Genomic DNA, 576,716 nt, shown 5'->3' with positions numbered 1-576,716 from the left:
GGCAGGAGTCTGGCGCCTGTTAGCTACTAACTGCCCAAACAGAGCACCCCCTGCCCGTCACCCAGGGCATGATACTCAGGACTGTTCTCTTGAGCCTTGTCTGGAGCTAAGAGTTCATTCTGGAGCATCCCTTTAAGGGGAATATTGGCAAACTAGTGTCCGTAGGAGGAGGAGGGCAAAAGAACAGATGGAAAAAAAAAAAAGGAAAACTTAGTAATAGCAAACTTCTATTGTGTGTTTACTCTGTGCTAGGCACTGTGCAGAGTCTCTCTATGCATTATCTCTTTCAACCTTCACAAATTATTATCCCATTTTGCAGATGAGGAAACTGAAGCTTAAAGATGTACTACATGGGGAAGCTAGAATTTGAACCGTGGCCTGCTGATTGCAGAGCTTGATTTCAGCACTGCTTTCCTCTTCTGAGGTTATAGGAGGAAAACCGGAAGGACAGGGTGAGAGGGAGGTTTGACGAAGGAGAGGGGCAGAGTCTGCACCTTCAAAGCCTTGTTTCATGAGAGCAGCGCTTAACCTGGCATGTACAAAGCCCTTCAAAAAGTCCATGACAGTCCTGAAGTTGTAGGCAATTGGTTCCATGTATGTGCAGTTTTCTGGCAAATTCTTCAAAGGAGTCTGTGTGGTTAGAAAAAAAAAAAAAAAGGCTGAGAAAGCAGAGCAGACCATGAAATGGAGAAGAGTTGTAGAGACCAGAATCAGACCCAACACTTGGAAGCATTTGACCTTCAAGGGTTATCCAGTGGAGAGAGATGTAGCTTTTTCATAGTGAGGACTTGGAGAAATCATCCTAGAGGAGCTGTGTGTGTTTCCTGGGTATTGAGAATTCACTCATTACCAAATCAATGTACAAATATTTATTCAAGCAGAGACCTGATAACTTTAGTCGGGGTTGTTTAAAAAAGGATTTCTGCCTTGAGTGGGAGTTTGGGCTAATGAGATAATAATAATTACCCTTTATTGAATGCCGGCTATGTGCCAGGCAGCTCTGCTGGGCACTTTATATACACTATTCTGCTTAATCCTCACAACAACCTCAACAAGGAAGGTTTTATAAGCCAGTATTTACAGAGGAGGAAACTCAGAGTTTGAATGTCTTGCCCAAGGCCATAATAGCTCAATCTATGTAAGTAAAAAAAAAAAAGCCAAATTTGACTCTAAGTTTGTTTCTAAAAATTTACAATTTTTCCTTATGTTTCCCTTTCATTCTTGATCTCAGCATATGTGTGCAGTGTGTGTGTTTCCACCAGATGTAAGACCCATCAAATTATCAAACTGATAAACAAAAGTTATTTGAGCAAAGACTTGATGCCTGCTGGTTGACCAGGTTGTTTTATAAAGGAGTCTTGCCTTGGGTAGAGTGTTGGACCAGACGACATCCATGGTCCCTTCTAGCTTTAGGTTTTTCTTTCTCATTTCAAAGGATCAAAGTCTTTAAATGTTCTGACAAAGCAGAAAATATTGCTTGTCCCCACTGGTCCCTATAGGTCCCCTCCCCAGGTCCTTCTTCCTTGGTTATGGTGGCAGGGATCACAGTTTTTCTCTGCCTTCGTAATTCTTGTCCGTAAGTCATTTTGAGTGAGAAGGAAGTAACCACGTAAATACGGGAAACAACTATTCATTTCCGCCTAGTCTTCCTCCCCAGAGGAGATTATAGATGGAATAGGTTTCTGCTCACTAAAACAGTTGGAACTCATATTGTGTGCCTGGTGGATTGGTTTGACTTCAGGAAATTGCTAGCAAATCAGAGTGAGAAATGGCAAAAGGAATGCTGGAAACTGTTTAGGTTGGTGAGATTTGCATCTGACTGTGAAGAGTCATGCGGGGCAGTTACAGTCAAGTCCACTGATGAATAAATCCTGTTCCTTCCTGATGAATGAAGGCAGCCAGGCTTGCTGGTGTGGCTCGCTCCTCCTTACCGAACAACCACACTTCCCTGTATGCACCATCCTGCTCAGACCTGTGTGCTTTTGCCATGCTTTTCCCTCAGCTTGCAATGCCTTCTGTCCCTGTCCTCTGGGCCAAATCCTACTTATTCTTCAAGACTTAATTCCAGTGTCCCCTTATCGGCCGTTTTCTATTTATTCTAGGTCGACTTTACCAGCTCCTACTGTGGGCAGTCAGCATGTCTTTACTTACCTTTCTTCTCAATCCTAGAACCTAACACACTGTGTGTGGCCCATGTTGTTTTCAGTGTCTGTCTTCCTGTCTTCCATCACAGAGCCAGGTACTCAAAATATCTTTATTGAATACCAAACCAAAAAAAACCAAACCCATTGCTGTCGAGTCAATTCTGACTCATAGTGACCCTATAGGACAGAGCAGAACGCGCCGTAGAGTTTCCAAGGAGCACCTGATGGATTCGAACTACCAGGCTTTTGGTTAGCAGATGTAGCTCTTAACCACTGTGCCATCACTGAATACAGTTGGATAAATTCAGCCCTGAGCATGTTCTACTTAAGGTTGGGTTGTATTGGGTCCATATTTAATGAGTACCAAAACCTAGGTAGAAATGAAAATAAGCCCTTATGTTTGTATAAGGAACCCTGGTGGCACATTAATTAAGCACTCACCTGCTAACCGAAAGGTCGGCGGTTCGAACCCACTAGCTACTTCGCTCCACACGAGGAAGCTGTGGCAGTTGCTTCTGTAAAGATTTAGAGCCTTGGAAACTGTATGGGGGCAGTTCTATGCTGTCCTATAAGGTCGCTATGAGTTGGAATGGACTCGATGGCAGTGGGTTTGGGCTTGTATAGGAGTTTACGGTTTACAGAGTGCACTTCTGTCCTCTCCCCATTCACTCCTCTTAATCCTGTCAGTGAGGAGGAGCAAGTACTGTTAATATTCCCACGATACAGATGGAAAAACAGAAGCACAGGAGGTTAAATGATTTGCTCAAGTCGTGCACTTCGTGAGCAGCAGCGCAGCCTCAAGTCCAGATCACTTTGGAGGCTCCGAGAGGTTGGGCTGGATGAAAACTGCTGACTTACAAAAGCCCCTGACCTAACTCTGAACCCAGGTGAGACCCTGCTCCTCCCCTTCTCTGCTACTCCTGAAAATTCACCTGGAAATCAAACATTGCTCATTGGGTCCTATTTTCAACCCAAGAGGGAGGAGGATTACCTAGGTTAAAGAGCATATAGGGGCTGCTGCATGAGAAAGAGTAAAGAACAGAACTTGGAGCAACCTCAGGCCACATTCCAGCTTTTCTACTTTCTGTTTACACTGGACTTCTTATAATTTTTCTTGTACAGGTTGGGGTAATTGGAAATAAACAGACAAATGTAAATTTATTGAGGAGCCCTGGTGACACAATGGTTAAACGTCCAGCTACTAATGGGAAGGTCGGCAGTTTAAACCCACCAGTGGCTCTGTGGGAGAAAGGACCTGCTGATCTGTTTCTGTAAAGATTACAGCGTAGGAAACCCTACAGGGCAGTTCTCCTCTGTCATATGGGGTCACTGTGAGGCAGAATTCACTTGAGAGCACACAGTGACAACATTTTAACTCAATTTAAAAAATAACCTTTCTGAGCCCTAGTTTCTGTTCAGCGGAAATGATAATATAGTATTTTCTGTGCAAGACTGACACGGTGGATTTAATGAAAAACTCATATGAATGGACCTTGCCTTGTGGTAGAGAGCTGGCATTTTAAGATGCTAGACTACGTTCCTTCTAACTCACCACCGTGAGCACATCCCTTTGACTGGGAGGGGCTGCCTATCAAATCTAATTTCCAGGATGTTCATCCTTGCTGACCATGAGAGGCAGGCTACTTCTGGCCTGCAAAGGAATTACCGAGATGCATAAAACTTGAAAATAGTGGTTGGCATCAGATACAGTATCTAGAGAAGAAGCAAGATGGGAATATCTATGCTTTTACCCTGTAGCCATGTAGAACATGGTTGAGAGAACACGCTTTGGGATCCCTCAGACCTGGCTTAGAATCCTGGTTCTACCACTAACTGGGTTTTTTTTTTTTTTTAAAAACCTTGTTCAGGTTACTCAGCTGCCCTGGGCTTTGGTTTCTTCATTTCCAAAATAGAAATATTAATAATAATAATACCTATATCATAGGGTTATTTTGAAAATTAAATAAAATCAAGTATACAGATCAGTGAGCACACTGCCTGGTACATGGTAGGCTACCGTGAACTTTAAGTCCCCAGCCGTTACTACCCAGAATGGGCTTCCACTTCCTAGCTCCTGATTCTTTCTTGAATCTCAGCTCATTGAGAATACTTCCCTGAACACCTCAAGCCAAAGTCAGTGACTTCCTCCTCTGTACCCCAGAGGTCCTGCCACCTGAAATACAAAGTCCTTGCTGAAGTTTCTGTGTTGCTAACTAGGCTCTGAAGCCCCTTGGCAACAGGACCTCATTCTCCCCAAAGCCTGGTACACATAGTAGTACTCAGGAGAGCTCATTCACAGAAGGCATGAGGGGCCAAGAAGAGTCGCATTTATCAAAGACAATGACCCAGGCTCCCTCAACCACTGCCCTGGCAGACCCAAAGAACAGTTTTCCTTCGAGTTTGTCTTTCTTGGCTTTGGAGACTCATGGTTATTTTAAGCCACTCTCCCTTCTTTGCTCATGAGAGATTAAGTAGCCTGGTGTGGTATGAACCAGAGAGGAGAGAGGGTTTGTGAAACTTGCAGCCGCCATGCCTGAAGGTCAGATGGAGGGAACTGTGCATGTGTAATGGGCTGGGAAGCAGACAAAAGGAAGGGAGGCAGACGCTTCAGCCTGGCTACCAATAGACTTTTGTGTCCCCAGCCATTCTCTTGTCTGCCTTCCAATTAGGGCTGCAATTTGGCAGCCATTTCCTCGCCCAGGGGTGGAAGGGGCCCCTGCAAGAAGTGTGAACAGCTGGGCTGCTTTGGGATCCAGGAAGGCAGAAGTGACGAGGCCATTCAGGTCTAGGGATGCCAGGGCTTCTTTTGAGGACTGCTCTCTTTTCTCAGAACTTGTAGGGCGGGCCAGCTTGAGTGGTCCAATATTGGGGAGTTTTGTATGACTTTTTTTTTTTTTTTAACGTTTCCCTTCTCCTGGGACTTGCAATTAATCAAGCAATCAGCAATCTAATCTACAAATACTCCTTAAACACAAACTAAACATAAAGCATGCTACAAAGAGCTGTGAGAGCCAAGGAGCTTGTTCGAGATTAAGGAACAAACACTGGAATAGATGTCTAATTGGACCATATAATTAGGGAAAGTTTTGAGACTCATATAATTAGAGAGGTCAGAATTCTAAGGAGTGCTAAGGCTGGTCAGGAAAAGCTTCTAGAGGACCAGGATTTTGTCTGGGTCTTCAAGATGGGTTGGCCATGGAAAAGTAAAGATGAAAGGGAAGGACATAGCAGGTGGAGGGAAGAGATCTGAGCAAATATATAGAATCAGGAAAATCCGTGCATGATCTGATGTTTATGCATCATTACCTGTTAAGTGCTAGACACTTGTTACTCATGTAATTCTCACTAAGTCTAGGCAGGATTTATATTATTGCTTCCATTTTACAAATGGGCAAACTGAGGCTCAAAAAGCTTTAGCTAAAGGCCTTTAATCCCTTGAGAGCAGGGAGAAACATGTCTTAATCGTGTTCGTATACCCAGGACAGGCTTCTGATGAATATTCATGTAATGATATCGAAGGGCACGCAGTTTACTCAGGGACATACAGCAGAGCTGAGATTCTAACCCAAGTTTCCCATAGTTCGTGTTGCCTGTGTGCTTGTTAGGGTGGGTGTAATATGTTTGTGAAAAAAGGAATAGGTGATAAATGTTTAGAGAGGGAAAGGAGAGAATTCTGAAAAACAAACAAAAAACTAAGAGGTTGAGACTTGAAACTATAGCCACTGGGAGTCTTAGAAAGTTCCTGAGCTGAGGAGTGATCTCATAACTGGCCTTTTATAACTCGTGTGAGTTTGTCAACATGGAGCTCCTAACACATTTAGTGGGCCATGGTTTATCCTCTTGCTCTGTATCCTCAGAGCACTGTGCATGCCATTTCCCCTTCAGTAACATGGTTCCCGCAGACGGTAAACTCTGTGTAGCCAGGAAAGGCATCTCTGTGGTTCTCCACTGTATCTTCACTGTCTGGCCCTGGAATATAGTAGGTGCTTAGCTATTATTTGATGTATCAATTTTAGCAAATGATGGTCGGTACTAATTAGGTGTATTTCCAGAGATATCTTGCTGACAAGTCAAAATTGATTGAGCATGGGATTGGAAGACAAATGGCTGGTGTGAAAGAGATGGCAACAGATGCAAGCATATAAAAAAAATAGGGAAGAATTAATCACCTACTTTATGCTGTGGTGTTTTGTTTTTCTGTTAGAGCACATTCTACATGGTGGCATGGTTGATAAATGGAATAATGCATTTATATGATATTTTATAGATCATGAAATGATGATTATCACATTGAATTCTCACAATAATCCTAAGGGTTGGTGGCATAGTCCGACAGATGCTAAAATAGGTTCAAAAATTCATTTGATCAAAACATACATGTAGGAAGTGACTGAGGAGGGGGACCTGAGGCTGGGACTTCTGACTCAAACTTGCCTCTTTTCCATTGCACATCTGGCCTTTAGGAGCTCCTAGCATGCAGGAGCCAGTCTGCCATCCCTCCTTGCGCTCCCAGGAGGCTCGTGAGACACGCAATGAACTCCAGGTCCTCTGTAAGTGCATGTTGGCTGGAATTGCATCAGGAGCTCGTTATTGCTAGGAGAGAACCCTCAAGGGTAAGAAATCTTGACTGTTACTGAACATGTAGGAAAGTGTAACCCAAATTTTAGGGGAATGAGGGCTCGGTGAGTCTGGGGCATTTCCTAGGTGAGGTGCTCGATTGACTCTACCTCATTCCAGAGTGAGGGGGTAGCGTTGGAGTTGCCATTCTCATTTTCTTCTGACAAAGTTCAGGCTCAGAAGCTTCTTCCCCTCTTACCTGGGCTTCCTCCCTCAGTCTCACCACCCACTTCGGGCCACTGTAGCTGCTGAGTGGGACATCTGTTCTTCACTCCCCAGCTGGCCCCAACCCACACGTGGCTCTCTGATACTCCAGGGCAAAGTCCAGACTCTTCCTACTGGCCATCATGTCTCCATCCTCTGGCTCCAACCACCTTCTGGAACACTTCCTTTACACCTTCTGTCCCGCAGCTCTTCTCTCATTCAAAATGCATCTTTTAGTTCCCACTTCCACTCCTTTGGACAAGCTCTCCCCAAGTCCCAATTTCTTCACGCTGCCTTTCTTTCTGTTTTCATCCATGTATTAATCTCTGAGCCTCAATCTCCTCTTATCTAAAAAGGGTTGACCTCTCAATTCCACAAGGCTGTTTTCAGGACCACACACAATCATCTCTGTCAGTGTACTTACCTGGCACACAGTAGGCACTCAATTGGTCATAGCTGGATTTCAGAGTGGAAGGAGGCGGAGAACCGTGAGGAAAAAAATGGCCCTGAAGAAAAGAGGTACTGAAAGGACTGGAAAAGGAAGGAAAGACACTGTCAGGGAATGAAGCTAGGGTCTGACTCTGCATGGCATTTGGTGTCCAAGGTAGGGAATGACAGAGCCAAATGGATTTCTCACTGAATTCTTAGTTTTCTCTTCACTCTCTAACCTAATAAGTATTACTCTGCTGCTTCTCAATATTAAAACCTGGACAGTTCATATTTTATTTTGGGTAAGGGGAGAGAAAAGTGAAAAAGAGAGGGCAAGATAGGAGATTCAAGCAGCCCAAGAATCAATACATGTTTGATTTGGAAAAGCTAAAAGCTCTGCTGCTCTGCCTCATACTTTGAGTCTGGAAGGTGACATGCAAGGGATTCTGTGGCTTGCCCCAAGTTGCACACAAGTAGTTAGCAGAGATCAGGACCCATGTTTTCCAGTTGCTGGCTTAGTGCCCTTTATCCTTGGCATAAAATTCCTGGGTGGTACAAATGGTTAAGTGCTTGACTGGTAACTGAAAGATTCTAGTTCACCCAGAGGCACCTCAGAAGAAAGGTGTGGCGATCTACTTCCGCAAAACCAGCCTTTGAGAACCGGAAGGAGCACAGTTCTACTCTGACACACATGGGGTCATTGTGAGTTGGAGTAGAGTCAGTGTTAACTGGTTTGTTTTTTGTTTTTACCTTTGCAATGCCACAGGGAAGGGGGAAGGGAGGCATGATGCCCAGACAGACTGCTTTGGGAAACAGAGACTCATGGATGATTTCCTGCTTCCCTGTTTTCTTACTCCCAACCTGTGTGATCCTGGAACACTTATAGAAACATCACATTGGTGCCTTTCCTCCCTGAGACTTGCCTTCACCAAGGGGGTATTCACTAGCAAGCAACCCAGCCATTCCCACTGCTAATTTAGCCCATCACGTCAATGCCCCCAGGCTATAATCAATTTACAAAGTGGGTATCTCCTAATTAGCCTATGAAGTAGTTGTTCCATTTAGCTTGCCCCTTCTGCGGCCAAGTTCACAATATGCCTCTCTCCTGCCCAGCTTCAGCACATGCCTTCCTTGGCCACCCTGAATTTCCCAGGAAGCAAACATCACAAGGCAATTGTTCTCTTGGGTTGTGAGGCAGGGGACCCTGCCTCCATCCCATACCCATCCTGCAGGCTTCCCAGGCTAAGCCGCTGGAGACATTTGCAGCGCTTGACCCCAGAGCTGAATTTTTATGTCTGAGAGCAGTCTGATGGAGTGTGTGCTGGTTATAAGGTAAATGTTTTCTGAAATATCAACTGCATAACAAGAAGAAAGCCGATTTTATTGCCTGGATCTCTCTTGAAAACACCCCCAATAATATATTGGTTTTCTTGTTTGTTTGTTTTCAAAGAGAAATAAAAAGTCATCTGGTTATGCGCAAACACCAATTTTCTGTGTCTTCTGGTTGAAGGGAATGATAGGAGTGATTATAGCTGTCCCATGGGAATGATAAATGTCTGTGCACAGCCTGTCATCCAAAGCCCTTGGGGTCAGATGTGTTTTAGAATTTGGTGTGTTTTTAGACTTTAGAAAGGAAATAGGGTATATGTATTGAATGTTATATAATACCCCCGGTGGAGTCTGGGGCAGTACTCCATAATCAAACCCATTCCTTTTTCTGCAGTGAAATGTATCACTGTTCATGCTAAGTGAGAAAAATAAAGACAATAAATAGCTTCTCATCACTTCAGGTCAGGATTTGCCACCAAACGAGTTATTAAAAAAAAAAAAAAAACCCAAACCTTTGGTTTAGAAGTTTTTGAATGTCAGAATTGATAAGGACCCGTGGCTGTACATGATAAATATTTTCTACTTCACTATATAAACCCATCCAGAGATGACAATTGCCTGTGTGAGGCTGTATGAGTCAATTTTCAGTGATTTACAAAGATGTGAAGTACACTGGGGGAGCCTCATTCACCTTGCCATTCTGAAGACCTAGTACAGGCCAGGTACCAAGTACCATATCCAGAAACCAAACCCGTTGCCATCGATTCTGACTCACAGCGACCCTATAGGACACAGTAGAACTGCCATATAGGTTTTCCAAGGAGCGCCTTGTGGATTCAAACTGCCACCCTTTTGGTTAGCAGCTGTAGCTCTTAACCACTACACCACCAGGGTTCAAGCACTGAGTAAGAGCCTGGAAATTGTCGGTGAATAAATGCAGCAGCAGACCCACTGTTGGTGTAGGGTCTTTGGGATTGAGTAACTGCCCCAGTATTGAAATTGCCATGGAAAATAATAATAACTATAAAATAACACTAGCTCACACTTACATTGTTGTTGTTAGTTGCCCATCAGGTTGGCTCCAACTCATGGCGACCTTTTGTATATCAGAACAAAACGTTGCCCAGTCCTGTGCCATCTTCATGATTGTTAGTATGTTTGAGCCCACCCACTTAGCTGTACATCCGAAAAAACCAAACCTGTCGCTGTTGCATTGATTATGACTCATAGTGACCCTATAGGACAGAGTAGAACTGCCCCGTAGAGTTTCCAAGGAGTGACTGGTGGATTTGAACTGCTGACCTTTTGGTTTAGCAGCTAAGCTCTTAACCACTATGCCACCAGGGCTCCACTTATGTACATAAAAAAAAAAAAAAATAGCACTTACTATTTCCAGGCAGTGTTATGAATGCTCTACATATTTTAACTCAATTCTTGTGACTATGCTGTCAAGTAGCAATTTTTTTTTAATTGTGCTTTAGATAAAGGCGTACAGAGCAAATTAGTTTCTCATTAAACACTTAATACACATATTGTTTTGTAACATTGGTTGCCAACCCCATGATGTGTCAACACTCTCCCGTTCTCCACCTTGGGTTCCCCATTACCAGCTTTCCTGTCCCCTCCTGCTTTTTCATCCTTGCCCCTGAGTTGGTGTGCCCCTTTAGTCTCATTTTGTTTTATGGGCCCGTCTAATCTTTGGCTGAAGGGTAAAGTTCAGGAGTGACTTCAGTACTGAGTTAAAAGGGTGTCCAGGTAGCAACTATTTTTATATGTTAGACTACTCATCCAAGGCTACAAAGCTAGTAAGTGGCACAGCCAGGCTTGGGGTCCCAGCATTTTGGCTCCTGAGTTCACCCTTTTAACTATACTGCCTCTCTGTATGTATGTCCTCTCAAGCTAGGCTTAAACAAATAGGAGTTAAGACTGCCACAAGGGAACCACTCTGATAAAATAAAGTCTATTATTGAACACTTACTGCGTACCAGTGCCTGTATTATTTAAGGCTCTCAATAACTCTATAAGGTAGAGTTTCAACCCCAATTTCCCAAGTGAAGGAACTGGGGTCCAGAGAGGTGAAGGACATGGCAGGGCCAGGATTCAAATCCAGGACTGCTGCCCTCCTTTGTCAGGGACCATGGAACACAGAGACAAAGAGAATATTTTGAGAACAGTTAGAGGCCAGCTGTGTGGTCTTGGTTACGTGGCAGTGTGTTTTGGGGGAGTGGAAAGACTCCTAGTCAGCCTTTCCTTTTTCCTACCTTATGTCCTTGGTCAAGGTGCAGCTCCTCTTTGGGCCCCAGCATCGTGTCTGTAAGATGGCGACAGTAATACCTGCCTGCCTGTTATACTGGGTGGTATTTGGGATTCAGGAAGCCAAAGATACGAAAGCACATTTGGTTCTTTGTACATTTGTTTCTATGCAGAGAACTACCAGAAAGAGAACTATCTTTAAGGGTTATAAAGAGCAAATGAGATTTTTTGGAAGAAAGATGGAAGGGAAGAGGGACTCTGTCTCCCATTAAATGTGCTGAGACAGGCCTCTGGACATTCATTCCTTCCCCAAATGGGGAAGTGTTGGTGCTAGAGCTCTATGGTTTTGGTGGTGCCAAGGAGGTCTCCCTGACCCCTTCTTGTCCTCGCCTTGCATGTCCACCAAAGAGGACAAACCCTGCATATATTAGCTCCTGCTCTATACCTCTGAGATCTGTGTTTGCCCACCCCATCTCCATCCCTGTTTCCTAGGTTATGACCCATTTTCCTTGGCTGAGATTAAACAATTGCCACTTCCCCGGCCTCCCTCCCTCCAGTATCTCTTCAAATCTGTCCCCATACAGCTGCGAACACCTTATGTTATTCTCCTGCTCAAAACCATTCTATGGTTTCCCATCAGCCTTCGCAGGGATTAGCAAACTTTTTTTTCTGTAAAAAGCCAGATAATAAATATTTTAGGCTTTGCAGGCCAAGAAGCAAAATCGAGGCTATTACAAGGGTACTTATATAAAAAGAAGGAGCCCTGGTGGCACAGTCGTTAAAGCCATCGACTGTTAACGAAAAGTTTGGCAGTTTGAAACCACCAGTGGCTCTGCAGGAGAAAGATGTAGCAGTCTTCTCCCGCAGAGATGTACAGCCTTGGACACCCTATGGGATGGCTATGAGTAGAGATGTAGAGATGTACAGCCTTGGACACCCTATGGGATGGCTATGAGTAGAGATGTAGAGATGTACAGCCTTGGACACCCTATGGGATGGCTATGAGTCATAATTGACTAGAAGATAGTGGGTTTGGGTTTTTGGTATATACAAAGAGAGAAAACAAAATTTTTATTGATGAAATTCAAAATATAATAATTACTTTTTTGCAATGCAGGTCTACTAATGAGAAGAATAGAATTCTTTTTGGAGGGGGTTACCGTTTTGCTTAATTGGAATTCAACACTAATATTCCCTATAAAAAAAAAACTTTTTTTTTTTTATAATTAAATCAATTGTAAGTTTTTATCTGTAGAAACCATTCTTGTCTCACAGCTGTCCAAAAAGAGACTTGGCCCCATGAGTCATAGTTTGCAGACCCCTAGCCTATAGCAGTGATTCTAAACACTGGCTGCATGTTAAAGTCACCTGGCGCTTCTCAGAAACGCTGATGTTGGGGCCCAAGCCTAGACCTTAAATAAGCCTCTCTGGGCTGAGGCTTTGATGTCAATGTGGTTTGAAAGTTGCTCAGTGCTTCTGATGTGCGGCTAGGACCCTGAACCCCTGGCCTACAGGACAGAGTCAGTGCTTCTGATGTGCGGCTAGGACCCCGAACCCCTGGCCTACAGGACAGAGTCTGCTTAATCTGGTGCTGCCAACACCTCTGGCCTCCTTGTCTCTATTTTTTTTTTCCCCCAGTGACACGAAGACTCTTTCTAACTTCTGGGATTTGCTCATACTGTCTCCTCTGTTTGGGAATGCCCACCTCTGACTCTTCATCCTCTAAGCTTTAGCTTAGGTGTCCCTTTGTCTAGGAAGGTGCCCTCTCCTCTCTGCACCCAATCGCTTTGTATTTCGCTGTAGTTTAGCATGCCACACCCTGCATTGTAATCGCTCATGAACTTCTGGGTATCCTCCGCAGACTGTAAACTCCGTGACAGCAGGTTCCACGTCTCCTTCTCTGGATGCCCTGTGTCCAGGCAGTGCAAGAAGCTCAGTAAATGTTGCTGGAAGAATGAATGAATGAATGAACAACTTAAGCTGCCTGGGGAGGGGCCCATGTGCATGCCAGAAACCCCTCCCCCAAAGGAGCAGGGTCTAAGTGAGGGTGGGGATGAGGGTGCAGCAGAGGTTGGCTTCCAATTCCTGGTAATCTCAAGTTTATTTTCTGGGAAACTCATGTTTTCTGTAACTTGCACTTTCTCACATTGTGACTTGGCTCTTGTTTTAAGAAAACAGTGGTTTTTCCTTGGTTTTTTGGTCTGTAAGAATTTTGCTGGTGGAAAACTCCAGCCATGTGCGGTTGAAAGAAAAGAAAGTGCGGCTACCATATTGACATGGAGTGACCTGGTGCATTCTTTCTGTAGTGCAGTCCTCATTGTCACTAGGTTAGCCTTGATCCTGGGCCCTTCCTTAGGTTTAACACACATCCTTGTTGCTGTGGCCCTTGCCTGTTCTCGCCTTGGCAGAGGTAGGGATTGCCTTCTTCCACATACGGACTCTTGAAGCATTTCAAAATCATCTGTGAAAGGCCCTGCTTTTATACTCAAACATATTCTGTTTCAGTTTAGTTTTGTTTGTTTTGGTTTATTTATTTATTTATTTTAACTTTTATTGAGCTTCAAGTGAACGTTTACAAATCAAGTCAGTCTGTCACATATAAGTTTATATACACCTTACTCCATACTCCCACTTGCTCTCCCGCTAATGATTCAGCCCTTCCAGTCTCTCCTTTTGTGACAATTTTGCCAGCTTCCAACTCTCTCTATCCTCCCATCCCCCCTCCAGACAGGAGATGCCAACACAATCTCAAGTGTCCACCTGATATAATTAGCTCACTCTTCATCAGCATCTCTCTCCCACCCACTGTCCAGTCCCTTCCATGTCTGATGAGTTGTCTTCGGGGATGGTTCCTGTCCTGTGCCATCAGAAGGTTTGGGGACCATGACCGCCAGGATTCCTCTAGTCTCAGTCAGACCATTAAGTATGGTCTTTTTGTGAGAATTTGGGGTCTGCATCCCACTGATCTCCTGCTCCCTCAGGGGTTCTCTGTTGTGCTCCCTGTCAGGGCAGTCATTGGTTGTGGCCGGGCACCAACTAGTTCTTCTGGTCTCAGGGTGATGTAAGTCTCTGGTTCATGTGGCCCTTTCTGTCTCTTGGGCTCATAGTTATCGTGTGACCTTGGTGTTCTTCATTCTCCTTTGATCCAGGTGGGTTGAGACCAATTGATGCATCTTAGATGGCCGCCTGTTAGCATTTAAGACCCCAGACGCTACATTTCAAGGTTTATTTTTAAATGTACAAAAGGGAAAGTGACTGGTCCCTTAAAGTACCCAGGTTGTAAGAGGATATTACAGTTTCGATAGAAGGAAGGGAGGGAAAGCTATCATTTATGGAGAGCATGTTATGTGTGCCAGGTGCTGTGTATATGTGTGTGTGTTTGTTGTTTTATCCTTACAACCCTGCAAGGTAGGTGGCATTATAATTCCAATTTTTATATAAGAGGAAACTTGATATAACCACTTTGCCCAAGGTCATACACAGTTAAAAGATGGAACAGCCAATTTTGTGTGCATGTAAACTTTTTATCAACATACAGTGTATATAAAAAAGTGTACAACTCATAAATGTATAAAGTCCAGTAAATTTTTCATAAAGTGAACATACTCATGTGACGAGAACTTTGATCATTAAACAAAATATTACTACCTCCCCAGAAATACCCTTGGGCCTCTCCCAGTCTTTCTCCTCCCCTCTACTTCCTGCAAGGATAACTGCAACGATTAGGTTTGCTTGTTTTATTATTTAATATAAGTGGACTCATAGAACGTATACTCTTGCATCTGTTTTTTTTTTTCAGCATTATGTATGTGGAATTTATCCACATTGTTCCATGTGGTTATAATTTATCAATTTTCATTACTATGTAGCATTCCATAATTTTTACATTCAACCACCCCATTGGTGGCTGTTTGGTTACTTTCCATCTGGGGATGATTGCAAATGGTGCTTCAGTGAATATTCTTAAGCATGTCTTTTGGTACTAACTCGGTCCCAGGATTGGAGTTTCTGGGTCATAGACTATACGTTATGTTCTGATTCAGTAGATACTGTTAGTTTTCCAAAGTGATTGTTCCAATTTATATTTCCACCAGCAGTGGGATTGTTCTACACAGTCTGTAACAACTGCTATTGTCTTTTTCATTTTAGCCATTCTGGTGGTGTAGCACAATGGTTAAGAGCTTGGCTGCTAACCAAAATGTTGGTTGTTCAAATTCACCAGCCACTCCTCGGAAACCCTGTGGGGCAGTTCTACTCTGTCCTGTGGGGTCACTATGAGTCAGAATCAACTCGACAGCAATAAGTTTGTTTTTTTTTTTTTTGGTTGGGGGCGTTGGTGGGTGTATGCTATCTCATGGTGGTTTAAATTGCATTTATCTACTGTCTAATGAAGTAAAGCACTTTTTCAAGTGTTTTTTTTTTTTTTGGTTCTTTGAATATCCTCTCCCCTGCCCCCTGTGCCGTCGAGTCGATTCCGACTCGTAGTGACCCTATAGGACAGACTAGAACTGCCCCATAGAGTTTCCAAGGAGCACCTGGCGGATTCGAATGCCGGCCTTTTGTGAAATGGTTATTCAAGTCTTCTTTTTTTTTAATCAGATTGTCTGCGTTTTTCTTATTTATAGGAATTCTTTGTATATTCTGCCACAAGTTCTTTTTTGTCAGTTGTATGTATTGTCAATATCTTCCATTCTTTGCCTTATATTTTCACTCTCTTAATAGTATCTTTTGATGTATACAAGTTTTAAATTGTAGTATAGTTTGGCTTATCATATTTTTTTCTTTATGTTTAGCACATTTTGTTTTCTGTTTAAGAAAACTTTGCCTATGCCAAGGTCATGAAGATGTTCTGTGGTTCTTGTAAGAGATTTATTGTTTTACCTTTTACATTTACATCTACAGTCCATCTGGAATTGATTCTTGTATGTAGTGTGCAATAGGGGTCAAGGTTCAGTGTTTTTCTAATGGATGTCTTGACCTAGCAGCATCTGTTGAAAAGACCACCATTTCTGCACTGCACTGCAGTGTCATCTTTGTCATATGTCAGGTGATCGCACATTTGTGGGTCTGCTTCTGGACTCCTCCAGTCAAGTGTTTAGGCCAGTCAAAACCTTGGTGGTGTAGTGGTTAAGTGCTACAGCGGCTAACCAAAAGGTCGGCAGTTCGAATCCACCAGGTGCTCCTTGGAAACTCTATGGGGCAGTTCTACTCTGTCTTATAGGGTGGCTATGAGTCGCAATCAACTCAACGGCAGCCAGTTTAGTTTTCCGTTTTTTTTCTTCTGATTCCAAAGTGTATCTTCTTTTCATTACCTTATAGTGGAAAGAATTTGATCCATTTGGGAACAAACTAAGGATGAAAGGACATAATATGTTATCTTCTGAGTGAGGTTATTCCCACCCCTGAGTGGGGTGGTGGGAGAGGAGGTTAACCTGGAGGTAAGAGGGACAGGAAGCGCCTGTGTTCATAGGCTAAGAGGGAGGTATTAGGAAAAATGCCACCAACAGGCTGAAACTCAGGAACTAGGGGGGTAATCCCAAAGGCCAGGGGAGCAATATGTCTTTCTATAGCTATAAAGTAAAGCTAATGGTTAGACAAGGGTTATTTGTTGAAGAAGTGGAGTTTTAACAGATTTTAATGAGAGTACATAATTTGTACTTAGGGATTATTAGCTCTTCAAATTCTTGTTCTAACTGGGTTATTAATTACATTTTTGATTATAGAAGTTAATCCATATATACTCTCTTCTTAATAGGAAATTATATTTTTATAGATGAGGCACAAGTGAATAGTGTTTAATAACCCAGCTTCTTTTCTTTACCTGTGATTGGAAAACTTTTACATAAGTGTTCTAAATGGGCGTTATGGACTATCTGGTGGAGGCTACCCAAAATGTGGACAGAGAACCTAGTTCAGGGGTTCTAATCTTGGCCGCACATTAAAATCATGAAAAGAGCTTGAAGAAAAACGACTGATGCCTAGATCCCAAGCCCAGAGATTTTGATTTGATTGGTCGTAGAAGGAGTCTGGGTGTCAAGATTTCTAAAAGCTTCCAGGTGGTTACAGCATGCAGTGGAAGTGGGTAGAGTTAATTCACTCACATGGGGCTAGCCTTCCATTCACTCCAGTACCACTTTGGGCTGCAACCGCTCCTGGGTCTTTATGCAGCTTTCAGTTACTATCCCTTATCACTCAGTAACAATAGACTTTGGATTGTACAGTGACTTTTCACTAAGGGGTCCTTCCTGACCGGCCATTCAAATTCTCCATTGTGCAGATGGGAAATCCAAGGATCATAAAGAGTGGTGACAATCTAGGCCCCTTGAGTCATAGACCAGGAGCTCAAGCTTCTGGCACAGGATTTGGCAGGGCCAGCAGGGCAGTGAGGATGAAGAGCAGGGCAGGGCAGGGCAATGGATGCCCCTATTAGGAGGGAAGGGTACTGAATGGGGAAGCCCTGCAGCCCAGGGACCAAGTACAAGGCCAGGTGTTCCAAGACTGTCGTCGAATGAATGCAGGAAATGTGCCTGCAAAGCACTATGTGATTATTATTATTATGTCATTATTCATTTTACAAGAGAAACATCAGTCATGTCCTACTAAGGAAAGAGAAGGAATTGTGTGACTTGGGTCCTCTGCTTTGTGCAGATTCTATTTGTCACCCTGCAGCCTGAGTCTAGAATATTTCAGATTACTATTTCTGTTGGCATTAGGTGGGAATTCCTGCTCATCAGACTGAAGTGTGCATGAGTCTGTCTTTCTCCTACTAGTTGAACCAATGGAGAGAGAAGGACAAGGGACTGCTTATCTTTATTCTAGTGCAGGAATTTTTCTTGGTGGCTCAATAGAATTATGAAACTCAGTATTCTAGCAGTGCTCAAGGGTAGGGACCGTGCTTTACGTAGCCATTCATTTCTGTACCATGGTTTCTCATACAATTTGACACTCAGAAGGTTCTCAGGGCAGGTTTGGTGAATGAAGGACTGAAAAACCTCTATTATTCTTTCTAAAATTTTGTTGATCGAGAGTGCGAGTGGTGTGGTGTTTTGTTTTAGAGTAGGATAAAAGAGATAGAGTTAGAAAGAGAGACAGACAGAAGCAGGTGCTTGTCACTTGCTGTGGGACATCTGCCCTTGCCCAGTATCCCTGCATCTCCAGTGCCTGCACATGGCACAGGATGCCAGGATACCCCAGTTGACGTGGTGACTGATGGAGTTCATTCCTTACCAAATCTGTTACCATGGGCCTCAAAATACTGTAATTCACTTCCTGGCCTGCTTGTCAGATTTCCGTTAGAAAACAGAATCATCCCAGATGGTTCAAATAAAGAGACTTTAATGAAGGAACTATTTAGCAGAATTGGGAGCGGATTTAATGGGACAAAGGACATATTGAGGTCACCTGGAGCCCTGGTGGCACTAATCAAAATGTTGGCGGTTCGAAACCACCAGCAGCTCCTTGGAAACCCTGTGGGGCAGTTCTGCTGTGTCCTAAAAGGTCAATATGGGTCTGACTCCATGACATTGGGTTTGTTTTTTGGATTTGGGAACTGGAGCCAAAACCACCCCTAGGTCTGAAAGGTAAAGGAGAGGAAGTGGTAATTTTGGAGACGGAGGAGACCTGGAACCAGTCAAAGAGGCTGTGGGCAGAGTAGAGGGTGTTGCACCAGACCAGGGAAGTAGTGGTGAGGGAATACCTTGTCCCCTTCTCTTCCTGCCCTCCTTTCTCCTTCTAATGTCTTTTATTGGCCATACCCAACTAGAAACTGTCCACCAAGGACACCAGGTGGTACATCCACAAGGTCTGCCTCCTTGGCACAGAGCAGGAAAGAAAAAAGGGGAGAATGGATAGCAGGGGTAGAGGGCTAGCAGTTGGAGAATAAGCAAGACATCTGTGAAAGGAAGCATCTGTAGGGGGTGGGGGGAGACCAAGGAGATGAGGAAACGTATCTGCAGGCTCTACTGAAGGCACGTTCCTGCTCTCAGTCCCTGAGGAATGTGAGCTTCAGGGAAGTAATTAATACCATATCCAGGAATCTCATCTCTGGACCTATAATTACGGGTACAGGAATTTTTTAAAGGGTGATAGCAGTGGTTTTAATATCTCATAAATATTTCTCCAAGGACTCTCCCCACAAGCGAGGGGTTGTTTTGTTTCTTAGGCCTGGAACCAGCCTGAGTCTTTGGAGAAGAGGCTCCCAGAGTCCCAGAGGACTGGAGGAGAAAATCTTGTGGTAGCACCCCTCATACACCCCTGTCCTTGCTCTCCTGAGAGCTCAGGCCCTTGGGCTCCATCTCTACACGATGATCTGGGCCCTGGACCTCCTAATCCCTGGGATTCTGCCTTGTCAGAAGTTTCTGAAGGAAGTCTTCTGAGGGAACTGGGAGATACTGAGGCTGATCTCCGCAGGGCGTGGGGAAATGTGGGTGCTGCTAAAGCTTTTTTGGGAACTTGATTTGCTCATTTTGACTGAATTCTGGGCAGAGAGTGGCATGTGCATAAACAGGAGACTTTTGTCTAACCGTAAAGCCTACACAAGGCAGAGGAAAGAAATATAAGGCAGGAGAATCAAAAGAGCATATATTTGAAGCCCTCAGGTTAAGGAAGCATGTTCATAGACCATCTCTAATTCTCAGAGAACCCCCAGCATGCACATTGCCTGCTGAGCTGTGTTCCCCCAAAATATGTGTTGCAAATCTAACCCTGATACCTGTGGTTGAAGGAGCCCTGGTGGTGCAATGGTTAAGCGCTCAGCTGCTAACCAAAAGGTCAGAGGTTCGAGCCCACCAGCCGCTCCTCAGGAGAAAGATGTGGTAGTCTGCTTCCTTAAAGATCACAGCCTTGGAAACCCTATGGGGCAGTTCTGTTCTGTCTTATAAACCAAAAAACCAAAACCCATTGCCATCGAGTCTATTCAGACTCATAGCAACCCTATAGGACAGAGTAGAACTGCCCCATAGGGTTTCCAAGGAGCACCTGGTGGATTCAAACTGCCCATCTTTTGGTTAGCAGCCGTAGCACTTAGCCACTAAGCCACCAGGGTTTCTGCTCTGTCCTATAGGGTCACTATAAATTGGAATCCACTGATGGCAGCTGGTGGTGGTGAGTATACCTGTAGTCATAATCCCATTTAGGAATGGGTTTCTTTGTTATGTTAATGAGGCTGTATTAGTGTAGGGTAGGTTTTTTATGTTTAAGCCAATCTCTTTTGAGATCTAAAAAGAGCAGACTGAGCAAGCAGCCAGGGAAGCAAGCAGAGGTGGGGGAAGGTAGATGCCATACCACATGGGGATCACCAAGGAACTGAGAAACAGAAGCTAAGAAGAGCCAAGGACCATCTCCCAGAGCCAAGGGAGAGAGAAAGCCTTTCGTAGAGTCTGGACCCTGAATTCGGGCTTCTAGCCTCCTAAACCATGAGAAAATAAATTTCAGTTTGTTAAAGCCACCTACGTGTGTTATTTCTGTTATAGCAGCACTTGATAACTAAGACATGCACCAAGGCAGAGGACTTAGATTAGAATCTCAGCTCTCCCCTAATGAGCTGTATGGCCTTGGGCAACTCCCTTTACCTCTCTGATTCCCTATTTTCTCCTTTGTAAAACGGCATCATAATAGTGCCTGCATATTGAGATAATTTATGCAAGAATCTTCTACCAAAGTATCTGGCACATAGCAAATGCTCTATAAATGTGAGTTGAATTTGAAGCCACTGGTTGGGATGAACTAAAGCTCTGTCCTTCCTGTTCTCATAGAACTTTGTTTGTAGCTGGATAACAATGCTTACTGTCTCACTTGTCTCCCTCTGCCACTAGACTGGTAGCTCCTTTGTGTGCCTGGCTCCACAGTCAGCCCAGAGAAGGGGTTTGGTAAAGTGTTGAATTAATGATCAAAGCATGAATAAGTGTTGGGGACTCTTAAAAAATAGATCCAGGTCTCACATATTTGAGTCACTGCAGATGCTACAGTAGACAGGGAGCCCTGGAGCATTCCAGAAACCTAATGCGTTTGGAAAACTGTGCACACTGGCTTTTTCCTCCTGGAGTACTTTTTTTTTTTTTTTTCTAAAGACCATTTAAGCTATGGGGCATGATTGCATTGTTGGCTACAATGACTATGTGCCCAAAAAAAAAGGGGGGGCTTATTTTGAAGTTCTAGGTTGGACTGGGTTGCCCTGTAACTGAGGACTTGAGAAGCCTGATAATGGCGGGGAATTGGGCCACCTGGAGAGGGCTGTTGCCAAGAAAAGGTGGAGCTGGTATAGTAGGGAAGTCAGGAGGGCTATCCAGCACACGCAGGTTATGTACCAAACGGTCAGGGCTGCAAGGAGCCTGTCAGAGGCCTCAGAGCATCTGTGGAGACCTACTGTGTGCTGGCCTCCTGCAGTTAGGCCTTGGCTTAAGATATCTCTGCTAGTCCTTATTTTTCCCCTGTTGTTTCTCTTATCCTCAACAGAGGATTCAGGGTGGTTCACTATCCCACTCATGGTCACACAGTTTGTGTTGGACAACAAAGCCTTTACTGAATAGCCTCTAATATTTGGCCCTCTCTGCAAGACTGAGTCAGAATCAACTAGGTGGCAACGGATTTGGTTTTTTGGTTTTGCAAGGCTTCTGGCTTGACTTCCTAGCCTGCACAATCAGGAACCATCAACATTCAATTCTGAGCAATGGGTCTATTGCCTTTCCCTTAAACTTAAGAATCAAAATTTGTTCCCTGGAACATTTGCTTTCTGACATACTTGGTCACAAAAGTGTTCTGTAATCAAATATGTTTGGGAGGTGTTACTTCTTCTTGGAGTGTCGCAGTGCACATCCCCACATTCAAGAGTCTGGAAAGTCCTGCCGTAAAGAAGCCTTATTGAGTCAGCTTTTCCTAAGCCTATTGACCAAGAACCTTTGTTTTGTTCACACTTATTAACATCCTGCAGGGCCAAGTGCCTCTTCAGTAAACAATCAAACAGGTGAGTCAGCCTTGTTCCCAGGACATGACTCAGAGAGTGGGCCTCAGAGAGTAGGGACCCCCCCTCCCCAACCCATAATGCTGCCTTGGTCCCTGAAACAGCTTTGGGCTCCTACTGCCAGATTCAGAAAGAATCCCTGCCTCCAAAGATTCAAAAACCCTATGTTGTCACTCATTCTCATTTTGTTTTCACGCTGCTTTGATGTGGAGAATGCCCCTGGATGCCACTCCCAAGAGCTACTGAACTGCTGGCAGTTTATGAGAGAACAGAAGGAAAAACAAAAGATTGGATAATCCTGCTTTGCTTTTCTCATTAAGTGTTCGCTGCATTTCTCCACATGTCTGCCATCCCACCTCCTTTTACAAAAGAACATGGGGAGGCTCACACCTGCATATGTTGGGGGAGAGAGGTTGGCAAAGACGGGGAATAAATGTCCCGGTTCCTCCTTCCCCACCAGCTGTGCCCCCTCACTGCCCCCACCACTAAATGCTTTGTAGGAGCAAGAAAAGAGGCAAAGAGCAGATGAAGGCAGCTGAATCTCAACGTGTCCAAATAGAGCTCCTGATCCCACCACCTGAGAAGGGAAGCAAGTCTCTCCCTGGACTCATCCCCATCTGTAAGCAGCACTACCATTGGCCTGGTTACTCAAACCTAAACAATTGAAACCACCTTAATTTTCCTTTGGCTCACCACCACCACCTGGAGACCATCTACAGTGGAGACCCATTGGAGGCAGCACAGAAAAGGGCTTTGGTGTGTGGGCTCTAGAACCAGATGACTTCAGTTCAAATCCTGCCTCTACCACTTAACTAACTGTGGTCTTGGAGAAGTCATCTAACCTCTCTGATCCTTAGTTTTCTTATCTGGAAATAAGTGTACTGTACTGGTCTCATCAGCTTGTTAGGATTATAAGAGAGAGTATACGTTCAGTGCTTTGTACAGTGCCGGACAGAGCTCAAATAAACATCAGATATTATTGCTCCTCTTGGTTCTGTCCATTTCTTTCCATCTAGACTGGTGCCACCTTAGTCTAATCCACTGTCATCTTTTCCCTGAACCACTGCATCAGTGTCTGTTATGGATTGAATTGTCCTCCCAAAATGTGTGACAACTTGGCTAGTTCATGATTCCAGTATTGTGTGATTGTCCACCATTTTGTTTTCTGATGTGATTTTCCTACTTGTTGTAAATCCTACCCCTATGATGTTAATGAGGTGGGATTAGCAGCAGTTATGTTAATGAGGCAGGACTCAAACTACAAGATATCTTTTTGAGATATAAAAGAGAGAAGCCAGCAGAGAGACATAGGGACCTCATACCATGAAGAAAGTAATGCCAGGAGCAGAGTATGTCCTTTGGACCCAGGGTCCCTGCACTGAGAAGCCCCTAGACCAAGGGAAGATTAATGGCAAGGACCTTCCTCCAGAGCTGACTGAGAGAGAAAGCCTTCCCCTGGAGCTGGTGCCCTGAATTCGAACTTCTAGCCTCCTAGACTGTGAGAGAATATATTTCTCTTTGTTAAAGCCATCCCCTTGTGGTATTTCTGTTATAGCAGCACTAGATAACTAGGACAGTGTCCAAATGAGGTCCCTCATTTTCACTGTTTTCTAATATGGTCACCACATAGCAATCAGACTGACCTTTTGACAGCACAGATATGATAACCCCACTCCCTTGTGTAAAAACCTTGAAAAGTATGTTTATCATCACTATTAAAATGAAACTTAAACAACTCACAGCGTAACCTGACTGGTTGGTAGCTCTTTGACCTTCCCTTGTGCCATCCTCATCCTCACTGTGCTGCTCCTGGCAATCCGGCCTCTGCTCCTTGAAGCTGCCCAGCCCTTTCCCACATGGTGGTCTTTGCATTTGCTGCCTTTTCCTTCTAGAATGGCTGGCTGTTTCTTATCTAATACCACCTGTTCAACACCTTCTCTTATAAAGGCCATCCCCACTGATTTCCCTTTCTCATCAAAGTGTGTATTTTCTCACAGCTGGAATTATCTTATTTATTTTTTCCCTTAATGCCTGGTACCTCTATGAACAACCGAACCTCCATGAGGGCAGGGACATTGGTTTACCACTATGTTCCTAGAGTGAATGAAGCAAGAGGAATCAAGAAGAAATAAGTTATAGCCTCACTGAGCTATACTTCCCTCATCTTCCTTTTACTACTCCAGTTTTATAGATGAAAGTGCTGAGCCAGGAATAGGTTAAGATACTTTCCCAAGGTCATCCAGTCAATAAGTGGTGGGACTTGAATTCAAGCCCAGCCCTGCATCTACCCTTTAAACCACCAAGCTCTTCTGCCTCCTTTGTTAGTAGAAGTGGAATCTGAACAAAAGGTGAGGTTAGTGATATGTGGTTAAGAGTAAGGCATGCCCCAATGAGAGACTCTAGACTATTCTTTTTCTTCTATACTACTCACTTGGTTGGGAAGTTGTGGAATATCCCTTCTCTGTCAGTTTTACTCATTCTTAATCATCTATTTGTCCCCTGTTCTTTTCCAGTTGCCCTGTGCAGGAGCTTGACCCCTACATCTATACTACAAGGCCTCAGCACAGGAACCAGGTAGGGGGGTCTCCTGGCCGCCCTCTGTCTCCAGCCTACAGCTGGCCCCAGAGGCCCAGGATCAATTTGGGGCTTTGCAGATTTTCTCCATGGCTGTAGGGACCACAGAGAGTGAAGCATCAGTACTTGGTAGGGAGAAACGTCATCTTTTTTTTTTTTTCTGACAATCACATGTTTTTTATTGTGCTTTAAGTGAAAGTTTACAAATCAAGTCAGTATCTCATACAACAACTTACTCATTGTGCTATGTACCCCTAGCTGCTCCCCCCTAATGTGACAGCACACTCCTCCTTTCCACCCTGTATTTCCCATGTCCATTCAACTTCTCCTGTTCCCCTCTGCCTTCTCATCTCGCCTCCAGACAGGAGCTGCCCACATAGTCTCATGTGTCTACTTGAGCCAAGCAGCTCATTCCTTACCAGTAGCATTTTCTGTCTTATAGTCCAGTCCAATCCCTGTCTGAAGAGTTGGCTTCGGGAATGGTTCCAGCCTTGAGCTAACAGAGAGTTCAGGGGCCATGACCTCCGGGGTCCCTCCAATCTCAGTCAGACCCTTAAGTCTGGTCTTTTATTAGGATTTGAGGTCTGCATCCCACTGTTCTGCTCCATCAGGGATTCCCTGTTGTGTTCCCTGTCAGGGCAGTCATCAGTGGTAGCTGAACACCATCTAGTTCTTCCAGTCTCAGGCTGATGAAGTCTCTGGTTTATGTGGCCCTTTCTGTCTCTTGGGCTCATATTTACCTCGTGACTTTGGTGTTTTTCATTCTCCTTTACTCCATGTGGGTTGAGACCAATTGATGCATCTTAGATGGCTGCTTGCTAGAGAAACATCATCCTTTTAACCCCCACATTTTCAGGAGATACCAGGAGCTTTCTATTTTTGTTTACTTTTTTCTTTTCTTTTTGTAGACTGGTGTGTCTAGAAAAGTCAGTAAGAAAGGCATGGAGCTAGAGATGACAAAATGATGTGCAGCTGTGTTTAGTATTTGAATCTGACCTCTGTGTTCTAGAAAATACACAGGCACTGGAAAGTATCCTGGGCAGGTTACAAAAAGATGGGGAGAGGTACCCCTGGCAGAGTAGAGATTTCTCCATTTTGTAATGTGCTGTATTTTTTGCCTTGTGTTTGTTTCTGGGACATTGTAGCTTTTCACACACTGCAATGTCCTGGAAACATTGTAGCTTTTCAGGGAAACCCTGGTGGTGTAGTGGTTAAGAGCTGCAGCTGTTAACCAGAAGGTTGGCAGTTTGAATCCACCAGGCGCTCCTTGGAAAGTCTATGGGGCAGTTCTACTCTGTCCTATAGGGTCGCTATGAGTCAGAATCAACTCGACAGCAGTGGGTTTGGTTTTCTTTTGTTTGGTAGCTTTTCAGTAAGTCACATTTGGTCACCCCAGTTTCTAGGGATCTCAAAACACCCTCCTTTTAAGGGGGATATTTAATCCTTCTGACTCCCCTTTTGAAAATGCTAGCCAGCATCCCCTTTAAAAGAGGGGGCTTAGCCTGGTACCTGCTGTACAGTAAGTACCCAGTCAGTGCTGACTAATATTTTCATAGTAATAAGGGAGAAAAATATCTCATATGGAATGACTGCCTGGCATTGTGATAGGGCTTGTGTGGACTTGGCCAATGTAATCCTCCCAGCAACTCTGCCAGGCAGGTGACTGGGACTCTGCTCCATTTTACTGACTAGGAAACTGAATGGCAGCGAGGGAGACTTGCCCAGTGTTAGCTGAGAATAAAGGTGAAGCCAGGATGAGCACCCCAGCTCCAAAAGAGAGTTGCTGAGTGAATTTCAGACCTGGGATGACACCGCAGGTGTCCTGATACCCAAAATCACCCACTTCCCTGCTGTATTAGTTTTCTGTACTGCTGTAACAAAATACCACACATTTGATGGCTAAAAACAACAGAAATTTCTTCTCTCACAGTTCTGGAGGCCAGAAGTCTGACATCAAAGTGTTGGCAGGGTTGTGCTCCCTTTGGAAACCCTGGTGGTCTAGTGGCTAAGAGCTACGGCTGCTAACCAAAAGGTTGGCAGTTTGAAGCCACCAAGTGTTCCTTGGAAACTCTAGGGGACAGTTCTACTCTGTCCTTTAGGGTCACTATAAGTCAGAATTGACTCGATGGCAACAGGTTTGGTTTTGGGTTTTTTTTGATGCTCCCTTTGGAGAGTCTATCAGAGAGAATCCACTCCTTGCTTCCTCTCCTGCCAGCATTCTTTGGCTTGTGGCTGCATTACTCCAATCTCGGTCTCCATGGTCACATTGCCTTCATTTGTGTGTATCAAATCTCCCTGTCCCTCTTAAAAGGAAACTCGTGATGGCATATAAGGCCCACGGGAATAATTCAAGATAATTGCCCCATCTCAAGATCCTTAACTTAATCACTTCTGCAAAGACCTTTTTTCCAAATAAGGTAATATTTGCATGTTCTTGGGATTAAGACTTGAAATGCTTGGGGACCAGCATTCAGTCTACTACACCAACACTAGGGGCTGCACAGAGGATAAGCATAGATCCTGTTCTAAGAGCAGAAATTCATGGGCAGGAGGCAGGGCTGGATGTGCGGGACCCAGAGGGGACCTACCCACCCTAGAAAAGGCAGGAGAAGGAGTTGGGGGGGGAGGGTCATTGTCGTCCTTGTGGTGGGAGGTACACTTGGGTCTGCATCTTAAACCTGAGATGTTGGGACCATAGTTCATTCATTGTACATGTAGAAACTGTTGAATTGGTGTGTATTTTGCTGTGTATATTCCCAAAAAGAACAAAACAAATAAGATTAAAAATATATATACATATAATATTACAAAAACTTAATATGAAAAAAAAATAAAATATCTCATTAATAACTTTTTATATTGGTCACATATTGAAATGTTAGTATTTCAGGTATATTGGGCTGAATAAAATATATTACTAAAATTAAAAAAAAAAAGTTTTTGTGCAGATATTCTACGTCCATCCCTCTGGAGCTCGCACTCCAGGCAAGAGAAGTAAAGAGATGACTGTATGCACCTTAGCAAGTGCTGGGGTAGAGAGAGATGTGCCACCCACAAGGGGATTTTCAACCCTGCTTGGGAAGGCTTCCAGGAGGAGGTGATGCTTGAACTGAGGCTACTGGATAAGTAGGAGTTAGCCAGGTAGACCCAAGGCAGTGAAAACACATTTGAACAGAACAGCATTTACAAAGCTATGGTGATTAAGACCTGCCTGTTCCCTGCAGAGGTTGCCCAGTGGTCATCATGGGGCTGAGCAAATCTTGGATGAGGACACCTAGAGCCAGATGTGTGATCTTGTTGTTTTAAGTGCATATGGTACCCCTCCCCCGCCCATATCCCTTCTTATAGGTGAAACCCACCAGAGGAGAAAGGACAGGTTCTACAAGTCTTTGCAGAGCGGCAGGGCTGACAGTTTCCTGTTGAATGCATGCCCTGCTGTTGTGTACATGTGGCTAGAGTATGCGGATGGCCAGACTGGCAAGCCATGAAGTCTGAACGAAAATTGGCTGCTAATTAGAGGGTTGTCAGGCCTAAGAAATGCAGCCTCTTGGTGTTGTCAGTGTTAATACACCTTTTCCTTTCAAATTTAAAAGTACATCCTGTGTTTGTTCCGGCGTGAATGGCTTTTCAGTGCACTTAGTTTTTTTTTTTTTTTTTAGTGTAAGTGACCTGTGGTGTGGCTTCCTTCCCAAGATACTCAGTGTCCTTCTGGTTCATCCGTCAACTGCCCCAGGTTATTCTTCTCTGAGTCTTTGCATGTGGAGTTTCCTCTGCTGGGATACACTTAACCTCCATTCTGACCCCTTCAACTCCTTCATGTCTCAGCTTAAATATCACTCCACTTATTGCCTGTACACCCAAAACACCAAACCCGTTGCTGTTGAGTTGATTCCAACTCATAGCGACCTTATAGGACAGGGTAGAACTGCCCCACAGGGTTTCCAAGGAGTGGCTGGTAGATTCAAACTGCCAACCTTTTGAACAGCAGCTGTAACTCTGTGCCACTAGGACTCCATAACTTCAATTATATGTGCCTGTGCTAATTGTTCAATATTTTTCTTCCTGAGGGCAGGTGAACAAGACTGTTTTTTTCACCCAGTCCATACCACGTAGCAGGCACACAATAAATACATGTTGAGTGAATGAAAGAATAGTAACAAAAATTTTCTTTCAGAAAGAAAATTTCAGAAATCTTCAACAGGAGGAGAATGATTTAACAATTGTGGTACATCCATGCTTAGGTTATAGTCTTTAGCTGTTAAACGAGTTTTGGAATTTTTTTTTTTTCTGTGCTTTAAGTAAAAGTTTACAAATCAAGTCAGCCACTCATACAAAGACATATACATCTTGCTACATACTCCTAGTTGCTCTCCCCCTAATGAGACAGCACACTCCTCTCCGCCCTGTATTTCCGTGTCCGTGCAGCCAGCTTCTGTCCAACTTAGCCTTTACATCTCCTCTCCAGACAGGAGTTGCCCACATAATCTCATGTGTCTACTTGATCTAAGAGGCTTACTCCTCACCAGTATCATTTTCTGTCTCATAGTCCAGTCCAATCCCTTTCTGAAGAGTTGGTTTTGAGAATGGTTCCTGTCCTGTGCCAACAGAAGGTCTGGGGGCTGTGACCACCAGGGTCCTTCTAGTCTCAGACCATTAAGTCTGATCTTTTTACGAGAATTTGAAGTCTGCATCCCACTGTTCTCCTGCTCCTTCAGTGATTCTCTGTTGTGTTCCCTGTCATGGCAATCATCGGTTGTAGACAGGTACCATCTAGTTCTTCTGGACTTAGGTTGATGTAGTCTCTGATTTATGTGGCCCTTCCTGTCTCTTGGGCTCGTAATTACCTTGTGTCTTTGGTGTTCTTCATTTTCCTTTGCTCCAGGAGGGCCGAGACCAACTGATGCATCTTAGATGGGCGCTTGCTAGCGTTTAAGACCTCAGACACCACTCTCCAAAATGGGATGCAGAATGTTTTCTTAATAGATTTTATTATGCCAATTGTAGTAGACGTCCCCTGAAACCACAGTCCCCAAACCCCTGCCTGTGCTACCCTGGCCTTCGAAGCATTCGGTTTATTCAGGAAACTTCTTTGCTTTTGGTTTAGTACAGTTGTGCTGACCTCTCCTGTACTGTGTGTTGTCTTTCCCTTCACCTATATTAGTTCTTGTCTACTATCTAATTAGTGAATCCCTTTCTCCCACCCCCCTTCTCTCCCCCCTTTCGTAATCATCAAAGAATATTTTCTTCTCTGTTTAAACTATTTCTTCAGTTCTTATAATAATGGTCTCATACAACATTTGACCTTTTACAACTAACTAATTTCACTCAGCATAATGCCTTCCAGATTCCTCCCTGTTATGAAACATTTCACAGATTCATCGTTGTTCTTTATTGATGCGTAGTATTCCATTGTGTGAATATACCATAATTTATTTATCCATTCATCCATCGATGGGCACCTTGGTTGCTTCTACCTTTTTGCTATTGTAAACAGTGCTGCAGGGAACATGGGTGTGCATGTATCTGTTTGTGTAAAGGCTCTTATTTCTCTAGGATGTATTCCAAAGAGTGGGATTGCTGGATCATTTGGTAGTTCTATTTCTAGCTTTTTAAGGAAGCGCCAAATGGATTCCAAAGTGATTATACCGTTTTACATTCCCACCAGCAGTGTATAAGTGTTCCAGTCTCTCCACAACCTCTCCTACATTTATTATTTTGTGTTTTTTGGATTAACGCCAGCCTTGTTGGAGTTAGATGAAATCTCATTGTAATTTCGATTTGCATTTCTCTAATGGCTAATGATTGTGAGCATTTCCTCATGTATCTCTTAGCTACCTGAATGTCTTCTTTAGTAAAGTGTCTGTTCATATCCTTTGCGCATTTTTTAATTGGGTTATTTGTCTTTTTGTAGTTTAGTTTTTGCAGTAACGTGTAGATTTTAGAGATCAGGCGCTGATCAGAAATGTCATACCTAAAAGCTTTTTCCCAATCTGTAGGTAATCTTTTTACTCTTTTGGTGAAATCTTTGGATGAGCATAGGTGTTTGACTTTTAGGAGCTCCCAGTTATCTAATTTCTCTTCTGGTGTTTGTACATTTCTGGTAATGTTTTGTATACTGTTTATGCCATGTATTAGGGCTCCTAACATTGTCCCTATTTTTTCTTCCATGATCTTTATCATTTTAGATTTTATATAGGTCTTTGATCCATTTTGAGTTAATTTTTCTGCATGGAGGGAGGTATGGGTCTTGTTTCATTTTTTTGCAGATGGATATCCAGTTATGCCAGCACCATTTGTTAAAGAGGCTGTCTTTTCCCTATTTAATGGACTTTGGGCCTTTGTCAAATATCAGCTGCTCATATGTACATGGATTTACATCTGGATTCTGTTCCATTGGTCTATGTATCTGTTGTTGTACCAGTACCAGGCTGTTTTGACTACTGTGGTGGTATAATAGGTTATAAAATCAGGTAGTGTGAGGCCTCCCACTTTGTTCTTCTTTTTCAGTAATGCTTTACTTATCCAGAAACCCTGGTGGTGTAGTGGTTAAGCACTATGGCTGCTAACCAAAACGCTGGCAGTTTGAATCTACCAGGTATTCCTTGGAAACTCTATGGGGCAGTTCTACTCTGTCTCATAGGGTCACTATGAGTCAGAATCAACTCAATGGCAATGGGTTTGGTTTTTGGTTTTTTGGTTTACTTATCGGGGGCCTCTTTCCCTTCCATATGAAGCTGGTGATTTGTTTCTCCATCCCATTAAAAAATGTCAGTGGTATTTGGATCAGGATTGCATTGTATCTGTAGATCATTTGGGGCAGAACAGACATTTTTACAATGTTGAGTGGAAGAATTTTTTTATTGGAAAATGTTGAATGGAAAAAACAGCATAAAAATCTGTGGTCTCATCTAAATTTTATCAAACCCTTTTGTGTATTTGCTTGGAAAATCTATCAAAATATTGGCTATGAGTTGTGAAACTGTAGGGTAATCATTTTCATTTTACTTTAATTTTTTTTATTGTCCTTTTTTTAATGAGAGTGTATCACTTTTAATAATAATAATAAAAACTAAAATATCAGTAGAGTTCCTTTGAGCCATCTGGTATCTTGGTCCTTTCTCGTATGCACTCCTAATCTTTCACATACCCATTATGGGCTCACTGGGAATGAATTGGAGGCCCCCACTAGAATGATTTAACCAATTAACTTATTCATTAACTGCCATGGTATCTTAGATGTGCTGGACAAAAGATTTAGAATAATCCTTATTATGGGCTGGACAAAGGAAATATTTGAAATCCCTCTCTCATTTCCTTCCAGCCTTTCTCATGGAATTCCCACAGGGACTAATGCCCAGAAAAAGGGCAAAGTGGCCTTAGAGCCTTTGAAAGGAGAATGAGTTCAAGATGTGCCCATTGTAGTGGCAAGAGCAGGATTCCCATGAAGTGTGCGTGTGTTTACTAATTATCCCAGGCTTTCAACTGCATATGCCTTCATTGTAATGCATTCTTGGAATTTGTTAAAACTTTATTGTAGTGGTAAGCCTGTCTATGTACTACAGATATTTTAGAAACTAACCCATCATCATTTTTATTGTGAAACTTCCAAAAGACAATTTAAATTATGCTTTATATTAGTGAGGGTATATTGAAATGCACATTGTCCTGTATAATAAGTGATCCCAACCCTTTTGGAATACTTTTTGACAAATCTTATACACTTGACTCAGTGATACCATTTTTGAACTCTTAAGGATATGATCCGAAATAAGGGAAAAAAAAAAAATTATACCTAAAGGTAAATATTACACTGTGAGCCACAGTAAAATTGGAAACAAGGTAAAATAAATATCTGACACTAAGGGAAGAGGTTTCTCAGTAATTGTGTTCATTCAATGGGCTATAATACAACCATTTGAAATGATTATGTAAAAAAAAAAAAAAGGAGGCAAGATGTAAAATGTTTGCCTTAGGTTCAGTTTGTATATTAGTGTGTGGCAGTGTGCTGTGTTTAGATTTATTTATAAAGATTTATGTGGCAAATGACTTTGCTGCATAAGGACACAGATGCCTGCTCCACACCCATTCTAATCCCTGCAGAAGTGCCCAGAGGGGGCCTTTCTGCTGGTATCACTATTAATTATGTATTAATAATCATGTGTGTTGGAGGTGATTTGGAATGGGGTCAGTGTGGTCACAGAGTGGAAAGATTCCTGAAGATTTCAGTCCTCAAGGATGCCCATCATTTCCCTGTGTTTCACCTTGGTAAATCGTCAGATGACTCTTGGCTCTGGCTTGCATTCATGAAAATTGCAATCTCTCATCTATTACATTTGGTGGACAGGCAGTGGGTGTTCCTGGTCTACCTTTCCTGGCTTGCCTGTGTTTCCCCTCTCTCCCACTTGCACCTTGCTCCAGCCTTAGGTAAACTTTTACCCTGCCTGTCCTTGAACCTTTGTTTTCCTCTGCTTGGGAATGCATGGAATGGAAAGTAATCACTAGTAATCAGGCCCTTGAGCTTTGAAATAAATATCAGTGTTTTAACTTAATGGTTTCTTGGAGATTACTTTTAACTTCCTAGTGAGTCAGGCCTTTATATAAAACAATTATTTTAGGAATCAGCCACCTCACCATTTTTTATCTATTAGATTTAAAAAAAAAAAGATTGTAGTTTTCAAAAACAGAATTGTTATTGCTAGAAGGGGTACAGGAATCTAATACTCTCTTTATCTCCTTCTTTTCTTCACTGTGTCCACCTGCTGATTTCCTCTTCCCTAGAACACTCCCTGACCATCTGTCCGCCCACCCTCCCACCCATCCAGCTGCCCATCTGTCCATCGGTCCATTCATCCATCCATCCTACAGATGTTCATTGAGCATCTGCTAGGCATCAGGCACTGTTCTAAGCACTGTGGATACAGCAGTGAATAAAACAGACAAAAACCCCATCATTCATATATGTGTGTGTGTGTATATATATATATTTGTCTTTTTTGATATATCTATATTGTTCGTAATTAAAAAAAAAAAAAATTCTCCCCTAAAGAACAAAATAGGCAAACATCTTCCTGACCTATGCATTTAATCAACTCTCCTCTGTTACTTAGAGCTGGTGGTTGTAGACCAGAACTCATATCCAGGCCCTCCTGATTCTGTTACACTCCCCTTTGCTTGCCTTATTGGCTCTGATTAAAGGACTGATTTCTAGTTTCATGCATCAGTGACTAGCAGCTGAGGGATAGGCCCTATTCCCCCTTCTCCCCACTCGTGCCCATCTACCACAGAGACCCTGGAGAGAAAGAGCCCTGGTTCTACCAAAGGAGCAGGACAATGCGGCTGAGACATAGCAAAGCCATCACTATCCCCAGCATGGAGTTTTAACCTCCCCTTCTTACAGATTCTCTTTTATATTTTACTGTAAAAGAAAATGATCCTTCCATCTCAATCCCATCGTGTGGGTCCTGGATGTATTACAAACCCTGGATGTCAGTCTGGTAAGTATTGGATTGACCTTTTGAGACTGAGATTGGAAAAAAAGAAAAATAAAATCACAACTCTAAACATATTTCACGAGCTGAGTAATGAAACAAAAGCCCATCTTGACTCGCCAAACATTGTGTGACCCTTGTGAGTGTCCACAAAGTCCATCTTTTCATGAAGGGGGTTGAAGCAGAGCATAACTGCTGTTCATCGGGCTGTCAAAGGACTCATTGCCATTTCCTAATCCAAATTCTAGCCCTGACATCTTGAGGATTTTCCTCAGTTAACAGCAGCTGCCATTCACAGCCCACCTTTCATCCCTGTACACTTTCTAAATGCTGTCTGGGGACTGTTTGCCCCAGTCATCAGGACAGACGTGTAGCTGTGATCTCAGGAGGTAAAAGGAAGTATCTTTTCTTCAGAATTACGGGTGGCTGGGAATGTGGGTGGTACAGTGGTTAAGAGCTTAGCTCCTAACCAAAAGGTCAGCTTCTTGGTTTAGAGGCGCTCACTCTGGAGAATTTCCTGACTTCATGAGCTGTAGACGTGTGAAGGTGGCTGGAGCATGTGGTCCTGGGAAAGCAGCCTTATTACTGGGTGCATTTGACTAAAATGATCCATTGATTCTAAAGTCTGTATAAATCTGTGAGTTCCTTCACCACTCCAAGTCCCCATTTCCTCATCTAGAGAGTAGAGATGAGACTACCTACTTTAAGATGCCTTTCTACCCCTTAGTCCAATGACTGGCCTAAAAAGAGAGTGGTAATAATGGTGGTTACTGTGGGTTCTAGATCTTTCTGGAAAGGAGAGTTTGTTAGGGATGGGGGAAGGGGTGGAGGTCCTGAGGACAGTGGTCAGCTTAGAGCTTCTTTTAGATAAAAGAGAAACTACTATGTACCAGGCTCTGTGTCAGGTGCTTTGTTTGTATTCCAATTAAAATATGACAGTTACTTCATGGAGGGATCAGTACTCCCGTCTCCCAAGGAGGAAGCTGAGGCTTAGAGAAGTTCAGTACCTTGGCCAAGTCACACAGCTGCCATATGACAGAAGGGGAATTTGACACCAGGTCAGTTTGACTTCCAAGCTTGTCACATTTCCCTGGGTCCCAGAAACTTCCTTGGAACATCCCTTTGGGGATGCTGGCTTCCGGGATCCAGGCCATGCTGCTGTCTTAGTGTAAGTGTGTGCTCTGGTGATTGAAAAGAACAAAGTCACAGCCACCATCAATGAGGCATGTCATTGCTGTTGCTGTGTTTAGACTTCAGGTGCTAAAGGTTGAGTTACTCATACTTCTCATATTACAGAATATCGTCATTGAGCCTTGCAAAGCCTAGCTTTGGATTAGCTATTGCTTGTCTTTTATCCCCACTGCCCACTCCCATCCCTGTGACTATCCTGCTACAGTCAAAGTGAAGCCTCTTCCTCGTGTGCATTCTTGTGAATTAAAACAGGCATCGTTTCAAGTTCAAATATTTTTTTTCTTATTGTGCTTTAAGTGAAAGTATAAATCAAGTCAGTCTGTCACATAAAACCTTATATACACGTTGCTAAAAAAAAAAAAAATTTTTTTTTTTTTTTTTTTACATACTCCCAATTACTCTCCCCCTTATGAGACAGCCCGCTCTCTCCCTCCACTCTCTCTTTTCATGCATGTTTTGCCAGCTTCAACCCCTTCTACCTCCTCATATCCCCTCCAGGCAGGAAATGCCAACACAGTCTCAAGTGTCCACCTGATCCAAGTAGCTCACTCCTCACCAGCATCCCTTTCCAAGCCATTGTCCAGTCCAATCCATGTCTGAAGAGTTGGCTTAGGGAATGGTTCCTGTCCTGGGCCAACAGAAGGTCTGGGGGCCATGACCACTGGGGTCCTTCTAGTCTCAGTCAGACCATTAAGTCTGGTCTTTTTATGAGAATTTGAGATCTGCATCCCACCATTCTCTTCCTCTCTCAGGGGTTCTCTGTTGTGCTCCCTGTCAGGGCAGTCATCGGTTGTGGCCGGGCACCATCTAGTTCTTCTGGTCTCAGGATGATGTAGTCTCTGGTTCATGTGGCCCTTCCTGTCTCTTGTGCTCGTAACTGCCTTGTGTCCTTGGTATTCTTCATTCTCCTTTGATCCAGGTGGGTTGAGACTCATTGATACATCTTAGATGGCCGCTTGCTAGTGTTTAAGACCCCAGACGCCATGCTTTGAAGTGGGATGCAGAATGTTTTCTTAATATTTTTTATTATGCCAATTGACTTAGATGTCCCCTGAAACCATGGTCCCCAAAGCTGTGCCCCTGCTACGCTGGTCTTTGAAGCATTCAGTTTATTCAGGAAACTTCTTTGCTTTTGGTTTAGTCCAGTTGTGCTGACTTCCCCTGTATTGAGTGTTGTCTTTCTCTTCACCTAAAGTAGTTTTTTGACCTATTTAGTAAATACTCCTTTCCAACCCTCCCTCCCTCCCTCCCTCCCCCTTCTCATAACCACAAAAGAGTGTGTTCTTCTCAGTTTAAACTATTTCTCAAGATCTTATAATAGTGGTCTTACACAATATTTGTCCTTTTGCAACTGACTAATTTCACTCAGCATAATGCCTTCCAGGATTCTCCATGTTATGAAATGTTTCACAGATTCATCACTGTTCTTTATCAGTGCGTAGTATTCCATTGTGTGAATATACCATAATTATCCATTCATCCATTGATGGGCACCTTGGTTGGTTCCATCTTTTTTCTATTGTAAACAGTGCTGCAGTAAACAGGGATGTGCATATATCTGTTTGTGTAAAGGCTTTTATTTCTCTAGGATATATTCCAAGGAGTGGGATTGCCAGATCCTATGGTAGTTCTATTTCTAGCTTTTTAAGGAAGCGCCAAATCGATTTCCAAAGTGGTTGTACCATTTGACATTCCCACCAGCAGTGTATAAATGTCCCAATCTCTCCACAGCCTCTCCAACATTTATTATTTTGTGTTTTTTGGATTAATGCCAGCCTTGCTGGAGTGAGATGGAATCTCATTGTAGTTTTGATTTGCATTTCTCTAGTGGCTAATGATTGAGAGCATTTCCTCATGTATCTGTTAAGCTACCTGAATGTCTTCTTTAGTGAAGTGCCTGTTCATATCCTTTGCCCGTTTTTTAATTGGGTTGTGTGTCTTTCTGTGGTTTAGTTTTAGCAAAGTCATGTAGATTTTAGAGATCAGGTGCTGGTTGGAGATGTCGTAGCTGAAAATTTTTTCCCAGTCTGTAGGTGGTCTTTTTACTCTTTTGGTGAAGTCTTTGGATGAGCATAGGTGTTTCATTTTTAGGAGCTCCCAGTTATCTAGTTTCTCTTCGGCATTGTTGGTAATGTTTTGTATACTGTTTATGCCACGTATTAGGGCTCCTAACCTTGTCCCTATTTTTTCTTCCATGATCTTTATCGTTTTAGACTTTAGGTCTTTGATCCATTTTGAGTTGGTTTTTGTTCATGGTGTGAGGTATGGGTCTTGTTTCATTTTTTTTGCAGATGGATATCCAGTTATGCCAGCACCATTTGTTAAAAGGACTTATCTTTTCCCCAATTTACTGACACTGGGTCTTTGTCAAATATCAGCTGCTCATATGTGGATGGATTTATATCTGGATTCTCAATTCTGTTCCATTGGTCTATGTGTCTGTTGTTGTACCAGTACCAGGCTGTTTTGACTACTGTGGCAGTATAATAGGTTCTAAAATCAGGTAGAGTGAGGCCTCCCACTTTGTTCTTCTTTTTCAGTAATGCTTTACTTATCCAGGGCTTCTTGCCCTTCCATATGAAGTTGGTGATTTTTTCTCCATCTCATTAAAAAATGTCATTGGAATTTGGATAGGAATTGCATTGTCTATATAGATGGCTTTTGGTAGAATAGTCATTTTTACTATGTTAAGTCTTCCTGTCCATGAGCAAGGTATGTTTTTCCACTTATGTAGGTCTCTTTTGGTTTCTTGCAGTAATACCTTGTAGTTTTCTTTGTATAGGTCTTTTATATCTCTGGTTAGATTTATTCCTAAGTACTTTATCTTCTTGGGAGTTACTGTGAATGGTATTGATTTGGTGATTTCCTCTTCGATGTTCTTTTTGTTGATATAGAGGAATCTAACTGATTTTTGTACGTTTGTCTTGTAACCTGATACTCTGCTGAGCTCTTCTGTTAGTTTCAGTAGTTTTTTTTTTAGGATTCTTTAGGGTTTTCTGTGTATAAGATCATGTCATCTGCAAACAGAGATACTTTTTCTTCTTCCTTACCAATCTGGATGCCCTTTATTTCTTTATGTAGCTTAATTGCCCTGGCTAGGATTTCCAGCACAATGTTGAATAAGAGTAGTGATAAGGGGCATCCTTGTCTGGTTCCCGTTCTCAAGGGGAACGCTCTCAGAATCTCTCTGTTTAGGGTGATGTTGACTGTTGGCTTTGTATAAATGCCCTTTATCATGTTGAGGAATTTTCCTTCTATTCCTATTTTGCTGAGAGTTTTTATCATGAATGGGTGTTGGACTTTGTCAAATGCCTTTTCTGCATCAATTGATAAAATCAAATGGTTCTTGTCTTTTATTTATACGGTGGATTACTTTAATTGTTTTCCTAATACTGACCCATCCTTGCATACCTGCTATAAATCCCACTTGGTCAAGGTCGATTATTTTTTTAATATGTTGTTGAATTCTTTTGGCTAGAATTTTGTAAGGATTTTTGCGTCTATGTTCATGAGGGATATAGGTCTGTAACTTTCCTTTTTTGTGCTGTCTTTAGCTGGTTTTGGTATCAGGGATATGCTGGCTTCATAGAATGAGTTTGGGAGTATTCCATCCTTTTCTATGTTTTGAAATACCTTTAGTAGTAGTGGTGTTAACTCTTCTCAGAATGTTTGGTAGAACTCTGCAGTAAAGCCATCAGGGCCAGGGCTTTTTTTTTTTTTTTTGGGGGGGGGGGTTTCTGATTACCTTTGCAATCTCTTTTTCTGTTATGAGTCTATTTGGTTGTTCTACTTCTATTTGTGTTGGTTTAGGTAGGCAGTGTTTTTCTAAGAATTCATCAATTTCTTCTATTTTTTCATATTTGTTAGTGTACAATTTTTCATTGTTATCTGATATTATTCTTTTAATTTCAGTTGGGTCTGTTGTGATATGGCCCATCTCATTTCTTATTTGGGTTATTTGTTTCCTTTCCTGTATTTCTTTAGTCATTCTGGCCAGTGATTTATCAATTTTGTTAATTTTTTCAAAGAACCAGCTTTTGGCCTTGTTAACTCTTTCAATTGTTTTTCTGAAATATTTTTAATTTGCTTTGTTGATACTGTGTTGTAGACCCCATTCTGTTTCCTGCTTTTTCCTTTTAGCTCTTTGTGGTTCAGATTCATTTGTAATGCCATGTATACTGCTTAGCCCATTGTTTCTTGCTGCTGCAAAATAGTCCCTGTGTGCATTGACTGCATTTGATATATGCATTTCCCCAGAGAGGACACTGGGATGTTTTCTAACTCTCTGCCATTATAAACAATGCTGCAGCAGACATCCTCCTACATGTCCTAATAGACTGTATACCCAGAATGACGGTGCTTCGGTGGAGAGCACGTGTGCACTTATTTTGACCAATGAGTGGCAGATTGTTCTCTTCAATGGCCTAATCTGTACTTACACTGGTATGAAGCTTCTGTCTTATATCCCTTCATAACCTCTGACACTTGATGGCCGCAGGAGTACCTTATTGGCATTTCTGTATTTCTTTGACTATGAATAAGCTTGAGCATCTCTCTACATAAACGTGTTGGCCTTTTGGGTTTCTCTTCATTGAATTATTTCTCCATATCCTTTGTCCATTTGTCAGAGTGCTAGACATTTTCTTGTTCCCTGGAAGGAGTTCCTAGTATATTCTAGATATCAATCCTTTGTCACTTTAAGTATCCTCTCCCACTCTGTATCTATTAATTTTGCTAAGCAAAAATCTTTAAATCTGGGGTAATCAAATTTGTCACTTTTCGCCTTATGTTTGTGCATCTAGCTTCGTGAAGTACTCCCCTGCCTTCAGGTGATAATGATATTCTTCTATATTTCCTTCTAATAACTCGCTGAGGCAGAGGGAACGTTAGGCTCATGTTCTTCTTAGCAGAAGGCCCAAGCTTTATGGGTCCCGGGCTGACACAGAGGATAAAGAGTTTTGTTTTTCTTTCCTTCAGAACATCCCATAAGCCAACAGGAAGGCAATTAGGCAGAGAGGGCTTTAATTAAATTTTCCATTTTTTAATTTTTCTGAACTTCAGGGGTGCTCAAGCCTCAAATCATGGAGGCGATAGCTAATAAGTAGAGATGTGCCCCAGGAGCTCTGCTGCTGAAAGATCTTGAGTTGAGGAGGCCTATGGCCCCCCCATCTCCACTCTAGTCTGATATCCTGTGGTGTCAGGCACAGAGGTGCCTGTGAAATTCCAAGTCTGTGGAAAAGAGGTAGGAAACAGGCCTGTGCTGTCTTTGTAACCTCCTGGTGGGCTCAAGCCTCCATCTCAGTGAGCTGATCTCTGGATGGGATGTGAGCAGGAGCCTGACTCAGGAAATTGAGGGGCCACTGGCCTTTGCTCCTAGGGACCATTCCTCACATCAGTTTTACATGATGACAAATCCTAGAAAATGAAAGCAGAACATGGGAATTCTGAATGTCACCCACCCTGGTCTCCCTCCTTACTGATGGGGAAACAGGCCAAAAGTGAGGAAGTGAGCTGGAGACCCGGGACTAGAATCCTGGCCTCCTGACTGCAGACAAGAGCTCTGCTTGTATCACCTGGAAAGAGCCTGGGCTTTGCAGACAGCCCTGGATTGGACTCTAGCTCTAACAGTTGTTAACTAAGCAATTACACCGATAAGTATAAAATTTACCACTTTAGATAGTGTTTTCAAATGAAAAACCAAACCATTTGCCATTGAGTTGACTCTAACTCAGGACAAACCATGTATGTCAGAGTAGAATTGTACTCCATAGTGTTTTCAATAGCTGACTTTGTCAGCACTGGATCACCAGGCCTTTCTTCCAAGGCACCTCTGGGTAGACTTGAACCTCCAACCATTCAGTTAGCAACCAAATGGGTTAGCCATTTGTACCACCCAGAGACTCTGGTCAGTGTTTAAGAGGGGATATATTGAGAGCTGTGAGATACTGGGGAAATTTGACCCAGTTGCAAATCAGAGAAGGTTCTGGAAGAAAATGGGCTTAGGTCTGATGATAAGTCCAAGTTAATCTGGTAGAAAGGGGAGAGCTTGTTGAATGGATGTATGGATGAACGGATGAGTGAATGATTGCAAGCTTGAGTCTAAGAGGTTGGCTCTTTCCACCACCCTGTTCTTTCTTTCCTCAGCCTGCTGGTAAGTTGCTAAATCTGGCAGGGTGTGAGGAAAGAAAGCTCTTTTTCCCTGGGTATCAATCCTTTGAGTGTTTCACTTAAAGCCGAGTGCTTTTTCCATTGAAGTGCTCACCTCGCTCCCTCTCCACTTCTTTGAACCCTGTCCCTGGTCCTCAGGAAGGGAAAATGCAAAAGAACAAAAAAAAAAAAAAAAAGAGAGAGACTGAAAGCAGTGTTAATCCTGCTGAAATGTAATGCTCCTCTCTGAACCTCGGAAGATGAGAAATTATACATGCTGGTTTCATCCACTACTTAACTCAGGGAGTGACTGGCTGCAATTGAAGAGGCTTCCGCGGGTTAAGTGCTGCAAACCCTTGCCCAGGTTCTTAAGCCTCTCTTGGAAACCTCTGAGACCTGTTGGTAATTTGGTGGTGTCCTTTCGAGTGACTTTCTGGCCCTGCCAGCTTCGGGGACAGTTCCCAGTCAAAAAAAGATTCCATTCCCAGCCAGGATGTGGCCTGTTCTTTTATTGTCTCAGGACCTGAGATTGTTAAGAGAGAAGAGGGTGAGGAAAAGGTTCTGCAGTGAAATACAAGCAGGCAAAAATGCCCTGGTGTGCGTTAGAAATGCTGTAGCCCTGCTGACAAAGCTTGCTTGTTACTAGAATTTTCGGAAAGGGGAGGAGGGAGAAAACTAATTCATTTGGCACTTACTGTATACCAGGTGGAAACCCTGGTGGCGTAGTGGTTAAGAGCTACGGCTGTTAACCAAAAGGTCAGCAGTCTGAATCTACCAGGTGCTCCTTGGAAACTCTATGAGGCAGTTCTACTCTGCCCTATAGGGTCGCTATGAGTCAGAATCAACTTGTTGGCAATGGGTTTGGTTTGTTTTACGGATGTACCAGGTACTTATTATTCATGGCTTTATTGACTCATAACTCTATGAGATAGATGTTCTTCCCATCAGGGGAAATAAGATTACTTGCTGGTGATATTTAAAGTTACTTGCCCAATGCAACAGTGACTGCAACGATGATGATGATGATTGTAGTTGATATTTATGTGACAGGCGTTATTCTAAGCTCTTTACATTTCTTATTTAATCCTCACAATAAACCTGTAGGATAGGTGCTGTTATTAGCCATAGCTATTAAATGGCAGAACTGGGATTCAAATGCAAGCAGACTGGCTCCAAGATCCACACTTAACCACTGAGATGGAGATTTGAAAATAGGTCTGTCACACTCCCTTTCAATCACACTCTGCTGCCCTGCGCCTTGATAAGGATATTACTGTTATGAAGAATCTTATAGGCCAGGAATGTTGGCCATGAGCCTGGCACTGTATGTGTTGCTTCACTCCATTGTATGTTTAATTCCCACTGTTGCCCATCAAGGTAGGTGGAAACTGAAGCTCAGAGAGGTCAAGTGATTTGCCCAAGATCACACTGCTAATGGTGGCTCTGGGTCACTTCCTAAGCTAGATGGTTTCACTTACCTGCTCATTTCATTAAGGTTATGCAGTCATCCCTGGAGCCTTGACCTGTCCAGTGAACAGTGGTTCAACAAACAGTGAGTGGCTGCACTTAGCTGCTCTGTGTGAGGCCCGGTGCTGGGGGACCAGCGATGAGACTCTGGAGGAGCACCTAGTCTTGGGTGGGGCACTTGCCTTGCTGCCTTTCTCCCAGCCTCCCACATGGGCTACAGCAAGCTAGAAACGGCAGGTTTTGCCTTTGCTGGCTCGCTTTTGACTAAAGAAACAGCAGTCTCCACCTGCCTTAGTCAGATCTAGTTACAGCAAGGGACTCTCTATTATTATTGCTATTAATCTGACACAAGGGAGTTTTGAAACTCTTGATCATGAGAAATAAAGCCCCCTCAAAAAGAAAGATCAGTAACCATCTAAACTGTTGGTTTTTGAAGGCTTCAAGGAAGAAGCTTTTTTTTTTGGTCATAGCAGACCATTTAAATTGTCACATTTGTTCTGTCTCTCTCTTTTTTCTTTTCTCCCAATAATTTGGATCCAAATGATGATAAAATTGCTCCATTTTTAGGTGATTTCAGCAGGCCGTTGACACATTGGATTAGCATAAGTAAGTTATTTCCAAAACCCCAATTCATATAGCCAAGAAAATTATGAGCAAATAATTACATATATGTATATTTCATAAGTAGCTATTGACAAAAATGATGGCAATTCTTCTGTTGTACCTAATCAATAACAGGTGTGCATCAGGGAAGGTGTGATATATATTAACTCTTGGCAAGAGGAATAGGTATTTAAAGAAACCATTTTCTTAGACTTGCCTCATGTTGAGAGAGAGAGAACAAAAATAATTTTTTACCACACTGTTCAAATGACCTCTTTCAGGCTGACTCATGGGAAGTCTTTCTTTGTAAAGGAACCCTCCATGAGAGTATCAGGGCTCCTCTTGGACATGCATATATTAAGGATAGAAGAAAAGAAATAGAAACCAACATTTATTGAGCAGGGATCCCTTTGCAGGTGTTCACATATAGATTTGCTCATTTAACCTTCAGGATTCTGGCATATGAGTTAGTTCTTAATTCTCCCATCTTACGATAAGGAAATAGAGGCCCAGGAAAGGTTCGTTGAAGACGATCCAGCCAATTTTTAGCAGAATTATCATTTCAATTCAGGTTTCAATAATTTCAAAGTCTAGGTTCTACCTTTTATATCACTTTCTTTGTCCAAGCTATGTCAGTGACACCTATCATATTATTATTTTGTGATTTAAGGAGGAAGAAAATATTGATGAGTCTTAATGAGAGCTGTGAGTAGGAGAGACTAGGCGTTGATTGTTTATATGGCCCTGTGCCTTCTGGCAGGGCTGTGAAATGATACGGGATTTTCTGCAGTGACTTAATGTCGTTCAGCCATTCATCAACCATTTATGTGATGTAATTTCTCCCATGTTTAGATATATTTCAGGTGCTGGGCCTAGGGAGATGGGGGGGTGGTGGTGGTGGTGGAGAATACCACCCTGCCCTCAAGGAGCTTACAGTGAACGTGAAGAAGACAGAGAAGTTGATCTTCAGACACAACACACCGTAGTACGAGTAGCAGGAGCAGAGGAGGGATTAAAATCTGTTGTCACAACCACAGGTGACAATTGAGTCTCGGTAACATTGGCCCCTTAAATTGTCCTTGAGAGCTGAGAAACATCACACCATGAGAGGCTTGTAAAACTGAGGTGGACAGGAGAATAGTGGGTTTACCTTTCCCATAATACCACTCTAAGGCATCACCTCAGTCTGGGGCAGGTGCACTGGCTTCAGGGTCTGGTGAGTTCCTTACACTATTTGAACCTCTCTGTCCATCCCTACAAGCACAACAGTTGAATTTGCGTAAAAAGCACTACCTGTGATGCATCTCCCCCATTGGGTGGAGCAAATGTCATGGTACAGTTTTTTCAAAGGGACTTTTAGAGTTCCAGCCACACTCAGCCTTCATCAGAAAGGTGTCCTGGAGAGTCTTGAAGAATGACTGGAAAGCTCTGTGCTTCTGCTAATGGGACCCTGAATCAGCTGTGGAGACTTTCACAGTGTGGGAGCTGGGATTATAGCAGTTGTGAGGTGGCGTGGTGGAAAGAGTGGTCTGTAAAATGGGCACACAGGTGCCTGTTGTGCAGATTGTTTTAAGAATTAAACAAGTTAGTAATTTAGAGTTGCCTCTAAATTACTAACGTGTTTAATTATTAAACGGAAACCCTGGTGGCGTAGTGGTTATGAGATACGTCTGCTAACCAAAAGGCTGGCAGTTTGAATCCACCAAGTGCTCCTTGGAAAAGCTATGGGGCAGTCCTACTCCATCCTATAGGGTTGCTATGAGTCAGAATTGACTTGACGGCAATGAGTTGGGTTTGGTTTGGTTTCATGAGTTGGAATCGACTCAACAGCAATGGGTTTGGTTTTCTTTTTTCAGATCTGTGCTATCCAATATGGTAGCCACTAGTCCAATACTGAACACTTGAAATGTGGCCAGTTTGAATTAATATGTTCTGTAAGCATAAAATACCCAACGGATTTCAAAGACTTAGTATCAATTAAAAAAAAAAAGTAATATTTCTCATTAAAAAAAGTTATATTGGTTACATACTTAAATAGTATTTTGGATAAAAAAAAACTGGGTTAAATAAAATCTATTACTAAAATTAATTTTACCTTTTTCTTTTTACTTTTTAAAATGTGGATACTAAAACAATTAAAATTACATACGTAGCTCTCATTATGTTTTTATTGGAAAGTGCCAGGCTAAACCAGGGATTGTGATAAATCAGAGCCCAAGGGCCAAATTCAGCCTGCTACCTGATTTTATATGGCCAGTGTGCTAAGAATGATTTTTACATTTTAAATGGTTGGAAAAATATCAAAAGAAGAATGATACTCTGTGACATATGAAAATTATATGAAATTCAAATTTTAGTGTCCATAAATAAAGTTCCATTGGAACACAGCCATGCTTATTTGTTTATATATTGTCTGTGACTGTTTCTGGGCTACAGTGATAGACTTGAGTAGTTGTGACAGAGACTGTATGTTCAGCTACAGAGAACCCACTCTTGCTCCTTGGGAGTCCTCCTTACCATTACTCACGGTGTTCCCTCTGCCTGCAGTGCCTTCCCTTCCGGCTCCCATCTCCCCATGTCCCAGTTCTCCCCATCCTTCAAGGCTGAGTTCAATGTCACCTTCCTCAGGAAATAGTATCTTCCTCCATTGTCCTGTCAACATCAATAGGTGCTAAGACCAAGTTCTGCAACCTTTTAAGCCTCGATTTTTTCATCTGTAAAACAGGAATGAAAATATCTACACCACTGCATAATAATGATTAAGTAATGTATAGTGTCTATCACAGAGTAAGCATTCAAGAGGTGTTATTGCTGCTGTTATTGCTATTATTAAGGACCCCTGGTGGCTAAGAAGTTAAGTACTCAGCTGCTGACAGAAAGGTTGGTGGTTTGAACTCACCCATTGGCTCTATAGGAGAAAGACCTGGTGATTTGCTCCCATAAAGGCTACAGCCTAGAAAACCCTATGGGGCAGTTCTACTCTGTCACATGGGGTCCCTATGAGTCGAAAATTGACTCAATGGCACCTAACAACAACATTGTTATTATTATTGCCTATATATGTAACTTAGCGCCCTGGTGGCGCAATACTTAAGAGCTCGGCTGCTAACCAAAATGTCAGCAGTTTGAATCCACCAGCAGTTCCTTGGAAACTCTATGGGGAAGTTCTACTCTGTCCTATAGGGTCGCTATGAGTCAGAATCAACTCGACAGCAATGGGTGTATATATCTTACAGATTTTAGCACATCCTGAAACTTCGTGTATCTTACCATGAACTAGAATAATTTTACCATGGGTTTTTTCTCTTTGAGGGTATGCAGAATATCTTCTCCCTTCTGAATCCTCAGCCTGGACCCAAGAGGGGCTTAGGAATTATTTGTGAAACATGTGATTCAGTCTCTTTCATCATTTACAAACAGATATTGGCCCCCTTTTCTTCAGCCCCACTACCTCCACCCTAGTCTCAGCCTTCATCCTCGCCAGCCTGGATTTCTGTTTTTAACTGGCCTTCCACCACCATCCTTGTACCCTCAAACCAGTGACTTACTGGTAAATGTTTAACAACTAGTTCTCTGAGGAAAGAAAAAAGCTATGATTTGTAGTGTTTGCCAATTTCCCTGGTGTAAATACTTCCTACCATGGCTGACTTCAGGTTACCAACATGCCACTATTGGATGCAGATTTGGGAAGAGACATGCACAATTGGCTCTGTCAATCTGTGCAAGCCAGCTCCAGCACACCACTGCTCCAACTCCCTGTCCACCCCACCGTTAGGGTGACCTTTCACAATGGGACTCTCCCTGCTTGGAGCTCATCAGTGACTTCCCAGTGATCTCAAAATAAATTTCTGAGAACTTAACACATTTTCAAACCTTGTGTGATCTGGCCTCTGCTGCCTCACCAACTTCATCCCCACCACAGGCTTCCCCTCCACTCCTGCCTCCACTCACACTGGCCACCCTTACGCTCCTCAGACACACCGTGCTTCCTCCACATCCCTTCCTCTGTAGACCTTCCCAGACAACCTGAGATCTGGCTGGGCTGCTCTCGGGCTTACGCTCTCTTAGCACCTCCTCCTTCTCTCCATACTTGTCACTGCTGTGGTGAATCCCTAAACCAGTAATTGGTTGTCTCCTCACTGGAGTGTAAGCTCTAAAGGGCTGCAGCCGTGGCTGTCATGCTCATCATTGTGTTCCCAGCCCCCGGCACAGAGAGTGGCAAAATGTTTCCAGAATGGTTGATGGAATTTAGAGAGGCCTGGTAGAAGGCAGCATAGTCAGCCTCGCAGGAACATTTGACTTCTTTCTCTGGAGGGATTTAAACCCTCAGGGTTTCATGATTTAAACATCTTCCCAATAAAAAGAACCTGTGAACCACTCATAATATAATTGCTTCTGGGAACACTGAGGCTGCTAATTAGTTAGGGGTTGTGATGGGCCTCACCAACGCTCTGAAGAAGGAGGAAGGACCAGTGGGTTGGGTTTTTACAACATCGAAGACCACACAAGCACATTATCCTAACTCTTTGGGAAGGAAGCCATCACAACAGAGAGGCATGGACCTAACATCTGATGGGTATTTTGGGCAGATATTGTGCTTGTTTTCCCAGCCCAAAGTCTCTTGAGGCTGCAGTTTTCAGTGCCAGGAGTTGAACAACAATTTTGCTATTAATACTTTGATAAATCCTTGCAATTACATATATTTTCCTGAAAGTCTGAATGGCAGTCCCATATTTATCCTGCAATCAAAGCCATCGTGGATTATCAGGTAAATATCTCATTAGGAAGATTTTGAAACATGTCTCCCAATGATTCTCATTTTCCTCTTAAAAACAACTGAATTTTAAAGAAAAAACAGTATCCACTGTATTATAAATGTCTCTAGCTGAATAATTTTGAGTATTTCTGTTAAATCCACTTGAGGAAAGAGATATTCAAAGTGTAAATTACAGAAAATGAATTTTAAAGCAAATACAGGAAAACTAGTATCTTGGGACCACTGACATGGGCATCAGATTGAACTGGGATTCAACCCTCATCCTAAAATTTACAGCTGTGTGATTTGGATGTCAGTGTAATTTGAGGCTCCATTTTCACATCTGTAAAATTAGGATAATAATACTTGCCTCAAGGAGTTGCTGGATTAAGTGAGAAGACCAATGCCTGCCAGGTATCAAATATTCAGTAAGTTAACAATAAGTTAACAATTATTTTTGGTGTTATTGTTATTATCATATAGTCGTTCATCATGTACCAGTAAATTTGCCTCATTCGGATTTTTGCATAGCTTTTCCACACCTGTGAGAATTTTAGTTCGGTATTATGGCTGTTGAAGTCACTAATGATGGAGATAACTAGAAAAAGATAATCAGAACCTGGTCAGGGAAAAAAAGTGATAATGTTGATGAAGACATAAAAGGAGAGAGGTGGAGAGGGAACTCCCCACTCTTAACCTTTTCATCTGTGGAAGGCCACGTTGGGCAGATAGAGGGTGCAAAGATATAAGGGAGGATGATGGAGTTTTGATGTGCTTGGGCAAGCATGTGTCATTACTTGTTTTGTGGGAATTTGTGGGCACAAGGACCACATCTGTCCCATTCACTGCTCTATCCCCAGCAAGTGCAGGACATGGCAAATATAGGTACAGAACATACGCTTGTTTAACAAGTAAGAGTTTCCATAGCAAGAGCTAAGATTACACACCCTTCCGTTTCATGGGTGGGGTTTGAAAAATATCTCCCCAGCTATGTCACTTAGGTAAAATAAGGGTCACCCAAAGCGTTTTCCATTTCAATCAGCAAAGCAACCTTTCGTCTTTGGGAACACAATGGAAATTGAAAGGTGAGAACTAAAAATCCAGTGAAAAACACCAAAAAGACATTGAATATTAGAATGAAAGACCAGACCCAGAAAAAAATTCCTTTTGACTTAGGTGTTACCCGAAACTAAACAAAGGTCAAAAATATCACATTGTGACAATGAAGGAAAGAGACCCTGAAGTTTTCTAGTTAGCAAAGATTGACATAAAGACAAAAATGAAATGTATAGGACACATTTTATAACAATTCTTTGTTGTTAGGTGTCAAGTTGGTTCTGACTCATAATGATCCTATGCACAACAGAAAGAAACATTGCCTGGTCCTGTGCCACCCGCACAATAGTTGTTATGTTTGAACCCATTGTTCCAGCCACTGTGTCAATCCCTCTCATTGGGAGTCTTCCTCTTTTTTGATAACCTTCTACCAAGCATGATGTCCCTCTCCAGGGATGGGTCCCTCCTGATAATATGTGCAAAGTACATGAGATGGAATCTCACTGTCTTTGCCTCTAAAGAACATTCTAGCTCTACTTCTTCCAAGACGGATTTGTTCATTTTTATGGCAGTCCGTGGTATATTTAATATTCTTTGGCAACACCATGATTCAGAGGCATCAATTCTTCTTTGGTTGTCATTGTCCAGCTTTTGCATGCATATGAGGTGACTGAAAACACTATGGCTTGGGTCTGTTGTACCTCAGTCCTCAAAGAGACATTTTTGCTTTGTAACATTTTAAAGAGGACTTTTGTAGCAGATTTGCTGAGTGCAATACTTTGTTTGATTTCTTGACTGCTGTTTCCATGAGCATTGATTGTGGATCTAAGTAAAATGAAACTCTTGACAACTTCAATATTTTCTTTTTTTTACCATGATGTTGTTTACTGGTCCGGTTTATAAGATATATAAAATAGCCTTTTTTTAATAAGTGTGTGGAATCTATCCTTTTTAGTTTAGGTCAGTGACATAACATGAGGGATTTCATAATTTTATTGGTCCCCCAGTTCTATTTTTTTCTAAAATATTTTTTATAATAATTATGTTACTGAAACTCTATTTGCCAGACATTATGCTAGACACTTTATACTCATTGTTTCATTTAAGCTTGTATTAATACTGAAGGATAAGTGTTTCATTTTCATTTCGTAGATGAAGAAAGGTGACTTTCAGAGAATACTGAGTTTCAGAGACAAATTGTTCCGAGGCCACACAGCTGGTGTGTGGCAGAGCCACGTGTCAAACTCAGGTTCATCAAATTTCAAACCCATACTTGTTACATCACAAGTTGTCTTCTGATAAAGTATTGTTTCCTAAACACATGTTTTTCTACCTACAGATTGGGAAAAGAAAGCCTCACACTGGAATGAGTACCAAATTCAAATGTCTATAGAGACTTTTTTTTTTTTTTTTAATAGAGATCAGGCAGGTAGAAGAGTGGACTGGGTGGGGACTGTGACAGTGGAGATCAATGGTGGTCCCTTGAAAGGGGACAGCTACTGCTTAACTTCAGCTCACTGTCGCCAAAAGGGAATGCAGGTCCTTTGTCACTACACCCTTTATCATTCCTAGAGAGTCTGGAAATCCAGATTTTATGTAAAATTTTATGGTTTTAATTATTGTCATTCAATTTGATTAAAGGAAAATAAAAACTGTGCAAACCAACTAAAGATGCTGGGCACTGCTTTTTTCCTGTGTGCAGCCAGTGTCCAACCTCAGATGTTCTGCTCATCATTCTCATCAGAGTCATCACTAAAGAGGCAGTGCACTTACTCCAGCAGTGTCACCATTGCTGACATTTTTGGAGCTCTCCCTTGGGAGTGTTCTTTGGAACAAGCTGATGGGCCACACTGGGAAATCAGTCTGATAAAGATGGTTAAAACTTGTTGACTGATAAGTATGCGTAGGGACTTTACCTACATTATTTCATTTAATCCTCCAGTATTCCTTGAGATACTATAATTCTTCTCTTACTGGTGAGAAAACAAGTTCAGAGAAGTAAAGAGACTTACCCAGGGTCATAGAGTAAGGCAATAGCAGAGCAGGACCTGAACCAACGTCTGCCCAGTTTCTAAATCTGTGCTCTTCTGCACTGTACTGTCTTCCACAGACTATAAATATTCAAGACCCACCCTGGGCATTTCTTTATTTGGTGCCCATTGTTCCCCAGGTTTGGATATCAGAGAGCATGGGAACTTGTTCTGGAAATGAACACCTTGCCTGGAAAAGCATCCGTCTTCCAAGTAAAGTGCTTTGTGTGTCATAAAACCCTAAATTTAGCTCCATTATATTTTGGGTCCGTGAGGGATAGATTGTAGTTCATGCCTTCCCACTGATTACAGCATGCTATTTACGTGTGTACAATACCTATTAGATGGTGTACTTTGCAGAATTAGCTCCCCGATGTACAGGTATTATTTCCCCCTCTGCTGACATACAGCAGCTGTCTGCACTCAAGCCTATGCACCTGGAACTGGGATACTCTGCTGACATACAGCAGCTGTCTGTGTTCAAGCCTATGCACCTGGAACTGGGATGCCAGGGGAAACGTGCAAAACTCAGCAGTTACATGTCATGCTTCTCAAGCTCAAAGATGTAGGAAACCAGGTTCTTCCGATTATGCCTTCTTTAGTACTTATTAGGTAACCTTGGACAAGCCATTTAATCAGTCTGGGCCTCAGTTCCTTCATCTGTTAAATGGGAATGATCCTCTTCCCTAACAGAATTCAGAGATCAGGTCCAGAAGATCTCTTGAGGTACATGTGTTTTTGCTCCAATGGCTGTGATTCTTTGAGTCTCTGAATATATGATAAATGTGGAAGGATCCAGGGCCTAATTTTTAAGTTTGCCTTGTAAGTATGCATATGTCCAGTATGTATGGTAAAAGGCTGTATTTTTCTATAGGGTTGGTCAGTTCTCCTTCTTTCCCTCCATTGATTTCTACTACCACTTCCAGCATATATCAAATTCCATATGTGCAAGGTCTCTGTATCCTCTTCTGTTGATATATTTATCCCCCATCTATGTTGTTGTTAATTGATGTTCAGTCAGTTTCCATTCGTGGTGACCCCATGTGTGCAGACTAGATCTGCACTTCATAGGGTTTTCAAAGCTGTGACCTTTTGGAATCAGATAACCAGGACTTACTTCTGAGGTGCCTCTTGGTGGATTTGAACTGCCACCCTTTTGGTTAGTAGCCCAGCCCTTAACCATCTGTGCTACCCAGGGAGGGACCCCATCTCCCTATGCCGCCCAGCATATATCACACCCCATGTATGCAAGCTCTCTGTATCTTCTTCTGTTGATATATTTGGTTCTCTCCCCATGTGTAGCACAGTGTTTATGTAATATCGCTTGATATCTGGAAGAGAAACAGTTGTTGAGTGCCATCGAGTTGATGTTGACTCACAGCGACCCCATTATGACATAAGATCTAACATGCATAATAATATCAGTGCCCCCCACTGTGAGGAAATGTGACAGAGTAGACCTGCCCTCTAGGGCTTTATAGGCTATAATCTTTCCGGGGGCAATCACCAGGCTTTTCTCCCGTGGACCTACTGGGTGGGTTCTAACCACCAACCTTTCAGTTAGTAGCTGAATGCTTAACCTTTGCACTGCCAGGGCTCCTGAAAGAACAACTGCCCCTTCTTTATTATTTTTCAAAATTGTCTATTTGTGTCAGCCAGGGTCTCAGATGGCACACTTCAAAGGAGTAAAGGAAGGAAATTTAATGAACAGACTATTCACAGAGGTGTGAGCAAGGACAGGGGAACTGATATACGATGGTCACACACCCAGGAATTAGCAACATTGGGGAGCTGCTACCACCTCGGCCTAAAGGATGAATGGAGAACACAAGGACTATAACCCGAAAGTAGCTTAATGGATGAAGATCTATAGGAGGATTTGAAGCTGTTGATGGCATGGTTTGGTTCATACTTAGGAAATTACCACTCTGACATTAGTGACGGAGATGTGAATTAGTCCAGAAGAGCGATGGGTTTGAGACTTAATGAAAATGAACATTCTAAACTCATAAATCTGATATGTTACATTTTACTGCTGTAAACATAAAGGATCCCTTTTTAGTTAAAACACAAGAGGCTGAGGGACGTGCATTAAGTTCAGCATCTCAGGCTTCCCCAATTTCCTCACAGTGGTACACTGATATTACTCACATTAAATCTTATACCCTACCCATATCACTATGAAAGTCCAGCATAATTGTCTTAAACATCATCTGGATCTGCTATCTGGGTTCTGGAATCAATGCCATCAGCATCACCTTGCTGCATTTTCCCAATTTGCATGATAATTGCCAGGCATCATACACCCAGAGTCCCTGTAATGTGACCAAGCTGTGGTATGCACAGTAGTTTGGTCTGCTATATCATAGACCTCAGGGATACTGAGCAGGGCAGGTTTGGCAAGGGCACACCACCAATGTGGTGGTTGCCACTCTTCATCAAGGTAGGGCTTGCAAGAAGAAGAGATAATTTGGAAACAACTTTGAGACACACTGAATTTCAGATCCCTGTAACATTCTACATGGAGGACCTAGACGGTTAAATTATTTTCCCTCTCAAGTTAAGATAATATCTCAGTATGTTGTAAAAAAAGGTCTCATTTATAGCCTGCTTATTCATAAAAGTTAACCTCAAATAAAATCTCCAGAGAATTGGGCCTAAATCTGACAGTCCATCTAGTCACTCAGTTTCCAAACAGAGGCATTCAGCTTGGCTGTTGTAATTGTTATTTGTTTCTATAACTTAGATGGTTTCTCCTGACACAAATGTTAACTATTCAGCCTTATTTTATCTCCTTGATTTCGAGGAAGGTATGTGGCTGTTGTGCCACCCTCTCGGATGTTCCTTGGTAGTGTCATTGACTACAAACTTGGCCAAAGACAAATCCCTCCTCCAGCGAAGAAGGCAGAGGTTTTCGGTGTGTGCAGGCCAATCTGCCTTCAACTTCATTTCCATAGTCTTTCTTTTGGATCTATGACGTTAATTATTAGGATTTTCAGGAAAATATTTTAAAACTTACACACTGCACAAAAAACCAGTTGCCATCAAATTGATTCCAACTCATGGTGACTCCATGTGTGTCAGAGAACTGTGTGCCCCATAGGATTTTCAATAGCTGTGATCTTTTGGAAGTAAATTTTTAGGCCTTTCTTTCTAGGCACCTCTGGATGAATTTGAAACTTTTGGTTAGTAGCAGAGTACTTAACTATTTGCACCACCCAGGGACTCCATAAACCACACAAAGATTTTTTAAAAATCAGTTCCACAAAGCATTCACTGTATGCCCAGCCTAGTGTCAGGAAATGGGATTCAGAAATGGGAAGATGAAGCTCTGACATCATGGAATTAACAGAGAAGTCAAATGCAGGGACAGATTACCCAATAAGCAAGGTAAGCATGTGCTTAGGACATCAACAAAACAGGGGCACTAGTTGTCCAAAGCAAAGACCCATAGATGCCAAGCAGATAGAACACAAGGAAAAGCGAGCACCACAGCAGAAGGAAACTGGCAGGACACTAAATTAAATAGATACTAGCTCCAGTGCAAAAAAAAAAAAAAAATTTTTTTTTTTTCACCAGTGCGTGAGAATGTGCCAGCAGGAAATAAAGTTCACGCAGGGTCATGAGGGTGCCCACACACAAGGTTGTTAAAGCTATAAGGCCCCTACCACTTCAATGCCTTCATTAACATCTGCTTCCTACAGCCCCCTCCCACATAATTGAAACTCCTTATCTTGGCGGGTCTTGGGAATATACTATTTCTTTCTAATAAACAAGAAGTAGGGTGGGTTGTCAAGTCTGACTCTTGCTACATTTGCCCATTATTGAAACTGGATTCAACATGAGCGGTTACTGGGCAAGGACGGATTACATTCATAGGTAATAGGTCTCTGATCCATTTTGAGAGAAACCGTCTTGTACAACCATATCTGCTGATCCAGCAACTCCAGCCATAAGGGCCAGCAATGCTCCTTGCCGTGATACAAACACAAGGGTATGCTCTTGCACACGTCCTGGTAAACAACCAATGGGAACTCCAGTCCCAGTGACACACAAAAGCGAGGGAACTTAAGTCGCACATTGCAATGAATTCAACCTAGTATCTTTTTAACTGTACAGTATTTACATACAGATTTATGTCATAGGTGGAATATTCTTTTCATAGAATATGTAGTATATAGTAAAAATCTTAGTACCCCTAATCCACTAAAAATTTTATAATCCAGTTTATCTCATTCTGCTGAAATGGCATATGCCACTTTTGCATTCAATTGCTAATATTATAGTTGCATTTAAAAAGAAATTATATCATGGATAGCTAGGACACACACACACACACACACACACACACAGATGTATATATAACTCGCATATCCCATCTGAATGCATGAGTAAGCAGAAGAAGGAGCACCACAGATTAAGTGTTTAGGGCCTTCTCATGCCTTAATCTGGCCCTGGTCAGATGCATACCTGAGCTGTATAATAGATAGAATGAGTACTATTATCAAACTGTACAGACTACTGTGGGGACCCACCAAGGAAGAGGCTGTGGCTGTATAATGAAGAACTTGGATGGAGGAGAGATGTTCTTTGAGTTTGAAGAGAATTTGATGATGTTTTTATTTTTGCTTTTATTATGGAAAATGTCAAACATATACAAAAAAAAAAAAAAAAGACTAAGATAACCCCACCCTCCATGTACTTATCCCCCAACTTCAACAATTATCAACACAGGGTCATTGTATTACTTTGAATCAAACCCCAGACATCAGCTTATATGTCTAAGAGATTAAGGATTCCCCACCTAAAAAAACTCCAGATACAAAATTTTGATCACATGTAACTAAGTAGAAATAAACCCTTTTAATGGCATTAGCTGTCCAGTCAGTATTCATATTTCCCTGATTGTCTCATAGAGTTTTACAACCAGTTATTTTTTAATAATATGTGTATTTTTTATGCCATGAAGGAAAATAGGACTTTTATTAAAGGAAAAAGAAAAGCTTTCAAAAATACACAAAAGTCCAATGAAAAATAAAGGTTTTGTCTTTTTTACTACAGTATTCTCAGTACTGAGCACAGTACCTGGCCCTAGTTGATGTTCAGTCAGTGTTTATTGAATGAAAGTGGGGAGAAAGGAAGTTAGAAAGGAAGGAAGAAAAGATGAACAGAAGGAAGGAAGGAAGGAGAGAAGAGCACTCTTAGCATCACCCACATTAATTTTTTTGAGTGCAGCTTTTTACCGATGCTAATTTCATGCTTTTGTGATCACACCATATGTACAGTAATATACCCCGCTTTCCCCACATGGTGACGTAAGGATTTTTCATCATCAGGTCCCTGGATGATAGGCATAGAGCCTGCCTCTGCTTTTGGTCCTGAGAGTCCCTAGCCCTGATCACAGTGTCTTTCCCATCAGGCCCAGCACTAGGGTGGGGGTGGGGGGAGGGACCTTCACCTCCCAGACTGCCTGATAATCCTGACTTTCCAGGCCTCTGAGCAACTGGATGTAATACTGGCATTTACACGGCTGGCACTGTGCTAAAGGTCATTTAAAAAATATTTATCATTTAATTTTCTGAAATTGTCAAACCCACATGGCAGGGAGGGGTATGAATTTGCTAAGTGAATGAAGAGCTAATAATTCCAAGGCACTTTGGGGGATTCTTCATATAGCAGGGCTGTCGAGACTACAGCCTAGAAGCATTTAGATGGAAGTCCTGCAAAGGAGCAATATTTCTGGGGGTAGCCCCAGATCGTGGTAAATAAGGCTCTCAGCATGGTAATTACTGTGTTAACATTTCAAAGTGGAAATATTTCCATTCCATTTAGTCTATTTCCATCTTTCAGTTAACCTGATGCATAGTGATACACTTGAGCTATTCTGATGTTCCAGGAATTGAGTGTTCTTGTGGTCTGTCTTCCAGTGCTTATTTACTTCTAAACACATGCCACACAACACATTAGCTCTGGCAGTTGTTGGTACAAGTGGGTAAGACAGGTTAGGGGTTATCAACCCAAGGCATAAATTTGACACCCCCCAAATTGTCATCAGTTACACTTATTTCCCTCCTCTTTCTTTTGGAAGGATGGGAGAACTTGGTGCAAGGAATGATTGAGTCCCGTTGTATATCATGGACAGCACTTTAGGACTGTGCTGTACCAACAGTGACTTGGTTGGTTAACACTTCACTTTCATACAGATCCCTGGGTGGCGTGAAATGTTTGCGCTCAACTACACATCTAAAGGTTGGAGGTTCAAACCCACTCTACAGCATTGCAGAAGAAAGGCTTGGCAACCTGCTTCCATAAAGATGACAGCCAAGAAAACCCTATGGAGCCAGTTCTACTGTGTAACCTATGGAGCTGTCACGAGTCAGAGTCACTCAAGAGTACCTGTTTTTCGGTTTTAAAAATGGGGCTATCACCTGCCCCCCAGCAGCATGTTAATACCACAGTGCTACCAGGTGGAAACCCCAGGTTCTTACTTGACAAGACTTGTATTGGCCGATAAACAAGAGACCGAGGTGGGAGAACAAAAAAGGCACCTTTATTTCATTGTACAAGGAAATGGAGTCATTCGGTGCTTACTGCTGCCAAGGCTGGTTGCCAAGGGTGAGCAAGCAGGGTTTTTTTTAAAGCCTTTACAAGTAGAGAGTTCATACAAGTTACGTCAGCAACATTCTTAATCATACTAACCAGGCACAATGGGGTTTACATATAACCTCCAAGCAAAAGCAGGATTTAGATGCAAAGCGTGAGTGGGGGGAGCCTAGCAAAGGAAAGGCTTTTGCAATACAGCACTGTAGGGGAGGAAGCCAGGTAAAGAATATAGCACTGTGGGGGTTCTATCTCAATAGAAGGAGAGTTACTTCTTGGAACAGTGTAGGCATCAAAAAAGATAGCTCTCATATTATCATATCCATTACATGGATTTATAGTATGGAAGTGGTTGATGAGAGCAAGTACCAGATCATGAAACAGAAGGAGGGTAGGGGGCAGATATTATTCTATTAGATAAAAAAATGAATAGGAATGGTTCCACAGATTATTTCCTTACCCAATACAGTAACACTTCCATCATTCAGGACTAACAATAGTGATGATGATAATAACCTTGACTCATTTATGAACACCACTTTACTGTTTACAAAGCCCTTGCATATCTATTATCTTACTTGGGCCTCATAATACAGGGCTTATTATTCTGGTTTGACAGGGGAGAAGACTAAAGCCCAGAGGGTTTACATGGGTTGCATAGGGTCAAATAGTGACTAAGGTCAGATTAGGAGCCTGAGCAATCCAGAAAGTAGTCTTTCTCTTATACTGCACTATAATCTAGCCCATTATTGTAGTAGGGGTGATAGTGGTAACTATTATACTTTGTACCAGTCAGTGGGACAAATATTTCACATACATTCTCTTGTTTGATCCTTAAAGCAACCCAATGAGTGATGTACAATTATTATCCCTCTTGAATAGATGAGGGAGCTGGAGGATGGAAAAGGTCACTTGCTGAAGTTTACCCAGGCTAGTTAGAGGAACCAGGACTTAAATCTAGAACTCCAAAGCCCCCTTTGAACCACTACCTCACACTCTTGAAGAAGAGGGTTAAATACAGAAGAGAAATGTTCTTTCTTCTTATTGAACCCATGTCCAGATGCAAGGCAGTGACCTGCTGACAGGCACCCAACACCTTGAACTGGCCTCATCCAGATGGACCTGATCCCTGATGAGACTCAACACCCAGATGGTTCCCAGCACTTCTGCCTGGGAGTGCTATCATCACACTTCCAAAGATGTAGGTCCAAGGACTATGAGAGAGGTCTGCTTTAGACTCCTTGGCCCTCTGGGTAAGAAATGCTGCTGCCTTTTTTTTTTTGCCTTGCATGTTTTTTTTTTTTTTTTTTTTTTGGCTACTAAAAAGGACCGGAGTAATTTTTGTTTCTTACTTTGACAAATACTTGTATAAATTTGTTCCGCCAAGACACTGTGATTGTCACCCTTCTCCCAGTTGACTCAACTTTGACTTGCAGCTCTAGTTATAGCCATTTAGCTCTCTGTCTTTGGCTAAGCCCACTTACTTCTCCAGGTCTCAGGGTTTGTTTTCTGTTTTTGTTTTTTGCTGTATAATAGGAGGCTTCGACACGTGTCTTGCCTTCCTCATGTGGCTTTTGTGAAGATCACGTGAAATGCTACATGTGGAAATTCTCCCATAACCTGCCAAGACTCTGCATGTATAGATTATTTTCTTCATGCCTGTTTATTTTGAGGACAGAGTTAGAAGTTTCAGACTTCTAATGAAGTGATTAGTATTGACTTCTCATTCTTTATTGTTTTCTAAATAGTTGTGTGTGTGTATTTCACATGAAGATTTATCGTATATCCTTGAAATTTTGTGTAGTTTTTCAGTGGCATATAATCAGAAAAGGGGAGGATGGATGGTCTTGGTTTTGTTCTCTGAAGCTACTGTAAATCAGATCCCTCTTGTACATGGAAACACTTAAGTATTTGGGGGAAGGCTACTCTGTCACCACTAATTCTTCTTTTTCTAAGTGAAGTATCACTAGCTTCTTCAGCCACTTTATTTATTTTAAGGTAGAAAAAATATATATGGACCTAAGCTTTGAAGCAGACAGACCTGAGCTCACATTCTTTGGCCTTGGATAGTTTTGTGTGGTCTCTCTGAGCTTCAGCATCCCCCACTGTTCAGTGGCATCAAGTTCACGTGAGAATCCAAAGGGTGAGATAATGTGAATTTGCCAAAGAGCACCTCTTCCTAAATGTTCATTTCCCTCACCTTCCTTTGCGATGCCCTGGAATTCATTTATCAGGACACTAGTTACAGTCCTTCAACCAGCTCTGTCTTCCTTGAGCTTCCCCGCCTCCTGGAAATAGCATCTACTAAAATACTGTTGCTAACACAAAGACACCATTCAGTGTGTGCTTACTATGTGCCAGGCAGGGTGTAAAGGGCTTCTATACCACTTTCATTTTTTTACTTAACTCTCACAGCAGCCTGGGAGATAGTTATTATAAGCCCATTTTGTAAGTGGAAAACCACTTACAAAGGCCCTGGACTCAACCTCTGCAGACAAAAAGCTATGTTCCAGAAAGCAGTGTTCCGGAGATCCATGACCATCTTCTATAAAGCACCAGATAGTAAATATTTTAGGCTTTGAAGATCACAGAATTTCTGTCACTGCTACTCAGTTCTGCCTTGTAGCATAAAGCAGCCGTCAACAAATGGACATGGCTGTGTACCAATAAAACTTTATTCACAAAAATAGGCTAGCTGGATTTGGCCCATGGGCCCAGAGTTTGCTAACCTCTGCTGTAACCACTGCACAACACCATCCTCTCCCCTTTTCTCTTGTTCTTTTAATTGTGCATCTCTGGCCAGTTGATTGTGAATATTTTATTTGTAGCTTTTTTGGCACTAGGTACCCAAGCTATAAGCTATTTTTACAGCTGTTCTGACCTACCTGATTGATTGTATTTTTCCTGTACCAGGCGGCACGTCAGACTCATTTATGAACCCTGATGCATTAGAGATCATCACAGCTCCAGGATGGCACATTCATGGAGAGACATATGAGGCTCAGGAAGTCTAAGCAATTCACCGAGTCTGGTTTGTCAGGTTCAAGGCAAAGGCTATTTTTTTTCCCCTGATAACCATATTTAAAGTCAGTCCAGAAATGAGATTTCTTAGGTCAGAAAACCTTCCCAGACTTGACCATCAGAATAAAGACTCTCCCTCTCTACAAATCATCAACCCAAAACGGGGCCTCCCTTGTGAGATCTGCTTTATCAGATAGATTTGAAGGGAAGAGGAAATCCCCAAAGAAAACAAATTTGAACAAAACCAACCTGAACCATCAGTTCATGGAATGTCAGAGATTTTCTGGTCCAGGGATTTCTTCCTCCCTGCTCTCAGTTGGCACTACTCCTCCACACCTTCCTGCTTAACCATATAGGACTTTAGAGTCCTTCTTAACCCGGAACTCAAGGCAGCACTATTGAGCTGTTAGAGTTGGCACATGTGTTGAAAATTGTCAAGCAAGCGATACCTGTTCCTACCTCCAGGGAAGAAGTGCCATCACATGGAGAATAGTACCTCACTCCAAGATCTGCAGGTGTCAGAGTTGCCAACAAAAACCCAACTTACATGCAGGCACTGGCTGGAACAATGCTTTTCTCAAATGGAGAGAGCAAGGTCAGACTCAATAGCGGGCATCAGACTCCCATGGCCAGAAGGTCCTTCTCCTGCAGCATAAGAGGTGATGCTGGGAATGTTTTACTTAGAAAAGGAAGAATTCGTGGTGAGAGAATGGCCTGCCTCCCTGCATCAGAGCTGTAAGGAGCGATCTGCTGGCCATGGGGAACTGACGCCCACTATTGAGGCTGACTTTGTTCTGTCTCTTCTCTGTGTGAGAAAAGTGTTGTTCCATCCAGTTCCTTTGTATGAGTCATGCTTTTGTTGGCAACTCCGACACCTGCAAACCATGGAGTGGGTTATTATCTACTATGTGCTGGGACTTCTCCCCTGAAGGTAATAACAGGTGTTACTTACTCAACAAAAACCATTTGCCATGCCATTATTTAAAGATGGGGAAACTGAGGTCCAAAGAGGACAGGTGGCTTGCCCAAGGTCACGAAGCGGAGACAGGGTTAAGCGCAGGCCCAGCTCCAGATGTCCTGTTTCCCAGCCCAGTGCTTACACCTTGCCATTCCAGCAGCTGCTCAGGGGCCCATTGAGCACCTTTGTGCCACTCCTTCCAGCCTTACAATGCTTAAAAATCACGGGAGGCGAGGTACTCAGCTCACAGGAGTACACAGTATAAAACTTGCAGAGGAAAGGACAAGGTCATGGTCACACAGGGCCAGCTCAGGTACTTACAGGTGGAGGCGGGTGAGGAAAGGGTGTATTGTTAGTTGCCACTGAGTCGATTCCAACTCACAGCGACCCCATGTGTGCAGAGCAGAACTGCCTCGTAAGGCTTTCAAGGCTGTGACCTTTCAGAAGCAGATTGCCAGGGTTCTCTTCCGAGGCACCTCTGGGTGGGTTTGAACTGCCAACATCTCAGCTGGTAGTTGAGCACTTAAACATTTGCACCACCCAGGGATCCTGAGGAAGGAGTGTACAATATGTCATTTTACCTTGAGAGTCATCTCTGATATGATCGCAGTGACATGGCTCAGCTTTCCCGTCACCCCTTTCTCTCTGCCTTCTCATCTCCCTAGCACTCCTCACATCCTATAGTATCTATTATACCCCCCAGCAGCTGTGAGCTTTGTGGAGCTATGCACTGTGCTCCATCTCTATTCCAGAACCCAACACAGGCCCTGACATAGTCGGTGTTTAGTAAACCTTGTTTTCCTCTCCCATAAGATAAAAAGTTTTCAGTGCCCAAAGACCTCCATGTCTTTTCTCCTTCACTAACCCTCTAACTTAGAGATAGGCTTGTTCCAGTGTTGAGGAGCCAACTTTGTACATGAATTGCCAGCCTGGCTGGAGGAGGAACCCATCTGCCTGGGTTCTTCTGTCCATTTTCTGTCCTCATTCTTTTTCCCTAACTCTGACTTTTTCTCTTCTGTTTCTTTAAAGAGAACTTGGGTGTGGTGTATAGTAATTGCTCAATGAAATTTAATTTGTTGTCTCTCTCTGTTTCTCTCTTGCCCCCTTCCTCTTTATTTCTCCCTCCTTCATTCTTCTACCTCTCCTTTTCTTCCCATTGGAATAAACTTGAAGACACCAGCCTGGGAGGCTGCAGTGGGATTCCCCTGCTGGGATAGCAAAGACAGCAGGGGGCAGATCTTCCCCAGCCCTGTCTGACTCACTGGCCCTCTCTACCCGGAAAGCCCCACTCCTAATCTTCCATGGGCACCGTACACATCCTCTGTCAGCAATTTCCACAAATCAATTAGATGCAGGCAGTCACGCTTGGTGGCTCTCTCTGTTCCCACAGATGTCACTTGGGCAGTAGTTTGAGGAGCCCATTTGGAGAGAGGAGCCCTTTTGGGTGGGGGCTGGGCATGATTGGAGCAGAGAAGACAGAAGGGAGGAGGTCTTATCCCTCAATTCTGTAGGAGCCTGAGGACACTGTGGTCCTAGAGAGCTGTGGTCTGACCTTTTGTGCATTTGATTTCGTGATTTATGTGGGTCAGAGCATTTAGTTAAAACCAAGCATCTGCTACCTACTAGTCAGGGTCACCCCTGCCCAGGAAGGCTGGCTGTTTGCCTCTCCTCCTATCCTTTAATGCTCTCTGCTCCTCAAAGCACTGCCCCCATAGTATCGGAATTCATCCAGGAATGGGAAAGAAGGTAAGAAATTGGCATATTTTGGAGAAATTTAGGAGCAAGGCTCTCCAGAATTCAGTACCAGCTAAATTATTTACCAGACATCTAGTGTGTAGCATATACTTTTCCTGGATCCTTTATACATGTTATCCTATGAAATAGGTATGATTATCTTCATTTTATGAATTAGTACAAAATTAAGGTTTAGTTTTTAGATTTGACGGGTAGGGAAGAAGAAGAACTAAAAGTGATTTCGAGATTTCATTTTGTTCCCATGGCACCCAGCACAGGGCTTGGCACCGCTTCACCTCCAATCAAGGCTTATTGAACTATCGCACTGAGCAATGGGGTGATTAGGTAGAGACTAATGCCATTAATGGTTCAAGTCTGCCCAGAGGAGTTTTGGAAGAAAGGCCTGGCAATTTACTTCCAAAAAACCTATGGAGCACACATGAAGTCACCATGATTTAGAGTTTACTTGACTACAACTGGTTAATACCATTAACATTAACAAAAGTGATGTCAGGGACCTTGGTGAAGGGTAAGACAGTACACAATACTGGGGAAGCCAGCACAACTTATACAGGGCAAGGCCATGGACACATCCAAAAGGACCATGGTCTTGGGGAACATCCTGCTCAATTGGCATAACATAGTTTATAAAGAAAATGTTCCACATTCTACTTGGGTGAGTAGTGTCTGGGGTCTTAAAAGCCTGAGAGCGGCCATCAAAGATACACCACTGGTCTCACCCCTTCGGGAGCAAGGAAGAGTGAAGGAAAGTAAAGACACAAGGTAAAGATTAGTCCAGAGGACTAATGGACCACATCTACCACGGCCTCCACCAGACTGAGTCCAGTACAACTAGATAGTTCCCAGCTACCACCACTGACTACTCTGACAGGGATCACAATAGAGGGTTCTCAGACACAGCTGGAGAAAAATATAGAGTAAAATTCTAACTCACAAAAAAAGACCAGACTTACTGGCCTGACAGAGACTGGAGAAACTCCAAGAGTATGGCCCCCAGACACCCTTTTAGTTCAGTAATTAAGTCACGTCTGAGATTCACCCTTCAACCAAAGATTAGACAGGCCCGTAAAACAAAATGAGACTAAAGGGCCACACCAGCCCAGGCACAAGGACTAGAAGGCAGGAGGGGACAGGAAAGCTGGTAATAGGGAACCCAAGGTCGAGAACAGAGAGTGTTGACTTGTCGTGGGGTTGTTAACCAGTGTCATAAAACAATATGTGTACTAACTTCAATGAGAAGCTAGTTCTGTAAACCTTCATCAAAAGTACAATTAAAAACAAAATTTCACTTCAAAAAAAAAAGCCATGTCAGGGGAGAAACAGGCTTTGGGTCGGGAAGATGATTTGTCTGGGTGTTTATTTATTCAACAAATATTTATCGAGCACCTTCTACTTCTATATGCCTGGCACTGTCCGAAGCCCTCTGTACGTATACTAATCAAATCAGAGAAAAATCTCTCTCACGGAGCTTGTATTCTAGTGCGGCATGACAGACAGTAAAAAACAAAAGTACAAAAATCATACTGTACATTGGAAGGTGATAAGTGATATGGAGAAAAGGCAGAGAATAAGGAATGTTGAGATGGGGATGAGGTAGAGGCTTTGAATTAAACTAGGGTGATAATTGAACACAGACTTGGCGGAGGTAAGAGAACAAGCCTTATAAATACTTGCAGGAAGAGCCCTATAGGCAGCATGAGTAGTAAGTGCAAAGGCCCTGAGGTAGGAGCATACCTGCTGTGTGGCAAGATGAGCAAGGAGGTGAGTTTGGTTGAACGAACTAGCAGGAAAAAAATAAGATGCAAGAACTAAGGATGGAGGGGGCGGGGGAATGACAAATCACGTAGGGTCTTGTAGACCAATGCAAGGATTTAGCTTACACTCTGAATTAGTGTGTGGGCTGTTGGGGGGTTCTGAGCAGAGGAGTGACGTGATTGATAAATGTTTTAATAGGATCACTCTCACAGCTGGATTGAGAACATACTGAAGGGGTGTGGTGTGGGTGGGCAAGGGCAAAAGTAAGAGTTAGGAGGCTATTGCAGTTTCCTAGGCAAGAGGTGTCGGTGGCATAGACTGGGGTGTTAACAGAAGAGGTGGCTAGAAATTGGGCTTGAGATGCCTGGGTGGGCAAGACATGCAGAGGTGATCCCTAGCAATGATTAGCCAGGAGTCGGAATCTAATTCATGTCTGTTGATTAAAGAAAGGAGAATACAAGTGGAGGAGCTTTTTCTTAGGGTGTACTAGAAAGGCAACCCCATTCTAAAGGGCATGGGGTAGATGTGCATAAAGTTGTATGGAAACTTATATTCCTCACTAGACTGGAAGCTCCCTGAGGACAGAGGCCACATCTACTTCATCTCTTTGGTCCCTGTGCCCAGTCCAGGGCCCAGCACAGAGTGAGTGATAGAGGAACCAATTTGCCTTGTCCCTGGGTCTGGCTTTCTGGATCCAGACATGAGATTGCTATCATGACAGGCTGGCAGGGAGGAAATACGAGTTCTACTGGGCCCACCATTTACCTGCCATGTGATCCTGGGCCTTATTTCCAGATCTGTAAAATGAGGGTTCAGTCATTCCTTCAGAAATAGCAATAATCCCTGCCCTGGCTGCATCTCAGAGAAAGCTTTCCTGACCACTCGAAACAATTCCCCTAACTCTCTCTCCCCTTCCTCTGCTTAGTTGCCACCTCTTTCTGAAAACATTTATTTAGTTAGCTATGTATTATGGGTCTCCCCTGCTACAGTATAAACTCCATAGAGGCAGAGGTTTTGGTCTATGCTTTTGTTGTTGTTAGGTGCTGTCACATTGGTTCCGACTCATAGTGACCCTGTGTACAACAGAACGAAATGCTGCCCAGACCTGGGCCATCCTCACAGTCACTGGTATGTTTAAGCTCATTGTTGCAGCCACTGTGTCAGTCTATCTCGCTGAGGGTCTTCCTCTTTTTTGCTGACCCTCTGCTTTACTAACCACAATGTCCTTCTCCAGGGGCTGGTTCCTCCTGATAACATGTCCAAAGTATGTGAGATGAAGTCTCACCGCCTTCACTTCTAAAGAGCATTTGTTCGTTCTTCTGGCAGTCCATGGTATGTTCAATATTCTTTGCCAACACCAAAACTCAAAGGGATCAGCTCTTAGGTCTTCCTTATTCATTGTCCAGCTTTCATGAATGTATGAGGTGACTGAAGATACTATGGCTTGGGTCTGGTGTACCTTAGTCCTCAAAGTGACATCTTTGCTTTTTAATACTTTAAAGAGGTCTTTTGCAGCAGATTTGCCCAATGCAATATGTCATTTGATTTCTTGACTGCTGCTTCCATAGGCATTGATTGTGGTTCACAAGTTAAAATGAAATCCTTGACATTCTTTGGTCTATGTTACTCATTGCTAAATCCCTGGAATCTAGAATTGTGCCTGGTCCATTAAAGGTGCTAACTATGTATTCCTTTATGAATGGACGAAAGATTGGGGAACTTAACAATCTCTGTGAACATGCACTGGGCCATAAAGGCAATGCAAATGAAAAGTGTTTGGCTGTTATTATAATTCTGCTTTACACTATTACACAGCTCAGACTCCTCCCACAGCATTTTCCAAGGCAGATGTGGGTGAGAATTTTTTTTATCTTTCCTATATGGATTTTCTTCAAAGAGAATTCAGACGACCTACTTTAAGAAAATTTCTAGTGCAGAATTCAGTGGTGGATCCTCGTCTCCTAGCAACTTCACACAGGAGCCACACTCACCATGAGAGAGATGACAATTTTAAGTGGGTGTACTAAGTGTCAGGGAAGAGTGCAAAACTGAAACAGGTGGAAGGAGGGAGGATATGATTTCCCCCCAGGTGGTGGAGTGGGAGTAGACCTGGAGCAGAAGTCAGGAGACCCTGGTTCAGATTTTCACTCAGTGCATGATCCTGGCCAAGCCACTCCTCTTCGAGTTTCATTTCATCTATACAGTGAGGAGGGTATTAGTTTCCTATGGCTGCTGTAACAAATTACCAGAAACTAAGTGGCTTTAAACAAAACAAGTTTTTTATAGTTCTGGTGGTTTTGGGTTGGAAGCCAGAAGTTTGAGATGGGATTTACTGAGCTGAAATCATTGTGTTGGCAGAGCTATGTTTCTCAGCTCCAGGAAAGAATCCTTTATATTATGTTTCTCAGCTTCTAGAGGCCACCTGCATTTCTTGGCTCAGGACCCCTTACCTCATCTTCAAAGCTATCACTTCAACCTCTGCTTCTGTTGTCAGGTCTCCTTTTCCTCACTCTTATCTTCCTGCCTCCCTCTTACAAGGACTCTTGTGATTATATTGGACCCACCTGGATACCCCTGACTATGCTCATCTCAAGGTACTTAATCCCATCTGCAAAGTCCTTTTACCACTTAAAATAATATATTCACAGGTTCTGGGGATTATGGCATGGACGTCTTTGGAGGCCTTTACTCAGCCTATCACAAGAGGTGTTGACAAGATTCCTTCCAGCTCTATCCTACAATTTACATTGGGCATTTGAAGACAGTAAGCACCATATATCAAGCAGTTATTATATGTAAGGCCCTGTGCTAAATATTTTACATGAATGATTTTATCTAGTCCTCACTTCAACTCTGTGAAGTTGGGATGATAATTATCCCCATTTTGCAGGTGAGGAAACTGAAGCCTATAGAAGATAAGTTACTAAGGTCACATAACTAGCAAGTGATGGAACCATAATTCAATATCTGGTTGACTTGCTATCAAATCCCACTGCATAAGCTGCCCCCTATTCCAACTCTAAGATATCTTGCATGGTCCCTCTGCTTGGATATCAGATACCAGTTAAAGAGATCCTGCCTGAGTTGGGAGGGCACTCCTGGAGACAAATAGTGTTGGCTGTTAGATTAGAGCTTCTATGAGATTGACTAGAACGTTGCTCATCACTCTGTCCTTGGCATGTAGCCTGATACTGGTACATGGTCAATATCTAACAAATATTGACTGTATAAATGAATGAATGACTGGACTCTGTTAAAGGCTAGTGATGGTGACAATGGTTGATCATAGAAGCTCATAGAATGGCTTTATCCAGGTGCCATGGGAAGAGGGGGCCCTTCATGGTCTCCTTTAGGGAAGTGAAGGAAATAGCAATAATCGTTGTTATTGTTGTTGGGTGCCATTGAGTCGGTTCCAAGCCTATGAACAACAGAACGAAACACTGCCCAGTCCAGCACCATCCTCACAATCGTTGCTATGTTTGAGCCCATTGTTGCAGCCACTGTGTCAGTCTATCTCGTTGACGGTCTTCCTCTTTTTCACTGACCCTCTACTTTACCAGGCATGATATCCTTCTCCAGGGACTGGATCCTCGTGATAACATGTCTAAAGTATGTGAGACAAATCTTACCATTCTCACTTCTATGGAGCATTCTGGCTGTACTTCTTCCAAGACAGATTTGTTCATTCTTCTGGCAGTCCATAGCATATTCAGTATTCTTTGCCAACACCATAATTTAAAGCATCAGTTCTTCCATATTCATTGTCCAGCTTTTGCATGCATGTGAGGCACTTGAAAACACCATGGCTTGAGTCAGACACACGTGAGTCCTTAAAGAGACATCTTTGCTTTTAATACTTTGAAGAAGTCTTTTGCTGCAGATTTGCCCAGTGCAGTGTGTCTTTTGATTTCTTGACTGCTGCTTCCATGGGCATTGATTGTGGCTCCAAGTAAAATGAAATCCTTGACAACTTCAGTCTTCTGTCCATTTATCATAATGTTGCTTATTGGTCCAGTTGTGAGGATTTTTGTTTTCTTTACGTTGAGATGTAATCCATACTGACGGATGTGGTCTTTGATCTTCATCAGTAAGTGCTTCAAGTCCTCTTCACTTTCAGCAAGCAAGGTTGTGTCATCTGCATGTCACACGTTGTTCATGAGTCTACTTCCAATCCTGATGCCCCATTCTTCTTCATATAATCTGACTTGTTGGATTATTTGCTTATCATACACATTGAATATGTATGGTGAAAGGATACAACCCTGATGCACACATTCCTGACTTTAAACCATGCAGTGTCCCCTTGTTCTGTTCAAACGACTGCCTCTTGGTCTATGTTCAGGTTTCTCATGAGCACAAGTAAGTGTTCTGGAATTCCCATTCTTCATAATGTTATCCATAATTTCAGTCAGGATCCATCTTCCATAAGCAATGATATCCCTTGTTCCATGCCCTTTTCTGAATCTGGCTTGAATTTCTGGCACTTCTCTTTTGATGTACTGATGCAACTGCTTTTGTATGATCTTCAGCAAAATTTTACTTGTGTGTGATATTCATGATATTGTTTGATAATTTCTGCATTCTATTGGATCACCTGTCTTTGGAATGGGCATAAATATGGATCTTTTTCTGTCAGTTGATCAGGTGGCCGTCTTCTAAATTTCTTGGCATAGACGAGTGAGCACTTCTAGCACAGTATCCATTTGTTGAAACATCTCAGTTGGTATTCTGTCAATTCCTGGAGCCTTGTTTTTCACCAGGGCCTTCAGTTCAGTTTGGACTTATTCCTTCAGTACCGTCAGTTCTTGATCATATGCTGCCTCCTGAGATGCTTGAACGTTGACCAATTATTTTTGGTACAGTGACTATGTATTCCTTCCATCTTCTTTTCATGCTTCCTGTGTAATTTAATATTTTCAATATTAAAAAATATTAAACAGTAATTAACACCTAATATATGCTACATGAAACCCTGGTGGTGTAGTGGTTAAGAGCTACAGCTGCTAGCCAAAAGATTGGCAGTTCGAATCCACCAGGCGCTCCTTGGAAACCCTATGGGGCAGTTCTACTCCATCCTATAGGGCTGCTATGAGTTGAAATTGACTTGACAGCAACGGGTTTTTGGTTTATGTGCCACATACGAAGACTTGGTGGCACAGTGGTTAAGCACTCAGCTGCTAAATGAAAGGTTGGTGGTTTGAACTCACCAGGTGCTACACAGGAGAAAGATGTGGCAGTCTGCTTCCATAAAGATTTACAGCCTTGGAAACCCTGTGGGGGCAGTTTTCCTTTCTATAGGGTTACTATGTGTCGAAGTAAACTAGACAGCAGTGAGTTTGGTTTTTTGTTATATGGCACATTCTGCCAGCTGTTTTTTGCCTATATTATCTCATTTAAAGTTTGCAACAACCATGACACTTCAGTGATTTTTTTTTTTTTTTTTTTTACAGACAGGGAGATGAAAGCTGACAGAGCATAGGGTCCCAGGAGCTCAGGACTAGAAGTGCTTGCCAGAGTCCCACAAATATCTGGGAAGTATGGCTGTCTCCCAGCTTTGCTGCAAGCGGCGTGATACTGAAGTGCTGTAGAGTGCTGTTCTCTTTTGAGTAGGCACTGAGGCCAGTCACCTTCACACTCCCTTTAATGAGGACAAGAACCCTGGCCCTAAAGCCAGTCAGTCAAGTTGGTCTACTTCATTATCTTTGAGTTCATCATGAGGAAGAGATGAGTCAAAGCTAGTTTTTGTTCTTGTCATCAGACCTGAGAATATAACGGGTTCCTTAAATGGTTGTTCAGAAAATGAATAGAAAGCCATGAGGGTTTGGTACGGAGTGGTTCTAGACTATGTAGGATATCATTCTGATGGCGTGTGAGGTAGGCTAAGCAGGCTCCAGGACCTGCCTAGAAGCTTCATATGCATTACAGGCACACTTTTGATTTAGATTTCATGTTTAATCAGAGGTGGCCGAGAGGTTTGGGGGGGAGGATGGAACAGTGGGGTTTATGTGGAAACTGAAACACCCTCTTTATCACTTGATAATGCTACCACTGATTTTGAAGGAGAAAGGGCAGTTTTCAAGTAAGATTCATCCCTAGCGAGGACCATATTGGACTGGAGGAGGAGAGAGTGAAGCCAAGATGGAGCTTGCAGGAAACAGGAGCTGTAATGGAGGCATTTTTGAAGGCATGTGGCTTGGTGGAAAAGGGAGAGAAAGAATAGAATTTGAGAGACAATGGAAGAGAATGCCCATCAGATTAGGGTTTGGGGCCTAGGAGGGAGTAGGGATCACAGGAATCTTTTACATTTGTTCCAACAAATGTAAAAGGTATGTGGTTTGGAAATGACTTTCAGATGCTTATAAGATCTTTACTGCAGACCTGGGGCGGTCAGAGGAAATGGTAATAAGCCCATTTTACTGATGAGAAAAGTGCTATTGTCAGTGGTTAAGTGGTTTTCCCCGTGAGAGTTAGCAGGAGACAAGAAGAAAAGCCGAATCTTTTGATTTGAGCCCCAGTTGTCTTTCTCCTTGCCCTAATGACAGGAGATGGCCGCCTTCAAGGGTGTGGCTGCCTCCAAGGGTGTGGCTTTGGGAACTAGGACATGGTAGCTCCTTTTGTGGAGCAAGTAATAGCTGCAGCAGCTCCGCATGCTCCCCCTCTGCCTTGCCTCAAACACACTGTTCCCACGATGGCTCTTGCTGCTACAGCTACAATTGAGTGCCTGCAGTGTGCCAGGCACCATGCTAAGCACTTGGCATGCTTTACTTATCAAACAACCCTAAAGGTAGGTATTGTTATTCTCATGAGGCAGAAAGAAAAAGACTTACCCAGAGTTTGACGCCACTGCCTAACTTACGGCAAACCTGTCTCAGATCTTTATCCACCTGAATCAACAAATGCCAGTTGTTTTCATCATGCTTAATAATTGTCGCTATTAGGAGTAGGGCAAAGTGTTCACTTGAGAATTACAGTTGCTTGCGTAATGGAAAAGCCAAAATGAACTTAGGGATTTTATTTGTGAATGTGTCTTCTTGCTTCTCTTTTGTCCTTCAAATCAGGTAATGGGGATACTTTGAAGGGACAATCTGTTACTATCAATTCCATGGAGTTATGTTATAATTAAACTTTGTTGAAATCAGACTCCACCTAAATCTTGCTATGGTGGAAGGTGCCCCAGATAGCATTTCCAGAAAAGGGACTCCCCATCCCTCCCAGGTGACTTAGTAACCGTGCGCTGTGGTCAAGTCACTTCAGCTTTTGTCTACCAAATGGGAGGGGGGAACAGGGTGTTCTTCTCAGACCTGAAAGTCCACACGTATCACCTGGGGATATTGTTATAATGCAGACTCTTATTAGGTAGGTCTGGGGTAGGTCTCATTTGGTAAGCCTGAGAATCTGCATTTCCAGAAGCTTCCAGAAGATTCTGATACTGCTGGTCTGTGGGCCACGCTTTGAGTAGTAAGGGTCTCATATCTAAGCTCTATTCCAGCTCAGTAAGTCCATTTGGAAGACCTAGATGGTCCCCATTAAAATACAGTCTTACCTGTGCTATGGTCTAAGACCTGGCTGCATGATTGGAACTATTGATAATAACGAATAATTTATTAAGCACCTAATGTTTGTAAGGAACTTCCCAACAAGATGCGAACTAGGGTATTAGTTTTGTCCTTTTACAGATGAGAAAACTGAAGTTCAGAGAGATAAATACCCCAAAACTCATATAACTAATAAGTGGTGAAACTAGAATTTAAACTCTAGACTTCCCTACTCTGATGTATGTGGTTTTTCCATAGATTAGGATTATGAATATAAAAATACCTGATGATTGAGAGACAAAAACCACTTGATACACTGGGCCATTAATATTTCTTACGATAGAGATAATGTAAGAGAAATGTGCCTTGCAAAATGTCTGTACTTTGTTGATGCTAATTTTTCTTATTAATACTCAGATAACAATAATGAGATTTAATGACACTAATAACATGAAAAAACCTAAGAGAAGGTAAGCACATAAATCAGTATTTAAGCAAAGCATAACACTGTAATAATGCCATGTAAATTCAGCAGTAGGAAAACCCAAGAACAATGAATATCCATTGAGAAAAAAGCCCATGGCACTTGAGAAGAATGAAACAGAGAAAAACGCCCGTGCTGCTTGGCTTTGCATCCTCCCCTTTGGGTTCAGAAAATAGAATTGAGACAACACCAAAGCGGGTGGGTAAAGGGTTTGAACAATAGATACACATTACCAACATCAGCTGGGTATCTTGTTAACATTAACCTGATGCATTGCAAGTGAGCTGCAGTTAGAACAGTAATTACAGTAAATAGAATCCATTTGGAATCCTCCAGCAACTATGAGCAGAGAAGAAAGACGGCCTGAAAAAAATCCAATACCCTTTGGAAGTTACAGAAGCCTCGGTTGACAGCAATTTCCACTGTGAATTGCATCCGACTAAGAAACGGCAACTTGAATGAATCTATCGCAGCTCTCAAATGTGTTTAGAAGGTGAATAAAATGAGTTACCAACTCTCTTAGTCATCTAGTGCTGCTATAACAGAAATACCACAGATGGGTGACTTTAACAAACAGAAAGAACCCTGGTGGTGCAGTTGGTTAAGCGCTGAGCTGCTAACCAAAAGGTCGGCGGTTCAAACCCACCAGCCACTTCGCGGGAAAAAGATGTGGCAGTCTGCTTCTGTAAAGATTTACAGCCTTGGAAACCCTTTGGGGCAGCTCTGCTCTGTCCTGTAGGATCACTGTGAGTTAGAATCGATGACAGTGGGGTTCCCCCCCCACCAACAATATGCAATTTATTTTCTCACAGTTCAGAAGGCTAGATGTCCAAATTCAGGCTGCTGGTTCTAGGGGAACGCTTTCTTTCTCTGTAGGCTATGGAAGAAGGTCCTTGTCTCTTTTGAGCTTCTGCTCCTGGGTGATCTTCATATGGCTTCCTATCTCTCTTCCCCCATCTCTGCTCCTCTGCTTGTTTGTCTAATCTCTTACATCTGCAGAAGAGATTGACTCAAAACACACCCTGTAGTAATCCTGCCTTATTAGCATAACAAAGACAAACCATTCCGAAATGGGATTATAACCACAGGCATACCAAAAAACAAAAACAAAAAAACCGTTGCCGTCCAGTCAATTCTGAGTCATAGCAACCCTAAAGGACTGAGTAAAACTGCCCCATAGGGTTTCCAAGGAGTGCCTGGGTGGATTCAAACGGCCAGACTTTTGGTTAACAGTTGTATCACTTAACCACTAGGCCACCAGGGTTTCCAGCGACCCTATAGAGGTTACGAATTACAATACATATTTTGAGGGGACACAATTCAATCCATAACCTCAACCTTTCCAACCAAGTTCATTTTGCTGAAATATTTATATTGGTAATTTAGATAGACTTGGGAGGGTTGCCTGGCTACTCCCTGCCTTGGGCTGTTTGTTTATCTTAGAAAATGAAACATAGGACAGAGTAGAACTGCCCCATGCGGTTTCCAAGGCTGTGTATCTTTACGGAAGCAGAGTCCCACATCTTTCTCCTGCAAAGTGACTCGTGGGTTCAAACAGGGCTTCCAACTGGTTCTTCCCGGTTCAATCATAGTGAAAGAAGCCACACCGAAACAGACCCAAATTTTTAAATTTCGGGTGAACCAGAACCATAACCAGAATGGGAAAAATTACAGATGAAAGCCCTGCTAGAAATATAATTTCCTTCTTAGAAAACAAGGGCGGAGTGCGTGTTGCATAGCAACCAAATTTCTTGCCCGTAGGATTTTGCTAAGGGTCTGCAACAGCGATGCCTTGCTCAAGGATGGCAGCCTACCGCACCACTTTGAATGTGTGTGGCTCTCCTCAGTCTTAGCAATAATCAATCATGCATAAGGCTCCTGAAAGGGCTCCCTATGCCTTTCCTGAGTCTCCCATTCCAGGGCTCCACTCGTAATTTTTCCCATTCCAGTTATGTTTCTGAATCACCCCGATTTAAAAAACTCGCATCTGTTCTGGTTTCTTTTCATCAATCATGACTGAACTGGTTTGAATCGATTCGAAGCCCTGGTTCAAATCACCAACCTTCCGGTTAGCAGCTCAGTGCTTTCACCACTGTACCACCAGGGCTCCTTCATAAGGTATAATAAGGTTAAATTAAATAGCATGTGTATAAAGCATTTAGTCCAATGCTGGGCACAGCAAGTGCTAGGTAAATGCTATTTCCTTCCTGTTTCTCTGGGGCAAGTAGGAAGATGTTTCCCCGTTCTATCTCCTTGACCCAAGCCATTCATGGTAAGCCATTCATGGTACGGTAGTCCACAAGGAAGCCTCAGTGATGCTTGGGGTGAGAGGCCTCAGGAGCTCATCCCTCCCTAGCCTCCATCAAGTTCCAGGCGCCTGAGGGCAGAGCTACCAAACTGTTGAGACTCAGTCTGGCCGGCATAGGGAAATGAGGTGGTTGGAATCCTATCCTCAAACAACTGTACAAATACCCCCAAAGGCCCAGTTCAGGCCCAGGACAGGAAGTGAAGTATCATGTTCAGGCAAAAGCTGCTAGGCTTGAGGGACGTGGGGCGGGGGGTGGGGGGAGGTGGGAAGGGGGGGAGGTATTGAAACACATTGGGAATGGCTTAAGGTAATTAACCAAATTGGAATCCAGGGGACTTAAAGCTGGCATCCTGGCCCTGTATTGAGGCTGAGAGCTGTGGTCCTTCACATTAAAATCACCTGGGGAGCTCTGGTAACAACTATTGCGTGGATTTCACCCCTGGAGGCTTTAATTTAATTGGGCTGGATTGCAGGATTTTTAAAACGCCCTACGTGTTTTTTGGTGATTCTACTCTGAAGCCAGGGTTGAAAACCACTGTGCTAGAGGATGGCTGGGAACCCCTTGGGCTTTCAACTCCTAGTCATACAAGAGGCTGATAGAGGCCCACGAAGCTCCCTACTTCCATGGGGCCCCATTGTTCATTCAAGCACACACCCAGATACCCTCACTGTCCACCTTCTCCTGCCCTCCAGCTCCCAGGCCTTGAGTGCCTGTGGCTTTGACCACAAGCCCCTGCATCTCAGAGCCTGCCTGGCCATATCGGGCTTTCTCTCTTCTGCCTTGGCTTAGCCCATGTGCACTGCCTCAGTGTCCTCCTGTCACCAAAGCCTATCAAAATCACACCCATCTTTGACAGAGGCTGATTTCTCTGAGAAGCCCTCCCTCCATCCCAGTCTAAGAGTGACCTCTGTCACCTCTGCATTCTGGTGGCACCAGCTTGGACAACTCCCGGAGTACTTAGACAGCAGTTTACAATAGGGGGTTGATATCAGCCTGTGGAGTCTCAGTTGTGGCATCTGAGATGGGAGTGAAACCACCTTCCCAGTGTGCTGTGCAGCTTTGTTGCAATGCTCAGAGGTGGGGGACAAGGGTAGCAACTCACCTGCACCCAGTGCTCTTGTCTGCACATTCTCATTTATCCTTACCAATGGCTCTTCTTGTAGTGGTACTATTGCATCCATTTTGCAGATGAAAAAATAGAGGCTTAGGGGAGTCATATCTAGGAACTCACCCACAAGTTTCTTGACTCTAAATCCTGTACTCCTTTTGCTCTACACCACTACCCAAAAGGAAAGCTCCTTGAAGACTATACGGTGAAGGGCTTTACACAGGCTAGCAGTGACTACTGCTACAAATAATCTAATTTGGTTAGAAGTTTTAGGTTCCTCAGGGGCAGACACTCTGCTTTCTACATCCTTCACAAAACAGGATTCACTGAACAAAAATAACTCCTTGGGTAGGATCAGGAAGGTCCCAATTCAGATATTTACTCATTCTGCAATTGTTGGAAGCTCAGTTAATCCAAGTCTGGACCAGGGACCCAGAGAGTTTAACATCTACCCTGTGATCCCACTTTCTGATGGAAGAGACCAAACTGAAACCTATGATTACCAAACAGTGTGTCCTAGGTTCAAGTTCCAGTCATGTACTAGCTGTGCAACTTTCTTCCAGCAAGTCGCTTAATCTCTTTATGCTTTAACTTTCCTTGTCGTAAATGGGAATGATAATAGTAGCTGCCTGGCAGCATTGTTATAAGATTAAATGAGAGGTATGTATGGCAGTCAGAATGGGCCTGGCACATGGGAAGCACTCACCAAACGTTAGCTCTGAGGAGCTGCATTGTGAAGAGAGAGTTCTGTGGGAGCCCAGAGAGGAAAGACAAACTTTGACCAGGAGTATTAGTTTCCTGTTGCTGCTGTGATAAATGACAACAAACTGAGTGGCTTAAAATAACACACATCAGCTATCTGACAGTTCTGGGAGTCAAGAGTTCAAAATTAGCCTCACTGGGCTGAAGTCAAGGTGACAGCAGGACTGATCCCTTCTGGAGGAGCTGAGGAGAGAATTTGTTTCCTTCCCTTTTTCAGCTTCTAGAAAACCAAAGAGGCCACCTGCATTCCTTGGCTGGTAACCCCTCCCTCACATTACTCCAACCTCTTGCTTCACATCTCATATTACTAACTCTGATCCTCTTGGCTCCCTCTTAATGAGGACCCTTGTGATTTCATTGGACCCACCTGGAGAGTCCAGGCTAACCACCACCCTCCCCTGCCCCCATCTCAAAATCCTTAACTTAATCACACCTGCAGAATCCCTTTTTCTATGTAAGGTAATACATTCATAGGTTCCAGGGATCAGGACATGTGTATCTATGAGGTGGGGGGTGGTCATTATTTAGTCTGCCATACCACGGGAAGGAGAAGGAAGCCAGCCCAGGGGAATGAGGTCCAGGATGACATCTTAAAGAGGCTCATTCCAGCTAGTTCTTGAGAATGAGTAGGACTTTGCCAGACTGACATGTAGGAAAGGGAAATCCAAAGAGAGGAAGGTGCTCCAGAAAGGGCCCCGAGTCAGGGAAGGAAAGCTTGTGATGTTAGTGCAGAGGTGAGAAGCTCATGGCGACAAGAGTGTGGGTGCAAGGCACAGATCCACAGGCAGGAAGGCCTTTTCTGCTGTGACCTCAGAAGCAAACGTGTAGTATAGCAGCAGCTGCTGACTGCACTGTGACGTCCCATCTAGGGAATCTTGACATTCCACTGTGGGCCAGTCTAGCCAGCCTCAAGGATATCATATTCCAGCTGGGTGGTATGTGTGTCTGGCCATCAGAAGCTGGTGGTCTCTGGGAATGTCACATTTGTCTCCATTTTATTGCCTGCCCTTCCAGCTTAGGCCCTAACAGAAGAGCCCCCAAACTCTCCCTGACCCCCCTCCTTCCAAGCCACAGAGCAGAAGATCAACTCCCGTGATGGAGAGTAAGACCCGTTGCTCCTTTTTTGGAAGCCATTTTGCTCCTCAGTGTCTTCGGGAGAGGTGGACCGGCAAAACGACATTCCCACAGAAATAATTTTTCAATTTCTTATAATAGGACATAAAAGTCAGCCCAGGGAAATTGATTCCATTCGGAGCTCCCTTTGTAGGACACTTTATCTTCCATTGCGGCCTCTATATTTCAGCATTTCTAAAGCCCGAGGAAGTCTCGTTTAATTTTTTTTTTTTTGCCACCCTGGCAGAAGGCTTTTGTAGCTCAGCCGAATGGCTCTGCTGACCTGTCACTTCCTCATGCTGCTGCCAGCTGCCCCTCCTCATGCCCGGGGAGCCCCCACCCCACATCCCACGCCCAACCATGGGGAGCAGTTTGTTGGCTTCCCTGTGGCTGTCTGCACTGCACCCCCAACACCGCAGGATTTATTCTCATTCTCCATCCCTCTCCCCCTTCTTCATTTTGTCCTCTGTCTTTACCTTTCATTTGATATTGGCTTCCTCTCATTTTTTGCCCCTCTTGTTCTTTCACTTCTCTTCCTTCTTGCCCATAACTCTTCCCCCAGGGTTATAGCTGTCATTTAACCACATGACCAGCAGGCTACTCAATATCTCTCTGGATCTCAGCTTCCTCATCTGTCAAATGGAGATAATATGGGTCTCACATGGTCATGAGATGGATTCTACAGTTAGGTGTTCAGTAGATCCCAGGGAGAGAAGGCCACGCAGAGGGGAAGTGAGCTGTGTGCTAGGCCCATAGCTCTGCCCAGGAGCCCCTAAATGTGGCCAGGCTCACTTAGGGGAGGAGGTGGCAGTTCTGCTTCCAAACTGTGCAGTATAATGATACTTTCCAAGGGCATGTTGCTTTTGCTGTTGTTAGATGCTGTCGAGTCAGTTCTGACTCATAGTGACTCTATAGAACAGAGTGGAACTGCCCCATAGGGTTTCCAAGGAGCAGGTGGTAGATTTGCACTGCCAACCTTTTGGTTAGCAGCTGAGCTCTGAATCACTATGCCACTAGGGCTCTTTTCAAAGGCATAGCACTTGTCAACTTACCAAGGCTTTTCTGACCTGTTATGTTTGAGGTTGTGACAATGCTTTGATGGAGATAGAGCAGGTATCCTCCGGACTGGAGAACTTGAGTGATTTGTTCAATGTTACCCAACTGGTATGCAGGCACTGGTGTCTGTGCCCACTGAGTCCAGGATTCTTTTCTCCTCTGGGTCATAGAGTTGGATGTCAATGCACAGTCCTATCCAACTCTGTCCATACTTGGCGTCCTGCCCCTCTCCTGGCTGGAGATGTCTGGGGGAACACAGGTGATCCTGGATCTTCCCAACTTTGGGAGTCCCAGCTCTATTTCTGTATTGTGTGGAGATTTGAAAAGGGGCTGCAAGCTGGGCTCCATCATCTCCCTGACTTGAGGCTGAGACAGACCTCAATGTGTACTAAATGTACCAACTGACTTACTAAATGTTAACCTGACTTCCACACCGCCTTGAAGCAGGCAGCCCATTTGAACAATCTGTGCATGCAGATGTTATTCTCAGCTGGATAGTGTTATTCTCCTCCTGAAGACGAGGTAACTGGGCTCAGCTGAAGTTGCTTGCCCAGGGTTCAGCTGGGACTCAAGCCCAGGTCTGACCAAGGAGTTTAGGCCTTTTGGTCTAAGGAATGTCAGCAACTGGCTCAAGGTCACCTAGCAGATTTGTGGCCACAGTACAACTGTAATACGTGTATCCCTAGGCTCCATTTCAGTTTTTTTAATCCAGACTCTACTTAAGATAGTTTAAGCTGCTTCTGTGGGGCTCTGAGGCCGAGAACCAAGGTCAAGGAGAAGACGTTATAGTTGAAGTAGACTTCCTACCTTTAGGGTTGCCCTGGAAGTGACAGCCTCTGAAGGCATTTTTTTTTCTTGACGCTGGCCATTTGGGTGGAGGAGAGAAGTCACTTCTTGGAGATGCTGTGGAGGGAATCCCTGAATCTGCTGTCTGGGAGGTAGTTAAAGACCATTCCGTTCCAAGGATTAGATGGTTTTTTGCTGCTTTGTATTTCCCGGTGCTCACCAGAAGCTGAACCAGAGCCGACTGCAGCTGCTCTTCCCAAAAAATTCCCAAGGGAGAAGGAAGTGGACGTTTGCCCCAGAAGAATCTGGAATCCCGTATGAAGCAACATTTATTGCTCTCTGTGTGTGAGGTTCTGCAAATCTGCCTACAAATCTTATCGTGGGTGGAAAGTCCTGGGCTGACTGATTCATTTAACAAATATTTTTAAGCATCTACTCTGCAGCAAACCCTCGTCTAGCCTCCAGGGGTACAGCAGTAAACAGGATAATACTGTTCTTTCCCTTGCAACACTCATATTCTAGTGGAAGAGACAGATGCTAAACAGATAATCATGAATATCTACCTGTCTAGTACTGTTTCTCCCTTTGTATGAGACTTACTGGATAGTTACACAATTTCTTGCAGCCTGAAAAGGAGCGAGATACAGTGGAGAGAAAACAAAGCTTGTGTTCCCAAGACCTAGACTTGGGCCCAGACAGGCCCTGACCTAGCAGGTCTCCATACCTGCCTGTATCTCAGGTTCTTTGTATCTTAGTTTCGTAGTGCTGCCATAACAAAATAACACAAATGAGTGGCTTTAAAGAACAGACATTTTTTGTTCCACAGTATCGGAGGCTAGAAGTCCAAATTCAGGGCAGGGGAAGATCCTTCCTCCTCTCTTTCAACTACTGGTAGCCCCAGGTGTTTCTTGGCTTGTAGATGTATCCTCACATGGCACCCTTTGTGTCCATGTCTACTCTGCCTTCTTGTAAGATACAACTCAGAAGGGATTATGACCCACCCTACTCTAGTATGACTTCATTAACTTACTTGATAACAAAAGAAAAACCCTATTTCCAACCAAGGTCACATTCACTAGTATAAGATTTAGGACTTCAACATATCTTTTTAGGGGACATTATTCAATCCATACAGTCTACAAAATGAGGATAGCAGCACCTTTTTTCTACTCTCCTGGTCAGGGTTATGGATTACAAGGAACAGAGAGTCACTCAAGCTAACTCAGGGAAAGGTGGCAGGGAATCCAAAGATAACCTCAATGCAGTAGGACCTCATAGAAGCCAAAAGTGAGAATCTGGCAGGAGCTAAGACATCTGTGTGATCTCTTAGTGGCTTATTTCTCTATGCGTTTCTACTTTGCTTTCCTCTCTGTTCACCCACTTCCTTTGTTTTTCATAGGTTATATTACCACAAAGATTTGATTTGCATAGGGTGCCTCATGGCTACCTTGGCCTTGTTAATAACCTGGCGAACTCTTAGTACCTGCTTTTGTCTTCTCTCCCTCTGTTAACTGCCCCAGCATCTGTTGCCCAACTCCAAATCCCCAAGAGAGGAACCTAATTGAGACAAAGGACAGGTTACTGGCCAGCTAATGTTTCAACAACCCTCTGCCCCCAGGGGACAGATGCCCACCCACCCCGGTGCAATCAGCTGTGATCATAGTTAGCATGGTCACATGACACAAAACATGGCTGCTGCAGGTCACATGGTACAAAACATGGCTGAGCTGTGCATGAGGTAATTTTTCTTAGAAAGTGGCGGTGGTGGTAGTGTGCAGTCACCATAAAACATCTGGCACACACCCGTTCCTCCTAGGCTGCCCTGACCAATTAAATGAGGTTAAAAAAAAAGTAGCTAGCAAGATGATTCCCTGCACTCTGCAAGGATTTATTGAATGAATGCTGTTTGAAGAAAGCCTTGGCAAATTGTAAAGTGCTATACAGATGTGAGGTGTGAGAATGACTGGAGAGTACTGACAAAACTTAAACTTTGCAAAGACTGGCTTGGCTGGCTTTAGGCCAGTTGCTTTAATCAGGGAATGATTAGCTTGGTAACCTTCTTATTCTCTCAGCTATTGTGTTTCCCTGGGGCCTGGGAAGACTGTACCTTGAATGTGGATTTCTCAAAGTGGCTCCATGCTGTGTCCCTGAGTGGGGTGAGGGCTCAGCCTTGGAAATTACAGTTTGTCTCATCCTGCTGGGCACGATTCAGTAAGTGCTGCCGTGCGCACTGACCAATTCCAGCAACTTGGGGCCTCCTGGGCAGCTGGCCAGCAGGAGTGACAGGCAGCTAACAGGCTGCCTCTACCTTCTAGGGGTTCTAGATGGAGGACAGAAGGATGGAGAGAAACTCAAATATGTTGTAATCCTATTGGGCCTGGATCTTTACATATTATCAAGGGGGCATTATAATCCCCATTTTACAGATGGAAGGCTTAGAAAAATTAAGTACTTTTCCCAAGGTGGTAAAAATCAAATGGGAACCCAATCCTTGCTCGCTGAGTTCCTCAGTGTCTTGCAGTAATAGCTTACAAGCACTAGACTAGTCAATTCTTTCTGAGCACATACTGTGTGCCAAGCATTGCATAGTGTGTTGTGCTTTTTAAAGCTCTGTTTCCTACTCATCATCAAATTCCAAGGAAGTAGGTATGTTAAGTGGCTCTTGCTATTCCCATTTAACACAGTAGAAGCTACAGCCTAGAGGAAGATAGGGATTTACTCAAGGCAACACAGCTAGTTAGAGTTAGTGGCACAGCAGGGTCTGAAACCAGATCCCCTGATGATAAATATTGGGTTCTGTGGATCAAACCATGCTTCTCTCCCACCCCTTAGGACATTCTTCCATATGTTATTAGGTGCCATTGAGTTAATTTGTACTCAGCAACTCAATGCGACAGAGTAGAACTTCCCTATAGGATTTTCTAGTCTGTAATCTTTACTGGGACAGATCAGTAGGTCTTTTCTCCCGTGGGACCACTGGGTGGGTTTGAACCACCAACCTTTTGAGTAGCAGCAGAACACTTAACTGTTGTGCCACCAGGGTTCCTGTCTTCCATATAGGAGGGGAAAAAACCAAAGATAAAAAAAAAAAAATGTGTTTGTTTTCCTATTTAGTTCAGGTTTAGCTGCCATCATAGCTGATATGTTAGAGTTAGTCAGATTTGGGTTCAAATCCTGTCCTAGCAATTACTCAGAGTATGGTCTCTCTAAGCCTCAGGTTCCTTTTCTGTAAATTGGTAATAACCCTGATGAAAGCACTCTGGGAATTTAGACAGGGAATCAGCAAAGAATGTATCTTGGAGGAAATGATTCCCAAGATGGCTCACTTGAAAGGGAGCCAGCTGTATGCTGCCTGAAAGACTTTCTCCTGTACTAGCCTAGCAATTCCTACTTACTTCTCAAAACTCCTAGGAAGCCTCTCTAACTCTTCCAGGCAGATTGAGTCACTCCAACCCCTGAGTTTCTATAGCTCAGAGATAGGCAAAGGGGCAGCAAACACCTAGAGCTCCCTCCTTCTCTTTGGACAGAAGTCATTCATGGACTGTGCCTCCTCCAGACTCCTTCTAGGCCAAGATATACAAAGACCCTAAGTGAAAGATTGGGGTGGAACGCATCTCACAGACTAAGTACGTACGTCCCTTTGTGGCCTCAGTACTTACAGAGCCACTCCACGCTTCAGAAGTACTCTGGTGTCTTCTGAGAAGCATCAGCAGGTCATCAATCCTGACTTCAAAGTTTGCCTTTCGACCTAAACTGAGTAAGAAATCGATGCAAGTGTTCTGATGGCTGCTTTGGGCAGGAGAGAAGATGCAGCCCTTTCTTGGTTTGTGTCTTCTCCGAAATGCTAATAAACTGCCTTGTCACAAACTAGCTGTTTCCTAGCAACACCAGTGATGTAGCAGGATGGCATCTATTTTGAATCTTCCCGAAGTGACCCATTGACTCTCTTTGAGCGTGAAAGCTATTACCTTTTGATCACGTTTCCTTCCCATGGGAAGAGGGTTTTCCCCAGTCACAACAGCAGGATGCCTGGCAGGTTTCTGCATTGGGCCAGGCTGAACCACATCCCCATTATGAATATGGGTTTGTTCACTCTGTCATTCACTCATGTACTCATATATCCCATCAAACAATGTCTGTGGACCACTGTTCCAGGGACTATCAGACATTGGTGGTTTCTACAGAAGAAGCAGGCTGATGCCTCAGGGAGCTCATATTCTAGCAGGAACCAGGCTTATAACAAGTCCTATGATAAGTGCTATCATTAAGGCAAGAACAAAACCAATCCTGGACAGGAATATTTTTCAGAGGAGTTTTGAGTTGAACCAGACTCTGAGTTATACTTAAGAGTTTTTGCAGGTAGAGAAAGACAAATAAAGCTTTTGTTGGAGAGTACAGCATGGTGCATTACTCTAAAGGAGTAGATACAAAGGTAGGCAGTTGGTGACATCAGCAACTAATCCCAGAATCTATCTCTTGCGATGTTAGTGGGTATTATTCTGTCACCAAATAAGAAATTCAAGGTTAAAGTTAAACATCTCTTTATGACAAGACTTCTCAGCCGTATACAATATGAAACATGGCTGATGTTCATTGTGATTCTTCAATATCATAAAATGGATTGCAGTATTTCCTAGATTTAACTGACTTCTCGGGATGCTATTTTCTTATACAATCTTTTAAGAGTAAGGTTCCTTAGAAGCTACTTTGGGAAACACTAAGCTACAAGGTTGGGTTGGTTATTGGATATGGTCAGAGATGAGAATGGAGATGTAAGCAAGGGCCAGTTCATGAGGAGCCTCTGATAGCATGGAGTGAGGCTGGATTTTATCCTGAAGTTGATGGGCAGCCATGGAAGGAATTTAAGCAAGGCCTCTGTATCAGAAAACACGGAAGGAAGGTGTGCCAGGGAGTTGACACTGGAGGCTGGGATTCTAGGTTGGAGGCCATTGTGATAGTTATTCTTTGGTGTCCCTTGCTGTGAATGTGTAGGCATCATCTGGCACCTGGGATAGGTCAGGGGGTGCAGCCCCAAACCAGGATAATCATGATCAAAGACATTGTTGAGGACCTCCACAGGAGCCCACCTTGGGGTTTAGCTGAGTCCTGCTGGACAGTCTGTGACTCTGTAAGGTATCTCCCTGCTCAGCAGCAGCTTCTTACTTAGAAGGAGGCTGGGACCTGCTCTTTGGTTTTGGTGCTTGTTGTTATTAGAACTGTCATTCTGTTTATTTTCGGTCACAAGCCCACTTAGGTAGTCAATGGTTTTTGCCGTGCTTAGTGTTGATGTGCTTGAGGAGGTTCATATGACTTAGACGGATCATTCTTTGTGCTAAGAAAGGTGGAAAGAGTTGCCAGGATATGGATCAAAGACAATAATCCAAAGCAACTGTCCTATTCGAAGGAGAGGAAATTTAACAGGTATGAGAGTGAAACCCATTGTCAGTAGAAAAATATAAACTCTGGAGTCAGCCATGAGCTCACATCCCATCTCTATGCCTTATGGCTATATGATTGTACACAAGTCATTTAATCTCTCTGAGCTTCATTTTTCTTGCTGGAAAATGGAAATGATAATACAAATTTTAAAATGTGTATATAAAATCCTTAACCCATAGAATCTGCTCAATAGATGTTAGGTGTAATTCCATTTTTCTTGGGTCTCCAAACCCAGTATACCAAGACCAGACATGGTTTAGTAGCAGCAGCTGCAAAAACAATGATCACAGTTTTGGTTGAAAAGTTGCTTGTGGGAAGGCTGCCAGAAGAGCTGATCTGAGCATAGGCTCCGTTCATAAAAGCAGAGAGCCCCACATCAGGGAGGGGCACTCTTAGACACATGCTATCCAGTCTCTGTTCAAAGATCTCCTTCCATTCTGGACAATAACTGCAATAGGAATGTTGACACATGTTCATACCAACAAGTCAGGAAAGGAGAAAAGTCTGGAAACTGACCACATAAATATAGGATGATGGAGCCCAGGTATTTTAGCCTGAAAAAAAAGATGATGGGAAGTGGTGTGGTAGAAGGGAACGATGTCCAGAACAGTGCCTGACATATAGTAGGTCTTCAGTAAATATCTGTTACATGGATGGATGGGTGGGTGGATGGATGGACAGATGGACGGATGGACGGATGGATGGATAGGAGAGCTGGCCATGGAATCAGGCAGACCTTGTTTTGAATCCTTTCCCAATCATATACTAACTTCTGACCTTGGGAATGGTACTCAGCCTCTCTGCCCTTCTGTTGCAAATGGACAAAGAGAAGCTTCTTATGCTGTGCAGTTCTAAACGTTCAGTGAAAACATGCATGTCAATCGCTGAATACCGAGCTTACTGCTCTGGAGGTGTTCAGTGAAAGTTCTGTCTCCTTCCTCTGCCACACTCTCTGTTGGTAGTTAGCAAAGTTTGTCATGTGGAAAAGGAATTGGGCATGACTCTAGAGCTCTAGAGGAATGGACAGGTAGAAGTTAATGGGATTTTCTCAAGACTAGGGCTGTTTAAAAATGATTCAGGCTGCTGCCGTAGGAGCGAGTTCTCCGGTCCTGGAGGGGTGCTAGTAGAGGTTGTAGAATGCTTAGAAGGGGCAACATAGAGGGGCAGACCATATCTTCAAGGTCCCTAATATTCAACAATTTCTAATGATTACTCATGGAAAGTTACGCTACCGACTTAAGCTCTTAGTCTCAATTTACCCATCAGTGATGTGGGGGAATAGTAATGTTGGAGATAAAAGTAAAATGAGGTAGAGGATATGAAGAGTGCTTGTGAACTGTAAAGCAACAATAAGAGAGGTTGCAGACTGCTATCCTATGGCCACAGTTGGTTCCCCAGTGGAGTTTGGTTGGCCAGCATAATGTTGGCCTTTATTATTATTTTTAATTAGTTGGCAGCATTTAAAAATGGAGATCTCATATGAAAGTTCAGGTTGTTGAACTTATTTTGAAAAAAGGATGGAAGGTATGGTACCTGTGCCCTCAATTTCACCTTGCAACATGGAGCTCTACTCTGTACCACTTCCTCTTGCCTCCTTGAAACTGAGGCCAGGCCTGCTTTCTGGTTTCTAAAGCCGTTTGATATGTGATCTTCATCCTCTGTGTTAAAATCTGAGAATCTAGCATTGCATTCTGCCCTTCAATCTGTGATTAATAAGCACATGCACCAAAGGAGCTTGAAAGACAGCCTGGTACGCTGGTTGAGAGCACGGGCTTCTCGTGTTGGGCTACCATGGGTCATGTCCCAGCTCTGCTTCCTACTAGCTGTGTTGATCCTAGTGAGTTACTTAACCTCTCTGGACTCAGTTTCCTCAGCTATAAGATGGAGATAATATTCAAACCTATTTCCAGGGTTGTGTGAAGATCAAATTAGTGCCCGACAGTAAGCACGTAGTAAATGGAGCCTTGCGTTTTGCTATGATGCTGGGCAGGTTTCAGTAGAGCTTCCAGACTCAGGTGGACTAGGGAGAAAGGCCTGATGATCTACTTCCAAAAATCAGCCAATGAAAACCCTGTGGATCACAATGGTCTGATCTGCACTGAGCATGGGGATGATGTAGGGCTGGGCGACACTTTGTTCCATTGTGCATAGGGCCATCATGAGTCGAGGGCCGACTCGATGGCAACCAACAACAGCAATTATAAAGCATCCTCTTGTAATACGAATCACCATCCGCCAGGCTGGTTTGATTCTTGCTGTGGTGCACCTGAACACTAAATCCTGACAGGCTTCGACAACCATGATTTCAGAGCAAGCGTCCTTTCCATATGAGTAGCAGAGGTTGCTGGGACTGGACCCATTATGTGTCTGGAGCCCCCACCAATGGTGGGCTGGACAGGAGTGGGCTGGCTGGGCCCTCCCCATGTGGACGTGTGGAGGGTGGGCAGACTGAGTTCCTCAGCCCCCAGGAGACTTGCCAGCCTAGTGGTTGCAGGAAGTGCTGTGATTTACCAGGGCCATTAGGCTCCACTCTGCATCCAACAATTTATAGCCTTCCCAGGGTAAGAGGCAACTAATGTGTCACATTTATATAACATTTAGAAGTGAGTTGATACGATTTTTTCCTCCATTCTTTTTTTTTTCTTCTGTTTTTTTTTTTTTTTCCTGCTCAGTCTACCATGTGCAGTAGACATTTGGGAGCAAGAGAATGTCTCTCGGTAGAGTGAAAAGGCACAGCCAGTGTGGTAGGCAGACCTGGGTTTACATTCCAGCTCTCCTTGGAATCCACTCTCCCAGCGCCCCTTGGCCGTCACCACAGCCCTCTGCGTCAGTAGGCAGTTTTGCCTCCACTTTACAGATGAGAAAGTGGAGGTGCAGGAGAACTTGTGTCAGCCCCTTGCTGAAGATCACACAGCTCATAAGCAGTAAGAGCAGGGCCCGTACTCAGGACTTTCTGGCTCCAAGACCTGGGCTTGTAAATCTCTGTAAGCGTGAGGTGGGAGAGATGTTGGCCGTGCAAAGGAGTTAGAAAAACATCTGCTTATCAGCCAGGCACAGGTCAGCCTTCTCCACCAAGGGGACACACCTGCCTTTGTGGTGAGTACAGTTAGGGCTTTTTCCAACAGGGCAGCCAAGCCTTAACCTCTAAACTTTCTTTAACGCAAAATCATTTCTCCTAAACAGCACAAGTAATTCCTCTTCTGCTCCTGGTGCGCCTTGCTCTCCCTCCTTCCTGTCCAGGATTGAGAAAGATCTGCTTCCCAACTCTTGCCTAAGTCTCATTTTATTCATGTTGTTTTGCCTGCAGAGCTTGGCAAGGCAGGACTGCTGACATGTCCTTGCGACCCCATGTGGCATCTGTTGCTCCCGTGAGAAAGTAGGAACTGACCAGCCCTTGGCTGGGGCAGCCCCAACAGCTGAGAATGTCAGTCTGACTGCCTGGGGCTGTTGGAATCAGCCACAGGCTCTACCACGCATTAGCTGAATCAGTTTGGACATGTCACTTAATCACTCTGAGCTTCATTTCCGCATCTGTCAAATGGGGTAGTAAAACCGCACAGGGCTGATGTTGAGGACCATGATGTAATGCCCGTTGGACCCTTGGCACTTGACACTAGTAGCTGTTATATTAGTTTCCATTTGATTCTCACAGTTACCCTTGGAGGGTGTTAATATTACCATTCTACTTTGTGTAAGAAGGAATTAAGTTTAGTTGTTTGTTCTTGCGTTCGCCTTTATTATGTTCCTTCTGTGCACCACGCTGTGTGCTGAGTGCAGAGGAAATAAGGAGCACTAAAGCCTGGGGTCAGCTCTCGGGGAGCCTACAGCCTGGTGGAGTGTTCTTTCCCCATAGCCCCCTGTCTTTCAGGAACTTCAGGGAGGCCAGCAATTCAGGAAGTGGCCTGTCATTCTCCCTGCCACTCAAGCCCAAATCCTGGAAGTCAATCTTTTTTTTTTTTTTTTACCAATTCAACATTTTTCACATATGCAATGCAATGAGATCAGCTACCATCAGTTGTGTTGTGCAACGATCACCAGTATCCTTGCTGAATTTTCCATCCTCATAACATAAACTAAATGCTTCCTAAACAATAATCATTCCCCATTCCCCCTTCCTCCCATCCCTGGTAACTCTGATCTCTATATATTTGCTTATAGAAGTCACTCTTGATTTTTGCATTTTTCTCACCCCACGGCCAGACAAGTTACCAGTAAGTTCTGTCGAGTCTACCCCTGAGTCCAGTGGTGTACTAGAGCCAAACTGCATTGACTCAGGAGAGCCCATTGTGTCAGCTTTTCCCACGTCTGCCTTCAGTGATGCCAAGCTGATTGCTGGAACCTGTCATGGTGGGAGTACTCACACCACCAAATTCGGCAGCCGGGGCATTTTTCCCCAGCGAGCCAGTCATTAAACATTTACCAGCACATTGTTGCCCCAGTCTCTCTACTTCCCTTTATTTCCATTTCTAACAGTTTAGTCCAAGCCACTTTCATCTCCCACTCAGCAGGTCCTGCCCAGCCTCCCTGCTTGCCTCTCTACTCTCCAGTCCTTACAATGCAGCTGGAGAGATCTTTATGCAATGTAAATCAGCTCCCGTTACTCCCTTGTTTAAAGCCTTCTCATGGCTTCCCGAAACACTCAGAATAAAAACCAAACTCCTCACTGAGGTCTACACAGCCATCCTCTACCTACCCTGCCAACTTCTGATCTCATCCCACCCTCTTCCCTAATAGCCTGGCCTTCTTACTGTTACTGGAAAAAGCCAACCACTTCCTGCCTCAAAGCTTCATACTCTTGCTTCTACTGGAAGTGCTCCACCCCCAGGTCTTTGTATGGTGGAATTCTTCTAGTCATTCAAGTCTTTGCTCAAGTGCCACCTCCTCTGGGAAGACCTCTTTGACCACCCCCTGCCCCACCCTGTCCCTCCTAAAGTCACTTTCTATCACAGTTCCCCAGGTTTTTTGCTTACTAGTTAATTGGCCATCTCCTTCACAGAAAGAAAAACTCTACATTATTTGTGACTGAAACTAGGCCACCAGATGTGCTTCCCAAACATTTGTTCGATAAAGAAAAGTTTCACTTTTCCATGAGAAGGTGATCCCTGATAAGGTCTGTACTATCACTGCCTCAGTGTCTTCGAACCCTTCAGGTACCCAGCTGTGTGTGAAAAAATTCTCCTATTTCTACCTTTGTGCTAACTGTGACAAGGGTACCAGATCTGGAGAAGACGGAAAAGAAATCTGCATGCTGAGAGGGAAAAGGAGAGATCGGTTGAGGAAAAAAATAAAAATGCTCAGCTGCTTCTAAATGGTGTCCAAAAGGCCAGCGCCTGGTCAGGTTTTGGTTGGGCCAGGTGTTGGGATGATTCCCTGCCATGGCTGGAAGGGCAATTTTGTAGGGACAATGGCTTTTCCCATAGGAAACTTTTCTGTTGTTTCAGAAAGAGTCTCTGGAGTCAGGCCAGCCTTGGGCTTTATGTTTCTGGAATACGAGGCACACCCTTGAGCCCGTAGGAACCTCAGTTTCTTTTTCTGTGAAATGGGGCTCATATTGCCTACCTCTCAGTCCAATAACATTAAAAAAATAAAGAAAAAGAAAACCAGACCAGTTGCCTCCAAGTCCATTCCGACTCATAGTGACCCTATAGGACAGAGTAGAATTGACCAATAGGGTTTCCAAGGAGAAGCTAGTGGATTCAAACTGCTGACCTTTTGTTTAACAGCCAAGCTCTTAACCACTGCACCACCAGGGCTCCACAATAACATATAGATGTGCTTAAAATAGGGCCTATCACATAGTAGGTACTCAGTAAAATCCATTGCCATTGAGTTGATTTGACCCTATAGGACAAAGTAGGACTGCCCCATAGGGTTTCCAAGGCTTTTAATCTTTGCGAAAGTAGACTGCCACATCTTTATCCCACGGAGCCACCGGTGAGTTAGAACCACTGACCATTCAGTTAGCAGCCAAGCACTTTAACCACTGCATCACCAGGGCTCCTTAGGTGCTAAGTAAAAGTTATTTTTCTCTCTTACTGGATTCTCTAGTTGTAGACCAGTATAAGAATGAGCACACTCATATGTATACCCTCTAGAAGATGATCCTCTTTATTTCATTGTTACTTGAATGGGCTCTTTCCCTCACTCTCTCTCTGCCCCTTACCTCTGGGCAGGCATTCTGAACTGGGTCCTGTAGTTGCCATAGGGACAGAGTTGGGTCCTGGAGGGTTTACTGCCCCAGGAATAAGAAGCCGCTTGGCACCATGATAGAGGGGCTTTCCTGGAGTCAGCTGGGTAATCTGTGGTACTTGGAAGACAAACTCTGTCTATACCTCTGTTGTGAGTTTCTGTGACCTCTGTGCGGGTTACAAAGACAAAGCACTTTCTCCCCAGCCTGGGGAAGGAAGAGCAAGAGTTTTAGAGACCAAAAGGCTGAAATTCTGGACCTGCTACTTTCTACTTGGTTGCTAGGTAAGTCACTTGACCTTTCTGAGCCTTCATTTCCTCACAGGTTAGATGGGTGTGATCATATCCACCTTGTGGTGGTGGTGGTATTAGGTGCCATCCACTTGATTTTCAGTTTTCGACTCATAGAGACCCCATGTGACAGAGCAGAATTGCCCTATTGGGTTTTCTAGGCTGTAATCTTTACGGGAGCAGATTGACTTGGAGCCACCGAGTAGGTTCGAACCACCAACTTTTCAGTTAGCAGCTGAGTGCTTAACTGTTGCGCCACCAAGTCTCCTTGTGAAAAGAGAAGGAGATTACATATTTAAAATGCTTAGCATAAGTGTCCATTCTCTTCCTTCTTGGTATTCCTGATTGAAATGGAAGTTCTGTTTGTATGTTGGAATGGGTCTCAAAGACAAATGTTTTAGTTTTCAGATAACAAGGGAAAGAGATATTTTGCTAAGCAACCTTTTAAAATAACCTCCCCATGCTTATATCCCCATGAGCTCTTTGGCACTGGCACAGGGGGCTTGGTCAGGTCCTCCGGCTGTCATTAAGCGCACTGAAGCATTCACTCCCGGAATTGTGCCCTGGTAGCATTTGCCTTCACAGTTCATGGGCAGGGCCTGAAAACCTTTAGCTCCCGGACACGTTCCTATTTTAGTGGTGTTTAAAAGACAGAGGTGGAATTGCTTATTTGGAGATGGAAACACACAGAAGCCTCTGAGGTACTTGAATTCAGATCGCTGGGCTTAGATTCCTTTCCTCACACTGTCTTTTGCCACTATCCCTTCTACTCCTTAAGTAGGTCTGGTTTCGTGCAAAGGTTGCAGGACTTGGGGGTCAAAAAATCTCATTTCAAACTCTGTCCCTGCCCCTTCTGGATGTATGAGTGACGTGGGGCAAGATGAGCAAATTTGCTGAGCCTCAGTTTTCTCGGCTGTAAAATGGGAATGATAATGAACCTTAACACATTGGGTTGTTGGTGAACTTTAAATTGAGACTGACTTAAATGAGCTGATAAATATGAAAGTGTTTTATACAGAATGTTTGCTGAAGGTGGTGAGGTATCAATTGATACATTGTAAAACAGCCCTTTCCAATGCATTTTTGCTATTGGCCCTAAACTTTCATTTGTTGTGAAAGAATGAAATCAAAAGTAATTGACTTGTAGACCTTCCTCACTGATTCATATTAAACTTCACTATCATCTAGTGGTGAAATTCTTGGCCTCTAACTCAATTCAAGTATTTTATTTCTGTAGAAATATTGTATCCATTAAAATTATCTATTTCTGTGGCACTTAAAATTGTCAACATAGTCTTTTTGCTTCACCTTCTGGCTGACTTATATAACCTCACTTGGCTAAGGCTGGGAAAATATGTCTGAGTGTTTGCAAAGATTAACGGTCTGTTTTAAATATCAAGACCTGTGTATAATTCAGTTCAGGTCAACCCAAATGTTTAATTACATATCTGTTGCAGCCAGGACATTAGAGGGGGTGAGAAAAAGAAGTAATATGAGGCCCCTGCACTTAAGGAACTTATGATCTAGTTTTTTTTTTTTTTTCTGTGTTACTAATTTATTTGTTTCCTAATTTATTTAATACTTGATAGGTCTACTATATACCTGGTACAGGGGTAGGGGGGACACAGGGAAATAAAACTTGGTCCCCTCCCCCAACGCGGGTTTCTGCCTGGCTAAGGAATCAGCCATGAGCATTAAAAAGCACCAGGGAATGGGGGAAAGAAACGCAGTTGAATGGGAACAGAGTATAGAATGGCAAGCATCACGGCTCCAAGTTGGAAGGTTACTGTTCTGTTGGAAGAGGGCTTGCCTGTAAAGACCACCTCTGGTGTATGGCTGCCATTGGAGAATCCTACCTGAATCTAGTAGTACACAAGACAGAAATAAGGGGTGAGAAATATATGAGAAACTGACAGTTTGTTGTATCATACAATAAACGAGTTGTCTTCAAGTCAACTCCGACTGATGGCAACCCCATATATGTCAGAGAAAAACTGTGCTTCATAGAATTTCCAATGGCTGATTTTTTTAAAGTAGGTTGCCAGATCTTTCTTCCGAGTCTCCTTCCTCTAGATGGACTCAAACCACCAACCTTTTGGTTAGCAACCAACCGTTATTAACTGTTGATACCACCCAAGGACTCTGTATTGTACAATAAGCGCTGAGAAAGACAAATGTGCCAAGAGCTATAGGACTTAAGGAAAGGAGACGTTACTTTGGTCTGAGGACTCCAGACTGGCTTAGAGGAGAAGGAGGCCCTTGAGGTGGGCCTCGAGGACTGGATAGAAACTTAATGGGCAAAGATATGGAAAAGAAGGCATTGGTGGCTGTAGACAAAGGCACGGATGTGGGAAATTTTGATTGTGGGTGTCACTTCTGATGGTCCGGTTGGGCTGGGTTATATGTAACAGGAGAAGTAGAAGACAAGCTAGAAAGGAGATTCAGGGCCTTAGTGATAAAGGCCTTCTGAATCCATCTTCCACTTCATTCTGCAGGCCCTGGGGAGCCAAAGATGGTTTTTTAACAAGGTTCTACTACAGAGAAAAAAAAAAAAAAACTTGTTGATTGCACTATATTAGGAAGTCTCTTCCTCCGTAACATGTTCCTGGGATAAAGCTCACGTTTCCTCTCCAAAAATGGTGGTTAATAATAGGCACATGACCCAAAGTGGGAAAGGAGAGGCACATGGAGAGGCACGCAGAGATGCGAGCAGGCACGAGTTTAATGAGCTCACTATGTGATTTCATGTGTTAATTTTCACATCATCCCCCTCACCCCACCCCTCCCACCCTGGTGCACAAATTCCCTCATGGAGCTGGTGTCTCACGCTCCCTTGAGGATGGCAGGAGCTGCAGGGCGTGATGGCGTGACTCCTAGTACCAGGCGTGATGGAGACATTGGGTATGTTATCATAGAGACGTGACGGGGATTCAGTGAGTCATCCGTAGCCTTGACCTGGTGAATTGTAAAATAATCTCAATAACCTCTAGTCACTGAGTGCCTGCTGGGCATCACGATCTTAAATTCAAACAGTCTTTAAAGGTATGTCTTTGATGGAGGAGGGTGCTGTTGCTCACAGGGGCTGTGTTACTTGTGCATGCGCACCCAGGTGGTAACTGGTAGGGCCAAGATTACACCAACAAGACATTCTTTTTATTGTGTTTTAAGTGAAAGTTTACAATTCAAGGCAGATTCTCATGCAAAATCTTATAAACACATTGTTATGTGATCCTAGTTGCTCTCCCTAAAATGTGACAACACACTCCTTCTCTCCACCCTGTATTTCCCGTGTCCATTCAACCAGCTCCTGTCCCTCTCTGCCTTCTCATCTTGCCTCCGGTCAGAAACTGTCCACAGAGTCTCATGTGTCTACTTGAGCTAAGAAGCACACTCCTCAGTAGTATCATTTTATGTCTTATAGTCCAGTCTAATCTTGATCTGAAGAGTTTGCTTTGGGAATGGTTTTAGTTTTGGGCTAACAGGGTGTCTGGGGACCATGATCTCTGGAGTCCCTCCAGTCTCAGTCAGACCATTAAGTCTGGTCTTTTTACTAGAATTTGAGGTCTCTATCCCACTTTTCTCCTGCTCCATCAAGGACTCTCCGTAGTGTTCCCTGTCAGGGCAGTCATTGGTGGCAGCTGGGTACCACCTAGTTCTTCCGGTCTCAGGCTGATGTAGTCTCTGGCTGATGTGGCCCTTCCTCTCTCTTGAGCTAATATTTTCCTTGTGTCTTTGGTGTTCTTCATTCTCCTTTGCTCTAGATGGGTTGAGACCAATTGATATATCTTAGATGGCCGTTTGGTAGCTTTTAAGACCCCAGAAACCACTCACCAAAGTGGGATGCAGCACATTTTCTTAATGCACTGTTATGCCAGTTGCCCTAGATGTCCCCTGAAACCATGGTTGCCAGACCCCCACACCTGCTACTCTGCCCCTCGAAGTATTTGGTTATATTCAGAAAACTTCTTAGCTTTTGCAATAGGACATTATTTTCAGAGCACAACATGGGCAAGCAGAGGACAAAGCAGAAGGAGAATTGTGTGGTCTGGGAACAGCTCTGAGTTCCATTTCTGTCTTGTTCATTTCAGTTCTCTGAGTTTTTCATCTGTAAAATGGGCATGAACATTCCTCCTTCTTAGTACCCTTGAGAAGATTAAAGTAGCCTACATGTGGCCTGTGTCAGGCATCCCAATGGGCCACACTGAGAGTTGATTGCTCATGGAGAGTCATTAAAGGTTTGGGGACTAGGGGACACCCCGCCCCTCAGCATAGGGTAGCACTCACTTTTCAGGAACTGAACAGACCTAGCTGAAAGCCGTTGTGGCCAACTTTCTCCTGTAACATCCTTCCTCTCTCCCTCCCTCACCTGCTAACCTTGGAGCATCTAGACACTGGCAGGTAGAGGCGGGACACCAGAGCATGTAGTAAGCATTCACCTCCTCTGAAAAGCCCATCACTGGCCGTATGGCAGTTTGCATTTGCCAGGCCCATCCCTCTAAGGGGATGAAGGCACAGACCTGTTAGATCTGCTTCCTGGGAGCGGTCCCTCTGATGTCCGTTTCACCTGACCCCTAAAGCAGGGCAGCTAGTTCATCACACTCATTTTGGTTCTGGAAACTCTTTTCCTCACACTCTTCGTGTCCCCTTCAGGAATCCCTGATGGAGATTGTCCCTGGAGGAGAGCAGTAATGTCCCCTGTTCAGAATAATCCAGAGTCCTTAGTCCCTGGGAAGCCTGTTTCAGAGGACAAGGGAGCTTCCTTAGGAAGCCCACGGGCCTTCGCTACAGAATGCCCAGGCCCAGGGAATGCCCACCAGGTTATGTGGCCAGAGAGTGGGCCTATGCTTCTGACCAAGAGTTCCGTCCTCTAACGGAAAAAGCACTGGATGGAATCTTTGAAGTTTGTTTCACTTATTCTTTTATTCATTCATCTATCCATTCTGCTGTCCATCCAGTGGTCGGCCACTTGTAGCTGTACACTAATTATATGCTGTAGGGTCACTATGCGTCAGAATTAAGTCTATGGCAATGGGTTTGATTTGGTTTTTTAATTACATGCTTAAGGAGTCCTGGTGACATACTAATTAAGCACTCAGCTGCTAAACAGAAAGGTCAGCAGTTTGAACCCACCCAGTGGCTCCCCTGGGGCCCTGGTGGTAGAGTAGTTAAGTGATACTGCTGCTAACCAAAAGATCGGCAATTTTAATCCACCAGCCGCTCCTTCAAAACCCTATGGAGCAGTTCTACTCTGTCCTCTAGGGTCGTTATGGGTCGGGATTGACTCGATGGCAATAGGTTTGGTCTTTCGGTTTAGTGGCTCCACTGCAGAAAAGACCAGATGATCTGCTCCCATAAAGATTAAAGGCTAGGAAACCCTATGCGGCGGTTTTACTCTGTTCTATAGAGTTGCTATGAGTCAGAATTGAGTCAGCACACAACAACAATTATATGCAGAACCCTGAGTTAGACCCCCTGGGACCAGAGATGAGAAAGAAAAGCCTGCTACCTTAAGGAGATAAGCCCATGCACAGATAATTCCATTATAGTAAGTTCTCAGTACCAGATTGATGAGGCTTGTGCAGAATTGTGCTTCGTGGTGGCACCATTAGCCGGGATAGAGGGTCGTGATGAGAACGCATCTATTGTGAAGATACTGGTCTTTACAGCCCGGAGAATTTTCATCCTTTGTGAGAATCTCACGCGTGCCATGGCGCCTCCCCCAAAACAGTGCTCATCCCAAGACACATTGAATGTTGTAGACTGTTCAAGGAGGAGTAGACGCCAGGTCAAAACCCCTCTGGTTTACAAGGCTCCCTTTATGAAGATTTTCAGGAGAAATTTCATGTCTTCTCAATGTTAATAATAAACGTGCTTCTCCAGCAAAGTTGGTTTGTTTTTATCTTGCAAACATGAACTGTGGGACTAATGACGTCTTGTTTTCCCTATAGACTGCTAGGGAGTATAGGGTCAAATCTGAGGCCTGCTTGTTAAGAAAATTCTATGATAGACATTTTTTCATTAGACTCATTCCTGGCTCAATTTTGGTTTCCTACCTTTCTTTTTCTTTTTTCTTTCTCATCTGTTACCAGTTTATCAGTTTACTCCAGGTTGTTGGTTCTTATTGTTGTTTGCATGAGCCTTGGTGGCACAGTAGTTAAGAGCTATGCTTGCTAACTAAAAGATCAGCAGTTGCAATCCACCAGCCGCTCCTTGGAAACCCTATGGGGCAGTTCTGCACTGTCCTGTAGGTCACTGTGAGTCAGACTTGACTAGAGGACAATGGGCTTTTTAAAAAAAATTTAATGTTTACATCCCTTTGTCTTAGCTTGCTAGTGCTATGTAACAAAAATACCACAAGTGGGTGGCTTTAAAGAACAGAACTTTATCTTCTCGTGTTCCAAAAACCAAAAACCAAACCTACTGCTGTCAAGTCAGTTCTGACTCGTAGCCAGCCCATAGGACAGAGTAGAACTTCCACATTAAGTTTGCAAGGAGTGCCTGGTAGATTTGAACTGCCAACCTTTTGGTTAGCAGTCATAACTCTTAACCACTATGCCATCAGGGTTTCCTCTCATAGTTCAGGTAGCTGAAAGTCCAAGTTAAGGACCCCGGCTCTAGGGGAAGGCTCTCTCTCCGTTGACTCTGCAGGAAGATCCTAGTCTCTTTAAGCATGTGTCCCCTCAGCGTTCCTCAGTTCCTTGGCAGTCCTCACATGGCTTCTATCTGTTCTCCCCAGCCTCCATCCCCTGTTTGTGCTTACTTCTCACTCCTATATCTAATCTGCTCTTTTTGTAAGGCAGCGCGGGATTAGCTTTAGGACACACCCTACACTGGTGTAGCCTCATTGGCAAAACAAAGGAAACTTTATTTCCAGACAGAATTATATCCAATGGTATAGGTGTTAGGATCCCAACACATATTTTAGGGGGACACAATTCAATCCATAATACCTTTTAATGTTTAAATACTTTTTAGGAGGCAAAAAGGCAGAATGGAAAGATAGCAATAAACGAGAGCTTTGATGGGTCCTGCAGTAGAGGAATGCACAAGGTGCTGTGAGATCACAGAGAGAAGGCAGCTGACTCAGCCGCAAGGGGTAGGGGCAGGACCAGCCACACAATGTGTTGGATCCTTCGCAAAATAAAAATGTGAGGCCCCCTGTTCAAAAATTATAAATAATTTAAAGACAGCAGCAGCAGAACATTAAGCCAAGGTAGGGCCCTTTTAAGCATGGAGTCCTGTGCACCTGCACAGGTTGCCCACCCATGAATCCAGCCCTGGTTAGGGCAAGGAGGTGTCCCAGGCCACGTGACATTTGAAACAGCTCCTGAGAGGAGGGTGGCACTTTGCCAGCAGGGCACAGGAAGGTGGGCCATCTGGACAGAGGGAACAGCTGGTGCTAAGAGACGGAGAAGTAGGAGTTAAGTCGTGAGAGGGGTTGTGCAGGAGGTGATGCTGGGAAGGCAAGAACAGGTGAGGTCAGCAGGGCTCTATGAGTCACCACGAGCCTTGCCTGTTTCCTTGTAACTTACGCGAACCCCAATCCCAGAGGGCCTGCATGAAACTAGTGTCACGTTGAATTCCAGTCCCCATGGAGACACATTTTAGCCATAAGTCAATACATCCTCATCTGTCCTGTTGCATCTGCCCTTTGCTCTTCCTAATACTCCCATGATGCACCAGGACACATCAAATAGCCATTGCTGTTGTGAAATCTGTACACAGGCCCCTTAATGCCTCCAGCTCCCAGCTGCCCCAGACGAGCTACGAAGATGGGGGAGGCTCTGAGACACGTATGATCTGTGTGTAATTTTGAAACATCAACAGACCCAGTGAATTTCTGTCAGTCCCCTCAGCATGTCCTAAATTGTCCATTTTTCATCACTACCTGCTTGTACAGAAAGTCATCAAAAGTGGCCGGCCCTGTGATAAGTAGTTTGAGCGCAGGCGGGTTGCTTGCTTCCTCCCGGTTGTATCTGCATCTCTCCTTCCAGCAAGACCTGGGAAGTTAGTCCCCTTCCTCCCCCTGTGTTTTCTTGCTGCTGTTTTACATCACCTTCTCTGATAAATCATTTGGGACGCCACGCTATCAACAGCGTTTCCATAAACCCTTTCTGCGGCTCCATAAACGAGATCACGCTCTGAGCAGAAGCATTAAGCAGCGATTCAGGAAGCGTTTGAGGCTGTTTATTTGCCTGAAAATGGAAAAGCTGAGGCGGGGGGAGAGAGGGTGGGTATGCTTGTGGTGAGTCTGAAAGTAGCACATTGCCGCTCTCCTCTCTGCCGAGAGGAAAACGTCTCACATAGGTTCGTACTGGCACCTGAGAGGTCCTGGTGCATCCAAGCTGGAAGGGACCATAGTGTAGAGAGCCTCTGGGTGAAAGCTCTCACTTTATTCATGAGTAAATAGGCCCAGCGAGGCCAAGAGTCTTGTCTAAGACTGTACAGCTTGTAAGTGGCCAAGCTAAACCCAGGTCCACTCTTGAAATGTAATAATGGCTAGGGTAAATTCTTCAGACTTTTTAGCTGTGTGCTCTGAGCAAGTCTCTTACCTTCTCCAAAAGTCATCTGTAAAATGGGGATACTACCTTTTTCTCAAGATTGATAGAGGGAGCTAGAAGAAGCATTTCTGCATAGACATCTAACACCATCCTTGGCCATATGACCTCCAATAGGTTGTATATCTGCCCTGAGCCACCATTTCCTCATGTTTAAAACGAAAGCTATTGGGAGGAGCAAAGGACCTGAATTTAAACAGTGTCTGGAGCATTGTAAGGACTATATAAGTATTAATTACTTGCATTATTGTTACTATCCTCCTCATCATCATCGGCACAGAGTAAGCCCTAAGTAGTTATTCTTTTCCCTTTTACGTGGGCAGAGTTGCAGAGTGGCTACAACAAGGGCACTGGATATAAACAAACATGAGTTTCAAGCCCGGTTCAGTCATTTACTGGCTGTGTGATGCCGAACAAGCTTCTTGACTTGTCTGAGCCTTAGTTTCCTCATCCGAGAAGTGGGATAGCAATACCTACCTTGAAGAGCTCCTAGTAAGAACTGAAAATCACTCGCCTGCCACATTGCTTACGCTCAAAAAATTATAGCAATTATTATTTTTCTTTCTCAGCTGCAATTTTGATTAATTTCAAAGTAGAATTCCTCTAAGCCAGGAGTCAGGCTGCCCTCCCCACAGCCTGTGTTTGTTGCTGGCAGAGTCATTGCCCATGATTTAGAGAGTTTGCATCCTGCAGCTGTACCTCGGCAATTCCATGCTATAGAGGCATGATGAAAAGGCGATTAACACACATAGCCCAGGGATCGTGGCTAAATGGGTGACCAGAACCTCTGTAGGTAAACACTGAGTGCCAACTCTTGCATTCAGTTGCAGTCCTGTGGACCTTATCAAGGGTAGGAGACTGCAGAACAGGGGAGGAAGGAGAACCAGCAGGCTGTATCTTCTCCCAGTGGGCTCTGGGCCGTGTCTGCCCCACGAAGAGCTGCACTCTTCCCACTCTGCCAGGACCACCCCCCCCAATCACAATAGAAGGTAGGTGGGCAACAAGAGAGGGAGTGAGCTCACCTGCAAGCCTATTTATCACTAGAGGGGCCTCTACCCAGTAAGAGCATCTTATCAGCCAACTGCAAGCCCAGTCGGGGCAGTCACCTAATGTGGGCTAGGGGACTAGAGGTGGTGCTTTCAGGTGGGAAGGCTGGCTGGTTTCACACGGAGTTGTTCACTGTTTTACTGCACAGTAGAGAATATGGTGGTTGGCACCACTGTGATACAGAGATATGTTGTCCTGCCCAGATTAGGTATCCAGTTTGATCACATTGTTTGCTCCTTCGCTAGCCCTCAGATAAAAGAAAAAGAGTTTGTTATCCGTTAGCATAGATACCCAAGGCTTCAGATCAGGCTGCATGTTGCTGGCATTCCCTGTGGCATGTCCAGAGTTGCCTGTTGGGTAGAATAAAGTATAGTTGCTGATATTTGATGTTTTATTACTTACAAAGGCAGTGACTTTATATGAATCTACTTAATTTGGGTGACCTTTATGTGACAGAATAGAACTGCCACATAGAGTTTCCTAGTGTGTAATCTTTACAGGAGCAGATGACCAAAGTCTTCCTCCTGTGGGCCTGCTGGGTAGGTTCGAACCTGTCCTTAAAAAAAGAAAAAAAAACAAAACTGTTTGCTGTTGAGTCATAGCGACCCTATAGGACTGAGTAGAACTGCTTCCACAGGGTTTCCAAGAAGCGCCTGGTGGATTGGAACTGCCGACCTTTTGGTTAGCAGATGAACTATTAAGCACTACGCCACCAGGGTTTCCAAACCACTCCTTAGTTGTTTGTTTATTGTTAAATGAAAGAAATGGATGTGCCGTTCATTTATGCACTATCTTTATGCGCTCCGTGTTCAGATTAGGGTTTTGGATTCAGAAGGGTGAAACAACCCTTCTGAAATGTGGAACTGGAAACAGCCATCTCTCCTTTTTCTCATACTTTACAAATAATTTTTCCCTGAACCATAACGAGGGATAATGAACACGTAGGCATTGTGCATTTCTTACGATATCAGTGCAATGTCCTGGTTTAAGGAAAAGGAATTTGAAGTCCAATGTTTTATCACTGCTACTTACTATTCTGTGACTCTAGGCAAGTTGCTTAATCTTTCGAAGCCTCAGTTTTCTCATCTGTAAAAGGGGATGATGTTATTACCACTCATTTTATTGAAGATAAATGACCCAGCACATAGACACCTCCTAGCAATGTTATTGGCACACAGTAGGTACTGAAATACCAACAGCAATGTTGCTGCTGCTTGAGTAGGATGGGCTTAAAGACTTAGGTAAGGGGCGCTGGTGGCACAGTGGTTAATCGCTTGGCTGCTAACCTCAAGGTCGGCAGTTCAAACCCAGCAGCTACTCCACAGGTGAAAGATGTGACTGTCTGTTTCCGTAAAATTACAGCCTTGGAAACCTTATGGGGCGGTTCTACTCTGTCCTTAGGCTTGCTGTGATTTGGAGTCTACTGGATAGCAGTGGGTTTGGTTTTTTGGTTTATAGACTTGGGTAATCTTATGCATGACATTGGTGGCTCAGTGGCAGAACTGTTGCCTTCCATACAGGAGTCTCAAGTACTATTCCCAGCCAGTGCACCCAAGGCGTAACCGCCACCTGTCTGTTAGTGGCGGCTTATGTGCTGCTGTGATGTTGAACTAAGACTATGACAGACTAGGAAGAAAGGCCTGGTAGTGTTTTGAATCATGGGCTGTCTCAACAGCCACTAACAACAACAAACTGTGACAAAGGCCATCCAATGTCCTCTAGTTGCCCACCTCGCCCACTAACACGGTGAAGTCCTGGTCGAGTTCTAGAGCCATCTTGTACGGAGTCATGACCACAGATTTTTAAATTTTCAGGATTTTGTGAGCTGGTTATTAAACATGGGCGTTATTAAAAATTAAATTATATAAACTTACACTTAAATTATGTTAAAAACAAAGGGAATAAATACTCAAAACTGAGTACTTCCTGATTATTTCACCCCATTTTACTCTGTTCTTCAGGTTACTTAGCATCTGTTTTATCCGTGTGGTGGAAATGCTATCTGCTGGCTGCTACTGCACATCTCTTCCCAACTCCACTTTCAGTGGCTTCATTTTGATAGCTTGAAATTGGCCATGATAGGAGAATTTACACCATGGAAATCAGCGAACGCTAGGTATCAGGACTTTTTTTCTCTGGAGAAGCTTGTTGTTACATACTTACCAGCACGCCTTTGGGTAAAGCTCACTAAGGAAGAAGATCAGTGTTTCAGCGTTAGACAAATGCTGATGCCAGAAAATTCCTTAGCACTCTGTGTAGCTCTGGAGCCCTGGCTTAGTGGTTAAATGCTATGGCTGCTAACCGAAAGGTCAGCAGTTGGAATCTACCAGGTGCTACTTGGAAACTCTGTGGGGCAGTTCTACTCTGTCCTAGAGGGTCACTATGAGTTTGAATTGACTCGATAACAACAGATTTGGTTTTTCTTTTTTTGGTTTGGTATATAGATCTGAAATGTATGTCTTTGTAGCTTCTACCCGTTGAAACTTTCAGCTTTTTGTTTGTTTTTTTTTTTAACTGGTTTATAAATACCCTGGTCTTAGATGATGTCTTGGTACCTATTCCAGCATAGTGCATGGAGCATGATGAACTCTTGAAAACTTACTGTTGTGTTAAATTGATTCTCTTTATATTCACATCAGGGTTCTTAAAATGTCATTTCTCAGATGGGACATTTGCCCTCTAAGCATTAAAACAGTTTCAAAAACACTTGAACTGTGATATAGAGGAAATCTAGCCTCAAAGTTGAGTTTTACTTAAATTTTATCACTTTGAACATATGCTGCTTGACTCTTTTCTTAAATCGATAACTGAATAGAGGGTGAAACAGATCTTGTTTGTGGAAAAATCTGTCCCCTTTTAGAAGATACTTTTCAGTGAGTGACGACTGCCCACAAAAGTTGTTCCTTCAGTGTCAGACAAAACCAGGGAGAAAAGTCAGCCTGCTCACATGTAAGATGCAGAGAGATGACATTGGCAAGTGGGGAAAATAACTAGAAGTATATGAAAAAAAAAATACTGTGAGTCATTGGAGCTTTTGAGACTAAGGCAGATAGGCAGCCAAATCAGTTGACTCCTGATCACCCGGTTAGAGATTTGAGATCAGAAATGCTAGAGATCAAATTCTGGTATTATCACTTCCTGAGCTGTGTGACCTCAGGCAGGTCGCTTAACCTCCCTGAGCTTTCCTTTTACCCTCTGTGAAAATGGGAATCATAGTTCTCATTTCATTGACAAATGGACTAAATGAAAGCCCAGGAATATAGTAGGTACCAGTAAGTATTAGCTACTTCACTTATCATATCAAAAGTTATACCAACTAACTTAAGATTTTGATTTGAAAATACTCCAAAAAAGTTAGGTATCCTGTCTGTATCAAACACAACTTTTATAGGTCACATGTATATATTATTTTGTCATTTCCTTACTTAAAAAAAAGAGAGTAAAACTGCCCATGCTCACTTTACTATGCTCATTACGAAGGAGAGAGTGCTTTTGTTCCACTGTTTTATAGGACAAGCACAAGTTTGTGTACATGGGGTTGTGTCCTTGAAACTGAAATAGCTGAAATAAGTCATTTTGTCCCATACTGCTCCCTCTAGGCACAGTACCCCAATTGGGAATATTAAGCTCAATATTTTATAAACTTCACCAGCCTAGGAGAAAATTATATTAAAAGCCATTTTTGGCATCTTCCATTAGACAGCAATTTCCTAGGCAAAATAGAATGTAGGACACTGTTGTGTAAATGAAGTAACAGGCGTGTGGCAAGAGGTTAATAACTCCCATTGCCAGTTCTGAAAGGAAGAAAAATCATGGTGTCACTTGCACTCTTGACATTTTGTGCTGTGTCACCCCTTGAAGCAAACAAAGCGTCTTTGTGCATTTTAAAGAGGCCTCATTTCTTTCTTTCCAGAGTTCTTGAGCATTGTACCTCTAAAGTTTTTAGTTGATGCTGAGCAGTGGGAACGGGAAGCCTAGCTTTGGTGGGGAGCAAAATTCCATGGCCATTGACTACCAGGTTCTTAGTTGCCTATAACAGAAATATCACAAGTGGATGGCTTTAAGAAACAGAAATTTATTTTCTCACAGTTTAGGAGGCTGAAAGTCCGAGCTCAGCACGCTGGCTCTAGGAGAAGATTTTCTCTCTCTTTTGGCTGTGGGGGAAGGTCCTTGTTTTCTTTCAACATCTGTGGGCCTGGTGTTCCTTGGAGATCTCCATGTGTCTTGGCATCAGTCTTCCCCTGGGTTTAGGGGGTTCCTGGGTCGAAAGGATGTGCTCCACTCTCAGCTCTTCTTTCTTGGTGATAGAGAGGTCTCTCTTTTTCTGCTCACTTCTCCTTTTATCTTTTCTAAAATAAAAGGTGTGCCTTATGCAAGAGTGTGACTTGAGTACGGCAGTGACACCCTACTCTAGTGCTGCTTTACAGAGGTTTTAGGATTAACAACACATAAAATGGAGGATAATTACATCAGATCACAAAAATGGAGGATGACTCCATCGCTATGTAACTGCCAAATTATATTGATACCTAACTGCCAAACTACATCATTACGTAACTGTCAAACCACTGAGAATCATGGCCTAGCCAAGCTGACACATGTTTTGGGGGACACAATTCAATCCATGACACAGGCTTAGGCACTCCCCATCCTTTTCCCACTACCAACTTCCCTGGTGCTGGTGACAGCAAGCCGTCAGAAATGAGAGGGAATTCTCAAGTAAATAAAATCAGCTGCACACGTTGAGAAACATAAAATTGCTACAATATTTGTTCTAAGGCTGGTGTAAAAATTTACAAAACTTTGTTGAAATAAAAAGGAAAACCAAGAATACTTTAAAGTTAACTCTACCGATGATAACACTAACATCCGGCCACCTGTGCTCTACTAGGTTCTGCTTGATCTGTTTGCACAGACACTTGCCCAGCTTCACGACTTAGTCCTTCAGTCGTTTGACACTTCAGCCATGGTTGGTTGTTGTTTCTTTTCTGGTGATTTGTAAATGATACCAAAACCAGCCTTGCTTTTTCTCTCTCCAGTATTCTCTCAGCATATGCCTCTCAAACAGGCTCAGTCTTACTCTTTTATTTTCTCTATCTAGCTAGCTCCCTCTTTGTTCCCACTGCCACTTTCCTCACCTGGCTTGTAATCCTGGGAAATATTGGATAAGAATCACCAGTGTCCCCAAATTAGGAAAAATAAGCAGTGGCTTTCAGACATTTTTTTAAAAATGCAATTCATTGTAATAAATAGTTTTTAGATCCTACCCAGAACACCCATATATGTATATAACAGTACTTGCTCTTACAGAATGATACACTCTGGTATTTTTTATTCTCTTCCGTTCCATTCCATGTTATTCTTTTCTTTTAAAAATAATGCTGTTTATGATGCATTAAATTAGTTCCATGACTCATGAATGAATGCAACCTACAGTTTGAAAGCACTGGCCTAGAGCCACGTGTCTCAGACTTTACTGTGTATACGTATCACCTGGGGACATTGTTAAACTACAGTTTCTGATTCTTGGCTGGAGTCCACAATTCTGCCTTTTTCACAAGCTCCCAGGTGGTACTTGGTACTGATACTGCTTATCTATGGACCACTCTTAGAGCAGCCTTGTTCTCCACCCTGGTGCATAGTGGTTAAGAGCTAAGGCTGCTAACCAAAAGGTCAGCAGTTCGAATCCACCAGGTGCTCCTTAGAAGCCCATTGGGGCAGTTCTACTCTGTCCTATAGGGTCGCTATGAGTCCAAATTGACTTGACAGCAATGGATTTTTGGTTTTTCCGTTCTCCATCACTGGGACTGTTAAGCACCATGAACAGGTAAAGGCCTGCTTGACCCCTCACCCGATGACCTTTGCCACCTGTAATGCATGCAGCACCTGAGGAACTTCCCAGTGGTTACCTCTTTGGAGTTCTTTCTTTTCCACTAGAGGAGGTTTCCTGGTTCCCAGTAGTGAAGCACTTGTAGCAAGGTTCTGACCAAGGACTGGACACAGAGTATAATCCTGGTGTCTTCAAGAGGTTCTGCTCATGGGCACCAGCTCAGCTCTTTTTGCTTCCATCCTGATTTCCCTGGTTTGCTCCAGGTTCTGTCTGTTGACTCAATGTGGCTTAGTCTTTGTTTGGAATCTTGCAGAAAAGGCTCAGAATGCCCTTCTCTCAGGTTCTCTTTCTGGTGAATTCCTATTCCCATGCTATTAACAAAAACCAGTTGCCATCAAGTTGACTCCAGCTCATGGTGACCCCATGTGTGTCAGAGTAGAACTGTGCTCCATAGGGTTTTCAATGGCTGATTTTTCAGAAGTACATCACTGGGCCTTTCTTCCAAGGCACCTCTTGGTGGACTAGAACCTCCAACCTTTCAGTTAGCAGCCAAGCATGTTAACCATTTGTACCATCCAGTGACAAGGCATTATCTTCGCCTTTGCATTCCTATTAGACCTTTGCTGTTAGCTGCTGTCAAGTCATGGCAGCCCCATGCACACAGGAATGAAATGGTGTCTAGTTTTGTACCATCTCTATGACTGGTTATGGATCAGACCAATGTGATCTATAGGATTTTTGGAAGTGGATTGCAGGCCCTTCTTCCTAGTTCATCTCAGTTTGGCTCCACTGAAACCTGTTTAGCATCATAGCAACACACAAGCCACCACTGACAGAAGGGTGAATTGATTGAGCGCTGCATCCAGGTCTCCCACACGGAAGGGGAGAATTCTACTTCTAAGTCACCAATGTCTCATATTGGAGCCCTAAGCATGTTTTATAAAAAGCGTCTACGTGTTCATGTCTTCCCCCACATAGGCCAGTTGTTCTCAGCCCTGACCTCGTTAGAATCGCCTGGAGAGGTTCAGCAAAATACTGAGGCTTAGGCCTCACCCCAGACTGATGAAATCTGAATCTCTGAGTGTGGGCTCTGGGCATCAGTATTTTTTTAAATCTCTGAAGTGCTGCCAGGGCTGAGAATCACTGTATTAGACTATGAGCTCCATAAGGACAGAATCATCGGTTATTCACTTCTTTTTTTTTGTTTTTTGGTAATTTTTCCAACACCTAGCACAATGTCTGAGACTCCCATTAAGTATCTGATGAATGAACAACTAATGTAAACATTAGCTGAAATGTCTTTGTTGTTGTTGTTAGTTGTTTTGGAGTCAGCTCCAATTTGTGGGGACCCCCATGTATGTCAGAATGAAACACTGCCCAGTCCAGCACCATCCTCATAATTATGGATATGCTGGAGCCCATTGTTGCAGCTATTGTGTCAATTTTTTTTAGCACCTGCTATATGCTGGCAGCTAAAGGCTAACATTTATCTTTATCTCATTCAGTACTCCCAACAGCCCAATGAGGTAAAAAAATATATATATATATATTATTATTATTATTTATCTCGGTTTGCAAAGGAAGAAACTGAGGCTTAGCAAAGTTAAATCCCTTAGCCAAGGTAACACAGCACATGGCAGAACCAGGATCTGAGGTAGAGCCAGTGGGGTACGGGAGCCAGTTGATACTGACTCCAACTCCTCTGTGTCCAAAGACATCAGGTTGATAGCTTGAAATTGGTTGTGGTGGAAGTATTTATACCACGAAAATCAGAAAATGCTGAAAATCAGGATTTTTTTTTTCCACCCAGATCTGTCTGACTCAAGACCCCCTTTCATATGTTGAAGCTTTTCCATGAAGGACTGGAAACACCTGAGTGGCTTTGCTGGGAACTGGGGTGCTTCCTACAGCCGGACCAGGCAAATCTTGCAGCCTTGCACATTTCAACAAGGTTAAGATCTTCCTGAGATTGTTGAGGGAAGGCAGCTTAAGGGTAAACAGGAAAATCCTCTGGCTCAACCCAGAATGGACAGAAGGCTGATCACTCAAAATCCAACCAGGAAAAGCCATGTCCTTAGTCCCAGGATGCACAGCATTTGCTCGTTACTGACAAGTTTTGTTAAAGTGAAAAAGTGATGGGGTTTATAGCCACAGTGTGCAAAGACTTATCTCCTTTCCAAACTTGGCAGAGCTTTCCCAGCTGAGTCTTCTAATTTTAGCAAACCCTCTTTCCCATATGGATCCCACTCCCTTTGTTTCCTAAAAACCGTGTAGCTACAGAATTGAACACTTTCAGATTCAACCACAATTTATTGAATACCTATTGTGTGCCAGGCATTGTGGCCTAGGAACTCAACTTCTGTAACTTTATTTAATCCTCACAAAAATATAGTCAATTTGATGTGACTTTCTTCATTTTACAAATGGGAAAGCAGGCTGGGCTGGGGTTAAAGGAGTTATACTAACCCAGAGTCACATGGAACCAGGGTGGGAATTTGTTCTGCCTGGCTCCCAGGCCAAGGTCTTGCTACCTCCAGCATGTAATGTGTGTACACCACACACACACACACACACACACACCCCACTCCCCCCCCCGCCCCGTTGGAATTTTCAAGCCCAGTTTAAGTTTCCTTTGGATTAAACTAGCATGGCGACTAGAATGAGTACTGTGGGGAAATGATTTAATGGGGACAGACTGGGTGGCAGGGACCTTACTGAGCACATACACCCTTGTGTGTTCTTGTGTCATTGAATCCAGGTGAGTTGCCTTGGAGGTACTCACAGGCTCTCATTTAGAGCAGATTAAAGCTGCTGGTCATTACCATTTAGTCAGCAATTGCCAGTTTCTGTCTCCTGGCCTTCAGAGCTGGGCTCACTCCCTGCCTGAGTCTTGTTGGGCCTAAAGGTCAGCTGCCCTCCCTCCTTTTGGCAGGAAAGGGACCTGGACATGGCTTCTGTCTGTTCTTACTCCCTATCCTTGGGTAGACCAGGTTTAACACTGCTTTCACTGGAAGAGAAGAAAATCAAGTGGCTTCTAGCTCTTCTTAGAAGTAAAATTCATCTTAGAAAATGTAAGGACTAGAAACACCAAAGGTCAATCTTGCTAATGTGGCCTCAGCAGGATGATCTTAACTATCAAATTTTCTTTTCTTTGGGGTGGAAGAAGCAGTTGCCATTCTTCTCTATTGACTGTGTAATGTTGACTGCCATAGAACTCTTCGTTAATCCAGCTTAAGTGTTAGCTCTTCTAGAAAATCTTCTCAGATGCATCCATCATTTGAGGCCTGAAGACAGGGCTATCTAGCATCTAGCACAGGGCCTGGCCTGGTATGGGCCTTGGGTACCACCAGCCTTCTCAAACTCAAGCACCTTTTGTCAGGGGATACCCAAAGCCATAGGTAAATTTGATTTATTTCTCTCTACATTTTTTTTTTTTTTTACCATCAAATTATGGAAAACATAGTATTCCTATTAATACTGTTGCACTGTTAATTTTTTTTTAATGGTTGTACCCATTATTGTCTTCTGTTTGCCGGGTACTGTGCATAGTAATTCATATCTGTTACCTTCACTATGCGCGTGAAGTTAATGGTAACACTCTGAAGCAGGGATTATTATTCCGACTTTGCAGATAGAAAATTGAGCCCTTTGCTAAGTGACTTTTGTAAGGTCACACAGTCTGAAAGCTAGAAACTACTTGAGACCACACCATCTTAAAGTGCTTGAGTCAGATTTGAACCCGGGTCTTTTTTACTCCAAAGCCTGTTTTCCTAACCACTCTGCCTGCTCTGCATTTGCAAAACCCTCATGGCATAATTATCTCATTAGATTTTCAGAGCCCAACAGTGAGATGGATGACATGATTGGAAGGCTCAGGCTGCAGAGTGGAGGGCAGATTGCAGCAGGAATTAGTCACCTGGGAGAAAAGGACATAAATGGGGTCTCCCACACCAGAAGGACTTCATGTTGAAAGTGGAAGTGGCTGAGTCTTTACTGCCTCCCCAGAACTCCCAGCGTTCTTGGTATGCCTCCCAGGACAGGGCGGGGGAGGGGGGCACGTCCACGGCAGGGCCACCACTCCTCCTGCTTAAGGAGGGGAACAGAAGAGCTTCTGTTGTTGCTTCTGGAGCAGCACGATGATAGATGGGGGGCCATTTGTCGAGCCTGAAGCCATCATTCAAGGAGGACAATGGCCCACTGGGACCCAACACATTTGGAGAAGAGCATGAAGCAGACAGAAGCGGGATTATGTGAAACAAAGTCAAAGGAAATTTGTTAGGAGTCTGATTTCCAAAGGCTTGAAATCAGCAGGAATGAAGCTCTTTCTGTGAAAGAGTTATTAGCAAACGTATTTAGAGCCGAAACAAGTTCGCCAGCTTCCTGGTGTCCATTACCAGCAAACATTGGAAACGATTGTGTAGGATTTAGCAAAGGATTATCCTTTTGGAAAGCATTAGGTGGGCTATATTTTGATGGTGGGTGCCTGGTGCATGTAATTTACTGTGCTTTGTAGTGAAAAACTGGGGTGGGACCACCAGGATCAGCATCTCCAGAACCATCAGCCAGGGTTTTCTTTGTCTGCCTGGAGCTGTGGTGCCTTTGCACAAGGTCTGGGAGTGAATAAGTCAAAGAATTCATTTCACTTGGCTTTGGAGGCACATTCTAAAGTACTCGAACCCCCCCCCCATTTTGTAATCTGAGGAAAAGGTAGTGTTGCATTTATGAATGTGGGGCTTAGGGCTATAAAAACAACTGAAGTCAGAAAAGTATGATGTAGTATCTACTTCTGTCCCTTCCAGTTTTGGGTCAAGGAGCATCGCCAGCCATATAAACTGATTATTTCTGACAGTGGCTAACAATGAGGTCTTCCTGAAGATAAATTGAGTATATGGAAACCTTAATGAATACAGAAATGGGTGAGCAGCCAGTCTGGATGGTAAGAATGTACACAGTCCATAAGCCTTGGCTCACTACTAAGGAGGCATTTGCTTGCCCAGGCAGAGGAGGCTCTGTGGGGTGGGGGTTGGTGCGTCTCATTAAGAGAAGGGAGACAGCCCATTTCAAAATGTGCTTGTGTTAGGCTTGGCAGGGGTTGCATCCACTCTGCCAGGTGCTCATCCCATCTTCTGTTTCACCAGCCTGGTGGCAGTTGTCCAGAAAAGGGGTGTTGGGAACCCATGGGAACTGAGCCCTTGCAGACTCCCTCGTTCTTGACTACCGAAAAAACCAAACCCAGTGCTGTCGAGTCAGTTCCAACTCATAGCGACCCTATGGGACAGAGTAGAACTGCCCCACAGAGTTTCCAAGGAGCACCTGGCAGATTTGAACTGCCAATGCTTTGGTTAGCAGCTGTAGCACTTAGCCACTGCGCCACCACGGTTTCCAATTCTTGACTAGACACTGGGAATACAAAGCTGAATGGATTCAGATGTTGTGTTCACAGTAGTTAAAAACATGGTTGCTGGAGCCACATTTTCAGGGTTTAAGCAGAAGCTCTGCCCCTTGCTTTGTTTGTGATGTTGGGCATATTTTGAAGGGTCTGTGACAGTTTGTTCATCTGAAAAATGGGAGTGACTCTAGGATGTACCTCATAGGGAGGCTGTGAAGCTTAAATAAGCCAGTATGTGTAGAACATTTACAGTAATGCTTGGCCCATGGTAAGTGCTAAATATATGTGTCTATTGTTGCTTCTCCTCCTCCTGGTCCTCCTCCTTTTCCTTCTTCTTATATAGATATTTGCTATATAATATACCATATGTAAGGCACCCTGGTGGTGCAATGGTTAAGCGCTTGAGTGCTAACCAAAAGGTCAGTGGTTCGAACCCACCCAGTGGCTCTGTGGGATAAAAGACCTGGTGATCTACTCCTGTAAAGATTACAGCCTAGGAAACCCTATGGGGCAGTTCTATTCTGTTCTATAGGGTTGCTAGAAGTTGGAATTGTTTCAACAGAACACAACAGCAACAATATACTATACTATATTTTGTGTATCTATTTTTTTTTTATATATGTATCTATCTTTCTGTCAATCTATCTATATTATATAGATATTTACTGAAATTCTACTCTATGGTAAGCCCTGTGCTAGGTTCTGGGGAAATGGCAATGAAGAGATTGTATCCCCTGCCCTCATAGCCTCACAGTGTTAAGGATGCACCACATAAATGTCATACTCTGCATGGTAAGAAGGGATGTGTCCTCTGAGAAAGGTTCTGGCGGACTACTATAGAGAGGGGTATATGGGAGAGATCATGACTAGCTTGATGGATCAAGGGAAGCTTCCTGGAGGAAGGAACACATATTGTGGGCTTTGAAAGATGGGCAAGAATTGTCTCAGGTGATGATAGCGGGATAAGAGTCTGCATGCCTGTGGCTTGGAGGAGGCCTCCTTCATGGGAGAGTATGGGGAGACCTTGAAAGGTTCATTCCCTCAGGGCCCTGCCACTGATAAACCAGATCCAGGGAAGAAGAGACAATGGCTATTTCTCTGAGCACCATGGGATTCAAAGGAGGGAGAGGCAGCCGGGGCTTAAGTTACAAGGAAAAGCTTCTCACAGGTGGGTGGGGGGCTGGAAGTGGAAGACTTTGGATTGTGAGGAGATTTTCTTGAAAAGGAACAGCATAAGCAAAGACGTAGAGGCAGAAATGGGCAGAACACGTTGAGAGAAGGGCGAATAGACTATCATGGAGGCTACAGAGTGCATGTTGGGCAAGAAGGTTGACTGGTTTGATGTGGGAGAACCCTGAGGGAAAGCTCAGGTGCCGGTCTTCAGTCCTCAAGCCAGTGAGTAGCAGGTAAATTTGATTTTACTCTGAAGATTTTTACGGACTATATGTTGTGGACTTATAATTGGGTATAAAATATTAGCCCAATCTGCAAAGTACGATTAACAAGGTATGATGGAGGTAAAGTCCAAGAAAATAATAGCACATCCATTGTACTTGTTCCCCTCCGGCCTCAGCTCCCTCCTACACTCCAGCCCTGATATCTCTGAGATGAGAGTGGTAGGGAATGGGGAGAACCAGCATTTAATGCACCGAACACTGTGCTGGCCACTTGAACTGCATCACTTCACCCAGTCACCATTGCAAAAGCCCTGTGAGGTATAGGCATGGAAACTGAGAATCAGAGAGGTTAGGGGGGTTCAACCTTTCTCACTTCAAGCCTCTGCCTCACAGGTTTATGACCCTCATTGTCAGATACAGGATTTTGTCCTGTTAGAAGCTGGATTTCCATTGTTTTAGCCATAGCATCCTCAACCCCCTTTCATGCCTTGTCTTTCTGCTGCTTGAGTTATTACTATCAGGCTGGTGAAGGAGTATATTAACCTAAGGACATATGCCTGCAAGCAAGTTCTCTCTTAAACCAAAGCTTTTTTTTTTTTTTTTTTGCTTGTTTTTTGGGTAGTACATTAAATATAAATAATATTTCAAAAATAAAATGTAAAAAAAGCTAAAGAAGACCTTTTTGCTTCCCCTTCCATTCTTGTAGTGAGGTGGGGGGACGGGAGGGCTTTGGGCTTCTCTTCTGAGCTCCATATTTTATTCTTTTACATAGACAGCACCAGAGAAACCCCACGATGGCCCCCTGCTCCCCATCCCCCAGACCTGTTGCCATGGCAGGTCTGGAATATCGGGGCAGGGGTTGGGGGTGTTAGAGATCATTTAACCAAAGCCAAAGCTCCTCCACCCCCACCCTCATGCCCACTCCCCACTGCCTTTTTCATGCCTGTGTAAGGAGTGGTCTAGGATGGGCAGGGGAAAGAAAGTCCACTGGTAATTAAAATCCATTGTGATGAATTTGATAAACTGGGAAGAACCCTGGTGTTGTATGGATTGCATTCTCGTGCTTTTTTTCCTTCCTGCCTCTCCATCCTCAAAACGAGGGTCCCTTCTAGCCAAAATGATTGACAATTCTCCAAGTCTGTGGCTCATAGCCTTTGGAGCTCACTTTTCTCATTCCATACCTGTAAAATATGTATATCTTGCCTACTTCAAAAGCTTGTGGTGGGAATGAAATGAGGCAGTGTGTGAAAGTAGCTAGTGTGGTGCCTGGCACATGCTGGACCCTCAGTAGCTACTCCCTCTCGTTCACAAGAGGAGATTATCAAAAGAGTGTCAATAGCTACTCCCTCTCGTTTATAAGAGGAGATTATCAAAAAAGTGTACTTCCTTACCTCAGTGTTGGCTGGTCTTGATGTTATTGACCAAATCCTCAAATTACTTTATCTTGGACTTGGGACCATTTGGCATGTTTCTTGAAATGGAGTTGGTGTGGGTGTGGGTGAGCTCTCTTGTAATAGTCTTTATTTGCAACCTCCTTATGCCACTGCCAAAGGGAATTTATACTATGCTTGTACATTGTTTCAATCAACCTAAGTTTGTTGAGCACCTGCCATGTGCCAGGCCCTGTGCTGGGCTCTGAGTAAACAGATATGGGTAAGGCAGGGACCTGCCCTCCAGGAACTCCCAGCCTGGTTGGTGGGGAGACAACAGTGACAGTCCTGTATGGCAAGTATTGTAGTTGATAGAGGTAAAATGGGGTGTGGTCCTGAGCAGGATCACATCTCCTTCTGCCTGAAGGAGTCAGAGAAGCTTCCCCAAGGTAGACTTGATATGAATCATGAAGGTCAAGTCAGAAATGGCTGGATAAAGGAGGGAACAGCATAGGCAGCTGCCTTGGGCTAGAGGTGATGACACATTCGGGGAGCTGTGAGTGACTCTATTAGAGTCCTTGAGTGGGACAAATGGTTGGCACACTCAGTGATAACTGAAGGGTTGGAGATTTGAGTCCACCCACAGACACCTCAGGAGAAAGGCCTAGTGACTTACTTCCAAAAAAATCAGCCGTTGAAAACCCTATAGAGCACAATTCTACTCTGACACACATGGGGTGACCATGAGTCAGAACCCACTTGGCAGCAACCAGTTTTCCCTAGAGTGGCCCTATTAGAGTTTTCAGAAGAAGACACTAATACTAGCGTAAATCAGAAGTATTCAAATGATGGATGTGACCCTGGGCAAGTCTATTCCCTTCTGACCCTGGGCAAGTCTATTACCTTCCTTGGACCTGTTTCTCCATCCTCCAAATGAGGATCCCTTCCAGTCCAAATGACCCATGATTCTCCAAGTCTGTGTCTCACAGGCTGCAAATTGTGTGAAGCAGGCTTAGTCTCTATTTATCTTATCTTCCTATTTATATTTAGAAGCCTGTTTCTTCATCTGTTAGAATTGCCTGTATTACATGCCCTGGAAATGTCTCTGTTTACCTTGATGTGCTGTAAGCACGATCCAGGGTTATTAATAAAACAAGACAGCCTTCCAGCAACATAGGGCTCGGAGTACGACTTTAGAACCAGCTGTCTCTGTTCAAGGGGCTTTGGTTGCTTACTGAGAATGCCCACCCTGCATGAGCATCATCTGAACTCTGGTGAGAACCTTCTTTGCCACCATGGGGAACACTGACCTGTTTAATCTTCTTTCCAAAACCATGGCACTCCCCTGTGTGTAGCCCCAAAGGCTGCAAACTGGCAGCTTGCAGACACGTTTTTGGTCCCACACACTGTTTTAAATATCAAGAAATTTAATCTAAAAACCAGGACATTTTGCCAAAAATATAGATTTCCATCATCTCTTGGAAAGTCAGATTCAGCAACAGTCAGTCCACCTTCCTGGGTGGCATCCTCCACAGGAGTGGGGGCTGCCTGTTTTAGAAGGATATGTGTTCTTCAATTCACCACAGTCCCCAGCCTCCCCCCACCCACCTTATTCTTACTCCCCGTAGAAATTTGGGTTTGCCACCCTGGGTCTACCCCCTGGCTGGAACCCAAAGTTCATATTCATTGTCCCATGAGCTAGTATATAATAATTACTCATATGTTACTGATATATATATATGTGCAGAGCGCTGTAATGTTCAGCTGCTAACCACTGTAATGTTAGCACTGTTCAGCTGCTAACCAAAAGGTCGGCAGTTCAGATCCACCAGCCTATGGGGCAGTTCTTCACTATAGGGTCACTATGAGACCGAATCAACTTGATGGCAATGGGTTATCTAGGTAGTAAGGCCTTCTATATTCATTTTCTCATCCTATCCACACAGCAGCCTGCAGAAGTGGTGCAGCTGTTCCCATTTTATAGATGAGGAAGCCAAGGCTTAGGGGAGTGAAGTGATTTGTCTTGTGTCAAATGGGATTTGAGGGTCTTGCACTTGGGAGGTAGCTCTGCACAGTGGGCAAAGCATGACCTGGGAAGCAGCAGGTGGCCTGTATCTTAGCCAGGTTTTAACTCTTAACTTGCTGGGCAGCCCTGTGCAAATACTTTCTCCTTTTTGGGTTCTAGTTTCCTCCTCTATAAATACAATTATTGTCCTAGATCAGAGGTTCTTAATGTGAGCATGTGTATGAGAAATAATAACCAAAAGTTAGCATTTTCTTCCGTTGTGAATATAGACAATAAATTATAACAGCATGAACAATGCCTGGGACTTTGTCACCAGGAGGAATCATGGATTTTTTTTTTTTTTTTATGCTTTAGGTGAAATTTTACAGCTCAGGTTAATTTCTCATACAAAAATTTATACGCAATTTGTTATGTGACCGTAGTTACTATCCCTATAACGTGACGGCACATTCCTCCTTTCCACCTTGGATTTCCCATGTCCGCTCAGCCAGCACCTATCTCTTTCTGCCTTCTCATCTTGCCCCTGGACAGGAGCTGCCCATTTAGTCTCGTGTATCCACTGGAATTATGAAGCACCCTCTTCATGAGTATCATTTTATATCCTATAATCCAGTCTATTCTTTGTCTGAAGACTTAGCTTCGGAAATGGTTTCAGTTCTGGGTTAACAGAGAGTCCAGGAGTCATGTCTTCTGGGGTTCCTCCAGTCTCAGTCAGACCATTATGTCTGATCTTTTTTACTATAATTTGAGTTCTGCACCCCACTTTTATCCTGTTCTGTCAGGGGCTCTCTGTTTTGTTCCCTGTCGGGGCAGTCATTGGTGGTAGCCGGGTACCATCTAGTTGTTCTGGTTTCAGGCTGATAGAATCTCTGGTTTATGTGGTCCCTTTTGTCTCTTGGGCTAATATTTTCCTTGTGTCTTTGGTGTTCTTCATTCTCCTTTACTCCATGGGTTGGGATCAATTGATGCATTGTAAATAGCCACTTGCTAGCTTTGAAGACCCCAGATGCCACTCACCAAAGGAATCACAGATATTTTATACCATTATAATTGTTGGAGATACCTTGAAACATCATTTACACCCATCACTACTTCAAGGTTGCAATACATAGTTAATAGACCTGCCACTACATCTTGTTATGACTTAAAAAAGAAATTTAAGTATTCCTATATTACAGATTTTTATTTCAACATTTTGATAACTATTTCAATATAATCCATTTCCTTTTGTAATCCTATATATTTTTATGCATTTAGAAACATTATTCTGAGAAAAGATCTGTATGTTTCAGGAGCTGCCAAAGGAGTGCCCAAAAAACCCACTGCCATCGAGTCAATTCTGACTCATAGCGACTCTATAGGACAGGGTAGAACTGCCCCATAGAGTTTCCAAAGAGCACCTGGTGGATTTGAACTGCCGACCTTTTGGTTAGCATCCGTAGCACTTAACCACTACGCCACTAGGGTTTCCCCAGAGGAGTGCAGGGCACAAAAAAAGCTAAGACCCTTGCCCCAGACAATCTCTAGGCTAGCATGGACACCTGGGACTCCAGGTGCCCTGAGTATCAGTCCTGAAATCACTAGCCCCTGCCTGTTCACCCAGCCCTGGGCATCCACCCTTGTAGCAGCTTCAGAGGCAATTCCCTGGGCCCTGTTTTGCCTGGTTGACATTCAGTTACATCAGAAAAACATCTACTAGTTTGCTGGTGGCTGAAGATGTCAGAGAAGCCTAGAGTGGGAGGGTGGAGAGAAGATGGCAGCTCCTGCCCTTCCCACAAGTCTTGGCTCCATCTTGAGGCTTCCTGTATGGAAAATGCTGTGGTGCTGGGATCTTTTAGGTTTCATAGCCTCAAGTTTTCCACTTTTCCTCACCCTGGTTGGTTCTTCCCTGTAGATCCTTGTGGGGGAACCCCAGATCTGGAGGGCCTGGGTGTTTTCTTGCTGCTTGCGCAGAGAGGGCACATCCCTGTAGGGTCACAGAGCTTGTCAGGGTCACAAGAGGGACCAGAACCGGCCAGCCTAGTGCTCGTTTCTTGGAACAGTGTGACCCAGTCCTTGATGTACCAGGATGCTGCCTTTTCTTTTAAAGGTGGATCTTTGATTAATCTTCCACATGCTCCCATTTAGGGTTTTTCTTTTGAGAGCTTATCTCCTATTCTCCTTCCCAAATTTTTCCTTTCTATTCTTTTTTTTTTTTTTTCCAAGTTGTCTCCTAAGAGCTCCATCTAGTCCTTTAGGGATCTGTACTACTGGGGTTTTTAGACCCTGTCCATATATCAGAAGAAGGGAGGTAAATTAATTGGTTGATTTCTGAAATCTCCATAGTAACTCATTGGAATTTACATTTCAGCTTTGACCGTGGAGACAAAGGAAAAGGTCCAAGATTACAGCCTCCTCATATTATTCTTTCAACAAATATTGTTTGATCTCTTACTCTGTGCCAGGTATAGGGCTGAGCAGCAGGAAAGATAGAGCAATGTACAAGATGACACCATCCCTGCCCACATGGGACTTCTCTTCAAGACAGACATTGAACGATGAATTCAGGCCTGCTGTGTGTAAAAGAAAAGCAGTGGGTGGTAAGAGCTGACCTCCTGGGGCTAGTCAAGGAACCCCTCTCAAAGTATATGCCTTTTAAGATAAAACTCAGAAAGTAATGGGAAAAGAGCTAGAAAAAACTGTTCCAGAAAGCAGGACAGCACATGCAAGGGCTCTGAGGCAGAGAGACATGTGTTGATGGAGGAAATAGAAGAGAGGAAGGAGGAAAGAGCACACAGGACAGAAGATGCACATTGTGCAGGGGCCAGGAATGAAGGGCCTTATAAACATGGTGAGGGTTTTGACTGTACCTTGAGGACAGTGGAAAGCCACAGAAGAGCTTTTAACAGAAGAAAGACATGTTCAGATGCTTCTTTTAAGACCATGCTTGTTACAAGAAAGTGCATCAGAGTGGTGAAGCAGAGATACCTATTAAGAGATTGCAAGAATAGCAACCATAAGAGGTTGTCTTTTGGATTAAGGGGTTACTTGAGGGGTGAAGACCTTAGAATGGGTTAAGGGCTCTTAATGAGGTAGATAAAATGTCCTGAGAGCCGGAAAAAGACAAGACCAGAAAGCCCTCCTACCATCTCTGGGTGTCTGTAGGTTGTGGAGCCCATGACCTCACCTTGGAAGAACTGGCAGCCCCTTCTCATCTGCCTTCTTCTCCTTGGTGCTTTTCTTCATTGGCTGGAAAAGTTGAGCAGATACAGCCAAAAAAATAGAGGAAGCAGATTTTCCCCACCACAGGAATCAATTTATTAATTCACTTAGGTCATATTTATTGAGATTCATCTTGGTAAGCCAAAATTTTGTCCTCTCTACTCTCTTGGAGTTCATGAATCAAATAGCCACCAAAATAAATATGTAACCATAAGCTGTGATAAGTAAAGAGCCAGGAGCAGGGGTGACATTAAAAAAAACTGAATACCCTACTATGTGCTCACTGGCCCGTCGAATGACCTCTGCCAGAACAACTGGTACAGGAGCCTGTTAACCCTTGGATTGTGATTGTAGGGAAGTCTAGAGAGTCTAGGGGAGGAGCTGAGGTGGATGGGAGCTATCCATAGACTGGGGACAGTGGCTATTTAACAAGTAGTATGGAAATGTTTCCATATTTTAAACACAGGCACAACCATCTTGGTGTGCCACCACTGATCTAGCCTGTCAGCCTGGGAAATCTGCCCTGAAGAAGTGACATTTGAGCTGAGATGTGAAGACAGTGACTTCAGAAGGGTTCCGGGCTGGGAAACTGTGGGTGTACAGGTTCTGAAACAGGAGGGAGAATGGGGTGTTGGAGGAAGCAACAGAATGGCTGAGTGGCCAGAGCTCCAAGAGTGAGGAGGGATGTGGAAAGAGAAAGCAGAGCTTCCAGCAGGAGTCAGGCCATACTGTAGTCACGGTTGGGGCCACATCTTTTTGAAGAGCAACAGGGAGCCCTGGAACATCAGCAGTGCATTTTCACAAGTTTAAGCTGGCCGAAGCAGGGATAAGAAGAGATGCAGAGGGACCTGTGGGGAGGTCCTCACAGAAGCTCAAGTGAAAGATGATTGAGGCTTGGACTAGGATAGTGGAGTCAGGGTTTGTGAGAAGTGGGCGGGACTGAGAGAAACTGAGGAGTTAGAACCAGCAGGACTTGATGATGAGTTAGATATGGGCCAAGTGAAGGGCTGAGGGATGTCAAGGAGACAAGGACTGGTAGAAGAAGACCTTTCGGAAAGAGATCTTAAGAATTGCATACCCAGTGCATTGAGTTTGATATATGGGCTCCAGCATCAGGACACATGCTTCTAGGTCCATCTCTACCGTTCTGAATAATTAAGGCAAATGACTTTGCCTCTCTGAGCCTCAGTGTCCTCAACTATAAAATGGGGGAGTCAAACCTACTTCATGGAGTTGTTGTGGAGGTTGTTACAAACGTGAACTGGAACCACCAAGCACATAGTAAGCAGTCAGTGAATGACCTTCGGGGAAGTCAATGGTAGCAATTAATTTTAATACAATATATACCCTCAGAAGTCTTATAAGATCCTGTCATAAAGAGGCACACGTGGTTCATTTTCTCCCTTAGGAAATAAAATTTGGATTCATGATGATGGTGGTGGTGATGATGATGATGAAGAAGAATGGCGGGGATGATGATTCTATAAGTTATCTCAGCTATTTGAAACATATTAAGCATCTGCCTCATTATTTCGGGAGATGGTATTATATAGAGGGAGGGTCACTGGGCTCAGAGGCATGGGGAGGGGGACAGAGGGGAGTACTTGCCCCTGGTACAAGTCCAAGGAGGCACCATACGAGGCACGGAATGACAGTCTGAGGCACCACAAATATGAAAGGTGCCTGACTGAGGCAGCCAGACAAGGGGCAGGGGGGGCTTTTCCGCTGAAGTGTTGCAGCTAGGAACACCTATTTGTCTTGAAATTGCTCGGGGTGGGTGGGGTGCCTCTGGGCACTTGTTACCCTTGCTTCACCCCTGACTAGATGCAGGTTCAGAAATTTGGGTTTGGTCTCTGCCTCTGTGGCCTTGGCAGGTCATGCAGAGCCTTAGTTTCTTCAGTTGTAAAATGGGGATGGTGATAATATTTACCTCCCAGGGTGGCTATTATAGTTAAACTAAATGAGTTAATGTAGAGTTAACATAATGCCCCTTGCCAGGTGCATACCTGTTGCCCGTTGAGTCAATTCCGGCTCATAGTAGAACTGCCCACATAGGGTTTCCAAGGCTGTAATCTGTTTAGAGAAGCAGACTGCCACATCTTTCTCCTGCTGAGCAGCTGGTGGGTTCAAACAACCAACCTTTTGGTTAACAGCCAAGTGCTTAACCACTGTACTACCAGGGCTCTAGCAAGTACATCCAAAAAACCAAACTCGTTGCTGTTGAGTTGATTCCAACTCACGGAGATGCTATAGTACAGAGTAGGGTTTCTGAGGAGCAGCTAGGGGATTCAAACTGCTGACCTTTCAGTTAGCAGCCAAATTCTTAACTACTTCGCCGTCAGAGTTCTACCAGGTGCACAGTGGGTACTTAATAAAAGTTACTTCTTTGCTCTTCCTTACGTGAGCTTGCTCCTGTGCATTGGGAAAGGAATTAGAAAATGGCACCAGGCACCTCCCAGTATGACCTCAGCCCAGGGCTCCTGCCTTTGCCTCTTGTCACCTCCTCTTAATTTCCTGCCGTCCAGCTACAGCAAACAACACCAGTTTTTCCACACACCTTTTCCCCAGCCTGGAATACCCTTTTTCACACATCTTTCCCTCAGCCTGGAATACCCTTCCCCTCACCCTCTGCCTATCAAATGCCTTCTTAGTCTCCAAGGCCCAGACAAGTGCCACCTCTTCTGTGAAGCTTTTCTGCTGCTGCCAGAGAGAATTCACAGCTCCATCTCTTTTGCCCCACAACACTGTCTCTTGGCCCTCTCTTGAACACATCCCTGTGTTCAGCTTTGCCTTACAACACAGCTGTGTCTCCTTGACTGCAAGCTGACTGCCAGCCTATTGGGCCCACAACCTTGTCCGTTACAATCTTGCACCACTCTCAAAACTGAACACAGGGTCCACACACACAAACGTATTGTTTAAAGGAGTGGAATTGAATTAATGTGGCCAGTGAAGGTTGGGGCAGCAGCCTCAGTCACCGTTTCTGATTCCAGGCAAGAGCCGTGAGATAGCGTGGGTATGGACAGGCCTGCAGCAAAGGAAGGATGCCCTGCACCAGCCAAGTCATAAAGAGCCTGGATGGTGGATGGCTTTGTCGTTGACTCCTGCAAGGAGTTTCTTCAGGGCAGCTTGGATGTAGCCAGACTCTCAGCTTCTAGTGACAGGTCTGCTGTAGTCAGGCTGCTGGAAGGAACTGGGCAAGGGCGACTAGAAGCCTCATGAACAAATTTAGGGGCCCTTCCCCCTGGCCAGGATCAGCCTCAGCTCCATGGCTCTCGCTACCTCCAGCCTCACCCTTCCAGTCCATCTTCACTGTGGCCAGAGATTGATCTCTAGGACCTGTGGCTCTGTTATTGCCCTGCTTAAAACCCTTAAATGAATGATCCCACTTCTAGAAGCTGGTCCATGAGGGCTTCCATGCTCCAGCCTTGCCGTCCTGTGTGGACGCTGTTCCACCTAACCTTCTGTTGTTTACACTTCTCAGAATGGCTTGCGTTTCATTCCTACTTGGACCTTTCCTTTTGCTAAAACTGTGCTTCTGAGTCTTGCCTGAACCTTGTCTTCCCTATTCCCATCCTGGTAGAATTGACCCCTAACTCATTGGATCACACTGTAGAGCACAGACTCATCCTACCTGTAACGTTTCATACCCTGGTAGTGCAAGGAACATATCTTATTGACAGCTATCAGTAACAGAGGTAATAAAAGCAGTGACCACTATGAAGGACTGACTTACAGACCTTGGGTTAGGTGCCTGAGAAATATTATCCCATATAATTCTTACAACAGCCCTGGAAGGTTGCGATACAGATCTCCATTTTGTAGATGAGGAAGCTGAGGCTCAGAGAGGTTGAATAACGTTCTCAGTGTCACATAGCTCATAAGAATCAGGGCTGGGATGTGACCATGGGTCAAGCCCATGCTCTTTCCACTTTTCTCAGCCACTTCTTTCAGTCCAGATCTGATTCAGAGTAAGCAGCCAGTAAATGCTTGCTGAGTAAAGGGATGAGTACATGAAGCCACTACATGGGGAAAGTTGATCTTTTGAGAAGAACCGACTTGCTTGGTTTTTAAAGATTAAAAAAAAGAAACTGTCTCACATGGTGTCCGTGGGCCTGGTGGAAAAGAAGTAAGAATATCATGCAACATTTTAGATTATTGTTGAGTGTCTTCATGTTTTTAGGTAAATAATGAAACCATCATTGTCTCGGCCAGACAACACAGAAAACTATGTTATTCTGACAGCAACTTGATGTAGGACACCTCCCCCAGGGAGCAACTGCAGATAAGGCAGCTCGCTCAAGAGCACCCAGAGGAGGCCAGGCTGGTCCTTGGAAGGCCAGGTGATTCATCAGAATCTCACTCCTGACTCTGCCCAGCCATAGTTGGTTATTGGGTTGTTAGCACTGAGGCCCTGTGGTTAGAGTACAATTTTCACATCCTAAATTGTGTCAGACCATCCCTAGCACACACAAAAAAAATGAAATCAAACCAAGAGGGAGTGAGAAGGGACAAAATCTTTGAAATACCCAGAAGAAAGCAAAAGTGAACATGTTTGGGGGACCTAATCTGTAGCAGAAGTCCAAGGGAAAAAAAAATGCAAGCACCAATAATGATGAAGCTGGAAACTATAGACCGTGGTCCTCTGGGGGAAATGCTTCGTTACTCAGACATCTGGCAGCAATATGATCGGCTTAGCTTGGATCAACAGAATTTCCTGAAATCAGCTTCCACATCTGAAGAGGAGATTCTTAGAGCTCAAGAAGCAGCTCTGAGCCCCAGGGTCCCTGGGACCTTGTGAGCAGGGGCTGTTGGAACTTCCATAAAGAAGGCAGTAGCCTATGCCTTCTCCAGACTCGCTTTGTTGAGTCACTGGGGCCCTTACCTCACAGGCCCTGACTCACACAGGCCTAGAGCCCATCCTGATACAGTGGGACACCCAATGGAGGCCTCAGCACTCCTAGTAGATGGGACCTGTAAATTCTGGTGCCTTTTTTCCAGCCCACAGGGTTTCTAAGACTGACTATGGACATCCCATTGTCCATTCCCACCCCCACCGTATTGGCCCAGCATACAGCATTAGACTTCTGCCTTAGTTTCCTGTTCAGTTTCTTGGTTCTCATCGGGAACTGGAAGGCTGTCTTGAACCTCAGTGAGTTTGGTTGGCTCCCTGCCATCCCATACCCCATCCCAACCACCCCAGCTCTTAGAGTCCTATCTGAGTGGGTCACCCACCCATCATTAATAATAATGAATAGTAATTATTAACTAAAAATTATGGTAATTCATTAAATAATAATAATTATGATTAATAATAGAGGGGCTTAGAGCATGACCTCCTGAGCCAGACTGCCTGAGTTCAAAATCCTGGCTCCACTATTTATTGTATGACCTTGGACAATCATATTACCCTCTCAGGGCCTCAATTTCCATCTACAAAATGAGGAAAACAGTAGTACCTACCTCACAGAATTGTTTATGAGGATTAAATGAATTAAAATTGGTAAAGCATTTAGGACATTGTTAACTAAAATAATAATAACAACAACCACCACACTCACTGACATTTACTGATCCTTCACAAGGTGATAGGCACAAAAGCATTGCAGCAATCCAAGGAATGGGGGTTTTTACTAACCCCACATTTCAGATAAAACCACAGGGCTTTGATTCCAGAGCCCTTGCTTTCTAACAACATTAAACAAAGACTTGTTGAGTCCCACTAGGTATCCTAACCACTCTCCTTGATTCTTTAGATGGGAAAGGACACTCCAGGTAGAAGGTGTGGCATGTTCAAACAAAAAGAATCTTGAAGCGGCAACTCAGAGGAGTAGCCAGGGATGAGGCTGAAGACAAAGACAGGACCCAGACTATTTAGACCATCATGATCTTGTCTTCCCAACTGAAACCCAATCTTCTACAGGGTTGGAAACAAGCTCTTATTCTTCTCCTGTGCCTCCCTTAGCATGGGCCAGAGCCTGAGCCCTCCATCAAAAAAAAAAAAAAACTAGTTGCTGTCAAGTTGATTCCAACTCCTAGTGACACCGTAGGACAGAGTAGAACTGCCCCATAGGGTTTCCAAGCCTGTACTCTTTATGGAAGCAGACTGCCACATCTTTTTCCTGCGGAGCAGCTGGTGGGTTCAAACTACCAACCTTTTGGTTAGCAGCCAAGCACTTAACCCTTGCACCATCAAGCCTCTTTTCCCTCTATAATTCCAAAATCAAACCAAACCCATTGTCACTGAGTTTATTCTGACTCATAGCAACCCAATAGGATAGAGTAGAACTGCCCAGTAGGGTTTCCCAGGAGGGGCTGGTGGATTTGAACTCCCTACCTTTTAGTTAGCAACTGAGCTCTTAACCACTGTGCCACCAGTGCTTAAAAAATCTCTGATCCTCTATTCATCTTCCACTTTATGCCCAAGTACTTCAGAGTGGCTAGAGTTGACCAAAGTGAGTCCATTGACACCCTCAGTGGAACTGACCATTATGCCCAAAGTAGCCCTCCATGATTGGCTTGAGAAGAATCCAAATTAAACCAAGGAGGTAGTGGCTGCACACCCCAGCCTGATCTCCAACTTCTATCCCACGGCCCTAGAGGACAGGGGCAGGAGTAAACAATTTCACTAAATTCAGTGTGCTGAATGCTGAGTTTTGAGGACAAGCTAGACTTAGAGAGCAGGACAGAGATGTAGCTATAGGCGATCTGAGCCTTTCTGACCTACAGTTCACTTTTTCTTTTTTTTCCTTTATTCAGGAAAATAACCTAAGAGGAAATATTCATAAATGTAGGTATTGATCTATAGAAAGAAAACCATCAAGTCAGTAATGCTATATAATGCAAATTTATTTTAAAATATTAAGACAGAAGGCACAGGGGACCCATAATTAATTCATCAATAAAACCTAGAAGTGATTGCTTGGTCCTTGGAATGCATAGTTTTTGTTGTTGCTTGTTTGTTTTGTTTTTTAATAAATTTTATTTTCTAGAACAGTTTTATGTTTACTAAAAAACTGTACAGAAAGTACAGTTGCAATATACTCCCTGCCCCAGTTTTCTTTGTTATTAACATCTTACGTTCATGTGATACATTTGTTACAATAGATGAAGCATTGTTGATATATTATTATTATTAGGGTTCACTCTTTGTGTTGTACAGACCTATAAGTTTTGACAAAGGCATAGTGCCATGTGTCCACCATCACAGTATCAACAGAATGGTTTCATTGCCTGAGAAATGCCCATGTGTACCACCTGTTTTCTGTAGCTCCCCTGGATCTCGGGCAATCATTGATCATCTTACTGTCTCCCTATAGTTTTGCCTTTTCTAGAATGTCACAATGTATCATACAGAATGTAGCTTTTCCAGACTGGCTTTTTTCATTTAGTAATAAAGTATTTAAGATTCCTCTATGTCTTGTTGTGGCTTGATAGCTCATTTCTTTTTATTGTTGAATAATATTCTATTCCACAGATAGGTTTTCTAAATTGTTTTAAAAAATTAAGAAAGGAATGAATTTATCAGAATACAAGATAAACATACAAAAATCAGTTGGATTCCTCTACACCAACAAAAAGAACATTGAAGAGGAAATCAATCAATACCATTTACAGTAGCCCTCAAGAAGATAAAATACATAGGAATAAATCTAACCAGAGACGTAAAAGAACCTATACAAAGAAAACTACAAGACATTACTGAAAGCAACCAGAAGAGACCTACATAAGTGGAAAAACATACCTTGCTCGTTGATAGGAAGACTCACCATTGTGAAAATGTCTATTCTACCAAAAGTGCTCTATAGATACCATGCAATTCCGATCCAAATTCCAATGACATTTTTTAATAAGATGGAGAAACAAATCACCAACTTCCTATGGAAGGGAAAGAGGCCCTGGATAAGTAAAGCATTACGGAAAAAGAAGAACAAATGGGAGGCCTCACACTACCTGATTTTAGAACCTATTATGCCACCACAGTAGTCAAAACAGCCTGGTACTGGTACAACAACAGATACGTAGGCCAATGGAACAGAATTGAGAACCCAGACATAAGTCCATCCACATATGAGCAGCTGATATTTGATAAAGGCCAAAGTCAGTTACATGGGGAAAAGAGAGCCTCTTTAACAAAAGGTGCTGGGATAACTGGATATCCATCTGCAAAAAAAAAGAAATAAGACCCATACCTCACACAATGCACAAAAAATAACTCAAAATGGATCGAAGACCTAAATATAAAATCTAAAATGAAGAAAGATTATGGAAGAAAGAATAGGGACAGTGCTGGGAGCCCTAATACATGGCATAAACAGTATGAAAAACATTGCTAACAAAGCACAAACACCAGAAAAGAAACTAGATAACTGAGAACTCCTAAAAATCAAACACCTATGCTCACCCAAAGACTTCACTAAAAGAGTAAAAGATTACCTAGAGGTTGGGAAAAGTTTTTAGCTATGACATTTCCGATCAGCGGCTGATCTCTAAAATCTACATGTTACTGCAAAAACCCAACAACAAAAAGACAAATAACCCAATTAAAATTTGGGCAAAGGATATGAACAGGCACTTCACTAAAGAAGGCATTCACATAGCTAACAGATATATGAGGAAATGCTCACAATCATTAGCCACTAGAGAAATGCAAATCAAAACTACAATGAGATTCCATCTCACTCCAACAAGGCTGGCATTAATCCAAAGAACACAAAATAATAAGTGTTGGTGAGACTGTGGAGAGACTGCAACACTTATACCCTGCTGGTGGGAATGTAAAATGGTACACCACTTTAGAAATCGATTTGGCGCTTCCTTAAAACACTAGAAATAGAATTACCACATGATCCAGCAAGCCCACTCCTTGGAATATATCCTAGAGAAGTAAGAGCCATCACATGAACAGATATATGCCCACCCATGTTCACTGCAGCACTGTTTACAATAGGAAAAAGGTGGAAACAACCAAGGTGCCCGTCAACAGATGAATGGATAAATAAAGTATGGTATATTCACACAATGGAATACTATGCATCGATAAAGAACAGTGATGAATCTGTGAAACATTTCATAACATGGAGGAATCTGGAAGGCATTATGCTGAGTGAAACTAGTCAATTGCAAAAGGACAAATATTGTATGAGACTGCTATTATAAGAACTCAAGAAATAGTTTAAACAGAAAAGAAAATATTCTTTGATGATTACAAGAAGGGGGAGGGAGGGAGGAAAGGAGGGGGGATTCACTAATTAGGTAGTAGACAAGAACTAATTTAGGTGATAGGAAGGACAACACACAATACAGGAGAGGTCAGCACAACTGGACTAAACCAAAAGCAAAAAGTTTCCTGAATAAACGGAATACTTCGAAGGCCAGCGTGGCAGGGGTGGGGGTTTGGGGACCATGGTTTCAGGAGACATCTAAGTCAATTGGCATAATAAAATCTATTAAGAAAACATTCTGCATCCCACTTTGGTGAGTAACATCAGGGGTCTTAAATGCTAGCAAGTGGCCATCTAAGATGCATCAATTGGTCTCAACCCACCTGGAGCAAAGGAGAATGAAGAACACCAAAGACACAAGGTAATTATGAGCCCAAGAGACAGAAAGGGCCACATAAATCAGAGACTGCCTCAGCCTGAGATCAGAAGAACTAGATGGTGCCCGGCTACAACTGATGGCCACTCAGACAGGGAATACAACAGAGGACCCCTGAGGGAGCAGTGGGATGCAGACCTCAAATTCCCATAAAAAGACCAGACTTAATGGTCTGACCGAGACTAGAAGGACCCTGGAGGTCATGGTCCCCAGACCTTCTGTTAGCCCAAGACAGGAACCATTCCCAAAGCCAACTCTTCAGGCGGATTGGACTGGACTATAAGGTAGAAAACAATACTGGTGAGGAGTGAGCTTCTTGGCTCAAGTAGGCACATGAGACTATGTGGGCAGCTCCTGTCTGGAGGGGAAATGAGAAGGCAGAGGGGGACAGAAGCTGGCTGAATGGATACGGGAATACAGGATGGAGAGAGAGAGTGTGCTATCTCATTGGGGGAAGAGCAGCTAGGAGTATATAGCAAGGTGTATGTCAATTTTTGTATGAGAGACTGACTTGATTTGTAAACTTTCACTTAAAGCACAATAAAATTTTTTAAAAAATTTAGAAAGAAATGAATGTAATATGTATTTGCTGAGTGCCTAGTGATGTGCTAGGAACCATGCTGAGTTCTGAATAGGTAGTCCTGGTTAGATAGACTTGGCCCCTGCCCTCATGCAGCTTGAAGTCTAGTATTCATTAAACAAACTATGCCAGACAGTACTGAATCACAGTTGTGAGATGTACCACAAGAGAAAATCCCAATAAAGAGCCAGAGGAGCTAACTTAGTCTAGGGCTTCAGGGAGGGCGTCTCTGAGAAGCCTGAAAGATGAGTCTGGGTTAGCCAGGCAAAGAGGGGAGAAAACAGCATGTTCAGAACCCTAAGTAGGGAAGAAGTATGCCATATTTGAGGACCCAAAAGAAAACCATTGTGGCTCAAGTGTAAGGACTGAAGGGGAGATGGCTATTTTGTAATAGCCAAGCAGTACAGAAACCAGGTCCTAGAAGCAGCCTTGTAGGGCACAAGGACACATTAACGACCTGGGTCTTATCTTCAATGGACTAGGAAGTTGTCAAAGGGTTTTAGGCAGGGGAGTTAAGTGATGTGATTTGCATTAAAAAAAGAAGTCCCCCTGAGTTCTGTGTGGCGAGAGAATTGGATTAGAGGATATGTGAAGACCAGTTGGTAGGCTACTGCAAAAGTCAGGTGAGAGGTGATGGTGGCTTGAACAAGGGCTGTGACACTGGAGAGGGGAAAAAAAACAATGAACCAATTTAAGATATGCTTAGGAGGTTTTTGTTTTTTTTTTAGGAGGTAGGACCAAGAGTCTGGTGATTGACTGCGGTTAGTGATGTGTAGGGAGGTGTAAGGGAGGCCTCCAGGTTTCTGGTAAGAGCAACTCGTAGATGGTGGTGACATTTACTGTGATTGAGCAATGTTGGGAGACAGCTAAAAAGATAATGGAGTTAACAGAGAAATGGCAAACTCTCATGTACCAAACAAGAAAGAGACTAGCACCCTACAGAGAAATGAGTAAAGAACAGTGAATATGCAGTTCCCCAAAGAAGAAGTATGAATGGCAAGAAGCATAAAAAAAGATGTTGAATTGATTCTAAAAGATGTAGATTAAAATAACGAGGCAGCATGTACCTATCATATTAGCAAAGATTAAAAAAGCGTGCTAATGCCTAATATTGATGAGAGTAGGAGGAGTTGGCATGCTCATGTACTGCTGGTGGAAATGAAAAGTGATACAGCCTTTTGTAGGGGGAAATACAAATTAAAAACAAATTATGCAATAGTGTAAGTACGTAATCAAACAACCACACAAAGAAATATATATAAAAGTATTAGAGTACTTACCAAACCCGGAAACCAAACCCATTGTCGTCGATTTGATTACGACTCATAGCGACAGTGTAGGACAGAGTGGAATTGCCCCACAGAGTTTCCTAGGCTGGTGGTACAGCAGTTAAGAGCTCAGGCTGCTAGCCAAAAGCCTGGCGGTTTGAATCCACTAGCTGCTCCTGGAAAACCCTATGGGACAGTTCTATTCTGTCCTGTAGGGTGGCTATGAGTTGAAATTGACTTGATGGCAATGGGTAGAGTACTTACAGTAGTAAAAAATTGGAAGCAGCCTGTATATCTATCAGTAGAGGATTAATTACTTATCTATATAACCATTTAACATCTGTCTGTCAGTTTGTCCTACTGTGGTGCTTTGTATGTTGCTATGATACTGCTATGCCACCAGTATTTCAAATACCAGCAGGGTCACCCATGGTGAATAGGTTTCAGTGGAGCATCCAGACTAAGGCAGACTAGGAAGAAAGGACTGGCAATCTACTTTAAAAAATTAGCCAATGAAAACCTTATGGATCACAACAGACTGTTGTCTGATACAGTGTTAAAAGATGAGCCCCTTGGGTTGAAAGGCACTACATAAAAGCCACAACAGTGGACTCACACCTTGTTGTTATTAGTTGCTGTTGAGTCAGGTCCTACTCATGGTGTCCCCATGTGCAGAGTAGAGCGGCTTCATAGGGTTTTCAAGGCTGTGACCTTTCAGAAGCAGATCATCAGGCCTGTCTGTAGAGGTGTCCCTGGATGGGTTCGAACCATCCAACCTTTCAGCTATTAGTCAAGTGCTTATTCATTTGTTCCACCCAGGGACTTGAACATACCAACAGTCATATAGGTGGTACTGGACTGGGCAACCTTTAGATTAAAATCAGTTTGTGCATAGTATGATGCTATTCGGTAAAATATCAGAATGTATGTGTATATCAATGTCTCTGTGTGTGGGTATTTGTACAGAAAGGTTTAGAAGAAAATATATCTACAATGTTAGCAGTGCATACTTGCTCCTTATTGTATTTTATATATATGGGTATGTAGTCAGAAAAAAAATGATACTTTCAAAGAAGGGGAAACAATAACTACAACATAATAGCTACTGTGATAAGTGTTACAGTAAGGGAGCCCAGGAGACAGAGCATCTAATCTGACATGGGTTGATTGGGGAAGGCATCATGGAAGAAGTGTCATTGGACCAGAAATGAATAATCAGGGCTCAGTGTGTTTTTCTTGTTTCTGCACGGCTTCAAATCTCATATTCAGTGCAGAAATGAGAAAATTTACAGAAAGAAAGCTTGAAGCCAAAGCCTGCTTGCTCTCTGGTCATACAAAAATTCGTGCTAATTAATTTTAGACCAGATGACAGGAAATGAAAGCTTAGAACACCTAGAAAGACACTCTACAACAGCTTCAATCAAGGAACAATACAGTCACTCTGCCACTTTCTCCCACTTCCCCAACTTGGTTGGGATTTTATCCTTTTTTGCTGTGGCAGTAGCGTTCCTGGGAATTATGTTATCAGCCCTTCCTATTTCCTTGTCTACTCTCTTGGATCTTTGAATTAAGAATTACTTTCAGTTCTCATTTACTAAACTTGGTTTTAGAAATTATGCAGCTTCTTTTGGGAACTCAAATATGCATCGATATGATCTAGCTATTTTATGGAAAAGCTGGCATGGTAACAGAGAGGGTGACCCTTGATTTGGAAACGGAATATCACTGCCAGCCCGATGCCAGGGATTGGAGATTTGGTACCTGAGGAGAGGCCATATGTGTTGCTGTTGAGTCCATTCCAACTCATAGTGACCCTACAGGACTTCTGAATATTAGCCGATGAAAATCTTATGGATCACAACAGACTGTCGTCTGATATAGTGTTAAACGATGAGCCCCTTGGGTTGAAAGACAGTAAATAATAACCACAACAGTGGACTCAAACATTATTGTTATTAGTTGCTGCTCTTTAGTCAATTCCTACTCATGGTGTCCCCATGTGCAGAGTAGAACTGCCCCTATAGGGTTTCCAAGGTTGTAATATTTACAGAAGCAGACAGCCACGTCTTTCTCCCTCAGAGCGGCTGGTAGGTTTGAACCACCAACCTTTGGGTTAGCAGCCAAGTGCTTAACCACTGTACCACCAGAGCTTGAGGAGGGGCAAAACCAAAAAACCAAACCCGTTGCCATCGAGTAGGCTCCAACTCATGGTGACTGTATAGGACAGAGAAGAACTGACCTGTAGGGTTTCCAAAGAGCACCTGGTGGATTCCGACTGCTGACCTTTTGGTTAGCAGCCGTAACTCTTAACCACTACACCACCAGGGTTTCCTGATTCTGGTTTCTTCAGTTCCTAGCTGTGTGACCTTGGGCAACTTTCTTGACTTAAACTAAGTGTTAGGTGTTTTTCTGTTTCAACTTTGAACTCTCACAAACTTAGGTGCGGTACCCAACTCAGTCTGACTGTGGCGCAGTGAGGGGGCCAAAACCACCCTTCCCAGAGTCTGGTACAGGAATGGCTGAAAACACGAGACAATTTTAGGTAGCACATGGATGAGCATTTTAAATTTCAAAAACCAAACCCAGTGCCGTTGAGTCAATTCTGACTCATAGCGACCCTATAGGACAGAGTAGAACTGCCCCATAGAGTTTCCAAGGAGCACCTGGCGGATTTGAAGGGCCGACCCTTTGGTTCGCAGTGGTAGCACTTAACCACTACGCCACCAGGGTTTCCAAATTTCAAATTTTTTTTTTTTAATGAATACAGATCGCACCTCAAACCTATGACTTCATAGATATTTTTGCAGAGGAAGGTAGCAATGAAAACATTCCTTTAAAGATAAATATATGTAAAAAAATGTGAGTAGAGTTGGAAAAACTATCAAATGATAGCTGAGGTGAGACATGGCTGTGGCGGGACCAAAATTACTGCAGTGTGCCTTGGATGAATTGCTGAGTCTCGCTGCATTGTGGTTTTCTCACGTATAGTCTCCCAGGGTAGTTATAAGGATCATGAGATAATATTATTGGCTCAAAAGCTGTCACATAGTAGGGACTCAAATATATGAGTTTCCTTCCCTTTTCCTTAGCCTAGCCTTTTCAAGCTAAAAGAGTCTCTGAGATCAGCCAGTCTAATTTCCTCATTTTCCAGATGGGGCAAATGAACTCTTTGAACAGGGAAATAGGAGCCCAAGGGCTCCTGAAGCCCTGTCTTCCTCACTCCACTGGGCTGCCCTTGCCAAAGACCTGACCAGAGGCCTCAAAGATGCTTGGTGGAGCTCACAAAAGGGATAAGAATGAAAACAAGTTAATGACAAGGGCCAGGGTCATGGTGTAGCACTGGGTTTAACTGTGCTCTATATGGTACTTTCAATACAGTACATATTTATAACCCCTGCCCTAAAAAACCTAAAGTCTGTGTATAAAACCAAACCCATTGCCATCAAGTCGACTCTGACTCATTGAGACCTATAGTACAGAGTAGAACTGCCTCATGGGGTTTCCAAGGAGCAGCTGGTGGATTTGAACTGCTAACCTTGTGGTTAGCAGCAGAGCTCTTAACCGTTGAGCCACATACCCCAAAATGCTAGAAGCAAATGTGTTGAGGTAAGGGCACTTTTCTTTGTTGTATTTCTCCTGGTATTCTTAGTGATTTTTTTTTTTCTTTTTGACATCAGTGAAAAAGATAAGTGCCCGAATAGTTACAAGGATGAAATTTCTGTACCAAGAGTTGGGCACCATCAGAGTTATGTGCTTGACACATAACTTTAGATTATCGCACTTACTTTTTGGTTATCATTCTTAATCTTTGAAATAATTCCCTTCCATCCATTGGCCATTTTCCCCAGTTGGGTGGGCTCACAGTGTTGGCACCTGGATTAGGTATAACACCTATGATTTGTTTTAGTCCAGAGATCTCAGGGAATTGATTGTGCTTATGTTCTTGTTTTACAGATGGAGAAACAGAGAATCAGAGAGGGCTAGTGATCTCTCGGACACTCTGTTGGTAGGTAAGTGATGTGCTAAAAGTGGACCTGAAAAGAGATATGCTTCCGCTTTCCGTGGCCAAATCTCTCTGGGCCCCTTGTCCCAGTCTTATGACTTTTCTAATTTGTGCAGTTCAAGGCAGGAAATAAGATACGTTGGTTTGAGATGTTTGGTATTATTTGTACTTGTCGTTGATGTTTGTTCCCAGTGTCGAGTTGGGATGTTTAACAGGTGAGTTTGTAAACGCCTCTTCGGCTCTACCTGGCCCTTGTTGAGTCTTCCCTGGGAACAGTAAAACCTGGCCCACACTGTGGCTGTTGGAGACTCACTGACCCTTCAATAGACCCACTGTTTGGTGCATTTAGAAGAGAGCCCTGGACAAGGGAGCAAAAGGATCTGGGTTTAAGTCCCACACTGACCTGCTTGGTGACCTTGGACATCCATGACCTTAACTCATGGATTTGCTTATTTTTCATTCATCCTTCAAACTGTTTTTCCCCAGAATACTTGGTGCCTGCCTCTGTTCCAGGCATTGGGAAGGAAAAGATAAATACAACATAGAGTTGCCCTCGAGGAGCTCACACCCCAATTTCTGAACTCTGTTTCCTCATGAGAATTTCTAGCAACTTCTTTGAGTTTAGCGTTTGAAGAGTATTTTTGATCTCCCTCAAACTCTGTAAGATGAAAAAAGTTTTTATTGCCATTTTGCAGAGGAGAAAACTGTGGCTCAGAGAAGTGACCAAGACCATACACTGAGTAAGGGTCAGAGCTGGCCTTGGGACCAAGATTTACTGACTCTAACACCTTTATATCTAATAATAGCAGACTTCTCTACCCATTGGTTTTGGCATTGAACTAGTATTTTTGTACCCTACCCCTTAGCAGCAAGTGTCATGGAAGGATCCAGCACAAGGATAGCTGGTGGAGGGATACTTTTAGCAAGGGATTCTTTCCTCAGGTCTCCCTGATTGTTCAGAAAGCAAAACCATCTCTGCTGTGAGTGAAGGCAGCCTTGGGCTCAGAGTAAGCAGATAAGCATAGAGAAATACATCCCTGGCCCAGGCTGGCCTCTCCATGTAGCTGAGATTTAGCCTATCAGAGAGGCTCCACCACGGGCCAGGGGACACAGCTCCCTTTGTCTTTGGTGACTGTGCTAAGGACTGCTGCTTTCCGTTAAACTAGTGCACCTGGACTCTAAAGACAAGCATGGTAGCTTCTGCTTTTACAAGTTGCCTTGCCTTAGGCAAGACGTGGAGCCTGCTACGGATTAGGGGTTGTGCTGTTTGTTTGGTCTGGATGAAAACTCCTTGAGGATGAAACTCTTGGGCTCGTTCAAATTCTGCAGTTTCAAAGGGTGCATCAATAATATCAGGACTGAACCTGGATTTTTAATTCCACGGCGTGTGTGTGTGTTTTGAATGGTGGCACCCTTGACGTAGATGTACCTATGTGTGTATGACGTATGGGGCATACAGGATTTGTGGGGAGCGTTTGTGTGCATGCATGGCGTGTGGGGTTTGTGGGGAGCATGTATGTGCGTATGTGGGGCACGAGGTTTGTGGGGGGTGTCTGTGTGCATGTGTGGAGTATAGGGTTTGTGGGGAGTATCTATGTGCATGTGAGGAGTGTGGGGTTTGTGCGGGGTATCTGTGTGCATGTGTGAGGTGCAGGGTTTGTAGGGAGTGTGTGCATGTGTGGGTGTGGAGTTTGTGGGAAGTGTGTGTGTGCATGTGTGAGGTGCAGGGTTTGTGGGGAGTGTGAGTGTGCATGTGTAGTGTGTGGGGTTTGTGGGTATCTTTGTGCATGTGTGGGGTACAGGATTTGTGGGAAGTGTGTGTGCATGTGTGAAGTGCAGGGTTTGTGGGAAGTGTGAGTGTGCATATGTGGGGTGCGGGGTTTGTGGGGAGTGTCTGTGTGCATTTGTGGGGTGTGGGGTTTGTGGGAAGTGTGAGTGTGCATGTGTGAGGTGCTGGGTTTGTGGGAAGTATATGAGTACATGTGTGGGGTGCGGGGCTTGTGGGGAGTGTCTTGTGCATTTGTGGGGTGTGGGGTTTGTGAGAAGTGTAAGCATGCATGTGTGAGGTGTGGGGTTTGTGGGAAGTGTGTGAGTACATGTGTGAGGTGCGAGGTTTGTGGGAACTGTGTATATGCACATGTGAGGTACGGGGTTTATAGAGAGTGCATGTATGTGTGTGTTAAATACTTAGGAGGCAATTCTCATTAAAAAAAAAAAAAACACTCAAGGGTGTAATTTTTCAATAGGACCCAGAAATGGGCTTTTAATAAGCATCATTAAACTCTTTGATTAAAAGAGAAGGCCAGCCATCCTTTCATCCTGGTTTGGATCACAAAGCGCTCCCTTGCCCTCTTCTTTGGGGTCAGATAAAAACCCCAGCTATTTGTATTGATCTCACCAAAGCCCTTTCTCCCCCTTCTTCCCTCCCCAGCCCCACTTCCACCCCCACCCCAGTGCTTGTCTGATCTCCCCACTTGGATCTGGACACAGACAGGGCTGGTGTCAGGACTGACAGACGATAGCTTCGAGTGCACCTGGAATCTGAGCATCCTGTGTCCTGTGTTGTCCCAGCAGGAAACTTTAGGGTCTTTGTTTAGGAGGGACTCTGAGCTGAGAGACCTTCCTTTTCCCGGGGGCCAGTTACAGCCACAGACACCCAGCAGGACAGTGTGTGTGCAAACCCTTTCCTTTATGGATTGGGTTTCCCCTTGTTTGACATGGGAGGAGGTGAGGCTCTGTTGAAAGGTAGGTTTCACTCTAGATGGAAAGCATTCTGCCAGGTCTCCTAAGGAGAGCCCGTTCCCAGAGTGATTATCTTTCCTGAGGCAAAAGCGAGGTGCTCTGTGATGGGAAGCCAGGCAGGCTTAGCAACAGACTTATCAGGCAGTGCTACAAGAGTGCTCATTCCTGTAAACAGGTCTGGGTTTCTACAATTTTGTTCTCTGTGCACAGGCTCTGTTCTGGGGCTCGTGTGTTCTGATTTGCACCGCTCCTTCTCAGGGGCAGTGCACCCCCGAGGTTTGGAGTTCTGCCTGCATCATCTGTGTTCACCCTCACAGTACCCTGCAAGAGGCTGCATGTGCAGGAGGGGGCCAGCCAACATTTGTGGTCCAATTGAAGCCACTGGCTCCAGGGAGAGGATTGCTCTGGTGGGGCACTCATACCTTGTATAATATAACAGGCCTGCATTGAGTCCTGGCTTCACCTCTTACTGCACCAACCTACTCACCTTCTCTGGGAAGGTTGTTGCAAGCTGTTGTTGAGGAAGGGTCCTGAGTAAGGCTGCCTAGTCAAAGGGCAAATGGGAGCTAAAAACCAGCCCAAATTCCACATACCAAGCCACGCGCCCCAGGGTCCTGCATCTGCCCAGAGAAAGGGGTGCCTTTATCAAATTCACACTAAGTCAGTAAGGGGGCCAGCAGTACCCTGTCTCTTTCAGCTTCAATTTCTTCATCTTTTAGGTAGTAAGTTATAGGGAGGATTAGTGATAATTCTCAAACTGTACCTGACTTATAGTGAGAGATTGGTAAGTAACAGTTGTCAGGAGTTGTAATAGTAGTAGTAATGATGTTAGTAATAATAATGCCTGATTTTTGTAGTACTTTATATTTCTCAAGGCTCTTTCATATTTGATGCTCTCAGAAACCCTGCTTTAAAGGCAGGGCTAGGATTATTCCCCTGATTGGACAGATAAGGAAAATGGGACACAGAGAAAGATGATGTGACTTGCCTACTGTCGGCCTCCTGAAGGCCTTGCCTGACCTGGAGCCAGTATAAGTCATCCTGGCTGCAAGGTGGGGCCAGGGGATGGTGATGCAAGATTGTGGCCACCTGGGAAAGCACATATCACCCAACAGCTCTTGGAGCATGACCCTTCTTCTGTCTACCCCCCTTCAGCATCATCCACCACGGTCCCGGAGGACCTGCCTCCTATTTAGAACATTCTGCCTGGTTCTTGCCAGCAGCCCCATTGGAGTAGCCAGCCTCTGATCCCTGTGGCTCCAGTCACTGGCTCAGATCTGGCTCCAAAGTAGATAAGCCACCAAGCGTCCCAATCCTGCCACGTAACAGGATGGAATTGCTGCCTTGCACTTGAGACTTACCCAGACTCACCCTCCAGGGGTAGGGAATGATAGCCATCTACACAGCTTTAAATGCTTACTCAAGCCCTCTAGCCAATAGACATTTATTAAGCACCTACTATGTGCAAGGCATGGTAGTAATATCTTATGTATACTTTTTTCCCTAATGTTCATATCTACTTTCCAGATGAGTTGCTAAGTTTTAAAGAAGTTAATTAACATGCCCAAGATGATGTAATTACCCAGTGATAATGCTGGGATTTGAACCCAGGTGTTTTGGACACTTAGATAAAGCCTGTAACACACAATAACTACCAAAAAATTGTTGTCACCTATTAGCGATAGTTCTTTTAAAAGTAATCATCAATAAAGCGCTCACCACGTTGCATCCTAGTTGTTGGTTCTCCTGTGGCCTTTGCCCACTGGACTGTAAGTTTCTTGAAGGCAGAAACTAGAATCTCCAGTCTTTAGCAGGGTACAGGGTTTAGAGCAACTAACTAATAAATGTTTAAATGAATAACAGGCTTAATCTACTGATCTTTGACTATGTATTAGGCAAAGGGCTAAGTGTTTTATATATATTGTTTTCCTTAATCCTTAATACAACCTTATGAGATAAAAAAAAAAAAAGTATGAGATAGATACTATTATTTCACCCACTTCACACTAAGAAAACAGAAGCTTGAAGAGTTTTGAGTAACGTTCTTAGGATTATACAGCTGGTACATGGCAGAACTGAGAATTGGGCCCAGGCTGACTGACCCGAGAGCTTGATGCTTGACTATATTCACCTCCTTTGTCCAGAGGTACCAGCCTCCCTCAGATGTTTCAGTGTACTTCACAGCCACACCTGATGCCTGTGGCTCCTTCCATGAATTCCTAAGAAGTTGTCACTTAAACCCAATGCCTGCTAATCCAGGGCTGTGTGAGGTTTCCATCCAGAAAGAACAAAGCTGTTGAAGGCTGGGAAGCCATAGTCATGTATGAAAAACAGTATGAACAGCTAGTAATAAAATTAACAAGAAAAGGGTGTCCTTCCTGGAGAGTAGACCCCATTTGTAGGAAACAGTGGGAGCAAAGTAATAAAACATCAAGAGACATGATCTTTGGAGTTTTGCAGAGAACAGTGATGAAGTGTTTCAGTGGCATTTTCTTGGGCTTGGCAAGTACACTACAGAGGACAAATTCGTGGATGAGGCCAGACCCGGGGGTAAAGTCTTGGTGCATTGCTGTCCTCCCTTCTGGTACCTTCTTGCAAGACCTTGCAGATCAATGACTCGTCATGTGGAACTTCATCTTATGCAAGCCAGTGAAACGGCACTCAACTTCATAGCCGGAAGATACTTGACGCCTTGTGACTTTATCCAAAGGGTAGCAAGAGCATACACTTTTAGGAAAAGTTAAGCAACAGGGAGGCAGATTTGAACTTGAAAAGACAGAGGCTTGTACTAACTCTGGGGGCTGGCTGGGCAGGACTAGGAGCCAGGCTGCTGACTCGTGACAGTGCTAGGACTCCCTTTGCATGAGCCCAGGCTCTGTTTGGAGTTCAGAGAATGTAGTGAGGTGACAGGCTATTGTTTCTTGAGGCCTCTCTGTCTCTCTGCTTGCTTCTCTCATTTGTATCTCAAATAACAAAATGGTGGATAATCACACAATACTGGGAATCATGGCCTAGCCAAATTGACACACATTTTGGGGGGACACAATTTAATCCATAACACTTGCACTTCCCTTGAGAATAGGTGGACAATTCTGTATTGGCTCCTGGGCCCCTACCCTGCTGTTCTTCGTCTCCCTGTTTATACAACGGTCTTCTTTGTTGCCAAGACAGACTTTGGCTGGGACATACCATCATGGCCGTGCTGTTTATTTATAGCTGACATCCATTCTCATTGGCCAGCATGTCTGTTCTGATTGGTCACTGTCTGTGCATATCAATTGGTAAATATATTGAATTTCACTCCAGCTTGCATTCATCCCTTCCTTTGTGCAGAGCCAGAAGGCACTGCCCCCTACATTTTAATTGTATGCATACCGCACCAGCAGCAGACCAGGCTCTGAACCACATAAAGCAGTTCTTTTGTCTTTGGGAACTGCTTGCCATGTGTCTCCATCCCTCCAAGGGCTGTAGAGTCACCTGAATATCACTAACCCACATAGCCCAATGGGTGTTGGCAATTTGTCTGCTGTCTTCACTTCCAAAGGCAAAAGCCTCAACCTTGTTGAGGTAGCAGAACTAAGGACAGGAATTTGCCTTTTCTGTCCCAGCCATTGGCATGTATCCTTAGGAGGCACATAGTAAGCTTTATTGCCTGCCCATGGACATGACTCCCAGATCCAGTTAGCCATACCTTTATGAACAAACAACTCTCTCACTTGAGTAGGACTTGCCAGTTTTTCTGGCAGAAATTTTTTACGAGTATTTGTTCTTTCCTTCCCCCTTTTCTTTAAAAAAAAAAAGCCAAAAGGCAGAAGCAATGTTATGTAAAGGAAAGATCATGTACTTCGGACTCAGCAAATTAAATCCAAGTTGTATTCTGCATTAGCTGTTTAACCTGGGGAAATGGCTTAATCTCTTGGCTTCAGTTTCCTTGTCTGTAAAATGGGAATGATGATAAAAATAACAACATACACCATGTCCCTGGCAGATTTCTAAGCACTATATATGACAAGGAGCCCTGATGGTGCTGTGGTTAAGTGTTCGGTTGCTAACCAAAAGGTCATCAGTTTAAATCCACCAGCTGCTCCTTGAAAACCCTGTGGGGCAGTTTTTCTCTGTCCTTTGCGGTCACTATGAGTTGGAATCAACTCCATGGCAATGGGTTTTTATATATGACAATCCCATGAGGTAAGTAGCATTATTCTTCTCACCTTACAGATGAGGAAATTGAGGCACAGAGCCATTGAGTGGCTTTTCCAAAGCCACACAGCTAAATGGCAGAGCTCCAATCCAGGTGATCTGGCTACAGAGCCCACACACCAAACCTCTGTCTTACCTCGATCCTGTCTCAGGGCTGTGTAAGGATTGACTAATCCCTGAATGGGGATTAGTGGTTCTGGTTCAGTGTCTGAGCTGAGGGCGCTCCCCCTACCACTTAAGTCCCTTCTCTTCTTGTTCTCTGTCACAGTAAGAGAAAAACCTTTTGTTCTCTGAGAACATACTATATGCTGGGTACTACACTATGTGCTTTGTGTTCATTATTTCATTTAAGTGTCACAGCTTTCCCTTTTTGTTATAATTCCCATTGTACAAATGAAGGGACAACAGGATGAGCAACCTTGTGAAGTAGTGAGCACCTTGTCAGTGGAATGGTCCAAACAGGAACAAGGTGGCCGTTTGTGAGGGTTGTAGCAGGGATACTGATGCCAGCTTCTTAAGTCATTGCCTAGATTCCATGATGCTCTTCAATGCCTGGTCCAGACAGTGGGTCTGATCAGTACCAAGGCACCAGGGTCCTGGAAGTCTTGGGATTAGTAGAAAGGCATGGGATAGACTCAGTGTTCTCTATAAATTATACACTGACCCCTGAGAAGACAGCAGATACCAGCTAAGCTGTTTCTGCCTATGGCTGGAATAATATGTCTGAAAGTCGAGAAACCCAGATTCTAGTCCAGGCTCTGCAATGAACCTGCTATGAGATTTAGGAAGTCATTTAACGTCTCTTGTATCTTTTGTTCAAAAGAAATAATAGTAATCTTAAAGGGTTCCTGTGTCTATGAAATACATATACTGAAAGCATCATGCCAGTGAGAGTTGTTAGCATATATTGGACCTCCTCCAGGGAACACCTTTGACCTATAACGATTCTAAAAAGTGAGTCAGGGACAAACGTTGTCTCTTTTAGGGTTAGAGCCTGGCTGGAAGAATGACCGAGAGTGAGAGAAAGAGAGTCACTGCACCATCTTAGACTAGAGAGCCTCCAAGCCTAAAGCAAAAACGTACCCCTAATATAGGCAAAGGAGGAGGCCCTCGGTGGTGCAGATGGTTAAGTTTTGAGTACTAGCCAAAAGGTTCGCCATTCGAACCCACCCAGAGGTGCCTCTGAAGACAGGCTTGGTGATCTGCGTCTGAAAGGTCACAGCCTTGAAAACCGTATGGAGCACAGTTCTACTCTGTACACGTGGGGTCCCTATGAGTAGGAATTAACTTGACAGCAACTAACAACGATAGGCAAAGAATGGAGAACTTGGAGTTTCCTTGCAAGCAAGGGAAAAAGAGAAAGCTGTTGGTTTGCATGTTGATCCTATTTGCTAAAGCTGAGTCTTTGCTGAGGTGTAAATAAAAGATTGCAAGTTATTTCTAGACTTAGAGCGGTATAGCTTGTGCAGGAATGACAAATACATGTTGTATTAGGCTGGGTTCCCAAGGATCAGTCTCTAGGATAAGGATTTGCATGCAAAAAGTTTATTGGGGCTTGCCTACAGGATCAACAAGTGTAGGGGAGTAAGGGAAACAGGATTGGATCAGGGAGGGAGGAGTTGAACTGCAAGGTAGTCACAACAAAGGCATCAGCTGATCCTAGGGGGAGCTTTGGAGAGGGACTTACTGGCCTGCCGCCACGTGAGGCAGCTTTTCTTCAGCTGAGGGACATTCTTGGAGAAGGATTCAACTGAGAGCTGTCAGCAGCCAGCAACAGTCCCAGCAGCTGGAGAAATGAGTGCCCGGGTCACAAAGAGGGTATCTGGGTGGCACACATGGCATGCAGGTTGCCATTTTTTTCATTACATCCCACTGTTGTTGTTACATGCTGTTAAGTTGATTTTGACTCATAGCGACCCCATTTGACAGAGTAGAACTGCCCATAGGGTTTTCCAGGCTGTGATCTTTATGGGAGCAGATTGCCAGGTCTTTCTCCTGCATAGCTGCTGTGAGTTTGAACCACAAACCTTCTGGTTAGTAGCTGAGCGTTTAACTGTTACACTGCCAGGCCTCCTTCATCCTACTGCTTATTGTTGTCGTTAGGTGCTATCAAGTCGGCTCCAGCTCACAGCGACCTTATATACAATGGAATGAAACACTGTCCAGTCCTGTGCCATCCTCACAATCGTTGTTATGCCCAAGCCCATTGTTGCGGCCACTGTGTCAATCCATCTTGTTGAGGGTCTTCCTTTTTTTCGCTGCCCCTCTACTTTACCAAACATGATGTTCTTCTCCAGGGACTGATTCCTCCTGATAACATGTCCAAAGTATGTCAGACAGAGTCTCACCATGCTTGCTTCTAGTTGTACTTCTTCCAAGAAAGATTTATTCACTCTTTTGGCAGTCCATAGCATATTTAATATTCTTCACCAACACCACAATTCAAAGGCATCAATTCGTCTTCGGTGTCCCTTATTCATTGTCCAGCTTTCACATGAATAAGAAGCAATTGAAAACACCATGGCTTGGGTCAGGCACACCTTAGTCTTCAAAGTGACATTTTTGCTTTTGAATACTTTAAAGAGGTGTTTTGCAGTGGGTTTGCCCAGTGCGATGCATCTTTTGCTTTCTTGATAGCTGCTTCCATGGGAGTTGATGGTGGATCCAAGTAAAATGAAATCCTTGACAACTTCAATCTTTTCTCCCTTTGCCATGATGTTGCTTATTGGTCCAGTTGTGAGAATTTTTGTTTTCTTTATGTTGAATTGTAATCCATACGGAAGACTGTAGTCTTTGATCTTCATCAGGAAGTGCTTCAAGTCTTCTTCACTTTCAGCAAACAAGGTTGTGTTATCTGCATAACACGGGTGGTTAATGAGTCTTCTTCCAGCCCTGATGCCCTGTTCTTCATATAGTCCAGCTCCTCAGATTATGTGCTCAGCATACGGATTGAATAGGTATGGTGAAGGGATACAACCCTGACGCACACCTTTCCTGACTTTAAACCACGAAGTCTCCCCTTGTTCTGTTCGAATGACTGCCTCTTGATCTATGTACAGGTTCCTCATGAACACAATTAAGTGTTCTGGAATTCCCATTCTCTGTGGTGTTATCCATAATTTATTGTGATCCACACAGTTGAATGCCTTTGCATAGTCAATAAAACACAGGTAAACATCTTTCTGGTTTTCTCTGCTTTCAGCCAGGATCCCTCTGACATGAGCAATGATATCCCTGGTTCCACTTCCTCTTCTGAATCCGGTTTGAATTTCTGGCAGTTTGCTGTCAATATACAGCTGCAGCCACTTTTAAATGATCTTCAACAAAATTTTACTTGCATCTAATGTTAACAATATTGTTCAATAATTTCTGTATTCAATTAGATCACCTTTCTTGGGAATAGGCATAAATATGGATTTCTTCCAGTTGGTTGACCAGGTGGCTCTCTTCCAAATTTCTTGGCATAGATGAGTGAGCATTTGCAATGCTGCAGCCGTTTCTTGAAACATCTCAATTGGTATTACGTCAATTCTTGGAGCCTTCAGTGCAACTTGGACTTATTTCTTCAGTACCATTATTTCCTGATCATATGCTACCTTGTGAAATGATTGAATATGGACCAATTCTTTTTGGTATAATGACTATGTATTCCTTCCATTTTCTTTTGATGCTTTCTGCATCATTTAGTATTTTCCCCATAGAATTCTTCAGTATTGCAACTTGAGGCTTGAATTTTTCTTCAGTTCTTAGAGCTTGAGAAATGCCAAGTGTGTTCTTCCTGTTTGGTTTTCTACCTCCAAGTCTTTGCATGTGTCATTCTAATACTTTACTTTGTCTTCCTGAGCTGCCCTTTGAAATCTTCTGTTCAGCTTTTACTCCATTTCTTCCTTTCATTTTAGCTACTTGATGTTCAAGAGCAAGTTTCAGAGTCTCTTTGGACATCCATTTTCATCTTTTCTCTTTCCTGTCTTTTTAATGACCTCTTGCTTTCTTCGTGTATGATGTCCTTGATATCATTCCACAACTCGTCTGATCATCAGTCATTAGTGCTCACTGCATCAAATCTGTTCTTGAGATGGTCTCTAAATTCAGGCGGGATATGCTCAACGTTGTACTTTGGCTCTCATAGACTTACTCTAATATTTTTCAGTTTCGTCTTGAATTTGCATATGAGCAATTGATGGTCTGTTCCACAGTTAGCCCCTGGCCTTGTTCTGACTGATAATATTGAACTTTTCCATGTTCTCTTTCCATAAAAAAAAAAAAAAAAAAATTAGATGTAGTCAATTTGATTCCTGTGTATTCTACCTGGGAAGGTCCATTGTATAGTTTCCATTTATGCTGGTGAAAAAAGGTATTTACAATGAAGAAATTGTTGGTCTTGCAAAATTCTCTCATGAGATCGCCAGTGTAGTTTCTATCACCATGGCCATATTTTCCAACTACCAATCTTCTTCTTTGTCTCCAGCTTTCGCATTCCGATCACCAGTAATTATCAATGCATTCTGAGTGCATGTTTGATCAATTTCAGACTGAAGAAGTTAGTAAAAATCTTCAGTTTTTCGTCTTTGGCCTTAGTGGTTGGTGCATAAATTTGAATAATAGTTGTATTAACTGGTTTTCCTTGTAGGCATGTGGATATTATCCTATCACTGACAGAATTGTATTTCAGGATGGATTGCGAAATGTTCTTTTTTGATGATGAATGCAATGCCATTCCTCTTCAGTTTGTCATTCCTGGCATAGTAGACCATATGATTGCCTAATTCAAAACGGCCAATACCAGTCCATTTCAGCTCATTAACACTAGGATATCAATATTTATGTGTTCCATTTCATTTTTGATGATTTCCAATTTTCCTAGATTCAACAAAAAAGAAAAAAAAAATTCTTTTTTCTTTTTCATACTTTGTACATTCCATATTCTGATTATTAATGGATGTTTGCAGCTGTTTCTTCTCATTTGGAGTCTTGCCACATTAGCACATGAATGTCCCAAAGCTGGACTCTATCCACAACATTAAGGTAGGCTCTACTTTGAGGAGGCAGCTCTTCCCCACTCATATTTTTAGTGCTTTCCAACCTGAGGGGCTCATCTTCCAATACTATATCAGACAGTGTTCTGCTGTTATTCATAAGATTTTCACTAGCTAATTCCTTTCAGAAGTAGACTGCCAGGTCCTTCCTCCTAGTCTGTCTTAGCCCCACACATCTGTCAGTTTGCTATACTTTCGGGGCTTGCGTGCTGGTGTGATGCTGGAAGCTATGCCACTGGTATTCGAAATACCAGCAGGGTCACCCGTGATGGACAGGTTTCAGCTGAGCTTCCAGGCTAAGCCATCCCACTGCAGACATCAGTATTTGAAACAACTCTCTTCACCCCTGTGTTCAGATGAGGTCTCAGAATTTTTCAAATGCACTGCCCTAGATAAACATTATCAATCATTTGGAACTGGCTCGTGAGAAGGAACCCATTTGCTTCCTTTGGCCTTTACATCTGTAGGAGACATTTATTGATGGTGTAATAATAAGTCTCCAGTGTTATGATTGCTCTTTTAAGATTGAGCAGTTGGCAAACCTTAGATAATTTCCCTGACGTGTCTACCGGAAAATGTGACTTTCTTATACTTTTCCTGCTATCCCCTCTGACCATATTCTATTTGAGCTCTGAATCCTTTTAGTCTACTAAATGCAGTTTTCCCCATGGTTCATTTCTTTCCCTTCTTTTTCTTTTTCGCCACACACTGTTTCTGGTCATCTCATCCATCCCTACCATTTTAACCATCAGCCCACCTGAGACAGCTCTCCTTCACCCCTGTTTCAAATTAGTAATCACCTGCAGAATCTGTTATCTGATTGGCCTCTTTGGTGAACCAATAAATTACATTCTTGTTTAACTAATGGAGAAACTATAGCTTAGAGAAGTGAAGATGCTTTCTGAAGATGAGTTATCTTGCCAGAGGCAGGGCCAAGCATTTATCTTAGCTCTGTTGAACCCAAAAGACTATGTTTTTTTTTTATACCTTTTAGATATTAGGGTGATTCCTGATGACTCCAGGTTCTTCTTATTAAGTGTTGCCTAGCTGAAAATCCTACAAACTTCAGTTGTTATTCCCACAGGTCATTGAAAATCACTGCAAAGAAGTGCTGGAAGTCACCCCCACCCAATGGGTAGGTTGGAGAGCTTTCTGCTTCTCTGAACAGGGTACTTGTAGATTGCTGGGCACAGCCCATCCATTGGGCCTTCCAGCTATCTGTTTCATTTAATTCCAGGGATGCGTCAATGCAAAGGAGCATTTGGGATCACAAACTTGCTGTCAGAGCTTATGGGATGAGCCTGACACTAAAGCCAAATAATGGACTTGTTATGGCTCTTGATAAATGAGACTGTGGTCAGTCCAGCTGACTAGCTGCCGGAAGCCTGGCAGCATCACTGGGGGGACCCGCCTGGGTCTCTGTGCTGAAGGTCTTCACTCTCATCTGTCATCCTCTTCCTTCAAGGAAGATGAATTTGGTAAACAGAGGTCCTCTGCTTTTAGCTGAGGGCCGGATTCATAAAAACAAAGGATCAGTGGTGAGGCTGTTGCTTGCAAGGATGTATGCAGCCCCTACTCGGTACTAGATATAGGGATAGGCCCTTGGGGACACCAGTATCCACTCCCTCAGTTTAGATTTGGGCTTGTGTTTTAGTTTTGTTTAAATAGCGGACTCCTGATGGTGTGAGATTTCTGAGCTTTTCCGGTCAGCTTGTTGATTCTACCTTCTGCCCTCAAGATCATGACTTCTTTGGACAGGGAGGAATTAAGAATCCTCGCGGTGAGTAGAAAGAGAGGCCTGATTTGGGTTTTCATTCCTGTCTCTGCTACAGATATTCTGTGTGACTTTAATCACTTGACCTCTCTAGCCCTCAGTGTTAACTCAATGTCAGTGTATACATTGGCTGTTATAATAATGTCTCAAGTGGCTGTACAGTTGCGGAAGTGCCTTTATATGATGCCGTGTACACAGTGGGTACTCTGTGTATAATACTATATTTTTCTTCCCCATCTTCACCTCATTCATTACTTGGTGAGATTATTGGTGAAGAATTTATTAAGACATTTGATGACCTACAGAACATGACTGTTTCCTCAAGGAGCTCAAATCTTTGTTGGATGATCCAGGGCTGGATGGGTTCTGGGATCTCCATTGGGCATGGTTTCTCACTGGACACCAAGGGGTACAGAGTATAGCCTCAGTTTCTCTTAGCAGCAATGACTTGGAGAAAACTCCTGAATTCTGTTCATTTTCTGCTGCTTTGCACCTCCCCCCACCATCTTCCTATCTTCCTTCCCGGTGAATTTAGCCAAGGTTCCTTAGAAGAAGAGGTGGCTATGGTGAAGTGGAAGGGGTCCCCATGTACTGGCTTTATGAAGACAGAATACTTTCTTGATCTCTCCAAGACTTAGTCTTTTCATTTGTAAAACTGGATAATAATACTTCCCTTGCTGCCATTCTCTGAATATCGTATGTTAACATACGTAAGAGTATGCTACAGAAAGAAACTGTGCTAATACAAGGATTTATGGTTATTGATTCTTCTTTCTTCTGTCAGTTTTCATTTCTTGGTCTGGCTGCTTCACCAAAGCTCCCAAACCAAGTTCCCAAATATATTTGGTTTATGCAGACAGCTTGTCCAACAAGCTATTTGTGGATATCTCATTATGACCCTTCCCAACAAACTTATTTTAGTTCTTTTTGTGTTTTCTTCCTCACAAAACTCTAGGGTATTTAATAACGACATCCATTCTTAATTCATCCAGTATTCCCAGAATGCAACACATGGCTCAGTAATTGTTTCAATAAATAAATGAATATGAAAGAAAATGGGCGCTATGAGTACTTACTTCATACCTTGCTCTGGGTATGTAATGGTTCGTGTAATCATCACCGCAGTCCTGTGAAGTAGGTATATTCTCACTTCTGAGAAAAGGAAAGAGGCCAAGAGAGGTGAAGCCATCTACCCAAGAACACACAGTATGTAACTAACAGAGTGAAGGATGACAGCCTCAGACCCGTGGTCTCTGAAGCCAGTGCTCATCTTCTAGACTGAGCTCGCTTACACTTTCTCATGTGCTCTCTCTCACACACTCTCTCTCTTCACATTTTTATTGTACAAACAACATGAAAACAATAGGAAAAAGAAATAATACCACCTTGTATCCCACCACTTCTAGCAAGTCAGCTGTTTCCATTTTCACACGTTCCCCACAGTCTTTCTTGCATATTTTTTTATGACAGCATTATTGAGATATAATTCATATACCATGAAATTCACCCTTTTAATGTATAAAATTCAGTGGTTCTTAGTATATTTACAGAATCATGCAACCACTACCCCTATCTAATTTTAGAATATTTCATCACCCCTGAAAGCAGCCCTGTATCCATTAGCAGTCATTCTGCATTCCCCCTAGTCTCTGGCAACCACTAATTTATTTTCTGTCCCTATGAAATTGCCTACTCCAGACATTTTATATAAATAGAGTCATAAATATGTGTTTGGCTTCTTTCACTTACCGTAATGTTTTCAAGGTTCATTCGTGTTGTGGCATGTATTAGTACTTCATTCCTTTTTATGACACAATAATATTCTATTCTATGGGTATACCCCATTTTGTTTATCCATTCCTCAGTTGATGGATATGTGCATTGTTTTTACTGTTTGGCTATTAGGAATAATTCTGCTATGAACATTCATGTACAAGTTTTTGTGCGGATGTATGTTTCCAATTCTCTAGGAGTGGAATTGCTCGGTCATATGGTGACTCTATGTTTAACTGTTTGAGAAACTACCAGACTTTGGATTGTGTTCACCTTTTGGCTATTGTGAGTAATGTTTAAATGAGTATTGGTGTACACATCCTTGCCAACACTTTTTATTATCTTTTTATGAAGTGAGACATTGGTGGTTCAGTGGTAGAATTCTTCCCTGCCATGCTGGACGCCCAGGTTTGATTCCCAGCTAAAGCGCCTGATGTGCAGCCGCCACCCATCTGTCAGTATTTTATTCTTTTTGATGCTATTGTAAATGGAATTGTTTTCTTAATTTCATTTTTGTATTGTTTATATTATATTGTTTATAGCAAGTTTATACAGACAAAATTGAGTTTTGAATATTGATCTTTTTCCTGCAACCTTGCTGAACTTTTTTGTTAGTTCTAATACTCTTTTGTGCATTCCTTAGGATTTTCTATATTTTTTTATATCTTATCATCTATTTTTTATATCTTGTCATCTATGATTAGAGATAGTTTACTTCTTCTATTCCAATCTAAACATCTTTTATTTCTTTTTCTTGTCTAATTACCCTAGCTAGAACCCCCACTACTATGGAGAATACAGGGGGTGAAGATGACATCTTTGTCTTGTTCTTAATACTAGAGGAAAAGGTTTTTAGTCTTTTACCACTAAGTGTGGTTTGGGCTGTGGGTTTTTCATAGATGGTCTCTTTATCAGGTTGAGGATTCCTTCTATTCCCAGTTTGTTGAGTGATTTTTATCACGAAAGGGTTTTGGATTTTGTCAAATAGTTTTTCTGTGTCTGTTGAGATGATCATGTAATTTTTTCCCTTTATTCTAGTATGTTAAATCAAGCTTGCATTCCTGGGATAAATCCCACTTGATCATGCTGTATAATCCTTTTGATATATTGGTAGATTTGATCTGATAAGAGTTTTATTCAGGATTTTTTATGTTTTTGTTCATAGAGGATGTTGGTCTGTCTTTTCTTGTGATGTTTTTGTCTGGTTTTGGTGTCAGGATAATACTGGACTCATAGAATGAGTTGCAGAGCATTTTCTTCTTTTTTTTTTTTGCAAGAATTTGTGAAGAGTTGGTATTAATTCTTGTCTTTGTTTTTGAGATGTATAAAACATCACAATGAACACAAAGCTGATGACAGCGCACAGTTGTGCTTATCACCTTTTTCTAAACAGGAGCCCCAGGGTAACAGAGTGCTTGTGTCAGAAGACTCTATGAACACCAGAAACTTGACAGTGAGTTGAAGTCTGAAAATTTCCCTATAGACAGGGCAGTGAGTCTCCTGCCATTATACCAGGCAAGGTGCTTGATCAACTAGGGGCGCAAAGTAGAAAGAATAGACATGGTTCCTGCCTTTTTACAGCTTTCAGCACTTTATTTAGCACAACACCTGGATGGATACTCCACTGCAGCAACACTTTCTCCTCCACAACAGATAACATGCTGAAAAAAACCAATGCTTACACCACCTGCTCCCCTGGAATCCATCCTTGTCCTCGAAGAAAATAAAAATACCCACAAGTATTAATAGCTTGGCATCCAGGTTAACAAAAGAGTTGAATGTTTGTTGTTGCTTTTTTACATTTAAAAATGAGAAAAGAACATTCCTCGTCGAAATTGCTTAGAACAAGGAAATGAGAGTCATCTTAGACACCGTGAAATGCAGGAATTTCGCTACATTACAGGGCAAACAATGATAATCTTCAATTCCCGCGCATTTCTAAAGGAGAGAGGCTTGGAATTGTGGTCACTCATTCATTCAGTGACTTCATTCATTCATTCAGCAATTGTGTACTAAGCTTCTCCCTTGTGCCAGGCCCCAAGCAGGAGGGTCAGGACACAGACAGAAATCTGTCTGGGTCCCTTCCCTAGAGGAGCACCCAGTGTGGTGGAGGATGTTGGACTCTAACTTAATAGTTACAACCAAGTGTGATCATGGCTGTAGCATGGGCAGCAAGGGGTGGGGGGTGACAGATTTGCAGAGGAAGCAGAAGTCAGGGACAGGTGGTTTCAGAGGATGTAGTCCAAACTGAATTTGAAGGATGTGTAGGGATTTCCCTGGAGAACCTGTGGGACTGGGCCATCCAGATCCAAGTAGAACTAGGAGGTGAGGGAGAGCACCATCTATTTGCACATCAAGAGGCATTCACAATGGCTCAAAGGAAGAGGACTTAAAGATGATGTTGGAGAGACACCAGGAGCCAGATCATAAAGTCCTTGCATGCTCTGTGAAACAGTCTGATCTTTATCCTAGGACATTAAAGATTTTAATGACTCGGGACCTTTTTCCAAACAGGAGTCCAAGGGTACCAGAGATGTAGCACTGAGATAAGATTGGAGAGTTGTCCTTGGGAGTCAGTGGCCTACTTAGGTAGAATGCAGGCCTGGTCCATGTCTTCTCTTCCATGGCCCTAGAAGGGCCACTCCCACCCATTAAGAGGCCAGACTTAGTACTGAATTCAGTTACTGACTCTTATTTCCCAACTGAGGACTCTTGGGGCCGGTTAACTCTGAATCTCACTTTTCCCATTGGTAAAAGAGGGACATTGACGCTTATTTCCTAGGGTTGCTATGAGGACTACATGAGCTTAAATGAGATAAGAGATCTCCAAAAATCTCCACTGCAAGCGGGACTAAAGATGCGCCAGTCTGTTATGAAAGAAAGACCATTGATATTGGGAGCCACTGAGATCTAGGTTCAAATTTCAGCTGTTGGACCCTGAACAAATTATTTAATTCTCTGTGCTTCAGTTTTCTCATCTGTAAAACAGACATAATCAAAATACCTCCCTTTCAGAGTTGTGAACTGAGTGTGATGATACCTGTGACATCTTCAGATATACCAAAGGTGCCTAAGAATTACCTTTTGAATCTGAAAGTGAAGGAGGAAGCTGTTTTTCCACTAACATGGGCGCTCCTGGCAGGCTGGGCATGTGTCTCCCTCACTTCTCTATGCACAGAGCCTAACGCCCTGCTTGAAACACAGAGGACACGCAAATGTTTTCTCAGTTGCATTTTCTTTCCAGGTCTCAACCCTTTACTCATTCCAGGTTTCTGTCCAACCGAAAAAGAATTGACTGTGACCTTTTCGGAAAAAAAATTTTTTTTAGAAAATATAAATAAATCAATAAAGAAAAAAATAATAAATCACCTAATTTTGCATGTTTATTTTGCTGAGTGGGTCAACCAGGTATTAGTCAATGTGGGGGTTCCCTCAGGGAGCGTGCAAGGCTGACCAGTTCTTGCTTCCACTAACCCAGCATGGCTGCCCCAGTTTCTCCAGCCCAGACTCAGAGCAATGTCTCTTGTGCGTCAGGGAGTTAGGAAGTTTAACCTGGGAGAGATGCATTCTTAATGATGTTTTATACCCAGGGGCCTCCTGAGAAGAGAGCTCCGGGAAGGTTAAGTGGGACAGGAGGCTGCAGGGGGCACATGCCAAGGGGCAAGGATGTGGAGAGACAGGGAATTATACCCCAGACATGTCCTGGAGGAGGGCCCTGGTGATTGCTGCCGCCTTAGACGCGGGTTTAGTACAGTCTGTGACCGAGGCCGGCTTCCTTCACCAGTCTGGTTCCTGCACTTGGCGTCCGCTGCTTCTGTTGTTCTTACCCAAATGGGAGGGGGGACGAGCTAAGGAGTTTCCAAAGCCCAAAGCAGCTTCTGGAGCAATGGTGTCAGCATTGTTTAGTCTCCCACCAGTATCACTTACTGGCTCTGGGATGAGCGAGACACAGCTCCGCCCTGGAGCTATTCAAGGTTTAGTGGGGCGACAGCCACACAAGGATGAAGGAAGGTCTTGCAGAGCCCTTTGGAGGCTGCTATGAGCTCTGCCTGGGCCTCAGAATAAAGGGAGGAGGAAGGGCTGAGAAAGCCACAGAAGAGGAAGGGATATTTGATGCGCATATTGAAGGATGAGGAGTTTAGTAGCAGGAGGAAGCAAGGTATTCCTGGCAGAAGTAAAGTTTGCACAAAGGCTCTGAGACCTGGGAGGCTCTAGAGTCCTAGGGAAATGGAGAGAAGTTCAATGTAAGAGGAACAATGAGTGAGGGGGAGGCATGGGGCAGGTGGGTGGGATGTGAGGTGGGAAGACAGGTCCTGGCCTGGTTAGGAAGGCCCTTGTGGGTCAGCCTATAAAGAGTTTGGACTTGCTACTCTGGGTGGTGGGGAGACAAAATAGAGAGTCAGGGTAAACTGTGCCTAAAATAGTCCTTAATTCCTTCACTGAACGATCTTTATGAAACACTACTAAGTGCTGGCACCTTGCTGGGCTCCGTGGATCCAACAGTAAGAAAGACGTAGTCTTGACTCAACTCAAGAAGCTTATATACTTCATCACCCTGCCTGCCTGCCTTTCTTGCCTTACTGCTGCCCCTCTCATCAGATGTTAAGCTCCCCAAGAGCTGTGTTACTTATCTTCTGCCTAGAGCATGCAGTCCATAGCCTTTTGTGCAGAACATGATTAAGAAATGCTGTTCAAAGGAACCCAGTGACATTTTGGGGAGTACTCTGAGACCATCAGATTAGAAACTCTCCAGAGCTGAGTCCCCAAAGTTTTGGACTTTCAGCTTGGTGGGACCACCCTCCCTGGCCCTAATACCAAACCTAAGGACATTTATCACCAGCCATCTGTCAGCTTGTCCTACTGTGGTTGCTCACATGTTGCTGTGATGCTGGAGTCTATGCCTCTAGTATTTCAGATACCAGTAGCGTCACCTGTGGTAGACAGGTTTCAGTAGTGCCTCCAGACTAAGACCAGGAAGAAATGCCTGGAGATATACATCCAAAAATTAGCCAATGAAAACTCTATGGATTGCAAAATTATTGTCTGATGTTGTGCTGGAAGATGAGCCCCCTAGATTGGAAGGCACTCAAAATATACAGTGACCTCAACAATGGACTTAAGCATACCAATGACTGTGAAGATGGCGCAAGACTGTGCAAAGTTTCTTTCTGTTATATGTGAAGTCACTGTGAGTCAGAGCTGACTCAATAGCAGCTAACGGCAAAAAAAAAAAAAAAAAAAAAAATCCCCAAACCCGTTGCCATCGAGTCGATTCCAACTCATAGCAACCCTATAGGACAGAGTAGAACTGCCCCATAGAGTTTCCAAGGAGCGCCTGGTGGATTCGAACTGCCAACCTCTTGGTTAGCTGCCATAGTTCTTAACCGCTGTGGCACCAGGGTTTCCCAACTAACAACAAGGACCTTTAAAGGACTGAGCAATAGTTTTATGTCACTGTGTCTGTGGACTTAGTGGCTGTGCAAGTATCTGTGGGTGTGGACACCTGTGGGTGTGTCTGCTCTATGGGCATGTGTGTCCAGTCTTGCGCATGTGTGTGGGAACGTACATGTCCCTGGCCTGTGTGCATGCTGGTCTGTGTCTGCAGGTGTTGGCTTGCTTGTGAGATTTCCTTTCAGGCTCTGCTTGTTTCTGTGCAGATGGGGACCCCTGTCTCGCCTTGAAAACAATCCTGCTATTTGTGATTTCCTGATGGTGACAGTGTCACCACACTTGCCTGTCACTCGTGCACATGTGCACATATACCCAGTACCACCCGGGATCTGCTAGCGCTGAGAATCCCCGAGAGACTGCCATGGGCCACTTGAGTGGCTCACTAATGGGCCTGCTTCCTTCCTCTGAGAAACAGTCCAGGAAACATTTCTGGAAATGAAATTTCCACATCAGTTTAACGTCAATAAAGTACAACAAAGATGAAGTGGTAAGAATTTGGGTGTTTCCTGTGGCCCTGCTTGGATGGGAAAGCTCTTCCAATGTCTAGAATCTGAGAAGAGGCTCCTTCTGGGAAATGCACACAGGCTTCCCCATTTTAAGCAGGCCCTGGTTTTTGGTCCTGAGCTTTTAATCGAAACATTCTAACAGCGAGGCTGCCTGCCCTGAAGGGTGCATTTCTGCAGGGATGAGAGAATCATCCAGTGGGACTGCAATCAGTCAATTTGCCCAGCTAGCCTCATTTTCCCGGGTGAAAACAGCACGTATAACCTTGTGTTCCTAGACTCAACCTGCCACCTTCATTGGCTCTGTTCTCTGTCTCCGTGAGTGAGGTTGCCATCCTCTTGGTCATCATCACTAACTCCTAAATTCTCCTCCTTACATCCACTTTGGAACAAGGTAGGAAAAAAAACAATCAAATGCAGTATCCCCTGTTCCATTCCTGTATTACCAGTCACTCTTTCAGTTAGATGTCCATTCTCTCTCTCGAATCTGCTTTCTCCTTCTCTCTCTCCGAGTGAATTTGAGAAACCAGGAGGATTTCATTTGTGCTTCACTGCCTCAGGCAGAATTAGCTTTACTTGTTCTCTTTTACTTTGTAAAGACAAGTTTTAAGACCATGAGATGAAATCAAGGCAGGAAGGCAGCTTTCGTGGGCTTCCTGGTTAGTAGCACTTTGAGTTTGTTCTCTGCTCACACCTCATGTCCCTAGGCTCCTTTCAGGCTGCGTTTCTGGGCTGGGTGGTGAAAACTGGTCATCAAAATAAAGAAGACACGGAACACAAGGCAGACTCTGGAGTCAGGGCTGGAGGCACCTGGAGAGTGCCTTTCCCTGCACTCCCATTATCTAACTGGGAAACCAAGGCTGAGAGGCTTATTAGTTTACTCCAAGATGGCCTGACAGGGGCAGGCCTGGAACTCAAGTCCCTGGACTCCAGAGTCAGTGCTTCGATTCCCTAACTACGGATCATACCAGAGTAGCACACCCACCCAGACCCAGTGCCGTCGAGTCGATTCTGACTCATAGCGACCCTATAGGACAGAGTAGAACTGCCCCATAGAGTTTCCAAGGAGCGCCTGGTGGATTCAAACTGCCAACCCTTTGGTTAGCAGCTATAGCACTTAACCACTACGCCACCAGGGTTTCCAGCACACCCACAGCATTTTCAAAAGATTTTCTTCCCAATGCATAGAGACTAAAAATAGACAAGTGGCTACCAGTGGGGAGTGGGGAGTTAGTGATTAATGGGTACAGAGTTTCTATTAGGGGTGATGGAAAAGTTTTGGAAATAGTGGTGTGATGATTGCTATACCTAAATATGTCCATAAACATAAGATTTTCTGCTGATGTTGAAGCAAATAGAATCGCAAGTCTTTGGGGCCACAAAGACCCAGGTTCAAACTCCACCTTTGCACTACTAACAAGCCATTTGTCTGAGGGCAAGTGCTTTCGCTTCTCTGTGCCTCAGTGCCCTCATTTGTAAAATAGGGATAACAAGCTTCCCTATTTTTATAGAGCTGTTGTAGAGATTTAGTGAAATTGTGTATTTAAAATTCTTAGCACAGTCCCTGGCTCACAGGAAACGATCAACAAATGTTAGCGCCGCCTCCATCTGGAAGCTGACAAATCCAATTAGCCAGAACCACGCCCCCTCCCCCATTTCCCAAGCCTCCCCATCCACAGAATCATCAATCTTGTGTCTGAAAAGGAGCTCCATAAATCATCCGGCCCAAGCCCCGTTAGTGGAGTTTTCCCCGTATCTGGCTCAGTGTGTTCCCCCGTCTTTTGCTGGCTCAGCCTGTCTTACTGTAAGCAGAAGAATTCCCACCAGCACAGCCAAAAAAAGGGACTAATGCTGTCAGTGGATTCCACAAAAGGGCTAATATTAGCCTGGCTGGAGGAGAGGGGGTGCACCTATATTTAGAATCTGTGTCTTCAGCCCTTTCCTGAAGCTGCAGAAGTTGGGAGAATGGAGGGTGACTGCAGCCTGACTCTGAGGGGCAGCCAGAGCCTGGGCTGGCTCTCCCTTCCTCACGACTGGTTACCTGTCTCCTTAGGAAGTGGGGAAGGAGGGAAGGAAGGCTCGCAGGGAGGGAGAGAGGCTGCGTGCAGCGGGTGCCCAAGAGCAGCTAGGACTGTGACAGTGACAGAGGCCTCCAAGGACTTAAGTCAGGACACTAGTGCCTAGAACAGAGCAGAGGGGCCTCCCAGAGGGGTGGGATCTGTAACTTATACCTCTAAGATGGTATCACACATGTGGGGTCAAGAGAGGGATTTTCCTGGCATTGTCCTCCTAGTGATGCCTCAGAGACCCCAGTGTCAGGGACACTTGCCCTAGGCCAGGGGAGAGAGGCAGACGCTGCGTCCTAACCAGTGGCTCTTTACCCTAATTCCTCTCTTGCGGCTTATCTGCCTTCCCCTTGTCTGCCTGATAAACTCATTTTGGGGCCTTGCTTTAATGTTCCCTGTCAACTCTTCCTGGTCCTCAGAGCCCCTGCTAGCACTTGAAGCACCTCTGTGCAAATTAGAAAAAGATGGGAGACCCTGGGTAGTGCAAAGAGTTCATGTGCTCTTCTGCTGACCAAAAGGTTGGAAGGTTCAAGTCTACCCAGAGGTACCTTGAAAGAGAGGCCTGCTGATCTATTTCTAAAAACTCAGCCATTGAAAACTCTGTGGAGCTCCATTCTCCTCTGACACGTACGGGGTTGGCATGAGTAGAATAGGCTCAACAGTAACCGGTTTACTGGTCCTCCAAGCAAACTCAGCCCTGTACCAGGGCATGAGACTGGGGGAGCAGAGAGTGAGCTGGACTTGGGCCTACTTAGTCCCTAAGTGAGCCCTTCTGTGCAGTGCCCAACCTGAACAACCCCACATGGAGACCTTGATACTCGTCCTGCACACAGTACCGTGTCCCCACATATGCTCCACAGCCCTCCTGTCCTCATACCACAGTGAACTGTGACTGAGTGAAGGGCACAGCATGAGACCTGAGCCTGGGGGCTGGATGAAATGACCAGCAGCCTGAGTTCCAGTTCCTTTAGCTGGTGAATCCCAGCAAGGACATTTCCCACACTGGGTCTTAGTTTTCCCATCCTTACAATCAGGGAGATGATCTTCAAGACCTAGTTCAGCATTGAAGTCTGTTTACCTGCTCATGTTTAGGTGGCATAATAAAGATAAAATCAGAAAAGCATGTGTACACTACTAAGCCACCAAAGAGAAATAGAAATTACTTTTGATTTATTCATGGTCTGTCTTTCATTTGCTCCCCTCTAATTGAGTCTTAGGCTGGACCCGAAGGCCTGCCTGTGTATGAGGCTAAGGATTACTGGTTGCTCAAGGAGAACCAGCCTCAAATCTCATTTGCTCTCAGGCTGGGTCTGAAGCTTTGGCATTAGGAGGGGCCTAGATTTGGAAATTTTACCCACTGAGACTTTTAACAAGTGTTGTTGTTGTTTTTAGCTGACTTCGAATCAAACCCTAGCTCGTGGTGAGCCCGTGCATAACAGAACGAAACGTTGCCTGGTCCTGTACCATGCACCATCCCCATGATGGGCTGGGGATCGAACTGTTGTGATCCACATCGTTTCCACTGGCTGATTTTCAGAAGTAGATAGCCAGGCCTTTCTTCCTAGTCCATCTTGGACTGGAAGCTCCACCGAAACCTGTTCACCATCATAGCGAGACACAAGCCTCCACTGACAGACAAGTGGAGGCTGCACATGACGTGCACTGGCCAGGGATTGAACCCAGGTCTCCCATATAGAAAAAACTCTGCTACCGAATCACCATTGCTACAGATTTTCTAGCAGCTCATCACTATCTTAAAATGGTTAAAACCAAAAGCCAAACCCTCTGCCCTTGAGTCAATTCCATCTTATAGCAACCCTACAGTACAGAGTAGAAGTACCCCACAGGGTTTCCAAGACTTTATGGAAGCAGACTGCCACATCGTTCTTCCACAGGGTGACTGGTGGGTTTGAACCACCAACCTTCTAGTTATCCACTGAGCACTTAACCACTGCACCACCAGGGCTCCTTCTTGAAATGATTATTGCACTGCATTTTCTGTCTTCCTTTCTCCGTTTTGGAGAGATGGGCAAGAATCAAGGAAGATTTGTGGGAGGGAGGTGAAAAGCGGCGGGAGAACTGGAGGGACCAAGGAAGTGAGTCTCTGCCTGAAGGAGCTGTGCTTCTCTCAATCAGTTTGCTTGTTTGCAAGCTGCAGGGTGGCAGTGTCTTTCCCACCTGCAGAGTGCAGGCTCAGTGCTAGCGCCAGCCACAGAAGCATGCTTTCCCCACTTTGCTTGCAGGTACTTTTTGCACATAAATAACTTGAGAACAGCCAAACTTTCCAGGTGAAATGTGTGCATGTGGTTTGTATCTAAGAAGCACGGGCATCAAAAAAAAAAAAGTGGAAGGATTTAAAAAAAAAAAAAAAACTTACAAACATTATGACTCACACATACCCAGCACCTTGAGGTGTTTTTTGGGTATTGTTTGTCCCCGTGAATAGCTTATAACTTGGCGATTTTTGGAATCAGAGAATGTCAACACAGGAAGGGATGTACGAGATTATTCAGTCTGGTGGATTTCAAGCTTTTTTGGGACACAAAAGCCAGTCTTCAAAGGAAATTTTATAGGGACCCACAATGTATAAAACTGAGAAAAGCAGCACTGTTCTGGATAAAGTGGGGTCAAGGGAAAGGAAGGCCCTAAGATTCCCCTGAACGAAACGTAAGAGGCACAGAGCTATTCCAAGCCCTCAAGGAAACCAAGATCCAGAGAGGGGAAGTTTCCTGAGCAAGGTCACATAGCAAGTGAGTGGTGAGGCCTGGTCTGGAACCCAAAGCCACAGCAATGGCAAAAGTCATTTCATAGCTGGTTGTGGTTGTTGTTGTTAGGTGCCGTCGAGTCAGTTCCGACTCATAGTGACCCTATGAACAACAGAACAAAACACTGCCCGGTCCTGCGCCATCCTTACAATCATTGTTATACTTGAGCTCATTGTTGCAGCCACTGTGTCAATCCACCTTGTTGAGGGTCTTCCTCTTTTCTGCTGACCCTGTACTCTGCCAAGCATGTCCTTCTCCAGGGACTGATCCCTCCTGACATGTCCAAAGTATGTAAGACGCAGTCTCGCCATCCTTGCCTCTAAGGAACATTCTGGCCACGCTTCTTCCAAGACAGATTTGTTCGTTCTTTTGCAGTCCATGGTATATTCAATATTCTTCGCCAGTACCACAACACACGCCGAGCGTGTTCTTCCCTTTAGGTTTTCCATCTCCAGCTCTTTGCACATGTCATTATAATACTTTACTTTGTCTTCTCAAGAGTCCCTTTGAAATCTTCTGTTCAGTTCTTTTCCTTCATCAATTCTTCCTTTTGCTTTAGCTGCTCAATGCTCAAGAGCAAGTTTCAGAGTCTCCTCTGGCATCCATCTTGGCCTTTTCTTTCTTTCCTGTCTTTTCAATGACCTCTTGCTTTCTTCATGGATGATGTCCTTGATGTCATTCCACAACTCGTTTGGTCTTTGGTCACTAATGTTCAATGCGTCAAATCTATTCTTGAGGTGGTCTCTAAATTCAGGTGGGATATACACAAGGTCATATTTTGGCTCTCGTGGACTTGCTCTGATTTTCTTCAGTTTCAGCTTGAACTTGCAGACCAATTGACGGTCTGTTCCACAGTCGGCCCCTGACCTTGTTCTGACTGATGATATTGATCTCCATCGTGTCTTTCCACAGATGTAGTCAATTTGATTTCTGTGTGTTCCATCTGGTGAGGTCCATGTGTATAGTCACTGTTTATGTTGGTGAAAGAAGGTATCTGCAATGAAGAAGTCATTGGTCTTGCAAAATTCTATCATTTGATCTCTGGCATTGTTTCTATCACCAAGGCCATATTTTCCAACTACTGATCCTTCTTCTTTGTTTCCAACTTTCGTGTTCCAATCGCCAGTAATTATCAATGCATCTTGATTGTATGTTCGATCAATTTCAGACTGTAGCAGCTGATAAAAATCTTCTATTTCTTCATCTTTGGCCCTACTGGTTGGTGCATAAATCTGAATAATAGTTGTATTAACTGGTCTTCCTTGTAGGCGTATGGATATTATCCTATCATTGACAGCGTTGTACTTCAGGATAGATCTTGAAGCCTTCTTTTTGACGATGAATGCAACACCGTTCCTCTTTGAGTTGTCATTCCCAGCATAGTAGACTGTATGATTGTCCGATTCAAAATGGCCAATACCAGTCCATTTCAGCTCACTAATGCCTAGATATCGATGTTTATGCGTTCCATTTCATTTTTGATGATTTCCAATTTTCCTAGATTCATACTTTGTACATTCCAGGTTCCAATTATTAATGGATGTTTGCAGCTGTTTCTTCTCATTTTAAGTCATGCCACATCAGCAGATGAAGGTCCCGAAAGCTTTATTCCATCCATGTCATTAAGGTCGACTCTACTTTGAGGAGGCAGCTCTTCCGCAGTCATCTTTTGAGTACCTTCCAACTTGGAGGGCTCATCTTCCAGCACTATATCAGACAGTGTTCCACTGCTATTCATAAGGCTGTCACTGGCTAATGCTTTTCAGAAACAGACTGCTGGGTCCTTCTTCCTAGTCTGTCTTAGTCTGGAAGCTCAGCTGAAACCTGTCCTCCATGGGTGACCCTGCTGGTATCTGAATACTGGTGGCATAGCTTCCAGCATCACAGCAACACACAAGGCCCCACAGTACGACAAACTGATAGACATGTGGGGATTTCATAGCTGAGCTAAGGTGAAAATACTGCTTTTCTCAGTGATCCAAAACCAGCCATCTTTCTACTACAAGAGGTTGCCACTGTTAGATGTTTGGGCTTCTTCTCTTCCTCCTCCTTCTTCTTTGTAAATTTATAGCAGAATCATAGAAAGCCACAGCTAGAAGCGCCAACCCAATGGTTTTTAATCTCTTTTCCGACCACTGCTGGGTTTCATTGAGAGATGGGGAGGCCTGATGAGTCCTACCCTCTGCTTCACCAGACTAGTTCCTATCTTGTCTGTTTTACAAAGATTTCATGTGGAAAAATATAAAGAGGATGGAGGGTAAAAAAGTGCTTTAAATAAACAAAAAAGCTTCAGAGACTCCCAGTAGGTACAAACTTTATTTCAAATAAGGAAATCGGGTCCCTTGTGAGCAAACCTGGTCCCTCATGACTAAGCAGGGACCTTCTGCCTTTTGTCCTCAACCACGGCTACTAGGGCTACCCAGCTAGGTGTTTATATTTGTCTTGTTTCAGGCACTTATCACCTAAGCTGGCTTCCCTCACACTAGGACCACCCCCCTAATACTGCCCCTGGCCGTTTCAGCTTCACAGACCCTTCCACACTGCCACTTTCCACAGCTGCGTGCTCTTGAGGAATATTGAAGCTTCTCTTCAACTGGATTTTGGAGCGAGCAGAGCTGTGCAAATCCCTCGCTCTGCCAGCCTGCTGCCCTTGGGGAGCCAGGCTCCTCTCTTCCATCAGATCTTTGCAGGGGTCTCCTTAACCTGTTGTTTTCAAAGTTTTGTTCCTGGCATTAAATCTAATAAGCTCATATCTGACAGTTTGATCTCAAGCTTGTTTGAAGAGTTTAGGGCCTTTATGTGCATTAACAGAAGGCTGCTGACAAGCTCTCGGAGCTTCAGCCAGCCCCAGGAGCAGAGGCCTAAGAATCTATGTGGCTTCATGGAGGCGGCCAGGGCTTGGCATTACACAGGCCTAGGTTCTAGTCCTGGCTCTGCCACATGCTAGTTGGGCAACTCAGCCTCTCTGAGCTGCCATTCCTTCATCTTAAAAATGATGTCTATATCAAAGAAGAGTGTGCTGAGGAGTAATTATAATAATGTAAAGACCGTGGGTGGCACATAGTGGGGGACTTAGTAAGTTAAATATTCTTCCTTCCCTTCTGGCTTCCAGAGCATGTAGTGAAGCCCACGTCTCATGACTATGTAATTTGACACAGATCAGAGCTCAGCATCCTTTATCTAAGAGTTCTGGCCAATGACTCTACAAGGGGAAGGAAGGGGACCACTTACCGTATGTCATCAATTATAAGACACAGATAATTTGATATTTTACCAGCTCTGAAATTGGAACTCATCTTACATTTGAAGGCAAGTAATAATTTAACTGGAATTGCTGTTGTTTTATTCTTTTTTCAGTGGCACATAAAATAATAATGTGTTTATAATTGATGTAGTAGTGATTGACAGCATCTTAGATTTGATGGAATTGGGTATTAAGCATTTATTATGGGCCGGGTACTATTCTAGGCCACTTTAGATTGGTGTTTACAAGAATGCAATTTAGAGATTGATAACCCCATTTTATAGATGGAGAAACTGAAGATCAGAGATGTGAAGGGACTTGGCTAGGGCACTAAATAGTATAGTAAAACCTGCAAAAGCCAGAGCCTGTGTAAGGCAGAAACCTGTTAGAGAAGAAAAACTCAAACATTTTCTACTAATAGAGAGTAATAGAAAAGTGGTGAAGACTGTGCCCTGTCACAAGCAGAAAATTTTCGAGACCTGGAAAAACAGTGCAGTCCCTTGGAATTCTGGCTCTCGCAAGTTTCATTGTATATACTTAAACTGCTCCAAAGTGATGTATCAACTTAAATTAAAAAAAAAAAAAAAACCAATTGCCGTTGAGTTGATTCTGACTCATAGGGACCCTTAGATGATATCTGTAAACTTCCTGGTGGGTTAAGCAAAAGCTGAGCTCCCTGACACCCACCTCCCTCACCTTGTACTTGCAATTCCTTATTGTATCTGCTGACCTGCTGATGACTTGGCCCCCTGACTCATGGCAACCTCATGCATAGTGGAACAAAATGCTGCCTGGTCCTGCGCCATCTCCATGATTGCATGATCTGTTGTGAATCAGATCGTTATCCTCCGTAGAATTTTCAATGGCTGATTTTTTGGAATGGATTGCCAGGCTTTTCTTCCAAGGCACCTCTGGATGGACTCGAACCTGTAACCTTCCAGTTAGCCACCAAGCACATTAACTGTTTGCACCACCCAGGGACTCCATCAGTTAAGTCCCCCTTTTTTTCCCCAACCCCCAGGCCTGAGATATGCTGGAGGAATTTAGAGGCAGGAGGGGTCGCTTGTTCAGTGTGGGAAAGGGTCAGAAAAGACTGCAGGGAGGAGGCATGACTGAGCTGGACCTTGCAAGGTAGGAAAGCAAAGGGAAGAATTCCAGGGGAAGGGAAGGGGCTGGGCACAAACGTGGGGTGAGAATGCCTATGGCACGCTGAGGAGAAATTGCTTTTCATGGGCCTGGGATCGGGTTAGAGCTTTAAAAAATCTCCAGTTAAGTGCCTTCTGTTTTTGTATGGGGTTCTGGGAGACAGGAAACCAGAAAAAAGAGAGAAAAAAAACTAAACCCATTGCTGTTGAGTTGATTTCAACTCATAGGGACCCTATGGGACAGAGTAGAACTGTCTCATCGGGTTTCCAAGGAGTGCTTGGTGAATTTGAGCTACCAAACTTTTGGTTAGCAGTGGAACTCTTAACCACTGCACCACCAGGGAGAAAGAAACTGGGGTACTATTTGGGGCCAGGAAGCCATCTGCTCCTGTGAAGCCTTTCTGAACCTGTGGTATCTGTAATGGTGAAGTCTAGCAAGGGCTTTGCTTTCAGGCAGACCTGATCACAGCTTTGCCTTCCTAGCAGTGAGATTGTGGTCAAATGGCCAAATCGCTTTGAGTCTCCAATTTCTCCATTCGTAAAATGGGGAATAATAGTAATAAAATTTACCCATGTTGTTGTGAGTATTAAATATGAAGCATTCCGAAAGTGCCTAGCCTACCATAAGCACTCAAAATAACTACTAGTTTCTTTTTCAAAATATTTGCCTTGCTTCCGCCTTAACATGTAACGCTTAATATTGAAATTAAGGCTTTCACATCTATTTCCTGCGTTAGCTTGTGACCTTCTGGAGAGCAGGACTATGCTGTATTTTGTCTCTGTCACCAGTGTCCCCCCATGAGGCCTGACACATACAGTTGGCTCTCAGAAATGACTCTTGAACAGTATTGAATTTACATTGGCTGGATCCTTGCTATAAGACTGTGAAGTGTAATATAGGATGAGGCAAGGCAGTCTGGGAGCCAGGAGGATATACCAAACCCATAGCTGTCGAGTCAATTCTGACCCATAGCAACACTCTAAGACAGAGTAGAACTGCCCCATATGGTTTCCAAAGAGTGGATGGTGGGTTTGAACTGCTGACCTTTTGGTTAGCAGTGGAGCTCTTAACCGCTGCACCACCAGGGCTCCTAGGAGGATATAGATGGTGGAAAAAATGCTGAGACTTTGGAGTCACTCAGACCTGAGTTTGAACCCTTATTTTGGCATTTACTCTTAGCCTTGGTTTTGTCACCTCAAAAATGAGGACAGAAATTGCTATTGACTCTACGGCAGCGGGTTTGGTTTGGTTTTTTTAAGGATGTTATGGAAACCTGGTGGCGTAATGATTAAGTACTATGGCTGCTAACCAAAAGGTCAGCAGTCTGAACCTATCAAGTGCTCCTTGGAAACTGTACAAGGCGGTTCTACTCTGTCCTATAGGGTCGCTATTAGTCGGAATGGACTCGATGGCAACTTTTTTTTTTTTTTTTTAAGGTTGTTGTAAGGAGCCTTGGTGGTGCAGTGGTTAAAAGCTTGGCTGCTAACAAAAAGGTTGGTGGTTCGAACCCACCAAAACGTTGGTGGTTGGAACCCATCGGCCATTCCACGGGAGAAAGATGTGTCAGCCTGCTTCTGTAAAGATTACAGCCTCGGAAACCCTATGGGGCAGTTCTACTCTGTCCTATAGGGTTACTGTGAGTTGGAGTCCACTCGACAGCAAGGGGTTTGGGTTTTTTTTTTTTTCTTTTTGGACGAGCTCTTTGAATGTGCCTGGCAAAACCCCTAGTGCACAGTTGGTGCTCAGTATACACTAAATATGTGTTTGTTTCCCGTTCTCGTTTTTCCTGGAGCTGGAGAATTTAATAACTTAAAGAACAAAAAGACCTCACTATAAGGTGGTCTGCCCCATAAGGCAATCAATTCCAGGTCACACATTACTGCCCACCCAGGACGCAGTGGGAAGGAGCACAGTGAACACGCATGATGAGGGGCCAGTGTTCCTGCTCTGTGCGTGCTTAGTGCTTACGGTTGGAGTAGTGGAAGGCTGGACACTCGGGCTCCCAGGCTCGGGCTCTACCCACCTCTAACAGGTGTGTGACATGGCCAGGGCCCTCAGCCTTGCTGGACCTGCATTTCCACTTCAGAATCTGAGGAAGTGTGCTCGGCAAACATAGGCTGCTTCTGGGGGGTATAAATGTGAACAAGATTCAGGCCCTGCCTTGAAGGAGCCATAGTCCCTAAGAGATAACAGATCTGTAAAAGGAACATTCCATGATGGTATGACAAGTGCCAATGTACACACACAGGAACCCAAAGGAGCAAGTGGCTTTACCATTTCGGTCATCATTTAAAAAGACTAGAGAACTGGCTTTGTAAACATAAACCAGTATCCCATTTAACATGTTGTGGCCTCTTCAAAGGTGTGACCCCTCTTAGAAGCTTTTTCAGATGGATCAGGATAGCTGGCTGTTTAGTTCAGTTTGAGAATCCCCCTTCCAGCTTTCACTCAGATCATGAGGTCTTCTTTGGACAGAGAAGTGCACGATTCCCTGCTGGCGTCCCACTAACTCCATCCTTAGCCTTCAGAAGTCATCAGGAGCCTCGGCCTCAGTTTCCCCATGAGACAAACCCAATGACCTACAGCAGCATTTTTGTGACAGTAGAAATTTTCTTCAAACAACAGCTCTCATGAAATCCCAGGAGTCCCATACTCAGCCCTTCTAGAACCAAGCTCCTCGTTTTCTTTCCACACCTGCTTTGTTTCCAATCTCAGTGAATGACTCCACCATCTTTCAGGCACCCCAGCCAGAAACTGGGCGTCATCTTTATCACCCTTATCTCCCCTTTCCACCATCCACATTTAATCCATCATTGCGTCTTGTCAGTTCTACTTCCAAATATCTCCAAAACCTATGCATATCTCTCCACCCACAATGCCAGCCTCAGAGTCCCGTCCACCATTGTCTCACACTTGGGCCATTGCAAAGCCTTCTTGCTGACCTTGAACCTAACCCCCACCCCAGTGCAGTGTTCTGCAGAGGCCACCTACCCTTTTCAAATCCAAAGCAGAGAGTCCTAACGTGAGAAGGTCAGAAACATCTCGCTGCTCAGCCCAGAGTTCTGATTCTGAGAGTTGTGAGGATGCAGGCCGATGCTGGTAAGTTGTTCGGAATGATGTGGTGTAAGGTAGGGATTAGGTTCTAGAATCAGGCACATCTGGGTTCAAATCTCAAATCTTTCATTTCTTTGCTTTGTGACCTAGGACAAGTTACTTAACATCTTTGATCCTTGATGTCCTCATCTGTAAAAGGGAATAATGGTACCTAGCCCTATAGTATAGATTCTCTTGACCTATATATATACTGTATTCCATAGAAAATAAATGATATAAAGTATGTTTAGCCCTGAGCACAGTATGTGGCATGTAATACAGTCTCAATAAATGGTAGTTAGCTAAACACATTATTTGCGGAAAGTCTTTATCTCCTTGGGGAAAACCATGATTCCTGCAGAACCCAGATCTCACCCCAGAGGTAACAACACTTTATTGATGGAAAATTCCCAGGTGCCTACATAACTTTCTATAAATTGATCATGTCTTTGTGCTGAGCTAACCCCCTCCTGTCTAACCAAGATAGAAGGTCCTTTCTGCTCCTATTATGTGAGTACCAGGAATTGCTAGCTTTTTAAGGCTTTGAGCTTTTTAGCATCAATGTAAAAAAGAAGGTGTAATCAATTATAAAACAATCTTGAAGAGAGAAAAACAGATTGTTGAGTAGATGCACAGACAGCTCTGGTGTTGGAACCAGGGACAACTTTCTGCCCTCTGAACTTTAAGAGAGAATTTGGGGTAATACAGGGATCAGCAAACTTTTTCTTAAAGATCCAGACCATCAATGTATTAGGCTTTGTGGGGCTTATGGTCTCTGTTGCAACTACTCAACCCAAAAGCAACCATATGTAAATGGATGAGTATGGTTGTGTTTCAATAAAACTTTATTTACAAAACTAGGCTACCAACCTATGTGCCGTAGTTTGCTGACACCTGCTGTAATACAGCGCACTACATTCCAGATGTCTGACTTTGGATAAGTCACTTTTGCTCTCTGATCCTTAGTTTCTTGTAGCAAAATATGGGAGTTACTGGCTTATAGTGAGTACTAATGCTGCAATAATGCTATTACTAATTAACCATGTTAAACAACAACGAAAAAATTAACCGTGTTAGTTTAATTATATTTGTATCACTTAACAAGAGAGCTGTATTACTTTTATTAAATGATTCTGTCCAAACTCAGCCAAAGAATGTATTCATGTCTTCTTTTTCCTGCTATTTCCCGAAGGGAAAAACAAAAACGACAATGAAGTCTTCCTACTGACCATCTCCCAGGGGTTTCTGCAGACAGAAAGGAGATATAAAGCACTCTCTGGAGCAGCAATTTTGAGTGAAGTTCTGAGCAGCACTTCTAGGACCAAAGCAGGGAGCATGGTGGGGCCTTGAGACTGGGCCCCACCTGGGAAAGCGCAGGCTCCTCAGGGCCTTCCCTTGCCCTGATGGCCAAGCAGCCTCAGGAAAGGAGAGCACCCAGCTCTTTGCTGCCCTAGTTAAAATGCCAGCCTGGTATTTATTTGTTTCCTCGCAGACAGATGCCAATTATGGGGGGTTGGGGAAGGAGACAATGGCCCAGATCTGATTGACAACGGCTGCTGAACAAGGGGCCTCTGTGGCATGTTTAATGAAAAGCCACTGTGTTTTTATTGCATCTATTTGATTTTAGAGTGTCGTTTATAAAAACAATTCAACCAGTAGGATTAACTGCTTCTGGGCTTTCTCTTTTCCTGGTGGCTCATGGGTATTCTGCTCTCTCTGACTTTCCTTCCTCCCTCTCCTGCAGCAGATTCCTTTCCATACCTTCATTTGCCTCCCAGGGAAGCAAAAGACAGGGCCTTTCTCAAGTGAGGCCCAACAGGCCTGCACATAGGCCCAGCCAGGCAGTGACTCCTCAGTGCCTCCTGGTTTGTCCCCACGACCCCACCTCCCTAGAACCACCTGCCTTCAGGCCAGAATCAACTCTTGCTTGGTTGCCTGCAAAAGCCTCTAACACTTGCTTTCCTCAGTGGTTCCCAACTCTCCCCAGGAGACTTTTGGAAGTATGTAGGTCAAGTTCGTGTTGTTAACAATGAGTGAGCAAGCATAACTGGCATTTAGCATCCGCAGTATGAGCAACAAGGAATAAATGTGCTGTCCAGAATGCCCATGGCCCCAAATGAGTTGATTCCCTTTTCTATTTTGTAGCCAAAGTGACTTAGTTTCTAGTCCTAACATTTTAATTACCAAATTGTATGCGAATTATATCTCAATAAATCTGTTATATATATTCAAAAAATCTAATGACCGTATTTCCCTACTCAAAACTCTTAAATGACTTGGCATCACCCACACCGGATCAAGTTCAAACTCCTTGCAATTTCATCACATTCTAGGCCCGTCCATATCCCCAATTTATCTCCTCTCACTGCCACCCAGAGCCCTGATGGCACAGTGGTTCAGAGCTACATCTACTAACCAGAAGGTCAGCAGTTTGAATACACCTCGGAAACCCTATGGAGCAGTTTCTACTCTGTCCTATAGGGTCGCTATGAGTTGGAATCGACTTGACAGCAATGGGTTTGTTTGTTTTTTTAACACTGCTTCCCACTGACCACAGCTCCTACACTTTACCCAAACACACTCTTCTCTTAGATTCCAGCTCTTCCTGCTGTTTGTATTTTCTCTGTCTAGGGTACCTTCCATCTCACCTCCTTCCCTGACAAATGCCTACTCATCACTCAAAGCTCAGTCTAGGAATCACCTCCTCCAGGAAGTTCACCATGACCCCTCCCAGCCACCATGCTTGTCTGTGCTCTCCATGTATAATATGTGGGGCTGTGTTTCCCCACTGGAGCCTTGGTGGTGCAGTGGTTAAGAGCTGCTGCAGCTAACCAAAAAGTCAGCGGTACGAATCTATCAGCTGCTCTTTGGAAACCTTGTGGGGCAGTTCTACTCTGTACTGTAGGATCACTGTGAGTCAGAATCAACTCGATGGCAACAGGTTTTTTTTTTTTTGGCTTCCGTACTAGACAGCTCTGGCCAGGCATCAAGCAGGCTGGACTCAGTGCCCAGCAGAGAGCTGGGCCCCCAGAAGCAGCAGGTCAGGAAGGGGAACAGCTCCCCTCCTCCCAACCAGAAGAGCTCTGCCTCTTCTTGTTTTATGTATTAGGAACCCAAGGAAGAATGCCCATTTGGGAGTGATGGGAGCCTTTACCCAACCTGGTTTGAATCTAAGAATTAGTTAAGTACCTGTCTCTCCTGCAAAACTCTAGTAAGGAAAGGCAGAGATCCTTATGTTTCTCCCACTTTGTTGAAGGGATACAGTGTCTTAAATTTTTTTTTATGGTTGCTCTTTCTAGATGATTCTGAAAGTCTTACCAGTCTCCTTGGTCACTCCTGCTGTGCCTGTGAGAGAAGGAAAGCTGTGTTTTGGTCAGTTGAGGGCCTCCTTCGTCTCCATTGGAACCAATAAATACCTGCTGTCACACTGTTATTGTGCCTCCTAAACTGTTCAGTACACAGTGTGAGGGGTTGTAAAGACTCTGTTAAGGCAGTCTCTTTAGTGAGACCAGTAGCAAATATAACAGCCTGTGCCTTTCCAAAGGATGGGCTTTGGGGCAAAAGAACTCATTTTTCCCCTTTTCCTCTGCCATCATTTGTCTTCAGCAGCAGCAGCATTTGTGAATACTCATTAAATATCTAGGCGTCAGAATGATGCAATGTACTTTTCTCTCTAGTATGTAAGCTCCAGGAGATTAGCAGTTTTTGTGTTTTGTTCATTGTTCTCTCCTTTGTCCCCAGACTGTGCTTGGTATGTTTGATACATAGTGGGTGCTCTGTAAATATTTGTAGAGGGAATGAAGGAATGAATTTAGGCACTTTTTCTTTGGTGAGGAAGACCCAAAATTTCCTGAGCACGTGTCAGATCATGGGCCAGGCCTCAGAAACACAGAGGAAACCAGCCCTGCACTTGAGCAGCCTTATGAAGGAGACCTACTGGGTCAACAGATCAGAAGCATCGCTAGAAGAAGGACCACATTAGTGATATAAACCGAGTGCTGCGAGAGGCAACAGGGGTGCTACCGACTCCACTTGGGAACTCAGGGAGGGCTTCACAGAGGAGGTAGCATTTGACCCGGGTTTTGAAGGATGAATTAGAGTTCTCCGAGTAAGAAATGTAGAGAAGGGCATCTAGGCAGAAGAAACAGCTTGTGGACAAGCCTGGAGGTGAGAAGGCCAGTATATTTTGGAGGAGCGCCTAACTGATGTGCCCGGGACAGATCCTCCTAGGGCATGGTAGAAAGTGTAGGCTGAGCAGCTAGTGTGGGCCTCAGCCTGCCCCGTTTCTAGACCATTTTCTGCCCTCTCTACATGCCCCGTTTCTAGACCATTTTCTGCCCTCTCTGCTATAAATCTAGGCTTCAACTCCCAAACCATCCATATGGGATTTTCTCTATATATTCAAACTTCACTATCTCAAAGGACTTCCCAAGTCACCTCATCTACTCTGGTTATTCTATAAATGAAGATATGAGGGTTTGGGGGAAGGATCTAAGATAGTTGTCACCATCTTTTACAAACACACACACCCTGGGCAGATGAGGATAAACAGTGCATCCTGCCAGCACTAGAGAAAAACTAGCTTTTTATCTGAATCCCAACTCACTCCCTGCCCATCTCTCACAGTTTTAACATCCTACTGTAAAATGAGGAGGAGAGGAGAAGAAAGTGGAGTCTGCTGGTGGGGAAACTGTTGGAAAAAAAATCACATTCAAGGAACATCTGGAAACGTGTTGAAAACGAAACAAAACAAAATGTCTCAGAGCTGTGCTCTTCAATAGAAATAGAATATTTAAAATTTTTTAGTAGTCACATTAAAAAAGTAAAAAGAGGTGAAATTAATCTTAATAAATGCATTTTGTTTAACATAATGTATTCAAATATCAAGGTAATCAACATAAAAATGTATTAATGAAAACTTAAAATTGTGTTTTCATGCTCAGTCTTTAAAATCCAGTGTGAATTTTACACGTAAAGCACATCCCAGTTCAGACCAGCCATATTTCTGGGCTCAAGAGCCATGTGTGGCCAGTGGCTACTATAAAGGATAGTGCAGGGCTTTCACCTACAATGTTAAACTGAAAAATCAAGGTTAATTGCTTAAATTGAAGAATCAAGAGATGTCAAGGATCTGTACACTCATCCATCCATTCATCTATTCAGCGTTTATTTCATCTCCACCACGTGCCTGGGGCTTCTGTCCTGGAATCAAAGAAGGAATTGTATATGCCATCAGGAAGCAAGAAGTTTCACGCATGACAGGCAGTGATCTAGCCATTTAAAGGGAATTGGAATCTGTCAGTTTATCAGGGGTCTCAAATTGGGGCCTGTAGACTGTATGTGGCTGGCAGACACATTTATCCATTTGATTTTTCCTGTACCGTGTCTTAAAAAAGGAATTCTTGGGTGGTGCAAACAGATGCTTGACTACTAGCAGAAAAAGTAGGAGAACCCCTCCAGAGGCGCCTCAGAAAACAGGCCTGGTGATCTGCTTCCAAAAGGTCATGGCCTTGAAAATCCTATGGAGCATAGTTCTACTCTAACACACATTGAATTCCCATGAGTTGGAATCGACTCGATGGCAGCTAACAGCAACAACATGTCTTAAAAAGCAATGTAACCAGGCAGGTGTTTTGCTTAGCCTCAAGACAAGCAGTTTAGCATGTTTTGCATCATACTTGGCCCCCTTCATTAAGTTATCTCTAGGCTGGGCCCTCTGCAGACATTTGAGTTCAAGAACCCTGGATCAGAAAGCCCTGAGAAATCCCTGTTGTTGATAAGGCCAAACTTGGAATGAGCCTGAAGAGCACCCTGGTCAGCGATTTGCAACACAGCTGCATAATAGAATCACTCAAAACACTTTTAGAGTCCCTGGGTAATGCCAACTATTAACAGGTTTGGCTGTTAAAGTGAAAGGTTAGAGATTCAAGTCCATAGAGAGGTACCTTGGAAAAAAGACCTGGCCATCTACTTCCAAAAAATCAGCCACTGAAAACTCAGTGATGTGGTTCTACTCTGATATACATGGAGTCATCATGAGTTGAAGATAACTCCATAGCAACCAGTTTAGAGCACTTTTTAAACATTCCACTTATTGGTCTCCATTCTAGAGCTCCTGATTTGTCTGGTCCAGGGCTGGGACCAGGTGTTTTTTAAAAGCTGTCCAGGAGATTCTATTGAATTTCTAACATTTTACTGCTGAGAAACCACAGCTCAGAGAGACGATATGTTTTGGCCAGGGTCACACAGATACCAGCCACCGAACTACCGACCACTACTAGTCTCACCAAACCTCACTCAGAGCAGCGGGTGTCGTCAGAACCTTTACGGAATATTCAGGAGGCATTGCAGCCATCAGGAGCTTGGAGCAGAGGACAGGAATCTGTAACCACTGTGTTGCCTCTTCAGGAACAAAGCCCTTGTCGGTTTACCACTCTGGGAAGATTGCCAGCCTCAAGTATTAATAATAACCCCTTTGTTTTTTAAATGGCTTATAATTGCATAAATAAAGCTTACTTTCTCTTCTTTAATGGTAATGAGCCTTATTTGACTGATTGGTTGATTAATAACACTCTAATTCCTTCACTGACGAAACACGAAGGCCAAAAGATAGATGTGGGGCTCCAGTGGCTTGAGATATAAAGCAGCCATTTATTTGTTGCTTCCTAGGTATCTCAGGACCCTAGTGACGCAGTGGTTAATGAGCTTAGCTGCTAACTAAAAGGTTGGCAGTTTGAATCCACCAGCCACTCCTTGGAAACTCTATGGGGCAGTACTACTCTGTCCCATACGGTAGCTATGAGTCAGAATGGTTTGGTTTTCTGGTATCTCAGTGAGCAGGACGGTCTGGTTTCTCCACAACCAGATACTGATCAGGAAGGGTTACTGCCAACTTTAGGAAACTGGTCCCTGCATCTTCTGTTGGGATACTGTTGAGCACCTTTTTCTTCACAATCGGCACTGTCTGTTTTATGAGGACCTATGGGAGATATTTCTAGTTTCAGTACCAGCAACGGTTGTACTCGTCCTGAGTTACCAGCGTGTGTACACTTTCGGACACTGGGAATTGTGAAACTGATCTAACTTGGTTACGTTTGCCCCTTCCTGTTGGCTGCTTGGAAACTCAGAGCTAAATCTTCGTTCCATCGGCAATAAGTATAAAGGAGTCGTCAGCATACGTTTCGTGTAATCACGAGTTTAAAAAAAGACCAGCTGCCATTGAGTCCACTCTGACTCATGGCAACGCCATGTGTGTCAGAGTAGAAAACTGTGCTCCATAGGATTTTCAGTGACTGATTTTTTGGGAGAGATCGCCAGGCCTTTGTTCCAAGGCTCCCCTGGGGAGACTTGAATCACCAACCTTTCATTTAGCAGCTGAGTGTGTTAACCAGCGGTTCCACCCAGGGACTCCATAACATCAACAGCTCCCGTTTGAGCATTTTACCATTTACATGGACTCTTTCTATCTTACTTTCTGCAAGCGGCATGTTCCTGAAAAACTAGAGCGCAGCTCTCACTTTTGTAAATGGAGCAATGTTTTAAATGCCTGTGGGGAATAAGGAAAATCATTTACGTCAGAGATTCCTGTCCTGTGAATAATGACCTCCTAACTCCACGTGTTTGCAGTGTCATTTGCGGGTTTTCAGACTTTCTCCTGACCCACAGAGGAGGCCAGCTGGGCCCGGCTGCCTCTGAGTTGGCTGTGAACTCAGCTTCCTTTTCCTGAGCCCGGCAAAGGGCCTGCTCTTGTAGGAATCACAAGACCAGAGTGGAGCCATGTCAGGAGCCTAGAGTTGTGGACAGCTTTGCACTGTCACACGCTGGCCCAGAGACAAAGGGAAATGGGAGGGCTTTTATTGGTCACCTGCCTCCTTGCAGTGGGTTCCTGATAGATAGCAGATGGAGAGACATGGGAGTTAATGAGGTCTGTGTTCTGGCCAAATGCTTTCCATCTTCCCCTAGCCACTGAGCCCACTGGAAAGGAATGTTTTGCTGAATAGGCGGGTCAGGAAGAGCTGTAAAAGCTGAGCTTTCACCAAAGGTCTTTGAGGCGGGATGGGAGGGGGTAGACACTAACACACACTGATTGAATTCACCTCAATTCAGTGAATATTTATTAAGCACCTTCTAAGCTATGCCACCAGTATTTCAAATACCAGCAGCGTCACTCATGGCGAACAGGTCTCAGCAGAACGTCCAGATTAGGACACGCTACGAAGAAAGGTCTGGTGACGTACTTCCAAAAATTAGCCAATGAAAACCTTATGGATCACAACAGAACATTGTCTGACTCTCTTGCTTTGGACATGTCATCAAAAAGAAGCCAAACAAACCTGTTGCCGTCGAGTTGATTCTGACCGATGGCGACCCTATAAGATAGAGCAGAACTGTCCCATAGAGCTTCCAAGGAGCACCTGGTGGATTCAAACTGCCGGCCTTTTGGTTAGCAGCCATAGCTCTTAACCACTGTGCCACCAGGGATCAGTTGCTGGAGGAAGACCTCATGTTTGGTGAAGGAGAAGGCTAGCAAGCGTGAGGAGGAGCTGCAGTACAATGGATTGGCACAGGACGTACAACGATGGGGTCAAACATGCCCGTGATTGCGAAGATGATGCAGAACTGGGCAACAGTTGGTTCTGTTTTACGTAAGGTCACTGTCATGGTTTGAATTACGTCCCCCTAAAATATCTGTCAAGTTGGCTAGGTCATGATTCCCAGTATTGTATGATTGTCCACCATTTTGTCACCTGATGTAATTTCCCTGTGTGTTATAAATCCTATCACTGTGATGTTAATGAGATGGATTAGCAGCAGTTATACTGATGAGATCTACAAGATTAGGTAGTGTCTTAAGCCAATCTGTTTTGAGATATAAAAGAGAGAAATGAGGAGAGAGACATGGAGACTTCATACCACCAAGAAAGCAGCACAAGGAGCAGAGCTCGTCCTTTGGACCCGAGGTTCCTGCACTGAGAAGCTCCTAGTCCAGGGCAAGATTGATGTCAGGGACCTTTGTCCAGAGCTGGCAAACAGAGAAAGCCTTCCCCTGAAGCTGAAGCCCGGAACTTGGACTTCTAGCTTACTAGACTGTGAGTAAATGAAATTTTCTTTGTTAAAGCCATCCACCTGTGGTATTTCTCTTATAGCAGCACTTGATAACTAAGATAGTCACCATGAGTCAGAGTCGACTTGATGGCATCTATCTATCTATCTGTAATCTATCTGTATTAATCACCTGTATGTATCTCTCGTTTGTTCCTCAGAAATACCTACCTATGTAGGTATCATCAGGAGCCCTGATGGCTCAGTAGTTAAAGCGCTTGGCAGCTAACCAGAAGGTTGGCAATTCAAACCCACTAGCTGCTCCAGGGGAGAAGGATGTGGCAGTCTGCTTCCATAAAGATTTGCAACCTTGGAAACCCTATGGGGCAATTCTACTCTGTCCCACAGGGCACTATGAGTCGAAATCAACTCGACAACAGTGGGTTTAGTTTTTTGGTTTTTGGTAGGTATTATCAGCCCATTTTAAAGCTGAGATAGTTAAAAGACTCAGAGATGTTAAGTAACTCGTGTAATATCACGCAGCCAGCCTAGGACTGAGCTGGCATTTGAATCTAAGTCTCTCTTTAAACCTGATATACTGAGCTGCTTCTCCAAGCGGTTCTACCACTCCCTGTGTCACACATTCCTCTGTAAATTGTTTACAGAGTTATGTCTTGAGGTCTCATTTCCGAAGCATCTCTTCTTGCTGTAACGAGGAAATGCGGGTGGGAAAGAGACCCGTCTTCAAAGCGTTGGGGGAAATGGATGGAATGAGCAGTTTACACGTACAAAATTTGTTTCCAGTTCTAGCCAGGGGTAGTAGTAATTTAACAGAGCTGGCGTTCCTCTTCCCTGGGGACTCCCTGCCCCAAGCCAGATGTTTTTTGTTGTTGAATCTGGTAATTTTCAAAGAAAGATCCAGATTGGAGTATGAGTGAACTGCTGGTCACTGTGAATGGAGACTGTGGAATAATACAGGGAAACCACTAATAAGGTGTGTGCTACACAGCACTTGACAACTCCACAGCCTTCTCATGCTCTCACAGCAGCCCAGTGAGACAGGCAGCATCATTGGCCCCATTTTATAGATGAGAAAACTGAACCTCCAAGACTTTCCCGGCTCAAGTGCAGAGCTGAGACCCATGGTATCTAGGAGGCTGCACGCCTGATGCCTGGCACATAATCAGCACTCATGAACTCAGGTTCTAAGCTCTGGAGCTTTTTCCTTCCATCACACCATCTCTGCCTAGAGAAAAAGTAATTTATCCTGAAGGCTATTTTTCTTGAAATGTAAGGAAATCCTTGCTAGGCTGTGATCTCATGTTCCTCCACAGGCCCCTTTGGAGTCCCCAAGGACCACGCACATTACTCGTTTTCATCTATCCAGAGGTTATAAGAAACCAATTGTTGGCAGCATAACGTCTTTCTTTGGAGGAACTCAGAGACCTGCCCTAGTATTTGTCTCTGGGGTCTGGGAAGAAATTAGAGAGGCTGTGGAGGAAGAAGGCGCTGCCTTTGTTTTGTCAAGATTTGTGCTTTTTAAATATTTTCATCTGCAGACCCAGAGTACCCCTCCTCCTAAAGAAAAACAATAGAAGTTTTTTTTGTTTTGTTTTTTAAATACCATGTCCTGCAACATCCATAGGTCTCTCTCTGTGTATTCCCAGCCCAACCCTTAAGCCCAATGGAGGGTTCAAGAGCTGATCCCAGGGGTCACTGGTATGGGGCTCCAAGCAGACCTGAGGATAGGGTGGGTGCTCAGAACCCAAGTCAAACCAAGAGGGGAAAGGCAAATCACAGTCTGGAAAACCACCGGAGAGTTGAGGTAGAGCTAATTGGACCTATCAGAGTAAAAGGCAGGGTACAGGGAGCTGAGGGGCAAGAGGGAACATACCAGGACACCAAAGCTTGTTGCATGCCTGTTATGTGCCAGGATGTTTACATATATTTTCTTCTTTATTTTTACAAACCTTGTAAAGTTACAAGTTGAGGATGGTGAGGCCCAGAGAATCTCAGCCACTTGTTCCAGGTCCATTGCTTCTCTAGGGTAGAGCTGACACCTGAGCCCAGGTTTCTGATGCCCAAGCTGGAGACAGGATTGAGAAGGAAGCAGACTTGCTAATATAGCAGCCAGCAGTCCTTGTATACCCAGCCTGGCAGATGGTGTGGGTCAGAGGTGTGTGTTCTTGAAGACACTGGGTAATATAGACATGATGAATGTGCTCTAGGTCTAGACCTGTGCCATCCAATATGGGAGCCATTAGCCACATATGGCTATTTAAATTTAAAATTAAATAAATAAAAAAAAAATCAAGTTCCCTGGTTGCACAAGCCACATTTCAGGTGCTTAATTCCATATATGCTAGTGGCTCCCACATTGGACAGCACAAGTTTATTGAACATTCCATCACTGGAGAAAGCTCTATTGGACAGTGCTGGTCTAGAGAGTTTCAGAACCAGCCAGACACAAACCTGAAGGGTTTGAATCACCCCTGTGTCTGAAGCCCCAGGCAGAGCCTGTCCCAGAAGAGGCGGGAGTAATCCTGGCCTCTCCTCTAAGTGTGACTGGTCACCGTGGAGCACAAACTCCTGTGACCATTGTCATGTGCAATGCTTTCAGTCTCTCTTGGCCAGGGTTGTCGATATCAGCTGTGTGGTATACTCCACCTCCCGCTGACGGGAATCCCAGATTTCCTGAGCCAGCCCTGAAGTCGTATATTCTTTCCCACTGTACCCTTTAGAACATTTAATGCCAATAATTTTATTCTGAAATATATCCAGGACAAGGCCTACCACAGAGACCCTAGATGTTGGTGAAATCACAGCCCTGTAAAGAAGACAGACAAGTAAATAGTCATGACAACCTGTGATAAGGGTTTATTATAGGTGTTTATTTATGAACATTAATTGAGCACCTACCATGTGCCAGGAACTGTGGAAACAAAACTAATGATATAAAGGAGTGGCCATTTTCTGGATGGGAAGGGCAGGGGTGGAGATGGAGTCAGACATGGGCGACATTCTGGGGAGCATATCCCCAACTCTGTTGTGGTCAGGGATCTCCTTTGGTGCTGAGGTCACAGGGTAGGGACATTGTATATCCAAGAGACGAGGCCAGAGCGAAGACCTGAGATGGCAGATTGAGTGGGAGGACCTGGGCCAACCTTCCTGTCTAAATAGAATAATAATAGTACCTACCTCATAGGAATGTGGTAAGGATTAAATAAGTCATATCTGTAGTCTTTAGCAGACTATCTGGCATATAGTAAGTGCTATATCCTTATCAGAGGAGCCCTGGTGGTGCAGTGGGTAAGTGCTTGGCTGCTAACCAAAAGGTTGGTGGTTCAAATCCACCAGCCGCTCCATAGGAGAAAGATGTCGCAGTCTGCTTCCGTAAAGATTACAGCCTTGGGAACCCTATGGGGCAGTTCTACGCTGTCCTTGTAGGGTCACTATGAGTTGGAATTGACTCCACAGCAGTGGGTTTATATCCATGGAAGGGCTTTATTATTATAAAGTCTGGATTTTCTGTCTAAGCAGATTTGACCCCTGTCTCATAGCCATTCTTGTGATCTGGCATGTGTACTAGGGCACAGTGAAGGAGAAGTTTTGCATTTCAAAGAAAACTTAGAAAATTAGGAATCCATGATCAATGTGATCTAGTTCTGATAAACTCGTATGTTCCTGCTTAAATCTCCCAGGCTAAAGAATTTGCCCTGTTTCATGTTATATTTTGAAAAAATTGAGTATTTGGCTTATCTTCCCTATTGGAAAATAAGCTTCTGAGATCAGAACTGGGTCTTATTTAGTAACACAGAGAGAAGCAGACTATGAGTGAGAAAATATGGATTCAAATAATTCCCTCTTAGTGATACATCTTTTTTTTGTAACTGCTTTATTGAAATATAATTGACAAAGCATACAATTCACCCATTTAAAACATATAATTCAATGGCTTTTAGTAGATTTACAGAGTTGTACATCCATCATCACAATCCATTTTAGAACATTTTCATCACCCCAGAAAGAAACCCTGTACTCATCCCCGCAGCCCTACGCAACCACTCTCAAGATGCATCTTTTTCTTGTGTAAAAGGGGGAAATAACATGCCACTTTGTGGGATCTCAGTGGCTTTAAAGGAGTCCCAGTGGTACAGTGGTTCAAGAGCTCAGCTGCTAACCAAAATGTCAATGGTTCGAACCCACCAGCTGCTCCATGGGAGAAAGATGTGGCAGTCTGCTTCTTTAAAGATTTACAGCCTTGGAAGCACTATGGGGCAGTTCTACTCTGTCCTACAGGGTTACTATGAGTCGGAATCAACTTGATGGCAATGGGTTTGTGTTTTTTGTTAGATTGGCTTTAAAGGAAAGGCAGGCCTAGCACAGGGCCAGGAACAAAGCTGTTGCCTAATTGATGTCTGTTCTATAGCCCCTGGCACTAGGCCCAGTGCAGGTTCATGGGGTCGAATTCTGCCATCTTCCCCTATCCAAGAAACATGAAGGCAGCTGCTAGGTGATTCTGCAGAAACCCAAAGAAACCCAGCTCCCATGCAGAGCCCCATCACCAGGTAGTGCATTATGCTCAGACTTGGGGCACAGGTCAGTGAGGGGAGTTCATCAGTGGGGAGGTATTGCCCTGGGAGCTTCTGGTACGCAGGGTCCAGTCTGCTGGGCTTATGTAAGAAATCACCCACTAGTCGCCTCCATGTCCACGCCTGTCAGGTAAGGGGCAAACAGGAACACTGGCCCCTGGTTATGAAAACATCATTTTCATGGCCCAATTGTCCCTTTGACCAAGGAGCTGTCAGGAGAGAGGGATGCAACGGCCCAGAGGAGTCCTGGACATTATCTGTGTTTGAGTCAGAGAAGAGCCTCAGGCCATTCTATCTCAGGAGCAGGGGGGTGCGAGGAGGGAGTGAGGGACCCTGGTGACAATGGGGGACTGCCTTGGAGAGCCTTGAGCCAGCAGCAGGAGGTGTGCTGTCTGGGGAGGAAGGGAGCTGAATTAAAACAAATAGTGAGTCACTGATTCCACAACCTTGTGTCTGTACACGAGGCTCTAAGCTGCACTTTGGACCATAGGGAAGAATAAGACAAGTCTCCTGTCTTTGAAGGGTTTTCTGGTCAGAAAACAGGCAGATCTGGATTCCAATCCCTAATTCTTGAATAAATCATATACCTTCTTTAGCTTCAGTGTACTCTCCTGTACAACGGGGCTAATATTATGTGCTTTGTAGGGTGATTGCGAGAACAAAATAGGATGATGTATACAAAGCATGTAAAGTACATTGCAGGCACAGAGAATATGTTCATTAAAGGGCTGCTTTTTTATCACTGATGATGTTGTTGAGATGTACAGGACTAGGGTGAGGCAAGTGAGGTGCCTAGGGAATAAAATTTAAGGAGCCACTTGCTATCAGGGTTGTACAAGCACAGCATTGGTGCTAGAGAGGAAGTGCCTCAAAGTGCTTCACCCTTGGTCACCTCACCTAGTCCTCATTCTGATGTTTATGTAATGTTTATGTAATGATCGAAAGTTACTACCAGTTTAGTGATGCCCTTAAATGAAATTATAATATTTGTCACAACAATACCAAACCTCGCTTGAGAAACAGTTAACCGGTTCTGTGTCAGGCACAAGAGTTGTTCAGTCTACAGAAAATGAGCAGCCTCCTCAATAAAACTACTGCCCTCGAGGCACCCACAGCCCTCTGATTGGTAGTGACCAGCCTGCATCACTAATTTGACTCTTAACTGTCTCCTTTATCACAGAGTTGTTTAATTTGTGGGTCTAAGAAGCAGCCGTAAAGGGGTGACACAGAGCCCAGGAATCATGGCTGCAGGCAATGTGGCATCGACTCATCTTGGCAACCACAGTACTTGGCCAACAGGGGCAGTTCTTGTTTTCTTTTTAAATTCCTTCCTAGTGCCAAGTGCAGCAGTGAGTGCATAGTAGGTATTTGATGAATACCTGGTGATGGACTTCTGGGTATAGGCATAGATGCTTGGACAGGCGAATGGATGGACAGGTAGACTGCTAGGTGGATGGTTAGGTGGGTAGGTGGATTTCATTAGAATGTAAGTTCTTGGAAAGCAGGGATCTTCATCTATTATGTTCCCTGATATATGTCCAGTGCCTAATGCTTAGTACGTAGTAGACACTCACTAAATATTTTTCAAAGTGGGTAAGTAGATAGATGAAAGGGTATATGAATGAGTAGATGGGTGCTAGATGAACAAATAGCAGTTTACTTTTGAACAGCACTTTCTAGTTTATAATCTTTATTTGATCCTCAGCCCAGCCATGCAAAGTAGTTTGGTGTCAGGTACATAACCAAACAAACTCTCTTTGGGCCAAGCAATAGCCTCAGTACTGCATACCTAATTGTGTCCTGACACAGCCCCAGCCCCTTTCAGAACTATAAGCTCATCAAAGCCCAGGAATAAATCTTACTCATCTTCATATCCCCAGCACTAAGCACATGGCCTAGCACAGTGTGGATGGTCTGTATTTGTGAACTAAATAAATTTAATTATCGCCATTTTGGAATGGACCAGAGAAGTAAAGAAACCGGCTCTGGTCACCAGGCTATTGTGTGGTGGAGCCAGGATGGAAACCATGCTTTAGACTGCTCATCCTGGACTCAGCTCACTTCAGACGAGCATGGAGATGATTTGCCTGTACAGAGAAGTTGGTAGCTTGTATGAAAAAAATGGCAGACATGTGATTCTGGGGAGCTAGGAGCCAGGAGGGGACTGCTCGCATAGAAAGTGACAAGCAGCTTTCTCTGGGTTTCCCTGGTCGGAAGAACCACATCTGCCTGAGCCCCTGGCTCCATTAGCAGACACGGATTATGTGCTGTGCTCAGAAGCCTGGCCATCTACTGGTATTTAATGGATTCACTGCCAGTAAAGATTCCCTGGTACAGCACGCTGATAGGATTTAGAGATGCAGGCAGGAGACTTCGCACACTTGGAAACCTGTATTTTTCAAGTCAAGGCCACTTTTGCTTGCTACAGACCTGACCCTGGTGAAAAGAAGCCCCATCCGGTTACTTGGCAGGTGAAGCATAAGGGTGTATAGAGTTGTGAAAAAGGGTTAGTCTTTGGAGCCCAAAGACTCGGGTTGGAATGTAGTCCCCACTAACTACTGGCCTGGGGAGGCAGGGAAAGGGAAGGAGGCAAATATTTGTTGAGCATCCAGAACTTACCAGGACCTCAGCTAAATGCATCACTTGGATTAACTGATCTTTCCAATAGCCCTGAGAGGAAACCAAGACTCAGAAGAGTTATGTGTCTTGTCCAAGGTCTCACCATCAGTACCTGATATATATGCCTGTTTGTCTAACTCCAAAACCCTTCCCATTTCAGCACATGACAAGTCACCAAACCTCTCTCCTCATTAATGAAAGTAGGTAAGAACAAATTTTCCATCCATGCCGTCTTTGCCACAGATCCGGTGGTTATCTGTCTGTCACCTCCTAGACGTTTGCAGGAAGAAGGCCTGAACTCCTTTTCCACCTGAACAGGCTCACATTATGCAGGTCATTTGCACCCATGATGCCGGCGGGTTCTCAGGTGACCAGCCTTTTGAACGTTTGGCACCATCTCAACCCTTGTAATTAAAACTACATTATCTGTGTTGATCCTTAATGATGGTGTTTGTGGAGTCAGCAGACTCTGGGGTCTCAAGTTCTTTCTGAAATTTTCTCTTCTAAACAGCACACGCAGCAGTCTCAGTCCTGGGTCAGGTGGAGATTATGTGTGACCTGCTCCTGTGGTCTACATCTTCTCTTACTCTTCTGCTGGAGGAGGCTGAGCCTACCTGGCAGATGGTTTGGTAGACCAGGTACGAGAGACATCTGTTGACTCTTTCTAATTTATTACTTTTATTGCTTAAGCTGTGTGCCCCTCACCCTCCAGTCTTTCCAGATTCAAGTGAAGAGAAGCAAGGAATCATTGCTGGCTTCTTGGCTTCCAGGGCTATTTGCCTTTGGGAAATCGTGGGGCCATTATTTCTATCAGACTTCAGGGAGAGCCTCTGGCTGGTGTCTAGGCCTGCGGGCCCCCTTCCGCTACCCGTTCCCTCTAGCTGATGATACTTCCACCTACAGACGTAGTGAGCTCCAGGTCTTAGGACCAATCCTGACCTAAAGCAGGAGGAGAATAAGGTACAGTGTCCCGAGTAGTGACTCATAGGGGTTCATTGAACTATTCTGTTTACTTCCGAATAGGTTTGAAATTTTTTTAAATGAGTTCTTTAGAAAGTGGCACAAAAGTTCTTTGGGGTATATCATCCAGTTCTTGAGGCTGCTAAGCTGGCCCGAACCTAAGCCCCAGTCTTAGAACCAAAACTTCGTTCCTTGGTACGCTGGACAAGGTCCACCATGATTGTCCTTGTGTGCCTCTCCAGCCACATTAACTACCTACCACCTGGACACACTCCTGAGTAGAAATGCCGAACTGCCAGTGTTCTCTGCACATCACTGTGCCTTTGCTCAGATCTTTTCCTCTGCCTGGGCTCCTCTGCCCTCCCTTACCACTCTCCCATGCTCCCATTGGGTTTAACTCTTACTCATCCTTTAAATTGCACCTCAGCAGTTGCGTTCTCCAAGAAGCTTTGGTGAGACACCCTCTGCTGTGTTCACACTGCACCTTGCACAGATCTTATATGGCAGTCGCCTGCTTGTGTATTTGCATTTCCTGCCATGTCTTGCTCATCTTGGCAACCCCACAGGGCCTGGAACAAAGTAGGCCCTTAGTAATTATGGAGTGACCAGAGGAATGAATGAATGAGTATATAGAGGATTGATTAGTTCCTACCTGAGCTTCTACCTCACTCCCAAGCACCATCCTCAGAAATCCCTGTAACCCAATGGAGTTTGATGGTGGCCAGAATGAACTGAGGCAAGACCTTTAGGAGTTGGAATCCATGAGATAAAGAAATTGATAAAAGACTCCTATCAGTTTCAGACAAACGTGGCACAGACAATCCTAATGGCCCTGACTTCTGAATCGTTTTAACACTGAGATGAAACTTTCAAATGTTCTTTTGCAGTTGGCACTATTTTGCAAAGTCTTCACTGATAGCTCATTTCTCGGTTGAAGATTTACCTTTTGGTTTCTCAGCAGTGTAATCAAGTGGTCAGATCTCTATACTTTCAAGTTGGACAGTCTTGGCTCGAAATTCTGATTTTGGCCAATTCCTAGTGGTGTGACCTTAGACAAGTCAGTTCCCTTCTCTGAGGGTCTCTACTCCTCTGGAAATGAGGACATTAAATGAGACGGTAAATGGTATGGGCAGGAAACTGAAGGCATGTTCAAATGGGTAATTGAGGAGAGCTCAATGAAGGGCAGGTTTTAGGGAAACTCATAGGGATGACAGTACAGCACCCTGGGATTAGTAACAGCAGGGAGCCATTACTACCCCTAAGCCTAAAGAAGAAAGCGGGGAAGTAGTTACTGAGAAAGCTGAAGGTACAGGAGAGGGTGCTGAACAGGAGCTGTGGCTTTTCGTAGAGGAGAGAAGCCACTGCCAACCCATAGTCTAGTGGAGAGGAGTTGGGGGAGGACATAAATACCCCACCTCTTTCCCTTTTTCTGCCTTCTGATCACTTGTTTAAAAAAAAAAAAAAAAAAAAACCCATTGCTGTCCAGTTGATTTTGACTCATGGCAACCCCAGGTGTTTCAGAGTAGAACTGTGCTCCGTAGGGTATCAATGGCTGTAAACAAATAGACCACCGGGTTTTCTTCTGTGGTGCTGCAGGGTGGATTTGAATCACCAACGTTTCAATAGTAAGCATACCCATTTGTGCCACCCAGGGCCCTTTTAGTGCCTCTCATTGGCTTAAGCTGACCAGAAGTCAGAGGGTCAGGGATACCATTGATACCACCCCAAAACATCAGTCTCCTGGGGCCAAACAGAGAAGTCCCAGCCGGCCCTGTCCTGACATACACCGACACGCGGTACAGGCCAGTGTTTTCCTTATCTTTCTATTATCTTACTAACACCTCCATCTCTGTAGGAAAAGGGACAGAAGAGAAGATTAAACAAACATGAACATTCCTTATAGGTTCTCACAAGGATATGTTAGGGACGAAGTTAAAATGGAGAGAAAGAATAAAGGATTTTTAATTTTGATTATCTGTGAATTTCTTTTATCCACATTATCTCTTTCCGCCAGTAGCTGGGATAATTGAAACTTCATTGCTTTCTCTAACAGTGGCTGTTCAGTGTGCTGAATGTACATCAAAGGTGTTTTTGTGGGGAGCTGTACACCGTAGTTTTTAATTAATTTTAATTTTATTTTTACATGTGATCTAATACTTAGAGTCAAATGAAATCTTTATTGCTCAGATATTGCCAAACTGGTGAAATAGGTCAGCCTTTCCAAAAGGAGTTGTTTGAACTTCTTTTCATGTATAAGTAACTTCTCCCATCAGACTCTGGGCTCTGAAGGATACCTGGCTGTGATCTTGCATGGATCTGTGTGAGATGCAAATATGGTTCAGGGAAATGAGAGGCCAGACAGACCAGCAGCTCAATAGCTTCTCTGGATGGTGTCAGCGTCCCATTTGTTCCACAAACAGGGTCTACTGTGCACTGGGCACTGTGCTAGGGGGCTGAGAGGCAAAGGAGTCAGAGGTGCCACAGAGTTCCTTGGTGGCGCAAATAGTTGCTAACCGAAAGGTTGGAGGTTCGAGTCCATCCACAGGTACCTCAGAAAAAAGGCCCAGTGATTTATTTCTAAAAATCAGCCACTGAAAACCACACAGAGCACAGTTCTCTGACACACGTGGGGTTGCTATTGGTCGGAATGAACTCAATGGCAACTGTTTCCTCCCCCCTCCACCCCACACATACACACCCCCTCCCCCACAGTGTCCTGCCTTCCAGAGCTTTCCCGTCATCCATGGTAGCTGCTGCCCGTGCTTCTCAAACCAAACAGAACTCACTCACTGGCTAAAAAATGGCATATGATTTATTCAGGGCCATAGAGTTAGGGATTGAATCCAGATCTGCCCATTTTTGGTCCAAAGAATCCCTCAAGGACAGGAGATGTGTCACCAGGGTCCCCGTTGTACTCTGTCCCCTGTCCTTCCAGTGCTGGGAGTGCTCCACCTCTGTCCCCCTCATGACTTTTGAGGCTTCATGTAAAAAAGCACCTCTTATACTCTGGTATTCACTGTCTCCCTGCTACCTTCCCAAGCCCCAGTTTTTTCTTTTTTTCTAATAATTCCCAGGAGAGAAGAACTCCAGCTTGCCAAAGAAGCCCGCTCAGATGATTCAAACAATCTTCTCCCGCTGGGTCCTTCCCGTGCACAGGGCTGCTTCCACCTTGTATACTGTGACTCCCCTCACTCTCCCAGGCTCACTGCTTCACCATCGTCTCACTTACATGGCACTGGAATACATTAGAAACTCACACTTGAGATTTTAATGTCATAACATTTATTAGATTTTTAATACGGGAAAAGGTTAAGGAAAATAAAACTTGCCTTTAATCCCATTGCCCAGATAACTCCTGTTAACATAAAAATAAAGAAATAAAAATAGATATGCATGTTCAGAAAATTCAAAAAGTACAGAAAGATAAAATAAAACGCTTAACTCATTCCTCATCCCATGTTCCATCTTAGGGCCCTAGTCCTCTCGTCTCTAAAAGTGGCCGCCCATAAGGGTTTCTTGCTATTCATCCAGAAGAAAACAAGTTGAGAGCCCCGTGTTTTATTTACACCAAAGGGGTCATTTTATCCATTGTCCTGTACCTTGTGTTGTTCATTTGACAACATACCTAGGAGATGTTTCGGTATCCATCCCTACAGAGCTCACTTATTCTTGCTAACCACTGCATATCATTAACCGCTTCCATTGTTCGAATGGACTAGAGATTGTTAACCTTGTCCTCTGTTCATAGACATTAGGTTTTTCCAGTTTTTTGCTATTATAGGTAAGGCTTTAGTCAACTCCATGTTGTTGTTGTTGGGTGCTGTAAAGTCCACTTGTGACTCATAGTGACCCCATGTCACAGAGTAGAACTGCCCCCTAGAGTTTTCTTAGCTGTATTCTTTACAGAAGCAGATTGCTAGATCTTTCTCCTATGGAGCTGTCAGGTGGGTTTTAACCACGAACCTCATGGTTAGCAGCCGAGTTCTTAACCATAGTGCCACCAGGGCTCCTTTTTAGTGAATTTCATATATGCTTTATATTTTGAGGGGTGGGCATAACTGGAGAGTAAATTTCCAATAACAGAACTGATGGGCTGTGTTAGTTAAGATTGTGTGTCAACTTGGCTTGGCCATGATTCTCAGTGGTTTGGCAGATACTATGTAATTATCTTCCATTTTGTGATTTGATGTGAGCAGCCAGTCAGTTGAAAGCCAATCAGTTTCCTTGGGGGATTTGGCCTGCATCCAATATATACGGATGTTCTGGCAAAGTTCACTCTGGATCCTGCATCTGACTCGTCATCCTCCGACCTCTGGCTCTTGGGACATGAGCCAGCGGTGTGCCACCTGACCTGCAGATCTTGGAATTTGCCAGCTCTTGCAACCACTTGAGTCAGGAGAAGCCTCCAGCCTGACACCTGACGTACAGATTTGGGACTTGCCAGCCCCCACAACTGCGTGAGCCATTTCCTTGAGAAAAAAATCACTCTATATAGTATATGTGTATGGTTTTGTTCCTCTAGAGAACCCAGGCTAAGACATGAGCTGAAAAATATTCATAGTTTAAATTTTGTTGGGTATTGCCAGATTGTCCTGCAAAAATCTGCACCAGTGTGTGCTCCCATCAACAGGGTATGAGAGTGAGTGCCTCTTACAGGAAAACGTTGGCAATTATTAAGCTTTTCCTTTTTTGCCAGCCTGATAAGAAAAGAAAAAAAAATTCATTGTTGATTTGATTTGCATTTCTTTAATTATCAGAGCAACCATTTTTTCATATGTGTATTAGTTGTTTGTATTTGTTCTTCTCTGAATAGACTGTCATACCCTTTGTCTATTTTTTTCTACTAGATTGGAAATAAAAGTCAAAGTATTTTGTGAAATAAAAAGCAGGATTCAAATTTCAAGTATTTCAATTTTATCATAGATTTTATTTTAGTCTGTTTGGAGATGCCAAATCGAAGGGAGAAATGAGGGTTGAAACAGCTTTATCCTCTGCTGCTTGAACAGGGAACCCTCTGCAGCCTCTGGGAATGGTCTGCCCACTCCCGCTCCAGGTAGAACAGGCAATTAATTATTTAGGAACCCAGTTGTTCAGAGGGGGAGCTATACCGATCAAACTGTTCTCTGGCAGCTGCTAAGTAGCATGCACTAAGACACTCATCAGCTGTGGGACTCCATATCATCCATTTAGATGAGGCTTTGTGGATTGTGAATTGTGAACCTCCCGAGGCCACCTCCTTGACACCATCTGCTGGACCATGAAGATCATCAGCATGCCTGGGAGTGTGACAGGCTGGGATTATTTTCCACTCTAGTGCAGTTTTTTCCTGGCTTGAAGGGGATTCACTTTCTGGGCAAGCTTTTTGTGCAGCAGATACCTCATAAAGGAAAATGAGCCTCTTTAGGTACATTTATGTGCTTGTCCTGGCCCTGAGGTGGTCAATTCCTGAGTGTGAGGTTGAGTGAGTACAGTTTTTGGACCCAGCAAATGGGTTGTGATTCATCTGTTCATTCATTCACCAAATATTCACTGAGAAGCAGTATGGAAGTTAAAAGTGTGGGCCTTACAGACAAAATAAGCCTCTGTTCTTGAGCCTGCTCTTGTGTGACACTGGGCAAGTTGCCTTACTTTGAGCCTTTGAGTTTCCTGAACTGTAAAATGGGGGCAATCATGCCTACTTCAGAGTTGTGAATTCTATTGAGATAATATATGTACCAGGCAACTGTTGGAACCCTGGTGGCCACAGTGGTTAAGTGCTCAGCCGCTAACCAAAAAGGTCTGGTTCAAATACACCAGCTCAGAAAGATGTGCCAGACTGCTTCTGTAAGGATTACAGCCTTGGAAACCCTACAGGGCAGTTCTACTCTGTCCTGTAGGATTGCTATGAGTTAGAATTGACTTGATGGCAATGGGTTTGCTTTGGTATTGATTTAGGCAACTGTTGCCACAACAATGCTGCATTAAAAATCCACTCAAAAAAAAATCAGTGGCTTAAAACAATTTATTCCCACTCATGTTTGGGAGTCAGCTGGGCTCAGGAATCTAATTTGGGTTCAGCTGGCTTTAGCACCATCTGTGGGTTGATTCCAGTCTTCTCCATGAGGCTTTCATCTTCCTTGGCCCATTGACTTGGCTGGAGCATATTCTTCTCATGACAATGGGAGAGAGACAGAAGCCAAGCTGTATCACAGAAGCGTATTTCAAGCCTTTCACATCTGTAAATATCCCATTGGCCAAAGCAAGTCACATGACTAAGCCAGTTGGGTTGGGAAATACACTCCACACCTAGTGGGAGGAACTGTAAAGTTCAGAACAAAGGGTATGAATACAGAGATAGTGAAGAATTAGGGAACAATATTGCAGTCTTTCATGAGATGCATAGTTCATGGTACATACTAGTTGCCCTGGTTTTCTGGATGGCACGCTGGAGAGCAGATGCTTAACGGAGCATCTCCCCAAGGATGACTGCTAAAACATGTGCTTCTTTTAGCCCATGGATTATTCCTAATTTCTTAATTCTTCATCTTCCCAAAGATTGATCCCATTGAGAAAACTAAAGGAAACCAATATGTAAAGGCTTTCCAATTTTTTTCTTGGCCTTTGCTATCTCATAATTTCATGTCATTCATCACTTCTGGAACATTCTCAGCTATTATCTCTTCAAATATTTTCTCTCTCTCTTATCAGAAGAAAGGTCTGGCAATCTACTTCTGAAAAAAAAAAATCAGCCATTGAAAACCCTGTGGAACACAGTTCTATTCTGATACACATGGGGTCACCATGAGTCAGAATCATTGCAATGGCAAGTGGTTACTGGTCTCCTTCTCTCCTTCTGAAACTTCCATTAGATGCATGTTGTATTTTCTAGTTCTGTCCTCCTCTTTTTTGAACTGGTCTGTCATACCTTTAACCTTCCTATGCTGCATTAAGGGAAATTTTCTCCAACTGTCTTTTGTTCACTAAATAGTTCTTCAGCTGTGCTTAATGATGTTTAGTTAAGCAATTTTAATTTTAATGTCTGTACTTTTCATATTTCAAGTCCTGTTTGGTTCTTTTCTAAATGTTCCTTTTATTTTTTCATATTATTTTATGTTTATTTTGTTATGATTTTTATTCCTTCCTTTACCTTTTCAGTCATTTAAATGCACACATAACCTTCGTCAGATTTTATTAGTATCGTACCTGCTGGTGAAGTGTTTTCTTGGGTGATTTGTAATTTTTTGTGAGCTCATCTTCAGATGATGAAGTTTTTATTGTTTTCTTTTATTTTTCCAGTAGGATTTCCCTGCATTCAGTGTTATGACAGTATCCCTATAGAGCTATTTTGTGCTTGATTCAACCAAGCACCACAGGAATTTCACTGGTCCATGACCAGTTTTTACATTAATTTCTTGATTTAGGATTCCAGAAACCCATAGTCAGTATAAATTTGAACTTCATATGTATATGGCATAGGCTTGAGTTTTTCTGTATCATGGGATACTTTTTCCCGATACAGAGCCCTGAGCAGAAGCAAGCTTCTTGACCTCCTGTAGGTCAATGGGCAAAGAACCCATGCATGAGTGAGGTGGGTGTTCCAAAGTCCTGATCTTATGCAAGACTTTGAGGGTCTCAGTTCTTAGACTTCCTGCCTTATATGGACCGGGTCCATGTCTTCTTTTTCCTCCATCAATATTAAAACCCCAGCCACTAGCTTCTAAAGTCTATGGCTGCGTCCCATATACTTCTGGGCCACTACAGCTTCGGTTCTTTCACTTAATGCTCTTGTTAAATGTCCTCTCTTCAAAGCTGGCCCCTGGTATTTACCTTTTTTTTTTTACTCAACGACATATTTGATCTTTCCCTCATCATTTTATTTTGTCTAGCATTTCCATGTGATTTTAGCAGGAAGGGAGATCCTGTAAATGCCATCTGCCATATTGCCAGACCCAGAAGTCCAACTCTTACAACCTCTCAAAAAACCACTGCTCGACCCTTATATTTTAAACTTCTTTGCAGGATGTAGCCTGAAGAAATGCTTGTTTCTTAAGTAATTGAATAGCTGGCACCTATTGGATTTAAAAAGCAATTGAGAATTTAAGCTTTTGCCTAGCAAGTTGCTGCCTAGAGTTGACTTCTATTGACTCCTCTAATAATTAGAATTTCAATTATTCATTTTCAATTAGAAGCATGGCATAGTGATCACAACTGTTCTTAACCAACTGAATTGTGCCTAATGTTGGATTGATAGAGGGCAGTACTTCCTAGAACTATTCCTCTCTTTAATGCCTGGAAACCAAACATCCTCAAATGGAAGAGGAAAAGTGATGGTAGAACTTCCGAAAGATGCAAAATGGAGGGCAGGACAGTGGGGTCAGCTTCAGTGTCTTGAAACTGTGTGGCTGTCATGGATTAAATTCTGTCCCCCCAAAAATATGAGTCAACTTGGTTAGGCCATGATTCCCAGTATTGTTGGTTCCCCTCCATTTGGTGATTGTAATTTTATATTAAAAAGGATTAGGGTGGGACTGAAATACCACCCTTGCTCAGGTCACCTCCCTGATCCAATGTAAAGAGAGTTTCCCTGGGGTATGGCCCATACCACCTTTCATCTTACAAGAGATGAAAGGGAAGCAAGCAGAGAGTTGGGGACCTCATACCACCAACAAAGCAGCACCAGGAGCAGAGAACATCCTTTGGACATGGGGTCCCCACACCTGAGAAGCCCCTTGACCAGGGAAATATTGAGGACAAGGACCTTCCTCCAGAGCCAACACAGAGAGAAAGCCTTCCCCTGGAGCTGACGCCCTGAATTTGGACTTGTAACCTACTAGACTGAGAGAAAATGAATTTCTCTTTGTTAAAGCCATCCACTTGTGGTATTTCTGTTATGGCAGCATTAGATGACTAAGACAAGCTCTGTTCCCCCACTTGGGACAAATATCTCCATTCTGATTACTCCCACTGCAGGATTGCAAGTTAGCAGATGTGTATTCAAATTCTAGATTTGCCACTTCTAGCTTGTATCCTTGGCAAGTTACCTCAGTGCAAAGAAAAATGATGGAGGTATAGAGAAGAAAGAGTCTTCTTCAACAGGCAGACCCAACACAGTTCATTTGCCTGTCCTGTGCCTGGCATCTGCTTAACCCTTGACGTGAATTGTCTCCTTTAGTCCTCACTGCAAGTTACTTTCCTAGGCATTTTCTTAGATAAAAAATTAGGGCAAAACAGGAGCAGAGCACTGGGAATCATCGATACGCAGTACACAGTTATGTACTGAATGAATAATGCCACAACTACTGTTAATAATAATTGGTTGTTCAGATGTCAGTTCCTGGAATGGGCACCTTCAGACATTTTCTGAGTTAACCTTCACAACTACATCCTGAGATTACTCCTACTTAAAATACAGAGAAGCCAGCTTGGAAAAGTTAGGCCAGTCACCCCAGGGCACATAACTAGGGAATGACAGACCTGGAATGCAAATCCAGATTTCTGACTTTAAATGACCAGCTTATTAATGTTGTGTGTAGACAGAATATTTTTCAAATAAAGTATATGAACACAGTGACATGTTTTGGTGGCTCAGGGCTTTTTTTATACCATTCTTGCTTCTCAGGAGAATTTCAGAAGGCTGAGTTTCCTGGGTGTGTGAATTTGAAATAGTACTCAGCACTGTGCCAGGCATGTATTAGGGGCTTAATAAATATTTAATGATTGTGATCAATTCGTTAATGATTCAGTTACTGGCTGAGGGGTTATACTGTCACTTCTTTTTTGAAAAAGGTAGAGTAGAAGCATGGTAGAGCATGCATAAGCTAGGTTTGTAGTTAGGGCGGATTACGGTCAAATATGGAAATGCTGGTGGTGTAGCGGGTAAGTGCTACAGCTGCTAACCAAATGGTTGGCAGTTCGAATCCACCAGGTGCTCCTTGGAAACTCTATGGGGCAGTTCTACTCTGTCCTATAGGGTCGTTATGAGTCAAAAGCAACTTGATGACAATGTTTTTTTTTTTTTTAAGTTTATGGTCAAATATTGGCTATCATGCATACGGGCTCTGTGTCTATGATCAAGAGAACTAATTGCTTTGTCCTCAGTTTCCTCATCTGTAAAATGGGGACCATCTTAATACCTATCTCATCAGGTTTCTGTGAGGATTAAATAAGTTAATACACATAGAATAGTCCCTGGCAGATAAGTTAGCACTAGATAAAAGCTATTGTTATTGTTGTAAGCACTCAAAACAAATGGAAGTTGTCATTAATAATGTTATGAATGGCTTCAATGTTGTTAATTCATGTTAATGATGTTGAATGCGAATTGGTGAAGACCAATTCATTGCTGAAGAACAGGCGAGAATACCTAGATTGAACAGGTAGCATCATCAGAAAGTTTGAATTTGGAGGACGTTCTTTTTCCTCTTTCCTGGCTTTCTGAAACCTGGTACCCAGCTTTTGCTATCACAGAGACGTGGCCAGGGGAGATGACATATCAAAAGTAATAGGGTGGGGGAAGGGAATCTTGTCTTTCTACTCAAGGAACAAACCACACGGAAGCAGCCCATTATTCAAAGTCTCTGCTGAAAAGGGAAAAAAATTTTCTCTGCAGAAAAGTTGACCGTATTCAGCGGAAGATGCTGTAGTTTCCATGGCAATTAATGGTGTTAAGTGCACTTCATAACTCAGAGGTCTCCAATGAAGATGGCGAAGGAGAAGGGAGAAAGGAGTGTGTGGTTTTTTAAAAATAGTACTTGAAGATTTCTTTTTTTCCTGAAAATCCTTTTACTGCCTCTATCAGGCACGAGTTTTATTTTTGAATCCTTGGAAAGATTTGCAAAATGACTTTGGGGATAGAATTACAGATACAGTTGGGGTGCCCAAAATAGGCTCTCCCCGAGGCATGGAGGACACTTTGGAAAGAATCTCCATACACTTGCTCCATTGGGCCAGCAAACTGCCATTCTCTGGTCCTGGTGGCAATTCTCTGAGACTGTGGTCCCTGGGAACCCTGGTGGTGCAATGGTTAAGAGATCAGCTGCTAACCAAAAGGTCGGCAGTTCAAATCCACCAGCCACTCCTTAAAAGCCCTGTGGGGCAGTTTTGCCCTGTCCTATAGGGTTGCTGTGAGTTGGAATTGACCCGACAACTATAGGTTTGGTTTAGGTTTTTGGTGGTCTTTGCCCATGCAAGGAAGCGTCTTAATGCCCTGAATAATATGAACCCTCAGGAAGGAGAGGTTTGCAGAATCCTTGTGTTAACTCTCTGTATCATCTAGGGCATTCAGTAAAGACCTAGTCAACAAGTATTTATCAAATACCTGCTATGTTCCAAAAGGTTCCTGGGTGGCTCAAGTGGTTTGCGATCAGCCCCTAGCCTAAAGACTGGCAGTTTGAACTCACCTGGCAGTGCTGCAGAAGAAAGACCTGGCAACCTGCTTTTGTAAAGATTACAGCCAAAAAAATCCTATGGAGCAGTTCTGCTCTGTAACACATGGGGTCGCCATGAGTTGGAATTGACTTGATGGCAACAGGTTTGGTATTTTCTGGTTTACTGTGTGCCAGGAAATTTGTTAGAAGTTTAGCACATGTACCTTACTTAATTCTGAAGGTGACTGATTGTATCTCCATTTTAGAGGGGCCTGCACCTAAGAGAGGAAGCCCTGGTGGCATAGTGATTAAGAACTATGGCTGCTAACCAAAAAGTTGGCAGTTTGAATCTACCAGGTGCTCCTTGGAAACCATATGGGGCAGTTCTCCTCTGTCCTATAGGGTCGCTGTGAGTTGGAATCGACTCGACAGCAACAGGTTTGGTTTTTTTGCATCCAGAAGAAGCTAACTGAAATTCCGCATAGCCCTGCAGGGGACTCTCAACACTTTAGGGTAAAAAAAAAAAAACCTCCATTCAGAGCCATGCTATCTCAAGCTCCTCTATTTTCAACGAGATAGAAGTTTCAGCCCTCTGCCTTTGAAGGGGCCACCGGTATGTGAGCCACACAGTGAGCAGAGCATCCGTGCCATGCTGTAAATACCCAGTCAAAGGCATGGGCCACCCTGTGAGTCATTGCCCTTTACCTTGGTTTTGTAACCGGTAAAATGGGGAGGAAAGAACACATAACCACAAGGCCCTTTCTTTTCCAGATGCTCTGTGAGTCCAGAAAATTCCCTCATCTTTTGTCCCATCATGGATTGGACTGTGTTCCCCAAAAATATGTGTCAACTTGGTTAGGCCATGATTCCCAGTATTGTGTGATTATCCTCCATTTTGTGATTTTCCTGTGTGTTATAAATCATAATCTCTGCCTGAGGTTAAAGAGGATTAGGGTTGGACACCCTTGCTCGGATCATATCCCTGATCCAATGTAAAGGGAGTTTCCCTGGGGTGTAGTCTGCACCACCTATTATCTTACAAGAGATAAAAGGAAAGGGAAGTGAGCAGAGGGAGGGGGGACCTCATACTACCAAGAAAGCAGTACCAGGAGCAGAACACATCCTTTGGACCCGGGCTTCCTGCGCCGAGAAGCTCCTAGTCTAGGGGAAGATTGATGACAAGGGCATTCCCCCAGAGCCAACAGAGAGGGAAAGCCTTCCCCTGGAGCTGACATCCTGAATTTAGACTTCTAGCCTATTAATTACAGTGAGAAAATGAATTTCTCTTTATTAAAGTCATCCACTTGTGGTATTTCTGTTATAGCAGCACTAGATGACTAGGACAGGTCCCAAAGATAGTTCAGTCTTTTGGTTTTAAAAAAGTGTTCCTGAAAGCTGCGAATCTGGGATAGAAGGAGGCCATGTAGTACAATGGATACGGCACCAGAGGCATTGGCTTGGGACGGACTTGGGTTAAATCCTGGTTCTACTATTTCCTGCCTGGTAATTGTAGAATATAGTACTAATGGCTGCATCGAGTGCTGTTCTAAGCATTAGCGATCATGAACATAAACATTTGGCCTGGGATCTAGACCCAGCAGTCCTCAGTAAGCGGGAGCTCTGGTGACCATACTTTCTGCTGTCAAAAAAGGAAGACCAAGCCTCCAGGTCAGTGTTCAAGCCTTGGGATCAGCATGTTCTCTTATGCTGAATTCCATCCTGTTCTGTCCTTGGATGTCACAGCTTTTGATTTTGAGTATAATGTTCTAGGGTCCCACCAGAAGATATACCTGTCTTCTTGTTTTGTTTTGGGAGTTTTGAATATTTTATTGTGTGCTGTAGTATTCATGGAAACGTTGGTGGTGTAGCAGTTAAGTGCTATGGCTGCTAACCAAAAGGTCAGCTGTTGAAATCCACCAGGTTCTCACTGGAAACTCTATGGGCAGTTCTACTCTGTCCTATATAATCGCTGTAAGTTGGAATCGACTCAATGCCAATAGGTTTGGTTTTGGGGGGGTTTATAGTGTTGATACAGCAAAGAGCACCACATACGTATGTACCATCCAACCAATAATCATGAAATGAACACCCATGTCAATACCACCCAGAGCAAAAATAGCGTACCTGATAATATTCCCAATGCCTCCGCGTGCCTCTTCCAGGTCCCAAGAATTCTCACTCCCCGCTGCTCCGGCCCTGGAAGTAACCTCTACCTTGACTGGTGAGACGTCGTCTTTCCTTTTCCTTATTGTTTTGACATCTAACTATGTGTACCCAAATGATATAATTTAGTTCTGCCTATTTTTGTACTTCATATAAATAGAATCATGCAATAAGTGTTCTTTTGTGTCTGGATCTGCTTGTTCATCCATGTTTTTAAGATTAATTCAAATTGTGTATAGCTCATGTTTGTTCACTTTTGTTGCTGTGTGAGATCCATTGTGTGAACATCCACAAATTGTCTGTTCTACTGTCGAGGGGCATTTGGATTATTTCAGTGTTTGACTGTTACAAACAGTGCTGCCGTGTACATGTACAGGTATTTTGGGGATGCCTCTCTGTTGAGTATATCCCTAGGAGCGGAATTGCTGGATCATATATGAACCTAGTGTTGTCATCTTCACTCACCCAAGCCAGTGCCATCGAGTCGATTCCGACTCATTGCGACCCTATAGGACAGAGTAGAACTGCATCTTCACTGGATAAGGTCAAACTCTTTTCCAAAGTTTGCTGACTTATCTTTTCCTTGACTATGTTGTAGGGGAGTCAGCTCTGCCAGCCCAGTCTAGAAAGGCCCCAGTTTCCTAATCAATAAAATTGAGAAACATTTATTTCACAAGATTGTTATAAAGATGGAGTGAAATAACATTGGTGTGCTTAGCAGTGTCTATCACAGAGTTGCTCTTGTTGTTAGTTGGAGTCGAGTAGATCCTGACTCATGGCGACCCCATGTGTGCGGAGTAGAGCTGCTCCACAGGTTGTCAAGGCTGTGACCTTTTAGAAGCAGATTACCAGGCCTGTCTTCTGAGGCACCACTGGGTGAGTTTGAACTGCTAACCTTTTGGCTAGTAGTCAATCACTTAACTGTTTGCGCCGCCAGATTAGGGTCTTAATCATAGCTAGCATTTGCTGAGCACTCAGTAAATGTAGCCCTTTTATCTGGTCTCCTTAATTACACTTTCCACACAGGCACGTATCTGTGGATTCTGGCCTGAAATAATTTAAGAACATAACCTCTTGCGTTTCTGTCTCTCACTCTCTCTCTCTCAGATTTAGGGTCTCCTATTTTTTTTTTTATTGGCATTTTTTTATTGGCATAGTCGTTAAGAGCTGTGGCGACGTATGGCTGCTAACCAAAAGGTTAGCAGTTCAAATCCACCAGCCACTCCTTGGAAACCCTATGGGGCAGTTTTACTGTGTCCCGTAGGGTTGCTATGAGTCGGAACCGACTCAACGACCATGGGTTTTTTTTATTCTACTAAGTTGATCTTTTTCTTTCCTTTTTTTTTTTTAAGGGCCGTTTGCTCTGTGCTTTTCATGTGTCCTGTGATTTAACCTTCACAACAATGCCATGATGTTGGCACTATTATTATCCATGATTTTCAGATGAGTACCCTGAGGCACAGAGAAGTGAAGTAACTTGCCTAAGGCTCCTCACTTACTCAGTGATGGAGCCAGGGCTCATACACTGCCTTCTGATTCCAGGGAGGGCACCCAGCCGGGACACTGCACAAAGGAGTTTAGTTTGGTGCCACTTAATGCCCAGCTGACACTTGACCACTGGCCTGCCTCCTACTTTGGGCTTTGTTACTGCAATTTGGTGCTTACAAGGCATGGGGTTCTGTCCTTCACTGTGCGACAATAGACATGGAGACTAAGACTCCTCATAAAGTCAGTCAGTCAGTCAAGCACGCAGTGGGGAAGCAACACACAGGTTGCAGGCTCCAGATTTGAGGCAGGCCTGTGTTCTGCCAGTCAGGAGCATTCAGTCTACTAGGAGAGAAGTAATGGCAATAAACAGCAGGCATATAAAGAGATGGTTTTCTGTGCTGCTCAAAGGCAACGATAAAGGGCCATGGGAGTTGAGAGCACTACTGCTTGGAGAGATCAAGGTGACCTTCAAGGTCTTACTTCCTTGAGTAACCTTCTGCTATTAGAGGATTGGCCCAACCCACAGGGGCCCTGTATGACAGAGCAGAATTGCCCCATACGGTTTCCTAGGCTGTAATCTTTACAGGAACAGATCACCAGGCCTTTTCTTCTGTGGAGAGGCTGATAGGTTTGAACCACCGACCTTTCAGTTAGCAGCTGAGCACTTAACCATTGTGCCACCAAGGCTCTTTGCCCACTGGTAAAGAACCCATTTCTCTAGACAGCCTCTCTGGGATCTCCTTCTTTCAGCCTAGGGGTCTCCAGTTGTTTAAGAAAGGCCCTGGACAAAGATTTCACCCCTTGCTCTGTGCCTACTTCCCTGTCTCCCCCACCTCCCCCCACTTCTACCGCTGGTCTGCTGCGAATACAGGCTTATGAAAGAGATGACTGTTTGTTTTATAACAGGAACTTAACATGATTCATTTCAGATTCCCCAAAGACTTTTGTAAAGTTTGGACTGAGTCATAACATATTTTTTTATTAAACTCCAAGACCCAACAAGCAGGAAGCTCTGTTCAACAACATAATATAACTGATGTACTGCGAGACGGGCCTTTTTATGGGTGAGTCCTCAAGCTGCTCCAGAGACTCTCTGGTCTATCCTATCATTCTGCCTCGTCCTGGAGGGAGATTAAAACGGCTTTGGAGAATCATCACACCACCCCCAACACACACACCACACAGGAGGAGGCTCTGCCCCTCTGAATGCACAGCTAAATGAGGGTCTCAGGACAAGAACAGTGCCTCTCTGTAGTCCCACCTCCAGACTCTCCCAAGACCCAGGGCTTTGTATGTTCTCCAGAGCAGAGAAAGCCTCCATCCAGCAGCATGTGAGCAGGCTGAGAACGCTCCCATGCCCAGTGGAACTGCAATGTAGGACAGTGATTTTCTGATTGTGGTCCCTGGAACAGCAGCATTGGCATCATCGGAGACTTTGGTAAAATGCAAACTCTCCGGCCCCACCCTAGACCTACTGATTCACAAACTCTGGGGGTGAGGCTCAGCAATTCTTGTACTAAGGTGCACAGCAGGTGATTCTGGTGCTTGCTAAAGTTTGAGAACCACCAGCATAAGGCCTTGCTACTCAAAGTGGGGTCCCTGGACCAAGAAGCATCAATATCACCTGGGAGCTTGTTAGAAATGCAGACTCCCAGGCCCTTCCCCAAGCCTACTGATTCAGAATCTGTTTTTTTTTTTTTTTTTAACAAGATCCCCAGTTGAATCTCACCCCCGTTAAAGTTTGAGAAACACGTTTGCAGGACGCCACCAGACATCGGCCCCAGCTGGTCCTGAGTTGAGTTCTCACTCTGTCTCTCACGAGCTGTGTAACCTTGGCTGGGCATGTGACTTCTCTAAGCCTCAGTGTCCTGATCTGTAAACATGCTGTCTTTGCTCTCTTGCTTGTCCAGGCGTTTATGAGAGTGCCTCCCACCACCCCAGCTTGGCTGGTGAGCGTGTGACCTCCTGGCCCCTCTGATACCCGCCCTCCCTGGAAGACAGTGGTTCTGTTCTCCTTGCAATGCCCCCTCCTCTTGTCTTTCTGTTTTGTCTCATGATTAAATACAGCACCACCACCCCCTCTCCGCCACAACATTTTGTTGTAGTTCTTGGATTCTGCTTGTGGGAAGGCTCAGATGGTTTCCCCTTTGAAGTGCTTCATTGTTTTCTTTAAGTCCAGCATTGCCCTCTGACCAGGGCATGTCCAGTGACCTATACTCACAAATCGGGAAGAGGGTTTCTCCAGTGTCGTCCAAAACAGGCTCCACAAACCGCTGTGTGGGCATGCATTTGAGGCAGCAATTAGACATTTGCACCCAAGCCCTCCCATGCACATGTTGCTGTTGTTAGGTGTCATTGAGTTGACTCATAGCGACCGGGCCTTGCCCCAGCCTCACAATTGTTGCTGTGTTCGAGCCCATTGTTGAGGGACTCTCCTTCCAGCACCATTTCAGACAACGTTCCACTGCTATCCATAGGTTTTCACTGGCTAATTTTTTTTTTCCCCCTGAAGTAAATCACCAGGTCCTTCTTCTTAGTCTGGAAGCTCTGCTGAAACCTGTCCATCATGGGTAACCCTGCTGTTCTTTGAGATAGCTTCCAGCATCACAGCAACACACAAGCTACTACAGTATGACAAACTGGCAGGTGGTGGCCCACGCTCATAGAGGTCCTTTAAAAAAAATTTCTGAAAAAGGAGAAAATAAGATACCTTGGGTCTAACAAGTTGCTGAAAAGTGCTAATATCTCCTCACCCATTCCCTGGCCCCTAAGTGGGTCACGGGTTTCTGATGGGAGCAAGGAGCTCACAGAGCTTCCTCAGTGACCCACCTGAAAGGTGACGAAATGAGAAACAAGGGGAGTTCCAGACAATGGGGGGAGGGGAAAAGGGGGTTGAAATTCACTGACCTGCCCTGCAGCTACCAAAGGAAAGATAAAAACCCAGTTGCCGTTGAGTCGACTCTGACTCATGGAAACCCAGTGTGTGTCAGAGTAGAACTGTGCTCCACAGGGTTTTCAATGGCTGATTTTTTGGAAGTAGATTGCCAGGCCTTTCTTCCAAGGCACCTCTGCATAGGCTTGAACCTCCAACCTTTAGGTTAGCAGTGGAGCCCCTTAACTGTTGGCACAAACAGGACTGCAAGAGGAAGATGGAGGGATCAAAACCCATGCCAGGCCCCAGGCCCTAGACAAGTGGTGATTTCCTTTCCTACGGTGTAGAGTTTAAAAAGCTACACTGGCTTAGGTGCACCGCGGGGCCCCTTACACACTGCTAAGGGGTGGATATTGGAACTGCTTGTCAGAAACACATCTTGGTAACAAGATTTAAGAGCCTCAAAAAGTCTTCACCCTTTGACCCAGTAATTCTACTTCTGGGAACCTGTCCTAAGAAAATATGCTGAAATGCAGACGAAAATTTATACACATGAGTGTTCATTTGCAGCTTTATTTATAAGAGTGAAAAATTGAAAACCACTAAATGCTGCACTTTAGGGAATTGGTTAGGTAAATTATGACTTGTTCATAGAAAGGAATATTTTGTAGCCGTTAAAAATGATGTTTACAGAGCTTTTAATGACATGGGGGAAATACTTTTGGTGTACCGTTAAGTGCAAAAGGCAGGATATAAAATTGCACACACAGTATGATCTCAGCCATGTAGACCAATTATAGAAAAATTACAGGAAGGAAAGACGCACAAAAAGGTTAACAGTGGTCGCCCCTGAGTAGTGGGACTGTGGAGAATTGTTCCCCTTTTCTTTCCACTTTTTTTTTCCCCCTGCATTTAGAAACTGTTGCTCATCAGCATTGGAAAATGTATTCGTTTAAGCTTCACAGCCAAAGAAAAGGAAAATCACCATGAGTCTGATGTCTGGTGAGGGATATGACAGCTGTTTTTCCCTCCTGAACATAAATGCCTTTTGAAATCAGAGAAAAAATTAAATAAACATTATTTACCAAATGAAAATCAAATCCAAATAAAGAAATAAAGCATCTGAGCCCCTGTTGAGGAAGGCCTGTGCTCCCAAAATGAGCGAGTGCCTCTTTCCAGCTTATTGTTTTCTGGGGATCTTAAAAAACCAACCACTTGTGAAATTGACTTCTAACTGATCGTAATTGAGATGGGGCCTGGATGCAAGGATCAGAAATGAGATTCAGGATGTCAGCTCCTTGGACCGGGCTGTCGATAGGGCCTTGCACAATCCCAGGTTGCAGAGCAGCTGGCAGGGGCCCCTGAAGTCCCCTGGGTGTCACCTCAGGGTTCCTGGTTCCAACTCTGCCTTTCAGGAATGGCTTCAGCATCCTGCCACCCATTGGCTGTTTTTTACTACGTCAGGGCTGAGTGAGAATGGATTTTAGAATCTCTGGGCCTGCAATGATTCTTAGAACGCATGTGGTTGACCATTCCCTCCTCAACCCTACCAACAGCCCCCTACACACAAACGCATACACTGACAGACACACACACACAGGCACATAGACACACAAATGCGTACACACAGAGACACACACATTCAGACAAACACACAGACACACACGTCAATCATCTGATGCTTATATCCCTCTACATAAATACATATGGCATTTAGTGATGGATGGTCTACAGAGAGTAGGAGGGCAGTGGTAGTTCAGTGATAGAGTTCTCACCTTCCAGACAGAAGACCTGGGTTCAATTCCTGGCTAGTGCACCTCACACGCAGACACCACTGTCCTTCCGTGGAGGTTTGCGTGTTGCAAAGATCCAGTCCTCAACCAATCATGGGCAGCATTTAGTTCCATTGTGCATGGGTCCCCATGAGTCGAGGGCTGACCTGATGGGAGCTAACAAGGCAGAGAGCTGACATCATGCTCGGCCTCCAACACTCATCACCTTGTTTAATTCCTACAATTACCTTGTGAAATAAGTCTTACCAAGCCTCACTTTATGGTGTAAGAAACCCAGTTAAACACTCTTACTTCTGCTTGCTTGTGTACTTTGCATTATTTTGGATATGACTCTAGTTTTGTCACTGGGGTCTTCTCCAACTTGGGAGTGATCATTTCTCCCTATGTTAAAAGTAAGCAGTGTCAGCCCCAACCCACAGTCAGCAGGAATCCCAGGGCCCTCCCTAATCTCCCCATGTTTTTTTTCTTTTTAGGCAGCTTTTCACTGCTTGCCACCTTAGTGCCTAGCCTTGTCTCTCTGTCTTCTTCCCTCTGGGTCCCCCCAAAATCTCTCTTCTAACAGACTACTGCCAGCTTCATTCATTGTTTTCTTAGATAAGAGAATAATATAACTCTTCTTTGTCTAAACCCAGGAAGCCTCCCGCTTCGTTTCCAAACAGGCCCATTATGGCATTTTCCCTTGCCAAGACCCTTTTTCAAAGATACATTCTGACTTTTTTTCAAACCAGTCAGCTTCCATTGTGGCCACCATTCTAAAATAACTTTCTCTGCATGTGTCTCTTATTGTACTGTATGCTGAGAAATACGTATAGCCTTAGAAAGCATCTAATTTTAAAATGAAGACCCATAAAATGAGAAAGGAAATAAAGCAACTGATGTTAAAGATATTTAAAATGATAACGATAAAATACACACTTGTCAGCTAACAAATTTGAAAATCTTACTAAGATGGGCGATATTCTAGGAAAATGTGAATTACTCAAACTAACTCCAAAAAAGTAGAAAAACTAAAAAAAGAGAGACATCTTTATGTGAAGTTTTAATGGAATTATTTTAAGAAGCCCCCAGGTTAAGATGATTAATACTGAAATATTTCAAGTATCAAGGCACAAAAATCCCATGCTGACATAGGAGACATGATTTGGGATCATATATTCTAAGTTCGAAAATCCTAGTTCTACCACTTACTACCTGTATTTTGGAATGAATTACTTAAACCTCTCTGAATTTCAGTTTTCACAGAGATTTAGCAAAGAAAGTGGTCACAGTAAGTCAATGGTACAAGTTTTCTGAAGAAGCTGGCCTGTGATGGATTTGATTTACCAACAGCGGTTGCCAGCAGCCATTCACATTCTTGCCTAGACCCCTTATAGATAAGGAATGGATTTGTAGGTTGCCTGGCCAAAGTTAATGTGGAGTCCATGTCACAGAAATGTTGAGGATTTGCAAGTCCTGTTATTACTTCTTGGCTCTCTACAGCGTATTTCCAGCACTGCTAATGCCGCTAATGATAACTAAGATTAAGAACTTCCTGTGGACCAGGCAGAATGCAAAGTGCGCTGCATGTTATAATCCATTTAATCCCTAAAACAGCCCCATGAACTCAGTGCTATTATTGCCCCTATTTTAAAAATGAGGAAACTAAGGTACAGAGAGGTCACACAGCTATTAAGTGACAGACCCAGAATTGGAACTCAAGCAATCTGGCTCAGGAGCACTTAACCATCATAGTTTTATGTTTCTTCCAGTGCCCTATAGAGCCTTTTACAGTTGATGGCATGATGTCACACATCTCTGCTCATTTTTATTTGATCACTGCAACAGTCAGGTGTCCTTACCTTTACAAAGGGGGAAATGGGCCTGGAGCGTTCTGAAGTGACTTAACCAAAGTCATTCTGCTAAAAAGTAATAAATCCAGGGTCTAAATCTAAGGCTTCCCTATGGTCTTTGGGTTCTCCATCATTACAGGGGATACAAATGCTAGTAAGACATCTCTCTCTGTCCCTACATAGCTCACAACGTACTTATGGAGCACAACCTGTGAGCATAGCTAACATGGCAGTGATCCCACCATTATTTCCCCACAAAGACTCTCCATGACTCCCCTCTGCACCCATCAGATCCACAACCCAGAAGCCTGTCTGACCATGCAATGCCGTGGAACTTCTCTCTTCTCTGATGTCCTGTGGACCTGATGCTCCTTAGCATCCCTGTGGAATTGCTGTGAGCATTTCATATGCTCGTGTCTTAGCCTTCCTTGGATTTACTCAGGTCCTGGTTGGGAGTCTCCATTTGCCACTTACGGTGATGGAACCAAGTGTCATCTGTGAAATGGGGGTAACAGCACCTTCCTTAAAAAGTTGTTGTGGTGCCTAAATAGGTGGAACGGCACCTGTCATGGATTGAATTGTGTCCCCCCAAAATATCTGTCAACTTAGCTGGGCCATGAGTTCCAGTATTGTGTGATTGTTCACCATTTTATGTGATTTCCGTATGTGTTGTAAATCCTATCACTATGACGTAATAAGATGGATTAGCAGCAATTGTATTGATGAGATCTACAAAATTAGATAGTGTCTTAAACCAATCTCTTTTGAGATATAAAAGAGAGAAGCAAGCAGAGAGACGGGGCACCTCATACCACCAAAAAAGCAGTTTTGGGAGCAGAGTGTGTCGTTTGGACCTGAGGTTCCTGCTCTGAGATGCTACCAGACCAAGGAAAGAGTGAAAACAAGGACCTTCCTCCAGAGCCAATAGAGAAAGCCTTCCCCTGGAGCTGGCGCCCTGAATTTGGACTTGTAGCCTGTTAGACTGTGAAAGAATAAATTTCTCTTTGTTAAAGTCATCCACTTGTGGTATTTCTGTTACAGCAGCACTAGATGACCAAGACAGCACCTTAGCTCTGGACTTGGCCCTTCCTATCTGTATACTTGAGCACCTGTGCAACCTGAGCCTCAGTTTCCTCATTCCTGTTGTTGTTTCTGTTGGGTGCTGTCGAGTTGGTTTTCAACTCATAACAATTCTATGTGATAGAGGAGAACTACCCCATAGGGCTTTCTAGGCTGTAATCTTTACTGGGGAGCCCTGATGGTGCAGTGGTTAAGAGCCTGGATGCTAACTAAAATGTCAGCAGTTCAATCCTTGGAAACCCAAGGGATAGTTCTACTGTGTCCTATAGGGTCGCTATGAGTTGGAATCAACCTGACAGGTTTGAGTTTTTTTTTTTTTTTTTTAATCTTTATGGGTCTTTCTCCTGTGGGGCCTCTGGGTGGGTTCGACCCGCCAAACTTTAGGTTAGCAGCCAAGTGGTTAATCATTGTGTCATTAGGGGATAATTATGTCTAGCCCACAGGGTTTGGCTAAGGGTGAATACACTTAGCATATTGCCCCACACATAGTGCCGATCAAATGTCAATGATTAGTTTTATTGTTGTTGTTGTTTTTAAAGGACCATTGGTCTCCCTTTGCCCTTCTTGAGCACAGGTGCACATGTCTTATATTGCTTCGGATGCACAGTCCTTACTAATGAACCATCATATCAAAGTTAATGAATGCCGGAGTGTCCTGGACAGAGCATGGGCCCTCAATTCAGTGCATCCAGGTCTCTGCCACCTCCAAACTTGGTCCTACACTCTTTGATCAACCTCCCTGAATCTCAGTGTTCTCATCTGCACAAGGAGAATGGTAACATCTGCTTCACACGGCTCTTGGGAGGATTAGACGAGCCAATGTATTTCAAAGTGTCTGACTCAGAGTAAGAAAAAAGTAGGCAGCAAAAAATATGACTTCCTTTTGCTTCGTTGGTTGCATTTTGCGTGGAACGGAGCCATATTTTCTACAAAGAGCAGGCACACGTCAGGGTTTTGGTTATGTTTGTGAGCAGAACATTCTAAGGCTGCTGTGAAGAGAAAGTGTAAACTGAGTGCCTACTATGAGCACAGGGCTATGTGGGGATAGGGAAGAAACAAAATGTGCCCCTGCCCAGAAGGTCGTGTGACATTTTGCTCACCTGTGGCTCCATGAGACTGGGCTCTGGTGCCAACAGAGTTGTCTCTGTAGAGAGAGCTTGCCTGAGAGTACCTAATTCTTGGGGTCCCATCCCCCTGAGTCACCAAAGCAATGACAGCTTTCAAGGAAATGTTCATTTTCAGTAGATAGAGGAATACAGTCCAGACAGCACTCCTGAACTGTTAGCTGCATATTAATCTGCAGGGACTAATATCATAACATAATTAGTATAGCAGTGCTTCCAGCTTAATTGAAAATGCTGCATATGAGGGGCAGTTAATGAGAAATGCAAGGTTTGATGATTCAGGACTGCTGAGATTTAGCGGCTTAGTGGGTTTTAGCGAGGAGGTGTTGGATTTATTTCCCTTTGCCATTCTCTTTGTACATCTGGACGGGAAGGAGTCTGAGAGGAATTGCCAGCAGTATGTATGGTTAGAGAACTTTGATTATCTGGAAGTCCCTCAGCTATTTGGAACATGGCAGAGAGCCATCCAAGCAGGAAACTAAAAAAAAAAAAAATGCCTCCGAGCCAACAAAACACAAATCAATTTGGCCATGCCCCACAGTCTTTTCACTTTTCTGGTAAGAAATCCTCTTAACCTACACTCACGACTTATTTGCTTATTCCTACTTTATACAAAATGTTAATAAGCCAGGTGGTCTGATTTGCTATGCAGGAGCAGAATAGCAGCAGTGCATTATTGCAGTGGACCAGCCACCAGAGATATATGTCTCCATCCTGATGTAAATTCAGTTATCCAGTCAGCAGAGGTCTTCAAGGCAAAGAGTATGTTCTGGGCACAGGGGATCTCAAGGCGCACGGGAATCTCCACTCTTAAGGAGATTATGGTTTTGGGGTAGACAGATGTGGTCTCAGTCAAGATTCTTAGTTTCAGACAACAGAATCTTCTCTAGCTAGTTTAAACAGAAATGGATTTATTACAAGATATTAGTTGGCTTGCAAAATTGCCAGAGGTCCAAGCTTGGATACCACAGACCCAGAGAAGTGCCCAAACACAGCACAGGACAATTAATGGAACCCCTCTGTCACCACCACTCAGCACCCAAAACTCTAGGAGTTAGAGAGTAGAACCTACACCACAGCTGTCCAGAGAAATCAGCACCTCCACTAGCATGCTTATGGGAAAATAGGACTCACCTGAACATGGCCACCGCCACCTGTTGGAATGTCCACCCTCTACAGTCCTGTGAGTGTATCTGCTCTGGGGAGCCCAGGTCACTCTGAAGCCTAGCTACAAGGGAGTCAGAAGGGTTGTTTCCAGCTGTCTAGCCTCTGTGGAACACAAAGACATGCTGGAGGGGAATTGAAGTGGGCACTGAGAGAGCCAGTCTGTGGTGTCTGCCACAGATGTTGCCAGATAATTGGAGTCCAGTGAGACAGGTGCTGTTGCAGAGTTGTGTACCCAGGGCTGCCTCAATGTCAGACGTGAACATGTCAAGGTGAACACAAAACGACACCTGAGTGCTGACAGTCACGTAGGAAACTGCAGCACAAGAAAAGGTAAACATAAAAACGTCAAAGGCACAAAACTCTGGGCCATTGAATTTAGGAGCAAATAACCCTATAGACAGTAGTAGTCATGAAGTGCATCAGAGCAATAGAGCCTAGTTGTCAGAATAGCTGCGCATCAGTCTTAGCCATCAAGGAACATTTAGATTGTATTCAGAAGACTTTGATTAGAGGGCAAGGGTATCTCTAAAAAGTTTCTGAAAGATTCCCACATGTGCATTTTCCCCTTACTGTTTGTGCTACGAGGAGTCCTTGGGTGGTGCAAACAGTTAACATGCTTAGGGGCTAACTATAAGGTTGGAGGTTTGAGTCCACCCTGTGTCACCTTGGATGAAAGGCCTGGCAATCCACTTCCAAAAAATCAGCCATTGAAAACTCTTGGAGCACTGTTCTACTCTGACACACATGGGGTTGCCTGATTCAGAATCGACTCAGTGGCAACTGCTTTGGTTTGGTTTTGGTTTGTTTGTGCTACAGGACTGAGATTGAGAAATCCGTGGACTCGAGGTGCTATGTGTTATTGTTTATTGCATAGCTTTTGTCCCATAACGACATCAGGTCACAATGGTAGTGTGTTAACATCAGAGCTCTGACTCATACTCTCAGGAATCCCAAGTGTCCTTCTTACAGAAGACAGGATACCCTGAAGCAGAATTGTAGACACTTGGAAGACCAGGATGGGGAGGTGGGGAGCAGCGTGTCCTCCTTCATATTGAATGAATGCAGAGAGGGAAGTTCAAACCCCAGGCATGAGTGGTCAAAGGAATTGACAACGAAGGCAAGGAAGTTCAGCTAAGGAAAAAACAAAAAGGTGTATGTCCTCATTATTATCCAGAGATTACAGATAAATCACTGAAAACTAAAAGAAAGAAGGGGATTGGGGGCCAGGGTTGGGGAGGATTAGAAAGAGAAAAAAAAAAAAGTTTTCACAGTGCCACAAAGCCAGTTACCAGTTTGGAACATGACAAACCTGATATATATTTGTACATTTATATATTTTGTGTGTATATTTATATATATGCATGTATATGTATGTGAAGGAGTACTGGTGGCTCAGTGGTTAAAACACTCAGCTGCTAAATGCAACGTCGGCAGTTCAAACCCACCAGCCAGAGGCAGGTGTGGCAATCTGCTTCTGTAAAGATTACAGCTTTGGAAACCCTATGGGCAGTTCTACTCCGTACTATAGTGTTGCTATGAGTCGGAACTGACTCAATGGCAACGGGGACATAGAGGCTGGCACTAAAGTCTATTTTCCTGTTCCCTGCTCTAAGTTTCTATTCCCTTTTCTCTGTCTTCCCAAACTTACCTGTCTTGAGTCCCATTTGGTCAACCATTAAAAAGATTATTACCAGTAATGCTCAATATTGCCGTCACTGTTATCGTTCAGGCCCCAGCTTCCGTAGGTTGAGTATTTAGCATGTGTCAGGCGATATATCTAAGGAGGCAATTAGCAGGAACTCCCTCCCAGGTCTCCAACCCCAAATCCCTCACTTTGGACTTTATAGCTGGAGCCATCCTCCCTTTTGGAATTTAGTTAGGATGCTTGTCAGGGGGGCTTCTGAAGGAGTTTTTAGTCTTCTCCTCTAAGAATTATGACAAGGCCCTGTGGCTTCATGGAGCCCAACTCCAGATATTTGGTTCTGGAATCTTAATGCTTCACTAGGTATTTCCTTTCCAGTCCTCCTGGGGCAGGTGCCCACCATCCAAGGATAAAGCACACCACAGTGCTTCAATGGCAAGGATGCAGGAAAAGACTTCATGGATGCACTGTATCTTTTCCTAAGGGAAGCACAAGCACTGGGAAGTAAACCTGCCTCCAGTCTCATATAGCAATTATGTGCACAGTTACATTTCCAGTAGGTGTCACTTAAGAGGGTGAAACCCATTACGCATTCAAATGAGAAAGTAGAACAGAGCCTCTGAGAATGCATGGGGGCAGCCGCTCCCTGCAGAGGTAGAGGAAGTGGACATGTGGACATGTCCTGAGTATTTGCCACGCCCCACATGCTTTCTCATATGTCATCGTATCCCACCCTGAGGACAGCCCTAGGTGCAGGAATTAACGGGTCCTGTTTGAACCAATGAAGAAACTGAGCTTAGATATCTGTAGTGAATGGCCCGAGGTCATCAGCCAGGAAGGAAGGACGATGGAAGAACTGGAACATGCCTACTACTGGCATGGCATGTCTATAACCAAAACCAAACCCACTGCCATCGAGTCAATTCCCACTCATAGTGATCCTGTAGGACAGAGTAGAACTGCCCCCTAGAGTTCCCAAGGAGTGCCTGGTGGATTCGAACTGCCAACCTTTCGGTTAGCAGCCGTAGCTTTTAACCACTACACCACCAGGGTTTGTCTATAGCAGTTGGTAAGCAGAGGGCCAAAATCCTCTCTCTGATTTTCTTCTCACTTTCACAGTGCTCTGCACAAAGTACTTGACAGCTTCTTCAGAGCAGTTTTCTCCCTATTGCCTAAAATGATGAATGGGGTGTTCAGAAAGAAAGAAGATCAAAGGGAAGGAAGTGCCAGGAAGGTTCAAGCTTATTTGAATGAACATTTAAAAGCAAAGGCAGGTATTCTTGCCTTAGTTTTACAAGATGAGGAAATACAGGCTCAGAGAAGTAAAGAGGCTGCTTGGCTAATAAATAGCAGTCCTAGGATTTGAACTAGGGTCAGCCTGACTCCAAAGTTTGTGCTCTTTCTACTACATTGAGCAGCCTCTCTTGGGATCTGTCCCATTGCAGCAGTAACTGCATGCTCCCTCTGGTGAAGCAAGGGAGTGACATGACCAGAGAGCCCTTAACCACTCTGCTTTCCTGTCCTTTCTGGGGCTTCCTGGTGAGTTGTTATCCAGGTTTGACCTCTAACCATGTTATGGATTGAATTGTGACCCCTTAAAATACATGTTAGAATCCTAACCCCTCTAGCTGTGGATATAATCCTGTTTGGAAATAGGGTTTTCTTTGTGATGTTAGTGAGGCCATATCAGTGTAGGGTGTGTCCTAAACCTAATCACTTCTGAGTTATAAGGAGCAGCACAGACATGGAGACCAGGAAGCACAAACAGCGAGGGGGAGCACATAGATGCCACCTGAGGACCACCAAGGAACTGAGGAAACCTGGGGCTACCAAAGCTGACAGAGACAAGAACCTTCCCCCAGAGCCAACAGAGAGTTTTCTCCTAGAGCAGGTGCCCTGAATTCAAACTTCTAGCTTTCTGAACTGTGAGAAAATATTTTTCTGTTCTTTAAAGCCAGCCACTTGTAGCATTTCTGTAACAGTAGCACTAAGGATCTAAGACAAACCAGATTGCTGATTACACCTCTTACCTGGCTGATTGGGGTTCCACCTGAGCACCAATTTCATTTTCCCAGACACTGCTCACCCGTGAGTTCCAAATCACACTCAGAGAAATTCCTTTTCATTCTCTCCCTGTTCCCAACACAATGGGTCTTGAATGTTAGTCCAATTCCCTGGGCCGTGGCTCCTGAGTGTGTGGGGTTGTTTGGGATGTATGTACTGGACAACTCCTGCCTCACTACATCTCTACATCATTCTGCATCGCCTGGTAGGAGCAGGTTATAGACAGGCCTGCTGCCACCTCCTGGTTCTCTAATCATCCATGAGAGAAATAGAAAGCCCAATGGCTGTCAATGCCAACTACAGATAGGGCCAGCACATCTTGGGTTCAGGAGCAGGAAAGGGGATGATGGGTTGAGGGTGTGGACCACCACAAACTGGGCTCTGAGCCTGAAGAGTCGGCCCCAGCTTGTGGTCTTGGCCCCACCTGGCCCTCTCCCCTTACTTCCCACCAGCCTCTCTGCCACCTAAAATAGTCTCCTCACCAGCCCGTCTTTAAGGCCCCTTAAGCATTCCTGCCTCTGCAGACCCTGAAGAATTAATTAGGTTGGAGCCCTTAGCTGTATGCCCTTGGGTAAGTAACGTCACCTCTCTGGGTTTTAGTTTCCACATAGGAAATTTGGGGCTAATACTTCTTGCCTCGATTATGTCTCAGAGCTGAGTGAATCAAACATATCAGTATTCCTATTTTATAGATAAGGAAATAGGAAGCTCAGAGATGTTAGATAACTTGTGCAAAGGTCACACAGCTAGAAAGTGGCTGAGCAGGAATGAAATCCTGGATGGAAGCCCTCTGTGAATAGGAACCATGTCTGCTTGGTTTACCCAGTATACCTGACATCGTGGCTAGCATATAGTAGATGCTCAATACTCTTAAATGATGGTTCTAAAGCATTTTGACCTTTCCCCCTGAATCTCCATCCCTTTAAATTATTACTATTTTTTTTTTTTAAGGTTGCTAAGTTAGGTATAAGAAGCCCTGGTGACACAAATGTTAAACATTTGGCCAGTAACTGAAAGGTTGGTGGTTTGAACCTGTTCAGTGAGGTAATCTCCTCCCATAAAGAGTACGACAAAGAAAACCCTATGGGTCAGTTCTGCTCTGTCACAGGGGATCACTACGAGTTGAAATCTACTCAATGGCACCTAACAACATCAATGAAGTTAAATATAATGGTGTTTCTTTTTTTGTTCTAATTTGTATTTTTTTGATGACTAGAGAAGTTGAACATTTTTTTCCCATGTTTATTTACTTGATATACCTCTTGTATAGTTTATCTGTCTGATCCTTTGTGTGTGTGTGTGTGCTTTAAGTGAAAGTTGATAGTTCATGTCAGTTTCTCATACAAAAACTTATACACACGTGGTTACGTAACCCTAGTTGCTATCTCTGTAATGGGGCAGCACTTTCCTCCTCTCCACCCTGGGTTTTTCTTGTGTCTTTAGTGTTCTTCATTCTCCTTTGCTCCAGGTGGGTTGGGACAAATTGATGCATCTTAGATGGCCACTTGCTAGCTTTTAAGATGCTACATATCTGGTCTTAATTTATTTATTGCCATCCTAAATTTTCCTATTATCAATTTGCAATAGCTCTTTACTGAATGGGTATTAGCCCTCTTTTAACATCCATGCTACAAATATTTTTCCAGCTCGATTTTCTTTTTTTTTTTACTTCATTTTCTTTCCTTTTTGTGGTATAGAATTGTAAAGTAAAATATATTTTCATTCATGTTAAATTGCATAATCAACATGCTAAAACCCCAGCCAAGTTTTAGAAGTGGGTTTCCCCAGGCAACACATACCTCTTCCCCACCCCGGCAAGTTGGGTAGGTTGAAACAAGCATCAGAGGTAGATTCGAAGGCAAAAGTAGTTGCAAAGTGCAGCCATCAATCCAGGGGCCCTTCCTAGGTAACCTGAGGACAAATCTTTGTACTGTAAGCATATCATTGGCTTACATGTGTGTTTTACTCTGCATATTTGATTTTGATCTTAGTTGAAAGGCTCAGCAACTTGTTTTTAAAGTTCTACTTGGTAGCACCCATCTCCCCACCTAAGCCTGAGTCATTGTCAGTGAGATGGCTCCTAGAGGGTCACAGAGCTAAGAACACACAAGGCCTGGGTTATTTGCTGGTGATGACAACAAAAATGCTTTAGACAGGGCTTTACAATTTATAATGTACTTTCGCATCCATTTTTTCAATGTCCTCACCACAACCCTCTAGGACAAGTATTATAGGTAATACAGTGAAACCTCTGAGAGCCAGAGCTTGACCAAACTGCCTAATTTTTCCAGGTCTCACAAGTTTTCTGCCTTTGACAAGGTGCAGTCTTACCACTTGTCTATTTCTCATTTTAGTAGAAAATATTTGAGTTTTTTTTCTGACAGGTGTCTGCCTTACACAGGTTCCAGCTTTCACAGGTTTTACTGTAATATTGTGTCCATTTGTCTGGTGAGGAAACTAAGGCTTGGAGAGATTGTTCATGGCCCCTAAACTGGTCACTGGTTAGAACCCATCTCTTTGGTGGTCAGAAGTGCTATTGTTTCTATCTTGCCAGGTGAGCACCTAGACATAGTCCTTACCATTGACTAGAGCAGAGGCTGTGCTTGGGATCATAAATCCAGCCACAGGAAGTGAAGACCTCAACCCGGCTTAGAAGCTCTTGGGTTCTAAGCTTTTGGAGAAGATCTTGATAATCTACTGTATATCCTTTACAGCCACACAAAAATGTACTCCAGCAAGTGAGGAATGGTATCCTGAAGGAAGGAACAATGACTAATGATGATCAGCATGTCCTGAAATGGTTTCTGTTTTTCTAGGCATGGCTTAAATGCCAGCTTCTCTGTAAAGCTTTCCCTTGTTAAATGGGGTCTGGTTCCTCCCCTGGATGTCCACAGAGACATACCCAAGCAACTATATTAAAAAAAACCAAACCAAACCCAGTGCCATCGAGTCAATTCCAACTTATAGCGACCCTATAGGACAGAGTAGAACTGCCCCCTAGAGTTTCCAAGGAGCACCTGAAGGATTTGAACTGCTGACCCTTTGGTTATCAGCCATAGCACTTAACCACTACCCCACCAGGGTTTCCAACTATATAAAAAGAGTATTTAAAATGCTAAGGAATCTTGGTGTTGCAGTGGTTAAGCACTTGGCTTCTAACCAAAAGATTGGTGGTAAGAACCCACCACCCCCTCCACAGGAGAAAGATGTAGCAGTCTGCTCCCGTAAAAATTACAGCCTTGAAAACCCTATGGGGCAGTTCTACTCTATCCTATAGGGTTGCCATGAGTTGGAATCAGCTCAACAGCAATGGGTCAGTGTAAAATGGCCTAGCAGTTGTTCATTCATCCAGCACATTTTAACTGAGCACCTACTCTGTGCCATCCACTGTTCTAATATAACAGTAAACAGAACAGACCCAAACCATAAAGCTTATATTCTATCAGGAGGATGCAGACAGTAAACAAGTTAATAGACATAAAGCATGTCAGATGCTGAAGAGTACTGTGGAGAAAATTCAGGTAGGGGGTTAGGGAGTATTGGAGGGAGGTGTCACAACTTTAAGTAGGGTGATCAGGAATGTATGAGGTATTGAAGTGGCACAGAGAAGAGGGCGACTAATTCTGTTGGAATGGTGGATCAGAGAAGGCTCCGAAGAAGAGCCTATTTTGCCCTAGGCCCTGATAATCTATGTAGGAGTTTTTTAGTAGTCAAGGGAGGAAGGGCACTACTGGTAGAACAAACAATAACTGTATAGGCATGAAAGGGTATGGGTATGTTTGGGAAAATTGTAAGCAAATCTGGTGTGCCAAGAGAATATGGAGGGACACTTCATGACTTGATGCTGGAGAGGTTGGTTGTGGCTGGAATGGGAGGTCTTTGTGGTCTTCTGAGGAGGTCTGAGGATACCAGTGACTGCGTGGACGTAGCCGTGACAGCGAAATGCATCAACCAGGGCTGCCTTCCTGAGCTATGGTGGGGGTTCCCCAGCCAGGCTATGCGTGTGGATTTTATAACTGAGAAGGGGTTAAAAACATAAGGGGCTTTTCCTCCCAGTAGCCCATAATCCCATTGTTATCATTACAAAAATATTAGACACCTTCAAATAGAGGGGCATCCTACAAAATACCTGACCAGTCCTCAAAACTGTCAAGGTTATCAAAAACAAGAGAAACCTGACAAACTGTCATAGCCAAGAGGAGCCTAAGGAGACATAACAACTAAATGTAATGTAGGATCTGGATGGGATCCTGAAACAGAAAAAGACATGAGGTAAAAAACTAAGGAAATCTGAATAAACATGAACTTTAGTTAACTAAAAAAAAAAAAAAAAAGGATTTTCTTTTTTTTTAGTTAATAATAAAACCAAAAAAAAAAAAAAAACACAAAACCCTGCTGCGGTTGAGTTGATTTTGACTATTAGTAACCCCATAGAACTGAGCAGAACTGCCCCATAGGGTTTCCAAGGAAGGCTGGTAGATTCGAACTGCCATCCATTTGGTTAGCAACTGAGCTCTTAACCACTGAACTACCAAGGCTCCTAGTTAATAATGATGTATCAATATTGGTTGATTAATTATAACAAATGTCCCATACTAAGGTAAGATGTTAATAACAGTGGAAAGTGGGTATGGGTATGTGGGAATTCTCTGCACTACCTTCTCAATTTTTCTTTAAATATAAAACTGTTTTTAAAAAATGAAGTCTAATGTTATATTATCTCACTTATATGAAATAGGCAAATATATAGAAACTAAAGCTTATTAGCAGTGACCAAGGGTAGAAGAGAGGGGGGAAAAGGAGTTGTTGCTTAGGGAGCATTGAGTTTCTGTCAAGAGTGGTGGCATCATTTGGAAAAGGATAGGTAATGATTCCGAAACATGAAAAATGTCATCAGTGTCATTGTATTATATGCGTAAACATTGTTGAATTGGCAAATGTTTTGTTAGGTATATTTTTAGTACAATTAAAAAAATTAAATTCATACTTACATAAAAAAAAATGAAACCTAACTTAAAAAAAAAAAAGGAACGTAAGGGATATGTTATAACAAAAATTGGAGAAAAAGAAATTACTTCAAGTGGGAAAACTTGTAACCCTCCAATTTTTTTTTTTTTTTTCCCATCTATAAAAAGAACCTTTTCTTTTCCAGCTTGGTTACTACCCGACAAATGTTTTCAGCTTCAGCAAGGTAGAAATGAGCACGTGCATTTATGTGGGTGGGCACATGAGCTCTGAGGACGTGGGTGGGGATGAAGAGGTTGAGACCAAGCTTAAGCCTCAACATCGGTTTCCTCTCTGGGACCAATAGAGGCTTCCAGTGAGGTGAGACATGTGGCAGTTCATTAGCAACCCTGTTGTTCCCCCACCTGGTGGTCCTTTCAGTTCCTGTGGGGGACATTGGTCTGGAACGCTTGGGTCACTCCATAAAAGGCCACCTGTGATAAGTGCCTGAGCAGAAGCAGAGAATGTGTCATGGATCCCGCAGAGTCCTCTGCTCTGACTGCGGGAAACTGACCTCTGCTCTGAAATCCGCCCACCACACAAGTGGCTTGCTCACATGAAAAGCTTGTAAGACATTGTCCCTCATTTTCTGTTTTTTTTTTTTTTCCCCTCCTTCGTCTCCTTTTCTTTCCCAGCTATGTCTGTGTATAGACACTTTTTTTTTTCACATCCAAATTCTTCCATAACTGAACCGAACTACGGAGCTCTGTCTCTCAGCAGTCACTAATATCTTCTCCCGTGTTATTACTATTAGAGAGGTGAGTCAAAGAAGGCTCCAAAGAAGAGACTATCCTCTCTCAATAAAAAAGGTAGCTTTTTCCAACACGTCCGAGTTTGGAAGGGCCAATGTGAACCATCTGCAGTTGTAGGTGTCCACACAGACAAGACTCAAACAAGCCACATCATATTAAACTTAAATGTTTCGCTAAATCTGTTGAGAGGTGTCTTTTTTGGTCTATTTCTGTTCTGTTAAACTTCTGGCTTCCTTGCAGTGACACCAAAAAACCATTGCCGTTCAGTTGATTCTGGCTCATAGTGACCCTATGGGACAGAGTAGAACTGCCCCATAGGGTTTACTGGGTTTTAGTCTTTACAGAAGCAGACTGCTACATCTTTCCCTGGTGGAGCAGCTGGTGGATTAGAACCACCAACCTTTTGGTTAACAGCTGAGTGCTTAACCACCATACCACCAAGTCTTCTTGCAGTGACACCAAATACCAACCAAACCTCTTGCCATCCAGTAGATTCCAACTCATAGCAACCTTATAGGACAGAGAAGAACTGCCCCATAGGGTTTCCAAGAAGCAGCTGGTGGATTTGAACTGCTGACCTTTTGGTTAGCAGTCAAGCTCTTAACCACTGTGCTACCAGGGCTCCTGTAGTGACACAGAACACCCTAAACTGCGAAATGATTCTGAAGTTTCACAGCTGAGTTCCCTGGCTTTCACTGCATTAATTATTGCTTTTCCCACATTAGTTTACCAGCTGATAGCAAGAAAGTAACATTCAACCTAACTAGGCTCGTGGGGGGAAGCAAAGCAGACTTAAAAAAAAAAAAAATCTAGGTGTCCCGCTTTCCAGGCCTTCTTCCCTAACCCTCACAGGTGCCCCCACTTGAAACTTATTCCCTCTTGGACTTGAATGCAGTGGTAGTTCTGTAATATACCCCAGATCTCAGCCCAAGCACTGACAGTCTTTGTGTATTCATTGCAAAGCGTCTTTTTCCTCCTGAAGATTCTTTCTCAGAATCTCTATCAGCCAGAGTCCATCCAGGAAAACAGAAACCACTCTAGATCTTTCAACGAGAGAATTTGATATAGGGAGTTGGCCACACAATTGATGATAGAGCTAAATAGCAGAAGTTGAGACAGCCCAGAAATTAGCAACAACCGCTATTACTCCTAGGCTGGAGGAATAGCTAAGAGGCTAAATAGTAGATGTTGAGGCAGCCCAGAGATTAGGCTGGAGGGACCATGAGAGAGGGTAATATTTCCAGAGCCCTGAAGATGAGAACATCTAGTAGGAGTAAAGGCTGCTGGCAGGAGCTGAAGCTGCAGAGGTTATGTAGCCATTTCCAGGGATACTGTCTAAAACAAAGCAAGAATAGAAGATATACTCTGACTTATCTCTTCTTTTCACCTCCTGTCTTCTGTAGCCGAACCTACCGAGAAGACAATAAAGGCAGCCTGTGAAGTGTTATTCCCTGAAAAACCAAAGAGCAGGGAACTGTGGGGAGTGGACCTGAGCAAGTAAGCAAAAGTGACTGGCACAGCATCCATTTTGTCCTCTCATCTCAACCATCCTTCTTTGTTCAAAGCCAAGCTGGCCCCCATCCATTCCAGAAAACCCCTTTTCTTTTCTAATTTCTCTGATCAAGATAGTCGGTAGCTTGATGTAAGCATCATATTCTTGTATGATTTCCTGGATAGAATAAATGAGGGGAAGTCAGGATCCTCATTTGCTTTGGGGAGGGGCTGGTGACTCTTTAACATCCTGTAGCCATCAAACCTTGTTCATTTGTATAATTACTTTCACCAGTTCTTTGGAGAAGAGCAGTCTTTCTTTGTAGAATCTTCAAAGCATAATGGTTCTTCTCATTCTTATAGCAGTGGCAGCCCCAGAGGCCCAGCTGTATCTTGAACAATTATCTTCTGCTATATGAGACATAACCCGTACCCCACGTCCAGCCACATTCTGCCCGTGAGGGCCTGTGTTCAGTGGTTATTCCAGAGGGCTATTAAGTTGCTTTGGGGGACTCTCAGCTCTCTCTCTAAGTTGGTTAGTCATTTCCAGTCTGCCTTCTCTCAGACTGCCTTTCTCCCCCTCTTCTAGCTGGGAGCCCTTGCTGCTGGCGTGGGAGCTCTGGACAGAGGGGAATGCAGAGGAAGGGTTCAAGGGCAGAACAGAGAAACAAAGGCCCCTAAGTTTGTGCAGCCAAGAAAAAAACATAAAACAAGATGAGGGATTTGGGCTGGGCTTTTTTGTTTTGTTTTGGAGCATTTCAAGGAGCCAGGCATGCAGTTGTGTTTGGAATAAGAAGAAAGGCATAACTATGCAGAAGAAAATCCTTTTCAGATTTTATTCTGGCTGTTATTGGATTAAAGAAAACACAAAGAGGATTAAACCTTGTGAATGTATGAAGACTGTTACACCCAGACAGGAGGGGACCTGGTCTTTTTCTAATACAAGTTTGGACAGCATTTTGAAGCAGTGGGCTTACTTGTTCGTCAGCCACTACTTTGGTAAATTCAGCATCACTTGGAGCCACTCACGTTGCTTTCTTCTATTAACATAAATGACAATAGTGAATAAACAGCTGTGTTAATTAGGACTGTTGGTTGCAAGTAACAGAAACTGACCCAAAACAGAGGGACTTAGGCCTCACAGAGTTCAAGAAGCAGTTGAACCCTCCAACCAGAGAAAAGGCAGAGATGCAGTAAAAGTGGGATCAGGGTTTTAATTGTTAGGAATTTTTTTTTTTTTTTTGTCACTTTGTGTTGATATTATTTTCTTATACTTGTGAGCTTCATTCCCTGTTATTGCAGACCAGCTTTCCCCAGTGGCTGCCAAGAGTTCTCAAGTTTTTACATTTTTTCCATTTCCACTACTACAAAGAGACTACATTCTTTTCCACTTCCTGCTTCAAAAACTTTCAGGAAAGGATTCTAATCTTCAGTTAGGTTCTGGTCTATCTAAACCAGTCATCTGGAGCAAAGGGGCCCAGAACCACAGTTGACCCAGCTTTATTAAGGTGCATCCCTGAACCAATCAATAGTGGCCACAAGGAGTCAGAATCCTCTAAGAATGTGGCAGTTCTCAGTGGACTCAAGTATCTGTCTGATTGACTAATGACAACTTAAATCATTGTGACTTATAACAGCAAAAATTTTGTTCTTTCTCAAACTCCTTGTCCATTGTAGTCATTAGGGGTGGAGGAATAAAGGGAGTGTTTCTACTCATTATAGTCCCTTAGGGGCCCAGGCTTACAAACCATCTCAATTGTGTTGATCATCACAGCAGAATGTAAGAGAGCCCTGGAGGGTCTTGCATTGGCAATTAAATCTTCCAGCTACAAGTGATACAATTCTGCTCCCAACTCATTGGCCCGAATTAGTCACATGGCCCTATCACAGGGTAGAATCCCACCATGTGCTTGGAAGGTAGAGATCCACAAATATTTGGCAAACAGCAACTGATGACTCCCATAGCCCACATGATGGTAGCAGTTGAAAAGTGGTTTCCAGGAGAAGGGGGATGCTTTGCTCAGAGCAAGAAGGGTGCTGCCCAGAAAAATGAGTGGATAAGCATTACAGAGGTATCCCAGGCCAAGGAAAGGGCAGCGGGGAATGCAGGGAGGTGTTAAAAACAATTTGGTTTGAGTGGAGTTAGAGGATACAAAGGAAGAGTGGCTGGCCATAAGGCTGGAGAGGTACTAGACTGGACATTGAAGAGAACTGCTTGCACTATGGAGGAGTTTGGGTTTCACCCCAAAGACAATAGAGGGTTAATAAGGGTTTCAAGCTGAACAACAGCAGGGCCAGATTGCATTTTAGTAATAGTACTGGCAGGTGAAATGTGGAGGAGGGAATCGAAGTACACTAGGCCAGGGCAGGGCTAGGTGACCCACAAGGATTTTGTGGTTGAATCCACTGAATATGATGATTGTTTGGTGTAGGAACACAGTCACTTTGATTGCAACAGCAGACAGCAGAGATGGCTTCACAGAAATGTTGGCATCTGCACTGACTCCTAAAGAAAAAAGATGGCTTAGTGGACGCGGGAGGAGGGGAGGGCCTTGTGGGCTGAGAATATAGCAGACCCAAGGTCCTGAGAGTTAGAGCTTGTGTCTCTCCTGCACTTTCAAATCCCAGGATTTTTGACAGTGTTCTTGAAAGGCTTAAAAGGTGGATTAAATAAGATTAAGTTTTAGAAAATTGATAAAATTCACCACAGATATCACAAACTTCATTAGGTTGGTTTTAAAATATATGTATGTATTTATTTTTATTGTGGTAAGTATACATATAGGAAAAAAATTGCCATTTCAACTTTTTTACATGTACAATTCAGTGATATTAATTACTTTCATCATGCTATACAGCCATCAAAATTATTTGTTTCCGAAAAGCTAAGTACCTCCCAAGTAATGACTCCCTCTTTCCCCCTCCCTCTCACCCCTCATAGCTACTAGTAGATTTTGGTCTCTAAACATTGCCTATTCTATATATATCATCTGGACTGTATGAAGAAGAACATGGCCTCAGCATCAGGATTGGAGGAAGACTCATTAACAACTTGCAATATGCAGGTGACACAAACTTGCTTGCTGAAAGTGAAGAGGACTTGAAGCACTTACAGATGAAGATCAAAGACCCCAGCCTTCGGTGTGGATTACATCTTAACATAAAGAAAACAAAAATCGTCATGTCTGGACCAATAAGCAACATCAGGATAAATGGAGAAAGGACCGAAGTTGTCAAGGATTTCCTTTTACTTAAATCATTATCACCATCCATGGAAGGAACAGTCAAGAAATCAAACGACCTATTGCATTGGGCAAATCTGCCGCAAGAGACCTCTTTCAAGTGTTAAAAAGCAAAGATGTCACTATGAGGACTAAGGTGTGCCTGACCCAAGCCATGGTATGTTCAATCACCTCATTGCATGCAAAAGCTGGACAATGAATAAGGAAGACTGAAGAAGAACTGATGCCTTTGGACTGTGCTGTTGGTGAAGAGTATTAAATATACCACGGACTGCCAGAAAAACTAACAAATCTGTCTTGGAAGTGGTACAGCCAGCATGCTCCTTAGAAGCAAGGATGTCTCACCTACTTTGGACATGTTATCAGGAGGGGACCAGCTCCCAAAGAAGGGCATCATCCTTGGTAAACGAAAAAGTGGAACGTCCTCAACGAGATAGATTGACACAGTGGCTGTAACAATGGGCTGAAACATAGCGATGGTCGTGAGGATGGCACGGGACTGGGCAGTGTTTCACTCTGTGGTACATAGGGTCCCTATGAGATGGAACCAACTGGACGGCACCTAACAACAGCATGTATTTCATATACATGGGATCTATAATATTTGTCCTTTTGTGACTGACTTATTTCATTCAGCATAATATTTTGAGGGTTCATCCATATTGTAGCACTTGTGGCTTTTTGAGAAAAACTGTTTACTTCTCTGCTTATGCTTCCTTATCTGTCATGGCTTTTAGGCAGGGTTCTTGCATGTCCCAGGAAATGTGTGATCTTTCTCTGGTGAACATGGAGTATCTTTCCTCTTACCCCCAGTGAGTTGTACGTTGATGTGCTCCATGTATTCCACTCAACATTCCTTCTGACTGACGCTCCTGCAACAGCATAGAGCCTCAGGCATTTCAAAGGTAAATCTATACATGGGTCAGATGTGGGCAACACACCTGTGAGGATTCGTGAACCATAGTTTTGCCATGGCATGACATTAGCCACTACTGATGGCTGCACAGAGGAAGAATCACACGAGAGAATATCGAGTGGAAACCTAGACACAGCCTGTTGTTGTTGTGTGCCGTCAAGTTGATTCCGACTCACAGCTGCCTTATAGGACAGAGTAGAACTGTTCCACAGGGTTTCCTGGACTGTAATCTTTATGGGAGCAATTCTTCAGATCTTCTTCTCCCACAGAGCAGCCGGTGGGTTTGAACCACCAACCTTTTGGTTAGCAGCTGAGCACTTAACCATTGTGCCACCAGGGCTCCTTAGACACAGCCTGTAGGCCTGAAAATGGCAAACGAGCTCTGCCCAGCTTCCCACACCCAGAGACACTCTACCACAACACGTCCGGAGCTGGCTGGCCCAACCCACGGAGGCCCTCTAAAAAAGCTCTTTCGGGCCTTCATGAATGAAGACGCCCAGTAAAAAATTCACAGGAAAATTACATAAAACCATCTGCTGCCTTTATTTCCCCCTGTGTGCATTAAAAATGCACAGCTGCTCTACATGAAGCATTCCATTACACTGGGTGGTTCATGAGTTGGTCTTGACATTAAGGGCAGAGAGGAGGTAAGGTGGGAGGGGAAGTGGGGGTGAGCACACCCAGGGACTTCCACCTGGACCTGAGTCTTAGGGGCAGGACATTCCAGTTTTTTTCCACCCCTGTTGATGTGTTCTCTGAAGGAAGTACTGCTCTGTGTACATAGTCAAGTCTCACGGTGAGTGTGTGTATGTGTGGTTTTTTTTTCTTTTTAATCTGAAAATTGGTCTTTGAGTCCACAAGCAGCAGCTGCAGCTGCCATAATTAAAATGAAATAACCTGCTTCCTTCAGTCCTTAGGGAGAAAAGCTTTAAAAAAATAAAAAAAAAAAAACTTATATTCTAAATAGACTCGGGAATGTGATGAATCTCTCTTCTCTCCCTGTTTATTTGCAACAGGTTTTATGGTTTTGGCTTCCTCTGGGGTCAGGAGAAGGCAAGCAAGTTAACCTTTACTGGACATTTATCCTAACCTTATGCACTGGCCTCAGTTGTTCCAACTGCAGGATTTGAATCTAGTTTTGATGCTTCATTTCTTTCGCCTCTGCAATGCCCATTTCCAGCATCACATCAGACCCCAAATCTCTCAACCTGGTCTGATTCTGTCCAGGGACCTGGGAGGTTTGGCATTATTAAGATGTTATGAAGCTGTTGGCACGTATAATTGGCTTGGATTAGAAACCAAAGCTCTTAGCAATGTAACAAGGTGAAATATTCCGTGCTAATGATTTAAATTTTTTTTTTTTTTAATGATTTACATGATACTGTTTTGAAATGATTTTCAGAGGACTGGGTGTGTTCTTGAAGGTGTTGGTTAAAGTCATTCGCCAAACCAGGCTGGGAAAAGAAAATCCCAGGAGAACTGCAGGCTCTGGATCTCCAAATAAGGTAGCTAAGGCGGAACATAAAAGCCACTATGTGCGAGGCCCTGTTCTGGGGATTGAAGATCCAGCAGTCACTGTCTTCAAGGAGCCCCCAGTCTGGTGGAAGAGAAGGACATGCAAACAAATAATTATAAGACACTGGCAATAGTGGTAGGTCAAGAGTGTGACCAACTTGCTGTTGTTTGGGCATTTTTTTCCTCCCAGAACCCATTTCTTCAATTAAAAATTTGCGAGGGGAAGAAGAGAGAAAGCAATGCCCAGAATGTTGAACATAAAAAGACTAGAAGAAATAATAATGTATGTATTAAGGGTCAGCCATTTCAGAACCTATGGTACTGAAGGAGGAAGTACAAACTGTGCTAAAGGGAATGGTGAAGACAAGGCTCCAGGAGCTGATGGAGTACCAATTGAGATGTTTCAACAGACTGATACAGCACTGGAGATGCTCACTCATCTATGTCAGGAAATTTGGAGGACAGCCTGCTGGCCAGCTGACTGGAGGAGATCCATGTTTGTGTCCATTCTGGGGAGGGGTGATCCAACAAAATGAGGTAGTCATTGAACAGTGTCATTGAAAACACATGGAAGTAAAATTTTGCTGAAGATCATTCAAGGGCAGTTGCAGCAGTTCATTGATGTGGGGCTGCCAGAGGTTCAGGCTGGATTTGGAGGAGACCATGGAGATGGAATATATGAAGAGGAGCATGGCATCAGGATTGAAGGAGGACTCATTGGCAGCCTGCGATATGCAGAGGACACAACCTTACTTGCTGAAAGTGAAGAGGACTTGAGGTACTGATGAGGGTCAGGGACTACGCCTTCGGTATGAACTACACCTGAACATAAAGAAAACAAAAATTCTCAAAACTAGACTAATGGGCAACATCATGATGACTGGAAAGGATATTGAAGTTGTCAGGTATTTCATTTTACTTGGATGCTCAAGGAAGCAGCAGTCAAGAGGTCAGACGACGTGTTGCCTTGAGCAGGTCTGCTGCAGAAGATCATTTTGAAGTGTTGAAGAGCAAGGATGTCACTTTGAGGACTAAGGTGCACCTGACCCAAGCCATGGTATTTTCAGTTGCCTTATATGCGTGCAAAAGCTGGACAGTGAATAGAGGAGAAGACTGAAGAAGAATTGACACATTTGAGTTACGGCGTTGGCCAAGAATGTTGAATATGCCATGGACTGCCAGAGCAATGGACAGGTCTGTCTTGAGGAGGTACAGCCAGAATGCTCCTTAGAGGCAAAGACAACGAGACTTCATCTCACGTACTTTGGACATGTTGTCAGGAGGGACCAGTCCCTGGAGAAAGACATCATGCTTGGTAAAGTAGAGGATCAGCGAAAAAGAAGACCTTAAGTGAGATTAATTGACACAGTGGCTGCAATGATGGGCTTAGACATAGTAACCATTGTGAGGATGGTGTAGGACACCAGTGTTTCGTTCTGTTTTACATAGGGTTGCTATGAGTCTGAGCTGATTGGACAGCACCAAACAACAACACTTTTATCTCTGATCCATTATTATCATTCCCATTTAATAGTTAAGGAAATTTAGAGAGTCTTAGTGTTTTGCTCCAGGGTGCACAGCCTTACTGGGTGAGCTACAGTTCAGACCTACTCCATTTGCTTCCAACACCCCTGTTCTTGCCCCTGCACTGTGCTTCCTCCCAGAAAACCTATACCCTTGATTGTCAGGTGTATAGCTCAGCTGTCATCATGTCCCGTGTTTAGAATGAGGAAACCCTTTTTTGTTCCCTTAAAAGGTTGAAGTGATTCGTGACCATCAGCCGCAGGCTGCAGGTGTAATTATCCAGCTCCTGAGTGTATTAACAGTCCTCTGGGCAGTCTTCCCTACAGAATGAAGTCAGAGGCGCAAGACAGCCCACAGCATAGGAACACTGGGTTTCTCACTGACAGTCTACGTGACCTGAGTAGACTCCTATATATCCAGAAGGTGTTCTGCTGGATTTCTGGGTCCACTACTCCTTTTACTGCAGCTTAGCTGAGAAAGAAAAGACAAAAACAAGTAATCCCTGGAAGGGAGAAGAGAACTTTCCTGCCACCTTTGAAATTTTCTGCCAGAGACTGCTGTCAGTGTTTGTGGAACCTAATTCAATATGACCTCTTATCTTTCTGATGACTGGTAGCTGTGGGGGAAGTGGAAACCCTGGTGGCATAGTGGTAAAGTGTCATGGCTGCTAACCAAAGGGTTGGCAGTTCGAATCCGCCAGACGCTCCTTGGAAACTCTATGGGGTTGCTATGAGTCAGAATCGACGCGATGGCACTGGGTTTTTTTTTTTTTTTTTGGTGGGGAAGTTAACAAAAATAAGGGGACTCGAGTGGATATAGGAACTCTGCACTTCCTTCCACCTGGGCTCTGCTGAGAGGCAGCTGAAGAAATGATCATGTTTCATACACCGTAGATTATACGAAGAGTGTGTGTTGGGAGCAGAAGGACAAGTATCAGGCATACAGATGTCATTCATGTGCCATGTCACAGAACACTTTATGACTCACCTGGAAAGAGAAAGAACAGGGTGCATACTTTGTCTCTGCTGCTTTCTCTTTGGGAGATTAGTGGAAAAGAGCTGAAATTTCCCAAATTTCCCAAAGCCCCCTTTCCTCATCTGCAAATCTTTCTAGATTCAGGTAATGCTTGCCTGAAGTACCTGGGTGGTGCAAACAGCTAAGCGCTCAGCTACTAACTGAAACTTTGGTGGTTCAAGTCCACTCAGGGGTGCTTTGGAAGAAAGGCCTGGCAACCTATTTCCAAAAAATCAGACGTTGAAAACCCTATGGAGCACAGTTCTGCTCTGACACAGATAGGGTCACCATGAGTTGAAATTGACTAGATGGCAACATGTTGGTAATGCTTGTCTCCTGAAGTTGTTTTGAAGGTTAAATGAGATTGAATATGTCTAAGCAACTAACATCCCACCTTATGTGTGGCACGTGATTGGAAACTCTGGTGGCATAATGGTTAAGAGTTCGGCTGCTAACCAAAAGGTCAACAGTTCGAATTCACCTGGCATTGCTTGGAAAACTTATGGGGCAGTTCTGCTCTGTCCAGTAGGGTTGCTATGAGTTGGAATCGACTTAATGGTAGTGAGTTTGTTTGTTTTTCTTTTTGGTGCTTGCTCCAGCCACCTGCCTGTCCAATTCAGGTTTGACCTGATGTTATCGTTGTTGTGTGCCATTGAGTCGATTCTGACTCATAGTGACCTATATGACACAGTGTGCAAATCTTGCCATTTTTATCTTCCTAAAGCAAACCTCCAGTTAGATCACATCTCTGCTCAAAAGACTTCAGTGGCTCCCTCTCACTCACTGAATAAAAGCCACATCCTTTAGCCTAGCATTCAGGGGTCTTGCCTGATATACTCACACCACCTATTGTCTTAGTCATCTAGTGCTGCTATAACAGAAATGCCACAAGTGGATGGCTTTATCAAAGAGAAGTTTATTCTCTCACAGTCCAGTAGTAGGCTAGAAGTCTGAATTCAGGGTGCTGGCTCCAGGAGAAGGCTTTCTCTTGCTGTCAGCTCTGGAGGAGGGTCCTTGTCATCAGTCTTCCCTTGGTCTGGGAGCATCTCAGCACAGGAACCTCAGGTCCAAAGTGCATGCTCTGCTCCCGGCACTGCTGTCCTGGTAGTATGAGATCCCCAGCTATCTGCTTGTTTCCTTTCCCTTTTATCTCTTGTAAGATACAAGGTGGTGCAGGCCACATCCCAGGGAAACTCCCTTTACACTGGATCAGGGATGTGACCTTAGTCAGGGCGTTAAAATCCCATCCTAATCCTCTTTAACATAAAATTACAGTCACAAAATGGAGGGTGACCACACAATACTGGAAATCATGGCCCAGCCAAATTGTTACACACATTTTGGGGGGAACATAATTCAATCTATGACACCTATCCAACGTGATTTCCTCTCCTTCCTACTACTACACAGCCCACGCTCTGGAAAGCTGAGCTGTGTGCACACTCATTCTTTTCATGCTTTCTCCTTTCATGTCTTTACTCCTGATACTGAAGTACCTTCCCCTTTCCCCTCCTCCCCATCCTTCTGCCCCAGCCACTGGCTCTGGTGCGAGGCTGAGCTTAAATGATATGTCGTCCGCTAAGTCCTCCCTGATCTGTCAGCCAAGGTGATGTCTCCATCCCTGTCCTCTCATTAGGCTTTATCTGTCTTTCTCTTACAAAACTGCCAAGCATTATTGTTACTTGTCCTCAAGTCTTATTTTCCTAGCCAGCCCATGAGCTTCTGAGGGCAAAATTTGCTTTTAGTTCCTGAGTATATCTTGTATGGCTATCCAAGAGTGAGTATATGAATGAATGTGTGAGTGAATAAATGAATGGATGTATACCTTTCTAACTGGATTCCCCCACAACGAAGTGCTAGTATATAAATACCCCTAAAACCCTTTTGGGAATTCATAGGTATTTTAGTTTCATTAAAAGTAATTGTGACACTTATTGGAGGTTCTTTGAAAAAGAGAGGATTCAAGAATGGGAATAGAAAAGGGAATAAACAGAAGAAATGTGGCTGAGGTTTTCCCTCCAGCCTTGGCAAAAATGAAGGCAGAAGAAGGAAGAAACAGCCAGGAGTAAGAACTGTAGTGACGTGACTTGGCTTCTTCAACAAGGCAGGAAGGTTAAGGCACAGAAGGAGCGAAGTTATCGTCGTTGTGTGCCACTGAGGCGATTCTGACTCACAGTGACCTATATGACAGAGTGGGACTGCCCCATAGGGTTTCCCAGGCTGCAATCTTTACAAGAGCAGACTGCCATGTCTTTTCTCCCATGAAGTCACTGGTGGGTTCAAAGCACTGATTTTTTGGGTAGCAGCCGAGCACTTAATCATTGTGCTGCAAGGGCTCCTTGAAGTTGTCCTAGACAGATGGAAATTTCACTACCTGGACAATGGAAAGAAATTTGGGAAAGACCCCAAATCTCTGCCACATCAAACATCCAAGTCACTGGATATGACTGTCACCCCAGTGGGACACTCAGGGACAAAATCAACAACTCTGAATCCTAAAATACACAAGGCACTGGGCACCTGGGTTGAGGTCTAGACACCCAGAGAAAATGCCTCTTACTATGCCCACTGTTACAGCAAAGCAAAACAAGTTTCTTATCCTCTTTTAAACTTTGTGGGGTAAGCATCCAAGAGCAAGTCATGCTAAATAGAAATTAAAGGCACAATACCCATTATTACTAATTTGAGATATACAAAATGAAAATTGTATTCCGTTTAGCATACCAGTTGCCATGGAGTCGATTCTGACTCAAGGTAACCCCATGGTTTCAAAGTAGAATTTCTCCATAGGGTCTTCATGGCTGTGACCTTGTGGAAACAGATGATTGGGCCTTTCTTCCGAGGCACCTCTGGATGTGTTCGAACCACCAGCCTTTCCGTTAGTAGCACAGCACTTAACCATTTGCGCCACTTTTTTTTTTTTTTTTTTAGTGACTATAACAGTATTTGTAAGAATTTTTTTATGTTTACCTCCAAATTTTGTTTCGTTAATTTTATATCATCCCCTCCGGTCTTCTACACTGGAGTGTTCAAGAATCCAGCCCCCAAGGAAGGGACATTTTGTCCTTGGGAAGATCTTGGTGAACGTTTCTCCCTAATAGACTCACTCTGTTTAAAATAAAGAAAATTCATACTAAATACATATAATGTAGATGAAGGTAGCTAAATTTCACATGCAGGAGAATTTTGTTTTTAATGGGAATTACCAGTAATTCTTCACCTTGTGATAGGCAATAATGGCTTTCTTAGCTAGATTCCTAGGTGTATTTGGCAAATATGTATTTGGGAAACTTCTCATATAATGACTGTTTACATCAGATGGCTAAATATATCCTTCATGCCTTGTTATTTAGCCCCATGTGTCTTTTACTTGAAAAGGCATTTTGTAGTGACTGGAGTGAGTGTGGCAGTATGGTGAAGTGGAAATATACAGACCCCAAGTCCTGGAGGACTTGTTTTCAAATCCCAGTTCTTCCTCTTGCGATGATCTAAGGCAAATGACTTAAAATCTTTGAGTCTCTCTCACTCTTCTTTTGAATGGGATAGGATTTCTTTTATTCATTTAACAAACCTTTTCTGTGTACAGATATCTCCTTAAGCGCTGGAGATGCCAAGATGAATCAAATTCAGTCATATAATTCTAGGGACAGAAAGCACCCTGGTTCAGAGTTTTCCTCTTCCAAATGAGGAAAGTAAGGCTCAGAGAGGGCGGACGACTTGCCAGAGGCTGCAGTGAGATCAGCAATAGGGCCAGAACCACAACTCTTTTGTGTAATGAACTCTACCCAGGTGTATTCCCAGCCTAACACAGCCATGCAGTGTGTTACAGGGACGACTGGCCCATTTTACAGAGCTTACCAAGTTTCAAAAGGAGCCCTGGTGGTACAGTGGTTAAGTGCTTGTCTGCTAACCAAAAGGTTCGCAGTTCAAATCCACCAGCTGCTCCTTGGAAACCCTATGGGACAGTTCTACTCTATCCTATAGGGTCACTATGAGTTGACTCAACCCAATGGCAATGGTTTTTTTTTTTTTTGTAAGTTTAAAGGAGAGTTAAGTGATTTATTTGCCTGGAGAATCAAAGATAGAACTGCTGCAGCCTCAGCCACATGCTTCATCTCCACCCTGCCAATCACAGCACACAGTTAATCCTTCATTCAAAAAATACTCAGTTTCTGCTTTGTGCCAAGCCCCGTACTGGGTACCTGGGTTATAAAGAAGACTGACATTTTATCCCTGCCCTTGAGTGCTTTGAACCATTAGAGGAAACAGGCATGTAAACAATGACTGTAAGCCAAGAGCATTACTCCCACAGCACAAGATGAGATGGGAGAACAGAAGAAGGTGTACCCAAATCTCCTGGGAAGGCTACATGAAGGCATTATGCTTGTGTGGATTTGTAGGATGTTTATGACCCCACTTGCATCTCTTCATCACTATAGGACCAGGGACAAATCCCCTTTTTCCACTGGCATGAGTTTGTGATGACTGTTAGGGAGAGACCTGTGAAAAAAGGTTTGAGGTTACCCTGCCACCTTGCTCACTTGGGTACATATTCTCTTCTTCAACAGAAAGGGTCTCGTCCCACCCACCACCCTCCAGGATCCGATGGCCCAGGAGAGAGGCTGCAAGGACCACAGACACTGCTGACTCTTTAGAACGTGCTGACATGGAGCCAGGTCAGTCCCTTTGTCTGCTCTGATTTTCTGTGTCATCAACTGCAAATCTGTGTTATTGATTAGCAATTCCATCTTGAAAGCTGAAAGCATATATATTTCTGGTTCAAGGCTTTTTTTTGAAAAGCATCATGGGAAGGAGAGGATGTCAGGCCAGAGTGAAGGTGGTCTTCTCAGGGAACAGATGCAGTAGGGGGGAAGATGAGTGGCAGCCTGGATGGTAGGAGGTCTTAGCAGGCAAGGGTCAGACATCTAGCGGGGATTAAGTTGAGGGTCTTAGTATCACGCAGGTTCAGGACCACAGAGGTAGCAGTGGAGATTAGGGTCTTTCTAGGGTCCAGTAGACCATCTTACAGGGCCTAGAGTTTGGTGGTTACACCTCAAGCTGAGCTGAAGTGAAACCAGAGACATAGTTGAGAATGAAGTTGGGGGCAGCTGGGTGGGAGGTTGTCCATAGGGTAGGTGGCCTGGAGGCTACGTCCAGCTTCCAGATGACCCTAGAAGCTATTCTTCATATTGCTGTGCAGAAGACAATGATGTAAGCCGTACAAAAAGAAGTAGGAAGTGGGTTGTTTGGGAAAAGTGGAGAGATGTTTCCAGCCTAGCAGGTGGCCTGGAGGCTACATCAGCTTCCAGATGACCCTAGAAGCTATTCTTCATATTGCTGTGCAGAAGGCAATGATGTAAGCTGTACAAAAAGCAGTAGGGAGTGGGTTGTTTGGGAAAAGTGTAGAGATGTTTCCAGCTTAGAGGAGTAACATAGCACAGAGGAAGTGGAATCATAAATGGAGGCTGGGTCATCAATGAAGGCTGAAGAAGCAGAGCAAGGAGCCAGGAGCAGAGGTAGTAAGCCCTTTATTGATAACAACCTGCTATGAACCTGATTGGATTGACACAATGCCTGCAACAATGGGCTCAAGTATAACAATGATTGTGAGGATGGCACAGGACCAGCCAGTGTTTCATTCCTGTTGTACATAGAGTTGCTATGAGTGGGAACTGACTCCATGGCACCTAACAACAACAGCAACTTGAATCTACTGAATACCAAGCACTTTTTCTAATCTTTGGACAATCTTCCAAGGCTGAAATGTAAGTCTTGTCAGGCTCAGTTATCCTGCAGTAATAAATTAACTCCAGAATTTCAGTGGCTTAACACAGCAAAGATTTATTTCTTGTTCATGCTATATGTCTATCCCAGGTAGTTGAGGTGCTCTGCTCTCTCTAGTGACTCAGGGACCAGGCCAATGACAGCTCTGCCATATTTTAGGTGTTCTACTTGCCCCATATGGCCTCCTTGGTCTCTACAGTAGGGAAAGAGATAGCTGGGAGGTCGATCACTGGCTCTTAAATGCATCAGCCCAGAAGTGACACACAGCTTATTGGCCAGAAATAATCACATGATCCTGCCTGATTTCTTGGGTGCTGGGAAATGTGGGGAAGATACAGACATTTGTTGAGCAGCAACTGCCTCTGCCACAGTAGATATTATTACTTCCATTTCACAGATAAGGAAACTGAGGCTCAGGGAAATTAGCTATCTCATCCAAGGTCTCCCAACTAAAAAGTACTAGAGCCTGAACCTTGCATAATCTCTGATTTAATCACTTATTTAATTATGATACAAAGACATATTGAATACTTAGCATAGGCCCAGCAACATGCTACAGCTCTAGGGATACAATGAAAAACAAAAACAAAGGTAGCTCCCACTTTTACCCTGAAACATGTTTAGCTCCAGAACGAGGTACATGCACTGCATGAAGACAAATATTTCTCTAAGGAGATTTGTACTGGACTGAATAGTGTCCCCCAATAATTCATGTTCGAAGGCAAGAATCACTCCTTATCTTTGAGCCTCTAATAACTAATGTTTGTTGACCTGAGCCCTAAGTGGACCAGAAAACCATCTGGAATTGCAGCCTGGGGGCCCTTTTCTTCCCCCTCTGTGTGTCCCCCTCACCCACAGTCAGGAGGCAGGAGTCCTTGTTGCCAACTCAGCCTCCTCCTGCTTAACACCTGCCTCAGAGATCAGGAAGACGAGGTAAATGGGACACTAATGAAATTCAGAGAGAAAACTAAATTGGGAGGTGTTGCAAACACCATGGAGGAGGGAGACAAGATTTAAAGGGATCTCTCCAGTGTGTGGGGAGCACGATGAATATAAAGGGCGCCAAAGTTAGTGTCACACAAACGTCCTCTAACACTTACATATTGGGTGACCTTTGCAAATCACTTTAATTCTAGGGACTTCACTTTTCTGTCTTTAAGTTGGGAGCTTTTTTACTGATTGACACACTTATTCACTCATGACTTTCCACCCCCTTGCCAAAAAGGATTTGAGTGAGTTAACAACTAAAACTGACTAAATAAATGAAATAAGACTAAAAACATTTAATGCAAAACTCAAGGTAGAAAGTGAGAACAAAAAAGGGAGGAAGAAGAAGGAGATGGTCAGGGCCACTCAGAAAAGGGATTCCTAGGAAAGAGACTCGAAACCACTGCCCTAAGGACGGTGTAGGGCTCTTGTGACAGGCAGAAGGGACCATGGAGGCTAAGGACCTTTAAGGATCACAAAGCTCTGGTCAGACATTATCAGTAATGACCAGTGTTTCAGACCACTTTCAAATCCATTATCCATTCTTTCAGTTATAGCCATCAACTATCTGCTATGTGCCAGGGATCCCATGGGGTACTTTTCTGTCCCTTATCTTACTGAATGCTCACTATACCTTGCAAGGTTGTCTTTTCAAGTTCATTTTAGAGATGAGGCTACTGAGGCTCAGAGACCATGAATTATCTTTTCAGTAAATGGTGCTGGGGTAACTGGATATCTACATGCAAAAGCATGAAATTGGACCCCTTCCTCACACCACACTCAAATATCAACTCAAAATGGACCATCAACCTTAATGTAAGTGCTGAAACTATAAAATCCTTTGAAGAAAACATAGCCATAAATCTTCATGACCTTGGATTAGGCAATGGTTTGGTACAAACAAAATGAAAAAAAAAAAAAAAAAAACAGACAAATTGAGCTTTGTCAAAATTATAAATGCTTGTGTTTCAAAGAATACCATTAAGAAAGTGAAAAGACAACCCCTATAAGGGACTGTTATCCAGATTATGTGAAGAACAATTACAGCTCAGCAATAAAAAGATGAACAGCCTAATTAAAAAATGGGCAATGGATTTGAACAGGCTTTTCTTCAAAGAAGATAGACAAATGGCTAATAAGCACATGAAAAATGCTCAGCATCATTTGCCATCAGTGAAATGTGAATGAGGGGCATTAGCTCACTTGTTTGGGCCCTGCCTCTCTGAAACCAAAGCCTCCTGACAACACACCTCTCTGATCCTGGGGTAAAGGTTAGAGCTAAGAGAGAAAGAGGACAGGGCCTGGTGTCAAAGGTTTTCATATGAAGAGGAAAGAAGAGGGAGGACCAGGGAGGGACAGGGGAAGACCAGAAGGTACAGCTAAGCAGTAGGCTACCTGTGAGCTCTTCTCCCAGTATTGGACCGAAATTGCCACCTGAGAAGTTTGCACAAGGATGACGGGCAGTGGTTCTCAAACTTTTTGGTTTTAGGATCCCCTTTTACTCTTCAAAATTATTGAAGGTCCCCAAAAATGTCTGTTTATGTGGGTTATAGCTATTGAAATTTGGCATACTAGTAATTATTAGCACTGAAAAAATGTTAATTTTTTTGATTCATTCATTTATTTTAAAGAACAATAATAAACCCTTGCCTTAACATAAATAACGCATGCTTGTGAAAAATAGCTTTTCCCATACAAACAAAAACTCATGGAGAAGAGTGGTATTGTTTTACAGTTCATAAATCTATTAATAGACATTCTGCTGTGCATTTGATCTGGAAAACTCTACTATATATACTCACAGGAGAGTGAGAATGAAAAGGGCAAATAATGTCATAGCATTCTTACAAATAGTTTGGACTTCAAAGACCCTCTGAAAGGGTCTTGGGGATGCCCAGAGCTTCCTAGACCACACTCTGAGAACAGTGGGTGCAGGAAGCGAAAGATCTTTACTACACAGTTCAGAAGATTGTGGGGAAGAAGTCAACTGCAAACCTAATAAAGAGAGGAAGGGGAGTGTCATAAGGGAAGTAAGAACTATTTTAATGTTTAACCCACTGCCATTGAGTCGATTCCAACTCATAACAATCCTGTAGGACAAAGTAGACCTGCCCCATAGGGTTTCCGAGGAGTAGCTGGTCGGCTCAAACTGATGACCTTTTGGTTAGCAGCCAGGTTTTTAACCACTGTGCCACCAGGGCTACTTTTAATGGACAGGGAACAGGAATTTTCCAGGAATGAAGCCTGGCTGCCTTGAGAAGGCTCCAGGCCTTTGCACATACTCTCTTGGCCCAGAATGCTTTCTCCCATCTTGGTCTACTTGGCAAAATCTTGTTCTTTAAAGTTAAGCTTAGGTGTAATTGTCTTTGGAAAGCTTTCCTTATCGTCCTTAACATTCTGGAGGCTGAATTAAGCTATTCTCCACACCGCACCCTGGTATGTGCTGCTAGGGTGAGTATTTTGGTAAAAGAATGGTTGGAGGATTCCAAAAGAAGGTTGAGGCATATTGGTGGAAAGCTTAGGTTGCCAGGCAAAAAAGTTGGGAATTTTTTGTTATTGTTGCTTAAGAAGTGAGAAGTCATTGAAAGTTTGTGCCCACTCTACTTAATGGTATACAATTTTATACATGCAGAGGACAGTCATCAAGGGGCAGATAAAGGTCATCCACTACTAATTCTAATTCATTAGTAAATGAAGTAATGTCAGTTATCTAGAAAAGAAGAAGTGTGGGAAAGAAGGAGGAAGGAAATAGTTGAGCACCCTCTATGTACCAGACATTTGTCATATTATCCAGTTATCACAATCAAAACCAAAAACCAAACCCATTGTTGTTGAGTGAATTCTAACTCATAGTGACCCTATAGGACAGACTAGAACCACCCCATAGGGTTTCCAAGGAGCAGTTGGTGGATTTGAACTGCTGACCTTTTGGTTAGCAGCCTGAACTCTTAACCATTGTACCACCAAGGCTCCATTATCATAATAGTAATGTGTGTTTTCTCCATTTTATAACTGAATAACCAAGGGTTTCTCCCTTCAAAGGCTACGTTGGGAATAATGGCAGAGCTGAGATTCAAACCCAGGTCAGTCAGCCTCTAATGCCCATGATTATTTTTTCCACTATTCTAAGGGCTTGGTGCCATTTGTTTGGCTTAGAGTGTTTACTGCGACATACTGCTGTTTTAAAAATGTCTTTCTATCCTATCTTTCCAAATATACATTTTAGCTCTTTGAAGGTTGAACATGAACACCAATTATGCTCCTTGGTTCCACCCTTTAGGAGGCTACCATGAGTCCTCAATGACTCTTCATTTCTGTATTTCTTATTTTTCGCAGAAGACATTACCAGATTGAGATGTTAATCCCAATTACTATTAAGTGGTCAGGATTTACTAGAACTTTCCATCCTAGTTGATGATAGAAACCAGGGAGGTCAAAGGACTTGGGACAGATTATAATTTTTCTCAGGAATAGGTGGAGAAATATTTCTAGGTGAAACACCCTAGTTCGTGTATAAATATTGAGTAAGGCAAAGAAGGCTTATGAGGCTAAGAATGTATTGTCATAAAAAAAAAATTGTCATAGAAGGTGCCAATTATGTCACTCAAGCTTACTGCAGGATCTTCAAGACCATTTGTCCATCCTCCTGGTTTCCTTCACCTCCCCAGGTTTGCACCTTTAATCTTGGATCTGGACTCAGGGCACCTGGAATGCCTACCACCCTACCATGTCATCATCCTTTCGGTACCCAGTATTAGTCAGTGTTCCTTGACCTAGTAAACTGATAGATGGTCCTAGAGAGGAGGAAGGAACAGGTAACCTGGGGTCAAGATGAATTCCAAAAGGTGCCACCAATTGTGCTTAAAACCCAAGAGTTCCTTGTCTCCTCAAAGAAAGAACCCCTGTGAGTAAAACCACTTCTGGTCCCAGCCTCTTATTTATTTTTTAGGAAGCGATATCCAGGTAGCCCTAGAAGGCAAGTATGGAATTCTGCCCTTCCACAAGGTTTGCTGGAGTTGGGGTTGGCAGAGTGAGCACTGCCACTGCTGTGAGTGTTGCCATCCTCCTGAAATCTCTTTTACATGATCCTCATTTACGTATCCCCCCGTCGTCTGAAAGATGCTGCTGAGCAGTCCTGGGTGTGCATTTACAAGCCAAATGTCTGTTTATTTCCAAATGGGAAGGTCAGTGTCATATCCTTGGTGGATTCAATTACCAAATCCTGCAAAATCATAGGGCTTGCTTCCTATTGTTAATTGCGTTTTCAGCTGCACACCCTCACCCGGGGTGGCCAGTTTAGCCAAAGCAACCGAGAGAGTGGTCTGGAGGCCTGTTCCAAGAGTGTGAACCTTTATGACTGTACTGCCTTGATCTACCTGCTATGAAATGGATGTATTTACACATCTTCCACCCACCACCCCTTTTGTGAAAGTTCTCCCTGGTGGAAAAGAACAATGAGTCAATATCTGTAAGCCCAGAATCTTTTGACTCTTTGGATTCTAATCACGGTGGAAAAGTCAAGTGTGCAGAAAACCTTCCAGAAGAGAGAACAGACATTTGTTGAGTACCTATTATGTGTCAGCCACTGCACTAGACATTTCACAGTCCATTTAACTCCCACAACTACCCAGTGAGGTAAGCGTTGTTGTTTCTGATTCACAGATGGGCCAGTGAAGCCTCAGAGAGGGCCAGTGCCTTTAAGTCACACAGCTGGGAAGTAGGGGAGCCTGGAATTGAATCAAGGTCACCTACTTCAAAGCTCAACTTCATTCCACTGGATTGAAAATAATAGCGGTAACACCACCACCAAGAGCTACCATTTTTGGAGTACTTACTGTATGCTTGACATATATAACGGTTCTAAGTGCATTGCTTATATTAGCTCATTTAATCCTTACAAAAGCCATGTGATATCAGGTACTGTTATTATCCTCCTTTTACACATGAGGAAAACAAGGCATAGAGAATTACTTTCAGAATGAATAATTTTCCAAAAATGGATAATGTTTTTAGATACATCAGAAGGTAAGCCCACAGTAATCTGTCACTGTTTGCTGCTCCATCATGAATAGCTATTGTGTAAAGTAAGCACAGGCCTTCTTCATAGGCTATGCTTATTAAATATTTGGCAGTTGATAATTCATGGTATTATTGCCACCCCACTAGAATGGGTATTTTGGCTGCTATTAAGAGCCTGTGCTAGTCATTCAGCTGCCCCATGCTATGGGAGACTTCTGGTAGGTCAAATAATCCTGGAATATAAGACTCTAGCATGCTAGAAGGTCATATAGTGTAGTGTTAGAAAACAGGATCTGAATTCGGACCACTGGGACCCGATCCTGGCTGACTAGCTCTGGGCAAGTTACTTCATCTCTCTGTGCTTCAGTTTCCTAATATATAAAATGGGGACAGAAGAGCCCATGTGTCAGTGGGCTATTATGAGGATTAAAAATCATATAAAATGCTTATAATCATGAGTGGCACAAAAAACAGGTGCTCAATAGATGTTATCTGTTGTATTATAGGATATGAGTTTATGGAATTAGACTTAGGCGATGATCTTGTTCTACCCTTTCATTTACAGGTGAAGCAACTGAGGCCCAGAGACAGGCAGTTATTTGCCCAAGTCACATAGCATTTTAGTTTTCTGATTCCAATACCAAAGCGCATTCTGATTCTAGAGACCGTATCTAGGACAGCAGTTTTGAGAAGCCCATGTAGCAGCCCATTTCTGGCAGTTTTAACTGGTTATCTTTCAATCTGCTTGATTTTTTTGACAGTCTGTTGTTCTTTATTTATACTTTCAATACCCTTACATATTTCTTTAAAAATAGTAAAAAAGGACCCAGACCCAGTGCCGTTGCGTAAACATGTATTTTATTTTGACTCTTATAATTTCAGTATCTGTAGTCTTCATGGGTCTGATTCTTTTGTTCATTGTTTCTGGTGTCTCTTGCTCATGGTGACTTGTTTCCTCGTGTGTTCTGCATCTTTTTTTTAAATTGTGGGCTCATGATTGTTAAACCTTATGAGACTTCTTTCAGGTCTGAGTTCAGGTCTTATTGCTCCAGAGAGGATTTACATTTGTTTCTGCCAGGCACCTGGAGGAAACACCAACTTGGCATCACTTTATATCAGAGCTTCGAACTGGTTGAAATCAGTTCAGTCGTGGCCAACCAGGCAAAACCAGAATAGACCCGAATTTTTAAAATGTGGCTGATCTGGAACCATAACCGAAATAGGAGAAATTATGGGTCAAAGCCCTGGGATGGGAGACTCGGAAGAGGCATAGTGAGCCCTTTCAGGCAGGGCTTTGAACCACCTGGGAATCTTGTTAAAATGGAGATTCTGATTCAGTTTATCTGGGGTGGAAATGCAAATTCTCAGCAGGGGTTTAAAATGGAATGATCCAGTTCGAAGCCCTGCTTTCAGGAGCCTGGTGTGTGAGATTGGATTATTGCCAGGATTGTGGAGAGCAGCACACATTCAAAACCGTGCAGTTCGCTACCGTCTTTGAGAGGGGCACTGCAGTTTGCAACTCTGTGCAAAATCCTATGGGTGAGAGATTTGGCTGCTATGTCATATGTTCTCTGCTCTTGTTTTCTAAGAAGGAGATTAAATTTCTAGCAGTGCTTTGACCCATAATTTTTCCCATTCTAATTATGGTTCTGGTTCACCCAAATTTTAAAAAACCAGGTCTGTTTTGGTGTCACTTCCTTGGCCATGACTGAACCGGGAAAACCAATTCGAAGCCCTGCTTTTCGTATTAATTCTCAGTTTTGAATGTGTTTTTTTTTCTTGGCCACAGGTAATACATACTTAAGCCCCAGACCCATATGAGGGACATTTTGGAATTGGGAACTCTCCAGGGAGACTGTTATTTTTCCCTATCCTCTTTCAAGTGCCAGGGCTGTTTCCTTACTGTCTCCTTCTGGGGTGGGTGGGGTGGGGGGGAGTCAGCATGAAATTTTGTTTTTTTTTATTTTTCTAAATTACCTTTTTACTGAGGTTGTAAATATAGCCTCTGGGAGTCCCAGCCTTCAGTGGGGGTGTCAATTTGACTTCCCTTTTTTGAGGAACCCTGGTTTTGTTTTCTTTGTTGAGCCTTTAAAATCAGAAGCCCAGCCCACCAAATACTGGCAGATATCCCAGGAGAGCCATCAGCTTCTGTACTTGGTAACCTGTGTGGATTCATGTTATTTTGTCATTACTTTGGCCTCCGAGGATTTTCTTCTTTTTCTTGTCAGTTCATCCATGTATTTAAAAATAAATCAGATTTGTTTGTTTGTTTTTTAATCTGGTATTTTTCCATGTTCTGCATTAGGGAAATTCTTTAGGGCGAGTAGATGGCCATTGGTATGAAAGTAGGACTTTATTAGTTAGAGCTTTCCGGGTTATTACTGGCTGGCAATTTACTGTATTTTTATTCCAAGGTCCATCTGTATGCTGAGAGCAGAGGGGAAGATTGCACGCAGCAGACCCAAGTCTCTGTCTTTCAGTGACATCTCCATCATTCTTCTAACCTCTTAGCCTATGCTTCTCTCAGCACAACAGGGGTCTTGACTAAGCATAGCACCTCTAAAAACCCGTTGCCGTAGAGTCGAGTCGATAGTACCTCTAGCTGTTGCAAAAACCAAACAGAAAACCTTTTGTTTTGAAAGAACGTGCCTAGAAGGAACAATGTCCTAAAGGCATACCTGTATGCTATTGCTGTGATCCAGTGACCCAGGCACTTGGTCCCGGCTAAAGCATGAAGCCAGTGAAGCAGAGACAGCATGAGCCATCTTAAGTTCAGTTGCCCATCTGTTTATTCGTACCACAAGCATTTGTTGAGCACCAAGCTATACCTGTTAACCCAAAGGTCAGCAGTTTGAATCTACCAGGCACTCCCTGGAAACCTTACGGGGCAGTTCTGCTCTGACTATAGGGCCACTATGAGTCAGAAGAGACTCGACGACAATAGGTTTTTGGGTTTTTTTTAATTTTTTATTATATGCCAGGCACTGTGTTAGGTTCTGGGATGCAGAGATGAGTAAGCCATAGTTCTTCCTGTCATGGACAATGACATTTACATGGAAAGCCACTACAGAGAATGATCATTGCTTTGGCAGAAGGAAGCTGGAGCAGCGAAGAACTAACTCAACCTAGGGTGGGGGGTATCCAGGGAGACGTCCCAAGGAAGTGGCATGTGAATATAAAGCATGAGGAATAGACAGCAATTCCTGAAACAGAAGGACCACAGATCACTCAGGCCCTCAAAAGAAAATATGAATGCCCTACTTGAGAAGAAATTTTCCAGCTGATTTTCCTGCCCTGGAATTGGTCCATGAATAAGCATCACCCTCTTCCCCTCCCAGGATCATACTTTGAAAGCCACTGGTGCAATGTATGCAATAAGAGGGGCAATAATGTCCCCAGGGAGAGGGGTGAAATTGGTTCTTGTTTGGGGGGAATGAAAATTTTAGCTATTATTATGGTTTGTGTCCCTTTGGAAGGCCACAGTACATTAAAAAAAAAAAAAAAACTATATAACCAAACCCATTGCCATTGGGTTGACTGTGACTCATAAAGACCCTTTAGGACCAAGTAGAACTGTCCCATAGGGTTTCCAAGGAGCAGCTGGTGGTTTCGAACTGCTGACCTTTTGGTTAGCAGTCGAGCTCTTAACCCCTGTGCCACTAGGGCTCCATACAGTATATATGTGGTATTAAAACTGTAGGAAGCAGAAGATGAGGGAAAAAAAAGTCTATAAAGGCTCCTTGGCCGGATATGGGAGTGAGGGTCAATATTGGAAAAAAGGTTGAGAACCACTGGTATAGCTGAATGAACAGTAGCACCGGAGCCAGATCCACCTAGGTTCAAATGCTGCATCCTTCACTTAGCCACCAGTTGTAACCTTGGACAAATCAATCTCTGTGTGCCTCAGTTTTCTCATCTGTAAGATGGAATACTAATACCACACCTCACAAGGTTGTTCTGAGGAATAAATGAATAATATATATGAAGTTCCTGGCACTCCATAGGTGATCAATAAATGTTATTATGTGTTAGTTCCCTATCCCCATCCAGCCCAACACATACCTATTCAGGAGAGGTCCCAGGGCCAATGAGATTTGTTGAGGTTGGGAGCATTGTAGATGATTTATGCCACAGGCTGGGAGTAACATCCTTGGGAGAATTCCCCTCTCTGGAACCACATAAATGTACAATGTCCCAGGAGCTCTTGGGATTATCTGAGAGGGCTCAGGTGATCCATTTGAATCACCAAAGACAGCATTTTCTGATTCTTCCTTGAGAGACAATTAATATTCAACCTGTTTGGGGTAATTAGTGTCAGGAAAGCTGAGAAATCTAGGTAGACTTGAAGTTTGATAGTGACTATCTTTTAAGGAGAGTTGGGGTTTTCTCGCCAACGTGGGTTGCAAGATAATTTGAGGGCTTCAACTTTAGCACTTGACTTCTAAAGCCTCTGTTACACCATTTTAGGAAGAAACTGTTGACCTAGGACCAGGCAGGCTTGGTATGATTACAGGAGAGAGCAACCTGTGGAAGGAGGGGGTAGAGGATAGCAGGGGGAGTCAGGAGAGGCTTTCAGAAGGAGGCACCGATGCTAAGATGGATCGTGAAGGAAGGTTGAATTGCCTTTCTCTGTTACCACTAATCATCTGTGCTTCCCTCTGTCAAGATCCTCACTAGCACTTCCCAGTGAGAGCCTACATAGTTTAGAATTACCTGAATAATGCCTGGCATGTAGTAGGTCCTCATTAAATATTTGTTGAATTAATAACCAATTGGAATTGTAACTAACATTACTGTTAAATAAAGTGTTAGGTATTTTACTGTATTCTCTCTCTTAACCCTCATACCAACTCAACTATCATCTTCATCATCATCACCACCATTTGCATTTTATGGATGAGGAAATTGAGCCTGAGAGAAGTGAGACTATTGCTCCCAATGACTAAATTGCAGAGCCAGGGTAAACAGCAGCTGCTTGACTTCGAACCCTGCACCCATATTCATTGACTTTGCTGGATATTTCTGAGGGCCAGGCTGATTCAATTCTGAATCTCGGTGCCCAGCACAAGGCAGGGAGGGAAGGAGGGAGTGAGGCAGAGAGAAGAAAGCCTGGCTGTTCCCCTCATCCCAACCCTGTCAGAGCAGGAGCAGTCCTCACAGAGAGGCTGTCACTCCTGACTCTGCCTGGACCTGCCCAACTCAGGCGCGACTGGCAGGTATCCCCCTCCATATCCCTGACACACAGAAGATAGTACCCAAGCCTGCAAACCAGGGAGCGAGCGAGGGGCCCGGCTTTCTGACACCAGCGCTGTTTCCCCACAAGGCTTGTCTTCTGCAGCAATGTACAGTGGCTGAACAGGTTCATTATCTCTGCTCAGAACATGTCAGGGTATAGGCCGAGCAAATCTGAACGCAGTTTGGAGAAATGCTACCTCACCCTCCTCTCAGCCTCAGCCTCCCACTTTCTCACTCTTCTCCCCACCAGCAAATGGAAAAATACACACAACACACAAGAAAGGGAGCCAAGAGGCACTATAGGCAAGCTAGGTAATAAAGTAACCCCCTAGCTTTTTAAAGAATCTTGCATGAGGGTGACCCGTATTTTCCAGAATGTTCTCTGTTGATCTTCGCAACAGTCCATTATGAGGGTGGGGCGGGAGATGTGTTGTTGCTGTTCCAGGCAGGGAGGTGAGAGTTTTTCTTGGTCCTGGGCACCGCAGATTCTCCAGGAAAAGTCACAGAGCTAGAGGGACCTTTGATATCTTCTCATCGAACCTCCTTCTTTTCTACAAGAAGACACCTGTAGGCCCAAGGAGGGAGGGAGCTTTCTGCAGCTCACACAGGTGGAAAGTGGCAGAGCTGCCGCTTGAACCCAGGAACCCGTTGACTCTAAAGGCCACATTCTTCCCCTTCATTGTGCTGTGACATCTCAGAGATGGGAGAGGGACTGTGGCAAGGTGTAACCTGGACAGCCACCCGGGCCTAAAGTAGTGGGTAGGCTCTTGGGAGCTTAAAACACAGCATCCAGGTTTGGAGAAATACTTGCCATTAGGCTCCATTGCACTTTGCCTTGTCCTGGAGGCAAAAGGACAGTTCTGATCTAGCCATGCTGAGTGAGGGTCAGAGTGGGGAGACGGAACAGAAAGTGGAGGATGGCACATGGAGTTTAGTGGGTCTGGAACACTCTGGAGAAAGGGTACTTCCTGTGATGGTTTAGCAACATCAGCAGGTACCTCCAGTTATGGAAAGGGGTGTCGCCTAATTCTCCAAAGCAAGCTGAATATTAGTCTGCCGATACGTTTACATGTAAAATAAGGAGGAGGCCCAGGAGGAAGCAATAAAACCAGGGTGTTGGGCCTTCAGAGATGTCGAGGACAGAGCTTGGGCCAGCCTCCAGGGCAGCCTTCCTAAAACAGGTCTGCTTGGTGGCCGTGGTGATTTTCAGTGGCTTCCCATTGTCCTTCGGAGGGAGGCTGAATTTCCCATTGTATTGTATAGGCCATGGGCGATCCCTTTTCCCAGAAGAGTTTATTGTAAATGGCAAAGAGCTAAGATTCGAATCCTGGCTCTACTACTTCCTAGCTGTGTGACTTGGAGAAAGTTACTTAACTACCCTATGCCTTGATGTATTTGTGTTTAAAATTGACCAGATAATAATTAGTTGTTGCTGTTGTTAGGCTCAAATGACAGAAGATGCTTAAATTTCTTGGCACAGTGCCTGGCCCATAGTTAACAATCTCTGTTAGCTGTGATATTATTCTTATTATCAGCAGCAGCAGTGGTAGCTGTAGTAGCAGTACTTCCTGGTCTCTGAGACTTTACAAATGCTCTTTCCTTAGAGTGGGAAGCGTTTTGGATACTTTGAACCATCAAAATCCTCCTCATCCTTTCAAGCCCACCTGGAAGGTGAGCTTGGTGGGAAGCCTGCCCCTGCCCTTCAGGCTGATTGCCTTGCTCCTGAGTCTGTCTCCCAATGGGCGGTCACAGTGCACAGTGGACGCCTTAGCACTTATTGCAGTGTTCTGGCCACATGGGGACACTTCTGCAGGTCCCAACTGGGAGCTCTTGAGGGCAGGGGCGTCTGAGCACAAGGTCGGTCCCCAGTGGATGTTTGTAGCATGAATCTGTCACTATCCCATGTTCTGTCCAACCCATAAAACCTACCGCCGTCAAGTTGATTCCAACTGATGGCGACCCTATAGGACGGAATAGAACTGTTCTATAGGATTTCCAAGGAGTGGCTGGTGGATTCGAACTGCTGACCTTTTGGTTAATAGCCATAGCATGCTGTAGCTCTCAACCACTGTGCCATCGGGGCCCCAGGACTAAAAAATTCATAATTGGCATTTGCAGGGATTTAGGCAGAGAAAGGTGAAAGGTACATGGGTAAGGGTGTATGAGGTGCACAGGAAGCCAGGTCTATCCCTGCCTCGCTGTATCTGGCAGTAACAGATAACATCAAGGCCTCTGCATCTACCACTGGAAACAAAACCCCCAGTTTTAATCTCAAGTTAGAAGGAAGTTTCCAGTCCTTTCTGTTTCCTTTCAACTGACATTCTCTATTCCAGCATTGTTCAGGCAGCCACTTTGCTGTTAATTCTGAATCTCAAGGGCCTTTAGGAGATGCTAGATTCATTCTGTCAGCCTTGAGCACTACCCCCTTTTCTTCCGCCTTATTTATGGCTTTCCCATTTCAGGGCAGCCCACCCACATGTCCAGGCAGGGGAGACGGCCCTACAACCTAAGTGTGGATTTCCCCTAAACACTTGCCCCAGAGGCTGAAGGACTAGGGCAGCCTTCTTTGGTCCCATCTGAGGCCAAGGACCTCGGTGGAAGTGAGTACCTGGGCCCTACTTGTAGGCCTGCCAGTTACCCAGAGCCTTGGCCTCAGTTGTCACCCTGAGCCCTGCACTCTGGCTTCCCTGGGGGAATCACGCCTTCTCCTCTGGGCTCCCCTGGGGGAACCATGTCTTCTCTTCAGCACCTCTCTGGTTGCACTAGGGTGGACCAGTATTAGTGATATTTTCTTCTTTTCAGTTATGAAATATTTTTTTCTATCAAAAGGTAGAATAAATAGTAACAGTGAAGATCCACATACCCATCACATGAACAAGCACGAGTAAAACCAGGGAAATCTGAATAAGATTGGGGCTCCCTTATATACGAGCTCGAGATTCGCTGAATGTATTTTAAAAAAATATTGAATAATTTCACTTGGGAGTATCATGGTTGTTTGTGTTTTGTTTTTTCCCCTCCATCCTTCCTTTTTGTTTTTGATATTCAATCGTGGGATTTTTGTTAATAAGAGCTTTATTGAGACATAATTCTCATACCATACAATTCACCCATGTAAAGTATACAATTGAATGGTTTTTAGTGTATTCAGAGTTGTGCCACCATGACCACAATCAACTTTAGAATATTTTCATCACCCTAAGAAGAAGAAACCTCATACTTAATAACAGTCACTCCATATTTTCTCCCAGCCCTCATAGCCCTAGGCAACCACTAATCTACTTCTGTCTCAATGGGTTGCCTATTTTGGAAATTTCATATAAACGGACTCATATGTGTTATATTGTGATTGCTTCTTTCATTTAGCATAATGTTTTCAAGGTTCGTCAGTGTTGCAATATGTGTCGGTACTTCTTTTTATTGCTGAGTAATATAAAGTATGGATATAAAGTATGGATATACAAGATTTTGTTTATCCATTTATCAGTTGATGGATGTTTGTGTTGTTTCCACTTTTTGGCTATTATGAGTAATGCTGCTATGAACATTCACGCGCAAGTTTTTGTGTGGGCATATGTTTTTATTTCTCTTGCGTATATACCTAGGAGTGGAATTGTTGAGTTGTGTGGTTACTCTCAGGCCCCTCAGTTTGCACTTGACTATTGACAATGGACTCAAGCATAACAGTTGTGAAGATGGCACAGGACTGGGCAGTGTTTCGTTCTACTGTACGTATGGTCGCTATGAGTCGGAACTGATTTGACAGCACATAAGAACAACAATAATTACCCTAAAGGCAGGTGGTTGGAACAGAACATAGAGTTATCATAACAACCAAAAACCCGTAAAGACGACAGCTGAGAAAATCCTGTGGAATGTCTCTACCCTGTAACATTGAGTCAGAATCAACTCAACACAATGTGTCTGGTTTTTGGTTGTTATGATAACTCTATGTTTAACCATTTGAAGAACTGGCAGACTGTTTTCCACAGTGACTATGCCATTGTACATTCCCACCAGCAATGTATGAGTGTTCCAGTTTCTCTGCATTCTTGTGAACATTTGTTGTTACCTATCTTTTTTTTATTATAGCTCAATCATGGGCCTTTGAATCAACCAACGTGGGTGAGAATCCCAGTTTTGCTGTTTATTAGCAGTGAGATCATAATGAACTTCTCTGAGCCTCCCTCCATTTTCTTCCTCTATAAAATGGGATTCATAATATGCTCTTTACAGGACAGTTGTGAGGATTAAATAAAACAGTAGGCTTGTCACTAAATTGTACATGTGAAAAGTGTCAAATTAGCAAATATTGTGTCATATTTTTACAGCAATAAAAAGACACTGATCTATAGTCTTAAATTATAAAATAAATTGCAAAGGTAAAAACAAAAAAATGAAACCTCAGCACAGTGTGGGTCACAGTCAGCTCTCCTTGGAACAGGCGTAATAGTGATGGTTTATAATTAGTGCACACCCTTTTTGCCTGGAAATGCTCTTAAAGTTACCTAGAACCTCCACGAGCACCTCCTCTCAGTTGTTTGGGAGCTGAGCTGCGAGGGAAAAGCCTGGAGATTTGCCAGTCAATGTCCAACAATCACAATGGGTACCAGAACAGTTCTTCCACCACCACTATTCTCCAAGTCTCCAGGGGTCACTGCTGTGTGTCGTCCTGCCCTGGAAGGTTCTTTCAAGGTGAATCCTACTCCGCTAAAGGCAGAGGGGCAGAGAACCTTAGCAAGCCCTAGTTTAGGAAGCTTCAAATTGGGTCTGATCCCCTCGAGTGTATTCAAATGGGCTTTTCCCTCCCTTTTTCTTTGGCAGGAGAATCATTTTTCATGCCATCTTTTTTGCAACAATCTCAAATATTATCTGCACACCCAGGCGTTGTATAGAGGGAAAAAAAGATGATTGCTTGCTGATTGCTACTGTTTATTTTGGGGATGACTCCACATATGGGAAGGGCACAGCTGCAGGTCGGAGAAGCCAAGAACTACAGAGCCCAGTAATGCCAGGACATGGTGGGGAAGGGCAGGGGCAAAGTCCCTCAGGTGTTTCCACAGCGTTGGGAGACCTGGCAGGTTAGAGTGGCAGTGGCTTGGGGGATAAGGTGTTTTTTCATGGCAGTGCCATGGCCAGTGCATATAGAAGCATCTAAGACATGTACTTTATGGACACCTCAAGCTCATCATGACCCAAACCAGGCTTGTCCCCTCCACCCCTAGCCCACTTCCCCAGTCTTCTCCATCTAGTCAATGATCCAAAAACCTGGTGCCATCTTGAATCTGCCTTCTTTATCCCACACATCTAATCAACCACCAAAAAACCAAACCAAACCCGTTGCCGTCAAGTCAATTCCAACTCATAGTGACCCTATAGGACAGAGTAGAGCTGCCCTATAGAGTTTCCAAGGAGCAGCTGGTGGATTCAAACTGCCGGCCTTTTGGTTAGCAGCTGTAGCTCTTACCCACTATGCCACCAGGGTTTCCATCTATCACCAAGCCCTGCGAATTCTTAGAAATCTCTCAAATGCACCTACTTCTCTCCATCATGTCATTCTGGGATCACTGCAGGCAGTAGCCTTCTCACCTCTGCCTGTACCCATAGCCTTACCCCTCTTGATACATTCTCCACCCCATTGTGATCTTCCCATGAAACAAATTAGATCAGATCACTTTCCACCTTAACACCTTACGACGGCTTCCCATTACCTTTAGGATAAAGTCCAAATACCTTCTAGCCACTTGCCCTACCCCTTCTCCATGCTCCCACAGCCTACTGAGTTACTGTACTTACTGTATCAGTGGTTCTTTTATGTGTCTTTCTCATTCACCTGTAGGCTTTCTTAGGGCATTATCCATGTTGCTATCCCTGAGTATCTAACAGAGCTCCTGGCTCATGGAAGGTGCCCAATAAATGTTTGCTTCTTTCACATTTGAATAGCCTTTACAATTTTCAGAACTCTTTTGCATTAATTTTCTCTTTTGACCCTTACCACGCTGAGGTACAAACAGTAGGAATTGTTATTTCCATTTACAGATAGGAAACTAGGGATTCAGAGATGATAAGTGATTGTCTAAGGCCTCCTACATAGCAGGAAAATGGCAGATAAGTCTTTCAAGAGGTCATCACTAGAATTCCATGGAAAAGGCAAGGCAGGTGTAATATTTTCTGTGGTTCTCAAAGTGTGGTCCCTGGACCATCAGTATCAATATTATTATTAGAAATGCAAATTCTTAGGACCCACACCCAAGATAATAGAATAACAAGTGGCCAAACCCAAACTTCCTAGCTGGTGTTTTCTGGCTGAGATCACATTCTCTGTGCTATACAATGTCCTTCTGGAGTTACTCATGACCTTGAGTTCCAGTGATGAGCTCTGCTGCACCAATTGGAACAAAACCTCCTTCCTCTGCTGACTCTTTTCAACATGGTCTTTTCCAATAAGATCAGAAAGCTGTGTGGAGCATAACAGTGCCTGTCCTTCGAGAATCCTCCCTGACAGAACTGATTAAACCAGGTCTGACAAGTGTCTCTTCTGCATGAGTCTGGGTGCCAAGGGAACCAGAGCATGAGTCACATGGAATGCCCCAGGTGGAAGTATTTCTAAGACAAAACAATCCCCCAATGTGGACAGAAACTATAATGGACAGGCAGAAAGTTCAGAGGCTGTGCTTACGCCTGGAGCAACAGCTTTGTCCTTTCCTGCCCCCCAACTTGACTTTGAAACATTCTGTCAAGAATGATCAGCCTGGAATAGAAAGACATCCATGTGCCAGCTGAGCCAAAGAGAAGTGCAATGCAAATAGAAGTTGCCCCCAGTGGTTTTGCCAGATGCCCACATTCCTCAAGGGCACCAAACATGGCCTCATTGTGATGTGCCTGGCCTGCATCAGTGTGATGTGGGACCTTAGATGCCCCTTGCCTTCCCCGCGCCAGATTTGCTCTAGTGGTAATTCTCCAAGGCCCCTCCCAGCCCAGATGTGGGATCCTATGGCATGTTCTGGGGGGACACTAGCTACAATGGAATCCTGAGGCACCCACAACTGGCTTTCTTCCAACTTAATGGATGGGAAGTTAGCTGTTACCACAGGACATCATGCTTGGTAGAGGGTCACCAAAAAAGAGGAATACCCTCAATGAGATGGATTGACACAGTGGCTGTGAACAATGGGCTTAAGCATGACAATGATTGTGAGGATGGCACAGAACTGGGTAGTGTTTCGTTCTGTTATACATAGGGCCACTATGAGTCGAAACCAACTCTATGGTACCTAACCAACCTCAGCAGTTTCAGCTGATAAATGTACATGTGTGACCTCTGAAGAACAGAGAGAGAGATGGGAGGGTCAATGTCAGAAGAGACCTGAGCAAATCTTGTAACCTTTCTCCTGAATTTCAGTGTCTCTGGCTTTAAAGGGCCGTTAAAGTCACCTAGTTCTTTCTGTTCTACCTGTACAGTTCTTAAGTATCCCCTAGCCCAGTGGTTCCCAGACTTCACTGTGCACCAGAATCACCTGGAGGACTTATGTAAGCACAGATTGCTGAGCCTCATCCCTGAAGTTTCTGATCTAGTAAGTCTGTGGTAAAGCATTCCTAACAAGTTCTCAGGCAATGCTGAAGCTGGTGGTCTTAAGATCACATCGAGAAACACTGATCTACAGCATCCTACCCAATGGCCACCCCATCTCTGCTTTCCTATGTCCTATAATGGCAGCTCACTCTCTCCTGAGGTGGCCCCTTCCACCCTTGGGAAGCTCTTCCTTAGATGGAGTTTGAAAACCTATCTCCATTGTGGCTGCCACCATTCATCCTCCCATTGGAAATCATGGCAGGTACACATACTTGAAGGCGAGAATAACAACAATTACATTTTCTTGACACTCAGCTAAGCAGTTTATATTTAATATCTTGTTTTTAAGCTTCTAACTGGAGCCCAATAATGACTAGCTGCTGACCATGGAGAAGTCACCTAACCTTTCTTAGCCTTAGTTTCTTCATTAAGGCCGAGCTGGTAATTGGGAGCCCTGGTGGCACAGTGATGAAGAGCTCAAGCTGCTAACCAAAAGGTCGGCAGTTCAAAGTCACCAGCCACTCCTTGGAAACACTATGGGGCAGTTCTACTCTGTCCTGTAGGGTCTCTATGAGTTGGAATCAGTGTGATGGCAGTGGGTTTGGTTTGGGTTTGGAAATATTTCCAAGCACAGTGAAAGGATCTGAGTGAGGGAAAAGACATTTCAACTTCCTAGGAAGTTGGATTTGGAGAGAAAATTTGATTAGGATGGAATCTGGCTGAGAATCAGAGGCGGCTCACTGTCCAAGCATCCCTTTTCGCTGGAGGTAATGGGCCCAGACTCACAGCAGAGACAGGATTTTATAGAGGGAGCTACACAGTATTTCATGGGTACAGAGCTTTGTGAGGCTTTGGAAGACAGGTGAGGCAGGTCTCCTCAGGAGATCCCATGTGTGAGGCCTTGCCAGCCTGTACCCCCACCTCTTCACCAACTACTAATCTGTAAGGTCTCCAACCATGGAGCTGCCATCATAGCCCTCTCTGTGAATTCTAGAACTTCCCAGAAAGGAGAGGAGTATGTGGTGGGAAAACATGGGCTTTAGGAACAAGATAAATATCTACCACTAGAACAATCATTAGCTCAATTATAGTTCAATAGAGGTTTTGTTATTATTATCATTTGCATTTACTGAGCAGCTATTAGGAAAGAACTGCACTTTATCTTCATAACAACCCGAAGATGGGTATTATTATTGATCCCATTTCATAATTGTAGAAACTGAGGTTTAAGCCATGGCACAAAACTAGTAAGTGACAGAGCCACGACTTGAACCCAGATCTTTCTGAAACAAGGCTTCTATGCTTAACCTCAGTACTACACTCACATTAAAAACTGTGTTGTAGAAGAATAGTAATGATGGGGGATAATGCCTTTAACGTGATGTTCAGTGAAAAAAGCAAAATATAAAATATGCTGTTTACCCCAATCTATAATTAAACATGCACGTGTGTGTGTGTGTTTTATATATAGAGAGAGAAGAACCAACTAAAATCAGTGGTTATTTCTAGTTGGTGATATTTTCCATAATCCCTAGAATAAATATATAATTACCTTTCAAATTAAAGGAAAATGGGTTTTATCAAATAGAGAAAGACAGAGCAAGGGATTTTGAACCTGACAAACACCTATAAGAATCCAGGCTCTAGTTCTCCCCAGCTACGTGATGCTCCAGCTGCTGGAGCTTCTGCCCAGTCTCTGGGTCTTCTGAAGGATTCTGGGATGGGTGGGGAGAGACAAGGACTTAGGAAGCACACCTGATTGTGGCTCTATTTTTGAAAGAGACCTGCGCTGGCATCCCCAGAGATGGAGCACTATTTCCCTGAATAACCACTGCTATTTTTAGAGGGCTCCAATGAACTGCAGCCAAGGGAAGAGGGGGAGAGCAGTGACTGGATGCTTCTGGAGACCCTGTGGGCCCTGAGCTTGAGAGCTCAGTCTTTTCCTTCAAAGTTGCCTTCCTGGGAAGTTGCTCATCAGCCGCCCTGTGCCCTTGGATGCTGTAGTCAGGCTGCTGGTGTCCCCTGTGCTGTGAGAGCAGAGAGGCTGGGACACTACCCCAGAGGACCACTTTAAGCCCTTGCACGATATGCTCATTACAGGAGTTGTCAGCTCCTGGGGAGGAGGAGATGTCTGGATTTGACGTCCCTTTGCCACAGCAGGAAAACAGGTTAGGAGAGGATTCCTGTCCAGGGGCAAAGCCACCAGGACACGTTTGTGAAAATGCTTAGAGATGGGCAAAAATCTTAGAGATCAGTAGAATCATAGATTCTTAGACTGCAAGGGTGCCTCATCCAACCGCCTGCTTAAGTGCACTGTTCAGCCCTTTGCTTACACGCCCCCAGTGAAAGGGTGCATCCACCTGAAGGAGCCCCGTCCATTTCTAGATACTTGGTTGGTTACAAGTTTGCTCCCAACAGTACCAAATCCCCTGACCAGCATGCATAATGATTCAAGAGAAATAATGACAGTGGTGAACTTTCCTTACCTGCTTACCATGTACCAGGTAGTGTTACAAAGTTTTCACCTCTATTTTCTCATTTAATCTTCACGATAACATTCTGAGTTAGGTGCGTTATTATTCCCATTGCAGATTAGGAAACTGAAACAATGCCTAACACGTAGTAATAATAGTAATATATTAAATTATAGTATATTTTAATATCTATATAAAATATATAAATATATGAGTTTAATAAATTAAAATTATAATAAAATTATGATAGCTATAATAATTATAATAATGATGATGATGATAGCAAATTTTCTGTAGTGCTTACTGTGTTCCAGGCACTCTTCTAAGTGCTCTACATTAATTTAGTCTTCACAAAAACCTTTTGAGATGGGTAGTGTTATTATCTTCATCTTAGAGATGGGGACACTGAGGCATGGAGAGATTAAATCAGAAGCTCAAGGTCACAGAGCTTGCAAATGGCAGAGGCAGGATTTGAACCCAGACCTTCTGGCTCCAATGGCCTTGCCTCTCACTGCCATGCCACGTTTTTCTGCCTCTTGAAGAGTATTTACATAATGAATATCTGACCCCTGCCTGCCTCTCTAGTCCCATCTGGACCCTTTCCTCCCCCTTCTCTCATTGCTGCACATACACTTGACTTTGAGCTCTTCTAACTTGCCAAGCTCCATTTAACGTCAGGGATCCCTCCAAACATGCTGCCTGGAACCAACTCGAGTCCCTCTTCTCCTGGTACCTCCTAGTCATCATCCTTCAGGTTTCCATTTAGATGTCATTCCTCAAAAGGGCTGCTTTGATTTCCCCAGACCAGGTCAGCCCCTGTTTATCTCTTCTCACAGTCCCTGTGATCTTTCCTCCAGTACCCTTCTCTCACCCCTCCACTCAGAATGGAGGCTCCCTGGGGGCAGACAGTACCTTTTCTGCCCCAGGACTCCCCCAGCATCATGCTTAGCACCTGACGAGTAGTGTGCTCAGAAGGCTTGGAAGCAAGGCTAGAAACTGGGCTGGCACCGCTTACCTCTCAGAGGCAAAAGCATGATAAAAATGGGCTGAGTCCAATTCCGCCCACTCACCACGGCTACAGAAGGCACAGTGGTGTCACCTTGAGCAGCTCCAACAGCCTGGGGATTGTTTACTCGTGTAACGTCATGCCCGTTTGAGGGGAGGAAACCAAGACCCTGAGAAGGGAAAGAGTGAAGCAGGGAAGGAACTAAGCAGAGGCCGCTGGCTGCTCATTAGAATCACCTGGAGAGGTTTGTAAACACTCCTGCCTGGCCCCCACCCCCAGGCCAGTTAAATCGGAACAGCCCAGGCCTCAGCCTGGGCATCAGCATTTTTTACATTTTCAATTTCTTTAGCCTGGCCCTCATCGATTGTGTTTTGGAGGTCAAGCCATCCAGAGCAAAGAAACAGCCTTGCTTAGGAACCTCAGTCCAGTCCTCATTGCTCAATGGTTCTTCACACATCACAGACCTAATCTAGAAAACTGACCTTTCAGAAGCCAAAAATTAGAGCAGTGATCAAATAATCATTAATTATCGTCATAACCATTTAATAATAATAATTTAAAAAAACTGTTGCTGTCGACTCATAGCGACCCTATAGGGCGGAGTAGAACTGTCCTGGAGAGTTTCCAAGGAGTGGCTGGTGGATTCGAACTGCCAGCCGTTTGATTAGTAGCCAAATTCTAAACCGTTGTGCCGCCAGGGCTCCATTTACTAACGGCAGCGTTTAATGGCTGCTATTTTTTTTTTTATTATTATTCAGCATTTGTTGAATACACTATGTGCAGGGCCTTTTGCATTCATCCTTGTATCTAATTCCCTAGAATGCCTGTAAGCTGGGTGGTGGTGATGCCATTTTATAGCGTGAGGTTAAGTGACTAGCCACGGTACACTGTATGTAAGTGCTGGGGCTCAAATTTGAACGCAGGCCAATCCGAGCCAAGTGGTTCCGTGACCCGCACAGCCTATGGCGTGTAGGTCTCCTTTCCTTCCGGCGCTGAGCACAAAGCAAGTGGAAAGGTTTCTGCCTTGATGACTAACAAGACTGAAAAAAAAAAAATTCTGATTTGAAACCTGCTACATTTTGTGTGAGGATTTAGGAGGAAAAAAAGGCGGGTTTCCTCCCACCGGGTCCCCCAGCAAAACAATGCATTTTAAATGGCTCCAAAATTGCTAAGCTATTTCACTGCTTCAGAGGAGAAATAGCTTGGGGGAAGCTATTGGCCCTTTATGCCCTGAACATCAAAACAAAATGCCAAATGGGAAAATGAAATCACAGGAGGTTGTTAGAAGTGGGGAGGATTACACGGGAATAGTTCTCTGTTGAGGCGTGGGGAGAGTGTTGAACCTGGATTTCCGGATAGGCCTGCGGGAGGCCATGTTGCACAGTGGAGTCAGGCAGGCCTGGTTCAAATCCCAGCCTGGGACTAACGCTTCCATGGCACCATGGCTGTGAGAAGTGTAAATAAATTACCTCTTAGGCAGAGAGTTCTGTGCTCAGTAACATCAATTCCTCTGTTCTCAATCCTAGCTACTTGTTAAAATCACCTTCGCTGCTTTTGGAAAAATGCTGATGCCCGCCTCCCCACCCTCAGCGATTCTGACTTAATTGGCCTGAGGTAGGGCCCAGGCAGGAGTGGTTTCTAAACCTCCCCAGGTGATTCTAAAGAGGTGCCAGGCTGGAGAACCTCTGCTTAACTCCTCCTTTCCCCTCCCTCTATCACTCTTTCCCTTCTCAGAGTCTCCGTTTCCTCCCCTGATGTTACACGAGGAAAACAATCCCCAGATTGTAACACAAATATGCTTTCAGTAAGCTGTAGTGAGTTGGTGGGAAATAGACCCAGTCCATTTCAGTCACACCTTTGCCTCTGAGCAGTAACTGGTACCAGCCCTGTTTTCTAGTTGGCACAGGGAAAAGGGCCTAAAGTTCAGCAAGGCCACATTACCCAGTAAGCAAGGTACGCACAGGCTTACTTGTGTTTATTTACTAATCTGTAGTGAACAATTTCACCTGTTTTCACCACATCAAGGCTGTGGTGAGACCCATGTGAAATTGTTCAGTATAGATGAGTAAATACAAGTAAGCCTGTGTGTACTTTGCTTACTGGGTGATCCACCCGTGAGCAGTTGGGATGGAGGTCGGAGGACTCAGATCCTTGCTGCTTATGGTGACTGAAAACCCATCAGCCCCGGGCATGACCAAATGGTATTTGTTGCACATGCCCCATGCAGCCATGAGCCTGGCCCAGACGAAGCAGTGGGTCCATTCCTGCTTCCACAGGCTCTGTGAAGCTGGTTGGAAAGCTGGAGAAATGCAGATAGGGTAGGCTGTGGGCCAGGCCTGTCACTGCTAAGAGACAAATCCCCAGGCCCTGAGGAAAAGAGAAAGTGAGCTTCCTGGCTTCTAGAACTTCTTGGTGGGTGAGCAGTGTGACAAGAGAAGCTGAGAACAGGTGTGACCAAGGCCCTGTTAGTAAGAGAACTCATCACCCTGGAAACAGCCCTCAGGGACCATGAAGAACATTCCTGACTTGTGCACGGACCTTTATAGTGTGTTGTTCATGACAATGATGGCTTCTGTTAACTGAGCCCCAGCTCAAACAGTGTCCTTGCTCCCCACAGCAACTCTGGGAGGCAGGAGTTATGATCCAGATCTCACAGACAGAGAAACTGAGGCAAAAGGGTCATAAAGTTCTCAAACCCTTGTCTCCTGATTCTCAGTTCAGTGCTCCACGCACAGACCACCAGACAATGCCCTAGGACTTCAGGGAAAAGGGGATGCTGGGGATTCAATCCAAAAAAAAGAGCCCACTGCCTTAAATACCTGAAATCTTAATTGTCTGACAAGAGGCAGAATTTCATATGGAAAGAACATCAGAGACCTGAGTTCCATCCTGCCCTGCCATTCACCTGGCTGTGAGGCCTGAGGAAGGTCATTAACCCTCTGAGCCCAGCTTCCAAATCTATAAAATGAAGGAGAGGATGAGCAATATCCTAGGGTGGGGACCCAGGGTAGGGGGCACTTCTCAGGAAACAGCTTTTTTTTCAGTCCTCAAAAGCCAAAAGAAATGGTGACTTTGGTATTTGAGGTGGTGGGGAGCAAAACCCCATTGCCATCAAGTTGATTCCAACGTGTAGCGACCCCATAGGACAGAGTAGAGCTGCCCCATAGGGCTTCCAAGGAGCACCTGGCTCATTCAAACTGCCGACCTTTTTTGGTTAGCAGCCTTAGCACTTAACCTCTACGTCACCAGGGTGAGGGGAGTAGGAAGTCTAGTTATTCGGAGCATGAGCACCTGACCCTCTCACCTTTCAAGCAAGGGTCCTGGGAGCTGGGAGGTGTGAGAAGGATCAGTACTGAGAGGAGTTTTGTGGCGCTTTGGGCTGCTGTCTGTACTTTCTGCAAAGTTCCCTACCCCTGGCCTTGCTGAGAAAAGAGTCACCTCGAAGGACTTGGAGCTATTGGCTGAACAAGGTCATCACCTTTCTTTCCTTGTAGGGAAAATAACTGTCTCCCTTGAAAACTTCTCTTTTATGCCTGAGACACTCTGATGAAGACTCTATACTGAAAAATCTTTTTTAAAACTGTAATTATAATTAAAACTGCTTTACAACATGAAAAAAAGCTCCTTGAATTGCACCACCTATTCATATTGACTATTTACATTTTTATGTGATTTCTTCCATGTTTATTCTACCAAAGACTCTGTTCCTGTTTGGAGGGGCAGTTTGTATTAGGGCCTTCAGGATGCTTGGCCAGGAGGTGGGGAGAGGGCTAGCGCTGGATGAAGTCTGACACTCATTCATTTATTCATTCGAAAAATAAATCCTTAGCATCTACCTTTTGCCAAGCTCTGTGTCAGTCTTGGAGGGTCCAAAGAAAAGTAAGACAGGGCCCTGCCTTCCAAAGAGGGCAAAGAAAGTTAAAGGAAAGAGAGCTGTGTTTAACTGAGTACCTACTATGTGTCAGGCCTTGTGCTAAGCACTTCAAGTACTTTATCTCATCTAAGCCTCATGCCAACTGCCAACTGTGTTACAAGTGTTCTCATACCCATTGTACATGGGAGGAAAGTAAAGTCAATGCCTTGGGCAATTTAACTGGTAGCTGGCAAGAAGCAGAACTGAGAACTAACTGAAAACATGAGCTTGTTTTAAAATGCCATGATGGTGTTTTCCAAGTAAGAAATAAATAATGAACTACCCTGTAATGGAGACAAAGCTACAGGATTTTTCTCTCCAGCTGTAGTGGGAGCATAGAGAAGAGAGAGAAAAGAGAAAAATCTAGAAGCCTACCCGGAGGAGGCACCATTGCAATGCACTGGAAATCATCTCTCTACATATCCTGCTAGGTGTGGGGAAGCCAGCCTCTAGTACAGTAATCGACTGATTCCCCCTCTGACGCATTTTTTCTGGCCATCAGTGGCCTAACGATCCCACAGTGCTCCGCGACCTGATGCCAGCAACAGGCCTATCAGCTGAGGCTGCCTAAGACGGGTCTCTGAGTTGGCAAAACCAGTAGGACTGAGCAACTTCTGAGTGACGCTGTTGGGTCTCTCTCTTCTATTATTCATACCAACGGTGGAGCCCAGTCAATATTAACTTTGGTTCCATTTCAAATCACAGAAAAATCCATTTTGCAAATATTTATTGAGGTCCTACAACTTCTTACACAGGCACTACTTACCCAGGATATAAAAAGTTGGGTAAGACCTAACTTTGGGCTTCCAGGATCTCTCATTCTGGGAGGGAGAAGACAACTAAGTAACTTTGCAAGAGCTGAAGCAGGTCATCACAGGAGTGTTTGAAAAGGAGTGTTTGACTGATTCATTTACTGCTGTTTACTAAGCACCTAGTCTGTGCTAGGGGATAGTGTTGGTTCAGTGGTAGAATTTTCACCGTTCATGCGGGAGACCTGGGTTCAACTCCCAGTCAGCGCACCTCATGCGCAGCCACTACCCGTTCTTCAGGGGAACTTCCTTGTTGCTGTGATGCTGAACAGGTTCTTCAGTGGGGGTTTCAGACTAAGATGGACTAGGAAGAGAAGCCCAGCAATGTACTTCTGAAAATCAGCCAGTGAAAACTTTATGGATTACAATGACCTGATCAGCAACCAATCATGGGGATGGTGTAGGACAGGGCAGTGTTTCATTCTGTTGTGCATGGGGTCACCATGAGTCAGGGGCCAATTCAACGTAAAAACATAAACAGTAGTGGCCAGCTATGTGTATGGATGTGGAAAGATATTCATACAGTAAGTGGAAAACAAAAAACAGGTTATGAAGCAATACAAATGGAGAGGCTGCATACTTAAAAAAACAAAAGTTATTATGTGAGCATACACACATGCAGGAAAAGTCTGGAAGCATGGCTGCACATTGAAATCCTCTCTGAAAAGTAGGGATGTTATTTTTTTATGCTCTTCTGTATTTTCAGCTACTCACAAAAATTTCACAAGTCATTACTAGGCAGAATCCTTGGTTTTGAGAAGCTCACAGTCTTATTGGAAAGAGGCAGGGAAAAAACAAATAAATACACCATTAATTCCAAATGCTGGAAAGGGCTGGGAAGATAACAAGATGATTGTTAATTTGAGAGAAACTTTGCTAGAAAGCTGGATAAGATGAGCTTCAACTGGGATAATGTCTTAGGCTGGGTTCTCTAGAGAAGCAAAAGGAGTAAAGTGTATAAATATATAAAGAAGAAAAAAATATATAGAAAACAAAAACCAAACCCATGCCATGTTGTTGATTCCAACTCATAGTGACCCTAGAGGACAGAGCAGAACTGCCCCCATAGAGTTTCCAAGGAGTGACTGGTGGGTTTGAACTGCCAATCTTTTGGTAAGCAGCCAAGCTCTTAACCACTGCACCACCAGGGCTTCAGAAATATATAGAGAGAGAGATTTATATCAAGGAAATGTCCCATGCTGTTGTAGAGGCTGGCATGTTCCAAGTGGATCAGGTTGGATGCTTTTCCTGATTCATGTAGCTTCAGGGACTGGCAAACCCAAGATCAGCGGGTCAGAGAGCAGGGCCGTTGCTCACAGGCTATGATTGACAAATCCCAGCATCAGCAGACAGACCACAGGTAAGCTGCTAGCTCAAGTACCAAGAACTGAAGGTCAGATGAACAAGAGCCAGCTGCAGAATCCAGAGCAAGCAAAAGCCTACAAGCCTTGCCAGAATGTCCACTTATATTTGATGCAGGCTACACGTCCAAGGAAACTCCCCTTCAACTGACTGGCTACTTACAGCAGGTCCCGTCATGGAGGTGATCACATTATATCAGGTCTCATCATGAAAGTGATCACAACATCATACTACTGCCAAACTATTTAACTGCCCAACCACTGAGAATCATGGCCCAGCCAAGTTGGCACACAACCTTAACCATCACAGATAGGGAGGGAAGGCCACTCTATGCCAGCACAGTGCTAAGGCCTAGGAGTCAGAAAATAACAGGACACAATCCCTACTCTTCGAAAGACACACCCTGGTTGGAGAAATAGACATGTAATTATGATAAAATATTTGTGTGATGGTGGAGAAGGGGAATATTGTCGGAGCACAGAGAAATGAGAGCTAACTGCCTGCGGAAGAAGGGAAGAGACCTCACACTTGTTAAAACATCTAGTAAATGCCAGGGATTTCATGTTACATCACTCTAAATGGATGCTATTTTATAGATATGAGAATTGAGACTAACAGAATTAAAGTAACTTGTCCAAGATCACAAATCATGAATATATAAAATTTTGCAGTCTATTCCATAATCGGTTTATATAAAACAAAGTTTTAAATGACTTCCTCATAAGTAAAATTGAGGTACCATTGGAACTGACTACATGTATCCACTGTTCACTCCTCTCTCCCTTTATAGGCGCTCATTTTGAGAAAGGTAGCAAATAGGATTCAAGGGAACAAGATCAGGAGGAAATATGTAAAAGGTCTTATATATTTTTTTGCATTCCCTGGAATTCAATAAGAAAGAAATCCTACCAAAGGGACTATGCCAGTCACATCTTTTTTAATGCCTGTGGATGTCATACCAATAATTTCCATGAGTACTAGGAACTCTTTAGGATATCCTCCTCCACAATTTCAATGAGATGCTTATATATTTATTTTGAATGCTTGCAGAAAGTGCCCATGCTTAAACTTCCCCATGTCTGGGCCTCCAAGTATTGAGTACCATTCTGAGATTAGAACTTGAATTTACCAACTGCCACTTCCCATCCTCCCTCTTTAGTTCTGTCTGGCCCAGCCTATTATATATGGACCCTAGCCCCTTTTCTTCCCTTCTCCCTCTTCCTCTCCCCTGCCCTCTTTCCTCCCATCCTAGGTCCTTCATCCTCTTCTCCTCCTTTCTTATCCTTCTTCCTCCCTTTCTCTTCATCCTCCCCTTTTCACCCCTCCTCGCCTCTGTCCTCCTGTCTCCCATTCTTCCCTTCTCCCACCTTCTCTCCATCATCCCTCCTTCTCCCTCTTCAACCTCCTGTTCTCCCTCTTCCCTCTCTCCCTCCTCTTCATTTTTCTTCTCTCCTCCATCAATTTGTCTTCACTAGGACTTAACTGAAAATCTGCTACTCTAGGGGTTCATAAGCTGGGGTCCATGAATCCCAAGATGGTCTGTGAGTGAGTGTCTCAGTATCTACTAACCCTTGAAATGGCATTCAGAATTCTAGATGTGTAGGTGTAAATGTTTCTCTGGAGGAGAAACTCCCTAGCTTTTATCAGATTCTCAAATTACTGGACTTGTGTTCACCCCTCTTCTCTTTTCAATTCCCAGTTTCCAATTCATTGTATCCCTGACTTTCCACGAATGAGATTCACAGTTTACCTGTAATTGATTCAAAACTTTGCAGGTATTAAGAGCAAGTTGACAGAAACCCTTTGTTAGTGTGGAGGGTACAGGGGGCACTTGCCCCCCTCCCAGGAGTAAGTCCAAAGGGGTGCCAGCTGAGGTGAAAAGCAGAGTGACTGGGCATCACAAATATGAAAGGGTGACTAAGGCAGCTGGACAAGAGGGAGGAAGGTGTTTCTGCTGACTCGTTGCAGCTATCATTGTCTATCCATCTTGAAATGTGGGGGGGGTGTGGAGGGAGAAGCACAACTTAGAGATTGCCCGTGGGTGCTCAAATGGGGGGGTTGCAATTTAGAGATTGACCCTGGGCACTCATTACCCTTGCTAGGCCTCTGCTCTTTGTCAGGGGCGGACTATCCAATAGACAAGGTAAGCACAGTGCTTATCTTGCTTACCAGATCACCAGTATTGAACAATTTCACATTTTTTTCACCACATCAAAGATTCTGCTTCTAGATATGACTGGTATCTGTCTCTGTCCTAACTCCATAGCTCCTTCCTACAGAATCAAAGCTTCTTTTCAAATTTACACTCGTGACAGGGTCTGCTTACCCAGTGAACAAGGTAAGCACGGGCTTAGTTGTGCTTACTTACTAATCTGTAGTGACACATGTAAAATTGGTAACCACAGGTTAGTAAGTAAGCACAAGTAAGCCCGTGTTTACCTTGGTTACTGGGCAAACCACCCCTACCCTTTATAGAGGGAACTCTCTGCTAGGGAAGGATGAGTGCCCCTACCAGTTGTGTGGATTAAACAACATCTCATGGATGAATGTTTGGCATGAAGGCAGTGCAATAATGGTTAGTTTCCACTCCTGCCAGTCTATATTGAAACACTGTTCTCTGCAGAAGAGTAGAATTGGGTAGAAATTTTCTCATAGTCACACTAGTGCTTTGCCCAGCTTCTAATAGGGGGAGGGGTAACTACATAAATCAATCAATTGAAAACTATTACATTTAGAACTTGGGCTTAATTCAAACCACTATGGACAGAGGATTATTTAGGAAGGACTTTCTGGCTGAGCATGTCCAGGATTAATTATTAAGGACCCATCCATGGGCCAGGCAGGAGTCATGGACACCACAATAGCGAGTAGCAGGCCCACGCACGTGGTTGCCTCGTCTTCCTGACAGATAGGAAGAAGCTGTGTTTTATTTATATGTGCAGCTATTCTTAGTCTTGCACTTTTCTCTTTATGTGCAGTAGAAGGAATTATTGTAACAATGCTGTCTTGAACCCCTGTCGTATTCAAAGTAATAGATGGGGTTCAGGTAATTGTCCTGGGGTTCAAGAACTAGGATATGTTAATACAAATACATTACCAGATCATTACAGCCATGTGTGTGTAAAATTTTAACATCCAAAAAAGGAATGGGAGGGAAGAATGGGAAGGGTGAGGGCGATGGGATTAAAAAACATGTTTAAAGATCTTGTATAAATACTCCACTCTCCTGTGAGTATTTGGTTAACAAAATCTTCCTTTAGCATCACCTACAATGTAAATAACATGGTCTGATGAGAACCTTTCACCAAAGCCAACAACCGAAGAATCAGGCTCCAAGAGGCTATTTCAGATGCAATAAATTAGAGTCATGTGCTTAATAATATATACTGGATGTGGGTGAATCAGTAATCTCAATGCATTCAAGTATAGATTCAAAGTAGTTTATTCCAGAAACAATAACCCATGCTATTTATTTGCGTAGTTCTGTGAACTTAGGCAAGTTCTTGAGAAAATTTGAGATGGTGATGGTCTATCAACCCCTACCATTCACCCCCCCCCCATATTTAATTTCTACAGATTGACTACTTCATCAATAGTAACCGAACTTGGTAATTGCACTGCTCTCTGCTTTTCTCTGGCTGTGTAATCTGGCTCTGAGTTTCTACCACGAGGCACTACAACATGAAGGGGAAAGTTTGCCATTGACTAGCTATTTTGCCTTGGCATGTCATTTGCCTTTCTGAGCCTCATCTGTAAAATGAGGTTAATATGTTGTTGTTGTTAGGTGCTGTCGAGTTGGTTCTGACTCATAGCGACCCTGTGTATGACAAAAGAAAACATTGCCCAGTCTTGTGCCATCCTCAGTTGTTGTTATGCTTGAACCCATTGTTGCAGCCACTGTGTCAGTCCATCTCTTTGAGGGTCTTCTTCTTTTTCGCTGATCCTCTACTTTACCAAGCATGATGTCCGTCTCCAGGAACTGATCCCTCCTGATAATGTCCAAAGTATGTGAGATGTCCAAAGTATGTCAGACATCGTCTCTCCATCCTTGCTTCTACGGAACATTCTGGTTATACTTCTTCCAAGACAAATTTGTTCATTCTTTTGACAGTCCATGGTATATTCAATATTCTTCACCAGCACCACAATTCAAAGGCATCAATTCTTCTTCGGTCTTCCTTATTCATTGTCCAGTTTTCGCATGCACATGAGGCGATTGAAAACACCATGGCTTGGGTCAGGCACACCTTAGTCTTCAAGGTGAAATCTTTGCTTTTTAACACTTTAAAGAGGTCTTTTGCAGCAGATTTGCCCAATGCAATGTGTCTTTTGATTTCTTGACTGCTGCTTCCTTGGCTGTTGATTGTGGATCCAAGTAAAATGAAATCCTCCACAGCTTCAATCTTTTCTCTGTTTATCATGACGGAATAATAGACTACCTCCTTTATGGAATGGCTATAAGGATTAAAAATAAGGCATGTAAAGTATGCGCTGGCATAACAGTTGCTTGATTAAAAATGAACAAACTCATTGCCATCGAGTTGGTTCCAACTCATAGTGACCTTATAGGATAGAGTAATACTGCTCCGTAGGGTTTCCCAGGAGTAGCTGGTAGATTTGAACTGCCAACCTTTTGGTTATCAGCCAAGCTGTTAACCACTGCACCACCAGGGCTCCTTTTTTGTTTTATTATTAGGCTCTGTAGATGGCTTTGAGGAGTGGAAGAATGCTCAGAGGGAAACAGAACCCTATATCCCCTGTCTCCCTTATTTTACCCTTAACACCCCCACTCTGAGCCACATCATTCTCACCTAGAAACTCAGGCTATCACTAGTTTATCCAACTATAACTATGAGGCTAGTCATAATGGCATTACCCATTCAAGAAATGAGACTATTTGTATATGCCATGCAGTATGAAGCAAAGCACATAGGTTTTGCAGGTAAGGAGATCTGGATTCAAATCTTAGCTTTGTTGCTTTGCCTTGGATGCATTACCTCATGCTTCTGAGGCTTGGTTCCTTCATCTTTAGAATGGAGATTTCAAATATTTATTTGGAAAGATTATTAGAACAATGAAAATAAATCTTATTCACATGTCAAGAACCACATTCAGTCTCTGGCACAGAAAAAACAATCAACCTGATAACTGCGTTGTTACCATTGTTATCATTATGATCTTGCGAAACTATATCGGAAAGAATTTTGAAAGATAAAGATTCTCTGCTGTGTTAATGTTTTGTTTTCTTTTCTCCTAAGCCAATGCACTTTCTCCAAGGAGTGCTAAGATTTTTGATTCCATCAGAATAAAAAAAATGGGGGGATGGGTATGGCCAGTTGCAAACCAAACTTTGGACCATTATGTTACCAGTTGTCATTGAGTTGGTTCCAAGTTAATGTGACACCGTGTGTGTCAGAGTAGGACTGTGCCCCATAGAGTTTTCAATGGCTGATTTTTTTTTTTTTTTTTGGAAGTAGATCACCAGGCCTTTCTTTCAAGGTGCCTCTGGGTGGACTTGAACCTCGAACCTTTTGGTTAACAGCTGAATACATTAACTGCACCACCCAATAAGGGCACAATTTTATATCAGCCTTTCATTTTACATAGTGCAAACATGTGAAAATCAAATGTTGTGTGCCATTACAGTAAATAGTCTTTCTATTGAAAATTTTGTATTGATTATCTCCTAGTGCCAAGAGTCAAATGGCACAAAGCCATTCATTGATGATACAGTATGAAAATTGGCTGACCCTTTAACTGGACCCAATTAACCTACTGGGAGCTGCCTCATATATGAGAGTGTAAACTTACATTCTGCTATTTTTCAGAGCCATGGGCTAAGAAGCAAAGGACTGTATAATTTTTTCATGCGTTTAATTTTTTTTTATTATTCCAAATAATGGATAGGTTGTTTTTGGTCAGAATATAAGACGTAAGCTATATCTGTCATTTGTAGTAGTACAGAATGTTGAGGGCCTTTTTTAGAGAACTCCATTGTTACAAAAATATTAGAAACATACAAATTATTTCAAACAAAACAAAACTAAGCGCAAAAAAGCACAGCCATGACTAATTGCCATAACTACAATTTATTCAGTGCTCCCACATGCCTGCAAACATGCAAAGTGTGCAGTCTCATTATCACTTGACAGATGAGAAACCTGATACTTAAAAAGACTGAGTGACCTGAGCAAGGCAACACTGCTAGTTCCTAACAGAGCAAACCTGATTCTCCCTGGTTCCTTGGCTAGTGTTCTAGACACTGTACCAAGGTGCTTCTTCAGTCCTTAGGGTAAATAATTTGGATGTGCCATGAGGTTCCTGTGAGGAAGCCCATGTCAGATTCCAGGCTTTGATTGTCTACTTCATGACCACATTTCTATTATGGTAGCTACAGAAGCTCCCAATGTAGACATACACAAGTAGAGGGTGCTGACATATGAAAACAGGTACGGGGAGGGGCTCCCAGTGATTACATTTTTTTTCTAAAATGCGTTTTTAGAACCATGGTAATGAAACCTGAAAAGCAAAATTAGTGTTAAATTAGTGTTTTCCCTCTCCATATTGCTTTGGTTAATGATAAATCTGTAGCTAAACTTATTTACACATGATGGCACCCTTGAATCTACACAGTAATTCGCAGGCTTGGACCTTAGCCTTTGGAATCAAGGTCCCCATGCTCCTGCATATTGCTCAATCCAGTGGTCATTTCTTAGCCATCATATAACTCAACCTATCTGCAGTGTTTTGTATGGTTTCTTATCTGGTTATTACATGTAGGATAATGGCTACGCTAAGTCTTCCTTCACTTATGCTCAGGGACTCCACTCTTTCCTGGTTTTCCCTTATCCCACCACCCACTATTTCTTTAGTCACTTTCGCTGATTTCTTCTCATTTCCAACCTCTAAATGCTGCAGTGCCCTAGGGCTTAGTTCTTGGACCTCTTCTCTTTCTCCTCTACGCTTCATTGGAAATCTCATCCAGTCTCATGGTTTAAATATCATATACATGGAGATGATTCCCATTATTTATATCTCCAGCCCAGACCTCTCCCCTGAACTTCAAATTCATATATCCACTAAAGAGGCAATAGCTCTTTTCAAACTTAACATGCCCAAAACTGAATCCCTGATTTTCTCCCTCCCTCTCACGAAGCTGCTTTTTCTATGGTCTTTCCCATCTGAATAAATGGCAGCTTCATTCCTTGTTTTGTTCAGACTAAATACCTTGGAGCCTTTGTCTCCCCTCTTTCTCTCATATTCCATGTCCAATCCATCAGCAAATACTGTCAGTCCTCCCTTCAGAAGTATATGAAGGATCAGACCACTTCCCGTCACCTTCACTGCTCTCACTCTGATCATTTCTCACCTGGATTATTGCAATAGCCACCTAAGTTGTCTTCCAGCTTCCTCTTTGATCCCCTACAATCTAATCATGTCACACCTATGCTCAAAACCTTCCAAAGGTTGCCCATCTCAGAGGAAAAGCCATAATCTCTATTATGTCCCACAAGGCTCTACACATTTGTCACAGAAGCATACCCCCCCCACCACCACACACACACACACACACACACACACACACACTCTTTGGTCTCATCTACTCCTTTTCTCCCCAGCTCACCCCACTCCAGTCACACCAGCCTGCCTGCCGCCCCTCGAACATGCTGAACACTCTTCTGCCACAGCACCCTTGCATTTGCTGGAGTTTGATTCGTCTTAGATACTTGCAGGGCCTGGGAGGGGCCTCACTGCCTTCAGGTCTCTGCCCAGTTTCACCTTATCAGAGAGGCCTTCCTTGACCTAACTGTATGAAATAGACCCCTTCTCCTCCACTCCCCACATCACTCTGTCTTAGTTACCGAGGCTGTAACACAAATACCACAAGTGGATGGATTAAAAAAACAGAAACTTATTTTTTCATGGTTCTGGAAGCTGAAAGTATAAATCAGAACCTTGGCTGTGTTGATTCCTCCTATGAGCCTCTCTCCTAGTTTTGGTGTGTGCCAATGATCCTTGGTGTTCCTTTGCTTGTAGATAGATCCTCACTTGGTATCTGTCTTCCTCTGTGTGTGTGCGCATGCGCACGGAGGCGCGCGCATGCGTCCGTGCCTATGCTGCTCTTTATATAACTCAGAAGTGATTAGATTTAGGATCCATCCTACACTGGTATGATCTCAACTGATTGATGGATAACATCATATTAGACTGCATTGTGGTAAGTGATTACTTCAGGTTAGATTATGGAAGGTCATTACATTACATTAGATATAAGGTCATTATATTAATTACATTATATCCACGAGTATCAGGGTTAGGATTATACACATATTTGGGGGGGGGCACAATTCAATCATAACACTCTTTCTCTCTTATCCCACTGTATTTCCCTTCATAACATTTGTTATTGTCTAACATGCCCCATATTTGTTCTGTGTCTGTTTTCCACTCTAGACTCTACTACCCTGAAGCAGGGGCTTTGTCTGTTCAGTGCTTGATCTCCTGAGCCTAGAACAATACCTATAGATGCTCAGTAATCCTTTAAAGGGAAGAGTGAGGGAGGAAAAGGGAGAAAAAGGTCTGATGAAGTTACTCAGTTTTAAAATAATTACATGTAGGACAGGTGGGTACGTTGTCTGACAAACGTGGAATCCCGAGGTGGCTTCATTCCCTTACCCCTGCTTTAATTAGAGCAGCTCTTCTTTTATCTGTTCATATACTAGGTGCCAATAAAAATCATTTTTGGAGAAAAAAGTCTGAGTTCTAAAAAAAACTTATTTAAATAGTTAATTAAAAACAACCAAATGGCCATGGGCAGCCATTTGAGGGTTCTGAGCAGGTAAGTGACATGATTATAGCTGCATATTATGAAGATGACGCTGGCAGGGATGTGGAGGTTAGAGAAGAAAGGGTAAGAACAGGAGCAGAGAATCCAGTTGGGAGGTCGTAGCAAGGTCAAGGTATGAGATGATGATAATATGATCCTCTCAATCAAAGATATCATAGGAACCTCAGGAAATTCTGATTTTTCTCTCCAGTCTGGTAGACTGGTTCTAATAGCATACTTCGGCCCACGCCTCTCCTTCTTGTTTGAATAAAATGAATTTGATTGTATTTACATGTACTCTAAATACTATACATACAGTAACACGTATGTGTCAAAGCTGTCTTCGCATACACATGAATATGCATGCAATTTCATGTTGGTTAGTTAGCTTCCTTGAGTCATTTGTAGAAGGAGGCAGAGTAAAAATGAAGGAGTAAATAATTAGGTGTCAAATAATTAAAAGTACTGTTGAGAAAGAATGCCTTTTAAATAGTTTTTTAATTGGGTTTTTAATATGACTGACTTTGAAAGTTTCTCTGAGAAGATGGTGTTGATTGACGGCTTATATAGTTATTAATAACGTGTAGTCAATCTGCTAAGAATATATTAAACGTTCAGGAGGGAGAACATCTAAAAATGACTACTAAAGATTCAGGCAACAGTTTTGGTTTGGGACACCTTTTCCTTCTCAGTGGGGAATCAGCGTCATTGCACAGAACTGGAATTTGTGGTAACCAAAACCAAACCAAACCCACTGCCGTCAAGTTGATTCCGACTCATAGCGACCCTATAGGACAGAGTAGAACTGCCCCATAGAGTTTCCAAGGAGCGTCTGGGGGATTTGAACTGCTGACCTCTTGGTTAGCAACCATAGCATTTAACCACTGCGCCACCAGAGTTTCCGGAGTTGGTGGTGTGTCGGAGAAATGGCCTCTGGGCCCTGTTGGGTCTGCATTTCACTGTTTTGAAATGCCAACTATCTCTAATAAGACCAGAAACCTTCAGTTAAGTGATTGGTACTATGGGCAGTGCATTCAGCAAGCACGTTTATAATCAGAGACTCCTAACCAAAATTTGAGGAAATGCTCCTGAATACTTCGTCTCTAAAACTGGGTTGAATGACTTTTTTAAAAAATAAATTTTATTGTCATAGTTTCTCTTTACAAAAATTATACTTATTGATTCTTAAAGATTAGAAACTACAGATAAGTAAATAGAAAAAAAAAATCTATTACCCTAACACATTGAAATAAGTACTATAGATCTCTGGTCTGTAAACATACACATACATACACACACACACTTTTACTGTTATGGATTGAATTGTGTGCCCCCAAAATGTGTGTCAACTTGGCTAGGCCATGATTTCCAGTATTATGTGATTGTCCACCATTTTGTCATCTGATATGATTTTCCTATGTGTTGTAAATCCTACCTCTATGATGTTAATAAGGCAGAATTAGAGGCAATTATTTTAACGAGGCAGGACTCAATATACAAGATTAGGCTGTATCTCGAGTCAATCTCTTTTGAGATATAAAAGAGAGAAGTGAGCAGAGAGACAGGGGGACCTCATGCCACCAAGAATGAAGAACCGGGAAGGGAGCATGTCCTTTGGACCCGGGTTCCCTGATCTGAGAAGCTCCTTGACCAGGGAAGATTGATGACAAGGACATTCCTCCAGAGCCAACAGAGAGAAAAAGTCATCCTTTGGAACTGGTGCTCTGATTTGGACTTCTAGCCTATTAGACTATGAGAGAATAAATTTCTCTGTTAAAACCATCCATGTGTGGTATTTCTGTTGTAGCAGCACTAGATAACTAACACACTCTTTATTTTAATTTTTAAAAATGGGATCACACTCCACATTGAATTTTGTGATCTGCTTTTTCATTTAATGATATACAATATATATATTTTTTCTTGTCATCACATATTCATCTGTAGAATCATTTTATAAGGCTGAATAGTATTTCATCATATGGATGCCAGAATTTATTTACATTTCTCCTGCAGTTGGACATTTAGGTAGTTCCGTATGTGTATATATATATATTTTTTTTCATTTGTCTACTCAATACTGGAGCCCTGGTGGTTTAGTGATTAAGTGCTGTGGTCGATAACCAAAGACTGGCAGTTCGAATCTACCATCCAGTCCTTGGAAGCCCTATGGGTCACTCCTACTATGTCCTATAGGGTCACTATGAGTCAGAATTGACTTCACGGCAACAGGTTTTTACTCAATATTATAATGAGTATCCAGCACTGATGTTCAGCCAGTTTGTACTCGTAAGTAACACAGGCTGTACCATTTTGACTAGTGGATCCCTTTGCCTTGTGGTCATTATTTTTAATACCATCCCTACAAACATCTTTGTACAAATTCATGGATTCTTTGGGGTACTTTTTTGGAATGATTAGAATTTCTGGGTTATAGGATTGGAATGTTTTTGTACAACTTTTGCTATATTTTGATAAACTGACCTCTAAAAAAACAATAAAGGTTAACACCAGGTGGGATAGTCCGGAAAGCTCTTCTCAACTCAAACCTTCTGGGGTATTTGCTCAAGAATTTTCATGATGAAATAAAAGAAAGGTATAGAACTCTATGTGAAGTCAAATAAAAATAGACATAGATATTGACATAGCAACATAGAAATATAATCATAGTCCTGACAAGAAGCAATGGCATTTTCATGTGAGGTAACCGAGGAGAGCTCAGGACCATTTATAAAGTCTGGGCAGGATTAACGGCAACCACCAAGGCTGGTGAAGCATTCTGAGCCTAGCAATAGCTGGGCACCATCAGCACACCTAGGCCCAATGGGATCATGGGAGGGAGCAGCTATTGGACCCCAGAGAGAGCTGTAGCTGTATTGTAGTTGTCGGAGAAGGCTGCCCAGAAGGAGCTGTACCTTCCCACAAAGGAACAGAACTACAGCCAACCCATAGCCCAGCAGGAAATTTGCCAGGAGAATAAATGCCCAGACCTCAGTCTCTTCCCAACCTCAGACCTCCTGCCAGGGCCTCCCATTGGCAGAGCACAACTGGGAGTCATTAAAAAGCAGACTACCATGGCACAGCAGGGTGAAGAAGGTAGGGAGTGGATGTGGAAGGACAAACAGATGATATCCAACAGGCCCAGTGATAGACATAGATTTATTTTTTCAAATAGAAGTCTAAAAACTGAGGGAAGGATGGACTGGAGAAAAAGAAATTGAAGATAGTGAATAGGGAATTTTCCCTATTTTACTATAGGGGTATCCAAGACATAGAGAAATACGAGTCAGTGAATCTCTCCTCCAAGAGCATCATGAACTAGGTTTCACGTTTGCCACCTCTTAAAAGCTACCACCAGGTGAGTTTGGAAGGTTTTCTGCAGCACCTGGGCAAAGAACAAACCAAGGGACCAGGGGCAATTGGCAGTAGGGGAGGAACCAAGACTGTGTTATATAACTTATATCCTTATGAAAACTAGTTTTGTTTTTATTTTAAGAAGTGCTAGTTATAAATTCTCCAGAGGGTTAAAAAGTATAAGAGATGGGTTTTTGATGAGATGTCAATAGAAAAATCCCTTAGCTCCTGGAATAAACGATGCTTTTGTTTTGCCTTTCTGTTTTTTAAAAGGCCATCTGTTTTCATAAACATAAGCGAGAATCTCTAGCCACCTTTTCCCTTATAACCCTCTGTCTCTTTGCACATATGACAATATTCCCTTCGTGATTCATTCCTGAAGACATTCTTCTGGGCTAAATGCTGCTGCTAAATTTGTACTTCAGTTTTTACTGTGAGTCCCACATGATCCTTGCTCAGCCGGCAACTGCACTATTACAGCTTTCATTTGTCGAGTCCCAGATTGTTATACCCTTGGGTTGCCAGCTACTCTGTACCAGGTTTTATGCAACTTGTTTCTCCTATTTCTCCAGGGAAGTTTGAAGTCTTTGAGGGAGCCCAATAAATAGCACCCCTCTTTCCACCTGAGTATTGAACAAATTGAGAAATAAATACAGGGTGGCAGCTGGAAGCCAAGATAGCATGTTTATTACAGATAATGAATAACTTGGCTTAGTCTCAGAGCCAAACAGATTTGATAATTGGACCCAGAATCAGGCAGACTGATCCACCTGGTCATGGCAGTGCTGAGTGGGGGCTGAGGAAGAGCCAGCCCTGGAGAAAGAGTGAAAAATGTAGCCAGATGCCAAGAGGAAGAAGGGCAAGGCTGAACCCAGCATATCCGATTTATTATCTTTCCCAGTTTACCACCAAGGGGAGTCATTCCACTTCCGTAAAGTTGAGTAAAGGGGCAGAAGAGAGGCTAGGATTAGGAGGGACACTTGTGGGGCTCCCTTCATGTAGAAATAATTATCAGGACTTTGGAAGATGTTTTCTTCCCAACAATGACGTGGATAACAAAGATGCTAGAAGATTTTAGGACTAGGTTCCTTCCATGCAGCCTGTACATAAACTATACTCAGTAAATCCTTGTCGAATTTGTATATTCATTTATTTAATAAACATTTGTTGAGCAAAGATAGGGGACCAAGATCAAGAGTTTAGCTTTTTATTCTAAGTTCAGTAGAGAGCTGCTTGAAGTTTCTGATCTGATTTACATTTCTGAAAAATGACTCTGGTTGTTTTTTGAATAACGGATTATAGAAGGACAAGTGTGGAAGTGGGCATTCGAATTGGAAGGCTCTTGATGCTGTCCAGGTGAGAAGTGATGACGCTGAGACTAGGGCAAAGTCAGAGGCGAAGAGCACTGGTGGACAAGTGGGGATACAGCTTGCAGATAGAGTTGACGGGATTTGCTGATGGATTTGAGGGAGGCGCAGGAGGCGGTATGTGAAGGAAAGAGGAATTGAGGGTGACTTGTATTTTTATTTAAACAACTCAGTGGATAGAGATAAGGAAGACGAAGGCAGGTTTTGGGGATGGAATAAATGCATAAATGAATGAATGATGGTATCCCATGTTACCCATCTCTTTCAGAGGTTTGTTTGCCTGGATAGTCCCGGTTTATACTTGCTGACCCTGCATAATTATTAAGAATGCTTCTTTTCACCCTTAAAGGCGAGCTGCTTTGGGTGATAAAGTACGTGGTCACCCTAGCTTAGAGAGAATTTTGAGCTTTTAGAGAATTGTTGGAGAAGTGTTTTGAAATATGAACAACACTATATAAATGCAAAGCATCCATCAGCATTAGCTGTGCTGATGAAGATCTGACCGAGAGCTGAATCTTCTTTGCTCATTAACTTACACAATTATTTTAGGCTATGTTCCCTGTCTGTTTAAGGAGCCCTTGTAGTGCAGTGGTCAAGCTCTCAGCTGCAAACCAAAAGGTGGGCTGTTCAAGCCCGCCAGCAGCACCGTGGGAGAAAGATGTGGCAGCCTGCTTCCATAAAGGTTACAGCCTTGGAAACCCTATAGGACAGTTCTACTCTGTCCTATGTAGGGTTGCCATGAGTCAAAATTGACTCAACGGCAGTGGGTTCCCCTGCTGCCTGATTAGACCTGTCCCATAGAGTTTCCAGGTGCTCTTTGGAAACTCTATGGGGCAGTTCTACTCTGTCCTATAGGGTCACTATGTGTTGGAATTGACTCGATGGCAGTGGGTTTGGTTTTGGCCAGGTGACCGCTAACCCTGAAACTTGGACTCTGGATCCAATACCGTCCTTCTCCTCTGTCTAATCCTCCTGCCAGCTGTTAATGACTTCTAAAAACAGTATAGTTAATTGCTTTAGGGAACTTCGCATATAAAGATGCCCAATATTTCATCTTTTTGTAGATCGAAGTGTTTGCTTATGTACTAAACAGTCAACCCCTAAGCTACAGCTTTTTTCCTGGTTAGGTTTGCCTCAGGAGCCTAGGTGGTGTAACGGTTAAGTGCTCAGTTGATAACCAAAAGGTTGGTAGTTCAAACTCACCCAGCAGCTCCACAGGAGAAAGACTTGGCAGTCTGCATCCGTAAAAATTACAGCTAGAAAACACCGCGGAGTGGTTCTACTCTGTCACTTAGAGTCGCTATGAGTCGGAATTGACTCGATGGCACCCAACACACACAAGTTTGCCTCAGGAAGGTGCAGTCTTGGGAGGCAATTCTCACTTTTACTGGCTCTGAGAATATTTTGTGAAAATGAAAATATCCAATTTCCAGCCTTCCTTTCCCATGACTTTCTAAAACATAGTTTTGCCCACAGAAGCTTTAGCATTTCACAGCAAATGCCACAGCTCTATGTGTTTTCTGGGTGAGGCATGTTGATATTTTGAGAAAGGCATTTGTAGATTCCTGAGTTCTAGTCCGAGCTCTTCCTCTTTCCTACTGTGGAACCCTGACAAAAATACTTCCCCCTGTGGACCTTCATTTCCTCACCTGTAAAATAGGGACAGAGGAAGAAATGAAAGTCTTTGACCTTTGCGTTTGCTTCCAATTCTCTGCTTATATAATGGGGAAAAGCGCTTCATGAATCATACTCGTGAAGCCAGGGGGAGTTATATCACAGTCCTATATTTCTCAAGTCAAATTTAAACTGAGTTGAGCCTTCACACATAGATTGATGCATGTCCAGAATGCATGTCCAGGATGTTCCCCCCATCTCCTCTCTACTTACCTATCCTAGAGCCAAGAAACTCTGCACAGCCCAAAACAATGGTCTGTCAGACTTCTCCCACCAAGTATAGAAAAACCCTGTTATTCTTCAATTCCCTACAGCATTTACCACCATTTTTCCTCAGGGATAACCCCTTGTCCTTGGCAATCCGTCCAGTGCTGGTCTACAGATGTAGCAAAGTCTTAATTGCCTGGCTGTCTACCCAGTCTTACATGGCCCTTGGAATGGAGAGGGGTCTTTTTCATGCTAAATTTTGCCCCTAATATTCTCCACTAGACTCCTGAGACCACCAGGCACCCTTGGCACCATTCTTCTTCCAAAAACTCCACTGTTCCAGCAGCTCAAAGGTGTTCAGAACAGATGGTAGGAACAGAAACAGCTCATAGGAACACAGTAGAGCTAGATGTCAGCTAACCCTCTTTGGGGGTAAGGATGTGCAGACCCCAGAACTACAAAGTTCTGTCCTGTTCTTCCTTGGGATATGGGAAAATCTTACATTTCTGCTAAATTAATCTGCCATGGTTTCCTGCCCTACCCAAGATAGCTTCAGAGACTTCTTGCTCTACCAGCAGATAAAGAACACAAGTTCTCTATGGGACATCCTGCTATAATGTAAATCAGTAAAAGTAATCAGCAAACATGTTGCACTGTATGTTTGTACTATATTGGGCACTAGATACAAAGTTGGATGCCACACGGCCCCTGCCCTCAAAGAATTTACAGCTTATGATCCAGGTTTTAAATTGACCATCTGCCGGAGAAGAGCAGTGACTTGCGCAAGGTCACACAGCTGATTCATGTTAGAATTAGAACGAAGATCCATGTCTGCTAGCTCCTTGTTTGTGCTCAAAGTCTGCCTGGCTTTCGACCTATCAGAAAGTTTGAAACACGTCTTTTGCTGACTAACAAGCGTTTGCTCTGGTCTCTGACCAAGGTGGAATTGGTGGTGGCTTGTGGTTAAGCATCGGTCTCATCCTCCTTAGTGGGGAGAGGGCATATCACATGGTCTGACACTGGATCTGGTAAAGAAGACAATTTCCAAGAGCCCTAGCATGACCAGAGATTTGTTAAATTAGGAGCCTCCGGGGGAGCTTCAGTTACTACGGCACAAATGTGCTGATTAAAGAGGCAGCTTGGTATGAGGGGAAGGATCGGGAGCCCTCAGTTTGTTTGCATTCCATTGTCGGTACACACTGGCTTTGTGATCCAGGGCAGGTTACTCAACCTTCCAGGGCTTCAGGGCCTTTCCTCTCCTGATCCACTCAATGCCATGCTCAATGAAAGGAATCTAGTCGGTTCTCAACTGCAACTGAGGCTAAGAGCTTTGGGTGAATTCCCATATGTACCAGTATATTCACTATCTATTGCTGAGTAGTAAACTACCCAAAACTTGGTGTCTTAAAACAAAAACCATTTATTGTCGCTACTAGTTTCTGGGTCAGCTGGGTGCCGTTCTGCTGATCTGGACAAGGCCTGTTTGGGCTCATCATGCTTCTGAGCATAGCTCAGGGTGACCACCCATCCCAGTTGGCCTGTAACTGAAAACATTCCAAGGATGTGGGACGTGCAGCTTTAAAAAGGGAAAGTCCCAGGCAAACAAATGAGTTGGTCACCCTAGGTCAGCTGGTCGATTGGATGAGGGCTGATTGTCATCTGGGGCAGGTTGGGGAGGCAAGGTTGACTGGGCCGTGTGTCTCTTGCCATCCAGTAGACTAGCCTGGGCTTGTTTACCTGTGGCTGAGCAAATGACCAAGAGAACAAGCAGACAAGGGCAAGGCCCCTTAGGCCTAAGATCATAACTCATGCATCATCACTTTGCCTAATTCTCTTGGTCAAAGCAAGTCAAAAGTTCAGCCCAGATTTGACAGGAGGGAAAACAGACTCCCCCTCTTGATGGGTGGAGGTGAAAAGTCACATAGCAAAGGGGTGTGGATACAGGGAGGGGCAGAATTGTACCGATTTTTATATTCAATCTGCTATAACCAGTTAGAGCTTCACTTTCTATACCAGCCGGAGACTATGTCCTTCCTCCTAGTTTACATAGCACACCAGCAGCCACAAGTGGGATGGTGAAACTGAGCCACCTGGGGTCCTCCCAAGTTCTACCCTCTGTGTGCCTTGCTTTCTCTCCCCTACCCTTAGCCCAGATGTTTCCTGTTACCTGGGATACCCTTCTCTCCTCTTTGCCTTCTCTTTTGGAATGCAGCTTGGAGGTCACTTCCTCCAGGAAGCTCACGCTGACCTCCCAGGCTGGTTTAGCACCTCCCCTGCTTATTGAACCCCCACCCTATGCTCCCAGAATCCTATGTGGTTCTCTGTATCACAGCACTTATTACTTGTGATAGACATAGTCTTCCCCTTAGACTGGGAGCCCCATGATGTCAGGGGTTGGCTAGATTTGTCTTTGCATCCCAGCACCCCACAGAGAGAGGGGTAAAAAAAAAAAAAAGCAGATAGTAATTACTTAGTGTATGTTTGCTGAGGAGTGGCTTGAAGTCACAGCTAACAAAAGGTCTAGCTGGAATGGGAATCCAGGTCCAAAGTCTCTGGTCTTTTCCACTCAGGCCCAGAGCCTGGATTCAGGCACCTGTCAGCAGCAGACGTCAGCATCACCCTGCTCCCATCTGCAGGCATAAGACAATGATCTAACCGTGGCCCCAGCTCTGCAAACTAGCTGATGCTTTTTTTGGCTTTGGCACTGTCTAGGGCAAGAGCGTGCATATAGAATGATGCCAATGACATGGGCGTCAGTGTGGAAGTAAGACCCAAGTCAGGCTCTGTCAGCCATGCTGGTGTGACTCTTTGTTCAGAATCCTTGCATTTGGCCAGCCTTGGTGCCCTGGCCCTAGTCTCACACGCCCCATGGACATTGGGAGTGTGGTTCAGGGAGAGGGAGAGTCAGGCAGACTTGGGGTGCTCCTCCACTCCCCCTGAACCATTGAGCCCACACCAAGACTCTCTGTGTCCTGACCACATCTCCTTTCCTGCCCCCTGCTTCTCTACCTGTGACCATCACCTTTGCTTGGTCCCCCTCCCCTTCACCTGGAGGGTTTAAGCTGCCTTTCAACTGGACTCCCTGCCTCCACACTGACACAGACCACCTGGCAGCTTCAGATTGCGCTTTCCAAAATGCAGAAGGTGGTGATTAGGAGCAACACTTAGAAACCAGACTGCTCAGTTTCTGCCACTTCTGGCTGGGTAAAAAAAAAAAAAAGTAGCCTTGGGTAATTAACCTCTCTGTGTCTTCTCACTTTTCTCATTTGTAAATGGAGATAATGATAGTACCTGTATCTTCAAGTTGCTTTGAAGACTAACTGAGGTGATATGTGCAAAATTCATATTCACTTTACTTAGAACATTAGCTGGTACACAGTGATCAGTAAATATTAGCCATTATTATTACTATCTCTGTCCTGCCTCAGATGTTCATTGGGAACCTAGTGGCCACGAGATAAAAGTCTGAGCATCTATGCTTGCCATTCATGAGCTTCCAAGAGCTGGTCCCTATTCCCTCTGCAGCCTTGTTTCTGAAATCATATTACTCTTTCATATCTGCCCCCCCCGCCCCCCGCGGACTTTGCGTTCTAGCAATACCTGTTGCTGTTAGGTGCTCTTGAATTGGTTCTGACTCGCAGAAACCAGACCCACATAGAAACTCTAATGACCCTCCCTATTCAGACCTAGGAAGGTAAGTCTGATTTTCCTGTGAGGTCAAAGACAAAGTTAGGCAAACCTGGGTGCCTCTGCCATTTCCTGGTTTTATGTCCAGGACAAGTGGTTTCAACCCTTTGAGCCTCAGTTTCCACATCTGTTAAAATGAGTTCATAGTGTAGGATTATTGTGAGAATTAAATTTAACAGAAAATGTGACACACCTGGCACTATGCCTGCTTGACAAATGTCTCTTTCCCCTTCTCTTCCCTTCCCCCCCACCCCCACTTTTCTCTGCCAGCCCATCTGTGCTGTTGGGCTGGAGGTGTTAAGCAGACTAGTTCTCTGTATTAAAGATGCTGATTTCACCCAGGGACTGGTCTAGGAGTCATTCAGGCAGAGAGACCACAAGTGTGCATTCATATTCAAGTTCTTCCCCTAAGGCACAGCACAGGCCTACAGATACAGCCCCATCAGACCTGAAGAGCCAACCAGCCTTGTGAACACAGACATGGGCCCAGGATGGCTTGAGTGGGCTGCATGGCTCAACGCACTGAGCTGCAGGCTGGAATTGTTGGCGCAGGGAGTTCCGGCTGGGCTCCAGCCCACGGCCTTGGAGCCAATAGGGAGACCTTCCAGGGCCTGCCAGCTGGTGCCAAAGAGGGGTGAGTTGGAAGGCCAGCCACCAGACCAGACAAGTGACTGAGTAGCCAGGGCTGGAGGGGGTGGGGACTCATTGAAGAGTAACATGGGCTTACCGTCTCATCTCTTTGAGGCTTAGTTTTCTCATCTGCAAATGAGGCTAATGAAGATTAGACAAAATAAGTTTTAGGGTTCCAGGAGACCCAGAAAATAATACCCGTCTCCCTGGGCTAAATTTGAACTTAATTGAGAGTTAGAAGAGTCAGAGAGATAATAATAGCAAATACTTATATAACATTTTCACTACTGTCTTAGTTATCTAGTGCTGCTATAACAGAAATACCACAAGTGGGTGGTTTTCCAACAACAACAACAACAAAAAGCCTGTTGCAGTCGAGTCGATTCTGACTCATGCAACTCTGTAGGATAGAATAGAACTGCCCCACAGGGCTTCCAAGGAGCACTTGGTGGATTTAGACTGCCAGCCTTCTAGTTAGCAGCCAAGTTCTTCAGCCACTGTGCCACCAGGGCTCCATGAGTGACTTTAACAGACATTTATATTAACACAGTTTAGGGTGTTGGTAAGTCTGAATTTAGGGCGCCAGCTCCAGGGGAAGGCTTTCTTTCTCTGGTGGCTCTGGAGGAAGGTCCTTGTGTTTTTGAGCTTCTGCTCCTGGGCAGTCTTCCTGTGACTTGGGATCTCTTTTCCCTGTCTCTACTACTTCCTACTTCCACTTATTTGTTTAATCTGTTTTATAACTCAAAAGAGATTGACTTAAAACAAACACCACACTAATCCTGTCATTAACATAACAAGGATAACCCATTCCAAAATGGGATTATAACCACAGGCATAAAGATTAGGATTTACAACACATTTTTAGGGGGAATAAAATTTAATCCATAACACGGCTAGTAAACTGGACTTATTTAGCACTTGTGAAACACTGCTCTAAGCACTTTACAATATTAAAAAACTTAATCTTCATAACAATTCTATAAGGTAGGTACGATTATTATCCCCATTTTACAGATGAGGAAACTGAGGCACTAAAAATTTAATGAATTTGCACAAAATTTTCTTGTTGTTGTTGGTTGTTAGGTGCCTTCAAGTAGGTTCTGACTCATAGTGACCCTACGTACAGCGGAAGACACTGCTCAGTCCTTTACCATCCTTACAATTGTTGCTGTGTTAGAGACCATGGTTACAGCCACTGTGTCTCCTTTCACTGACCCTCTACCAAACATGCTGTCCTTCTCTCCAGGGTCTGGTCCCTCCTGATGACATGTCCAAAATATGTGAGATGAAGCCTCTCTAGCCTCCCTTCCAGGAAGCATTCTGGCTGTACTTCTTCCGAGAGAGGTTTGTTCATTTTTCGGGCAGTCCGTAGTCTCTTAAATATTCTTCACCAACACCACAATCCAAAGATATCAATTCTTCTTTGATCTTCCTTATTCTTTGTCCAGCTTTCATATCCATATGAGACAATTGAAAATACCATGGCTTGGGTCAGTGCACCTTAGTCCTTAAAGTGACATCTTTGCTTTTTAATACTTTAAAGAGCCCTTTGCAGCATATTTTCCCAGTGCAATATATCTTTTGATTTCTTGACGGCTGCTTGCATACGCGATGATTGTGGATGCAAGTAAAATGAAATCCTTTACAAGTTCAGTATTTTCTCCATTATCATGATGTCCAGTTGTAAGGATTTTTGTTTTCTTTATGTTAAGGTGTTATCCCTACTGAAGGCTGTAGTCTTTGATCTTCATCAGTACATGCTTCAAGTCCTCTCCACTTTTAGCAAGCAAGGTTGTGTTATCTGCTTATCACAGGTTGTTAATTAGCCTTCCTACAATCCTGATGCCCTGTTCTTCTTCATATAGCCCAGCTTCTCGAATTATTTGCTCAACATACACATTGAATAAGTATGGTGAAAGGATTACAACCCTGGCACACAGCTTTTCTGATTTTAAACCATGTAGTACCCCCTTGTTCTGTTCAAACGACTGCCTCTTCATCTATGTACAGATTCTGCATGAGCACAATTAAATGTTCTGGAGTTCCCATTTTTGAAATGTTATCCATAATTTGTTATGATCCACACAGTCTATTGCCTTTGTATAATCAATGAAACACAGGTAAGCATCTTTCTGGTATTCTCTACTTTCAGCCAGGATCCATCTGACATCAACAATGATAGCCCCCGTTCCACATCCTCTTGTGGATTCAACTTGAATTTCTGGCAGTCCCCTGTCAATGCACTGCTGCAACTGTTTTGAGTTATCTTTAGCATAATTTTATTTGTGTGTGATATCTCTTCCAGTTGGTTGGCCAGGTAGCTAGCTGTCTCCCAATTTTCTTGGCATAAACGACTGAGCACCTCCAGTGCTGCATCCTTTTGTTGAAACATCTCAATTGGTATTCCATCTATTCCTGGAGCCTTGTTTTTCACCAATGCCTTCAGTGCAGCTTGGATTTCTTCCCTCAGTACCATCAGTTCTTGATCATATGCTACCTTCTGAAATGGTTGAACGTTGACCAATTCTTTTTGGTACAGTGATTCTGTGTTCCTTCCATCTTCTTTTGATTCTTCCAGCATCATTCATTATTTTGCCCATAACTCATAAACCCATTGCCATCGAGTCAATGGTGACTCATAATGACCCTATAGGACAGAGAAGAACTGCCCCATAGAGTTTCTAAGGAGTGACTGGTGGATTTGAACTGCTGACCTTTTGGTTAGCAGCTGAGCTCTTAACCACTGTGCCACCAGGGCTCCTTTTGCCTATAGAACCCTTTAGTATTGCAACTCAAGGTTTGAATTTTTTCTTCAGTTCTGTCAGCTTGAGAAATGCCAAACGTTTTCTTGTCTTTTGGTTTTCTAACTCCAGGACTTTGCACATCTCATAACACTTTACTTTGTCTTCTAGAAACCTTCTGTTCTGCTCTTTTACTTCATCATTTCTTCTGTTCGTTTTAGCTACTCGGTATTCAAGAGCAAGTTTCAAAGTTTCTTTTGACATCCATTTGGTCTTTTCTTTCTTTCATATCTTTTGCTTTCTTTGTGTATGATGTTCTTGATGGCATCCCACAGCTCACGTTGTCTCTGGTCATTAGTGTTTAATGCATTGTCTTAGGCTGGGTTCTGTATAGAGAAGCAAAATCAGTAAAGCGCATAAATATATAGAGAAAGAAATTTATACTGAGTAAATGGCTCATGCCGTCTTAGAGCCTGGAACATCCCAAGTTCATGGATCAGGATAGAGGCTTCTCTGCAGAGGCTGGTGAACCCAAGATCAGCAGGTTGGAGAACAGGGCTCTTGTTTACAGGCTCCATAAATCTATGAATCCCACGATCAGCAGGCAAGACTGCAGGTAAGCTGCTAGCTCAAGCCCCAAGAACCGGATGAATAGGAACCAGCTGCAGGATCCAGAGCAAGCAAAAGCCCACAAGTCTTGCCAGAATGTCCACTTATATTCGATGCAGGCCACATCCCCAAGGAAACTCTCTTTTAACTGATTGGCTACTCACAGAAGATCCCATCTTGGCGGTGATCAAACATTATATCAAATCTCATCATGGAAGTAATCACAACATTATAAGACTGCCAAACCACTGAAGGTCATGGCCCAGCCAAGTTGACACACAACCTTAACCATCACATGTGTCAAGCCTATTCTTGAGGTGGTCTCTAAATTCAGGCGAGATATATACTCAAGGTTGTATTTAGGCTGTCATGGACTTGCTCTAATTTTCTTCAGCGTCAACTTGATGGTCTGTTCCACAGTTGGCGCCTGGCCTTGTTCTGACTGATACTGAGCTTCTCCATCATCTGTTTCCACAGATGAAGTCAGTTTGATTCCTATGTATTCCATCTGTTGAGGTCTGTGTGTATAGTCACTGTTTAAAACCAGTGCCGTCGAGTCAATTCTGACTCATAGTGACCCTATGGGACAGTCACTGTTTAGTTGTTGAAAAAAGATATTTCCAACGAATAGATCATTGGTCTTGCAAAATTCTATCATGCGATCTCCATTGTCATTTCTGTCACCAAAGGCTATGTTTTCCAACTACTGATCCTTCTTCTTTGTTTCCAACTAAAAATTTACAACTAGTGAATGGAAGTCCAGGATTTAATGCTGGTCTTACCCACTATACCATACCAATTGCAGTGAAAAACAGGCAATGTGGCTGTAGATATGCATCCAGAATTAGATGGACTTCACCCTAGAATGAAACGGATTTATTTGCTTCATTGAGACCTTGTTGGTTCCCTACTGGGCTTCCCTGCAGAGGCCTGCCTGTAAGGCTACTACTGCATGAGAAGAAGAAAGGAGATTTGCTTTCTGTTGGCAAGCTGGTCGGAGGGCCTCGTGGAGGAGAGGCAAATCCAATTCCTTCTTCCAAATCCACCAGTCCAATTCTTGTCACCCTTCTTGGAGTGGAGCAAGAGAAGCCAAGAGCATTCCTCTAAAGGAAGTTACTTTACTGCACAAGGAAACATGACTCCTGGTGTTAGTAGACACTGGTTTGGCTGTTTTAAAAGATCAAAACAACAGTGGCAAGAGCATAATGGAAGCTTGTTTCTCTTGCTCATAAAGTCTCAGCTGGGGGATAAAGAAGTTCTGCTTCATAATGTAGATAAGGGAATGGAGGCTTCTATCTTGTTTCTCTGCTGTGCCCTAGGATGTACCCTCACCCCCAAAGACAAAGATGGCTCACTGAAGAGGGCTTCACTTTAGCCAGCAGGAAGATGAAAGAGGAGGGCATGCAGCTTCTCTCTAAGGGCACAATCAAAAAATTTCACACAACAACACTTCTGCTCACACCCATTGGCCCCAACTTAGTCAACTGCAAGGAAATCTCATCTGCGGACGAGAAGTCCTGTGACCACTTAAAACTCAGAGGCATTCTATTTATTAGGGGAAGATGCGGAGATTGAACATTGAGGGACAACTAGTATAAAGTAAGAGTAGCTGGTCTATGGTAGGTGGTCAGTAAATATGATTTTGATCTTTTGCCATGACTTTGCTAATAATTTCTCACTTATCTCATGCCTCTAAACCTCTACCATAAACCTTTACATTTTCTCCTGATGTTGTCACTTCTCTCATCACCATACCCAGGTCCAAACTGATCATGACTCCATAATCCTGAGATGAGCCACTCCTTTTCACGCTTCTTAACTTGACTGACAAAGTCTGCCATTCTCTGGGCCTGTCTACCTCTCCAACTCATCCCAAGACCTCAAGTTACAAAGCTCTGAAATAGGGAGGCTTTCCAATTTCCCTGCAGCTCTGACTGCCAGGATTATCCCATCTCCTGAAATCTGAACCCCCAGGCACTGCACGTCCTACCCATGCTGAGTGGTTGCCTTCCTGTATGCTGGAGGAGTTTGTGGAAAGAATTTTCTGGCATTACAGGGTGAAAGTCAAAACAGTAATTGTAAGAACATCTGTTCCTGAGTGGAAAGCATATCCCCTGCACACCAGGAGACATGCCTGCACAGTTCAGTAAGCTGGATATTAAAATGGAAAAGAATGTTCTGGGAGTGAAGACTAGTGGACTCAGCTGTGATGAAGGCTCAGCTTCTTGGGTAGGATGCCACACTATGGACTAGCAAGGAATGAGTATAGGTGGTGAGTGAGGGAATGAGTGAGTGAGTGCATGGATAAAGGAGTAGATGAGTGAGTGAATGGATAAGTGAGTAAATGAAGGAATGAATTAATGAAATATGGATGAATAAATGAATGAGTTAAGGAGTCAATTAATGAGTAAATAAACAGATGAATGAATGAATGAATTATGAGTGAGTGAGGAAATAAAGACATTAATGAGTGAATGAATAAGTATGTGATTTTGAGTAAATGAATGAGTGAAACTTTGAAGGAATAAATGAATGTGAATGAGTGAGTCAATAATTGTAAATAAATGAATGAATGAATAAGTAAGGTTCTCTATGTATTTTTTATTTGTGCAAATGTTACCAAAGTAGATTTTCTTACACTGGACTCTGCACATTCCCCAGCAATTCCACAGAAAATCCTGAAAAGGGTATAGGCAGGGTATCCAAAGATGGAGGTGCAAACAACCCAGGGTACAAGGAGCAGCGTCCTTGGGTCCCATGAGAGCTGGAACAACTGCTGAGAACAGAGGGAGCTACAGAGGAGAACAGTCTTCAGTTTGCTAGTAGGACAAGTGGTAGGAAGAGTACCATTCTGCCTTTTCCCTGAAGCCTGGACTAATTGGAGTATGATGGTCAGGAGGTTTCGATCAAGGTCCATTTCAGCCGAGGTTTCCCGAGCAGTTGCTAGACGCCCACTGCTGAGGATCCAATAGACAAAACCCAACAATATCATACGTTGAAATGTTTCGCTGTATGGCAAAAGCAGGAAGCTGTAAGACTCCAGAGATGGGAGGCCAGGGAAGGTTTCATAGGTGAGGTTGCCTGGGCTTGGCCTTGGGAGAGGGGTAGAAGTTTGGAGACAGGTGAGAGGGTGTTCTAAGCAGAAACACAGCATGAACCAAATCATGAAGGGTTGGAAGTACGATGCACATGGAAAAAACCCATAGCTTTAAAAACTGCATGGCTGAGTACCAGCATGGGGGTCCCATTGAGTTCCAGAAGGCAAGTCCTGTGTCTTCTTCACCACTGTGGCTGTAGCACTTAGTGCACAGTGCCTGGTATATATTAAACCCATACTAGGTACTTAATAAGCATTTGTTGAATGCTTGAATAGATAAATGAAGGTATGAAAGAACAATAGAGCAAAAGTAAGGGGAGGGGATGGAAGGAAGGAAGAGAGAAAGTACAAAGAGGTCAGTGATTTATACTAAGTTGTGGAGAAGATTGTTGGGGGCACCCCCAGGGTTTTAGAAACCTGTACAATGGGAGCAGGTATTTGAGAAAAAGAGTTGAGTCTATGGGTGCCATGGTTATGCCCTGGTCAACACCAGGCACAGTGTTAATATTTAGGACAGTGTTTTGAATATATTAATAAAGGGCTGCGATCTGTTAGTAGCTTCTTAAATTTATATCAGAACAAGGCTGACAAGGCTACATCTACGTAACATCAGCGGTGATTTGGTAACTTACGGGCCCTTTGTTGTAACCTCAGTCTCATGGGATTTCGAAGGTGGGACAGCCCTCAATGATGGTCTACTCTAATCATCTTTTTTTACAGGTGAGGAAACAGAGGACCAGAGAGGGGAAGTGGCTTGTCCTTCTACTACATATTCAATTAAATAAGATTGAGAATTACCAATTAAAGTCATGGAGTCTTGGGTTTTGTTTCTTGCTCTACCACTAACTTGAGGGTTTTTACACAGCCTCTTCTCTCTGACTTCAGTTTTTCTCACTGAAATAAATGATCTCTATTTTTTTTTTTTTTAAGGTCCCTTCAGGTCCTCACTGCCAGCCAGTCTTGTTCATTCAACAGATGCTCACTGAGTGTCCCCACACGTCATACTAGGTCCTGGGAGAGACCAGAGAGAAAACCCCCACCCTCATTCCAGGTCTTCAACCAGATCACAATATCATAGAATATTTTTTAAAAATGCTTATGCGTCTGCCATTCCATCAGACTCTAAGCTCCTTGGGGGCACTTTTAATCTTCGTACTGCTTTAAATTCTTTCTGGAGCAAGGCAGAGAGTCAATGAATAGATTAATTAATGTATTGATTATTTTTCTTCTTTGTGTCCAGAGCACCTTGCACTGAGACATTCAGAGGAAACGTTCCATGGAGACAGTCACATAAGCAGATGATTTGACCAAGGGCGAGCATGGCACCAGCAGGGGGAGGCACAGGGTGGTGGAGGGTCGGAGGAAGGGCCCTTGACCTAGTCAGAGGGGGTGAGAAAGACTTTCAGGAGGGGGTAACCTTGTACAGAGTCTTCAAGGACAAAAAGGAATTTCTCAGGGGATAATGAGGTGGCAGAGGCAAAGGAAACAGCACGTACAAAGTGTTTGAGGCTGGAGAGCGTTTTGTCCACTGAGGATCTGTCAGTAATTTCCAGGATTCCGTGATGTGGACGAGTATTATCCACAACATGAACAGTAGTCAGAGGGGGCCCGAGTGCCAAGTTTTTGATGCTGACAAGCACCTGGCAAATGACCTTTCCACACACAGAACTTCTCGGTAAATGGAACTGAGGTACCTGGCTTGGACAGAAAGCCAGAATGGCTAAGAAGACTCTAAAGTCACTGCCTTCAGCTGCCTGTTGGGGTGGAGCCATAGGTCAATCCAAGCCTTGTCCGTCCCGAGCCCCTGCACACTGCCCTTCTTCTGGGCAGGTGAACACAAGGAGCCCTTGCTTCTGCTGACAAAGGCAAGGCTAGTCACAGCTATTGACACTTTACAGGTACCGGAAACTCATCTCTTGCCAAGATGAACTTAAAATACCGTTTTAAATTCAAACATTTTTGAAGGAGCCCTAGTGGTACAAATGGTTAATTGCTAGACTGCTAACTGAAAGATGGGTGGTTCGAACCTTCCCAGAGGCTCTACAGGAGAAAGACCTGGTGATCTGTTTCCATAAAGATTATAGCCATGAATACCCTATGGGGAAGCTCTACTCGATCACATAGGGTGCTGTAAGTCAGAATCCACTCGATGACACTTACTACCAACAATAATCATTTCTGAAGTTACATTAGTCCAATAGTAGGGAACACATTGGTAGGATTGGTTGGCTGAGAGGTTGGGGGATATGGTGGGTGACATGAAGAAATCAGAGTCAGCAAACCCAGTTCAGAGTCAGGAAGCAAGTCAGAAACCCAGGTATGCCCAGATGCAGATGTGTTTATATCTCAGAGTTCATGGAGAAAACTAAGGCTAAGGTATTCTTAAGAGAAGGAATGAGAATGAGGAGGGAGGGAAAGAAGGAGGGAAGGAAGGATAGAAGAGATAGGAGGAAGGCAGGCTAGCCAACTCTACTTGGAAAAATCATCAACTATTACTTAAACATCAAATATTATTAAAGGGAAAAACAGCAGGTTTTCAGAACACTCTAGAGTCTATTTCGATAGGTTGCTGTTGCTCTAGGGTTAATATGAGGAAATAGCATTCTTAAGAACCCGTATTAACCTGTCTGTTGTTCTATGGACTGTGACAGCTCCATTTTACATCTTAATGGCTAACCATTTATTTTATTCCAAAGAAAGAAAAAAGGCCTTTTTTCTTTTTCTTTTTTTGACCCGTGAAGCAGGAACTCAAGACTGGAAGCTTTGTCCCTAGAAAAAGGTTGAGAAGCAGAAGCGTCAAGTAGGCTTCAAGTGGACTCCACAAAGAAGCCCCCACCTTGTGTCCTCTCTCCATTTATCCCAGATACTCCAGCTCTTTTGCTTTTCTGGTTTTCTTTCCCTGGTTTGCCTCTGTAAGTCTTCCTCTGGGCTCTGGTGGTTATACTCTTAGATAACAGCTATGCCACGATAGCAAGTAATACATTGAAGGGCCCCAAATGCAGGTAAAACGCAGTGAGAGCTGCAGGAGATCAGGGGATGGAGGACCATGCTGGACCAGCTTTAGAAAAAGAGGAGGAATTTCAAATGGGTCAGGGGCAGAGGAATAAATAATTTTAATAAAAGGAAGAATAGCTATACTTACGTAGTACTCACTACGTGCCTGGAACTGTTCTAAGCACTTTAACTATATTAAGATAGTTAATTTTCACAACAGCTGTAGCAGGTAAGGTAAAGTTATTATCCCCTTTCCTAATAAATGGGGAAATTGAGTCACAGAAAGGTTAAGTAATTTGCCTAGATAATACAGCTTATGAGTGGGACAACCAGGCTCAGACTAGGCATTCTGGCTCCAGAGTCCTTGATTTAACACTGTATTCATTGGTTTGCACTCTGCTACTGTGTCGATGGTTCAAACCCACAGCGTGGCACTGCAGAAGAAAGGCCTGGCAATCTGTATCCATAAAGATTACCAAACCAAACCCACTGCCATCAAGCTGATTCCGACTCATAGCGATCCTATAGGACAGAGTAGAGCTGCCCCATAGAGTTTCCAAGGAGTGCCTGGTGGATTCTAACTGCCAACCTCTTGGTTAGCAGCCATAGCGCTTAACCACTATGCCACCAGGGTTTCCCTGTAAAGACTACAAACCAAGAAAACCTTATGGAGCCATTCTATTCTATAATACATGGGATTGCTATGAGTTAGAATAGACTTGACTACAGGGATTTATTTATTTGCTTATTTTGTATTCAACCCCTCTAACAAATATTTACGCATGTATTTATTTAACAAATACTTACCAAGTACCTATTGTGTGCTGTGCACTGTGCTAGATGTTGCGGATACATCAGTGAACAAAACACACAGAGATTTAGTGAGTGTTCACTGTGTCTGGCCCTCCTATGACATCCTGGTGATCAAGACAAATGTGGATCGTATCCCTAGAGGACTTACATTCTAGCTGGGGTGGAGACTTTCATCAAATATCATTCAATAAGTATGTAATTACATGTGCTCTGAAGACAGGGAACAGGGAGCTAGGAGAGCATATAGGAGGAAGCTGCTCTGTTCCGAGGGCCCAGGAAGCTTTCCCTGAAAGCAACTCTAAGTCTTAAGCTGAGAGCTACAGAGGAAGGAGGTTCCCCAGAAGAGGAACAGCATTTGCTCTTTGAGTACGATGATCTGAAAGATAACAGGTTTGAATCGAACTCAGGGAACAAGGGGTACAGAAGGGAAGATCAAGTTAGCAACATGGACAGGGGAAAAAGTAGAAATTTAATGTTTATTTAAGAGCAATAAGAAGCTCTTGTGGAGTGACATAATCCTATAGAATTTGGTAGTTTTCAAAGCTTTTCATGTCTACCCTCTTTGGGCCTAGAAGCAGCCTGGTGAGGCAGGCAAGTCTGGGTTTCTTATCCCAACTTAACAGATTAAAAAACAGATTGGAACACTGAAAGTCAAAACCAAGCCAGTGGCACCGAGTTGATTTGGATGCATGGTAACCCCACGTGTGTCAGAGTAGAGCTGTGCTCCATAGGGTTTTCAATGGCTGTTATTTCTGAAGGTAGGTCTCCAGGCTTTTCTTCCGAGACACCTCCGGGTGGACTTAAACCACCAGCATTTTGATTAGCAGACAAGCGCTTAGCCATTTGCACCGCCCAGGGATGCTCAGGAACACTGAAGTTCCGCCCCGCCCCCCTCCAAATGAACAGCTTACATAATATCTTTAAGAATTCAAAGAGTGAAGATGAGGTCCGGGTCTTCCTCCTCAGGGGCTAGTTGGAGAGGCTGAGAGGAGGGAGGAGGTTTCACAGACCTGTGCACAGTATGAGCAATGTCACAGTATAATGGGGGTAACCTCAAAGGGTTTAGAGAGGAGCTAAGGGCCCAGCACTGTGCGTGGCACATGGTGGATGGATGCTCAGTAAAAACCTATTCCCTTCCTTCAACTAGAGAAATCATTTCTTTGGTTATTTTGCACACTGCCTGGCCCCCATCATTCCACCTTCTATGTCAGTGGGTATTTTGATGCTGATTGATTAGTTTTGCTACAATGCATGAGAGGAGAGGCAAGTTGTTTTGTTCCTTACCCAAGTCAGGGTCCCTGTTTCCTAACCCCAGAATGCTCTGCCAGGAGAATTTTTAAAAACTGAATGGGAGGCAGGGCCAAGATGGCAGAATAGGCAGACACTTCTGACAATGAAGACCTGAAAAAGCAAGTGAGATGATTATATTTATGACAACCTAGGAGCCCTGACCATCAAAGGCAAAGTTAGAAAACAGACTGTGGGGCAAAAAGGGAGAGACAGCTCAGAAGCAGAGAGGAGTTGCTGGACCTGAATCACCAGGATCCCTCAGGCACCATTCCTGGAAGTGGCAGCGGTGGGCTGGTGGTAGTATTTGGCTGCAGTTTCCTCAGGGAGAAGCAGCCAGCCGCACAGCCCACTCACACCTCTGGAACCAGAGAATAATGGCACTCTTGGCAAAAGCTAAGTATTATTTTACCACGCCCACTGCCCCTAAGCCAGCTTCAGAGGGTGTTGATTTCCCTGGGCATGAGATAGGCCTGGTTGAGTGCCGAGAGCCATTCTCCTGGCCTTGGAGAAGGAATAAATTCACAATTAGGGGAAAAGATAATTTTCCAGCTCTGCTAACCTGGGGAACTCCAGACAGAAGCAGCTCCTGTCCAGGTATCAATGGTCCATGAACATTGAATACCTTTCCCCCCTGCATGGACCTGTGTGGGCCTATTTCAGGAGAATAGGCCCTTGTTGGAAGACTGCAACTATTTCAGCTGTGTGGTGGAGAGGTGGGTGTTTGATATTGGACACCACTTTGCCTATTAAACAGGGGCCTCACCTACCCACATCAGGGGCCTAAGGACTGGTGGCTCCACTCAGATTACCCAGCCACCCTCGACAAGGGTCCAAGGATAACTGGTACCTCCCACTCCTTACAGTCAAAAGCTTTGGGGGCCCATGGTCCATCTGCAGAACCCACCCACCTGTACACTGTAGGGAAGAGGAACGCACTTTCCTCAGAGACACTTGGGGGATGATTCTCAACCCCCTGCCTGGTTCAAAGCATGACCCCCTGCTGCAACTAGATACTGGTACCTACACCAATCACCCCTGCCCCTCTAAGACTGTAGGACAGAGCCTGTACCACACACTTGATGATCAGCTACTTGGACACCTGAGCTGAATCCATAGAAGAAAAGTGAATAGACTCCTAGACTGATATACCTGAAAACAGCACTAGCCATCTGGTGACAGTACATCAGAGCTTCAAAGGTGAAAATAATCGAGCTAACTCACTCAAGCAACCCATTTGGGCATATCAAAACAAAACAAAGCAAGAAGCTAAGATACAGTAAGAAAACATAAAATAAACTAATATAATAACTTATAGATGGCTCAGAGACAACAGTCAGTATCAAATCACATAAAGAGACAGACTATGATCGCTTCAACAAGCTTTCAGAACAAAGAATCAGGGGATCTTCTAGATGAAAGTGCATTCCTGGAATTACCAGATGCAGAATACAAAAGACTAATATACAGAACCCTTCAAGACATCAGGAAGGAAATCAGGCAATACACAGAACAAGCCAAGGAACACACAGACAAAGCAGGTGAAGAAATTAAAAAGGTTCTTCAAGAACATAATGAAAAATTTAATAAGCTGCAAGAATCCATAGAGAGACATCAATCAGAAACTCAGAAGATTAATAATAAAATTACAGAGTTAGACAACTGAATAGAAAGTCAGAGGAACAGAATTGAGAAAGTGGAAGGCAAAATTGGTGAGCTTGAAGGTAAAGCATTTGGCATGAATATATTTGAAGAAAAATCAGATACAAGAATTTAAAAAAATGAAGAAACCTTAAGAATCATGTGGGACTTTATCAAGAGAAATAACCTACGAGTGATTGGAGCACCAGAACAGGGAGGGATAGTAGAAAACACAGAGAGAATTCTTGAAGATGTGTTGGCAGAAAACTTCCCTGATATTGTGAAAGATGAGAAGACATCTATCCAAGCTGCTCATCGAACTCCACATAAGGTAGATTTTAAAAGAAGGTCACTAAGACATATTATAATCAAACTTGCCAAAACGTAAGATAAAGAGAAAATTTTAAGAGCAGCTAGGGATAAATAAAAGTCGCCTACAAAGGAGAGTCAATAAGAATAAGCTTGGACTACTCCGCAGAAACTATGCAGACAAGAAGGCAATGGGATGACTTATATAAAGCATTGAAGGAAAAAAATTGCCAGCCAAAAATCATACATCCAGCAAAACTGTCTCTCAAATATGAAGGTGAAATTAGGACATTTCCAGCTAAACAGAAGTTTAGGGAATTCATAAAAACCAAACCAAAACTACAGGAATACTAAAGGGAGGTCTTTGGTTAGAAAATCAATAATGTCAGGCATCAACCCAAGACTAGGACACTGGACAGAGCAATCAGATGTCCACCCAGACAGGGAAATCACAAAAATTAATCAAGCTAAAAAAACACTGAAAACAGGGAAACAGCAATGTTATTATGTAAAAGAAAACAACATTAAAACAATAAAGAGTGACTAAGAAATGTAGCCATAGATCTTTCGTATGCTGAGAAAGACAAGGTGATATAAAGAAATAAAAGTTAGTTTTCAACTTAGAAAAATAGGGGTGATTATTAAGGTAACCACGAAGAAGACTATCCTACACATTAAAATAAAAAAACAAGAAAGAAAATAGAGACTCAGCAGAAACAAAATCAACAAAACTGAATAAGAGGAAAAGACTATATAAACTACTCAGCACAAAAAATTAAGTGGGAAAAAGAAACTGTCAACGACATACAAAAAAAGACATCAACATGACAGCACTAAATTCATACCTATCCATAATTACGCTGAATGTAAATGGACTAAATGCACCAATAAAGAGGAAGAGAGTGGCAGAATGGATTAAAAAACATGATCCATCTATATGTTGCCTACAAGAGACACACCTTAGACTTAGAGACACAAAAAAATTAAAACTCAAATGATGGAAGAAATGTATCAAGCAAACAACAATCAAAAAAGAACAAGAGTGACAATATTAATTTCTGACAAAATAGACTTTAAAGTTAAATCCACCACAAAGGATAAGGAAGGACACAATATAATGATTAAAGGGACACTATACCAGGAAAAAAAAAAAAAATTTTTTTTTTTTTATACCAGGAGGATATAACCATATTAAATATTTATGCGCCCAATGACAGGGCTGCAAGATACATAAAACAAACTCTACCAAACAGCATTGAAAAGTGAGATAGACAGCCCCACAATTATAGTAGGAGACTTCAACCCACCACTTTTGCTGAAGGACAGGACATCCAGAAAGAAGCTCAATAAAGACACGGAAGATCTAAATGCCATGGTCAACCAACATGACCTCATAGACATAAACAAAACACTCCACCCAATAGCTGAAATGTATACTTTCTTTTCTGGTGCACATGGAACATTCTCCAGAATGGACCACATATTAGATCATAAAGCAAGCCTTAGCAGAATCCAAAACATTGAAATATTACAAAGCATCTTCTCTGACCATATGGCCGTAAAAGTAGAAATCAATAGCAGAAAAAGCAGGGAAAAGAAATCAAACACTTGGAAACTGAACAGTACCCTGCTCAAAAACAACTGGGTTATAAACAAAAAAAAAAAAATTTTTTTTTTTTTAGAAGACATTAAAGATGGAATAAAGAAATTCATAGAATCCAATGAGAATGAAAACACTTCCTTTCAGAACCTTTGGGACACAGCGAAAGCAGTGCTCAATGGTAAATTTATATCAATAAATGTACACATCCAAAAAGAAGAAAGGGCCAAAATCAAAGAATTATCCCTACAACTTGAACAAATAGAGCACAACAAAAGAAACCCTCAGGCATGAGAAGAAAGCAAATAATAAAAATCAGAGCAGAATTAAATGAAATAGAAAACAGAAAAACAATTGAAAGAATTAACAAGACCAAAAGCTGGTTTTTTAAAAAATTAATAAAACTGATACACCATTGGCCAAACTGATGAAAGAAAAACAGGAGAGGAAGCAACATGAATAAGAAACAAGATGGGTGATATTACAATGGACCCAACTGAAATTAAAAGAATCATATCAGATTATTATGAAAAATTGTACTCTAACAAATTTAAAAACCTAGAAGAAATGGATGAATTTCTAGAAACATACTGCCTACCTAAATCAATACAAACAGAGGTAGAACAGCTAAATAGACCCATAACAAAAGAAGAGATTGAAAAGGTAATCAAAAAACTCCCAAGAAAAAAAAGCCCTGGCCTGGATGTCTTCACTGATGAGTTCTACCAAACTTTCAGAGAAAAGTTAACACCACTACTACTAAAGGTATTTCAAAGCGTAGAAAAGGATGGAACACTCCCAAACTCATTCTATGAAGCCAGCATATCCCTGATAACAAACCCAGGTAAAGACACCACAAAAAAAGAAAATTACAGACCTATGTCCCTCATGAACTTAGATGCAAAAATCCTCAACAAAATTCTAGCCAATAGAATTCAACAACATATCAAAAAAATAATTCACCATGACCAAGTGGGATTCATACCGGTATGCAGGGATGGTTCAACATTAGAAAAACAATTAATGTAATCCATCATACAAATAAAACAAAAGACAAGAACCACATGATTTTATCAATTGATGCAGAAAAGGCATTTGAAAGAGCTCAACACCCATTCATGATAAAAACTCTCAGCAAAATAGGAATAGAAGGAAAATTCCTCAACATAATGAAGGGCATTTATACAAACCCAACAGCCAATATCACCCTAAATGGAGAGAGTCTGAAAGCCCTTGAGATGGGAAACCAGACAAGGATGCCCTTTATCACCACTCTTATTCAACATTGTATACGTTACCACACCGGTGCTGGGCACTGGGATTCAACATTGTGCTGGAAGTCCTAGCCAAAGCAATTAGGCTAGATAAAGAAATAAAGGGCATCCAAATTGGCAAGGAAGAAGTAAAAGTATCTCCGTTTGCAGATGACATGATTTTATACACAGAAAACCCTAAAGAATCCTCAAGAAAACTACTGAAACTAATAGAAGAGATCGGCAGATTATCAGGATATAAGATAAACATACAAAAATCAGTTGGATTCCTCTACACCAAGAAAAAAGAATAACAAAGAGGAAATCACGAAATCAATACCATTTACAGTAGTCCTCAGGAAAATAAAATACTTAGGAATAAATCTTATTGGAGATGAAAAAGACCTATATAAAGAAAACTATAAGATGCTACTACAAGAAACCAAAAGACCTGCATAAGCGGAAAAACATACATTGCTCATGGATAGGAAGGCTTAACATTGTAAAAATGTCTATTCTACCAAAAGTGATCTATGGATACAATGCAATTCCGATCCAAATTCCAACGACATTTTTTAATGATATGGAGAAACAAATAACGAACTTCATATGGAAGGGAAAGAGGCCCTGGATAAGTAAAGCATTACTGATAAAGAAGAACAAGGTGGGAGGCCTCCCTCTACCTGATTTTAGAACCTATTATACCGCCACAGTAGTCAGAACAGCCTGGTACTGGTACAACAACAGATACATGGACCAATGGAACAGAATTGAGAATTCAGACATAAATCCACCCACATATGAGCAGTTGATATTTGACAAAGGCCCAAAGTCAGTTACATGGGGAAAAGACAGTCTTTTTAACAAATGGTGCTGGCATAACTGGATATCCATCTGCAAAAAATGAAACAAGACCCATACCTCATACCATGCACAAAAACCAACTCAAAATGGATCAAAGGCCTAAATATAAAATCTAAAATGATAAAAATCATGGAAGAAAAAATAGGGACAATGCTAGGAGCCCTAATACATGGCATAAACAGTATACAAAACATTACCAACAACGCCGAAGAGAAACCAGATAACGGGGAGCTCCTAAAAATCAAACACCTATGCCCATCCAAAGACTTCACCAAAAGAGTAAAAAGATTACCTACAGACCAGGAAAAAGTTTTTAGCTATGACATTTCCAGTCAGCGCCTGATCTCTAAAATCTACATGATACTGCAAAAACTCAACTGCAAAAAGTCAAATACCCCAATTAAAAAATAGGCAGAAAGTATGAACATGCACTTCACTAAAGAAGACATTCAGGTGGTGAAGAGATACCTGAGCATATGCTCACGATCAACAGCCGTTAGAGAAATGCAAATCAAAACTACAATGAGATTCCATCTCACTCCAACAAGGCTGGCATTAATCCAAAAAGCACTAATAAATGTTGGAGAGGATGTGGAGAGTCTGGAACACTTATACATTGCTGGTGGGAATAAAAAATGGTACAACCACTTTGGAAATTGATTTGGAGCTTCCTTAAAAAACTAGAAATAGAACTCATACGATCCAGCAATCCCACTTCTTTGAATAAATCCTAGAGAAATAAGAGCCTTTACACGAACAGATATATGCACACCCATGTTCACTGCAGCACTGTTTACAATAGCAAAACGATGGAAGCAACCAAGGTGCCCATCAATGGGTGAACAGATAAATAAATTACAGTATATTCACACAATAGAATACTACACATTGATAAAGAAGAATGATGAAACTGTGAGTCATTTCATAACATGGAGGAATCTGGAAGGCATTATGCTGAGTGAAATTAGTTGTAAAAGGACAAATATTGTATAAAATCACTATTATAAGAACTCGAGAAATAGTTTAAACAGAGAAGAAAATATTCTTTGATGGTTATGAGGAGGGGGAGGGAGAGGGGTTTTCACTGATTAGATAGTAGATAAAAACTATTTTAGGTGAAGGGAAAGAACACACAATACAGGAGAGGTCAGCACAACTGGACTAAAGCAAAAGGAAAGAAGTTTCCTGAATAAACTGAATGCTTCGAAGGCCAGCGTAGCAGGGGCGGGGATTTGGGGACCATGGTTTCAGGGGACATCTAAGTCAATTGGCATAATAAAATCTATTAAGAAATCATTCTGCATCCCACTTTGGAGAGTGGCATCTGAGGTCTTAAACGCTACCAAGCAGCCATCTAGGAAGCATCGATTAGTCTCAACCCACCTGGAGCAAAGGAGAATGAAGAACACCAAAGACACAGGGTAACTATGAGCCCAAGAGACAGAAGGGGCCACATAAACCAGATATTACATCAGCCTGAGACCAGAAGAACTAGATGGTACCTGGCTACAACTGATGACTGCCCTGACAGGGAACACAATAGAGAACCCCTGAGGGTGCAGGAGAACAGTGGGATGCAGACCCTAAATTCTCATAAAAAGACCAGACTTAATGATCTGGCTGAGACTAGAAGGACCCTGGTGGTCATGGTTCCCAGACCTTCTATTAGCCCGAGACAGGAACCGTTCCCAAAGCCAACTCTCGAGACAGGGATTGGACTGGACAATGGCATGGTAAATGATACTGGTGAAGAATGAGTTTCTTGGATCAAGTAGATGCATGAGACTATGTTGGCATTTCCTGTCTGGAGGGGAGATGAATGGACAGAGGGGGTCAGAAACTGGTGGAATGGACATGAAAAGAGAGAGTAGAGGGAAGGAGTGTGCTGTCTCATTAGAGGGAGAGCGATTAGGAGTATATAGCAAGGTGTATATAAATTTTTGTATGGGAGACTGACTTGATTTGTAAACTTTCACTTAAAGCACAATTAAAAAAAAAAAAAACTGAATGGACTTGCCTCTGCCCGGGCAATGTAGAGGAAAACTTGAGAAGCGGGTAGGAAATCAAAGATCGCTTTCCAGGTTTCTGCTGCTCTACCTTTGGTCCCCTACCATTGTATTCTGTAGTGCATTGGTCAGAAAAATTCTTCCTCAGAAAGAGCCCATTGGGAACTTTATTCACTCAAGAAGAATCACTAACATTCATTTATAAAAGCTTTTTCATAAATTATTATCATTTAATGTCCATAACAATCCTTTGAGGTAGTTACTTATTGTTAACATTTTATAAAAGGGCCAAGAAGTGGTTATTATTCATGACACATATAACAAATGAAAACCTGAACAAGGGCCTCTTCGACACCAGTCTGGTTTCCTTAGCTGCGTGGCAGTATCACTCTTGGGACCATCCTTTGATATTGCCAATCAGAGACATCACAACAAACCTTCTCCTCACTGAGGCAAGCGATGGAAATCCACTCTGAAAGTGTGCCCAGAGTTGTGGGGAGAGAACTTTGTGTAGAATTAGCCTTTGATATGCTTTGCTCAGCTTACACCGTTTTTCTGCATCAGTTTAAGACTGGTGACTATCTTTTCTTCCACGGTGAATATCTTTGGATTTTTCCTACTTTTTGGAAGGATGATTTTAGACATCTTCCCGGTCACTGGCATAGTGATCATGGACCCTTTTGGAGGTACTATAACCCAGAAGTCATACCTCCCTTAGTTCAGGAAGCCCAGGATTCAGAGTTGCAGTCCCTTCTCCGTGACATCCACCAGACATCGGTAGATGGATGACAGCCAACAATAAGATTGGGACATTGGAAAAAGCCAAAGAATGTGACTGGCTCCCAGCCCTTTATTTTCGCATTCCACTGGAAGATTGTGTTCATTTGAGCTTTTAAACCGAAAATATATTATTGTAATCTGTTTGCTAATTATACCATGCTGAAGTTCTAGACACTGTAAATTGCAGCTGGGTAATATCTAGATGAGGCTTCTGGGTATTTATTTTTAGCCATCAGAGAGCACTCAGTTTCCTCGAGGCTTCTTTGGCAAGTTTAGGAGGGGACAAGAAAATGCATCTGCACGATCCTTCTTGCCCTGTGACATGTATGGAGTTATTTAACTTCTCTGACTTTCCTCTGGAAAAGGACATGGTTGTAGTAGCTGACCTTGACAGACCTATCTTGGAAGCTCTAACTCTCATTTCCTGAGTATAGAAACTAGAACGTGTCCCAACATGGTCTTTCAGTGCCTAGTTCATCCTGGCGAATGCCCAAAGCCACCACACCAAAATGTTTGTGAACCGAGGAACACAGGACTTCAGAAACCTCAGGCTCAGTGGGTACCTTGTCCTCCTTTCTGATTTGTAGGATGGAATGGTTTTACATTTATTTAGCACCTACTATTTGCATTGGTCAGAATCGACTCGATGGCAGTGGGCTTGTTTTGTTTGTTTTTTTATTTATTTGCACAGCATAATGCGAGGTGATTGCTGTTGAGTGATTTTGGTTGACCTCCGCCATCCAAGGCCAATGGCACTCACTTTTGATCAATCAGTCATTGACAGCTTACTTAGCTCTGGGCTTGGCTCTTTGAAAATGTCACAAAAGTAAAGTAGATGCAACTCCTAGCCTGAAGGAGCCCAGGAGGGGAGGTAAGGCATTAAATTCATATTTTCAAGTGCTTTTTAAACTGCAAAATGCCATTACAGTATTGGCTATGGATAATAAAAATACCAAGACCCAAGCACCATCAGAGAGATATAGTGTGGTGGGGCTCAGGTTCATTTGTGCCTGTTAGGGGAGGAGAATCAAGGAAGACTTCAAGGAGGGTGAGGTGTTTAAGCCAGGCTTGATGTATAAAGGAAAAAAAAAACCCAGTGCCCTCCAGTTGATTCCGACTCATAGCGACCCTATAGGACGGAGTAGAACTGCCCCATAGAGTTTCCAAGGAGTGCCTGGCAGATTCGAGCTGCTGACACTTTGGTTAGCAGCCGTAGCACTTAACCACTACACCACCAGGGTTTTCTAGAAATATGGGGATTGGGTGTGGGAAATCAGACAGACTCAGTTTGGTAACCTTAGAAACCACCCCAGCCAGATCCCACAGATGGATGTCTCTGATGAGTCAGTCTTCACAAATGCCTGCAGAGCACATCCCTTTACTACCCACCATGACCTCTAACAGATTTTCTTCATAAAAACACCCCATGGAAATTCCCGAGACTGTGGCCCTCAGACACCCTTCTGACCGGGAACTGAAACCATTCCCGGAGACTGCCTCCTAGCCAAACGGTAGACAAGCCCAATAAGATCAACGATAACAACCAAGAGGAATATATTCCTTAGAACAAACAATTATTCGAGATCAAGGGGCACTGTCTGCCCAAAAGCAAAGATGAGAAGGCAGGAAGGAGTAGAAAATCAGGATGAAAGGAAATGGGGAACCCAGGGTGGAAATAGGAAGAGTGCTGACACACTATGGGGAATGATGCCAAGGCCATGAAACACCTTACGTACAAACTATTGAGTGGAAAACTGATTTGCTGTGCGCAATTTAAAAAAAAATCCTTTGTAACAATTTCTTTGCTTGAATGTTTCTAGTATTTAGACAACCAGATAAATAATCTTCTAATGTATTTGTGTAATTTTTTGATGGATAGATGGATGCATGGACAGATGGATGAATGGACAGTTTGATATCATTGTAGAAATCCCACAGCAAGGAGATGGGAGCAATTAAACTTGCTGGACTTGCAGATAGCTTTATGGGAGGAGGGACATTAGAGCTGGGCCTTGAACAATGAGTAGAATTTTCTTAGCACACAGTGCAAATAAGGGTCTTCTATCCATATCCAGGAGGAAGCAAATGGAAGTACGAAATGAATGTCACAGTGGGAGAACAGCCACAGAGGCCAGGGTCTAGGAGGGTAGCATGATCAACTGTAGTGGCTGAGAACACAGGTTTTAAATTACACAGATTGTGGTTTGAATCCAAATTCTGCCACATAGTAGCTTAGTGATCTGAGCAAGTTTTTTAACTTCCTAAGCTTCCATTTTCTCATCCCTAAGGTACGAATATTAACAATACCTACCTCATATGGTTGTTGTGAAGATTAAGGGAAATAAAATCATATTCTATAAGACTTTTAGCACAGTGATTTGCATGCATTATGCTCTTAATAAACGGCAGCTCATGACTACTATTGACAATTCTAATTAAATTATGAAAATGCCAGTTCAAATCACAGAATTCAAGGAGGGAGAGAGGAGAGGGCACTTTACTCCGCCACATTTAAGGATGAGGCAAAGTAAACGGAACCATCAAAAGAGAGACAGTCCTTGGAAAAAAATAAGAATCAGGAAAGATTGGTCTTGCAGATGCTAAAGCTGGAGAGTTCTAAAGGAGAGGGTGGTCATTGCTAGCAGGTGACCCAGAAAGACCACCACAGATGAGCATTGAGAAGCTTCTGGAACTTGTAGAGACAACATCATTATGATCTTAAGGAGAACATTCTGGAGGTGGAAGCCAGACTGCAGTGATTTGTGGAGACTGTGGGAGTAAGGGAAGTGGTGGTGGTCTAGATGACTCTCAGGAAATCTTTCTGAGAAGGTGAAAAAAGAACTTGGGGTGAGGTGGGGAGACAAGGTCATGGGAAGTGATGTTTATTAGATGAGGAATGTTTGAGCTCCATTATCACAGTGTTTCTCTGCCTTTCTAAACCCATGCCCCCATTTGATAAACATAAGAGTATGTTTCACTCTCCCCCTCTCCCATTAAACTCATTGCCACTGAGTCGATCCCGACTTATAGCAGCTCTGTCGGATGGAGTAGAACTGCCCCCCATAGGGTTTCCAAGGCTGTAATCTTTAGGGAAGCAGACTGCCATTCCTCTTCCCATGGAGCAGCTGGTGGGTTCGAACTGCTAGCCTTTAGGTTGGCAGCCAAGTACTAAACCATTGTGCCACCAGAGCTTCTTCCCCTCCTTCTTCTAAGATTCTAATATTCTGGAAACCACCATCCAACAGCTACCCCCAACCCTTTTTTCTTGCCAAGAAGATTTTGTCTGGATTTACTTCCTGGAGCTGTATTTTAAAAACAGTGGGAGTTTAATAAGCTGTTGGAATAAAACAGGTAAGAAATGACTGTAGGAATTTAGGAGGGACTGGAAGGGCAGTAAGAAGACTGGACTGAGCAGGTGTGGGGAATGAAGGAAAGGGAGGAGTCAAGGAGGACCCAGGATTCTCGCTTTGGAGCACTGAGTGAATGACCACTTCAAGTAGTATCATGGTGATGTCCCTTCACTAGGTGGGTTCTCACCTCCATCTGCCTGGATGACAACTCACAGGTTTATTGAGAGTTCCCGAATGACAGCTTGGGAACTTTCAAGTGCTTTATAAATACAAGGCATTGTTGTTAATATTGTCATAGGGAAGATAGAGCATATCTTGTTCTCTTTCTACAGCATTCTCTCTCTCTTTTCCTGCATTACCTCTATATCCCTAAGTATAATTCTAAATAGCTACAAAGAACTAACATATATTCCTCACATTACGTTTTATAGATAAGCAAACAGAGGTCCCGACAGTTAAAAAAAAAAAAACTAGTCTATGATTGCACCTAGTAACTGAAGAACACACTTTCTAATCACACATGGAACATTTATAAAAACTGACTGCCTGCTGGGTTAAAAAATATATCTCAACGAATTTCAGGGGATCAGTATCCTACAGACCACATTCTCCCACCAGTTAAGTTAGAAATCAAAAACAAAAGAGATGAGTTAAAAAAACAAAAAGGTACCCATATATTGAGAGCTATTTACAAAAACACTTCTAACTCATTCATGGACCAAAGAAGAAATTATAATAGAAATAATATACTTATAAAAGAATTATACCTAAATAACAAAAGTTGTAAAATGTAGCCAGTGCAGCACTGAGAGGGAAATCTATGGCCTTAAGTATTTATATTAGAAAACAAGAAAGGGTAAGAATTAGTGAATTAATCAATTAAGTATCCGATTTAAGAATAACAGTAGATATAAATAAATAAGTGGGCTGAGAGTCTTGCAATTACGAGTGAGGATTTGAACACGGATATGGCTGACTCCAAAGCCCTCTCTGTACCCACTATGCTGTGTGCCTTTCTCTGTGCTATTTCCCATAATATGCCCTGTGCCTGGAAATCCAGTTTTTCTGTAAGAATCAAGGAGATGAGCCTATGGGGTAGTTAACCTCTTGCATGAAAGGTTTGTGATAAATCGCAATCATTTATTCATCCATCCTTTCATTCATTCATTCACCAAATATTTACCGAGCATTCGCTGTGTGCCAGGTACTGTGCTAATAACTACGTACATCAGTTGCCTTATCTTCTGAGTGTTCAAAAACCAGCATTTGGTGGGGCCAAAGCTGTTGCTGCTACTGCCCTCCCCCACTCTCCTTCCAACTCCCAGGCTTGTCAGAACAGCATTCCCATCAAAAATGTCTGATTTCTCTCTTGTCTCTTTTAACAGGTAGACTGAAATTACCATGTGTCCAAATTAAAATTGCATACTTCAAGGATTATTTGAAGGACTATTCTTAGACCCTTTTAAGAAGATTTAAAGAAAAGTGAGTTGATTTTTTTTTTTTTTTTTACACTTCAGAGAGTATTCATGATTTAAGTTAATGTTATGGTTATTTCTTTTTCTCTGCCTCTTAAATATGTGTTAATAGGTAGACTTCATCTCCATTTATTTTATAATAAATTTTTTTTCCCCTAAGAACAATGAGCAGGGAGCACAGGATTACTGCTTGCCTTCTCTGTAAGATTTTCATCTATTTCAAAGCCTTGTCAAATCTTAGAGGATGAAAGGGTCTCAGAGGCATGGACCATTCCCTCCTAGATGCTGGAGACCCACAGCAGGCTCTCTATAGATCCCTGGTCTATGCTGGAAAACCTCCAGAAAATGATGGAGAATTTTGTTATCTCCTCAATTCTGGATTGTTAGAGGGTTTTTCCTTAATCTGGATTTGAAATCCACTCCTCCTCATATCTTGCCAAACCTCATTCTTCATTGTTGTTAGTTGCTGTCAAATCGGTTCCAACTCATGGCGACTTCTTATGTGCAGAGTAGAATTGTGTTCGATAGGGTTTTCAAGGCAGTGACCTTTCAGAAGTAGATCTCCGGGCCTGTCCTCAGGGCACCTCTGGGTGGGTTTGAAGTGCCAGCCTTTCAGCTAGTAGTCAAATGCTTAACCATTTGTACCACCCAGGGACTCCTCTTTTTTTATTAGATGATCTTAAAATTAATGAAGGCAAAGATCATGTCCCTTTTCGAGACCTTTTCTTATTCTTTGTTCCTCCAATGAGTCCTCAGAATTTGGTTTCAAGAGCATTTCTTGCCCTGATCAACTTCTTTCCAATACAGTATATGTCTTAAAAAGAGGCACCAGCCTGGAACAGAAACACAGCACAGTCAGGGTCCTTTGTCTCAGTAGATACAAGAGAATTAGAGAAAAATAAGCCCTGGGGAGCAGCTCTAGGTTCCAGTTCCATTTCTGCTATTTCTGTGCTCTCAGAAAAATCACTTCATCTCTCTGAGCTCAGAGAAAACAAGGAGGGTAGGACAAGATGGTTACAATGATGCCTCCAACCTCTATGTGGATGGTTTTGCTGACTCAAGGTAAAGAACTTTCTTCTCACTGTCTCAGGCACTGGAGTGAGCCATGTCATGGAGATCAGTTGGAACTGGGTCCAATCCCAGCCATCTCACTTGCGAACTGTGTGGCCATAGGCTGTCACTTCACATCTCTGAGCATCTCTTTCCTCATGCATGACATAAGGGTATTCATATATGTTACAAAGGATTTGTGGGAGGATGTACTAGGGTATGTACATAAAGCTCTTAGTAGCTGGTAGGTAGGAAGTGTTCAGTAAATGGTAGTCCCTAATATTATTATAGAGCCCTGGTGGCACAGTGGTAAAGAGCTCGGGTGCTAACCAAAAGGTTAGTAATGCGAATCTACCAGCTGCTCCTTGGAAACCCTATGGGGCAGTAGGTAGGAAGTGTTCAATAAATGGTAGTCCCTGGTATTATTATAGAGCCCCGGTGGCACAGTGGTAAAGAGCTCGGATGCTAACCAAAAGGTTAGTAATTCGAATCTGCCAGCTGCTCCTTGGAAACCCTATGGGGCAGTTCTCCTCTGCGCTATAGGGTCACTATGACTCAAAATGGACTCAACGGCAATGGGTACGGGCAGTATTATTATAGGTAGTGATACAGCTATTTGCCTTTAGAAAGAGGAGAAGATAAGAAGTGAATAATAAGAGAGAAAATGTGGACATGCTCATTAGGAAAAGACATGTCCACATCCCATAAGGTTTCATATAAACAAAAGCCCAAACCCAGAAATTATAGGAGATTAAAACTGTATTTCTCAGAAGCAGACAGGGAGGGATTGGTTGTTATGGATATATATATAGTTAGTTTAAAGGGAAACTTTCATAGTGAGCCTGAGGAGTTGTATAAATTCTGCCAACCTCTAGCTGCCACCCAGCCTTGGTCCTGAATAGTGAAGATTGGTGGCCCTAGAATGAGAGTCCTTACACTCATGGACCAGGGGACCTTAAGAATCATCAAATATATATACTCAGAAGGCTGGTTGTAAGGTTCAGACAAGAATGAGTGTGAGAGGGACATGTAAACTGTGAAGTGCCCTACACATATTCGTGCTTTTGCTCTGTGTGTGTTATGGGCTATCTTGATACTTTGGAATCAGGAGATAGGATAAAACTCAGATAAGCTGAGTGTGTAATGAAGCAGGAGAGCCCAGTCCATGCATTTATGAGTAAAACAGCATTTGTGTATGCACACGTGTGTGTCTTTATGTGTACCTATGCATGTGTGTGTGTAAATCTTTGAGCCTTTTGGATGTAGTCATCACTTTTTACATAGGAATTGGCTGCCTCTGAGGAGTATAACAAAAGAATGAAAACACAGGCCGTGCAGTCAGTCAACTCTCTAACTGACTAGCTGTGTGACCTTGGTCACGTTATTTAACAAGAGTGACACAGTTGCTGCCTTCATGGAGCTTAAAGTCTGTGAATACGACTACTCTGAGACGATGGAAAGATACTGCATAGAATGTGCCCTTCACACTGAGAAAATGCCCAGGATGTGTGAGTTCTCTTCTCACTTGGTTAATGGCTTTCGCCAGAGTTTATGGGAAGCCCTTTTAACCTGCTGGATAAAAGGAACCTCCTGAGGTGTCTTAGGTTCTACATGACCGTTTCCCTGAGGGCCCAGGTGCCTGAGTGGATGGAGAGCCCACATGGGCAAACACACCCTCCTCGCCTTGCTGGAAGGGTAATTTTGGAGGTGTTCCTACACCTTGGCCATCCTTCTAGAGACTCCTCTCTCAGTCTCAACTGTGGGGCTGGCACATCTGAAAATCGGGAGAAGTGGGGAGTGTATTGTCATTTAAGGCATAGAACAGGATGTTTTTTGATTTGGGAGTTAATGATAGGTAATAAATAGCAGTGCCTTTTTTTGTTGTTGTTGTTCTCCAGGTAGCTCCTCACAGCAGATGCAGGGGTTCTGCCCTAGGCTAATGCTGTTGTAGATAGCACAGGCCAGAGGTGCCCCTTTTGGGGGCATGCAGATCTGGGGAAGACTGATAATCATTTATTGAAGTGTTTTTCAAACTGTAGGTTGTGACCCATTAATGGGTCATGAAATTCATTTGGTGGCTTGAGATCATTTATTAAAATGAGACAGAGTAATCCAGTAACCCATAAAGCAGGAAAAGATACTTGCATTGTGTATACTCAAAATAAGACTCATATACATACATATAGATATATCTAAAAAAAAACAAACCCAGTGCTGTCAAATTGATTCTGACTCATAGAAACCTTACAGGACCAAGTAGAACTGCCTCATAGGGTTTCCAAGGAGCAGCTGATAGATTTGAACTGCTAACCTTTTGGTTAGCAGCCAGGCTCTTAAGCACAATGCCACCAAGGCTCCAAATCATATATATATATATATATATATATATATATATATATATATATATATATATATATATAAATATAAAAGAAAGGAAAAAAAAACTCCAACAAATCAATAAGGAGAGACGACCTAATAGATAAATGCTCAAAAGACTCCTTCTTCACAAAAGAAGATATCCAAATAGTCAATAAGCATATGAAAACATTATTAGGCATCAGGGAATTGCAAATTAAAACAGCAATAAAATATCACTATGTACCCACTGGAATGGCTAAAATGAAAAAGATAACCATACCAAGTGTTGGCAGAGATGTAAAGCAACTGAAACTCTCACGCATTGCTGGTTGAAGTGTACTTTGGTGCAATAACTGGAAAACTATTTGGCTGTGTCTACAAAAGCTGAACATATACATGCTAGCAGTTCCACTTCTAGACATATACCCATGAGATATGCACACTGATGTTCTCCAAAAAACATGTTCATCAGCAGTTAAAGGTGTGTAAATTGTAGGATATTCATACAATGGAATGTTACACAAAAATGAGAATAAATCATCTACAAGTGCACACAGCAATATTGATGATCCTTATAAACATAACGTTGAAAGAAGGAGGCCAGGCACAAATAGACTTTACAAGTGCATTTGTAGGAAGTACAAAAACTGGCAAAATTAAGCTGTTAGAACTCATGATAGTGGTTACCAAGGGGTTTGTGAATGGAGAGGAATGTGAGGGAGCTTTCAAGGTGCTGGTCATGTTCTGTCTCTTGATTGGAGGGCTGGTTGCAAGGGTGTTTTCAGTTGGTGAAAATTCATCAAGCTGTGCATTTATGATTTGTATACACTTCTGTATGCCTATTACACTTCACTAAAAGTTTATAAAATGAATACAATGGAATAAAAAATATAGCCGGTAGTGAGACTTAAGTTACATGTCTCTTTAAATGTCTATATATACTGAGTTGAGTTGTCAAATATATTTCTCACTGTGAGTCACAGTCCAAAAATGTGAAAGTCCCTGATTTTAATCTAATCCTTCCATTTTAATGAGGAATCTGAGACTCAACGAAGAGTGGAATGAAGAGCAGAGCTAGGAAGAAAACAGCTAGGAAGAAGACTCTAGGCCTCCTGCTCTTGCTGACTCTGTGTCTCTCCCGTTGCATGGGAGCTGCCCTCCTGTGGTTTTCACCCTCACTGGCTGAGCCGGCGCATTTGGATTAGTGGCTCCGTCTGGTACCTTCATGTCTGGTAGACAGCCCTGTACTTTCAGTCCAAGGGGAGTGATTGTTTTTCCACCCACAGACGGTGGAGTCCGAGGCCCAGCCACCTCTGCAGGGGCCTGGCTCCAGCTCCCCAAATTCCCTCCCTCCTCCTTCCTGCCTCCTCTGTCTAAATCTGCTTCCCTCAGAGCTCCGGAAACACTATCTCACTCAATCATGTTTTCATTTGTGTAAGACGACTGTCATGCCAAAGCTATTTTATGGTTGTAGAAGTTGAAAAACAGTGAAGAAAATACATTGAGAGAATAAGATTCTGCAAAGCATGTTTCAGTTCTGTCTCTGTGCTTGTATTTTGTTAGAAAATTGTGAGTCCATTTAGCATGCCTCCTCCTGCAGAGGGCCGGGGGGAGGGGGGCAGCAGGCTCTGAGGATACAAGACGAGCAAGAAGCAGTTTTGTCCCTCTCAGGCAGAGCTTCACAGAGGAGGGAAATGTGCTGATTTTTAAAGGCACAGCACCAGGCCCAGAGCCATCTTAAATAGGGAGGTTAGAAGGTACAGTACAGATTCTAAAAGTATAAACTATATACCAAACCCCAAAACCAAACCCATTGCCATCGAGTCCATTTCAACTCATAGCAGCCATGTAGGACAGAATAGAACTGCCCCATAGGGTTTTCAAGGCTGTAATCTTTACAGAAGCAGACTGACACATCTTTCTCCAATGGAGCAGCTGGTAGGTTCGAACAACAGACCTTTCAGTTAGCAGCCGAGCACTTAATCACTGTGCCACCAGGGCTCCCTACAAGCTACGTAAGGTATCTTAACTCAGGACACACCCCAAGCCACACAGGTGAACAAGTGAAGTTTAGAACGTAACAGCCCAGGCCACCATAGGAGAAGTATCTAGCCCAGCCTTGGAGGTGGGGAGCCAGACGGGGCTTCAGAACAGGTTTCGTTGAGCCAGGAGGTTTGAGCTAAGGATTAAAGAAAGGGAAACCACTCAGGCAAGAGAGCTGAGGATTTGCCAACAGGTGGAAATCTCATCTGAACAAAGCCAGGGTAGAAAGGCATGCGGGAGAGGAGCCAGAAGAGGTGGGCAGGGGCCAAGTGGTGAAGGACCTCTGCACCCTGACAAGGAGTGTCCAGGGTGAAGAGGAAAATATCAGCTGAAATTCGTATAGGCAAGAAATGTCTGTAGCTGAACACAATTACCGTATGACTCAGTAATTCCACTCCTAAGTCTATACCCAAAATAATTGAAAGCAGGGACTCAAACAGATAGGTGGATGCCAGTGTTCATCGCAGTGCTATTCACAATAGCTAAACAGTGGAAACAGCCCAAGTGTCCATCAACAGATGAATGGACAAACAAAATGTGATATATCCATGCAGTGGAATATTATTCAGCCATAAAGAGAAATGGAGTTCTGATACATGAATGACCTTGAAAACATTATGCTTAGTGAAACAAGCCAGACACAAAAGGATAAATATTGTATGATCCCACTTACATGAAATATCTACAATAGGCAAATACATAGAGACATAAGATTGTCAGTGGTTATCAAATGGCTGATGGGGTGGAGGATGGGGAGAGTTACTGCTTAAGGGGCACTGAGTTTCTGTTTGGGTGAGTAAAAACATTTGGAAATAGGTAGTAATGATAGTCGCATAACATTGTGAATGTATTTAATGTCACTGAGTTGTGCATTTAAAAATGGTTTAAAAAACAAATTTTTACCACAATAAAATTTGAAATATATATAACACAAGACCCTCTCCTCAAAAAAAAAAAAAAAAAAAAGATTAATCTGGGGCTCTCCCTGTTGACACAATAAAGCTCAAACTGTCTTTAAAAAACAGAAAAAGAAAGAAATGCTTGTAGCACTTGCAGATAGAATAAGAAAGGCAGGCAGACGCAGCTGGGAGCACTTGCGCAGTCCCAGAATTTTGTCATATGGCACTCGCTCCATCTTTGAAGAACATTTTCAAAGAGCTGTTCTGGAGCCTAGTAGCTCAGTGGTTAAGAGCTCGGCTGTTAACTAAAAGGCCAGCAGTTCGAACCCCCCAGCTGCTTCTTGGAAACACTATGGGCAGTTCTACTGTGTCCTGTAGGGGTGTTATGAATCAACTTGGCAGCGGTGGGTGTTCTGTTCTAGGCTGAATGAAGACAAGAGCTAGAGAGATGAGTAAGACAGAGCTTTCACCCTCATAGTCCGACCAGCCGACTGACTAGTCAAAACTCAACGCTAAATTCACATAGCAGTTATTACTCTAGGGCAAAATGTCCCAGACTGTGTTTTATGATGCATCAGTCCTACAAACTTTTTAAATTTTTTTTAAACGAGTGGTGCCTTGTTGAGTGGTTGGAGAAACACTGTATACTGAGTCCCTGTTGGTACATCTCAGTGCCATTAGCATAGTAAAGGCTCTGAGAAGTCCTGCAGTGAAGAAGCCTGTTTGCCTTTGCTTCACCTAATGTTTCCCAAACTTATTTGCCCCAGAACCCCTTTCTGCACGTCTCTTAAAATCCCACAGAACCTATGTTCTTCAGAACTTATTTGGGGAAATGCCATTCTAAAGAGCGGCTTGAGGGCTGCTTTGAGCACGAAGAAGGGAGATACTGGCTCTGCCCAAGGCCAGGGAGAACTTCCCAGGATGATACATTTTACTGGGCATTATATTGGGCTCAGTGTGAGCCTAGCACAGGGCCTGGCACCCAATGAGTGTTAAAAAGTAAATATTAAATGAGGGAATGGATATTGATGAGAAGAGTCCAGTGTTTTCAGCAGACAGTGGAAGCACAGGAGGTAGACATAGCTGGTCCTGTATGAGTGAACCTGTGGCAATTTAATGTAGGGTCTCCTTGCTCTGACTTGACCCCTCTCTTTACTGTTTTGGAAAAGGCAACAAGAGGCTGCAAAAGCAATATGGTTTAAGGGCATATGCCCTGGAGCCAGACTGCCTGTGTTTCACTCACAGCTCCATCATATATACTAGCTGGTTTCTTTCTGCATTTCTATACCTTCAACTGTAAAATGGGCCTAAAAGTGCGAAGGGCTCAGGTCACAGGTTGTTGTGAGGATTAAATGTGTTAATATAGGTAGGGTACTCAGAATTGGTCCTGGCACATAACAAGCGCTATATAGGTGTTAACGATTGTTTACTGGCGTCTTATGATGGGTACCTCCAAAGGCCTATGTCTGAGTTGTCTTTCCCAGTGTTTCCCAGCAGACTGAAGAGTCTCGTATTCCTGAGCAAGGTGATCTGCAAGTCTGTTTTCCCCTGCTGACATTGGGAATGACATTTCTTCCATAGGGCTGTTTGAGGTAAGGCTTGTTAGTTATTAGTGCTCAAACATCCTGCCTGGGTAAATATTCCTGAAGGAGGAACAGTCCAGCGCATCTATTATTAATTTACTGCAAGCAGTTTCTGTACTTTTCAGAAACGCTTCTGCCTACAGATGTTTTTATAGGCCCTGTAGAGTTCTCCTGACCTTAATGTTTCTCACGGGATATGGTAGGAATCAGCCACAGCTCCTCCTGTCTTCATTTCCCTCAGGGGAAGAATGGACAGTTGTATGAGCAGTGGGCATGGGGTGCAGGTTGGATCCTCTGTAATTCAGATAATGGAGTTAGTGGAGTATTGTTCTTTATACCCCCCATTTTCAGCTTCACACCTAGTTTACAGGCCAGAAACCTGGGCGTCATCCTTGATAGCACTCTCTCTGTCATGCCTAGTATCCAATGTCACCAAGTCTTAGATATGATACCTCCAGAATCTCATGGACCTAAACTCTTCTCTTGAAGTGCCTTCACCAATCTGGTCCAAGAGACAATCTTCTCTCATCTCCCAAGTCCCAACTTCCCTGATCACTAAACAAAATCAGAATTCCTGATTTGTGCTGCTCCCCCCACTTTTTTAACCCTCTTCAAACTTTTAATGACTTGTCCAAGATCTGACTCCTCTATTGGGCTATAAGCCCATGAGGATAGGGACCGTGTTCACCTCAGTCACGGTACTCAATAAATCTCCCAGTTATTGACAGACAAGAATATGCTTTTCTTGCTCCATTCCTCCTTTTGTTTATTTCTTCCTTCCTTCCTTCCCTTCCTCTTTCTTTCCTTCCTTTTTCCTTTTTATCCTTCTTTCTATTTTTCTTGACTTCCTTCTTTTTTTTTGCTTTTTAATTTCTTACTATTGAAAGGGAACTAGAGATCACCTGACCAAATTATGTAGAGAGAAAAATATGCAGGGCCTCATCAACCCAGCAGCAACCCTTTAATTTCTCTTAAAACAATGAAGTTTTACTTTAAATTTTCTTTGGAACAAAAAAATAGTTTCTGCTACAATTAAATGTTTGAAAAAACTGATACATTCTGTTTTTTCAGAGCAAAAATGTGCCAAAGGCTTTGCATGTGTTCACTCATGAGCAAGGAAGGTATTATCCTCATTTTATAGATATGGAAACTGCGCCTAGAGTAGTTAGGAAACATGTCCATGGTCACAAAGCCAGTGTCCAATGGATCCAGAATTCCTTTCCAGGACTGTCAGACTCCAAACTCTTTCCGCTGCCACCTGCTGCCTCCCAAAGACCTGTCCTCCAACAAGCAGTGGGTTCCTGGGCCAACTCCGTAGTCTGGCATGGCTAGCGGTAGCCAGAGACAGATCATTGGGGTTTAATTGGTACCACTTGCTCGGAAGGACAGGGCCTTCATTACTTGTGTGCTCTGGCTGTAAGATGCTAATTAGAGAGAAATGAGTTCATGTAGGCCAGGTAAAAGCTGGGCTGCTCCATGGAATTGTCCTTCCTACTTTCAACTACTTCACCTGGAGGCCCTGAGTCTCCAATACCATCAGCACAACCTGGGTCTTCCTTCTTATGTTTCAGAAATTTCTCCCAAGGAAATCCTAGACCATGTAACTACCCAGGAAAAGAAAACTGTTGTGCAGATTGTGCAAAAAGGCAGCACTTGTTTTGCATTGAGTTTTATATTCTTTCTTGCCTTCTCTTTGTCCCTGAGCTGGGGTTATTTTTAACTTTAACTTTGCAGTGAAATCTGGCTTACTTTAACAACAACGAAACTAGACTGGAAGACAGGTAGGCTGAGCTATTACCCCCACTCCCTCAAGAACTCATCAAGTGGCCTTGGACATGTCACATGACCTCTCTAAGTGTCACTCTTCCCCTGAGTGTTTGGATAAGATGATCATGTCCACTCTTACAAGGATGATTAACAGCACTGACTCTAAAGCTTGCCTTCCAGAGTTTGAATCCATCTCTGCCCTTCCTGCTGCGTGATCTTGGGCAAGTTATGTAAGCTCTCTGTGCCTCAGTTTTATCATTCATAAAATGTGAATAATAGTAATACCTATGGAGACTAACAAGTAAAGCACTTAGAATAATGCCTAACACACAGTAAGTCCTGTAAGTACTAGTTATTGTGGTGATGGTTGCTGTCGTTGCTCTTATCGTCTCCATTCATTCCATACATTTTGATTCTACTTTTTTTGCTTGTCTCAACGTGTTCAAAGTCTCTCAGTGCTTAGTATTTGTACGTGTAGTTTTCATTGGTTAAGAAAAGACATGATGACAGAACACTACTATGGATTCAGTAATGTTTTAACTCAGTGTGTAGTAATCCTAACAGCCCCTACATATATCGTGCAAGACATTGATTCCATTATAGACAATGCTTAGAGAGCCAACATATGGGTTCCTAGATCCTACCATATTAGAAACTTCTAGATTATTGCTGTTTTCTCCAGCATAGTTCACAGACCAGCTACCAAAAATCCACTGCCATCAAGTTGATTCTGACTCATAATGATCATATAGAACAGAGCAGAGCTGCCCCATAGGGCTTCCAAGGCTGTCAGTCTTTATGGAAGCAGTCTGCTATATCTTTCTCCCATGGAGCAGCTGGTAGATTTGAACCACTGACCTTTTGATTAGCAGCTGAGTGCTTAACCACTAAGCCACTAGGGCTCGTCATGGACCATAGTAGGAACTAAATTAATGTTTGAATAAACAAGTCACTGGATGAATGGTTAGATGGATGAATAGATGGTTGGATGGATGGATGGGTGGATGGATGGATGGATACGTTTGTTTTGTTTGCCTCTTGATTTAGTTTGAGCAGAATAATGGATGTACATGTTTGTTAATGTGTGTGTGTCCATGAGTATTTGCAGAGAAAGCCCCAGCTATTCCAATCCCAGGGAAGGAGATGGTCATAGTTACATATTTTGCATATTCCCCCATCTGTTAGTTTCTAAGGTCATTTTTCACTGGAGTCCTTTCAGCTGTCTAGCGTTGACAAAAGATAAGCACTCCCTCTGCCCCTCCCCCATGCCTTCCTCCTCCAACAATGAGGGCTTTATGCTGGGAAGATTGCCTAGGGATGCTTCTTTCCCAAGGCCCCAAAGTGTCGTCTGGCTTTTATCAAAGGTATTGATGGGGGAGGGACCCAAACAAATGAATTCAAGGAGGAGTGCCTCTGGCCTGGTGCCAGCTCAGCAAGTCAGGCTGGGCTAGAGAATTCAGTGTCTGCTAGGATGTAGGCTGCCTTGTTACCTGAGCCTGTTATCCAGTCATCTGCAATCACCACCCTGGAAGTCATCAATCTCTAGCTTCCCAGAGTCTTTTGCTTCTAGCCTAGGAGAGGATGCAAAGCTGGGAAGGATGTGTGGGGAATGGCAGAGGGGCAGGCAACCAGTATCAGGGTGAAGAATTTTACCCCATAGGAGCACGGGAGCTGCTGTGGCTATTGCCTGTTAGGGCTTCAATTCACTAATGAGATTAAAATGCCAACAGCCTGCCTCTACACACACTTACTTGGGAACACTTTGGCTTGAGCTGCTTAATGAGTGTTAGTCAGGAACCTAAGAAAGGCCTGGGCAGGCGCCTGGCTGATGCCTTGTTGATTAGAATATGAAATGTGTCACCCTTTGAAAGCCAGCAGTTACTGGAGCGCGAACCCAGTGAATTCAGATTTCCATGGTAACCCTTACATTCCCCATTTCCAGATATTTATAAACCAGTAGGTAGGTATGGGTATGGAATGCTATGACAGCGATTTTGGTGACAAAAAGGATGATGATGATGATGACCACAATAATAAACAGGGTTATCAAACCTGGCTGCCCACTAGAAACACACAGAGGTTGGTTGATTTTTTGTTATTGTTTTGTTTTCTTGAAAATACAGATTCCTGGGCACCATCCCTAGTGATTCTGTTTATTTAGACATGGGATGGGACCCAGAAATCTGTATGTTTAATAAGTGCCCTGGATGATTGTGATGTTCCAGACTGAGCCCTGGCTTTTAGAAACAGCTACTCTGTAGAATGGGGGCACTTTGGACCTGGACTGATACCCTGACAGCCACTTCCTAAGCTGTGTGGCCTCATGCCTGTTACTTAGCCTCCGAGTCTGTTTTACCATTTTTAAAGGGATGGTAGATAATACCTTCCTTCCAGAGTCATTGTGGGCGTCTGTAGAGGGCCTGGCACACAGTTAATACACCAAAAAAAAAAAAGTTTTTTTTTTTTTTCTCTTTCCTTTATCATTTTCCAAGTCCTTTCAAAATCATTTTCTTACCTGGGGGCTTCTTATCTATGTTCCATACAAAGATATATCTGAAGGGAAGGGAATGGGGACTAATATTTATTGATGACTAGTTATGTTTTTTTTTTTTTTTTTTAGTTATGAGTTATCCCATTTAACCCTCACTCTCACTCTTAGAAGGCAGGACCTCCCCATTTTACAGATGAAGAAACTGAGGCCCAGAAAAGTTACAAGACTTATGTAAGATCACAAAATTAAGATGAGGCTGAGCTAGGCTTGCTTCCAGTCCCACTGACTCCCACACCCTTTCGAGTTGATTTTGGCCTACAGATGGCTGAGGGAAATGCCTGCCACTCTCTGGGGAAAATGTGCAAGGAGAATGTGGTTCACTTTAACATCATCTGAGGCAGTAGAAAGTTTTGTTGCGCATCTTTCCCAGAATCCTCAGGGGAAGCACAGCACTGATTAAGCCAACGCGGAGTTTGGCCCACATACCACGTGGCCCTCAGAGCCAAGTCCCCCGACGCCCTTCCAATCCAAACTACTATTAGGCAAGGCCTAGTCATGCTCACAGCATCTGAAATGACAGTTTCTCCTAGAGATGGGGATTGCCGGACATCAGACAGGCTGTAAATCAACCTTGAAAATAGCTACCTGCCTACTTAGCCCAAGCAGGAAAGATTTATGGCTCTCAGGTACAAAGGAATGCTCATTCCCCTCACAGCACATCCAGTATGTGCCTGGTTCTGAGGTAAAGAGATGGATAAAGCCTTGTGGGCTGCAGTGTGGTCAGGACCCTAGGTGTGGCTACTGCCAAAGTCAGCATTAGGGCCAGAGTTTGATTACAAAGGAAGAAGTTGAATTGAACAGCAAATTGAAGAGCTGCATTATTAACGTCATTGTCATAGCAATATAAATAGCAAAGTTTGATAGCTGAATAAAAATTATAATGGTGATGATGATGATAGAGCTAACCTGAATAGCTAAATTGGATAGTAAATTGGATAGATGAAAAAATAAAAATTTTGCAATATGCAGGATCTATGCTAACCACTTTACACACATTTCCTCTATTTCCTTCTAAAAAACCTTGTGAGGCAGGTATTCTTATGCCTGTTTTACAGATAAGAAAAACAGAGGCCAAGTGACTCATGTGCCCAAGACAACATGGCTGATATTGAGCTGGAATTGGAACCTGACCCCAGACTCTGTGCTTTCAACTCCAGTAGACAATGTAGTAGGTGAATCAGGGGTGATTATTCATTTTCAAAACGAAACCAACTTCTGTACTTGCTTTACAGGAGGAGTTCTTTAAAAAGGAACTCTTACCTATTTTATGCATTTAAAATAAAACCCTGATTATAAAGATCCATTTAGGGGAGAGCATTTTCAAGAATAATCCTTACCATCTGTACGGGAAGGATCTGTATTTGAGAGCACTGTCACAGGTATTCTGTTAAACATCAACTCGATTTAGAGATTATCACTTTTTAATCTATGGCAACACCACGGATTCAGAATCTCTCAGTGGTTAAACAAGCAGTCTCTGGTACTAGCTGTATGAGGTTGAGCAAGCTACTTGGCCTCTCTGAGTCTCAGTTCCTTCACCTGTGAAATGGGGGTAATAACTGGGAATTTATACATAGTGAATGTTAAGTCCTTGCTGCAGAGTATCCCAGAATAAGTGAGGAATGTCATTTGTAGTTTACCGTGCCCGCCCAGAAACTCCTGATGTCGATCTGGCTTCCCATGTAGAAAGCTTTGGTCAGACTAATAAGGACAATTTCATTTCTCAATGTCAGTTAGTATATCGACGTTTCTGCCTTGTACTTCGGTCTCATATGAACTTTCCAAGTGTCTTCAGATCCTATTAAAAAAATTTTTTTTTTTTTTTTTACCACTGATAAATTTTAGTTTCTGGAAAAGTCAAGCTAATATCTTGACCCCTGAGTGCAGGGCCCATGCTACTGCGCAGGTCCTACACCCATGAATCCCACCCTGCTGACAAGGACCAGATCTTAGAAGGTTGTAAATACCAGGCTCCAGGTTTATATTTTTTCATGTAGAAAATTTGGAACTACAGAAGGATTTTGAGCAGAGGTAACATTTAAAGTTTATTCCATTTTTTCTTGACTGTAAGTCATACTCCTTGTGGAAAATTTGCACAAGTACAGAAGAGTCCAAAGCCTTGCTAATCCCTTCTCCTTCCATCTCCCGCCCTGCAGACACCCAATCCAAAAGTGACCTGTGAACATTATGGTTAACTTCCTACTATCTTTCTGCATTTATTATTTTTTTTTCTATGTAACTTCATCAAGATCATACTTCAGCTACAGATTTGTGTCCTGCTTTATTCAAGTGACATGGGGGGTGGGGGGTCGTAGGGGTGAAGTGGCATTTTAAATGCATGTTTAGGGAAGTTGACGTGGAAGTGAGTGTGGAGAGTGAATTGAGGGTGCCGGGTTGTTGGCAAGGGGTTGAGGGGGAGGCAGAGTAAGGGTCCTGGCCCAGAGATCCCAGGAAACCCTGGACTAAGAGGTTGGAGTTGGGAGTAGAGGGTGGCTTTAGGAGCTAAAGGCACTCTGATGGGAGAGGGACCACCACCCCCACCCCCACTGAATTCCGTTCACTTGTGGGAAAGAACCTCAAGGTCTGGTCACATCGTTTGGGGCTTCTTCATGTAAAAGCAAGCATTAGGGGCCGTTCCTCAAACCCAGCTGTTTCTCTCCTCCCCGCTCAGGCTAGACCTGTGCCTCCCCCCTCCCATAGGACTCAGCTAGGGAATGGTGGCCCCCAGGGACTGGCCTTTGGTAGTCAAAAATGGGAATCTGGTTAGAGGGGGTTATTAAAGACTGGCAAAACAGTCATGAAAGGAGAGACTGGAAGGAGGGAGCGGGCTGACTCATTAGGGGGAGAGTAAATGGGAGTATGTAGTAAAAAATAAGGTGTATATAAATTTATATGTGAGAGACTGACTTGATTTGTAAACTTTCACTTAAAGCACAAGAAAAATTATTTAAATAAAAAAAAAATGGGAATCCGTGGGGAGAGGAGGCATGGCAGGGTCAGGGCTCCCAAGTCAGTGGCAAATACCTCAGGGCTTAGATTTGCCCGTTTTGCTGGTTGGTAATCCCTAGTGCCTGGCTGGCAAACGGGGGAGTTACCATTGTCATTGGAGCCTTAATTGTGCATTTCATGAATTTTCATGTTCCTGCTTGTAAGCTTAATGTTGCTTTCTCGGTGAGTTTTTTGTACTTGAGCATAAGAGCCTTGTAATTCCAGAGTGTTGTGGATTGCAGAGGGTGATTAAAATGGATTCCATGAAATCTGAAGCATCCCCACTACCCACCCCCACCCCACCCCACCCCCCCCATACACACACAGAAAACGGTCCAATAGGCAGGGCAGTAACTCAGAGAATCCCACGAATAAGTTCAGAGAATCAAGATGAAAGGTATGAATTTTCTTCTCCATGCCTTTCCTCTCTGGGCCTTGGATCTGCTCCATGACAGACCCCTCCTCCCCTTCTCTGTCTTTCTTCCCTTTCTCATCTTCCCCCCCTCCACTCCCCGCCCCCGTCTCCCTACCCTGAATGAAGTCCAGCTATATCCACTACCCCCAACTGACTCTGATCTCCAGGGCTGGCTGCTTTCTCACTCGAAGAGACAATAAAACAAAGAATGGATTTTCATCTTTGCTTTTGTACAGCTGTTAAGGGTGTTTCATTACCATCACAGTCAGCCTACGCTCCTATCTGAGAGGATCCTTCACTTTGAATGGAGGTCTGAAAATTGCTGAAACCAGCGAGGGTATAAGAATTCCCGTTTCAGTTTGTCTTCCACATAGGACAAGTTGGTACTTGAGGAAAGTGAGGTCTGATCTTCTCTTCACCTTACTCTGAATCACGAATGGACTGGTTGATGCTTGAAGGACATTTAAAGAAGTAGCATGTGAGAAGGAGAGAGAGGGGGTGGCTAGAAGCCTTCCTGGAGGAGGCAGGGCTCTACCTTGAAGGGAAGGGATGATCCTGGTGGGATCCCTGGAGAGGGAAAGCAGAGAAGACGGGAGCCCAGCCTGGCTAAACTGAACTTTGATGTTGATAGGAATGATGCTCCTGACAAGTGAGGAAACCAGGTCAACTTACTTAGAGTGTAGGTGTGTAATACTATTGCTAGAAGGGACTTGGGAAGTCATTGGGCCAATGCTTCCATTTAAAAGAAGAACCTCTACTTCACCACAGCTGGTTGGCCCGACCAGCCCCTTTTGTGTGGATTAGAAAATGGCTCCCCCCAGGTAAGCACAGGTGAATACAGCCCTGAATCACACCCCTCCATTGTATGTCCTTAAGCACTGAACAATCTGCCCAACCATATGTTGTGACCTTAGAGCAGAAACAGAAACCAGGTTACTTCCTCTCAGTTCATGGCTCTCCCCATGCCCTCACTGTACTATATTACCCTCCCATACTGAGCTCTGAGTTTCTAAGAATTTCCTTATATTTCAGAGATAACCACCCATGTTCTAGAATTTGATCGTTCATGTGATTTATGCCCAAGCACATACAGTGAAACCTGTGAGACTTGGAACTTGACGGGACTGCCTTGTTTTTCCAAGTCTCCCAAGTTTATTGCCTTTGACAGGGCGCAGTCTCACTGCTTTTCTATCACTTGTTTTAGTGGAAAATATTTGAGTTTTCCTTCTCTGACAGGTTTCTGCCTTCTGACAGGTTCCAACTTTCACAGGTTTTACTGTACAAATTAACATACACAAGTATACACTCATACGTATGCGTGCACAGGCACATGCACACGCCCTTAAATATTCAAAGATGGTACTGATGATAGCAGAGCGTGTTCAGAGTTGGGCAGCAAAGGCCATCCCCTCTGCACCCCACACAAAGGATGAGGTAGGTTCCGCTTACATTCTGTAGCCTCATCTCCCACTTGACACTCTCTGCTTATACCTTTCCCTCCTGTAGTGAACTTAAAGTTTCCCACACACAATATTTTTTCATAACTTCATGACTTTATACTTATCCCTCTGCCTTGCGACCTTTTCCCCTCATTGTTTTCCAACTGACAAATTCTTTCAAAAATCTCCTCTCTGAGGCCTTCTTTGACCCACCCTAACCCCTCACCTTTCTCTATATGACCTGTGTTTCTTGCACGTAGGCCATCTGTTGTATATGTGGCACCATATTGTAGTTGGGTTTCCAGATCAGTGTTCTCTACTAGAGCACAGGCTCCTTGAGGGCAGACCCATGACCTTACCCATCTCTGTGTCTCCTGTGCCCAGCACAGCTTCTGGTACGTTGAGGAGGCTCCAGAAATGATTGTTATTGGATGGAGTTGATAACCATTAGGTGAATGAATTAGCCCTGAAAGAGGAAAGGAGGTCTTTCACAGCACAGGTTCCAGGAATACAGCTTAATAGACTGGGAAAACAGGGTCAGGTACCTTACTGACAAAGGCCTCTCTCTCAGATGCCATGTCCCAGATTCCACAGTCACCCCTTCCAAGCAGACAACACATCCCATCCATCCTCCCAGAGAGGCAGCCTATGGAGCAGGCCAACCTCTTTTTTGCCCTGAGCTTTGGGACTCACCTGAAATGCACATGCTGAGTCTATGGTCACTGCTTCAATTGCTGGGTCCTGAAGCCCCAGAGAGAGAGACCTAGGCCAGCACTGTCACCTGGTCTAGGTCAAGCTGTTGATAGGGAGAGGCGGCAGCTGCTAAGAAAATCCCCAGAATCTTTCTTCCATCACACACATTCTCTCAGCACCTCCTGAGTGCTAGGCCATGGATTCTAGATTCCAGGGTAGGCTTCTCACCAGGGTGCTGTGAGGGGGTTAAGGGGGCAGAGCTCTTGGTCTCCTCCACTCCAGAGTGATTGGAGGTGGTACTGTAGTACCAGAGCAATACTTCCATTTCCTCTGTTAGTTGATAAGTGTTGGACAGCTCTGTAGCAGGGATGCAACCATGGATAAAACCTGGTCCCCACCCAGAAGGTGATGCAGGAGAGAGGGTCTCCTATAAAACAGGGTAGGCATCAGTCAGGCTGTGAGAGAGTGGTGGTGATGGATATGTACAATGTGGGAGCAGAGGGGGCAGGTGCCATTCTTTCTGCTAAAGGTAATCAGGGAAGACTTTAGAGAAGAGGTGATATTGAAACCATCTGCTCAATGAACAAGTAGGAAATCACCAGGAAAAAAATGCCTTTTGGGACCAGACCATAGAAGGAGATGGATATAAAGTAAGGGAAGAAATAAATACATTAACAACAATAAGAATAGCAGCTTTATTAGATACCAACTGAGTGCCAGGTACGGGTTATGTCATTTAATCCTTACTACAATCCTATGGATATCCCCATTTTACAACTGAGGAAACTGAGGCACAGCGAAGTTCAGTAATTGCCCAGTGTCATTTAGCTAGTAAGTGACAGAGCCAGGATTCAAAACCAAGCTGCCTTATTGCACAGCCTACTATGTTATAAACACTAAGCTAAAAGATATCAGTGAGTCCCTGAGTGATGCAAACAACATGCTTGGCTGCTAACTGAAAGGTTAGAGGTTCGAGTCTACCCAGAGGCACCTCAAAAAAAATAGCTGGCAATTTACTTCCAAAAAATCAGCTACTTAAAACCCTATGGAACACCGTTCTACTCTGACACATGGGTTTGCCATGAGTCAGTCAACTCAACGGCAACTGGTACTGGTAAAGATGTCAGAGTTCCTGTTATTTGGAAGGCACTGGGATTAGCACCTTCCAGACATTCGCTCATTAAACCCTCTCAGCAACTCTTTGCAACTGGCATTTCATTCCCATTTTACATATGGGGAGATGAGGCTTAGCTTGCCCAGCTCACTTGGCTGGGCTGGGATTTGAACCTCAGCCTGCCTGGCCCCAAAGCTCTCTCCACTCCATGGCAGAGCCAGCCTCTCAAATTCTGTCAGGCACTCCATGCAGACCTCTGCCTCCCTTCCATCTGCTCCCCTTGCTTGCTAGAGAGTGTCCTTGGCTCAGCCCCTGGGCACCTCCAAATGAAAACAACTGCTTCAAAAGCCCATAAAACCTTGCTGGTTCATTTTCAGGCTGAGGGAAGCTCACTTCACACGACTACCTCTCCCCTCATGTCAATTAGGCCCTGTCACACCAAGTCTGCCAAAGGTGCTTCATAAATACTTGTACTTGGCCAAATTTATTGGCAAGCTCTACTAATCACATTTTAAAAATAAAAGGTAGAATAAATAACAAGTGGCAATATTCTGCTTGCATAAAAAGAACCTGTGACTCAGAAAGGTAGCTGGCACCTTGCTTTCTTGAACTGTCACACATCCCTGCTCACTGCCATAAATGAAAACATTCCTCCTCAGACACATAACCGGCTCTGACAGGAACCCACAGATGCGTGCACAGTAACTCACTGCATGCACCAGCATCATGAAAGTGAGGTGATGGGATTGTGCTGGATGCAGAGAGAAAATTTCATATTCGGAGGGTTTGTATGTATGAGTTTGTGGAGGAGGGAGGGAAGAGAGGGGGAGGACAGAAAAGGACAGAGCATAAGCCCAGAAGATCCTCAGCTAAACACAGTCACCAAACCTGAAGCCATTCCATTGTTGTTAGGTGCCGTCGAGTCAGTTCCGACTCATAGTGACCCCATGTACAACAGAACAAAACACTGCGCCATCCTCACAATTGTTGCTATGTTTGAGCCTATTGTTGCAGCCACCTTGTCAGCCGATCTTGTTGAGGGTCTTCCTCTTTTTTGCTGATTCTCTATTTTACCAATCATGACATCCTTCTCCTGGGACTGGTCCCTCCTGATAACGTGTCCAAATTACATGTGACGAGGTCTTGCGATTCTCACATCTAAGGAGCATTCTGGCTGTACTTCTTCCAAGACAGATTTGTTTGTTCTTCTCACAGCACAAGGTGTAGTCAATATCCTTCACCAACAACATAATTTGAAGGCATCAATTCTTCTTCGATCTTCCTTGTTCATTGTCCAGCTTTCACATGCATGTGGGGCAAATGAAAACACCATGGCTTGGGTCGGGGCACCTTACTCCTCAAAGTGACATCTTTTCAATACTTTAAAGAGGTCTTTTGTAGCAGATTTGCCCAATGCAATACATCATTTGATTTCTTGACTGCTGCTTTCATGAGTGTTGATTGTGGATCCAAGTAAAATGAAATCCTTGACAACTTTAGTCTTTTCTCCGTTTATCATGATGTTGCTTATTGGTTCAGTTGTGAGGATTTTTGTTATCTTTATGTTGAGGTGTGTCTTAGGCTGGGTTCTCTAGAGAAGCAAAACCAGTAAAGCGTATAAATACATATATATAGAGAGAGATTTATATCAAGGAAATGGCTCATGCAGTTGTAGAGGCTGAAACATCCCAAGTTCATGTATCAGGTTAGAGGCTTCTCTCAATTCACGTAGCTGCAGGGGCTGGCGAACCCAAGATTGGCAGGTCAGAGAGTGGGGCTCCCACTCTCAGGCTGTGAAGATCAACGAACTCCAAGATCTGCAGATAAGTTGATAGCTCAAGTCCCAAGAGTTGGAAATCAGATGAATGGGAGGCAGCAGAGGATCCAGAGTGAACAAAGAAGCCAAAACATCTGCTTATGTTTGGATGTAGGCCACACCCCCAAGGTAACACCCCTTCAACTGATTGGCTACTCACAGCAGACTCAATCATGGGAGTGATCACATATAAACACTGAGAATTATGGCCCACCCAAGTTGACACACAATCTTAACCATCACAAGGTATAATCCCTACTGAAGCCTGTAGTCTTTGATCTTCATCAGTAAGTGCTTCAAGTCTTCCCCACTTTCAGCAAGCAAGGTTGTGTCATCTGCATATCACCCAGGTTGTTAATGAGTCTTCCTCCAATCCTGATGCCCTGTTCTTCTTCACATAGTCCAGCTTTTCGGATTATTTGTTCAGCATACAAATTGAATAAGTATGGCATTATGGATTGAATTGTGTCCCCCAAAAATGTGTGTTGGCTTGGTTAGGCCATGATTCCCAGCATTGTGTGATTGTCCACAATTTTGATCTGCCATGTTTTTCCTATGTGTTATAAATCCTACCTCTTTGATGTTAATGGGGTGGGATTAGCAGCAGTTTTGTTAATGAGGCAGTACTGAATCTACAAGATTAGGTTGTGTCTTAAGTCAATCTCTTTTGAGATATACAAGAGAGAAGCCAGCAGAGAGATAGGGGGTCCTCATACCAATGAGAAGCAAGAGCCAGGAGAATAGCGTGTCCTTTGGACCCGGGGTCCCTGGGCTGAGAAGCTCCTTGACCAAGGAAGATTGATGACAAGGACCTTCCCCTAGAGCCAACAGAGAAAGAAAACCTTCCTCTGGAGCTGGCACCCTGAATTCGGACTTCCAGCCTCCTAGGCTGTGACAGAATAAATTTCTCTTTGTTAAAGCCATCCACTTGTGGTATTCCTGTTATAGCAGCTCTAGATGACTAAGACATAGCAAAAGGATACAACCCTGATGCACACGTTTCCTGATTTTAAATCATGCAGTATCCCCTCGTTCTGTTTGAACAACTCCAAGGAAGGCTAGTTAATATGACTATTATTCAAACTTGTGCACCAACCACTAATGCCAAAGATGAAGAAATTGAAGCTTTTTACCAACTTCTGCAGTCTGAAATAGATCAAATATGCAATCTCGGTGCAGTGATAATTACTGATGATTAGAATGTGACAGATGGAAACAAAGAAGAATCAGTACTTGAAAAATACCGCCTTGGTGATAGAAATGACATCAGAGACACATGATAGAAATGAGATTGCAAGACCAATGACTTGTTCATTGGAAATACCTTTTTTTCAACAACATAAATGGTGACTATACACATGGATGGAAACCCTGGTGTTGTAGTGGTTAGGTGCTATGGCTGCTAACCAACAGGTCGGCAGTTCAAATCCGCCAGGTGCTCCTTGGAAACTCTGTGGGGCAGTTCTACTCTGTCCTATAGGGTCACTATGAGTCGGAATCAACTCTATGGCGGTGGGTTTGATTTTTTTGGTTTTTGGTATACCCACGGACCTTGCCAGATGGAGCACAGAGGAATCACATCAACTGTATCTGCGGAAAGACACAATGTAGAAGCTCAATATCATCAATCAGACAAGGCCAGGGGCCAACTGTGGAACAGACCATCAACTGCTTATATGCAAGTTCAAGGTGAAGCTGAAGGAAATTAAAACAAGTCCACCAGAGCCAAAGTACAACCTTGAGTATATCCACCTCAATTTAGAGACCATCTCAAAAAAAGATTTTATGCATTGAACACTAATGACCAAAGTTGTGGGATGACATCAAGAACATCATATATGAAGAAAGCAAAAGGTCATTAAAAAGACAGAAAAAAAAAAAAAAAGACCAAAATGGATGTCAGAAGAGACTCTGAAACTTACTCTTAAATGTAGAATAGCTAAAGTGAATGGGAGAAATGATGAAGTAGAAGAGCTTTTTCAAAGGGCAGCTGGAGAAGACAAAATAAAGTATTATAATGAAATGTTCAAAGTCCTGGAGTTAGAAAACCAAGAAGGAAGAACACACTCAACATTGCTGAAACTGAAAGAACTGAAGAAAAAAATCAAGCCTGTAGTTGCAATTTTGAAGGCTTCCATGGGCAAAATATTGAATGATGCAGGAAGCATCAAAAGAAGATGGAAGGAATACACAGAGTCACTAAACCAAAAAGAATTGGTAGACATTCAACCATTTCAAGAGGTAGCATATGATCAGGAACCAATGGTACTGAAGGAAGAAGCCCAAGCTGCACTGAAGGCATTGGCAAAAAACAAGGCTACAGAGACTGACAGGGTACCAGTTGAGATGTTTCAACAAATGGCTGCAATGCTGGAAGTGCTCACTCATCTATGCCAAGAAAATTGGAAGACAGCTACCTGGCCAACCAACTGGAGGAGATCCATTTTGTGCCCACTCCAAAGAAAGGTAATTCAACAGAATGCAGAAATTATCTAACAATATCATTAGTATTACATGTGGGTAAAATTTTACTGAAGATACTTCAAAAGTAGTTGCAGCAGTAAGTACATCAACAGGAAACTGCTAGAAATTCAAGTCAGAAGAGGACATGGAACAAGGGGTATCATTGCTGATGTCTGATGGATTCTGGCTGAAAGCAGAGAAAACCAGGAAGGTGTTTACCTGTGTTTCATTGACTATGGAATGTCATTTGACTGTGTAGATCATAACAATTTATGGATTATATTTCAAAGAATGGGAACCCTAGAACACTTAATTGTGCGCATGAGGAACATGTACATAGACCAAGAGACAGTCATTCAAACAGAACAAGGGGATACTGCATGGTTTAAAGTGAGGAAATTAAGCCACTCTTCCAGGTGTATTATGGTTACTAGTTTCAGTGGCCAGTGTCATTGCTGGCCTGTGAGCATCTGAGGAAAGAAGATATGTTATTTTTCATTTTTCAATTACTAGCTTACCTGTGTTTCATTGACTATGCAAAGGCATTTGGCTGTGTGGATCATAACAAATTATGGATAACATTGAGAGGAGTGGGAATTCCAGAACATTTAATTGTGCTCATTAGGAATCTGCACATAAATCAAGAGGCAGTAGTTTGAACAGAACAAGGGGTAGTGTGTGTTTTAAAGTCAGGAAAGGTGTCAGGGTTGTATCCTTTCACCATACTTGTTCAATCTGTGTGCTGAGCAAATAAACCAAGAAGCTGGTCTGTATGAAGAATGGGACATTAGGACTGAAGGAAGACTCGTTAACAACCTACGATATGCAGGTGACACAACCTTACTTGCAGAAAGTGAAGAGGACTTGAAGCGCTTATTGATAAAGATCAAAGACTATGGCCTCCAGTATGGATTACACCTCAACATAAAGAAAACAAAAATCCTCACAACTGGGCCAATAAGCAACATTGCGATAAACAGAGTAAAGATTGAATTTGTCGAGGATTTCATCTTACTTGGATCCACAATCAACACCCATGAATGCAGCAGTCAAGAAATCAAATGACGTATTGCATTGGGCAAATCTGTTGCAAAAGACCTCTTTAAAGTGTTAAAAAGAAAAGATGTCACTTTGAGGACTAAGGTGCCCCGTTCCAAGCCGTGGTGTCTTCAATTGCCTCATATGCGTGTGAAAACTGGGCAATGAATAAGGAAGACCAAAGACGAATTGATGCCTTTGAGTTATGGTATTGGTAAAGAATGTTGAATACACCATGGACTACCAAAAGAATTAACAAATCTGTCTTGGAAGAAGTACAGCCAGAATGCTCCTTAGAAGCATTCTCACATACTTTGGAGATGTTATCAGTGGGGACGAGTCCCTGGAGAAGGACATCATGCTCGGTAAAATAGAGGGTCAGTGAAAAAGAAGAAGAACCTCAATGAGATGGATTGACACAATGGGTTCATGCATAGCAACAATCAAGAGGATGGCACAGGACCAGGCAGTGTTTCATACTATGGTACACAGGGTCGCTATGAGTTGAAACCAACTCTGGGGCACCTAAGAACAATGGCACTATTAATTCATAACTGTAAGGAGAGTTCTTCTGGCCCTACGCTGGTTCTCTCAACCACCCAGCTACAAGATGACCTCACTCTTGCAAACTGCTGCCCTTTACTTTTCAGGAGCCCTGGCAGCGCAGGGGTTACAGAAGGACGAGCACTAGCATCATCACAGTGACTACTCCCAAACCTGACTGTTGTTAAGGCAGTTGAAGGCAGGGCTGGAAGGGGCAGAGGAATTCTGATTCTGTTGGCACGAACCCTGGGTGATGGTAAAGTCAGTGTTTCTATACATTCTTTTTTCACAGGTTTCCAAACTGAAGGTTTTTTTACCTAATGTCAGATTGGATTTGTTTGGGACACAGGTGGCATGACATTGTTTAAAATTTCTACTCCATCAGAATTGCAAGGAAGCAGTGACAGAAATGGGAGTCCCAAATGAAGCCAGATTATATTCATTGGTTTTACACCATCTATTAAATATGTTGGGAGGGAGAAAACAGTGATTTTACCCTTTTGAATTCAAATTGGGGTTAGTTGGTAGCTCACACCTGTGCTGTATTAAGTTGTGGGTTCAGTCATGTATAATTACAGAATTTAAGTATAAAGTGCACCTTACTAGCATACACAAATCTATACATTGGTAAAGCCTTTAAACACAGTTCACTTTAAAAATAATGTTTGCCATAGGATCTCTAGAACTAAGCCTCTAATGCTTAAGCCACTTGTACCAGGCAGCTATTCAGGTGGGCTTAGAACCTTCTCAGGGGTTTAGGCCCTGAGGCTGAGCCGCTGGGGGATTTTATAAATCTGTCCAGCTAGGCAGGAATTATTAGGAGCTCTGGTGTCGCAGTGGTTTGGCTGCTAACCGTAAGGTCGGCGGTTGGAACCCACCAGCAGCTCCATGGGAGAAAGATGGTGTCAGTCTGCTGCCATAAAGATTTACAGCCTTGGAAACCCAGTGAGGCAGTTCGACTCTGTCCTACAGGGTCACTAAGAGCCAGAATGTACTCAGCAGCAATTTTTTTTTTTTTTAGGTAGTAGTTATCCAAGGGATTGAGGTGGGCTTTTTTTGTCTTCTATCTCTTTCTCACCCCCCCTCTGAACTTTGCAAAGTCCTTTGTGCGCAGCAGGATTCTTTACCTGAGAAGTGGCCCCATTCTCACTATTTATCCAAAGCCCAGTAATAAGCGTGTACCCTTTGACCTAGTAATAACTCTGTAATGGAAATAAGCAGACAATTATACAAAGGTATTTGCACAAAGGTGCTCATTTGCAGAACGGCTTGTCATAATGGAGACTGGAACAGCTAAGTGTCCACCTTCAGGAGCTAGTTAAATCAATTAGGGCTACTCCATACAAAGAAATATTATATACCCTTTATAAATAATGATGGCCAGCCATGCATGTGGATGTGGAAAGATATTCCTGATACAATAAGTGGGGAGGGGAAGAATATTATAAAGCAATAAACAGTCAGCCATCCATATCTGTGAGTTCTGCATCCGTGCATCCAACCAACCACAGATTGAAACTATTTCGGGAAGAAAAAAAAAAAAAGCAGACTTTTTTTTCTTTGTCATTAGTCCCTAAACAATGCAGTATAACAAAGATTTACGCAGCATTTACGTTGTATTAGATGTTATAAGTAATCTAGAGATGATTTAAAGTGTACAGGAGGAAGTACGTAGGTTATATACACATACTAACCATTTCATATAAGGGACTTTGAGCATCCGAGGGTTTTGGTACCTGCAGGGGTCCTGGAACCAATCCCCTGTGGATACTGAGGGTCAACTGTAAATGGAGAGGTTGCAACCTTAAAAAAAAAAAAAAAAAAAACAGAAGTGACTGTGAGTACGCGTATACACAGAAAAAGTCTTGAAGGATGGTTGTGTGTTAAAATAGAAATTGTGATTCTCTCCCAAAGCGTGGGGACACAGGGAGTCTTTATTATTTTCTTTGTGCTTTTCTGTATTTTCAGTTACTTGGAAAATTCCACAAGTAACTACTAGACAGAATCCTTGCTTTTGAAAAGCTCACCATCTTATTGGGATGGGATAGAGAAAAAAACAAAACAAATAAATACACCATTAACTGCAAATGTTGTTAAGTGTTAGGATGATAACAAGATAGTTAATTTGAGAGAAACTTTGAAAATTGGGCAAGACAACTTCAGTTGGGATGTCCAGAGAAGGCCACTGTCTACAGGTGATATTGGATTGAGAAATGAACGATAAGAGAGGTATCCAGATGAAATATAGGGGTGTTCTAGAAAGAAGCTATTCAAAGGTCCTGAGATACAAAATAATTTTGTATAATAACTATGTATTATTCCTATAATCAGAAAAAAAATTAAATATCCATTTTAACCCCCAACCATAGGACAAGTTTGAATTCTCCTATTTCTTGGGCCCAATTAGAGGGAAGTTGGCAAAAGACAGAGGGTGGGAAGCTGAGGGAGCTGCCCTTCATGTCCACCATTGAATGCTTCTCTAAGTGGACACCTCCCAAAAGGCAACTCATTGTTTGCCTCATTTTTCTTGATTTTAAGCAATTTTCCCTTTACATTTTAGTATTTCTGAAAGCAGAGGGTGTCTTACAATCAATGTATACATTTAAGGTAGTGCCTTGTCTGGTTTTCCCAAAAAGGCTACTATTGAATCAATGATGCATCTTACAATTGCTGCCATCTTGGGACTGATGAAATACAGTAATGTACTCAAGAGGACCAGCGGAAGAGAACAGAGCTGGTGGAAGTCAGTGTGTCCTCATAAAGGGGGAGCGTTGTGTGGCCACAAGAGTGGACTGTCTTGCAGGACTCCGTCCACCCCAGAGCACCAACCATGACAAAGCTGTTTGCTTGGTCACTGGGGTATAGAAATGCTTACGACATGGCCCTGGCCAGCCCCCACAGAATGACTACAAAAGCAAACAGGCCGGTAATCAGCCAAGTATAATACTGCTGGGTAAGTACTAGGGTGAAGAAAGGCCTTGAAGGCTGGGGGAGCCAGAGTTGGTGCCCCCTAATCCTGCTTGGATGGGAGGGGGATGGCCTGAGAAAGTTCCCTGAAGCTGGTGGCACTTGTGCTGAGTCTCAAGAGATGAAAGTTTACCAGGCAGACAAAGCAGAAAGGGCATTTGAGACAGAAGGTCAGAGGCATACAGTTGTATATTTGGGGACCCACGAGCTGCTCTGCATGACTGAAGCAGATTGTGTACAGAGAGTGCCTCTCATCAAAGATTGTACTGGGCCTTGGATGGATTTATTAGGGTTCTGTATAGAAACAGAACCAACAGGATATTATATATATATGTATAAAATCCTGTTATATAGATATGTATATGTGTGTGTGTGTATCCATAAAACCAAAAACCAAGCCCAGTGCCATCGAGTTGATTCCGACTCATAGTGACCCTACAGGACAGAGAAGAACTGCCCCATAGGGTTTCCAAGGAGCACCTGGCGAATTCAAACTGCCTACCCTTTGGTTAGCAGCCATAGGACTTAACCGTAGTGGTGCTACGGCTGCTAACCCAAAGGTCTGCAGTTCAAGTCTGCGAGGCGCTCCTTGGAAATATATATATAGGAGTTCTGGTGGTGCAAAGGTTAAGTGCTCGGCTGCTAACCAAAAGGTCAGCAGTTCAAATCCACAAGCAGCTCCAAGGGAGAAAAGACTTGATGATCTGCTCCCATAAGGATTACAGCCTAGGAGGCACATTGGGGCAGTTCTGTTCTGTCATATAGAGTCACTGGGAGTAGGGATCAACTCAGTGACACGTAACAACAACAGCACACACACCTACATATACACACAACACAAACGTAGACAGAGACAGCAAGAGAGAGAAGTTGACTTATTTTAAAGAATTGGCTCATGAGATTGTGGGGGCTGGCAAGCTGGCAAGTTCAAAATCCGTAGAGCAGGCAGCAAGCTGGAAACTCCAGCACTCTTGAATCCAAAATTCATAGGGCAGAGTGAAGTCTGGAAACTTGGCAGGATTCCTACGTTATGGTCTTGAGGCAGAAATGGAAACACTTTTTTGCTCTTCAGGCCTTTAACTGATTGGATGAGGCCCACCCACATTATCAAGGGCAATCTCTTTTACTTAGAATCAACTGATTTTCCATGTTACTTCACATCTGCAAAATACCTTCTAGACTAGTGTTTGACCAAACAACTGGACATCCTGACGTAGCCAAGTTGACAGTAAAATTAACCGTCACAATGCATGTCCAGGGAACTGAAGACTGAAAGATTTTAAGCCAGTAAGTGACATGGCTACATTTAGACTTAAACACTGTGCTGTCCAGTATGGTAGCACCTAGCCACAGGTGGCCGTTTAAATTCACTAAAATTAAGTAACTTTTTAAAAAGCCCTGGGGACATCAGAAGAAACTTAAACTAAATTTAAAAAACTCAGTTCTTCAGTCACACCAGTCAAGTTTCAAGCGCTCGACAGCCAACTGTAGCTTAGTTGGATGTATGAACAGTGCAGATAACAGAACCTTTATGTAATGACAGAAATTTCTGTTGGACGTTGCTACTTTTGAACGATCACTTGAGGATGGGTGGATGAATGGATGGACAGACAAAAGAAACGGTAATAACAGTGGTGCTCACTGCGTACCAGGCATCATTCTGAGTGCTTTTCACGTGTTGTTTCACTGAACCCTCACAACTTCCCACAGATGTGTGTTCAGGTCCATTGGGTCTCAGGAGCTTTCGGAGCCGAGCCATGACTGTGGGCCACTTTTCAGCGTTTTCCAAGCTCAGCTTCTGGCTTCTCCTGGACCCAGGGCTATATTGCTTGTATTTTTAGAGGGGACACTGCGGAATGTTGGAGCCACAGCTTCACTGAAAAGGTTGCCACCTTCTCAGGCAGTAGATGGTCAAGAAGGAGCTTCCTCCAGATCCCCACATTTCATGACGAACACTATGCAACCTTGCTGGGAAGTTCTTCCAAGTGTCTAACCTAGCTTTCCAACTACAATTGATGGCTATTTCTTCTGGCTTTATTTCCCCCTCAGAAAGTGGAGATGATATTGTACACATGTTAACAACTGCTGTGCTTATATAGCACTTATTCTGCACCAGGCACTGTCTTCCAAGCATTTTACATAATAACTCATTTAATCTTCACAAGAACTCTATAGGTTAAATACTATTATTCCTCCCATTTCACATAAGGAAACTGAGGCATGGTGAGGCTAAGTAACTTCCCTAAAGTCACACTCTAACCAAGCTAGTAAGTGGTGGCACTAGGATTTGAATACTCTCCATCTGGCCCCAAAGTCCAGTTCTTAGCCATGGCACTATAAAGCCTCTCATAATAAATCTTCTGGAACTAGGAGACAGCTGCTAAGTGTACTTTCCACCTGTTTTGGCTGGAGTGGCATGAGAACTTGATTCTGTTCCAGAAAACCTTGGCTGAACGTTATGCTCAGACATAGCACAAATGCCTCACATTTTAGGGACACTGTATGCCACTTTTATGGTATTTTTCTGCCAGGAGTAATTATGGTAATAGCCATCTTCCAGTTACACCATATTTTCTGGTTGACAAAGTACCTTCATTTGCATGTTTTCTTGTAATCAGCACACGAGTCCTTAGAGGAAGGTGAGAGGAAGAGCAGAGCTTAGCCCAGGTAACACGAGGAGCCCACTGAAGTGAAGGCACCTGTCCCAGATTACTCAGCCCCTCTGGAATGAGGCACATCTTGAGTTCTGTTTCTGTTGATGGTGAGCCTCTAAGGCCTCACCAGTCAGTTTCAAAGTCAAACCACTGTAGGTCTTATTAGGTCGTGACCCCATGTATGCACCCAGGCCAAGACACAGTCCAATTGATCAGAAATAATTTTGGAACAACTCAAGGCTTCTGCTTAATATTTCTCAGCTGCTATCAAGGGGCATGAAATCAACAGCAAAACTTCTCAAACTTTGTCCTTATTCCCCCTACTGTATTTACAGACATTAACTTCTCCTATGCCTCTTTTAAGATCTTTATTATAATTTTTATACGTAGTAAAGAGTATATATAAAAAATGTGTACAGTCTAAAGACTGATGATAACTGTTATGTCCCCACCAGCTAACTTAAGAAATAGAACATTGTACTACCTTTGAAGCCCTGTGGGTCCCTGCCATCCCACCCCCTCATTCTAGGTAATTCCTCTCCTGATTTTTGTGTGAATCGTTCTCTTGCTTTCCTTCCTAGTCCTGGACCACTTTTCAGCCCTACCCCAACAAAATACCCACCTCCAGCCCCAACTCACACAGCTTTTGTCCATCAGTCCTTGCTCCTTGCCCTACACCTTTCTGGTAGGACCTTTTCTAAGGGGTGGCAAAGGGCCTAGAAAAGGAGAGGGGACCCAGGCAGAACCCTCTTTTCCTGATAGGAATGCTAACGGTAAATGCTCTTTATCCAGTTGCATACACACTGGTAGAAAATGAGAAGGATCTTCCTTCTAAATTTGTTTTTGGAGCAGTGCTCTGACTGTGTCACCTTGAACAATTTCCTTCACCATTTGGATTTCTAGACTAATAAGGGCCTTACATACCCTGGGGTTTCCTAAAATTGTCATTTATTCTACAGATATTTTTGAAGCACTTGCTATGTGCCAAGCAGTATCATATGTACAGGGTGTATAGTGGAAACCAAGACAAATTCCCTGACCATGAGGAATTTACTGTCTCAGGCAGGTCTTGTCCCCACTCCACCACTGGCTCTGAACCTCCCGTGGTCATTTTTACTACTCTGCTTGCTTTTAAAGGGCATGGTAGGGTGTGAAATTAGATGATAAATATGGAAGCGCTTTGAAAGCTGAGGAAGCTCCTGGATGCCATTGTTTCTATGACAGTTATAGTCCCTGAAATGAGGTTGGTGGAAAATAGAGTTGGAGTTTTGGGTACCCACAACTGTAGTTACCCTCTGTGCCACTAGATGTCAGTGATGTGTAGGAGGGGGTGGGGAGCCAAGGGTGATGAGCTATTTGGCCAAGTTCTAAAAACTGCAAAATAACAACTTACTGTGTGCTGGAGGCTGTTCTAAGAGTATTTTATTTGTTATGTCATTTGGCATTCACAGAAACCCTACGATTTACATATGCTCACCCCATTTTACAGATGTGGAAACGTGCTCAGGGAGGGGGAAGGGACACAAATAGCAGAAACTTCTCCCCTGCCCCATCTGAGAGTACCAGGCAAAGATTGCTAAAGAGGCTAAAAACTGCCCTGGTATGAGGAGGTATTCAACCAGATGGCCCTTTATTGCTGCTAAACTGCTATGAACAGCTTCTCCCCATATTTGTGGCAGCAAATGGCTGTACAAATACATGAGACCCAGGGAGCTGTGGAATCACTGAAACCCCCATGGATTCCCATAAGGGTTGTAGTATAGGTGTTCACTAGGCAGATACAAGGGAGCAGGTTGGTGAAAGAGCCAAGTGGTGGTAGCAGGGCTGTCTGTGTTCTCCGTCAGGTATGTTGGAAGCAGCAATGAATGGTTACTACCGCCTTGGGCTTGACATGGGTATTACAAACAGGTGTCCAGGGACCCAGCTTATCCCTTAAAGAGCATGTAGGTGCATAAGGTGTCAGCGCTGAAGGGCTGTAGTCCAGGTGCTTCCATAAAACAATAATCCCTGAGAAGCTCTGCTGAAAAATTAAAGGGGAAAGTGGGGGAGCATTCAAGGTCAAAGTCATTTGGAGAAAATCTGAATGTAAAGATTTCCTCCCCTTTAGAATTTCACAAACCATTAGCATTTCTAAAGATCTCTGGAGCCCAGCTGTACAGAGGCCTGCTTGCCTTTGATTTCTCCAGAACTCACTCTACCTTCTCCCCTCAGACTGTGTGAATAATGATATTGTCCATCTTTCTTGTTTTACTCCTGCAGGAGCAAGAGCCCTTGGAAGGGGAAATGACTGGCTCAGGGTCACAGAGGCAAAAAGGACACCAGGTCTCTGATACCAGTGGGTCGGGTGGGGGGGAGGGGTAGGGGACAGGGCAAAGGGACATGACCTGTGGGATGGGATGATCCAGGAAGGATCTTGCAAAGGAGAGAAGGGCTGGTGGAAAGACCTGGACAAGGGTTAGATGCCCCACTAAGGAAAATCCCCACAGCCCTCTCTCAGCTGGAGCCCCTATGAGGAGGGGTACCCAGGTGGTACCAGAGCAAACCAGAGACCCCCAGGAATGGCTAAGGGACTCGGCTGCTGAGGAGGAGGGGAGGCTCAGAGGAACCATTGGCAGGATAAGAGTGTCTCTGTGTGACCACTCAGGCACCTGGGGCCAAAGGCTGAGTTACCAGGAGGCAGGTTTACATTCAGCAGGATAAAAGCTTATATCTGTACCAATCGAATTGTTCATAAAGTTTACATGTGTCATTCAGTCTAGTCACCTTTTAAAGGTGTTTTTTTTGTTTTAATAATTTTATTGTGGTAAAATACATGTAACAAAAAAATTGCCAGAAGGGCACAGGACTGGGCAGCATTTTGTGTCATTGTGCGTGGAGTCACCACGAGTCGGCTGACTTGAAGACAGCTAACAACAACGAATAAATCCCGATCAGGATGAATACAAATAAATTAATATCAAGAAACGTCAGTGGAGAACCACAAAATTCAAAGATAAAAGTGATCATGAAACCATCCAGATTACCCACAAAGAAATAAATGACTTGAGATAACAGGAGCCGTATAGCTACATATGGTACGTAGCCACCAGAGCTACACAGCTGCAATGGAAAAGAGAATAAACTGGAGTGATATCTTCAAAGAGCATTTACAACTATGAAACTATCATTTAACAATGAGTATAAAAAACTTCAGATAAGTAAAACCAGAGTTTATCTCACTGAAAATTGCCATTTCAGCCATTTTTAAGTGTACAGTTCAGTGACAATAATTACATTCACCATGTTATCCAACCATCATCATTGTCTATTTCCTAGAGTTTTTCATCACCCCAAACAGAAACTCAGTACCCCTTAAACAGTAACTTCCCATTCCCCCCTCTACCCAGCTCCTGGTAATCATTAATAAACTTTTATCTATATGTATTTGCCTCTTCTAGATATTTCATATAAGTGAGATCATTCAATATTTGTCCCTTTGTGTCTGACTCATTTCACTTAGCATGTCTTCAAGGTTCATCCATGTCATAGCATGTGTCAGAACTTCATTTCTTTTTATTGCAAAATACTACCTTTTTTGTCCCTTATTTCCTCCAATACTGCCTACTTTTTTTGTAGTGAACCATTTGGATTCTGAGGGAGGTACTTTTTATTCCCATTTTACAGATAGGGAAAATAAAGCTTACAGAAGTTCACTAATTCCCCAAGTTTGGGAGCTGGGATTAGAATCCAGATCTTTCTAGCTACAACAACATGTTCTTTTCACAAGGCAGTTGTCCGCAAATGATGATGGTCATGATGTTGTCAATAGCTGTGGGGTAGGACTTCTTTGCCCTGTTTTACAGGTGGAGAGTCTGAGCCTCAGAGAGGGCACTTGCCCAGCATTGCACAGCTGAGTCTGCAAGCCTAGTCCTCTTTCAGCTTATCTTCTTTGTGGGAGGGAGCGAGCTCCTTATTACTGGAGAGGTGGGAGCAGAGGCTGCCCTCTCCCCCAGGTTACCTTTGGGGTGAGTCCTCCCTGAATGTATGGTCGGGAGTAGATGGTAGCTAAGGCCCCTGCTCCCTACCTGCAGGCTCTCTGACTTGTGGCTGAGTGGAGGACTATACACAGCCAGGTGCCTTGCTGGAAGCAAATTCCTGGAGAGTGATGAGTGGGGATGGGGGAGGAAGCTGTCAGGAGCCAGGGTCCCTGGGAGAGGGGTCCTGAGGGCAGAACTAGGCGTCTGGCTTCAAGGAAAAGGGAAGCCAGGAAAGATAAGCAGAGCAAGGAGTGATGTGATCAAACAGTGTTTGTGAAAGATGATTCCTGTGGTTGTGGAGCCGGAGATGGGGCGGGGGAGACGCAGGAGACCCACGTGGAGGCTTTTGCAGACAGCAGATACGGGGATCTGGGAAGCCCAGACCAGGACTGCAGACAAGCCTGGGGACAGACAATTCCGTGAGTTAAGAATAATCCATGTGGGTTTCTGATTATGCCTAGCTCTTTGCAGCCCTCGCCAGTTATGGGATAAATACTCCCCCTTCCTCCCACTGGGTTCAACTTTTATGCTCTATCTCAGGTCACTGTCTTTTGTGTTTCACTGAATTATCTGTAGAATTGTACGTCTTACCTGCTTGTGGTCGGTCTGTTAACTCAGAATTCCAGGCCAGGTGGTATTAATTTATCAAACCTTTTTACCTGTTTCAAATTCTGGTTTAAAGAAAAAAAGGAAAAAAAAAAAAAAAAAGCAGTGAATGTAACCCCAATGAGGAGTTTTAAATTTGTCATTTGTGGGTGAGGAATATCATCAAGGTTGCCGAATGGTGTTGAGACAGATTCTTGTGTTCACTATTTTGTATCGTCCTGGAAATGTCACTCTGCGTGTTGATTTTTCTGTTCTCAGCTTACAGGGCAAAGTGTTGTTCACTTTTTCTATTTATTTTCAGAGGAAGTTCAGGGGGAAGCAAAAAATTCCTTTGGCATATTTTGAAGTGGACAAAAATACAACCTGGCTTTTGTGTGGTGAAAATGTGGGAAATTTCAGTTTCCAAATGTCTGTGCTAGAGGAAGCAAGCTGAACTTTGAGGCTCGTTTCCCAGGCTCTCAGCCCAGAAGAGGAGATGCCTGGCAGGGACTGAGCTGCCTTGGAAAGTCCATGGGTGATTCATGTTAGAAAGTGCAGGAGCAACTTTGGGCTCCTTCCTGAGCCTCCATCCAGGGTCATAGACTCCAGTAGGGAAAAAGAACCTCTTTTTGTCAACCTTACATACCAAGAAAAAACATACTCAAGGGAAGAAAACCTCTCCAACTGGATAACTCTCTACGTATAGTTGGAGGAGGCAGCAAAGGGGGAAAGGGGTAGACCTCTTGGCCGCAAGACTCTTCAGATTTGCACTCTAATGCCAGCTGTGCCACCAACCAGCAGCCTGACCCCAGCAAGTCAGCCACCTCTGTTTTCTTATCTGTAAAATAGGAATAATAGAGCCTTGTCTCAAGGGTTGTTGTGGGGACTATTGCTATTGTTCTTAGTTCCTATCAAGTTGGCTCCAACTCATGGCAACCCTGTGTACAACAGAACGAAACATTGCCCAGCCCTGTGCCATCATCATGACCGTTAGTATGTTTAAGTCCATTGATGAGTGCCTTCCAGCCTAGGGGGCTCATCTTCCAGCACTATGTTGGATGATATTTTGTACGATCCATAGGGTTTTCATTGGCTAATTTTAGGAAATAGATCACAAGGCCTTTTTTCTTAGTCTTTCTAGGCCTGGAAGCTCTGCTGAAACCTGTCCACCATGCTCGATAGTAAGACAAACTGATAGTCTGTACCTAGGATATAAGAACTAAACAAATGTCAGGAGCCCTGTTGGCACAGTGGTTAAGATCTCGGCTGCTAAGCAAAAGGTTGGCAGTTTAAATCTACCAGCCACTCCTTGGCTCCTTGGAAACCCTATGGGGCAATTCTACTCTGTCCTATAGGGTCCCTATGAGCTGGAATCGACTTGATGGCAATGGTTTTTTGTTTAGTTTTGTTCTGTTTTTTTGGTTTTAAGCAAATATTAGATATTGCTACTTTTACATTTGTCACTGAAGTTTTATGTAGTCATAACATATAAGCATATTAAAACTGTGTATGTATGAGAGACAGAGACAGCAATTGATTTGGCTTTCCAAGAAAAGGGTTTAAATTTGTGAGAAAGAAGCAAACAGTTCCCTTAGAGACTGGAATATCCTGGGAAAATTTCTGTAAGTTGCTGAGACTATATCTTGCTATTGCCAGAACATTCCAAGGAACTGGAAAACTCAGCCAATGGCCCAGCTGTTGACTTTACTGGGCTGCAGGTCCATATGTTTGGCCAGTTTTGTCCTTCCGACATCTCAGCCCTGGGGGTAGGAGAGGAGGGGCACCGGTCCCAGGGACTGGCTGCTCTGGGTACTTTCCAGACAGCTGCTTTGCTCTCCTGAAGAAACAGACCACAGGGGAGGTCTGGGGAACATGAAGGGAAGAGGAAATTTGACATTTCCCTGGTTTGGGTGGGCCTCATGGACAAGAGATACCAAAATTGTGGAGAGGCACCCACTCAGTGGCCTGAGCTTATTAGAATGAATGACCGTGTTGATGGGGTCCATCTAGAAGTCCACCCCCTATCGCCAAACAGTGGCAACAGCAGTTTTACCCAACACTTTGACAATACAGGAGCCCTGGTGGCGCAGTGGTTAAAGCACTTAGCTGCTAACCAGAAGGTTGGCCGTTCAAACCCACCAGCTGCTCTGCAGGGGAAAGGTGTGGCAGTCTGCTTCTATAATGATTACAGTTTTGGAAATCCTATGGGGCAGTAAATCTCTCTACTCTGTCCTATGTGGTCGCTATGAGTCAGATCAACTCAACGGCAGTGGGTTTGGTTGTTTGGTTCTGGCAATACCGTATTTTTACGCACAAACAACTTGGGCCTTCTACGTTTGTTTTCCAGTCGCACCCTCCCCCCAGAGGTATTTTCTTAAGTGCACTATGCTAAATTTTTTTTACAGCAACATTTTTAAAAAATTGGCATAGTGACATTTAGGGAAATACCACACAGGGGAAAGGCAGGGTTGGCAAACAAATGTTGAAAGTGTACGTTATTTGTGTAAAAGTATGGTACATCACTCCAATTAATCTCTTTATTGATCCAACCAGGAGCCAGTTGCTATCCAGTGGATTCTAACTCACAGTGACCCCACGTGTGTCAGAGTAGAACTGTGCCCCATAGCGTTGATTTCTTGGAAGTAGATAACCAAACCTTTCTTCTGAGACATCTCTTAGAGGGCTTGAGCTACCCCTTCAATCTAAGCTGATGGGTTTTCTGCTATGGTAGTTGGTTAAATCCATCAGTCACAAGCTTAATCTCTTTAAAATTTGTGTAGCCACACACTTGGTAAACATCCTAAGACACATGTCCTTAGTTTGTACAACAGAATTTTCCAAATCTTTAAGTTTGGTTCCATTTTGCACAGTTCATTTTTAAGTCCATCTCTTTCCTCTCACATTTTATTATAAGTGGCAAGGAGAAACCACGTGGCCCCTTTCACCATCTTGCTTAGAAATCTCATCAGCCGGTTATCTAGGTTCATCACTTATAAATTCTACCTTCTACTAAACATTTGAACATAATTCAGATAAGTTCTTTGCCACTGCATGAAAAGCATCACCCTTCCTCCATTGTCAATCACATGCTCATGACTTTCTTTTAAAGCCTCACCAAATGCACATTTAGCATCCACATTTCTAGCAACATTCATATGTATTTTCTAAGACATTAGAGACTTTCTCTATAGCTCTCCTCACTTCCTTCTGAACTCTCACCATAATTGTTTTTGACAGCCATAATTCTAAGAACAGTCTCTTCAAGACAAGCTAGGCTTTTAGTGTTAGGTACCTTAAAACTCTTCCAGCCTCTACCCATTACCCAATTGCAAAGCTACTTCCACATTTTAAGTATCTGTTAGAGCAGCATCCACCTCTTGGTACCAAATTCTGTCTCAGTTGTCTAGTGCTGCTATAACAGAAATACAACAAGTAGATGGCTTTAACAAAGAGAAATTTATTTTCTCATAGCTTAGAAGGCTAGAAGTCTGAATTCAGGGTGTCAGCTCCAGGGGAAGGCTTTCTCTGTCAACTCTGGAGGGAAGGTACTTGTCTCTTTGAGCTTCTGCTCCTGGCAATCTTCATGTGGCTTGACATCTCTCTTCCTGCATTTCTGCTTCGAACATACATTTAATCTCTTTAAAATCTCAAAAGAGATTGACTCAAGATACACCATACGCTAATCCTGTCTCATTAACATAACAAAGACAATCCATTCTCAAATGGGATTGTAACCACAGGTGTAGGGGTTAGGCTTTATAACACATTTTTGGGAGGGGACACAATTCAATCCATAACAACTGGTAAGAAGCAGCACTGGGATCCAAACCCAGGCTCTTACTCCAGAATCTACACTAGTAACCTCTATTGTGTTCATCTGGGAGAGAAACTAAAGTGCAACAATCATCGTGTAAAGCAGGCCACATTGCACATCATACGCCTCATTAGGCTAACCTAGGCTGTCCCACCACCATTAGAGGCTAGGTGCTACAATAGGAAGGTAGGGGCTGGAATCACATACAGCCAGGTTGAGCCCTTGCTCTGCTCTACTTAGTAGCTATGTGGCCTTAACTTCTATTAGCTTCAGCAAATTGGATAAAAATACTTAACCTTGCCCATGTACAGAAATAGAGGTAACTGAGTCCTTGGTACTTCCTGGGTGGGTGCCTTTAAGTTGGTAGCTAGTCTTGGAAGAAGCACAGCCAGAATGCTCCTTAGAAGCGAGGATGGCTAGGCTTCATCTTACTTACTCTGGACATGTTATCAGTAGGGACCAGTCCCTGGAGAAGGACATCATGCTTGGTAAAGTAGAGAGGGTCAGCAAACAAGAGGAAGACCCTCAACGAGATGGATTGACGCAGTGGCTGCAATAATGGGCTTAAGCATAGTAATGATTGTGAGGATGGTGCAGGACTGGACAGTGTTTTGTTCTGTTGTACATAGGGTCTTTATGAGTCAGAACTGACTCAATGGCAGTTAGCAACAACAGTACTACAATTGCTATAACTGAGAAAGTTCTGGCTCCAGTGAGCAGTGGTGAGGTTGCTTCCCTCCAGCTGGAAGACTAAGCTAGTCACTGCTGGAACCCCTAGCTGGAAGAGAACTCAAGCGGTCACCAGTCCACCACCCCCCTGGCAGGGTATAGGCTCAGATGTCAGCCCTGGCAATGGAATTCATCTGGTTTTAAAAGCTTCCCAGGGCTGGATAATACAGTCTCCTGTCATCATTCATTTGAGCTTATGAAAGAGCTTGGAAGAGTATAAAGGAATGTATACTTCCTATTAGTGAGATTGTTTGTAAGTTTTGTCTTTGTTGGTAAGGAAAGTTTTGCTGTAGTATTGTTGGGCGACAAGCTCAAGGTACTCTGGGTGGAGGGTAAGATAATCTCTTATGTCAAGCAGGCTGGGCCAAAGCACCCAGTAAGGATGGCTGTTGTCTGAAGAGCTCAGAGAGCAGAGGATCCATTAATAGCTGCACTAAAACTACCTGGGCACTGTGTTGAAATTACTTTCTGTAATCCCCGAACCTTATGTATAGTCTTATTAAAGGCTGCAACCTTTCTCAGGAAAATAAAATTTACAAAAAGAAAAGAAAGGCTTACTGAGTATGGGATACCACAAGTACTATGGGGTACTTTCTTGCAGAGTGCAAAAGGCAGGAGTTTTGGTGTCAAATCTATATTCAAATCCTACCCTGTTGCTTACTACCTGGGCAAGTTACTTGACCCCTCCAAGCTTCTGTTTCCTCATGTAGGAAAGGGAGAGTCCTGCCTCCCTTGAAGGGTTGCCATGATGGTGGGAGAGTGGCTGTAGGGCTGCTTCTGTGGGCAGAACTCCCTAAATGCAACCTGGACCCCATTCCCAAGAGTGGCCTGGTCCTACTCTTTTCCCTTTCCCCAACTTCCCATCACCCCATGGCCCATCCAGAAGGGTGGTAAATGCTAAGACTGATCAAGAGCTTGGTAATGGACACATCTCTTGCCAGACATGTTTCACCACCAGCTATCTCATAGGGGAGAAGGAACAGCTCAGACCCCATGCTGGGTCTGGCCTCAGATCCTGTGACCCATCTCTGGACTAACACACAGCTTGCGACTGGTGCAGCTGATGGTCTGGGACAGCCTGGAGCCGCTGGTAGCCTCATAAATCAGGCTCAGGCCTTTGAAGCTTCTGCAGACTCCCTGGGAGAGCCTGAGCAGCCTGATCTTCTTGCAGCAGAAGCACCTCCCCCGCTGGCCTGAAGTCTCCAGGGATGACTGGGACCTGATTTACGGAGGCCTCTTTTTTTTTTTTTTTTCTGATAGCTCCAGCCCAGCCTGGGAGGGGAGGCCCAGGAATGAACAAGTACACCCTATGACCTGGCCGCCCAGCCTGGGGAGACTGTTGGAGCCACCCTGAAGGGAGGGCTACCTCCCTCTGGGCCTGTGTGGGCAACACCCCTCTCCCCTGCCCTGCTTGAATTTTGCCCTCCTCCCTGAAAAGGTTCTAAGGACCCATCTCTTCCCTTTAGAATCCTTTCAGAAAAGCTGTAAGCGGCAGAGGGATGCCTCCAAACCGGTCATCCTGGAAGAGAAAAAAAACATGGTAAATGGATGGAGCATCTAAGTTTAGACGAGATCTGGGTTCATATCCCACACCACCATTTCTGATGTGTGAGGCCGTAGGCAAATCTTATCACATTCCTGAGCTTACAAGGTATATTAGTCTCCTAGGGCCACCATAACAAAATACCAAAACCGGTGGCTTATGAGAGCAGAAATTTATTGTCTCACTGTTTCAGAGACCATATGTCCAAATCAATGTGTCAGAAGGGCTATGTTCTCTCTAAAGTCTCTAGGGGAAGATCGTTTCCTTCTCTCACAGCTTCTTGTAGCTGCAGGCATTCCTTGGCTTGTAGATTCATCTTCACATGTTCGTTCTTCCTCTGCCTGACTCTCTGTGTCTCTTCACCTCTTTTATAAAGACATTCAGACTGGGTTAGGGTCCACCCTCATCCAGTTAACTTACCTGAGAACATCTTCAGAGACCCTATTTCTAAACACAGTCCTGTTCACAGGTACCAGGAGTTAGGATTTCAACATATCTTTTGGGGGACACAATTCAACCCATAGCACAAGGTGACTTTCAGTCCTCATGTCTGTCACTTCCTCGTCCCTAGATGGCCACCAGAACTCTCGTTACTTCCATATTACCTCCATATTTAAAGCAAGAATAAGATGGAAATGAGTGGTATCAGCCACAGCCCTCCCAAAAGCTCCCTCCACCAATGGACTTCAGAAGGGGGCCACATAATTATGATTAGCAGCAAGGGAGGCTGGGAAGTAGAGTATCTGGTACAGGGAAAACAAACTTATCTTGATTGTCTTAGTCAAATCATGATTCATTGGCTGGGGTGAGCACGTTGAGTTCCCAAACAAAATTGGGCTTATGTTAGCCTGGGGAAGGGGGCAGAGAATGGTTCTGGGGTTGGCCACTAACAGTGTCTGCCTTGATAACCATCCCACATATTGGCATGTTGTTACTGTTGTTGTTAGGTGTCCTGGAGTTGATTTCCACTCATTGTGACCTCATGTGAAAAGTGACAGAGCAGAATTGTCCAGTAGGGTTTTCTTTGCTGTAATCCTTAAGGAAGCAAGATCGCCAGGTCTTTCTTCTGTGGAGCATCTGGGTGGCTTGGAAACACCAGTCTTTTAGTTAGCAGCCCAGCATTTAGCTAACCTTTTGTGCCACCAGGGCTCCTTACACATAGATATACCCCCATGGCTGTTGAGTCAATTCCAACTCATAGTGACCCCATAGGATTTCCAAGGCTATAAATCTTTACAGAAGCAGACTGCCACGTCTTTCTCCTGCAGAGCCACTGGTGGTTTCAAACCCCCAACCTTTTGGTTAGCATTTGATCACTTTAGCCACTGCACCATCAGGGCTCCTTAACACATAGGTATAAACCAAAAACCAAACCAAACCTGTTGCCACTGAGTCGATTCCAACTCATAATGACCCTGTAGGACAGAGTAGAACTGCACCATAGGGTTTCCAAGAAGCAACTGGTGGATTCAACCGGCTGACCTTTTGGTAAGCAGCCAAACTCTTAATCGCTGTGCCACCAGAGCTCCAACACATACGTATACCCATTGCTGTTGAGTCGATTCTGACTCATAGTGACCCTATAGCACTTTACAGTTCACCAAGTACTTTTGATTTGTGATCCTGTTTGAGTCTCTCAAGTCTGTGAGACAGCTCAGGGATGGTATTCACATTACAGAAGAGGAAAATGAATAAGTTACTTACTTAGCCGGTAAGCAGTAGATCCAGGCCTAGGACCCAGGTCTCTGGCCTCTCAAGCCACCTCTTGTGAACTGGGAGAATAACCTCAGCTGAGGGCAATGACCAGAAGTCATTTATCTTAATGTCCCAAATACATAGCTCAGCAACCTGACACAAAGTGTTTAGTAAATGTTTGATGGATATATTAATTAATGCATTACTTTATTAATTTATTAACCTGAGCCTGGAGCACAGGATGGGAATGGTTGGAGTTGGCCGCTTATTGCTTATTCACCCTTCAAATTAAGGAAGCATCATTCCTTCCTGTGAACAGTTCATTTCGAAGCACTTGTGCTCACCCTGATGGCTGTGTAAGAAGAGAGAAGCCAAGTAGAGAGGGGCCCTGTGGCTAGGAAGGGGTGAGCTGAGCTGGGTCCATGCACATGACTCAGTCTCTTGAGAACTCAGCCCTGAAGCCAGGAGCCCTCCCTCAGGGGGACAGTGAGAAGGTCTGTTGGCAAAGATAGATGAGACGTGGGAAATGGTAACCATTTGCCCAAAGAGAAAAGCTACCTGCCTCCATCAGCCTCAAAAGTGATTCAGCCTGGTAAGCATCCCATTCATTGCCACAAGCCTGTGTCAAGAGCCCACACTTGCACTCGTTACTTTAAAAGTCAGTGTGCCATCCAGCACATAGCAAAGGGTAGAGTTGGGAAGGATGCATTTGAGGATGTAAAAGCCAGCCCAATCCCTTGCCTTCAAGGCTCATCATCTTTCAAATGACATAGACACCCACATAGATGACAGACACAAATGCCAGAGCCCTCAGCTCTCTAACAGAGACTGGAGCACTGGGCTGGAGAAGTGATGGGGCATTGGAGCAATGGAGTCAGGCAGAAGGAGCAGAGCAAGGGGAGAAGGATTCTGAGGAAGCTTCTGGCAGGATGTGAGACTTCCAAGGAAGGAAGAAATTGTAGCTGGTAGTCACAGGGGGAAGAGCATTCTAGGTGAGCAGAGGGCATCCTGTGTGCAAGGCAGTGCTTCGAACCCAGGAAGTTATATGTAAGAATCACCTAAGTATCTTGTTAAAATGTCTATCTGGTATGGAAATGCAAATTCTCATCAGGGAACTTTTTATAAGTGCAAATTCTCTGCTGGGTTTCCAGCCTAAATATCCAATTCCAAGCCCTAGTGCAAGGGCTTGGAGACAAGAGGACAGATGGGCAGGTGGTGTTTCTATTGAGTATAATATGTTTGAGAAAAGAGAGTGAAGATGAGCCAGGATAAGTAATAAGCCTTCTCAGACCTGCATGTCATAGGAATCACCTGGGGATCCAACTGCAGATTCTGATTAAATCCCTCTGATGTGAAGTTGGAGATTCTGCATTTCGAACAAGCTTCCAGGAGCCCTGGTGGTGCAACAGTTAAGCTCTCAGCTGCTAACCAAATGATTGGCAGTTGGAACCCACCCCCACCTGCTCTGTGGGAGAAAGACCTGATGATCTGCTTCTGTAAAGATGACAGCCAAGAAGACCCTGTGGGCCAGTTCTACTCTGTCACAGAGGGTTGCTATAAGTTGGAATCAACTCAGTGACACCCCACAACAACAAGCTCCCAGGGGATGCTGATGCTACTAGTCTATAGAACACACTTTGCATTGCAAGGCTGTAGGCAATAGGAAGCCACTAAATGTTTTGAGCAGGGACAATAATTAAAGTCTGATTTGCTCTTTAGAAAAATCATCCTGAAAGTTGTGAAGAAGTTTCAACAGTGTAAAAGAATACAGACAGGGTAAGAGATTTATTTTTTACTATCTCCCCAGCACCTAAGACGATGTCTGGCTCATAACAGATAATCAATAGATATATGTAAAAGAATAAATTAGCCATTTTTGATAGACTTTTTTAAAAGAGAAAACAGAAAGAGTGGATGACTCAAGTTATCCCAAGCTGATAAGCCAATATTATATAAATCAATTATTCAGGCCAGTCCAAATTGAGAATCTGTCCTTAAGGCGGTGGTTTTCTAACTTGTTTTAGCCAGGATCTGATTGTGTAAATGAAGTCCTAAATAGAAGCCCAAACTGTAAAGCATATAGAAGTAATTAAGTACCCTGGTTAGAACAGGAAAGGGGGCCCCTGGGATGTGACACCCTAATCCTTCCCTTTTCTTTGCCAATAGCTAGCAGATTCCTACTATATTCCACAGATCTTCTCAAGCATCAGTTGTCCCAAGAAGCCTGCTCTGACTCCTCCCTGGCCCCAGGCTGGCTGAGGCAGCCCTCCTTTAGGATCTAGAATTTGTGATTACTGTGTCTTATTTCTGAGGAGCCCTAGTGGCCCATTGGTAAAGCACTGGCTTCTAACCAAAAGGTCAACAGTTTGAACCCACCAACCGCTCTGTGGGAGAAAGATGTGGCCAGTCTGCTTCTGTAAAGATTTAGTCTTGGAAACCCTATGGGACAGTTAAAGTTTGCTATGACTCATCCACAGTGGGTTTGGCTTCTTTTGTTTGTTAGGTATCTGTTTCTTGCTCACTTTCTCCTGTTAGACCATGAAGTCCTTCAGAACAGGATCATGAAACACCCATTTTGGGATCTTCATGCCTAGCACAGGGATCTGATTCAACCAAGCACTCACGAAAGGGTGGTAGTCAGAGAGGGGGACCAGTGACTAGTACTGAGCCAGAAGTCCTGGTGAAACAGTTTGAGTTCTCAGAACACCAAACACACTGCCCGGTCCCTCCCAAACAGGAAAGGTAGTGTGGGCAGCAGAGGTGTGCAGGGAATGCAGTAGAGATGTTAAGTACAACGGTCCTGGGTTCAAATCCCAGCTCAGGCACTTAATGACTGTACAATTGAACTTCTCTGGGCCTTGGCATCTCATCGATAAAATGGGAATAACAAGTTCTCCTGTCAGAGACATGGGTTGGATGCAGACTGAACAAGTTAGCAGATGCAAGCAGCGCTTTCTAAACTGTGCAGCCCTCTTCACATTTGGCCGTTTCCAGCTCACAGGCTGCCTTTCTTCTGCATGAGTGTCTGAACACTGCATCTACGCAGGAAGCATCGGTCATACTGACAAATCTCTGTGCCCCAGGTGGTGTTCCTAACCGTTTAGAGGCTTGGCATTTATTCTCAACTTCTTGTTGTTATACTTTTCAAATAGCCAAGTATTTGAATATCATCAGCCTGATCGCCCCTCCAGATTTGTAGCCCTTGTCCTGTGCAGATGAGATCCTCTTGCAGGCGAGTGTTCCAGACGGTAGCTGCGGCCTCATGGAAGGGGTATCGAACGTCAGAACTTTGGAATCAAGTCTCAGCTCTGCTCCTTTCCATCTGGGTGACCTTGGCCAAGTCGCTGTACCTCTTTGAGCTTTAATTTGATTGCTTATTCATATAGTGTTTCACTGTTTAAAAGCCACATCTACCTGCTGCACAACTCTTTCAACCTCTCTGATCTTTTTTTTAAAATAATTTATTCCTTTGCTGAACACACAGCAGAACACACACCAATTCAACAATTTCTACATGTGCAATTCAGTGACATTGATTACATTCTTCAGGTTGTGCAACCATTCTCACGCTCCTTTTCTGCATTGTTCCTCCCCATAAGCTTCCTATCCAGTCTTTTGAGTTGCTGTTGTCAATTCGATCCCATAGAGGTAGTTTTGTTTTGTTTTGTTTTTTAAATAATTACAGCTAATCTTGATCACCACAATGAAAAAAGTAAGACTCTTTATGTGGGGCTTTGAAAACACACAGACCTGAATTTTACTTCCCAGTTCCCTTAAAAAGCTGTGTGGCTTTGGGGAAATTCTTGCCCCCTCTGAGTTCAGTTTATATAAAATGGTAATAATTTGGCAAGCAACCATCACCAAGCACATGCCAGGTATCCAGAAAATGAGAACCATTATTTATATTCATTATTAGTATACTATAGTCGTTTGCCTAAGATCAAAAGCCAGATCTCAGAGTGAGCTCCCCTGAGAAAGAATCCCACACTCCTGCCTACCTGTCACGCATGCCACCCTGTTGAAATGAGGATAATAAAACCTACTTCTCCAGGCAGTAGAGAGTTAGATGCCATAGCCTGGTTGGCAGTGCTGTGTAAACTATAAAGTGCCAGGTCCAGGTAAGGCCCCAGCATTTCAAATTTTCTCAGTACAGCCTGTGGCCTCTCCCTCTGGTAAGGTGTATCTAATGGTTTGTCATAGACCGTGAATTTTTAGCCTGGAGTTTTCTAGATTGTGCTGAAGAGAATTCTCCAGGCCCTTCCCATTTCCTTCCTAGCTTGGGGCTCAGACTTAAACGCTCTTTTACACTTGTGGGATGAGAGGAGAAGGAAAGCCAGCAGGCTCCATCCTCCCCAATCAGGCTAAAAGGGGCACCGCTTGGGAAGATTGAGGCAAAATGGGCCAGTTTCCAGCCATCTGGCCTGTCTGTGGGGCCTGGCCCTCTTGGGGGCTAATCCCCGTTTTGTGATGCTCCCTTGGAGTGGGCACAGAGCCTAAGCCAATTAAAACCATCTCTTTGAAGGTGGTTCAGGTTTCTCAGAGCCTGGAGAGCACAGGCCTGCACAGTGACCCGAGGTAATTGCTCCCGGGATTGCTCTCCTCTCCTCCCTGCCAGCCAGAGCTGGAGGAGGGCAGGGGCTCTTGTTGGGAAGGCTCCAGCTCTCTCTGCCCTCCCCAGGCCCCCAGATGACTGTGTAGATCCTCAGAAGAGAGAGTGGCCAGGATGTAAATAACTCCCCATCTTACAAATAAGGAAAGTGAGGCCCCGCATGACTTGACCATGCATCCCAGCTACTTAGTAGCTGGGCTGGGATTCAAATTGGACCATCCCTGCTCCAAAGTGGTGCTCTTTCTGTCTTCCTGGGACAAGAACTAAACCTTCATGACCTTATGTCCCAGCACAGACCAGGCACAGAGTAGGTTCTTAGTAAATGTTTGTTCAGTGACTATATGAATGCATAATTCTAAACAATGACATCCAGTGTCTTAATGCCATGGGAATATTGAGAACTGCATCTGGGCCAGAGTGAAACACTAGCAACCAAGTGCTAAGCCTGTTCTAAGTGCTTTGCAGGTTTGTTGTTGTTATTAGGTGCCGTCTAGTCAGTTCCGACTCATAGCGACCCTATGTACAACAGAACGAAACACTGCCCAGTCCTGTGCCATCTTCATGATGGTCGCTACATTTGAGCCCATTTTTGCAGCCACTGTGTCAATCCATCTCATTGTGGGTCTTCCTCTTTTTCGTTAACCCTCTACCTTACCAAGCATGATATCCTTCTCCAGGGGACCGGTCCATCCTGATAACATGTCCAAAGTATGTGAGCAGAAGTCTCACCATCCTCACTTCCAAGGAGCACTCTGGCTGTGCTTCTTCCAGGACAGACTTATTTCTTTTTCTGTCACAACATGGTATATTTAACATTTCGTGCCAACACCATTATTCAAAGGCATCAATTCTTCAGTCTTCCTTATTCATTGTCCAGATTTCACATGCATATGAGGTGATTCAAAATACCATGGCTTGGGTCAGGCACACCTTAGTCCTCAAAGTAACATCTGTGCTTTTCAACACTTCTTAGAGGTCTTTTACAGCAGATTTGCCTCATGCAGTATGTCATTTGATTTCTTGACTGCTGCTTCCATGGGCGTTGATTATGGATCCAAGTAAAATGAAATCCTTGCAGGTAGGTATAGTAATTATCCCCACTTTAGAGATAAGTAAACTGAGGCCTGGAGAGGTTAGATAACTTACTCATGGTACAAAGGTGGTGAGTGATTGAGCTGGACTTTAGACCCAAACTGTCTGGCTGCAGACTCCATGCTTTTAGCAGCTATACATGGCTTCCTCCCTAGCAGGGATGTCCTCATCCGTACCGTGGGAATGTGATGATCTTCCCCCTGCCAATCTCACAGCACTGTGGTATCTCATGGAGATATGATATGAAGGGGCTTTACACTAGAAACACTGCACTAGACAGAGCGGGGCGGCTGCAGGCTAGTGGAGGCCAGGCTTTACACTGCATGCCATAACCTCTCTGGATCCCAGCCCTGGAGAGAGCACACAGCCCCTCCCCACTTCCTGTCTTTGCTCTGTAGCCTCAAAAGTTGGTACAATTAACAGCTACTATTAATGACCCAAAAAAAAAAAAAGCAGAATTGTTGGAGCAACAGGCAGTTACTTTTTTGTTGTTGTTATTTTATCTATTTAATAAATTTAGATTAAAATTAAGATTTTGTGTAATTCTTAGACTAAAAAAATGAGTGGGGTTCTTAGTGGTTAGTGCACAGCTGATACTTCCCACAGAGTCTTATGAGTGTGGTATCCTTCCCTTGGTGGGTGATTTTTACAGAGAGATGATAAAGAAAATCTTTGTCCAGGCAGAGTTTCTTAATGAAAAAAAGCTTAGGGCCATAATCAAGAGAACGAAGTGAGGGTCTGGCCCCGGAAGCCACACTGCAATGACCCAGGTGTAACATTAGCCAGCAGAGGGGCCAAAGGCCAAATCTTCCCCAGGAAGAGCACAGGCCTGGGCCCTCCTGGAAGGGGCTGTGCTCAGCTCATGTGAGCCCACCAGAGTGCTTGGGCAGCCTCAGGTTGCTGTTCCAGGTGGCTGCCAGGAAGGTAAACAGCCTCCTGAACTGGAGTCAGGGGTTGCCCAGGGCAGAGCAGTGAAGGGCATTTCTGAGAATGTCACTTATGTGTGGTGAGGAGTGGGGAGGGAATGAGTGAAGGACCAGGTGAAAGGACAGGGGCACCTGGCCCACAGAGAATGGGGAGCTTAGAGCTAGCATCTGCTGCTCCCTCGCTGAGGAACTCACAGCCTGGCCCAGGAACAAGGGCAGAGCTCTTCGGTGTTCCTGTGTTTGCTGGGTGGTTTCATGTTTGATTTGGGCACCCCACAGGGACTTGGAGCCTGGTGGTACGAGTTCACGTGGCACTTGTGCTAACAGGCATCTCTGATCCCGAGCACAGGGGTTCACAGTGCAGCATGTTGTGTTCCAGCTGGGAGCTTGGTTTGATCAGAATCCTCTTAGCACGGGGATTGGCATGCCTTACACATGTGGAATTCATGCAGCAGCATTCCCTCCTAACTAGGGGGCAGTTGTTCATTTCCTTGTCTCTCTCTCCCTCGGGATGCGTGGAGAATGTCAGGGCAGACCTGTGCACTTGGAGTCCAGAGAGCTGGGCAGCATCTGAGGCCTGGTTCGGCTTTTTGCCAGCGGTGTGACTTTGGGACGAGGCACTTCACCTCTCTGAACTTCAGCTCTTTGTTTCAAAGAGGATCATAACATAGCCGCTCACAGGCATTTGTTTGTTTATTCCATTTAATTAGTTAGTAGTTATTAAGTGCCTACTATTTGCAGGACTGGGAGCTTGGGATTCAATGCTGAACAATATGGGCATGGTTCCCACTTCCACAGAGCTTAGAACATATAATTAAGCAACTATTTGAATGTAAATATAACATAATACATAATTTTGACACATTCTCCAAAAGAGAAGTACAGAGTTGTGGATCCAACCACAAAAAATGTGGGAGATTTGCAAGATTTGAAGCATGTTTGAACATTAAGAATTATCCTTGTTACCATCATAACATTGAAGGTATTTTTATGATCTGAACCTTAGTTTCCTCATCTGTATTATGGAAATTTTAACAGTGCTTGTACCCGTTAGCCTTTGCTGTGTAACAAAGCACACGAAAACTTAGTGGCTTAAAGCGACTACTTAGGGGTTCCAGTTACTGAGTGTCAAAATTTGAATCTGAGCAGAGCTAGGTGGTTCAGCTAGTCATCTTTGGGCTCATTCATGTGGCTGCAGTCTACTGGCGGATAGTACGCTCAACTGTTGTCTCTAATAACTGGAGCCCAGCCCAGGCCTCTTTATATGATGGCTGCTTTCCAAAAACAGCAGGAGAGGGCAAGCCCAAATGCAGAAGAGTTTCTCATGTTTCTGCTACCAGTTGCTGTCATTGATCCTGACTCGTGGTGACCCTGTGTGTGACAGAGTAGAGCTGTGCTCCATAGGGTTTTCAGTGGCCGATTATTCAGAAGTAGTCAGGCTTTTCTTCTGAGGCACCTTTTGGTAGACTAGAACCACCAGCCTTTTGGGCTAGCATCTGAGCGCATTAACGTCTACACCACCCAGGGATGCCTCTGCTAGGTGTTTGCTAATGTCCCCTTGGCCCATTGGCCAATGCAAGTCACACTGTGAGAGTCAGTGTGGGAAAGGCCTACACAGGGGTGTGGGTACAGGGAGGCGTGATTCACGGAGGGCAGTTCATACAGCAGTCTACTGCAATCCCTAATTTCCAGAGTTTCTGTGAGGATTTTGTAGTAAATACATGATGCCAATGTGTAAGTTAGTGTGTCCCGTCAAGATAGTGAACATTTCCATTCCCACAAGGATCCCTCGTGTTGCCCTTTTATAATCACAGCCACCTCTCTCCCACCCCTACCCCTGTCCATAACCCCTCCAAATGAAAACCCGGAGTTGTCGAGTCAATTCTGACTCATAGCAACCCTACAGGACAGAGTAGAACGGTCCCAAAGAGTTTCCAAGGCTGTAATCTTTACGGAAGCAGACTGCCACATCTTGTTCCCACTGAGCTGCTGGTCGGTTCGAACTGCCGACCTTTCAGTTAGCAGCTGAGTGCTTCAGCACTGAACCACCAGGGCTCCTTATCCATAACCCCTAGCAGCCACTAATCTGTTCTCCATTCCTAAAAGATTGTCATTTCAAGAATGTTATATAAATACCATTAAGTACCATTGCATGGTATGTAACCTTTTGGGATTGGCTTTTGTTCATTCGGCATAATTTGCTGGAGATTCATGGAGGTTATTGCATGTATTGTTTGTTCCTTTTTATCACTGACTAGTATTCCATGGTTTAGATGTACCACCATTTGTTTAACCGTTGAGTTATTAAAGGACATCTGGCCATTTGAATAGCTGATTTTTGGCTATCGTAAATAAAGTTGCTATGACCAATCATGTACAGGTTTGGGGTGAGCCTAAATTTTCATTTCTGTGGAATAAATGCCCAAGAGTACAAATGCATGTTTAGTTTTGTAAGAAACTGCCAATCTGTCTTCCAGAGTGGCTGTACCATTTTACATTTCTGCCAGTATGAATGAGTGATCCGGTTGCGCAACATCCTTGCCAGCATTTGATGTTGTTGATATATTTTATTACAGCCATTCTAGCGGGTGTGTGGTGATACCTCATTGTGGTTCTGATTTGCATTTCCCTGATGGCTAATGATGAACATCTTTTCATGTGCTTATTTGCCATCTGTATATCCTCTTCAGTGAAATGTTTGTTCATATCTTTTGCCCATTTTCTAATTGTGTTGTTTGTTTTGTTTTTTACTGTTGAGTTTTGGGAATTCTTTACATACTCTAGATACTAGTTCATTGTTGGATATGTGTTTAAAAAATGTTTTCTCCCATTCTGTAGCTCATCTTTTTATCCTCTTCACAGGGCCTTTCACAGAGCACACATTTTGAATTTTGATGAAATCCAGTTTATCAGTTTTTCCTTTTTAGATTGTGGTTTCGATGTAGAGCCTATGTTTTTAGTGCTGTGCTCCACTGCTTCCCTAGAGCCTGGGGAAGAAAGGTTGTATTCTAGGGAGGAAGGATTAGATTTATTTGTTAGATTCTAAGGCATAGAGTTTTGACCAGCAGGAAGGCTCAAGGAAGTAAATTTCAGCTCACTATCAGGATGAACTTTCTAAGACCAAGCTGGGAGGATGAAATGTGTTAGGGGTAAGCTCCCTGTCATCAGAGATCTAGCAAAGATTGGCTGGTGTCCGTGTGGACTCATAGAAGGAATTCAAGCATCCAGTGGGGGTTGGGCAACTATATTGCTTATATTTCCTTTTCACTTGAAGAATCTGGGAGAGTAGTATCTGAATGATCCCTGTCTCCACTGGAGTTTCCAACAAATATGTCTCCCAGAGGCCATCTATTTTGAGAAACTGAAGAGGGCTTTAAGTGGCATGGTTGAGCCAGACTCTAGAGGAGCTGAAGCCACAGGTCTGCAGTTGTCCCAACTGGGGGTAGAATGCGCAGAGGCCAAAGGCTTGAGAGGGCACAGTCCCAGGTGCTGGGGTCTGTTCCTCGCTCCATCTTGGGGGCCAGCTGTTTGGCTGCCCGCCCCACCTCCATTCCAGCAGCCTCTTCTGCATTCGGATGCCACAGAGAATCCCTTTCTTTACGGCACTTATGAGGCTTAATTACTGATAGCGAAGTCCTTTGAGGCCTTGGATGAAAGGAATGGGAGCAGTGCAAGGCTTGATTAGGCGTGTAGAACTCGGCACAATTAGCTCCATGAGAGACTGGCCCTGCCTTTATCTGTCTCCAGTTCTGTGTGACTTACAGCGGCTAATTATTAGAATAAAAATCGCCTGGCCACCCAGCTGCTGGAAAGAGGGCCCTAAAATCTATTAAATCTGCCTTTAATTATTGAAAATGGAAGCTGCTTCAGGCAGTTAGGGTTTTCCCATCTTTGTGGGCTTCTCTCTCCACCTCCTTGAGGCTTGGGAGCATGGAGAAGTAAGTGAAATTCCGCCAAAGCCATTTCTCTCTCCCTTGCTTTTCACTGCAACATCCCTCTCTGGGACGCACTCAGCTAACAAGCTTTGTCTGGTGTACGGCCCCCTTTTCGCACTTCCCCAAGGAGGTTTACAACCATTGTACCTTACAGAACTCCTGGCCCTTAACAGAGTACTTTTAATTCCATTTTTTGTGTGCGTGTGTTGGAACATCAGAGCAATCCTGGGATATAAATTAAGTAGTGACAGGACACCCCACCCCCACCCCCACACTTTGTAGAAGAGAAAACCAAGGCCATGAAAGGGAGCATGATGATAGTGACAGTGGACAGACACTGGCTCTTCACTTCCTGTGTGTTATGGATTGAATCATACCCCCTCCAAAGATGTGTGTTGCAAACCTAACCGCTCTGCCTATAGATGTAATCCCATTTGGGAATAGGGTTTTCTTTATTATGTTAATGAGTCCGTACCAGTGTAGGGTGTGTCCTAAACCCTATTCACTTCTGAGCTATAAGACACAGACACAGAGGGAAATAAGCACAAACAGGGGAAGATAGATGCCATGTGAAGATTGCCCAGCAACCGAGGAATGGAGAGACTATAGAAGCTGAAAGCGACAAGGATCTTCCCTCAGAACTGGCTGAGAAAGCCTTGCCCTAGAGACAGTGCCCTAAATTTAAACTTCTAGCCTACTGAACTGTGAAAAAATAAATTTCTATTCTTTAAAGCTACCCACTTATGTTTCTGTTATAGCAGCACTAAGAAACTAAGATGCTGGGCATATGGTGTCAGCAAGTCACAGCCTCCTGAGTCTCAGCTGCTTCCTCTCTAGAAATTTCTCAGCATCCAGGGTCCAAAGTGAGGTGCTACTGTTACTGACATGAGGGCCATCATGACACTCCTTCACTGATCAGTAGAGCTCTTCTCCTGGTCTGGGATCAGAAGAGCAGAAAGGGTGTATCTAAATACCTCCTGTGCCCACAGGCCCAAAGCTACCCTGAGCTCAGGCCCAGAATATGACTGAAGAGAGAGGAAAAGAGGGGCAATTCCTACAGCAGCTGTTGAGCTCACCCAAGAACTTTCTTCAGGCTGAGGAATACTTAGTGTTAAAACTAAGAGGCTCACCCTTTCCGGGACCCTTAAAGTGGTGCCTGTCTTTCTGTGGTGCTAGTTTTCCACTCAGGCTCTCTCCTCTCATTCCTCACAGTGTTCACCTCCTGTGGAAGTCCCAGGTGATTACGGAATGTGGGTTAACCTACCCAGAAGTATACCGTGCATCCTGGTGTGAAAGAATGTGGATCGGGGAATCTGGAAAACACAATTATCACAATACAAATTATCACAAAACCTCCTGTTGATTGAAGAAATATTGTGTCCTGGGTCCTGTGTGTGCTCAGACCTTTGAGGGCTCTGGGCAACTCTGATGGACGCTCTGCCAGTTCAGGATTGGAGGCACAGTTCTCATACAGCGGCCATCTACCCTTTGGTACCTGGCCTCTGACAAGCCCTCCAACAGAAGGGCAAGATGGCTTCTATAGGCAGCAGTACCATCTGTCACCTGCCTGCCAGCCTGCTGATTAGGGATGTCCCCACAGCCAGGCTGGGCACGTGGCCACACTCCACTATGCTCCCAGGAAAGCCCTGCGCCTGGCCCAGCAGTGCTGTGTTTCTGTGCCAGGCATATGTAGAGAAGGGGTTGTAAAAGTACTTCTACCTGAAGCCCAGGTCAGGTGCTAACTCAGTCCATCAAAGGTATTGATACTGTTAAATAAACAAAGGGAGGGAACAAATAGAACACTTAAGCAAATTACAATATGGGATGACTTATGTGGGAAGCAACACAAATTGGAATTAAAAGCTTGATCTTTGGGGTTGGGCAGAACCAGGTTTGAATCCTGGCTCTTCCATTTCCTTTCTATGGCCTTTTGAGCAAGACGCTTAACCTCTCTAATCCCTGGTTTCCCTTATATAAGATGGGGATGGTTTAGGAGTGTGATAAGGATTAAATAAGATAGCGTATGTGAAGGCCTTGCCCTTAGCTAAAATTATTGTCATTACTGTTTTAAAAGGCGAGACTCCCCAGGGACAGGGACAGAACAATGTGCTGTGGGTGCTGCAACAAAGCACACAGACTTGGAAGGCAGATCTCCTGCATGCCAGTCCTGAAGTATTGCCTGACCTTGAGTATCACTTTGTTTTTCTGAGCCTCAGTTTCAAAATCTGGAAAATGGGATAATCATGCTTACTTCTCTGGTTTGCACATAGCCCAGCACAGTACCTGGCAGAAAATAGGTACTCAGGCCCCTATCCTGCCTCAACTTCATATGATGCTGGAGTTTAAAACAAAGGACTTGCGAGGCCAAACTTCGGAGGACTAAGAAAGTAAAATTTATGATGATTTTACACACACACAGATACCTAGGAATTACATTTTGTGGAACACATTTCAGCTCTGAAATATTTATGGGGCCTTCTTGACACACAGGGAACTAAAAATATCACCCTGTGTTTATGTTAAGGAAAACTTATAAAACTTTAGTCCAGTAGGAATTCAGTCAATTTCCTGGTTTGTTTCTGGCTGTGTCTGAAGTTGCGAGGTAACCAGGGGTGATAACAGCCCCCATTTCCCTGTGGGTTTTGGCAGGGGTAGAGGTTTCTTGGCAGCACTGCACCGTCTGCCCTTCATAAATATTGCTGGAGTTCCCTTAAAGGGTTCAAGTTTGTTTCTTGAGTTTCTTCTCCAACACCAAAAGGTTTGTTTTCCTGATCTCCCCTTCTCTCCCTGTCCTCACCATTCTTCTAGGCCAGCTCCAGACCCCTGGGGCATGGGGTCTTCTCTGAAATCCAGCAGGAGGACACAGTCCCTCCTGGCATCTCTTGTCCAAGATCTCTCTTTCACATGCATTTTTTTATTTCACTGTCTGCTTACATTATCACCGTTTATGGAAATGACTTTATTTCTTCTGCCAGGCTGCACACTTCTCACCTCGCAAGCTTTCTCTCAACCTCTTTGCTCCCTGAAGTCTGGACTCCAGGAATATCTGGGCTCCTGTCTGCTCCTGGATTCTGTTATGCCTCAGACTGTGGTCCATGCTGCGACCTAGAACAGTGCTCTTTTTTTTTTTTTTCCAAATCGTAGGTTGCAACCCATGAATAATTCCAGTCTAATTAAGTAGTTGTCACTGTTAGGTGCCACAGAGTGGATTTAGACTCAGAGTGACCCCATGTGACAGAGTAGAACTACCCCGTAGGGTCTTCTAGGCTATAATCGTTATAGGAGCAGATTACCAGGTCTTTCTACCACAGACCCACTGGGTGGGTATGAACCACCAACCTTTTGGTTAGCAGCTGAGCGCTTAACTGTTGTGCTGCCAGGGCTCCTGTTTAAGTAGAATGGAATAAAATTAAAAATATCAGATCCCTTGAGTTAAGGTTAAGGGTGGTGTTGTGAAATTTTTGTTTTGGTTAGAAATGTGTAGATGTATACATGTATCAAGTTTTGATATGAAATGTCTTCTTATTGTAGGTCAGAGAAATGTGAAAGTCACTAAAGACATCTAGACCTCTTTTCCCTCCTCACCTTAAAGCCTGGCTAACGTTACTCCGTATCCTTTGGTCTTCATTTAGATGTCACATTTTCTGGGGAGTGACCCCTGATCATCCTTCCACCTTTTGCCCACCTCAGTCTGGGTTGGGGGCCCCTGTGATGTGCTTCCCCTGCCCCTGCCTGTCTTCCTGTCTGACTCACCCACTCTACAGAAGCTCCAAGGAGCAGCAGCCACATTTGTGTTGTCCTCTGATGCTTCACACAAGGTTGGCCACATGGTAGGATCCCAAGGTTGGGAGAGAAGGGTAAGAGGGAACAAAGGGACTTTGTGTGATACCTTTATGCCTTCTTCTGCAGCACGTAGGACAGAAAAGGTGCTTAGCAATTATTTATCAAATGAGTGAACCTATGGTACTAGGTGTTTCATATATTTCTTGAGGTTTATACATTTTCTTCTGGTTCAAATTCAAACCCAGACTCTTGAAAGCCATGTAATCTAGAGCCAGTCATTTAATCTCTCTGACCTTGTTACCTCATTTGTAAAATAAGAGTAATAATAATATCTAACATGCATAATTGTTTTGGGGAATTAGAAAAAAACATTCACAAAGTGCTGGGCACATGAGGAGGTATTCAATTAACAGTAGAAATGTTATTGTTATTGCCTCTTTTCTTATGCAAAATGATACCCCGATCACCATTACCACCATGTGTCTCCCAGGCCTCCTGGCATTCACACACTGGTTCATACCTTCCAGATCCATCCAAGCCCAGCTCCAGGTAAATAAAAAAATAAAAATATTTTAGAGTCAGAGGGTTCTGGGTTCAGGTCCAGTGCTGTCACTTAGTGGCTCTGTGAACTTGATTAACCACCTGGGTCATTTAGCCTTGTCTCTCAAACAAGAAATAATGAGGGTTCTTGTGGGATTGTGTGAAAAGAAGCGAGCACAGTGCTCAATATATATGAGTTTCTTCCCTCCTGTTGTCCAGCACCCACCCTCCTTTCCCATAGACACACCAATGATACCCAAACCAGCATAAGGAGAAGTGTATAAAAGCACAGTTCATAGTTTATCAAAGCACTTACTGTTGATGGCCCCTGTGGCTGACACCCAGAGAGACATAGCTGTCACAGCAGGGCTCATGTTCTGCTCATCTCTGGGGCCCCCAATGCCCAGCACAAACTGTAACAGGCTGTGGAAATGAACTCAGTTACTTTTCTGGCACAACAGTTAAGCAACTCAGCTGCTAACGGAAAGGTTGGCAGTTAGAAACAACTCAGAAGCTCTGCAGAAGAAAAGACCTAGCCATCTGCTCCCATAAAGTTTACAGCCTAGAAAACCCTATGGGGCAGTTCCACTCTGTCACATGGGGTCACTATGAGTCAGAAATTGACTCTACACACCCAACAGCAACACGGTTTTACTTGGAGAAGAGTTTCAGAAAGCCATGCCTCAGGAGCAGGCTGGTGAGCCAGGTCCTTGCCAGCATCTTACACAGCTCACATATGTGGTTGGTGTCAGGGCTCTCATATGGGGGTCAGAAGTTCTTTGTGCTGATTTTAAACTTCAGCTGGAGCCACAGCCGGAGCCTCCACATTTAGCCCAAGACCTGCAGTGACTGAGCTGTCGCTTCTGCCCTTTAGGTGTCTATTTGCTACTTGAGCTTTCCAGAACATATTTGACTGCTTAATCTATTTTTAAAGTAGTTACATAATCTCTTTGTTAGAAATAAGGACAAAGCAATGATGACAATGGTGATGATGATGATAGTAATACTACATTACAATTTATAAAGCATCTAACAAACCCAGCCTCCTGGAGTAAGGAGTTAGGCAGTAGCCAGAGCAGGAATGACTCCAAACTTGGAGCTCATTCTACCACTGTGCATAGTAAAGTGATGAAGGAAGGAAGATGTATTCATTTCCTAGGGCTTCCCTAACAAAAGTATCACAAACTGGGTGCCTTAAAACAAGGGAAATATATTCTTTCACAGTTTGGGAGGCTAGAAGTTCAAAATCAAGGTGTTGCCAGGGCCATGCTTCTGAAGGCTCTGGGGAAGGATCCTTCCTTGCCTCCTCCAGCTTCTGGTGGTTGCCAACAATCCTTGGTGTTCCCTGGCTCAGAGACGCATTACTCTAATCTCTGTCTCGGTCATCACATGGCCTTCTTCCCTATGTTTGTGTGTCCCCAAATCTTTCCTTCTTATAAGAACATCAGTCACTGGATTTAGAGCCTACCTAAAGAAGCTGTAAGACTTCACCTTAACTTGACCACCACTACAAAAACCTATTTCCAAATAAGGTCATATTTACAGGTACTGGGGTCATATCTTTTTGGGGACATAATTCATTCAACCAACAACAGAAGGTTTGGAGTTGGACAGATCAGCTGTTGATATACTTCCTGGCTGTGTGATTTTAAGCCAGTCATTTAATTGCTCTAAGCTTCAGTCAGTAAAAAGGGACCGATACACAGAGGTAGGTATGATGAGTATGTGATGAGCACTAAATGAGGCAGTCTAAATAAAGCACTTCACCCAGTGCCTGACCTGCACTAAACCCTCAGTAAAGTGGTAGCTGTTGGCATTATTATTTTGATGATGATGATAACGATGATTGCTGAGGTCAGCAAGATATTAAGGGGTGAAGTTGAATTAGCCAGGGTCCTGACAGGAAACAGAACTTACCCCTGAAGGTTCAAATGAACAGACTGCAGGGACAGAGGTATAGATAGGTTAAGGGAACCAAGACAGTGAAACACTCGGGGCCTAGCAACAGCAGGAGACTGTTAACCACTCCCGTGTTTGGAAGGGAGAGGGGAGGGAATGATGTTAGCAGAGCTGGAGGAACGGACCAGGGGCCACCTGGTGGGTGCTGTAGTGGATGAAGGAATACAGAGCAAAGAGAAAGCCAGAAAGAACACCAGCCTCTTGCCTATCACCCTCCTGCCTCCCAATCTCCTTCTGGTTCTTCCCTTGGCTGAACCCAACAGGGAGGTTGCTGGTAAGGAAGCCAGGTGGACATTCCACAGGGCCCAGCCTCCTGGGCACAGAGCAGAGCAGGGTGGAGCGTGGCCTGAGGAGGCAGATGGAAACGAACCAGCCTAGGAGGCAAGCAGGAGAATAAGGTAGCACAGGCTCAGCCATATCAAAGAGCACAGGGTGTCTAGCAGCTAAGCAGAGCTTCATGAGAATGAAACAGAGGATGTGTATCTGGCAGGCACGAAGCAGGGTGACAGGTGGTTCTGTGGGCAGTGAGGGGAAGCAGAGGGAGAATTAGGCAGGGTCAGGTCATGAGAGGCTGAATGTCACACTAATGGATTGAATGGGCAGTGGGGAAGGAAGGAGGTTGTCAGGGGAAAGAAGTGTCTTAGTTACTCAGTGCTGTTATAACACAAATATCACAAGTGATTGACTTTGAAGAATAGAAATTTCCAGTTCACTCACAGTTTTGGAGGCTAAAAGTCCAAATCAGAGTCTCGGCCATGTCGACTCTTTCCTTGTCAGCAGCCCCGGGTGTTCCTTGGCTCGTAGATGATTCTCACATGGGGTCTGTCTTCCCCCTGTGTGTGTGTCTGTGTCTATTCTGATCTTTTTATAACTCAGAATTGATTAGCTTTAGGATTCACCCTATACTGGTATGACCTCATTAACATACCAAACAGGATCACATCCATTGGTACCCAAGAAAAACCAAACCCATTGCCATCGAGTCAATTCCAACTCATAGTGACCCTATAGAACAGAGTAGAACTGTCCCCACAGGGTTTCCAAGAAGCAACTGGTGGATCCGAACTGCCAACCTTTTGGTTAGCAGCCTGAGCTCTTAACCACTATGCCACCAGGGCTCCATTCCATAGGTGCAAGGGCCAGGAATTCATCACACATTTTGGGGGGACACAATTCAGTCCACAAAAGGAGTGAACTAATGTGTTTAAGCATGGATATGTGCCAGGTGCTTCTCTTCCCTGCTCATGAGTGGGGGGTAGGGAGCTCACAGGGTCTGAAGTAGGTACCCCTCCCCAGCATTCTACCCATCCTCTTGCCAGGGGTCTCAGTATCATCATTCTGGAGACTCTTGCTCCAAAGACAGCTTTTCTCCATTGTCTCTTCTTTTTTCATCCCAACCTTTTCTTTCTCTCTGTATTAAATGCCAATTTGAGTGTGAAACATGACCAACTTTCTGTTAAAAATAAATATTTACTGAATTACTATATTATACCAGAATATTAAAAAAAAATCAAAAGGAAATAAGAGCAAAGCAAATATTCTCACTGGCCTAATATTCTCACTGGCCTCTGCTTTGTGAAAGGAAAGCCACGAGTTTTGGAACTATGTTCTTAATAATTTGTAGTTACTAAGCCTTTGCATTAAAGCCAGTGTCTTTGGTCAACAGGCACATGCTTAGAAGAAGTAAAAGCCATCCACCGATTTAACAGCCTAAAATGTGTCTCAGTCTTAGTGACATGTGTTTCTGGAAAGACGCTCCTTCTCCAGTTATAGCTGATACCTAGCTGGACCCTTCTAAATTAGGCGTGTAAAAAAAATTTTTTTTTGGATGATGATAAGGACACATACTGAGCATCCATTATGTACCAGGGACCGTATTTTTATATCTTAACTCATTTAATTCTCAGAACAACTCTGTGAGGTTGGTAGTACTCTATAGGTGAGGAAACTGAAACACAGAGAGGTTAAATAACTTACCCGAGGTCACACAGCTGGCGAGTGGTAGACATATACTTTTAACTCAGGCTGCCTTTGATATTTAAAAAGAACATATTTAAGCAATGCCTTTTACTCAATATTAGCTATACCTAGTACACATGAGCTCAAGCATAACAACAATTGTAAGGATGGTGCAGGACCAGGCAGTGTTTCGTTCTGTTGTGCATAGGGTCGCTATGAGTCAGAACTGACTCGATGGCACCTAACAACAACAACAGTACATATTTGCCTAAGTTGAACTGCTATATCTTATGTTACTTAAAATTGGTCAGAAGGAATGAAGTGACCGTCAAGTAATTTAATTCATTCATTCATTCAGCAGGCATTTCATGAGCACTAGAGATGCCAGGCCCTGGGCTCATTTTGGGGAGGCAAGAGAAGAAAACTCAGCTCAGACCTCAAGGAACCATAGTCAAGGGGAGAGGCAGATGTGAAAATGATGGGCCATCTCATTAGCTGTATGCAGTGTGATGGAACAGCATGTACGAAGGCATACAGGCCACCGAATTCATGTCTAGGGAAGTGCAAGTGGTCACACATATAAACTTCCAGCTTGTCTTTAACATTCACAAGACTCCTACACTCCCACATCACAGTGTAGGCAGGCACTGAGGCCCACTGCCCTCTTGCTACCGCGTACCCTCCCTGGTCTGGCAGAGATCCCACCACTCCCTACTGCTGCCCAGACACTGAAACCTGGTGCCAGCACTGTTTATCACAGCTCTTGCTCTGTTGTGATAAGACAACTAAGGTGTGGAATATTTTGTATGCCCATGTTGTTATAAGGGAGTACTGGTGGCACAACAGTTAAGTGCTTGGCTACTAACCGAAAGGTTGGCAGTTGGAACCCACACAGTGGCTCTGCAGGAGAAAGACCTCCCAATCTGCTCCCATAAAGATTACAGCCTAGGAAACCCTATGGGGCAGTTCTGCTCTGTCACATGGAGTCGCTATGAGTTAAAATCGACTCAATGGCACCTAACAACAATGCTGTTATCAAAAGCAAAACAATGAAAGATAGAACTGAGAAGGTTATGTTTCAAGAAAAATGAAAGCTCTCATCTACCTTTGTGGGGAATATCCTGCTTTCCTCCTTTACTTATCTCCTGGCCCCTGTAGGAGACTGCCTTTGCTAACACAGAGTTAAAGGAAGACATCTAACAGCTTGAGAAGGAGTGTGCTATCGCAGTTTAAAAATTCCAGGGCTCCAGTCTAGGGTGAAAGAAAGGGTCAAGATGGGGAAAAGAGATGAAAGGAAGATCAGGAGTTTCCTACCAAGTGGGCATCCTGGCAATACCCAGACACATGTGGATGCACACTGCAGCTTTCCCGAGTGCTGATGGTGCCACTGGCGAGATGGACAAGTTGGAGGTGACGGCCAGTGTGCTACGGCAAACCTAGCTGCAGGAACACTTTCTGTGTGGTAAGAGAGGGAGGGAGGGAACTCAGGGGGACAGAATAGGAAAATCTCAGGCTTTAGAGCTCAATTGTACCAGGTCCACCAGATCCTGGCTTGGTTGTGCACCACTCAACCTTGAGGAGGTTCTGAAACGCCATGTTCTTGTCTCTCAGATGTGGACTAGTTGGCTGGTTAATTAAACAAATGTTATACAGTGTTTATGGTACACCAAAGGAGCCCTGGTGGTGCAGCAGTTAAGCACTCAGCTGCTAACCAAAAGGTCAGTGGTTCAAACCCACCATGCGTTCCTCGTGAGAAAGAGGTGGCGCCTGCTTCCATGAAGATTTATAGCCTTGGAAATCCTGTGGGGCAGTTCTACTCTGTCCTATAGGGTTGTTATGAGTCAAAATTGACCGGATGGCAACATGTTTGATTTTGCACTAGGAGTCTCTATGTGGTGCAAACAATTAACATGCTCAGCTGCTAACTGAAAGGTTGGAGGTTTGAGTCCACCCAGAGGTACTGCAGAAGAAAGGCCTGGTGATCTGCTTCCAAAAACTTGGCCATTGAAAGCTCTATGGAGTACAGTTCTACTGTGACACACGTGGGGCTGCCATGAGTTGGAATCATCTTGACGGCAACTGGCTGGTTACTGTGTGCCAGGCCTCCCTCCAGGTGCTATAGATTATGAACGAGCAAGGCAGTTAAGGCACCTGCTCTCATGGAGCTTATGTATTGGTGGGAGGAGACAGCCAATAAGCAAATAATAATTTAATATACCTGGTGGTAAAGATGTGTGTTGCTTGTTTATACCTTGGCTCATTCCAGCAAAAGATTTGAGACAGTAATAACATTTCCAAACCGTTGTAAGCATTTAATGACATAATATAGGCAAAGCTCTTGCCCCAGTGCCAGAGTGTAGTCATTCATTCCACAGATCTTTATGGAGCCTCTGTTCTGTGTCAGGCTTCGTTTCATCCCAGCGGGGGATGTGAGGGGAACAAAACAGATGTGACCCTATTTAGGGGGACTACTAAATAGCAGTGCTCCGTAGCTTTTGCTGTCAGCTTCGTTGATACCGATTGCTCAGGGAGAGGATGAAACCTCTTCGTGGTGGATAGGCCGAGCAGCAGAAAGAGGCGGGATTCATAGTCGAGGCCGTGTGTGTAGTCTTCATCGGCTACTTCCGGCTGTGTGGCGGTGGAGCAAGGCCCTCACCTCACCGAGCCTAAGGTTCGTCCACCTCACACGACCATTGAGAGGACCAGCTGAAGTCCCCGATGGATGTGGGTATTTATTGCCTTTGCCTCCCGGAGCTGGAGCTCATGCCCTTTTTTCCTTTTTTTTTTTTTTTTTTTTTGGTTTTCCCGGCTGCAGATCATTCGGCCCTGAGTGCGGCGAGGACCCTGTTCGTGGATGTGGAGGAGCGCGGGCCGGAGGCCATGGACGTGAAGGAGAGGAAGCCGTACCGCTCGCTGACCCGGCGCCGCGATGCCGAGCGCCGCTACACCAGCTCGTCTGCGGACAGCGAGGAGGGCAAAGCCCCGCAGAAGTCCTACAGCTCCAGCGAGACCCTGAAGGCCTACGACCAGGATGCCCGCCTGGCCTACGGCAGCCGCGTCAAAGACATGGTGCCGCAGGAGGCAGAGGAGTTCTGCCGGCCAGGTGAGGGCCAGGCCAGGAGGGCGCGCTTGGTGCAGGCGTGTGCGCAGGTGTGCGCCTAGGCGTGGACATAGGTCAGCGAGCCGGGTGCAGGATCCGCTAAGAGTTTCTGTTACTTGTTGCCTCCAGCCTGTGTCTGGGGGGGAAAAAAAAAAGAAAACCTGCCCTGTAGTTAATTCATAAGGAGCCCAGGAGGCACAATGATTAAGTGCTCTGCTGCTGACCTAAAGGTTGATGGTTCCAACCCACCCAGTGGCTCTACTGGAGAAAGACCTCGTAGTCTGCTGCAATGAAGATTATAGCTCTGTCACATGGGGTCACTATGAATGAGAATCAACTCCATGGCACCCAGCAACAACATTGTTAATTCACAGGTCGTTTATTTTCGCTTTCACCCTCTTTGTCTTAAGGATGTGGTTACAAGCTGCCTGGGATTGAGTTCAGAGCCACCACCCCCTCTCTTCTAAGCCTCAGCCTCCTCATCTGTTACATGGGCATGAATAGTGCCTACTGCATTAAGTTCTTGTGAGGACTTAATGAGATGACATGTTTAAGCTGTAAGGATGGTGACACAAAATAAGTACTGAATAAACATTACTTTTGTTATTTATTCATTGATTGATTCATTCAACAAACATATCTTGAGTCCCTTCTTTGTCTCAAGCACTTGCTGATCTTGAAAGGAAGAAGCTCTTGAGATGAGTAGATCTGAAAACTTATTTGGGCACCTGCCTCCCTTTCTACATGCAGTCATCCTACCCTGAATATCTTTCAGATTCATCCCTTCTTCTCCCAGTTCAGTCCACGGTCATCTCTCTGGGAGGGTTGCCCACAACAACCCCTGCTTCACCTACTGCTGCCCACTGTGGGCCAGTCTCTGCACTGCAGCCTGTCTGGTGCCCTTAAACTGAACTCTCAACTATTTAAGCTGGCATACAAGAGTTTCCCCCAAGTCCCTCCCCGTCTTCCCAGACAGTTTTATTCTCTGCCTCCCCACACCCCACCCCGCATACTCCAGCCCCCTGAACGGCTCATTGTTCTTCACACCTGGTGTGATAGGTGTTTCACACTCAGGTGCTTTAATGATTTGTGCTTTTCTGCCTGGCAAGCCCTAAGCCCTCTTTGATGCCTGGTTGGTCACCACCAGTGCCTGACGACTCATGCAACCCACACTGATCCTGCCCTGCTCTCCACCCACCACCCCCTGCAAACAGGGCTAGCCAGGCACTGTGCTGTGTAATTTCTGTACACTTTGACATTGTTATTTAATCCTTACAACAGCCCCACAAGATAGATACAGTTGTGATCTCCATTTTCTAAGAGTAAACTGGAGCACAGGGAGACAATCACTTGCCTAAGATCACAGAGGCAAGAGGAGCTGGTCATCGCCGTACCCCCACCCCAATGACCTGACAACTCACCTGTGACCTTCTCCCCAGCCAACCTCATTTTCACTCTCTCCCGAGGCCTGGATCCCCATAAAAGCTGACCCATCATCAAGGCTGCCTCTTAGGTTCAAAAATGAGGGACCTTCAGCTCTGATCCAACTTGTGGTTAAGAGCTCAGGCTCTGGCATCAGACAGAGCTGGATTTGAATTCTGGGTCATTTACCAGCCTCATTATCTATACCCTGGAATAATGGTTATACCTACCTAGTAGCAGGGTTGTCATGAGAATTAATGCGGGCTGTAAATGAAGCACTTGGCCCAATGCCTAGCATAGAGTAAGCAAGACAAACAGAAACCAGTTGCCATTCAGTCCATTCTGAATCACAGCGACCTTATGTGGCAGAGTAGAACTGCTCCATAGGGTTTTCAAGGCTGTGACCTTTCCAAAGCAGATCACCAGGCCTTTCTTCCAAGGTGCTTCTGGGTGGGTTTGAACACACCAGTCTTTCAGTTAGTAGCCAAGCACTTAATCATTTGCACCATCCAGGGACCCCTTAGCATGGAGTAGGTGTTTCATAAGTGTTCCTCTTGTTAGCTCTCCTCGAGTAGGCCCCCAACTCATGGTGACCCATGCACAACAGGATCAGACCATTGTGATCCATAGGGTTTTCACTGCCTGATTTTTTCCGAAGTAGTTCATCAGCTCTCTCTTCCTAATCTCTCTTAGTCTGGAAGCTCCACTGAAACCTGTTTAGCACCACAGAAACACACAAGCCTCCACTGACCGACATGTAGTGGGTGCACTTGAGGCACATTGACCGGGAATCGAACCTGGGAGGCCCATATGGGAGGCAAGAATGCTACCACTGAACCACCGCTACCCACTTCCATAAAGCTACCTACTGTTAATTGTCATCTCTTTTTTTTTTTAGGTCTTAGTTTTCTATATTAGGAATGAGGATAAGGGACACAATGGTCTCAAAACTTTCTTCTAGCTTTGCCCTCCCTCTACTCCATAGAACTCAGTGAGCCCCACTAGCCTGGCTGGTCTGAATACTACCCCAGTACACATTTTCTTCTTTTAGGGAGGCGTGTAGGTTGCAGTTTACAAAGTGCTCTCCCTGATGGCTCAGTGGTTCAGTGCTGTGGCTGCTAACCAAAAGGTCAGCAGTTGGAATCCACCAGGTGCTCCTTGGAAACCCTACGGGGCAGTTCTACTCTGTCCTATAGGGTCGCTATGAGTCGGAATCGACTCGACGGTAACAGGTTTCTCCCTCACATTACTTCACTGTATCCTCAAAAATCCTGTGAGGGAGCAGATCAGAGATTACCACCCCATTTTAAAGATAAGAACACTGAGGATCAGGTGATGTGCCCAGCTCAAGATTGCACAGCTAATATAGAATGAGGTCGGACATCAATCTGTGTCCTGGGCTCATCAATAAAGATACCAAAGGACACAAAGCAAACAGACCACAAGGACTTCTCACATTTGATAAGTAAATCTTCCAAACTCCCACCTCACAAAGGCCAGGCTGGCTCCCCAGGATCATGAGCTTTCAGAATCAGCCTTCATCTTGCGTTTCTCCAGCCTCAGGATGTCTCTGCTCACTCATGTTGACGCTGAGTCTGGCTGCTTAAAAGAGTATTCAGGGCAGGCCATGTGGAAATCAATGCAGCCCAGGCTGTTTATTGCAAATAAATTTGATTTTTCACTTAATGTAGCAGTCACTCTTCATAACATGTGAGCTGCCTCTCTTGAGAGAGCCGACCCAGCGGAGCCCTGATATGTGGCCTGGGAGAGGAGACAGTGCAGGTGCTCAGGACAGGGGTGGGGAGTGGAGATCTCAGGGAGGCAAACAGAGTGGCAGCCAGCAAGTGTGGTGTGCAGAGAGGGTGGGGAAGCAGATGGAGGAATTTAGGCTCCAGTGTAGGGTTTTCTTTTTCTTACAGGGAAAGCAAAATAGGGCAGTACAGTTTGGCACAAAGGAGTGACATTCAGAATATTTAGCATTAAGTCTGGCCCAGGCCCTGGCCCATCTGAGTGTCTACCTGGCCTTTAGAGCAGAGGCCATAGCCCCCTGTTGTTTAGTTAAATCATGGGGAGATGAAGGTGGAAGGGCTGCAGGGAAGGGGCTGGAATAGGCTGGGGTGGGCACTGAGTGTGAGGACACTCAGACATCACCTATTTATCCACCAGTATGGAAATATTTCATTGAGGCCATACCAGTATGAACCACTGGAGTATCAGGCTCCAGACACATGTCTTCCCACCCTCTGCCACTTGCAGCCCTCAGCAGCTTTTATTTCAGCAGTGTCTTAATTGGTCTTTCCTTCCTGTCCTCCCTCTCCCTGTATCCATTTTCCAAAGTGCTGCCAGTGTATGTTTGTCTGTTTATGTAACTAATGTTTATTAAGCACCTGCTCTGCACCAGGTGTAGTAGGAATTGGATACAGAGATGAGTAGGATACTCAGAGAGCATAGGGTTTATTTGGTAAGAGGGACACACACACAATTATAGCAGGATGCCTTCTCTACTGCTTCCTTCCTACCTCTCTGGTAGCACCTTCTTGCTTTCCTTTGCTGACTGGTCCTATTGAGTTCCACCCCTTGGTTGCTAGACTCCTTCAATGTTCAGCAGGCATACACCTTTTCTGTCTTCTTACTCTGTTCTCCACATTCAATATCATCCAAAAAGCTGTCCTCTGAGCTCCCCACCCAGATATTGCAACTTCTGCCTCCCAGAGCAACGTTCATGGATCTCCCCACTTTCAATTTTAACCTCCAATTGGGCTTTTGGTTGTGTCTCCCCTACTTGACTATGAGCTCTGTAAAGATAAGCACCATGCCCTAGTCACTGCTGTATCCCCAGCAAAGGCCCAGGGCCAGCCTTAATTGGTTTATATGTAGGTGCTACCTAACTATAAAGGAACCCTGGTGGTGCAATGGTTAGGCACTCAGCTGCTAACTGAAAGGTTAACATTCGAACCCACCCAGCAGCTCTGCAGGAGAAAGACCTGGCAATCTGCTTCCGCAAAGATTATAGCCAAGAAAACCCTATGGGACAGTTCTACTCTGTCACATGGGGTTGCTATGAGTTGGAATTGACTGGGCACACGATAACAACAACCTGGCTATAAGTCCATTTCCCAGATCATTGGTTTAATTGGGATATAGCCCTCTGTGACTTAGTCCGCTCCCCCCCTTTCTCATCCTCCCCGAAAATACTCAGGAATATAAGAAATATGGGAGAAGCAGTCCCTGAACAAAGATGGTGCATGAACGTTCAGGAGTAACATCAAAGCTGTGTTTTCCCGTGAAAGTTGACATTCCCTCTGCCACTTAAATACTAATCCCTGGGTGAACTTGCCTCACCCTTGTCTTCTCCAGGCTTCAATCTTGGCCATCTCCAAGCCTTCCAGGGCCCTCAAGAGACTTAGTCATCATCGGCCCAGCTTTGGCTGTGTGCTTGCTTCTCTGGGATAGTCCTGATTCCCCATCACAGCCCCACCTACTGTGAGGAAGTGGCAGGCATAGCCTGTTTCCTGTGTGCAAGGCCAACTTTTCTCTGTCAGTCGTCATCTCCCTTACTTCATTCTCTGGGCTTTTCTGACCTGGCCAGGAAGGAACTTCTGGTTCCAAGGAGCTATTTGCTGCCCTGCTTGGGAGTGCTCCTTTCTGGCAAGTGCTCCCTGGATTGAAAGAGGAGACCTGAAGCCCTCAATTTAATTTAACAAACATTGAGACCCAGCTGAGTATGGGATTTTGTTCTAGGCACGGTGTTTCAAGATGAGCAAAACATGGTCCCTGGCTTTGGTGAGGCTGTGTTCCAGCAGGCGAGACAGACCCGAGAACTCCGGTAGGGAGCTCAGAGGAAGAAAGGCTTCGTTCTGCACTGGGAATATGTCTTAGGGAAGAATTCACAGAGGGGCTGCTGTTTGAGTCGTGCTTTAAAAGATGTGGATTTGGGCTGGTGGAGAGGGGCAGGATGAGCACCACAGACAGAGCAGCCTGAGCAAAGGCATGGGTTCAAAGAACAGCAGTAAATCCTGGGGGGAGGCCCCTGGTAGGCCCAGGCCTCTGGGGGGAAGCCCTGTCTCAGCAGCCTAACCAAACTCACCTATGTTTCCTTCCAGGCACCAACTTCACACTGCATGAGCTGGGGCTGGGGGAGGTGACACCCCCTCATGGGACCCTGTACCGGACCGACATCGGCCTCCCCCACTGTGGCTACTCTATGGGGGCCAGCTCTGATGCCGACATAGAGGCTGACACCGTCCTGTCCCCTGAGCACCCTGTGCGGCTGTGGGGCCGGAGCACACGGTCAGGCCGCAGCTCCTGCCTGTCCAGTCGGGCCAACTCCAACCTCACGCTCACCGACACAGAGCACGAGAACACGGAGACCGGTGAGTGGCCCGCTTGGCCTACGCCAGGCACCCAGGTTGTGGGGCTGGGGTTTTAATTACAATATTGATTTTCTGCTCCATGCTTGGGGCTCTGGTGAACTTGGTGAAAAAATTGTTTTGTTCTTAGTGGTCCAAAGTCAGAGCCTTTTGCACAGCCAAGTGAAATACCCATCTATCAGTGACCTGCCAGAGACTGGGTCGCTGCTCCTTCCTTCAGATTAGAGACACATCCAAGTGCTAGGTTAAGGCTTATGAGGTGCCTTTGTCAGGGGGAGGAGAGGGGACCAGGGCAGAAATAACTGTCTCCTCACAGCCTGTCGGGAGCCTGCCCAAGTCCTACTTATTCAGTCTGCAGCCTCCAGTTGCTGGGCAGCTCTGGGAAGTTGCCCTGGACACTATCCCACCCCGGTTTCCTGTGTTGATCAGAGGATGGCTTCTGAACAAAAATTCTGTTGTGTTGAAATAACTTAAAACTTGAGGTTTCACTCCAGCTTATCCGTGATGTCATCACAGATTTTGAAAGTGCTGCCTCTGGACTCCTTATTCCACTCCCATCCCTGTAGCATCTTCTTCTGAGGCCCAAGAGATGCTGTGGGAGGAGAAAGTGACAATGCGTTCACATGCATCCTCCTTATGGTGGAGGAAAGGGAGTCCTGGCTCAGAATTATCCTTCTTGCCCTGGACCTTGTTGGCAGATTTCTGAGGGGCTCCGCAGCTTTAGGATGGCCCTGCAGCAGCTGCTGTGGGGAATAATCTTCCTCTCTGTGGTGTTCTATGGCTGACTAGCCCTGGGCACCTTTGCTGACCCTGGGTTGGCCCTGAGAGGGTTTCTGCTGGGATCTGGCAGTGAAGACTGAGGGAGAATGGCAGAGCCCAGAAACAGCCCCGCTGCCTACAGGGGGAGAGTCTGGGGGTGGACAGCTTCGTTTCCTGGAAGCCCAGTGAGGGGGGTCTGCTGGCACTTCCACTCCAGAGGCCTGAGGGCAATGTAGGGAGGGCAGTCTGGAATAGAAGAGGAAGAGCTAAGTCGGGTACCAGTGCCCCCTTCTGGTTTCCAGCTCCAAATGCAGATGCCTGGCAATTCCTCCTTCCTCAGGGCCAGGCAGGGGACCAGGTCAAAGATGAAAGTGTGGAGAGTTAGTCACTGAAAAGGAGGCTCCAGCTAGATTATGACAGACCAAACCCCAGATGTGGGATAGGGGGGGAGATCAGATAAGATCAGGGTAAGGAGGGAAATTTCTTCCCCTTAAAGAGCCAGGTGCAGCAGAGTTCCACATGTCCATTCCACCATGCTTCCCAGATGAGTCGGACACTTTCTCAGGCAGCCCGTGGCAGCCTGTGTCCTTGCCTAGGGGTAGGGGAGCAGCAGGTGCAGGAGGCTGGCTTGGGAGTGTCACTGTCTCCTGACCCCAGCCAGCCCTGCGAGGGGGCAAAAGATCTCAGCACCTAAAGAAGTTTGCCCTCTCTGCAGTGGGGAACCATCCATACTCCTTCACCCACCTTCCCACCAAGGCCCAAGCTGAGCCAGCAGCCCCTCCTCTCCATGCCCCCTCACCATCCACTGAACTGAAGCAATGATTTGTAGGATGAGGACTGCAAATAGCATCTGATTAGGATGCAGGAAGCCTAAGTTCTGGTCCCTGTTCCATCACTGACCTGTGGCGTGGCATTGGATGGACTATATCCTTTCTCTGGACCTCAGATTCCTCATCTGTAAAATATAAAGTTTTAATGAAATAAGCATTTGCTGTATCCTGAGAGTAAAACCCCACTGCCATCAAGTTGATTCTGACTCATAGCAACCCTATAGGACAGAGTAGAACTGCCCCATAGGTCTTCCAAGGCTGTAATCTTTACGGAAGCAGACTGCCACATCTTTCTCCCACAGAGTGACTGGTGGATTTGAATCACCAATCTTTCAGTTAGCAGCTGAGTGCTTAGCCACTGTACCACCAGGACTCCTCTATCCTGAGAATAGTGATTGGGAAAAAATTCTTAGATTTGGGGTTGGAGGATGCTCTGTGGTCAAATGATGTAGGTTTACACTGGGTTAAACAAATTTAAACAGGATTCTTTACTGCAGAATTTCTGAGGCTTTAATATGCTATCATGCATGCTAATGTACTAATCAACAAGGAAGGTTATACGTAGCATTTCCCAAAGTCTTTTGACCACAGATCTCTTTGTTCTCAGAGCATCTGATGTGACTGGTATTCTAGGAAACACTTTTAGGGAATAGCTGAGGTGAATAACCTCTAGACCCTTCTAGGTCTAAGATTCTGGATTCTAAGATGTGGGATCTTTGTAGGGATGAAAGTACACAAGAGGAAAACAACAGTAATAGGAACAACAGCAATAACTGTTGCTAATTATCAGAACCCAGGCACCGTGCTAAGCACTTTAATTATATGGTCTCAATCACTCCCTCATTCACTACCCCTTTGTGGTAGGTGGTATTATTATCCACATTGTGGGCAAGATAAAGAATCTGGGGCACAGACAGGTTAAAAAACCTGCCTTGGTCACACAGCTGTAAATAGTAGAGACAAGATTTGAACTCAGACCTGTGTGACTCTAAAATCTTTACTCTCACAGCCCTAGTTATTATAGTGAATTCTCTCTGCAACAAAATACCTGGATTGTTTGTCCTTTGAAGGCTTCTTGCCGTGGTAACAAATGATCATTTTTGCGTAAAGTCATCACTGAGTGAGGCGCACATCACCCATATTATTGTATATCCCCTGAGAGCTGAATTACAGCTGAATTAAGCCTCTGTTGGGTGATAATGACATATTAGAGGGGCATGAAGAGCTTCAGCCTTTGATAATGGGGATGAAGAAATGGCTACCTGCTTCCCCTGGCCATGCCACTGTGTTCCTCCAGGTTATCCATGTCCACTCCAGCCATGACACTCTAAAGCTTGTACGCAGAGAAGGCGGGCAGGCAAAGGTGATGAGCAGGTGAATCTAACAGAGAGCTCCTTGGCTCCACATCCCTCCTTGGCTTGGCCTCCCAAACCCAGACACCCCATGGGTGGCTGTGTGTATATCCATACGCTTCCAGTTGGGAAGTTACATTAAAGGCTTTGTTATACTCAGTTTTAAATAACAACAGCATTCATAGCAATGACTCGCTTTTCTTCACTGATTAGATTAAAGCACTCTTGTTCACACACATTATCTCCTCACTTTATGGCTGAGAAAACCAAGGCACAGAGGTGAAGAGGCATGTAGAGGGTCATGTGTCAAGCTTAGCTGGAGCCAGGCTCTATCACAGAGTCTTGGCTTTCCTTCTCTACCCCTCCCACTCTCCCATCATTCTCTCCTTCCCTCCTCTCCTTCTTGCCCATCTATCCTCCTCTTTTTGTGATGGATCACATCATTAGAACAGGGCTGGATTCCACTGGGCCATTTAGCCAGCACAGCACAGTGTGGAGGGAAGCAAGCAACTCCACACTGAGGGCCTATTATCTGCCAAAACTCTTTACATATGTGAATGTCTTTAATCCTCATAACAACTCCACGACATTCCCATTTCCCAGATGGGAAAAAAATGAGGCTCCAGTAAGGTCAACTGATACATCAGAGATTCTTCAGCAGTAAGTCGGCAGAGCCTGGATTTGAACTCGGGCCTCTCTGATCCTACAGTCTGAGCCCTCTGCCCCCACCCATTTGAGTCAGCAAGTATATTGAGTTTTCAACTGAGGCCACCAAAAATGTGTGGCCAAGCTCTCAGAGACCCTTACCAGATAAACGTGAAATGAAAAACGTAACCCCCGGCAACCTCCAACCACAGGAACATTGACTCGGCCTCCATGCCAGGCCTTGCATTAGTCAATAGTAATTGTCAACAGTATTGATAGCGGTGGAGACTTTTGCTGAGGTCACAGTGATACTCATGCAGCTGCCATCAATAATAACTTTTATGGGGTCCATTAAAGACAATTTCTGCCCCTGAAGGTTAATGTCAGCAGCTTTTATGTCACTGCTTAATATCCAAAATAAACACAGAATTGACTGGGTAATGTAAACACAAATCTTCTTTTTTGGGACCCGTCGGGCAGAGCCAGCCCTCAGGCTCCTTCTGCTGAGTGGGGTTGGCAGGCTGGGTTGTGGCAGTGAGGAGCTGGCATTGTTCCAGGTACACACTCGGCATTCAATACATGCTTTTGGGAAAGCAAGCGTTGTGATTTAAGCTCCATTCCCAACTACTACATTAGGCTGACACAGTGTCTCTTTTGTAGGTTCAATCTGTGCCTAGTCTATGACTGTGCTGAGCTCCTTTAGTATGCCAGGCACTATTCTAGAATGTAGGAAGAGATGTAACAACTCGGTGGCTCGGTGCTATGATAGAGGTATAGCAGGCAGTATTGCTGAGTAGAAAGGATATTGGATTCAGAATCCAATGAGGAGACCTGGCCTCAAATCCTGGCTGCCCCCCGTCCCAGCTGTGTGACCCTGGTCAAGTCACTTCACATCCCTGAGCCACAGTTTCTCATTTTTAAAACAGCATCCTATCTTCTTTCCTTGAAGTGTTGCTACGAGCCTTTACCGTAGCATTTGTGAAGCATCTGGTCTGTGTTGGCTTTTAATTCATGCTAGCTATTATTATTAATGTTTTAAAGAGCAGTCACTGGGTTTGCCCTGAGGGTACAAAGGCTCGTTCCTCCATTCCACTCATAGTATGCACTTGGGCTTGAAGGTGGAGTAGGATTTCACTGAGCAGAAGGGATCTGAGAGAGGCATTCCCAGCGGAGGGAACTGCATGAGCCAAGGCTTGGAGGCATGAAGACGCCTGGTGGGTCTGGGGAATAGTGAGAATTTACTCGGTGCTTTAATCCCAGAGGCAAATTGGGAAATTCACTTAGGGAAAAAAAAAAAAAGGTGGAAACAGAATCACAGTTACCCCAAAATTATCAAGCAGCCTAGGTGTCAAAAGGGAAATGATTGGTTAAGCTAGTTAGACAGTCAGATTGCTTATTCGGAGTCAGTAGATGAGGTGAGTATCTCCAAAGCACTGTGAGAGGGGAGCTCATTACCAGTCTAACTCAGTTCATCCTCTGCCCTCCCCAACCCCATACCCATGAGACGTGGTTTCGAAAATCTGTAAGAAAACCCAGCATTAATTCCCCAAGTGGTCAGAGTACTGCAGCTGCATTGTGCACAGACTCCCATCTTCTAGAGGACAGGAAGCCAGGCAAGAAATAGAATCCCACATTTGACTAGTTTTCTGCTTTGGGAGCCAACCCACATTTCCTCCCTGGAATGCAGAGGTGCTTGATGTTTTCAGAGATTTAAGAGTCTTGTACTGGACAGTTATCCATGTAATGACGGCTGTAAGCCCCTGAGTTCCAAAGAGGATTGGGAAGAGCCTGGTGGATTCGGAACATCTGACGATCTGTGAGCTAGGTGGGACCTTAAAGACAACAAACGATCGATTCTTAACCTTTCCTCATTTTCTATCCAAGGAAACTGAGGCTCTCAGGAAAGAAAAAAAAAAAACACGTATTCCTATTGAGTCAGTTCTGACTTATAGTGACCCTATAGGACAGAGCAGAACTGCCCTACAGGGTTTCCAAGGAGTGGCTGGTGGATTCGAATTGCTGACCTTTTGGTTAGCAGCCATAACACTTAACCACTGTGCCACTAGGGCTCCAAGGTTCATTGGGCGATTTACCCAGTGTTGTACAGCGAGTAAGTAGAAGAGCCAGGGTTCGAATCCAGATCTGCCTCACTCCAGTGCCCATTCTCTCTGTCGACTACTGAACTCTACAGTTTGTCTTATTTTATAGAAACGTGTTTTGGTTTGCTCAATGCATGAAATATATGAGGTCTGAGAGGTGATTCTAGCTGTACCCAAAATATAGCCTTCTTTGTCAATGCTGGATGTGTCCAGCAAAGAACCTGACTCCATAGCCTGTTACAGTTAATAAGGACTAGAAATCATACCAGATCACTCTCAAAATAAATTGTGACATGCTAGAGAAAAGACATTTAAAATAGAGATGATAGAGTTTTAAGAGAAAAGTTCCAACCGGGGGGTAGCTGAAAAGGTTTTGTGGAAGAAGTGCTGGTACCCTGGGCTTTGAGGGACTAAAAGAAAAAAAAAAAAAAAAAAGATGCTTATAGGTAAAGAGAGAGAAGAAAGGGCATTGTGTATAAATAAACTCATGGAAATGGAAGAATAGATGTGTCCCGGGAGGCTAGAACTAGGAGTGTGGGAGGCAGTGTATGCTAGGAGCTAAGGTTGGAGAGTTAGGGAATTTTCTTGTTTAGCCACTGTTTGTTGAGTACCTACTATGTGCTAGGTACTGTTTTAGGTATTGGGGTTGCACTTGCAGCAATGATTAAAACAGACAAAACTGCCAGCTACCACTGAGATTACATCCCAGTAGGGAGACTGGTGATCGACAATGAATGTTTCAAAATGGTAAGTACTATGGAAAGGGGGATAGGGAGTCTGACAGTAGGGGGTTGCAGCTTTAAGTATGGTGATCAGAAAAGGCTTCACCGAGAAGATGACATTTGAGCAAAGACTCGTTGTAGTAGGCAAGAGAACAAGTTATGAGGATATCTAGGAGAAGAGCCACGGGGAAGGGAGAACAGCAGGTGCAAAGGCCTTGAGGCAGAAGCATACCTGGCTTGTTTGAAAAGCAGCAGAGTGGGCAATTTGGCTAGAGTAGGGGAGGAGGACAAAGAGGTGACATGGATAGGGGCATGTGTCGGCCATTGCATGGGGAGCCACGGCTAATGCTCGAATGGAATCATCCAGGAAGCAGTGTTGAGACTAGGCTCTAGAGAGCAAAGGTCAAAGTCAGAGGCTACTGCAGTAATGCAGGAGAGAGATGATGGTGCTTGGATCGGGGAAGCCATGGAAGTGGTAAGAGTGATATCAATGCCCAGTGAAGGGAACAGAACTGACTCTTCCTGTCTCCACCACAGGATCTTGTTAGCATTGAGAAAGACCTCAATACTCTTAGGTTCTGCTACCAAAATAGAGTCCCATGTACTCTAAGGGGAGGGGACTCACATCCAGTCTCCTCCTGGCCTCACAGCTACTTTGGTCCAGTTGCAGGTCCTTTAGCCACTGGCCTTGTCCTGCACCACATCTCAGACTCTACATCAGAAGGAAGCTCAAGTTCTCTCTCTCATAGTTCATGAGCCACATCCCTTGTTCCTTCCTCATACTATGCTCCATCCTACTGCTGGCCTTCTTGGTTTCTGACTTTGCTTCCAGACCCCACTCCCATCCTTGCCTTACCTCCAAATGAGACTCTTGGCACTGTCTTTTTTGTTATAATCTTGACTTTCCTTTGGCCCTGATTCCATTCCTTCCTCCTGTTTATTGTGTGCTGTCAAGTCAATTCTGACTCACAGCAACTCTATATGACAGAATAGAACTGCCCTGTAGGGTTTTGTAGGCTATAACCTTTACAGGAGCAAATGTCAGGTCTTTTATGCCACGAAGCCACTGGATGGGTTCAAAACACCAACCTTTCGATTAGCAGCAGAGCACTTAACCATTGTGCCATCAGGGCTTCTTCTGCTTAGTTGCCCTAAGCTGCCTTGGCGAGGTAGCCTTCCAGTTTGACCTGCCCTGGGACCTCCCTCTCCTTAGTACCACCTCTACTGGAATTGCCTATGTTCTGGGATCCAATATCTGACAGCTGCAAACATTGTGGTTCTTATAAGTTCCTGATAAGAGGACTTTAAGAACTTCTGGCCCAATTTAAATGTACCCCAAATCCAGTTCCCACTGACAAGCTCTGTTACTCTCCCCTGTGGGCAGCACATGCTGATATTGACAGCACCCTGCTTCTGAACTGGGAAAGGAAAAGAAAGAGAGAGGAAGATTCAAAGTTGTGCTAAATTAAGATTGAGTGCATTGTGGAAACTAGGTTAAGACCCGCTGTGTGTGCAGGGAGGTGTAGCAAACAAGAGTTTTGCTTTTAATTTAAGCCAGCATGGCTTTCAATTCCAGTGGAAGCAACAATGTGCAGAATGGCATACTTCTTACCAACAGACGTCTGAGAGGCATTTTTTCCCCATCAGTAAGCTCAGCTTTGTCCAGGGAGCAGGGTTCCTGTGCCTGTTTCAACTTCATCTAACTCAGAATGACTTCAGGGAAGAAAGGGAGGAAGCAATGGTGGGAAAAGAGCTTCCCGCCCACAGGAACCTAGTCCCAGTACCAGGGTGTGTGGAGTTCTGGAAGGAATCTAGTTTCAATTTTAGGCTCTGTCACCAATCTCAGTGTGACCTTGGGTAAGTCACTTCTCCTCTCTGGGCATTAGTTTCCCCACCAGCCAAATAGGGTCACTGGAATCTCAGGCATCGAGATAATGGACAGAAAATGAGCTGGAGTCACACTTGGAATCCCAGCTCAGTCACTTAGGAATTGGATGATTTTGTGCAAATAACTGAATCTCATTGAGTTTCGGTTTCTTCATCCGCAAAATGGGAATGAAAGATACCTACCTTTTAAGGTTGCATCAAGAATGCAAACTGATTATATATGTGAAAGACATGTGTTTCCCAAACCGTGTATCATAACTGACTGTGAAATAAGTTCCATGGATTAGCACCGTCATTTAAAATAATAGTAGTAGATAGAATAGAGAGGAGCAAAATAGAGTGTGTAGAATATAGTAAAGTAAGTATTGTTTTGTGAAATTTTTGTTTCATTTACAATTTACTCACAGCACATGTACTACAGTATCCTGTAAAATGTATTTCTTATTATGGAGTGTAGTAAAAAGAAAGTTTGAAAGATGTTCCCTGGCAGTTCTCTTTCTTCAAGGACCCCTCCATACAGAGATTCCATGATACAGGTGTCAGTACTGCTATAAGTGCTTCTCTCCCCCTTCCTCCTTCCTTTCCCCACCCCCTCCCTTTTTCTCTTCCTTCTGGGGAGTTCATATGGGTTTGCACATGAAGCCTATTACTTGTGAACTCTACCTGTCATTAATTACAAAAATAACGCTTGCTATTTATCATGCATTTATAATGAACCAGGTTGTGTGCCTGCATTGTTTTATCCAACTCTCATGATCAGCCTATTAGGAAGGGTTTGTTATCCCCATTTTATAGATGATGAAATTCATCCAGGAATCATGAAGCTATACCTAACTCAGGGCTATCTAAATCAGAAACCACGCTCTTACCCTTGGCCATATTGCCTGATGGAGACAGGAATGAAAAGTATTTGAGTAAATGACTGCCAATACTTTTGTGGGTTAAAAAGGTAGTAATATTCTTGATCATCTTTCCTTAAAAAACAACAACAGTAACTCACATTTATAAGCACAAACTTGAGCCAGACTGTCTGGGTTTGAGTTCCAGCTCTGTTGCTTATTAGCTGTTACCTTGTGTTAAAAAAAAGTGTTACATAGGGCAAATTTCTTAATCTCTCTATGACTCAATTTCCTCACCTGTAAGATGGGGATAATTCTAGTATCTACTTCAGAGAGTGGTTGTAAGGATCAAATGAGTTAAGAGGGTTAATGTGCTTAGAATAGTGTCTGGCAGGTAGCAAGTGCTATATAAGTATTTGCTATTATTATCAGTTGCAAAGGACTTCATGATTTACAAAGTGTTTTCACACTTTGCTTAATATTTACAACAACTTTTGGGGTAGATACTAGTGTCATTATCACATGGAACTACTTTGAGGTCACACAGCTGGAAAGTGCTGGAGGACCATCCAACTCTACACACATACACTCCTGTTCATAACCATGTCTGGTGGCTGGTCACCCTACTCTTTCCACCAAAGATGATTCCTCAGGGACCAGTGTGAAAAGGCTCCAGCAAGCCTGATTTTCCGTAGGCCACTTTCTCCCATCTGCTCTGTGAGGAGGAACTCAGCATGAGTTACCTGTTCTGAAAGAAACGTCCCTTCAGATAAACAGCCAAAGCCTTTATGTTTCCAACACTGAAGAAGAATTTTCTTTCCGTCACCATTCAGCAGCCTGGCTCCTAAATGAGTTTTCTGTAGTTAGCTTTGTAGTATCCTAACTACAAAACAAATTGCTTTCCTGACATGCTCCTTCGAGAAGGAAATAAGTGGGGGAAGAAACTAGGTTCAAAGACTGCTGCAAACAAAGGAAAATTGTTTGCCATTTCAGCTGCCTATAAGGATGGAAAAGGGGAGAGAAGGAGTCCTCACGGGTGTGAAGATTGAAAGTGGGCTGTGAAAATGCAAAGGAAGACTCTTCAATAGGAACCAAATGGGCTAAGTCAGAAGTTAGAGAGCACATTAGAAGGGAGGCATCGCCAAGCATCTTTCCAGCCCTGGAGCCTCACCTGATAATAGACTGAGGGGAACCACTTAACGCAAAGGATTTACCCTTCTTTCTACCTGCATTCACAGCTGTCAATAATTTATTGCCACAACACCAAATTTAGTAGTGCTAAAAGGTGGATTTTATTTGGAAAAAAAATACTCTGTCATTTTTTCCCCCCCAACTGGATTTAAAAAACTTCAACAGTCTGCTATGGCAGCCTGGCCATTATTACTCACATTTGTTGTTGCTGTTAGTAGCGGTCAAGTCAGCTCCACCTCATGGCAATTTTATGTATAACAGAACAGAAGGAAGTGTTGCCAGGTCCTCTGCCATCTCCATGATCTTTGGTATACTTGAGCCCCCTTTTGAGGGTATTCTGTCAGTCCATTTTATTGACTGTTTCCCTTGTTTTCACTGACTCACATTTAGGAAGTACTTAATAGCTCATAAGGACCCCTGGTGGTGCAGTAGTTAAAGCACTCAGCTGGTAATCAAAAGGTCAGTGGTTCAAAACCACCAATGGCAGTCTGTTTCCCTAAAGATTTATGGCCTTGGAAACCCTGTGGGACAGTTCTGTCCTGTCCTATACAATTGCTATGAGTCAGAATTGACTCGAAGGCAGTGGGTTTGGTTAGGTAATGGCTCACAAAACCCTTTAATGCCTAACATTTCATAAATTATCACATCATTTCTCTGTTCCAGCGTATCTGAGTCCATATCCTGACTTTGAACCCTAACAATGTACCTTGGGACTTGGAGCCTGTGCTGGAGGTCCCCAAGGTTCAATTAATCACTAGAAGGACTCATAGAACTCAACATAAAGTCATACTCATGACTAAGATTTATTACAGCAAAAGGCTACAAAGAAAAAAATCCACAAAGGGAAAAGGCGCATGGGACGTAGTCCAGGGGAAACCAAGAGCAAGCTTCCAAGAGTCCTCTCCCGGTGGAATTACAGACCATGTGCTGATTCCTCCAACAACAAGTTGTGACAACACATGTAAAGGGTTGTGTACCAGGAAAGTTCAGTAGAGATTCAGTGTCCAAGGCTGGTCACATAGGCAGCCTTGACTAGCACATACCAAAATTCCAGAATTTCTAAAGGAAAGCAGCTGTGTAACCATAGACCATATTGTTTCTACAAACACTTTCAGCACAGTAAGCCATGCTTATCATTTGGGGAAAGTTTTATATCAGTGTAGGGAACTGTTTACCAGCCAAGTTCCCAGATGCCAGCCCAAGGCCATCCTTGCAAGCAGGCCTCTCTAAGGATAGAAGTTTTGGGCCTGCTATGTTAACTCTTCTGTACAGAGTCTCTTTGGACTGCCCTCCTGTTTAGCTAGTGAATGAGCCTAGCAGACCCCAGCATATACTTCTCAGTTCTTTCTCTACTCATTGACCTTCAGGCAGCAACTCTTCTAAAGTGATTAAAAACTTTACCTATGAGAAACTGCCCGTTAAAGAAAGCTCACTGCTAGTGTTGGTAACGAAAGTAAAAAGAAAAGGAAATCATGGATCTTAGGGAAAGAAAGGTTTAAAGGAATCTCGCAGTAGGATAATACTACTTGTTCTATAGTGGTATTGATAAATTAGGGGTAGAGAGAGGGGAATGGAGAACTGTGAAGCTAAATGGCTGAACTAGTGCTGTTTTCTTACATTTATCCATTTAGCAGTATGTTCCAGGCAGTGTTCTGGGGCTGGATGGTTGTGACTGGGTGTCTTAATAAATCTTACCCTAGAAGGCAGGAAGAATGAAATGAGGCTAAAGTTGTAATTGGTAAAGTACTCACTCATATTGGGCAGGATAGGGGGATGTTTGGTTATTTCCATGGTTTGGACAATGTTCTTGCTTTTGTCTGTGTTTAGACGTGATTACAGAGTGATCTTGTTTCTGCTCTGATCCATCACTGTCACCGAGTGGCCTTGTCTGAAGGTGGTATTCTGTGAACTTGTGCCAGGCCAACTCTTGGCTACAGGGCCTGCTTTTCTCTTGTCCCAAACCAGAAGGCAAAGGAATAGACCAATTATGCCAGACATGACAACTTGCTTCAAGGGCCTTCGCTGACATGTACCCGTGATAAATCTCACTGTCCAGGGACAATAATAGTAAAAATTACTACTTATTGTATACTTACTATAGGCCAGGTGCCATGAGTCTTTTTAAATATATAATCTCATTTCATCCTCTTCATAACTCTGCAAGGTTGGAATTTTATTGTTTTTGCAGATAAGGAAATGGAGGCTCAACAGATTAAGTACCTTATATCAAGGCCTCCCAGGTAAGAGGTGGTAGAGGCTGAATTCAAACACAGATCTGCATGACTCCAAAGCCTGAGCATTTCCACTGCCCCAGGCCTCTCTGGTGAGTAAGTGCATAGGTGCACTGAGAGACAGTTTGCCAGGCTGTTTACTGAGACTAGGATTAATCCAAGGAACATGACAGCTCTGAGATAAATCTGAACTGTGTTCATAGGGAATTTCTAGGGCCACAAAAATATTACGCCCCACAGAAGCCCAGGCCCTGGCAGAGTGTGGCAGCTCCTGGGAGCGGTTGTCATATTGTTAGCAAAGTGAACCAATCCCAGTATTTCTGGGGGGTTGGGGGGAAGGGTTGATCTGTTTTGATTCCTGTATAGTTGGCTAACTAATATGAAAAAGAGCTGCCCATTATTGATTAGCTTTGTATTCCACCATGACGATGTCTTAATGAAACTCAATATCTATAGTCAAAAGCTAGGTGAAACGTCTTAAGTAGGAGTGGTGGTTTACCTTGCCATCCCCTTCAGACATTCATCATTGTTTGTTGGGTTGGGGCTGGGGATAAAAACTCAAAGACCTTTTTAGATTTGTCCCCTTGATCAGAGGCATTATTTTTCTTTCAGTGGTCCATTTCATATTTATCTAAAAGCCTTTTCAAAGGTCTATGTAGATCTAGGCAACGCTATGTTTTATTTGGCTATCACAGTATAATCAGTATTTGGAATAGAAGATTCGATGAATATATATAGATTAGAATGGATTCTCACTGCATCCCTTTGAATGCTCAGGCCCATGTTTCAGAATACTGGACGGAGTCCAGAAAGAGAAAACAGGAAAGTGGAACTAATATTTGTGGTTGTTAGTTGCCGTAGATCAGCTCTGATTTGTGGTGACCTATGTATTTTTTTTTTTCTTTTATGTATAACAGAAAGAAATGTTGCCTGATCATGCACCATCTTCATGACCATTGCTTTGTTTGAGCCTATCCTTGGGGCTATTGTGTCAGTCCGTCTCATTTAGAGCTTCCCTCATTTTTGTTGGCCTTCCACTTTACCAAATATGATGTCCTTTTCTAGTGATTGGTGTCTCCTGATGATATGTCCAAAGCAAGTGAGTTGAAGTCTCACCATTTAGAGTTTCCCTCATTTTTGTTGGCCCTCTCCCAAACATGATGGCCTTCTCTAGCAATCGGTCTTTTCTGATGATGTGTCCAGAGTAAGCAAGTTGAAGTCTCGCCATTCTTGCTTCTGTGCTTCAAAGGAATGTTCTAGTTGTATTTCCTCTAAGACTGATTTGTTAATTCTTTTGGCAGTCCATGATGTAGTCAATATCCTGAGCCAACCTCACAATTCAAATGAATCAGATTTTTTTCTATCTTCTCCTTTCATTATCCAACTTTCACAAACATATGAGGCAATTAAAAAGACCATGGCTTGAGTTAGATACACCTTAGCCACCAAAGTGACATCTTATCTTTTTAAAACTTTAAAGAAGTCTTTTGTAGCAGATTTGCCCAGTGCAATAAGTCATTTGACTTCTTGACTGCTGCTTTCATGGAGATTGATTGTTGTTCGAGTAACTTTTTGTTAGGTGCCAGAAGGTCCCTGGGTTGTGCAAACAGTTTGTACTTGTCTACTAACGTACAGGTTGACAGTTCAAACCCACTAGTGCTGCCACAGCAGAAAGGCCTAATGATCTGCTTCCATAAGAATTACAGTCAAGAAAACCCTATGGAGCAGTTCTACTCCATGACTCAACAGCAGTGGGTTTGGTTTTTCAATGTATTAGGTGCCAGGCACTGTCCCAGTCACTTGAACCCACCACCACTCAGGAACCTGGCTCCAAAGTGTGTTTGCAGCTTTTCAGTGTCCTAAGAACTAAAAAAAAATTTTTTTTTTTTTTTAAGAACTAGAAATAGAAGAAAGTGGGTCATCTGGATGATCCAGCAGTTGTGACACACCTAGGGCTTCAGTGTGGTTTGTTGCTGGTTTGATCCCCTGCTGAGAATTTCGGTTTCCACCCACCAGATATACTGAATCAGAATCTACATTTTAACAATGTGAAATGTAGATGTATACATAAGAATTCTGATTCTGATTTAGTATATATGGGGTAAAAATTAAAATTCTCAGCAGAGGATCAAACTGGAACAAACTGGTTCAAAGCCCTGGACTCACCATGCTGGGCTACAGATGCCGGGCTGCAGCTTTAACTTCCCCCCTGTTACGGATTGGATTGTGTCCCCCAGAAATTTCATATCAACTTGTCTAGGCCATGATTCCCAGTATTGTGTAGTTACCCAACATTTTGTGATCCGATGTGATTATCCTATGTGTTGTAAATCCTAACCTCCATGATGTTAATGCAGCAGGATTAGAGGCAGAACTCAATCTACAGGATTAAGATGTATTTTAAGTCAATCTTTTTTGAGATATAAAAGAGAGAATTGAACAGAGAGAAGAGGGACCTCGTGCCACGGAGAAAGAAGCGCCAGGAGCAGAGTGTGTCTTTTGGACCCAAGGCCCCTGCACTGAGAAGCTCTTAGACCAGGGGAAGATTGATGACAAGGACCTTTCCCCAGAGCCAAGAGAAAGAGAAAGCCTTTCCCTGGAGCTAAAAACAAAACAAAACCTACTGCCATCGAGTCGATTCCAACTCATGGCAACCCTATAGGACAGAGTAGAACTGCCCTATAGGGTTTCCAAGGAGCGCCTGGTGGATTCAAACTGCTGACCTTTTGGTTAGCAGCCATAGCTCTTAATCACTATGCCACCTGGGTTTCTTCCCTAGAGCTAGCACCCTGAATTTGGACTTCAAGCCTCCCAAACTGTGAGAGGATAAATTTCTGTTATAGCTGCACCAGATAACTAAGGGACTCTCTGTGGACCTCATCACCCAGCTGAATGAGCTAGGTCAAGGCAGCAGATCTTAGACATGCATGTGTTCATGTGATTGTGAGTGGGAAGTACAATTGTACTAGATGGTGTATGAATATGAGTGTATGGCAATATTAGTGCAATTCATAAGTATAGGAATAAATGTGTGACAGTGTATGGGGAGCCTGTGAACATGCATGTATGGGTTTGACTATACCTGAGGGTATGTTTGTGTGTGTCAGTGCATGAGTGAAGGGGCGGGTAGGGATTTCCGCCAAATACCTGTTGTATTTTAGAATCAGGCAGCAGGCAAAGGTAAAATCTTTCCTCCCATCAAGATGGGGAAGAAAGGCTTTGGGGGCCTTTTCTTACTTTATGGAAAGAAAAAAAAATGCATCATCCAGTTAGTGGTTGCTAATTAGGAATGGGTCCCAGGGAAGCTGCTTCTGCTGCAGTGCCAATAAATCACTCATTAACTGTCCATGGCTGGCTGCCTCCCAGTCAGGCTCCTCTGCAGCTGGAGCCTCATTGGCTTCTCGGCCAGGGGCCCTCCCACTATAGACCTGTCAGTATTGGGGTGGGGGGGACTCACCAAGTCCCCTTCCTCCTAAAAGTATCACCAGTCTGCAGGAGACAGGAGAAGAAAGGGCTGAGCCCCTATCGATTCTTAGACTTTAGTCCAAGTTTCTTTGCATCAAGCCCCTCCCAGCCTCTACCCCTTGTGACCTGGGCCAGCCTCCTCTTTCACCACCTGCCTCAGTTCAGGTTCCAACTCCACGTAAAGCTCTCAGATCACAACCTCTTTCACAGCTTTGCACGTGCCTCATACAGCTGTTACTGCTCATCTGTCTACCTGTGTCTCGCACAGAGGTGAGCATGCAGTGGGGACCCAGGAAATAAAATTCCTGCTTGGCAAGCTCCTGCCAACTTTATCACCCAAGTAATACCCGCCAGCAATGGGTTGTTGTTTGTTTTGTATGTGTGTGTTTGTACTTTTTAATTGAAGTAAAATTCACGTAACATAAAATTAACCATTTTAAAGCACACAGTGGCATTTGGTGCATTTGCAGGGTTGTGCAACCACCACGTCTATTTCCAAAACATTTCCATCACCCCAGAAGAAAAGCCCATACCTGTGAAGCAGTCACTCTCACTCCCCAATTCCCCTGCAACCACCTGGCAACCACCAATCTGCTTTCTGTTTCTATGGACTTACCTATTCTGAATATTTCACATAAACGGAATCATACAGTAAGTGATGTTTTGTGGCTTGCTTCTTTCACTTAGCATAATGTTTCTGAGGTTCGTCCACATTGTTGTATGTATCAGTACTACATTACTTTTTACTACTGAGTAATATTCCATTGTGTGTATATACTGTATACACACTCCTCACTTATCGACATGGTTACGTTCCAAAGACCAGGTCATTATGTGAAAATTGACATGAGGCAAAAAGGGAGGATTTTTTTTCTGTTTTCAGACCATCCGTTTGTCCAATGTTTTATTTAGAAAATATAATCATAGAAATAATATCAGCTAAAATTTACTGATGTGCTCATCACCGTGATGAGTCTAGTTGTGGATTATTCCTCTTCAGAGAAGGAGGGTTGGAGACGACAAAGCTGGATAAAGCCAGGCTGTGTGACTGAAGGGCCTAAGGATTAACCACTTCACCTTCCTCCTGTGCTGGGTCAGAGCTTCCCTTTGTGAGCAGCCTCCAGGGCCCCACTCCCTCCCTTACAAGCCCTGCTGTCACCCCTCTGGTCCTGGCTAGTCACCAAGACACAGGGCCTAGCAAGTCACTAAGGCTCAGGGCTTCCTGCAATGGCACCAGAAACCTGGCTGTGCACTCAGCCTCACTGAGGAGGAGGCTTCAGGCCCAGTTTGGCTTGCTTGGGGATGTCATTAAACTCACATACATTTCTTCAAACACCCTTTTCCATGCCTCTTTCCTTCCTTCACACTCCACAGCAGTTTTGAGCTATAGGGCCTCAGGCCACATATGAGCTGGGAACCCAGAACAGGTGCCAGCTGGTTCGGTGCTGCCTGTGCATCTGCCTAGAGGCCACAGAGGAGGCTGGCCCCACACAGAGCAGCTAACCCTCTGGTAGGAGGGAGCAGAGGGTGTGGCGTAGCGCCACCCAGCTTTCTGAAGGCCCCAAGAGCCGCCTTAAGGGAGGAGACACTCACAGACATTGTCACCACGCCCACTGCCTCATTAATGTATAAATGTCAGTATCCTAGGGATTATTGTTGTTGTTAAGTGCCTTCGAGTCAGTTCCGACTCATAGCAACCCTATAGGACAGAGTAGAACTGTTCCGTAGGGTTTCCAAGGAGCAACTGATGGATCTGAACTGCAGACCTTTTGGTTAGCAGCAGAGCTCTTAACCACTACACCACTAGGGTGCCATCCTAGGGATCAGTGAGCTGAGGACTGGTACTGGCCATTTTGAACCGGACAATCACATGGCCTACTATGTCAGGAATGACAGATTGAAGAGAAATGGCATTGTTTCATCATAAAAAAAAAACTTTTCAAGATCTATCCTGAAGTACAATCAGTGATAGGATAATATCCATACTCCTACAAGGACAACCAGTTATTCAAATTTGTGTACCAACCACTAAGATGAAATTGAAGATTTTTACTGATTTCCACAGTCAGAAATTGATCAAACATGCAGTCAAGATGCATTGACAGTTACTGGCGATTGGAATGTGAAAGCTGGAAACAAAGAGGAAGGCTCAGTAGTCGGAAAATATGGCCTCGGTGATAGAAATGATGTCAGAGATTGCATGATAAAATTTTGCCAACAGCCTATTCTTCGGAAATACCTTTTTTCAATAACATAAATGGTGAGTATATACATGGACCTCGCCAAATGGAATATACAGGAATCAAATCAACTACATCTGTGGACGAGACAATGTAAAAGCTGTGCCATCAGTCAGAACAAGGCCAGGGGCCGACTGCAGAACAGACCATCAATTCCTCATTTGTAAGTTCAAGTTGAAGCTGAAGAAAATTAGAACAAGCCCACAAGAGCCAAAGTATGACCTTGAATATATCCCACCTGAATTTAGAGGCCATCTCAAGAATAGATTTGACACACTGAACACTAACGACCAGATGAATTATGGAATGACATCAAGAACATCATACATGAAAAACGCAAGTGGTCATTAAAAGACAGGAAAGAAAGAAAAGACCAAATGGATGTCAGAAAAGACTCTAAAACTTCTTACCGGGAGGGACCAGTCCCTGGAGAAGGACATCATGCTTGGTAAAGTAGACGGTCAGTGAAAAAGAAGAGGACCCTCAACGAGATGGATTGACACAGTGGCTACAACAATGAGCTCAAGCATAACAATGATTGTCAGGATGCGCAGGACCAGGCAGTGTGTCGTTCTGTTGTACATAGGGTTGCTAAGAGTTGGAATCAACTAGACAGCACCTAACAACAACAGTAGCTAAAAACACTGTAGAGCACCTTATTCATCCATTCCTTCAACACACATTTAATGAATGCATTGTAGGATCCAGCCCTGGGGATACAAAATATTAGAGGTTATGGGATGCAGAATAAAATGATGCAGCTACATGCTTCCTGTTTTAACACAAGCAGTCTCTGTATTCCTCAACACACTAGGAGGTCACTGTATTTGCACCTATTTTGTGCATTAGAAAACTAAGAATCACAAAGACAAGGGACCTGCCTAAAGTTACACGGCTCAAAAGTGGTGGAATGGGATGTGGACCTGTGTCTATCTGCTCCAAAGCCCATCCTGTTTCTAGCACCATTTTCTTTCTCCTAGTTTCAGTCCGTCACAGAACTAACGAGCTAACTTATGAATAACATAGCTAGAGACTGAAGAAACTGTGTCAATGGCAAAACTGACATTGCCCAAGAACAATTTTTCCATATCCTTTGGCTGAGGGCCCTACTTTCTCTTCACTGTCCAGCCTAGTCTCCCTGCTAGACATTTTTAATAGTGCACTGCACTGCTTTTTAAGCAGTAATTTCAGTAACCTGTGACTTTAGAATAACACTCTATGTTTGCATTTATTTTTGAAAGTATAGAGAATCAATCCAAAACTCACAGCCTCTGTTTTTGTGCTCAACTAAAATGTGTTGAAAGATTTAAGGATAATTACTGAATATTTTCCCCAGATGTAACAAAGATATATGGTCTGATGTGGCCATCCTTTAATTCTGTGGAGGCGTACAGGCTGTTAGAATGAGATGCCTCTAGTTCAAGGAGCTCAGACTTGCTATCTTTGGGAACAAGTCCAGATATAACCCTGGATGCATGAGGTTCAAAGACCATGGGATTATAGATTTGTGGAAAACCGGCAAATATGTGTCACCAGTGCCCTTTCTTCAGACATCGAGGCATAAGCCAGGATCTGCACCTAGTTTTGGTTGGCATCAGTACAGAGAGACTTCAGAGAAAGAAATCAAAAGATTAAATCCTGCCTCTGGAGCTTTATCGAGGTAAGAATAGCATACCATTGGTGTGTGAGAAAGGGATATACTGGGGTTGATTATTGTAGACTCTTCATTTTTACACCAAATCTCAAGTTCTTTTTTCTAGGCTTATTTGGTCATTCATTCATTCATTCAGTCATTCATCACATGTCTGTGGAGAACAAGGTATTTCTAGGCTCTGTTTTAGTGATTATAGAAAGAAGTAAGATTTCTGCATTAGTCAGCATAGGTTAATTTATCTTACAGTAACAAACAACCCCAATATCTCAGTGCCTTGACAAAGTTTACTTCTCATGTTACATACCCAGCATGCTTTGATGAGGGTTGAGGGATGAAGGTGGAGCTTTGTTGTTACACACAGTCTCTCAAGGACCCAGGCTGATAGAGGCTGCACCATCTTGTAGCCAAACCATTTGAAGCAAATGGTCTTTTTGGCTTCTTCTCACAGGCCCTAGGCCTGAATTGATCATATAACCCCACTTTAACTTCAAGAGTTCCTTAGAAGCGAGGATGGTGAAACTTCAACTCCCTTAATTTGGACACATTATCAGGAAAGACCAATCACTAGAAAAGGACAACATATTTGGTAAAGAGTCAGTGAAAATGAGGGAAACCCTCAATGGAATGGATTGAGACAACAGCCAAAACAATGGACTCAGACATACCAGCAATCATGAAGGCGATACAGGACGGGGCAAGGTTTCATTCTATTATAAGTAAGGCCACGGTGAGTCAGAGCTGACTCCATGGCAACTAACAATTGGAAGAGAATGGAAAAGTGTGTTCCTCCCATGTGCCACAAAATAGAAAAGAACCAGATATGGGTAAACACTGAACACCTGTACATAACTTAGGGTAAAAAGGGCTGAGGTATGAATACAACTGAGTACCTGCCCTTTGATGTATTTTCATCGAGAAGAGATAATAGACCTTACAGCTATAGGAAGTCAAGAATGTATTAGACAAGCTACCAACTGGGAGAATATCTTCAGAAGCCACACATTCAGCAAGAATCTAATAACCAAAATGCATGTAAAACTTTGACAGCTTAACACCAAAAAGACAAATAACACAATCATAAAATGGACAAAGGACTTGACTAGACATTTCACCAAACAGGACATTCAAATAGCCACCAACCATGTGAAAATATGCTCAGTATCGTTATCCATCAGAGAGATGCAAATCAAATCCATGATGAGACACCACTTGGCTCCCACTAGGATGGCTACAAAAAAAAAAAAAAAAAAATCCAGAAAATAACAAATGTTGATGAGGATGTGTGGATATTGGAACCCTTATCCGGTGCTTATCCTGGTGGTCCTGTGGTTAGATGTTTGGCTGCTAACCAAAAGGTGGGCAGTTTGAATCCACCAGCTACTCCTTGGAAACCCTGTGGGGTAGTTCTACTCTGTCCTGTAGGGTCGCTATGAGTTGGAATTCACTCAACAGCAATGGATTTTTTTTTTTTTTTAATCCATTGCTGGTGGGAATGCAAAATGGTACAGCTGGTGTGGAAAACAATGTGGTGGTTCCTCAAAAAACTAAAAATAGAACTACCATACAAAAAAGAAAAAACTCATTGCGGTCGAGTGGATTCCGACTCATAGCGACTCTATACGCCAGAATAGAACTGCTCTATAGGGTTCCAAGGAGCACCTGGTGGATTTGAACTGCTGACCTTTTGATTAGCAGCTGTAGCTCTTAATCACTACACCACCAGGGTTTCCAGAACTACCATATGACTGAGCACTTACACTCCTAGCTATATATCCAAAAGGCTTGAAAGCAGAGACTCAACCAGAGGCTTGTATACCAGTGTTCCTTGCAGCACTATTCACAGTAGCCAGAAGGTAGAAACAACCTAAATGCCCATCAACAGATGAATGGATAAATAGAATGTGGTACATACATAGAATGAATACTACTCAGCCAATAGGAGAAATGAAGTCTTGATACATGCTACAGTATGGATGGAGCTTGAAGACATTATGCTGAGTAAAAAAGCCAATCACAAAAGACAAATATTCTATGACCTCACTGATATAAAAAGACAAGAAAAGGCAAATGTATAGAAAACAAAGTTTTTTAGTGGTTACCAGGGATGAGGAAATGGAAGATTAAAGGTGACAAAAAAATCACATTACTTAAGGGTAGGGTTACACAGCCGATTATTATAATTGCTGTCAGTAAGTTGTACAACTGTGAAAAGTTGAACCGGTGAAAAGTTTTGTGATAGATGTATTTACAACAATGACAAAAAAAGAAAAAAAAAAGAAAAAAAGAGTAGCTGCTGAGGCTACTTATATACAGCCAAAAACCTCATGAGATTTGGTTCCTTGGTTTGGAGGTTTACAGTCATGGTTTCATGGTACATCCTAGTTAATTGGCCTAATAAAGTGTTTAGTGTTTCTATTCTACCTCCTAGTTCATTGCATAGTGTGTGGAGTCTTAAAAACTTGCAAGGGGCTGTCCAAGGCTTAACAATTGGTCTGTATTTACCTGGAGCAACAGAGGAAGGAGAGCCAGGAACAGGAGGAGGATATGGAGTGTGTGGCTAATTGCCTCCATGAACAACTGCTTCCTTTGCCATAAGACCAGAAGAGCTGGATGGTGCCCAGCTACCATTACTAAATATTTTTTTCTTTTCTTTTCTTTTTTTATTGTGCTTTAGGTGAAAGTTTACAGAGCAAATTAGTTTCTCTATACAAGTATTGTTCTGTGACATTGGTTGCCAACCCCATGACATGTCAACACTCTCCCCTTCTCTACCTTGGGTTGTCCATTTCCATTTGTCCAGCTTTCCTGTCCCCTCCTTCCTTCTCATCATTGCCCCCGTGCTGATGTGCCCATTTAGTCTCATATACACAGTTAAACTACGTGTGTTATTGTTTTTTTATAGGCCTGTCTAATCTTTGGCTGAAGAGTGAACCTCAAGAGTAACTTCAGTACTGAGCTAAAAGGGTGTCCTGGAACCATACACTCAGGGTTTCTCCAGTCTCTGTGAGACCAGTAAGTCTGGTCTTTTGTATGTGTGTGTAAGTTTGAATTTTGTTCTACATTTTCTTCAGCTCTGTTTGGGACCCTCTATTGTGATCCCTGTCAGAGCAGTTGGTGGTGGTAGCTAGGCACCATCTAGTTGTGCTGAACTCAGTCTGATGGAGACTATGGTAGTTGTGATCTGTTAGTCCTTTGGGCTAATCTTTCCCTCATGTCTTTGGTTTTCTTCATTCTCCCTTGCTCCAGATGGAGTATTACTGAACATTTTGATCAAAGATTTCATAGAAGAATGGATCAAAAGGGGGAATGTGTAGAACAGAATTTTAAATTCCCATGGACTCTAGACTTTCTGGAGCTATGAAGGGTATATGAACCCATGAAACTATTGTTCTGAGATAATCTTTAAACCTTAGACCAAATATATCCCCTGAAGTCATCTTAAAACTGAAACATAATTTAGCTTAACTCTTAAAAAAAAAAAAAAAAAAAAAAAGGCCTGCCCTGAGCATTATGCTCTTTTAAGAATTATCTATGTGGGATCAAATTGACAACAGCAACTCAAAAGATTAGATAGGAACTTTGGGGGGCAGTGAGTTTACATTAGAAAAGGAGGGTGCAAACGGTTACACAACTCAAAGGATAAAATCAGTGTCATTAAGTGGTCCATAAAATTTCAAGTAAAAAAAAAAAAAATGAATTGGAGATAGGGAAAAGGAGTTGTGATGTGAGATCTGAGGAAAGGGGCCACTCACTAGAGTCTTTCAGGGTGGAGGTAGGGTGATGGCATTCTAGCCAAGAAATGCCATGGCTGCTCATATGCATACTGTATTTTTTTCGTAAATACTGCACCCATGTAAATAATGTGCCCACACACATAACTTGCTGCATAGCATGATTACAAAACTAAGACAGGAGGGAGGAGGGGCTACCCGATTGACAGAAACCATATAACGCACATGTTACTTGTAAAAATATGTTTTATACTGTGTGACTCTTGGAGCTTAATGGGGTGGCTGTGTGGCAGGAGGTAAGTCTGGAAAAGTAGGGCCTTGGGCACCACATTTGAATGTTTGAACTTTATTCTGTAGGGGAGGGAAAATCATTGAAGGGTCTTAACTAGGAGGAGACATGATCCACATGGATGTCGTGGAGATTGCTCTGGCTTCCACGTGAAAGGGGAGAGTTAGAGGTGGCTCCCTGAATCAGAGTAGTGGCCATAGGGACAGATTTGCAAGGAATTTCAGTGGAAGAATTTATCAAATTTCATGATTAAAACTATGTAGGCAGTGGGAGAGAAAATGGACACAGGTTCGTGTCCTAGCTTTCTGACTGAGGCAACTTTGTGGACAGAGCTAGGAAATCTTGCAGCGGTTTGTGAAGAAAGATAATAAGCTGAGTATTAGACATTGTGGCATGGGAAGTGCCTGTGGAACATCAAGATGTCCATGAAGCCCTTGGATATTTCAGCCTGAGGCTTAGGAGAGCGTCTGCCTGCCCCTCCTGAATGTCTAAGAAATTAAAAGATGTGGGCGTAATCTCTAGAGAGAATAAATCTTTCCTCCAGGGATCTCAAATTACATATCTTTTGGTACCAGAATTGCTTTTTAAATTGTGTTTAAAATACAGATGCTTTCAAAATGGAGTCATTTCCTCGATCAGCTTCCCAAGACCCAGTCCCTTGGGCTGAGGAAGTTGCCACTCTCTAAGCTTCTGAAGCCTCCCTTGGGGCTCTTGCCAAGTTGCCATAATTGTTCAGACCTGCAGCCCCTGGAGAACTGGTGCTGTTCATCTGGCCTGGCACCCAGGTGCTCAGTAAATATTTCTTGAACAAATGAATGAATTAACTACAAACTATTCAAAACTGTTGGGTCTCTTGTGAGAACATAAGTAGTACTTCCATTTTCCAAAAGCCTTTAATAAATTATAACTCACCAAATTAAAATAAATATTTGTTTTAACTTCCACCAACTAAGTCTCTGGAGGACTTGACACCTTTTCATCTCCAAAATGCTTTCAAAACAAAAGCTGGCTTCCCCCAAAGGCCTCTCTTTAGATGTTGTAGATTATAAACAGATACAGAAATATATTAACTTTCAGGGGCAAAGATGCCTTAAGCCAGTTTTAAAGAGAACCTTCTCCCAGAAAGAAAAACAAATTGTTTCTTTGATTTTTTGAGTGCTTTAAATGTGCCAAGAGTTGTGTTAGAGGCTTTCAGTATCCGCTACCTTATCTTCCCAGTGGTACTGGACGGCAAGTATTACGGTGAAATGTTTGAGAGATGAAACTCGATGGGACTGCCTTGTTTTTCCAGGTCTCGCAAGTTTTCTGCCTTTTACAGGGCACGGCCTTGCCACTTTTTTCTCTGTATTAGTAGCAAATATTTGAGTTTTCCTTCTCTGACACGTTTCTGCCTTACACAGGTTCCTGCTTTCACAGCTTCCACTGTATTACTCCTGCTTTACAGATAAGGAAACTGAGACTCAGAGAGATAAAGTGATTTGCTAAAGGACACACAGCTGGTAAAGTTGAGATCCAAGACCCAAACTCAAGTTCTTCTAAATTAAGAACCTCTGATCCCTCCTTTGTGACATCGTTTCTCTGAAGCGTTTGGCCTGCAGGTTACCTGCATTAGGCACGGGCAAGTGTAGATGCTGGGGCCCCACCCCATACTTAACTGAATATAACTCTGGAGAGGAAAGCTTGGGAATCTGCTTTTTTTAAAAAAAAAAAAACCCAGGTGATTCTACTGGGAGATATTTTTGCCTAAAGGGATGAGAGAAAAAACAGGGGGAATAACTAGGCCCCGAGCACCGCATGCCTGGCTTTGAGATTGGAGGCTTGGCCTTCTGTAGACTTAAGTGCGGCAGCATCTTTCTTTCTCCCGGCCACCGCAGGCTGCACTGGCCGAGATAGAAAGCAACCTCTGTAGCCCTGCTTTTCCTGGCAGATTTGGGCTGATGTTTTCTCTCCATTCTGTGTGGATTTTGCAACTAACTCACTAGAAAAGTAAATCACAGGGTACCTGGAATAATAAGTGCAGTGAACACCAGGGCTCAACCAATAGACTGAGACTGGATCCAGGGTGTGACTAAGGTTGCTGGGCTGGAGAGGGAAGGAGGCAGGAGGCTGGCAGCTACCGGAAGCCAGACAAAGGCTACAGATCAAGAAGCAGAGGGGACTGTTTGAGATTTGTGTGTGTTCAGCACCATGCTCAGTGTTTTTCATCAGTTCTTCAAGGCCATTTTGTTGGCGTTGTTGTTGTTGTGTGCTGTTGAGTCGATTCTGATTCATAGTGACCTTGTGGGACAGAGTTAGAACTGCCCCGTAGTGTTTTCTAGGCTGAATTCTTTACGGGAACAGATCACCAGCTCTTTTCTCTTGTGGAGCACCTGGTGGGTTCAGAGCACTGACCTTTCAGTTAGCAGCCGAGCTCTTAACCATTGTGCCACCAGGACTCCTACAGCTCTTTTAGGTCAATATTTTTGTTCCTGTTCTACAAAAAAAGACATTGAGGCTCAGAGAGGTGAAGCTGCTTCCCAACTTCTAGCTTCTCCACAAAGCCTTCACTACCTCCCCGCCTACTGTAATCTTTTCTTTCCCTGAGCATCTACAATGGGGAGAGCTTCCTACAAGCGGGTTACTTAAGGATAGTTGCGGGGCAATGAGAGCTGATTTGGGGAACCCAGTTGCTCATCTGTGAAATGGGCTGATGACTATACCTAGGTAGCAGGGCTATTGTGAGTATTGAATCTGAGATCTGATGCGAGAGTGCTTCATATACTGTCTGGCTTATAGTAGGTCCTGGAACATTATTCTCCTTTTACCTTCACATTGCTCACCTACACTATTTCCTGTCACTGAATGAGTGATACTTCTTTCGAAGGTGAAACACTACTGGGTTACACAAGGCACAGGCATGCACTTAAAGTAGCGCATGGAAAAAGGCATACATAAGGGTTACACATGGAATGTAAAGTGACTCATGTGGAAACCAAGAAGAGGTGCCGAATCAGCCTGGTCTTCTTGGAGCGAGCTGGAATCCCTGGATTTGAGGCTGGAGGTAGTAGGTCTTTACATGACAGTTCTGCCCCCAAAGTGACCAAGGGACACCGGGAATATGTTGGCTGCTTCCTGCCTCTTGGTTGGTCCTTTTCTGCTTTCGGTTTCAATTTCTAAGGAGGGAATCTAAGCCCATCTTTATGTGTTAAACGATGGGTCAGAGATAAGGCACTACTGTGGGGTCAGGTAATGGGCCCTAGTCTCATCAGCTGTGGGCAAATTTGGGTACAGCAGAGCTATGTGATGTACAACATGGCTGCCAAGGCTGACCCCCTTAGCAGAAGTCTACTTCCTTCAGAAGGGGTAATGGGTAGCAAAGAACAAGATGATATCTCTGCCTCAGTTGATCCAGACTAGATATTTTGCTCAATCAAGAAGGAAGCTTTTTGTCTTGTCTATCTTTGTGTTCCCTCTCACCTGCATGCAGTCCTCAAGAAAGGCTTATGGAGGTTAGGAAGGAGAAAGGCAAAAACGACACACAGAGGTCCGATTTGCTCTTGCCAGCTATGGACTTTCCACAAAAATGGCTTAACTGAAAGCAGAGATGCCTGCATCTCCCTTTGAGGGAGTCCTGCACATCTGGCTAGTAGCTAGGGTTCTTTTCTGGGGAGGAACTGTGCCAAGAACCGTGGGCAGATCCTGACGTGTTCACTCCATGTGACAGCCACATCCGCATTTTGTTCAGTTTACAAGTCAAAAGCTGTTTTCTCTTCTTGACTCCACAGCTTAAAAATCAAGCTGGGTTCTTTCTGCTTCTCATAGCTTCCTGAGCAATAAAGATTCTGACATCTGAGCCAGGCTGACAGCTCTGGTGGTACATGAGAAATGTAGGGCTGGGATTTGTCCTCCGTTCTGTGACATATGCTCTGCCGTCACAGCCCTGGTGGCATGAATCAGCAGAGCTCCAAGATCAGACACTGGGAATCAGAAAAACACTTTGGCTCTTGATAGAGTTTGAGGTTCATTTCTTTGCCTGACTAGAAAATAGGGCAAAGAGGGAGAGGATATAAAAAGCAGGCACAACTATTTTAGCTAGATGCAAGGAAAGATAGAGTACCATTCTCTCTAGAACGGCACTGTTCAGTAGAACTTTCTACAATGATGGACATGTTCTACGTCTGCTTTGTCCTGTATGGTAGCTATTAACTCATGTGATTATTAAACACTTAAAATATAGCCAGTGCAACTGAGGAAATTTAGGTTTTAATTTTATATAATTTTCATTATTTTAAATTTAAATTAATCATATGTGGCTAGTGGCTACTATATCGTACTCTATATCGAGTCTTTTTTCAGCTCTTTAAGGGCAAGAAACATATCCCCAATGCCTAGCATGGTGACTACCAACCAAAAACCAAACCCATTGCCGTCGAATGGATTCCAACTCATAGTGACCCTATAGGATAGAGTAGAACTGACCCACAGGATTTCCAAGGAGAAGCTAGTGGAATTGAACTGCCAGCCTTTTGGTTAGCAGCCAAGCTTGTTACCACACCAGGGCTCCACAGTGGCTACCATGGACCCAATAATGTTCAAATGAGCGAATGGAATAAACACTGGTAGTAATGAAATGGAGACAATATAACATAGAAGGTAAGAGCACAGCATTTAGAATTGATCAGACCTGAATTCAAATTCTGGCTCTGACATTTACTTATCTGTTTGACTTTGGGAATGTTACTAGCATCTCTAAGCCTTTCTTATCTGTGAAATGATTACAATGCCTCCTTTCATAGAATTATTATGAAGAATAAATGAGTTGACATATACAGAGTGCTTAGTGCAGTGCCTAGCATATAATAAGCCTCTGGATAAGTAATAACTTCATGGAAAAGAATGAGGAAGTGAAAAACAGTCCCACTGACTACCAGTCTGTAGTATTCTCAGCAGAAACAATGCTCTGAATGAGACATAGACAAGACCTATCCATGACCATGTTCAGTGCAAGGCATATACATGGCCACTACATGACCACAAAAGTGACCAGCCACCTCTTCTGGCTACCATTGCCCTCCTCTGAGTGAATGCTGCTTCTTTACCTATGCCAACTCTAGCCCTACCTTTTATTCCCCCATCTCTAAGTAAAAAGGAGGATGCTCCATTCATTAAGTTGCTCCCCGTTCTTGACAGCTTCCAATCCTGAACTATCCCCTGCTTCCTTTTAGAATCATTCAACACAAACACAAGCCCTAAAGAAGTCCCTCCCCACTCCTGAGGTCCCCCTAGGGTTTATTCTCCCTTGCTTCAGCAAGCTAAATATACCTAATATTTTTAGGACTACAGATGTGATCCTAGTGTTCTCTGAGCAGTCACTGGACTTCATCAGAAGTTTCAAACCTTTGTTTTCCATGGCGATAACTCAAAGTGGAGCAGTCACAAAAAAAAAAAAAAAACTTCTCCTCTTCCCCGGCTCTTTGTCTTCATGTGAGACTAGACGGCTTGCAACCTAACTGCTAAGTTAAAAGCCTGCACAAGCAAGTATAGGATGGCCTTTTCCTAAGCCAGGATTTGAACTCATGTAGCCAGTAGCCAGAACTCTTTGCCTTCCCTGCTTTCCCCAAACAGGGTTCTGTTTATTGCAGCTGGAAAACTGGCAGAGGGATGAGGTGGAACGTTTCTGCCCTTCAGGGAGATCTCAGATGCCTGCATGTTTGGCTCAGCCTCCCCTTCCCAGTTTACAAAGTTTGCACAGTGGTCAACTTAGACCCTAATCAATGTTTAAATAAGAAAGAAGGCCAGTGAGGAAGGGCAGGTGGGGAGTGTCCAGAGAAGGCATCAGAGAGGAGATAACGTTTACACAGGAAGTTTTGTACATGAAGAAGTTAAGAGTAGTTAGAGAGGTGTTTAAATTCCAGAGCCCCAAAGGAGCGGTTTGCAGGGACAGGGGGTGGTACTTGCAGAGTTGAAGTTTTAGATATGATGAGTTTGAAGCACTTGGGAAGCATGTTAATAGAGATAATTACTAGACACCTGGAGCCGAATGAAGAGGCCCTGGAGATATCAATTTAGAAGTGATCATTCACTCTCTCATCCACATATTCATTCACTCATTCACTCCTTCAAAGGAAATGTATGTAATACCTCTCCTAGGCAGGTCTGATGCTAAATGCTGGGAATACAGTGATGAACAAAATCGTCGTTCCCGTGGTGGTGGTCCCTGACTTCCTTTACCCAGCTTTAGGCTTTGCAGGGCCTCTAATTGAAACAGTCTGGCCATATATCCATGTTATGTTTTCCTAAGAGATGCCTCATAAAAGAAAGCCATCTGAGAGTTGAGGCTGATTGTCAAACATTGGTTCTCAAGTTCAAGTCCTTCTGCTGTGTCCCATCATAGGAATCATTTTCTAGTGCTGTTATTCTGATTTGATTAGGAAAGAACTGGATCTTTGTAATGATTCTCACACAGGTCACACTCATTGAAGGTTTATTAGAAATATGTATTTTGTTCCCCTTGTCCCGTGCATTCTCTGCTTTGGCTATCCTGATATATTTGAATGAAAACTGCAACTAATTGCCAACTGGGTTTTTTGGACAGGTTTCAGTTATTTGGAAGGAATATTATTTATATACAAATCATGGAGAAAAGTCTCTCACACATCAGCAAAGAAAATCTGAGACGTGATGGTCTGTTAGGAAGAGTTTTCCCAAAAGGGTCTGGACTTGAGCTATTCTCTAGTAGCCAACAGCTTACAAATGAAATATGGTCTGCTCAACTGTAGAAACTGTAAGGAATGTGTTTTCTAGGATCTTGTTATAATCACCAACCAAGCAGAAATTTCAGCTCTTTGATTCTAATAGTGGCTAGGGGGAAATTCTCAATTGACCTCCCAGATTGATGGGAGGTCTGCCCATCTGATTAACTCTTAAGGCACTGCTCCAGCACCCCAACTCAGTGCTGGGTCACTATGAAGTACCAAGGGGCTGTCAATTAAGAACCATACTGGGTGGAATTGTCTGTATCATTGTGAGCCCCCTTGTAAGTGCAGCAGCTGATGGAAAGAGAGCCTCCTAAAGTGGCTACTGCAGAAGTTAGAGTACTGAACACTGACTCCTCCCTCCAGGAATATCTCCTGGCCTGTGCAGGCAGCCCCATCCCATGTTGTCTCTGCGCTCTTGATAATGTATGTAGACATGGTCACCCATTTCCTACCTGCACCCCATCCCTACCTCCAGCCTCCCTTATCTGAATGAATCTTGAGTGAATATTCTTCCACTAACTCTCCCATCCCTGCCCCTCAGGCTCCATCCACCACCTCAACTTAGTTGCAGGAAAGTACTTGACCACTTCAGCTACATTTGGGTATCTAAATTTTGCTGTGACTCTTTTTGCTTCTCTCCCCTATTGGGATTAAAACTGCCTCACTTCTGCTTCCCTTGGATGTCCTGTGGCCAAGTGTCTATCCCAGGCCTTTTGGAAGTTACTCTATGTTCTGTTCTTCTGGACATTTCTCCTCTGCAGAAAAGGCTTAAACACTGAGTTTCCTTTTATTTTGGAACCCAGAGCTCCAGGGAATGCCATACCACCAGTTTCCCCAAGTCTTGAGGGAGACTTGTTCATTGGGCTTCATTCTGGTAGTCAAGAAAAGCTGATGAAGCAAGGGTATGGGATACAGGGAAAAAAATGTTTGTCTTGAAGTTTAGGAGTCCTGGGGCAGTACATACAGTTAATGCTCTGGGCTGCTAACCCAAAGGTTGGAGCTTTGAGTCTACCTAGAGGTACCTCAGAAGAAAGGAATGGCAATCTACTTCCAAAAACTCAGCCTTTGAAAACCCACTGGAGCACAGTTATACTCTGATACACACTGGGTCACCATGAGTCAGAATCGACTCTATGGCACCTGGTTTACAGAGAATGCCCAGCCTGGGTAGATATGTGTCCCAGAGCTTTGCTACTCAGAGTACTATGATGGACCTACAGCATGAACTGTTAGAAATGCAGACTCTCAGCCCCACTCCAGACCTACTGAATAAGAATTTGCTTTTTAACGAGATCCCTGCGTGGTTCATACACACTGAATTTGCAAAGCACTGCCCTAGACTTTTAAGAAAATTGTTTTCAGAAACTTCAGAGAAGATACTAGGTTTAGTTTTAAGGCTAGACACATTGAAAAGATGATTCAAGAGAGATGAGAAATAAAACAGTAGGTATACAACCATCTTTTATGTTTTTGAACATCAACAACTAATAACATGGGGAAAAAATAGGAAAATGTTTGTAAATGCAACACTTAACAATGGTTTCCTCAGATGATGAGTGGGACGATGTGGGAAGGAGTGAAGGCAGGCTTGCATTTTGTATTCAGCTTGCGTCTGTGTTGCTTGAATTCTAATGTTTGAATACATGTTAGTATTATTTTTGAGATAAAAAAGTATGCAAAATTACTAATACAAAAGAGAGAGAGAGAGTTTAGGTAAATGTAAGTTTGATACCAAAGCAAAGAATAACCCCAGGAAGCCACGAGAGCATTTCTCAGATGAGCTTAAGTTGCAAAGCAACATATTTCTGTATTAATTCCAAGTGGTGGAATTATGGGCAGTTTTTATGTTTTTGTTTTTCTTTATTTTTTCTTGTCTGGATTTTTTTAATCTTTTACAATGAATGTGTATCACTTATGTAATAAGAAATAATCAACCAAAAAATTTTAAGGAAAGAATTACCATAGAAGGAAGAAAAGATATAAAATAAACATGAATACGATAGAATGACACAGAGCTATGGTATCCAAGTGGTTATAACTAATGGTAAGGTGAAAAATACATACTCACACATACACATAGATGTTGCTGCTGTTGTTATGTATGCCATCTAGTTGATTTTGACTCATAGCAACCCTATAGCACAGAGTAGAACTGCTCCGTAGGGTTTCCTAGGCTGCAATCTTTATAGGAACAGATTGACAGGTCTTTTCTCCCACAGGGCGGCTGGTGAGTTCAAACCACTGACATTCTGGTTAGCATCAGAGTGCTTGTCTAACCATTGCACCACCAGGGTTCCTTTATGTGTGTGTGTGTGTGTGTGTGTGTGTGTGTACGTATATGTATATATGTATATATGGAAACCCTGGTGGCATGGTGGGTAAGTGCTGCGGCTGCTAACCAAAGGGTCAGCAGTTCGAATCCACTAGGTGCTCCTTGGAAACTCTATGGGGCAGTTCTACTCTGTTCCGTAGGGTCGCCATGAGTCAGAATCGACTCGATGGCACTGGGTTTGGTTTTTTTATATATATATATATACACACACAGACACCAAACCAGGCCTGTTGCCGTCGAGCCAATTCCAACCACACCCACATATATCTAAATCTATAGATAGAAACGAACAAATCTATCTTGGAAGAAGTACAGCCAGAATGCTCCTTAGAAATGTTTGGCGAGACTTCGTCTTACTTATATTGAACATGTGATCAGGAGGGACCAGTCCCTGGAGAAGGACATCGTGCTTGGTAAAGTAGAGGGTCAGTGAAAGACCCTCAATGAAATGGATTGACACAATGGCTACAACATTGGGCTCAAACATAGCAATGACACAGGGACAGGCCGCATTTCGTTCTGTTGTACACTGGGGACACTATGAGTCAAAACTGACTCAATGGCATCTAAGAACATAACAACAACATAGACAGAAAGGTAGGTAGGTAGAGCAAAAGAATGTTTTAAATGTCATGGGTATCATTTCTTGAGCCTCTGCTGTGTGCCAACCACATGTCAGCGTAAAATCTGTAAGGTGGATATGATTACCATTATACAGCCAAGGGAACAGAGTCTGGGAAAGTTCAAGTAACTTGTCTAAAGTCAGAAAGATGTGCACTGGTGTCCAGACTTCATCTTTTGACTCTCAGCCCTGAACTCTGGACCCCTTGGCTCAGAACAGTTAAGATAATTTTCACAGTCTGGAGATGAACACATAAGGTTTGCTGTTGTTAGTTGCCGTCGAGTCAATTCATGGTGACCCCATGTGTGTAGGGCAGAACTGCTTCATAGCATTTTCATGGCTGTGACCTTTCAGAAGCCGATCTCCAGACCTGTCTTCCGAGGTGCCTCGGGGTGGTTTGAACCACCAACCCTTTGACTGGTAGTTGAGTGCTTAACCATTGTGCTGCAAGTGATCCTTATATGAGGCTTAAGCCAACAGAAAGGACCATGTCCTTATCTGTTCTAAAGCAGTGATTTTCCAAGTTTTAGGGGAGCCGTTCTATAGGGAATAGAATAGGGAGGCTTTAGCCCCAGCCCACCATAGCTCCTGAGACCTCTTTTGAGATCCTTTGGGATTCTGCTAAGCCATTGTTTTAGAGCAGAGGTTCTGAAAGTTTGTTGGATGAAACTAGTCCTACAAGATGCCCTGAGGAATAGAGGTCCCCAGGCAACTTTGGGAACCCATGCACGCTTGCCTTAGAGGTGTGCTGTGCATAGCACATTACATGCCCTGGCAAGCCCCTCGGTCATGTGTTTGCTTTGTCATCAGGCTTTTTTCAGGCCTGTTTGACCACAGAAGAGGTTTTTATGAAATGTCTATTAACATCTCACAGAAATACTGTTCCAAAAAGGCATTTTTGAGATGCTTTTTTTTTTTTTTTTAGGCCCCATAAGCCAAACCCAAACTAAACCCATTGCCGCTGTATCAATTCCTATCAGACATGGTAGAACTGCCCTGCAGGGTTTCCAAGGAGTGGCTGGTAGATTCAAACGGCCAACCTTTTGGTTAGCAGCCGAGTTCTTAACCACCACGCCATCAGGGCCCCATAGAGAACTAACATTCTTTTAAAAAATTAAAGTAAATAAAAATAAACTTCCACAATATTTTCTACATGGTGGTTTAGGATTTCTTGAGAACACATTTTTTCTTGGAGAAATTTCTAGAGAGCTAAAAATGTCTCTAATTATACCCACAAACAGAGCAGCATCTCCAGTGTGTGTGTCTCTCAGGGCTGGAGGTTAACAAGGATTATGCCTTCATGAGGCACAAGAATAGCATCTGTGGTTACACTAACTACTCTACAAATTACAAGGTCCTCTCAGCCCTGATGTGCAGTGGGAAAGGAAGGAAAGACATGGAACTCAAAAACTGACGTTTATATGTACTTTGTAAGTACTGACATTTGTAGTTCTACCACTGTACACTATTCAAGGTGGTAGTTTTTATTTTTAACATTTTTGGTGTATGTAATTAAAGCTTCTTTGAAATCAAGTGCTCACAAGTGGGCATAAAATGCCAACATTTCTACAACAACGTTAATAATGAGAGCCTCTGTGTTGCTTCACAGTTTACAAAAATCCTTCGAAGTTCATGTCCTTGTGTGAGCCTCAAAATAGGCTGCGTGCTATTCCCATTTTACAGATAACAACACTGAAAATCAGCTAGTGAGTGGCAGCTCTGTGGCCCTACTCTGCTCTTTTCATTTACCATCCTGTATGGTTTCTGTTACACTAAGTTGCCCTCCTATGATTACCAATTATTATAACCCCCAGATTTCCTGAGAAAGACCTGATTTCACATAATTTAAAAAATAGAGTCAATTCATTAAGTGCTTAACAGAATGTAGGTTTATTTGTATCTTTTTAAGACTTTTTAAACAAACGACTTCATTAATCTTAAATCCACAAATCAAGTCAGGTTGGTTGATTGATGGATTGGCTTAAGAAATAGGCTTCAAGCCTCTGAGAGCAAGAACAGCTACTTTTATTCATTGTCTATGTTCGATATGAAACCATCAGGGGCTGAAGGTATGATGGGACAAATCCCTGCCTACCAAGTAGGCACCATCAGTGTTTTATTTGAACATCGGAAATGTATTATTTATGTAGCAAGAGACAGCTCGGTGTACCAGGAAAGCTTATGCTTTGGTGCCATATAATCCTGGCTCTGCCACTTGATAGCGGTGAGGTCTTTCTAAGTAACCATTTCCTTATCAATGAAATAATACTTTGCTTCTAGTCTTATTAAGAGGGCTAAACCTAAGACCGTAAATACCTAAACCTACAACCATAAATAAGGAGCCCAGATGGCGCAGTGGTTAAGTGCTCGGCTGCAAACCGAAAGGTTGGCGGTTGAAGCCCACCAGCAGTTCTGCAGGAGAAAAGACCTGGCAATCTGCTCTCATTAGGATTACAACCAAGGAAACCCTACGGGGCAGTTCTACTTTGTTATACAGGGTCAATCTGAGTGAGAATCAACTTGATGGCACACCATGGCAACAACGTCACTGTAAAATACCTTTCAAGTAGCAAAGGATCAGGAAATATTAGCATCTTTACTTCTTTGGTGCTATCAAAACATCAAAACAGTACTTAGTCCACCATCCCGAAAACGTACACATAGACACAAACACCCCATTCCTCCCCTGCTATGTATCTTCTCCCCTTGGGTAGCACTTCTCCCTACTTCACTTCTAGGAACCTGGCTTTGATGAATCAACGAATATCTATTGAGCATCTACTGTATCCTACCCTGTGCCGGGCACTAGGGACAGAGCTTACAGTCTGGTGGGTGAGAGAGACAACGAAACAAATAAGCTCATTAACGTATTGAGGTGCTGGGGTAGATGTATGTAAGGAGGATAGGGTATTCAAGTGGTATAAATTTAGTTCTTCCTTAAAGATAGGGTCAAGAAAGGCTTTAGAGGGTAGGTGATGCAGGAACAGAGTCTTCAGAGCTGAGCAGGTAGATGGAGGCTGGTGGGCAGAAGGAATTTTACTGCTCTGTGACTTGTTAAATGACCCCACCTCTCTGGCTGAGCCCTGTTCTTTAATTTTTACTCCAAGTGAGCTAGTCACTGGTATGGTATCCCTAGGCAAGTGAATAACAGCTTTTTATCATCAAAATAAGTTTCAGGGGGCTGGGGAGTGGGAAAGAATTATCAATGTCTGTTTTTAGTGCTAATCTTTTCACTTCCTAGTGCCTCCTTTCCTTGGGGTAATGGGGGATAAATATCCTAATTATTATAAAGTCATGTTGCTCTTTGAGAATCCCATGAATGCTTAAGGACATCTTCAATCAATTACGCTTCTGCCTAAGATAAATTGCTCATCAAAGCCACAGGCTCCCACCAAAATCTTCTCTGGGGCTCTTGCTCCCTGAGCAGCAGTCAGCCTAGGGTGAGCTGCAGCTGATTACCTAGATGTTTGAAAGGCTTTCAAAATGTCCTTACATATATCACACACTTCTCATTGCAGGAGGCATTTTTTGGAAACTTAAGTCCCAGAGGCTCTTTCTCATAGAAAGAGCACTAGGCTTGTAATTTGGTGGCTTCTAGGCTTGGTCTGCCGCTAATTGGCTGTGTGACCCTGGACAAGTCATTTCTCTCTTGGGCTTCAGCTTCTTCAATTATAAAAGGAGACAGTGGAGCCAGATGTTCCTATGGTTCCTTCCAGTTCTAAGGACCAAGTCTGTCAATTCCGAAAGAATAAAAGGAAGTCACTGGCATAGAGCTTCTCTGTGGGTGTGATTGTGGTATTGGCTGGTGTGATCCTCAGGTCTGTAGCTGGTCTATACGACGGGTTGCATTCACATCGGTCTTCTCTGAGTCCCAGACCACTGTTGTCAGTTTTAAGGAACCAGTATAAGATGGTGGGTATCCATCTTTGCATGTTGTTGTTGGGTTCCATTGAGTTGATTCTGACTCATAGTGACCCCCTGTGACAGAAAAGAACTGCCCCCATAGGGTTTTCTTGGCTATAATCTTATATGAAAGCATATCACCAGGTCTTTCTCCCACAGAGTCACTGGGTAGGTTCAAACTGTCAACCTTTCAGTTAGCAGCCGAGCACTTAACTGTTGCACCACCAGGTCTCCTTTGCATGTTGGTACTCAATATGTCTTTATTAATGGTCCAGAAAACCAGCTCTGTGGAGCTGACTCCAACTCATGGTGACCCTATATGTGTCAGAGTAGACTCCATAGGGTTTTCGATGGCTGATTTTTCAGAAGTAGATCACTAGGCCTTTCTTCCAAATATAAATACCCACGTACATGTTCCCTTACCTACCACCATGCTGCCTTTCTTTGTCTTTATCTTTTTCTTACTTCCTCTCTGCCACTCTCATCTATATCCTGTGTGTCCCTGGCTCTCTTGCCATCCTTCACCCAACCCATACTGAGCAGTGTTCTCTGGGGTGCTGGATCTTGTTCCAATACCTGCCAGTCAACTTCTCCCAGTCAGAGAAGTACTGTCATTTAAGGGGTCTGCTGAAGCTGTTTGAGAGGAGTCAGCGGGCCAACATATAAATAAGAAGGATCGCTCCTTCCTGGGGATGGTACAAGGCTATGAGACCCATAAATCATCCACTGAGATCCCAGTCCAAGCAGCACATAGCCCCATTACTCAGTGTGCTGCTGGAGGAAATTCCTAGGAATGGAGAGGAATTGAGGGCCAACAGCCCAAGAAGGACAGGCTGCCGGATACCCAGTATGGGATCCTTTCCCCTTCTTACCAAAAGGAAAACAGCTGCTGAGTTTTGTTTGGTGGCATGTCTGGCTGGGACACCACTTTAGATTTTTGAAAGAAGTACAACCTTCCTGTAGAACCAGGCCAAGGTGGCCCTGGACCTAGCATCTCAGCCAATGTGCTAAGAGAGGATTCTGAGACTTTCTGACTTAGAGTAAGGACTTGGGAACCCAGTCTGGGGTCCCCTACTCACCGGATAAACTTGATCAAGTCCCTTAACTTCTTTGAGACTCCTTTTCCCCTTATGTAAAATGAAGATGGTATTAGAACCTATATCATGAGACAGGTGTGAGGAGTAAATTAAATATACATGTAAAAGACTTCCTTAGCACAGTACCTGGTCTCTAAAGTGTTGAGTAAATGCCAGCTCTGGCCCTCATGTCTCTCTCGAAGCTGCTCAGTTTCTTCCTCTGATCAGATGCCTCATTGCTGAACCAGCGTAAGCATGACTCATGTTTTAACCCTGAATAGATTCTGAATGCTTCCCATTATAGAAGGTGGGGCTGTGCCTATTACCTTTCTCTAAAGTATTCCGAGGCTCTAAACCTCCCTTTCCCTCAGCTAGAGTAATGCAGCTGCTTAACAGCTGTTAACGTATTCTGTTCAAGAGATCAAGTTCAGTGTTGGGTGTTATGATTTCTCCCCTTAAAGGACTTGGGGATTTCTCAAAATGAAAGCTGTTACCAAAGTTAATAGTGTTATTAATAGGGCTTCCTGGAAAAGAGCCCACCTGAATAGAGAAAGCTACTCATCACAAATACCAAATCACTTTTGTCCCATTTTACACCCTCTCCCTTTTTCCTTTTCTCTCCAACTTTGTAAGTACTTTCTGAGCTAAGATTCCAACTGCAAAGGCCCCTGTGGGAATGCAACTGAGAAATGTTTAGGTCTGGTTTTGAAAAGTTCTAAATCACTCAGTTCTCTTGGGCCTTCCACTACCCCAGGGCCTCTTGGGTTTCAAGACAGCCAAACATCTAAGAGGAAATAGATTGCTGTATTTGGACGAGAACAATTTAATGATCCAGAAAGCAGAGAACATGGACAGAGGAGAAACTAAACCAGCCATACACTGCCCTCAGACAGAAAGAAATTGATTGAGGGTCGGGGGAGGTGGCAGTCTCAGGCAAAATAAGTTTGCTAACTCCGTAAGAGCCTCTGTTATCAGGCTCCCAGAAAACAAATTAGAAAGCAGTTGAATCCAGGAGGCCGGGGAGGCCCAGGGAAAGATTGCAGTTCTGGAAAATACCTTGTGTATTAGTTCTCTGCTAGACTTTGAGCGCTCGGTGAGGGCGAATCCCCGGCAGTTACTGAAGATACGAGAGGGGCACCTAGGCTTCTCAAATTGGGATACGGGTGTCCTTAGGCTTGTTTGGAGGTTGTCAAGGAAGATAATGATGGCCCGTATTTCTGAAGATATGAAGGAAAAAACATTTTTGTATTAAAACAAACAGGAATATATTATCAAAGAAGATACAAAATTGGGGTGAATTCTTAAGGTGAAATGTGAGACTTTAACGCTATATCAAACCTGGAGCTGACCACTTCAGACCAATTTCTCAAGGCTTTTTAGGGTATTGTTCTCAAAATTTAGGGTGCATACATATTGCCAGGATACTTGTTAAAACTGTAAAATCCTGGGTCCCATACCCAGCGATTATGATTGATAATAGTTCTAAGGTGGAATTCAGGAAGTTGCATGTTAACTAGTGCCCCAGGCGATATTGAAGATCCTATGGCGAGGAGGGGGGATGCTTCCTCTTCTGTTTTCGGGGGTCCTGATAGTGGATATTGTGCTGCATGACCCAGATACTCCCCAGCACTGAGGCACTCATTGCCCAGGAACCTGGGACTGATGGCTACTCATGGCTCACAGCTACATCTTTACCTGGGCATTGTCTTCTGCTGAAGGGAGATGCCTTGCCTAGTCCAGGGTTAAGACTCCTCCCTGGAGGCAGTCTGTATCCAATGACTCTTCAATGGAGGAAGGGGACTGAGGACTATAGGAAGGCCCAGCCTTCTTGCCCCAATTTGAGACAGCCCTGAAGGGCCAGCTCAGATCCAGAGCTCCTAATGAGATTGGCTGAGGTCTGTGTTACAACTGTATCGAAGTTCAGATACTCTCTCTGCCCAATCCCACTTCCCTCAGCCTTTTGAGAGTACCTCCAATAAACCTGGCAGCAAATCTCCATCTCAGAGTCCGTTTCTCAGGAAACCTGACCTAAGGCAGGCGTATTTCAGACAGTTACTTTGAGAAACGTTAGATATTGGAAAGCACCTAGACTTGAGAATTATATAACCTGGGATATAACCAGCAACAACAAATATTTACTGAGATATTACTATCTTCTAAGTGCTTTATTTTATTTCTCCCTAAGTCTTTACAAAACCAAGAAAATCAAACCCATTGCTGTGGAATTGATTCTGACTCATAGCAACCCTATAAGACAGAGTAGAAATACCTCATAGGGTTTCCAAGGCTGTAATCTTTACAGAAGCAGACTGCCACATCTTTCTCCCACAGAGTAGCTGGTGGGTTCAAACCACTGACCTTTTGGTTAGTGGCTGAGCACTTAACTTCTTTGCCACCAGGGCTTCTTAAGTCTTTACAACAATGCTATTATTATCCCCATTTCACAAATGAGGAAACTGAGGCACAGAAGAGTTAAGCAGTGTGCTCAGGATCACTAAGTGGCAGAAGTGGGATTCAAATCCATACAGCCTGGCTCTAACAGACTTTTAACCACTATACACTACCACTTTTCACAGTCAAATCTAGCCTCTTCAATATGCTAGCTATATGATCTTCATGAAAGTGAGCCTCGGTTTCCTAGTCTATAAAACGGGGTTAATAGTACCTACCTTATAGGACTATTGTGAGGCTGAACTGAGGATCGGTCTATATAAAGTATCTAGCATGTGCCTGGGGTCCAGCAGACACCAGGTGAACAGTAGACTCAGTGACGTGTGGCCATGACGGGGACACAGTAAGCACTTTTCAGCGAATGCATGAAGAAAGTAGGTTGTCCTGCAGGAAGCCCTGACCTAACAGAGGTTCAAAGGTCAGATAGAGAAATGACGGAGGAAATGGGAGGCATGGGTTTAAGAGGACATGGGTATGTATATAGAGCAAGACTAAGGAAAGGAAGAAAAGAGTGAAGATAAGGTTGAGAATCCCAGTTTTCTGGGTCTTCATAGGAACAGTGACATAGAAAATTCAAGGTGGCCTGGTGAGATTTGGCCATGTAACCCATATAATCCTGAACCAAAACTACTAGACTTTAACTTGAAGAGCGCCTTATCCTATGTGATCCTGGAAAAGTCGATGTGTCTGATCTTGACCTTATTTTCCTCATTTGTAAAAGGAGGCGGGAAGCAGGACTCATGATCTCCAAGACCCTTCTAGCTCAGAAACTTGGCGGCTGCATATATCTCTGGGGCTTACCTTAGTTTGGGGAGAATTGCTTACCTCTCTGTGGTTTGCAGAAGGAAACCACAAACCTACTGTTAGAAGCATTTTCTGCCCTAACCTCTTCCTCCAAATTACCCTAAGGTTCTCTTTTAGACTTTTATGTCTGGATAATTCCAAGTTCAAATCTCTTATTTATCCCACACTCACCCTTTCTCTGGCTCTTTATTTACCACTTACACCCTTGTATTGCACGTGGGAGAGTTTGTCTTTGAGCACCTTTGAGGACGATGGCTTAATTCCTTGCTTTAATTTCTCTTCCTATTTCTGCATCAAAAAAAAAAAAAATTAGGGTAACATTATGGAGGAAGCCTCAGATTGACATATCAGAATACTCAGAATATTGGTTTATAGATCTTTGAGATTTACAGATCTCACTGCCCATACCCAGCCATCATCCATCTCTCGCCATCTCCTTCCCTCCCTCCTACACACACACACACACACGCCACACACACATATACACACAAACCTCGTCATACTCACACTGTCCTGCCTAGAAAGGTATCAGAATATATTCAGAGTGACCAGCTCTTCTCAAGGCTAAAATGTGCTGGTTATTTTGATGGAAGGCTCCCAAAAAATTCCATTTGCATTGCTCTTTTATCCAAGTCCAAGAAGCTCTGTCTTTCTACCTGCACAATTGTGTTGATTGACCCATTTTTTCAAGGAAGTTCTTAGCCACTCTGTAGGGTTTTGACATCAGACTGGCTCAACTTTTTATTCAACCTAACAAGGAGTCATTGAAGTCCCTTTTCTGTAAAGCTGGAATAATAATCCTCATTTCTCTTGATTTTTGTGAGGTTTCGATGAGATAATTTGTAGAAAGTACCTGTCGTAGTTATCTAGTGATGCTATAACAGAAATACCACAAGTGGATGGCTTTAACAAAGAGAAATTTATTCTCTCACAGTCTAAGAAGCTGGAAGTCCGAATTCAGGGTGCCACCTCAAGGGAAAGACTTCCTTTTGTTGGCTCTAGGGGAAGGTCCTTGTCATCAATCTTCCACTGGTCGAGGAGCTTCTCAGCACAGCGACCCTGGGTCCAAAGGACACGCTATTCTCCTGGCTCTTGTTTCTTGGTGGTATGAGATCCCCATGTCTCTGCTCCCTTCTCTCTTTTATATCTCAAAAGGGATTGACTTAAAACACAGTCTAATCTTTTAGATTGAGTCCTGCCTCATTAACATAACTGCCACTAATCCCATCTCATTAACATCATAGAGGTAGGATTTACAACACATAGAAAAATCACATCAGGTGACAAAACAATGGACAATTACACAATACTGGGAATCATGGACTAGCCAAGTTGACGCACATTTTGGGGGGGCACAATTCAATCTATAACAGTACCCAATAGTGCCTGACCCCAAGTAACATTTTTTGAGAGTGTTTTATGTGAAAGTTTACAGCACAAATTAGTTTCTCATTCAAAAATTTATACATAAATTGTTTTGTAACATTGGTTACAATCCTCACAATGTGCCAGCACTCTCCCCTTTCCCTTTACACCCCCAGATTCCCTGTGTCGAAAGTAGGCATTTTTAAAAGAACTAAAAGTTCTACTTGCATTACCACTGGTGAGGTTCTGGAAGGGCTGATGGATGTTCAGTCTTGGAGTGTTGGGAAATGACCTAACTCCTCAATTCCTTTTTCTACCGGATTCCTATGGTAGGAAACAGTCCTATACGCTATATCCTTGGTGCCCTTTTATAAGCCTTCCTTCCATTAGCTTTCTTGACTGATGATCCCTAGTTCCCTATCACCTGATTACTGTCAGAAAGGCCTTGGCCTTGAATTCTATCTGTAAACATTTGCTCCTGTTCCTCCCTAAGATAACAGTGCCTAGTTGGGAAGTCTCTTTAATTTAGTTTTACAGCAATCACTATTATGTTTTACCTATTTCTGGCCTTAGACCCAGGTCCTGCAGGACTGATAGAATAACTTTAATGACAAAACTAAACAAAGTGAGAATCAAATAGCTACCTGGATGTCTCTCAGTGCCAGGACACAAGCCCTCCCAGGTCACACCCGGCCAGGAACTGCACTGAATCCTGCTCATACGTACTGTGATCACTAACACCATTACCCTGCATCAGATCATAGGGAATTGAAGACTTGCAGCATCTAGCAATATTTGAGAGAAGAGGCCTGAATGGGTCCATTGGATTTTGGCCTCTGGAAAGACAAGTAGACACACACACACACACACACACACACACACACACACACACACACTTATAAGCAGCGTTCATGTGACCCAGAACCAGCCATGAAGCACACATGTAGAATCATGTCCTGAGTGATTGAGAGATCAGGTTTGTTTCTGCTGTTCCTGTAAAATCCCCAGTAAGTTTCCATTCAGCTGAGAGGGTTGTCAGCCTGACAGTGCCTCATTAGGGCATCCAACTCCAAGCTTCCGGAATGTTGATCGAGGCAACTTTGGACTGCACAGAATATGCACAGGCTTGGGAGCCAGATCAGCTTGGCTTTAAATAAAGTTACTACTCCTGTGACCTTAGGCAGGTTACCTGCTGGGGCCTCAGTTACCTCATCTGAAGAATAAGGATAATAACATTACCCATAACAGAGGGTTGTTGTCAAGGATTGAATGAGATAATACCAACAAAGGACTTAGTACAGCTCAATAAGTGATAGTTACTTATATTGCCTCTGGGACCTTGAGCAGATCTCCCAAATTGAGATTATAACTTTAGTCCTGCAGGTTTATTTACAAAACTTCATAGAGCTAGGGAAATGTTAATTGTTATTATTAACCTTCAAAAAGCAAGAAACAGTGTTTTTAGGGTCTGTAAGACCACACCTGCTATTTGAAAGCTGCAGAAGCCATCTAGATGTTTCCCATTGATTGACTGAATCATTCATTCATTCATTCATTGTTCTGCCACATCTTCCTGGGTGTTGGTGGTGGGGAAAATATAAATTGCTGTGACCCAGACCCTGGCCCAGGGAGCCCTCAGGCTGGTGTCAGACAGAGAGGCGTTTCAGTCATCAAGCCCTGGAGCAAGAGATGAAAGTTCCTTAAACTGGAGGGAGTGCAAGGAGCCTGCCCCCTCTCTTTTCCTTACCCTGGTATCCTGGGGCTCCCAGGGGGTGTAGGGCAATTCTCTAAACACTGAGTTAGGCAGGTTCTTCCAGGGAGTGCTACTGTCTTCTGGATAGGCAGTTTTTCACACCCTCATGCCTCTTTTTAGGGATGAATTGGTCTTTCTGTCAAGGACAAATGACAAGAGCCCTGGCCTTGAAATCAGAAGACCTGATGACAGTCCCAGCTCCACTGCTTCTTGGTTGTGTGACCCCTGGCTTCTCTGAACCCTCAGTTCCATCTGTAGAAAATGGGGAGAGTATTCTTAGTATTGCTCAAGGTGACCTTTGTGATAATACGTAAAGGTGCCATACAATTGTGAAGAAACATTGTTTTTGTAATAATTCAAGCAACAATATTTTAAACTAATCTGTTTCCTTGCCTAGGGTTGTGCTAGATTCTATGGGGGTTACAAAATAAATAGGAGACACAATTCCTGTCCTCAGGCTGCTTACCCTCTTATTGGGGAGAAAAATTTACACAGATGAACTAGGCAGGGAATTAGAGGATACAAGGAAATGTATCTGATTTTAGGACATACAACAATTTTCTCTATGTTGAATCTGATTTTTCCATTAAGCTACATACTTATCCCAGAGGTGTGTTTTCTTGGATTTGAACAGCTTTATAGTTTCTTAAGTCTTTCCATTTAAACTGCATAGAACACCCACCCTGCCTCTTTTTGGGGGGTTCTTGTGATCAGAGATGAGTTAAAGAATAGGTAAGCAATCTCTAAGCTAGAGTCTTAGAAATCTGGGGAGGGTAAAAGGGACCCCAGAAACCCTACAGGCAGCCCACTTTGCTTTATAGGTGAAGATCCTAAGGCAAGAAAACAGAAGTGTTGCAGGCAGGTTCACGGTCTAAGTCAGTGATAGGCCTGGGCCTAGAACTCAGACGCACCAGTTGCCAGACCTGTTCTGGATCTTCTCCAAGTCCTGTGTTGTTTTTGTTCTTCCCACTTTAGGGTGTAGGGGAGATGCCTCTATTTATGACAAGTCTTGGGTAACTTACAGACCTCACAAACAGATTCTATCAAATCTTAATTCCCCGACTCACTAACTGAATGGCCTTAGACAAGTCATTTAGCCTCTCAGAATTGTAAAATTGTTATACAAATGGCTTAATGCTTCTTTCAGACCGCCATTGTGCAGATGAGGTATCTGGCAGTGACACTCAGTAAATTTCAGATCCTCTCAACCCCTAGACCCACCCATATGTACCCGTCCTGTACATTTTGGTGTCCTAGGTTTGGTTGCTGCTTCACAGAAGAGCGATGCAGTAAGTATTGCTCAGGGCTCAGCCATATCAGTCCCCCAAATGTCTGCCCAGCACTTAGCAGCCTTCAAGGGCCCTTCCTAATAACTTCTCCTGGTTCACTGAGCCCCCTGCCTACAGCACAGGCTTCAGTGAAAACCAAGACAACCCTTCCCCTTATCGGCCTATTAATGGGGTGCGTTTTATTGCCACATTAATTAACAGTGAAGCAAATAATTGACATTAGCTTATAGGAGCTGAAAAATCATTAATAGTTCTTTTCGCACAGGTTCTAGGAGCATTCGTTGCGCTAAATCTTGATTTGAATGTAATTCACCCTCATTTTCATTTTTCCCTAATGTATGATGGAAGCATTTTCTTGACATAAGGGAAGGGCCTAGCAGCTGTTTCGGTACACCTGGGACTAAGTAAATATTTATTGAATAGATGAATGAATGAAAAAATAAATGATCAAATGAAGCAGCGAGGTTGGTGGCTAAGGGCTCAGGATGAGGAGTAAAATTCAAGCAATGATATCTGTCAATTCCTTTCCGTGTGTAGGGTTGTGACCCCAAGCAGGTTACTTGTCTGAGCTTCAGTTTCTCATGGATTAAATGCAGATGCCGCTCCCTACCCTGCAGAGCAGTGTGATAATCAGAGATAAGGTATATAAAGTCCCCAACACTGTCACTGGCCCGGAAATGGTAGTCAGCAGTAGCATCGTCAGCATCACCGTTATCTTCGTCATCATCATCTCTATCGTCATATCATCGCCATCATCGTTCTTCATCATCATCATTATCTTCATGGTGTTGAACATCTTCATCATTTTTCACAAAGGTTTGTAGACTTTGATTGAGGCTAATCTTTGTCCTGATTGAGAGTATCAGTTTCAGAGAAATAAAATGCTGTTTTCTTTGTGTGCCTTTTAAAAAGCTTTCTGTTTTGAAATCATTGCATTTCTAGACAGAACCCTTTCTTCTGCAGTCTGCAGAGTAATTGCTGCAGCCACTGCCACACTGAAAGGTTTCCAGGGCCACGTGAATGGAGGAATGTGTAAGAATGAAGACTGATCCCCCTTTGTCCGGGGACTGATTATCTTCTTTGCCTTTAATCACAAATCAGCGGAAAGATCCTTTGCTGGGGCTGGCTATTTACGGCATAGCTGAGCCCAGTGGCACAGGCTTTGAAGGTCTTTGGATGATCAGCGGTAGAGAAGGGCACCATGGAGTCATGGAATGAGGGGCAGACTCACGTTCCAGCCTTGGCTTTACATTTACTATTTGGCCTCTCTGAGCCTCAATTTCTTCATCTGCAAAATGATATTTTTATAGCCTTTTTCAGGGTTGCTGTAAAGATTAACGTATGTAATCACCACCCATCTGCCAGTTTGCCATACTGTGGTGACTTACATATTGCTGTGATGCTGAAAGCTATGCCACCAGTATTTCAAATACCAACAAGGTCACTCACGGTAAACACATTTCAGCAGAGCTTCCAGACTAAGTCAGACTAGGAAGGCCTGGTGGTCTACTTCAAAAAATTAATTAATGAAAATTTTATGGATGACAGCAGAATATTGTTCAATATAGTAACGGAAGGTGAGTCCTCCAGATTGGAAGGCACTGTGTAATAGCCACCACAAGGGACTCGAATGTAACAACAATCGTGAAGATGGAGCAAGACAGAGCAACATTTCTTCCTTTTGTACGTAAAGTTGCCATGAGTCGGAGCTAACTTGACAGCAAGTAACAACAAAAATGTATGTAAAGAGTGCAGCACAGTGCCTGACACAAAATACAGTGTCTGATAAAATATCAAATGATTTGGTGGAGATCAGCAAGTGATCGGACCTCCCCAAAATTTTATGTTAGGACTCTAACCTATCCACCTTTCCATCACTGTCAAAGAATTAACTTGTCATCAGTGTTCCCGCAATTTCTCTGTAGATCCCCGTTCATATAAGAATGATTGAGTCAACCACCTGGTTCTCCTCTACCACCCTCCTCTCACACACATACCTCTCACTGGATCTTTTACTTGCTTAAACCAATGTAAAAATAATTTTCTTCTGAAGATGGTTTGTGCTTTAATAACCAAAATGGCAAATGGAGTCCTGGCATTCTAGAATGTTAATACTATAAGGAGCCTCAGATATCCTCTGGTCCTGACCTCCAGATATATGGTGAGTGTCCAAATTCCACACTTCACCTTTGGATGCTCTGGGGGAAATCATAATTCCTCATCTGCAGCTACTATGTTTGGTGCTCCATTCATATCTTCTCCCCATTTCAGTACAGCCAGCTAAACTTAAAATTGTACATTTTTTTTTTTTTTTGCGCCCTGAGGTTTTCTATGGCCTCTGAAGCTAGCTTTGTCCATACGTGGGGCATATCTGAAGTGCCCTTGGGAGCAGCCCTCAACCAGTGATTGATAGACATTGGTATATAAATACCCCAGCTCCCTCACTCCTCGAAACCAAAAATCCAAACCTGTTGCTGTTGAGTCTATTCCGACTCATGGCAACCCTATTTGTTACAGAGTAGAACTGCTCCATAGGGTTTTTTTTTTTTTGGCTGTAATCTTTACAGAAGCTGATCACCAGGCCTTTTTTCCATGAAGCTTCTGGGTGGGTTTGAACTGCCAACCTTTAGGTTGTAGCTGAGAGCCTCAGTGTTATAAATAAGCCAAATATGGCCTCTGTGTATTGGCTCCAGGTTGTTTATTTCTTTATAACAAGCTGGGCCCACTAGCCCAAAAAGCCTACCAGCACCAAACTCAATTTTTTATGCATCGAAGAGTTTTAAAAATAGCCCATATAAGCAGATTTTTAATCACTTAGATACTGCCTGCTTTACATGCCCTGCAAAACTGCCTCAGCATTTGCTGGCCCCAGATAAGAGCAAAACCCTGTAGTTACAAAGACTCCAAGCCTCTGCTGCGCTTTGGAGCTCTCAGACCCAGAGTCTCCCCACCTTGCTGCAGAGGGACATGTCTAGGTACAAGCAAGCCCTCCCACCCCCACCCTTTTTCTCTCCTCTCCCCTGGAGGGTGCCTTTTTCTCTTCCCCTTCTGGTGGCTCTTTGTACTACTTTGCCTCTGAAGGGCTTCCTGCTGTGGGAGATTTCCCCCTGCATGTGAGCTGTCAACATGTCAGCCCCAATAAACAGCTTGTCAGCAACAGTGCTAATCTCACATATTTTTTTCCTGGACCTCCTGATCTCCCTCCAACTCACTACACTTAGGAGGGGTAATTCTGAGAACACCATCCTTTTCCAGCTGTCTTCCCTGCCTTGCCTCATGTCCCCACTTCCTCCCTGTTGTTTCTTTTATTCTCAGATACCACATCTGAATACTTCTTGCATCTGGGTGCTTCACACAGGGTTTGATCCTGGGGGAACCCAGACCATAGAACACTAGTCCTAGCTGTAAGGGGAACCACTGGAGGAGGGATGGTCATTCCTCAACAAGTTTCCTACAGGTCCACTGTGAATCATAAATGGGCTTTGCCTTCAAGATACTTGCATTCTTGGGTAGAAAACAAGTTGGAAACACTGAAATTCAAGGTGATAAGGATTGTGTGGAAGAAGGGTAACCTGTGTTGCTGTGAGGATTCAATGAAATAATATACATGTAAAATTTCAGGCAATTCATTGAATTGCAACAAACATTTCTTAAGTGTCTGTTGTGAACTAGGCTCTGGACTGCCCCCAGCAGGGATGCAAAGATGAATATGGCACATGTTCTAGCCTTGAGGCATTTGCCCAAGGGATAGAAACAGGAAAAGTCATTTCAACAGTGTGCAATCTGTGCATTTGTGGGGTGGACAGCCACAGAGGGTATCATGGGAACTCAGAGGAGCAAGGCAGGTGCTCAATAATACTGGGAGTTGTTTTTCTTCTCCTGTGGAATCATCTTTATGGCCTTAGGTCTAGCTCAGAGCTTGACAGAGAGAAGGTGCTCAGGTGATGTTGGTTGAATTGGACTGAACAATCCAGTGGGGGAGGAAGAGGGACCAGGCCTCTGACCCCATGATTTCTTTGCTAAACTGAGAAATACCTTTCCCCTTAGAATATTGATCTTGGAGGAGAAATAAGGCTTTAAGTGGTTTGAGCATTGTAAGTAACAGTAGACAACAGGGCCAAAAATACAAGTTTTTTGTCTTCATTATGCTAGGAAAAGTTCACTTTATATCCCAAGGTTTAAAAGCATCTGAGAGGTGGGGTAGGGAGGAAGAATCAGAGCTGCAAGCTTATTGTTCATGCTTGGCTGATATTTAATCAGTTTGTTGAGTTGTAATTGAGAATACAGCTTCATGACACATAAATTCAAATGATCAAGTCGAAGCCAGCAAGTCTTCCCCATTATTTATCTTACAGTAGAGATAACCTTTTCATTATTGAAATATAATTACCAAATGCGATAGTTAATATTAAAACAGAATTAGCAACATGAGCTCAGCATTTGGAAAGAAATTTCTAATAGTGCTTTTATGCCTGCAAGATTAGTGTTCAGTGTCAATGTACTATAGTGTTAATTGATGGCTGAGGCTCTACAAGAGACCAGTCCCAGCTGCCTTCTTCTGTAGAAAGAGGCTTCTCTTTGAATCTTCTGGGTCAGTAATATAACCTGTTGTTGTCTGTGCCAGGCAGATCAGAAGCCTCCTTTTCCCCTAAGTGAGGGCCTTTGTTTATTCTGTTTAACAAAGAAGTGATGAGTTCTGGGAAGGGGATAGAGGGTATGGAGTGTAAAAAGATGAATGACTATCAGCGCTTCCCCACAAAGCTGAAAGGCTGGCAGGGCGTTAGGATAAAAACACAAACCAAACCCACTGCCATCAAGTTGATTCTGACTTACAGTGACCCTATAGGACAGAGTAGAACTGCCCCATAGTGTTTCCAAGGCTTTATGGAAGCAGACTGCCACATCTTTCTCCCACAGAGCGGCTGGTGTTTTTGAACTGCTGACCTTATGGTTAGCAGCTGAGTGCTTTAACCACTGCACTACCAGGGCTCCTTGGGGTGATAGGATAGTGAGATAAATAATGGCAATACAATACCAGGCACTCACATGCCTCCAGCCTTTACACCTTGACTCCTCTGGCTACTTCAGGCTCACCTTTCAAGATGCTGCTCAAGTCTCACTTCTAGGAATCTTTTCTGAACCTTGAGGCCGGTTTTGGAGGTCCCCTCCTGGATTCCCTCAGCTCCCAGTGCTTCCTTCTAAGCCCACGGTATGATGGTGTGCCGTCTGTCTCCACTCCATCCATTTCCTCTCACACGACTTCAAACCTGAAGACAGTGACTGTATCTTATTTATCTTTATGTTCTCGGCTCCAGCACAGAACATATACATAGTACAGAACACAGAACATAGTAGGTCATCAATAAATAGTTATCAAAATAATGAAGAAATGAGAATGGGAGAAAAAAGGGCTTTGAGAACAAAGTAAAGGGAGAACTTCCAGAGGGCTTTCTGGATGAGATGCATTTAAACAAGAACTTGAAAGCCAGAGGTGATTCTTCTTTTTTTTTTCAATAGAGTCAGATATTATGTCTAACTAAGGGGAAATGGTATCCTGGGTGGTTTCACAGATACAACAGTTGGCCTTTGGAAGGGGCAGCTCTTCTACTCTGTGGCCTCCACTGATATCCTTTTTTTCCTCCCCCAACCCCCATCCCAAAGAATTGAGAGAATGAAGGTTTGATATGATGCTTAGATTAAGTGTGGCCAATTCCTGAACTCACTAACTTCCATCCTTGCGTTTTGCCTGGCTACCTCTCTCCATCAGGCTCTGTTCTGGGCCCTGAGGCATAACAATACGGCTAGCCCTTGTAGAAGTTTGCCGTCTTCAGTACAAGCCACCACCACTACCACCAGTTGCCATCAAGTTGACTCTGACTCGTGGTGACCTCATGTGCGTCAGAGTAGAACTGTGATTCATAGGGTCTTCAGTGGCTGATGTTTCGGAAGTACATCTCTAGGCCTTTCTTCTGAGGTGCCTCGGAGACGGCAGCCAACCTTTGGGTTAGCAGCTAAGTGTCTTAACTGTTTGTACCACCCAGGGACTCTCAGGCAGTGGCTTTTCAGGTGATGGCAGTGGTGTTCACAGGGGCATGGAACTGTACAGGGAAAGTAAGTTGTCCAGAAAATGCTTCTATATATTTCTTGTAGTCTTTACTTGGCTCAGTCTCCAAACTACTACCTCTGGATCGGGAGTCCCCCAGAAGAAATCCAGGAGGAGTGGGAGGCTCCTCAGGGACCTGGATTCCAGGCCGTGAGACCTTGGGCAAGCTTTCCTTCTCTGAGCCTCAGCTTACCCCTCTGTGAAATGAGGAGGTTGCACTAGCTAACCTCGAAAATCCTCCCAGCCCTGCCATTCTAAGACTTCTGATTTGAAAGTTGGACTGAAAAATGTCAGAGAATAATAAGCAGATCAGTTTGGTTAGAGGGCTTCACCTCCATTTTCACCCGCTACCCTGCATAAATCACATTTCACGTATTAAACCTATTCTAGAAAGAAGGGGAGGGGGAACGAATGTCTCCAGGAAGCAAGTCAACATATTTCCAAGTAATCTCTCTCTGGCTACTTTTTCCTCCCAAGGCAGAGATAAGCACATTGTTTCAATCTGGCCCGAGTTCCATTTCCTTATCTTAAAAGTATCTTCTGCCACATCATAAATAATCAGCTTACTGGTGAGCTAGGCCAGGCATGTTTATGTGTGTGTGTGTGTGTGTGTGTGTGTGTGTGCGTGTGTGCGCGCCCATGCACATCTGGAGATGGTGGACAGGGGCCAGGCAGCAGCCTTCATCCTCAGGTAACCCAAGTAAATGAGATGTCTCCTAGGCATTAGACCAAGGAACTGACTTTGGCAGGAAAGCCTTAGGTAGTGTGGCCATATCATTTCTTGTCCAAACTGGAATACTTTTTAGAGTGAAAGGGATCACTGTTGATAATTACATTGGACAATAGGCATAAACCAGAGTCATCTCAGGAAAACTGGGATGTGTGGTCGTCCTAACCATAGGGCTCTGTGTAAGAAACACCGGGTGTTAGAAGGTTCCAGCATTCGATCAGGCAACAAGATTTTATTTCAGGTTCATACAGCCTCTCCCTCCCATTTTTGATGCTGTTCCATGGCATTCAGCCAAGCGGTTTTCCAGCATCAGCTCACATTTCCCCAAGGATGAGAACCACATTTCCTCTGCAGCAGGATCCGCTATATAATTTGTGGGACCTGGTGAAATATGAAAATGCGGGGGGGGGGGTGGAGCCAAGATGGCAGAAGAGACACATCCTTCCATCGAGCCCTCTTTACAACAAAGACCCAAAAAAACAAGTGAAACGAGTATATTTGTGACAAGCTGGGAGCCCTGAGCATCAAAGGCAAGCTTAGACAATGAACTGAGGGGCAAGGGAAGGAAGAGACCATTCAGAAGTGGAGAGGAGTTCTCGGACCTGAATCATGGGGAGCCCTCAGGCACCATTCCCGGAGCGGCGGTGGCAGCAGCGGCAACAGGCTGGTCCTAGCGTTCGGCCGCAGTTTCCTCACGGAGAAGAGGCCAGCCACACAGCCCACTCACACCTCTGGAACCTGAGGAGAAGGGCGCTCTCGGCAAAAGCTAAGTACTTGGCGTATATTTTACTGCACCACCCCCCCACCCCCAAGCCAGCTTAAGCGGTTGAATCCCTAGGACTGAGATAGACCCTGGTGAGCACCTGGAGCTGTCCTCCCGGCCATGGGGAAGGAAAAAATTTCCAACTGCGGGGAAAAGATAATTTGCTAGCTCCATTAACTGGGGGAGCTCAGGACACAAGCAGCTCCTGTCCAGGCATAAACCATCTGTGGACCTTGAGCACCTTTCCCTTCTGCATGGACCTGTGTGGGCCTATTTCAGGAGAATAGGCCTTGTTGGCAAACTCCAACCATTTCAGTTGTGCGGTGGAGAGGTTGGTGTGTGATGTTTGACATTGCTTTGCCTGTTAAACAAGGTCCTCACCTACCCACAACAGGGACCTAAGGACTGGTGGCTCCACTTGGATCACTCAGCCACCCACGACAGGGGTCCAGGGATAACTGGTGCCTCCCAGTCCTTACAACAAAAACTTTGGGTGCCCATGGTCCCTCTGCAGAGCCCCCCCACCAGCATGCTCTAGGGAACAGAGACTCGTTTTCCTCAGAGACACTTGGGGGTCGGTTCTCAGCCCCCTGCCTTGTTCAGAGCGTGACCCCCTGCTGCAATCAGATACGGGTATATATGCCAATCACCCCTGCCCCTCTAAGAATGTAGGACAGAGCTGGTACCACACACTTGATATCAGCTACCTGGAAACCTGAGCTCAATTCATACAAGAAAACTGAATGGACTCTTAGACTGATATACCTCATAACAGCTCTAGCCTGCTGGGAACAGGACACCAGAGTTCCAAAGGTGAAAATAATCAAGCTAGCTCACTCAAGCAACCCATAGGGGTATACCAAAACAAAACAAAGCAAGCAGCTATGACACAGTAAGCAAGCATAAACTAATAGAACAACTTATAGATGGCTCGGAGACAACAGTCAATATCAAGTCACATAAGGAAACAGGCCATGATCACCTCAACAGGCTCTCACAACAAAGAACCCAGGGATCTTCTAGATGAAGCTGCATTCCTGGAATTACCAGGTGCAGAACACGAAAGTTTAATATACAGAACCCTTCAAGAGATCAGGAAGGAAATGAGGAAATACGCAGAACAAGCCAAGGAACACACAGATAAAGCAAATGAAGAAGTCAGAAAGATTATTCAGGAACAAAATGAAAAGTTTAATAAGCTAGAAAAATCCATAGACAGACAGCAATCAGAAATGCAGAAGATTAACAATAAAATTACAGAATTAGATAGCTCAATAGAAAGTCAGAGGAGCAGAATTGAACAAGTAGAAGCTAGAATTTCTAAACATGAAGATAAATCACTTGGCACTAGTATATTTGAAGAAAAATCAGACAAAAGAATTAAAAAAAAATGAAGAAACCTTAAGAATCATGTGGACTCTATCAAGAGTAATAACCTACGATTGATTGGAGTACCAGAACAGGGAGGGATAACAGAAAATACAGAGAAAATTGTTGAGGATTTGTAGGCAGAAAACTTCCCTGATACCATGAAAGATAAGAAGATATCTATCCAAGATGCTCATCGAACTCCACATAAGGTAGATCTTAAAAAAAAGTCACCAAGACATATTATAATCAAGATTGCCAAAACCAAAGATAAAGAGACAAGTATGAGAGCAGCGAGGACTAAAAGAAAAGTCACCTACAAGGGAGAGCCAATAAGAATAAGCTTGGACTACTCAGCAAAAACCATTCAGGCAAGAAGGCAATGGGATGACATGTTTAAAAAATTGAAGGAAAAAAATTGCCTGCCAAGAATCGTATATCCAGCAAAACTGTCTCTTAAATATGAAGGTGAGATTAAGACATTTCCAGATAAACACAAGTTGAGGGAACTCGTAAAAACCAAACCAAAACTACAAGAAATACTAAAGGGAGTTCTTTGGTTAGAAAATCAATAATATCAGGTATCGACCCAAGACTAGAACAGTGGGCAGAGAACCAGAAGTCAACTCAGACAGGGAAATCAAAAAAAAAAAAAAAAAGCAGGATTAAAAACAAAAAAAAAGCCCAACACAGGGTAACAGTGATGTTATTATATAAAAGGAGACAGCATTAAAATAATAAAGAGGGACTAAGAAATGTAATCATACACCTTCCATATGGAGAAGAAGATACGGCGATACAAAGAAATAAAACTTAGTTATAAATTTAGAAAAATAGGGGTAAATAATAAGGTAACCACAAAGGAGACAAACTATCCTACTCATCAAAATAAAATACAAGGGAAAAATATAGGCTCAGCAGAAACAAAATCAACAACAACAAATATGAGGAAAGGACAATATATAAAGAAAATCTACTCAGCACATAAAATCAAGTGGGAAAAAGAAGCTGTCAACACACACACAAAAGACATCAAAATGACAGCACTAAATTCATACCTACCCATAATTTCCCTGAATGTCAATGGACTAAATGCACCAATAAAGAGACAGAGAGTGGCAGAATGGATTAAAAAACAAGATCCATCTATATGCTGCCTACAAGAGACACACCTTAGACTTAGAAACACAAACTAAAACTCAAGGGATGGAAAAAAATATATCAAGCAAACAACAATGAAAAAAGAGCAGGAGTGGCAATATTAATTTCTGCCAAAATAGACTTTAAAGTTAAATCCATCAAAAAGGATAAGGAAGGACACTATATAATGATTAAAGGGGCAATACACCAAGAAGATATAACCATATTAAATATTTCTGCACCCAGTGACAGGGCTGCAAGATACATAAAACAAACTCTATCAGCATTGAAAAGTGAGATAGACAGCTCCACAGTAATAGTAGGAGACTTGAACACACCACTTTTGGTGAAGGACAGGACATCCAGAAAGAAGCTCAATAAAGACATGGAAGATCTAAATGCCAAAATCAACCAACTTGACCTCGTAGACATATACAGAACACTCCACCCAACAGCAACCAACTATACTTTCTTTTCTAGCACACATGGAACATTCTCTAGAATAGACCACATATTAGGTCATAAAGCAAGCCTTAGCAGAATCCAAAACATTGAAATATTCCAAAGCATCTTTTCTGACCATAAGGCCATAAAGGTGGAAATCAATAACAGGAAAAGCAGGGAAAAGAAATCAAACACTTGGAAACTGAAAAATACCCTGCTCAAAAAAGACTGGATTAGAGAAGACATTAAGGATGGAATAAAGAAATTCATAGAATCCAATGAGAATGAAAACACTTCCTATCAGAACCTTTGGGACACAGCCAAAGCAGTGCTCAGAGGCCAATTTATATCAATAAATGCACACATCCAAAAAGAAGAAAGGGCCAAAATCAAAGAATTATCCCTACAACTTGAACAAATAGAAAGAGAGCAACAAAAGAGACCCACAGGCACTGGAAGAAAACAAGTAATAAAAATTAGAGCTGAACTAAATGAAATAGAAAACAGAAAAACAATTGAAAGAATTAACAAGACCAAAAGCTGGTTTTTTGAAAAACTCAACAAAATTGATAAGCCACTGGCCAAACTGACAAAAGAAAAACAGGAGAGGAAGCAAATAACCCAAATAAGAAATGAGATGGGCAATATTACAACAGACCCAACTGAAATTAAAAGAATCTTATCAGATTACTATGAAAAAATATACTCAAACAAATTTGAAAACCTAGAAGAAATAGATGAATTCCTAGAAACACACTACCTACCTAAACTAACACAAACAGAGGTAGAACAACTAAATAGACCCGTAACAAAAGAAGAGATTGAAAAGGTAATCAGAAAACTCCCAACAAAAAAAAGCCCTGGTCCGGACGGCTTCACTGCAGAGTTCTACCAAACTTTCAGAGAAGAGTTAACACCACTACTACTAAAGGTATTTCAGAGCATAGAAAAGGACGGAATACTACCAAACTCATTCTATGAAGCCACCATATCCCTGATACCAAAACCAGGTAAAGATACCACAAGAAAAGAAAATTATAGACCTATAGCCCTCATGAATATAGATGCAAAAATCCTCAACAAAATTCTAGCCAATAGAATTCAACAACACATCAAAAAAATAATTCACCATGACCAAGTGGGATTCATACCAGGTATGCAGGGATGGTTCAACATTAGAAAAACAATTAACGTAATCTACCACATAAATAAAACAAAAGACGAGAATCACATGATTTTATCAATTGATGCAGAAAAGGCATTAGACAAAGTTCAACACTCATTCATGATAAAAACTCTCAGCAAAATAGGAATAGAAGGAAAATTCTTCAACATAATAAAGGGCATTTGTATAAAGCCAACAGCCAACATCACCCTAAATGGAGAGAGCCTGAAAACATTCCCACTGAGATCGGGAACGAGACAAGGATGCCCTTCATCACCACTCTTATTCAACATTGTGCTGAAAGTCCTAGCCAGAGCAATTAGGCTAGATAAAGAAATAAAGGGCATCCAGATTGGCAAAGAAGAAGTATCATTATTTGCAGATGACATGATCTTATACACAAAAAACGCTAAGAAATCCTCCAGAAAACTACTGAAACGAATAGAAGAGTTCAGCACGGTATCAGGATACAAGATAAACATAAAAAAATCAGTTGGATTCCTCTACACCAACAAAAAGAACATCGAAGAGGAAATCACCAAATCAATGCCATTTACAGTAGCCCCCAAGAAGATAAAATACTTAGGAATAAATCTTACCAGAGACGTAAAACACTTATACAAAGAAAACTACAGCACACTTCTGCAAAACTTACATAAGTGGAAGAACATACCTTGCTCATGGATAGGAAGACTTAACATTGTGAAAATGTCTATTCTACCAAAAGAGATCTGTACATTTAATGCAATTCCGATCCAAATCCCAAGGACATTCTTTAATGAGATAGAGAAACAAATCACCAATTTCATATGGATGGGAAAGAGCCCCCGGATAAATAAGGCATTACTGAAAAAGAACAAAGTGGGGGGCCTTACTTTCCCTGATTTTAGAACCTATTATACTGCCACAGTAGTCCAAACAGCCTGGTACTGGTACAACAACAGATACATGGACCAAAGGAACAGAAGTGAGAATCCAGACACAAATCCATCCACATATGAGCAGTTGATATTTGACAAAGGCCCCAAAACAGTTAACTGGGGAAAAGACAGTCTTTTTAACAAATGGTGCTGGCATAACTGGATATCCATCTGCAAAAAAATGAAACAAGACCCATACCTCACTCCATGCACAAAAACTAACTCAAAATGGATCAAAGACCTAAATATAAAATCTAAAACGATGAAGATCATGGAAGAAAAAATAGGGACAACGTTAGGAGCCCTAATACATGGCATAAACAGTATAGAAAACATTATAAAGAACGTAGAAGAAAAACTAGATAACTGGGAGCTCCTAAAAATGAAACACTTATGCTCATCCAAAGACTTCACCAAAAGGGTAAAAAGACTACCTACAGACTGGGAAAAAGTTTTTAGCTATGACATTTCTGATCAGCGCCTGATCTCTAAAATCTACATGATACTGCAAAAACTCAACTGCAAAAAGACAAATAACCCAATTAAAAAATGGGCAAAAGATATGAATAGACGCTTCGCTAAAGAAGACATTCAGGCAGCTAAGACACAGGAGGAAATGTTCACAATCATTAGCCATTAGAGAAATGCAGATCTAAACTACAATGAGATTTCATCTCACTCCAACAAGGCTGGCACTAATCCAAAAAACACAAAATAATAAATGTTGGAGAGGCTATGGAGAGATTGAAACACTTCTACACTGCTGGTGGGAATGTCAAATGGTACAACCACTTTGGAAATCGATTTGGCACTTCCTCAAAAAGCTAGGAATAGAACTACCACCCACGACCCAGCAATCCCACTTCTTGGAATATATCCTAGAGAAATAAGAGCCTTTACACGAACAGATATATGCACACCCATGTTTATTGCAGCACTGTTTACAATAGCAAAAAGATGGACGCAACCAAGGTGCCCATCAATGGATGAATGTGGATAAATAAAGTATGGCATATTCACACAATGGAATACTACGCATCGATAAAGAACAGTGAGGAATCTCTGAAACATTTCATAACTTGGAGGAACCTGGAAGGCATTATGCTGAGTGAAATTAGTCAGTTGCAAAAGGACAAATATCGTACAAGATCACTACTATAAGAACTTGAGAAATAGTTTAAACTGAGAAGAAAACATTCTTTTGTGGTTATGAGAGACAGGAGGGAGGGAAGGGGGAGGAGGGAGGGAGGGTGGTAGAGGAACATTCACTAATTAGATAATAGATAAGAGCTTCTTTAGGTGAAGGGAAAGACAGCACACAATGCAGGGGAGGTCAGCACAATTGGACTAAACCAAAAGCAAAGAAGTTTCCTGAATAAACTGAATGCTTCAAAGGCCAGCGTAGCAGGGGCAGGGGTCGGGGGACCATGGTTTCAGGGGACAGCTAAGTCAATGGGCATAATAAAATTTATTAAGAAAACATTCTGCATCCCACTTTGAAGAGGACGTCTGGGGTCTTAAACACTAGCAAGCAGCCATCTAAGATTCATCAATTGGTCTCAACCCACCTGGATCAAAGGAGAATGAAGAACACCAAGGACACAAGGTGATTAGGAGCCCAAGAGACAGAAGGGGCCACATGAACCAGTGACTACATCATCCTGAGACCAGAAGAACTAGATGGTGCCCGGCTACCACTGATGACTGCCCTGACAGGGAACACAACAGAGAAACCCTGAGGGAGCAGGAGAGCAGTGGGATGCAGACCCCAAATTCTCATAAAAAGACCAGACTTAATGGTCTGACTGAGACTGGAAGGACCCGGTGGTCACGGCCCCCAGACCTTCTGTTGGCCCAGGACAGGAACCATTCCCGAAGCCAACTCTTCAGACATGGATTGGACTGGGCAATAGGTTGGGGGGGGATGCTGGTGAGGAGTGAGCTTCTTGGATCAGGTGGACACTTGAGACTATGTTGGCATTTCCTGCCTGGAGGGGAGATGAGAGGGTGGAGGGGGTTAGAAGCTGGCGAAAAGGACACAAAAAAAAGAGAGTGGAGGGAGAGAGCGGGCTGTCTCATTAGGGGGAGAGTAATTGGGAGCGTGTAGCAAGGTGTATATGGGTTTTTGTGTGAGAGACTGACTTGATTTGTAAACTTTCACTTAAAGCACAATAAAAATTATTGTTAAAAAATGCAGGGCTCCATGTTCAAAGATTATTAAGAATTTCAGGACAGTGACAGCAGAGCATTAAACCAAGCAGAGACTTTCTGAGCCCTGGACTATACAGGCCCCACACCCATGAAGCCAATCATGCTTCCCAGGCAGCCCGTGCCATGTTTAAAGAGCTCTGACTCAGGATATCCTTTCCTTCCTGTCTGCCCCTTGCCTGCCTTCTTGCTTCCTTGCTTGCTTGCTTAATATAATTTAAAAAACTATATTTTTAAAAAATTTTTTTAGTATGTAGCATATTGACATTGTTCAAAACTCAGACATCAAGTGGTGTATGGTGAAAAACATTACTCCCACTCCTGTCTCCTCCTACCACCCACTTCCTAATATCCTGTATTCCCTCTCAGTAGGTAACCACTTTAGAGTTTCTTGTGTATCTTTTCAGGGGCTCTTTATGCAAACAAAAGCCAACATAAATATATATTTTATCTTTTTTGTTCAAAATTTGCGTATTAAATAGGTCTTCCATGCCTTCTATTAGAATGTTCTTCCTGGTATCCAGTAGTGGTTTGTCTCACTGTAGCTGTCTCTACTACTTCCCACTTTGGGACTACACAAAACGAGGCCAGTTCTTCTTCCCTGGCAAAGCCTTTCAGAGACATGAAAACAGAGAGATCAACTCCCTACCCATTCCACATCCTCCAGCCTCAAATTCTTTTATCCAGACTTTTTTTTTTTTTTATTCCTTCAGCTCTTATTCACAGGGTATGGTGCCTGGAAAGCTCTTGTTTATCTGTGACTTTCTGAGTATGTGGGGCCCAGAGTTGGCCAACTGATCCAACAGGGGTGGTCTGCCATGCTCGGAATAGAAATAAATTGATCTCCTCCATCATTCAAGTCACTGGACCTCAGTGGATCCAACTTAATGATAATAGTAGCTCCCATGGTAATTTATGCCAGAAAGTATGGTAAGTAGCTACAAACATCACATTTATCTTCACAATGATTCTATGAGGTAAATCTTATTATCACTACCTTATAGATGAGGCATCTGAGGCTTAGAGAGGTAAAGTAGCATACCAAAAGTAGCACAGCAAATAAATGTTGGGGCAAGGATTCAAACTTAGGTACGTCCAACACTAAACCATGCTGTCCACCTCCCCTTCCAGTCACTTTGTGGTCTTTTGGTGACCACAGTGTGGGGCTGACAGCTGAATGCTTCTTCCCCCTTCTTCACATACATGATAAAAAAAATATTCATTATGAAATTACATTCAGTTAGTTTTCCCTGGGCATGGTGAATACCGTCTCTTTTACTATCTGCCTATTACTTGATGGTCCCTACCCATGGATCGTAACAGCCTGTTCCACAACCAATAGTGAGGATGGCCCAGGACCAGGCAGCATTTCGTTCTGTTGTGCATGGGATTGCCATGAGTTGAGGCCAACTCCATGGTACCTGAAAACAACAACTCTAACTCTCAAAAGTGATCTCATCCATTTCCATGCATTAAATACCAACTAAATTATATCTTTAGCCCAGATCTCTCCCCAGACACCAAACTTGTATCTCTGACTGTGAACGTCTCTACTTAGATGTGTAGTAGGCCTCTCAGACTTAACTAAAACACAGTATGTGATCATGACCACTGGCTACTGACTTGTCCAAGTTAGAAACCTGCTCATCTTTGATCCCTACCTTTCCTTCAGCTTCCATGTTCAAATCACGAGCAAGTTCAGTTGGTCCCAACTCCAGAAATGTATTCTGAATCCATCTTTCTATATCTACTTATAACCTTAATTCAACTTTCCATACTCTCTCATCTGAACTACTGGGATAGCCTCTTTACTCTTTTCCCTGTTTTCACTCTTGGCTCCTATATAGCAGATGGTTAAAAAATGTAAAATGAAGCATCATTATGTCCCTGCTTAAAACCCTTCTGTGACTTCCCTTTATTCTTAAAATAAAATCCATAACATTGACTGTACTCTGCCAAACCCCATGATCTGTGATCTCATCTGGCTCATTTCCCACCATTCTACTTAACCCCCCGCCAACCACACTTCCCATTCCTTCCACACATCAAGCTTGTCTTTGCCTTCGGGCTTTGCATATGCTGTTCCCCTTCTGGGAATACTCTTCCATCTGCTTTTGGCATTCCTTGTCCCCCTCATCAATCAGGCTTCAATTTAACTTGTCACCTTTGCAGGGAGACCTTTTCTGACAACCTTATCTGAATTAACTCAATGGCAACAGGTTTGGTTTTTCTTTTTTTTGGGGGGGGGAGTATTTTCTCTCCAGCTCTCCTGTTTATTTATATCTGTTATATCTGTCATAAGAAACCCTGGTGGCACAATGGTTAAAGCAATCGACTGCTAACTGAAAGGTCGGCTGTTCAAAACCACAAGCAGCCCCACTGGAGAAAGATGTGGCAGTCTAATTCCATGTTGTTTGTTGTTAAGTGCCTTTGAGTGAGTCAGTTCCGACTCACAGTGACCCTATGTACAACAGAACGAAATACTGCCAGGTCCTGCACCATGCCCACGATCCTTGTTTTGCTTGAGCCCATTGTTACAGCCACTGTGTCAGTCCATCTCATTGAGGGTCTTCCTTTTTCTCGTTGACCCTCTGCTTTACCAAGCGTGATGTCCTTCTCCAGGGACTGATCCCTCCTGACAATATGTCCAAAGTATATAAGACGTAGTCTCGCCATCCTTGCTTCTAAGGAGCATTCTGGTTTTACTTCTTCCAAGACAGATTTGTTCATTCTTATGGCAGTCCATGGTATATTCAATATTCTTCACCAACACTATAATTCAAAGGCGTCATCTCTTCGTCAGTCTTCCCTATTCATTGTCCAGCTTTCACATGCATATGATGCGATTGAAAATACCATGGCTTGGGTCAGGCATACCTTAGTCTTCAAGGTGACGTCTTTTCAACACTTTAAAGAAGCCTTTTGCAGCAGATTTGCCCAATGCAATGTCTCTTTTGATTTCTTGACTTCTGCTTCCATGGCTGTTGATTGTGGATCCAAGTAAAATGAAATCCTAGACAATTTCAGCCTTCTCCATTTATCATGATGATGCTTATTGGTCCAGTTGAATTTTTGTTTTCTTTATGTTGAGGTGCAAACCATACTGAAGGCTGTGGTCTTTGATCTTCATCAGTAAGTACTTCCTCTTCACTTTCAGCAAACACCATGTCATCTGCATATCTCAAGTTGTTAATGAGTCTTCCACTAATCCTGATGCCCCATCCTTCTTCATACAGTCCAGCTTCTCAGACTATTTGCTCAGCATACAGATTGAATAGGTATAGTGAAAGGATATAACCCTGATGCACACCTTACCTGACTTTAAACCAAGCAGTATTCCCTTGTTCTGTCCAAACAACTGCCTCTTGATCTATGTACAGGTTCCTCATGAGCACAATTAAGTGTTCTGAAATTCCCGTTCTTTGCGATGTTATCCATAATTTGTTATGATCCACACAGCTGAATGCTTTTGCATACTCAATAAAACATAGGTAAACATCTTTCTGGTATTCTCTGCTTTCACCCAGGATCCATCTGACATCAGCAATGATATTGTTGGTTCCACATCCTCTTCTGAATCTGGGCTGAATTTCTGGCAGTTCCCTGTTGATATACTGCTGCAGCCATTTTTGAATGATCTTCAGCAAAATTTTACTTGCATGTGATATTAATGATAGTGTTTGATAATTTCTGAATTCAGTTGGATCATCTTTCTTGGGAATAAGCATGAATATGGATCTCTTCCAGTCGGTTGGCCAGGTAGCTGTCTTTCAAATTTCTTGGCATAGATGAGTGAGCACTTCCAGCACTGCGTCTGTTTGTTGAAATATCTCAATTGATATTCCATCAATTCCTGGAGACTTGTTTTTCTGCCAGTACCTTCAGTGCAGCTTGGACTTCTTCCTTCAGTACCATCGGTTCCTGATCATATGCTAACTCTTGAAATGGTTGGGTGTCGGCCAATTCCTTTTGGTATAATGACTCTGTATTCCTTCCATCTTATGATGCTTCCTGAGCCGTTTAATATTTTCCCCATAGAATCCTTTACTATTGCAACTTGAGGCTTAAATTTTTCCTTCAGTTCTTTCAGCTTGACAAATGCCGAATATGTCTTTCCCTCTTGGTTTTCTAACTCCAGATCTTTGCACATTTCATTTTAATCTGTGTCTTCTTGAGCCACCCTTTGAAATCTTCTGTTTACTTCTTTTACTTCATCATTCCTTCCTTTTGCTTTAGCTATTTGACATTCAAGAGCACGTTTCAGCATCTCTTCTGACATCCATTTCGGTCTTTTCTTTCTTTCCTGTCTTTTCACTGACCTCTTGCTTTCTTTATGTATGATGTCCTTGGTGTCATTACACAACTCGTCTGGTCTTCAGTCATTAGTGTTCAACGCGTCAAATCTATTCTTGAGATGGTCTCTAAATTCGGATGGTATACGCTCAAGGTCATACTTTGGCTCTCGTGGACTTGTTCTAATTTTTTTCAGTTTCGACTTGAACTTGCATATGAGCAATTGATGGTCTGTTCCACAGTCGGCCCCTGGCCTTGTCCTGACTGATGATATTGAGCTTTTCCATCATTCTCTCCACAGTTGTAGTCAATTTGATTCCCATGTATTTTATCTGGTGAGGTCCATGTGTATGTCGCTGTTTACGTTGGTGAAAAAAGGTATTTACAATGAAGAAGTGGTTGGTCTTGCAAAATTCTATCATGCGATCTCTGGCATCATTTCTATCACCAAGGCCATACTTTCCAACTACCAGTCCCCCTTTGCTTCCAACTTTCACATTCCAATCACCAGTAATTATCAATGTGTCCTGATTGCATGTTCGATCAATTTCAGACTGCAGAAGTTGGTAAAAATCTTCAGTTTCTTCATCTTTGGCCTTAGTGGTTGGTGTATAAATTTTGAATAATAGTCATATTAACTGGTCTTCCTTGTAGGCATATGGATGTTATCCTATCACTGACAGCATTGTACTTCAGCATAGATCTCGAAATGTTCTTTTTGATGATGAATGCAATGCCATTCCTCTTTAAATTGCCACTCCTGGCTCAGTAGACCATATGATTGTCCAATTCAAAATGGCCAATACCAGTTCATTTCAGCTCACCAATGCCTAGAATATCCATGTTTATACATTTCATTTCACTTTTGACGATTTCCAATTTTCCTAGATTCATACTTTCATAGAGATTTAAAAAACGGTAATCATTGCCATCTAGTCAATTCTGACTTAAACTATGGCGTTGCTATGAGTCAGAATTGACTCGATACCAGTTTTTTTGTTGTTGTTGTTTTTTTAATCATAGCACTTACAACAATTCCTTTTTGGTTTTTTTGTTTAAGCTGATTGGCCATCTCCTTGATAAGTTTCATGCGCACAGGAATCACATTTCTTTTGCACCATGGTATCTCCAGCACTAAGCACAGTGCAGGACACCTAGTCAGACTCCCAAATATTGTGGACTGAATAAATGAATGAGCATGTTGTTTTCTTTCCCTTGCTTTTTCCCCCTTTTCCTTGGCTCTTTCACATAATTGACCTTACTAGAAAGCTGCAGAATAATTTTTTATTACCAGTTGTTTTAACTGAGTACATTTTTGCTCTGTGGACAAGTTGTACAATAAAGATGTCTCCTAAAATACACACACGCATTAAACGGCTTTTTACTTATGGAATCAGCCGTGTGGCTTTTCCCCATAGATTGATTATCCACAGTATGGAATGGAAAGAGATGGCCACTAGTGTTCCTCTCATGCCCGGGGAGACGTAGAGCATTATTTGATTAGAATGGCTCCTGGCACCACTGAGTGTAACAGAATTGTTTGCAATTATAGGGGCTTCGGCCACAGACTCTGGAGCCAGACTACCTGTGGGTTCAAATCCAGCTCTTTGCCTCAATTTCTCATTTCCATAATGGTGATAAAAATAGTACCTACCTCCTAGGATGGCTGTGAAGATTGTATGAGCTAATATGTAAAAGACACTTAGTGCCTGGTGAGCAATGAACACAAAGTAAGTGTTAGAGATCATTAGCGTCATTACTGTGTGTTGAACACTTTATAAATACATACAGTGCATATATAGGAGCCCTGGCAGTGCAGTGGTTAAGCACTTGGCTGCCAACCAAAAGATCAATGGTTTGAACCCACCAGCCACTCCCGGGGAAAAAGATGTGACAGTCTGCCTCCATAAAGATTACAGCCTTGGAAACCCTATGGAGCAGTTCTATTCTGTCCTGTAGGACCTCTATGAGTTGGAATCAACTTGACTGCAATGAGTTTGCTTTATATATATTTGTCGGGGTGTGTGTGTGTGTGTGTGTTTGTGTATATATACACACAAACACACATGTATATATATACACAAACACACACACATACATATGTATATATACAACCATAGCAACAGCCTAGTGAGGCAGTTTTTAATCTCAGTTTATTTCAACAACTATTTCCTGGAGTTATGCCCTGGAGATACAGGAACGAATCAGTCCTAATGGGGCTTGCAACCTCTTGGGAACACCATACAACTATTGTATATATAGAGAGACAGTGAAAGAAGTGTGGTGTTAGAGGCATGTCCCCGAATACAGTAAGGAGCCCAGAAAAGGAGCTGTTAACCCCACCAAGGCTATCTGCAAATTCACTGACCTTAGCCTTCCTGGTTATAAAAGTTGCAGCACTTGGTCAAGGCTGCCTGCTAATGGATTAAAGCTTTCTTGGCCATGTTTTCTCATCCTCTTGCTTCCCAAAGCCCACATCCTCCGTGGTTATACCACGATTTGCAAATGACAAGCAAAAGGCAGTTCTCTCAGCAAAGAGTCTTGCCCACTCGTCAGCCAGGACCCTGGATGGCTGCCTCTCACTCTAAGCTTAGGAACCCTGGTGGCCACTGTGCAACAATCAGACCATCTGGGTCCTAATGAAATGAAAAGGTGTTTCCCTGCTCTGGGCCCAGGAGTGCAACAGTTAATAGCTGCTGAAGGCAGACATTAAAGAGACTCGATTTAATTGATTAGAATGCACATACACTGTATTGGTTTAGTTGGAGGGCATTTTGGAACAAATAGTACTGTCATTGTGGGCCTTAATTAGATAATAAATTAATAGATAAATGGATTTCAAAGTTCCTGTGGCCTTCCCCACCCCTCACCAGCGCAGAAATAGAGGTTTCCTCTTGAACTGCTAGTGAGCTCTGGGGAAGAAGGCCTGGGGTCACGGGGGAGAGCTCCTCAGGGTCCTTGGCTTGGGCATCCTGTAGATAAGACGGAAGTTAGATGCCGGGGCAAAGGACAGCTTTTCATTCTAGTGAAACTAGCACAGAGCACGCGTCCTAGATGCACTTGCTTCCTTGCTGTCAATTCTTCCGACAAGTATCTGTGGACGGTCTACTGTGTGCCAGAGACTGTGCTAGGTACTAGGGGTACAAACAGGAAAAGCCCCTGCCCTCTAGACAGATAAATGACAAAATAAATAAGAATGGCAAAGAATATGCTAGATGGTAAAAGAAGGCTATATTGTTGTTGCTGTGTGCTGTCAAGTCAGTTCCAACTCATGGCCTGAAAGGGGTGGCGGATAGTCTGGTGACGGATATAAGGGAATAAATATGGGGAAGCACTTAATCAGAGCTCTTGTATCCCGTGACAAAGTAGAACTCCCCCATAGGGTTTCCTAGGCTGTAGTCTCTGCAGAAGCAGATCACCACTTTCTCCCACGGAGTCACTGGGTGGATTCAAATCACTGACCATTCAGTTAGCAGCCAAGCACTTAACCACTGTACTGCCAGTACTCCTTAAAAAAAGAAAAAAAAGACTATAGAGAAAACTAAAGTAGAAAGGGGGAGATGGGGACAATAGGGTCAGGACATCAGCAGGGAGGGAGGTTACAATTTTAGAGTGGTTGGAATAGTCTCACTGAAGAGGTGACATTTGAGCAAAGTTAATCAAGCACCATGAGAATGTGAGCCATTGGGGAGAATTTTCCCAGTAGAGGACACAGCTGATACAGAGGCCCTGAGACAGGAGAGTGCCTAGTGAATTTGAAGAAGAGCAAGGAGGCCAGTGTAGCTGGAGCTGAGTGAGCCAGGGGGAGAGTAGGAGGAGAGGAGGCCAGAGGGGCAACAGCCACAGAGCTGCTAGTTTTATAGGGCCTTTTGGACTACTGTCAGGGCTTGGGCTTTGACTGGGATTGAGGTAAGGCCTTTGGAAGGCCTTCCACAGACAGCTATGTGACCTTAGGTATTTCCTCATCTGTAATTGACCAGGGCCTATTTAATCTGCAGTGGCAGACACATGACATGCATCTAGTGACTGCCTCCTTCTGAACCCTTGGCAGATAAATATAATTGATCACAGCCCTCTTTCCCAGTGAGTGTGATTTGGCCTGGAGTCTCATTCATCCAGCCTTCCAGAAGCCCCACCAATCCCTCTGAGCTGGCACTCCAAATGAAGCATGCTTGCTGTGTCTGCACTAGATTCCAATCACTTTGCTGCACCGTGGCTGAGCAGCTCCTCTGTGCCAGGCCTGCACCCACAGGGTGTGTATACACAAGGGCATCATGCTTAGGGCCTGGCCCACAGAGCCCAGCAAAGGAGGGCTGATAGGAAGGAGAATCAAAAAAATTAACAAAGGCATGAGCCTGATAAATGGCGTACAGGAATGGGGTGATTAATTCTGCCTGGAGTGGTCACGGAAAGCTTCTGAGAGGGGGTGACATTTAAGGGTATCTCAAAATCAGTACGATATTATCAGTGTGAAAAGAGCATAGTAGAGTGAGGACACATCATGAGGAATGTAAAGAGCCCTGAAAGAGGTGGCAGATAGTCTGGTAATGGATATAAGGGAATAAATACGGGGAGGGAGGGGGGGCATTTAATCAGAGCTTTCGTATCCCTTACTTCGTATCCCAAGAATGTTTGCTCTACTCCACTTTGAAGGAGCCACAAGAAGATAAACCACATCATGTGTGTCAGTTAGGATAATGCCAGTTACAGTAAGAAATAAGCCCCAACATTTCAGCGGCTTGAATAAATATTTCTTAAGGTCCCTGGGTGGTGTAAACCATTTGCTGTCAGTTGCTAACATAAAGGTTGGTGGTTTGAACCTATCTAACAGCTCTGTAGAAGAAAGGCCTGGTGAACTGCTTCCATAAAGATAGTTTGTGTGTCAGTCCCAATACAGTGTTCCGAAATGGTGGCAACAATTCTCGATGCTGCAGGTGATTCAGAGACACAGACTCCTTCTATCTTAGGGCTTTGCCATCCCCTAGGGTACAGTCATCTACAAAAGAGGAAAAAGGGATGAAGAAGGCATACCTGTGTCTTAACCCTCTGGGCTGGAAGAATCATACTTCCTTTGGCTGAATTCCATAAGTGAGATCTAGTCCCATGGTCCTATAAGTGCAGAGGAGCTGGGAAATGTAGTCCCTGGCAGAGGAAACAACTCTAAAACTGTCAGCTGCAATCCTGTACTCTAGATGGGAGAGCATACATCTTGATGGGCATTTGCCATCTCTGCTGTCTGGATTTGCCATAAACCCAGTAAGCATTGTTCTGTGTCTCCTACTTCTCAGTTCAGCACAATAAACTAAATTGATAATAAGAGTTACAGTTCTTCACATATTCAAAAAAGAACTTTATCATTTCTCAAGGGGTTGGAAATAAATTCAGGTTGATAAGCATTTATTAAGCACCTAGTTTGTATTTTTCCCTACTGGGAAAACTCTGCTTCATTTTCCTCCTCTGGAAATAATGATAAATACTCTGCTAGGAATTATTACAAGGATTAAACAGGGCATTGCCTGGCACATAGGCAGTCTCAGTAAGCATCAACACCCATCCTCTCTTCTCTTGAGCTTTTCCAGGAGGGCGTCTGAGGGTAGATGGAGTGACCCAGCAGTCATCTCTCTCCCTTGGGATCATGACCTGGGGGATCTTGTCTCACAACAGGGATGTGAGTCTACCTGGAGAGACAGGGCCATCAGGGGAAAGTTGAGTGGGCAGGGGCTGAAGATAAAGGTGACTGACGTGATGACTTCTCTGGTCTTTCTGAGTCAAAGGCCTGGAAATGGTGCTGATAGAACTTGGTTTGTGTTTCCTGGGACCGAGGAGCCAGTCTCCTTTCATGTTTTACATGTTGGGGGCCTTTGCTGCTTTACACTCCTCGGATCGCTGGCGGCTTGCATTGTTATTTGTTAGGAGGACTCCAGCAGGCCATTTGGCTGTTGCCTGCCAAATTTTATATAAAGTCACATGCAGGTAGGAGATGGGCTGGGGGCCCCCTCTCAAGGAGAAATGGGTTTCATCTAAAGGAGAGAATCCAAAGGAGGATCTCTGAACAGAGTTTGATCTCTTGAATCAAGTGACGGTCAGAGATATTGGATTTTTGAAAATGGAATAAAAAAAAAAAAAAAAAAAGATGGGCAGGGTACCCTTTATGAGGAAATTGCCTGTACTACTTCATGCTTAGCCGCTGTGCTACTGGGATTTCTTTGTAATTTTCTTCTAAATTGTATTCATATCTGGCGATAAATTTTTCCCAGTAGTCAGGGCAGTGGGGAAGGGTTGGCACTGGACACCAGGCCCACCTCCTGAGGCTGGACTGGGACTGCCAAACAGAGCGGGGTCTAGAGCCTAATCTGGGTTCTGACCAGCAGCTGGACCCTGAGAAAGAGGGAGGGTTACAGGGCAGAGAATGTGGTGCCCAGTTCCTCCCCTGGAAGTCTAGACACACAAGCCAAGGACCTCAGGAGGTCAGCCTTGGAAAAGGGACTCAGAAGCAAGACAGGACTGGGCTGGGAGGGTCTTGGGAACCAGGCAGGTGACCAGAATAGGCACCTAAAAACAAGATCAAGGCCAATAGATTTGGGAACTGGGACTCCAAAACTCCCGTGTAAGAGCATTACTAGCAGAAGGAAGGTACCTCTGTGCAGTGATTCTGATTGAAGGAATAAGCCAGAGGCTAGGGGACAACATAACAGAGAGCTGGAATCAGATGGTATCCATCTAGAAGGGGACAGGCAAGAGCAGAAGGAGCACCCTCTGAGGAACAGGGTAGGTCAGAGCATAGGTGGGCCCATCTGTGGTGAGCTCTCCCAGGCAGGGGCAAAAAAGGAGGTATTAGCTGGTATCAGTTCTAGATTCAGGGAATTTTTTAATAAGAGAATATTCTAATTGAGCTTAACAGGGGGTAGGGTAGAGGAGGGAGCACATGTACTGTGTGTTCAATTGTGTGCTTTATTTATTCTGCACAGACAACTGTGTGGCCCATTCTAGAGATCAGAGAACTAAGGCCCAGAGAGGTGACATAAGTTACTCAAATCCCCAGAGCTAGTAACGGGCAGAGTCTGACTCTAAAACCTGCACTGCGCTCTTTCTCCCAAACCATGGTAGGCAACATGCTGGAGTACAGCCTTCTGCGGGGACCTTAGCTCTGTAATTCCCTTGTTTTGCCATCACTGGCACCCTGAGGGGAAACTCCCCCAGGACCAAACCCAATAAACCCATTGCTATGAGTCGATTCTAACTCACAGCGACAGAATAGAACTTCTCCATAGAGTTTCCAAGGAGCACCTGGTGGATTCAAACTGCGGACCTTTTGGTTAGCAGCCATGGCTCTTAACCACTACACCACCAGGGTTTAGTGTAAGCCAAATAAAAGCTTCTACCCTGACCTCCCCCAACCCTCCTCTGAGCCCCAGTGGCCCAAAGTTCTTCCTTTCTGTTCCTCTGATTATTTATACTTCCCTCCCTCTTCTCACTGGCTGTATGTTCTTTTGGTGCAGGAACGATATCATTTTCAACCCTGTATTTTAGTGCATGGTACATAAAAGGTATTCTGCAAAGGTAGCCAGATGGGTAAAGAGGAAAGCAGAAAAGAATGAGATATAATGAAGTTGATGTGCTCAAGATAAAGTCTGCACTGGGAAGAAGGAGACTAGAATTCTGGACCAGACCTGCCGCTAACTTGCCCTGAGATCCTAGTCAAGTCATTGCTCTCTTTGGGCCTAAGTTTCTACATCTGTAAAATAAGGAGGTTCAACTAAGTGATTGCTAAGGTCCACTCAACAACACTGTGTGACTCTATGGCCCAAAAAGTCAAGAGTCCTGGGTTCAAGGACTCTAATTCCCTATAGAACTTAAGAACCCTAATTTCAGGTGTTGGGGCAATGCCCCTACCAATGACATTTATTTCCCCCTACCTTGTACCCTAGTCATGAGTACATTGGTTTTATTTCTAAGTAGGCTGCAAGCTCATTACGGATCCACATCTTACTTGTCTCCATATCCCCAGCATCTGGTCACGTAGGGTCATGCCCGCAGAAAGAGCCACATACGTGGTTGGGGGCCTACAGAGTTGCATATGGGCCCAGCCTGGGCACCCTACCTACCCACCAAAGTTAAAACACTAAAACCTCACCACCAGAAACTGGAACCTGGGGCATCCTTGAGGTGACCATTGCACACATGCATATGAGTAACTAGAAACCCATGTGTGTCCAGCTTGGGCTTTGCTTGGAAAGTTTGCCAGAAAAAAATAATTGGTAAAAATATTTTTGTGAGAAATATAGCAGACAATCCTTTTTATAGGTAAATGAGAAAACATCAAGATTCCAGTAAGCAGAAGAAATGCAAACAGGTGATCCACAAATTGACGGAATGTTCAACCTTGACATTAACCCCAAAATACAAATTAAAACATGAGAGGCATTTTGTCCTTGACAAATTAGTAGTAAGTTAAAAGCTAAAGATCTCAGTGTTAGCAGGGGCATGGTCATACTGATGTTCTCATATAAGGCTGATGGAGCCATAAACTGATAAAAAACCTTTATGGAAAGCAAGTTGGCAGTATGACACTTTAAAATGCATACATCCTTTTATCAGCAATTCTACTTCTAAAAATCTATTCCAAGAAACTCATTTTGGAAATATAAGCAAAGCTTTATGTTCCCAGATGTTCATGATGTCATTATTTACAATCACACACAACAAAGAAGCCACCTCCATATCCAACGCTAAAGTGATACCCCCACTTTATGATATACCCACCTAATGGGATATTAGAAAGTTACTTAAAATGATGTCTACAAAGAGATTTTCATGACTTGAAAATGCTTATTATAAAATGTTAACCAAAAAGTTATAAAGCTGTGTTGTGTTAACCAAACTATGTCAAAGACATATGTGCTTATGCAACAAAACGTTGACAATAGTATTGTATGGGTGATGTCATTACACTTCATTTTCTTTTTTTCAAACTTTTCATTATTTTATGTTAAAAATACATGTTTTTATAGAAAGGGAAGGAAGAAAAGTTTGCTGGGAACCAGAATGAGTAGGACCCATTTGTCTTCGCAATCGCCAGGGACCGCCTGCTAAGGAAGCCCGTTAAACCCGGGGTGGCAGAGCCCCTGTGCTGAAATCGCTCTGTCTCTGGAGCACATTTTTTCTTTACAGAGGAAATTGCTTTCCATAAAACCAGCTCTCTGACACCTCCGAATACCAGGGAACCATGCAAGCCTGCTTTCCTGGGGACATTCTCTAATGGGGAACTCCATCAAGTTCCAGCGTGGCGCTTCCAACAAATCCCAGCCAGCCATAAAAAATTTTAGCACCCTATATGCAAGACTGATTGCAGCGGCCTCATAAAAACCCCATTCACTGAACAAGAGCTGCAGGTCTAAGACTCTTGGGCCCCCTGCTGTTTTAAACCCAGTGGTGGGGTGCATTGCTAAGTGATGCCTGGTGGAACTCCACACAGCAAGTCAGGACAGGGATCTGGGGCGGAACTAGTAAAAAACAGGAAAAAACAGGCCCATGTAGAGTATACAGTATGCAGTCACCTTAAGAAGCCACCACCTCTCTTCTCTTCCAGGCAGGGCAAGTGTATTTGGCCAAGTAAGAAAGAAGAGTTAGGGAAGATGGCTGTCCTTTAAGAAGGGGTAGGGGTTGTAAGGAGTGTTGGAGGAGAAGTAACCTATGGGGGCATCTCATCCCCATACACACTTTGGCTCATTTGGGACAGGGATGCTCTGTTCCTATCTGCCTACAGGGTGCAGTGGGGCAAGCACAGGCTACTCCGTTCCCTTCTGCCCTCTGGGAGGAGCCTCCCGTACTCCCCGCCTCCTCAGGAAGTTTCAGCCAGCCCTTGCAGCAGTTTGAGCCAGGAGCCCATTGCCTGCACACAGCTTGCAGTTCCTCAGGTATTGGGTCCTGGTGCCCAGCATAGCTACTGTGATTTTTTCCACACTGTCTTCAAAAGGCCTGGTTCTAAACCCTACTCTGCCCCCAGTGGCTTTCTCACACTGAGCAAGCCATTTACATAGTCTATCTCTCAGCTCTGGTTTTCTTGGCTGTACAATGAGGATAATAAACTCCCACCTTTCCCCCTAACCCCATGTGGCTCACTCGGCTGCTAACCAAAAGGCCTGTGACTGGAACCTACCAGCTGCTCTATAGGAAAAAGATGTGGCAGACTGCTCCCTTAAAGATTTCAGCCTTGGAAATCCTGTGGGGCAGTTCTTCTGTATCCTATAGGGTCATTATGAGTCAGAATCAACTTGACAGCAATGGCAAAGAGTTACCCCCATGCATACAACCTTTCCATCTGTGGTATTAAAATATTTTAGAGTTCTGATGCTTCAATCAAATAAAATCATTCAAATATCATTTAAGAGCTCATCTTTATATGCTGTTTAAAAAATTAGTGTTCCTTGTGCTTCTTTGTATTCAGAGTTCTTTGCAACTCTATTCTCTGTAACAAAGGATAGCAATGTTTCTAATGTAGGCCTCAAGGCCCGTGCTATATATCTAAATTTGGTAGATTCATATCCCAGGCCTGACACATCTTATGTGGCCTTGGATGACCGACTTAACCTTCCTGAGCCTCTGTTCTTTGATCTTTGATGAGGTAGGCATGAGAGAATCATGCCTACCTCATAGAGTCTGGGTAAAGATTCAGTGGGATAGTATATAAAAATGCCTTGTATCATACCTGACCCAGATTAGGAAATCAGTAAATCACCCTACCCTGTTCTACACTTCCCTGAGTATAAGTTAAACTCTGAGTATTGCCCAGAGCGCCACATTTGGGTGTGTGTATATTGTAGCTGTCCCATACACGTTTAAGGGGTAAGTGAATACTCCCTTTTTATGGTTTCTGCCACTGACTGTCAGCCAAATTAAAGGTCTCCCAATAGGTGTAAAACCAGTTGCCGTGGAGTCGGTTCTAACTCATGGTGACCCCGCGTGTATCAGAGTAGTACTGTACTCCATAGGATCTTCAATGGATGATTTTTTGGAAGTAGATCACCCAGGCCTTTTGTCTAAGGCATCTCTTGGTGAACTCAAAGCACCAATCTTTCAGTTAACAGCCAAGTGTGTTAACCATTGCATCACCCAGGAATTCCTCCAATAGGTATGGTGCCCACCATTTTCTTGGGGTTGCAATTTCTAACTGAATGTAGAGAGGTCTGATTAGAGATGACAAAAGAGAAGCGGCGAGGACAGCATTCTGACTGCCTCAAAAAGTACTCCCTTCTCAAGTTACTGTAAGTCATACTTTGCTGAACCTGAAGAGGGATGAAGACCCACAATATATGATGATTCCCATATTTCTTTTTGTTGATGATTTTTAATATAATTCTGTTGTGGTCAAGGAACAGGCTTTCTGTGATACCAGTCCTTTTAAATTTATTGAGATTTGTTTTTTGGCCTGGGTATACCACCCATCCTGGGGAATGTTCTGTGTTTGGTTGAAAAAAGTATGTGTTCTGCAGTCCTTGGGTAGTGTGTTCTGTAGATACCTGTTAGGGTTAGTAGGTTTTTAGTGTTCTTCAAGTCTTAATATATCCTTGTTTCTTTTAGCAGTATATGATTGGATCTTGCTTTCTTATCCAGTCTGACAATATCTGCCTTTTGATTGGATCATTGGAACATATTTACAATAGCTGCTTTGAAACATTTGTCTACTAAATCCAACATCTAGGGAAACTTTCAGTCAGTTTTTCTTAACTGCTTTTTTTCCTGAGTATGTGTCACACTTTCCTATTTCTTTGCAAGTCTCATAAATTTTTATTGTTGTTGCTGTTAAGTACTGCCCATTTTAGTTAATAATTGCAGCAACTCTGGATTCTGATTCCACAACTCCTACCCCGTGCCCCATGAATATTATTGTTACCACTCTTTGTTTCTTATTTTCTTTTTGTTTGTTTAGAACATGCCTGGGCTAGATCTGTGAAATCATTATCTCGCATTCGTGGCTGCTAGTATCTCTGCTCAGTTATTTTTTATTCTTGCTTTTAATTTTCTGTCTGTATAGCTTAGGGATCAACCTCAAGCCAGGTGTTCTGCCTATAAATCTGTATGTGGGGAGAGGTGCACATTCAAAGTCATTTTAAATTCTGCTCTGGCTTTTGCTTTTCACTGAGTCATTTTGCAGCTCCTTCATGCATGCACACACCCTCAGGATTGACCAGGAGTGTGTGGATAGCCTGGACGCTGTCTGGTCACTATTCATGCATAAATGGCCAATAGTATGCTTCCCCACTTGTGACCTCGTGCTTAGAGAGCCATTGGCCCTCCCCATGTGCCTGCTGCCAAGGATCATCACTTCCATGGACAATGTCACTGGCTATGAGCATCACCCACCACTTCGAATTGAGTGAGCACCTTTGACCACAGCAGCTGCTGATCCCCATGGTGGCATCACCTTATTAGAACCTCTGTGCCAACCAAGCTGTGGGGGATAGGAAAACCCCAAGGCATTAGCACCACTGTGTCCCACTGGTCTTACCTGAAGTTCAACCGTTTTTCAAGTGTAAACATTTCTGAGATTGTTGTATGCCATTGGTCATTTTCCAGAGTGCCGAAATGGCTGTTTCTATCAGCTTTTTCCAAAATTGTAGTTGCTTCTGTAGTTGCCTCTTTTGGAAGAGGATTCGCCAACCTCCTCACTCCACCATAACTAAAAATTCCCCCTATAATTTCTAAAGTCCTTTGATATCCATGACCTCATTTGATTTTAACAACTGCTAAGTGAGGTAGGCAGAGCAAGTGTTAGTCATATTTAAAAAATAAAGAAAATGAAGCTCAAAGAGGGCAAGTGACTTGCCGAGTGTTACCCAGCTTCAAACAGGCTAAGCCAGAATTCCAGTTTGGTTTTCTGTGTTTTTGTGACCGTTCTCTTATACCATGGAGCCTGCACAGGGGTGACACAGCACAGAGTTTACCTTTCTCTTGCCAACTTGAAGCCTCTAGAGTTTCACTGGGTCCTCACATTCATCAAAAGCCAAACTTCAGGAGTACAAAAAAAAAAAGGTAAACTTCAGCTGTGGATGTTGAAGCTCAGGGCCTTTCCTCGTCTCAGCATTAAGACAGGACCTGATAGTGGGGCTTCCTTTCTCCTTACAGCCGCCCTACTGAAGGGTGCTGTGCCTTGTCTATGGGTAGCCCCAGGGTTATAGCTACGGCAGGTATTTTGATCACTCTTAAATTTGGAACAGTCATTTTCTTTTTCCAGCTTCCTCTGTTAAACTGTCCAACAGAGAATAGTAACCTTTGCTTTAAGATCCAGGGATTCATTAACCCCCCTACTCCCACCAAATCAGAGTATTATCTTCTGTGCCAAAGAAAGGACTTACATACGCAAAATTTGGAACCTGATAGGATTTTCCCAAGTCTCCAGAGATGGACACGTACTTAAAGAGTTGATGACCCTACATAAGCAAGGCCAGTGTAGGCTCTGTGCGAACCACTCTGCTCATCTCATATGTCTTATTTCAATCTAGCAAGGTAGATTTTGCTATCCCCTAATTTGTAGATGAAGAAATTGAAACTCAGAGAGCTTAAGTGATTTGTCCAAGGTCATGGCTATTAAGTGACCAAGCCAGGATTGAAAATCAAGTATGCCTAACTCCAAAGCCTAGAAGCTCTTTTTTCCACCCCCACTCTGCCTCTTATCTCTCTGGGACTCACTTGCCTACAAAGTAATATATAAAATTAGGTGAAGGATGAAATGATTTTCAAGGGCCATTCTAGCTCTAAAATTTTATGATTCTTTCCCACCCACCACCTCCCCAAAACACATCTCAACCTGCTGCATTTTGCTGCTTTTCTCTATCTCTATGGGCAAGATTTAGACCCAATAGAATTTGTTTGTAAATCTCTGGTAATATTTTTCTAAAAATCCAAATGGCGTTTATAAAAAGGTCCTTCAATTTCCTGGTGAAAGAGAATTAACTTCTAGCAACCCTCCCTAGTTCTACAAATTCCCTTTGAGTATCCATTTTACCTGCCAGCTGGGAGACGTCAAGGATAGGGCTTTCAGGGTGTTACACCTTTGCTTCAAAGCTTTCCGTGGCTCCCCTGTTGACCTCAGGATAAAATCTAAACTCTTAACAGAGAACACAAGGACCCTCCAGATCTGATCTGCCTCTCCAGTCTCATCTCATACTGCGACATCGAGATATTTGCAGTTTCTGTGGACACCGTATGTCTCTGTGCCTTTGCTTATCTCGTTGTCGCTATCTGGAAGGCATCCCTCCAACTCTTCTACACCTGGTAAACTCTTAGCCATTCTTTAAGACACACTGCAGATATCAAAGAAGAAGCTAGACCTAAAATTCTACCGCTTTGCTCCCATAGCCTCCTAGACGTAACTATGTCATCTCACTTGGTACTTTATATTGAAAATAGCTATTTATTTATATGTCTCCTCCAAAATACTGTGAATTCCCTAAAGACAGCAATTGTGTTTTATTCTTCTCTGTAACACCAACTTCCTGTCTCTGCACAGTGCCTTGCACAGAGTAGATATCCAGAGGATTGTTGAACTTAACACAGATCAGAATAAGCTGTAAACTCCATTAGGGCAGATCTCCATTTGTCTTATTCACCACTGTATAGCACTGTATAGCGCACAGCAGGAGCTCAATAAATATTTGCTACTCATGCTGTTTTCTTTGCCTGAAATGAGCCTCCTCATTCATTATCTTATGTCTAAATCCTACTGTTCTTTAAGAAACTGTTCTCATTCTCCATTTTCTACATTGCCACTCCTGTCACGATGGAGTAACTAGAACTGGATTAGCCATCTCACTATAAACAATTGGAAAACTGGACAAAATGTGTGAATTTACTATTTTTAGCTAATAGACAAAAGATAACATAAGACTATGGTTCCCAAGAGAATGGAAACAAACAAGATGACCCCCATGGTCATCCCATATTTCAGCACAGGGGTGATTTTATGGAACTTCTGGGAAGGAGAGACCAAATAGAGCACAGCAGTCTTACTGAGTGTAGAGCCACTGTGGCATTTGGAATTTATGGGACAGGGTACTAGAAAGAAGGGGCTTCAGAAATCTACATGTAGGGCTTCTTGAGTATCTGGCCAAATACTAAGCTGCATACGTGTAAGATGAAATTCCATGAAGCTGGACAAAGAACCACCGCTGTTGTTGTGAGGGGCTGTCTAGTCAATTCCAACTCATAGCAACCTTATGTGACAGAGTGGAACCGCCCCGTAGAGTTTTCTTGGTTCTAATTTTTATGGAAGCATGTCTCTCAGGTCTTTTGCTATGACTTTGAACCATGGAGCTGCTGAGTGGGTTCGAACTGCCAACCTTTCAATTTACAGCTAAGCCCTTAACTGTTTGCACCACCAGGGCTCACTGGACAAAGAACTACAGGGAATAAAACAACTGCTGCATGCTAAGGTTCACACAGGCTGAGAGATGCCTGTGTGTTCCAACCATCCAGGGTGAAGAAACATTGTTGAACACCCCAGGTTTTCAGTAGAGACCCCAGGAAGATTTGCTTTAGGAATAGGTTAATCTAGCCCTATTTGTGTGTTCTAACAAAGTTTAAAGGTAAGTCTTGAAAGGGTCAAGATAATCTACAAGTAACGTAACTGTCTACCCAAACAAAAACTCAACGCTTTTTTTTAAGGAAGACAATAATATTCGATAATATACATTACACAATAAAAAATTATCATGCATGCAGACAGGGAGAATATGGGTCCCATAAATAATGGAAAAAATTAGTTATTAGAAATGGACTAAAAAAATGACAAATGATGGAATTAGTAGATTGAGAATTTTAAAACAGCTACTATAATATGTGCAGGAATTTAAAGGAAAATATGAACATAATAAGCAAGCAAACAGAGAATCTCAGTAGAGAAATGAAACCAAATGGAAATTTTTGAATTGAAAAATATAATACCTGAAATGAAGAATTTACTGGGGGTATGGGAGGGTACAGCAAGGTAGAGACTACAGAAGAAAAGATCCATGAAATTGAATACAAGGCAATAAAAACTAAACTGAAGCAGAGAGAAAAGAGGCTGAAAAAAATGAACAGAACCTCAGTGATATATGGGACAATGCAAGTGGTCTAATATACTTGTTATTAGAGCCCTGGAAGGGCAGGTGAGCGAGATAAGGGCAGTAACAATATCTGATGAAATAATGGCTGAAATTTTTCCAAGTATGGTGAAAACTATACCCACAGATTCAAGAAGCTCAATAAACCCAAAGAAGAATAAACTCAAGGAAAATCATAACAAAATTGCTCCAAATCAATTATAAAGAAACTCTTAACACGTCACCAAAGAGGACACTCAAATGGCCACCAAACACATGAAAAGATGCTCAGCGTCATTAGCCATCAGAGACATGCAAATCTAGGATGATTAAGATTAAAAAAAATAATAATAAATAACAAATTTGGCAAGGATCTGGGGGAAATTGGAACCCTTATCCATTACTGGAAACCCTGGTGGTATAGTGGTTAAGTGCTATGGCTGCTAACCAAAGGGTCAGCAGTTCAAATCCGCCAGGCGCTCCTTGGAAACTATGGAGCAGTTCTACTCTGTCCTATAGGGTCGCTATGAGTCGGAATTAACTCAATGGCACTGGGTTTGGTTTTTTGGTTTTATCCGTTACTGGTGGGAATGCACAATGGTACAGAGTCGTTATGGAAAACAGTGTGGTGGGTCCTCCAAAAACTAAAAATAGAACTACCATATGACTCAGCAATTCTACTCCTAGATGTGTACTCAAAAAACTTGAAAGCAGAGGCTCAAAAAGAGGCTTTGTACACCAGTGTTCATTGCAGCACAATTCACAATAGCCAAAAGGTGGAAGCAACCTAAATGCCCAGCAGCAGATGAATGGATAAACAAAATGGGATACGTACATACAGTGGGATGCCACTCAAGCCAGTAGGAGAAATGAAGTCTTGATATATGCTACAATATGAATGGAGCTAGAAGACATTATGCAGAGTGAAATAAGGCAATCACAAAAGGACAAATATTATATGACCTGACTTACATAAAAAAGACAAGAAAAGGCAAATGTATAGAGAACAAAATTTGTTAGTGGTTACCAGGGGCAGAAGGGAAGGGGAAAAGGGGAGTTAATGGTGATGGAAATATCGCATTGATTAAGGGTAGGGTTGCACAGCTGATTATTATAATTGCTGGCAGTAAGTTGTACACCTGTAAAAATTTGAACTGGCAAAAGGTGTGTGATAGGTATACTTTTATAAAAACTAAAAATAAAAAAGAGTAGCTACTGAGGCTGTTTATGTACAGTCCAAAACCTCAAAGGATTTGATTTCTTGATTTGTAGGTTTAGGGTCATTGTTTCATAGGACATCCTAGTTAATTGGCCTAGTAACGTATTTACTGCCTCTGTTCTACCTCCTAGCTTGATGCATAGTGCTTGAGGTCTTAAAAGCTTACATCCAAGACACAACAACTGATCTCTGTTCACCTGGGACAACAGAGGACGAGGAGAGTCAGGAATAGGAGGAGGATATGGAAAATGTGGAATTGTCTCCATGAACAACTGCCTACTTTGCCATAAGTCCAGAAGAACTGCATGGTGCCCTGCTACCATTACTGAACATTTTGACCAAACATTCCATAGAAGAATCCTGATTAAAAGGGGGAAAATGTAGAACAGAATTTCAAATGCTTATGGACTTCAGACTTCTAGAGCCATGAAGGCTGAATGAATCCCTGAAACTATTGTCCTGAGATTATCTTCAAACCTTAAACCAAAATATCCTCTAAGATCTTCTTAAAATGTCTGCTTTGAGCGTTACGTTCTTTTAAGAACTATCTATATGGGATCACATTGACAACAGCAACTCTAAAGATTAGATAGGAAACTTAGGGGGCTTTGAATTTATGTTAATGAGGGAGAAACAACTCAGAAAAAGAATGTGAGAATGGTTACACAACTCAAAGAATATAATCAATGTCACTAAAAGGTACACAAAGAAACTGTTGAGTTGGTGTATGTTTTGCCGTATATTTCTTAACAAAATATATAAAATTATAAATATACACATATATGAAGAGAGAAACTCTTAAAAGCAACTAGAGAACAACACAAGTTACACATTTTTCATGAACTGATTTCGTCATCTTTAATGCCCCCTCTTCTTAGACTTCCTTAGCACCTTATGTCAGCTCTCCTTAGCTCTATCTTGATTATAGCTCTGTATCTATGCCTCATCTCCACTAGTAAATATTCAGCTTTTTTTTTTTTTAATGGCTGGGAATCCATCTTGCTTTATTTTTGAGGCTATCATAGCACATTGCAAAATCTTGCCAATAATAGTTACCCACTGTCAATATTTGTAGAAGGGAGGGAGAGAAGGAGGAAGGAAATGAATGAATAAAAATAAGAACATCCAGATAGACAATGGCTATTTTTTTTTTATGACACAGTAGCGCCCAGAACATCCCACAAAGAAATTACACCTCCTTTTTCACCAAAATAATCTTTAAAAATATAACTGATTGATTGAGTGCTTACTTAGTGCCTAGCACTGTGGTAATCCATTTATATACACACCTAATTAATATATTAATTAATATATTACAATGAGGAAACCAAGGGAGCAAACAGTTATGTAACTTGCCTCTTGTCACGCAGGTAGTAAATGATGTGCCTGGATTTCCTCTCAAGACAGACTTCAAAACCAGTGTTTTTGACTACTTTGCTCACTGCCCACTCACAATGTAGTTCTTTCTTTTTATATATACAATTTTTATTGTACTTTAAGTGAAAGTTTACAAATCAAGTCGGTCTCTCACACAAAAACCCATATACACCTTGCTACACGCTCCCAATTACTCTCCCCCTAATAAGACATCCCACTCTCTCCCTCCACTCTCTCTTTTCGTGTCCTTTTCACCAGCTTCTAACCCCCTCTACCCTCTCATCTCCCCTCCAGGAAGGAGATACCAACACAGTCTCAAGTTTCCACCTGATTCAAGAAGCTCACTCCTCACCAGCATCCCTCTCCAACCCACTGCCCAGTCCAATCCATGTCTGAAGAGTTGGCTTCGGAAATGGTTCCTGTCCTGGGCCAATAGAAGGTCTGGGGGCCATGACCACCGGGGTCCTTCTAATCTCAGTCAGACCATTAAGCCTGGTCTTATGAGAATTTGGGGTCTGCATCCCACTGCTCTCCTGCTCCCTCAGGGGTTCTCTGTTGTGTTCCCTGCCAGGGCAGTCATCGGTTGTAGCCAGGCACCATCTAGTTCTTCTGGTCTCAGGAGGATGTAGTCTCTGGTTCATGTGGCCCTTTCTGTCTCTTGGGCTCGTAATCACCTTGTGTCCTTGGTGTTCTTCATTCTCCTTTGATCCACGTGAGTTGAGACCAACTGATGCATTTTAGATGGCTGCTTGCTAGCGTTTAAGACCCCAGATGCCACTCTTAAAAGTGCGATACAAAATGTTTTCTTAATAGATTTTATTATGCCAATTGACTTAGATGTCACCTGAAACCATGGTCCCCAGACCCCTGGCCCTGCTACGCTGGCCTTCGAAGCATTCAGTTTATTCAGGAAACTTCTTTGCTTTTGGTTTAGTCCAATTGTGCTGACCTCCCCTGTATTGTGTGCACTTTCCCTTCACCTAAAGTAGTTCTTATCTACTATCTAATTAGTGAATGCCCCCTCCCACCCACCCCCTTACGTAACCACAAAAGATGTTTTCTTCTCAGTTTAAACTGTTTCTCAAGTTCTTATAATAGTGGTCTTATACAATATTTGGCCTTTTGCAACTAATTTCACTCAACATAATGCCTTCCAGGTTCCTTCACGTAATGAAATGTTTCAGAGATTCTTCACTCTTCTTTATCGATGCGTATTATTACATTGTGTGAATATACCATAATTTATTTACCCATTCATCCGTTGATGGGCACCTTGGTTGCTTCCATCTTTTTGCTATTGTAAACAGTGCTGCAATAAACGTGGGTGTGCATATATCTGTTCGTGTAAAGGCTCTTATTTCTCTAGGATATATTCCAAGGAGTGGGATTGCTGGGTCCTGTGTGGTAGTTCTATTTCTAGCTTTTTGAGGAAGTGCCAAATCGATTTCCAAAGTGGTTGTACCATTTGACATTCCCACCAGCAGTGTAGAAGTGTTTCAATCTCTCCACAGCCTCTCCAACATTTATTATTTTGTGTTTTTTGGATTAGTGCCAGCCTTGTTGGAGTGAGATGAAATCTCATTGTAGTTTAGATCTGCATTTCTCTAATGGCTAATGATCGTGAACATTTCCTCATGTATCTGTTAGCTACTTGAATGTCTTCTTTAGTGAAGTGTCTATTTGTATCTTTTGCCCATTTTTTAATTGGGTTATTTGTCTTTTTGCAGTTGAGTTTTTGCAGTATCATGTAGATTTTAGAGATCGGGTGCTGATCAGAAGTGTCATAGCTAAAAACTTTTTCCCAGTCTGTAGGTAGTCTTTTTACCCTTTTGGTGAAGTCTTTGGATGAGCATAAGTGTTTCATTTTTAGGAGCTCCCAGTTATCTAGTTTTTCTTCTACGTTCTTTATAATGTTTTCTATACTGTTTATGCCATGTATTAGGGCTCCTAACGTTGTCCCTATTTTTTCTTCCATGATCTTCATCGTTTTAGATTTTATATTTAGGTCTTTGATCCATTTTGAGTTAGTTTTTGTGCATGGAGTGAGGTATGGGTCTTGTTTCATTTTTTTGCAGATGGATATCCAGTTATGCCAGCACCATTTGTTAAAAAGACTGTCTTTTCCCCAGTTAACTGTTTTGGGGCCTTTGTCAAATATCAACTGCTCATATGTAGATGGTTTATGTCTGGATTGTCAATTTTGTTCCATTGGTCCGTGTATCTGTTGTTGTACCAGTATCAGGCTCTTTGGGCTACTGTGGCAGTATAATAGGTTCTAAAATCAGGTAAAGTAAGGCCTCCCACTTTGTCCTTCTTTTTCAATAATGCCTTATTTGTCTGGGGCCTCTTTACCTTCCGTATGAAATTGGTGATTTGTTTCTCTATCTCATTAAAGAATGTCCTTGGGATTTGGATTGGAATTGCATTAAATGTATAGATTGCTTTTCGTAGAATAGATATTTTTATAATGTTAAATCTTCCTATCCATGAGCAAGGTATGTTCTTCCACTTATATAAGTCTCTTTTGGTTTCTTCCAGAAGTGCTTTGAAGTTTTCTTTGTATAACTCTTTTACATCTCTGGTAAGATTTGTTCATAAGTATTTTATCTTCTTGGGGGCTACTGTAAATGGCATTGATTTGGTGATGTCCTCTTCGATGTTCTTTTTGTTGGTGTAGAGAAATCCAACTGATTTTTGTATGTTTATCTTGTATCCTGATACCGTGCTGAACTCTTCTATTAGTTTCAGTAGTTTTCTGGAGGATTCCTTAGGGTTTTCTGTATATAAGATCATGTCATCTGCAAATAGAGATACTTTTACTTCTTCCTCGCCAATCTGGATGCCCTTTATTTCTTTATCTAGCCTAATTGCTATGGCTAGGACTTCCAGCACAATGTTGAATAAGAGTGGTGACAAAGGGCATCCTTGTCTGGTTCCTGATCTCAGTGGGAATGTTTTCAGGCTCTCTCCATTTAGGGGGATGTTGGCTGTTGGCTTTATACAAATGCCCTTTATTATGTTGAAGAATTTTCCTTCTATTCCTATTTTGCTGAGAGTTTTTATCATGAATGAGTGTTGAACTTTGTCTAATGCCTTTTCTGCATCAATTGATAAAATCATGTGATTCTCGTCTTTTGTTTTATTTATGTGGTAGATTACGTTAATTGTTTTTCTAATGTTGAACCATCCCTGCATACCTGGTATGAATCCCACTTGGTCATGGTGAATTATTTTTTTGATGTGTTGTTGAATTCTATTGGCTAGAATTTTGTTGAGGATTTTTGCATCTATATTCATGAGGGATATAGGTCTATAATTTTCTTTTCTTGTGGTGTCTTTAACCAGTTTTGGTATCAGGGATATGGTGGCTTCATAGAATGAGTTTGGTAGTATTCCGTCCTTTTCTATGCTCTGAAATACCTTTAGTAGTAGTGGTGTTAACTCTTCTCTGAAAGTTTGGTAGAACTCTGCAGTGAAGCCGTCCGGACCAGGGCTTTTTTTTTTTGTTGGGAGTTTTCTGATTACCTTTTCAATCTCTTCTTTTGTTATGGGTCTATTTAGTTGTTCTACCTCTGTTTGTGTTAGTTTAGGTAGGTAGCCTGTTTCTAGGAATTCATCCCTTTCTTCTAGGTTTTCAAATTTGTTTGAGTATATTTTTTCATAGTAATCTGATATGATTCTTTTAATTTCAGTTGGGTCTGTTGTAACATTGCCCATCTCATTTCTTATTCAGGTTATTTGCTTCCTCTCCTGTTTTTCTTTTGTCAGTTTGGCCAGTGGCTTATCAATTTTCAAAAAACCAGCTTTTGGTCTTGTTAATTCTTTCAATTGTTTTTCTGTTTTCTATTTCATTTAGTTCAGCTCTAATTTTTATTACTTGTTTTCTTCCAGTGCCTGTGGGTCTCTTTTGTTGCTCTCTTTCTATTTGTTCAAGATGTAGGGATAATTCTTTGATTTTGGCCCTTTCTTCTTTTTGGATGTGTGCATCTATTGATATAAATTGACCATTGAGCACCGCTTTCGCTGTGTCCCAAAGGTTCTGATAGGAAGTGTTTTCATTCTCATTGGATTCTATGAATTTCTTTATTCCATCCTTAATGTCTTCTCTAATCCAGTCTTTTTTGAGCAGGGTATTTTTCAGTTTCCAAGTGTTTGATTTCTTTTCCCTGCTTTTCCTGTTATTGATTTCCACCTTTATGGCCTTATGGTCAGAAAAGATGCTTTGGAATATTTCAATGTTTTGGATTCTGCTAAGGCTTGCTTTATGACCTAATATGTGGTCTATTCTAGAGAATGTTCCATGTGTGCTAGAAAAGAAAGTATAGTTGGTTGCTGTTGGGTGGAGTGTTCTGTATATGTCTACGAGGTCAAGTTGGTTGATTTTGGCATTTAGATCTTCCATGTCTTTATTGAGCTTCTTTCTGGATGTCCTGTCCTTCACCAAATGTGGTGTGTTGAAGCCTCCTACTATTACTGTGGAGCTGTCTATCTCACTTTTCAATGCTGATAGAGTTTTATGTATCTTGCAGCCCTGTCACTGGGTACAGAAATATTTAATATGGTTATATCTTCTTGGTGTATTGTCCCTTTAATCATTATATAGTGTCCTTCCTTATCCTTTTTGATGGATTTAACTTTAAAGTCTATTTTGGCAGAAATTAATATTGCCACTCCTGCTCTTTTTTGATTGTTGTTCGCTTGATATATTTTTTTCCATCCTTTGAGTTTTAGTTTGTGTTTCTAAGTCTAAGGTGTGTCTCTTGTAGGCAGCATATAGATGGATCTTGTTTTTTAATCCATTCTGCCACTCTCTGTCTCTTTATTGGTGCATTTAGTCCATTGACATTCAGGGAAATTATGGGTAGGTATGAATTTAGTGCTGTCATTTTGATGTCTTTTTTGTGTGTGTTGACAGCTTCTTTTTCCCACTTGATTTTATGTGCTGAGTAGATTTTCTTTATATGTTGTCCTTTCCTCATATTTGTTGCTGTTGATTTTGTTTCTGCTGAGCCTGTATTTTTCCCATGTATTTTATTTTCATGAGTAGGATAGTTTGTCTCCTTTGTGGTTACCTTATTATTTACCTCAGTTTATAACTAACTTTTATTTCTTTGTATCGCCATATCTTCCTCTCCATATGGAAGGTGTATGGTTACATTTCTTAGTCCCTCTGTATTATTTTAATGTTGTCTTCTTTTATACAATAACATCGCCATTACCCTGTGTTGGGTTTTTTTTTTTCCTTAATCTTGCTTTTTTTTTTTGGATTTCCCTGTCTGAGTTGACTTCTGGTTGCTCTGCCCACTGTTCTAGTCTTGGGTCAATACCTGATATTATTGATTTTCTAACCAAAGAACTCCCTTTAGTATTTCTTGTAGTTTTGGTTTGGTTTTTACGAATTCCCTCAACTTGTGTTTATCTGGAAATGTCTTAATTTCACCTTCATATTTAAGAGACAGTTTTGCTGGATATACGATTCTTGGCAGGCAATTTTTTTCCTTCAATTTTTTAAATATGCCATCCCATTGCCTTCTTGCCTGCATGGTTTCTGCTGAGTAGTCCGAGCTTATTCTTTTTGGCTCTCCTTTGTAGGTGACTTTTTGCTTATCCCTCGCTGCTCTTATAATTGTGTCTTTATCTTTGGTTTGGCAGTCTTGACTATAATATGTCTTGGTGACTTTCTTTTAAGATCTACCTTATGTTCAGTTCAATGAGCATCTTGGATAGATATCTTCTCATCTTTCATAATATCAGGGAAGTTTTCTGCCCATAAATCTTCAATGATTTTCTCTGTATTTCCTGTTATCCCTCCCTGTTCTGGTACTCCAGTCACTCATAGGTTATTTCTCTTGATAGAGTCCCACAAGATTCTTAAGGTTTCTTCATTTTTTTTAATTCTTTTATCAGATTTTTCTTCAAATATATTAGTGCCAAGTGATTTATCTTCAAGTTCAGAAATTCTGCTTGCTCAGTTCTGCTCCTCTGACTTTCTATTGAGTTGTCTAATTCTGTAATTTTATTGTTAATCTTCTGCATTTCTGATTGCTGTCTGTCTATAGATTTTTCTAACTTATTGAACTTTTCATTATGTTCCTGAATAATCTTTCTGACTTCTTCAGTTGCTTTATCTGTGTGTTCCTTGACTTGTTCTGCATATTGCCTCATTTCCTTCCTGATCTCTTGAAGGGTTCTGTATATTAAACCTTTGTATTCTGCATCTGGTAATTCCAGGAATGCAGCTTCATCTAGAAGATCCCAGGGTTCTTTGTTTTGAGAGCCTGTTGAGGTGATCATGGTCTGTTTCTTTATGTGACTTCATATTGACTGTTGTCTCCGAGCCATCTATAAGTTATTGTATTAGTTTATGCTTGCTTACTGTGTAATAGCTGCTTGCTTTGTTTTGTTTTGGTATACCCCTATGGGTTGCTTGAGTGAACTAGCTTGATTATTTTCACCTTTGGAGCTCTGGTGTCCTGTTCCCAGCTGGCTAGACCTGTCATCGGGCATATCAGTCTAGGAGTCCATTCAGTTTTCTTGCATGAATTGAGCTCAGGTTTCCAGGTAGCTGATATCAAGTGTGTGTTACCGGCTTGTCCTACATTCTTAGAGGGGCAGGGGTGACTGGCGTATATACTCGTATCTAATTGCAGCAGGGGGTCACGCTCTGAACAAGGCAGGGGGCTGAGAACTGACCCTCAAGTGTCCCTGAGGAAAACGCATCTCTGTTCCCTAGAACATGCTGGTGGGTGGATTCTGCAGACAGACCATGGGCACCCAAAGTTTTTGGTTGTAAGGACTAGGAGGTACCAGTTATCTTTGGACCCCTGTCGCAGGTGGCTGGGTGACCTGAATGGAGCTTCCAGTCCTTCGGTGCCTGATGTGGGTAGGTGAGGACCTTGTTTAATAGGCAAAGGAATGTCAAATATCAAATACCCACCTCTCCACCGCACAGCTGAAATGGTTAGAGTCTGCCAACATGGGCCTATTCTCCTGAAATAGGCCCACACAGGTCCATGCAGAAGGGAAAGGTGCTCAAGGTCCATGGACGGTTTATGCCTGGACAGGAGCCGCTTGTGTCCTGAGCTGACCCGGTTAATGGAGTTAGCAAATTATCTTTTCCCCCTAGTTGCAAATTTTTTCCTTCCCCAAGGCCGCGAGGATGGCTCTATGTGCTCAACGGGGCCTATCTCAGGCCCAGGGATTCAGCCGCTGAAGCTGTCTTGGGGGTGGGGTAGGCACGGTAAAATATATGCAAGTACTTAGCTTTTGCCGAGAGCGCCGTTTTCCTCAGGTTCCGGAGGTGTGGCCGGTTGCTTCTCCCCGAGGAAACTGCTGCTGAACACTAGTACCAGCCCACCGCCACCGCCGCTCCAGGAATGGTGCCTGAGGGCTCCGCATGATTCAGGTCCGGTAACTCCTCTCCACTTCTGAACGATCTTCCTTCCCCTGCCCCTCAGTTCGTTGTCTAAGCTTGCCTTTGATGCTCAGGGCTCCCAGGTTGTCACAAATATACTCGTTTCACTTGTTTTTTCAGTTCTTTGTTGTAAAGAGGGCTCTCAGGAAAAGTCTGTCTATTCCACCATCTTGTCTCCACCTCACAATGTATTTCTTGATCATGTGTTTTCACCTCCATGCTTTTGTTCGTGTTATTTTTTCTGCCTGTAATGCCTTTTCTCTCTTGTCCTCCTCGTGAAGTCCAGTACTTTAGTCAAGGTCCAGATCAAATGTCATTTCCTCTTTGAAGCTTCACTTCCTTCTCTGTGGTCAAAGACCATGAAGCCTATCCCTCTGTAGAGAAGCCCTTTTTCACTTGTAGGCCAACTCTTTAGACGTCTCTGGGTGAAGCAAACTGTTAATGCTGTTGGCTGCTAATCAAAACATTGAAGGTTCAAGTCCACCCAGAAGTGCCTTATAAGGCTTGACAATCTATTTTCAAAAAACCAGCAGTTGAAAACCCTGTGGAGCATACTTCTATTCTGACACACATGGGGTCTCCATAATCTGGAGCCAGCTTGGTGGTAACAGGTTTTTACTGGTCCAGCTGTTTTTTCTTATACTCATCTCTGCTGCTGCTCAGAGTGTGCAGCTCAATGAAGGTTTTATAAAGGAACTTGGGAGGTTTTAGCAGTAGGGAGCCAGGATTTCAGCAGTTAAGAGACCAGTCTTTATCTTCAACACCAACATAGTACTTCTATGGAGTTCCTGTCAAGTGTTAGCTGAGTAGCACTGAATGTGGCACATCCCTAATGAATTAACTTATCACATGTGGCAGTTGTCATGTTTCTCAAGATCACATTACTTGAAATAAGGAAATGACTCATTGGGGGCCACTTTCATCTTTTTTAAACTACTTAGGGAGTTCTTGTAAGTTAAATACTAAATAATTAAGATTGTTGTTGTTATTAGCTGCCGTCAATATTACCCCCAATTCCCAGTGATGCCATGCACAACGGGATCAGACTGCTGTGATCCATATGGTTTTCACTGACTGATTTTCCAAAGTAGATCACCAGGCCTTTCTTCCTAGTCCATCTTAGTCTGAAAGCTCCACTGAAGCCTGTTACAGCATCATAGCAACACATAAGCCTCTACTGGGTGGTGGCTGCTCATGAGGTGTATTGGCTGGGAATTGAACCTGGGTCTCCCGCATGGTAGGCGAGAATTCAACTATTGAACCACCATTGCCCTCTAAATAATTAAGATAATAAACTAAAACTAAACCCATTGCCATCGAGTAGAGGCAGACTCATAGTGACCCTATAGGACAGAGTAGAACTGCTCTATAGAGTTTCCAAGGAGTGCCTGGTGGATTTGAACTGCCGACCCTTTGGTTAGCAGCCACGGCACTGAACCACCACACCACCAGGGTTTCCAATTAAGATAATAATACCTAATATTATTATTATTTTTTTTAATATTCATTAGGCACCAGGTATTGTACTAAGCAGTTTAAACACATTATCTCGTTTAATCCTTATGACAACACTAGGTAAAGTGATAAGGTAGGTAGAATTATCTCCTTCTTCAGGTAAGGAAGCTGAGGCTCATTGATCTCTTAAATGGCAGTGCAGGATTTGAACCCACATCAGTTTTCCTCCAAAGTGTATACTCTTAAGCTAAAATATATATATATGTGTGTGTGTATGTAATCAGAAAAATATTAAAGTTTTAAAAGCACAACCACCCCTGGAGCCCCTATCTTCCAACTGTTTCAGTTTTTCCTTTCTGTCCATGTTCATATGCAGATATATTTTTACATAGTACTAACCATTAACTGAATACAATCTTGTCTTCTGATTTTTTTATTTAATATTATATCCCAAGTAATGTCTTATCTTCATAATTATTTTGAAATAGCTACATGATTGTCACTCCAATTGATGCCCTATAATGGACATAAACCATTGGCATGGCATTGGGCATTTATATTGTTTCTGGTTGTTTACAGTTATAAATAACACTGGAAATCTTCCTTCTGCACACGATTCATTTTCTTCTTTTGAATCCTGTCATTAAAAAAGGAATCACCATGATAAGACTATCTGATAAAAGGATATGCACATTAAGGTAGTTCTTGATACCTCTTGCTTGTCCAGATAGCTGCACCCTTTCCTGTTTCACCAGCATCAGGTAGGGAAGATGGGGTGATGGAGAGGAAGGACCAGGCTTGAGGACATTTTGAAGGTAGGGTCAACAGACCTGGCAGCAGCTGGATGTGCAAGGGAGGAAGGTGCAAGCAAGAGGGGATAAGGCTGAGAACTGACATGGGTGCCTGTGGTATTAGCCATGCCACCAAGACATGGAGTACCTCACTCTGACCTCATAACAAACCTATATACAACTAAAAAACCCAGTGCCAACTCATAGCGACCATATACAACTAGCTACATAATTTGCAGGGCCCAATGCAAAATGAAAATGCAGGGTCCATTGTTGTTATGGATTGAATTGTGCCCCCCAAAACCCTAACCCCTATGCCTGTGGCTGTAATCCCATTTGGGAACAGGGGTTTCCTTGTTATGTTAATGAGGTCATATAGTAGAGGGTGTGTTTTAAGCCAATCGCCTTTGAGATATAAAAAGAGCAGATTAGGCACAGAGAAGCAAACACAAATGGAGAAAAATGGATGCCATGTGGACACCACCAAGGAACCAAAGAAAAAAAGCTGAAAGAGACAATCAGTTCCCCTCAGTGTAGACAGAGAGCCTTCGCCTAGCGTTGGCGCCTGAATTCTGACTTCTAGCCTCCTACCCTTGCTGTCGAGTCAGTTCCAACCCATAGAGACCCTATAAGTAGAACTGCCCCATAGGGCTTCCAAGAAGTGGCCAGTAGATTCGAACTCCCAACCTTTTGGTTAGCAGCCGTATCACTTAACCACTGTACCACCAGGGCTCTTCTAGCCTCCTAAGCTATAAGAAATTAAATTTCTGTTTATTTCTGGTTTATTTCTGTTATAGCAGCACTAGATAACTAAGATAATTTTTTTTTAATTATTAATAAGTTCAAGAAAGTAATGGCAAATTATTAAACCTTGCATGGTGCCATTCTAAGCACAGGGCCTTGTGTGCCTACACAGGTCTCACACCCGTAGAACTGGCCCTGACTCCATGAGGTGGACCTTTATTATCCCTATTTTATAGATAAGTGAGTAGGTAAAATTCTTATTGACTACTTACTGAATGCTAGGCTTTGTAACAGAGTCCTGGTGGTGCAGTGGTTAAGAGCTTGGCTACTAGCCAAAAGGTCGGCAGTTCGACTCCACCAGCCACTCCTTGGAAACTCTATGGGGCAGCTCTACTCTGTACTGGAGGGCCACTATGAGTCAAAATCGACTCAACAGCAATGGGTATGGTACAGGTAGGCTTTGTAACATTCAAATGTCTTATTTTACTGATAAAATGGTTATATCCATTTAATAGATAAGGAAATGGAGGAGGAGGAAAAGCTAACAGTCAGTGTCTAAGGGCTAGATGTTTCTTCATAAATTATTTATTTGACAGACACTTACAGAGCTTTCTATGTGCCACTTTACCAATATATCACCTCCCTGAAACTTTGCCTCATTTAATCATAACTTACAGTCTTGTGAAGTAGATATTTGTATCTCCATTTTACAAATGAGGAAACTGGGCCTTGGGGGAGAAACATGAATTGCCCAGGGTTACACAGCCATTCGGGCATGGTACCGGGGACCCAGGTGTGAACCCAAGCTCTTCATAAGCATCATGAGTAGAGTACTCTATTGCTACACTTTCCAGAGAGGCAGAATGATACCTACCAGGCTCCCAGGAGCTTCAAGCTCGGAGAAGCCAGAGCCAGGGGGAAGAAATCCTTTTAGAAGCTCTTCGCTCTCTCCTGCCTCTCTCTCCAGAAGGCTTTTCGGGTCTGAATTTCTGTTCTTTTCCTAAAAAGAAGTTTGCGGTAACTGACTCCTGCTCACCACATTGCACAGGGAATTAAACTCCTTTTGAATAGGTCTACCGTAAGAGTGAGAAGTTAATAACTCAAAATTTTTCAAATTTAGGGAAAATCCATAGTCGTCCCAGCTTTATAGCTTGGTATTATTGGATAATTAAACACAACTATGTTCTCAAAATAAGGCAGGATTTCCCCTACCCTTCTCTTCCAAAATAAGGCAGGATTTCCCCTACCCTTCTCTTCCCCTTCCCAGCTGCCTCCAGAGGCAGTGGCAGAGGGAGAAGGAGCCAATGTTTTGCCTGGGTCCAGGCCTACATTGCTCTTTTTTATTCTAGGCTGTATAATTGGCCATTGCAGACAGAGGTTAATTTCCCACCGTGAATTCCCTACCAAAGTAGCATGGGTCCTGGGGGAAAACCAGAGGAGAAATTGTTTCCAGGTGCCACCTGATCTGCCACATGGCTGTGAAGGAGGCCGCATGGGGTAGTGCAAGGAGCAGAGGCTGAGAATCGTACAGACCAGGGTTTGAGCTACGCAGCTTACTGGCCAGGTGACCTGGGGCTGGTGATCTAATCGGCAAGGCTTCAGTTTACTCATCTATAAAATAGGGATAACACCACCCCATTAAATGTGGTAACGGGCTCGGCACAGAGTATACATGAACAAGCATTGAACCCCGTTGCTTGGTACAATCTTATCACCCTCTGCCTCTTTCTTTCTTGGAGACTTCTCCCTCTCTGAGACTTTTGGGTTACCTACCTCCCAGATATTTCCTCTCTCTGTCAAAGGGAAATACTAATGAATTTTTTTTTTTTAAATCTGAAAGGAGATGTGAAGTTCAAATGAAAGAATAGATAGAGACATTTAAATACTCTACATTTAAATGTAAGGAACTCTGGTGGCACAGTTAAGCACTTGCCTGCTAACTGAAAAGTTGACAGTTCAAACCCAACCAGTGACTCTGTGGGAGAAGGACCTGGCAATTTGCTTCTATAAAGATTACAGACAATAAAGCCTTATGGGGTAGTTCTATCCTGTCACATGGAGTTGCTATGAATTAGAATCGACTCAATGGCACCTACCAACAACACATTTAAATGTGTGGGGTTCTTAGGGCACCACTGACATTTGGGGCAGAGCATTTAGCATCCCAGGCTCTGAGGCACTAAATACCAATAGTAGCCTCTGTAGTCAACCTGACAACTAAAAACCACCTCCACACCACTCCAACCACACCCAACACACACGCACACAGCTCCATCTGAGAAACCGCCATAATGCGATGGTCTGATACCACCCGTGTGAGTTTATCATCTCTGTGTCCTGTATCCTAAAGATACAAAACCTGTATGCAAATGAGGGCATTGTTTTTGTATTGTTTGCTTTTAAAATCTTTTTTTTTCTAATAACACAAGTAATACATGCTAGTTGAAAAAAATCAAACAATATAGAAGAGTAACAAGTAAAAAAATGGAAGTTCCCAGCATTAACATTTTAAACATTTATGCTATTTTTTTAATTATAAAAGTAATAAAAGTTACATGGTTAAAAATTCAAACATCGCTACAGGGTATAAAATGAAGAGTAAAACTCTTCACCATATTCCCCGTCTTGTCATTAACAGTTTTGTATGCATCTTTCTATAAGTTTCTGTACAGAATCATATGAGTATGTGTATAAAAAAAAAATACTGTCTTCAAATACAAGTAGAATCACACACTGCACTTACTGTTGTACAACTTGTTTTTGTTTTTGTTTTTCCCCTTTTTCCACTTAACCATGTATCTTGTAGGTCACTCCCTAACAGCACATTTAGAGCTTCGTCATTCTTTTTAACGATTTTGGAATATTCCCTGGAAGATAGGTTCCATTTCTTCACTATTAGAAACAGTGCTGCAGTGGAAATTGTTGCCCATACCAGCTGCAAGGTCCTATTGTTGTTGGTGGAAATAAGAGGATAGAGATTTAGCACAGGTGGGAGGACACACCCAAGTGACCTGAAAATGAGCATGAGAGACTGGAAAGGCAAGTGACAGGACATCAGAATACCTGGGTCTCAGCTCAGTCACTTTGTCTCTGGGTGACGTTGAGCAAGTCCTTTTTGGGCCATAGTTTCCTGAACTATAAAATTAAGGGATGAGACAAAATTACTCTTGTAATTTTATATCTGTGAGTCTAAACCTGTGAAAATAAGTTCTAAAATGATATTGTACTCCAGTAAAGGAGGTGCGAAGGCAAACCATCATTTCTGTCCTCCACACGAGGCCTCTGCTGTGTTCATTAAGCACCACAGCTTAGAAGAGAAGGAGCATTCAGGGAGGGCCCTACTTGGGGAAAAGGAGTGGAAAGATACCTACGAGGCTAGTGCAGAGGGACTGGGCTGTTTACCCTGAAGAGAAGACTGAACTGTGATTTAATTATTCTCTGTGACTATATGATGGGTTTTTCTGAGGAGAGTTTTTAACACTTGTTCTTCATGTTCTCAGGGAATGAAGCAAAAGCAAGGAAGCTTAAATGAAAACATTAGAAATTTGTACAGGATGGAAAGAGACTTATTTGATCATTATGATTTTAAAAGAAGTTAGAAAGCAGAAATTGCAACCAAAGGATATTGTGTCAGTCTCTAAGTCTGGATATATATGGACATGGCTACAACATCTGCCTAGAGGCAGAAGGACGAGGCCAGAAATATTTCAAGGTGCTTTCCCAAGTCCTGTGATACTTCCAGTCTTTAAATGCTCAGTTCTGGCCAAAATTCAACCTCTTGTTAATGTTAACAGAATCAGGCAAATCTTGACATGAAAGATCAACATTCTAATGAAGAGAGTTGATATCAAACACAGCTGAGCTATTGATGTGCTCTGGGTCTCCACTAGTGCTAATTTATCAATAAACAAGTTACAAATTTTTATTTCTTCTTTCCCAGATTTGGTATTATTCAGACCTGTAGGATTAGGCTAAGAATACACAGCTATAGTATGTGGGCCTTAGCTGTGTGAATATAGCAGAAAAGTAAAAACCTAAAAGGAAATCATGAAGATAAGAGAACCAGGCTATAGGTATAGAAACAAACTGCCTGAATCTTGGCTATCAGGCAGGGCTGAGATTATTGACTTTATGATTTAAAACTTAAACTCATCAGTGAGGTGCTGCTTCCAATTTAATCTGAAATGGTCCTTTCCTTAGGTATTAGTTATTGTCATATAACAAATCACCCCAAAATTTAGTAGCTTAAAACATTATTTCACACAGTTTCTATGGGTCAGAAAATTGGGTATGGCTTAGCAGGGTAGCCTGGGTTGATATTCTCAAGTTACTGAAACTCAATTAGATTATCTGTTTCAAAGATCGCTCACCCGTACAATTGGAAAATTGATGCTGGCTATTGGCAGGAGGCCTTAGTTCATCACATGGACCTCTCTATAGGGCTGCTTGAGTGTCCTCACAACATGGCAGCTGGCTTCCTCCAAGCAAGTAAGCTAAGCAAACACAAGGAAAAAGCCACAATGTCTTTTTTGACCTATCCTTAAAAGTCACAGTCTATATTTCTATAATATCTTGTTGGTTTTATAAGTCAGCTAGAGTATATGAAGTGCTTTACACAGTGCCTACAGTATAGAGGAAGGAGCCCTGGTGGCACAGCAGTTAAGTGCTTGGCTATTAACAGAAAGATTGACGGTTCAAACCCACCAGCCGCTCAGCAGGAAAAAGATATGGCAGCCTGCTTCTGTAAAGATTTACAGCCTTGGAAAGCCTGTGGGGCAGTTCTGCTCTGTCCTGTAGGGTCACAATGAGTCAGAATCAAACTTGATAGCAACAGGTACAGTATAGAAAGCGGCCTTTCTAACGACTATTTTTAAATTATTTAAATATAGTACTTTCACATTTATCTTTTTTTTGAATGTGTGTTTATATTTGCACCCTTGAGAATTTTTTTTTTTCCTTTGGAGGAATGTAATACATACACTAAAGTGTGTAAAGCACATTTAGGTGTACAGTTTGATGATATTTTATGTATGTGTCCATCCCTGTAGTCACAATCAAGATCAAAATATGAAAGATTTTCAATAAACCCATAAGATACCTTTATCCATTCCATTTGGATTGTTTCCAGCTTGAGACTATTATAAATACAGCTGCTGTGAACATCACAGTTAAGATTTCACCGCAGTAGACTAAGCATTGCGAAGTACCCAGCTGAAAGATTATCTGATTGATAGATAAATAATATGAGAAGAAAACAGTAAGATAATAGTTGTGTTGTTATTATTGTTGTTATTCTTAAAATTCGCTGAATCTCTTCTGTGGTTCAGACTCTGGGCTATGTATCTCCAGAACCTATGAGGGAACATAGTATCTTCATTAGACCATTGAAGAAGTTAAGCTCAGAGAGGTTAAGTGCTTTGCCTAAAGTCAAATCGCCAGTAGTCCAAAGAGCCAAGGCTGGGTTCAAGTCTCCTTGTCCACTTACAGTGTAACAAGTTCCCATGTAACATCCCTAAGCCCACAGACCTCTCCTCTGAAAATTGGGATAATTCTACTTGTAACCAAGGAAGGGGTGAAACTTTTATTGGAATAAGAATTAAAACCACTTAGCACAGTGTCTGGAATAGAGTAGATGTTTGATAAATATCATTTTTCTTCCTTCTCAAAAATTAAAAATATATACTGTTCTAGGTTTTCGTTTATTTTTCAGTTTTGAAGAACTTTCAAAAATATCAATTCATTCCTTCAAGAAAAATCCAGATTAGAATTTCCTGGATAACTCCACATTTTCATCACATTTTTGGCATACATTATGATTCAACTTTGTTTTGGGGGTGTTTTTTTAGTATATATGGCTGAGTACCAACCTTGATGTAACTTTGAGTCAACTCATTTTGCAGAGCATGGTTTTTTTTTTTTTTTTTTAAATTGGTTGGTTGGTTGATTCCATGTGGCAGGGGCGGGGGGGAGGGAGTTGAAATGCCATTCTACTCTTCTTAATAAATGGAAAAATACCTAGCCCATTGTCCCCACCTCCCCTTCCCCACTCAGTATTTCCACTGATGTAAGAAATTGGGCTTTGATCAGATGAGGCAGTGACGATAGGAATGCAAATGTATTTGGGTGGGTGGATATTGGCATAAAGTTTGGGCATTGTCCTACTGACTGCCTCTGAATGACCACCTCATGTCCTGAACCACAAAGCAGGTCCAGTTCAGAGTGGGTACATGGAGTATTCTGGAAATAGTTGTTGAATGAATGAATCAATCAAGTTAATTAATAAAGTCATTATTTAATTAATTACTCAGTCTGTATTATACAATTCTTTCTCCAAGCACCCAGTGGGTTATAGAATCCATTTAGTAAGTCATAACTAGTAATTATTTTTTAATAAATAAAATACAACAGAATTAGAAACATCACATTACATGTGGTAAAGCTGAGGTTTATTTCATTATACTTAGCCAGTATTGTCACTAGAGAGATGCGGACCACACCAGGTGATACTGTCCGAAGGGATGACACCAAAATGACTGTCTATAAAATTTTGGGGCAGTGTTTCAACAGAAATTTATTATTTTTTATAAAAATATCCCTGTCATTAGTTGTAACAACAAAAGCATTTTTCGTAAGCCCAGTTTACATGTATCAATACACCTCCAAGGCTAAAACTCTGTGCTAATTTACTTTTAGGACCTTCTAATGCCTCCTAGTCAGAGCTGTCATTATCACCCATTTACAATGACGCTTGGAATCAGTGGTCTTGTCTGCGTGTGTACAAGCAGGAGCTGTTGCTTTCATTGCTGCCAGTGTTATTTATAGTCGCTGCTTTTGTCAAGGCTTCTGGTGTTTTAGCTATAGCATTTGGCAATTAGTATTTGTGAACCTATATCAATAACTTTTCTTAAGAATAAAGTAGTAATTAAAGGGAAAGGAGTGATATACGGGAATTACGATTTTCAGGGCTATTTTTATAAAAAATAATAAATTTCTGTTGAAACACTGTACAAAAATTTTATGTTGTTGTTTTGTGCCATCGAGTTGATTCTGACTCATAGTGACCCTACAGACAGTCAATTTAGTGTCACCCCCCTCTGGCATGGATTGAATTGTGTCCCCCCAAAATACGTGTTAACTTGGTTAGGCCGTGATTCCTAGTATTGTGTGGTTGTCCTCCATTTTGTGATTGATATAATTTTCCTATGTGTTGTAAATCTTAATCTTTGCCTGTGGTTAATGAGGCAAGATTAGATTATGTTAAAGAGGATTAGGGTGGAATGTAACATCCTTACTCAGGTCACATCCCTGATCCAATGTAAAGGGAATTTTCCTGGGGTGTGGCCTACATCACCTTTTATCTTACAAGAGATAAAAGGAAAGGGAAGCAAGCAGAGAGATGGGGACCTCACAGCACCAGAACACAAGAGCCAGGAGAATAGCACATTCTCTGGACCAGGGATCCCTGTGTTGAGAAGCTCCTCCACCGGGGGAAGATTAATGACAAGGACCTTCCTCTAGAGCCGACAGAGAAAGCCTTCCTTGGAGCTGGTGCCTTGAATTTGGACTTGTAAACTACTAGACAGTGATAGAATAAACTGTTTGTTGAAGCCATCTGCTTGTGGTATTTCTGTTATAGCAGCACTAGATGACTAAGACACCATCTGACAGTGTCACCCTGTACTGTCCACACTCCCCTAGTGACACCACAGATTTGATGCCATTCAGAAAGTTCTTTAAAAGAACACAAAGCTCAAGGCAGACATGCTCTGCTGATTAAGCTAAATAAACTATTGTTTGGTTTAAAGAAGACTTTGTTGTTGTTAGGTTCTGTCAAGTTGGTTCCAACTCATAGAGACCCTGTGTACCACGGAACGAAACACTGCCCAGTCCTGTGCCATCCTTACAATTGTTCTTATGTTTGAGCCCATTATTGCAGCCAATGTGTCAATCTATCTCATTGAGGGTCTTCCTCTTTTCCACTGACCCTGTACTTTATTGAGCATGATGTCCTTCCCCAGGGACTGATCCCTCCTGATAACATGTCCAAAGTATATAAGACGCAGTCTCGCCATCCTTGCTTCCAAGGAGCATTCTGGTTGTACTTCCTCTAAGATAGCTTTGTTCATTCTTTTGGCAGTCCATGGTATATTCAATATTCTTCCCCAACACCACAATTCAAAGACATCAATTCTTCTTCAGTCTTCCTTATTCATTGTCCAGCTTTCATATGCATATGACGCGATTGAAAATACCATGGATTAGGTCAGGTGCACCTTAGTCTTCAAGGTGTCATCTTTGCTTTTCAACACTTTAAAGAGGTCCTTTGCAGCAGATTTGTTCAATGCAATGCGTCTTTTGATTTCTTGACTGCTGCTTCCAAGGGTGTTGAAGACTTTAGGGTATATTTTTGTTTTAAGGATTAAAGTTTAAAGTTTATTTCAGGGCAACAGTTTTAGGGATTCATCCAGCCTCAATGGCTTCAGAAATCTAGCTGCTTTTCATTTGTAAAATGACTAGTCCTTATAAATACATGTAAAGCTACTACCTGTGCTGTTAGTCTCACTTTAGAGATGATGAAACTAAGATATGTTTTCTGTGTTTAGATGTAAAATGTATTTCTTATTGTGGGTTGCAGTCAAAAAAAGTTTGAAAAATATTGGCAACCTGGTTTTACCACCCCATCTCAACTTGTTCTCATTTTCCAAGATCCAGCAAACATCACCTCCTCCCAGAAACCTTGTCTGATCTACCCAGGCTAGATTGGCTTTCCTCTTTAGTGTTACCAGTTTCTGTTATCCTATTATTGTACTTGTTTCACAGGATTGTACTGTTGGGCGTCTGCACCTACCCACACCCACCCTCTGTTCTATCATCACACACAAGTCCGTAAGCTCCTAAAATTCAGGGACCTGATCTTCATCATCTTGGTCTGTGTTCCCATTTCTGGCTCAGAGCCTGACATGTAGCAGGACATTAGTAAATGTTTGTGGAAAAAGGGGAGGAAGGAAGAAGGGAAGAAAAACATCCAAGACCAGAGCACACAATCCGTACAGTTGAAAGCAGTGGGACCAAGTGTCCATGATGCAGGAGCTCCATTGGGAATTTTTAAACCTCTCCTCCTAAGAGAGGCTGGGCCCTGCCCTAGATCTGCTGATACTCCTGCAGTTTTAGCAGTGCCTGCATGTAATCAAGGTACCCCCATTTTTTTTCCCAATCTTTGGGCAGGAGAAGATGGTGTTCCGACATACTATCTTAGAACAGGGTGTAGTCAATGTTGAGGGGAAAGGATGCTGTTGGCTGAGGCTGCCATCAGGGTCCAGAGTAAAATGGGGAGAAAAACAAGTTTTCTTCTTTCTGTTCCCCTACTCTGTCCGAACATCCCTACTTCTTCATTCCAGAAGGAAGAAGAGCCCAGCAGAAGAGAAGAAATTGCTCCCAGTGTTTCCAAAATGAAAATCAATTTCCTTATCCTGACATACCCTAGAGGGAGACCAGGGACTTGAAAGAAAAAGTTCTATCAAATGCGGAGAGTTTCCTGGGTGTATCTGGGGAGTGGAACAGGGGTGGTGCCCTTACTTTGTCTACAAGTGCTTCTTCACTGGCCTTCAAACCCAGAGGGAGCCTGGGGAGACCTGATGACAGGAAAGCAATTCAGGAAGCTGGCTAACCTTCACTGAACCCAGAAGTTAATTAAAAAAAAAAAAAGAAAACTGAAAAATATAAGTTAAGTATCTCTGCATGACAAAAAAAAAAATAAATAAACAATGCCAAAGGACACTGGAAAAAATATTTACATTATATAAAATATGGTAAATTCCTGAACACACAGGAAGCCCTACAAAGCAATGTTGTTGTTGTTAGGTGCCTCGGAGTTGGCTCCAACTCATAGTAACCCTGTGCACAACAGAACGAGTCACTGCCCACTCCTGTGCCATCCTTACAATCGTTGTTATGCATGAGCTCATTGTTGCAGCCACTGTGTCAGTCCACCTCATCGAGGGTCTTCCTCTTTTCTGCTGACCCTGTACTCTGCCAAGCATGATGTCCTTCTCCAGAGACTGATCCCTCCTGACAACATGTCCAAAGTATGTAAGACACAGTCTCACCATCCTTGCTTCTAAGGAACATTCTGGTTGTACTTCTTCCGAGACAGATTTATTCATTCTTCTGGCAGTCCATGGTATATTCAATATTCTTTGCCAACACCACAATTCAAAGGCATCAATTCTTCTTCGATCTTCCTTATTCATTGTCGAGCTTTCACCTGCATATGATGCAATTGAAAATACCATGGGTTGGGTCAGGCACACCTTAGTCTTCAAGGTGACGTCTTTGCTCTTCAACACTTTAAAGAGGTCCTTTGCAGCAGATTTACCCAGTGCAATGCATCTTTTGATTTCTAGACTGCTGCTTTCATGGCTGTTGATTGTGAATGCAAGGAGAATGAAATCCTTGACAACTTCAATCTTTTCTGCATTTATCATGATGTTGCTCATTGGTCCAGTTGCGAGGATTTTTGTTTTCTTTATGTTGAGCGGAAACCCTGGTGCCGTAGTTGTTAAGTGCTACAGCTGCGGACCGAAGGGTCAGCAGTTTGAATCTACCAGGGGCTCCTTGGGAACTCTATGGGGCAGTTCTACTCCGTCCTATAGGGTCACTGTGAGTCAGAATCGACTGGATGGCACTGAGTTTGGTTTTGGTTTGTTTATGTTGAGGTGCAATCCATGGATGACCCTGCTGGTATCTGAATACCAGTGGCATAGCTTCCAGCATCATAGCAACATGCAAGCCCCTACAGTACAACAAACTGACAGACACGTGGGGGTACAAAGCAATACATTCGAAAAACAGCCCAATAAGAAAAATACATATATTTGCAAAGGGCTTGTATAGGCAGTTCACAGATGTGTAAATAAAAATATCCAATAAGCATAGGGAAAATGCTCAAACTCACAAATATTTAAAGAAATGAATATTAAAACGATTGTAAGATATTTTATCTCTATCAGATAAGCATGGATTAAAAAGTTAAGGCTATTGTGTGTTGCTTGAATTCTGGGGAAACAGATAATCTCACACATCATTGGTAAGAATATAAAACCTGTACATTCTCTTTTGGAAGATATTTAGATATTATCTTTTTAAAACGCTAAATATTCATGTTCTTTTACTTAGCAATTTATTTAGGATACAGAAATACTCATTCAAGTGCGAAGAAAATGTGCGTATATCATGTGCACATCAAATGTATATAGGGCTTGACAAACAGTAGGTACCAAACCATTTTTTATTAATAAGGAAACACTTATAGATTTTTTATTAATAAGGAAACACTTATAGAGCCAGCATGGTTCTAAGCACTTTACATGTATTAACGTATTTAATTCTCTCGAAAAACCCTGTGAGGCAGGTACTTTTTGTATCTTACAAATAGGCACAGAGACAGAGAAGCTTGAGTAAAATCACACAGCTATTAAGTGGCAGAGCCAGGATCCCATCCCTGACAATCTGGCCCTAGAGCAGTGCTATATACAATGGAACTTTCTGCTATGATGGAAATGTTCTGTATAACCTGTGCTGTCCAATATGGTAGCCACCACCCACATGGAGCTGTTGAACACTTGAAATGTGGCTAGTGTGACTGAGGAACTGGATTTTTTTTTTTAATTGTGGTAAAATATACACAATATAAAATGTGCCATTTTAACAGCTTTTAAGCATACAGTTAATTACACTCTCCATGTTGTACAACCACCATCACTATTTGCTTCCAAAACTTTACTTTTTGATCACTCCATACCGAAACTCTGTACGCTTTAAACAATAACTCATCCTTCCCCCAGCCCTTGGCAAGCACTAATAAATGTTTGTCTTTGCATTTGCCTATTCCAGATATTCTATAAAAGTGGAATCATACAATACTTGACTTGAGTGTGTCTGACTTATTACACTCACCGTAGTGTTTTCAAGGTGCATCCATATTGAAGCAGGTATCAGAACTTCATTTCTCTTTATGGCTGAAAAATATTTCATTGTATGGATACATCACGTTTTGTTTATCCATTTATCTATTGATGGACACTTGGGTTGTTTCCACCTTTTGGCTATTATAAATAATGCTGCAGTGAACACTGGTGTACACGTAACTGTGTGAGTCCCTCCTTTCAGTTTTTTTGGGTATATACACAGGAATGGAATTGCTGAGTCTTATGGTAACTCTATGTTTAACTTTTTGAAGAACCACCAAAACGTTTTCCGCAGCGGGTGCATCTTACATTTCCACTGGCAGTGGACAAGTTTTCCAATTTCTCCACATCCTCACCATCACCATACATGAAAAGGAAATCACCCAGGAGAGTGACCTGGCCACTCAGGTCTCTAGTGCAGAGGGCTGATTCCCAAAGCTGAATAGAGGTGGCATTTATTCTGATTCATTTCTTGGCTCAATAAAACACTCCCTGAGTGGAGCTCCTCCCCTTCTGCCAGGCTAGGCACAAGCTAGGTCTCTCCCTGCCTTCAGGAAGCCCCTCATCCTGATATGTACCACAGTGGGCTAAATTCAGTTGTTTTCTCATCAGAATCCTTAATTAGACTGTGAAGTCTGAAGACAGAGTCATGACTCATCCCAGTGCCCAGGACAGGGCCTGACACATAATAGACACCAGTCACGTGTTGTCAGGCAGATGGTGTGTGTAATAAAGTGAAAGCACAGAGGAGGGCACAGCTAGCTAACCTGAGGCATCCGCAGAGGCTATCCTCACCTGTAAAACAGGTATGAAAACATCCAGCAGGTTTTTTTGTGAAATAATGCTTTTAAAGTACTTTACTTACAGTAGGTGCTCCACTAAACTATAAGTTAGTTTAGTGGAGGGCAGCGTCCAGGCCTACTTTGTTCACTGATCTCTCCCCAGTGCTTGACACAGGGCCACATATTTCTCCCGTGGAACAGCTGGTGGGTTCGAACCACCAACCTTTTGGTTAGCAGCTGAGCCCTTAACCACTGTATCACCAGGACTCCTTATAGGAAGAATAGGCTGTGAGATTTTGAGAACCTAGCATATAGTAGGAGCCCTGGTGGTGCAGTGGTTAAGAGTTCGGCTGCTAACCAAAAGGTCGGCAGTTCTAATTCACCAGCCACTCCTTGGAATCCCTGTAGGGCAGTTCTACTCTGTCCTGTAGGGTCATTATAAGTCGGAAGTGACTCAACAGCAATAGGTTTGGTATGATTTTTTTTAGCATATAGTAAGTGCTCAAAAAATGTGAATTCTGTTCCCTCCTCCTGAGGATGCAGCATTTGAACTGGTGTTTCAGGAACAGATAGAGGAAAGTGTATTGCAGGTAAGAGAACCAGCCCAAGGAAGGCCAGGGGCGGGGAAAGTGCCAAGAGCCTCAGGAAAGGTCCCAGGGAGCTAGTTCCTCAGTCCCAGATCAGCATACAGACAGAAGCTGGGAGAGCAGCTGTGAAGACTCTAAGAAGGACAATCCACAGAGCTGTTTTTAAAATGGGACGAGTTCAAGGATTTTGCCGGAGCATCTCAGAGAAGAACAGGAGAAGCAGAGATTTAACACCAGTGCATACCACAGGTCCTGGGATGTCTTAACTGGGCATCAGGAAATAATTTCTGACATGGAGAGCCATCTGTTGCACTTTGGATAAGCCCATCCAAGGAAAGCACTTAAGTCCAGGCCTGGCTAGACTGTTGGATGTTGAAGCTGGGTGGAAAACTGGCAGCAAGAAGAAGAGTCCCCAGTAAGCGTGAAAGTGTACCAAGGCTGCAGGCCCCATGGGAGTGTGAGGCCTGGAGGGGCAGGGCCAGCTTGCCCACTTGAGGCACAGTGGTACACGGACTGGCTCCAAGGGCCCCCTGAGGTGAAGCTGGAGCTTATAGCTGGGGACAACATCCACTTGTCAGTCACAGAAACTGATAGAAAACAGAAAACCAGGAGGCAGGACCTCAGACCCTGGCATAGTTCCTGAGGAAGGGAGTAACTCCCAGCCACTGGTTTTCAGAAAAGGCCATGACCCTTAGTGGGCCTGGGGCTAACTTGGGACAAGGCCTTTGAGCATATCTGTCTTGTTAGATATGAGGTGCCATTAGAGAAGGGGGAGGGGAAGTCTGTTTGTTCACCATGGGTTCTTAGTGGCTGGCATATGGTAGTTGTTGACAACCAGAAGATCCAGGGGTTAGCATTTCCTGAGAGGAAGACTAAATGCGTTCCTTATTCTTCCCTGCACCCACAGCCAGTCAGCAAGGTAGGTCTTATTATCCCATTTAACAGTTGAGGAAACAGCCTCAGAGTCACTGTGTTCCCTATCCAGGCCTCTTGGAGTTGGCTTCCTTCTTGCTTTCCCTTCAGTAAATTCTGTCCCAGAGACAGACACTGGGAACACAGGAGATGCTCCAGTTGGTAGAGAGGAAACCCAGTGAAATGAGCTGCTTTTTTTGCTGGCAACTGAACAAGAGTGACAGAGCAGTGTCCTGGAAAGAGCATAGGCTCTCACATTTGAGATACCTGTGTTCAAACTTGACTCCACGCTAGCCCCGTGAGCCTGATCCATCTGTAAAGTGGAAATGATAATGCCACTCAGGATTATTGTAAAGATGATAAGAGACTCAGAAAGTACCTAACACAGTACCTGGCTCAAAAATAGAGGTGAAAGGTAATAGTAGTAGGAGTGAATTTTTATGAAAATGCTTATCTACAGTGAGGGAGGATGTCTTAGGATGCCTTGTAGAAAACCCCAATGCAAATTGACTGCAGTAATTATTATTAACTTCAACATCTATTGTCTCATTTAATAAGAAATTCAGAGGTAGAGCGACTCCAGGCATGTCAGCTTTCCTCAGAGCTCAGATTCAGCTTCTCAGCTTTGACTACAGGAGTTTTAGGCATTGTGTTCAAATGGCTCATTGTCCGGGGAAAGAAAGGGGACCATGTCTCCCAGTGTCTTCACAGGAGCCCAATCCCCAAGACCTTATGTCATGCCTGGTTGACCAGTGACTCACATTCTCACAGGGGCATGGGGCCATTGTGATTTACCAGTCAGGACCTGTCAGCTGGGAAACATAATGGAAGCATGGCTACCTGAGCAAAGTCAGGATTCTGTTAGCCAGGGCCATGGATGTTAGTAGGCAATGGCTGCTACACATGGAAAATAATATAATTAACTCTACCCCGCTCCCACCTCCAGGGCTATTATGGAGACGCAATGAGATGATGAGTGTGAGAGGGCTTTTTGAACCGTGAGGGCTGTGCACATGGGATGGGTTATTATTATCCTTATAGAATAACTATTATTCTGTTATAGAATAATAGATGACACTCAAATACAGTCATCTATCCTGCTTAAGGCCATGCTTTCTTGCTCATCAAACCTTCACACACACGCACAACTGTCATGAAGATATAAGAATATCAGCATTTAAAAATGGGCCAGACACTTCATAGCAATGAGGCAATGAATGTCAGGGCACTCAGCAAAACAATATGCCTATGTGCTGGGTTATTGTGGGAAATAGCGTGGACTTGGGAATCAGTCAGACGCGGGTTCCAATCCAGCTTCTACAGCAACCATGCTGTGTAGCTTCAGATGTGTTATTTAATATCTCAAATTTTGCTTCCCCATGTGTAAAATAAGGATAAAAATGCTTCTCCACAGGTTGCTGTGAGAATTTGGGATAAAGTACATCAAACACAGTGCCTGGCACAGAGCAGGTAGTGAATCAGTGACAGCTATTATAAATAACAGCAAATCCTGACAGAGACACAGCACTTAGGTGTGTCAGGCACTTTCACGCCTGAACTCTTTAATTCCCACACAGCTCTGTGAGGTAGGTACTTTTATTATCCCCACATGGAGCCCTGGTGGTACAATGGTTAAAAGCTATGGCTGCTAGCCAGAAGGTTGGCAGTTCAGATCCACCAGCTGCTCATTGGAAACCCTATGGGGCAGTTCTACTCTCTTAGAGGGTCACTATAAATCAGAATCAACCCAACAGTAACAAGTATTCAACAGATAAGGAAACTGAGGCACAGAAAGTTTTAAAAACTTATCCAGAGTTGCACAGCTAGTACCTAGCTGAACTAGGATTTGAACTCAGGCAGTCTGGCTTCAGAGTCTATGTTCCTACCGCTATGCTAGGGCGCCCCCCGAATACTGCTACTATTGTTGATATTAGTGGCACAAAATCAACTCTGTTACTGCCTTATTGTATAACCTTAAGCTCATTCTGTCACCTCTCCATGCCTCAGTTTTCCCATGTACAAACCCACAGGTTAAACTAGAAAAGCTTAGTTCCTTTTGAGCTTTACAGAGAAGTGATTAGGCGCTCAGGATGTGAGTGGAGTCAAACCAACCTGGGGCCAACTCCTGGCTCTCCCCATCCCAGTTGTGTGACCTTGGACAAGAGGACTGACAACTGTAAGCTCAAGTTTCCTTGTCTCTAAAATGAGAATAGTAAAAGTCTGTACCTTATAAGATTGTGGTGAGGATGAAAAATGGATTCATGTCTATACACAACTTGGCACAACGTCTGGCAAAGACAAAGTGTCCAGTCAATGGTAGCTATTATTATAATTGTTGTTATTAACATGTCATCTTTCTCCCTCCTGCATAAAATTCCTCAGAGAGCAAAAGATCCAGTCATCCAAGCAGAAAGCCTGAGGATAGTTTCTTTCAGAAAATCATAGACTCAGAACATAGTCACTTAACCTTCTTTGAACTTCTCTCCTCTCATCTGCTAAATGGGGGTAATAAAGAGTAACCAAGAGAGTTGATATGAGGATTGAGTGAAATAACATAAATCAGGCTTGCTAGTTTCTATTATTAGAGCTCTAAAAGGGCTTAGAAGGCAACTGGTGTAACCATGGTAATTTTCAGCTGAAGAGACCCAGAGAAGTTCAGTTACTTAACCAAGTGGTGGAGCCTAGGTAGTAATTCATGCTTGGTCCAGGTTCTTCTAGAGGCCTTTATAGGATCTGAACCCTTCCTCTCTCCCCACTCATCTCTTTACCGCTTTCCCTCCCTCTTCTCCAGACATACTCAACGGTTATGTTTGCAGTTGCCTAGCAATATCCTGAGCTCTCCTACCTTTTGGCCTCTGCCCATGTTATTCTCTCTTCCTGGGAAACTCTAACCAGCCTACCCCTGTACACACACGTGCACGCACACCACACTTGCACACACCTGCAGTGCCTCCTTTGTCTGTCCAACTCTTAGTTAGCCTTTAGAGTTCTGTGTAAACATCCCTTATTCCAGAAAGGTGCTACTGAGCCCGAAGTCTCCATTAATGAAGGGCCCGCTCTTTGTGCTTCCCGTTCTGATGCCACTGTGGGGTAATTCCCCACTCTGGGTTTACTTGGCCTCTAAACTGGGAGCTTCTCAAAGGCAAGCAGGGACCTAGTATGATCCCCCAACCACCCACAGCCCCACTGTGGGGCTGGTTGGAGTCTCCCATGGGGTCACTGAGAACTGAGTGGGCAGCACCTAGGCCTCAGGGCATTCTAGAAGGATACTTGGCCTTCTTCCCCTCCTGCAGTGGCTGGCACTCCTCTCCCCTGACGAGCCCAGGGACCTGTGACAAATCACACAAAACCAGCCTCACAGACCACTGGGTTCCCGGGACTTGGCATGCAGGAAGATTCCAAATGCATTTCCTCCACCCCTCCACCCGCAGGCTTCTCTCTCTTCCTTCATTCTCACGTGAAATCCGAGGCAAATGCAGTCCATGTGTGCCCAGCACTGAAGTCACGGGTATGCTGTTTCTCAAGCTTTTCTCAAGAAATGCTTGAGAAGCTTAATTTATATTCAAGCTTTGCCCAGGATCTTCCCCTCCAGAAATCAAGAAGTCTTGTTTTGTCGGCAGGGATCAGACTCTGCTATTCAAGGAGCAGGGCTGGTTCTAAACTCCTGGGCTTGGGATCTTGAATGGCTTTAGCCTCCAAAATACAAACTCTTCCCTCTCTTAATGAGCCCTTTTGGTTCAGAGAAAAAAACAACAATCTGCACCTTTACTTCTTTTCCAATCCAATGCTCTCAGTCTGGGTGGTCAGGCCTCCGAGAAACGAAGCAGGAGATTTCTTGGGGATTAGACCTTTTCATTAGCTGTATTATTGATTTCTGACTCCATTTCTGGTATTCAATCCCCTACCTCAGTGCCACTGATCTCCTTGGTATGGCTGCAAAAAGCCATGAGTAGAGAGTCTACCTTCTCGGGTTTAGTTTTGCTCCTCTTACAAACTGAGTGACGTCAGTCTCTCTGGGTCTCATTTCCCTTAGCAGTGAAATGGGAACAATCATATCTACCTCATAGAGGTGTTGCAAAGACTAATGTGAGGATGTAAGCAAAAACTCATTTTACATAAATGACCACCAGCTGAGCAAATTCTATGCTGGCAGGACAGGGTATATGGTGGACGGGATATCGGCTGTGGAATCAGAGCTGGATTTGCCATTTGCTACCTGTAGATCTTGAGTAAGTCACTGGGCCTCTCTGGGCCTCAGCTAATTGGTCTATAAAATAAGCATGTCATTACCCACTGTACTGTAAACTCTACAAAGGCAAGGACTTTACATGATTCTGCTGCCTGTTATGTCCCTGCACCTAGCAGAGAGCCTGACACATGGTGGCCTCTCAGAATTTGTTGCGTGAACAAATGAATGATGTTTGGTGTGAAGGTTCTGTTGGAAAGCATATGCAAAGTGCTCTGCACCATGCCTGACACACAGAAGGTATTTGGTAACTATTTATTCCTTTTCCTTCTGTCATCTTAAAGGCTCCTTTCTGTACAGACTGTAATTAGGATAAAAAAGCAAGTCTGTTTTTCTTCTAATTTTTGCCTAAAACCACCTAAAGGGCCCCTGGCTTTAAAAACTGCTCTTTGGGGAGGTTCACAGCTTGGGCCAGACTCAGTCACTCAGGGGCAGATTCAGCAGCCATTTCTCCATCTGTCCACTATTCTCCGGACTGCTTTCCTTGAGTTTTCAGGACTCCCTGGAATGAGAGTAGAGGAATTTCTAGAAATTTTAGCAATTAAGTTTATGCTTTGCCAAAAAAGTTTCAAAAAGCTTTGTAGAAATCTACCGGAAGCCGGAGACATTGGCACAGTAGGCGAGCTCAGGGAAAGCTGCTTAGCATCAGGGCATTTACCTCGGAAAACTATTTCAGGAAAATGCTGCTTATTATGTGCTTACATTCATACCACCCAGCTTTCTGTTATTATTTAGAGTAATTTTTATTGTGACCTATGTTAAAAAAAAAAATGTCATTTCAACCTTTTCTACATATAAAATTCAGTGACATTAATGCCATTCACCATGTTGTACAACTATCACCACTATCCATTTCCAAGTATTTTCATCCCCCTTAAAGACAATCGGTGCCCCTTCAGCCATAACTCCCTGTTGCTTTTTTAAACTAAACTTTTTATTGAAATACGACTGATATTTTAAAAAGGAACACAAATGATAAGTATGGATCTCTGGCTTTATTTTGTATCCCCACCCCCACCCCCAGTTGGGGATTTTTTTTGTCCAGCTCCTTGGTTACACTAATCCTTGACTCCTCCTCAAAAAATCTGTGAAAGACAAAATGAATCCCTGGAAAGAACTGCAGCTGTGGGCCTGGGTGGCCTGGGTTTGAATCCCAGCTCCACACCTCACTTGTTGTTTGCTGTTGAGTCTACTCCAAACTCATGGTGACCCCATGTGACAGAGTAGAACTGCCCCATTGGGTTTTCTTGGCTCTGTAGCGTTTTCTTGGCTGTAATCTTAATGGAAGCAGATCACCAGGTCTCTCTCCCACGGAGCCACTGGATAGATTCAAACCGCCAACATTTTGGTTAGCAGCCGAGCACTTAACCATTGTGCAACCAGGGCTCCTTCCACCCCTTGCTAGCTCTGTGGCTTTGAACAATTTGCTTAACTTCTTTGAATGTCATTGCACTCCTCCATGGCAGATGGAGATCATGGAAGTAAAGCCATGAATTTACAAATGTAAATTCCTACGTTTACTACTCTTATCCATTCATATCATTTCAGTAGAAAGAGTGTGGGCTTAGGATCTGACAGGGCGGGGCACAGAGCCCAGCCTTGCACCTACCAGCTGTGTGCCCATGAGCAAGTGATAAAATCTTTGAGCCTCAAATTCTGCATCTGTCAGCTGGGGAGACCCTAGCACCTTTTCAGGGGGTATGAGGATTGATTGAAATGATTTGTATAAAAGGCCTCCCACAGTGCTGGACATATAACTGAAAACATATAGTAGGTGCACAATTAATATCAGTGCCTCCCCCACTTCCTTCAGCAACTTGGCTCTTTTCCCTTCATAGGTCCCCCATCTCTCGTCTCTTTCCTTGTGCCTAATACCTCCATCATTGCTCCAGCAAAAGTGGTGCTTGACAGTCCAGTTATACTCTTCCTTTGTTTTAGGGCCTGGAATTTTGCAGCTGTGTAAATTGAGTGGGTATGGGGTAGGGAGGGAAATATATATATATATACATATACACACACACACACACATACATGTATAACCCCAGGAAGTAATAAATGACTTTGAAAACAGCTGTTTTGAAGAGCTTTCTTAATCAAATTTCAGTGCAGAAGTGCAAAACCCGAGCCTTTTTGTTGAACAGAACATTCTGTGACCGAAGATTGTTCAAGGCCTGCCGTAAATTTCTGTGGCTCCTTGGTCGTGTTTGCCAGCAGATTTTGACAGAGGAGATAATCCAGCTTCTTGGGCCTTCCCTCTCTCCCACATCCCATGGAAAGTGGGCTCTCTGTCTGTCTAGCCCAGAGGCCTGGATGGACCATCTTAAACCCCTTTGAAGGCACCCCCTGGGAAAGGAGGTTAAATGAATTTGTGAGAAACCTGGGGGTGCAGCTGACACTTGGAGCTTGGCAGGTATCCCATTTGCCTCCCCTACCAGCACCTCCCTCACCAGTCTTTTCTTTTTCTTGGCATCCGTGGCTCTCTTGCATTAAAGTAGTACATTTTTGCCTCCTTTAGCCATAATGCTGGGTTCCCTCCAGGGGAAGGGCTGCTCTTAGCTCTCTGTCTGCAGTGCTCAGTCAGGGCCTCACACAGAGAAGAGACTGCCTCCATGTACTGTGGGGTTGGTAATAAAAGGGAGGTGGGGGAGAGCTAACACTGTCACGTGCCTGCTGTATGCCAGGCCCATGCTAGGTACCATGTATGCATAATCTCATTTATTTACCCTTCACAGAACCCCTGTAAATCAGACCCAGATCTTTAGGATGCCTGTGCTCTAAAAGAGAAAGCAACCTGCTTAAAATCACAACAACCAATTTTAAATTCAGATCTTACTTGCTGTCCCTTCCTTAGAAGCCCCATTTAGCCCCTTACCTCCTATATGTCTCTACACAAGTCACCTCACCTCTCCTAGGCTCAATTTCTCTATCTGTAAAATGGGAGGCTATTACCTCACTCAGATGAAGTGAGGATCGAAAGAGATCATGGATGTGAAAATGCTGGGTCAACTATAGAGCAAGTGCTATTCACATGGAGATGTTGTTTGGATCAGCAGCTCAATAAGTTAAAACACATTCTAATATGTAATGAGTACCCACTACATTTGAAATCACTGTATGGGCTTTGGACATGAAAAGGACCAGCCCCTGCCCTCAGGCAACTCACCAATAAAAACACATCTGCAGAGTGGCTCTTGGTTTGCAGTGTTTACGCATCTGTAACCTGGAGCTCATTTCCTCCTGGCGCTTTCCTCCTGCTTACACCCCTCCAGCCCTAGATGCTTCCTTGCTGTCCTTCAAATGAACTTGCTCCTGCTGCAGGGACTTTGCAATTGCTAGGCCCTCTGCCTGGAAAGCTGGTCCCGCAGATGTTTGCAAACTCCTTTACTTACTTCAGATCTCTGCTTAAAAGTCACCATCTCAGAGAGGCCTCCCCTGAGCACCCTATTTGAATAGCACACCCATCCTATCACACTTGACTCTAATTCATAGAATTTGTCACCACTTGATCTTGTACCATATTTGCTTGCTTGTTAGTTGGCTTCCTCCTGCACTAGAATGTAAACTGCTTGAGGACAAGGACTTTGTCTTCCTTGCCTATCAGTGATACTTAAAACAGTGCGTGGCATAGAGTAGACATAAAATAAATATTTGATGAAATATTTAATGCCTACAACTCAATAATAAAAAGAAAATAACCCAAATTTTAAAATGGTCAAAGGATCTAAATAGACATTTCTCTGAAGAAGATATACAAATGGCCAATAAGCACATGAAAAAGATGTTCAACATCATTAGCCATCAAAGAAATGCAAATCAAATGACTATGAGATACTGCTTCAAACCCACTACCAAAAAAACCCACTGCAGTTGAGTTGATTCCAACTTTTAACAACCCTATAGGACAGAGTAGAATTGCCCCATAGGATTTCCAAGGTTATAAATCCATATGGAAGCAGACTGCCACATCTTTCTCCCACAGAGTGGCTGGTGGGTTCAAACCACCAACCTTTTGGTTAGCAGCCAAACACTTTAACCAGTGCACCACCAGGACTCCTTCAAACCAATTAGGACAGCTAAGGTCAAAAAGACAGATAATAACAAATGTTGGCCAAGATGTAGAGAAATTGTTGTTGTTAGGTGTCACCGAGTCGGTTCTGACTCATAGCTACCCTATGCACAAAAGAACGAAACACTGCTTGGTCCTGTGCCATCCTCATAGTTGTTGCTATGCTTGAGCCCATTGTTGCAGCCACTGTGTCAAGCCATCTCATTGAGGCTTATCCTCTACTTTACCAGGAAACCCTGGTGGTGTAGTTGTTAAGTGCTATGGCTGCTAACCAAGAGATCGGCAGTTCAAATCCTCCAGGAGCTTCTTGGGAACTCTATGGTGCAGTTCTCCTCTGTCCTATAGGGTTGCTATGAGTCGGAATCAACTCGACCACAGTGGGTTTTTTGGTTTTGTACTTTACCAAGCATGGTGTCCTTCTCCAGGGACTGATCCCTCCTGACAACATGTCCAAAGTATGTGAGATATAGTCTCGCCATTCTTGCTTCCAAGGAGCATTCTGGTTGTACTTCTTCCAGGACAGATTTGTTCGTTCTTTTGGCAGTCCGTGGTATATTCAGTATTCTTCACCAGCACCACAATTCAGAGGCATCAATTCTTCTTCTGTCTTCCTTATTCATTGTTCAGCTTTCAGATGCTTATGAGACGATTGAAAACACCATGCCTTGAGTCAGGTGCACCTTAGTTCTGAAGGTGACATCTTTGCGTTTTAACACTTTAAAGAGATCTCTTGCAGCCGATTTGCCCAACATGATGTGTCTTTGATTTCTTGACTGCTCCATCCTAGAGTGTTGATTGTAGATCCAGATGAAATGAAATCCTTGACAACCTCAGTCTTTTCTCCATTTATCACGATGTTGCTTATTGGTCTGGTTGTAAGGATTTTTGTTTTCTTTATGTTGAGATATAATCCACACTGAAGGCTGTGGTCTTTGATCTTCATCAGTAAGTGCTTCAAGTCCTCTTCACTTTCAGCAAACAAGGTTGTGTATCTGCATAACGCAGGTTGTTAATGAGTCTTCCTCCAGTTCTGATGCCCCATTCTTCTTCATATACTCCAGCTTCTTGGATTATTTGCTCAGCATACAGTAAAGAAATTAGAATCCTCATAAATTGCTGGGGAGAATGTAAAATGATGTAGCCTCTTTGGAAAACAATATAAAAGTTCCTCAGAAGGCTAAACTTAGAGTTATCATGTTGTTGTTAGTTACCATCAAGTTGATTCGGATTCATGGTGACTCCATGCGTGCTGAGTAGAACCGCACCATATGATTTTCAAGGCTGTTACCTTTCAGAAGCAGATCTCCAGTCTTGTCTTCCTAAGTGCCCCTATGTGAGTTCCAACTGCCAACCTTTTGGTTGGCCAAGCACTTAACCATTTACGCCAAAAAACGCCAAGGAACTCATAATTACCATACAGCTCAGATACTCCACTCTCGGGTTTGTAGAAATGAAAACATACATCTACACAAAAGCTTTACACAAATGTTCATAGCTGCATTATTCATAATAGCCAAAAAGTAGGAATAATCCAAATGTCCATCAATGGATGAAGGGATGAACAAAATGTAGTATATCCATACAGTAGAAATGTTTGGCAATATAAAGGAATGAAGCATTGATATATGCTATACATGGATAAAAAGGAGCCCTCGTGGTGTAGTGCTTAAGCACTCAACTGCTATTCAAAAGGTAGGTGTTTTGAACCCACCAGCCACTCTGGGGAGAAAGATGTGGCAGGGTGCTTCTGTAAACATTACAACCTTGGAAACCCTGTGGGGCAGTTCTACATTGCCCTATAGGGTCGCTGTGAGTCAAAATCAACTCACTGGCAATGGGTTTGGTAACAGATACAACATGTATGATCCTTGAAAACGTTATGCTAAGTGAAAGAAGCCAGTCACAAAGGACCCACATATTGTATGATTCCATTTATGAAATGTCTGGAATAGGCAAATTCATAGAGACAAAGCAGATTAGCAGTTGCCTGAGGCTGGGGGTGGGAAGCATTGAGGATGTGTGTAGGGTTTCTTTTGGGGGTGATGAATATGTTCTAAAACTGATTGTGGTGATGGTTGCGCAGCTTCATGAATATGCTAAAAACCACTGAATTGCCTAATTTAAATTGGTGGATTGTACGGTATGTGAGTTTTATCTCAATAAAGCTGTTATAAGAATAAAAACCAATGAACGTTCTCACGTAATTTACCTGTGTCAAACAAGATGACTAGCTGGGAGGCCATCCCCATGTGAAGACTAGAAGGATCTAAGGGGTTCGCTTCTCTGTTATCATGGGAGGTACACCAGGAACCGTGCTTCCCCAGGCAGGCAGGTGACAGCGGAGGTCCTTTCTCAGTAAATGTTTTTTTAAAAAAAAATCAAATTAAAGAAAAGGCCCCAAGAACCTGTGAGGAGGAGAGCTGGGGGTCAAATGAGCTGAGCCTGAGAAATTTACTGTGTCGTCTTTTCCAGAGACCATTTTCCCAACATAAGTCACAGAGACAGATGGCCCAGGACCGGCTCCTGGAAATAACCGCTGTCAAGGACAGTTGACTTAGTGGGAGCTGCCCGGCTGGGGGAGTAAGACCCACAAGATTTAATAGGGTGGAAATACCAAATTTGGACCCGACCTCATCCCTTTAGGAAGTGAGGCAGAAACTGTTGTCTTTGCTGCCTTTCTATGCGTGTGTTTTCTTCTCTTTAAAGAACTTTTTTTCATTGTCACATTTGTTTCTTGAAAAACATAGAAAACAGAAAAATATAGAGGAAAAAGTAAAATTCATCCATGATTCTACTGCCTTAATTCATCCTAATTCTACTGCTATTAACATTTCTGTGCAGATTACATGCACATACACGTATTTAAACAAAACTCAGAATTACTTTTTATACAGTTTTGCATCATCCTTTTTCTATATATCCTATTTCCCATGTCACTAAACACTCTTTACAAACATGCCACATAATGGATGTATGATATTGGCATTGTACTGATGTGCCTTAACTTACATAATTAGTAAATTATTTTTTAACATTAGAGATTTTTTTCTTCTTGATTTTTTAAAAATTTTTACTATTATAAATAATATTCTGATGAATATACTTAAAAGTAAATTTTTTGAAAAGTCATGAATATGGGGTAAATTCCTAGAGATAGAAGTGCTCATTTAAAAGGTTTTCAAATTGTAGAATCAGTTTAGACCAAATCTTGTTTTTATTTAAAACCAACATTGCATTTTATCCCCTACTGGATGCCAGATATCGCCACATCTATTATTTCATTTCCACCCCCAGTTTTAAAAAGAACTTTTAAAAATACATAAATCACTATATGTGCTCATTGTAGGAAATTTAGAAAACATAAAACATATTTAAAAATTAAAAATTTCTTATAACAGCGATAACTATTGTTAAAATTTATTTAATTTTCAGCCAATCTTTTTTCCTACATATTTATAGAAATCCATTCATGCTATAAACATTTTATGAGAATCTGTTATGTTGGAGGAACCTGATTTTCCATTGTTGTGTAAATAAATTTTATCCTGCATTCTTTCATGATCTCCTTTTAATCCTCATCACAACCCCTTAAGGTATAGATGACCGTTACTCCTATCTTGAATAGCAGATCCCAGAAGAACCTTAGAGAGTATTAGTCCAATTGGGAAGCAAGGGCCAGAGAGGTAAGATGCCTTGCCCACAATCACACTGTGTGTTATTGACTGCACCCAGATTTCTTGGCCCCTAGGCCATTGCAGCAGACTGCATCCTCCGATGTAGAACTGAATTTATACTTAATGGCTCTAAAACTAGGCAGCCATATAATTAACAGTCCAAATCCAGGCATTGTTAGAGTAAAAGGGGCACTATTATTAATTAATGCAGGATAACAGGTGTAATTTGGGCTGTTGCTGACAGGCCAGAATGAACAGCAACTGTCTTTCTCTAGCTTCAGACTTCCAGCTCTGTAAAATGCTTTCCAGGAGTGGATTTTAATTCATTTCATATTATATGGGAACCAGTTCTACAAACCTTTACTGAACTGAGACTCTGAGCCAGACCAGGCCACTGAAATGAACAATGCATGGTCCCTGTTCTGCAGGATAATCTCTTCGGGCAGTTGACAGGACCCTACCTCCTGGAGTGAAAAATAGCACGTGTATTCATTCAAAATACCACTGTATTCAAGTGCCTGGCTTCCCAGGTGCTCCAAACCTTTATATCAAAAGGAGAACCCAGCTTTCTTCAATGCCCCCATCAGAACTGAATAAGACTCTACTTATTCAATGAAGCAACTGTGATTGCCCTATTAAGAGAAAATAGATATGAGGTGGGCTCATGAGAACAAAAGGAATGCATCTGATATTAAGTGAGGGACTGGAGTGTTTCTAGAAAGAAGACTGAGGAGATGGAACATAGCAAACGTTCATAGGAAGGATGAATTAGTCAGCTTAGTTTTCTGTTGAAATGAGGTACCCATGTGGGTCTAAGGAGTTTTTTTTTTGTTTTCAGGTGTCATTTATTAAGTATCTACTGTGGATTGACCAGTATGCTAAGTATTTACATTCAGGCTTCTAAAATGCAGGACTGCCAGTTAGGAGGCACTTTGACTAATCCCGGGAATTGCCCAGGAAAAAGTGCCCTTCCTGCAGCACACAGGTAGTGCTCTTGTTTTACAGACGGGAACTCAGACTTTCTCATTGCGTAAGCAGGCCGTGAGTTTCCCTGCATAGGCTTGATGGGGTTTTAATATAGATCAATAAGATTCTGTTTGGGCATTTAGATGGATTTCTCAAGACTGCTGAGCAAAGTGTAAAAAAAAGAAAAAGTGCATTTTGTTGATGGTTCTTTCTTTCTTTGACAGAGTAATAAACTTGTCCATCAACTAACCCTTCACTTTAGTCTCACAGCATATTCCAAAGACACATTCAGAATCCAGAAAGCCAGAAGGCTCATCCTTGAGAACTAGCTTGCCCTGGTTATAGGTCAGATTTCAAATGCAAGGCCCCCTGGGAACGCTGCCATCAGTCCACACAAAGGTGTGGGTAACTGAAATTGTTCTTTCTGCAGAACCACTTGTCCTGTGTTCTTTTCACATATCACGACTGCCTTATACTTTCCCTCCTTTTTTGACATCATCAAGTAATGCATATTGACAAAGGTATCACTGGTAGGCTTGCAGACCTGTCATGTTTTTTTCCCAAAGACCACTGTGTTCTCCCTGTGAAAGACCTACCCCTAGAGAGATGGGGCAAGGAATGAATATTGGTTGAGCACTTACCATGAGCAAGCAGACAGCTGGGCCCCTTGCGAACATAATATTATCAATCCCCCACTAACACTTTGCCGTGGGTTTTGCCACACCATTTTACAAAGGAGAAAACTGAGACTAAGAGAAGGACTGTGATTTACTCAAGGTTACATAGCCAGTGGTGAAGGTGGACTTAGATCCCTGGTTTCCCCAATAGGGAGCTTATGTTTTTTTCACTTTAGATGTGTTTCCGCTGATGGACAGGCCTCTTCCTTTCCCTGCCTCTAGTGGAAAAGCCAAACCCAGGCCTGATAAATTTAATTCTCACCACTTAGTGAAAACAGCATTGTAACTGTGGGTTCTCATCCAGGCCTTGTGACCACAAATTATTTCAGCTCTCTAAGCCTCCATTCCTTGACCTTGAAAATGGGTATAAATTTGCCTACACATAGGGCTATTATGAGGAAAAGATCTCTTAAAGCATTTGGCTCAGTTCCTGGCCTCTAGGAGAGGCTCTTCAGATGCTTGCTCCCCACCCCTACCCCAGTCTTATGGGTTGTCTGCACTCTCTCACTTTGATTCCTTCTTCCTCTAATGTACTATAAGCCAGAGCTAGGCTCACAGAGGTACCCTCACAAGAAATAATGGATGGTTCTCCTCCACACTTTGCTGCCCCCTCATTGGTTGATGAGGTGGAACGTGGAAAGGTACAGTCCAACCATCCCATCTCATTTTACCCTGGATACAATGGAAGGTTCTTTAATACCAGGCTCCCTTCAGCTGATAATCAGGACACATGGAAAGGCAAACTTTAACCCAAGTTCCTTGGCACTAGGTGTCCTTATTTGCCATGTGACTGTGCATCTGGGCCCCACCCAAAAGTCAAGCCCAGATCGTTTGGGCTGTCAAGCACCTGGCTGAGCTGAGCCATTTGGAAAGGAGATTTGGGTGATCGGGCAGATGCCTTAATTTTAAAGAGCAGATTCTTTTAAAGCACAGCCCTGGTCTTGTCACCTTCCCGCTTAAAATAATCTTCTGTACTCCCCGGTTAAAGTCTGGTTTCCTTTCCTAGTATTCAAGGCCTAAAACTACTGTTCAAAGGTTCCTCACTCACCCCTCTGCATTGGCCTTTTGTGTCATAATCGTGGTAGTCTCTCCTTCCTTCCTACTTTCCTTCTAACATGTCTTCACTTAACAAATATTTGCTAGTGCTTTCTGTGTACCAGATACTATGTTAAGCACCCGGGAATAAGGTAATGGCCAATGGGCAGGCACAGACAATAAACACTGCAGTGTGAGAAGTATTGCAACAGGGAAAGTACAGACAGCTGGGAGAGCACCTAGAAGGGGTGCGAAACCCAGGCTTGGGGCACCAGGGAAGCCTTTCTGGGGGAGGCGACCATGAGGTTAAGCCCTATGTATGAGTGGGAGTTAGTGAGGTCTGCAAGGTGGTGGTGATGAGGAAAAGGAAAGAGGAAAGGAAATGTTCCATGGGGAGGAACAGCATGTGCAAAAGCTCAGAGGCAGACCTTTTGTGGCTATGCTCCAGAAGGTGCCATTTACTTAGCTTTGACGCAAATGGTGCCCTGGAGTTGTGCAAACTTGGACAAAAGAGTGGGGAGTTCATAGACATGAAAGCAGGCTAGCATAGCTGGAGTGTGGTGGAGTAGGTAAAAAACTAGTGGTGAAAAATGAGACTTGAGAGGTAAGTGGTGGGGGGAGGAGCAGACAGGCTGGTGGAAACCAGGTGAAAGATTGGGAGCTGTACATCGGAGTATTCTCCCCTCTGCCATGGATGCTTATGCCCCATCTCTTCCTGTTGAAATCCTCCATAACCCCTTGGAGACTTTCTCTGTTTCTTCAGTTGAATTGAACTCTTCCCTCCCCTCTGGTGGCACAGTGGTTACGAGCCCAGCTTCTAACCAGAAGGTCGGCAGTTCAAATCCACCAGCCACTCTTTGGAAACCCTATGGGGCAGTTCTACTCTGGACTATAGGGTCGCTATGAGTCAGAATCCATTCGACAGCAATGGGTTCTCCCCTCTCCATCCATCCTCCACTTGCGCTGGGCTGTTCTTTTGTTCTGACAAGTTCTGCCATTTGCCGTGCTTCAAGTTAAGCATATACAGCTTGCTTTCCCTTCCCTCCCACCAGCTCCTTGGAGGCTGTCTCTCAACGTTTGTATCCAGGGCTTCAAACAGGTTTACTCCAGTTCGAATCCCTGCTGAGAACTGGCATTTCTAACAAGTTCCCAGGAAGTTATACATAAGAATCACCTGGGGAACTTATTAAAATGTAGATTTTGATTCAGTATATCTGGGGTGAAAATGCAACTACTCAGCAGGGAACTCGTCAGAAATGCCAATTCTCAGCAGGGAACAACTAATAAGTGTTTAGGAAATGTTTGTGGAATGAAACAGTGTTTGCCACCTATTTGCAATCATGCACTACTCAAAAAAAAAGTCTCCTCTCACTTATATTTATTTTTCATATGCACATGCACACACATATATACACATATGTTTATGTATAAAACCCAAAACCTGTTCCCATCGAATCGATTCTGACTCATAGCAACCCTATAGGATATAGGACAGAGTAGAACTGTCCCATAGGGTTTTCAAGGAGCGCTGGGTGGGTTCAAACTGCCCACCTTTGGGTTAGCAGCCGTAGCTCTTAACCACAGTGCCACCAGGTTTCCATATTTATGTATAGTGACATCTAATGTTTATTAGGTGTTTATGGCTGCCACACACTATCCTCAACACTTTACATGTTTCAACTTCTTAAATCCTCACAGCAACCCCGTGAAGTAGGCACTTTTTTAAAGTCTTCATTATATGGATGAGGAAATTGAGACACAAGGAGTGGAGTAACTCGCCCAAGGTCACTACACTAGCAAGTAGTGAAACCGGGATTCAGACTCAGGCTGTCTGTCTCCAGGGCCCATACTCTTTATATGACCCCATACAGCTTCTGCAGATGCTGAATTGGTACAGCAGTGCATCTTATTACATGTATTTCAAGCCCTGATATGTTGTATACATCAAAAAAACATGTATAAAATAGGAATTTGAAAAGATATGATAAAAAGTAAATATTTTCTAGTATGTCCTTAGACCCCAGGGGATTGTTCTGTATACCCTATCCTGGAGACTGCTTAAATTAAAAGCTGCAAATGAACAAACGGAAACCCTGGTGGTGTAGTGGTTAAAAGCTCTGGTTAAGAGCAGTTGGAATCCACCAGGTGCTCTTTGGAAACCCTATGGGGCAGTTCTACTCTGTCCTGTAGGGTCGCTATGAGTCGGAATCAACTTGACTGCAACAGCTTTGGGTCTTTTTTGGAATGAACAAATGGAGCCCTGGTGGAACAGTGGTTGAAAGTTATGGCTGCTAACCAAAAGATCGGCAGTTCAAATCCATCACCTGCTCCTTGGAAACCCGATGGGGCAGTTCTTCTCTGTCCTATAGGGTCGCTATGATCAGAATCAACTTGACAACAACGGGTTTAATGAACAAATGGAGTCCCTGTGTGGTGCAAATAATTAAAGCACTTGGCTCCAACCAAAAGGTTAGTGTTCAAACCCACCTAGCTTCTCCATGGGAGAAAGAGTGGTGATCTGCTCCTGTAAAGATTAAAAAAAAAAAAAAAAAAAAAGATTAGAGCCTAGGAAAGCCTATGGGGCAGTTCTATTCTGTCATATGGGGTCGCTATGAGTGGAAATCAACTTGATAGCACCTAACAACAACAGTAAAGAAATGGAGTCTCTGGGTGGTGCAAATGGTTGAGGCACTCGCTGCTAACTGAGAAATTGGCAGTTAAAGTCCACCCAGAGGTGCCATGGGAGAAAGGTCTGGGGATCTGCTTCAGGAAAAAACCAACCCAAGGGAGCATAGTTCTACTCTGACACACGTGGGGTCACGGGAGTCAGAATCTACTCAAAGGCAATGGTTTGCTGTTTTATTTTGTTTAATACACAAAAAGAAATTAACACGTTTGTAACAGTAGCTATACTTCACAGAAACATCATGGGTTATTGTGCACCTACTAAGAGCCAGGCACCTTGTTAGTGGCTTCCCAGGCTAACTGATGAATAGTCAGAGCCAACTTCAAGGCCTGAAGAGAGGCCTGGAGATTGCATGGGAAGAAGACCAGGTAGCCATGGGGCCTGGGAAAATGTGGCGCTATTCTCAACCTGGGGTCCCTGCAGTTTGTGGTGGAACTATTTATAAGCTCTGGAACTATTTATTTTACAAACCCTGACAGATTTACCCAGAAAGAGGCTTTAACAAGTACCCTCAAACAAAATATCGTGTTTCTTCACTTTTATCTGAAATTCTCACAATGCAGCATGGTATGGTACTGGTTATCTCAAGCTCATCAACAGCTCCGATTAGAGATCATAAGATGTCTTTGGTTAATAAAAGATGAGGAAAGGGATGTATATTCGCTTAATAAATGCAGCCTGGAAGACAAAATCTTTCCAAAACTGAGACCCCAGGGGAAAGCAGACATGAATGGGGTGCTTGGTGTGGTGGTTTCATTCAATTTAAAAAACATTTGCTGAGCACTGATCGTGGGCTCTCTATTTGCTTATGCATACCGTGTGCTCACATATAGTATCTTTAATCCTCACAACTGTATAAAGGGGGGCAGATAAGGAACTTGAAGCTTAGAGGGTTTAAGTAATTTTCCCAGGGTCATACTGCTAATTGAGGCTAGGTGGGTGATTCACATCCCAGGTCCTGGAACTCCAAAGCCCACCCTAAGAATGCACTGTACCCTAAGAATGTACTGTATGGTTTACACGGGAGAGAGGCACAAACAGCTAACTGCAAATATAGCAGGGTAAACACGACATCAGAACTAAAGAGAAGGCTAGAGAAAGGAATGATCAACCCTGTAACACTGGGTGGTAAGTTGGCGTCAGAGAAGGCTCCCAGGGTCAATTGGGAACCCTGGTCTGCATGATTTTGAGGTGAATCAGGGCCAGAAGTTTTTGGAAACAACACCAAAACAACAGGAGAGAAAGCTCCCAGAGATCGTACCTTGGTTCTTGTTCCCTGGTGCCTCCGTTGCTCTTACTGAATTTCTAACATGAACCAGCCAAATGGCCTATATCGCACCTCTAAAAAACGTTGTTACAAGTGTTTAGGTTTGGGGGGAGTATAAGAGTCATGGGCCCTGCAAAACCCTGCAGGATTTGGTGACTGTGAACTCAGTGGACAGACCACAAAAAGCTTTGTTGTTGTTGTTGTTGTTTTCTTTAAACAATCAGCAGCTCTCTGTGCCACCTCCTTCCTAGAGCTCTGCCAAATCTTATGATGGCATGTCTGGGCTGCATTATGTTTCCTAAGTTTCAGTCTCTTTGAAAAGCTGGATGGATCTGATTATGTTATAAACCCTCTATCAGTCAGGCCTGAAGAAAATAAGCAGCCCTTGCTGTTGAGTGGACGCATTGTCTTGTACTGTAAACTTTTATATGTCTGTGCTTATGTTGCCTCTCTGGTGGACGATGTACTGCACATGTTGAAAGGGCAGCCCCAGATAAGACTGCAAATTCTCTGGGCTCAAAGCTTTTGTCCCAGGCCAGCACTTTCTCCTTCTGAAGAGTCAGGAATTTGCTTCTAGAACTGTAGCTGGCTGAGATTTTAGAATTACAGAACACTCAGAACTTAGAACTATGACAGTTAGAAACTGGGTATCAGATTTACTACATCCTAAAACTTACAGAATGTTAGTGTCCTAGAAGTATAGGATGTTTTCATCTCAGACTATTAGAACTTAAGGATCCCAGTATGTTAGATCCCTGGAAGTCATTAACTCAGCAAGTATTTATTTAGTGCCTACTGTGTGCCAGGCACTAGGCTAGGTTCTTGAGATAGAGAAGTGAACAAGACTGATACAGTTCTTGCTTTCAAGGAGTTTGCAGAGAATGCCAGAACTTAAGAATATTTTAAAATATTAGGTTCTTAGAAAAGTAGAACATTAGTGTGTTGGGATCCTATAATGTTAGAGGTGGAGGGGGTCTGTGGGTTATTACTCCAGCTCTCTGCCTTTTATGAGGCCCAGAGCCTGTTCCAGGCATGTTGGATTAAAATCGCACTAATAAGAACATTATTTCAGTTCGGTGACATCACAGCATAGCCTGCTTACAGGGGCTCAGCAATCACGCAGTGCCAGCTGCTCTTTTTACCACTGAGTCCACTGTGGCTCAGAAAGGGGCATCCGTTTTCTAGATAACATGGCCCAGTCAGGACTATTGTTGTGTGCCTTGGGCAGGCTCCGACACTCATCCACCCGACATGACAGAGTAGACCTGCCCCATTGGGTTTCCTAGGCTGTATACAGGAGCAGATTGCCAGGACGTTTCTCCCGCAGAGCTGCTGGTGGATTAGAACGCCTGACCTTTCAGTCAGCAGCTCGGTGCTTAACCATTGCGCCACTAGGGATCCTTCAGTCAGGACTGGACCCCAGGTTTTCAGGCGTCTCCCAGAGAATAGGCAAAGTGAGGAAGCCTTGCCCTGTGTTTCTGAGGCGCGCTGTAAGCCCCGCAGACTCCAGCCCGAAGCCTCAGCTCGGCAGAAGGAGTTGGATGGAAGTTTCTTTGCGGAGGCATCAGACCCGCCTTCGGCCCACGTGTGCAGTAAATCAACCAGTGTTGGGAGCCCCCCTCCCCCCGTAGATGAGTGTTTTATTTTGCTCCTCCCTCCTCCCCGTGTGCCTCGAAATCAATTTTCATTATTTTTTTTTTCTGTCTGTGTTTGTCTTTGTGGTTCGCAGGTGCTCCCTTGCATTGTTCATCCGCTTCATCAACCCCTATTGAGCAGTCCCCCTCCCCGCCCCCCCTCCCCTCCGGCCAATGAGAGCCAGAGGCGGTTGCTAGGCAACGGTGTGGCCCAGCCAACCCTGGACTCAGACTCTGAGGAAGAGTTTGTCCCTAATTCATTCTTAGTTAAAAGTGGCTCCGCCAGCCTGGGGGTCGCGGCGAACGGTAAGTCCTTATCTCTTCCTAACTTTTGTGGGGTTTGGTTTTCCCTTTCGTTGACAATACTGATTAATATGCCTGCTTGGGCCGCTTGCAGGGGGCGGAGGGGTCTGGTGCATGGAGGGCTCATGCAGTTGTTGGGGGGCTGGAGCAGCTCTGCGGGCCCGGACAGCCTGGCTCCTGCTTGGCTGCACCACTGCGGTGTGCGGGGCTGGGGGTGCTGCCTCGGACAGCGAGCCCCCCACCCCCATGACAGACTTTGGGCAGACAGAGCTGCACGGACAGCGATACAAAGGCAGACACAAAGACTGAAACAGGTAGTGAGGGAGACAAAGACACACAGACAAATATTAACAGAAAAAAAATTGAAAAGTTAAATAAATAGCACTGATTGACTACCTACTGTGTGCCGGGGGTGTGCCAGGCATTTTCACTTGTTGCTTCATTTGGATCTTAACAAACCTGCCTGCAAGACAGGTATTACAGTGTCCCCATTAACAATGAGAAAACTGGAAGAAGGGATACTGCCTGAATCCTAGCGCCAGCTTTGGAAGTTCAGGAGTTTCACATTGTCCAGAGACAGCGACTGCCCAAAAGTCCCAGGCAGCTAGGTGGCTGAATCTAACAAGATATTGTTAAATTTTAACAAGATCCACTAGGTGATTCTTATGTATACGTAAGAATCACCTGGGGGATCTTATTAAGATGTAGATTCTGACTCAGTACATTTGGGGTGGAAATGCAAATTCTCAGCCAGGGGCTGAAGGCGGGCAGGGAGAATTACCAGTTGGATGCCCTGGTTTAAGCATGAATCTTCCCATGCTGCGTCTAAGCTCTAGCCTGGCTCTCTTAAGGAAAGGAGGGGTGGGGAGTATGATAGAAGAGCTCCACACTGACCAGGAGCCAGCAGACCCAGGTTTCTGCCCCGATCGGTACTGTGTGACCTGTGGCAAGGTGCTTGCGTCTGTGACCGTGAGAGGCCAGCCTGCCTCTCTGCAGGGATGTCCTGGAGGGGATTCAAATCTCTAAGAGGGAGAATGAGGTAAGCTGGGATGTCCCTCATGGTCCCAAGATTTCCTGGTTCTAGAAGAGGAGAGGAAACGATGCTGTTTTCCCACATATAACACTGGTGTATGGATTTGGCAAACATTTGTTCAGTGTGTATGTGGTACTAAATTTCAGGCCAGGTTCTGGAGAAGGAGATACTCAAAGAGGTATAAAACAGGATCGGTGGGCTCTGGAGTCAGGCAGCTTTGGATTCAAATATATAATTCTTGATGCTGCGGGACTTTGGGCAAGTCACATTGCCTCTCCAAACCTGTTTCCTCAAGTTTAGAGTTAGTAATACAATACCCACCTCAGGATGAATGCTCATCACAGTGCCTGCAACGCAGCTTAGTAAATGTTAGTCATGACCCCGGTTATAACCCACCTCCCTCCAGAGGATTTATGGAGACCCTGTATGTGACAGAGCCTTGGTGGCACAGTGGTTAAAAGCATACTGCTAACCAAAAGGTTGGCAGTTCAAATCTACCAGCCACTCTTTGGAAATCCTATGGACCAGTTCTACTCTGTCCTATAAGTTGGATTCGACTTGATGGCAATGGGGTTGGTTTTTGGTTTGCTGTGTGTGAAAGCTCCCACGACGCTGCCTGACACTTAGTAATGTTCAAAGAATGTCAGACTCTTCCCTTTTCTCTTGAGGATCATTACAGCCCAAAGGGATAAGGCAGGCAGGAACTAAGTGTGGGTGACCAAGGAGGGAGCCTCTTTTCTGCCTGAGGGACTCAGGAAATGCCTCCTGGAGGAGGTGCTCACTGGATCTGATAGAATAAGTAGGGTTTTCCAAGGAGAGATAGAACCAAGGGCATTGTGGGTGGAGGGAAAACATGGACAGTGGGAAGTGGGAAGATGAGCCTGCCCCAGCTCTTTGAAACTTAGGAACCTGGGTCATAACTAGGCACTAACCTTGGAACACCTATGGAAGGAAGACCACGTGGTAAAGCCACCTCGGTTCTTCAAGGTACAAGTCAAGGCCCTGGAAGCATTGCCCTTTGCCCTCGTACCCAGAGATGGCAGAGAATAGTCGCTTCCTGCTGCTGTGCTTATTTCAGGACTGTTCTCTTTCTAAAAATCAGAAGAGATCTTTGGCCTTGATGGCGTTCTCTTCTGAAAAGGTCTTAGGGCCTGCGCTCTCTGACCAAAAACTAAGCCGTCCTCCAGTGCCTCTTCCCTCTATATACCCCGAGGAGGGCATCCTCTTTTTGGTGGTTAACTGCTGCTGTTGCCCTATACATTTCAGCTGTCCTGTGCCAATACAGAAACAGAAATCTTGGACTGGGAGGGAGAGACCTGGGCTCCAGGCCCAGCTCTGTCAGCACTTGCTCTTTGACCTTGGCAAACTACTATCCCGCTCCAGGCCTCAATTTCCCCATCGTGCCGATGATGGAGCAAGCTTTAAGGTAGTGTGATTTTGTGAATTTATGTGGTGCTGACAGAAGTGTCCCCTGATGTTAGAAGGCTTAAGCTTTATTAGGGGAAAAATGTGTATGTGTGTGTATATATATATATACACAATACACATATATACATAAATATATGATGATGATCTTTGTTCATTTCTGAATAAATAAGCCTTGCAGGTAAATGAAGAGGCAGGAGATTAAAGTCCTTAATCTCTCCCTGTGCTAATTAACCACTCCCCTTTTTTTTTTTTCTTTGAGTTCTGCAGCAAATTGATGGTATTATTGCATTATCGATGTGCAAGGAAGATGGGGGTACTTTGTCCTACAGCTGTCTGCCCAGTTATGCTTCTCTGTGCTTCTTATCCCCAGGGGACCTGGAGATACATCACGTTTCTTCCCTGGGGCCTTGCTCTGAGCCTGTCACTCTAAAAGTTGTGAATAAATGTGTCCCATCCCTGAAGAGAGAGTTTGGGTTCCTACTGGTCTCCTACTCTGGGGCTGGTGGGTCATGATAGAGCCCAGTGTGTCTCATCCCCCACCTAGACCCTGCCTTTCTGTCCCCTGAAATCCCAAACCTAAGGGACCCAGCACCAGCAAGTGAAGAAAAAATGAATGGGCTCTGCCACATTGTCGGCCTGATAAGTGTTTGTAGGGTTTTGTTTGGTGTTTATTTTATTAAAGGAGTATGAAGTTATTTTTTAACAGGATTATCTTTATTGTTTTTGCCAATTATAAAAGTAATAAATGCTCGTTACCATCCAAACCCCCCACGAGTTCTCTTTGTACTTCACACAGGGATTTTAACAGGACAGTTTGGAGGCATCACAGACCTGGAGTGGCAGCTACAGAAAGGTTGAAAATGAAGTTCCATTGTAATCCTTCTTCGTGGAGATAACCACTTTTAACAGTTTGGGGTGTGACCTTAGAGATCATTTATGTAGTAAATTTAATGAGTGAGCAAATGAATTAATGAGCAAGCCGCACACACTACTTAAGGACCACAGGGTAACAGACAGAACATGAGCTATAGAGTCAAACCTTCTGAAATTAGATACCAGATGTATGACCCTGAGCAGATTACCTAACTCACCCATCATCAGTTACTCCATCTGTGAAATGGGGAGAACCTTCTAAGATTGTTATGGAATTTAAAAACGACAAAGTTGATAAGTTTTTCTCTTCCCCCTTCCCTATCTACCCACCTCTATCCCCTTTCACCAGTTTAAGACTTGAGAGACCACCCTAAATGGATTAATTGCTTTAGTTCTTTGAAAGACCTGCTTCCTTAGAGACTCAATTCAAATCTCTAAATGACAAAAGCCACCCCTCCAGCTTCTAAAAAAAAAAAAAAACGGTTGCCTTCTAGTAGATTCCAACTCAATGCGACCCTGTAGGACTGATTAGAACTGCCCCGCAGGGTTCCCAAGGGTGTAAATCTTTATGGAAGCAGATTGCCATAGCTTTCTTCTGCAAAGGCACTGGTGGTGAGTTCAAACCGCTGACCTCCGGTTAGCAGCCAAGCACTTAACCACTGCTCTACCAGGGCTCCTTCTTTGGCTCCTACAGGGTGAAAATGATGCCGTTTCCTGTGGTGAGAGCTGACTCTGACGTTCTGCACATGAGGGTGAACCTTTCAGAACTAGCGTTCCCAGCAGCTTGAGCTGCGCTCTCCAGCCGCTCCCCCAGAGGCCCCCTGCCTACAGCTGTGTCAACTTCAGCCTGTGGCTGTGATCCCAGGTCTGCAATGCCTCAGAGCTGCCCTGCTAAAATCCCCATGTAAAGTGCAAAGAGATGCTCCGTTGTCCCTGTGGAAAAGAAAACAAGAGAAGTAGCTGTTTCTGTTATCAGAATTCTAATCCTTCCCCAAGGATAATCATCTAGAAATCACTGATATATATAAAGAAAGATTTCAGTAAAATATCAACTAGTCACAGTTGAAAAGATAAGTAGCTAGGATTAAGGAGGTATTTGTCCCTACCCCATAGAAACTTTTCAGATAAAATGTTTTGCGAGTTGTTTGAATCAAAATTCTACACTAAAGGGCCTTTTAAAAGTTGGCTTAGTATTTGAGAGAGTGAATAAATAGCCCAGAGAAGGTTGTCAGTTTTTAAAAGCCTAGGAGCCCTGGTTGCACAGTGGTTAAGAGCTCGGCTGCCAACCATAAAGGTCAACAGGCGGACTCTACCAGCTGCTCCGCAGAAACCCTGTGGGACAGTTCTACTCTGTTCTGTAGGGTTGCTATGGGTCAGAATCGACTTGATGTCAGTGGGCTTTTGGTTTGGTTAGGTGGGGTAGGGAATGGGTGAGAGGATTTTACATCTAATGAGTACCTTCTGTGTGTAAGTCCTCTCCTTATATGCGTTGTCTTATATGAGCTTCATTTTATCTCCGTTTCGCTGTTGGTGAAGCCGAGGTCCAGCGATGGTCGGGGACTTTCCCCATTCATAAGGAGCATGCCAAGGATTCAAACTCAAGCCTACCTGACTCCAAAGCCCCTGTTTTCTTCTTTTTTATTTCATTTTGTTTTGTTTCTGACACCAGAGTGGTCCTCCTTAGTAGGAGGCTGGAGAAGTTCAGAGGAATGCCACCAAAAGAAAGAATTCTATTTGGAAATGGATAGTGGTGATAACTAGACAACAAAACGAATGAGATAAATGTCTCTGAATAGTACATGTAAAAAATGCTGAAATGGCCCAAGAAAAAGGATTCCAAGCTATTGGATGCCTGCTACTCATCTCACAAACCTTTATGAGGTACCTATTATATGAGAAGCATTTTATATCCATAGCCTCACCAAATCTTCATATCTACCCTGTGATGTAGCCATTATTAGTTACATTGAGGCAGTTGGAGGCCCAGAGAGGTTAAATAACTTCCCCTAAATCACACAGCATCTAAGTGAAGGGGCCAGTACCCCAGGTTTGTGAGGACTGTGGGAGTTTAAAGGTGAATCACACCAGATGATTTGCACACTAAATTTTGATGCTACTTCCAGAGAGCCAAGCCCTGGATGCTGGGCTGACCAACAGCTATTTTTTGTTTTTAGCGCTGGCACCTTCCTACCTGACTCTACAAGTTTCTCAGGCTGGCTGGTGGATGCATGCTGGACAACATCACTGTTGCCTGGCAGTTTCATTGACTTTCCCAGGTCTTAAGCAGCTTGGATTATCTTGTTTAGACTTCCACTCCAGTGGAGGAGTGTTTATTTTTCTTTCTAAATGGGAAACACTGCTATGCATGTAAGCCCCTTCCAAAAATGTTTTCTTAAAACAAAACAAAACAAAAAAATCCAACTTCATTTAGAACCTACGCATATTCCATGGGGGAGTCTGCTGGGGCCCTTTTAAGTCAGCTTGTGAAAGCAGAAGGCAAAATTGTGTCTCCTTCCTACTGTGGAGCAGATGCTTCCAGTGAGATTTTTGTCTCCTTTCACTATGAATACCCATGAACCCGTTTTCATTGTTCCAAGCTGCAGGTACTTGACTATGCATTTCCCAGGTTCCGAGAATAAAGGACTTTGGGTTGTCTGAAGTTTTCAGACAATTTTGTTCACCACTCTTCTCAACTCTCTTGAGTCAAAAGACCCTCTGTGGTAAATAAATTCTTCTTATACCAGCTATGTAGACCAGTTAAGTCCCAACTCTTGGTAGTAATACAAATTGATTTATTCGTTTATTCACTCATTCATGATGACATTGGAAATGTTTGTGAGTGTTTTTCAGATGCTGAGAAGTAAAGGGTATATCTAAGACCTTATTACCCAAAAACAAACCTGCTGCCATCAAGTTGATTCCAACTCATAGCAAACCCATAGGGTTTCCAAGGCTGTAACTTTTTGCAGAAGCAGGCTGCCACATCATTCTCCCATGGAGCGGCTGGTGGTTTCAAAGCACCGACCTTTTGGTTAGCAGCCAAGCACTTTTAACCACTGCACCACCAGGGCTCCTAAGAGACCCCATAAGACAGGTATTTAATTTACGGGGTCACAACTCTCTTAATGAAACCCTTGGAATTCAATGTGTTGGTCAGAATTCAATATTTTTCAGGTTTAAGAAAGAAATTAGAGTATATATACTCTAATTCTTCCTAACACTCTTCAGAGTGTGGTAGGATGGCACCCATACCCATGGCTGCTGAGTTGATTCTGACTCATAGGGACCCTATAGGACAGATTAGAACTGCCCCCTAGGGGTTCCAGGGAGTGGCTGGTGGATTAGAACTGCCGACCTTTCGGTTAGCAGCCATAGCTCTTAACCACTGCACCACCAGGGCTCCTCGGATAGCATACCATCGTCAAATATGGAAATTTCATTCTGCAATGAAACATATACATACTGACACTAAGTGGAATAAAAATGACTCTGAGCCTCACATCAGTTCAGGTTGGATTTTGCCACCAAATGAGTTTGTTGTTGAAAATACAGCAAAACATGCCAATCCAACAATTTCTACATGTACAATTCAGTGACATTGATTACAGTGAGTTGTACAATCATTCTCACCCTGTTTTTCTGGATTGTTCCTCCCTCAGTAACAAATTCACTGCCCTCTAAGGGAGTCCATCCTTGGAAACTCTATGGGACAGTTCTACTCTGACCTAAAGGGTCGCTATGAGTCGGAATCAACTCGATGGCAACGGGTTTGGCTTTAGCTTAAGGGAATCCATAGTGAAAAAAAAAAAAAATAGTGAAAGGAGATAAAAATCTTACTGGAAACTTCCCCTCCACAGTAGGAAGCAGACACAAGTTTTGATCAAACTTTAGATCTTAGAGTTTTGGGGGCTTTGGAATTGTGGCTAAGGGATGGTGATCCTGATTCATGTCCCTTTTTTTTAAATGGAGGAAACCAAGGCTCAGGTAGATTTAGTAACTTGCCTGTGGTTACAGAGAGGAAGTTCCTTGATAACTGGAAGGCATGGTTCACATGCAAATCATTGACTAGGAAGCTCTATAGAAATGCTTGTTGTCTATGATTACTGCCTGGAAAGGCCAAGCCCCTCTGCTTCAGAAGTGAGAGCTCAGGTAGCCAGAGTAAGCAGCCCCTTGATCTGCTGGTCACAGGACTAAGGGTTCAGGAAGAAAGAGGATGAGTGCTCAATTCCAGGACTTAGAACCAGTTATTTTCAATTTGACCCTCTGCTGAAAACTTCCATTTCCACCCCGGATTTACTGAGTCAATCTACATTTTAACAAAGTACATAAGAATCACCTGGGGATCTTGTTAAAATGGTAGATTCTGATTCAGTAAATCTGGGGTGGAAATGCAAATTCTCAGCAGGGGGGTCAAACCAAAAATAACCAGTTCAAAGCCCTGAATCAATTTTCCAAAGTCGACTCTGGGTTCTTAAGGAGCCCTTCCTGACAGCCCCTCAGATATACAGACCCTCTTTATATCCTCCTTGCCTTCTCTACCGAATCCTTCCTAACAGTCAGGTGGGGGCCTGGTTATTCACAGGACTGGTTTCTTCATTCAGCTGTAAGCACCTTGAGGTAAGCCTTGTCCACTGCTATATCCTCAATACTGAGCACAGTACAGTACCTGGCACCTGTGGATGCTAACATGAAAATTGAAAAAATATTTCTCTCTTCCTCCTTTCCACACCACCCCCCCCCCCCGCAACCACGCTAGGAATACAACCTCATACATGCTGTAACTGTGGAAACTCAGATGAAGCAATTTGCCCAAGTACACATCGTGGTGAGTGGCAAAGCCAATATTAAAAGCATGGCCCCAGGCTCCAGTACCCTTTCCACTTTACCAGGGTACCTCCAACACCTAGACAAGCCCTCACCCACAGCCTCCCACCAGGGGCAGCCAATTATGCCCCCTAATTGGGGGCAGTGGGGACAGCCACCCAGGGGTCACTTCTGTTTTTGTACAGTTTACAAAGCCCATTTTCTTACGTTACCTCAGGCAAAAGCTGGTGACTCTAATTTAATTGCCACATTGGCTTTCTAGGAGGTAAGGCTTCTTCCTGACCTTGCAAAATAAACAGGTCACACTTTGAATTAAAGTAACTGAACATTCTGGGAGAACCAGGGACCTCTAATTAGTTACTCACATGACACAATTGTAGACTCTTTGCAGCTCTTTTTCTACTAATTTTCCCAAATACCATTGTATTAAAAGGTACAAAAATAACATTTTTGGTGTATGGCTTGATTTGGTCTAGGAATTCCTAGAGCACCCCCCCAAGGAAGGCACGTTGGCCAAGTATCCTTGCTTTTAACATCTGGAAACTAAGCCTGGCTTGCGTCCCCATTTAAATGCTAGTGGTCTGTTCCATGGGGCCTGTCATGACACCAGACCACATCTTAAAACATCTCCTGACACTCCTGGAGCCCAGACTGTTGAAGAGGCACCTGGAAGGAGGCCAAGGAGAGTTTGGGAGATTAGTATAACTAACATTTTTGTAGCCCTCCCATTCTCAAAACTCGTTCACATCCATCATCCCATTTGATCCACAGCACAGACCTGGGAGGTTGAATAATGGGGTATTGTGAGCTCTGTTGCACACTTGAAAAAACTGATGCTGAGAAAATGAAGCAACTTAGCATAGAACCACCCCTTTGGCTGCACAACTTTGAAGTCGTTTTTGAATTGCACGGAGTTTGGTCAATACAACCTGCTAGGCCCATTGCCATCAGTGTAAACTCAGTTTTTCAGTTCTTCCCCTGTATAACCCTCAATCCTACCTGAGTTATATTTGAAACCTGCTTGTGAGGTGGTACCTGCCTGGGAGTAAGAGACCTGGTGTCTGGCTTCAGCTCTGGTCTGATTTGCTAGGTGACCTTGTAAGAGCCTCCCTTTTTGGTTCCTCAGCTTCAGGTATCAGCACTGAGGACTGGATTAGATCAACATTTCCCAAACCTTATTCATGATGTGTGCCACACTCACAGTTAATACCATAGCAGTGTGCCTACCTACACCATTGTTTACTTTTCTTTAAACTGCCTTCTTTTTATAACTTTTTAATACCTTTTCAAGACCCATGGTATATACAGTATCCCACCCAGTTTTTATGCCTCTGGAGTTCTTTGGAAAAGGGATAGCCCAATTTTAACATGTTTAGCCTCAAGGTGTGAGCCTTTTGAAATGCACAAAACTCAAGAACCCTGAGTTGGAACCTCACTTCTGTGTAGATTGAGTATTGTCTTACGTGATGCCTTCTAGATGTGGAAATTTTCTAAACTTTTGACAGATTTGCATTTATTTCTGTGAGATAAGTCTCACTATGTTTCTCATTTACTGTGTTCTCATGAGACTGTACTTACCACAAGAATAAGCTATTCTTAGTCTTCGTTCATAGTGGCCATTTTCTCCTTGATGCCATTCATTGTTTCCAGGTGTTATTGGCTCCCTGCTTTTCTAGCTTCTGAACAGTAAATAATGTCTTTGCAATGAAGAATAATGCATTGCAGTGGTACTTTTCAAGTGACTGAAATTCCCATAAGTTATTCTTACCGTGCAGTCTTAAGGCCCAGTCATTACTTCCATGTGTAGCTGGTGGACTGTACCGCCGTGAGCAGTTCTGCAGTATTCCAGGGCAGTTCTTTCTGTTTCTTAGCTGTTAGTTGTGAGGAATACATACTAGTGGTAATTTTCCTGAGATTCATATTCCTTTTGTTTTATTTATTTGGCCTGTAATTACTGCTATTGCAGTAATGAATACATTGTAGTGGTAATTTTCCTGAGATAAAAAATTCTTTGGCTTTATTTATTTATTTGGGCTGTAAGTACTTTTGCAGTATGGAAGAATGTATTGTACCATGTTTTGAAAAACTGCATGAAAAAAATAAAAAGGCTAAAAAGAACAAGACTAGAATAAAATGTGTGTGCAGTCATTGCCAGGTATCTTCATGTTCGCAAATTTTCAAGAAATAAAATTGAAAAAATTTTTTAAACCAATTTTATCATTGACTTATATCAGCAGGATTTACATCATCCAGGGGCCACTGGAACCCATGGGATCCCAGATAATGGGTATCAAAATCCATAACTCAACAAAAATTCTGAATTGGTTCCTTAATCAGCATGCCCTCCATTAAATGAAAACAATTATTTTCAAAGGAGAAAATAATTGGGTCATGAAAGGGTTAAGTGCATTAATTTATTTTAAAAGGAAGTTGCTGGTCGTATGGCCATTGTATCACTTGCCATAAAAAAGAAAGTGACTGTAAAAACATACAATGAAAGCAGGTGATCACATTCTGGCCAGGTAATGCCTGCTTAAGGGCACTGGGCAGAGGTTTGCTTCTCTTTGTTAATTAGGGGCATTGGCAAGTGTTAGGTGTTAAAAACACAGTAGTACCAAACAAAGACTTCTGCCTCCATATCAAGAGTTGGAAGAGAACAGAAGCTCACCTGCACGTGATTCAGTGGTATTTAATGTTTGTTCACCACCATATACCACTTAAAATCATGTCCAGGATGCCCAGTTCTATGGCTTTTTTGAGTGCTCTGTTGGCTTTTAAGATGAAACCCTGTAGGCTGCTCACTTTGAGAACAAATATCTCACTGCTCCCAGAACCTACCCTTCCTCCCTTTCCTAAGCATGGCCTTTTCTGAGTGATCTGTTCCCACCCTCCCCCTCATAGCATTCTGTCCTCTGCCCCTGTCAACAGGTCTGAGCTGGGTGCTTTGAGCTCAGCTGGATCCCCCATCACTGGTTAATGGCTCCCAGTTAGAATCAGGGAACATGCAGCTTCCTCTTCTCCCTCCCACTACCCTCCTACCTCCCTCCTCCCTCTCCCTCTGAACTGCCGTTATTTATATAGGTGTTTGAGATTAAACAACTAAAAAAAAAATTCCCTCTATTTTACAAGGTCCTTTTTAAAAGGACCAAAGGACCAAGGCCAGAAGAAAAACAGAAACAGCACAATGTGGAGCTGTGGTAGAGAAAGATAACCTGTGGAGGCCCACAGATTATCACTGTGCTTTGCAAGCACGGGCAAATTGCTTAACTTCTCTGGACCTCAACAGCCTCCTCTGTAAACTGGTATTAATAGTACTTACTTCACAAAATTGTTTAAATGAGATGATATGGGCAAGGCTTCTAGCACAGTGACTGCCACCTAACAAAACCCACCCGCTGCTGTTGAGTTAATTCCAACTTCACAAAATTGTTTAAATGAGATGATATGGGCAAGGCTTCTAGCACAGTGACTGCCACCTAACAAAACCCACCCGCTGCTGTTGAGTTAATTCCAACTCATAGTGACCCTGTAGAACAGAGTAGAACTGCCCCATAGAGTTTTCAAGGAATGCCTGGTGGATTCAAACTGCCAACTTTTTGGTTAGCAGCCGTAGCAATTAACCACTGTGCCCTCAGGGTTTCCAAATAGTTGCTCAATAAATGTTAGTTTCCTTCTTCCCCTGAAAGGATACCCCTGTAAGGAAGGCAGATTCCCACACTGCCAGCCCTCCAGGCTTCAAGAAGCTATAAAAAAAACCCGTTGCCATCAAGTCAATTCCGACTCATAGCAACACTATAGGGCAGAGTAGAATTGCCCCATAGAGTTTCCAAGGAGCACCTGGTGGATTCGAACTGCTCACCCCTTGGTTAGCAGCTGTAGCACTTAACCACCACGCCACCAGGGTTTCCAAGGAGCTATAGCAATTAACTATTCTGGCTCTGGAAGTCCTGAGCCTTAATCCCCTCCCTCCTTCTGGGTGATTTCTAGAGATTTGGGGTAGAAGGTGAGCCCAAGGCAGCAGCTAAACAAACGCAGCATGGGGTCTTGGAAAAAGAGCCTCAGCCTGGCCCTTGCTGGAGCTCCCCCTATTGCTTCCATTCCCCTTCGTTCCACGAATGAGTGTTGACGTTTGGTACCAGATAAACACTGATGCCTTTCCTTTCTGGTCAGCCCGCCTTCCCCCCGGAGTTGAAAGGAGAGGAAAATGACTGGTAATTCATTTACCCTCCACTCCCTCTCCCCTGAACGGATCATATTTCTATAAATAACGCTGGGTGGCTGCTGCACCAGCTCACAATACATATGCTAGTGCTTCCAGAACCTTCTCTTTGTAGTGGAAGCTCTGGGGTAATACACCTGATGTAAACCAAGTTCCCTTCCCTACTAACTTCGTGACCTCCACGCTCACCTTTCACCCAGTTATCCATCTATAAAATGGGGGCGAGAGTAGCAATCTTGAGGGGTTTTTTGAAGATGAAATGGAATAAGGTAAGGCACCGAGATCACAGCAAGTGCTCAGTGCTCACTGGTCTCCCATCAGCCCTCCTCAGCCTCGCCTCTTATGCTTTGACAATGAATTGAGACCATTTGTAGTTGAGGAAGAGGTTATCTGATCAAAAGTAAAATAGGGATGACCCACTTGCTGTCAGTCTGTGAAGGAGCAAAAACCATTGGAGATGATATCTACGTATTTGCTAGTTTAACAAAATGCTACTGTTTTAACAAAACATTTCCTGTGCTTTTTTTTCCTTGGACCACAACAGTAGCATACTAACTGGCCTCCTGACTCCCTTCTCTCCTTTTAATTCATCCTTCACATGGTCAGAGTGATCTTTCCAAAGCCAGATCCCAATCATAGAGTACCTGTTAGTGACCCTCTACTTCCCACTGCTGACAGGGGAAGCCCCGGTGGTGCAGTGCTTAAGAGCTCAGCTGCTAACCAAAAGGTTGACAATTCGAAACGACCAGCCACTCCTTCGAGACACTGTGGGGCAGTTCTACTCTGTCCTATAGGGTCGCCATGAGTTGGGATCAACTCAACGGCAGCCAGTTTGGGTTTGGTTTGCTAACAGAGTCAGGTCCTAATTTCTCAGCATGACACTCGAGGCCCTGCGTTCACTCCCTCTTGCTGAGGCCCCAATGCTGAGGCCACAGCAGACTAGCACAGTTCTTAAGGAGACAGAGAAGCATGTCCCGGGCCCAGTGCAGGAACTGGTGAATGTCGGGCAATGTTGGGAGCAAGAGCTTCTGAACAGCAAAACCTGATTAATTTAGGCTGAGAACAGGAGAAAGCCTTTCTGATTTGGAGTGATATGAGGAGAAAGAAGCTTAGTTATCCTTGAGAATCAATTTGATTCGGCTGGTATTATTAAGTGCCTACTGTGTGCCAGGCCTATGGAGAATAGAAAGCAGTTGGCTCACCCCTGGCTGTTGGGGAGACAGACACACACCTGCAGTAGGCATCAATAAGGGGAACAAGGTGTAGGGGAGTATGCCAGGGTTTATGAGTGCCACAGGGGTTAATGCAAACTGGAAAGTTCAGAATACCGTACTGGAGAAAGAGGGTAATCCTGAAGCAGACCTGCAAGTTTATACATCCAGGCTTTGGCCAGAAGCGAGCTTTAGTTTTAAGAACCGTGGGGCTGTGGTGTAAGAATAAGCCTAGATGTTCATCCTCAGCATATCAGTTATTTGTGTGCAACCAAATGCTCCCAGCTTGATTGTGGGGTCTTGAAGAATTTCTTTCCTCAAATATTTACTCATTCATTCATTCCTGCCTTCATTTAGTAGACTTTTCCTGGCATGTGCTCCATGTGGGGTTCTGTGCTGGAGAGAGCTGTGACTAGACCTGATCTTTCCCTTCCATGGGCAGTAGTGTGTGTGGGGAACACTGAGGTCAGCCGCAGGGGGGCAAGGGTGTAAGGCAAGGCTGTCTTCCTCTCCATGAAGAAAGAGCTAGCTTTGCATGAGCCCAGCTTGGCAGCCCACCCTCCACCCTACCCCCCTTTTCACTCTCAGGGAGCACCTCTTTAGCATACTCAGTTTTCCTGGGATTTAGTCCCCAGATGGCATGAACAGTGTGGACTGAGAGCAGGCGTATTACTCTGTACTCTGCTTAGAGCTCTGTGAGAGGAGGCCAGGGCAGCAGGAATAGCCTAGGGAGCAAGGAAGGGCCTGATCACCCCACTGGACTGGTAACAGGAGCTCAGGGTGGCAGGTACCGTGCCAGGTGCTTTACCTTTCTCACCTCATTGACTCTGCGCAGCTGGTAAGCTCTGCAGCAGAAGAGGTAAGAGTGTGGGTTTGAATTTTGACGCCACCATTTTCTTTTAAGTAATTTGTTGTTGTAGGTGAAAGTTTACACAACAAATTAGTTTCCCCTTTAACAATTCATACACAAATTCTTCCGTGACAGTCATTGCTGTACCCCAATGTTTCAGCACTCTCCCCATTTCCATCCTGCCTTCTCCATTTCTGTCCCTCCAGTTTCCCTACCCCTCCTTTCCTTCTCATTTTTGCTTTTGGGCAAATGTTGCCTGTTTGGTCTGGTATAGTTGATTCTTCTAAGAAGCACATTCCTCATGGGTGTTGTTATTTATTTTATAGGCCAATCTATTATTTGACTGACAGGTGACCTCCGGGAGTGGCTTTAGTTTCTCAGGTTAAAAGGGGGTCTTAGGGCGATAGTTTTGAGGGCTACTCCAATCTCTATCAGTGTAGTAAGTCTGGTCTTTTTTATGAATGTGAGTATTCTACATTTTTTCCCCCATTCTAACTGGAACCTTCTGTTGTGTCCCTGGTCAGAGCAGTCGTTAGTGGTAGCCGGGCACCATATAGTTTTTCTGGTCCAGGCTAGAGGAGGCTGCGGTTTGTGTGGGTCGATAGTTTTGCGGACTATTGCTTGCCTTCACTCTCCTTTGCTCCAGATGGGAAGAGACCAAAAGTATCTTAGATGGCTGCTTGTAAGCTTTTAACACTCCAGACAATACTCACCAAACTAGGATGCAGAACATCATAAACCGTGTTATCCCAATTGACCTAGATGTCCGCTGAGACTATGGTCCTTAGCTTTCAAGCCCAGTAACTCAGTCCCATGAGGTGTATGGATATGTCTAAGAATTTCCGTAACTGTGCCCCTTATATGCCCTATTATATATATGAATATGTGCAGCACATACAAATACACATATATAAATGCCCACAGCTATTCTTATATATGTATGCACATGTACTCCCATGTACCCTCCCACATCTGTGTACCATACATATTTATCTGTCTAACCACAACATCTGTCACAAATTTTTGGCGGTTATTACTCTTGTTGCAGAATTGTATATGTTATAGCATTTACTGTAGTTGTCTTTTATTTTTGTGTACCTGTCTTCATTTACCTTGGTCGCATTGTGCTAACTTCCCCTATTTTATGTGTTGCCTTTCCCTTCACCGGAATTAACATGTGTCTACTATCTAGTGGCACAGTGGTTAAAGAGCTTGGCTGCTAACCAAAAGGTCAGCAGTTTGAATCCACCACCCACTCCTTGGAAACCCTATGTGGCAGTTCTACTCTGTCCTATAGCGTTGCTATGAGTTGGAATCAACTTGACGGCAACAGGTATGGTACAGTACTATCCAGTAATGATTGTTCCTCCTCACCCCTCCCATTCCTGATAACCATCAAAGGATGTTGCTTTTTGTGTGTAAACCTGTTCTTTTTATAAAAAGTTGTATACAATATTAGTACTTTGTTTTTTGTTTTATTTAACTCAGCATAATATCCTCCAGATTCATCCATGTTATATTTCACAGACTCATGATTATCCTTTACAGCTTCATAGTATTCCATGGTACATATGTACCCATTTTCTTTATCCATTCATCCATTGATGGACACTTAAGTTGTTTTCATCTTTTTACTATCGTGAATAGTGCTGCAATGAACATGAGTGTGCATATGTATATTCACGTCACTGCTCTTATTCTCTAGAATATATACGTAGGAGTGGGATTGCTAGCTCATGTGGTATTTGTATTTATAGCTTTTTGAGGAAGTGTTACACCATTTTCCATAGTAGTTGTACCATTTTACAATCCCACCAGTGGTGTATAGAAGTTCCAATTGACTCACAACCTCACCAGCATTTGTTTTCTGTTTTTTTTTTTTTGATCAGTGCCATTTTTGCAGGGGTGAGATGGTATCTCATCCTAGTTTTGATCTGCATCTCTAATGGCTAATGGGAGCCCTGGTTGTACAGTGGCTAAGAGCTATGGCTGATAAAGGAAAGGTTGGCAGTTTGAATCCCCAGCCGCTCCTTGGACACCTTATGGGCAGTTCTACTCTGTTCTGTAGGGTCACTGTGAGTTGGAATTGACTTGTTGGCAGTGAGTTTGGTTTTCGTTTAATGACTACTGATTGGGAGTATCTCTTCATGTGTTTATTAGCCACCTGAATGTCTTCTTTGGTGAAGTGTCTGTTCATGTCCTTTGCCTACTTTTTGGTTAGATTGTCTTTCATTGTTGAGGTGCTGAAGTTTTCTATGTATTTTAAAGATTAGACCCTTGTCAGATATGACATTGCCAATAATTTTTTCCCAGTCTGTAGGTTCTCCTTTTACTCTTTTGGTAAAGTCTTTTGATGAGCCTAAGTATTTAATTTTTAGAAGGTTCCGGTTATTTACATTACCTTATGTTGTTTGTATTTTCAGTTGTTCAGTAGTGTGTTTGTACCATAAATTAGAACTCCTAGCCTTGTCCTTATGTTATCTTCCAGTAACTTTTTAGTTTTAGGCTTAACATTCAGGCCTTTGATCCATTTTGAGTTAGTTTTTGTGTATAGTCTGAGATGCAGATTCTATTTCATTTTTCTGCAAATGGATATCCAGTTTTGCCAGCACCATTTGTTAAAGAGACTGTTTCTGATTGAATAGACTTTGACCCTTTGTCAAAGATCAGCTGTCCATAGCTGGATGGATTTGCTTCTGGGTTCTCAATTCTGTTCCATTGGTCTATGTGTCTGTCATTGTACCAGTACCAGGCTATTTGGACTGCCAGGCTGTATAGTAAATTCTGAGATTGGGAAGTGTGAGGCCTCCTACTTAGTTCTTCTACGTCAGTAATGCTTTAGCTTTTCAGGGCCTCCTTCCTTTCCATATAAATTTGGAGATTAGCTTTTCCTATTTTGTTGAAGAATGTTGTTGGGATTTAGATCAGGATTGTATTATATCTATAGATCGCTTTGGAGAGTATTGACATTTTCACAATGTTAAGTCTTCCAGTCCATGAGCCTGGTATATTTTTCCATTTATGTAGTTTCTTTTGATTTCATGCAGTAGTGTTTTGTAGTTTCCCTTATGTAAGTCTTTTATGTCGCTGGTTAGATTTATTCCTAGGTATTTTATCCTTTGGGGGGCTATTGTAAATGGCATTATTTTCTTGATTTCCCTCTCAGAGTTCTCCTTTTTAGTGTAGAGGGCTCCAACTGATTTTTGTGTGTTGATCTTGTACCCTGCCACTTTGCTGAACACTTCTGTTAGTTTCAGTGACTTTATTGTGGAATCGCTGGGATTTTCTATGTGTAGGACAGTGTCATCTGCAAATAGGAACTGTTTTACTTCTTCCTTACCAATGTGGATTCCCTTTATTTACCTTTCTTGTCTTATTGCTCTGTCGAGGACTTCCAGTACAGTATTAAATAAGAGTCGTGATAATGGAGATCCTTGTCTTGTTCCTGTTCTCAAGGGGCATTCTTTGAATCTCGCTCCGCTGAAAATAATGTTGGCTGTTGTTGTTGCATATTTGCCCTAAATTATGTTGAGAAAATTTCCCTTCTATTTCAATTTTGCTGAGCGTTTTTATCAGGAAAGTGTGCCAGATTTTATCAAACGCCTTTTCTGCACCAATCGAGATGATTCTTTTCCTTTGTTTTATTTATGTGGTGAATTACACTTATTGATTTTCTAATGTTGAACCACACTTGCATCCCTGGTATGAATCCCACCTGATAGTAATGCATTATTTTTTTTGTTATGCTGTTGTATTCTGTTGGCTAAAATTTTGTTGAGAATTTTTGTGTCTATGGCTCCACCATTTATTAGTTGCAATCTTCAATGTTTTCCTCATATGTAAAATGGGAATAATTATAGTACCTACCACATAAGGTTGTTGTTAGAATTCTGTGTGAAATGTAAAGTACCTGGTTATTGGAAAGTCTTAAGAGTTAAGGGCTATTATTATTATCACTTGTTATTGTTTTACTGAATTGAGCCTCAGAAAGGTGCAATAACTTGGCCTGGTCTCATAGATAGTAAGTGGCATTTTGCATCTCAGATGTACAACATATTCTTACTCCACCTGGCTGCCTTCCCTCATGTAACAGCCATCGTCCCTCTTTCTGGACGGCCATATTCTCAGGGAGCCATAAGGTCTAGGGGCATCTCCAGGACAGATCAGAGACTTATTTCCACCCCACCCCCCTGCATTCAGGATACAGCTGCATGCGTATTGCCAGCAGTCTCTGACCCCTGGTTGGAGTCCTCCTGAAAGAAAACTGCTGAGTTGCACTCGGGCTCTCAGTTCTTTTAAGATACCCCTGTTAGGCCCCTGTGCGGGTGACAAGATGATGCATGAGGTCTGGCTAAGCAGCTTATTTGTCTGAGCTGGTGATGGCCTTTGTCCTGAGGTGGGTTAATGGCAAGAGGCAGTGGCCCTTTAAGGCCCAGACAATGGGCAGACTTCTCAGGTCACTGAATCACTCAGCAGAATGGCCCAGAACCCTCAGAGCATAGGAGGCCTCTGCCCTCTCCACTCCCTGCTAAACCTGCTCATGGAGTGGTAGGCTCCCCTCCCACCCAGGAGGAACACTTAGAATAATGGAGAGAAAGAATCAAAGAGCGTTAGAATCACAAAGGACTTCAGAAGAGGAAACCGAACTGAGAGAGGACAAGTGATAAGCCCAGTGTAGCCCCTGTCATCAAAAGCCCTCTTTCCTGATGTCCTGGCTAGGGCCTACACCCTATTCTGCATTGTGCCTTCGTAGCTTTGCTTTTTTCTCCTCAAATACATCAGGCACACAGTGACCAGACTCATTTTCCCAAGCACACCTTTCACTGCTGAAATCTAATGCGACAAACTAAAGTTCAAACTTCTTAATCTGGCAGTTGTGGCCCACTAGAACTTCAGCCCAGTCCCTTGAACGATGAAGAATAAAGGAATGGGGGGAGCTTCCAGCGTGGGCACCATTCGAGGCTCTGTTTCCAAGGCCTCATGCTATGTTTGGTTAATTGCTGCCTTGGACTCACTCTTCCACCCTAAAATTTCCCCCTTACCTCTTTTTTGAGTCTTTCTGATCTTTCCCCAAGCCTGTACTCTAGCAAAGTACATCATTTATCCCTTATTACCTGCCTCAACCAAAGCAGCTCTCCTTTTATCAGTTTTCTATATCTACCTTCTGAATAAATCTTATTTAAAGAATGCTTCTAATATTAGTTGTTTTAAAAAAGTATAGAAACCACTGATTTAAATCAACTCTTTCATTGTATGAAGAGTGACAGAGCAGAAATTTGAAGCCAGGCCTTCTGATTTTCCAATCCTGACTTTAGGTTTTCGTTTGTTCATTCTACAAAGATTTCCTGAACACCTACTGTATACCCAACACTGAGCTAGGCCTTGAAGTACTGACATAAATAGCAAAAAGATCCTGCCCTCGAAGCAGTGCCTGAGCATCCACATACAGTGCTGCTGAAAGATCAAGAAAACAAGCATGAAAAGTGCCCCCTGATCTTGGTATCAAGCTGGCCGTTGATGATCTCACTAAGGGCAGTTTCAGTATGTGAAGGCTAAAACCAGAGGAGGATGGGTGGGAGGAGAAAGGGAGAAGAGAGTTTAAATAACTGATTCAAAGAGATTGGACTTTGTGCCCTAGATTGCTTACAAGGGGGAAAGGGTTCCTTTACAGTGGAGAGATGAGGAATCAGCACCTTAACCAAGTGGCCAAACTTAGCGCTCTGTCAGTGAGCCATCCTGACATGATGTTCCTGCTAATATGATGCAATAAGAAGTACATTTCATTGCACACAAGGTATACCTCCCCCCAAAATGTTTACCTGAATCCGATCATGAGAAAGCAATCAATATACCTAGAATATAGGGACATTGTACCAGACAACTGGCCTGGACTTTTTAAAAGGGTCACTGTCATGAAAAAAAGAGGGCAAGGGGATGTTTGCTTAGGTGAGAGGCACCTCTAGATTAAAAGAATATAACTGCCAAATGCAATACTTGAATCTTGATTGGACCCTAAAATTTTTTAAGGCTATAAAAACTCTTTGGGAAGAATTGGGAAATTTTTTAATATAGTGTATCTGTTAGACAATATTATGGAATAATTGGGTTTTTTTTTTTCTTAGTTGTGATGATGGTACTGTGATTATATAGGAAAATGTCCTTATTCTTAGAAGATACAGTAAAACCTGTGAAAGCCGGAAACTGTGTAAGGCAGAAACCTGCCAGAGTAGGAAAACTCAAATATTTTCCACTGAAACAAGCCATAGGAAAGTGGTAAGACTGCACCCTGTCAAAGGCAGAAAACTTGCGAGACCTGGAAAAACAAAGTAGGCAGCTAGAGTCACTGTACCTACTGATGCAAAGTGTCCTGATGTCTGCAACTTTCTTTCAAATGATTAAGGGGAAAAAAAAAGCATACGTAGAAAGAGAGAGATAAAACGATGTGGCAATATATTAACAATCCAGATTCAGATGAAGAGTCTATGGGTGTTTGTGGTACTAATCTTTTAACTTTCCTGTAAGTTTGAAGGAGCTTGTACTTGGGCTGGGGAGAGATTGGACAATGGCGAGATGTAGATTTTGTTTGTAGGGAGATTCACCCTTACAAGCACCCGCATTGTAGCTTTTGGGAACTCTCAATATGGGAACGGGGTAAACCTTTACGGAGAATTGAGAGTTGGGCAGTTGTGATAAAACAGGCCCTTCCTGGGCATGGAGGGGTCTTCAACAAGGCACTGGAGCCAGTAATGAGAACCACATTGGCGGGAGTGTGTGGAGCCCCACCCCAGAAATGGCCTGTCTGAGCTAAGGCAGGACAACTGGAACGAATTACGTGCATTCATACTTGTTAAACTGCCTTGGCACCAGAAGTGATCTTCGTAACCCGAGCTTTACAGAGACACAGTCATAGTTAAAGTTGGGCCAGCCTTGCCCCCGTACCCTCTCAGTCAGAGGTTTATAGCTGCAGCATAAAACAATTTGGCATGAGCTGAAACATGAAAAACTCCTCCAAATTGTAAATGCAAACTTTTCTTTTTAAAGTTTTCTAGGGTTTGGGAATAAAATTCCTTTTGTCTCCTTTTGCTTCCCCAGCCCTTGGCCAGGTCCCCAAACAAGCCCTCCCCTTGAGCACAGACCACAATCCAATCAGACACAGAAGCTGGTAAACATTCTGTGGTTGAGTGGATTCTATTGTGGCCGGGGAATCCTGGTTTCTGAGACTGAGCATTAAAGCTGTGTAGCCTTGGGCAAGTTGGTTCCCATCTCTGAGCTTTGGCCTCGGTTATTTATAGAAAGTATTTATTACACAATTGCCCAGACTATATAGGTGTATGATCATTAAGGGCATGGAGCCTGTATATAGAGTTGGGAGCTCAGTAAATAATGTCTGGTTACATCAGAGTTTATTGAATACAGAGATCAACGGAGAATAGATGTAGTTTTTTTTTTTTTGATCTTGAAAAAAGCTTATCTGAATTACTTTTGTGTTTATCTGAAAGGTAGCCAAAGTATAGTTCATACTGGGAGAGAAATCACATGGAAATCACAGGAAAAGGATTTGATTTTATCCTCTAATTGAAGGGGTGATAGTCTGAAGTCAGATAAACCTAGGTTCAAATCCCACGTCTACCACTTAACTGGCAGAGTGACCCAGGCATGTTAGTAATCCATTCTGAGCATTGGCTGCTTTGTCATTATAATAAACTATGATAATAATACCAACCTAGGAGGGTTGAAATAGGGAATTGACACATTTTATGAAAAGCTATTAGCCTTGTACCTAGCACAGTTGCCATGGCGTTGATTCCAACTCGTGGCAACCCCATGTGTGTCAGAGTAGAACTAGTGCTCCATAAGGTTTTCAGTGCCTGGTTTTTTCAGAAGTAGATTCCCAGGCCTTTCTTCCAAGGTGCCTCTGGGTGGACTTGAACTTCAAACCTTTCGGTTAGCAGCTGAGCACATTAACCATTTAGCCACCCAGGGACTCCACCTAGCACACAGTAGGCATTTAATGAGCAGAGGTTCAATTAATACTGCATCTGTGAAAAGTAGGAAAGCTCTTGATATCCAGACTTGTCTCTCAAGTGTTGTTCTTGGGCACCAGGAATGACAGACCAAGGGCAGCCAGCCAACATCAAAAGTCCTGTCTTAAAGACCTTCAAATGGATGATGAAAATGTACTGTGACTTCTACCCTTTTGAAGCTGCCCCTTAGCCTAGTCCTTCAGGCTAGGGGTTTGATGGGCTCAGAGGACATTGAGGATGAGAGGAAACTTCAATTTGTTATTTCAAAGCAAGGGGGCTCCTTCAGATAGGGCAAGCCGGTCTCTTCAGAGTCCAGGTGCCCTAACATGTGGCAGGCGAGGGAGACAACCTTTATTAGCCGGTTTCCATTGGCTAACATGGTTGGGTGGGTGGGAAAGTTCAGGCCAGAATAGGTTCTTTCTTTTTTTTTTCTGCCTGAGTCAGGATTAAGAACCCCACATTGCTTCAACTCAGGCTCAGCACATTAATTTGAAGCACAACAGTGTCAGCCAGTTCATTCTGGGCAGCTTTTCACTTCCAGTCCTGGCTCCGCCCCTCACTAGCTGTGTGACACTGGAAAGTCACTCTACCTCCTTGGCCCTCACTTTCCTTATCTCTAAAGGAAGAATAAGACCGTCTGTTTTGCTGGCCTTTGTAGCTTGTCACATGGCTTCTGTGAGATAAGGCAGGTAAAAGGATGAGTGTTGCACCCAGGGAGGTGTAAGACAGGCCACCCCCAATAGCGTGCTCTCCAGGAAGACAGGCATATTATGTACAATCATACTTTTGTCCAACAGGCATTTTCTGAAAACGCTGTATATAAATAAAATATGTTGTTACTAAAATAACTGGTAAATAGAATAGTTTGTAAATACAAGTATTTTAAGTACAGGATAGGAGACAGAAAATTAATATTTACCATCTGTTACCCTTAATTAAGAGCCCTGGTAGCACAATGGCTATGAGGTCAGCTGCTAATCAAAAGGTTGGCAGCTTGAGTCCACCAGCCACTCCTCGGAAGCACTATGGGGAAGTTCTACGGGGTTGCTATGAGTTGGAATCAGCTCAACAGCAATGGGTTTGATTTTTTTTTTATTTACCATTAATTACACTTTAATGTAAAGAAAACAAAAATTCTCACAATTGTACCAATAAGGAACATCATGATAAACAGAGAAAAGATTGAAGTTGTCAAGGATGTCATTCTACTTGGATCTACAATCAACGCCCATGGAAGCGGCAGTCAATAAACCAAACAATGTATTGCATTAGGCAATTCTGCAGCAAAAGAACTCTTTAAATAAAGTGTTAAAAAGCAGAGATGTCACTTTGGGGACTAAGGTGCTCCTGACCCAAGCCATGGTGTTTTCAATCACATCATATGCCTGGGAAAGCTGGACAATGAATAAGGAAAACCAAAGAAGAACTGATGCATTTGAATTGTGGTGTCAGCGTAGAATATTGAATAAACCATGGACTGCCAGAAGAACGAACAAATCTGTCTTGGTAGAAGTACAGCCAGAATGCTCCTTAGAAGCATGGATGGTGAGACTTTGTCTCATATACTTCGGACATGTTATCAGGAGGAACCAGTCCCTGGAGAAGGACATCATGCTTGATAAAATAAAGGATCAGTGAAAAAGAAGAAGACCCTCAATGAGATGGATTGACACAGTGGCTGAAGCATAGCAATGATTGTGAGGATGGCACAGGAGTGGGTAGTATTCTGTTCTGTTGTACACAGGAATGGTGCCTAACAACAATGGCACCCTTAATTTATTCTGGTTTGGACGTGTGGACTTTTGACTGTGTATTTTTGCACATTAAAGTAGCATACCTGGCACAAGTCATCTATAATATCACTCAAGATCTAGTTATGTTTTCCTACCAGAAAAAAAAATATTGTTTTCAAATATGCCTTGAAATATCCATCTTTGGACAGGTGAGAATTTATGACAGGTAAGTTTTTTTTTTAATTAAAGGATATATGTTTGCTGAATGTGTATTTCTTCTGTTGAAGCAGAGGACATAATAGTAAAGAGGGGAGATGAGGGTAGGAAGGGGCTGGACTTGTTTCCTGCTCGTTTGCAGGTTGAAGGACACATTTCCAATCCCTGTATTCCCTAAGAGTCAGTGGCCTATACCCACTCCCAGTCCCTCACCCTCACACCAGGATATCCTTTCCTTTTCTGTCTCACTTCTTTCAAGAGTCAAAATCCTTCTTGGATTTGAGGCTTCAAAATAGCTTTTTCTAGGACAGAAAAATTGCCTGTAAATTGGGGTGTGAAATGGCCCCCTTCCTTTGGGGCCCCCTGGCTCAGCGTGGAGGTGACCATCTGCAGACTAGGAACAACTGAGCGTTTGTTGCCTGGAGGGTGCACACTCATTAAGGACCTTTAGCTAAGGTTGCCTTCTCTGGGGCAAGCAGCAGATGCAGGAGATTTCTGGGCTGAGAAGAAAGAGCCTGACCCAAAACTCCCTCAAAGGACCTTGTGCCTACTCTTGAAGGGAGAGTTTCATCGTATTCGAAAGTCTGGTCATAACTTCCTCTGCCCTTCGAAGGCCCAGAGCACTTCCAGCCTTACAGAGATTCTCTTGGGAAGACAAAGGGTCTGGTGAAAAGCACAGGCTTTGGAGTCAGCCAGAGCTGACTTCACATCCGTGCTTCTCCGGTTTGTAGCCATATAGCCTTGGACAATTGACCTCCCTCTCTGAGCCTTATTTTTGTCTTTTGCAAAATAGGGATAATAATTCTTACTTAAAAGAAGGAGTGGGGGGAGGGCAATGAGCAAGACTGAATTAGGTAGTGTTTGTGAAGAGATTAGCTGCGAGCCTGGCACATAGTAGGCCCAAGAACAAGCCAGTGCTTTGGCCCATTGATCTTTAAGGGCAAACATTCCCTTGTATTGCCTACAGTGCTTACACTCACAAATGAATAAGGGATCCAAGAGATGGGAGGGAGGTGGATCAGCCTTTGCACAAGAAGGGTGCTGGCCTGTTAACCCTGGTTCACCACAATTGCATTCCAGGGCTGTCCTCAAGGTGGCTGATACCACAGTTCTCCAGGTTTAAAAGACTTCATCACTTCAGAAATACCTGGTGCTCAGGGATGATAACAAGCACTTCACAGGCTTGTCAGGAGGATCCAATGAGACCATGTATACAAAGTAGCAAGCATGTTTTCTGAGCACATAGTAGGTGCTCAGAAAACATTGACTCTTAAAAAGAAATCCGGTTAAAGACAGGCCAAAAATGCGGTCTGTGTTATGTTAGCATCAGCTCCCTGCTCGTTTCAGGGACAGCTTTGTGAGGTGAGAGTGAGTCAGAACAGCCCCAGGCTGCAGGGAGAGCCTGCTCTGGGTTGTTCAACACATCGGGGTGGGTTTGAGAGCCAAGAGTTCCATGCTCCTGTGTCTGCCATGCCCCAGCACCTGCTTCTAGTGAGTTCCCAACTGACACCCTGTGAGGGCTTGGTTCCTGCTTCCCAGCCCTAAAGATAGGCTACTTCTAAGTCACCTCTGAATGGGGTATAGCCAAGACCTGAACAGATCAGCCTTGCCCTGTTGGGACACTCCCCCACTCTCCACTGGCAGCCTGGCCAAGTATTTTATGCAAATCCCTAGGCCTTCTCATGTAGGCTCACCTGCCGGTCCCCTCTGTGATTCTTTTCTCTGTGTCTCGGACATACCTGGCCCCTTTCACAGCTCTGCACCTTGCTACAGGAGCACCTTTGCTAGACAGTATGGTGCTAAGTGCTTTTGCGTTTCTTGTCTCATTTAACCATCATAGCAATTCCAGGACACCAGCATTATTCTCTTTTCACGGGCAAGCCAACTGAGGACCAGAGAGATCAAACAACTTGACTAAGGTCACATAGCTAGCAAGTGGCAAGCCCAAATCTGTGTGAGACCAGAGCTCACAGTCTCTGCACCCACCACATTGTGGGCTCCCAAGAAGAGCTCCCTGGCTCCACTGTCTTGAGGGGAACATGTTGCCTACCCAGGCACTCAAAGTGCAGAATGTTTGTTCACTCACTTGACAAAGTGAGGCAATTTGTAGCTTTCTTTTGGTAACTGTTTTAGGCAAAGAGGCTGAGGTAAAGACAGCTCTTGGCTTTAACAGAGAATGGCTGGAGGGTGCTATTTCTGGTAGGCCTTGGACCAGGGAGAAAAGAGAAAGCAGCTGTAGAGATTGGGGTAAGTGCTTGGCTTGTCAGAAAGATAATCCCCCCACACCTGTGCACTGGAAACACAATCCTGGGCTCTGAGATGCACTTTCATCTGTCACCAGGGCGTCCCCAGGGTGACCTGCCCAAGCCTATCCAAGCTGGTGGGGCTCAGGTTACAGGGACCATTCTCAGGGCCCTTGAGTCCCAACAATGCCTGCTTGTCCTTTGGAACTGCCATCTCCCAGGAGGAATGTTAATGGGACAGAGAATGCAGGGGGGATGGGAGGGAAAAGAGCCTCTTGAGTGAGCTCACCCGTGCATATCTGCTAGTCCTTCCAGGAGACACTTAAACCATCTCCAGGAGAGAGGGTTCATCCTCTGCTTCTCCTAGACCATATCACCATTCCTAAAGGGAGGAGGGGAGGCCCTGTGTTTAATCTGGGATTTAGTCTACCCCTTGGCAGAGTTTCAAAAGCAGAAAGATTGTAAGCAACTTGAATGTCCGGTAAAGGAAGTTGGTAAAATAACTATCTTCTGTCCATATGATGCAGTTTTAGATAGCCATTAAAATCAGGTTTTCAAATAATATTCAAAGATACGAGAAAATAGATAGTATAATGTTAAGCTGGAAAAGTTGGATAGAAAATGGTATATACAATATGAACCTAATTTGTTAAGCATATGGTACATATGTATAAGATTAGAAGGAAGTATACCAGGGAGTTTCAACAGTGGTTCTTACTGGGTGGTGAGTGGTGAGCTTACGGTAGATTTTTGTTTTTTCTCTTTGTACCTTTCTCCTTTATACATTTTTATTAAACACATGTTCCTTTAGAAGAATGAAAAGAAAATTAATGTCTTAATAATTTATCTCACTCCTTGTATATGCCTGACGTTGTGCTAGAGATAAGAGACCTGTAAGAACATACTCCCTACTCTGTGAGCTCATAGCCTAGAAGGGCATAAAAATATACAGGCAGATAACAAAAACATGTTATTTTAACAACAGTAGTGATGCTGACATTTGCTTGTTAAACACTATGCAATGTTCTAAATGCTTCCTGTGTATTTACATTTAAACCTTACATCTCGATGAGGTAGGTAGTTATTAACCCATTTTACTAATAATTTGTCCAGGTTGCTGTGGGAATGTAGGGAAGAGAGAGATTAATTCTACCTGTGGGGGTCACAAGGCTGCATTCAAGAATTGGCGCTTATGCTGATTCTTGCAAGATGAGTGAGAATTCCCCAACAGAACAAAGCAAACCAGAGTTTTTCAGGTACAGGGAACACTATGAACAAATATACCAAGGGGTGGTAGGGCAAGACATCATTATGAAATGGCTAATACCACACTTCTTCCTCCCCAGTGAGATACTAGAAAGACCTTTGGGGCCAGTTTGCGAAGGGCAGAGAAGATCATGATGGAAAGTTTGAGTGTGATTCTATTAGGCAGCAGTGAGCCATCAAGGAGCTCTGACATGGTCAGATCGGCATTGGAGAAAGGTCACTCTGGCATCTTAAAGCCTGTGAAAAGCTCAGCTGTATGTGGAGAGAGAAGTGTTCCCTGGAGACTGAGTGTTGCAGGAAAATTCACCTCCGTTCCAGCTGAAGTAGCAGAGAAGGAGAAATGAAACGATGGGAGGCCACGGAAATGTGTGATTTTCTTTAGCCTCATCTGCTTATAGAAAGTCATGGCAGCCATGTGGAATCCAGCCCCAGGAGGAGAAATGTATGTGCACAGAAATGTGTTTATCACCCAAACTATGAGAAGGTGTTACCACCGGAAGAGAAACTTGGGAATTCCAAACGGACTTTTGGTTTTTAATGCAATTTCTGTGCTTAATTAGCCCCAAACACTTCTGTTTCTGCCATAAGAACAAGGGAAAGCCTTGTGTGGCAATACTTCAAGTACTTACATTCTGAGCTTGGCTGGAGCTGCATTTATTACAGGAGTCCCCAGACCACAGAACTGACAAAATGCTGGAAAGCTAGGGTAACTTCCCTTGCTTAACTAAGGTCCATAGCTTACATTAGGGTTCACTCTTTGTATTGTACAGTTCTGTGCGTTTTGACAAACGCATTAATGTTGTGTATCCGCCATTATAGTATCATGCAAAATAGTTTTACTGCCCTTAAAATGTCCCATGCTTTACCTATTCATCTGTCCTCTCCTTCTCCTGAAGCCTTGGCAACCACTGATCTTTACTATGAGATGCAAAAACCTGGGAACCAGTGAGTCTGTGCCTTATGGAACCTATAGAGAGTACCAGGTTCTGAGAGAGAGGCAAAGATGAATCAGACATGGACATGGCTGTTAAAGACAGATGATCATGAGTGGTCATCCAAGGTTGGAAATGATGAGTAACGTTGAGAAAAGGCTGGATCATTGGGAGAAGCTGGGTAAAAAGTACACAGGAACTCTTTGTGCAACTTCTATGTGAGTTTAGGGTCACTATGAGTCGGAATCTACTCGACAGCAATCAGTTTTGTATTTTGGTATGTGAGTCTAAAATTATTTAAAAAAAAAAAAAAAAAAAGCTGGCATCTAGAGTGAATGATTAGGCAGCCAGAAAGTAGGTGATGGAAAGCAGTAGGCTGGGAATGTCATTTCAAGCTAGATTAGGGAGAATCTTGAATGCCATGCTAAAGAGTTCACACTTTATTTGGTAGATAGTATGGAGCCATGCAAGGTTTTTGATTAAGGGTAAAACTTGGTCAGATTTCCTTTAGAAAGATCACGCTGGTAATCAGAGTGATGACTAATTGCAGAGAAGTGAGCATGGGGGTGGTTGAAATAACCCAGGTGGGAAAGAAAGGATGATCTTTAGAAGTGTCAGAGAGAATTAGCTCTGTAGGATGTTAATAGGTGCTACTTAAAAAGGGTGTTCCACAAATGAATAAATTTGGGAACCTTAAGGTTAAAGAACTCCTTGCTGCAGGAGTTCTCAGAGGCATTAATTTGGTAACATGCACTGTGATTCTCTAAGGGGAGGAGATGATGCGCAGTGTTTCCCCAACCTTTGACCATGGAACCCTGTTAGGAGCTTCTCACAAGATTTGTATTCAGGAAAACACACTTCAGGGAACACTGACTGGCATTGAAAATAGAGAGGAACAGTTGGTTTAGCACAGTCCTTCCTTACCTGCATATTCCCCAAAGTGGAAGCCATGGCCTAAACTTGACATGCTTGGATCCCTTTACACTGAGCGAGAGGGTACCCACCAGACAGCCCTTCCTTCTCTAGCAGCTGAGAAGGTTCAGACCGGCCTGCAGTCATTGTCTATCACTGGGAGGCTCCTCCTTGGGCTCATTAACAGCAGGAGAATAATAACATCACAGATGCCGGAGACACATCTTCCAACCCAATTTTTAAAAATTGCAATAATGAGAAATAGATGTTTTCCTAAGAAGGGAAGCATTTTAAAGGATACTTTAAATGTCATTTTCCAGTTAAGTAAGTTCCTTAATTAGCATATTTTTTGCATTAGAATGAGAATATATGGTAGTTTCTAATCCCACTCCCCTCTGTAAATGAACCCTACCTTGATTCTGACCTGTGCTGCTAGTTAGGGTGGTTTCTCCTCCTTCCCCACCCACCTTCTGTCTCTGACACATGGCCTTGTGGTTGGCGGTAGCACAGAGTGATCATTGAAATGTTCAAGTTATTTAGCATTTTCACTTTAGTTTGTAAAACCCTCTGATTTTGTCGTATCTATTGGCCTCTATACCAGTTGTTTAATCTTTAACAAGTTATTTAACCTCTCCAAGCATTGCTTTTCTTATCTTCACCGTGGAAAGAACAATTCCTGTCTCCCATGTTATTGCAGAAACCTTCTAGGCACATAGTGTACTTATGTACTTAGCAAATATTCTTTCTGATGGTCTCTTGCCAGTGATTAGCATGTGCTCTGCACTTATCAGTTCTTAAAAGATGCTTGTTGAACAAACAGGTACATGCACACATTGCCATTAGACTGAAAAGATATTAATCAAGGAGCTAATTGCGCCCTTTAAGATCTTTATATAGTCTCTCTCTTTTGTCTTCCTTTCAGTAAAAACACTTAACTGGGCAATAATAAGCTTACAATCCTGTAAGGTAGGTGCTATTGCTCCCATTTAATAAACAAGGAAGATAAAGCTCAGAGTGAAGCCATATTAAAACTCAACTTTCTGATTCCTAAGTCCATATCCTATAATATTGCACCAGGAATGATAAGATCCATACCTTCTTTCATTCTTACACTCAACTCAACCATTATTGACATGTGCTGGGTGCCAGACATAAGACACATTCCAGCCCCCCAAGAAATCACCTTCTAGTTGAAAGAGATGAAATGTGTGCATGAAACTTACAAGGCAGCCCTGTAACACCTCATTTATCCCTCGCTGGGGAATAAGCTGTTACAGTGAGTGAATTTTACAGATGGAATCACAGAACTTTAATTCAAAGGGGCCTTAGAGATATCATTGTACAACCCCATCATTTTGGGGGAGGAAGGCTGCTTGCTAAAGGACACTGGGTAACTTGCCTGAGCTGACTCTGTTGAATTATTGTAGAACCAAGACTAAAACCCAGCTCTTTGGACTTCCAGGCTAGGACTGAAAAAATGTTAACCACTTTCTTAAGATAGAGCACACATTTCTCTGGGATTTGTGTCAAATGGATGGCTCCCATTTTAAATTTTTCTGCGTGTCTTGGGGTTATCATCATCAACTTTTATCACACTGTGCTAGTAGTACACCAATTCCTTTGAACCTTCAGAAGTATGTATAGGATAGTTTGTTTCTCACACTGTGGCCCCAGGCGTAATTAAGATCATTTCCAACTCTTACAATCATTTTTCCGGTTTTCTTTTTACACACATAAAACTGAACAAACCATCGAGCTCTATAGTTAAACAGACTTCTCTTTGGCTGACTGGCTTTGATCCAATTACTTTATTTCTCTAAGCCTGTTTCCTTACCTGTAAAATGGGCAGAGTACTACAGCCTGCCTAATGGGATTATTGTGCAAGGAGCAAAAGGTACCTGGAACTTCATAGGTGCTCAGCTCCCTTCTTCCCCTTCCTTTTTTTCCAAGTGTTCAAAAAAACTCTTAAAAGTCACACACTTCCTTGCTCACAAAGTGCACAGAAATAATGAAACAGAACCAAAATAAATGCCGGCCATGAAACCCACCCCCTCCTGTGTAGTAAATCAAAAGTTCCTCTACTCCGAAAAAACACATATAGTCTGTCTAGTTTCTTGCTCCCAGGAGGATAAAGAAGGCTTTAACACAGAGCATAATTTATATCATCTCCAGATCTTGGGCCATAGCACCTCATGAAAACTATTAACACATCTCCCACCGCCTACTTTATGAACTCATATAAAAGCCGATCAGGTGAGCTTCGCTTTAGGTAGTGGCTGAATTCCCAAAGTATGTGAAATTTGACCTTATGTCAAACAATTGTTTTAAATTTGAGAAGAGAGAAACCTCTCTGTGATATGCATAAGGACTCTTAATAGCGCAACAGCATGGATTTCATAGACTTCAGAGAGTAAGAACTCTAGGAAGGTACCTCCAAGGTCATGTATTCTATTCCTTTTTCTAAAAGATAAGGAAACTGAGACGAGGAGAAGGTCTGAGATTTTTCCCAAAACACACAGACTGGGGGCAGATTGCAGGTAACGCTTGTTTTCCTGAGACTCCCCCCTCATTGCATGGCAGAACAATGAAGGGGCAGTTAATTTGAGTTCTGCTTATGGATTTTGTCTTAGGGCTTGGTTTCCCATTTTTAAAATGAGCACGTAGAACTCAATTGCCTCTTAGATTCTGTAGGTTTGTGAGAGATGAATAAATGACTGTGTAAATGAGGAGAGCCAGGGTCAAAGTTCATATGTCCTCTCTGCACCCCAAATGGTCCTTCTGTAGACTCTGCCTTTGCAGGTTCTCCTCAGCCCGCTTTCTTGGCCTGTATTTGCCCCAGCTGGGTCTCGCTATGGGTCAGAATCGACTCTATGGCAACGGGTTTGGTTTTTTTTTGGTCGGGCCTTTTTCTGAGGTGCCACTGTTTTTACCCTGTAAAAATACCACTCTGTCTTAAGTGCTGAGGTTTTGTTTTTATTCCTAAAAGTAGCTTACACAGACAAGCCAGGTCTAATCCCCAGAGCATTTTTGCCCTGGGAGCCTAGTAAGCATATTCCCTATCCCTTTCCCCAAGTATGTATTTTAAATTTTCCCTATGTTAAAATTTAGGTTGATGGAAGTAGCTAAATGTAAAGCCACAAAAGGGAGAGGGGAGTTCACGTTTATTGAGAACCTGCCGGGAGCCACATATGTTATCTCTTCACCAGAGGCACGTGCTCTTCTCTTCAGCTTGCAGAAACGAGCCCAGATGGGCCAGGTGAGACCCTTAGCTTATACATGGTGTCCTCGGGTTCCAGTTTGGTCTGTCTGCCCTCTGCGCTACCTTGCACTGCATCCCCGAGTGAACTTCCTTTGCCTCCTTAATGTTTCCGAGATTTTAACTTAAAAAATCAACAGCAGTGTTCTCTAGGTTAGGTGTTACAAAATCTCTTTGGCATTTAATGTGGTTGGGTGTTCGAGTGTATTTTTATATCTTGCCCAGGGCCTGAATAAAAGTTAAACAAGCAGCACTGAAGACCAAACCAAGAAAGAAAATGTGGGCAGCCAACCTTGTAACCTTAGCTAATTTTTAATTATGCCTTAATTGAGGACCTATGCAGTAGATAGAGTAAGACTAATAATATGTTGAGTTTATGCAGCCTTTTAATTTCCCAGACTCCTTCATGTGTATTATAATAATAACTGCTGGCATTTACTGAGCCTCGGATGAGCACTAGGTATGGCGTGAAGGTCTTTGTATACGCACTCTTATTTCTCCCCTCGACCCTTTAAGGGAAGCATTATCCCCTTCATACAAATGAAGAGACTGAGTCTTCTTCATTTGTCCAGAGGAGATGTACCAGGCAGTCTTTTACCTCAGACACAATTGGGAGGCCAGGCAGCAGGAGGCCTACAGAGTTTGGTGCTGAGTTTTTCCCTGCTCCTGACATTCCAGGACATATCATTCTCTCTCTTTTAGAATAGCTCAGCGGCAAAGGTATTAAATCCCAGCCCAACAATTCTGTGAATTAAATCTTACCATCCCCATCTTTACAGATGAGAAAACTGAGAGGCAGAGAATTTGAAGTCAGCTTGGCCCGATTGTCAACACCAGGCAGCCACCCAGCTAGGTCAGTTCAGAGGGTGTCCTGAAGTCTTCTCAGAATACTTCCAGACCCCTGCTACCCACCACCCCACCCCACGGAGCCATTCTCCCCCCAGGAGGGCAAGTCCAAGGCACAGCATCATTAAACTAAGTGACCTGTATCTGCTGGAAAAAACTGCACCTGGACCAATGTGACTGAACTCCTGTCATGATGAATTGGCCCATCATCTCACAGGACTAAGGGCCCCTTACAACCTTGGGTTTTTGTTTTTTATTTCTGGCTTGTTTATTTCATTTTGCAAAGTTCTGGGACTTTGACAGGTGCAGAAAGTTGAGTTGAGGCCTACAGTGAGAGCTTCTTCCAGCAAAGCCACCTAGTTAGTCTGTACTGGGGCTTTGAAGCGGTTCAGTCAGGTTCAACCCTTGCCGAGAATTTGTATTTGGAATGAACTGGTCTGTACATTACAGTAATGACAGCGGTGACTTACATTTATTGAATTCTTACTATGTGCCAAGTCATCTTCTAAGGGCTTTTATAAGAATTAGTCTATTAAATACTCTTATAACCCTATGAGATAGGTATTATTATCTTTGCCATTTTTAAATGAAGAAACTAAAGCACAAAAGTTCCGTTAACTAGCCAAAGGCCATACTGCCAGTAAGGAGTGGAGCCTAGGTTGGATCCCTGATCTGTCTGATTATGTAGCCCATGCCCTTTACCATTCCACTCTGTGGCTTTACCCCTTAGCAACACAGTGACCCTAGACCAATCACTTAACCAGATACTCTGTAATGGAAGGAAACCCTAGTGGTGTTGTGGTTAAGTGCTCCGGCTGCTAACCAAAAGGTTGGCAGTCCGAATCCACCAGGCCCTCTTTGGAAACTCTACCGGGCAGTTGTACTCTGTCCTATAGGGTCGCTATTAGTTGAAATCAACTTGATGGCAATGAGTTTGTTTGCTTCTATAATGGGAACAATAACCCCTATTTTACTGGATGTTTGTCAGGGTTAAATAAGATGACAGTTTGCCAAAAGCTGATGAGTGCTAGTAAATGTCTTTTTCCTTCCTTTTCTTGCAGGATTACCGGCCAGTAAATATTTACTGATTTATTTTTTAGATGCTTTGATTTAAATGTCATTCCCACTACCTGTTTTCCACTCACATCTTTTTTTTTTTAACAGTGGATAAAGCCAGTGCTTTAGTCTGTGGCTTTAGAGTCAGATAACTCCTTGACCCCAACTGACTCCCTTCTTTCATGTCTCCTTTCAGGGTTGAGAATATCCTTTTTAGTATATATTGGGCCTACTTTTAGGACTCAGAGAGAGAGAAGAAGAAAGAAAAAGGGGGAAAAAAAAAAAACCCTGCAAACTATATCAAGAAATTGTGGGCAGGGTACTTCCCTACAACCTGTTTTGTATTTTTCCTCATGACTGGTGGGCAGAGAGAATCCATGCAGAGTTGGCACCTTTTTGGCTGTTCAAAAAGTACCCTGACCTCCCTAAAAGGGAGGGTTAACAGGCTGGGGAAGAGTTGCTGGCGGCCATCAAAATGATGAAGTGAAATTTCAAATTACATTAGATGTTTGCCTAAGGAACAACAGATGAGGCCCTGTGGATTCTCAAATCCTCTTGGCAACACTGCAAAATGAAAGCATAACCATTTGGAACCCTTCCCCTGGACCATATGAAGTCTGGGCCGAAAAGATGACCTTTTAACGATAGCTTCCTGCCTCTCAAGGGTTAGAGTGTGTCGAATTTTTCTTTGCTAAAGGCCTGGTTTTAATCATTGCCTCAGTCGGAAGAAAAGGCTCTTATCCACACTGTTCACTTTTTAAAATATCTGAGATGTTCTCACAGTTTGCAGTGCAGATTTTTTCGGATAAGTTTCCCTGTCTTTTTCCTGGTCCTCTTTAGAGTATGGCCTTTGTCGCATTGCACCAGCATCCACTGAGAACCTCCTGTGGCCTCCACCACTTTGTGTAATGGGTGAATTTAATCTTCTAAGATCCTGGCACTGAGGCATTGCATTTTTTCTTTCCTTCTTTTTTTTTGTAAGATGAACAAACCAAGACTCAGAGAGGTTAAGTTATTGTCAAGGTCACACATCTAATGAATGAGTAACACTTAGCCCTGTGGAGAAGGGCTAAAAGGTGTTCAGGCAGAGAGACCTGCATATGTAAAGACTAACTCCAAGTCCATTGCTCTTCCTACAACACTAAGCTAATTCTCTAATTCTGGGGGAATTTGACTGTATTCAGTGGGCAATAGGGAGCCGTAGAAGGTGTCTGAGTAGTGCAGTGGCATAATAAGGATTCTGGGAGAGCTGACCTTTAGCTTCCTTTCTAACTCATTCATGTTTAATAACCTCAATATTATTCCACCACATTAAAATAACCACCACCACATTATATCCATGTAAATTACCCAGAGCAAGTGTGCATATTGCACTGATATGGAAGATGAGGCCTAGAGAAGTTTTATAAGCTGTCCAAGGACACAAGCTGAGCACTTAAACAGTGCATTAAGCGTTCACTGATAGTTCTTCCAGAACTCTTTTCCGCAGAGAACACGGCTCAGCAGACACTTCTCCCCATCTTGTCCTCAGAAGCCCATCCCTCTGTGTAAAGCTCTTCTTGTAAGATTGAAATTAGTCCTGTGCAGGGGTGCAGAGCTGCCCCTGTCTAAATTCAGTCTTTTGTCCCCCAGCCCACCCCCACCCGGTGATTGCAAAGGGTACTCTTCTTTCCGGAATCTAAATTTAATTAGTCTTCAAAGAACCCTTTGCTGGTAAAATAAGCTCCTGGCAGAGAAGCCTTTGTTTTCAATGTTTGGTGGCTAAAAAAGGCACATTTCACACCAAAATGATAGAGTCTAGGGGTGGTGAACTTTTGACACAGGGAGAATAATTCCTTCTAGAGAAAACCTACAACCACCTGAAGCTTGGCTGGGCTGCACTTATGCAAATAGGCTCTGGCCCCAGCAGGATATTGTGAACTATTTTAGCAGGGTCCTCTTTTTTTTCTCTACCCCAGAGGCCCAGATCCTTAGCTTAAGCCTTACATTTCCATAATAAAGGTCACCATCTCCCATTTCATCACTTACTCCGTAAGAACCATTTAAAGACCTAGGCAGACTCATTGTAGGGGGATTTCCCTGGATCCCCTTCCCTGTCCCTCTCTCCCTCTTATCTCTTCTGAGCCTGCTATTTTTTCCAAGGAAGAGATTAAATCAGTTGTAAGAAGCTGTTTAATTAAACTTTCTCCCTCCCACCTACAAAGTTGCTAGAGACTTCTTTTGACTTCTCCTTGGCAATGCCTAATCACTGTAATTTAGCAGATTCCATAATTACCTGCCGCACACGGAAGCAGTTTGATTGCTGTTTCTTTGTCCTGCCTATTTCAACCTAAACTGACGGCTGAGTTCACCCTCCATGACTGTCTGGAATATTCCAGCAGGGGGCTGGGTGGTGTGAATTTACAGACGACCCTTGAGGGTTCCAGATTTATGGGCAAATGGGGCCAAAGGTGTGGTTAATGAGCATTCTAAGGGTGAGGTGGGCTTCCCTTCTCTGCAGAATGACCCACCAGGTGGCTGGTGCTGGTCAGCACCTGCAGGTGCCTGGATGGCCTTGTTCTTCAGGTGCCCCAGTCCCCTGCCATCAGGTTCAGAGTTCCCTCTGCTCTCACTTATTCTTCCAAGTGAATTCAGACACAAAAATGCCAAAGTGAGTAATACCACCGTCTTGGATGTCTTAGTCATCTGGTGCTGCTATAACATGAGTAACATGAATAACATGAATAACATGAATACCACAAGTGGGTGGCTTTAACAAAGAGAAATTTATTTCTTCACAGTAAAGTAGGCTAAAAGTCCAAATTCAGGGTGTCGGCTCCAGGGGAGGCTTTCTCTCTCTGTGGGCCTTCTCATCAGTCTCTTCCCCACCCCCTCCCGCCCCCCGCGAACTAGGAACTTCTCCGCCCACGGACCCTGGGTCCAAAGGACTCACTCTACTCTCAGCACTGCTTTCTTGGTGGTATGAGGTCCCCCTCTCTACTTGCTTCCCTTTCCTTTTTATCTCCTGAGAGATAAAAGGTGACAGGCCATACCCCAGGGAAACTCCCTTTACATTGATTCAGGGATGTGACCTGAGCAAGGGTGTTACATCCCATCCTAATCTTCTTTAACATAAAATTACAATCACAAAATGGAGGACAGCCACACAATCCTGGGAATCATGGCCCAGCCAAATTGATACACACATTTTTGGGGGGACATAATTCTATCCATGACACTGGGGTTTTCACATCTCTAAAGGTAGCCATTATCTCCATTTTGCAGATGAAGAAATGAAGACCTTCCAACTAGTGGTAGAAACTGGGTTCAAATTCAGATCTATCTCACTCCAAAGCCCACTCAGCTCAATCAGCACCAAGTACTTCTCTTTTATTATGTAATCCGTACAACAATTATTACCCAAATATAAAATGTTATCATTATTTTCATTAATCGTGAGGAAAATAGGACTCAAAGTCATGCAACATGTACAAAGTCAAGCCACAGCAGGTGGGGGAGCTGTGGATTAGCTTCCATAGCCAACACTTATAATTCCCCAGACATTACTCCTTTCTTTAGTAAATGTTGAGTTCGCATATATCCTGAGAGATGTTTCAAGACCACTAAATCTATTCTGTCAAGCCTTTTGCAGATTTTTTTAACTATCACCATGCCATTTTAATTGTTGTAGCTTTATCATACATTTAAATATTCTAGTAGGATAAGTTCTCATCTCATTCTTCTTTTTCAAAAATTTATTAACAACTCTCAGCTGTAATTTTTCCATGTATAGCCCTGGTTGCATAGTGGTTAAAGAGCTCAATTGCTAACCAAAGGTCGGCAGTTCAAACCCACCAGCTATTCCTTGGAAACCTTCTGGGGCAGTTCTGCTATGTCCTATAGGGTTGCTATGAGTCAGAATCCATTGGACAGCAACCGGAATTGCTCTGTCAAGTTCGTAGATATAGATGTAGATAAAGACATACATACGTACATACATACATACGAACACACACATTTGTGTGTGTCTCCCTGGAATTTTTATTGCTGTGTTATTAAACATATGCATTTATTGGGGGGGACATTTTAATATTTATATTTGGATAGATTTCCTGTCATCTAAACCATTTTTGTGTTTCTGGGATAAACAAGTAATCGACTTTTTATAGCCAGGAGGGGTTATAAGGGGCCAGAACTGGTCCAATCTCCCCATTTTATAGATGGAGAAACTGAAGGCCAGAGAAGGGAAATGTCAAGGTCGCATTAGGGATTAGTGGCAGAGCTGGTATTTTTCTTCCAGGCTTTTGTTTAACCTTTAGTTTAAGCATATGAAAAAAAGAAATCCTTTTTGCTTCTTCAAGTATAATGTTACCATCTTCCAGCCAGGTGGGTGGAACAGCCTCTGTAGCTGACCTTACTTCTTCCAGGACCTCCCAATCTCAGTCAGTCCAGGAAATTGCTGCAGGGCACACAACTTCTGCGGAAGGGATGGCTGGCTCTAAACAAAGACCCAGGGACTGCTCTGTTTGGAGGGCTGCAGAATAGGTAGACGGGGGAGAGTCCCGGGGCCCCTGCACTATGCCTCCTGGGGCAGCATGGGGTGGGAGTGGTGGTGGTAATGCCTTCAGAGAAGGCAGCTGCCCCACCACAGGGTTCTGTGTTTTCAAATGGAGGGTACCAGTGGCCAGGAAAATATGGGTTTGATACTCTCTTTGGGAAAGGCTTCAGCAAGACAGGCTTAGAGGGGTACAGCACACCCGTTTGAGTGTCAGAAAGTCAGAAATGAAAGCCCTGGCTATCACTGAGGATTACTTTGAACTGGGTGTGATTAAAAAGAGACGGAACAGGGCATTTTTCTTCCTTTTGGATGGAAGGAAGAGAGCTGAGCCCAGCTGAGGGCCAACTCTCTGACAGGTTCTGCCCTTTGGCATGGTTCCTGATTTGAAAGACATTGTTAGCAGAAGTTGGCAGAAAACTGTAAACACATCTTCTAAGCCTTAAAAATGAAGATCTCTTTGCATGAACACAGGGGTGTGTGAGTGTTAGTCATGTGTGGCTGAATCTAGGGAGTGCTTGGGGATAGACCCAGCTCGATTTTGAACAAAATGAAACACTGATGCCTCCTGTATTTTGGGTTAAGTCTTCTATAAGAAAAACTTCTTGTGGGCCATATTAGCCACTCTTCAACTCCCATTCCTTCCCCAAGATATCTCTTTATCATTTTTTATCTGAATAACTCCCCCACCCCTATTTACATTGGATTCTTGGAGGCACAGTGGTTAAGAGTTATAGCTATTAACCAAAAGTTATCGTTACCTTATGTCTTAGTTATCTAGTACTGCTATAACAGAAATACCACAAGTGGATGCCTTTAACAAAGAGATATTTATTCTTTCACTGTCTAGAAGGCTAGAAGTCCGAATTCAGGGCGCCAGCTCCAGGGGAAGGCCTACTTTCTCTGTCGGCCCTGGGGGAAGGTCCTTGTCATCAATCTTCCCTGGTCTAGGAGCTTCTCAGTGCAAGGACGCTGGGTCAAAAGGATGCACTATGCTCCTGGCACTGTTCTCTTGGTGGTATGAGGTCCCCATATCTCTGTGCTGGCTTCTCTCTTTTATGTCTCAAAAGAGATTGCCTTAAGACACTACCTAATCTTCTAGATTGAGTCCTGTCTCATTAATGTAACTGCCATTAATCCCACCTCTTTAACATAATAGAGGCAGGATTTATGACACACAGGAAAATCAGATGACACAATGGTGGACAGTTACACAATACTGGGAATCATGGCCTAGCCAAGTTGACACACATTTTGGGGGGACGCAGCTAAATCCACAACACTTTACATTGTTCTAATGTTGTACCTGTTTAATTCTCTTTAGGAGGAGGAGACAGGGTGGTATAGCACCCACTGCTATCTTAACAAATTTTGTCTTGTTTCCATGTAAAGGTAATATGTCATTGGTCCTTTTCTTTGAACATAAATTGGAATAAATCCCTACACAGTGTTCTCAAAGCAAGTATATCAATTTAAAAAAAAAAAAAATGGCATAAAGCAGCTAGCAAACTATCTTAACATTAAATCAGTTCCCATACTAGCAGCCACAGTGCATGCAAACAAATTATTCATCAGAAACAAGCTCCAAGTATGTAATGAACTAATCCAAGCAAAAGAATTCCAACATCATCCTCATACATGGACTAAAAGCAAATACTTCAGTGAATATTTGCGCACAAAAAGCAAAGAAGAAAATTTTGGTTTATAGGAAAAATTTATTTTAGTGAATATCAGTACTTATGACAAGCAACAAAAACGTAGAGTTATCGTAAACATTTTAATGTTTGTCCCCCAAACCTTAGAAAATCATCATTTACAAAGTGAGGTAAATCAGTATTCCCAAAGTCTTCAAGAGTCCATGTCACTGATGGAATCCAGATGATTCTCCTAGCCACTAGCATTCAGGACATTAGGAAGCAAGTTATCTTGATCTTCAAAATACCACCCTGCAGCTCTGTTTACTGTGTCCTTTCTTAAAGTGTCTGTAACATTAACATCTAACCTAATGTTAAAGCTATGACTCTAAAAAAAAAAAAGCTATGACTCTGGCTAAAAAAAATTAATTAATTTATAATTATTTTTAAATGAGTGTAAGACGTGCACAAACTTTTAGAAGTTAAATTAATAAAAGGTTTGTAATAAAAAAATAGTCCTTTGCCCCAGTTCTTCTCGATCCCTTATCCTACTTCCCAGAGCACAACAGCTCTGATCTTTTCTAGCTGTTTCCCCTGCCATTTACCTGCATTCTGCTAAGTAACCTGTGCGTACTGCTATTTCTTCATTTCCCAATTTTGGGTATTATCTGTTGGCTTCCTGCAACAAAGAGGACTCCCACGCTATCCCTTCTCTTAACATCCCCTCACCCCCACAACCCTAATTGCTATAATCATTTCTGGTTAAATCAGTTATTTGTTATGTAATTATGCTTATGCAATGTTTGAGGGGTGGTTTTGATTTGGTTTTATTTTGCTCCTGAGCCAAGTATTACACTATGACATCCCTCTTGTCTTGTTCGTGCCTTAATTTTTCTTAAATTCATAATTGCATTTTCCCCCATTGTTTGAGTAATTGCAAATGGTTCTGTGTGGCTAGAACAGGATCCTTACTATACAGGCATACCTCACAGTCATTGTGGGTTCAGTTCCAGACCACTGCAATAAAGTAAATATTGCAGTAAAGCAAGTCATATGAATTTTTTGGTTTCCCAGTGCATATAAAAGTTATGTTTACACTACAGTGTAGTCTATGAAGTGTGCAATAGCATTATGTCTAAAAACAATGTACTTGCTAAAACATTGCTAACCATCATCTGAGCTTTCAGCGAGTTGTAACCTTTTGGTTGGTTGACAGTCTTGCCTCCGTGTTGATGGCTGCTGACTGATCAGGGTGGTGGTTGCTGAAGATTAGAGTGGCTGTGGCAATTTCTTATAATAAGACAACAGTGAAGTCTGCCACATCAATTGACTGTTTCTTTGATGAAAGAGTTCTCTGTAGCATCCATGCTGTTTGATAGCATTTTACCCACAGTAGAACTTCTTTCAAAACTAGAGTCGGTTCTCTCAAAACCTGCTGTTGCTTTACCAGCTAAGTTTATGTAGTATTCTAAATCCTTTGTTATCATTTCAACAATGTTCACAGCGTCTTCACCAGGAATAGATTCCACCTCAAGACACCACTTTCTTTGCTCATCTGTAAGAATCAAATCCTCATTCATTCAAGCTTTATCAGGAGTTTGCAGCAATTCAGTTACATCTTCAGGCTCCACTTCTAATTCTAGTTCTCTTGCTATTACCACCACATCTGCAGTAACTTCCTCCGCTAAGGTCTTGAACCCCTTAAAGTCATCCATGAGGGTTGGAATCAACTTCTAAACTCCTGTTAATGTTGCTATTTTGACCTCCTGCCACGAATCACAAATGTTCTTAATGACATCTAGAATGGTAAATCCTTTCCAGAAGGTTTTCGATTTACTTTGCCCAGATCTATCACAGGAATCACTATCTATGGCAGCTATAGCCTTACAAAATGTATTTCTTAAATAATAAGACTTGAAAGTCGAGATTAGTTTTTGATCCATGGGCTGCAGGATGGATGTTATGTTAGCAGGTATGAAGACAACATTAATCTCCTTGTACATTTCCATTAGAGCTCTTGGGTGACCAGGTACGTTGTCAATAAGCAGCAGTATTTTTAAAAGAATCTTTTGCTGAGCAGTAGGTCTGAACAGGGGATGGCAAGACTTTGTCCCACATACTTAGGACATGTTATCAGGAGGGACCAGTCCCTGGAGAAGGACATCATGCTTGGTAAGATAGAGGGTCAGTGAAAAATAGGAAGGCCCTTGATGAGAGGGATTGACACAGTAGCTGCAACAATGGGCTCAAACATTAGCAATGATTATGAGGATGGCAAAGGACCGGGAATGTATCGTTCTGTTGTACATGGGGTTGCTATGAGTCTGAACCAACTCAATGGTACCTAACAACAGTAACAACAGGTTTCAACAGTGGGCTTAAAATATTCAGTAAACCATTTTGTAAACGAATGTGCTGTCATCTAGGCTTTATTGTTCCATTTATAGAGCACAGGCAGAGTAGATTTAGGATAATTTTTAAGGGCTCTAGAATTTTCAGAATGGTGAATGAGCACTGGCTTCAACTTAAAGTCACCAGCTGCATTAGCCCCTAGCAAGAGTCAGCCTGTCCTTTGAAGCTAGGCATTGACTTCTCTCTAGCTATGAAAGTCCTACGTGGCATCTTCTTCCAATATAAGACTGTTTTGTCTACATTGAAAATCTGTTGCTTGGTGTAGCCACCATCATCAATTATCTTAGCTAGATTTTCTGGATAACTTGCTGCAACTTCTACCTCAGCACTTGCAGCTTCACCTTGCACTTTTATATTATGGAGGCGGCTTCCTTTCTTAAACCTCATGAACCAACCTCTGCTAGCTCCAAACTTCTGCAGCTTCCTCACCTCTCTCAGCCTTTATCGAATTAAAGAGTTAGGGCCTTGCTCTGGATTAGACTTTGGCTTAAGGGAACATTGTGGTTGGTTTGATCTTCTATCCAGACCACTAAAATTTTCTCCATGTCAATAGTAAGGCTGTTTTGCTTCCTTATCATTCATGTGTTCACTGGAGTAGCACTTTTAATTTCCTTCAAGAACTTCCTTTGCATTCACAACTTGGCTAACTGGCACAAGAGGCCTAGGTTTCGTCTACCGCGGCTTTCCACATGCCTTCCTCACTAAGCTTAATCATTTCTAGCTTTGATATAAAGTGAGAGATGTGCGACTCTTCATTTCACCTGAGCACTGAGAGGCCATTGTAGGGTTATTAATTGGCCTAATTTCAACATTGTCTCATTTCAGGGGATAGGGAGGCCCGAGGAGAGGGAGAGAGACAGGGAAACGGCTCATCAGAGGCACAGTCAAAACACACACAACATTTATCGATTAAGTTCACTGTCTTATATGGGCACAGTTCATGGCACCCCCAAAACAACTGCAATAGTAACATCAAAGATCACAGACCACCATAACAGATATAATAATAATGAAAAAGTTTGAAATATTGCAAAAATTACCAAAATATGAGACAGAGACATGAAGTAAGCACATGCTGTTGGAAAAATGGGGCCAATAGTCTTGCTCAACGCAGGGTTGCCACAAACCTTTAATTTGTAAAAAAAAACCACAAAATCTGCAAAGTGCAATAAAATGAAATGCAGTAAGACAAAGTATGCCTGTACAGGATGTGGTGACAGATGAGGCTGTAAAAGGGACCAGAACTTAAAGAGCCTTGAATACCAGGCTAAGGAACTGGGGCTCTATCTTAAGGGTAATGAGAAGCCACGGAAAAACTTTTAAGTAGGGAAGTGACCTTCTGGAACATTTGTTTGATGACTGTGTGGACCATATAGGAACAGTTTTCAAACTGATATAGAAATGTGTATAAAAGCATCTGCATTCCCACCACCTTGCCAACACAACTGGTGCCATCTTCAGGAAACTCCAAAACTTCAGGCACGTGTCATTCAAGTTACTACCAGGCTCCTGTTCTTATGCATTTCCTTTCCCTACCAATATCTATATGTTGTAAGGAAGATAGAAACCATCTCTCTGGGCCCACCCAGTTGGAATTTCCAAAGATTCATTTGGAGTTAGTCAGTTACAAAATGGTCCAGTTTGTGAGCAATAGGAAAACTCTTTCTCCCGTCCCACTGACACACAACCTTTTTCTTTTTGTTTTAAAGTAAAATAGCTAAAGTGCTGACAGATAGAATTTGTGCATCACACATCACTAATGAATAAGAATTTATTCAACACCCAAAACACGCTTCTTAAGCTGAAATCACACACATCCCATTTCGGGCTTTTTGCTTTGTTTAGATTTGTTGGGGAGGAAGGGGAAAGGCTGGAAATTTTTAAGACGTGGAAGTTAGAATACAGAATAAGAATAAATATTTGGAAGGTTACATAAATAAGAATAGAAATGAGGGTTTGTATCAATGGCAATGAGTATAAAAATCATTTCTAACTTTGGAAAATCACAGCTTTGCCATCTCAGCAAACGTGATTAGCATGCATGAAGAAGAAAGCCCTGCTGTGATGGGTGATCAGAAATCTGGAGATTTCTGAAAGGACAACTCAGCAACTGCCTCTGTAATTTGCCTGTCAAATTCTTTACCTTTGATTAGTAATAAAATATTTTTTTAAGGGTAGGTTTTTGATGTTTTTAAAGATTTTTGCTGTTTTTTCTTTCAGCTGGGAAGTTCAGCTCATAACCGCATCATCATCAGGAAATGCAGTGGTAGACAGCTATCTTTTAGGGCCAAACATTATCATCATCATAATACCTGTCATTGATTGAGCCCCTGCTGTGTGTTGGGCACTGTCCGAGCGTCTTCACTAGCATTGCCTGTGATCTTCACTACGGTCTTATAAAATGTCATTACTAACCCTCATTTTCCAGTGGAGGAGAGAAGATGGACTTGCCCAAAGGCATGCTGTTGGCAAATGGCAGAATTAGGATTTAAAACAAAATCAGTCTTTGTCAGTTAATATGCTATTGGCAGTAATTAAAAGAAAACTTAATACCAAGTATTAGGACATATATATGTCACATAAAAGGAAGCCTAGAGGTAGGGTGGGCCTCAGAGTTGCCCGCTCCAGTGACCAACAGTACCAGCAAGGACCCTGGTTCTGTCCATGTTTCTGCTCTACCATCCTTGCTGGTTCCCCCTTAGAGTTGTAGGATGGCTACTAGTAGCAATGGGGACTACATGCTTTTTCTTTCTCATTTGATGGGCAAGAGAGACTGGCTTCCCATTGCTGTGTATTAACAGCAAAGAACAATTTCCCCAGAAACCTCTAGCAAACTCTCCCTTGAATTTCTCTGGTCTAAATCGGGTTGCATGATGCTCATTGCTGAACCATTCGTTGGCCCAAGTGATGGGATCACCTTTCCATCACTCAGCCACCTTTAGTGAAGGTCAGTTCCTGAAACCGTATTGTGGCCACCTAAGTGGGGAAATGGTAGAACAGATGTTCGATGGCAAAGTTCTTTCTACCATTCCCAGGACCACCTACATCATGTGTGGGGTCAGTGCAAAATGAAAATACAGGGTCCCTTGTTAAAAAAACTTTTAAGAATTTCAAGGGTGTGTGAAAGCATCTGTATTCCTGCCATCCTTCCAACACAACTGGTGCCATCTTTAGGAAACTTCAACAGCCTATCAAACCAAGTGCTGGGCTGTCTGAGCAGGGGGCCCTGCGTGACTGCACAGGTTACACACTCACGAAGCAGCCTTGAACATATTATGCTGCTTTATGTACATTGTTTTCAGTTGTTTGCTTATCTGTCTTCAATATGCGGGCATGGACCAACCATTCTTAGTTGTCACTCTGTCCTCTATACTTTAGTCAGGGTCTGGCATATAATATGGCCTCAAGGGGGAAAAAAAAAAATGGAGTATTTAGCTGAGTTGATACTTATGCTCTCAGGAAATAGTGATAAGGATGGTGGTGATGTTGATGGTGTCTTGAGCCATGCTTGCACGCCACGTACCGCCTCCTTGCCTGATCCTGACATCAACTCTGAGAGTCCACATGTTTTCTGCCTTCCCTCTGGACCTCCCAAGTGCTACTGTGTGTATTTTGTACTTGAGTTACGTTTTTATTTAACTTGCTTCCTGGTATCTCACAGGACCTAGGCCTTTGGGGCTAAGATAAGCACACATTTGACACATTTGACCAGGATTTCCACACAGTTGTGTTTGTTCCATTTTGGACTTTGTGCCACCATGCAAAAGATTTTCTTTTTGATGTTAAAACCTACCTTTGGATAGGATATTCAGGAATGGCTTTTGCTCTTGTGACCATCCAGTCTGTGTGCCTTTATCATACAGGAACATAGCCCCATCTTGTCTTTCACAGTTGAGTCAGCCTTTGTTGTAAGCAAAGCATTGTGTGGATTCTGGGGAAGAAACAGATTTACAGACATATCAACACCTTGGTCTAGTTGGAAACACTGGGCAAAAACATAGGACAAGTTAAGTAGCAAGAACTGTCATCATAAAGACATCCTGAGGGCAGGACTTTATTAAATGCCTTTTGAATGGCACAGCCTACACACCCTTTTTTCTGTCTGCCTTTGCTCATGCTGTCCTTGTGTATTTTATACATTTTCCCTATCATTTAATTCTACCCATCCTTCAAGGCCTCCAGAGATTGCCTCTGAGACCAGGCATAAAAATGCTCTGCAGAGTGTCTGCTGTGTGTTGGCGTCTGGTAGACATGTGTTGTCTTCCCCTGGGCTCTCTCTCCTAACTTTACGAGAGAATATCAGTCTTTTCCAGCCCCGCTGTGCTTTGAATACACTGTGCATACCAGCAGTGTCCATTCTGTCTCAGGTTGGGTTTGTTGTTTCTAAGCCTGTCTCCTTCAGGAGACTCAGTGCCCTGCAACAGGAATGATATTTCACTCTTCTCCCTCCCTCACCCCATGGCTATCATACGGCCTTGTACTCAGTAGGTGCCCAGTGAAAGTTGCTTAACTTGATTCTGTTTTCTGAGCTCAGAGAAGGGAAAAGGTCTGTGGCCTTGAGGCCCTCCAGGGAGTTCTCGTGATCCTCAGACAATTCTGAAATCACGAGTGAAACCGGAAGCATGTGACCTGAGTCTAGTGATGGGCCCAGGAAAAGAATTGCCTTGAGCTGTCAACCACACACCAGGCTCCCCAGGATTGATGCCTCCCTCCTTGCCTTGGCCCTATGTCTTCCATCTCCAGACCTTCTCATTAGTGCACTGAGAGAACGGGGTTCGCCAGGAGGCCTTCCTGCCATGCCTGACTGTGCTGCACAGATGGGCTCAGACAAGGCAAAAGGGGAGGGTCAGAGAGACAATCACTGTAATAATAGCTCAGACCTCAAGTGTGTGTGAAGAGGGCAGCAAGGACCTGTCTTCATGGAGGCTTTTGACATTTAGAAATATTCCTAAATGCCACATTTGAGTTCTAAAGAGGGAGAAAGAGATGTGTTTCTGAAGTTCCTTTGGGCACAGTCTACTTGTCATTGGACATGGCCACTGCGACATGGCAGTGCCTGCCCAGATGTCAGCTCTGGGGATATCCAGATACACAACAGACCTGGGCATCTCCCCCATTTCTCTCTTGGCCCAAGTAAAGCCAGGACAAAGGTGGGACCAAAAAAAAAAAAAAAACTGTATAAATGCCAGTGTTCACAAGACCAACTATTCCCAGATTTGCTGAATCCCTTTAACATATAATGTCACAGCGGAGGCAATGAGGAGAGGTAGAAAGAGTCCAGGCAGTAGAGTCAAGCTCCTCCTGAGTTTGAATCCACCATTTACTAGGGAACCTCAGGCTAGGCCCTTCACCTTTCTAAGCCTGTTTCCTCATTTGTGAAATGAGGATGATAGTGTTAAAACTTCACAGTGCTGTAACACAGATCCAGGAAAATAACATTAGAAGTGTCTAGCACACTGCCTGTGAAGCATTTGGTGGTTCAGTGGTAGAATTCTTACCTTTCCTACAGGAGACTCAGGTTCACCTCCCAGTCTGTGCTGCTCATGTGCAGCCACAACTCATCTGTTAGCGGAGGCTTGCGTGTTTCTATGGTGCCGAACAGGTTCCCGCGAATCTTCGACACTAAGACAGACTAGGAAGAGAGGTCTGGCCATCTACTTCTAAAAATCAGCCAGTGGAAACCCTATGGATCACAGTGGTCTGATTCACAACTGATCATGGGGTTGGTGCAGGACCAGACAGCATTTCACTCCATTATGCGTGGAGTTGCCATGAGTTGGGGGCCCACCAGGTAACAGCTAACAGCAACAGCGCAATGCCTGGCACACAGGAGGTTCAGCACACGTTAATGAGGAAAGACTGGCCAGCAGAAAGGTGCACTCCATGGTGACTCAGCCCAAGGAGGGGCCGTGAATAACAGTCACAGCCTCAAACATGCTTTTCGCCATTTGAAATCATTCTGCCTGATTTGCATAGGTAGGTAAGAGGATGGAGACGTTAAAATTTTTCTTTTTTTTTTTTTAATCCCTTTTTTAATGTCTTCCTTTCTGGGGTGATGTCTAACATGCATCAGATGGCTGCTTTCACCTAATTTCAGTCATTAGATTAGGGAGGGATGAGGTAGTTCGTCCTCAGGGAGAAAAAAATCAATGTGAGTAAGTGTGATTAGTAACAGTGTCCATCAGTAATGGTGGGGGGAGAAAGAGAACTTGAGCAGGGCCACCAGCTGCATTACTGCAGCCAGTAAGCGGCCCTTCCCTGCCTCTAGGCTCAGGAATGCAGCTGCTTGTATTGTGGCATGGGACAGCGTCTGTCCACCTGGAAATGGACATCCTCTCTCGTTATTTAATATCCACAGATCATTAAGGACATTTTCTTATGAGGTAGAAGATCAAATGGTCATGCTTTATAGTAGCCTTTTTTTTTTTTTTCTTAAACCTAGAGAGGATGTTTGTGATCATTTACTTAATTGTTGGTGCTATTTGAGAAAGTGATCCATGTTGATTTAATCACCCAGCATTTGCACCCACTCTGTGCAAGCCTTGTGCTGGGTGCAAGTGACATGGAGATGAGTAAGGGTTCCCGCAAGAGACTGCCAAGCAGGGAGGGACATAAGAATGTATACAAATTAGTTTACTTGGAGTGCAGGTGCCGCAATGCCTTGTAGTTTCAGGTTCATGGCTGCACAAATATTTGCAGCCATGAACCTGAAACTACAAGGCATTTGAAGAGTGTGGAAGGGCTTTGTGGAAGATGTGGTGTTTCATCCTCTGAGTTGTTTCAATCTAGTGAATTGGAGAGGGGGAGGCTAGGAAAGGCGCTCTAGGCTGAGAGAGCGGAGGGAGTGGGTTAGGGACCCTAGCTATAAGGAATGAAAGCCCAACTCCAACAGATTTTTTTTTTTTTTTTAAGAAAAGGAAGTACAGTACCTGATGTAACTGAAAAGTCTAGGGGTCACTGTCCCTTCAAGGCAGTTAGATCCAGGTGTTCAAATGATGTCTTCATGAATCTTTCTATGTCTCTTGACTCTGTTTCCCTTTATTTTGGCCTCATTCTGAAGCAAGCATTCACCATGTGGTCATTTATATACTACCAGCTTTGTAATCCCAGGAAACTAGAATACCTCTTTTCCCATAGCTCCAGCAAAATCCTACAGTTGACTCTGATTGGCCTGGTCAGGGTCGAGTATCCCTGTCTAAAGACTCTTCGGCCAGAGGAATGAGGATACTCTCATTGGTCACCCTGAACCATTTGTATCCAAATTCATACAGAGTAGGGCTCCCCAAAATTACAAGATAATTTCTATTACCAGAAGAAGAAATGCCAGCTAAGCAAAAGCCACAGAGGCACTCTAGAGGGGCAGAGACGTGGTGGGTGGAAACATCCTAGAGCAGGATGAATCTTGCATGTCTTCTAGAGATGGGAAGGTAAATGGAAGGCACTTGCCTCATTTTTCCTCCAATCAGCTAAGGTCTTTGTGGCACAGTCACAAGCAGAGCTGCTTGCTGACAGCACTTACCTCATACATAGCCCACTCAACCCCAGAGTGGGGTTCCTGAGCCATTACAGTCCAGGTAAATATAGGCACATTGGAAGCAATTGCCATTATTGCGAAAACTCCAGGTAAGAAGTGTGCCCATCATCCTGCAGTAAGGCTGTACTAACCACCTTTAGGACTTCTGCTTAGTAAGCCTGGTAGTTACTGTGCAGTGTGCTGGGCACTTTGCATAATATGCCCAGGCAGATGACTGCATGGATTAAGAGCACAGACGCTGGAGTCAGACTGCCTACTGTGATTCTGTCTCCATCATGCAAGTGTGTCCTTGGGAAAATTACATAACCTTTTTGTACCTGAATTTCCCCATCTGTGTAACGGCCATAATAATAGTACTGATGGCACTGAGTTTTTCTTTTTAAGAGCCCTAGTGGCGCAGTATTTAAGCGCTCGGCTGCTAACCAAAAGGTTGGTGGTTTGAACCCACTAGCCACTCCATAGAATAAAGATGTGGAAGGCTGCTTCTGTAAAGATTACAGCTTTGAAAATCCTATGGGGCAATTCTACTCTGTCCTACAGGGTCGCAATGAGTTACAATCTACTCGACAACAATAGGCTTTACAGGGTTATTATGTAGACTGAGTTAGTATGTGTAAAGCATTTAGAATAGTGCTTGGCATACTGTATGCACTAGGCATGTGTTTGCTACTGTTATTTTTATAATCATTATTGCTGTTTTTATTATTCAACTTTATAACTGTCCTGCAAAATAGGTCTAATTAACTTCATTTTGTAGATGAGGAGATTGAACCTCAGAGAGTTTAAGCGACCTATCCAAGGTCACACAGCTAGTAAATAGTAGAGCTGGAAGTTAGACCCAGGTCTTCCTGACTCCATATTTTCCCACCATTTAGTGTTCTGCTTAGGATCAAGCACTCATCCATTCATTTATTCATTCACTCATTCATTTGGTAGACACATTGAGGACCTACCTTATTTTAGCAATGGGTCAGGCATTAGGGATCAATTCACTGAGTTCTCTTGGACCTATCAGAAACTCTGATCATCAGCTTTGCATGTGTTTGATTAAAAATTGGGAAGACAATTAATAATTAGTTCACAAGTGTAGCTTGTGTGAGGGACAATATTTTTTAAAACATTGGGGGAATTATTAATAGGATCCTTAGGAGTGAAGAGTTTGGAAACAGCTGAAAAAATATTTGCTGAGCAAATGAATCAGGTCTAACACTCTCCATTTACTCTGGAGGGAATGAGGTCCAGAGAGGAGGGGTACCCGGCAGCAAGATCATGGAAGGGCTGCGACCAGAACTCAGGCCTACACCTCAGGCTCCTTTTCCTGTAACCCTAGACAAGTGGGCAGGGCACAGGTAGGCTGAATGCACTCATCAGAGTCACCTGTGCTCCCTAGTCATTCAGAGGAGTTAGATTTCCCACTGTGATTTCATCTAGATAGTCCAGAAATCTGGGAATCCATAAAGCAGAACCATTGCAAATGTTCTACCAATGTTGGTTAACCCAAACACCCAGTGCCGTCGAGTCTATTCTGATGTTAGTTAGAAATGATAATTAAAACAAATTTTTAAAAAATCCATTGCCTTTGAGTTGATTCTGACTCAAAGCAACCCTACAGGACACAGTAGAACTGCCCCATAGGGTTTCCAAGGCTATAATCTTTACATAAGCAGTCTGCCACGTCTTTCTCCCTTGGAGCGGCTAGTGGGTTCAAACCACCAACCCTCTGGTTAGCAGCTGAGCACTTAACTACTGCACCACCAGGGCTCCTTAGGTAATGAAAGCCCAAAACCATTGCTGTCAAGTCAATTCCAACTCATAGCGACCCTATAGGACAAAGTAGAACTGCCCCCACAGAGTTTCCAAGGAGCACCTGGTATACTCAAACTGCTAACCTTTTGGTTAACAGCCGTAGCACTTAACTACTATGCCACCAGGGTATCCCTTTAGATAATTAAGCCCTTCTAAATATCCTGAAATATTACCCTGATTTCCGAGTTACCCCAAGGAATCCCAGAACATGAGAGGCCAAGGGGAGAAAGAAAAGGGCAGTAACATTCTTTGAGAATCTGTTCATGCAATTAGATTGGTGCTAAAGAAGTAGGAGACAAGACAGAGGAGTGGAGTGGTAGGCTCTGCCTCTGTGATCTTGGGACCCCAAATGGCTCCCCTCCTTACCAGCTGTGTTATTTTGGACAAGTCTCTTAATTTCTCAGAGCCTCAGTTATCTCAAAACTGGAAAAGGAATAAAAATACATGCTTCATAGCATCATATTTTAGGATAAAATAATATCGTGCATGTAAATGTCCCTGGCACATACTAATCACTCAGTAAGCGATAGACATTAGGCCTATAGGCACTGTCAGTAGACACTTATATTGGACTTACTCTAAAGCAGCTCCTGCGCTAGACACTGGGGATACAAAGCTTCACTCATTTAATCTTCAAGCTGTAAGTAGGTATAATTATCTCCATTTTATAGATGACACTCAAAGAGGTTAAGTAACTTGTCTAGTCACACAGCTAGTGAGTGGCAGAGACAGGATTCAAACCCACGTTCTCATGGAATGAATTGTGTCCCCCCAAAATATGTTGTCAACTTGGTTAGGCCATGATTCCCAGTATGGTATGGTTGTCCTCCATTTTGTGATTGTAATTTTATGTTAAAGAGGATTAGGGTGGGATTGTAACACCTTTACCCAGGTCACATCCCTGATCCAGTGTAAAAGGAGTTTCCCTGGTGTGTGGCCTGTACCACCTTTGTCTCTCAAGAGATAAAAAGAAAAGGATAGCGAGCAGAGAGGGGGGACCTCATACTGCCAAGAAAGCAGCGCCAGGAGCAAAGTGCATCCTTTGGACATGAGATTCCTGTGATGAGATGCTCCTAGACCAAGGAAAGACTAATGCATCACAAGGACCTTCCTCCAGAGCCGAGAGAGAGAGAGAGGCTTTCCTTGGAGCCGGCGCCCTGAAATCAGACTTCTAGTCCACTGGACTGTGAGAGCATAAACATTTCTTTGTTAAAGCCATCCACTTGTGGTATTTCTGTTATAGCAGCACTAGATGACCAAGGCACATGTTACCCAGACTCCAAAGCTTTCACCCTTTCCCGGACTCTAAGGCAACTTGGTCTTTCTGCCTTGTTTCTCCAGAAAACTGAGGAACCATCCAGGTAAATGTTGACTTGGTCCATTTTCTTACTTAAAAAAGAAAAGAAAAACATAGTATGACATTTGGGCTTGGGTGGGATTTGTAGGGGACGTGTTTCCAATCCAGATTTGCTTCAGATTCATCAAGGTGCCAGGCCTGGAGATCGACACCCCTTCGCAGCATCAGTGCACCTCTGCATTGCACCCTGTATTGTCAAGACACATTTTCTTTAGGAGGCCCTGGGCTGTATCAGTTAGGCAGAGCGGTGATCGCTGTGGTTATGAATATAACTGTTTGATTAAGGTTCTACACCAGCTGCATTATTCGTTTCACAGACCTGAGCTGTGCTGATTGGATTTCTCTCTCTCTTTCTGACATAAGTAGATTTTGAAATTAGAAAAATAAAATATTCCACAGCTGAAAGAAAAGAATCAACTTGGGAAACGAGCCCAGGTGGCACCCACAGAACGTACACTTTCTGCATTGAAATAAAGTTGGTATCGTCTGTGCCCTTGCTGTGGGGCTTGCTCTGTAAGCAGTATAGGCTGCAGTGTCAAGAGAGTGTGCAAGGACAGGGAGTCAGCAATCTGAGGGGTAGGGGGAGGCATTGGCCAGGAGTGTAGCACTTTAAAAGGCATTCTCAAATATGAACAATAATGCCACGTATGGAGCACCTACTGTATGCCAAGGGAAGTGAACAGTAGGTGAAGTGTGGAATGTGTGTCATAACCATTAAGAACATGGAGTTGAAGCTGGACAGACTTGGATTCTAATCTTTGCATTTAGTAGCTATGGAGCATGAGTGAACTCTCTCTCTGAGCCTCAGTTGCCTATTCTGTAAAACAGAGGAACTAATAACTAACACTTAGCATTTAGTATGTATTGAGCCTCTTCTTGCATGAATTAACTGATTGAATCCCCCCAACCACCCTGTAAGAATTATTTCCCTCTTTCAAGTCAGGAAATTGGGGGCATAAGGAGACATAAGTAACTTGTGCAGGGTCACACAGCTAGGACATGGTAAGTCAAGATTTAAACCCAGTCCCTCTAGAGCCCACACTGTTAACACTGCATTGTGTTCCTTTTACGCTCACCTCAAAGGACTCTTGGGAGAATGAAATTGAAAACATGTATTTAAGATGCTTACAGAGCACCTAGCAGCCCTGTAAGCCTTCAATATTTTGAGGCCATTCTTTGTCCTCTTATTATACTTCTGTGGCCTGGAGATCAAGACGGGCATTTTACAGAGGGATGATTTTTTTTGTCTGTTTCTAGTATGACTTGGTTTACGGACATTGATGAATGGAATACCTGCCCAAGATCTCCTGAGCTTGTATCAGAAAGAAAACCCATATGTGGTCATGTCATAAATGATGACGAGCATCTCTCTGTTCTGTATAATTAGGTGGAGTTTCTGCCTTTTCCCCAAGTGGGGTGTTTTAGGGCCTGAGGAAGAAGATAAAGATACTTGAGCAGGGGCTGCCATGCTGCCTTGTGATTTGCTAGGGTTGGATGGATGCTCCTAGCGCAAAGTAGAGGAGTTTGCATGCAGCTTCTACAGAGGCTGAGAAGGGCACTGGGCTTGGAGTCTCCATTTATGGGGTCTGCTGCCCCCCAAACAAGCCACTTAGCCTTGCAGAGTCTGTTTCCTCATTTGTAAAAGGAGGATAATAGCACCTACCACTTGGGGTTGTACCGCTTGGGGTTGTTGTTATGGCATATTATCAAACATTAAAACTTTTTGTGATTCTCCCCAACACCTCATCCATATAACTGTATGATAGTTGTTCAGTCATAACAAAAAGACACGAGAGGTTTTTTACGTTTATAAGTCACTCTGCATACACCTTAAGTACTTCAGAGTTTTTTCTGCTTTTTCTGCCTCTAAGAGTTATCAAGAGTAGAAAGAGCAATCAGAGACCTCTGTTGGAATCTTGGCCCTGCCATTTTCTAGCCGTGTGACTGTGAGCAGATTTCTAACTTTGTTTGTTTTATTTTTAAATCAAGATGTCACATTTAATAAAATTTCCCCAAATGCTAGGCCTGAGATGTCTGTTGCTGAAAGAGATGGAAAATTTTTATAAACTAAGAGCAGGTTTCTGAGGCTCAGTTTCCTTATCTGCAAAATGAGGGAATTAAGACCTACCTTCGAGTGTTGCTCTGAAGATAAAATGAGGAAACCTTCTTAAGGCACCTGCTTATAGCCACGTATCAATAAATATTGATTTTCTTTCCCCTGACAATCTCCAGGTGCCCCGATATAAACATCCTGCATGGACAAGGGCTTAATTCTGTTTCATTCAACCATCATTTATGGAGATCTTAATCTAAGTATAGGGAAGATGGCTGAAGGTACAGGAAAGACCAGGCAGTATATGAAAAAGGCAGATATTATAATCCCTGCCCTTGGAGACTTTTACCACCTGAGCAGAAAGTAATTAGATATAATTCCAAGAAGTTATGAGAGTGAATTAATAGTAAACCTCTAATGAGTTCTTCCTATTTGCCAGTCACACTACATTCACTGTTTCACTAAGTCCCTATTATAACAACACTAAGAAGTAAATAGTGCTATTATCCCCATTTTATGGATAAGGAACTCAAAGCTCTCAGAGGTAAAAAAAAACTCACCCAAAGCCACAGAGCCAGTTTCAAACTCAGTTCTATCTGACTCAGCAGTCACTCTCCAGACTACTGTGTTATTTGAATGATGTTCATGGAATGAAACTGGAGCCCAGAAAGGGTTTGTAACTTGGCCAATGTGTTAGTAGGGAATGTAGGATTTGAATCCCACTATGTAAAGGCGTTCAACAGTGTGGATCATAACAAATTACGGATAACATTTTGAACACTGGGAATATCAGAACACTTAATTGTGCTCATGAGGAACCTGTACATAGATCAAGAGGTAGTTGTTTGAAAGAACAAGGGGATAGTGCGTGGTTTAAAGTCAACAAAGGTGTACATCAAGGTTGTATCCTTTTACCATACCTATTCAGTCTGTACGCTCAGCAAATAATCTGAGAAACTGGACTATATGAAGAAGAATGGAGCATCGGGATTGGAAGAACACTCATTAACAACCTGTGTTATACACATGACACAACCTTCCTTGCTGAAAGTAAAGAGGACTTGAAGCACTTACTGATGAAGATCAAAGACCGCAGCCTTTAGTATGAATTACACCTCAATGGAAAGAAAACGAAAATCCTCACAACTGGACCCATAAGCAACATCATGATAAACAGAGAAAAAATTGAAGTTATCAAGGATTTCATTTTACTTGGATCCACAATCAACACCCATGGAAGCAGCAGCCAAGAAATCAAAAGATTTATTGCTTTGGGCAAATCTGCTGCAAAAGACCTCTTTAAAGTGTTGAGAAGAAAAGATGTCACCTTGAAGACTAAGATGCGCTTGACCCAAGCCATGTTGTTTTCAGTCACCTCATATGCATGCAAAAGCTGGACCATGAATAAGGAAAACCAAAGAAGAATTGACACCTTTGAGTTGTGGTGTCGGTCAAGAATATTGACTATACCATGGACTGTCCAAAAGAACAAACAAATCTGTCTTGGAAGAAGTACAACCAGAATGCTCCTTAGAAGCAAGTATGGTGAGACTTTATCTCACATACTTTGGATATGTTATCAGGAGAGATGATCAGTCCCTCGAGAAGGACATCATGCTTGGTAAAGTAGAGGGTCACTGAAAAAGAGGAAGACCCTTATCGAGATGGATTGACACAGTGGCTGCAACAATGGGCTCAAGCATAACGATTATGAGGATGGCACAAGACCGAGCAATGTTTTGTTCTGTTGTGTATAGGGTTGCTATGAGTCGGAACAGACTTGACGGCGTCTAATAACAACAACAACAATAATGTGAACCCTCATCGTGTGTCTGAGCTGTGGTACTTAACCACCATGCTCTACTGCTATGTGGGTTCTAGCAGCCTTTCAGCCAACCTGTCACTTTCATCTAGGGATATCAGTGTCTCTTCCAAGAGAAAGAGATTCTTCTCAATTACTGATAGATCTAAAAGGGAGGGAGAGACATGAACATGATGGATGAGAATTCATCCCTCTGTGTGCTGGTAGTTAGCCTCCTGTAGGGCATGCAGTGGGTGTGGGAGTGGGAGTAGTGTTAGAAAAATGACCTAATAAACTGCTCTGACCTTCAGTTCTGGCGTCTATTTCAACGAAGTAGGCTACCTACCCCCGTCGGGAGCCTTGAGATTCATTGTCTTGATTTCTTTTTCATGGCATCTTCAACAGTTGTTAAAATACAGAGTTTTGTGCCCATCTCAGTTATCTTGCCTGTTCAGTTTGGAGAATTCCAGGTCAAGTTTAAAGAGAAAGATCAGGATGCCTGGAGTACCCAAATGATCCCAGGCCCCTTGAGGCTCAGTGCCTGCACCTCGGTGAAAGAGCCCACAGATGGGAGCCTGCAGTGTACACCAGAGAGAGATGTCATCTACTTCTAGCCTCACAGTATTAAGACTCTGCCCTTGAAGCATACTATCTGGTGGAAGAGATTGACCAGTAAACACATGGTGATAACTCAGAGTGAAGCATGGGGGCTAGGAAAGCCCAGAGGAGGGTCCTCTAACCCGAACTGGGGGGGAGGGGATGGTCAGAGAAGACTTCCTGGAGGGAGAGTAACTTCCAATCTGAGTTAACCAAGTAAAGGAGTGAAGAAAGCCTTCCACGCAGAAGAAAAACAGCATATGCAAAGCCAGGGGTGTGGGACAAGCAGTGAGCATTTTTACAAGTGGCTTATACCTAGCCTATTAGCCCTAGCACCTTTTTTAAGAGGGAGACGGAGAGCTGTGGGTGCTGCCCTGGTGTTGGGCTGGGACCAGATGGTAAATGACAGGACTTGGTGAGCTAATCCTAAGGCATTTACTACGTTTCAGTCAGACTTCTGGACACACTTTAACATTTGTCTTGTGGGTGGTGGGGAGCCACTGGGAAACTTTATAGTAGGGGAGTAACATGATCCAGTTTTCTTTTAGGGGGATCACTCCAGCTGATGGATGTAAATGAATTGGAGTGGTGTGAACCTGTGGGCTGAGAAGCCCGTGTTGGCTATGGCCCTTGGCCTCGGCATCCACTGATGAGGGCCTAAGCTAAGATTGTGACAGTGGGGATGGTAAGGACCTGAAGGATATTTGGAAGATGAAGTCTAGATGACTCGGTAATCACTGTTAAATTGTTGAGCCTTAAAAAGAGAGAAAATGCAATGGTGATTCTCAAAGGTCTGGTTTGGTTGACTGGGTGGGTGATTCAGCCAGCCACTGGTGGTGTTGAGATCAGGAAGGAGCAAAATAGAGGGAACGATATGGAGGCGGGGGATAGGGAAAGGATTTGCAGGGGGACACTAAGTTCAGCTCTGTCTGTACATATTCAGAGTGGTAGGTGTTTTAAACTCAGGGAAGAAACTGATGCTGGTTATTTAAGCCTCTGCTCCATTGACAGGGGGCTCACCAGCTTGAGAGGCAGCCCATTTGCCATTGTAGAACTTGGTGGGAAGAAAGGGTTTCCTTAAATTGAACTTCTGTTGGCTACAAGTAACTTCCTGCCCTTAGTCTTGAATCTTCTCCCTAAAATCCTCGGAGATTTGCACCTTCTTCCACCCTTAAGCTGTTTGGAGGCAGCAGTAGGGTTTTCCTGATCACCTTCTTTCCAGGAAATTCCCTGAGAGGAACAAGGGAAACCACAAGGAATCAGACTGTCAAAGGCTACAAGGAACCTCAGGAGATCATCTATAAAATGAAGGAAACTCATTTTTCAGATAGAGAAACTGAGGCCTAGAGAGGTGAAGGGACTTTCCCCAAGTCACAGACTGAGTTAATGGCAAAAGTAGGAACAGTTCTTCAATCTAGAGCTCTCTAGTACACCATATAAATGAAGTTTAATTTTCTGGCAGATGAGTCGTGTGGAGAAGCTGGGCATAAGATGAATGACAAGTCAGTGACAAAGAGAAGAAAACGTTTTGCTCTTGGAAGGAATGAATGGGCAGAAAAAAACACCACAAAAAATTCAACCCTTAATCTCATGCTTAGTCCGGTCCGGTGGACTTTACTGTTTTTATTCATTCTAGATCAAGGCAACAATAATAATAGTGATAGTTATCTTTAACTTTTGGACAGGACTTTGCAGAGTGCTTTCAAATACATTTGACAGGTGAAGAAACTAAAACTCAGCGAGGTTAAATAAATTGTCCAAGGTTGTACAGCTTGAAAGAGGCAGAGCTGAGACTGGAAGTCAGGTCATCAGATTCCAGCTGCCAACAGTGGTGACAAAGAGCTTCCTGGCCTCCCTAAATTGGTTGTGTAGGCCAAGGTTCATTAGCTAAGCTCTCAGCACTGCTACATCACCATCCTGAGTCAGTGGTAGTCGATGGCATTTTAATGGAAGCCAAATAACTCTTTCTCTTGGCATTCTCAGGCAGCTGGAGCTTTTGTGTTTTATGGTAATTAAATACCATCATCTTTCATATCTGACAATCTTTAAAAAAAAAAAATCTTTAGGGCCCGATTAATGACTGCAGAGCACACCGGGGTCGTCGTTAACTCCGTAGCAAGGAGACCTTCCGGCGCCTGTCTGCCATTTTGCAGGGTTGGATGTGGGTACCTGGCCTGGCACCCGTCTTTGGAGCCTGTGCTGGCCTTAGATTGCAGGGCTGTTGACACATTCTAGTTCTTTGCCTGAGCCAAAAGCTCTGAAAGTTTATGCCTTTTTCTCATGAATGTGCACTTATAAAAGAATAATGACGTACTCCACTGGAATCTTTCTAACAGTCAGGCATCCTGCAGTCAGCCTGGGGGCATCCTTGTAGGCTGCACCCACCAGGTTCATTCTCCACATGGCCACCAGGAATCTTTCTCAGACAGTAAAGTGATCATGGGACTCCCTTGCTCAGAGCCCTTCAGGTACTGCTTGTAATTTTCAGGATAATTCCAAGTTCTTTAGCTTGGCACCTAAGGCTGTCACCACCTGGCCCCTGCCACCAGTGTCTCCCCCTCGCCTCCTGCCACTGCTCCCTCGCAACGATTCCACGCTACTTATGAAACATCCCCCCAGCAGGCCTTGGTTTCTCAGGCTTCTAAACCCTTGCACATATACTTTCCTCTGTGTAGAATTCCTTTAAACACAGGCCACATGTCCCTTCTTGTGAAACCTTCCCTGACTGCCACAGCCAGAGTCCAGCAGGCTGCCCACTGTGTGCTCCCCGGGGCTCCAGCCAGGCTGTAGTGTAATATGAGCAAGAATTACAATAGCGACCCTTGTGAAGTGCTCACTATGTGACTCCCAAGCTCTGCACTTATAATTTTCTTTACCATTTGTCCCCTCAAACACCGGCTATTTATCACGGATGGGGCTCATCCTCAACTTATAATTCATCGGGTCTCTGCATACAACAAAAGCCCATTAAATATTACTGATTGAACAACACCAGGGGGTGGCACTTTATGCTGCTTCTGAAACCCAGGTCAGAGAGGTCTCCCTTGATGTGAGATGCTGATCTAATGCAGAAAGGGGCCTCATATTTGAGCCCATGGAGGCCCCATGTGTCCAGTTTTGTTCTGAGTGTCAGGCTACAGCCATCCTTTGCATATATGAACAGCACTTTGCCTATATCAACTCACTTAATATATGTGATATTAACATACGTAAAGCTAGCGGTTAAGAGTATGGGCTCTTCCTGAGTTCATATTCTGGCTCCACCACTGACGGTTTTATAATCTGGGGCAAATTACTTACCTTTTCTGTGCCTCCGTTTTGTAATCTACAAAAGATATGTTCCAGGGACTGTACTAAGCACCTTACTTTATAGGGGTATGATAAAAATAAATAAATAAATCACTCAGAAAGTGCCCAGCACGTAGTAGGCACTCAATAAATGTTAACTATTATCATCTCAAAGGAGACCTGGTGGTGCAGCAGTTAAGCACTCAGCTGCGAACCAGAAGGTCAGCAGTTTGAGCCCACCAGCTGCTCCATGGGAGAAACATGGCAGTCTGCTTCTGTAAAGATTACAGCCTTAGAAACCCTGTGGGGCAATTCTGCTCTGTCCTGTAGGGTCACTATGAGTCAGAATCAACTCGACAGCACTGGGTTTCTAGGTTTATTATAATCTCATCATAGTTACCAGTTTGGGTTCTCTCTGACTGATGTCTATTATCTTCTCCCAGGCTGTGAGCATCTCAAAGTCAAGGACTTCATTTGTTTAATCTCTGTATCTTTGTATATTTCATCTTCTTCCTCCTCTTCCTTTTATTTCCATTACTGTTATATACTCATTTTATAGATGAGAAATTAGGGACTCAGAGAGATTAAATGACTTGCTCAAAATCATGTAGCTTGTAAGAGGCAGAGCCAAGGTTAAACCCAGGTCTGTGAGACTCCCAAGCTCTGCCCTGTGCCTTTCTTTACCATCTGTTCCCCCAAACACTGGCTATTTATCAAGGAAGGGGCTCTTCCTCAACTTATAATTCATCAAGTCCCTGCAGTTAAACATTAGTGATTGAACAACACCAGGGGGCATCACCTTACGTTGTACCTGGAACCCAGGTCAGAGAGGTCTCCTTTGGTGTGAGATGCTGATCTGATGCAGGCAAGGGCATCACATTTGAGCCCACGGAGCCCCCATGTCTCCAGTTCTGTTGAGTTTCAGGGCTGTGGCCATCCTCACTATCTTCTAATCTGTATTGAGCTTCAGGTACCCTTCTGAGTCCAGGAGTCCTGGCAGCCAGCAGGCTGTCCAGAGTAGGATTCAGCTATAATCAAAGAGTATCACATTCCTGTTAGACAGACATTTTCCTGCTTTTTCTCTCAAGGTTTTTTGCTTTTGAACCCCTGTTGTAAATGCTGCAGAGTGATCACCATGGTGACTACGTAGTGCTTTATAATTTATTCATTCAACATGCATGAATTTTATATTGTCATTGTAAAAATTAATAGCTACTATTTTTTTTCGAGCATCACTGTGTTCTAGCAGTGTGATAAACACCTTGTATATGTTATCTCATTTAATTCTCATTACAATCCTTTAACAGGTGGACATTATCTCCATTTAGTGATAAGAAAACTGAAGCTCAAAGAAGTTATGTGACTTGATCACAAAGCTAGTAGGTTGCAGAGCTAACACTTGAACCGAGGGCTGCCAGACACCAGAGCCCAGTCTCTTTCTAGTCCCCATTTCTTGCTCTGATCGTGATTCACAGAGATGCAGCCAGGAGGCTTCGGTGCTCAGGATTATTGTGCACATAAAATAAAAAATGTCTGAGCTGTGGTAGGAAACCAGCAGCTGGAAATACATCCAAGAGCTTACAGGTTGCAAAGTATCTTCCTGGAAAACCAGGCTTGCAAAACTCAGATAAGCAAGTGGCCTTTACTGACAGAAGTATGCACAAATAACAGTAAAAATTACTCACACTTGGGCTTGATTCAGAGGTACACTTGGTAGCTGTATCTGCGAGAAGAGGGTGTAAATTGGAATTTACAACACAGCTTTGCAAATGTATGCCAGTGCTTACTCCCAGGTAGCAGCAGAGAAGCAACTGCTTGTACAGACAAGAAGTCCTGACTACCTGATTTCCTGTTCTCGCCACCACATTCACTGAGGGTCTGCTGTGCACCAAAGACCCTGAGTGGCACAAACAGTTAAGCACTTGTCTATTAATTGAAAGGTTGATGGTTCAGGTCCATCCAGAGGTGCCTTGGAGTAAAGCTTTGGCGATCTACTTCCAAAAGGTCACAACTATTGAAAACCCTATGGAGTACAGTTCTACTCTGACACACACATGGGGTTGCCATGAACTGGAATTGAATTGACTTGTGTGTGTGTGTGTTTTTACTATGTGCCAAGCCTGGCTCTATCCTGTCCCTGGGGATATGGAGACGAATGATACATGGGCCCTTCCCCTCAGGATGTAGCAGTAGCCCACTGTGTACTTGGCATTTAAGAAGAAGTCATGGCTTTTTATCCTGCAGACATTGGTGAGGTAGGAATGTGTGTCCATTTCCACAGATGCACAGACCAAGGACCAGGCAGGTGAAGTGAGTTGTTGGAGGCTGCCCAGCCAGTAAGTGGACACTGGAAGAGAGTTACTCTCCTAGGCCATATCTACCTTGTTCACTGTTGTGTTCCCAGCACCTTGTTTACAGGACTTGGTACAGAATGAGTGAGTTGGTATATTAGAAGGGGTTATAGGAGAAAAGAAGGCCCCTCTAGAGCCTCTCACCTCTATATTCCCCTCTGGCCATAAGCAAAGGTCCAGTTTGGTACAAGGAGCAGAAAGGAGAATCCAGTCAGACCCTTAGAAAGGTCATGCTTCCTCTTTAGGGGTTGTGAGTCTTCCATTGTTAATCTTCAAAATACAGAGCCTTTCTCTTGGGAACCTGGGAAACACCATGTCCCCTGTCCTAGTGGTCTCAGAATGGTCAGGGGAAGGAAACAGAGGACCCAGCTGAAGCATCTGGATCTCTGTCTCCAGGCAGGTAAGTAAAGGCCCACATAAGCCCATGGTCTGGAGAGCCCAGGGTGGCCTGCTATCATTTTGTGCAAACAAGCTCCTCCACACTAGCTTTATCCGCCCAGACTGTCCAAGCCACTAACAAGTGACCCTTAGCCATTCACTCAATAAATCTGGATTAAACATCTGCTCAGTTCTAGATCCTATGATCACTCAGCACTGAGGGGAGTAGGGATTTTCACACCTAGTACTGGTTGCTATCAAGTCAATTCCGACTCATAGTGACCCTATAGAACAGAGTTCTATAGGGTTCAGGTCCCTGTGCCCCATAGGGTTTGCAAGGAGTGGCTGGTGGATTCGAACTGCATGTCTTTTGGTTAGCAGCCAAACACTTAACAGCTGCACCGCCAGGGCTCCTTCACACCCATTAGAGGAGGCAAAAGGAGCCCTGGTGGTACAGGTTAAGCACCTGGCTGCTAACCAAAAGGTCAGTGATTTGAACCCACCAGCTGCCCACAGGAGAAAGATGTGGCAGTCTACTTCTGTAAAGATTTCAGCCTTGGAAACTCTGCAGGACAGTTCTACTTTGTCCTCTAGGGTCTCTATGAGTTGGAATCGACTGGATGGCAGCAGGTTAGAGGAGGCAATATGGAGACATAAGTATGCATTCTCTAGGCGAGAGAGAAAGGTGAGAGGTCCAGGTTACCTGCTTTCAGCAATCAATGGAGGAAAAGAGAACTTTGGGGAGGGTAGATCATGAAAAGCTTTCTGGAAGGGGTAGCAACTGAGCCAGCTTCAAAAAACAGAAGGTTTTTTGACACCTGGACATTCCTTTTTGGGACCTGGACATTCCTTGTCCTCACAGAATAATTTCCTTTTAGAGTTTTTTGATCTGTGACCAGTGGCCTTAATACTTAAAATCTTGTTGTTTGAGGACTTGGCAGCTTCTAAACAGTTAATCAAGCCAGAGCCTGGCGTTTCCATTTAGTCATAAAGTAGATGCCTATAGGCTTGCAGACCAGCCAGTTCTGTCCAGGACCTCAGATGCCCACTCTCTTCACTAAGGGAGTAAGTGCCCTGTCCTGTTCTTACCTTTGGCCCTGGACTGACACAGCTGAATAAGTAGGCTCCTGTGTTTTGTGCAAAGGCACCATGGTTTCGTTGACAGAATTCAGTCTTTGGATTTATAAGGAGCACTTACTGGTTTTGTAAACCTCAGTCGCCTCATCTGTAAAATGGGGTGATAGGATGGCCCTTTAGGGGTTATTGTGAGCTTTAGAAAAGTTAAGACTGAAAGTGTACATAGTAGGTGCTCAAATACATGGCAGCAGCTATTGATATCAATTAATTAAAATGTCATGAGAAGACTAGCTCCTAGCATGGGGGCAGGGCAAGCACCAGGTTACGCTTCTCTGCTGGCCTCCTGACAGCCGTTGGGCAGCAGTGGTTCAGTCACTTCCTCTCACTGCTCTAGTACCCTGGACTGCAGCCAGCAAGCAGCCTGAAAGGCAGGGACAGGTGGGCAGCAGCATTCCCTCAGCCCAGAAGGCTGCTTCTGCTGCTGGCTCCTGTCCCAGGCTCTGTCTCCATTAAAGTGCTGTCTGAGGTCAGTTGGACAAAACAGTTGACCCTGCACATTCTCACCTTCTACTGGTCCAAGGCTGTCTTCTCTCCTGCAAGGAGCAGAAGTCCCTAAATGGGAGTCCCTGCCTGGATGGGTCATATTGGCTTCTAGGTTCTGTCCTCTCCCATTAAGTGGCATCTGTGCTAGCTCCTTTCTGGTTCAGGGCCACAGCATTGCACATCCTCAGCGGGTACCTTTCACGTTCATTGAGGTCTCAGACCATTGAGTTGCCTCTGGGGGAGGGTGTGGCTGGAGGG

General features: G+C 43.4%; 1 protein-coding gene across 1 annotated transcript; it reads left to right on the top strand.

The window, feature by feature from the left end:
- Positions 1–136,626: 136,626 nt before the first annotated feature.
- Positions 136,627–510,082, top strand: LOC111752974 (teneurin-4-like). Its single transcript, XM_064288756.1, has 5 exons — positions 136,627–136,679; positions 236,272–236,379; positions 374,812–375,099; positions 380,622–380,891; positions 509,964–510,082. Exons 2-5 carry the CDS (start codon positions 236,370–236,372, stop codon positions 510,044–510,046), a joined length of 651 nt encoding a protein of 216 aa, XP_064144826.1. The 5' UTR covers positions 136,627–136,679; positions 236,272–236,369; the 3' UTR covers positions 510,047–510,082.
- Positions 510,083–576,716: the final 66,634 nt, after the last annotated feature.

This window comes from Loxodonta africana, chromosome 7, assembly GCF_030014295.1.
Source record: "Loxodonta africana isolate mLoxAfr1 chromosome 7, mLoxAfr1.hap2, whole genome shotgun sequence".
NCBI lineage: Eukaryota > Metazoa > Chordata > Mammalia > Proboscidea > Elephantidae > Loxodonta > Loxodonta africana.
The sequence above is the reverse complement of the archived record's forward strand: the minus strand, read 5'-3'. Positions and strand labels throughout refer to the sequence as shown.

What these genes read in the sequence shown, in the direction of transcription:
- LOC111752974 (XM_064288756.1), top strand. An exon ending in AGAGGAGTTCTGCCGGCCAG is followed by an intron (nt 375,100 to 380,621) that starts GTGAGGGCCAGG and finishes GTTTCCTTCCAG; the next exon opens with GCACCAACTTCACACTGCAT. An exon ending in GCACGAGAACACGGAGACCG is followed by an intron (nt 380,892 to 509,963) that starts GTGAGTGGCCCG and finishes TGTGGTTCGCAG; the next exon opens with GTGCTCCCTTGCATTGTTCA.